This window comes from Pseudorca crassidens, chromosome 17 (genome assembly GCF_039906515.1).
Source record: "Pseudorca crassidens isolate mPseCra1 chromosome 17, mPseCra1.hap1, whole genome shotgun sequence".
Lineage (NCBI taxonomy): Eukaryota > Metazoa > Chordata > Mammalia > Artiodactyla > Delphinidae > Pseudorca > Pseudorca crassidens.
The window spans coordinates 20,560,154-21,058,127 of record NC_090312.1 but is presented as its reverse complement, the minus strand read 5'-3'; the positions used below and the strand labels follow the sequence as shown (position 1 = coordinate 21,058,127).

General features: G+C 41.6%; 1 protein-coding gene and 2 pseudogenes across 5 annotated transcripts; 1 reads left to right on the top strand and 2 right to left on the bottom strand.

The window, feature by feature from the left end:
* Positions 1-23,553: 23,553 nt before the first annotated feature.
* Positions 23,554-480,197, bottom strand: SAMD12 (sterile alpha motif domain containing 12). 5 transcript variants are annotated; one of them, XR_010936195.1, is made up of 8 exons: positions 442,157-442,287; positions 352,756-352,892; positions 296,101-296,230; positions 245,169-245,309; positions 34,587-34,706; positions 29,045-29,135; positions 23,672-23,728; positions 23,554-23,576 (listed from the first exon to the last, which is right to left on the bottom strand). XR_010936195.1 is itself a non-coding variant. In XM_067711427.1 (6 exons), exons 1-5 carry the CDS (start codon positions 480,056-480,058, stop codon positions 34,588-34,590), a joined length of 582 nt encoding a protein of 193 aa, XP_067567528.1. In that variant the 5' UTR covers positions 480,059-480,197; the 3' UTR covers positions 29,033-29,135; position 34,587. The 5 variants fall into 5 exon arrangements, 2 of the variants coding, with proteins under 2 accessions (XP_067567528.1, XP_067567529.1); XR_010936194.1 differs by lacking the exon at positions 352,756-352,892 and adding an exon at positions 480,046-480,197 and having other exon boundaries at positions 23,559-23,576; positions 296,131-296,230; positions 442,157-442,335; XR_010936192.1 differs by lacking the exons at positions 23,554-23,576; positions 352,756-352,892 and adding an exon at positions 480,046-480,197 and having other exon boundaries at positions 23,673-23,728; positions 442,157-442,335.
* Positions 178,498-178,871, top strand: LOC137210662 (tumor suppressor candidate 2 pseudogene; annotated as a pseudogene).
* On the bottom strand, positions 179,997-210,478 carry LOC137210661 (zinc finger C2HC domain-containing protein 1A-like; annotated as a pseudogene).
* Positions 480,198-497,974: the final 17,777 nt, after the last annotated feature.

Below are 497,974 nucleotides of genomic sequence, written 5' to 3'. Positions count from 1 at the left end.
CTTTTCTCTGTTACCCTGCCCATTTACTCATTCTTCTATTACTGCCCTTATTGCATTAGAATTATTATTTATATGTCTATCCCTCATCTAGACTAGGAACGCAACAGAAGTATGATCTGTATGTCTTATTCAGATTTTTGTCCCGAGCACCTAACCTGATGCCTGGAACAAAGTAGATGCTTCAATAAATGTGATTGCAAACATTGGGGCGGGGGTGGGGGAAGTAGCCCCCTATTTTGGCATCATATTGCATCTCCCTCAGTTTTATTTTCTCCCGAGCCCTTCTCATTAGCTGAAATCCTTTGTTTGTTTGTTTGCTGTCTATATTTCTTCACTGTAAAAGGAGCTCCCTGAGAACAGGAACCCTATCTGTCTTTCTCACTCCTGAATCCCCAAAGCCTACGGTAGTTCTGACACTTAGGTGGCGCTCAGTCACTGATTTGAATGATGAATGAATTACTAAAATTCTGCTTCACCTCAGCACCTGAACATGCTTGAAGAGAAAGGCCTCCATCGTAGTCTCTCAAAGCAGGACTGAGTCTCTTGTTCAAGGTAGAACTATTACAAACCAGGAATATCTTAACATAAGGCAAATCAGTCCATCGTAAATCCTTTAACAACATGTGTCAGATCATGTAATTCCTCTGGTCAAAGGCCTCAAGGGGTCCCTATCTCAGAATATGAGCCGAGGCCCTGTGAGGTCCTACAGGATCTTCCCTAACTGCCTCCACCTCTATTCACCAGACCCCTTTCACCTCATTTCCTGCCCATAACTCTCTCCCTCCATTCCAATCTACTCACTCTTCTCCAACTAGGCTGGTTTCCTTGCTGTTTCTTATACATGCCAAACATGCCCCTGCCTCAGGGCCTTTGCACATGCTCGTCTCGGCTAGTATGCACCCCGGTATCCACACTACATACTCTCTTCCTTTTTTTAAGTCTCTTCTCAATACCACCTTACAGCTGAGGCCACCTTTGACCTTCCTATATAAAGTAGCAAGTCCTCCCCAGTTTTCCTATCCCCTCAATTGCTTTATTTTTTATCCTTAACACTAATTGACACCTGTATACTATATATTGACTTGTCAATTTATCATTTACCTGTTGCATCTAGAATGTGAGCTCCATGAGGCAAGGACATGGATTTTTAGTTCACTGCTATATCCCCAGCACCTATGACAGGGCCCATCACTAAATAAGTATTTGTTGAGCTAATTAATTACTTGATCCCATTGTCTGTAGGGCAAATGGAGAATATTCAAGGCTAGAGTTCTAGTGTCACAGACACACACACAGAGCTAAAGCTATCCCAGTGATTCAAGCCTTGCTTAATTGCCTCTTTCAGGAATAATTTTTCCCCAGGGCTGACTAAAGACCTGAAAGCAGCATGGCACACAGGAAACCCAGAAGATGTGGATTCTCATCTTGGCTCTGCCACTTACTTTATAACCTTGAATGAGACACTTCTCCCTAAGTTTTGGATTCTTATTGGTAAAATCAATAGTAACTGTAATATAATGTATGTTGTGCTCAGTTCACTGGGTTACTGTGAGAATTAAATGAGTACAAACGGATAATGGATGAGAAAGCCCTTTGCAGTCCACAATGTATATGGCAAACGTAAGATTTGATTGTCACACTCTTGGACAATTATGGACACTGGTGCATGAGATCATGTTTGCAAGTCAACAGCATTACATACATGAAATATCACCTACCAAACACTCAGCAGTTTCCAGATGCTTTATAGACTCTGGAATGGTCATTGACTATTATAAGCAAACAGGAAAAGGGAAGAAAGGGAAACACCAATGGACAAAAAGCAAAGAAGACTTTTTTTATAATGTATGAGGTACAAATGCTTTTCAAGGGTCTATAATTATATCTGCTGTAGGAAAAAATAATTGACTCCAAAATGTAAAAACAAACTAAAATATTGAAATTAAAAAATGCTTAAATTCTCTAAAATGTAACTTCAGGTTGACTGTCAAGGCAACCTAATAATTGTCATAAAGTTATACATAATTTTTATTTGACGTGGGCACATTTTAATGTTCTGGTGATGTGTGCTGGGTGGGGTCTCTAACAGTAAACATTCCAGGTTCCCAGAAAGGTTGGGAAACTCTGCTGGGTATGTGCTGATTGGTTACAGGAGGTGGGAGAAGACAAGCAAGCCAAGGAAAATTAAGGCATCGTGGAGGAGTGGAGAGATTCCCAGCCAGGACGGGAGGCCGGGTTCCAGTTCCTTCTCTGCCTGGAACTCAAGGAAACCCACAGCAGGTGGTTTCTGAATGCCAGGTCTTAAGTGTTTCATCTGAAAGACACAGAGCAGGACTTGGTGATACCTTTCCACTTGAAACAGTCAAGGCTGCCCTGTGTAGACCAAGGGGGTAGAAGAGAGAAGGGAGTCGCTTAGGAGGGAGGAATGGGGAACTCCACTGAGCAGGGAAGGAAAAATGGAGTGGAAGTGAGAGACTTTTTCAGGCCTCCCACCGCCTGCCCGGTAGGGCAGCCAAGCAGGAAAACTAACCACGGGTGAAACAAGGGCAATTCTAGTGAGGATGTGTCAAATCCCGAGCCAGGTACTTTGTACACATTGTCTCTGCGACCCTCCCAAGGTTCCTAGGACACAAGTACTATCCCTATCTCCTATTGCAAATGAGGAAATGAAAACTCAAGCCTGGGAAGGGGCTCCCTGCAATTCATTCATTCATGCATTCATTCCTTGAATAAATATTTATTAGGCAGCTACCCTGTGTAAGGTGTGGTGCTAGACACCGAGGGTATTTGTCTATAGTCCTTTGTCACTTACAAAGCGCTTTCATGAGAGGAATTTTGCTTGAGCATCATCAGAACCCTGTGAGTTAGGAAGAGGGTATGATCCCTATTTAGCTAGTGAGAACGTAAGGCTCTAGTTCGGGCTCTCTCACCTGGAGGACTGTTACTATTTTGCTGAGCATTAATTCTTTTTTTTTTTTTGCGGTACGCGGGCCTCTCACCGTTGTGGCCCCTCCCGTTGCGGAGCACACGCTCCGGACGCGCAGGCTCAGCGGCCATGGCCCATGGGCCCAGCCGCTCCGCGGCATGTGGGATCCTCCTGGACCGGGGCACGAACCCGCGTCCCCTGCATCGGCAGGCGGACTCTCAACCACTGCGCCACCACGGAAGCCCATGAGCATTAATTCTTTATTGCAGGGGCGTGGCCTGGGCATTGTGGGATATTTAGCCACATCCCTGGCCTCTACCCATTAGGTACTAACAGCACTCCCCACTCTCACCTGCATCGGCAGTTGACACTAAAATATCTCCAGGCATTGCTAAATGCCTCTCTGAGACAAAACCACCCCTTGTTGGGTGACCCATTATCCCAATTAAATGATTTACCCAAGTTCAGCTGACCTCCAAGTGGAGAACTTAGAATTTGAGCCTCATCTTCCGACTCCATGCCAAGGCTTGGACCCAACACTGCAGCTGCCTTTAGATAATCTAACTGATCTACCCTCTTCAAGACAAGCAGATCAAAAAATCTCATAGGCAGTCATTTAAGAAACTTTTATGAAGAACTTCATATGTGCAAGGCACTACGCTAGGCACTTGGAATCTGCAGTATAAAAAAATAGGTGGGTTGTCTGCTCTCATTCTACTGGGAGAGATAATAAAATAGCAAGTAGATAAATAAGCAAGATAATTTGAGCTAATTCTAAGGAGAACATAATGGATAATTTAATAGCATAGATTAAGATGAGGAAGAGCAAAGAGGCTCACTTTAAATGGGATGGTCGAGGGCTTCCCTGGTGGCGCAGTGGTTGAGAGTCCGCCTGCCGATGCAGGGGACGTGGGTTTGTGCACCGGTCCGGGAAGATCCCACATGCCGCGGAGCGGCTAGGCCCGTGAGCCATGGACGCTGAGCCTGCGCGTCCGGAGCCTGTGCTCCGCAACGGGAGAGGCCACAACAGTGAGAGGCCCAGGTATCGCAAAGAAAAAAAAAAAAAAAGAGATGGTCGAGAGGGGTAAATCAGGAGCTTGGGATGAACACACACACACTACTATATATGAGACAGATAACCAACAAGGACCTACTGTGTTATAGCACAGGGAACTCTACTCAATATTCTGTGATAACCTATATGAGAAAAGAATCTAAAAAAATAATGAATATTTATATAACTGCATCACTTTGCTGTACACCTGAAACTAACACAACATTGTAAATCAACCATACTCCAATAAAATAAAAATGCTTTTAAATAGGACAGTAGGTGAGGAGCTAACATTTTGGCTGATTTCAGTTGATGAGGAAAGAGCCCTGGGAAGAGTATACCAAGCGAAGTGTCTGGCCAGTACCCAAGTCCTGAGGCAGAAGTGAGTCTATTTTCAGCAGGCTTTAGAATCACTAGATGGGTTGGTTCAAACACAGATTGTTGGGGCCCATCCCCAGAGTTTCTGATTCAGTAGAGTTAGGGTGTGGCCCAAGAATTTGCATCTCTAACCACTTCCCAGAGGAGGCTGATGCTGCGGACCTAGGGACCACGCTTTGAGAACCGCTGAGTTAGTGCATCCGCGGAAAGGCTACTGTTTCTGGAGTGTGCTGAGTGCAGGAAGGAGGTCAGAGAAGTTGCAGGAACTTTAGCATGTCCTGGCACTGCAGGCCAGGCACAGTATTGGGATTTTATTTTCGGAGGGGTGGCTAAGCTTTGGAGGATTTTAAGCAGGGGAGTGATATGATCTGATTTCCATTTTTAACAGCTCCCTCTAGCTGATAGTAGGGCAAAAGTGGAAGCAGGGAGTCAAGTTTATATATCTATAACATACTTTTGAAAGTCTTTATTCCTTACGGTAACAACTGTTGTAAGCCAGGATAGCAAGCCAGGAGAGAAGGGGAACTTTACGTCCTGTTTTCATGATACAGAAACAATGACAATCAGAGTCAAGCCAATAAGCCTAATCGCTGGACAATTAGCCTGGGACTGCTAATTAGGCAAGATAGCCTGCCTTAGTATTTATCAAAACTGCACATTTAAATTGAAAATTTTCTCCGCGATCTTAACTCTAGTGCTTGATATAGTCCAAGTCATATATATTTATATTTAGCAGTTTCGTCCATGTGTGTTTCACAACTTGGAACTGACAGCTGTTTTCAGTGATAGGACATCCTCTTGCTGGTGTTTTCTGAGGAACAAATGGTGACAAAGGAGTTGCCCTTATCTCAGTCTGGATGCCATCCTAGGAACCTTATAAGAGTTTTACTAACCCCTGGTGGAAGGCACAGATGCTCTACCTTGCTGGCTTGTCTTGGTAGCTTCTGTTTTCTCCCAAGACTTTCATTCCTTTAACAATTCATGTGCTGCACAGCCCAAACTCCAGGAGGAGAAACAGACACGGAAAGGAAGAATCACAATAAAAATGGCTCCATGGTATAATTTACTAGAGGAGGAAGTTGCTAAATTTGCGTGGGTCCCTATTAACATTTGTACATCCATTTATAGATGAGTAACTGAGAGAAAATGAGAAATGGAAATGTCAGCTATTGAAGGTGATGAAATCAGGACGACACCCACAATTCAAGCCAATTTTCCCCATTAGATTGTAACATTCTTTGTTATGCAATAGTCTGGCAACGTTCTCTTCACAACAGCAACAAAAAATTCAACTTCTGATAACCATTAGAATCAAGTTTGTCTTCTATCTAACCATTGAAAAATTTGTATCCTCTGACACTTCTGTGCTACTCATGGTGCATAATTATTGATGATTGCAGTGATGACCGAGAGAGACCCTGGAGGATCTTAAGGTAACTGCCAACTCACTCGAGGGAGGTTAAATTATGTCCAGTTCTATTTCAGTGATTTAAATGCATATCATGATGGTCAAAATCATTTAAAGCTGGTGGTCCATGTATAGTATATGGGGTAACTTGTAATTAGCATGGTCATAATATGGACTATAAAGCTAGCTATTTGATTGATGCTCCAAGGTCATTCTTTGGTCAAATTTCCTCTATTTCTATGAAGCCTGGATTCTTGAGGTCTTAAGAGGAAGTCTCCAAGCCAGTTTCAGGGAGTCTGTAGCCTTTCTAAATAGGTAAAAATATATACATACATCTAGCAAAGTCTGCATGGCTGGGGACTGCCCCCTGACCTAGATAAACCATCATCCTGAAAACTTGCCATCTAAACAAAGAAAATCATTCCTCAAATTATACACTGTACATAATGTTAGGTCCACCCCAGTATATCAACCTCCCAGCAATTCTACCTCTACTTCTGTCTCTTCAGACACTTTAATTCTTCATTTCCCAGAGACTGACCCCATTGTAGAAGTGCGGACAGCTCAAGAACGTTAAGAAAAAAGGTAAGAAGAACTCATATTTAAATATATTTCAATATATTTCTATGTAAATTTCAGCATAGGCTTTGCCTCTTTGAAAATCTGAATATTTAAATGTCACAAAAGCAAAAGCAGACTAAAAATATACATTCTGGCTTTAATTAAGCCTTGAGAAGGGAATTGCCCACAGAAGCATATTCTCACTTTCCCTAATTGTTCTCTTCTACTGGGAAGGAGCCTCCCCTTGCTGCTGGGCCAATAATTCCTCATCACACAGGAAAAACCCTGACTTTAGTCCCGTTTAAGGGTGGATAAGCCTGGTTCCTTTCTTGTTCTTTTAGGCCTGTGGAGGCTTGCTCTTGATGGGAACCCCCAGCCAAAGATTGCTCCAGGCGCAGGGCAGCCGGCCCTGCTGTTTTGTAAAACTGCCCCTCCCACCTAGTTACAGCCCCTCACCACCACCCCAACAGACAGCTTCTCCATCTAAGCTGCGATCTGACCTGTCACCCACTTCTTGGCTTTTCGGATCTTGGAATCCCTTGCAACAGGAACTGCCAATTGCTGTAAATTACAAGCTGCCTTGACGAAGAGAATGCTAATCCTTTGGGGGCTTAGGAAGAGACCACCAATCTTGTTTCTGAGGGTGAGAACACTCACATCCATTGCAGGTGGTGGGACACGCCACTGCAGTCCTGACCGCCTTTCTTACGAACAACATGGGTAGGGGGAAGGGCCCCCATGAATGACCTACAGCTGGTCCATCGCCCAGCTCCCATTTCATGGACATCCTCTTTTAAGAAACCTTTCTGATATTTCCCTGTCTGGTCTAGTGTTGTCATGGTGTCATATAGCAGTTCAGCTGTGTACATTTCTATTTGTGCAGAATATTCACCTAATGAGCTGCATTCCATTGGGGACAGGAGAGTAGAGTGGTTAAACCCAGGAGCTTTGGAACCTGACCACCTGGGTTCAGTCATGATTCATCTGCACCACACTGCCTGTGACTTAAGGCAAGTTAATCAAGGGCTCTAAGACTCAGTTTCCCCATCTGCTCTCCCGGATGATAATAGCCACTTCAGATGTATATGAAATAACGTATATAAAACATTTAATAGAGTACCCAGGACCTAGGAGGAGGTACTTAGTACATGTTAACTGGTATAATGGCCTCCTACTCTCCATCCCTTCCCAGTTCTCCAGCAGCCCCTAAGAATTAAAGTGACTTGGTTTCACATTCTGTTTTTCAGCAGTTTTGTCTTCCAGAATTTGAATTAACGTCCTTTGTGATTAAGATTGGCATTTCAGCAAATCATGCTGAAGTGTTACAGTGGCTGTGAAGGGACATGTCCATTTATCCATTTATCCATCAATAACAAATATTTATTGAATGCCTACTATGTCCCAGGGAGGGCACGGGGAGTGTGCCATGTGAATACAACAGACCAACTGTCAGCCCGGAGAGACGGTGAAGTCTACCCAGGGAGACACACAGTAAATGAACTGATTAAGTACGTTCCAGAATCTAGTGCTGTCCAGGATATGAAAAGTGCATTGAAATGGAGATGCTATTTAAATAGAGTGACCAGGAAGACCCCCCTGGGGAGGCATGTGAGCAGAGACATGAAGGATAAGGTGGAGCCTGTGCTGCAAGGAGGAGGTGGGGGAGGAAGCTTGCAGGCAGGAGGAAGAGCAGATGCCAGCGAACCAAGCTGCCTTACTAGGGGCAGAAAACAGGACCGAGTGGCTAGCGGCTTGTGAACAAGACACCAGCTCCTGTCTTAGGAGGCTGCTTGTGGTGATAGGTTTGCCAGTTTTCCACATAAAAACGAAGATACTGAGACTAAGAAAAAGTAAGATGAGGCATTGAGGGCAATCAAGCCCATATCCCTCCAACTACCCCATTTATCAAGCCTCTCCTTAATGCCGCTATGGTCGGGCTCCAGAAGCCAAGCTCAGCATTTTAACTTTTATCGTGTTTATTCCTTTCTATGCCCATCGCCTAGGACGACAGTCCCAGGAGAAGTGAACTATTTCTTACGCACCTTCGAAACTCCAGGATCTAGCACGATGCCTCATCCTTAGCTGGTGCCTTATAAGTGTTTGTCGAATGAATGAATCGTCACTAAATGTATTGTACTCGATGTTGTCAGGCAACACGCTAAGTGCTTTAAATGTATTAATTCAACGAATCCTCTTCACACTACCTAAAGGTATGTACTACTGTTAGTGACATTTTACAGAAGAAATGAAGGCTCAAGCTCTTACAGCTGGGATGTAGTTGAGCTAGGATTGGAACCCAGGCAGCCTGGCTCCAAAGCCTTCACTCTTAATTTAGTCACACGCAGTGCTTCTCAAACTACCTTGCATGAGCATCACCTGGAAAACATGCTAAAGTACACATTCCAGGACCTCACGAGCAGAGTTTCCAATTCAGTAGTTCTATTAGTTATCTATTGCTGTGTAACAAATTAACCCAAGATTAGAGGCTTAAAGCAGCAAACATTTATCATCTCCCAGTTTCTGTGAGTCAGTAACAATCAGGTTCTCTGGCTCAGAGTATTTCATAGGCTCCAATCAAGATGTGAGGGGCTGGTATTTCAAGGCTTAACTGGGGGAGACACAGTTCCCTGCTCACTCATGTGGTTGTTGGTGGACCTCAGGTCTTCATTGGCTACTGACCAGAGACATCAGTTTCTTGCCCCACGGGCCTCTCCAAAAGGGTGTTCACAATATGGCAGCTGGCTCCCCTCATAGCGAGTGAGTGAGTGACAGAGCTCATCCAGGACTGTAGCCAAGTCTTTCTGTAACCTCACCTAGGAAGTGACATTCTTTTGCCTAGTCTTAGAGATTGCCTACAGAGGGAGTATGGGGTGGGACCCAAGAATTTATATGTCTACCAAGTTCTCAAGTGATGTTGATGCTGCCAGTAGAGGACCACACTTTGAGTGGCACCAGTACACTATAGTGGCAGGAAGGGAGGGAGAGAAGGAGGGAGGAAGGAAAGAAGGAAGAAGGGAGGGAGGAAGGGAAGATGAAGGAAGGAAGGAAGGAAGGAAGAAGGGAGGGAGGGAGGGAGGGAGGAAGGAAGGAAGGAAGAAGGAAACAAAGGAACCAGCGAACACTATCTTTGACTGGATCATATATTACAGTTACACAGGGCCTTTTTCCACCCTGGCCCATCCTCACTGCCACCTGTATGCCCTAGGCGCCTGTCAAAAACTGTCAAGAAGGTAACTATGAACCCAGAAAACCAGATGTCCACTCTGTCACTCCTTGGAAAAGGATGGCTTGGCCCAAAGTGGGTAAATCCTTTCTTCCACTTCCCGTAACTCTCACCTCCAGGAGATACAAAATATTTCCCTGATGGCCCCCAACCCTGCCTAGTGAGTTCCAGCCTCACAGAGCAAAGAGGGGTAACGTTGAGAAATTCTCTTTCCAGCTTCCTGCTTTTGAGGAGGTATAGTAAAGAGGAGTGAACTTCAAGTGCTCAGACGAAATTAAACAGGACCCTCCAGTTGGTCTTCCCTTGGAGCTACTTCTCTGCCCTTGCCTCCCCTTCCCAACCACTGGCTGTGCTGGACCCCCTGCTGCCTGGGAGGGGAGAGGGGGAGGGGCGGCTCCGGAATGCTGGCCCCAGCTCTCGCTCTCACTGGCAACTCCAGAAACTTCGTGCAGCACACTTCCCCTTCCCCGCCTGGAAGGAGGAGTGTTTGCTAGCTGAACAGCTGCTCAGGGTACAGGGAGGCGAATGTTACTAAATATATGTTCTCATTGTACATTGGTGTGTCAAGAAAAATCCTCTCTCCATGTTCTCCACTTGGGTGTTCTTTAAAAAAAAAACTCCTTAAGAGCACAGTGCACTCCTTAACTCCTGTCCCCACCCCCTGACTGAAGAATCCAAGTGCCGCCTAATTCATTTTTCTCCCCACACCCTTAAAATAAATGCCCCCTTGTCACATGCTGACAGCTTCTGGTACATTCTACCAGTCCCACTACACAAACCACTTGGGTCTCTGGGTCTCTTAGCCTTCCAGGCTTCTTTCCAACACCAGTCTGTCTCAGGGTGGAACTCAGGGTAACATGCTTGACATTGCCAGGGAAGAAGTCTCTTTAAAATGGAGGCGGGTTATCCATGGTGTTAGTGCCGTCCGTCCTTTCTGTCCAAATCATAGATCAATTTCCAGAAAACTATAAATGTATTGTATGTACTACACGTATGTGTGTGTAGCATGTGTGTGTGAGCAGAAGTAGGGTATTGAACCAGAGCATTAATATTAAGTTGATTGAGCTGCTTCTATGAGGAAGCCCAGTTACTGATTTGAATGCAGCACTGAGATCCTCCCCTTAATTGAAAAGAAAGTGACTTGCACCAGTCAGTCTTTTAAGCTGAGGTGGGAAATTGATTTTTAAATATGTGAGGCCCAGGCTCCTAAATATTCCCTTAGGCGCCAATATGGAATTGACTTAGGCCCACAATTGTTCCCACTCTTCCCTTCAAACCAAACCTTACCTCTTCTTTCCTTTACTCACATTGGAAGCCAGAATTCCCCTGCATACCCAGCACATACTTGAATGCAAAAAACTTTTGTTGAATGAATGGCTAACTGGATAAAGCCATATTCTCAAGAAAAACTAATTAAAATAAAATGGAGTAGATATATGGTTTATTGCTGTCTTGCTTTAAGACCAACTAATCTACTGAAATCTGACCAAAAATGGATCACTTCAGCAATGTTTACTAATGCTGTGGAAGGAATCTGTTTTGAACGAAAGGCTGTTTATTGAATCCCCTCCATGTGAAGTTGATCATTTCATCTGACATCACACATTCCTGTCCATGTCTCTGTAGTAATGCTGCTCTCATCTTATTTCAACTGTTGATTTAGACAGTAGAAGTCTCAGAAGGACTGTTAACTTCATAAGGACACGGCTGATCTATTTTTTACCTGTTTCCTGGACACCTAGCACAGTACCTGACACACTGTTAAGTGCTCATAAAATTCATGTGGAATGAATGAAGGAAGGAGTGAGTGAATCCCTAATTCAATGTAATGTACATTTACCAAGAGGTTTGGGAAGAAAAAAGAAAAAATTTAAGTTCAAGGTTTGGAAACAAATACATCTTGAAAATCAGTCAGCTTGATAAATCATCTTTGAAATGGTACAGGCCAATAGGAGAATGGGATTTTCCTTACAATAAGTTGATTTTCATTCACTTTTCAGTGCTGCTTATAATCAGGAAAAGGAGGCACACGTCTAGAATTGCTATCTTATTTCTGTAAGCCCATTTGCCTTATTCTCAATAGGTTTGCTACTGTCGAGGTCTCATTTTCAAGACTAAACCCTTCACCCAAGTATTCAATTTATTTGGCTCTAGGGAGAGGTCATTAACTATCCCAGAATGAGTGTCCCTACAGTGATGAAGTAGCGCCATGACCAAGCAGCCAACATCAAGTTCTGCAACTCAGGCATCTTTCTGGCCCTTTCCCAAGTCTCCCGAAGGGGTGGGGCTTGGAGGCAACCTGCCGAGGCACAAGGCTGTAGGTACACGTGTGCTTCTCCTGGCTTCACGGCCAATATCATCAATAAACTATCTCCCACTTTAAACCTCTTAAAGGTTTCTTTTGCTGGAGACATGACAAGATGAAATTTACTATAAAACGACACCGCCAAGGAAAACCAGTTTTACCCTTTAAAACCTGGTATGATTGTTTCCTCCAACAACTCTGAAGTCTGAGAGTGATTGAGCAGCATTGATATCAACCATGGGAGAAAAGGGAGCCTTTATCTCCTCTTCCTCTTTCTCTTCCAACTACGGATATGTGTCTAGCCACCAACAATGTGAACACAGCTTCACTGGCAGAAGGGATCTACATGTCTATATATTTCTTGTCCCCCTGCAGGGACTACTTCAGTGACCTACAGGCAAACAGTAAATGATATATCTTTTAAAGTTTCTAATTTTGTGGCTGAAATGATTATAAAGAGCAACCTTTAAAAAGCAGATTAACGAAATATGATAATAGCAGGGGAGGGATTATACTTTTTCTTTCTTTGGCTAGTTTCTGATGTAAGAGACAGCACACTCAAACTCAAAGTGGTTTAAGTAAAATGTCTTATCATTAGCTTCTCACTTAACGAGGGGTCTAGAAATTGGCTTTGGTTGGTGAAGCAGGTCGGCAATATCAATAAGAATCCAGGGGAAAGGGGGAGAAAAACAACTAATCACATACAAAGGAAACCCCATAGGAGTTTCAGCTGATTTTTCAGCAGAAACTTTACAGGCCAGAGGGGGTGGCAGCATATATTTAAAGTATTAAAAAGAAAAAACTTATAACCTACAATCCCCTATCAGGTAAGGTTATCATTCAGAATTGAAAGAAAGATCAAGAGTTTCCCAGAGAAGCAAAAACTAAAGGAGTTCATCACCACTAAACTGGCCTTATAAGAAACGTTAAAGAGTGGAAAAGAAAAGGCCACAACTAGAAATAAGGAAATACACAAAAGGGAAAAATCTCACTGGTGAAGGCAAATATATAGTGAAAGTAGTGGATCAGCTTCTTAAAAACCTAGTATGAAGGTTAAAAGACAAAAGTAATACAGTCAACTATAACTACAAGTAATTAAGGGATACACAAAATAAAAAATATAAAATGTGACATCCAAAACATGAAATATTGCAGGGGGTAGTAAAAATATAATGCTTTTAGAATGTCTTCAAACTTAAGCAAATACCAGCTTAAAATTGAAGACTATATATACAGTTGATATATATGAACCTCAAGGTAACCACAAACCAAAAACCTACAAAGGATACATAAAAAATGTATGTACAAAACTCAAGACTCCATCAAAAAACAAACTAATAAATTAACTCAGTAAAGTTGCAGGACACAAAATAAATATAAAGAAATCTTTTGCACTTCTGTATGCTAACTACAAACTATCAGAAAGAGAAATGAAGACAACAATCCCATCTACAATTTTATCAAAAAGGATAAGATGTCTAGGAATAAATTTAACCAAGGCAGTGAAAGACCTGTACTCTGAAAACTATAAGACATTGAGGAAAGAAATTGAAGATGACACAAATATATGGAAAGATATATCATGCTCATGGGTTGGAAGAATTGATATTGTTAAAACATCCATACTACTCAAAGCCATCTACATATTCAGTGCAATTCCTATCAAAATACCAATAGCATTTTTTTCACAAAAGTAGAACAAATAATCCTAAAATTTATATAGAACCACAAAAGGCCCCAGAGAGCCAATGCAATCTTGAGAAAGAAGAAAAAAAACTGGAGGTATCATGCTCACAGACTTGAAACTATACTACAAAGCTATAGTAATCAAAACAGTTTAGCACTGACACAAAAACAGACACATAGCTCAATGGAACAGAAGACAGAGCCCTGAAATAAGCCCATGCCCCTGTGGTCAGTTAATTTATGACAAAGGAGGCAAGAAAATACTATGGGGAAAAGATAGTCCCTTCAATAAGTTGTGGTGGGAAAACTGGACAGGTACATGCAAAAAAAAGATATTGGGCCACTTTCTTACACCATATACAAAAATAACTTCAAGATGGATTCAAGACTTAAATGTAAGACGTGAAACCATAAAACCCCTGGAAGAATACAAAGGCAGTATGCTCTTTGACATCAGTGTTAACAATATTTTTTTTGAATATGTCTCCTCCAGCAAGGGCAAAAGCAACAAAAACAAAAATAAGTAGGACTACTTCCAACTAAAAAGCTTTTGCCCAGTGAAGGAAACTATCAACAAAATGAAAAGGCAATGTACTGAATGGGAGAAAATATTTGCAAACGATATATCTGATAAGGTGTTGATATCCAAAATATGTTAAGAACTCATACAACTCAATATCAAAAACAAACAACTGGAGTAAAAAATAGGTAGAAGATCTGGAGACATTTTCCCAAGAAGACATACAAATGACCAATGGCACCTGAAAAGGTGCTCAGCACCACTAATCATCAGGGAAACACAAATCAAAACCACAATGAAATATCACCTCACACTTGTCAGAACAGCTATCATCAAAAAGACAAGAAACTACAAGTGTTGGTGAGGATGTGGAGAAAAGGGAACACGTGTGCACTATTGGTTGAAATGTAAATTGGTGCAGCCACTATGGAAAACAGTATAGAGGTTCCTCAAATATCTGAAAATAGAACTAACATATGACCCAGCAATTTCACTTCTTCCGTATTTATTTGAAGAAAATGAAAACACTAATTTGGAAAGATTTATGTACCCCTATGCTAATTTCAGCACTATTTACAATAGCCAAGTTATGGAAGAAATGCTTGTCTATTGATAGATGAATGGATAAAGAAGATGTGATATATATATATATATATATATATATATATATATATATACACGTGAGGACCTGTAGGGTATTATGCTGAGTGAAAAACGTCAGAGAAAAGTAAATACCATATGATTTCACTTACATGTGGAATGTAAAAAACAAAACAAACAAACAAAACAAAACAGAAATAGAATCACAGATACAGAGAACAAACTGGTAGTTGCCACAGGGGAGGGAGGTTGGGGGACAGATGAAAGAGGAGAAGGGGATTAAGAGGTACAGACTTCCAGTTAATAAAATAAATAAGTCATGGGGATGTAATGTACACATAGGGAATATAGTCAGTATTGTGGTGATCATTTCATAATGTATAAAAATATTAAGTCACTATGTTGTACACCTGAAACTAATAGAATCCTGTATGTTAGTTATAACTCAATTTAAAAAAAACGAAGCCAGGGTTTCTCCAGCTTCCCATTTTGCCATCTTTAATGTGTCGGTAAAGTCTGCAATAATGCCACAGTACGGCTACACCAGCCCTAGGCATTTTGTTCTCACATAACCCAACCAAAAGCAGAAAGAAAGAGGAGCCACAACAGCTTCTGCCTGTGCCACTCTCTCTCTTATTAAAGAGGAAAATTACACAGAACACCCCCTCCCCAGCATTCTCTTTACATTTCATTGACCAGAAGTGGGTCAATGCTACCAATCACCAGCAAAAGAGAACACAATGACCATGGCTGGCTGTATTAGTCTGGGCTCTCCAGAGAAACGGAATCAATAGAGAAAAAGAATATATATGTGTATATAATTATATATATTTTTATATATAAAGAGATTTATCATAAGGAATTGGCTCACGTGGTTATGGAAGCTGACAAATCCCGAGTCTGCAGTCAGCAAGCTGGAGGCCCAGGAGAGCTAATGGCATAAGATCCAGTCTGAGTCCAAGTCTAAGTCTGAAGGCGGAAGACCAATGTCCCAGCTCTAAAATAGGCAGAGAGAGAGGATTTTCTTTTACTCTGCCCCTTTGATCTAGGCAGGCCATCACTGGATTGGATGAGGCCCAGCCACACTGAGGAGGACAATCTACTTTACTAAATCAACTGATTCAAGTGTTAAATCTCATTCAGAAACACCCTTATAGACATACCCAGTTTAACCAAATATCTGGGCACCCCATGGCCCAGTCAAGTTGACACAAAATTAACCATCACAGCAGCTTAGACTAAGAATAATCCAACAGAGCTGAGCCTCCTTTTCCTAGCATGTCCCTGCTCAATAGACAAACAAAACTTGGATTGTGTTAACAAGAAAGAAAGGTGGGATATTGGATAGGCCACAGATAGTTTATTTTGCAGTCGTTTATGTGCTTATGAAAATTAAGCTTTTAAAAGTGGGTTAATGGACACCAAGGGGGGGAAGTGGCGGGGTGGGGGTGGGATGAACTGGGAGATTGGGACTGTCATGTATACACTAATATGTATAAAATGGATAACTAATAAGATCCTGCTGTATAAAAAATAAATACAATAAAATTCAAAAATAAATTTAAAAAAAAAAGTGGGTTAACCACAAACCCCAAACAAGTTTGGATGACAGTCGTATGACTGACTCTCTGGGACATCATAAAACAAGATATATATTATTGTAGAAAATTCAGAAAGTGTGGATAAGCAAAAAGATGATAAAAATGAACTGATATTCCATTATCAAGTGACCACCAGTGTTAAAATTTCCTTATGTACACTTCCAACATTTTTCCATTCATATTAACACATTTTTAAAGAAAAGTGAGAACATATTGAAAAATACTATTTTGCAATTGAAATTCTCTCCTACACTGTACTTCACACATTTTTCCATATTGACCTCTACAGCTGTACTGCATGATTTTTTTCTTTTTTCGCTTATATAGTTGTTCCACATTTTGCATAAGCAATCCCTTATTGGACATTTAACTTATGAAGATATTTCTACATAAAAAGGGACCCTGTCGCTCAGAACTTTGCAATATTCAGAGTTTCTCATACTCTGGTGAAGGCTCCCCATTTATAGCAGTGCCCCTGGTTCCAGCAACTGGGAATGCACAATTCTAGAGCGTTCTTTCGATTTCTTTGAATACTTTCTTCCTTAGTGTGACATTATTAGTTGTGTGTGAACTGCTCCTATCCTCAACTAAAGTTTCCAGAGCATTAACAGGATTGAAGACCCATTCCCTACAACTGCTCCATACCAACTCTTGAGGCAATGGCAGAGGAACCTGGCAAAATGCAATACAGTTGGGCTTCCCTGGTGGCGCAGTGGTTGAGAGTCCGCCTGCCGATGCAGGGGACACGGGTTCGTGCCCCGGTCCAGGAGGATCCCACATGCCGCGGAGTGGCTAGGCCCGTGAGCCATGGCCTCTGAGCCTGCGCGTCCGGAGGCTGTGCTCCGCAATGGGAGAGGCCACAGCAGTGAGAGGCCTGCGTACAGCAAAAAAAAAAAAAAAAAAAAAAAAATGCAATACTGTTAGCAGGGCTCATAGTGAGTTTCTAGAACAGGTACTTCTAGAAACCTGGATGGCATCCTCTGAGCCCCAAATTACAAATGGCTAGTCCAACACTTGCTACATTCAACAGCTCTTCAGGGCTACTTTCTGGAACCACCCTAAATTCTCCCCTTCTATCACAACCATTGGAGCCAAATGTAGTTTTTAATCCTAGGAGTTGTAGTGGATAGATTTACTTAGACATATTTTCATTACCAAGACTATAGTTAACGTTTGGGTGATTCCATAATGTGACCACCTATCAGGTCAGTATGTATTTATTATGTATTTTGGGGTGAGAGAGATTACCTGTCATGCATAGCATACATTACATTAATTAATTGGAACTGTACAATTTTATCTGAATAATTTCCACTTTGACAAAATTGGCATTTTCATCACCTATTTATTACATTCTCTCTTTTTTATGTTCTTACTTCTCTTTCTAAGATTTCTTATGACTATTAAAATAGGGTCATAGAAGTCAAGCACCTAGCTCAGTGCCCCATGTAGAAAGCACTCAGTAAAGGATATTTCCCTTTCCTTTGCTGCTTTTGTAAGATGTTATAGTTTACAAAGCATTTTGATGTACATCATTCGTTTGGTCTTCTTGACCCTGAGAGGGAGGTGACACTGTAAATCCATTCCATATATGAGAAAGTATTTAAATCTAGCTGCGACAGACCTACTTCCTTTTTTAGATCACAAATTATTTCGAGACAAATACCTGTATTTCTTTCTGTATTTCTTTCTTTCAAATAGCTCAACAAGTCAGGGTTCAATGAATGACACATGGCAACAGTGAGAATGTTTTTTCCTATTGAAATCCACCTTAAAAGGGGGTGGTCGTTGCTTTTTGCCTCCAGAAATTTTGCTGCTGATAGAAAAAGACAAAGTACCCTTTCTAATGTGAATTTATGGAATGAATGTCTGCCCATAAAAAATTATTCTCCACTTTGGAGCAATTAAAGTGGTCTCTCTCCTCTCCAAATTAATGTAATTAATACTACAGTCCTGGCTGTTTATCATGTCTTGATAATATCATAAGGGAATGAAAATATTGGCTCTTTTATCCCTTTAAATAGCTGAGATGAAACTGTTGGAGCTCTAATGTTACAACAGCTGTTTCTCATGTCCCAGAATATAATTGGTTGGTACTGAGGTTACTAAATTGTAAGAAATTGACTTTGGTTTTATGCTTGCCTACTTCTGGAGAAGGGAGAGATGGGAAATGTTAGCTTTCTCTTGTAATGAAAAGACAAAACCTTCCCCAATGAAACGGCAGCTTCCAGGTCTCATCTGTACAATTTTCTTTACTAACGTACTGTCTTTGGGTTTGCTGGATAACACGGCTGGGAAAGCAGGACCATTCTAGCTTTCCTCGTAATTGGCTCGCAACCCAACACAGCTGGTCAAAATGCATCAGGGCTTTCCCACGAGGGCTTCTTTCTGGAAGTAACTGTAAAGTGGTCTGGTCTCCCATGGCAAACTCAGTGTGGGATTTGAGATCGTAATGATCCCAAATAATTTGTAGAAGGGTGACTATTTTATCTGAATATCTTTATTGCTTAGGGACGTGGTTCTCAAAGTGTTGTCCCTGGATCAGTACCACCAGCATCACCTAGGAATGTGCAGATTCCCAGGCCCACCCTCGACCTATTGAATCAGAAACTCTGGAAGGGGGTGGATCCAGCAATCTACGGTTTAACAAGCTTTCCAAGTGATTCTGATACACAGTAAACTGAAACCCACTGGCTTAGAGTATAACCAGGTTTTCCTAGTTGTGACAGCCCACCACCAGCTTATTTATTGCTTAACCTCCATCAGTGTCTCAAGGTATGGAGCACATTCCTTTATACCAACGTCCTGAGAGCAAGCTCAGTCCCTCACTCACTGTCGCTCTCATTTCCTTGTTAACTTCCGGAGTCGCAGGGCCCTGCCTCTCAATCTTTACTGGACACACGAATCATATGGAGATCTTGTAAAAAGTGCAGATTCTGATTCAGCATGGTTAGAGTGGGGCCTGAGATCCTGCATTTCCAACAAGCCCCCCAGTGACGGTGCTGCTGGTCCAGAGACCACACAGAAACGACTGGCGAAGTGATTGGAGGAGCGGGCAGTCTAATTGTGAAATCAAGTATACACAGGAACAAACTACAAACAATCCTAAAGGACTTGCCAGCTGGTCCGTACAAAGTGAGAGATCTAAACAGTGAATATTATAAGAGTTTGTCAGGTTGGGCCTTGAAGGAGCTTGGACAAGGATCTTTCTTTCCATTGCAAGAAGGTTCTTCGTATCTGCTTTCTTCCTCCATGTGTACCCGGGACCCTCCTTCCTCCTCCTTCCTTTCCCTCCCCCTCCCCACCCCCACTCTGTTCACCTGCCCAGTCCTTTCAATCTGAAGCTGGCTTCTCTGTTGATGCTCACATCGGTTCTCAGGAACTGAAGGGCCGGAACCAGTACCAAACCTATGGAACGGATCTAATGGGAAAGTCACAAGGTGAAATTTAAGGGGAAGACCGAACTTTACTACCGAGAGAACTTTTTCCAGTTGCAAATCCAGATGCTCACCATTGCGTTCTGATTTCCCTGGTGTTCTCAATCCAATGAGGTATAGCTTCTCCATCCGTTAGGCTCTCCCCTTAGATTGGAAAGAAATCAAGTATGCGTTGGATTTTTCCAGCAGCTTCCAGACTGGCAAGTTTCCTTTAACCTTTGAAAGTTAATTTGAAGTTTCCCTTTGAGAAAACCTGGTGGTGTGCACAGCTGATGTCTTTGCTCCTGAATCTGGCTCTGCTAGCCCATCTGCAGCTATGTAAATTGGGGGAGGGGAAGTCACTTTGATGCCTGCTGTGAAATAATGGCAGGAGACTTGAGGAGATGTGAAATGTAAAGTAAAAGTGTGATCAGTCAGCAAAGAAGAAAATCCAGGGCTTCCGGTTTGAACAAATTCCTCGACAAGTTTCTTTCTGCCTCCTCTTCTCCTCCATTTCTTTGGTAATAAGCGTTCTTCCTCCACCAGAACGTGCATTCCCACTTCCAGTAATGCTTGTCATTGCCCTATAGACATTGGGTTATGCAGGTGGTAGGAGAAGTATCAGCTTAAATTGAAGAACAGAGGTTCTCCCTCTGTGCTGTGTCCTTATGCTCTACAAGCTAGCATAGTGCCATCCAACAAATATTAAGAATACACATGAGGGAATCAAAACTACAATGAGGTACCACTTCACACTGGTCAGAGTGGTCATCATTAAAAAGTCTACAAATAACAAGGGCTGGAGAGAGTGTGGAGAAAAGGGAACCCCCTACACTGTTAGTGGGAATGTAAATAGGTACAGCCACTATGGAGAACAGTATGGAGATTCCTCAAAAAAACTAAAAATAGAGTTGCCATATGATCCAGCAATCCCACTCCTGAGCATATATCCGGACAAAACTGTAATTCGAAAAGATACGTGCACCCCAGTGTTCATTGCAGCACTATTCACAATAGCCAAGACATGGAAACAACCTAAATGCCCAATGACAGATGAGTCAAGATATGCTACATATATTCAATGGAATATTACTCAGTCATAAAAAGAATGAAATAATGCCATTTGCAGCAACATAGATGGAACTAGATATTATCATACTGAGTGAAGTAAGTCAGAAAGACAAAGACAAATACCATATGATATCACTTAAACGTGGAATCTAAAATTTGACACAAATGAACTTACTTAGGAAACAGAAACAGACTCACAGACATAGAGAACAGACTTGTTTCGAAGGGAGAGGAGAGGTGAAGGAGGGATGTATTGGGAGTTTGGGCTTAGCAGATGCAAACTACTATATAGAGAATGGATAAACAAGGTCCTACTGTATAGCACAGGGAACTATGTTCAATATCCTGTGATAAACCATAATGGAGAAGAATATGAAAAAGAATGTATATATATATGTATAACATTTTTCTGTACAGCAGAAATTAACACAACAAAATAAATCGACTATACTTCTATAAATTTTTTTTAAGTTAAAAAAAGAATACACATGGGGGTAGTTGCAGAAGTAGTAGAAAGCATTTCTCTTGCCCTTGGAGATAATTTTTTTTTTCTTTTTGTGGAATGAAGATTAGAGAGGAAAGTTAAGTATCAACATTAGGCTAAATGAATCAACAAGAAGAGGTATGGGACAGACACCTTCTTGGAATGGAGGAATCAGAGACAGGGTGAGAATGGAGGTGAAAGTTGAGCCTTGAATGATAAGGAAGGAGGCAGCATGGAGTGGTGATAAGAACATGGGTCTTAGAAGGTGTTTCCTGACTACCCAATAGCAAATGAGTGACTTAGGCCGGCTATAGTCAATGAATATCCAAGTGAGATGGTGTATAGCAGTACCTCGTAGGTCAGGAAATAAGCGCAGGAAATAGAAACCACCCCAGGTATTTCAAGCAGAATAGGACTTAAAGTAGGGAAATAAGTGGGTACAACATTGCAGGAAGGACAGCAGGAACTGAAAACAGGGGCCACCCCTAGGCTTCAAGCCTTCTCTTGCAGCTGCCACCTCCAGTTCAGGAAGCTGCGGGAGAGCACTTTCACCATCACAGCTGCTCCACAGCCTCAAATCTCATTCCCAGACCAGCTTCCCTGGTCCCTGCACGAACTCCCATTTGATGATCATGTGTGCATCAGCCAGTGCCAGCCCTGAAGAGGACGGTACTTCTCCCTTCCACTTTCTAATCTCACGAGAGTACATCTCATTGACGGATCCTACATTGCAGCTAGACTTAACAACAAGGAGAGACTGGGGAATGTAGTTTTTAGCTTTCTGCCCATGTGACAGAAGGTAAACTGGAGATAGAGGTGGTAGACAGGGATGCTAACAATATCTAGTGTAAGTGGTGCAGTGCAGAGAATCAACAAATGCTAGTCTGCATTAGAGGAACAAATCGTGTTGGGTGAAGTCAGCCCAGAGATTGGTGTCAGGGTTTTGGTAGATAAAAAATATTTCCTTTAAGCTGAAGGGAACTCCAGTGATAGAAGGAAAGGACCGTCACAAGAAACTAGCAGAGAAGGAACATAACTGCATATTTCTCCCATTCATCCAATGAAAACTAACAATAGTTTTCCTTTCTCTCTGGCTAGGATAGTGAAAATAATATCACGGCTTGCTCATTCCCTGAAGCTGGACGCCATATCTTTCTCCTGCTTACCCACAGAAAGGCTGAAGCCCGTTTCCATTAGCTCTCTTTCAGGCTCTATCAGCTGGGACCTTCCCCTTCCTGCTCAACCCCCTAGGGCGATAAGCACATTTTCCAGCAGCTCTGGAGTCATGGTTGCTTACAGAGACTGTGCCAATCTAAACAAGTCCAGCTGGAAGGCGCTGCTCGCAAGGTTTCCTTCCCCCTTCCCTCCACCCAGCTGAAACCGCAGGGGCTTTTGAACCTCATGACCAGCAGGAGCAAGAGAAGCAAGTCTCATTTCCCTAGGGAAGAGCACAGAGCTATCAGAATGGCCCTGGTTCTATTCTTTCAAAAACGTAGACACCCTTGAAAATAGCACAAGTAGAAGAATAAACAATAATTGAAGTGGAAGGATAGTATCAATACATGATACTGTAAAATGAGAGTGCAGCCAGAGTGTTTTCACTCTTTCACCTCAACCTACCCTCCGAAATCAGGGAATTTGTCTGTCTTACGTACTGCTGTTTCCTTGTGCCCAGAACAGTATCTGAAATGTAATGGGCAAGACTCTTGTTGAGATGGAGGGCATTGTTCTGCAGAGAGGTTAGCGCTCAGCAAATAATTTGGCACTTAGAATTTGCTCCCCTGAATTCCGTAGCCTCTTTTGCAGTTTGGTTGGTCTCTATGATTAGTTCTGGCCAATAGGCTGTGAGTGGAAATGACATCTGTCATGTCTAGACCAGGCCAGTTAAACCCTCTGAACTTTCTCCATCTTTCTTTTCCTTCCCTGCCGCAATCTTGGAAACCATGTTTTGATCCAATGCAGAAAAACTCTGACCCTCTGAGTCACTGGAGGCCTCCCCCTGCCTCACTGATCTGTATCAGATTTAACATGAGTGAGAAATAGAGTTTTACTGGGCTAACTTACTGAGGTTTCAGAGCTTATCGAAGCATGGCCTAGACTATTTTAACTAATAGACATTGAGTCATTCATACGTTAATTCGACAGATATAATTGAGCGCTCCAGAGTGTTAGTCACAGGGGCAAGAGGACATTTAGAGATTGGCATAAAAGATAAGAAGCAAAAAAAAAAAAAAAAAAGATAAGAAGCTATAGAAGCAAATTCTGAGATTGTGAAATTCCAGAGACGTCATCAACACTTACCTGACTCAGGTTTTATGAAAGTCTTAGGATTTCAGTAGCTATCTGTACAATGGAATAGAAACACTTAGTAATGTGAGACTGCCATATACTGAGAGAAGACTCAAAAATGAAAACAACTTCTCTACATCTTTACGTACCTTACATTTTACAAAGGCTGTCCCATGCACGATCCCACTAGATTCTTCTCCATAATCCTGTGAGGATAGCAAGTTAAGTATTATTCTTCCTATTTTACCATGGTGAAAAAGGAAGCTTAGAAAAGGGAGGGCCAGATAGCTCATCTGTGACAGAATCTAGTCTCAAACAAAGGTCTTCAGCTTTGAAGTCAATGTTCTACAGACCAAACTGCATCCCTATAGACACTCTGATATTTAACTTTTCATTATGCAAATATACAAGTGCAGAAACTGAGATGTAGGTTAAGGGGACAGAAATGAGGTCCAAAGAACTCTGGTGATAGTTTCTTTTTTTTTTTAAAACATCTTTATTGGAGTATGATTGTTTTACAATGGTGTGTTAGTTTCTGCTTTATAACAAAGTGAATCAGTTATACATATACATATGTTCCCATATCTCTTCCCTCTTGCATCTCCCTCCCTCCCACCCTCCCTATTCCACCCCTCTAGGTGGTCACAGAGCACCGAGCTGATCTCCCTGTGCTATGCGGCTGCTTCCCACTAGCTATCTATTTTACGTTTGGTAGTGTATATATGTCCATGCCACTCTCTCACTTTGTCCCAGCTTACCCTTCCCCCTCCCCATATCCTCAAGTCCATTCTCTAGTAGGTCTGTGTCTTTATTCCCGTCTTACCACTAAACCATAATTCAAAAAGAGTCATGTACCAAAATGTTCATTGCAGCTCTATTTACAATAGCCAGGACATGGAAGCAACCTAAGTGTCCATCAACAGATGAATGGATAAAGAAGATGTGGCACATATATACAATGGAATATTACTCAGCCACAAAAAGAAACGAAATTGAGTTATTTGTAGTGAGGTGGATGGACCTAGAGTCTGTCATACAGAGTGAAGTAAGTCACAAAGAGAAAAACAAATACTGTATGCTAACACATATATATGGAATCTAAGAAAAAAAAAGGTCTGGTGATAGTTCTGACATAGAGTAAGAACGTTAGTTCTGATTCTGTGAGTAATAGAAACCATACGGATTGTAAATGGAGCATCTTCATAGGCAATTTGTCTTTGCTAAGCTACCTGACTCCATGAAAACTATTAAGGATGTGAGCAAGAAAGAAAGACCAGATTTGGACATTCAGATGTAGAGAACCAAGTCCAAGGAGCAGAATAAAGGAGGGTTAGGAAGAGTCATGGTCCTGAACATGGTCCTGGTCATCCTTTATGAAGTTTCTAGAAAATTTTGGAAAATAGCCTCTCCCTGGGACAATTCTCAATGGCGTAAGTCGTAGGATGACAACTCCAGCTCCTTTTACCATGAAACAATACCTCTTTAGGCTAAGCAGCTGATAGCCACACTAATCTGGTACCCCCAACTAACGATTCCCACTACATAGTTGAAAGTTTAAGAAACACACGAAAATGTTGGCACCCAATTAGGAAAGTCTTTTGCAGGTCAGCCGCAGAGGGAGGCTGTGCATCTCTTCCAGGTCCTTGAACCTCTTGTTCCCACTGTCAAAATTAACAAATGCTAGAAGCAGACTCTGACTATTCAACAATGGATGATCCATGAACTGAAAGGACATTAACCTTTTAAGAATCAACCTCAGCATTAATTTTGCATCCAAATCCTACTTTTATCTCTATGCGGAGTCTATTTCAGCAGCTTTGCTTATATTCCTCTAGAAGTTTCCTCTTGCCTTATATCATCTGATGCCTCTCAATCCTTTAAATCCTAACTCAAGTTTCTCTTCTAGAAACCTTCTCCTGACCATCCCTGCCCACTAAAGACCATACATCTATCCATTCAATTCATATCTATTGAGTGCTTGCTTTATTGGATAAACTGTGCTAGGTGCTAGGATCCCTATGGTAAGTTGGATAGCTTACATCCATGGGCTGGATTCCAGACCAGAGTGTTTGTTTCCTACTCTCTGTTTCTACAACAAATTCAGTCACTCCTATATTGCCCCTTACTGCGGACATGAATTCTTGGCTACCTTTGCCCAGGTAAGTTCTTCGATGGCATGGACCATTCCTGTCTTGTACATTTCTGATTCCTACAGTGCCAGGCAAAGAAGTGGGCTGCTTGATGAATATACCTATTGATGTATATAAGTGACTAATATCATCCAGTGTCACATAGCTTGTAGGGGAGAGACAGAGAGAGAAGAGAGTGAGGGAAGAACAGGCGTGTTTCAACTTGGTCTGCCTAGAGCACAGATCCAGAGATTTGTTAGAATGATGAATAATCTATCACAGGCAACCAGCACCTGATTATTGCCAGTCTTATGAAGGAAGTGTGATGGGGAACCTCTTCTGGTTGAATAAATTACCTTATACTACTTGTTTAAGCTTACCCATAGACATGACACTGTGAAACTCATGGCATTTTTAAAAAACAAATTCCCAAAGATTGACTTGAGTTGTATGTTTTGGGAGCATGCTGAAGACCTGTGATTACCTGTACATCTGACATGGGGAATTACCTGGGCTGGGCAAAACCAACAGACACACAGTACCTAAGAGTTGCAAATCCTCTTCCTTTTAGATAATGTTCTTTCAGAACTTCTTATCTACAGAATTAGTTATATAGGATCCCAAGTCAAGTTGCATAAAATTTTTTTTTCCACAAAAGTAAAAAAACATTTGACTATGGGATGAAGATTATTTTTAAAGCCAGAAGAGAACTTTAGGGTTAAACTCATCCCAAACCCTCATTTCACACATAAGGAAACTGAAGCATAAATAACCTAAATGTCTCACCAAAGATCAAACAATCGATTGGTATCAGAAGCTGAATAAAAATGTAGAACTTGGACTTCCCTGGAGGTCCAGTGGTTGGGACACTGCGCTTCCACTGCAGGGAGCACGGGTTCAATCCTGGTTGGGGAATTAGGATCCTGCATGCTGTGCAGTACGGCCAAAAAATAGAATAAAAAATAGAAACAAAAATGTGATGCTCACCTGTGCCCTTTATACGACATATCACAGTGTCCTATGTTAGGAAGTACTGCCTGCTGGCAAAGTGTGCCTTCTCTCTGTCAATGCCCAGGCTGATGGAGGTCAGTGGTGTACTTCTAGAAATGTGGAGTACAGACCTCAAAGAATCTATAGCAAGGAGGGTCCAAATCAGACCTATAAGAATTCATCTCCAACTTCCCAGACAGGGGAAAGGTGAGAGTGGGCCAAACAGAGAGGAAAGGATGTAGAGTCTAGAAAACGAGACACTATCCTGAAGTGCTATAGGAGACAGAAGACAGGAAACATGGGGAGGACCAAGGTCTACGCACAGCCATTTCCCAGTTCCCCTGGTCTAGATTAGAGCCCCTTTTTTGTAATGAGGTGGATAGACCTAGAGTCTGTCATACAGAGTGAAGTAAGTCAGAAAGAGAAAGACAAATACCGTATGCTAACACATATATATGGAATTTAAGAAAAAAAAAGGTCATGAAGAACCTAGGGGTAAGACTGTAATAAAGACACAGACCTACTAGAGAATGGACTTGAGGATATGGGGAGCGGGAAGGGTAAGCTGGGACAAAGCGAGAGAGTGGCATGGACATATATACACTACCAAATGTAAGGTAGATAGCTAGTGGGAAGCAGCCGCATAGCACAGGGAGATCAGCTCGGTGCTTTGTGAGCACCTAGAGGGGTGGGATAGGGAGGGTGGGAGGGAGGGAGACGCAAGAGGGAAGAGTTATGGGAACATATGTATATGTATAACTGATTCACTTTGTTATAAAGCAGAAACTAACACACCATTGTAAAGCAATTATACTCCAATAAAGATGTAAATAAAATAAAACAAAATAGATAAATAAAAAAATAAATATCCCCTTGTGTTTGTTTCCTGTGACTGATATAAAAAATTATCACAAACTTGCTGGCTGAAAACAATAGAAATGTGTTCTCACAGTTCTGGAGGCCAGATGCCCAAACTGTTGGCAGTGTCCATTCAGGGCCCACCCAGATAACCCAGTGTTGTCTCTTCATTTCAAGATCCTCGGCCTAATCACATCCGCAAAGACCCTTTTTTTTCCAAATAAAGTCACATTCACAGACACCAGGGATTTGACATGGACGTCTTTGGGGAGGGAGGCAGTTTGTGGACCACCACACCCCTTCGCTTGGTTAATTATTATTATTTCTTTTTTATAAATTTATTTATTTTACTTTTTTATTTTTGGCTGTGTTGGGTCTTCGTTGCTGCACATGGGCTTTCTCTAGTTGCAGCAAGCGGGGGCTACTCCTCGTTGTGGTGAGCGGGCTTCCCATTGTGGTGGCTTCTCTTATTGCGGAGCACGGGCTGTAGGCACACGGGCTCAGTAGTTGTGGTTTGCAGGCTCAGTAGTTGTGGCGCACGGGCTTAGTTGCTCTGCGGCATGTGGGATCTTCCCGGACCAGGGCTCGAACCCGTGTCCCCTGTACTGGCAGGCGGATTCTTAACCACTGCGCCACCAGGGAAGTCCCTGGTTAATTATTTTTGATAACCTCCACCCCCACTGTGAGGGTCCAGGAGGACATAAGCCTTAAGCCTTCTCTGCTTTATTCACCACTGCTTCCAAAGCACCTGGCATAGTAGATATTTAATAAGTGTTTGGGGAATAAAAGGAAGGAGGGAGGGAAGGAAGGAAGGAAGGAAGGAAGGAAGGAAGGAAGGAAAGAAGGAAGGGAGGGAGGGAGGGAGGGAGGGAGGGAGGAAGGAAAAATCAGAAGAGGAAAGGGTGAGCAAAGAAGCGAAAGAGGAAAGAAGGAAGATGGGGGGCGTGGAAGGAGAGAGTGAGAGCAGAGAGAGAGAAAGGAGCAGAGAGGAAATATTATCTCCAAATCTCACTAATTCTTATGAGACGGAGTTAAAGGTGAGAAAAACAAGGAAGAGTTTTAGAAGGTGAAGGTCAAAAATAGTAAGTGATGAAGCTTGCATTTCAATTGAGGTATTTGAAATCCATTGTTTTCCAGTACAAAGCAGCTCTAGTAGATGCTAGGGGCTAGGTTAGGGTGGGAGGGATTGGATACAAAGAAGTGCGTGGCATGCTTGCCCAGAAGCAGTTCACAATCTACTGGGGGACTAGGTCCTTCCTGCAGATGGTAGTGTGACAGGTGCCAAATAAAGAAGGCCCAGGTTTTGAAAAACTTTTAATGTCTTCGGATTTTATTTTATAGAGCAACCTTTAGACAAGGTTTCTAGGCATGAGCAGTAATATTTAAAATTTGCTATTTTGATAGTAAACAATAATTTTATAGCTATTGTGTAACTTCAAGTCCAAATATCTATTATGACTCATACTCAACTACATTAGCCCATGGGATTCTCTTAAGGGGTAAATTATATATTTGGCATAAATCCAACGACTGGAAAATACCCACCTCAAAATGCACAATTATGTCATTCCTACAATGCATTTCATGGATGAAACGGAGTCTTCAAATCAGAATGTTCTTGAATGTTGACTGGCATCTGTGACTTATATAAGATCAAGACATCATTCAATGTTAACCATTATCTTGAGCAATCATTCGTTCAGTCATTCATTCAATTATTCCATGATCATTTTTTTGAGATCCTCTTGTGACTTGCCCTGGGAGCTAGAGATAGAGTTTGCAAAGAATATGGTCCTTCCCTTTAAAAAGCTCATAGTCTGTGTTAGTCAGGTTCTCTAGAAAGCAGATGCAGTGCAAATTTAGGAGTGCAAGAGGTTTACTGGAGAGAAATACCATGAAAGTTCAAGGGTGAGGAAACAGGATTGGGAAGGGAAATCCTTCAGCCCAAAAAGCAGATATGACATCTGTGAAGGGAAAGAGGGAAGAAGTATGATGAGGCAGAGAGCGCCTGAGACCACCATGCCGATCTGACCAAGTTGGCCAACTGAAAGATTTCCCGCTAAAGGAGTTCTGAGTGGGCCCTAGTACTGCTATTATGCTCAGTCATTGGCTGGGGCTGCCAGAAAAGGTCGTGGTCTCAGCTTGAAAGCTGGGGCAGATCTTGAAGGCATTAACAGCTGGAGGCTGTCAGCTAACTGCACTCCTCCCAGTTAAACAGCAAGTTCTTTCTTGAAGGGAGATCAAAGTGACGCAACCTCATGGCTGCCACATAATGTGATTAGGCAGAAGGCAAATAAACAGGTAATTCAAATCCAGTAAGGGTAATGACAGGGTGCCATGGGAGCTTAAAGATGGAGCATGAAAGTTGGACTTGGGAACAGAAAAACTTCCAAGAAGATGTAGTGTTTGGTTTGTTTTTTTTTTTTAACATCTTTAATGCAGTATAACTGCTTTACAATGGTGTGTTAGTTTCTGCTTTATAACAAAGTGAATCAGCCATACATATACATATATCCCCATATCTCCTCTCATTTGAGTCTCCCTCCCTCTCACCCTCCCTATCCCACCCCTCTAGGTGGTCACAAAGCACCGAGCTGATCTCCCTGTGCTATGCGGCTGCTTCCCACTAGCTATCGGTTTTACATTTGGTAGTGTATATGTGTCCATGTCACTCTCTCACTTTGTCACAGCTTACCCTTCCCTGTCCCCGTGTCCTCAAGTCCATTCTCTAGTAGGTCTGCATCTTTATTGCCTTCCTGCCCCTAGGTTCATGACCACCTCAGTGGCTCAGGCCTGACACCCGGCCGGAGCATCAGGACCCTCTCAGCCACACAGCTCAGAAGAAAAGGGAGAAAAAGAAAGAAAGAAAGAAAGAAAGAAAGAAAAGAAAATACATAAAGTTGTTAAAATAAAAAAAAATTTTTTAATAAAAAAGTAATAAAAAAAAGAAAGAAAGAGAGCAACCAAACCTAAAAACAAATCCACCAATGGTAACAAGCGCTAAAAGCTACACTAAAAAAAATAAATAGACAGAACCCTAGGACAAATGGTAAAAACAAAGCTTTTGGGAAGTCTGAGGTCTTCTGTCAGTGTTCAGTAGGTGTTCAGTAGGAGTTGTTCCACGTGTCGATGTATTTTTGAGGTATTTGTGGGGAGGAAGGTGATCTCCACGTCTTACTCCTCCGCCATCTTGAAGGTCTCTCGAAGATGTAGTTTTTAAGATGATGCCAGCATTATAAGTAGGAGTTAGTCAAATAAAGGGAGTAGGGATAGGTACAGAGGGTTCAAGGCAGGGAAACATAATGTACAAAGCCTTGTGGAAGAGAAAGTGTGGCACATTGTGGGGAATGGCAAGACCTACATTATGATTTTAGTATCACATTGGAGGGAGAGTGAAGGAAGAGATGAAGCTGAAGAAATAAATAGTGGGTAAATAACTAAGGTCCTTGCACACCACACTAAGGAATTTGGGCAGGACAACCACATGCAAAGTGGTTTGTGATTTGAGCACTCAGTGACCAACAATTTTCCCCATCAACTTTACTAGAGAGACTTGAAGACCCCATGTTCCATCTCTAGATTTAGGCTCTAGTGATCCTTATGAAAAGGCAAGTATGTTACCTATGAGAAAGCATATAATTCATTGTCACCCATGGTCATTTTTGTTCAATATTTTTATCCAAGGCCACCTAGTCCATCCCCCACTAGGAGAGAAATCACAGGACTGATGGGTTGTGGTTGGAGAAATAAGAAACTTAGAGCCATAGAGCTGTCCATAGCATCACAGTAAGAATCCAAAGAATCATTTTGGGTTCCCAGTATCATGAAGGGGGGCGGAAAAGAGCCAAGAATGGGTTTTCCTACTTCTAATTTAGAGAGCAGTGTTTTCTTAAAAAATGAGCCCTGAGATTTCACTGTTGTTATTCTATTCTGAGGAATAATCATAAATTTAAAGTTTTGTAATGTTTGCTGATGGCAATAATGATGGCTAACATCTAGATGGCTTTTGTCGTTACCATGCTAAGTGTTTCACACTTGATTTTATATAATGCCCGGGATAGCTATATTGTCCTAAGAAATAGGAACTGTTAATTATGCCCGTTTTTCTATCAGAAAATTAAAGCTCAGAGAGGTTAACATGTCTGAGGTCACACAGTTACTGCACACAAAGAGGTTAAACAAAACATTATTTTCAAAAATCATAGACAATCTACAGGAAACTATTCAATAAATCTTGGGCAAGGGCATAGAAAGAAATAGTAAGTAGTTATTAGAAAGATGTTTTCGAATTGTCTTTAATGACATTAACAAATATTTATGGTATGGTTTTTAGTGAAAAAAGTGGAATGCAAAATTGTACATACAATATGATCTTCCTAGGAAACCAAAAACAAAATGAAAATACAAACTACAGAATGGGAGAAAGTATTTGCAAATGATATGACCGACAAAGGCTTAATTTCCAAAATATACAAACAGCTCACATAACTCAACAACAACAAAAAAACAAACAACCCAGTCAAAAAATGGACAGAAGACCTAAATAAATATTTCTCCAAAAGAAATACACATGACCAATAGGCACATGAAAAGATGCTCAACATCACTAATTATTGGAAAAATGCAAATCAAAACTACAATGAGGTATCACCTCACACTGATCAGAATGGCCATGATTAAAAAGTCTACAAATAACAAATGCTGGAGAGGGTGTGGAGAAAAGGGAACCTTCCTACACTGTTGGTGGGAATGAAAGTTGATGTAGCCACTAGGGAACAGTATGGACATTCCTCAGAAAGCTAAAACTAGAATTACCATATGATCCAGCAATCCCAGTCCTGGGTATATATCCAGACAAAACTGTAAGTCAAAAAGGTATATGCACCCCTATGTTCACAGCAGCACCTTCACAATAGCCAAGACATGGAAAAACCTAAATGTCCATTGACAGATGAATGGATAAAGAAGATGTGGTACATTTTTATAGTGGAATACTACTCAGGCATAAAAAAGAATGAAATAATGCCATTTGCAGCACCTTGGGTGCAACTGGAGATTATCATACTAAGTGAAGTAAGTCAGAAAGAGAAAGACAAATGCCATATGATATCACTTATATGTGGAATCTAAAATATGACAAAAATGAACCTATCTATGAAACAGAAACAGAATCACAGACGTAGTGAACAGACTGGTGGTTGCCAAAGGGGAGGGGTTTGGGGGAGGAATGGAGTGGGAGGTTGATGTTAGCAGATGTAAGCTTTTATATATAGAATGTTTAAACAAGATCCTACTGTATAACACATAGAACTATATTCAATATCCTATGATAAACCATAATGGAAAAGAATATATAAATATGTACAACAGAATCATTTAGCTGTACAGCAGAAATTAACACAACATTGCAAATCAACTATACATGAAAAAATATATTAAGACAATATGGTCTTATTTTTAAAAAACAGCTTCACTGAGCCATAATTTACATGTCATAACATTTACCATTTTTAAGTGTGTAATTTAATGATTTGTAGAAAATCTTCAGAGTTATGCAACCATTACCACAATCCAGTTTTAGAATGTTTCCATCACTCTCCCCAAACTCCCACAAAAAAAAATCTCTTATGCCTATTTTCAGTTAATCCCTATTCCTACCCTCAGTCATAATCAACTCTAATATATTTTCTTTCTTCATAGATTTACCTTTTGGGGGGTTTCATATAGATGGAATCATATAATACATGATCATTGTGTCTGGCTTCTTTTAATTAGCATAAAAATTTTGAGGTTTATCCATGTTGTAGCACGAATGATAATTTCTTACTTTTACGTCCTGAATAGTATCCCATTGTATGGTTATAACACATTTTATTTCTCCACTCCACAGTTGGTGGACATTTAGATTGTTTCTACTCTTGGACAATTATGAATAATGTTGCTATGAACATTTGTATACAAGTCTTTGTGTGGACATATGTTTTGTTTCTTTTCTTTCTTTTGTTTTTGTTTTTGTTTTGCAGTACACGGGCCTCTCACTGTTGTGGCCTCTCCCGTTGTAGAGCACAGGCTTCGGATGTGCAGGCTCAGCAGCCATGGCTCACGGGCCCAGCCGCTCCGCGGCATGTGGGATCTTCCCGGACTGGGGCACGAACCCGTGTCCCCTGCATCGGCAGGCGGACTCTCAACCACTGCGCCACCAGGGAAGCCCTTTGTTTTGGTTTTTAAGTAGATATCTCAGTATGGAATTGCTGGGTAATATGGTAAATATATATTTAACTTTTCAAGAAAGCACAAACTAGTTTTCAACGTGGGTGTTCCATTTTACATTCCCACCATCAGCTGAAGAGGATTCCATTTTCTCCACATCCTCACCAACACTTGTAATTGTCTGTATTTTTATTATAGCCATTCTAGTAGATTTGAAGCGATAGCTCTTTGTGGTTTTAATTTGCATTTACCAAAAGACTAACGATGTTGAACATTTTAACGTAAGTATTTGCCATGTACATATCTTCAAAACTCTCCCATTTTTATTGGGTTGTTTGCTTTCTTATAGTTGAATTTTGACTGTTCTGTATATCTTGTGGGTACAAGTCCTTTATCAGATTTGCAAATATTTTCTCAGTTTGTGGCTTGATTTTTCCTTAGGAAGTCTTTCAAAGGGCAGACATTCTTAATTTTGATAAAGTACAATGTAACAATTTATCCTTCTATGGATTATATTTTTTGTGATATCTAAGAAATCTCTGCCTAATCCATGGTTCCAAAGATTTTCTCTTATGTTTTCTTTTAGAAGTCTCATAGTTTTAAGTTTTGCACTTAGGCCCATGATCTATTTTTAGTTAATATATTTTTGTGTATAATGTGAGGTATGAACTGAAGTTCATTTTTTATTTATTTTTTACATATTCACTGCCAATTATTCCAGTGTCATTTGTTAAAAAGACTATCGTTCTCAATGGAATCACCTTTCCCCCTTCATTGCAAATCAATTGACCATATAGGTATATTTCTGGACTCTGTTGTATACCACTGGTCTATGTGTCCATTTTGCTACCAATACCACAGTGTTTTGGTGGCTTACCTTAGTCATTCTCAACTGGAAGTGACCTTGCTCCTCCAGGGGAATATTGCACACCTGAAATTTCTTGCTTGACTTCTTCCCTTTCCTGTCCCACTCTCTCCACTTCCTTCCTGGTTTGTCCTGGGAACACAAATTAATAAGTCATTCACACAAATTCCTTATCTCTGAGTCTTTTGGGGGGAGCCTAACCTAAGACATGAAAACAGTACAGCACCCAGAACATTGTTATTACTCAATAAACGTTAGCTATTATGAGTATTGTTAATTTTCCTCACCTCATTTTTTTGGGGGAACCCTTTTACAAAAGTGGGAAATTATGCCATTTTGCAGTTTTCCTTTGGGCAGGAAATACCAAATGGTATTACTAATAATAATACTTTATGGTATTATTTAACTATCTTTGCATAATATTTATACTTAGTAAGTCACTAAGTATTACTATCTTTGATTAGTATTACAAGAGTGGTGTGTCTTCATTCTAATTACCTAATGTGTCTGTCTTTTCTTTTTTTTTTTTAACATCTTTATTGGGGTATAATTGCTTTACAATGGTGTGTTAGTTTCTGCTTTATAACAAAGTGAATCAGTTATACATATACATATGTTCCCATATCTCTTCCCTCTTGCGTCTCCCTCCCTCCCACCCTCCCTATCCCAACCCTCCAGGTGGTCACAAAGCACCGAGCTGATCTCCCTATGCTATGCGACTGCTTCCCACTAGCTATCTACCTTACGTTTGGTAGTGTATATATGTCCATGCTTCTCTCTCGCTTTGTCACAGCTCACCCTTACCCTAACTAATGTGTCTGTCTTTAACTTTTGAAATCTCAAATCTAGATTACACAAATCATGGTTTCGGCATAAGGACTACAAAAATAAACAAAGAACAGGCTTCCCTGGTGGCGCAGTGGTTGAGAGTCTGCCTGCCGATGCAGGGGACACGGGTTCGTGCCCTGGTCCGGGAAGATCCCACATGCCGCAGAGCGGCTGGGCCCGTGAGCCATGGCCGCTGAGCCTGCGCGTCCGGAGCCTGTGCTCCGCAATGGGAGAGGCCACAACAGTGAGAGGCCCGCATACCGCAAAAAAAAAATAAAATAAAATAAACAAAGAACAACCATTGACAACCTAGAGTGATCATGGCAAAGACAAAATACAGATTAAGACTTTGAAGTATCAAGAATCAATGCCAAAGATACAAGATGGGGAGTCCCATGTGTGGCTGGGAAATCCAACGAGAGCACAGACCCTCTTTAACTGTGCAATGGAAGCCAATCCAACCTTAAGCTGCCTGACCTGGCACCTTCTCAAAGACCCAAGAATAAAGGGATTATACTTAGCACCAGTTCAGATGTAAAGATCGTTCCAATTTTGGTCTTTACAACCTAGAAGAGATATAACAAAGTAGAAAAGGGTTCTGAAAAGAGCAAAGAAACAGTCAGTAATTGGCAAATTGAACCTCTGAGGAAAGGTTAAATGAGTTTGGATTGTTTACCCAGAGAAAGAAAGGCCAAAGGTCTACTTAATACTTGTCTTGAAGAATTTCAAGTTGGTATCTGACCAGATAGTTTACATCTGCAGAAAAGAAAATGAACTCCCCCCAGCCTGCTGTGTAAATAATTTAAGAGTTAGGATGGAATAAGAAATTGAGATTCAAAATAGCAAGAACTTCTTGATTCGGGAGTAATTAAGGTTTGCAAAAATCCACTACTAGTAGTGGAATTTCTGTTCCTAGTGATCTGTGAAACACAAGCACATTGCCATTCATAAGCATAAATGGATGCTTTTCAAAGGGTGGCTGAAAACCCATGAAGGGTCCCATCACTAATGTGACTAGATCTGTTTAACCTCATCTGTGGTTGCACCATCTGCTGTTCAGACCAGCATTTGATCAGCTGGGGGCTCTGCCAGCCTCCCTCAACCTTAGGAGGGCTGAAGAGAAGCTTAGAGGATCACCATCCTTAACCATATTTTTCACTTACTGGCTGTATCAGTCAGTTTTCACTGCATAACAAAATACACCAAAACCCAGTGGCGTAAAATAATTATTTATTTCCTCGTGTGGGTTTGGGTGGCTTGGCTCCAAGCTGTGGCTGCTGCATTGGCCCTGCTTCATAAATGTTCTCTGTAGAACCTGCGTGAAGGGCAAATAGCGACCCGGGGGAAAGCACTCCTGATGGTGATAGGTGAAGTACAAAAGGGCAAGCAAGCCCCACCGCACAAGCACATTTCAAACCCTTGCTTGCATCACATTTACTAACATGTCATTGGTCAAACTCAAAGCCAAGAGAAATGAAGGTACATTGTGTCTCTTGTGGGAGGCACTGCAAAGATACAAGATCAAGGGTATGGATATAGCAAGGAGTAAAGTATCAGAGCCACTAATCCTATCTACATCCTCCTTGCATTGGCTGAACTAAGCTTCATTCCTCATATTGGCAATAGAAATGACCTTGTCCCTTGATATTGCTTTAGAAGGCGGATGACTAGATGTCATGCCATGAGCTAAGGATTACTCTAGGCTAGAGTGGTATCTCTATCTTTCCCCGTCCTACAAATCCCCCCACAGCAGAAATTCATCCACCTCCTATATTTTTAATCTGGATTAATTAAATCACAATCTACCCAGTCATCCAATTCAGAAACCCAAACTTCAGCGTTGATCCTCCTTTTTCTTCATCCTTCATACAATTTGTTTTAAGTCCCTTTAATCTACATCTGGAATGAAATACTCTCCCACTCTCTCTGCTACCTTCCTCACTGAGATGTTCATAGTCTCTCATTTGGATTACTGCAGTGACCCTAATTGGTCCACCTGCCACTGTTCTTCACCATCTTGGTCCACCTACTCTATTGCAGTTAATTTCCTTTGGAAAAAGGAAATTAGATCATGTCAAAACCTGCTTAGGCAAAAGTCAAAGGACAGATTTTTTTTTTTTAAAGGACAAATTCCAAAATCTCTACCATGACATTCAAGGACCTCGAAAATCTTGCTCCATCTCCAGCTTTATCTCATCTCAATCTACCTGTACTCCAGTCACACCCGGGGACCACACATTCTTTAACCATGCCACTCACTTCAACAAATCACTGTATTTGTCTCTGCTAGTCCCTATGTTTGGAATGCCCTTCCATACATCCTCTACCAGACCAAAATTTCTAACTATTATCATCAAACATCACTGTCGTTTCAGAAGTCATCGTTTTCTTCTCTGTGTTCCCATGGTGCTTTGTTCATCATGTCATCCCACTACAGACTTCACATAAACGTGCATGTATCGATTACTCACAAAAACCCCAGGAAGAAAGAAGTGCATCAATAACTCCCGCACAATGCAGAAAACTTTTCAGAAAGCACTTAGCCTGGAAGCTGTTCTTTCCCTTCCTGAGACCTGGGGTGTTCTACAGAACCCCTCACATCACTAAATTTCAGTACTGACAAGGAATCTATGTGGCTGGAACAGACAGTAATGCAGAGTGGACGGTGGAGAATAGTGAGTATCCTACAGTCCAGCACAGCACACGTTTGGGCAACAGCAAATTAGGAACAACAAAAGCTTGGATTGTAGTGAAATATAATGAAATATAGTCAAGTCTTAAGTGAAGACTTAAGACTTGAACCTTGAGAGCAATGACAGAAAAAGAGAATAATTTTCTGTAACAGTATGTCAGCCTTGGAATAAAAAACTAAGCAAATGGTCTAGCATGGGACCAGTTTTAGACCCACTGAAGCGACTGAGCAGACAGATACAGAACCTGGAAATAAGCTGAAAAGAACTAGACCCCACCATGATGGTGACATCCCTTTGGGCGACACTGTTAGCAACACTGCTCATACTTTAATTAAATTTTAGTTAGCTGTGCATACTAGTTATGGCTTAGTTATTAAACTTTAATACTGCATATACATGTATAATCAACATGCATATATTTATTAGTACCTATTTAGTAAATTACATCGAATCTATTTTAAGTTGTGGGTCCAACCTGACTATTTAATCCTTTTCATTGATTTTTATTAAGTCCTGGGTAGAAAACTGTTGAATTTTACCAAAGTTAGAATGGACTCAACTCTAAATTAAAATAAGAATCTAATGATCAGAGCACACAGGCCAGATACATCATTACAGGGGTGGCTGAACAACATTTTTCTTGTTGGGGAGGCCACATGTAATGATAGTTCCTAATACAGTATCTTAAAGTTCTTTATAGTTCAACTTAGTTATGAGAGCTGCAAAACCAGGCATCACATTGTATCCACTGTAGACCCTAGTGCGGTGTCTGGCACACCATATGTACTCAGCCAGTGCTCACTGATCTAAATTGTATTGGTACCAGAAGGATGCCCACTGATGCTCCCTGGCCTGGAATGAAAATGGATGTGCTTCAAGGAGGGTGATGCTAGGCTCCTCCTTGGACCAAAGCCTTGGGGAGTTGCTATATTGCTACAATGCAGCACGGTGTGGGGAGGGTGCATATGGCAGAGAATTCATTACTTTTTCATAACATACCTTAGCACAATTCTAGTCTGTCTAGCTTCTGGGAGGATGAATAATGAAAAGGATATGGTACGTGTCCGAATCAGCAATGTCCATGCACACAGAGTTGAATAAAGGGAAGCAGCCTGGAATACTTATTCTGGTTTTAGATATTTTTTTCCTTCGCATTCTTTAGTTAATCCACCCAGCTGAGCAAAATTATGTGTCACAAGCATAGTAGTAAATCGAAGCATTTCTATACAGTGCCGAATACTTTTTGTGTCATATAGCATACTTTTTCCTCATAATATATAGCGCTAATACATGATTTATTTTCTGCCTTATGTAATGAATAATCTCAAAGTTACTATCCTGTTTTAGTGGAAAGCAGGGGGAGCTATAAAATGGGACTAAACTGGCATGGAATTAGCTGAGGAATCCGCTGTATCAGTCATTCCAGCTCAAGCAGGGTCGCTCTGCAGCTCAGTAACCATAAAAAGACCCATTGATAGCAACTCCGTTCATGGCAGTGGCACTTTATGTGGCAATAATAATAACATACAGTCACTTACACCAAGCCCAAGCAAAACGTTTGTGGTATAAGATAACATCGGATTGTATCAGTGTGAACGTTTGGCCTAATATCACTTGCTTGGACCCAAAAGTCAGCCAACTTGCTTTAAGATGTGAATGCCATTTTCTGTGGGTGGAAGGACAGAGCTGAGATTCCCTTTTGTGTTTCAGCGGTTTTTTGGAGCAACACTGGCTAGCAAGGCTCCACAGGGGCCAGAGCCCTGGATGTTTTGAAAAGGCTCTAGGGATGTACTAGAAAGAGAAACTCTTGTACTCAGTATTTTTTAAGTAGCTGAAAGTAAATTAAAAACAAATACTACTATACTTATCAGTTCCTACATTCCCCAGAATATCCAGATTTTGAGTGTATAATTCAATTTAAGAAGACTTTATTGGGCACCCATCATGTACAAAGGCACTGTGCTAGACATTCATGGAAATACAGAGATAAAATTACCATATAGAAGGGGGAGAGTATATATGCAAATTACAATAAAATATGGCAAAATGCTGGGGGAAGAGATGAAAAATGCTTTGCTAGAGAGTTCTGAGTAGAGTGGCAGAATACCCAGTGGAGAGAAGGAACAAAGATTCAAATAGCCATTGGTCATTTGCTCTTTACAGGCATCAATATTTGATATGAATAAATGAATGAATCAATGATATATTTTGTCAGATGAGCTATGAGAGGTCAGTATGTTTTTGTTTTTGTTTTTTTTTGCGGTACGCAGGCTTCTCACTGTTGTGGCCTCTCCCGTTGCAGAGCACAGGCTCCGGACGCACAGGCTCAGTGGCCATGGCTCACGGGCCCAGCCCCTCCGCGGCATGTGGGATCTTCCCGGACCGGGGCACGAACCCGTGTCCCCTGCATCGGCAGGCGGACTCTCAACCACTGCACCACAAGGGAAGCCCAAGATCAGTATGGTTTTTAATCTACAGAAAGGGGAAGAAGAGGACATTCCAGATGGAGGAAAAAATATAGGCGATGACACAGCAGCAAGAAAATTCACTTTAATACTGGGGAAAAACATGGTTTTGTATGATTGGAAGAGGTTTCATAGAGCAGGCAAGGCTAGGTACACTGAAGTCATGTTTCGTCAGGACTACAAAGTCAGGATGAGAAACATATTTAATTAAGGAATAGCAATCAAAATTGGTAAAAGATGTGATTTGAACAGGACATTGGGAAGATGAATGTATTCTTGGAGTGAAGTACATGGCTTTGGACCAGAGAGACCTGGCCTCCAATATTAGTTCCACCAGTTATAAACTGAATGATTCTGTGCATGTTACTTAACCTCTCTAAGTCCCAGACCATTCATTAGTAAAATGGTGATAATAAGTCCACCTTGAATGTACAAATCCATGGACCTGAAGAACGCCAACTCCAGAGTAAAGCTACCTTAAGCAAGGGAAGGTTGGAAATTGGTCTGAAGAAGATACAAAGGGAATTTTAGCTTTTGCTGAAGAAAATACGGCAAAAGATTAGCACTGTCAGTCCTAGGTGTTGAGAACATTTACATTACTATCAACTGTTCTAAATGCTGGAAATACTTCATAAGTAAATAAGCCCAACTTACAGCCATGGTTGCTGGACATAATATTCATCAAGTGTGTGACACAAGTCCTGGCATAGAGCAAGGTTTCATAAATGAAAGCTATTTTATTGTTGTTTTTACAATGTTATAATGAGGTCGGTGGAATAGAAAGTATAGAATGAAAGAGAAGAGAATAAAATCTGTAGAATAAAATCATGGGGCATGGAGGACTTCCACTTATAGCCAAGATGGAATAATAGGGACTAGACTTGTCTTCCTACTTAAAACAACTGAAAAAATGGACAAATATACGAAACAAAGTTTTTCAAGGCAGTGGACATCAGACACTGAAGGGCAGTGTTCTCAGAAAGATGGGAAACAAATGAGGTGAACCCTGTGATGGCTCCAATATATTGGTTGGAGAGAGTTTCCAGGCTTTGGAACAGGAAAGGAAAAAGAACTCAGGAGGATCCCAGTGGTCTTCCTGAGTTGAGGAGACAAAGATGAGGGTACAGTGCGGTCAAGCCCCCAAGGCTCTAGAGTTTTCATGGGAGAATACATGAGAAGAGAGAACCCCGCGGGTCTGTAGAGGACATCTCTTGCATATTCAGCTGAGTAATGATCAGTACCCAAGGCTGAGGATAGAACAATCCAGGAGGATCAAAGGAAACGGTCCCGAGGATCTCTCACAGGGCCAGGAAGATTGCGTGCTCACACCAGCAAGAGCAGAAAATGTCATAATTCACAAGGCATAAAGCAGAGTACTCAGAAGGGCTTTACTTCTCTAATGGAGAAAAATTAATCCTGGATTAAGTGCTGCTCTGTTTTTCTGCCTAACAAAGCTTTACAGCAAGACCCAAAAGAATCAAACCGTTTCCAATTTCCAGGTAACTTAACTGTATACCAGAACAAAGCTCACAAATATTTATGGGAATATAAAAATAAACAGAGCCCAACAAGGTAAAACTCACAATATTTAGAGATTAATCTAACAAAAGATGAATAATACCTGTATACTGAAAATGATAAAACGCTGCTGTGGTTCACTTAAGCAGACATGATAAATGAAGAGATATACTCTGCCCATGGGTCTGAAGGCTTGGCATTACAATACATCTATTTTCTCCAAGGTGATCTTATAGATTCAATACAATCCCAGTCAAAATCCATAAAATTTGTATGGAAATTCAATGGACTGGATTAAGGCCTGTGCAGATGGGGAGAGGCAGCATGTGGAAAGGAGGGCCTCTGGACTGTGGAGTTCTGGAGTTTGGAGCCCTTTTACCAGGATAGATTACTGGAAGTGGGATGGCAGGGTCAAAAGAGAACAATTAGGGCTTCCCTGGTGGCGCACTGGTTGAGAGTCCACCTGCTGATGCAGGGGACACGGGTTCGTGCCCTGGTCCGGGAAGATCCCACATGCCGCAGAGCAGCTGGGCCCGTGAGCCATGGTCGCTGAGCCTGCACGTCCGGAGCCTGTGCTCCACAATGGGAGAGGCCACAACAGTGAGAGGCCCGCGTACCACAAAAAAAAAAAAAAAAAAAAAGAGAACAATTAAAACATGCCCTGAGCAGAAGCAAGAAGAACTACAATCCTGCAGCCTGTGGAACAAAAACCACATTCATAGAAAGAGAGACAAGATGAAAAGGCAGAGGGCTATGTACCAGATGAAGGAACAAGATAAAACCCCAGAAAAACGATTAAATGAACTGGAGATAGGCAACCTTCCAGAAAAAGAATTCAGAATAGTGATAGTGAAGATGATCCAGGACCTCGGAAAAGAATGGAGGCAAAGATCAAGAAGATGCAAGAAATGTTTAACAAAGACCTAAAAGAATTAAAGAACAAACAGACAGAGATAAACAATACAATAACTGAAATGAAAAATACACTAGAAGGAATCAATAGCAGAAAAACTGAGGCAGAAGAACAGATAAGTGACCTGGAAGACAGAATGGTGGAATTCACTGCTGCGGAACAGAATAAAGAAAAAAGAATGAAAAGATATGAAGACAGCCTAAGAGACCTCTGGGACAACATTAAACACAACAACATTTGTATTATACGGGTCCCAGAAGGAGAAGAGAGAGAGAAAGGATCAGAGAAAATATTTGAAGAGATTATAGTTGAAAACTTCCCTAACATGGGAAAGGAAATAGCCACCCAAGTCCAGGAAGCGCACAGAGGCCCATACAGGATAAACCCAAGAAGAAACATGCTGAGACACATAGTAATCAAATTGGCAAAAATTAAAGACAAAGAAAAATTACTGAAAGCAGCAAGGGAAAAATGACAAATAACATACAAGGGAACTCCCATAAGGTTCACAGCTGATTTCTCAGCAGAAACTCTACAAGCCAGAAGGGAGTGGCATGATATACTTAAAGTGATGAAAGGGAAGAACCTACAACTAAGATTACTCTACCCGGCAAGGATCTCATTCAGACTCAATGGAGAAATCAAAAGCTTTCCAGACAAGCAAAAGCTAAGAGAATTCAGCACCACCAAACCAGCTCTACAACAAATGCTAAAGGAACTTCTCTAAGTGGGAAACACAAGAGAAGAAGAGGACCTACAAAAACAAACCCAAAACAATTAAGAAAATGGTCATAGGAACATACATATCAATAATTACCTTAAACGGGAATGGATTAAATGCTCCAACCAAAAGACACAGGCTCACTGAATGGATACAAAACCAAGACCCATATATATGCTGTCTACAAGAGACCCACTTCAGACCTAGGGACACATTCAGACTGAAAGTGAGGGGATGGAAAAAGATATTCCATGCAAATGGAAATCAAAAGAAAGCTTTGGTAGCAATACTCATATCAGATAAAATGGACTTTAAAATAAAGAATGTTACAAGAGACAAGGAGAGACACTACATAATGATCAACGAATCAATCCAAGAAGAAGATATAACAATTATAAATATAAATGCACCCAACATAGGAGCACCTCAATACATAAGGCAACTGCTAACAGCTATAAAAAAGGAAATCGACAGTAACACAATAATAGTGGGGGACTTTAACACCTCACTTACACCAATGGACAGATCATCCAAACAGAAAATAAATAAGGAAACAGGAGCTTTGAATGACACAGTAGACCAGACAGATTTAATTGATATTTATAGGACATTCCATCCAAAAACAGCAGATTACACTTTCTTCTCAAGTGCACGCGGAACATTCTCCAGGATAGATCACATCTTGGGTCACAAATCAAGCCTCAGTAAATTTAAGAAAACTGAAATCATATCAAGTGTCTTTTCTGACCACAACACTATGAGATTAGAAACAAATTACAGGGAAAAAAACGTAAAAAACACAAACACATGGAGGCAAACAATACGTTACTAAATAACCAAGAGATCACTGAAGAAATCAAGAGGAAATTAAAAAATACCTGGAGACAAATGACAATGAAAACACGACAAGCCAAAACCTACGGGATGCAGCAAAAGCAGTTCTAAGAGGGAAGTTTATAGCAATACAAGCCTACCTCAAGAAACAAGAAAAATCTCAAATAAACAATCTAACCTTACACCTAAAGCAATTAGAGAAAGAAGAACAAAACCCCCCCCAAAGTTAGCATAAGGAAAGAAATCATAAAGATCAGAGCAGAAATAAATGAAATAGAAACAAAGAAAACAACAGCAAAGATCAATAAAACTAAAAGCTGGTTCTCTGAGAAGATAAACAAAATTGATAAACCATTAGCCAGACTCATCAAGAAAAAGAGGGAGAGGACTCAAATCAATAAAATTAGAAATGAAAAAGGAGAAGTTACAAAAGACACTGCAGAAATACAAAGCATCCTAGGAGACTACTACAAGCAACTCTATGCCAATAAAATGGACAACCTGGAAGAAATGGACAAATACTTAGAAAGGTAGAACCTTCCAAGACTGAACCAGGAAGTAATAGAAAAAGTGAACAGACCAATCACAAGTAATGAAATTGAAACTGTGATTAAAAATCTTCCAACAAACAAAAGTCCAGGACCAGATGGCTTCACAGGTGAATTCTATCAAACATGTAGAGAAGCGCTAACACCCATGCTTCTCAAACTCTTCCAAAAATTGCAGAGGAAGGAACACTCCCAAACTCATTCTGTGAGGCCACCATCACCCTGATACCAAAACCAGACAAAGATACCACAAAAAAAGAAAATTACAGACCAATATCACTGATGAATATAGATGCAAAAATCCCAAACAAAATACTAGCAAACAGAATCCAACAACACATTAAAAGGATCATACACCATGATCAAGTGGGGTTTATCCCAGGGATGCAAGGATTCTTCAATATACGCAAATCAATCAATGTGATACACCATATTAACAAACTGAAGAATAAAAACCACATGATCATCTCAATAGATGCAGAAAAATCTTTCGACAAAATTCAACACCGATTTATGATAAAAACTCTCCAGAAAGTGGGCATAGAGGGAATCTACCTCAACATAATAAAGCCGATATGCGACAAACCCACAGCAAACATCATTCTCAATGGTGAAAAACTGAAAGCATTTCCTCTAAGATCAGGAACAAGACAAGGATGTCCACTCTCACCACTGTTATTCAACATAATTTTGGAAGTCCTAGCCTCGGCAATCAGAGAAGAAAAATAAATAAAAGGAATCCAAATTGGAAAAGAAGAAGTAAAACTGTCACTGTTTGCAGATGACATGATACTATACATAGAGAATCCTAAAGATGCCACCAGAAAACTACTAGAGCTAATCAATGAATATGGTAAAGTAGCAGGATACAAAATTAATGCACAGAAATCTCTTGCATTCCTATACACTAATGATGAAAAATCTGAAAGAGAAATTAAGGACACACTCCCATTTACCACTGCAACAAAAAGAATAAAATACCTAGGAATAAACCTATTTAGGGAGACAAAAGACCTGCATGCAGAAAACTATAAGACACTGATGAAAGAAATTAAAGATAATACCAACAGATGGAGAGATATACCATATTCTTGAATTGGAAGAACTTGGATTGTCAATTAATCTATGACAAAGGAGGCAAGGATATACAATGGAGAAAAGACAGTCTCTTCAATAAGTGGTGCTGAGAAAACTGGACAGCTACATGTAAAAGAATGAAATTAGAACACTCCCTAACACGATACAAAAAAATAAACTCAAAATGGATTAGAGACCGAAATGTAAGACTGGACACTATAAAATTCTTAGAAGGGGCTTCCCTGGTGGTGCAGTGGTTGAGAGTCCGCCTGCTGATGCAGCGGACGCGGGTTTGTGCCCCAGTCTGGGAAGATTCCACATTCCACATGCCGCGGAGCGGCTGGGCCCTTGAGCCATGGCCGCTGAGCCTGCGCGTCCGGAGCCTGGGCTTCGCAAGGGGAGAGGCCACAACAGTGAGAGGCCTGTGTACCGCAAAAAAAAAAAAAAAAAAAACTCTTAGAGGAAAACGTAGAAAGAACACTCTTAGATATAAATCACAGCAAGATCTTTTTTGATCCACCTCCTAGAGTAATGGAAATAAAAACAAAAATAAACAAATGGGACCGAATGAAACTTCAAAGCTTTTGCACAGCAAAGGAAACCATAAACAAGACAAAAAGACAACCCTCAGAATGGGAGAAAATATTTGCAAACAAATCAATGGACAAAGGATTAATCTCCAAAATATATAAACAGCTCATGCAGCTCAATATTAAAGAAAGAAACAACCAAATCGAAAAATGAGCAGAAGACCTAAATAGACATTTCTCCAAAGAAGACATACAGATGGCCATGAAGCACATGAAAAGCTGCTCAACATCACTAATTATTAGAGAAATGCAAATCAAAACTACATGAGGTATCACCTCACACCAGTTAGAATGGGCGTCATCAGAAAATCTACAAACAACAAATGCTGGAGAGGGTGTGGAGAAAAGGGAATGCTCTTGCACTGTTGGTGGGAATGTAAATTGATACAGCCACTATTGGTGGTACATATATACAATGGGATATTACTCAGCCATAAAAAGGAATGATATTGGGTCATTTGTTGAGACGTGGATGGATCTAGAGACTGTCATACAGAGTGGATTAAGTCAGAAAGAGAAAAACGAATATCGTATATTAACGCATATACGTGGAACCTAAAAAAATGGTACAGATGAACTGCTTTGCAGGGCAGAAATTGAGACACAGATGCAGAGAACAAACGTATGGACACCAAGGGGGGAAAGCAGCAGGGGGTGGGGTTGGTGGTGTGATGAATTGGGAGACTGGGATTGACATGTATACACTGATGTGTATAAAATGGATGACTAGGGCTTCCCTGGTGGCGCAGTGGTTGAGAGTCCGCCTGCCGATGCAGGGGACACGGGTTCATGCCCCGGTCCGGGAGGATCCCACATGCCGCAGAGCGGCTGGGCCTGTGAGCCATGGCAGCTGGGCCTGTGCGTCTGGAGCCTGTGCTCTGCAACGGGCGAGGCCACAGCGGTGAGAGGCCCGCGTACCGCAAAAAAAAAAAAAAAAAAAAAGGATGACTAACAAGAACCTGCTGTATAAAAAATAAATAAAATAAAATTTTAAAAAATAATGAGGAATAAATGCCTCAAAAAAAGAAATTCAATAGACCTAGAATAACCAATTCTTTCAAAATGAACAAACTTTACACTTCCTGGTCTGAAGACTTATGAAGTTACAATAATCAAGATAGTGTCATATTGACATCCTTGTAGACAGACTGATCAATGGTACAAAATAGAGGGTCTAGAAACCAAAAAAGAGAGATCCACACATGTACGATGAATTGATTTCAATAAAGCGGAGAAAGAGTTTTGTTAGAGTTTCCAGCAAATGGTGTGGAACGATATACCATCCATATGCAAAAGAAAAAAAGGAATTTTGATCTATATCTCAAGCTATATACAAAAACTGACTGAGTATAGATCATAGACTTAAATGTGAAGCCTGTAACTATACCACTTCAGGAAGGAAACACAGGAGAACATCTTTTCCACCTTGGATTAGGCAACAATTTCTTAGATACAATACCAAAAGCATGATCCATAAAAGAAAAAAGTAAATTGGATTTCATCAAAATTATGAACTTCTCTTCAAAAGACACCGTGATGAGAATGAAAAGACAAGTCATAGACTGCGAGAAAATATTTGCAGATCATATAGCTCACAAAGGGCTTGTATTCAGAATATATATAAATGTAATAATAATAATAAATTTGTAATAATAATAATTATTATATGTAATAATGTAATAATAATAATATGTAATAATGTACATTATTACAAAATGTAATAATAATAATAAATTTGTTTAACAAATTTATAATGTAATAATATTATTACAAATAATATTAAATGTAATAATAAAATATAATAATAATATGTAATGTAATAATGTAATATGTAATGTAATAATAATAAATGTAATAATACATTAAAATGTATTAATAATAATTAATTGTAATAATGTAATAATATTACATTATTAAAATATAATAATAATAATATTATTATTATGACATGATACTATACATAGAGAATCCTCAAAATGTAATAATAATAATAAATTTGTTTAACAAATAAATTAACATTTTAGCCAAAGATTAAACAGATGCTTCACAAAAGAACACAATAGCAAATAATCACAGGAAAAGATCAATATCATTCTAAAATGTGCAAAATAACCTTTACTGATAGGAAGCAGATAGTTATCTGGCATGGGGAGGACAGAGACATTTGGGAAGGAGAGCCTGAGGCAATTTTTAAGGGTTATGGTTCTGTTCACTATCTTGTGTGTTTCACTGATATATACATATGTCAAAATTTATCAAATTAGACACTTTAGGTGTAGCTTATTATACCTCAATGAAGGCATTGCATAATTATAGGGAATGTGCTCTTATTGGCAGGAAAAGAAAGGAAGAAAACAAAGATGACTCCCAGAAAATGTCAAGCTTTCAAACTTGGGTGACTCCATAAAAGAGAAGGGTGGGGAAGAAACAGATTGGTAGAGGATAATGATTTCATTTGGGACATGTTGACTTTGAAATCCTGATAGGGATATACAGGTGGACTATATAGGTGGAATCTAGGTCTAGACTTTTTCTTTTCCTTTCTTTTCTTTTCTTTTTTTTTTTACCGGTACCCAAGCCTCTCACTGTTGTGGCCTCTCCCATTGTGGAGCACAGGCTCCGGACGCGCAGGCTCAGCGGCCATGGCTCACGGGCCCAGCCCCTCCGCGGCATGTGGGATCTTCCCGGACCGGGGCACAAACCCGTGTCCCCTGCATCGGCAGGCGGACTCTCAACCACTGCGCCACCAGGGAAGCCCCAAGGTCCAGACTTTTTGAGAGTCTTGGGCAGCAGATAAGGATGGCAGAGACCCTTTAAAAAAGTGATTATTGGATTCCTGAAAATGGATAAGATATCTAAGGGAAAATGGAAATGCATGGAACTTTTAGGAATTTCTACAAATACAGGGTAGAGGATGAGAAAAGAATAAAAGTGACATGAAAGCGATGGTTGGTAAGGTAGGAAATGTAGTAGGAAATGCAGTATTAAGCAAGGTCACAAATGCAAGGCCTGACAGGGATTCAAAGGTTAAATGGTCTCTAGTATCAACCACATCATTAAAATTGAGGAAGATGAGGACTGAGAAAAAGTTGTAGGTTATCAGTATCTGAGTTTAAAAAACAAAACCAGAAGAAAACCAAAAAAACCCTGTGTGGGTGGGATACTAGAGACCGAAGCCTGCTTTTGAGGGGTTAAATACTGAATGGGTCTAAATAAACAAGTATGTATAACCTCCACTGTTTTTAAGAATATAGATGGCAAGTAATTTGTGGAGATGCAGGGTCAATGTAAGTATTTTTTTCCTAGAGTTTGGATAAAGTGAGCATGTTTTAGAGGGGGGAGAAAGCAGCAGAAGGAGAGATTGTAGATAGAAACCAAGACAAGATACTACACAGAGATTCTCGTATTTGGCTACAATCAGAACCACCTGGGAGAGCTTTGAAGACACACTGATGCCTCGATGAGTCAAATCAGAATATCTGGGTGGAGCAAAACCCAAGTGGCTTGAGTCATCTCAGGCCAGGCAGCAAGAGTATGGCTAGGAGATACGGTGAAGGGAAAGGGTTACATGGCCACTCTTGGCCTGGGAAACCAAGGGCTCTTCTTCATGTAAGGAGGAGGGAGAGGAGACACTTTCTATAGCTCTTACCCTCTCAGCTTCCACATATAATTATTATTGGGGGTCAAGTTCAATGCAGGGAAATGTGAGCCCTTCAAAGAGAAAGTGTAATTTTAAGGCATCTCCTTTTGTCCTTTCTCTGGATGTTGAAGGTCATGCCAGCCAGTTTCTGCTTCAGCTGCAACAAAGTTAGAGCCAACAGGGAGGCCCGGCCATCCACCACTGTCAGGGGTCACCCCAAGCAATGAAACTGTGCGGCCCACACTCGTCCCTTCTCTCCAGCTTGCAGAGGGTCAGGCTGTCTTGTCTTGCCTTAAAACCCCCGGCTACTGTGCAGTTTTTGTTCTTTCCGGTTTTGATTGATTTTTAAGCTCTTCCAACACTGTAAGCTGGTATCTTTTTGTTGTTGGCAGGTGACTGCTGCCTCGCAGAGATGCACAACAGTATGGGGAAGGGGTGTGGGCTTTAACTGAGACAGGCTAGGGTTCAAGCCTGTGTTCTACCTCTTACATGCTGTGAGCAAGTGTTTTAATTTCTCCAAGCCTAGTTCTAGATCTTTATCTATAAAATTAGAAATAAATAATGCCTATTTTTGTGTTTGTGCATATATGAAAATTAGAGACTTTCTATCATCTATTTATCTATCTATCTAACATCTCTTTATCTATCATCTATCTATCCCGTAATGGAGGATTTGAAGCATAGTGACATCGTGGGTACATTAAATACTAGCTGTTTTTATTATCCTCTTTCGTGTTTTGAAATTTACTTAAAATCTTTGAGACCAGTAATTCTCAAAATGTGCTCCCCAAATCAGAAATATCACTATCACCTGGGAACACATTAGAACGGCAAATTACCTTACTCAGACCTACTGGGTCTGAAACTCTGTGGGCGAGACCCAGGGATCTGTGTCTAACCAAGTTCTCCAGGTGATTCTGATGCATACGCTAAAGTATGAGAACCACTCCTCTAGATTATCGGGTTTGCAAAAGTAAACGGGTAATGAAAGGGGTGGGGCTTGTCCTTGGGCTTTGGAATTCTCAGCTGTGCTTTAGACAGCTGAGGTCTCTGCCTTGTAGAACCAGTAATAATACACACTATATAACTTTTAATTGTTAACCTGGCATTGACTGAGCACTTGCTTTAGGCCAGGCATAGGTTTTACCTAATGGATTTTAATGCCTTTTGTGATTCTCTGATTGTTTCGTTTGCATTACCTGTATTTCCAAACTGACTTCCCTGCTCTCAGAGGGCAGGGTCTTACACAGCATTCGCATATGTCATGGTGCCAAGTACATTATTGCCACCTGCTAGCTAACTGATAGGGTCTGGGGGACTTTTTGTCTTTTTCAAAAATGGTAAAGTTCTGAATAATGAATCAATTTCTTTTTATGTTTTGAAGCATGATAATAAGCGACACAGTCGAGTCTAGGTGTTTTTTTTTTTTTGAACCTTTATCCTTTCCATCCTCCTCCTAAATCCTTGCTCTCTATTGACCTTTGGGTTTGTCCTCGAAAGATGTCCGCTGGTGTAGCATCTTGGTTTCTGGGTTGATACGTTGGGTTTCTCAACTTCATCCGATTTCAGTTCCGTGCAATAAATAAGAGCCGTTTTAGCTAGAGTTTTAGCTATGAATAGCTTCTCTCCTCATAACTTCATCTTATATTTATTGCTTAAAATGATAGATTGAAAGTCATCACCTAGCAACTGGCACATTTTTCTCTTGTGGTCTAGTTACTTGTAATGATTGACTATTGCGATCGCTTCACTGGCTCGTCCTGGTCAAAAATGGATATAACGGGTCTATAAATAGAGGCCCATTTACATACTCATAGGATTATCAGTGCAACTTACTGAAATGAGTTCATTTGTCCAAAATACTTTGTCTCTCAATTTATTTCTCTCATCTTCAAAAGGAGTAGCTGATTCAAGCCTACGTAGGATTTTATACTTACAGTACTTTATTAGTTCTGTTATCTCAAACCCCAGATCTCTTGTTGGAGACTGGCTTTTGTGTCTCTGTGCAGAAAGCAACTAAAAACCGAAAGCAAGAAAGAAGACAAAAATTTTTATATCGCTTCATGTTCATTTCTCGTATAGCACTCTGTCACAAAAAATTAATGCTTTGTACTTTAAAAGAGACTTTCATCCCCAAACCTCAAAGAACCTTATAAATAAGTAAGCATATTATCTACACATACAGGTTGGAAGTGATGCACAAAGCTGTTAAAAGTGCATTGTGCATCATAGCCAAACTGAGGAAGACGCTCCTTTTAATTAAATGCATATAAAATTAGTTGATTTGGTGTTTTAAAATATTTATACTAGGTTCCACTATGCCTCAACAGACCGTGGATATTAACAAAGTTACAATAATGGTAAGCCCAAATTTCTCTGGTCCTTCCTTCCTTCTATATAATTCAAGATCTCAGCTTCCTGCAAATCCCCTTGTGTGTACCTGGGGGTCCCCAGGGGGAATCCCTTCTGTGCTCATGGACCAATGGCTTCCTCTGTTTCACTGAGCATCATTTTCCAATCAGGTGCCAGACTGCAGTTCTCCCTCATTGCCCTGCCAGAAACCTTCATAGAGTTAACTCTGCCTCCTAGGTGCCTGAGTTGCACAGTGTCCAGTGACCTTCAGTGACATGGGAAAGAAGGCCCTCTTCCCTTTGTGTCATATTCTGTTAGGAGGCAGCCCAAGGCAGGGCACTGGGAGCACTAGTGTTTTGTAAGTGGCTTTGCTTTTCAAGGGAAGCAGTTGTATCACTTCTTACTTTTCCCCATGCAGAGCTGGGCTCAGAGATGTGGCCTGATGACAAACATCACGTCGGACTCAGAACCTTGCATCTTCCGTGGTCTTGTCTCATGTTGAGGTTCTATAAAAATGTTATGTTCAGGGCTTCCCTGGTGGCACGGTGGTTGAGAGTCCGTCTGCCGATGCAGGGGACACGGGTTCGTGCCCCGGTCCGGGAAGATCCCACATGCCGCGGAGCGGCTGGGCCCGTGAGCCATGGCCGCTGAGCCTGCGCATCCGGAGCCCGTGCTCCGCAACGGGAGAGGCCACAACAGCGAGAGGCCTGCGTATCGCAAAAAAAAAAAAAAAAGTTATGTTCAACCGTAGAGCCCAAAGGCCTGATTGAATCAGGCCAGGTCCTGGAGAATAGGAACTGCTTTTCTCTTGCCCACGGATCAGCCTCCCTGACTCCACAGTTGGGTGGATGTGGAGAGGCAGAGCTTTGAATCAAGCGTAGAACCTCAGCATCAGACAGGCTGGGCTGTGACCCGCAGGGATCAAGACAGCAAGAGCAATCTACACTCACATTGGAACACACAAAAATGTGAACGTCATCCGAGCCACAAACACGGCCACGAAGCATTTTAATTAGAGGAGGGGGATGCTATGAGGAAGTGTGGCAAGTCTATGATTGAGTATCTGAATAAATCTTGTCTGGAATGAGGGAGCAAAGGTGTGAGGCTGTAGATACAGAAGTTTTGCCTCACTTCCCGACAGCATCCAACGCAGAGCAAAGCCTCTCCCTTCTTCAATGCTTCCCCAAATTACCCACCACCAGCCCAAATTTTAGAAATAAATCCTTTCTGACATCCCCTTACTATGACTCCCCCAGGTTCTCTAGGGTGTGCATTCTTGTCCACTCCAATGAGCAATAAACCCAATTGATCAATTACAGCTGTGTTCCTGGAGGTCTTTGGCTGGAGGACATTGACACCCAAGTGGACACAACCGGTTCCCTTGCCCTTTGGCATTTGGTTGGGTTTGACCAATGGGAGGAACCAGTAGAAGATGGAAGTTACGAGGAAAATGAGGTTAGGGTATTTATTCCCCCAATACCCTCCCTCTTCACCTGGAGTCCTCTCTTTCCATATTCCCGTGACCACACAGTCTCGCCCTGAGACATTGCATCAGATCTTGCTGGTTTCCCTAAGCTCTGGCCACACCTTTGTATAGAGCATCTGTATTAAAAACTCTTCAACTATTCAATTTGAGAGTGCTGTCAATTTTTTGCTGGATTCTCCTCTTTACACTCTGACCCTTTTCTCTTAGGATGTGTTCTTCCCGAGATACACTTTAGTTCTCTTGCAAATAGACCTCTGGCTTGCCTGCTTCACCAGTTTGCCTGGTACATCCCAGATAGGGCAGGAACATGCTCTGAGAAGTTATCCTTTTTGCTGCTCCATCATGCTCATTTAATAGGTTTAGGAAGGAACTCCAGAAATTATTAAATTTCAAGATCAGCAGACTGGCAGGTCTTTCCTTTCTTTTTCTGACTGCTAAGTCAGAAAACTGCACACCAGTTGTGAAAATCAAGTCCCAGAGGAAAAAACTTAGGATTATGAAGACATCCATATGTAGAATAAACCCATTTTCACTATGGAAAAAAATACAAAGAATATTAAGCAAACCCATCAATGGCTCTAACCATGGATTACCTAAGAGATCAACCTTAATTAACACATTCAAAAATGTTAAGCATTTTAACACTTTTTTTTCCTTTTTTTTTCTTAACATCTTTATTGGAGTATAATTGCTTTACAATGTTGTGTTAGTTTCTGCTGTATAACAAACTGAATCAGCTATACGTATACATATATCCCCATATCCCCTCCCTCTTGCGTCTCCCTCCCACCCTCCCTATCCCACCCCTCTAGGTGGTCACAAAGTACTGAGTTGATCTCCCTGTGCTATGCAGCTGCTTCCCACTAGCTATCTGTTTTACATTTGGTAGTGTATATATGTCCATGCCTCTCTCTCACTTCGTCCCAGCTTATCCTTCCCCCTCCCCATGTCCTTAAGTCCATTCTCTGTGTGTGTCTTTATTCCTGTCCTGCCCCTAAGTTCTTCAGAACCATTTTTTTTTTTTAGATTCCATATATATGTGTTACCATATGGTATTTGTTTTTCACTTTCTGACTTACTTCACTCTGTATGACAGTCTCTAGGTCCATCCACCTCACTACAAATAACTCAGTTTCATTTCTTTTTATGGCTGAGTAATATTCCATTGTATATATTTGCCACATCTTCTTTATCCATTCAACGGTCAATAGACACTTAGGTTGCTTCCATGTCCTGGCTATTGTAAATAGAGCTGCAATGAACATTGTTTCTCAGGGTATATGCCCAGTAGTGGGATTGCTGGGTCATATGGTAGTTCTATTTTTAGTTTTTTAAGGAACCTCCATACTGTTCTCCATAGTGGCTGTATCAATTTACATTCCCACCAACAGTGCAAGAGGGTTCCCTTTTCTCCACACCCTCTCCAGCATTTATTGTTTGTAGATTTTTTGATGATGGCCATTCTGACTGGTGTGAGGTGATATCTCATTGTAGTTCTGATTGGCATTTCTCTAATGATTAATGATGTTGAGCATCCTTTCATGTGTCTGTTGGCAATCTGTATATCTTCTTTGGAGAAATGTCTATGAAGGTCTTCTGCCCATTTTTGAACTGGGTTGTTTTTTCTTTTTGAAACCAGTAACAGACTGACTATAAAGCCCAGAGTACACAGTAGACAAACTTCCTTTCGAGGAAGCTACTCCAGGAGGAAATGCAGATCCTGGCACAGTCTTTTGAGTTTCAGCACGCTGTTTCTTCTCCTTGTGACTTAGTTTGGCTTTATAATTGTTTTATCAAAAATGATACACTTTCTTTTTAAATATGTGATTTTAAAAAGCTTTCCTGCAGATGCAGTTGTTTCCAAATTACATGTTGGGGCTACACTGCTTTGCTCCTGTGGGAATACATCTTCACTCCCATAATGTAAGTCAGTATGAAAATAAGATTTGCTTAAAGGAAATTGTTTTATAGCCATGCTTCAGGAACATGTGGAGTCCATTAGTCAGACACAGCAATGTTATCAGAAGAATCCTGTGACCCCAAGGGCTCTTTCAGGGAGACCTAGGGATAGTTCTCGATGTCTTTAGAAGAGGCAGTAGGTACAGTTCTTGAAACATTTTAATTGTAATTTTAAAAGGATGAGGAAGACAATAAAAGGAATTCCCTACTTCTGTGTGTTACCTCCAGGACTCAGCTGCATTTTAAATAAACACATATATTATCTAGTTAAAATAAACACATATATTATAGAGATTAAAAGTTTTGCATGAATTTAAAGATTAAACATGGGGCCTTCAAAGAAATTTCAGGTTTGTAGTGGGCTGGGCTGTTTGGCCATGCTCTCAGACCCTGAGGAAACATTTAGACTTTTATATCTGCTATTAGGTAATATCTACAAGTTATACCTGTTTTACAGAGTGTGATCAGTTCATCTGAGATTTGGAAATGGTCAAGTGACTTACTAGCTGTGTAAGGCAAGTTATTTAACCCCTCCAAGCCTCAGTTTTCTCATCTGGGGAAACAAGTATACACTGAGCTTAAAATCTTCTTGTGAAGATTAAATGTTACACATGCTGAAAGAGTTTAGCACAGTTCCGGGCCCAATATATCCTACTATTACTTTTCTTATAATTATTGCAGGTATTATTAATCTAATATTTTGATTTGAAAGCTAATATTCCTTACAAAACATGGAGGGGACTTAAAGTGATCTTTAGGATGTCATATTCTATGGGTTGATGAATACTTTGCAAATTCTCTTTTCTAGAAATACATCAGATATTTCCCAAACAATAAAACAGATCAATTTAATTAATTATAACTTTTGGAGGAGTATGTAAGGCATGCTAATACAAAAATAAACCCAACCCTTACATTTCTGGTTAGTTGAGATACCACTTCGTACCCACTAGGATGACTATAATGAAAAACAGTAACAAGTGTTGGTGAAGGCACGGAGAGACTGAAACTCTCACGTGTTGCTAATGGGAAGGTAAAATTGTTCAGCCACTTTGGAAAACAGTCTGGCAGATCCTCAAAAAGTTAAACATATAGTTACTATATGACCCAGCAATTTCGATCCTTGGTATATACCCAAGAGAAATAGAAACGTATATCCACCCAAAAACTTGTAGATGAATGTTTCAAACAGTGTTATTCATAATATCAAAAGTGGAAACAACTCAAATGTCCACCAGCTGATGAGTGGTAAATAAAATGTTGTATATTCATACAATGAAATATTTGGCAATAAAAATGGAGTACTGATACCTGCTACAACATGAATGAACTTTGAGAACATTAGCCTATGTGAAAGAAGTCAGTTATAAAAGATCATATATTGCATAATTTCATTCATATGAAATGTCCAGGACAGGAAAATGTGTAGAGATAGAAAGTAGATTAGTAGTTGTAAGGGGCTGGGGGAAGAGGAGATTTGGAGTGAAAGGGGAGTGACTACTGATGGGTGCAGAGTTCCTTTTTCAGTGACGAAAATGTTCTAAAATTAGGTTGTGGTAGATGGTTGCATAGCCCTGTGAATATATTTTAAGACATTGAATTGTATACTTAAAATAGGTAAATTATGGTATATCATTTGTATCTTAATAAGGCTTTTTAAAAAAGAAAGGAAAAAGCTCCCAAACAGATCTTGAATGTAGACTTTCTAGTCAGATTCCTCAACATAGGTTTCTAAAATATAAAATGTATATTTGATCATTGCATTGGTTTAGCATAGCATTATATTGTACAACCAAGTCTGCAAGCCTCTTTGAACAAGTTGGAGACCACTGAAAATTTGGATGGGCATGTAATGACCTGAGTTGAACCTTGATCCAAAGGCATTCTAGTCTAACTAGTGGTACCATTGGATTTTTAAAGTTTGAACTTCACTACATATTAATGTTATTGTATACGATTACAAGTTTTTGGTGGATATATGTCTCCATTTCTCTTGGGTATATACCAAGTGTCAGCTCTTAGGAGTTAGGCTTTCTGTTCCTTATTTAAGATAGAAGTGATGCTTTTCAACCAGCTCCCTTTTCCTACCAGACAAGTGGTATAGTATTGACTCGTGGTGAAAAGTGCAAAACCTCCTTAAGCGAGCAACACTACGCCTTGCACTGCTCGAAATTTTTTTTCCAGTTTTTGCTTGCTGTTCAAGTATTGACTGTGCAGCTTACAAGGTGTTAGGCGTTGTCAGGGTGCAATGTTAGAGCTCTGGGCCACCCACTGCAACGGGTCGACTGTCTTTATGCAGGCGCAGGTGCAGAAGGGCAAGCTGGTGGATTAAGGAACAGAAGTACTTGCCTTAAAGGACCCAGAGGCTTAGCTCAAAACCAGTGCCCCTAGGACCTCCATCTCAACGACAAAATAAGTTGTCATTGTGCATTACAGATGCAGTTGCATCTTTCTCAATCACTGTTCCTCTCTGTCTTTTAGAGAAGTAATCTGTTTTCTGTGATAAACTATTTTGGGATGTGATATTGACATATATATGTGTATATGTATACATATGAACATATAACTCATTTGGCAATTAAAAATGCTGCCTGTTAGTAACTGTAATATTTTTAGATGGTTTGATGTACAGTGAAAAGGGTAAATTATTTTGAGTCAGGGAAATGGAGTTCAAATCTTAGCTCTGCCAGTTAAAAGTGTTGGACCTCCTCTGTCGACAGGCTCATCATTTTGCCTGTCTTGTAGGATTTACCTGAGGGTTTCAATGGGGCAGTGTTCGTCAAAGTGACTTTATGAACTGGAAAGAGCCCTCACAGTCGTCTTGGTGGTATGTGGACTGTCTAATGTCCCCACTGAGACTGAAATCTCCTTGTTTTTGTAGCTCCCCAGGGATGACTGTGGACACTCAAGTCAGATTTGCTGATTTTTTGGCTCTTTGGGGGCCCTTTGATGGTTGGGGGGTTGGAGGTGGTCAAGGCACCTGTGCCTGACTCATCCCTAAGGAGCCTGAGATACGGCATGGGTTGAGGGTATCTGAAAGGGTTGTTCATTTAACAGCTCTCAACTGAATGCTACTTTGGTCTAGGTGCTTGGGATAAAGTGGTTTACCAGACTGACAAAACTGCTCCCAGGAGCTTACATTCTAATGGAAAAAGAAGATCCAATAATCAATTAAATAAATAAATACATAATTTCAGAGAATTGAGAAAATAAATATAAAAATGAAGATAAGGTAAAAAGATAGAAATTAGGTATGGAGACTATATTCTCTTTTTATTTTGAACAATTTCAAATCTACAGAAAAGCTGAAAATGACTATTCAATTAACACCCATTTTCTCATTGCCTAAATGCAACAACTATTAACATTATGCCACACTTGCTCTCTCCCTCCTCTACGTGTGCACATCTTTGTATGTATGCATATACATGTACGTATATATGTGGTCCTTGGTGTTGAACCACTTAGGGTAAGTAACAGACATCATGAAACTATCTCTAAATAGTCCGGCAAATATTTCCCAAGAATAGGATACTACCTGTACCACCACAATACCATTTGGACTCTCAAAAATTTTAATCGTATACAATAACATTAATACGGAGTGAAGTTCAAAACTTTCTCAATCACTGTTCCTCTCCGCCGGCACCCCCTAACTTTTTGTTTGTTTTCTCAACAAAACAGAAGGTTGAGAAATAGTTATGGGATGATCTGGTAGGTGAGCCTTCTAGGCATGGAGAACAGCAAGGCAAGAGGCCCTTTCAGAAGCCCAGGTGGCAGATATGCATACAGGTTTATATGCTGCCATCTGGTGTAACCACACTGCCATACACTTTTCTCAAGACCTCTCATCCACCTGTTCCTACACTGAATTCAAACTCTTATAAATGTGAAAACTTGAAACCATCACACGGAAGCACTTCCTGTCAATCTGCAGTCTAGGTTTGACCATCCAGGTGTGTTCAGGCAATTCCATGAATCTTTTCTTATTTTTTTATCTCCTTATTTTATATAAACAAGTGGAAAATGAAGCAATCAATGTTCCGAGACTAGAGTTAAGACCTGTAATCTCCATCAGTATAACGTAGTTAAGACCTGAATTGATACTAATAATGTCAAAAATGGTCAATCTTATTTTAAGCCAAACAATTCCATGTTCCATTGAGAAGGAAGAGAAGAAAATTTAAGATCATATACACAATTATAGAACTGTTTCCTGAAAAAGTGAAGGGCAGTTAAGAATGACATACTACTTTTTCGCTCTTTTGGAAAGATGTACCATCTCATAGGGCCTACCACATGATTTTTCAAACAGTTAAGATTTGGCATTTATGATTGGCCACTCCAGTAGGGGTAGTGCTTGGAACAGAAGAAAAGACATCAAAAGCATGGTCTTTTCTTAGCACTCCCTTCTGGAAAGCTGCCGTTTTTCCTTCCCCTCGGCCTCAGGTTTCCTCCTCTACCTTTTGAAGACCAACTCCTTGCTAGAGTCGCACCAGGTGAAAGAGGCCTTCTGCCGATAGCTGAAGTCAAGTTCTGGTTTAAGCCAGAAGAGGCAAGAGAGGGTTTCGTTCACAGTCTGGCTCATGCAGATAGGGGTCAGGGAGGAATTTGGGATCAAAACCGTGGGTACAAAGAAGGTATGGATCGATGTGGGTGATTCCCAATGCTCTCAGATTCCTGCAACAGCGCAAAGTCACAAGGCAGCATTTGCCGAGTCCAGACCAGCATCTCCCATCACCGCCTGCTGTCGTCCTTGAAGGTGAGAATACAAACCCCGTGAAGAGCTAAATTCAGAAACACAATTCGTGGCTCAAAGCACAGCTGCCTTGGAGGTTGAGGCCAGTGAGTGGCAGCCTGAAGGAGCCACCCTCAGCTGGACTCGGCTCTGAGCAGCCTTACAGCCTGGGCAGTAGCAATCCGCCTCTATGTCAGCCCCCTTCTCTGTGGCTCCTGTGGGGAGGCTGGGCGCTGAAATGGCCCTTTGGACAGGGTGTCAGACAGCTCCGTCAGCCTGCTGTGCTCTGAATCTATTGCTGTTTCTCTCAGGATCAATTGAGGAACGGGAATACCCCTCCCCTTCTTACTCATGGCTGCTGGCAGGGAGAGGCTGGCTGGAAATTCTTACTACTCGCATTTGTTTTTGTGGCACTTGAGCTATACAAGGTGAGAGACAAAGGTTTTGAGTCACACAGACCTAAACGGCAGAGATAGTTAGTACTCACAAACACCCACGTGCATGTCCCATCCCCCCGGGTCAGTCCCTATCCACGGGCAGAGCCAGGGGACTCATCCTGGTTAGTGAGCGATGGCTGTGAGCATTCCTCTTCCTCTTCTCTATAGGCCTGGAATCCAGGTCTTTCAGATACTAGAAACCTCACCGTGAGCCTGGGTCCCTGGGGACTGTGACGATTACTGCAGGAAGCAACCTGAGTTAGGCACGTAGGGTAAGTAAAAATTACTGTTTTGGTGCACTAAGCTGTTAGCATTTCAGATTTTACGACTAATGCAGGGCTTACAACCTCATCTTGGCTCTGCCATTTGTTATTTTTGGCCTCCATTTTCTCCTCTGTAAAGTGGGGATAATATTACCTACTGCAGAGACCGTCTGGTATACGTGTCTGCCCTGCAGCCATTCCATCTGGGCAATGTTCCTCCCACTCTGTGAGAGTCTTGTGGAACTGTCAATTCAGGCCAGCCAATTAGAGGGCTACATTCTCTTGGATACACAGACTGGGCCAAGGGGTAGGCAAGTGACCCCAAAATGAGTCTACTTTGAGGACAGGCTTGGATAAGACAGGGTCTCTTTCTGTGTGAGCCTGGAGCTGTGAGATGCCATTTTTCCCACTCAGAGAAGAAAGCAGATACTGAGTAGAAAGTGGATACTGAGAAAGTTCCATCTAGCCCTGAACTTTTCAATACGTCATCCAGTCAGTCAATCAATCAATCAATCAATCAATCAATCTCTTTCTCTCCTCTTTTCCCTTAAGGTAGTTTGAGTTAAGCTTTAGTCACTTGCAACTGAAAGAGTCCTTATCAATGTCCCTACCTTGGAGAGTTATCACAAGGATTAAATATACAGTACCTTAAAGAGCCTGCCATATTACAAGCGCTCCAAACATGATTGCTGTCATGACTGAGGTTGGTTGCTAGGGGGCTCCAGTCACGAGCACACTATCTTGCTTATTCCTTATTCTCGGTCCTCTAGGCAGCCTGCAGAACTGATGAACTCATGAACTGAGATCATATGAATTTGGGCCCCATAAAATTGTTTCCACCTGGTCACTCATAGTTGCTGTGCCCTTTGCTGCCTTTGAGGGACACGATAAGCTGCTATGTGAAAACCTTTATTGCATATGTTATAGGGACATTTTCTATGGCTTCACTCAGGGTCCTACCTAAAAAGATGCCGTAAGAAATTTTTCTCAGACTCATGTGGGAAGGAAAACTTGACATCCCCCAAGGTTGTCCTTCTCCAGTTTTTTCACTCTTATCATCAGAGAAGACTGAACTCATACTCCCAGGGGTTGGAGACATAACCCTAAGCAAAGTGAGCACAATTTCTTTTGTTATATGTTAAAAATTCATGTGACTTTTGTATTCTTCTCCACTAGACATCCATGTTCATCTTTATGGTAGTTGTAAACCTCGTAGCAGGTTACTGTGATTGCCTCCAATGTTGACATGAAATTTATGGCTCCTCTCTAATAATGATGGCCAAAGTAGATAGGCTACAACCTATATCCTTGTCTTAATCTTCTAACTGCTGTACAATTTCTCTGGTTCTGATTTTAGTTTATTTATAGCCTTCTATTTTATGGTATATTTTCTTGTGAATTGCCTCAACTACTTTGTGGATATAAATGGGTTATGAATAAGTAAAAGCATTAATATAAACATAAAAAAAGAACTGACAAGCTTGAAATGATACCATATGAGGACACAGGATGTATACTTGGTTTCCTACAAATAGACATCTTACCCCCAACCTCAGCTGAACTGAACAATACACTGAACAAAAAGAAAGTGTTTAAAATTTTAACAGAAACAGCACAAAACCCAGCATAGCTAATATTCTTGTTATCCACAGAAAATCAAAAGTCCTAATTTGAAGAGAATATATTAATACCGATTTTGGTGGACAGATGTTGGAATCAGCATTTGAAAGAGCGTGTCTATTTGCTTCCTCTTTTTACCAAAGGCAATAAAGAAAAATATTTTTAACAGAAGTGCTCATTGTATTTTCAACTTCACACATTGGGACAGAAACTGTGCGATAGCCATACCTTTAGGACATAGATCCAAAACTAAGTTAGCCAGTCTTTTAGACATCCTTAGAAGAACTGAGAGCTCAAAAATGCAGCATGAGGGCTACAGATCTAATGCCTATTAATTTCCCTGTCTCCCCTCCTGAACAACAGTCTCCATGAGGACTGGACCTTGTCTGCACAATTTCCTGGCGGATTCCCAGGGCCTACAATGGCACTTCCCACAGGAGACACCCAGTAACTACTTGTGGAATGAGTCATGACTATCTCCCCTCTTCCTGTGAGAGAAAATTTGTGTACTGAAGGCCAAGCCATTGCTGGCTCCATTTCTTCTGCTAGCATCTCTTCTTCACCAATTAAATTCTGTATCATTACTTAAGGGAAGAGTTCTTAAAATGGGATGGGGTTCAGAAGGTCCTTGAACCCACTGAAAATGTATGTAAAGATTTGTATGTTGGGTACATGTTTGGACAAGAGCATCCCTAGTTTTCAGGAGAGTTTCAAAAGTACTTCTGACTTTGAAGATGTCAAGGACAGTTGATGTTAGGGATTAGTCATTTAGTACACGCTCAGTTAATGTGCATAGTACATGCTCAATTAATGTGTGTATAGTCTAATGGTTGAGATTTTGTGTTTCCCAGTCAGAAACAGCTGAGTCAGCTGTACGATCTGACCTAAGAATTTAATCCCTTTAAATTCTCTTAATTTCTTCACCTGTGAAACGGGAATAATAATATCTAACAGAATATTGTGAGGATTAAATGAGGTAACATAAAGAATGCTAGACCCATGGCAAACACTAAGTTATTAGAGCTATTGCTTTTGCTAGTCAATCAATTAAATTGTATTTCAGAGACTTATTATCACATACTCATGAGGACTCATTCTCATGATATCAATTTTTGTTCTCCAAAATGAAACAAAATATATAAACAACTTTAAAAATATTATTCTAGTTTCATGCACCATGGAATGATTTTGGAATGTCATGGAGACAAATACAAAGGGAAAACAAGGGCAGGGATTCATCCGTCTTGCCCAGGTTGAGAGAGGAAGTCAAGGTGGCCAAAAGGGGAACCAGGGCTTTGTTAGAAACGTTTCCAGTTTCTTCTTCTTTCCCTCCCACCCTCATCTCTATCACTGTACACATGCACACGTACACACCAACACACTCTCAGAAATATCATCTCCTGGGAGTTAGTGTACATCTTATGAGTCCTTCTTTAAAATATAGTTCTGGATTCAGCCTCTCTCTAACTCCCCTAATTTAATTTTTGAACAGAATGTCATCAAAGGAAGAATACCAAAAGCGTCAAGTTTGATACCACTTATTTTTTTTTTCAAATTCTTTGAATGACTGCTTTTTTCCCCTAGTTCCCATTGTGTCCAAGAATAATTTTTTAAAAGATTTCTGGCTTAACCAATAAAAATCAACACCTGTTCGTGTCAGTGACGTTACCAACTGTGGTCTACGTGCTTGTGTGATTGCTCAAATCGTGGTCCAAGTTTTTGTTTCCTTTGAAAATCTCCCGTAACACTTGTGAGACAAAAACAAGTAAGATAAAAAGTCTTCTTTAGTCTTAAGAATGAAAATAAGGTACAGTGGAGTGAAGCTTCTAGATTTTTTAATGTGTGCATGTTTTTTTAAAAAGCGAAGTTGGAGATAAGGTGGTACAAAGTTATAATTGGACTTAAAATGTTGTGCTACAAAGCCATGTTGGAGCCCATCTATTCCAAACCCTTAATATTTCAAAACAGAAAATTAAAATCCAGAGATAATGTGAGACTTGGTCAAACTCACATGACTGTTTCTCCCTCTCCCATCATGGCTAGTGGCAGGCCTAGGATGTGATAGCCTCATAGGTTGACTATGTAGTGGTTGCTTCATAATTAATTAATAGAAATCAGCAAATTTGTTTTCAGCCCATTTTCTGGCCCTTAGACCTTTATCACCTTCTAGGGGGCTCATCTTTTGCATCACTTATTTCCTGAGGGCCTCTATACTCACCTGGTTGAGACAACATATTATCACCAAGCTAATGATTGATTGAGAACAGCATTTCCAAAAGTGCTTGTTCTATGAGGCATTAGTTAGTATTCCCTGGGGGAAAATAGTTGATGCTTGAATGAAATTTGAAAATGCTGTACTGAATAAATATATATAACTATAACCTGCAAGCCTTTTCAGAAGTTTTAATATGCTAATGTGCATCACGTGTGTCTAGGAGTGGGGTAAATATATCATGTTTTCAGAGCTTACTTGACATGGAACATTCTTGCATCTCTCCTGAATCCCAGCATCGGAGAATGAGTGAGGCTTAAGTATTATCCTTCCAGAGATATTTAGACTTTCCTAAGGGACTCTTATCACTTATTTTTTGCTGAGCTCCTTATTTCTGTATCTTAGGATGTAAGATCTTTAAGGGAGGGAAAATGTCCTTCATCTCTAAGTCACCAACACTTAACGCAACACCATGCACAGATCCTGGTACATAGAACAAACAGCACGAGATCCATCTAATGATTGCTCAATGAATAAACAAAAACGATTTCAAGCCCCATACAGCTTACTTTCTGGAGGTAGAATTCGAGCCATCAATGACAAGCAACCACATCCCCCATGTTACTCTTCATTTTTTTTGATCATCTATTCCACAGTTCTGGGGCAAGACTTATTAAGAAAAATTAATAAGGAAAATTATTAAGAAAAAACATTGTATTGTCACATCCTTTTCCCTCCTTTGCTCACTAAAGAAAAGCTAAAGTTTACTAGCTTTTGTGAGGTAGAATCAGGGCAATAGGCATAAGAAAACAGAGCTGGAAAAGCAAAAATGGGAAAATTACATGGAAATTTAGTAGAGAAGGATGGAAATGGAAGGAAAGAGGGTGTCATGTGAGACGAGAACCAGAAGAGTCTGGTGGCTGCGAGATTTCTTGGTTGGCGGCGGAAGGGAAAGATTTGGTCTAAGGAAGGGAAGCAGTTGTCTTTGGATGTATGGTGAGGGTGGCATAAATGGGAAGAAGGACTTTTAAGATATTTTCTGTATAACACATACCCACACCCTGTCACACTTTCTGCTTTGGAAGTTTCATGAAGGGCAAAATAAAATCTGGAAATGTTTTTGTATATATTTTTATTCCCCTCTTGGACTTTCCTCTAGAGATTGGGCAATGGGAGACCTAATCATATTAGGGTTACACTAACAAAAGGACAGAGACATGAGAGAAAAACAGGAACCTATCAAGCTTTCCATTTCTCAGGAGACGGGGGACATCTTCACTTGTGAAACAACTATACACAGTTCTCATTATCTACTCCCACTTTATATCTCCCCAGTTGCTTACAAAAACAGAAGAACGTGGTTGTCCTTATTAAATCTTATTCTTTTAGTTGGTTTTATCCATATACGTACAAAATCATGAAAGGTAATGGAAAGCTATTTTACAGTGTACATATATCTATACGCCATAAAAATAGATTTATGTGAAAGAGAAAGTATTAATAATCCTAATGATTTCATAATCACCATAAGAAACCTCAACCGTGGACAGCTTTCTTTGGAACAAAAGATCTAGCACCGCAGAGTACATTTACTAGGTCCCATGGAGGGATTTTATACAGTTCTGAATCATCTTAGGTCAACACATACTTTTGATGGTAAACTTCTCATGACATCACTGTCCGTGAACCAAATATGGCCACCACGTTTACCCAGGCAAGTATGAGTTCCCAAAGCACTGAGATGTCAAGAAAGCTTTCTCTGTACCTACTTCTGGCTTGGGTTACCTAAAGCTGCCTAGGTAACCTGCCACCGAGAGCTTTCACCCACCTCTGAAAACACATCTGGCTTTAGTCTTTATTACCATGAGTTCATTTGCTTAACAAAGAGTTCGTGGCGGTTGCTAGGCTCAGTAGGAAGAAGGGGAATAAGGTGGGAAGAACAAGGCACCAAGTTTAATTTGGTTCACCTAACATTTGTTGAGCAACTATTATGTACCAAGAGATGATGATACAAATACAAATAAGACGAGGGTCCTACCCTACAGAGAGGGAAAAGAAAGGAGAAGGGTAAAATGGGTTAAAAGAGAGAGACAAATGAGAAAAGGGAGAGAGGAGGAGATGAGATAGAGGCAGAGGAAGGTGAGGTAGAGAAAGATAAAGAGAAGCGCACAGAAAAGGAGTGCTAAGTTAAAGGCAGAGAAATGACAGAGGAAAAGGAAGGAAATGATGAAAAAAGAGACAAAAAAAAGAAAAAATAGCCAGAAATGATCCAAGAAAAGTGAAGACAAAGAGAATGTGGGGTTCGTAGGGCTCTAGTCTTACATCTTCTAAAGAGGTTCACTGACAAAGAAACTTGCCCCGTTTTCCATGTTCTTAACTTGTATGAATAGAAAGTGGGAGAAAAATTGTACTTTTAGAGTTACAGGGTGTGTAGACAGATTTAGAAGGTTTATACAGTGAGTCAGTAAACTAAACTAAAAGGTTCTCACAGGTTTTGCTTTTGGAAACCTTTTCTGGGGGAAAAATCCCCACCCCAAATCCCCCAAAACTAGATTCACTGTAAACATGTAACAAAAAAGGGCAGTGGGTGTTTCCTTCTTTTTCATGCAATTTACACGTGCCTTTTCCTCTCCAGGAAGGAAGCATTTCTCTGTTACCAGTTGAGGCAATTCATCATATTCAGCAAAGTCACAGTGGTTGTAACTACTCATTACGATGTCTCCTTGAGACAAGGAAGGGTGAAAATGGTAGTTTAGAGCAGAAAAAGTGGTCTACTGTTTATATTTGCTGCATCATATTACTCAGTGGATTTTTTTTGTTTTAATTTGAGAAAAAAATGTTGGTGTGTTTCAAATACGTGGTTGAGAGTGGAGTATACCCAGATGTTTGCTGAACTAGAGAGCGGCTCTCTAATCCTGAATCCCTTGGGCAGGTGTTACTCGAAAGCATCCCAATTGATAAAATACAGACAGCTGACACTTGGTCATCACCTGAGAGATGGAGATGGAGGTGATGGGAAATTCCATCAATCATGCTATGATAAGCACTTAAGACTCTCTCGGGGTGAGAGCAGATTGGCGGGCCAAGATCTGTCGTCCCATCTCTTTCCAGGGTGTTACGAAATCTGTGGAGGGAGAGAACTGTGTCTTTTGTCTAGCTGTGCTCAACACTAAAGCGTTCAATGGTACTAGCCATCATGCTGGTGGGATTTGGTGTTGGGGGAATTCTGTGTGCTGGGAGCTGGAGAGAGGCCACCAATTCATTCCACATATATTATTTCTCCAGGAAACACAGCATAATTGAGGACAATTTTCCACCATGAATTGCATCATTAGCTAACACAGGGAAAGTGAAATGCTGCTAACTTTCTTTTTTCTTCTGACAAGCTGATGAGCTGAAGAAAATAGAAAAGTTTAATGTGATTTTTTCCCAAGGATATATGTTGAAAATCAGAATCAAAACACTTTTACACGGTAATAGAAATCCCGCATTTTAATACATTGCCATGCACGTAAGGAATCAAGTAATGCTGAATACAAAATAGTCAAATATACAAAATGATAAAGCAGATTTTCAAGACTGATAGAGATCATGCTCACAGATACAAGGGAGCAAAAATCTGTACAGTTTCATTTCTATCAATTTAAAAAGAAACATGCCCCTCCCCCAAAAGTCTTTTTGAGCACAACCCAAAACGCAAGGAAACATTAAAAGAAAATGTAAAGGAGACCTAAAGGGAATTGGCAAGTTGATAGCTGCTTAAGATATGGAAATTGGTAGTTCAAAATTGTGGTGTGCAATAATTCTTATGTTTAGAGAAAAAAGTTTCTAAACATTGTATGCCCTGGGGACACAGGGAACTAAAATGAACATCCAACAGAAAAGGCACCTTATTTTACTACATAACCAGCTTGTGTCCTCCTTAAGTCTAGTCTTGGGAATTCTTCTAGGGTGCATAGAGAAAAACCCCACAGTTGTGGGCAATATATAAGGAAAATACTTATTTAATTAACCACTATTAGGGGATTAAGAGATTTCAGACTGCTGGTTTAACTACTCACTTAAGGAAGCTATAAAAATGTCTACCCTCTACATAGGCTTTTGTGTTATGAAATGTGCTTTTATAGCCATGTTTGTTAGCGTTTGTAAAACAGTGAACCATTCTTTTTCTTGGTCAGATTTTTTCCCCTCAAATGCAATCAAGAGCACTGGTTTTATATTCAATTCACATTGTGTGATTTTTCTTCCTCTTTCTTTCTAGCACAAAGACCAATGTACAGAAGCTCATAAAGGAAGTTCAATGTGGCTCTCTGCTTCCCGTGACCCTCAATTTGTCAACTTCATTGGTCTTCTTCAACCCGGGGATTGGCAATCTTCACCTGCACTAAGCCCAGCCCAAACCTCTCTCTCTTAGCTTGGTCACAGTGCTCTAAACCTTTGGAAGGTGGAGATAAATGGACACCCTAGCCATGGGCTCTTCAGACCAGCCCCCAGGTATTGTGTGTACATACAAAGTGTTTGAGTTACCTTCACCTTTTCTATAAGTTGTACAAAAACAACTACTTAAGTTCCTTCCTTAGCATCATTCCTTCAAATAAAGTAATTTTGTACCCCCCACAAAAGGTTGATTGATACTTTATCATTTTACTTTTTAAAATCCCAGAATGGACTTTCAGTAATAATAGCTATAGGGAAAGGCGTAAACTAAGGGGAAGGACTCACTGATAAAAGCCCATATCCCTGCTCACTATGATGAATACGCAGATACTGGTGGTACAGGACAGCTTCTCCGCTTAGCTCGTTTTGGCCTCCAAACAACCCTGTCTGCTAAGACGGAACAGGTAGCATCCCAAACAGATGAGCAGAGGCCCACAGAGATGGGCAATTTCTCTTGAGTTCAAGTATTCTTGAATTCAAAACATCTTCCCCTTTATCAGAGCAGTGCCAGTCTCCACAGAGCCCTAAGAATAACTCAGTACAGAAACCACAACAGATCAATATTTTCTTTTCTCAGGTATTTCTGACTGCTAATACGTAATTGTGTTACGATACTGATATTTTCTGAAATTTGGGTACAACTATTTAATTTGGTGACTAATGATATTAAATAGTCAGATTAACTGGACCTACAGCAAGTATGACGTAGTGACATGAGAGTTTTAGTGGAATTCGTTTCAAAACATTTGTGCTGGTTTGGCTTTTCAGCAGACTAGTTGCTTCGGTGCCAATCACAACTGAGACTTACAGGGCAAAGTCAAGAACCTGGCATTATTCAGCTCTCTGTAATGTGAATGTTCACTAGCTAAACAGAGGTCTCCTCAAACATGGCCTTGTAAGGATAGCATTTTTCTACTGGTGAAGGAAATGTAGTGTTGGAGGAATCATTCACAGCCCCAGAGAGGCTTCCAGTTTCCTTTGAGTGAATTTAAGCAAGTGGAATCCTGACTACCCCAAGTGGGGGTCAGCACTCACTGAAGAGGCTACTGCTTCTAGAAAGAGAAGGGTAATGTGAGGTGAGAGTGGAATTATAATGAAAAAGACAAAGGTTCCAGTGTTCAAATATGAATTACTCCCCCTGCCCCCCCATTTCTCTTTAAATTTTCCACCTATAAACAGGGGCCTTTTGATGTGAAAGTGAACATGGTTATGTACTTCAAAACCTCTGCAGCTGGTATGCAGGGAAACATTTCTGGTCTCCTCTCAAATGCATCAAACGGGAACTAGGTATAGGCATTGTCAAAAGCTGCAACAGAGTTAGCGGGTAGCTCTCAATGCAAACACATAAATGTAGTTGACTGTGTTAACAAAAACATACTGAAAATACATATAAAGAATTAGAATTGATCTAGGGAAGCATATCATCAAGGACCAAGGTGGTACTCAATTCAAATCACATTATTGGAATTATGCTTGAATAGGGAGTCTATTCAGAGCTTCAAAAGGTGTCTTTACGATGTTTGTGCTGTTTGAGAGGGAGGTCAGGCTGACCTCTGGGGAGATGGGAGAAGACCAGCGTCAGCTTGTGGAATGGAACAGGGGCAACCACCAAGGCGTTTAATGGCCAGTGATTTTTCTTCAAGGTTATGTCACAAAATCAGTTCCCCCACCCTGAGAGAAGTAATGATCTAAATATTAAGGGTCTCATTTTAGGATTTTCTTGGAGTAAAGCATTTGAGTACATTTTCAGAGGAAATGGGGGTCGGTGGTGGTGAATAGATATGACCACACAGAACAGGTCTGCGTGCTCTGGCACAGCAGCCCAGCTTAGAGTTCCACGTGTAGTAGCTGCGTGTGTGCTGATATGCCAGGGCCACATGAAAGCAGCCTGTTTATTTCCTTTGATCCAGATGATTGAAATTTAAAAGGCTATAAACGATGCAGAAGACAACCAGCAGGGTCTTCGGTGCCTTAAAGATTTCAGGTGTTAGTATCTCCTATGTTGGCTTAATTTAAGTCTCCTTGTTTATGTCAGACGGCTGCTTCTATCACTGCACTTCAGGCAAAAAGGCCTGGGTTTAAGAGCCTTTCTAAGGCTCTGTAAATGTCTGAGGTTTGGAAAACAACAACAACAAAACAAGCAATGAAACCCCTGAACCACCGGCTCCCAAATATGAAAAGGATATTGTATAATCAGAATTAATGTTTAAGTATCTGTAACAATGTCAGGCAGTCACCTGCAACTCAATGCAAGTCGTACGGTTCCCTTGAAATTTTATGAGGTGTATGTTGTTGGTGCCTTCGAGTGCCTGATATAATTGCGGAAGGAGGCTCTGAAGTAAGAATACTGGGAGCTCGGCAAGGTTTGAAGACAGCCCTACGTGGAATGGAAGCTTCAGATTTACAAGGCCTTCTATACCCCTTTTCTGCTGTGCTGCGGAAGTAATTTCTCAGTCAGTGCTGCCGACCAGGAGGCCTAAAACTAGCCCCATACTCAAAGGCACTTCTCCTCTATATTTGTCACGGGCCGATTTTCACTCTAAGAATGTTAGATCGTAGTGCTTGCCCCACTTTCCCAGAATCTTCCCTGCAGGGCCAAGATGATAGGCAGAAGAAAACCAGGATACCATCCTCCTAGCCATCCTCCCAAATGAGAATCTCCAGGGAAGGCTCTACTTTGTTCTTTTTGAGGGCTGGTGTAACCTCCCTGGGCACTTGGCTAATTTCTCCTCAAGCTTCCCACAGGTGGTTCGCCTTCAAAAGAAGGCTCCCTGTCTCCTTACTAGAGTTACGTCACCAGAGCAAAATAATGGAAACACAGCTCCCTGACCTTGAAGCTGTGCTGTGGAGCCAGGAATCATCCACACTGATAAAGCAGAATTCATAAGATAGTTCTCTGGCTACAGGATTAGATGTACATCTAAGGAGATCAAGGGGCAGGACCCACTTGTCTTTGAAACCGAGTCCCCAGCTGTGCCCTGAGCGGCTGCATCTCCTGGGCTGTCCTCCCTCCTGATCTCATGCTCCTTGTTTTGATTAGTGGCACTGACCGGCCACCCCCTGGAGATGAGAATCCCTGTCCCAGTGTTGTCTGGGCACCAAGCTTTCACCAAGATCAAACTTAAGAAGGAATTCTCAGTCAGTCCTGGGGAAAAAAGGTGATGACTATGTTTTGCTGTTTGAGTTCTTTATAGAATACTTGAAATCTACACCAGGAACTATGTGAAAAGAAGAACGAGGTTAAAAGAAAAAAGAATACGAAACAACGCAAGAAAGTAAAGTGGAAGGGGTTGTGGGAGAGGTCAATAAAAACAGCCTTTAAGGCAGAAAGGAACTGATGTCATTTTCAAAGGTTAGGTTTTTAAAAAGAGACTACGGCAGCTTTAGGTCTAGTTGTCAAGTAACAAAATTACTCTAAAGAACGTAGAGGAAAATATCACAAAGAATGAAGCTGCTAATGAACTGGAAGAGGAGGTTTTGGGAAAACGAAAGTGCTAAGGGGGTCTTGAAAACTTTTCTTCCGTGAGACTTTTATTGTTCCTATCCAAAATCAATTGTGTGACATTTGCAGACAAAGGAAGAATTTGCAAGTAACAGGGGGTACATCCATTAGAGGTTTTAATCCTCCGTTTATATTCTCACGTCAGGTTGATAATTCCTTTTCCCCTTGAAGTTTAAAAATGAGGCAGAATTACCTCAGAATGAAGGACTATTAGCCTCTGGGCAACTGAGAAGTGACCCTGGAGGGGACCCGGGTTATTTCCCCGTAATCGGGAGGTGGAATGGATGCTGCGGTTACACACCTCACAGAGCCTGAGTAGGGAATTGAAGACACCATTACCCACAAGAAAGCTGATAGGGTCTCCGTCCCCCTAGGTATGTCTTAAAACTACTCAAGTGATTTGATTTTTACCCTAGCAGAACCACCGATGCTCTGAGTATTTAAATTCACTTCTGGAGCTGGAACAAACTTATCCCCTTGGCAACCAAGAGAGTCTAATAATTATTCGTTTCTGTTCCTTCCCAAGACTGCCTTTCCTGTGCAAGTGAGGGGCCCAGCCTTTTAACAAAAAGATTCAGCACAGGTTCAAGTAAAAGGAAAAATAAATGCATCAATAGTTTACAGCCCTTAGACATCAAAGCATTTATCCCTTACCTCCCCATCTCCTGCTTCTTACTAAACAAAACTCACCACAGCCATCTCTGAGGTTCTGGGAGTAAAATGTCCTACACACATCTTGGCAAGAAGGTTCAGCACAGCAGGAAATAACCATGGGTCATTGTGGGTCAACACAGAACAAAGAATCCCAAGGCTGTGAAGGAAACTGTTTCTCCATTTTGCTGGTTTAGCTCATGACTGCTCAGATTTTATGCCACCACGTTTCCAAAACTATGCCCCCAGATGATTTCGAACAGAGGTCGACAGTTTGGAAAACAGTAGTTCATATGCAAATATGTGGTACGTGCCAGGAATTAAGGCATTTTTAGAGAAGCCATCTTCAATGGGGCTCTTTCATTGTCTCCATCTTTGCCCTTTCCTATCTCCATCTTTACCCATCATCTTTAAATAATTGTCCAGCACACTTTTGACTCAAAAAAAAAAAAAAAAGCTAGGAAACTCTACTTATTTAATGGTTTGTAACATATTTTGCAAAAGCCAAAGTCAGTAAGGATGAACCACCACCATTTCATGAACATCTGTCTGCACCACAAAGCATGTCCAGTTTTCCAAGGGTGTTAACAGTTGTTCTCAGAATGTCCCTGGCTAAACGAACTCATTCCCAGATAATATCTCAGCACCTGGCAGTAGTTCTTTCGAATTCATCAGGCCTGATTTTGTGTCCCTGGGACTAGTTATAGAATTGGGGCTTCAGAGAATCCAGCATGATGATGAATTGCTGTTTATACATAAAGGATGGGAATATAGGTGACCAGGGTGGATATCAAGCAACTGTAAGTTGCTTTGGGTAGCTCCTACCAGCTAAATCTGGGGGCTGGGAGGGTTGGCTGTACATGATGGGCGCAAATACATGGCCTGACGCTGTCCACTACCTCTTTCTCTGCTGTCCACTTCCTCAGGCAAGGGAACTGTGCATGTCCATTTCTCCACGTTGCTCTGGCAGGGGATGAATGCTGTCTGAATTCAGTTTTCACTGTGGAAAAGGTGGGGTGGGGAAAGTGTTTGGGAGGAGGAGATATTATAAGGGCAGGGAGAGTCTACCTTGTACACTGTTGTTGCCCCAGCTCAATGCTTGGCACATAGCAGATGCTCAATAAACACTTGCTGAGTAAAGAAGGGAAGAAATGAAAGATTGGAGGGAGCTCTGGAATTGGAATTGAACCTCAGGAGATGGGCAGTGGAGACTGAGGTGTCCAGGGGTGTTGGCAGCCAGGGTTTGACTTCCTAATTCTGGATTTGTAAAGAATTACGGTCTGCTGGGGGCCTGATGGTGCCTATGCCGACCCATCAGACAGCCAGATTTGGTGGCGACTGGAGCTTCTCTGAGTTCCCTCTTGGAAGCCCCCTTCTTTGGCACTACAGCCCGCAGGCTTGTGGTGAGTCATCCTGCTGGGTGACGCACCTGAATCACATTGGGATCGCTCTTTCCTTCCCTGTCAAGTTAAATCTCAGGTGGGGTAGTTTTCTAATGGGCTGTGCATTTCCTGATACCCTCAGGGGAGGCAAGATGTGGGGAGAACAGACAATGAGTGTGTGTCTGGTGACCCTCTAAAATGCCAAGCTTGCTTGGGCTGGCAGGCCCCCAGGGTTGTTACATGTATTTAAAGAAAAGTCTCCGATGTCTGCTGGTCTCAGGCTGGGACTGTGGGCACACAGAACATACTTGGCTGAGTTTCTGATTCAGTCAACTTTACATTTCCAGGCAAAAAATAATGCTAAAGCGTGATGTAGGGTCAATCAATATGGACATTTCTCTAATTCCTAAAGACAAGCAATAACTGGGTTGACTGGTTTCCCAGGACTGTGCTTTGCTGTAAAACATAGTACAAAAAAATTAGTTATGGGTATAATCCCAGAAAGGATTAAAAAGGACTAGTAGGTTCTCTTCTGAGGAAGAAACCTAGTGCGGGGTTGGAACCTCTTGCTTCTCTAGACGTGCAGGGGGTCACTTGCTGTTTTTTTCTCTTCAAAGAATTGTGATCAGAACTTGACCTAGAGAGCTTTCCAAAGTGATAAAGGCAGACCACACCCTGGGAAACTGCATTCTGCTGTCTTTACCATCAATGCACCTATGCTAAGATTAAAATATGGCCACACCCCCATTCTGGTTTTTTGGAAAGAACTGTTCTATAGAATGAGAGATTACATACATTGGCCAAGTAGAAGCCTCCTGTGTTTGAGTGTATGTGCTCGTGCTAAGTTGTGCCCAGGTAAGAGGAAACTAGAGCTAAATGACCACCATTCCCCAGGCCCACCTTTACTTCCCTTTGCTGCTGTAAGAAATCCAGTTGTTCAGTAAAGTGTCAAGAGGTTAAGTCTAACAGTACTGTGGCCATATTTACCAATCTACCACGAACGACGGAGTATATGCTAGGAGTGGAGCCTCGTCTTGGACAGTCTGAGCCAGAAATAGGACAAGATTTATAAGAAAGAAGAAAAGACTTGTTTTCTCACATGTACTGAACGTGCTGATTCGTTTCGGTATAGGGGGTTCTCATGTAAAGTGCTTAAGAGTTGGACAGAATACCTTTAGATGTCATAACTAACACAACCGAGACATGTTTACATTCCTACCCGGGCATAATATTGTGAACACTTCCACTGAGATTGCAGAACTGCTGTAATTTTTTTTCTAACGCATCATGCTGTCTGCACACATAATAAAATAATCCAGTAGTTGCCATGCTAAAACGGGACTTCTAGTGAAGGGCACAGACAGCTCCCCAAAGGGAGCTTGAGTTATGCACAGTGATGAAAACTGGAAGCAGTTTTCCAGCTAATGGTCTGCCAATGACCACTTGGAACAAGCTGGCCCTGTATATTATGCACCTCATTTAAAAATCCACAGCAAACTAAGATGTTCCAAAGCCCATGATCTTGACTGAATGGGTGGTTTTTCCGTTAATCTGGTTAATCTGTCAATGCTCCAAGGATATCTTCTGGCAGTGCCATGAGTTAGTCTTTCTGTGAGGAACAGGCCATGTTCATATCGACTGGCAGGACAGCAGCTTGGAAGGCTAACCGCGTTTATGGAGAACCCTCAGTTGAGGCTGCAAGAGGAAAAAGAAGAAAACATGATGAGCTATTTCTGCATATTTCCACATACTGGTATGTAGCAATAATCCGATTCAAACAAACCTTAACATCCTTAGGTCAAAGAGAAGGCGCTATTGGAGGTAACGGTGACTCAACTTCAAGATGAACTTATGGTGGCTTGTATCCTTGGAACGTCCTTCCTTTTTTTTTTTTTTTTTTTTTTTTTTTGCAGAGCGTGGAAGATATCCATCTCAGGGATAGGAGAAGTTGCACGAAAGGATGGGGAAAACTGGATCCCTGGAACTGGCATTCAGCCCTATGACGGGGCTGTGGTTTGGGAAACCATGTCATACATTATGGGGTTTTGTGCATTTACTTGATCTGGAACAAGATCAGACTGGGAATGGTGTGGAATCATTTTGGGGTGAGGGTATAGTGGGGGGTTTCATTCTTCATTAAGAAGCTTTCCCAGGATAAAGCCTAGAAAAACATATTGGAAGCAGTATGGGTGGAGGTCCTGAGTTTGCTAGTTGAAAAGTCAGGTTGGCTGAGCAGGTTAGTGACTAGGTAAAGTCATTAAAATCTGAGCAGATTGAACTACTTGAATGGCAACCCTGCTTCTGACCTTGGGAATACTAGTACAGATATATTTGTCTAATTTTTCCAACTTTATTTTCTAATTTCCTTTTATTTTATCTCAGTATTCCCTACAGATCCTTATACACAGGTCCTCATTAATTAGTTAATAAAAGAGCACAATTGGATATTTTGCTCAGAAAGATTATCAAGATGAGCTTTATTTAATACACAGAACTATTGGGCAATGGAGAGTAAGCAAGAGTTCTTTTTTTTTTTTTTTTTTTTTTTTTTGCAGTACACGGGCCTCTCACTGTTGTGGCCTCTCCCATTGCAGAGCACAGGCTCCGGACGCGCAGGCTCAGCGGCCATGGCTCACGGGCCCAGCCGCTCCGCGGCATGTGGGATCCTCCCAGATCAGGGCACGAACCCGTGCCCCCTGCATCGTCAGGCAGACTCTCAACCACTGCGCCACCAGGGAAGCCCAGCAAGAGTTCTTGATGTTAAAAAAAAAAAAAAACTTAAGAGGGAAGACATATGGGGATACATGTATATGTATAACTGATTCACTTTGTTATAAAGCAGAAACTAACACACCATTGTAAAGCAATTATACCCCAATAAAGATGTTAAAAAAAAAACAAACCTAGGTTTTAAAACTGGCTTTTTAAAACACGAGAGAATGCACAATTTATAAGCAAATGTTTCATTAAACTTACTATTTTTGAGACAATACAAAAACAAAAGTAAGGTGCTATTTAAGTGCATTCAATACACAATAATATACACTACTGATGAGGCTGTAATGAAAGTAGAATACTAATATATTGCTGACAGCATTGTAAACTGGAAAAATAATGTCTATTTATTTAAACATTCATTGACTCAGTGTTCCCATTCTTGGAGTGCATCCTAAAGAAATATTCTAAAAAAATGAAAGAAGCTATATGCACAAATATGCAACCCAGAGGTTATTTATAATAGTGGAAAAATTAGAAGACAACCAGTTTCCTAGTGTTGAAAACTTAGGTTACGTAAATTATGGTGCATTAACCAGATGGATGATTACATGGCCATTAAAGTAATAATTATGATGATTATGTAGCAACATGGTGAACAGTTATGATATACTACAATACAAAACTTACACATATGTATAGAAAAGAAATGTAAGGGAAAGGTGAAGGCTTTAGGATTTTTATTATTGTTGTCATAATGTTTTACACAAGAACAACAAAAGTTAGGGTCACAGGGTGCAGCTTTGACCCATAAGCATTGACTAACTAAAGCATCCACAGTTATTTTCATTCACTAATACTACTAAGAAAATAAATATTTATAATTTTGTTAAGAAATAACAGTCCAGTATTATTAAAGGGGCTTAGAAACTGACACAAGTAAAAATCTTTTATCCAAGCCGACCTGTAAAAGTGAAGTACAGCTGGAATAACAGATTTCTAGGAATCTGATACCATATACTATTACCCAGACTTTGCTAAAATCAGCTCTGGAAAATGTGTGAAAAGAATTATTAAGAATAACCTAAATTTAAAAAGTAAAATTGAAAAGTGAATAATGATAATAAAGAGTAAACACAAATTAATTACTCTACTTTGGATCCTGAGTCAGGAGTTGATAACTAGGTTTATCACAGCTGCTATTTCTCCAAATAACCATGTCTTCCACATGAGCCTCTAAGGCTGATGGAAAGCAGATGTGTCTAACTTTAGCATACAATAAGATTTATAGCCATGGACATGAGCTGAGCCTATTAGACCTTAAAGGTCTTTCACCTGTGGCTCCCCAGTACGGTTCTTGGGAATAGGTAGAATATCCCCATTTTGTGGATGAGGAAATTGAGGCCCAGGAGTATTATTTGCCCAAGGTCACACTGCTAGTGAAGGTCAAATCTGTACTCAGACCTAGGTCTGTCCCATTCTAGTGACATATAGGAGTGACAGGAATAAATATATCAAGTATTCAGAGTATTTCTCATTCTCCTATCTTCTAACTAGGATTCCGTGGTTATCCACAAGCCCAATTAGCACAACAAAGGGCCCTAGTGGGCAGGGAAAAAAACTGGTTGCTAAATTAATTTCTATTAGAAAGATGGAGATATTAGAAAGAACAGAGATACTCCTACAAGACTTGAATACACGCAGGAGTAGAGGCCACAGAGAGACAACCTGGGGGTTTGTAGAGTGACATAGGAGATTTGGGGTGATGGCTGCCACATGTGTGGGCCCTTAGGAAGAGGGATGGCCAAAGAGAAGAGTGCGGATGGCATAATACTACCTTGACCCATCTTTCCACAGAATCAGTATTCATTGCTCTTTGATGCTTTTGCAGTTACTTATGTTTCCTTTGAATGCGTCACCAGGTTGAGCTGGGCTTTATGTGGGAGCAAGAGGCCCCTGTTTACTAGGTTGTATGTGCAGGGATGTGCCTAGTATAAGGCTTGGACCATTGTCTTTCTGTCACGTGTACAGTGATGGCTCTGCCGTTATCGCTTGCCTAGAGGTTTTTGTTATGTGTAACAAGAATCAGACCTTCAGGTATGTAAAAGCTACATGAGTTCAAATGTAAAATGGCGGTTGGTATGAGATGGCTGTGGCTCTTTATAGTTTTGTTCTGTTTTTAGAATCGAGGTCTAGTTGATTTACAAAACTGTGTTAATTTCAGGTGTACAGCATAGTGATTCCGTTTTTTTTTTTTTTTTTTTTTTTGCAGATTATATTCCATTATAGGTTACTACAAAATATTGAGTATAATACCCTGGCTCTATATAGTAAGTCCTCATTGCTTACTTATTTTATGTACAGTAGTTTGTGTCTGTTAATTCCATACTCCTGACTTGTCCCTTCCCCCCCACTTCTCTCCCCTCCAGTAACCATAAATTTGTTTCCTACGTCTGTGAATCTGTTTGTTTTGTATATAAACTCATTTGTATTATTTCTTAGATTTCACATATAAGTGATATCATATAGTATTTGTCTTTGTCTTATTTCACTAAACATTATATTCTCTGGGTCCATCCATGTTGCTGCAAATGGCAATATTTCATTCTTTTTTATGGCTGAGTAATATTACATTGTACATATATACCACATCTTCTTAAACCAACTGTCTGTTGACGGGTACTTGGGTTGCTTCCAAGTCTTGGCTATTATAAATAGTGCTGCTATGAACATTGGGGTGTATGTATCTTTTTGAATTAGAGTTTTCTTTTTTTCTGGATATATATATACCCAGGAGTGGGATTGCTGGATCATATGGTAGACCTCTTTTAAAGGAACCTCCATGTTCTTTTCCATAGTGGCTGCACCAATTTACATTTCCACCCACAGTGTAAGAGGGTTCCCTTTTCTCCACACCCTCTCCAGTATTTAGTATTTATAGATATTTTGATGATAGCCATTCTGACAAATGTGAGGTGATACTTCATTGCAGTTTTGCATTTCTCCAATAATTAGCAATGTTGAGCATCTTTTCATGTGCCTGTTGGCCATCTGTATGAATTCTTTAGAGAAATGTTTATTTAGTCCTTCTATCCATTTTTTGATTGGGTTTTTTTTTTTGATATTGAGTTGTATGAGCTGTTTGTATATTTTGGATATTAACCCCTGTTGGTTGCATCATTTGCAAATATTTTCTGCCATTCCGTAGATTGTCTTTTGGTTTTGTTGATGGTTTCCTTTGCTGTGCAAAAGCTTTTAAGTTTGACAAGCTCCCATTTGTTTATTTCTGCTTTTATTTCTTTTGCCTTGGGAGACTGATCTAAGAAAATATTGCTACGATTTATGTCAAAGAATCTTTCACCTATGTTCTCTTCTAGGAGTTTTATGGTGTCACGTCTTACATTTAGGTCTTTAACTCAGTTTGAGTTTATTTTTGTATATGGTGTGAGGGAATGTTCTAATTTCATTTTTTTACACGTAGCTGTCCAGCTTTCCCAACACCACTTGTTAAAGAGACTCTCTTTTCTCCATTGTATATTCTTGCCTCCTCGGTTGAAGATTAATTGACTGTATGAGCATGGGTTTATTTCTGGGCTCTCTATTCTGTTCTGTTGATCTATGTTTTTGTGTCAATGCCATGAGGCTTTGATTACTATAGCTCTGTAGTATACAGCAAGCCTGTATACTGAAGCCTGAAAGGGTTATACTTCCAGCTTTGCTCTTTTTTGTCAGGATTGCTTTAGCAATGCTAGGTCTTTTGTGGTTCCATATAAATTTTAGGATTATTTGTTCTAGTTCTGTGAAAAATGGGGTGTTTTGATAGAATTTGCATTAAATTTGTAGATTGCTTTGGGTAGTATGGCCGTTTTAACAATATTAATTCTTCTAATCCAAGAGCATGGATATCTTTCCACTTCTTTGTATCATCTACGATTTCCTTCATCAATATTTTATAGTTTTCACCATATAGGTCTTTTGCCTCCTTGGTTAAGTTTATTCCTAGGTATTTTATTCTTTTTGATGTGATTTTAAATGGGATTAGTTTTTACTTTCTCTGGTATTTCATTATTAGTGTAGAGAAATGCAGCATTTTTGTATATTAATCTAGTAACCCAATACCTTGCTGAAATCATTAGTTCTAATAGTTTTTGTGTAGAGACTTTAGGGTTCTCTGTTTAGAGTATCAAGTCATCTGCAAATAGTGAGAGTTTAACCTCTTCCCTTACAATCTGGATACCTTTTCTTTCTTTCCTTCTTTCCTTCCTCCCTTCTTCCTTTCCTTCTTTCCTTCTTTCTTTCTTTCTTGTCTGACTGCTGTGCCTATGACTTCCAACATTATGTTAAATAGAAGTGGCAAGAGTGGGCATTCTTGTCTTGCTGCTGAATCTAGCAGGAAGTCTTTCAGGTGTTCACTGTTAGGTATTATGTTGGCCACGGGTTTGTTGTAAATGGTAGATGGCTCTGGCCCTTTAAAGAGGGAAAAGTGTGATCTTTGAGATAGCACAATTTTTGGGTTCCATCCTCTGGGCTTCACCATCCCAGACTCCCTCAACCTCCTCATATGTACTAGGTTATTTGCAGTCTTTGCTCAACCTTTCCTCCTGCCTAGGATGCCTTCTTTGTACATCCTGGAACACTAGTGAACACCTACTCCTCTGTTTTTCAAGATTACTTCAAGCATCACATTCTTTATGAAGCCTTCTCTCTCTCTCAAAACAGCTGACAGCTTACCCTTGGATGCCAGCAAGGCATCATAAATGTTTACCACCAAACCCACCATGAACACTTTATTTTAATGTATCCATCTCTCCTCCTAAATTTTTTGAGGGTGGTACCATGTCTTATTGTTGTATGTCTTCCTAATGCAAAGTGCAGTGCCATGTATACAGAAAGTGTTTAGTAAATAGTTGTGAAATAATGAAGAAAGCAGTGATGCTGAAGACGGAGAGATTTTTCTCTTTTTCAGGGCTTAATTTAAGACCCAATTTTAGTTGAGATTTAATCCTGTAGTCAGGTCTGCATATAGAGAGAGGACTGCTCCTGTTTCTTTCTCTGCATCTAAGGACTACTCAAGGGACATGTGCATCCTGGAACTGGCCGTGTATGGATTTTCAGCTAACAGTAAAAAAAAAAAAAAAGCTCTTTCTCAAATCTTTTTTCAACATGACTAGTTTAGGCATTCTGGGAACCAATCACCTCTTTAGTCTAACAGCATCAGGGTCCGGGATGAGTAGGGCAACATTAGGGTCCAGTGATTAAAGATTGTGGGTTCTCGAATCAGGTGGATCTGGTTGATATCCCAGGCTCACCACTTACCAGCTACATGTTGTTGAAAACATGAATTTCTTCAGACCTCAACATCTCCACCTTTAAAATGGCGATAATAATCCCCACCTCACTTGGTTGCTGTAATGACGAAATAGGCTCAGAGAAAAAATACTTTGCATGGTGTTTGGCAGGTAGTCAATATCCGCTAAGTGATGGCTTCTTATTTTTATTACTGCCCAGACGCCCCCAAATTCCCTAGAGAAACTAGAGATACAAAGAGGTCAATGTACTAATGCCACAGCTGGGGGCCAGGAAGCAGAAACAACACAGCCCCGAGGCCAAGCCTTTGCCCCCTCCAGCGATGGATAACACTCCTCTCGCCTGCCAAGGCCACAGCCAAGGCACGCTGGCTTCCACTCTCACCCAGGTTAGTGCAGACGCCAACAGGCAGTTCCGTGATAAGAAGAGTTCACACCAGACACTTCAAAGGCAGGAAGAAGCTGGCCCGGGAGGCAAAGGCCAGCTTGGTAGAGGATTCAAGAACAGACCTGGGACTGAGCGTGTCCAGTGCCACCTCCCCTCACTCCAGTCGCAAGGGTGTGTTTGGGAAAGAAGAAAAGATAGTGTGTGAAGGCAGCCCCGCCCCTCAGGGGTGAAGAGAAGAAAGAAGACCTCATCTCTTAGGAGGGTTGTTTAGTGTCTTCCATTCCAACAGAAGGGCCATATCTTCTGTCTGAAAGTGTCTTTCACGTGACTTGTGGTTGAGGACTTCAGGGTAGGCCTGAATGCACTGTGACAATTCATAGCAGGGGTGAGATGCACATTCCAAAGGAGTGAGACCCACAGCCACCTCCACGTAACAGTCAATGAGAAGCAGAACTAACATTTACTGAGCAGCTACGATGGCCAACTAAGGTTCTACAGGCACTCACTCACAGTCCTGACTGCCATCTTTGAGGCCTCAATTGCATTATCCTCATAACACACCTGGAAAACATGAGGCTAAGTTCATTAAATTGTCACAGCCATCCTGCTGGAATGCCCAGAGCTGAGACTGGAACACAGATCTGTTCTCACCACAGTGCTTTCCTGACTCAATACGAAACGTGTTAGGAAAGTAAGTTCCTAAACTCCAACAGGAATGTGGCAGACAAAGCAAGTAGCTGTGTTTGTATAAAAGAATGCTCATCAGACGTGAACCTATATACAAAGTGCCCTAAGTAAGAAGTTTGACCTAGAGAAAGCTAGTACATTTCTATCTAACAGTCTAAAAGCTGTTCTATGTCTAGAGCAGTGGTTCTCAACTGGGTGCAATTTTGCCCCCGTCTGGCAATGTCAGGAGACATTTCTGGTTGTCACAGCTCGGGGGTACTACTACTGGCATCTAGTGGGTAGAGGCCGGGGACCCTGCTAAACATCCTGGAATGCATAGGACGGACCCGCACTTCAAAGAATTCACCAGCTCAAATGTCAATAGTGCTGAGGTTGGTTTAGAGGGTAGAGGTCCTTGCTTATCTTCCATTCCTGGTTGTGAGCCAAATATATCACTCCCAAAATAGGCCAAGATAAAGACGAACTTAAGTGTGCCTCTTGTGTATACAGGAAATAAGGCTAATTTCAAACCTCACTCCCCTCTTCTCTTCATCATTTGCTCATTTTATTTGATTTTATATTCAATGTAATCAAAACCTCTAATACTAAATCATTTCTAACTTTTAGAACCCTCACAGGCATACCATTATACGAATCAAGATGGGATGATTTAAACAGGTATGCTCGATTAATTAATCAGTATGTATGGAAGAAGTTAGGAGACAAAAGAAGGACAAAGGAGGATTTATGTGGCGATAAAACTCAACTCTGCTAACCAGCCCTTTGGTGGGAGAAGTCACAGTGTTCTCAGTTGCACTGGTTTCATTTCTGCCACTACTGGCCCTCTTGACAGTTTGGCGGGGGCAGGGGGTGGGGGTGGGTGATGCTTTGAATGTGACTAAGAAATCAACGCTACCTCTGACTGCATGAAGATGGAAGTCAGAATCTCAGGCAAGATGGGTATCAGGGTGGCAGAGGACTTGGGTTAAGGGCAATAAAACAGATGACGCATACAAACTAGTCTGTAACGTCTCATAACGCCTAGTAAACTGGAAACCACAATGACCCTGTGATGGCTGATTTTATGTGTCAATGTGACTGGGCCATGGAGCGGCCAGACAGTTGACTGAACATTATTCTGGGTGTGTCGGGGAGGGTGTTTCTGGATGAGATGAACGTTTGGATCAGTAGACTGAGTAAAGCAGACTGTCCTCCCTAATGTGGGTGGGGCCCATCTAGTCAGTTGAAGGCCTGAGTAGAATAAAGGCTGAGTAAGGGAGAATTCACTCTCTATGCCTGTCTCTGAGTTGGGACATCAGTCTTCTCCTGCCTTTGGACTCGGATTTGGACTTCAACTGGAATTTATACTATTAGCTCTCCTGGGTCTCCAGATTGATGACTACAGATCTTTGGCCTTCTCAGCCTCCAAAACTGTGTGAGCCATTCCTTATAATTATCTATCTATCTTTCTTTCTATCTTTCTTTCTATCTATCTATCTATCTATCTATCTATCTATCTATCTATCTATCTATCATCTCTCCTTAGATAGACAGACCTGTAGATACATCTCCTATTGGAGACCAATATCTCCTATTGGTTCTGTTTCTCTGCATAACCAACTAACTCAGTCTATAGACCACAATGGCCATAACAATAAGCTCTATTACTAACCAAGTCCTGTGAGCTGAGCATCATGCTCAGAGCCTGTCCATTTTGCAGCAACCCAAGGACGTAGATCCCGCGGCCTCACTCTACAGGTGAAGAAAGTCAGGCTCGGGGAGATAAAGGACCTTAGACAGGCTGCAGCCTTCAGGCCAGGCTGTGACCCTCAATCTGGTTATGACATGTCAAGGGCCTGTTGATTCCACAAGTGCTAAGAAGACACAGGAGGTCCCAAGGCCCCACGGGAAGATTTTCAGGCAATCATTTATAACCAGGTTGGGTAGGAAGGCTTTGGCCTCCATCTCCCACCCTCTTGGCCCTGTATTTTATTGTTTCAATTAGAATGTAATGGGCTTCTGACACTCTAAGTGGAGTCTTTCTGGAGCTGGCTTTGCTGTCCTGATCGGCTCGGGTGGCTGCCTCTCTCTAGGGGATTTGTGGATCCGTGAGATGAGTGAAACTGGACACACACACACACACACACACACACACACACACACCACACTGAGAGACAGAGAAAGAATGCACTTGTGTGCAAGCTGTCCCTCTCCTTTCCTCAGCCCTAGGGGAAAAAAAACGCCACGGACACTGTATTCGTCCCCTTCCTGCTCTACTACAAATAAAACTGCTAGTCTACAGTCTACACTATGAGGCTCAAAAACCTCTGGGAAATCGACTCTGGTTCCTGTGGGTTGAGTCTCTGGATTCCAGAGTTTTAAGAACCTGGCCATTTCGGTCTGAGGTTCTCAAAACTGACTGCATCAGACTCATCTCAAGGAGTTTAAAATTCTTATTGTGCCCAGCCTCTCTCCATTTCCACTGATTCAGAGTGTCCAGGGGGAGGTCTAGAAATCTCTGTGTTTAACAAGTGGCTTGGTGATTCTCACGAAGCCAGCTTGGCACAAATACGTGGGCACACCTACATCTTCTCCCCAGGACTTAAATAGTAGTTATCTGTCCTTCAGACAGAGAAAAGTGTGCAGACTGCAGGGGAAATTTGCTTTATCGTCTTGTTCACTTCATGAAATAAAATACCAAGCGTTCTGGATATGATATAGTGCAGTGGTGCAAATATTGGGTTTTAGAGTGAGGCTGACAGGAGTGGCAAGACCCGAGCAAGCCATCCAACCCATTCAAAGCCCTGGGGCCATCATCCCAGTACTGTTTAGTTTCTATAGGCTGATTCATGCATCAATTAATCAAAGAGGTAAGCAATATTTATTCCATTGAGCATTTACTAAGATGCTCCCCATTGCCTTGGGGGCTGCAAGGCTTGGAGAGTTTCATGTCTGTCTCATTGTACTTATCATACTTTATTAGAATCACCTGATGATGTGTCTGAGTATAGAGGAACACTCCTCCAACTTTCCTGTGCTTGGAAATTCCCTGGAGAGCATGGTAAAGCCCAGATTTGGAGCTCCATTCTTTCCAATGGAAAGAATCCGATTCAGTAGGTCTGGAGTGGGTTTGTAAATTTGCATTTCTTTTTTTTTTCTTTCAGAATGCTTTATAATGTTTTTTATTGAGGTGAAATTAACATTAAATTAAACATTTTACTTTATTTTTTGAATTTTATTTTACTTTTTTATACAGTGGGTTCTTATTAGTTATCTATTTTATACACATTAGTGTATATATGTCAATCCCAATCTCCCAATTCATTCCCCCCCGCTCCACCGCTTTCCCCCTTTGGTGTCTGTACGTTTGTTCTCTACATGTGTGTCTGCCTTGCAAACCGGTTCATCTGTACCATGTAAATTTGCATTTCTAACAAGCTTGCAGGGGACACCCATGTCGCTAGTCTGAGGACCACTCTTTAAGCATCACTGCTCCTAACCCCAAGCTTCTTCAGGCAAAGAGTATGGCTTATTCTTCTCTTTCTGTACTTGTGTGGTAAAATGCCTAGAATAGCAAAGGGGTTCTTGAAATCTTTGTTGAATGAATGAATGAATGTATGACAAACCTACATGCATGAGGTTAGCAGTTTATCTTAAAGTAAGGGCAGAATTTCTTTGGGGGCCATAGTACTGTTCTCGAATGAGAATGGATTTAGGAATTTCGGTGTATGCAATCATCTGAACTCTATAAATTCTCTGTGATAATTCAAGACACCTATTGACCTCAGTCTCAGAGCATGATTTCCCCCAGGAAAATGGCAAAACCTCACCCAGCTTTAGGGTCAACTTGAACTAGAAGCCTGCTGACAATAGTGGCTGCCACCTTGCACCACATGAATATGAGATGATGCATTTCTGGGAGAAAGTATCGCAGGCCAGATGCTCTCAGCAGGGATGCGTTTGTATAGCCTATTAGTCAGAGGTAACCCCAGTGATTCCATTCTCTGCACTTGACAGAGGCAAGCTTCTCAAGTTATTAAATTCTAATAGCCACTCTAAAGGCTCACAGAGCCTTCCAGAAGAAAACTCTGTCCACTGGCACAAATGACAATGAATCTCATGAGAGGGCATGAAAACCTTGAAGTTTAATTCAAGTTGCCGCTGAAATTCCCCTCCATGTCCACAGTGTCAGACCGGCTGGCAGATCGTATTCTGAGGAATGGTTTCCTAATTCCTCTCACCGCCTCTGTACCCCACCTGACTCAACTACAAAGCACGGCACCTTTCGTGTTTGTCGACTGAATGAATAAATCAAGTTCCTTTTCCTTTTTTATTTTAAAGCTCACCTATACCCCACTTTGTCTTTCTATTTAATCTTACTTTCATCTCAAGGGCCTCTCTGTTGACCAATCCAATAGCTTCTCCACTAGAAAAATGTTCTCTAAGATTCACTTCTTTAGAAAAAGTATGTTCAAAAAAATTCTCCAGATCCTGCAGCTTTTCCAAGAAAAAGAGAAAAGCCCACTTTTTAAGGCATATACAAGATATACTTAGCTTTCTCCTTTTGCATGCGGAGTCTCAAGGGTCTAACGTGCCTCCTTCTGAAGTAAAGCTACACAAGCTACATAAATATGAACAAATAATGCTGGGGATAATGATGGATTTCACCACACAGAGTCTTAAGAGGGGAAGGGTATTTTAGAATAGTGCTTCTCAAATTTTTATGTGCCTAGGAGTCACTTGGGTATCTTGTTAAAATGTAAATCACGCAGGCCTCACAAGCTCTCAGGTGATAACAGTGCTGCTGGCCTGTGCACCCCACTTTGAGGAGCAAGGCTGTAGAGTTCCTTCCCCTAGAGCAGCGCCGTCCAATGAGCTTTCTGCAATGATGGAAGTGTTCTAGATCTGCTTTGTCCAATATGGCGGCCATGAGCCACATGTGGCTATTTTGAGCACTTGACACGTGGCTAGTGTCTCCAGAAAATTAATTTTAAATTTTATTTAATTTTAATTCATTTAAATTTAAATGGTCGCATCTATGTAGTGGCTACCATACTAGACAGCTGCTTTGTAGCATTGGAAACTGAGACTGAAAGAGTTAGTTAAAAGAGTTTCAGAAAGAAGAAACCTGAAAAGCAAGGCAAAGCCACAATCCTCAAACCCATACTGTAAATTTATTCTGATTCCCACCCTCCTCCCTTTCAGCTCTCTGTAGGGAGGGTTCAAGGCTTCCCCTCTGTTCTCCATCATGTTCCCAGAATCTCTCTCTAAACAAAATAGTTAATTAGGAAAGGCTTTATAAATGTTTTAAAGTGCAGAAGATTATCTCGTTTACATAAACTCTTCTAAGTTGGCAAAAACAAGCAAGACGTCTTAGGAGAAATAGTTCTTCTGTTATGGGCCCTTTCACCCTGGGGTATGTCTAGCAGAATTCTGAAGACAGGCTCCAGGGTTATTTCTTTGCTGTGTTTTGGCCCTTTGGCCTGGAACACAGGAACAAATGCAAACAGTCCCAGGCATTCTAGAAAAGTTGAAAAGGAAGGAGAGCTCAGTTCAAGTTGAGTTCCCTCAAATGAGAAAATGCTGAGGGTGGGGAAAGGGTAGGATTTCATTTTGTCTGAACTGGATTTGTCAGCTCGCAGCATGTTACAACCTCCATTAGAGTTAACGAGGTTTGAGGATCTTCCCTGGGCTGGCGAGTCCTAATTTCCATTGAGGAAAAAGTTACGAGGCTTGGATATCTTAATGATAACAGATAAGTTCTCGTGCTGGCAGAGCTACAAAGCATGTCGCTATGAAACTGTATGGATTGGGCTATTTCTTTTGTGTATACAGTTTGCCCTTAAAGAATCCACTTGGCGTGAGTTGCAAACCTGCTTGGGGACCCTTGTGATTAATTGCTTGAACTGGCTAGTGGCCATCAGCAGAATCTCGCAATTTACCAAGTTCTACACAGAATTATGAAACTGAAGGTTTAATGGGATTTCAGGTAATAGAGCCCAGATGTCCAAGACTATGATGTTTGAAATTATACGGCTCACAAGGCTCTAGGGCTTAAATCTTATTTATTTCTTGCTTAGTGAATTTCCCTCTTTCCATCTTTATGTCATCTTGGACCAGTCACATGCTAAAGTCCTCATCTTGACATACTGCATCTAGAGAAGACATTCACGTACCCACACCTGTAGCCAGTAGCCTGGAGACACGTGTGAGCCCCACTTTCCTGTCCAGGATCTTGGGATTACGTTTTAGCCAAGTATACAGTAATTAACAGCCCTAGCTCCACCTTGCCGCTATGCTAGAGCTTAACTTCCAAATTGTTTTCACGCATTCAATTGTACTTTGTTCTATCAGGATCCAAGAGAAATGGGCTGGGACAGGTATTATTATCTCCATTTGCATGAGGAAACTAAGGTACACAGAAGAGAAGGGATAATAATAGTTAACATTTGTGGAACCCTTACGTGCCAAGAAGTACTGTTCCCATGGGGTTTCTGTGCATCATTTCCTTTAAACCTTATAACAACACCTTTGAGGTTGATATGATTATCAACTCTACTTTGCAACCCAGAAAACTAAGGCACACAGCGATTGGGTCACACTGCTGAGAACTGATGGAGCCAGGACGAAAGCTGGTACTCTGGCTCAGTTATGATGTGCTACCTCCTCCCAAGGAAGTATCGTTAGCATCACAGATGAGACCTGGAGTCTGTTGGTGCTAATGGAGCATTCATTTAACATCGTTTGCAAGACAGAAGACAAATCCCAGGCACATTTTTCTAACAAGAAGCGCCCTATATCCTTCTTCCCTGTTCTCCTCCAGAGCAATGCCACCTCTTGAGTGTTCTGAGGCGAGAAGGGGGTTCTGTTTAACGGCACCCATTCGAGAAGAACACTTGGCCTAATATTCCTCGCCCTTTGCCATCACACTTCAGCACATCCTTGCAGACCTATCCACCCTGCATTCCAGTCACAGTAACTGATGGAATTTGTCCTATCCTGCCTTTCCTTTGTTTATGTGGTCCCTACTTCCTTCCTCATCCTCCTGCCTCTATTCTCCCTTTCTCACCAGGCCAGCCACAGGCCACTTCAACAAGGCTTTATATATTCCCATAAAGCATCTCTCTCCCTGTTCAGAACCTCTGCAAGACTTTGTTGCATGAATGAACAAATGAAATGAACATCATTTTTTGATCACTGTACCAGGCATATGCAAAATACCAGGGATATAAAGATGAATGGCCCTTGTCATGGCACTCAGGAAGCTTCCGGTCTACGGAGAGATCTGTACACAGGAAAACCACTATCACATAACGTCCTGCATGACATTACAGAAGGAAGGGTGCTCATCACTGTTTCCAGATATGGCTGGGAATCCTGCCCAAGCCTCACCCGCCCTCCTGGTTAGGGAAACTTCATGTGCGAAGGGCTTGTATTTTATGCATCTTTGTTTAGCCCCAAGCACTCAGCACTCTCTAAACTAAGCAACTATATGATGCCTAATGAAGACCTGTCAGAGAAGTGATGGAGTCTCTCTCACTATGGTAGGAGGGGTCTAGAAATCTTCTCTCCTTCTGTCTTTTCAGTGGAAATGCAGAAGAGGGAAGCAGGCCCTTGCTGCCCCCCATGGCGGTCCCACAATGGTGCTGGCCCAGACAGGATGGGGGCAGAGGAAGCTCCCGGTGTGTCGTTAGGGTCAGTGAGCAGCAGTGGCCCAAGCCATAGCTCTCGTCTGTAAGGGGCCAAGGAATGTTTAATGTACTGCCTTAAAACTATCGTTTGGGCAAGTCTTCCTAAAACCTACTTCTGTCTTCAAGAGTTGGGAAATTGTTCTTCTTTAAAAATCACTATTTCAGAGCAGTTATTCTGATTACTTATTATGTGACCTCTTATAAAACTCTTGGCACAAATAAGCTTTTTTATTAGTTACTCTTCTCAAAAGGACTGTGAGGGAATCCCGGGCAGGGGCCCAGCCCCTTGAAAATCTCTCTAGAAAGTTGGGGTTTGGTTTGGGGGTACTGCAGCAACACTGCATTCACATTTGTAACGTTTATTGGAGACAGGGTGGGTGGAATGGCTGCTATCACACAACATTTCATATCTTTCCAGAACCAGCAACCTGTGCTACCCTACAATTTTAAGGCATCACTATGGGATAATGAAAATAAGTGATCTTTCTACTCGCTAGTTTTAAGACTGGTCAAGTTACTTAACCTCTCTGAGCCACAGCTTTGTCATATGTAAAAGGAGGGAATTCACGTGTGGTTTACAGATGTTTTTGTGAGAACTACTGTATTTCATTGAATCCAAAATGCAATTTTTTTAAAGTACCACTGAGAAAGGAAAAAAAAAACACTGCTCATGGAACTATGAGACAATGCTTTTTTTGGACAGTCCCGCACAAGGCATGATATTAGCCTTTAGTTTCTTTGAGATTTCTTTCATTGGCTCTGAAGAACCTGGCAATTTCTCTGACTTTAGGTACAAGCTTCATGTATGATGGGCAATCCTTTTGCATACATCCTAGTAATAAAATTAACACACCTTCATCTTCCTGTGGTATCTTCCTATAGGTAGTATAAATCTCATGATTCACTGCTGCTTTTAAAAATATATGAAATTGAGGTCATTCTTCCAACGTCAAACATTTGCCTCGCTAATGGTGCTCTATTTCCGTGACGGAGCATTAGGGATACATTTTTGCTTCAATGCCAGATTATACTGTAATATTTCTGAAGACATTTTAAAATAGCAATTAAACTCAACAGGTGAAGTACTAATAGTATATATAACTTGAGTGAAGTGATGAAAATACGAACAGTCACAGCCAAATTCATGCACCCAAGACTGCCAGATGACTTACCGTGATTACAATGGAAAATGTTCAATTCAGAAATGTTAAAATATAAAAAAAACAGTACATCTCAGAAGCAGTGAAATACAGTAAATAAAAGAACATATATTAGGGGTCTTGTGCCTACTAGATGCTTAACAAATCTCAAGTACCTGTCCATTTAATAATGGAGAATGGTGAATCTCAAAAGAGTGCAGGGAAGTTGAACCCCATATGGTTGCAAAGAGATAAAATACTGGATTGAAATCTGACTCTTTTTGGATAAAATTTACATTTCAGAAACTACAAAACCATGAACGATCTCCATAGAAATCAAAGTACTTTTCCATGAACAATGTGAGAGATGGCTGCAAATTCTTGTCACGGCCCCTCTTCCTACCTCCCGTTGGGGTCTTTTTTCCTACTCCTTTGAATCTGGGCCAGGCCTGTGACTGCTTTGTCTAATAGCATACGGCAGAAATGGCACTGGACCAGTTCCGGGCCTAATCTTTAGGAGAATTGGGAACTTCTGCTTCTTCCTCCTTAGAACTCAGTTGCCATGCTATGAGTAGGCCAAGGAGCTACGTGGAGAGGCCCACGCGGAGGAGAATTGAGGCTCCCAGCTGAACCTCAGCTGAGCGACCAGCCAAGTGCCTTGGCTAACTTGCTAGCCATTTGAGTGTGCCATCTTGGACGTGGACCTCAGCCCCAGCTGATAGCATGTGGGGAGAAAAGACGAGCTCCCTGCTGAGTCTTGCCCAAATTGCAAAATCATAGCCAAGTAACGACTGTTGTTGCTTTGGGCCTCTAAAATATGGGGCAGTGTTTTATGCAGCAAGAGATCATCAAACTTCACTACCTTGTTAATTTTCACACATGCTCTGAGCAAGATCTATTCAAGAACTTTAAAGAGGCAGGACGTGGAAGTGAATCTAGATCTTCTGACTCTTGGGCTGAGGCCCTTGCATAATTATTCTATACACTGCGGTTACCAGGGCTCCGCAGGGCTTGTAGGGCTCTGACTGTCTTACTCGTTAGTTCTCATCTGACTATATGATGAGAGGGGTATAGGGCTTAAAATTCAATTCAACGTCTTTATTCTCGAAATTTGTAGATCATAAATGAAATTTTTTTTTGGCGGTACTAGGGCCCCTCAGTGCTGCGGCCTCTCCCGCCGCGGGGCACAGGCTCCGGACGCGCAGGCCCAGCGGCCACGGCTCACGGGCCCAGCCGCTCCGCGGCATGCGGGATACACCCGGACCGAGGCACGAACCTGCGTCCCCTGCAACGGCAGGCGGACTCTCAACCACTGTGCCACCAGGGAAGCCCCCATAAATGAAATTTTTAAGACAGTCCTTTCCCTTCACTCTCAAGGAGTTTTTTCCATCACTGGAAATCCTTAAAAGAGTTGAATTCTGGTGGGCTCAGGAAAAAAATAGAGAAGAATTAAGAAGCACTCAAGAGGGGGGAAGTTTCAGTATCTCCCCCCTCCCCACACAATCTAAAACCTTACTTGGAATTTGAGAATGGAGCTCGTGAATTAGGTACAAATGTGCTTGCGATATTCCCAAGCCTTTTTAGATATCCGGTGGTGGCCTCAAGGAGTAATATCCTAGTGGAAACAAGCAGGAGTCATGGGGACTCATTCATCTCAGTCACGGATTATTCAGAATGGAATCCCAAGATGACACAGATTACCCTGTTGACAGACTAACACACACGGAGTAGAATCAGTCAGTCCTTGTGCCAGAAAGGCTTCACGTTGAGATAGAAGTCTGGCTGACCACAATGTTACTTTAAACAGCAACCACGTATATTTCACACTGCTGCTCACTTTCTACGCTAGGACATCAAGATCTTTTGTCTTAACATCTAGCAGCCTGTGTGCCGAGGCTGGCTATGGTGTCTGCAACATGTTAGAACTTATGGTAAGAGTGTGTGCCCTTAGCAGAGACATCTGTGTCTCAAGAGGCGACGCCGTCAAGCATTTCATCTTGCGGTGCAACGTTCAGCTAAAGAGGCTTAAGGAGACAGATCTTCTTTGTCTCAGGGAAACTCCAAATATCACTGAAGCAGGAAGCTTTTAATAGACATACATGAAGGATGCTACTACCACAGGATGTTAGAAATATGCTACTACCAGATGGATGTTAGAAACTTGGTGTTTATTTTGGAAATCAAGAAGGGGAAGGAAAGTAAACTTAGGGTTGAATTCAATATAAATTGCTGGTGTTTATCTTTGCTTTAAAGCTATAGCACTCATGAAATTGTGATCCTTCCCCGTGACTTGCTGATTGACGACAAAGCTACCATTTCTTAATGAAATCAGTTGTGTAGGAGACAGTGCCTCACAGCATACGAACAGAATAAATTAGAGAAGTGTAGAAAGTGCAGTGGAACAATGGCTGGAGATGGAGGTGGAGGTTTGATAGGAACACCACTCAGGTGAGAGGTCAAACAAGAGGTCTGGCTGTTACTGCAGTTGTTAGACGTAAGGAGAACTTATCTGAAGCACTAAAAAAACCTGAATAAGAATGATCAAGCTAGAGAAGTATTACTGCTCTACACATGAAAACCCTTTCTGTTATTTTTTATATAAACCAAGTTATAGTCGAATTCCTGTATTTCAAAAGTTAGCATTTGGCAAGTTCAATAATCTAGAACAGGTGTTGGAAAGCTAGAGCACCCGCCCATAAGGCAAATCCAGCCCACTACCTGTTTTTATAAATCAAGTTTCATTGGAACATGGCTGTGCACATTCGTTTATGTATTGTCCACGGCTGCTTTTAAATTACAGTGGAAGAGCTGAGCTGTTGCTACAGAGATCGTATAACTCACCAAACCTAAAATATTCACTATGGTTCTTCACACAAAAAAGTCTGCTGACTCCTGATGTAGACTACCAAAATAAATTTAGTATTAGTGAAAAGGCTTTAAGGAGATTATATACGGCAAGGAAAATAGCTGTTACCAAGTGGCCTCTACTGCATGGATATACATGAAATACCCTTTCATCCTCACTCAGACAAGTTCTATGAAGTAAGCAGGATAGAAAGCAGTGAGGACCCACAGATGGTACCATTTAGTGGGAGCTGGTAGAGGGCTGAAGAAACAAAAAGTACTGAATTGCAGCAGTTGGGGGCCATTTAGCATAGGGACACATGTACCGTAGCTTAACAAACTTATTAAGTGAGACATTTAAGAAATCTATTTAATGCTTAAAGGAGGAAGTTTCAATAATCTCCCCAAATTTTAAGTACTGGAGCTTATTCTGAATGTTTCTTGATAAATGCAAAATCAGCCATGTATGAATGTGGTGTGAGACTTCAGGAAACCAGTGATATGAGATTCTGTGCATAACGAGTAGTATGTGTAACTATTCCTTCACTGTCTACACCCCCTACATCAGCTTTTCCTTTCCAGTGCCTGTGCTCAGCATTCATCTCTTAGACCCTTGCGGTAGTTTTATTCTTCTGCTCTAACCTGTTCTAAATGCCCTTACCGCATGAGTCTCCCCCGCAGAACTACCTGCCTTGTTCATCAGCACACACCAAAGGAATATCCACTATGGGCAAGAGATTGTGCTAGATTCTGAAGGGGACTCAGAGCTGGGTAAGACAGTTTTTGCCTACAAAGCGCTTCAAATATTAGGGAGGAAGGACAATATACTTGTACAGTTGACCCTTGACCAACATGGGTTTGAACTTATATGTGGATTTTTTCAATAAATAATACAGTTAGCCCTCCACATCCACAGGTCCCTCATCTAAGGATATGGAGGGCCAACTATGCAATTTGAGCATCTGAGGATTTTGGTATCCGTGGCAGGTCCTGGAACCAACCCCCCACAGATACCAAGGGATGGCTATGGAAAAATAAGAGTATAAGATATTAGTTGATGCAAAAAAAAAAAAAAAAAAAGTGATCGCTGTTGCATAAATTGGTCCTGAGAGGGTGGAATTTGAACCAGGCCTTGAAAGAAAGGAGAAAAGAGGGGAAAGGGCATTGTAGGATGTTAGCAATGCCCAACTGCATTCAAAGACTCTCTGGGGCTCCACTTTCCTCGCAATGTAAGTTCCAGGGTAGGAGGCTGTATCCGGAGTTCTCTGTAATCACTACACATCCCATCCGTGCCTTCCACAACATCCCTCACAAATAAACTCTCCTCTGATTTTTGGGCATGCTGTTCTAATACCTAGAAAAGTTTTCTGTCCCCTCATGCTTATCTGAACTCTATTTATGAGTTGAGGTCCAGCTTCTCCATGGGGCCTCACCATGGGGCTCTCTTCCGTGGGGCTTGGTCACACATGGTTCTACTGTTCAGGACTAGCATACAGTTCACACCAAACACAGCTCACAGCCCACGTTCTGCAAGACCAAAGTTCGTCTCTCTTCAACAGCACAAGTGTACCAATTACAGGCTTGGTTGTCAAATTGCTATAGAGGGCGCCTAAGCGCTTATCCTCAAGTTACTGACTTATTCCACTGTACATCAGTAATACACAACTCACAGCCTGGCCCTGGTCTGCAGCCCACACTTTAAATAGCACTGCTCTGGTGTAACTTCATCTCTTCTCATGAATCTTTAAAGCACTTATCATCCTTTTTAGGGTCTGAAAACTGGTGGCATGTAGGCCAAACTTTAGTTAATTGCCAACACGCAAACATGAAGAGATGATACTTCTTTGAAAAACCTGTAGTTGTGGCCTCATCGTCCCGTATTCTCTAATGACAATAATTGGCTGGAGCTGAGTGGAGCTGCCTCCTTAGGTGTGCCACGAACACTCCAGTTTTCCAAAGTGCCCATCACACTTCTCACTCTTCTCAGGACACTGCACCTCTCTCTTTCCTGTGTTTGCCTGAGCCCTGTAGGAACCTGTGTGGGCCACACTGGTCTATGATGTGCATTTTGCCACTTTAGTTATATCATCACATGCTCTAATTGCTTGCTGTGTGTTTGTCTTGTGTTCCCATCTAGATGCAAATTCCTGGAGGGGAGAGACTGTGCCCTGTATCTCTTCTCGAGTCTCTCTCGGTAGACAGCACGGTGCTATGCACACAACGAGCATGTGCTTAATACCTTTAGGAAAACTGAATGAAGGCGTGATCTATTCTGCCTAGGTTATAAATCTAAAGTACAAATCCTAAATCAAATGTACAAGGTAATTTTGTTAACACTCTCTGGTGGAGTGAAGGCAGCCGCATACTCTTTGACACTCCCACTCAATGAGAGATGGGCATCTATTTCCCCTTCTCTTGAATCTGGGTTGGCCTCTAGCTGCTTTGAACAGTGGAGAATGGGATGATGATGCTACGTCAGGCCTAGGACTGGCCCGTAAGAGGCAGGCAGCTTGGTCTGTTGAGAAGTCTCACCGCCCCACAGGAGAGACCACGTGGAAAAGTTCTGAGAATCTATGGAAAGGGAAAGGGCCCAGCTGAGCCAAGTCCTCCAGCCATCCCTGCCAAAGCACCCGGAAAGCGAGTAAATCTACCTTGGACCAGCCCTGCCACCAGATGAATGTCACATAGGAACCACATTCAATGCCATGTGAAGCTGAAAAGACACCTAGCTGAGCCTTGCTCCAATTCCCAACCCTCAGAAGTGTGAGATATAATGAAATGGTAGTTGTTTTAAGCCACTAAGTTTGGGTGTAGTTTGTTACATAGGAACAAAGAAATGAAACAGAACCATCCCCATTTCTACTGTTCATCTGACGGCATCCCAATATTCAGAATTCAAGTCCTTATCTTTTGAAAACTGTGGCATACATTAAAAGTGCTAATGCTTGTCTGGTCCTCTGAGTAAACGGTGGAGGCGACTCATGGCTGGAGGGAGTGGGCTGGGAGTCCTGCTGTTGAGAGAACCAGTGTTTCCTGATGCACACACCACTTGGAGTGGGTACTTGGTTATACGTAATTCCACCGTCACATCCTTCAGTAATGGACACGGTGAGTAATATCTTTTTCTCTGAAGCAATTCTGCTGAGCTATTAACTTTTTATTTTATAGTTTAGAAAGATATCTATCCATTATTTTGATCTACATAAATAATCCGGCCATGATTTTGTATTTTACAACTTTGTCTAACAGTCTGTGACCATCAGATTGTGGAATGTGAAATTTGAGAGCCTCTAAGAAATGTTTCCTTTCAGCTGCCAGACCCTAGAAATCTAAAGGTCCTTAAGAAGTGTACATTTTAATTTATTTTTTAACTTTTTGGTCACGACATGCAGCATAAGGGATCTTCATTCCCCCACCAGGGACGGAACACACACCCCCTGCATTGGAATCATGGAGTCCTAACCACTGGACCACCAGGGAAGTCCCAAGAAGTGTACATTTTAAATAAAATCTTAACTCCTTCCCAAGAGCCCACGACATTTTTCTTCTACCATTCTTATCGTGTTGTAAAATCAGTTTCTCCAAGAACTCATTCTCAAGTATTCTCATGAGTTTCCCAATTTCCTGTTGCAAACCCTGGGAACCAATTGGCAATACTCATGATTCAAGCACAGAGAGACAAGATCTAGACTTGGCAGAGGTTGGAAAGGTAATGGAAACAGTTGACAGTTAATTCATCCATTCCTGGTAATTTACCCCCATTAAACAAACAGATCAAAGCCTTCCCAAAGAACACCTTTTCCATATTTTGATATGGTCACTTCACAATCATGTAAGCAGTGATTATGCAAACATGCAAAGCCCATTCTTATGCCAGAGGTTTAAAAAGCAGGAGGGGTAGGAACACATTGTACACAAAGAAGAGGTGACACATTGTAAATATGATGATATAAAGACCTCTGGAATTATTTGCATACGATTTCTGACAAAAACCCCAAACCAAGAGGGAAAACTTCCTGAAGTTAAATTGAGGGCAAAGGAGTGCTCATGAGAAATTAGAGACTCACAGTGAAAAGAAATAAACGAACGAAATATTTTTGTCTCCCTTACAATGTATCTATGGTCTGGCTTATGCAATGACAGAAACATCAGTTCAAACCTATACTAACTAAAACAATTTCTGCCCACAGTGGTTCGCAGTCTGGTGGGGAGGGAGTTAGAGAAAGTAACTAACTATATTCCAATGGGAGACGTTATATGAATGGTGTAGAAAACATGTTGGAAAACATAAGGAATAATTAATTGCATCCGGGGGTGGGAAGAGGCATGTAAGCTGAGGCTGAAGCGTGAGGAGGCTATCTCCTTATACAGCTAGAGGAACGGCGTTACAGGAAGAGAGTTTTGCTTAAGCCAAGTTATGGAAGAATGAAAGAACAGAGCTGTTTCCAGCATGGCAAGATGTGAAAACGATATCAGATACGGCTTACTCACAGGATGAGTTAACTGAGTGAGGGGTGGCTTGCAACCTCATCTCATGTTTGGAGCTGAATCATGAAGAGACATGTATGCCTGGCTAATGAGTTTGGATTTTATCATGTAGGCAATGGGTAGTTATGTAGCTTTTTAAAGCAGAGGGTGTGCCACGACCACATTTATGGTTCAGAAACAGCATTCTTTACTGGCATGCTGGCAGGACGATCACGCTTTTGCCTTTGTAGCAATTGTCATAGTTGCTCTTTTACATCTGTGGGAGTGACTATTTGGTTACAAATAATTAGAGAACAGAGCGCCATGAAAACAAGGTCCATGTTTGCTTTTGCTCGGGACACTCTCCCCAGCACCAAGTGTAGTGCCTGGTACACAGCAGAGGTTCAGTGATGAGTTGTCGAATGAATCAAACTACTGAATATAGATGACAAAGGCCTGAATCAGGGCAGTACCAGTGACAACAGGTAAGAGAGGAGAGCTTTGACAGACATTTTAAAAACGAAAATCCTGGAGTAACTCTAAGAAATATGGCAGGGGAAAGGAGGGGAAATCAAGGGGGACTCCAAACTTACTAAGGCGCCTGATTGGGGTAGAACAGTTATTAAATAAGCAGGGGGAATCAGGACCTTCAAGATGGAGGAGTGAGATGTGAAGATCACCTTCCTCCCCACAAATACATGAAAAATACATCTACACGTGGAACAACTCCTACACAACACCTACTGAACGCTGGCAGAAGACCTCAGACCTCCCCAAAGGCAAGAAACTCCCCACGTACCTGGGGAGGGCAAAAGAAAAAAGAATAAACAGAGACAAAAGGATAGGGACGGGACCTGCACCAGTGGGAGGGAGCTGTGAAGGAGGAAAGGTTTCCATACACTAGGAAGCCCCTTCGCGGGCAGAGACTGTGGGGGGCGGAGGGGGAAAGCTTCGGAGCCGCGGAGGAGAGCACAGCAACAGGGGTGCGGAAGGCAAAGCGGAGAGATTCCCGCACAGAGGATCAGGGCCGACCGGCACTCACCAGCCCGAGAGGCTTGTCTGCTCACCCACCGGGGCGGGCGGGGCTGCGAGCTGAGGCTTGGGCTTCGGTCGGAGCGCTGGGAGAGGACTGGGGTTGGCGGCGTGAACACAGCCTGAAGGGGTTAGTGCACCACGGCTAGCCGGGAGGGAGTCCGGAGAAAAGTCTGGAGCTGCCGAAGACGCAAGAAACCATTGTTTCAGGGTGCGCCAGGAGAGGGGATTCAGAACACCGCCTAAACGAGCTCCGGAGACAGGCGCGAGCCGCGGCTATCAGCTCGGACACCAGAGACGGGCATGAGACACTAAAGCTGCCGCTGCCGCCACCAAGAAGCCTGTGTGCGAGCACAGGTCACTGTCCACACCTCCCCTCCTGGGAGCCTGTGCAGCCCTCCACGGCCAGGGTCCCGGGATCCAGGGACAACTTCCTCGGGAGAACACACAGTGCGCCTCAGGCTGCTGCAACATCACGCTGACCTCTGCCCCCGCAGGCTCTCCCCGCATCCGTACCACTCCCTCCCCCCGGCCTGAGTGAGCCAGAGCCCCCTAATCAGCCTCTCCTTTAACCTTGTCCTGTCTGGGCGGGGAACAGACGCCCTCAGGCGACCTACATGCAGAGGCGGGTCCAACTCCAAAGCTGAACCCCAAGAGCTGTGCGAACAAAGAAGAGAAAGAGAAGCTCTCCCAGCAGCCTCAGAAGCAGCGGATTAAATCTCCACAATCAACTTGATGTACCCTGCATCTGTGGAATACCTGAATAGACAATGAATTATCCCCAAATTGAGGTGGTGGACTTTGGGAGCAACTGTAGACTTGGGGTTTGCTGTATGCGACTGACTAGTTTCAATTTTTAGTCCAGGAAGTGCAGAGACTCCCATACAGGATAAATCCAAGGAGAAACAGGCCAAGACACATTAATCAAACTATCAAAAATTAAATACAAAGGAAAAATATTAAAAGCAGCAAGGGAAAGGCAGCAAATAACATAGAAGGGGATCCCCATAAGGTTAACAGCAGATTTCTAGCAGAAACTCTGCAAGCCAGAAGGGTGTGGCAGGACATATTTAAAGTGATGAAAGGGAAAAAACTACAACCAAGATGACTCTACCCAGCAAGGATCTCATTCAGATTCGACGGAGAAATGAAAACCTTTACACAGAAGCAAAAGCTAAGAGAATTCAGCACGATCAAACCAGCTTTACAGCAAATGCTAAAGAAATTTCTCTAGGCAGGAAACACAAGAGAAGGAAAAGACCTACAATAACAAACCCAAAACAATTAAGAAAATGGGAATAGGAACACACATATCTATAATTAACTTAAATGTAAATGGATTAAATGCTCCAACCAAAAGACATAGACTGGTGGAATGGATACAAAAACAAGACACGTATATATGCTGCCTACAAGAGACTCACTTCAGACCTAGGGACACATACAGACTGAAAATGAGGGGATGGAAAAAGATATTCCATGCAAATGGAAATCACAAGAAAGCAGCAGTAGCAATTCTCATGAGACAAAACAGACTTTGAAATAAAGACTATTACAAGTGACACAGAAGAACACTATATAATGATCAAGGGATCAATCCAAGAAGAAGATATAACAATTGTAAATATTTATGCCAACATAGGACCATCCAATACATAAGGCAAATGCTAACAGTCATAAAAGGGGAAATCGACAGTAACACAATAATAGTACAGGATGTTAACACCCCACTTTCACCACTGGACAGATCATCCAAAATGAAATAAGGAAACACAAGCTTTAAATGACACATGAAACAGGATGGACTTAATTGATATTTATAGGACATTCCATTCAAAAACAACAGAGTACACTTTCTTCTCAAGTGCTTATGGAACATTCTCCAGGATAGATCATACCTTGGGTCACAAATCAAGCCTTGGTAAATGTGAGAAAATTGAGATAGTATCAAGTATCTTTTCCAACCACAACACTATGAGACTAGATATCAATTACAGGAAAAAATCTGTAAAGAATAGAAACACAGGGAGGATAAACAGTGCACTACTAAATAACGAAGAGATCACTGAAGAAATCAAAGAGGAAACCAAAAAATACCTAGAAACAAATGACAATGAAAACACGATGGCCCAAAACCTATGGGATGCAGCAAAAGCAGTTCTAAGAGGGAAGTTTGTAGTAATACAATCCTACCTTAGGAAACAAGAAACATATCAAATAAAAAACCTAACCTTACACCTAAAGCAATTAGAGAAAGAAGAACAAAAAAACCCCCAAAGTTAGCAGAAGGAAAGAAATCATAAAGATCAGATCAGAAATAAATGAAAAAGAAATGAAGGAAATGATAGCAAAGATCAATAAAACTAAAAGCTGGTTCTTTGAGAAGAGAAACAAAATTGATAAAACACTGGTCAGACTCATCAAGAAAAAAAAGCAAAGACTCAAGTCAACAGAATTAGAAATGAAAAAGGAGGAATAACAACTGACACTGCAGAAATACAAAGGATCATGAGAGATTACTACAAGCAACGATATGCCAATAAAATGGACAACCTGGAAGAAATAGACAAACTCTTAGAAAAGCACAACCTTCTGAGACTGAACCAGGAAGAAATAGAAAATATAAACAGACCAATCACAAGCACTGAAATTGAAACTGTGATTAAAAATCTTCCAACAAACAAAAGCCCAGGACCAGATGGCTTCACAGGCAAATTCTATCAAACATTTAGAGAAGAGCTAACACCTATCCTTCTCAAACTCTTCCAAAATATAGCAGAGGGAGGAACACTCCCAAACTCATTCTACGAGGCCACCATCACCCTGATACCAAAACCAGACAAAGATGTCACAAAGGAAGAAAATTACAGGCCAATATCACTGAGGAACATAGATGCAACAGTCCTCAACAAAATACTAGCAAACAGAATCCAACAGCACACTAAAAGGATCATACACCATGATCAAGTGGGGTTTATCCCAAGAATGCAAGGATTCTCCAATATACGCAAATCAATCAGTGTGATACACCATATTAACAAACTGAAGGAAAAAAACAATATGATCATCTCAATAGATGCAGAAAAAGCTTTTGACAAAATTCAACACCCATTTATGATAAAAACCCTCCAGAAAGTAGGCACAGAGGGAACTTACCTCAACATAATAAAGGCCATATATGACAAACCCACAGCCAACATCGTTCTCAGTGGGGAAAAATTGAAACCATTTCCACTAGGATCAGGAAAAGGACAAGGTTGCCCACTCTCACCACTACTATTCAACATAGTTTTGGAATTTTTAGCCACAGCAATCAGAGAAGAAAAAGAAACAAAATGAATCCAAATCAGAAAAAAAGAATAAAACTGTCACTGTTTGCAGATGATATGATACTATACATAGAGTCCTAAAGATGCTACCAGAACACTACTAGAGCTAATCGATGAATTTGGTAAAGTAGCAAGATACAAAATTAATGCACAGAAATTGCTTGCATTCCTATACACTAATGATGAAAAATCTGAAAGAGAAATTAAGGAAACACTCCCATTTACCACTGCAACAAAAAAAATAAAATATCTAGGAATAAACCTACCTAAGGAGACAAAAGACCTGTACGCAGAAAACTATAAGACACCAATGAAAGAAATTAAAGATGACACAAACAGATGGAGAGATATACCATGTTCTTGGATTGGAAGAATCAACATTGTGAAAATGACTATACTACCCAAAGCAATCTACAGATTCAATGCAATCCCTATCAAACTACCAATGGCATTTTTCACAGAACTAGAACAAAAAATTTCACAAGTTGCATGGAAACACAAAAGACCCCGAATAGCCAAAGCAATCTTGAGAAAGAAAAACAGATCTGGAGGAATCAGGCTCCCTGACTTCAGACTTTACTACAAAGCTACAGTAATCAAGACAGTATGGTACTGGCACAAAAACAGAAATATAGATCAGTGGAATAGGATAGAGAGCCCAGAGATAAACCCACACACATATGGTCACCTTATCTTTGATAAAGGAGGCAAGAATATGCAATGGGGAAAAGACAGCCTGTTCAATAAGTGGTGATGGGAAAACTGGACAGCTACATGTAAAAGAATGAAATTAGAACACTCCCTAATGCCATACACAAAAATAAATTCAAAATGGATTAAAGCCCTAAATGTAAGGCTAGACACTATCAAACTCTTAGAGGAAAACATAGTCAGAACACTCTATAACATAAATCACAGCAAGATCCATTTTGACCCACCTCCTAGAGAAATGGAAATAAAAACAAAAATAAACAAGTGGGACCTAATGAAACTTAAAAGCTTTTGCACAGCAAAGGAAACCATAAACAAGACGAAAAGAGAACCCTTAGAATGGGAGAAAATATTTGCAAATGAAGCAACTGACAAAGGATTATTCTCCAAATATACAAGCAGCTCATGCAGCTCAATATCAAAAAAAAAAAAAAACAACCCAATCCATAAATGGGCAGAAGACCTAAATAGATGTTTCTCCAAAGAAGATATACAGATTCCCAACAAACACATGAAAGGATGCTCAAGACCACTAATCATTATAGAAATGCAAATCAAAATGACGATGGGGTATCACCTCACACCAGTCAGGATGGCCATCATCAAAAAATCTACAAACAATAAATGCTGGAGAGGGTGTGGAGAAAAGGGAACCCTCTTGTGCAGTTGGTGGGAATGTAAATTGATACAGCCACTATGGAGAACAGTATGGAGGTTCCTTAAAAAACTAAATATAGCACTATCATATGACCCAGAAATTCCACTAGTTGGCATACACCCTGAGAAAACCATAATTCAAAATGAGTCATGTACCACAATATTCCTTGCAGCTCTATTTACAACAGCCAGGACACAGAAGCAACCTAAGTGTCCATCAACAGATGAATGGATAAAGAAGATGTGGCAAATGTATACAATGGAATATTACTCAGCCATAAAAAAGAAATGAAATTCAGTTATTTTTGATGAGGTGGATGGACCTGGAGTCTGACATACAGAGTGAAGTATGTCAGGAAGAGAAAAATCAATACCATATACTAACACATATATATGGAATCTGAAAAAAAAAAAAGGTTCTGAAGAACCCAGGGGCAGGTCAGGAATAAGGATGCAGATGTAGAGAATGGACTTGAGGACACAGGGAGGGGGAAGGGTAAGCTGGGATGAAGTGAGAGAGTGGCATGGACATATATACACTACCAAATGTAAAATAAATAGCTAGTGGGAAGCAGCCACATAGCACAGGGAGATCAGCTTGGTGCTTTGTGACCACCTAGAGGGGTGGGATAGGGAGGGTGGGAGGGAGACGCAAGAGGGAGGGGATATAGGGATATATGTATACGTATAGCTGATTCAGTTTGTTATACAGCAGAAACTAACATAACAGTGTAAAGGTATTATACTCCAATAAAGATGTTAAAAGGAAATAAGCAGGGGGAAGAGGAATGGGCTTTTTTTTTTTTTTTTTCTGTGAAGATAATGAATTTGGTTCTCACCATGTATTTGAGAAGCCTCCAGGACATCCAGGTGGAGATATCACGTGGGCAGGAGGCAGAATGTCATAATGGAAAATACTGAGAAGCCAGCGGATTTGGGCTTTGTCATTTACCAGCTATGTGACCTAGGGCATGTCATCAGCGTCTCTTAACTCAGGTTTCTGGCTTATGAAATGGAGGTGGTAAGAATCTCTGCTATAACTAACTCAGGATGATTTTATACTGAGCTAAAATTTAAAAATGCATGAAAAAATGTATTTTAAAGAATGTATTTTTAAAGGATAGAGACCTTTATGAGGACTCATTATTATTATCATTGCCCTGAAAGACTGTAGTGCACCCCTTCATAGAGCTTGGTACTAGTCAATTCAACATCATAGCTTTAATGTCTATGGGCCACTTGAGTTGTTAAACTACAAATAAGTCCCTCTCTTTTGGCCAACAGCCTTGTGAATGGGTGTGACAGCAGAGTAGTCTAGGCACATTATCAGTAGTAGAAGAGCCTCTCTCCCTATGTCTTCTACTGAGAGCGACATATTCCACTTTAAAGCGGATGACGAGATGTTACGATGAGGAGTAGCAGGTGTGTTCTGTTGCTGGTAATGAAAAAACAACTCATGCTCAAATAAATGGATTCTCCTGGTAGGCTCTGGATTCTTTAGTCTTTTTTCAGAAAGTCAAACACACATCTCTTATTTTTTTTGCGGTACGCAGGCCTCTCACTGTTGTGGCCTCTCCCGTTGCGGAGCACAGGCTCTGGACGCACAGGCTCAGCGGCCATGGCTCACGGGCACAGCCGCTCCGCGGCACGTGGGATCTTCCCGGACCGGGGCACGAACCTGTGTCCCCTGCATCGGCAGGCGGACTCTCAACCACTGCGCCACCAGGGAAGCCCCACATCTCTTATTTTAACACACCCTTACTTCTAAAGCTGCCACTTTGTTCTTCAGCCAGCATCCAGAACTTCACCCCTTCACATCCCAGGCCCATGGATTCAGTACCTGGTTCCAGGAGGGGTGAGTCACTCCCATGCTACTTGCCGTAGCTACTGGATTTCCCCTAGAAGACACTGACCCACTGAGTATCCAAGAGCTGAAAACATCTTAGCCTTTTGATTTTAGGTCAGTTCTAAGGTTCTGTAAGAGTCTGGTGAGAGGAACAGAAACAGTCCTCTGTTCAGAAGACTGACTTCAAGATTCCTAAAACCAGACACTCTTGCAACCCTGCCCTGATGTGGAGGTACGTTTGTTGGAGATGGTCTTCTATCTGGCTCCTGTCCCCAAAATGAACTTTAAGCATGGATTCCTTGTGGGATGGAAAAGTTGAGTCTCTGAGAACAATCAATAGGGCTATATCTTTTGCCTGTCTCAAGTCCTTTGATGTGATATAAAAGCAATAATGTGTCTGAGAATGAACTCATAAACAGTTATTCATTTTATAGCATAATAAAAGTACGGCAAGATTGAATTGGGATTTAGGCAAAGAATTGGGCTGGCAGTAAGGAGATCTGGTTTTTCTTGCCAACTTGCTCGCTGTGTCATCTTTAGTAAATCACCAGGTGGCTCCTGACCTCAGTTTTTCTGCCAGCAATACGTGAATAGGGTTGGCACGGTACAGTAGGTAAACAGGGAACAAGAACAATTGCAATGTATAGTGAAGGCTTACTATGCACTAGGCTCTCTTCGTGAGCTTAGGATACAGCAACGAACAGGACAGAAAAAAATAATTTTTGCATTCATGGAACTCATATTCTAGTGAGGACAAAGAAAACAGACAATACACATAATAGGTAAATTATTTTGTATGTGGAAAATTGATAGGTGCTTATATTAAAGGAAAACAGTGTGGTTAAGGCGGATTTGGAGCCAGAGAGTAGATGGGAGTGTTACAGGCTCTGGAAAGGTCTGGACTGTACCTTTGGCTACTGACTCCCCACATTCATAACACGTAAATAGTAACGTACTCAGATCACAGGTTGCCGTGATGATTCAGTGAAGTAAGGGAAGAAAAAGCACTTAGCATCCAAATGTTACTATTATTATCTTTAATTTCTAATCTCAAATACTTTGATTCTGGAATCGAGATTCTCAGAGAACAAGCGTTATGGGGACAAAGGGCAATATTTTAAAATTAAAAAGAAAACCAAAGATATAGTTTAGCCCAGGTGGTTTGCTTCAAGATATGGCCAATTATGGAAACAAAAGCGATGCTTGCTGAAACAGGAGTATCTCTAAGGTTCACACAGGACAGACATCTGCAGGCTACAGTTTTAGTTAGTTGCAGGAGTAAAAACAAAGCAAAATAAAACGAAACAATAAAAGGATTTATCCATTTTAAAACAAAGCTTTAAAAATTTTATAACAGGCCTAACGAGACTCCAGAGGCTCTTTGGAGAAAGACACACCTGAACGATAATCAGAAAAGGTAAAATTGCCTCCTCTGGGTATTGACATGAACAGATTTGCCTTTTTCTTTGTCGTGCCAGGAACAGAGCGCTTCTGGCAGAGGTGTGAATTTCAGTGCATCATCCCAGAACTGCTGACCTCTGTGGGAAATGTTTCAGTCCTTTGATGTTATTTACTGTTGAGCAAACAGTAATTTCTGGCACTAAAACCATTTTGGGTTTATATCTGTTTCCATCAGTCTTTGTTCAACGGCATTATCATTGCTCACCTATTACACATATTTCTCAACTGAGACTTCCTGAAAGGGCAGAGGATTGGACAGAGCACCTACTGAAATGACCAAAAGATTTTGTGGCTTCCCCCCGCCCTTTGCTTATAGAGGGCACAAAATCACTCATGGGAGAAGACTTTTTTAAAATCAGAAAACAGTAGAAGTAGCTCTCCTTGGTCTTCGTCCTGTATTAGGTGAATGCTACACATCTGGAGGCAAATACCACCAGAAACCAGGCCTCCCTCTCTCTCTCTCCCTCCTTCCTTCCTTCGTTCCTTCCCTCTCTCCATCCTTCCCCATACGTTAAGTGTTTGTTACGTTCCAGGTGCTACGCAGGCACAGACGTAAAACCTAAGAGCTCATAATTCCAGGGAGAGCCCTCTACCTCTGAACATGAGGCTGGGTTGTCCAGAACCTAAAAGAAGGTCACTCCATTAACTTAACAGAGAACTTGGCCCAGCTTCCCAAATGCCGCCGGGAAAGTTGTGCTGCCAGGGCTTTTGTGGCTGCCAGAGAGGATCCCGGAGCAAACCTGAGAGGGAGTGGGCCTGGTGACCTGCTAGGGGGCAGCAGGATCATTAAGTTCAGTAACTGCTTGCAGGGGAATAGGGTTAATGGGCCAGAACCTTCCTGGAGCTCAACTAAGTCCCCCAAAGAGCATGTTAAGTGATTTAGGAAAGTTTATTTCCACTCAGCAAAACTTCCTATAGGAAGGGACTCCTGAGAAGCAAGTTGGGCCCAGATATGCAAGGAGTACATCTTCAGGAGCTCCTGTCTTCAATGAGCTTCCAGTTCAAGTCATACATGTCAAGTGCCAAGTGCGGGGGGCAGGTTACTCAGAGCTTGACCTCTAGCTCACTAAAACACTGAAGCAGGTCTGTAAGAAGAGATGATAAGATTGAACCCAGAGAAGTAACTTGGCTAAGGATGCACTGAATTACAGCCTGTTTAGTCTCCAGAGTAACTTTGATCATCTCTTCAGACTTTCTCGGAACTGGGTCTCCAGATACAGACTTGACTTAGCCAAATTTCTGGGTCCCAGTAGTCATATGTGCGCAGTAAGAAGACAGAAGAGTTCATATATAAGGAATGCTTACTCTGGGTCCGGCGCTGTCCAAAGTGCTGGTGCGTACGAAGTACTTTGTATTTATTATCTCATTTAATCCTCACATACCATCTGTATAGGAGGCACCATCATTGCCCTCATTTAACACGCGAAGAAGTTGAGGAATAAGGAATTTCTAGAAGAATTCATACACTTAAGAACCTGATGAAACAGGATTCAGGTCTCGGCTATCTGAAGACTGTGCTATTGTTACTACACTGCTGCCTGGGACAAGCCCTCTCCCTTTGGCGTATAATGATTGATACAAAATAAATACTTCAGCAATGAAAATGCTAGCAGAATATGGATAAGTAAGTATGGTAGAAGATCTAAACCAAAAGCGTCAGAAGAATTCTGTGTTTATCAGAAAGTTAAGAAAGCCCTCTGTTGATAGCAAGCTGGCTTCTTGTATGTTTCTTTAAATCTCAACCTTGAAAGACCCTCCATCCTTCCATCCATCCATCCATCCATCCATCCACCCACATATCCAACTATTCAATAAATATTTACGGAGGATCCACTTTATGCTTTGTACTGTGTAAGTTGCTGCGGATATAAAGTTAAGTATATCACAGTCCTTGTGCTCAAGAAAGTCATCATGGGGGTGGGGGGAGAAGTCTTATAAAAAAGTAATTAGAATCCAGTGATATCCATGTTGTAACTGAGGTAGAAGCAACATTCTATGGCCAGCTTGGGGAAGTCAAGAACTTCTAGAGGGGGTGACATATAAGCTGAGAATAAGAGCTGCTTAGACGAATGTGATAGTTTTGAATGTGTGTGTGTGTGCACGTGTGTGTGTGTGTGTGTGTGTGTGTGTGTGTGTAAAAACTGAGGAATAGTGAGAGGGTAAATCAGTGGAACATTCCAGAACTGGTAGCATTAGGAGTGGAGGACAATGAACTAGGAATTAGAAGAATTTGGGTTTTCCTCCTGGGCCTGGTATACATGAAGTATGACACCGGGTAAGTCACTATGCCTTTCTGAGACTTATTTCCCTCATACATTAGACAAGAATACTGATGTATGGTTTACCTCACACTCACAGGGATATGACTGAACATTTATGAAGCTTTAAGAACATCTTATTAATACAAATTATTATCATAAATGAATTTATCCTCTCTGTTCCTCAACTGTCCCTCACCATATAAGGACAGGTCTCAATCTTAAGTGAAAGAAGAGTGACCCATGACCAACAAATAAGACTTAAGAAAAATGTACCTCCTGTACCAGGAGATGTCCAGATTTATTTTTTTCTCCTTGACTTCTTTATGTCTTCCCAAAGTCTACACCATACCTTATCATTAACTAGGGGTCATTTTGCTTTTTACATTTGGCCTTTTCTCCCTTCCTAACTTCACATTGGACTTTTAGACCGGCCCTTCCTACTTCCCCAGGTACCATTTTCATTATTTTTGTTCCTATGGTGTTAACTATGACGACTAAAGGCTGAAAATCTACAACAAACTCCAGGAACTTAATGAGTTAACCTGGGGTGGGTTCAGACTCAACTGAACTTATCAGGATGAAAGCATTCAGAAAATAAACTCCGTATCCTCTCTCTGGTTTCCCCTTCATTACAGACACTAGTACATCTAGGGTTGCCCTATGGGAAGACTTTCCTGGAATAAGAGAATATGCACAGCTGCCCTCCTATGACCAGTAATGACTGGCATCTGAAGTTCAGAGCCGCAGCTCAATTACCTACATTTATTCCATCAGATGCTTCTATCCCTACGAGTTACGGGGTACAGAAACACTACACCTCCTCCTGGGATGAAATCTGTCTGTGAGAGGAGAAATATGAATTTGCCAGGTAGGAAAGGAATTAGGAAAAAAAAAAAAAAGAAAACTGAGAGTAACTGGTCTGGAAAAGAAGTGTTCTGTAATGGTTACACTGACATATCTGAAAAGCTGCTAAGGAGGCGGAGGATAACGATGCTGATGGTGGCCTCTGTCTAATGAGGGCCTTTGTGGGCCAGGCACTACGCTAAGCACTTTACTCGAAATAATCACTCAGTCCTCACAAGAACCCTATGACATAGATACTATTCTTGTCACAGTTTTAGAGATGACGAATAAAGAGGCGAAATGACTTACCCAAGGGACTGCAACTAGTAAGTGATGGAAGCAGGATTCTAACCCAGACAGAAGTGTCAGACACATGGGCTCCTAGACCAGCTACACATCAGGATCATCTGGGGGGAATCAGAATTTCTGGGGATGCCATCTGGGACTACATAGTTTCCTATAAGCGTCCCTGGCACTTCTGATGTACAGCTAGGTTTGAGCCCCTCTGGGAGACACATGCTTCGTATGACCTGAAGGGACAGATGCCAATACTGGGACAGTGCAAGGAGCGAGGTTTTGGCTCAACGGAAGACAGGAGTTTCTAACAGGGATGACCTGAAGATGGCAGGTGCCGCTTTGGGAGTGAGTGTGCTTCCTCTGTAGTGGGACTGAACGATCACTCCGCCACCACAATATAAACATGGTGGTAATTAAGTCATTTCCAACCTCAATAGTCTACGATTTCCAATCACTCATTCATTCAACGGATATTCATTGAACATAAACTACAGTCCTCCCCTGGTATCCGTGCGGGATTGGTTCCAGGACCCCTGAAGATACCAAAATCCACGGATGCTCAAGTGCCTTAGAGAAAATGGTACAGTACAGTCAGCCCTCCATATCAGCAGCTGGTTGAATTCACAGATGTGGAACCAATGAATAAGGAGGGCCTACTGTCTATGTTGGGTACTGTGCCAGGCACTGTCATTCTACTAGTAAAATCTGAAGGCAATCTAGGTTTTCACCTGCCTCTCTGACCATTGGTAGTTTTTGCAGTTTTTTAATTTGAAGTAGCTGTGAGAAGGTGGTCCTGTACCACAGCTCAGAATACATTAAGGAGATGCCTTTTGCCCTCAGTTTTTTCACTCATGGATTCATTTATTTGTTTAGCAACTACTTATTGATTGGCTACTTACCCACCCAAATTTGTGTTCTTCCTTCTATATACCTTTTATCGGGAGTAGCTGCCCAGCCAGAGACTACACGTCCTAGCGCCCCCCGCAATTCTCTGTGGTGAGGCGACCAAGTTCTTGCCAATAGACCGCGAACAACAATGATGTACACACCTCTAGACCAGGTCCATAAAAGCCTCCCATGAGGCACTCCTTCACGCCCCTTTTCCTTTTGGTGGGTTGTATGGAGAAAACCTCCAGGGAGTCTTTGAAAGCCACTTATTGATGATGGCAGAATCTCTGTTGGCCTGGGTCGCTGAGTGACTGCATGGATGAGGGCCATCCTGCCCACCCGACAAGCCTGCCTCGGACCATTATCCACGCAAGAAAGAAGTTCACGGTGCTGGAGCTTCCATACATTTCTTTGGTTGATGTGTTATAGCAATTAGACTACCTTTATACAGGTCTGTGAACATGACAGACTTAGTTCTGTGTCTCAGGATTTGCAGCTGTTTGGGGGAGACAAATTACAATCAAGGTGTGAAAGGTAAGCTCCCCACAGCAGCACATAACAAGGGCAGCTAAGCCATCATCCTGGGGGATCAGAGAAATGCCATCCAAGTTGAGACTTGGAGGGTAAAACGAAGTTCATCAGAAGAGGAGAGAGGAAGGGTGTTCCCATCAGAGCAAAGCCTGGGGCAAGAAAGAGCATGGTGTGTTTGAGGAAATGGAACAGGTTCAGTAGGACTGAAGAGGGTCAGAGGACAAAGTTGGGGAGTGGAAAGGTATGTTGCTGGACGATTCAGATCGGCAGAAGAAAAGAAGCGTGTCGTGTCCCTTCTGAATACTGGGCTCAGAGGTCCCAACTTCATGGCAGGAATACCTTCCAAGGCAGTCTGTGCTGTAAAGTTCCCCCTTCTCATTCCTGCTCAGTGTGAAAGCAGGAAGGTGTCTGCATGAGTGCGTGTGCACGCACGTGCATGAATGTTGGCGGTGAGAAGGGGAGGCAAAGAGAAAGAAGAGGAATTCAGTTGATTCAGTCATTTTTGAACTGAGTCATATCAGAGACCCAACAGAGGGGAGGATGTTGCCTCTCAGGGTGTTGCCCCTGTTGCCGGATGAAGGCCACGGCACCGGGAGATGTGTGCGGTGGGATCACCAGCTATGGCAGGCTTAACAGAAATGGAGAGTACCAGCTCAAGTCCAGTTTAAACAGACAATATCGAAACCCTGCCAGGAAGAATCTGAGCAATATTTTGCAAACTTTAATAACACCTCAGAGAAACTGATCAAAGCATTTGCCTTGGTCATGCATTATTGCTTAGCAGGACCCATGGAATAGCAGAGAGGAATACATCTATTTTTTTTCCCATTCGCAAAGAATAATATTTTTTCTTCCTCCCAAACAGAGAGGAATTTGGTGAAGTCTAAATGTATTTGTTTTGTTCCTTATTTCAACTTCTCTATAAACCACCCATGGGGTTTTGGCACCTACCGTTAAGGTAGTCGGTTTATTGCCTGCAATATCATCTCTTATTGGAAACTGTATTCTAGAAACTGGAACTTTCTTTGGTTGGAACCTTAATTTGTAGCTTTGATGTCCACTTGCTAGGCACTGACCATGAGAATTAGGTGGAAGGTTTTCTGGCTATGCGAGTAGTGGGAGACTTCCATATGTTATTCCCTCGGGGGACAAGAGAAATTGACAGCTTTCTGGATCCATGTTGCAGAAAAGAGTACGAGATGGTGTTGGAATCTGAAATAAGGTCAAATCCCAGATCTACAACTCATGAACTGGGTGACTTTGAAGAAGTGGCTTAAGCACTCCAGGCCTCAGTTTTCCCTCACCTGCAGAATAAGGATGTCCCTAAGCTCCCGGGTAAATTAGAAAGATCAGATAAGGTAAAGTGTGTCAAATGCCTGGGATCGTACCTGCCTTTTGGGAGAATCCTATCAAATGGCATGTCCCATCCTCTTCTTCCTCCTCCAAAAGGCAGAGAGAAGAGCTTGTGAGGCCCTGGACGGCGGACAAAGGCTGTTTCCAGGTTACCATACGAAGCGGGTGGCGGGGAGGTGGGCTTGTTCAATGTTAAGGCGCTTCCCACAGGGAGACGGATATCTCAAGAGTCCAAAGGACGAGGCAGACTCAAGTAAATAAGAGCCTTCCAGAGACTGCAAGCTAGTTTTTAACAGAACCAGATCCCTGGGCGGCGTTGCTTGAATTTGGCTCCACTTCAGGACAAATTTGGCCTCACTTTGGGAATAATATTAAAGAAAGATGGGCTGAGATCTTTTTATCCTAAATATATTTTATGAAGAAAACAGAACTAGGAAAAAAATGGTGGGGGAGGAGGTCAGAGAGAATTATTTTCCCTTAGGTGGGACTGGTGGTTCCCGATCGTTCTGGATGAGAAGTCTGTATATGAAGGGGATTGGAACGTTCTGTCTCACTCATTAGTCCTTACTGGGATTCTGTTTCCTTAAAAGGGCTTCCCTGACTACCCCTCTACCCAAAGGAAGCACTGTCTACCTCCTTACCTTACTTTTGTTTGTCATAACATTTATCATCCTCTGAATTTACACATATTGATTTGGTTTTGTGCTCGTAACTTGTCTCCCCTAGTGAAATGGACCTGTGATGGCAGGTTCTGTACCTCACTTGTTAGAGTGCACGATGCCTGATACAGAAATATTTACTGAATGAAGACATGAACAATGTGATACATGTTGTGTATCGTGATTGCTGCTTTTATTTTTCAAGGTTAGTAAAAACAAAATTTAATTATTGCTATTAAATAAAACATTAAATATAGATAATTCCTCAGCAAATATAGTCCTTTTTTCTTGGTTTATAAGTACTTTAGAAGCAGAATTGATATTTACCCACTTTCTCTTACATTAGTATCCACAAAAAGCTCAGTGTTTGGCCAATGAATTCCAAGTGACGTTTAGATAAATCCACACACGTTGTAGATTCATCCCATTTCTTAGTAGTCAGAAGGTATTATCCAAATAAGCTGTCATTTCTACCATCATTTCCCAAAAATCTCCTCAACTGTCTCAGATATATAAACCTTACATTTTAGGGTCAGTAAGATGTCACTCTCAGCCTATTAACAAATAACGTATGTATTATAAACACTTTAAATAAACGTGATTACCACAAATCTACTTTTTCACATGTGTCCTGGTGTCCGTAGGGTTTAAACATTTTGATGAAGGAAGAATCGTTTCTCATCAGGCAATCAAATGTGAGTCTCACTACAAAATGAAAGGGATCTTAGCAGCGGGAACGATACAGCTTCATAAGATACTTTACACTTCAGAGTAAAATTCATTCTACTCTCTGTTGTTGGGGTCATATCTGAGAGTGGATGGGGGAGGGCGCACAGGCACAAGGACAGCCGTGACTAGTAGTGAATGCCGTGACAGTCCACCTGGGAAACAGGCAAACAAACACCCAGAATTCACGACTCATCTGGGACTCTCTCCATCCCCAGTAAGGTGGGATGTGCTGTGCCCCACCTAAGACATTCCCTCCTTTATGCTCCGCAAAAAGGACCAAGAGGAGTCTGTTCTGGGAAGACAATGTAACAGCAACTGCAGGCCTCTGACTCTGGAGGAGGCATCCTCTGCTGTGGACTACATGACCCACTACAGACGAATCCCTTCCAGCCTCTACAAACTCAGTAGCAACAGGACCTGCCTTCCAGGGTTGCTGTGACAGGAAATAAGCTGATGATACAGTGCCAGGCACCTATTTAAGTCCTCAACCAAGGAATGTGAGCAGTTATGAAAAGCCCTGTGTGGTGACTATTTCATACCCTTAATCGATTCCTCCACAAATTCATCACTGCAACAAAACCTGTTTTATTAAAAAATTGAAGTAGAAAAGCCCCACCGAGCAGCAGTGTCCCATTTGCGTGAGAGTCCTAGCAAAGACGAGGGGAGGCGGCAGCCCCGCGCCTTCACAGCATTACAGCAATTATACCCTGCATTATTAAACTCCGTGGTATCCAGCTCAACTGGCGAAATAGTAAGAATTAAATACACCCTAAATAGGAGCACTTTCCCTCATCCGTGAAAGAGGGGCACTCGACAACGAAGCTCTCTAGCTGAATCACCGAGTGCGAGGCCTAAATTTAGGAGGGGGCAATTCTGAAACAGTTGATCACTGCATCTAAGATTATGTGTGTTCTTATGAACTGTTGAAACTGATGAAATAAATATAAAATGGTAGATTATTCCAGACACAATTATGGGAAAAACCTTGCCTGGGCTGCCTTAGAATGGTCCTGCATCGCTACATGGAAAGGTTATTGAGAAGGGATCGCAACTCATGCCTACGAATGTCACCACAAACCATATCTATCTTCTGTAAGAGATCTGGCATACTGAATCGAACGATTTCCTTCATTACCAAGTTTGATCCTTAAGACGAAAAGACAGATTTTAGGAGGCTGGGACCCTCCATTGTGCCTCAGTTGGATAAAAAACAAAAACAACAAGACAACAGTGGTTCACAGCACAGAGCCAACAGGGAGACCATGCAAAGCGATAATGCAACAGTCAGAAATTTACCTTCTTGGTTTCTAATCAGTTTCTGAGAAGGTCAGAGGGCAGAGTAGATTAGCATTTGTGCTTTGACATAAGACAGACCCCAGAGCTATGCCACTTTTAACCTGTGTATTTTCAGACATTTTCTTGCCTACCCTAAGCCATGCTTTCCCCGTCAGTAAATTTAGGATGGTAGTCATAGAACCTTCTGCATAGGGTTGGTGTGAGCCTCTGGGTTAAATATTTAGATGAATTATTCCATTCAACCCTCGCGCTAACTCCACTATAAGTGCTCTGTAAATGGTAGCCACTTTCTGTAATTCCGTTCTGCCTCTGCAAGTTGAAAACTTTGTGGTCTTGGGCAAATCACTTAACTCCTAGGTATAGCTGTTTCTTCATATGGAAAAAGACGATGACTAGTGCTTGTATCTACCTAACTGAATTGCTGGAAGAAATAAGTTACGTACAGTGTGCTTATCAGACATATGGTAAGCCTTCCACATGTTAGATGCTATCATTATTACTACTACGAATACTGCAATTATTTTAAGAATCAATGAAGCCCATAAAAGAGGGGTTGGGGGAGCAAACTTTCCTGGGTTGTGGTCCTAAGAGCTAGGTTGTGTCATACCGATGATCCGATGGGAACCCTGGACTTACTGTTTGTCCCTCCAGCCCCATCTAGGGTCCGTGGCTGTGCCAAGAGGAGCCAGCTGAGGTGACATCACAACAGCACTCAGAACCTCTCTCCTCTGGAGGAGCTGGAGGGCGGGAAGAAAGAGGCAGAGGCCGGACACTGTTCGCTCAGGCCTCCAGTTTTGTAGGACCTTGACTGGGACTTGTGATGTTATTGCTCAATAAAGTATTTTTGTCATTATTAAAATCACACAAATATAACAATTAAATGTCAGTATTTAAAAAAAAAACCCAGCAGGGCTTCCCTGGTGGCTCAGTGGTTAAGAATCCGCCTGCCAATGCAGGGGTCACGGGTTCAAGCCCTGGTCCGGGAAGATCCCACATGCCCGGAGCAACTAAGCCCGTGCACTACAACTACTGAGCCTGTGCTCTAGAGCCTGCGAGCCACAACTACTGAGCCCGCGTGCCTAGAGCCCATGCTCTGCAACAAGAGAGGCCACCCAATGAGAGGCCCGTGCAGTGCAGCGAAGAGTGGCCCCCGCTTGCCGCAACTCCAGAAAGCCCGCTCACAGCAGCGAGGACCCAATGCAGCCAGAAATAAAAATGAATAAATTTATATAAAAAAAACCCAGCAAAATATTGGTAACTATGCCTTGGTTTTGTTTTGCTTTTTCTTCTCCCTGACTCTCTTCTTCCTTTCCTCCCTCTGTTCCAATATATTGGGAGCTTCAAAGAAAAGAAGTAGCCAAGGCCTTTCTCAAATTCTGATGGGGCTTGAGACCACCTTTTTTTGTTTAATCAAAGTTTTCCTTGGCCAGGATTTGAGCTGCCGGCACCTGTGATTTGGTGATTTGCGCCCCTCCCCACCATCAGAAAACTAAGTAGTAAACACACGAGCACTCCAGTGAGACACATACTGGTTCAAACCCCAGCTCTGGAAATGCTAGCTTTGGCTGTTTCCTCACCTATAAAATGGGGGTAATAATAATACCCTGATCACAGGACCACTGAGAAAGTCACAGATGATTAAGCATCTGATATCTTAGCAGTGCTTGGCACACAGTAAAGGATCACACATGCTAGCCAGTATTACTTGTCTCAAGCTTTAGCATTCCAGTATCAGAATGTACTCTAGCCATTAGGATTTTCCTTTCCTTTCTTTTCTTTTTTTTTTGGTTGTTGTGGTAAAATATACATAACATAAAATTGATCATTTTGACTATTTTTAAATGTGTCCTTCAGTGGCACTAAGTATATGCACATTGTTCTGCAGCCATCAGTTCCTCTTATTTTGGGAGTAAGGCCCCTGAGACCCTGACTCACATCTGATGACTCTGCCCAAAGTCACACTGAGTCCTGGAACCTATTATCTTCCATCCCTTCAGAGTTCCCTAGATTTCAGAAGGATCTCTTCTTCCTCTCATGTGGAACCAAGTTTTAGAACGAACAGCAAAGTTGGGCATAGAATTAGAGCATTCATTCCACCAAAACATTTATTCCATAAATGTTTATTTGAGCATCTACCATAGAAAGGACACATGCAAGAAATCTGGCAAGAGTTCTCAGTTATAACAGAATCTCCCTATAACAGCCCTATTGGTATCTGGTTGGTAGTAAGTTTTCGTTCCATAAATGAGGCCATGGAAATCCAGAGAGTGTTGGTAACTTCCACAGGTCCACATAGTTGGTAAACAGTGAAGATGAAATCCAATATTAGGGGAATATAACTCCAAGATATTTTGGGTGAATCTGGTGACAGGGCTTGTTAAGTTTTTTTAGGGGTAAGAATTTTTTTCCTTGAGCTATAATAACACAATAGTAACATAGTACAGTACATTTTTTGTTACCATGGGGGGAAGAAACAGACTCTCCTGTGAATTAAAGGTACCTGAAGTGAAAGAGGAATTAGGTCTCATGTTCACAGACTGAGAAGATTCTTGAACCATCACACCAGGGTATTCTCATGCCTTGGGGATGGGAATGTTGATGGTGGTGTCTAATTTGTTACACAGGAATGGATAACTCATACAAATTTTGAGAGCATAGAAATTCATCTTTGGAGTCAGATACTTCTAAGATTTGCATTCCAGTTTGACCAGTTAGCTTTGTAGCCTTGGGAAACTTATTTCACAACTCTAAGCTTCAATTTCCTCATCCACAAAATGGAGATAATAATAGTACTTATGCCTGAGTTTTCTTTTTTTTTTTCTCTTCCCAGAGTCGATAAAGTGATGCTTGTTAAACACAGTGCTTGGCACATGGTAAGCCATCAGTATTTAGGAGTTATAATTATTATTGCTATGATAATTTTTTGGAGCTCATTGGGCAAATATTTGACATACTGATTCTTCTTAAAATACTGACTCTAAGCCTTTGTCAATTGGATTATGCAAAGGAATCTTTTTAGGAGGAAGACAGGCTCAGAGGACACAGGCTTTGCCTGCTATTGCCTGTGGTGCTGAAGGACATGCCAAGATTAAAAAGCCCTAACCAACCAGCAGCCAACCGAGCTCTTCTCTCCTTGTCCACAAAATGCTGATGAACAGCATTTTGTAATGTCATTAAAATTACACTGAAGAGTGAGTCCTCCATCACCCCATCATTCAATCACTTTTCCCTTCGCCAGTGGGAGCCAAGTGCTCAGCTCTACCTTCCCCTACAAACAATCACCTGGCTTTCAGCTCCTGAGACCCAACCCTGGGATGGGTTATTCATTGATTTTAGGGGCCAGAATCCAATATTTCTCTCGAACTTGTCTCTTTATGGTCTGCACGGAGGTCAAAAGGAACTACACACTCATTTTCTAAAGATATTTTCTTTTTTTTTTTTGCGGTACGCGGGCCTCTCACTGTTGTGGCCTCTCCCATTGCGGAGCACAGGCTCCGGACACGCAGGCTCAGCGGCCATGGCTCACGGGCTCAGTCGCTCCGCGGCCTGTGGGATCCTCCCGGACCGGGGCACGAACCCGTGTCTCCTGCGTCGACAGGCGGACTCTCAACCACTGTGCCACCAGGGAAGCCCTAAAAAGATATTTTCTGATGTGAGAATGGCTAGACACTTTTGCCTGCTTCCCATTCTTTATGTCCAAGTTTCTGTTCTTTTTGGCCCAATGGTTCATTCCATCGCTAACCTGAGGGCAGGTTTAGAAGATGACTCACCGTGAAAACCATTATTTGTCTGCAGTCACCACCTTCCGAACAGAACTCATTAAGGAAACTTATCTCCCACAGCAGTGTTCAAAGAGATGAGTGACCCCTGCCCACATTGATACTCCTGCCTTTTTTTTTGAGAAGAAGACCATTTGGCTCACTTCTTAGACAAAAATGATAGGTCACTCCAGACTTACGAAAACGCACGTTCTGATGTGACCTTTCATCAGGTGGTGAACGACTTTCTCATGGAGAAGTTCAAGATGACTGCGTTTTGTTGGCAACAATCTTGACTCTTAATAAGCCCTATGGGGAGCTATTACTAGGGAACAAGAGACTTGACTGTTGATCTTGGCTTGGCCACTGGTTAGCTATGTGAACTCGGGCAGATCACTACATCTCTGTGAGTCAATTCAGTTTCTTCATTCATTAAATGGGGAGAATAAATACCTGTTTCACCTAGTTTTCACGGTTTTTATAAAGATCACATGATACATATATATATCAACATATGCCATATATATATGGCAACATGTAAGGATTCCAAAACAGTGTTAAATGAAGAAAAGAAACTATGGAGTTTATAACACTATCATTTGTATGAATTACAAATATTCACACTCAAAACAATAGTATATATTAATTATATGTCGAACGTGCTGCAGTTTTTGCTTAAGTGGGTGGGGATAGAAAATGAAATTGAAAAAAAAAAAAGGAGAAGAAAACCCCACAAGTGTCCCTTGAAAGAACTGAAAAAATTGTGTGCCACGAGCTAAGCAGTACAGTTAACTCAACCCTGTGCAGCTGAGTCCAGAAAGAAAACCTGCAAGCCCAAACTCTGATTCAGTTTTGTAAAAACTATATATCCAGACGTACATATATGCCTAAAAGATCAAAAGCATTTGCAATGAAATTTTATAGTGGTTATTGCTGGGTGCTGGACATGACTTTTATTTTCTTCTTTTGCTTATCTGTATATTCTAGCCTTTCTAGACAATGGACATATACTCCTTTTGGACAAAGGAAAGCAACTTTACTGAAAAGTCCTAAAGACGCGTGTCATGTTTGCCTAGCTTAGTAACCTGTACACATGCCCACGGTGTGGAGCTTTGAAGTCTTGTGTCCCTGAAAGATGACCTGCAGTTCTTGTTTCTGGTTGTGCTTCTCATGAACACAGAGAGGGGTAAAACTTGAAAGAGCTGAGCACTTGGCAGTCGTATTTACCAAGAGAAAGAATTCTGCATGGAGACAGAGAGAGAACAGCACATTGGGCAGTGATTTTCTTTCACTGGCTCCCCAAGAAACTCAAGCATATACGGTTAAAAATATTGTCTCTAAGAGCTACTGGTTTTTTCCCCCTGTTAGAAATCCATCAGCAAGGAACTCATAAAATATCTGCCCTCCTCCCATTCAGGTATCAAATGAAGCTACTGACTTTTTTTTTTTTTTTTTTTTTTTTTGCGGTACGCGGGCCTCTCACTGTTGTGGCCTCTCCCATTGCGGAGCACAAGCTCCGGACGCGCAGGCTCAGCGGCCACGGCTCACGGGCCCAGCCACTCCGCGGCATGTGGGATCTTCCCGGACTGGGGAATGAACCCGCGTCCCCTGCATCGGCAGGCGGACTCTCAACCACTGCGCCACCAGGGAAGCCCTGCCTTTTGTTTTTAATCACTGGGATTTGAGAACATTTGCAGTCCTTTCCATGGGGTGGCCCTTTCTGTACATTTTTCAGGGAAAAAAATCCATTCACACTTATATATAAGATGAATGTGTTATTAATAATGATTATTGACAGCAGGCATTAGAATTCCTCTGAGGGAGGGAACAATCCTTGTTTGATAGAAATCGTTGATGAGCTCTACAGGGTAGAAGGAGACTAGTAGTTAAAACCACAAAAGTTGGTGATAAAATACCCTGAAGGAGATAGTGAGAGAAATTCTGTTTTGTTCCACAAAGTGTAGCAAAAACTCGGAAAGGAGAAAAGAAAATATACAGAAAGGAGCCAAGAGGAGGTATAAAGGTCTGAAGAAATAACCAGATAATAGTCTAGCATGGGGTTTTATAAACAAGGACGTCCAATGATAAATCTGAAGTTGTCTGAGGTCTACGAAGAACTTCTCTTCCCTGCCTCACATTTTAGGTAAGGTTTACTTCTGGAAATAGGAGATGAGGCTGAGTTTTATATCAGGGAGGCCGCACGTGAGGAAGCATGAGCCCAAAGTTCGAAGCACCCCAAGGACACTTGAAACTCCTTAGACTCCACAGCTGTCCCGACTTTCACACCCACCCGAGCTGGATCTTCAGAGTGACCACAGATGGCAAGCTGTTTATCTTCTGCTTCACCAGGAAAACAAACCCAGGGCATGCCAAAGTAGGAAGACAACTTCCTTTGGGGGGAACTGGACTAGTTACCAAAGATTACTAAGGAGTCTGAAGTTTCTGCTCTTAGACACTGTGAGGCCAGAGGAGCTTTCAGAAGAGCTTCTCCAGTAACAGGGAGCAGCTTTAATTGCCTGGATCCCCTGTAGATTATTATTATAGAGCTTAAAATACTAGGCACAGCAATAATGCACTCGGGATGCTAAGGGAGAGGGGGCAAATGACATCTACTGTCCCAGCCACGTTACATAGCTCATTTATTTAACCCTTATTATGATCCTGGGAGGTGAGTAGTATTATTCCCTCACTTTACACAGAGGGAGCTGAGCTCAGAGAGGTGAAATCACTTGCCCAACATTTCACAGAGTTGAGAAGTGATGGGACCAGGATTTGACCCCGACCTGTTTGCAAAGTCTAGTCTCTCTACTCTGTTATCCCTTCTTCGGAAGGAATAATCAAAAGATATACAGCAGCTGCCTTCTGGGAATACTTAATAAAAAAGGACTGACTGACAAACCATTCTCTTCTGATGTTTCCATCATTTCTGGTGATATGTTCGTGCACTTATCACAGAATCTTCAACTTGTAAGGGAAGCCTCAGAGAGCCTCTAAACAGGGAGATCTTTTTGGGATTGGGGTGGGTGTGAGTGGGGTTTAAGCTGAATTTTGATTGAGAAAAAAATAACCCAGGCTAAGGGCAGTGGGAATCCACTTTAGGCAGAAGAATTCACACAGGGGAAGGGTGAGAAGTGGCTGGAGGAGGCAGTCAGTGTGGAGGAGGAATCTGCAGAGCTAAAGAAGGGAGCACGGACAAAGGTGGGCATGGCTATACATGTGTTTTCACTTCCAGGAAGGCTCAGTTCCCTTCAGCTAAGCAAGTGTGTATTCGTCATCTGCTCTGCATGTATCAAGCACTGTGCTACATGCTGGGAACCCAAAGATGAATATGGTAAGGGGTGCATGACCAGTAGGAGCTTGGTCTAATCGGAAAGCAGAGTGGATATTGTTGGTGGCCTCCAGAGTATCCTTCATCCCTTCCCCCTTCCCACAAGGACATGAACTTTCCAGTCCTGGAGTCTCAGCCAGGTATCACATTCCCGTCTCCTTTGTACTCATGATTGGTTCAGGGATGGCACCAGCCTTTCACTGATTCAATCAGAGAAAGCTCAGAGCTTTTGTCTTCTCATGAGGGGAAGAGAAGTTCTTTCTTCCAATCTGGATATCAATGGGGAAACTTGTACTAGGACTTGTGGCAATCATTCTGATACCACGAGGGATTAGTCTGAAGGAAAAGCCAGGATGATATGGTCAAGAGAAACAGAAAAGTGAAGCCCAATGATCCCATGAACCTCTGGATCAAACTCTACCTGAAAGCTGTATACCTCTTTTCATTTATGTGAACCAACATAATCCAGTCTGAGTTGGATTTTCTGTAACATGCAGTAAAAACAATCATTTAAGGAGATATAAAAATAGATCATTCCAACATCAACTGGTGAGTGATATAATAAAAACATAAACGGAGTGATGTGGGATTTTAGTGGAGAGGCAGTGACCCCAACTCTGGGATACAGGGAAGGATTTCTAAGGAAATGATAATTTAACTGAGCCTTGAAGGACGAACTAGAATTAGGTGGGGAAGGAGTTTCAGGTAGAGGGGACAGCATGAGAACAGGCACAAAGGTACAAATTACATGATGCTTGGGGGGGAACTTCAAACAGTTTGGTATTACTAGATGATAAAGTGCAAAGCTTGTCTGGCTGGCAGTGTGACTGGGGAGAACTTTGGGTTTCACTCAGTAGGTGAAAAGGAGACAAGGTTTTAGGAAGGGGAGTGTTGTGTCCAGATTTACATGTGGCTATGAAGTGGAGGATGCAATTTAAGGAGGCAGGGAACTCAGTTAGGGGGGATTAATTCATTCACATTCACTCACTATGCCAAATGGTGGTAGGCACTCACATAAAATGAACAATAATCATGGAAAACATAGTCCCTGTCTTTCAGGAACTTACTGTTGGTTGAAATTATTACAGAAATTCAGGTAAGAGATGGTAGGAGGCAGAAGGGGACAGTGTTTCTGGAGATGGATATGGACATTTCACCAGTGGAAGACATGAAATTTATATCCAGTGGGAACTGTGCTTACCCTAAATATGGCCTAACTTCAAAGGATTAATTGTTTTCCTACACGGAAAGCTATTATTCCACTTTTGTTCATAATACAGGAATCACATGGTGTGAGTTCTACAGTAAATATTTCTATCTTGATTATTCCACATGGAATCCTGTTCTTACTCTTGGCTAATCTTGTATGAACCTTGGCTCCGACTATGAAGAAATGAAAGAACGTGTTAGCCCAGGATCAGACTGGCGGCCAATACTGATGGGCTGGTGGTTGCTGCCAGAGGGTGGTGTTGAGAAGAATGACGGCTCAGATTGATTTTTGATGTCTGCCCTGGGCATGGGCAGGATCTGATGGCAATCATGACTGTTTATTTGCTAATCTGGCCTTAGCACACTCTTTGTTTTGGCTACTATTTGATAAAACGATTAGTGAGTAGGTGACTTTTTTTTAAAACATGAGAAGGTGTACACCCTCTTCTAAAAAGTTAAGTGCAACACATGTAAGCCAATTAAAATATGATCGGTGCTAAATGACAAAAAGCCCCGGAAAGCTGTCTTATTAAAACACTCTTTTAAATTAATATCTACTTCTCCTTAAAATACTCAGCTCACTAAAACAAATCCATTTTAAGATAAATACAGCTATGAGTACCTCTTTATTCATGAGAACCTCTTCATGCTCAAGGATCATCTGCTGAATGGAATTGCCCCTGTTGTCAAAATACTACTTGAACTGACAATTATTTCATTTTCTTAAATAAAAAGGAATAGTTAGGTATATATGTATATACACACACACATAATTTCCTTCCGTTGCAGTTCCTATTCTCATAAATCACTTTAGATACTCTATACAATAGGACCTTGTGAAAGATTTTGTATTTTAGAAATTAAGAAAGATAATTCAAATAAGCGTAGCCTCTCCCTAACAAAAGACATGCAGTAATTCCAAGATTTCTTTTTTTTTTTTTTGGTCACGTGGGGTCTTCGTTGCTGCGCGCGGGCTTTCTCTAGTTGCGGCGAGAGGGGCTACTCGTCGTTGCGAGGTGCGGGCTTCAGTCGTTGCAGCTCAGTAATTGTGGCGCACGAGCTTAGTTGCTCCGTGGCATGTGGGATCTTCCTGGACCAGGATCGAACCCATGTCCCCTGCACTGGGAGGCGGATTCTTAACCGCTGCACCACCAGGGATTTCTGTGTATTGTCTGTAAGATACTAGGTTCCCTTTGCTCTTACCTTAAGCAGCAGCTTAGTCCCTTAGAATGATCTGAGATGAAGTGTAGACTTTCAATAGGATTATTTTTCAAGCATACCATGAACTTCTGATGGAGTCATGGGTAGAAGGCATTAGAGGCATGGCGTGCTGTGGGTCTCATCATTAACTGGGTGACTGGGGGCAGGCAGTGGTCTCTAGGTGATGAGGGTGATTCCACACTCCAGGTTTGGGGAGGAGGGGCTTGATGGAGGATAAGCTGAGCAAATCTCCTCCAGTCTCTTAACTGAGGCTGAGTTCTGGGCCTTTGGAACAGGAGGGACAGCCAGTCTGGCTGACTAGGAACTCCCTGGATCACACGAGGAGGGTGCTGTGTGTGGCTGGGCGGAGCACTCCAGAGCGAGCCAGCACACGACCCAACTGTCTGACCCCTGGGACTTAGAGTAAGGAGGCTGAGGGAAGGCGGAAATAGCATGGAGATGGCATGCACTGTGTTTGAATCCTGGATCATCAAATATTGCCTTAAGCAAGTTATTAAACTCTTCTGAGACTCCCTTCCCTCACATTTAGAATGGGAAAAATCAGAGGGTTACATAAGGATGAAATAGAATATTTTATATCAAGTGCCTGAAACAGTATTTCCCATGCAGTGGGCACTCAATCAACGAGAACAAGCTAAGCTTGTTCAGTTTGGTGAATACCGCCCCCCCCCCGCCCCCCACCGCCAAATATCCCAAGGCTTAGAGCACATAAAACAAAGAGTTCAAAAGTCAATCAACTGTTTTTTTCCTGCCAAGCTGGGCCAAGTTCTAGAGAGTCAAAGACAGGGTCTGTCCTCCCCAGCCCTATAATATTTACCATGTGCCAAGTACTGATTTAAGGACTTCTCACTCAATCCTCACAACCCTATTATTATGGCCACCGTTTAAAATGCATAAAACTTAAGATTCACAGAGGTTGAGTAACTTGTCTGAGATTGCAGAGCTTAACCCTATGGTAGAACTGCCTCTTCTTACAGTTGCTGTCACAGATAAATGCATAGGGTCTGACTGAGCCAGGTGCAGGCTGGAGTGGTCAGGTGGTGGTGGCTCAGTGGCAGAAATCAGGAAAGGCTTCATGGAGGATGTGATCTAGGATTATTCTTTAAATCCTTTGAGTTTGGTCTTAAAATTATACCCCATTCAGGTGCATTTTGCAGTAGTGGTTAAGAAGCTGGGCAGCCACATATAACACAGAGAGGCACCAGGTGTTGTGAATGACAGCAGGGTCCCCGCTGCTGCAATCAGGGCATCAAAACTAGCCCTTCTTTGGTTATAAATAAGGTGATTATCTGACTTGAAACGAGGTGGCAGAAGTAATCTTGCACCTGAAGGCTTCTTGCCTGTCAAGTGTTCGCTAGATCATTGTACCCCCCGCCCCCCTTCTCTGTGAGCACTGAAAACCTTTTGCTTTTTGGTTACTCCTGCTTTAGAAGTTCTATCTCCAACTACTTTCTTGGAATGGAAATTTAATCTTCAAAACTGTTCTGCACTGCTGGCCCCGGAATTAAAAGCAGGCACCTTCAATGGAGAAATTAAATTTATTTGATATACCTGTACATGTATAAAATTGGATCCAGCATCCATTTGGTTTGCAGGCTCACAAAAAGTGCTTTAGGCTATACTCTGAACTTAATACCTAATTCGCAGCTGAAAGGGGGCAGACCTTGTCTCCCACTGATCTCCAGCAAGGTGATCATTAGCTGAGAGCGGGCATCATTTTCTGGTAGGGCTTCTCCCTATGTGTGCGGTGTAATCCACAGCCAAGGAGCCTTCCTTGGGGAACTAAATATTCAGTTGACTGAATTTTCATTAAAAAAAAAAAAAAAAGAAAGCGATACCTGGGGGAAAGATACTTCCATTATAAATATCTATATTTCATTTTACACTCTTCTTTCTGAAGCTTCTGGCCAGGCTCTGCCTGCGCGTGGCAGAGGGCAGACCTGAGGTTTGCACTTCCACACATCTTGGCTTTAAGAGGAGGCTGAGTACAATAAGGTTTGTCCTTTTCAGTCCTCTCCATGTTCCGCAATTTAGCTGCTACGGAAACGGTCATTGTATTTTCCTCCCTAAGTTCATTGAGGACATTTATGTATCTACTAATGAAGACTGGGGGAAATGAACAGCGAACGGGGTCGGGCTGGTGGCTGGGTGGTTTGTGCTGATTCTTGGAGGACCAGGATGGAGACAGGAGTTCCATCTGATGACCTGGTCTGATTCCCTCCTGTTACAAATACGGCCTCCCCCGACGTTCCACAAAGGCTGGCTGGCTTGTGCAAGGTCCCACAGCTTGCTATGGGCAGAGCTAGGAGTCACCTGTCTTTTCTCTTTGCCCAGGGCCATGTTCCTCTACCTGGACCAGCCGTCATCCAATGTCCCTGTCCAGTCCAGCACCCTTCTCGCTGCCTCTGTTGGTTCTTTCTGCACCTTCTCTGTTTTGCTCTCTTGATTTTCTCATGTTTCTTTCTTCTTCCCTCCCTCCTTTCTTGAACTTTTTTTTTTCTTTCATTTTCCCCTCTTTTCTCTACCTTCCTCCTTCTTCAACACCCTCTCCCTCTCCCTCCCCCATCCTGCCCTTCCTTCCTTTACCAAATGCTGACTGACTGCTTAAAGTGGGTTAGCGCGGGCTTCCCTGGTGGCGCAGTGGTTGAGAGTCCGCCTGCCGATGCAGGGGACACGGGTTCGTGCCCCGGTCCGGGAGGATCCCACATGCCGCGGAGCGGCTGGGCCCGTGAGCCATGGCCGCTGAGCCTGCGCGTCCAGAGCCTGTGCTCCGCAGCGGGAGAGGCCACAACAGTGAGAGGCCCGCGTACCGCAAAAAAAAAAAAAAAAAGGGGTTAGCGACTGGACGGGGCACGGGGAACACACTGGTAGCCCAAGCAGCCCCATCCCCCATAGAGCTGGAATCTGAGCCTTCAGAGGCACAAGGCATGTCCCGGCTTTACCCTCTGTGGGACCCTGGCTGTTCTGCTCCCCACAGGAGTCCTGGGCCTGTGGGAATTCCTGCAGAATGTGGCAACGGGGTGAGGAGAGTGTGGCAGCGCTGTTGAGAAGTGAAGAGGGATGCCATGCAGTGAGAAGCTGAGCACAGGCATGTCATGGGCAACTTTGATGGGGGACAGCTGGCAGCCACTGGAGAGGTAAGAGAGCCCCTGGCCACTGTAGCTGCTTTGGTGAGAGATGGAACACTGCCTGGACATTTCTTTGTGAACCAACTACGGATCACACACATCCAAACATACCCAATCTTTTGTCCAAACTAAGTAGAGTTGGGTGTGGTTGGTACTTCAGTGAGAAACCTTGTGGAAAGGCAGAGAGCTATGAGCTCTCCCTCTCCATGGCTGTACAATCCCGGGCAAGCCACGTGTGACAGTTAATCTTATATGTCAATTTGATAGGGTCACACGAGGTACCCAGATACTTGATTAAGCTCTATTTCTGGGTGTGTCGGGGAGGGCGTTTCTGGATGAGATGAACGTTTGAATCAGTGGGCTGAGTAAAGCAGACTGCCCTCCCCGGTGTGGGTGGGCCCCAGCTAATCTATCAAAGGCCTGAGTGAGAAAGAATCCTCTCTCTCTCTGACTGTCTTCGAGCTGGGACATCGGGCTTCTCCTGCTTTTGGACTCCAGCCTTGGACTGAATCAGCTCTCACGGTTCTCAGCCTTTTGGACTGAGACTGGAACTATACCATCGGCTCTCCTGTGCCTGCAGTTTGCAGACAACAGATCTTGAACTTCTCAGCCTCCATAATTGTGTGGCTCAGTTCCTTACAGTTTGTATGTATGTACATGTACCCATCCACCCATGATCTGTTTTTCTCTCTCTTTTTTCCTATGGGTTCTGTTTCTCTGTTTTTCTAGAGAACCCAGACTAACACATCCTATTTCTAAGTTCTGAGTTACAGAGCTCAGTTTGCTCAATGCCAAAATGGGAACAGTGGCAAGACATATTTTGTACCACTTCTGTGCAAAAGGTTAAATAAATTTTCTACAGTAAACTACAAACTATCATGTTCTGCATTATGATTTTTAAATAGAATGTCCTACTTGTTTTTGTATTTATGAAGACATATCTTTGTATCTTATGGCCTAGCAAGTTGCCTTGTAAACAGTTGGTCCCCAATTTGTCTTTGGCAGCCTTGCTGGTGACAGCAGGTATTTGGGGAAGTTTATGTTCCTGATGTCACTGCTGCTGAGACGAGAACATGTAATAGTGACGTATTCTCTGTGCCTCACATAATCCCTGACATTTAGCATGTGTTCAGTTAGTTAATGAACAAATGAGTTAACCAACTAACCTATCCCACAACCAAGGCCAGGCCCCAGAAAAGGAAGATAAACTGACCAATGTATATAACACTAATAGGCAACAGAGAGGTGATTCACATGAAATCAAAACCCATTTATACTTAATTCCAAAATATTTATCAAGTATCTGCTATGCACCAAGAATAAACTGTTCAGAATGGGAAATAAAATATTTGGGCTTATAGTTTATAACTATCCTTTCTGTTAAAAAGTTCTTACATTTCAATCCTGTTGAAAGGTTCTACTGTATCCAAGAAAATTGTCTCAAACACTTTTTAGAAATAGGTGAAGTTTAAATGACAATGACAACCACCACCATCATAACAATAATAACGCTTAAACCATGGTCTCCTGCAAATGAAACAGATTCCATCTATGGGAAAACTGGCCACACCTGTTGTGGATAAACGATGAAAGATGTAGAGGAGGCTGGTGGGAATGGGGGGCCAGAAACCACTCATTTGAGAATATAACTTAAGTTTTAAAAAATCTTTCTAGAGTCAATCCCCTATATGTCAAGTATTAGGTTGCTGTGAATATTTCCACCCTGGGGTCTTTCAGGCCAGGATTGACAGGATGGTGAAGAACAGTTGCAGAAATGGCAGTGATGTAACACTCAATCTTTCCAATAGCCATTATTAGTGCTAGTGCTATAGCCTCCTTGTTGGAAACAAGAAAGTTCCAGAGATTATGATTCATGCTGCATGGGAAGAGGCAGTGAGCTATGTTGGAAGGGATTTAAGTAATACCCCCTATGTCATCATCCGCCTTGCCACACCAGGCTCTTTGGAGACAATAATTAATAACACGTATCTAAACTGTTTCCATTCCCTCTGTCCTGAGGGCTTGCTCCTTCCTCCCTCTCCCTGCCCCATTTCTTCCCATGACAAATGAGTCACCAGAGTCCCTCTGCTTCCTACATGCTCACACCACATGACAAGCCTTTCAAACACACCGGTGCCCACTGCAGAGCCTTGCTGTTCCTCAAACTGTCCAGCACACAGCTCAGGACTTGTCTTTCCTTAGTCTCCTTGGCCTGTGTTTTTCCATTTTTCTAGGGCTCCTCTCATGCTCTGAGATCTGCCCTTTGTTCCTCTCCCAAACTGATTTCAGAGGCTGTCATTGACAATGGATGGTTAGTTTCCCCTGTACTTGCGCATCCCTTCCCCCAAACTGATATCTCCTGGGGATGGTCCTAGGGACCAGGTAGCTCTATGCCTTCCATTTGGTTTCTCAAATTTCTTCCCAATGCCTTTCCAAACATTTTCTCAATCCTAATTATCAGGATGTGGCTCAATCTGGTTGAGTCCAACGATGCCTTTGGAATCTTGACACCCGCAAAAAAACGTTAAATTAGTAAGCTCACAGAATCACCTTCAAATTGATCGCTTAAACTCATCAATGTGATGAAACCAATACAGATGGGGGAATAGGCTTCAGAAGGAGGAAAAACCAAATACACCTGAATCTTTAAAGAGACAGGTGTGTGCCATCTCCTTTATTTCTCATTTTCCTAAGAATTATAATTTGTGCTCCATTCCCATGGTTAAAAAAAAATAAAAAAAAGATTTCCAAAAAGAGAAAAAAATAATAAAATGAAGTTACCCTAAATCTTATCTTCCAGAAAAAGCTATTGTTAACCATTGAAGACCAATTCTTTCAGAATTTTTCTGGATATAGCAGATACAAGATAAATAAGTAACTGTACACATACACATATATTTACTTATTATATACAGAACTTATTCTTCATAACTAGTGTACACATATGTGGTTACAGGTTATAAATGAGTTATATTTTAACAACTTTTCACATTTGCTATGAGAAGATATTTGCTCAATGAAACTATTCCTGGTGTTCCGTTTTCTAGGCTAGACCTCAAAAGTTAATTTATCCTATGAAGCATAAGAACTTTAGAATAAAATGGACAAAACAGAAAACCTGTTTTCCAATTTTAGTTTTGCCACTCCCAAATAGGGTCTTGTGACAGGTCAAGTTTCAGGCCAAAGTGTGCAAGACTAATAGGTATGAAGCCCCCATCTCCCCATCTTTAAAATAAAGATAATAATTCAGATCTCAAAGGCTTGTAAAAATTCTCCTAAATCACCTATATGAAAATGGCCAGCCCCCCATTATCCCATCTTTAAAATAAAAATACTAATTCAATATCCCAAAGACTTGTAAAAATTCTCTTAAATCACATACATAGAAGTGACCCGCGCCTATCAAGTACTCAATAAATGTGCACAAAATGTGCAGCAGGACCTCCTTAACTCAATATATTTGCATAAGAGATGCTCTTTTCAGCCCCAGAACCTACTGCCCAATGAATCTTTTAGGATGCTTTGGATTCAAGCAGAATGCAGGAATTCAACCCAGAATTCTGCAATGGCCTGGCTCCCACCTTTGTCTAAGTCCCTTCATCCCTCATTTCCTAACAGGTCACTAATGCTGAGCCCTGCCTGAGCTGAACTCATCTCACACCACCCTCCTGCTTGCTCAGACTCCAGACACACCGGCCTCAAGAAACGACTGCAGATTCTGTGCAATCACCTCATTCGAAAAGGCCCTTTGCTGCTCTTTGTTGTGAATGTAGCCACCATGTTCCAAAGTCACCCATGTAATTCCTGCTCTGTTCTGGGGAGGCTAAATGCCAGAGAAGTGATATCGTTCACTCAGAGCAGCCCATCACTTAACCAAGTGCCTTCTGCTAGAAATATGGCCAAAAGTCACCATAATAAAAAGAACCAGGGCTTCCCTGGTGGCACAGTGGTTAAGAATCCGTCTGCCAACGCAGGGACCTCAGGTTCAAGCCCTGGTGCTGGAAGATCCCACATGCTGTGGAGCAACTAAGCCCGTTCACCACAACTACCGAGCCTGTGCTCTAGAGCCCGCGAGCCACAACTACTGAGCCCATGTGCCACAACTACTGAGGCCCGCACGCCTAGAGCCCATGCTCTGCAACAAGAGAAGCCACCGCAATGAGAAGTCCGCGCACTGCAACGAAGAGGAGCCCCTGCTCCCTGCAACTAGAGAAAGCCCGTGTGCAGGAATGAAGACCCAACGCAGCCAAAAATAAATTTATTAAAAAAAAAAAAAAGAACCATTAACCCAGCCCAATTAACCAGTGACCTTTCTGAAATACCGAGACTGCAGAACCCAAGAGATACACAGAGACCTTTTCTGACTAATGTTGCCTTTTTGAAAATACAAATAGGTTGTTACTGTGTTCTAAGTATCTATCTTTCAAGGACTGGCTATTTTCTTGTCTCTGGCCAGGTCAGATTGTCTTCACTTCTTCAACAGAACTCCTCACTGAAATGACCAGATGAAGTCTCCAAGTATAAATCACAGATCCCTGGATTCATTTGGTTCAGGGGACGATGCTCAGGGGTTAGCTCGGATTGTAGGCCGTGCCCTGAGGGTGATCTTGCTGTCAGCATGATCTCATGTTTCACAGTCCAGGGTGGATACTACTCAGTCTTGGCCTCCTTTCTCAAGGGTCTGGCTGGTCCAGAATCACCATCTGGAAACCTGTCACCCATGGGGAATGTCAAGACCTGACATGACCTTGAGAGAATGCAGCGAGTCAAATGTCAATTTTCTCCCAGTGTTCAGTCTTACTGGACACTGATCCCTTTTTTATTATGTACAGAGCCACTTCTAAATGAAATGGTTTCCTCTGACCTTGCCCACCATTCAGCTAAGAGTTCCCCGACAGGTTGCTTTATTCTGGTGTGAGGGATTTTTCCTTGCTACAGCGGACAGAAATAGCCTAACTACCTGGGCAAGCAGCTATTAGAGATCCCTGAAGCCTATCCACTGGGGCCAGGTGGACAGCGGAGGCTGAACCTTTCTTCCTGTCCAGTGAAACACACAAGCATTTGCAACTGAGGAAAGAAAAGGAGGTGAATTCGCCCTGTGAGCTGGAATCAACTGGGCCATTCCCAGCCTGCAAACTTAAAAGAGAACCACGGCAGAACAGGAAACGGAATGCTGTTTAGTCATTTTATTTTCCCCCCTCTGGGACTACTGCACTTCTCTCTTTATCTGCGACATGAAAGATTAGCCTGTGCTTTCATTACAAACCACTTTCCTCATCTGGATTCTTTTTTTCTTTCTCTTTTTTTGAATTTTATTACTTTTTTTATACAGCAGGTTCTTATTAGTTGTCTACTTTGTACATATTAGCGTAGGATTTTTGAAGTCTTTATCTTAAGCTTGTCACACCTTACGTGAGTTTTCGTCATACTGACAACTGGGAAGTGAGGTTATAGCCATGTGACTCATTGCTGTGTTTCCCTCCACAAACATTTTTTGGGCACCTACGACGTGGCTGGCACCATGTCAATATACTAGGTGCTAACTAACACAAGAGACTTATTTTATTTAAAATATCCAAGAACATTTTATTGGCTGACATTACACCAGGCTATGTGCAGCCTAGTAGATGACATAGATGATATGTGACCCCCTCATATCATTTCTAAATTGAAGCAAGAGTGAGGAGGGTGGTGAGAAAGGAAAAAACTAATTGTCCTCTGAAATGTTTGTACCCAGTTGGCAGGAATGTTTGAACTGCTATCAGACATTTCATCCTACATCAGGATGTGGGAAAGATGATGTGGGCAATATCATGGCCATATTAATAACAGTCGTGATGACACCACGTGACCTGGCAGGTGTCCCTAAGGGGAGCAGCATTGAGAAGTGAGGAGTTAAGAAGGCCTCTGCAAGGCTCAAACAGACCAAGTCCATCTGCCAGGCTCCTGTACACCCAAACTCAGGGACTGAGTTGATTCTCATTTTAGATGCATTCTATGAAATCTAGCTGGCCACTTTTAAAATCCCAAGCAGATCAGAAATAGCAAATTAGTACACTTCAATGCTTACAGGAAAATGACAGCTGTCAGCCTCACAGGGAGAAAGGGAGGGAAAAGTAAAAGGATAAAAATGCAGACACAAGGTCTACAAAAATACAGCAGACTAGGGATGCGGGGACATAGTTCTACCATGTCTTAAAGATGCGATGATTGTGACAGCCAGTACTCTAGTGGAGCAACCCAGGAGCCCATGTTTAACAGGCCAGGGATGTAATCAATGTATTTGAGAAAGATTTCCATCTAGAATGGTTAAGTTGAATGGTTAATTGAACTGGTTAATTGAAAATTAATTTTCAATTAATTATTAATTAATTTAATTATTAATTATTATTATTTAATTTTATTTTTAAATATTATTTTATTTAAATTATATTTATTTAAATTTTAAATATATTAAATTATATTTATATTTATAATTTAAATTTTAAATTATATTTATATAAATTTAAATTTATATTTATTTAAATTATATTTATTTAAATTTTATTATTTAAATATTATTAATTAATTTAATTATTAATTAATTAAAAATTTAAAAAAATTAATTTTTTTTCAATGGTTAATTGAAAAAAAAAAGCTTAATGTGGTGGTTCTTAACCAGGGGATGATTTGGCTCTCTGGGGGACACCTGGCAAAGTCTAGAGACATTTTTAGTTGCTGTAGTTGGCTGTGGCGGTGGGGTGGGGAGAGTGCCAGTGGCCAATAAGTAGAGGCCAGAGATGCTGTAAAAACATCCTGTAATGCACAGGACGAGCACCCCGCCCGCATCACACACAGAGGGATATTCTGGCCCCAAATGTACGTAGTGCTGAGACTGAGAAACCCTTGTTTAATACAACAAATTTAATTATTTGAAAAATTCACTTATGTGGCCCATCTCAGTCGCTAGTGATGCAGGAGAAGGAGGCACCGCTGCATGTTGTCTGTCAAGTTCTTTAGACCTGTCAAGGCAGCTTTGATCTTCACAATAACCTTAGGAGATAGCTGAGGGAGCTGGTACAGCTTCCACTTTAGAGACAAGAGAGCTGAGAAACAGAAGGATAAATGATGCTCCCGGTGAGGTGATGAACAGATGTCCTGACTCCTCCTCTCGTGCTTGCTGCACACAACCACTGTTCTTTAGATCTACTTATTTCTAAACAGAAAGGGAGAATCAAAGTAGTACCACTTGCTAATGTGTATCAAATTTAATTTTAATAAGTCAAAACAAAGTCACGGGACTTAGGAGGTTCACATACAACAGTTCTTCTGTTTCCTTGCTCATTCGTTCTCCAAAAGCTTGTTGAGTGAGGTACAGGTGTCAAGCACTGTTCTAGGGGCTGCACACACAGTGGTGAACAAAACAGACATCTCTCATGAAGCTGGCAGGTCACAAGTATCTTACACTTGCTCACTAAACATGTTGTGGTGAGTCTGGATAATATTCTCCAGCAATCGCAACCAAGCCTCACAAAATCCCAATTCTTCCCCTATGTCTTATACACCTTGTGCTAGTCACGCTGATGACTTCTAAACAAGCTTTGTATATCTATGCGCCTTTTCCTCTTCTGCCTCCTGCCCCTGTCGTCCAGCAAACTGGTACTCTCATTCTTTGAGACCCAGAATAAATGTTCCCTAATAGCAGAGCTAGTAGCTTTGTCCTCTGGGCTCTCATATTATGTTGTATGTTTCAGTATCATGTTAATTACTATGAGTACTGAAACTTACCTGTTTGTGTGTTAGCCTGCTACCATTAGACTGAGTACCTTGAGGGAGGTCATAGTCGTGCTGGATTCTTCCCTTTGCCCGTTCCAGTGCCTTCTCCACCCTGCTCTGTGACCTGGGAGACTGACCTTTGTGAACTACACCCGTGAGCTCCCTTTCCCTCTGGCTTCAGGAGGGATCTTCCAATGGGTAGCACCAGTAGGAGTTTCAGGGGGCAGGAGAGGAGTGACCTTGGAGTTTATCTTCTTCAGCTCCCTCCCCAGCAGGCCATTCTGAATTGGCTATAGCTCACTGCATCTCCCAGGGGAGGCCCAGTCATACTGGCCTCTCTCCAGGTTCCAGGACTCACCCTTGTTCACTGAGGCCAAGGGGTGGTAACGGCTCCCCACTGTCACGATGCCCCGGGTACTGCACCATCCCTTGCGACTTTATCTAAACCCAGTCCATACATTTGCAATTAGCCCTTTTTCAAAGCTCTCCTAAAATTATAGAATTTAATTGAGCTATTTCTCCCCTTTTATAATAGTCTTACTCATCTTAGAATCCTAGAGTCTAACAGGTACCTGGCTCAAAGAAGATGCTCGATAGATGTTTGCTAAACGTGTAAATGAAGGAACACAGATGTTACCAAAAATTTACTGTCAGTCTTAGAATTTTTTATTTATCAGAAAAGCTGCTCTCATCAAAGGCTTCACTTTCTTCAGAAGTAGAGAATTATTTTTTGAACTTGACTAGGCACAGTACCACTTACTAGCACTGCTGTTCTTTGTCATTTTCAACTTTACAGGAAATAGAAATAAGGTGACGTCTGTATTCTCCCTAGAGCATCCAACAATCCTTCCCCTGAATTCTTCATTACTAACCTCAAACACAAAACAAAATCAAAACATGAAACTTCTGTCCTAACCAACAAACCCTGGTCAGAAAGTTTCTACCTCTGGGGATACACATGATGACAGCTGAGTAGACAAGAGAGGGAAAAGTAAATAAATTCAATGAGCCTCTCACATTTCAGCAAAAGTTTTCACCCAAAGTGAATATGACACATTAAATGAGCATCAGCCTCAAAGACCTTCTTTTGGTGCCTCATTGGTGGCTGTGTTTTCTAAGTTAGCAAGTACCTGCTGTTAATGTGAAAATCGGTTTCAACTTTATTTGGATCCCAGAAAACACATTATTTTTTGTAGCTATTATCTATATTTAGCCTTTACCAGGCTGTCAGTGACTTGGAGAGTAAATGGTAATTATAGCTTTGACCATTTAAATATAAAGCTTTTGCAGTAAGTGAGAGGTCTCATACTGCAAACTTTTCAAAGGTTATCTTTATGACAATACTACAAGACAGGTATTATCCTGCCATTCTATGGACGGCAAAGCTGAGCCTGGGGCAGGCTGCCTGTAGAGGTGGGATTTGAATCCAAGCACATGGACTCAGAAGTCATGGGTAGAAACTGTCCTTCTCTGAACAAAAGCCACTCACCCCTAGTATCAAAGAGAGACATGTGGATAAAGGTACTTTTGAAGTTTCAATCAACCAGTCTGTTCAGGGAGACCAAGACCCTTAGTTCTGAGAATGGGTTTGGGATGATAAAAAGGAAGAGGTAAGGAGAAAAAGACTTTAAAAAATTTTTAATTTAAAAAGTATACAAATAATAAATGCTGGAGAGGGTGTGGAGAAAAAAGAACCCTCCTGCACTGTTGGTGGGAATGTAAATTGGTGCAGCCACTATGGAAAACAGTAGGGAGGTTCCTTAAAAAATGAAAAATAGAGCTACCATATGATCCAGCAGTCCCACTCCTGGGCATATATCCAGAGAAAACTATAATTCAAAAAGACACATGTGCCCCAATGTTCATAGTAGCACTATTTACAATAGCCAAGACATGGAAGCAAACTAAATGACCACTGACAGATGAATGGATAAAGAAGATATAGTATATATACAATAGAACATTACTCAGCCATAAAAAAGAACGAAATAATGCCATTTGCGGCAACTTGGATGGACCTAGAGATTATCATACTAAGTGAAGTCCGACGGAGACAAATATATGATACCACTTACATGTGGAATCTTAAAAAATGATACAAATGAACTTATCTACAAAACAGAAACAGACTCATAGACATAGAAAACAAACTTGTGGTTACCAAAGGGGATACCAGGGTGGGGGAGGGGAGAGATAAATTAGGAGTTTGGAATTACCATATACACTCTGCTATATATAAAATAGATAAACAACAAGGACCTATTGTACAGCACAGGGGACTCTACTCAATATCTTGTAATAACCTATAATAGAAGAGAATCTAAAAAGAATAAATATGTGTACGTATAGCTGAATCACTTTGTTGTACACTTGAAACTAACACAATATTGTAAATTATAATTCAAAAAAAATTTTTTTTTTACAAATTTCCAAAGGCAACATTTGTCCATGGCAGTAAAACCCCGTTTATATTTCTGTTAATAGCCTAAGAATCTTCCCCTCCAAGGGAGAGAAAGCCTAAAGCCCACACTAACTTGACTGTCTCTAAATGTTACCCAGCACCTAATATATTACAAAGACACTACACTGCAGAACAGATGGAAGAGCATAAAGCAGATGCAGATCTGAAGTCTAAATAGAGATGAACAATTCTTTGGTTAACAAGAAAATGAGGTGGTGGCACAGACAACATGGAAAAGAAGCAGTTTACACCAGAGAGAAATTACTGGGAAACGCACACATTATCACAACTGAACAGAGGAAAAAGATGATATCTTAGCATTTGAAATGACATCCCCTTATGTCTTCCTGGCGTACAGAATAGGCTTCCATGGGATACTCGGGAGGAAAGCGGAAGGAAATCTTCCTCCAGATGCGCAGGCTCACTAGTTGTGGCTCACGGGCCTAGTTGCTCCGTGGCATGTGGGATCTTCCCAGACCAGGGCTCGAACCTGTGTCCCCTGCATTAGCAGGCAGATTCTCAACCACTGCACCACCAGGGGAGCCCTCCCCCGCCTTTTTTTTTGGCTGTGTTCCAATAAAACTTTAAAGCCATGGGTAGGTAAAATGGTTGTATACAAACTACCGGGGTATCAAGGGACTTCTAGAATTGCGTTCAGTTATTATGAGTATTTTCCATACCAGAGGGAGACACCCAAATAATCTTAACCAAATATTAGATGAAGAAGAGATGTGATTTCTCCTGACCAGTTTTTAACTTAATTAGTTTCATTTCAATATTTTTAAAACGTTTACTGTATGGACATTTCCAAATGTATATAAAAGTAGTGAGAACAGTACTATGAACCTACATGAACTAAAACCCAGTTTCAATAAACATCAATGTCTGCCATTCTTGTTTCATCTCTTATTCCCTCTCCACTTATTTTTCTTGGTATTGTAAAGCAGTCTTGATAAAGTGCTTTCTTTTTAGTTTCCTTATGAAAGGTGCTTACTTCCTATATATAGTTGATTCTGGGAAGAACACTTGTCAATTCTTAAGCACACAATCCTTCAGAAGGAAAGTACTAGTCAACCAATGATCATTTTAATTCTTACATGTGGACACGTAAAAACAATGGCAGAGGGTGTGGAAAGATGAGACTCTTACTGTCAATGCAAGAGCAGAACAAAACCGGACAGGAAAATTGGTGCTTTTATGCCTCTGGCATTGTTTTAAGTATTAGCTATTGGGAAATGTGAAACCCTTCAGATACGCATTTAACCGAAGTCACAGAATTCTGTTCTGAGGCACAGAGACATGTATCGCAGAAAAAAAAAATTAGTGAATCAATCCACAAGTTTCAGGGCTGGATTGTTATTGCAGTATTATCCTAAATGCAACCAAAAGATGCGGGGGGTGGGGGCGGAGAAGATACGGCTGCTAGCTTCTAGGAAGTTAAGACTTCCAGGGTGCGGGCAGAGCAACTGCAGGAGAAAGACCCCAGCAACCATAAAGTGGAGCGCGGTGAAAATGCAAGGCAAGAATTGTATATGCAAATGCTTAGGAGATGCAGAATAACTGGTCCCTCTCGGGGGCACCAGCGAGGTGGAGGGCAGGGGCTCAGCCGCTGAGACAGGGGAGATGGGAATGGAGCTGGTGCAGTCAGTCAAGGCGCTGACAGTAAACGCATAAACAACCCTTAAAAGACTTGCGGGAAGTGAAAATGCACCGACCACTCCTTTCCTAAGCCCTGAGGAGATGGCTTTCATCATGTAATTTGAGACTTCCTGTACTTTGTGAAAGGTAAAGCTATCTTCTACTGCAATGGAAAGAGTTCTACTTTCTGTTGTTTCCTAACATAAATTTCAATTTTATTTTCGGTTTAAGTCCAACTTTCTTGCTTTGTTAAGAACACCTGCAAAAATCAACACTTTTTTTTTAACATCTTTATTAGAGTATAATTGCTTTACAACGTTGTGTTAGTTTTTGCTTTGTAACAAAGTGAATCAGCTATTCATACGTTCCCATATCTCTTCCCTCTCACGTCTCCCTCCCACCCTCCCTATCCCATCCCTCTAGGTGGTCACAAAGCACCGAGCTGATCTCCCTGTGCTATGCAGCTGCTTCCCACTAGCTGCCTACCTTACGTTTGGTAGTGTATATATGTCCATGCCTCTCTCTCGCTTTGTCCCAGCTTACCCTTCCCCCTCCCCGTATCCTCAAGACCATTCACTAGTAGGTCTGCATCTTTATTCCCGTCTTAACCCTAGGTTCTTCATGACTTTCTTTTTTTCTTCTTAGATTCCATATATATATATATGTGTTCAACACGATCTTCTTATGTGTTAGAGTTAGCTCTCTATCCATAAGGCAAACGGTTCCTTGTTCCCACCCCTGTAGCTTCTGTTCTATTGGCGCCCTTTCCACCCTTTGAGGTGTCTCTAATACAGACACTGACACATCCTCCCCCACCTCCTGCTCCTCCCAAGTTCCACTAAACGGCACGCTCAAATCCTGCACTTCTGGCCTTGTTTTACAAAAGTTTCCTCACGTTTCAATTTAGTGACATAAATAATCATATTGGAGTAGTCTTTTGGTTTCTAAAGCCAAAAAGGGGAGACAAAATTGTCTTTAGAGAAAATATTCTGCAAGCCCTGGTGGCCCATCACAAAGTCTTCCAGACATTCCTAGCGGGTTGTTTTCTAAGTTAGCATCAGCCCTAGAGTGAAGAGAATATGTTGCCATACACGCAGGAGTGAAACAGGTGAAGGCAGAAGGCCAGGAGATGACGGAAAATGAAGTAAAAGTATGAGAGTGAGAACGGGAGTATCTGATACTGTGACACGGGCGTCCGCATTGCTTTACATGTGTCCTCAGAGAGGTTCTGGGACACACCAAAGCTTACCTTCTGCTCAGCTTTTCCCACCTGGCAGGAGAATTGCTGGAGAAGGGGATGATGGAGAAATTTTGTGGACCTGATGGCTTTACAAGGTGAGGACTTAAATTGAGAAACTGTCCTTTGTAGAAACTGTCCTTTGTAGAAAAGAAAGGACCACCGACAGAATAAGGTTAATTCCGCAAGTACCTCCCATGACTTCTCCTATACTGCTCCTCACACAGCCACTGTTTAAGTTTTAGTACCCTGCTAAGGGCAGGGCTCAGGTAATGCAGCTCTGTTACTTCTCATGGTGACCACCCAAGGGAGTGGAAATGTCCTGCAAGGAGGCATGATCATAATAAGACCATCCTGAATTTAGTTATCCTGGCACTCTCATCACTACTAAACTTGTTAAGTATTCCCAACTCTCCTTCGGACTTGGCCATCTTCAAAATGTCCACAACATTGGCTCATTGATTAGGACCTGGCCAGAGAGCTCCAGGTGGCTAATTGGTAAAGCAATAGCTCAAAAAGGATTTGGCTTTAAATCATGGGCATTGGACATTTTTATGTAGGTTTTAAGAGATATTAAATACATTTTCACCAGACATCCATTGAAGCCATGTGGCAGCCTTGAATAAGTAGAACAAATTGGGCATAACAGAGCATCATTTATTTAAGAATGGCAAGACATACTGTTAAGGGCATATTTTACAAGTTGGGGCTAGAAACTCAGGAGTCTAGCCAGTAGAGAAGAGTACTTCTACTCAGTCCCTTTAAGGAGGGGCTGAGGACAATACAAGGGCAGACAGAATCCAAAGAGCAGGGAGAGAGTTTTGAAACCATTCTCCAGATTCCAAGAGGAAAATCAAAGACATAAAAGAGTGTAATGGGGCTTCCCTGGTGGCGCAGTGGTTGAGAGTCCGCCTGTCGATGCAGGGGACACGGGTTCGTGCCCCGGTCCGGGAAGATCCCACATGCCGCAGAGCAGCTGGGCCCGTGAGCCATGGCCGCTGAGCCTGCACGTCCGGAGCCTGTGCTCCGCAACGGGAGAGGTCACAACAGTGAGAGGCCCGTGTACCGCAAAAAAAAAAAAAAAGAGTGTAATGATTGTGTGTCCCTGCTTTCACCCAGTACGTCAGCTGGAACTAGAGGCCCTCTCTTTGGGTCCATTCAGTCATTTAATTCAACACTTATTTAGAATCTATTAATAGAGCAAGTCATACCGATCAGACCCATAACAGGTTCATGGACACTTAAGTGCTCTGTGAAGGGGCATCCGGGACTCTCTGCTTCTCCTAAAGTGTATGTAAAATCTGTACAGAGGAATTTTTCTTAAAAGCGTGTTTCACAGCTATAATGAGATTAAAATCCTTGTGACCGAAAAAAGGTTCAGAACCATGGAGCTCCCTGTCCGAGACTGTAAGACATCATACAGTGCAAGACACTGAGGTGAGAGTGACTGCCCCGTCCCCTGCCACAGCCTTTTAAAGTAAAAGGCATAGACCCTGTTTATTCTGAAGAAGGTGGTTAAGGAGACTCCATAAACTCCAGAGAATTCTTCAAGTCTTACAATGCTTTGATTCTAAGAAAATAATTTTTACTATCTGTAAGATCAAAAAATGTCCTAAAGAAACACAACCAAAAGGGGAAGATAAATAAAAGCTGTTAGAAATGAGATGTTCCGAGAAGACTGAGGCCATCTGGTTCCTATTATTCCTAAGTGAGGATACATCATTTCATGAGCTTGAGACAGAGGTATCACTTCACCAGCACGTGGACAGAGTGGTTTGCTGGAAAGATGCAGAGATGGGGAGAAGAACGTTCTGTTCATCCTCACCTCTAGCTGTTGAGACAAAACTCTAATTTGGCTTTTCAGCACGTACTTCCATCCTATTTTTGTTAATGAGTTTGAAATCTATATGTAATGTATAGATATTAAATCAAAGTTATCTAGGCCTGCCGATGCAGGGGACATGGATTCGTGCCCCGGTCCGGGAAGATCCCACATACTGTGGAGCAACTGGGCCGGTGAGCCATGGCCGCTGAGCCTGTGCATCTGGAGCCTGTGCTCCGCAACGGGAGAGGCCACAACAGTGAGAGGCCCGTGTGCCAGGGGAAAAAAAAAAAATTTGTGTTCTGTCTTCTGTCATCTTCCCTTTGTTTTTCATGACTCGATCCATTTAAGCCCTTAACACTTTTCTTCACTGATGCTTTTGTTTTTTTGTTTGTTGTTTTTTGAGCAGGAAACAAATGTAGAAGTGTATATTCACTCTGCTTTCACTGTTTTTGAGAGTGTTTTAGAAATCAATATTGATTTGTCTGAGAGCCCAGGCAAATATTTTAAGTAGGCATTTCATCAATAGCTATTTATAAGACAATAACCAACATATGCTTATCTGTAACTTATAGGTGAAGAAGATGAGGCCCTTCCTGCTTCTCGTAAGTCATTTGCTGGACTGATATAAATATTTAACACCTTATGCCCCAGCCCCCTTTTCACTTAACCTTCCTAATTTTAGGTTTCTGTAGAGCATTGCCTTCTTGACAGTCTATGGCTGCTGTCAGGTCTCAAATACCCGAGAATTGCGTCAGGCAATCAATACCTCTGTCATGCTCTATTACAGCTGATCAATATGGACAAGGATGCAATGAGGTGGAAGCGAGATGTTTTATTCAACAAGTTTTGGGTCTCTTTCATCGACCCCAGTACTTTGGTACTGTTTACAAAACTTTTATACTCTCATCTAGTTTATTTTAGCTAGCACATTTGTTTTCTTTGCATGAAACACCTGCACATCCTTCAGAGTTTCAGAGTCAGTTCATCAGCATGAATAGGTCTGGATCCTAGACTCATCTCTGCCTTTGTTTGTGTGATTTGAGGTAAATACTACCACGATAGGCATCTGTCATCTATGTAACGGGAGCTATTAAGACTCACTGGTCAGCTGGGGTCAGCAGACATATTTAGCATGGTTGGCACAATAAAGAAATTTTTTTTTTTGGAATGTGATTGTCTTTAGTGGTGGTTGACGGAGGGGGGGCGGGAAGAATGCCACAGTTTTCTGTAGTAATCACTACTTCTACTATGGTAACATCACCAGGCTGCTTCACAAATTCCTATGAATTTTCCACTCCCTAAATGTACTTGAGGTTTTTTTTTTTTTTTGCGGTACGCGGGCCTCTCACTGCTGCGGCCTCTCCTGTTGCGGAGCACAGGCTCCTGACGCGCAGGCTCAGCGGCCATGACTCACGGGCCCAGCCGCTCCACGACACGTGGGATCTTCCCGGACCGGGGCATGAACCCGTGTCCCCTGCATTGGCAGGCGGACTCTCAACCACTGCGCCACCAGGGAAGCCCTACTTGAGGTTTTTTACACCATGACTGTTCTCTCATATCCCCTTTAGCACTAACCTCCTTTGAGTTTATGGACACTGCAAATAATGTTAGCCAAAATACCCCAGAATCCTGGGGGCAGCAGAGGTAGGCTAGCTGTGGAGTATGTTAAGAAATAAAGCAACCTACCGTATGCTAACACATATATATGGAATTTAAGAAAAAAAAAAGTCATGAAGCACCTAGGGGTAAGACAGGAATAAAGACACAGACCTACTAGAGAACGGACTTGAGGATATGGGGAGGGGGAAGGGGGAGCTGTGACAAAGTGAGAGAGAGGCATGGACATATATACACTACCAAACGTAAAATAGATAGCTAGTGGGAAGCAGCCGCATAGCACAGGGAGATCAGCTTGGTGCTTTGTGACCACCTAGAGGGGTGGGATAGGAGGGGTGGGATAGGGAGGGTGGGAGGGAGGGAGTCGCAAGAGGGAAGAGATATGGGGACACATGCATATGTATAACTGATTCACTTTGTTATAAAGCAGAAACTAACACACCATTGTAAAGCAATTATACCCCAATAAAGATGTTAAAAAAAATAAAGCAACCTTCCTCTCCTTCAATATGTTTGTGGGTTTTTCTTTGATCAATGCCCAAGAACTAGCTGGTTCCTCTTTCTATATATTTCCATTTCCTGAATGGACATTAGTGTCAGCGATATCATTACCACCCACTATCTCTTCTCCTATCTCACTCTATGTGTTTGCCATATTTAGATTATGAATTCCCAGAGGGTAGGATGTTCTCGTTTGAGTTTTTCCATCTTCCTTTTCTAAATGTTTATTTGGATTACAATTTTTTGCATTGTATACACAACACATTAAATGGAAACATTCCTCACTTTCATTTGGTCTCTTTTCAAGAGGTTAGGGAGTCACAGAACTGTGTGCTGAATTAGTACTTTCTGGAGTCTGGCCATTAAAAGGAAAATTAATGACACATATGAGATAGTCTTTCTTAGCAGTCTCCTCTGCACATCCTTGACAATCTTCTAGATCATACACTTGATCTTATAATCCAAAAGACAACAACAGTGACGTATTTCTTGGATTAAAGAGGAAGAACACATTGCAAATGAACAGAGAACAAACAAGGATAAAGAAAAGATAAATTATACAATCAGCAGGCCAAGGGGTCATTGCATCAGCTGAATGTAATTATTAGGTAAATGGGGATCACAGGAGTTTAAAGTTCAAACCAAATGGAGCAGGGGTAAGTTAACATATCTCTAATTATCAGACTGAGAAACCATGATTCATTGATTGGAATTCTGAGAGTTGGCCTGAATGCAAGGAAAAGAGTGTGAAAGAGTGCAATAAACATAATTTTTGAAGATCTCTTATGTCATTTGTGTAGTAGCAGCTTTTATATGTTTCCTCACTGAATTTTATTTCAGGGGAAGAACCTGTGATGACTGACTGGACAAAGAAGATGGTCAATTAATCAGCCTGAGTGATGAGGTTCCTCCAGGAAGGCCCTGTGATGAACTTTGATACCAGGTAATGGTCACTGTGAAACGGATGTTAATATATGGCCTTTAAAGCAATCCAGTAAACATTCAGGACCCCCCAGCAACAAACTGTAGTAAGCAATGCAGATACACAGATGGGAAAATAGAGAACCTGCCTCAAGGAATGTGTCCTATTGAAATAGGGCTGAGCATCATGGAAATGGGTAGAGCCTTGTCTCCAGAAGGTCATCATCAAAGTGAAATGAACAAGGCCTGGATCCATGACACTAAGAGTGGCTGTGATGTATGCAATGCTTATGTTGCGCCCAACATTTTTCCTGGAACTCTCCATAAACTATTCCATTTCATAACAACAATCAATAATAGTTAATATTTATTTAGTACTTACTAAATTCCAGGCTGATATCATCTTGCTTAATTCCCACCCCCATGGTCTGAGGCAGGTATTATATTTTCTGCTTTGCAGATGAGGAAGTACCTTAGGGAAGTTAAGGAATTTGTAAATGACCGAGTGAGCATGTAGGTATGAATACTGCATGACATGGATCTATGGTTGTAAGAAATGAAAGTGTGGATTTAGGAGAATGTGAAGAAAAATAAAGTAAGAGAGTTTGGCCACAGACCAAATAAACACAAAGGACAATAGTTAAATGATTACTGTGTGAGGTTTCTTGCACATGAAGTTGGCACTCTTCCAGAATTGATGTCTTTGATGGGGTAACAGGATGCTATATCAAAGAAGAATGTGCATTCCACCCAAATTCATAAGGATTTTTTTGTTTTATACATTATGAAATATACTACAGACAATATAAAATGTAGAGTCTAATAATAACAAACACCTGTGTACCTCTTAGCAGCTTAAGATACAGAAAACTGCACAAACCCTTCCCTGAGCTCATCTCCTGTGCTCCCCTCAGATGTAACCAAGATTCTGAATTTTGTGTTATTTCCTTATTTTTCTTTATATATGTATTTTGTACACACTGCGATATTTAAAATAGATAACCAACAAGGACCTACTGTATAGCACAAGGAACTCTGCTCAATATTCTGTAATAACCTAAATGGGAAAAGAATTTGAAAAAGAATAGATACATGTATATGTATAACTGAATCACTATGCTGTATACCTGAAACTATCACAACATTGTTAATCAACTATGCTCCAATATAAAATAAAAATTTTTAAAAATTAACAAAAAAGAATAGTGTTTAGCACATAAAAAAACATAAAGTTTGCCCGTTTATAAACTTCATGGACACTTCATATAAATGGAATGATACTATATACGTATTTTTCTGTGATTAGCCTTTTTGGTCAACACTATTCATCCACGTGGACACAAATAGATAATAAGATCCACTGGTTTTCCTGCTGTGATAGGAGGACATTATATGAAGATGCCAAGATTGGTTTATCCATTCTAAGTCAAAGGATAATTGGGTAATTTCCAGTTTTATGCTATTAAAGTCAAAGCTGTTTTGAACATTCTGGTGCATGGCTCTTGGTATACAAATTATTCACTAGGCCACACTTCTCTAGACTAGAACCTCCAAAGCTATTTTGAATACGTATAGTGATAGCTAGCCTCATTTTGTTCCTGGTTTTAAAGGGGCTTCTGAAAGTATTTCACCATTGAATACGATGTTCGCCGTAAGTTTTTTGTAGATATACTTCATTAGGTTAAGAAAATTCCATTCGCTTCCTAGTTTGCTGAGAATTTTTATCATGAATGGTTGTAAAATTTTACTGAATGATTTTTTGATATGTATTGAGATGACATATGATTTTCTCCAGTCAGCTGATACGATGAATTACATTAATTTTCTAATAATGGACTAACCTTGCTTTCAGGGGTAAACCAAATTTATGATACATCATTTTAAAATCCATTGCTTAATTTGGTTTCTTAATGTTCTTTTTACCTGTTAATGTTCTAGATATTTGAATTGTGAATAATTTTATTATCATATTGTCTGTGTCAAGTTTTGGATCCACGGTTAATATTGGCCTTGTAGAATAAGTTTGGGATTATTCCCTCTTTTACTATTGTCTAAAACAGTTCATGTATTTCGGAATTGAATATTTGGCATAACTCATATGTAAAACCTTCTGGTCTAGTGATTTCCAGTAGAAAAATAATTTAATTACTGATTTTATTTCTCTCATGATAGGATCAGATTTTCCATTTTTTCTCAAATGAGTCTTGATTATTTATATGTATTTTGAGATTGTCCATTTTACCTAAATTTTCAACTTTATCTGCATAAAGTAGTTTATAATTTTGCCTTATCTGATTAACTTCTTGTGCATTTGTAACTACAGACTTTATACCCATTATGTTGTTTATTCGTGCAATTTTTTGTGTGTGATCAATCTCATTAATTCATTATAATTTTCAAAAAGTAATGGTGTTTCTATTTGTGTTTTCAATTTCATTGGTTTTTGTTATCTTAGTTTTTCCCCCAGTATCTCTGGGTTTACTCTGCTGCTCTTTTTCAAATTTTTCAGTTGATGACTCAGTACATTTTTTCCTCTAATATAAGCATTTGAGGCTATAAATTTCTCTTTAAGTATTGCGTTAGCTTCTTGTTACATATTTTCTGAAGTATTACTTATATTATCACCTAATTTACATAATTTCCATTATGATTTATTCTTTGATCCATAGGTAATTTATAAGTGGGTTTTAAAACTTCCATACATACATTTATCTTTTTATGACTGATTTGTTTATATTCTGTGTGATCAAATGGATTCTTTAACATTTGTTGAGACTTTCTTTATGCCCTAGAATATGATTAATTTTTATGAATTTTCTGTGTCTCCCTTAAAGGAATTTCTACTCTCCAGCTGTCAGAAGACTGTTCTATATATGTCCTTGAGGCCAAGCTTATTCATTGTGTTGTTCTAGTTTTCTATATTCTAATATGGGACTTCCTGGTGGCACAGTGGTTAAGAATCTGCCTGCCAACGCAGGGGACATGAGTTCAATCCCTGGTCTGGGAAGATACCGCATGCTGTGGAGCAACTAAGCCTGTGTGCCACAGCTACTGAGCCTACGCTCTAGAGCCCGTGAGCCACAACTAATGAGCCAGTGTGCCACAACTACTGAAGCCCGTGTGCCCTAGAGCACACGTGCTGCAACTGATGAGCCTGCGTGCTGCAACTACTGAAGCCCACACACCTAGAGCCTGTGCTCCACAACAAGAGAAGCCACCGCGATGAGAAGCTCGCACACCACAACAAAGAGTAGCCCCCGCCCGCGGCAACTAGAGAAGGCCCACACGCAGCAATGAAGACCCAATGCAGCCAAAAAATAAATAAAATTTTTAAAAAAAGGTAAAAATTCCCTACTATGATGTGGAGTCGTGTATTTCTCACTGTAATTCTATAGACTTGTCTTTACAATTTGAAGCTATACTATTTATTACATATAAATTCAACACTATTACAGTTCCCTGAAGAATGTTAACTTTTAAGAAAATTCAGTACACCTCCTTATCTCTAGCATAGTGTTTTTTGGCTTTAATTCTGTTTTTGTTTGATATTATTATTGTATTAATGAAAGCTTCCTTTAGGTTAATGTTTGCCTGGAATACCTTTTTCTCACCTTTACTTTCAACCATTCTATGTCTCTTCTAAACAACACATAGCTGGATTTTGTCTGATAGTGTGTGTACGTGTGTTAATCTAGTTTGACAATTACTGTCTTTTTAGTAGGGAAGGATAATACAATTGCATTGATTTTGGTTACTAAAATAACTGGATACATTTCCACAACTTTATTTTGTGGCATCTGTTCCACTGTTTCTATACTTCTATTATCACTTTTCCCTCTTGACTTCTTGAGGATTTTTGAAGTTCTTCTCTCTCTTTGCAGTTTTTCTTCCACAAGTTTAGAAATCAGACGACGTGCAACCTCCATCACTTGGAGTCATGAAAAGCAAGTCTTCCGTGGCGTGGGTTTTATTTTTCCTAATTCGCCTACTGAGAATGTCACCCTTTGGACTCCTGGGTTTTTGGTTTTTGTGAAGGACATCTGATTCAACCTCCAACCTGCTCAGAGTCCAGGTTTTAACTCCTGTCCATCTCTCTTCACATGTGCAAAGCTCTAAAACCTAGACCATAAATGCCAGCTCCAGGATTTGCTCACCCCTGTGAAGCAGAGCTTTCTGGATGTTCTTAACTTTGTATCTCTATGTCTATCTGCCTATCTATTGATCTATGGATCTGTCAATCTGTCATCACCTAGCATGCTTAAGTGCAAACTGGGAGGGTTTTTTCTCTAAATAGCTTGGTCATTCGTCTTGCTAGAAATGAAAGACCATGCTTTGGTTCTGATGCATTCATTTCCTTATGTTGTTTTGACAGGTTTATGCAGGCCTGGGACAATGGGGAAAAAGTAACATATTTGTTTTGTATGTCTCCTATAAAATGTGCAGAATTCTACTCTCAGATGATATTATTCAGAGATCAAGGAAACAAAAAGGATTAACCCTAATAAAATGCTTTCCCTTCTACTATGTATATTATTTTCCTATACTCACTTTATTTAATCTTTATAATGACTCCATGAAAGAGTTATTGTTATCCTCATTTTATACATGAGACCACATTTTGAGACTACTAAATTACTGAATTGGGATTCAAACTCTTGCTTATTGAATTCCAGAGTCCATGCCCTTTATCCTGACTCCTGGGGCTTTTCCTCAAGTAAAGAGCTCTGAGGGATTCTTTCCAGAACTGGTAAAAACAATGCTGGTTAGTTCTTCACTGGTAATTTTCATAGGGAACAATGCAGCTATTTACCCAGCGTTGGTTAGAACTCTGCTAATTGCTAGCACTCATTCTATTAGCAAACATGGTATTTATTGACTCCAGAAAGAGACCAGATTGTGGGAAAACATAAACGGTGATAACATAAACAAATGCTTTCAAAGCAAACCTTTGTTTGGGTCCTAACGTCAAGCAACTTTTATTTTTAATTGCCATTTTTACTTTTGACCAAGTATCTCATATTTCATACTCTTCAAACCTCTGAAAGTAATTAAGCCTTGCGTGAAAACCTCCTGATGCTGGTTCACATTCTCATTCTCATTAAGTACAACGTATTTGTTCATGCAAGAGCCCGTGTAGCCCTGCAAGCTAAGCCTAAAGTATTATTGGAAGCAACCTTGCCAAAATGGATGACCCAAGAATGCCATAGATAAGTTAATCTTATTTAATCTCTCTGCTTTATCACTTTGGAATTTACCACAGGCCAAGGGTTGAGGAAAAGGCTCTCTCTCTCTCTTTCCACAGGTCCCCCTTTCCCTAGCTGAACTTGAATGTCTAAAGTGGATCCAAGAGAACTCCAGCATGTGGGCAGCACAGAAAACAAACCATAAAGATGGTACATGGGCCCATTTTCATTGGTCACTGGCTGCCTTACCAGTGGAAGAGAACCATTTCTACTTAAAACCAGGTTGAAAGCAACATCTCCAGAAACAGCTTACTCTCAAGCCCTATGGGAAGGGGTTAAAGTTTGGATCACTATAATTTAGAGTCAGTGATCACAAATGCAAAACTAAGTCGGGCAAGTTTTCTGTTCTGAGGCTTCATACATGACCAAAGAGACGAACATGGCAGGATAAAGTGAAGGGAAGCAAAGGTGCATTGTTTCCATTCTATGTAGCCACGTGTATTTGCAAAGTGGCTCATGAGATGTTGTCACACTCCAGGATATAAAAGGATCTAAATCCTTCCTCGTGCAAGGTTTGCCCCCAAATACAATTTAGAGAAAGCAAGGTACTAGCATGTTCTCCCAGTGCGTAGCTCCAGCTGTCTTATTAAAATGAAATGGGTGGGCTTCCCTGGTGGCTCAGTGGTTTAGAGTCCGCCTGCCGATGCAGGGGACACGGGTTCGTGCCCCAGTCCGGGAAGATCCCACATGCCGCGGAGCGGCTGGGCCCGTGAGCCATGGCCGCTGAGCCTGCGCGTCCGGAGCCTGTGCTCCGCAATGGGAGAGGCCACAACAGTGAGAGGCCAGCGTACCGCAAAAAAAAAAAAAAAAAAAAAAAAAAAGAAATGGGTGTGTTTACGTAATCTGGGCATTCAGGAAAATAATTAGGCAATTCTGTGTAATTTTCCCCAAAGAGTTGAAATTGAACGAAAATCAACTGCACATCTGGGTCTGGGCCTGCTTCGGCCTCCAATGCAAAAATGAATATGAATTCCAAGTGATCAGAAAGCTCAGAAGTGCTCACCCCTGACAATTTTTTCCCTCTTTGGGATGGAAAGCATAACAACTGTTTTTCTGAAACAAATTACGATCAGCTGGTGTTATTTTTATTATTTTAAGACCTTCTACTGATTAGACCAATAGCTCTTTCTTACTAATTGAATACACATGAAAAGAAAAAATCCTAACACCTCCCCATGCTAAACTGGAACGGAAATCTAGATCAAACGGGGGTGTGCCCTTGTGTATTTTAATATTAGGCAATAACCATACATTAGCAGCTTCTCATTAATGCTTATGATTAACAGTAATAAGAAATGGTTACAGAAGTGATGCAAACACTGTATCTTTTTAAATGATTTTAACCACTCATTTCTGGTTCACATTTGAAGTACGCTTTGAACTGTAGCCAAGACTAGGGCTGTCGTATACAAAACTGAAATGGTTAATTCTCCCACCCCTTCCTTGTTCTGACATTGTGGGGCGCACTGTCAGTGCTTTATATAGCTAAGGGGGAATATGTAAAACGTCTGTTTTAACACCGTAATCTGGACATGCGTATCTCGTGCATTTTGCTGATTTCCATGCAGCAGAATTCTGTTTTCCTCGTGTGTCTGAGATTTCTGTGTCTTTTTGGGGGCAGCTAAAGGGAGGTGGGCAGTTTGGTGCTGTGGGATTCGCTTCACCAAAGAAGTGGTTGGTTAAGCAGACACGCTGACCACAGACAACCGCGTATGTAAACGCACAGACACACGTGACCTAACCTTGGCAAATTTCTTGTCTGCAAATGATTTCCTTCGAAATGACACTACTGAGATTCTGAGTTGACCTCTGTACGTTCTCTCCACGTGCACAGGGGACTGGGCCATCTTGTCATTTTCATGATGGCGATGGGAGGAGCAAAATAAATGCGTGTAGGCGTTATTCCGTCTCGAGTGCCCAGATCAACCACGAAATCAACAGCCACAACATTTTCTTTAGCTGAGCAAGGAATTCCAAAAGCGAATCCCTGTGTCAATGACGGCACAACGTCCTCATTCTTAGTCAAAATATACCTTTCAGTTCAGTTGTTAGGGTGTCATGGCAAATGCAAAGCATTTTCCTAGTGCCATTTTGTAGCCAAGCAACTCAGAGAGGAGCGCGGCCCCTCAAAGTGCACTGAGCTCATCTCTGATTAGCTGCACTGGCCACTCTGTGCTAAACTTGAGTTTGGGATAGAATCAAGGACACAATTATCATTACTGATGCCTCCCAGTGATTTCATATTACAGGCCTCAACAGAAATATGGCCAAAGTAGCCAGGATGCTGCGGGTGGTATTTAATGACCCAGAGGGGATTGTGACTCTGCACGACCAGACTTAGGAGAAAGAAGAAACTGTAGGTCTGCTCCCGAAAGCCAGCTCCAAGCAGCAGCAGAAGGGAAAGAAAAGGCTCAAGCGTTCTTCAGAAACGAGAAGAAACCAGTTCGAACCTAGTTTCTAGGGAACACACATACATGGTGACAGGAGGTTATTTTCTCATTAGGCAACTGAGACTTATGTCGACTGTATTACTATATATGTATCGTGCCCCAAGCACTCTGGTGGGGAGGTTCTGTAGAAATAAGAGTTCTTAGTAATTGCCGGCTCTGTCAGCCAACCGCACAGCGGCAGGTAGCTCCACGCTTTTAGTTGAAGCAGCAGAGGTGCACATTCTGGGGCCCCAAGCAGAAACTGCAAGCCTGCCCTCCTCTGTCCTATGTTAGTGATTGCATCCTAATCATAATCTTAGCAGCATCTTATGTTTACCTGGGCACCTTATATATATGTTCAAACTCAACGTATTCTCTAAATTCAATTTCAGAAACAGGCAGTGGTGGTCGTAGGGCAAAAATCAGAATTTCTCTAACAAATGTGGAAACTGAGGCACAGATTTTTTAAGGCCAAGGAAGCAGGTAATTCTAGAATTGAAAGGGTCCTAAGGGAACTCATTTCAGCCTCTAATTTCACAGATTAGGAAACTGAATGAGAAAGATCACATGGTAAGTTAGTAAGAGAGAGAGAGCTGAGATTCCACAAAGACTTGGAATCCAGTGCTCTTTTAAAATGCAGCATTACACATGGCCAGAGCGGTGGTCTCCTTCCTTCATGGGCCTTCCTGTGTGCAGTGGCTGTGGAGCCAGGGATGCAAATGCTATGTGACAGTGACTCCATCTTCCTTGCCATTTGATTGTCAATTCCTAGCACAGAACCTACTCTGTGATAGGTACACAATACCTAATAGGTGAATGAATAAGTGTCTTCTAATAGACACTAGGCATTTTTAGGAATAGATTGCTGACGTTTGGCATACAGGCAGAGAGAGAAAAGGGGATATGTAATCTAGACCCGAGAGAAGCTCTAGACCAGAAAGAAAGGGCATATATAATCTACATGCCAGTCGTCTCTGTAAATACGATACACCTAGAAATAGTTTAGAAAACTGCATTGGGTGGCCAGGGGTTCTGAATCAGGCCATGAAACAAGATGGCAGAGTTCTGAGTAGCTTCAATCATCTTAAATGTAGACTCCCTCAGGCTGACTCAGTAGACCCCTTACTGAGTATGATTCCAGGGATGGTTAAAAACCCTTCCCCAATTTCTAAACCCACATCTCCTCTACCCTCCCCAAATGTGCTCATCATCCATTTGTTCTACATGAAAGGCTATGGTTCTCGCCGGGGGGTCATTTCAAACTACATCTCCTCTCTCACCATCCAGTAGAGAAAAGCCACTGTTACATACAGGAATTGTACCCTTCAGGTGCTTTTGGCAGAAACAAGGTCAATACCACTGAAGAAAGACTTTAATGACTGTTTTAAGGCACGTTATCTGGAGATGGGGGTAAGCAACTGGAGCTGAGTGATACTAGGATGGTAACAGCTTGATTTGCCTTGATTACGGTTCATCAGGTTCTTTCACTTCCATTTGCTTATCTGACCATCTTGACCCTATGGTATAAGTAAAAACAATTTTCTTTTTTTCAGAGTGGAAATCAAGGTTTGGAGTGGCTACGTCACATGCTCAAGGTCAGACATCTAGGAGAAACTTGCACTCAGGGCTTCTAATACTAAGTCCACCGTTCTTCCCATTTTTCTAAGGACGTTTAGCCCAAGGCGGGCAAAGGCTCTCTCTCCCTTTGATCTCTCCTATGTAGGCTAGTGCAGGTTGTCTGCTGAGCAGGTTAAAAGCTGGGCCCCGGCAGCTGTCCCTTTCTTCTATCAGCTCAAGAACTTTCATCCAAAGAATGAGAAACTTCTGTGTAAACCCAACCTGTCAGTCTCCTACAATTTATTTCTCTTGTCTTTCACGCATACGATATTTTGCTCGAAGCCTACAGAAATTGTCGAAGTTGAAATTCCAATTAATCCTGGCAGTAAGTGCTGTAACGATAGGGGAGTGTTTATTCTTTATGAAATGAAAATGAACCTCAAATGTTAATGGAATCTGCCGCAACTAGAGAGGGGTCAGGATCTGGATGCTTTAGTCGACACCACCCAGTCGTTCCCTCTAGAAATTCAAGGAAGAGGTGCAGGTTTTCAAAGCAAATATGACTGTTTTTTATCATGCAGGTGATTTTCATTAGCTATGGTTCCCTGCAATATTTTCATATCATTTTTACATCAGCCAGATACATATTTTTATTTTTTTCTTTTTCCTTTAGGCATATCATTTCAGGCCAAATTAGGCATCAGCTAGAAGGAGCTGGACAATTGCTCCATATTTAATTGGATGGATTAAATATACAAACAATAAAAATTTCACTGGGCGCAGACGTATCACAATTAAAATCTAGTTCTAAGTGTGGCTGCATGTGGAATTTCACTTTATCTTGATACTTGGCCAGGAGTCATGGAGAAAAATACACAGTACTCCTTCTCTGGTACTTTACTTTTAGAGATAACGTTATCTTTGGGTAAAGTCAGATATTGCTTCCCAGACTCATTTAGAACTCATTCCTGATATCAGAACCACACCAGGTATGCAAAGGATACAAAATCCAAAGTAAAAGATCCTTATTCTCTAGGTGTTTATGAGCTGGTTAGGGAAGGGCAGATACAGAGCCCGAGTGTTCTATTCCTATGTCCATACTCATGTTTATGAGCTGGTTAGGGAAGGGCAGATACAGAGCCCGGAGTGTTCTATTCCTATGTCCATACTCATGTTTATGAGCTGGTTAGGGAAGGGCAGATACAGAGCCCGAGTGTTCTATTCCTATGTCCATACTCATGTTTATGAGCTGGTTAGGGAAGGGCAGATACACAGCCCGAGTGTTCTATTCCTATGTCCATACTCATGTTTATGAGCTGGTTAGGGAAGGGCAGATACATAGCCCGGAGTGTTCTATTCCTATGTCCATACTCATGTTTATGAGCTGGTTAGGGAAGGGCAGATACAGAGCCCGAGTGTTCTATTCCTATGTCCATACTCATGTTTATGAGCTGGTTAGGGAAGGGCAGATACAGAGCCCGAGTGTTCTATTCCTATGTCCATACTCATGTTTATGAGCTGGTTAGGGAAGGGCAGATACACAGCCCGAGTGTTCTATTCCTATGTCCATACTCATGTTTATGAGCTGGTTAGGGAAGGGCAGATACATAGCCCGGAGTGTTCTATTCCTATGTCCATACTCATGTTTATGAGCTGGTTAGGGAAGGGCAGATACACAGCCCGAGTGTTCTATTCCTATGTCCATACTCATGTTTATGAGCTGGTTAGGGAAGGGCAGATACATAGCCCGGAGTGTTCTATTCCTATGTCCATACTCATGTTTATGAGCTGGTTAGGGAAGGGCAGATACAGAGCCCGAGTGTTCTATTCCTATGTCCATACTCATGTTTATGAGCTGGTTAGGGAAGGGCAGATACAGAGCCCGAGTGTTCTATTCCTATGTCCATACTCATGTTTATGAGCTGGTTAGGGAAGGGGAGATACACAGCCCGAGTGTTCTGTCCATACTCATGTTTATGACATCCTCCTCACAGACTCCACACGCAGCCTTGTAACCTCTGTCTGATCAGCCGCACCCAATCTGAACTGACATGTGAGATGAAGCCCACTGGCTATACCTGAACTAACTGGTGAGAGGGAGCTAAAGACAAGAGTAAGAACCACCAAGCACGGAACTCTAGGCAAGGGGGGTACATCTTAGACTCCAGTGATGAGCCTTCCGTAAAGAGAAAGGGTTTCCCCTGGGTCTCCTTAGTATGGCTAGAACTTGGAGAGATGGGGGGAAAGAGAATGAATAAAGACTTCAAATAGCCAACGTATAAATAGAGGAGATGAACGTGGAATACAGACATAAATATGGAATGGGGCTTACCCTGGGGTTGGAGAGTAGGGTTCTATTCTCATTATCTGGGAGTTTCACTCAGAAAATTCCCCTATTCCTGAATGTTTCTGTTCATGAACTGTAAGCGTGGAGACACAGTGCTTTCTGGTCTGTAGATGCCTGCTGGCACCCTAAAGTAAAATGTATCACATTCTGGAAGATGTGGGAGCTCATTTTCAAAGAACAAAGGTGACTATGAGTCATAGATTTCATGTCAAGAAAATGGGTAAAATAAAGGTGACTTTAAAAGACTGCCAAATCTTCTATCCACCAAGCTTATAAAATGAAGCCTTTCCAATATACTCCTTTAGATTCATTGTGGTCAACACTGATGATCACTTTTTGCCCCTCTTTATGATAAAATGAAGAAGGCTCCAGGTCTCTTGCCCTTCTTAAGGACAGATGAAACAATAAGCCAATCTCTCTGTTTTACAGCTGCGGGTGTACCTGGTTTGAGGCAGAACTGCCTAGGATGATCTCATAACTTCCCTTCAAGCAATATGATTCCATAAAATTTCACACTGAATTGGACAAGAAGCAGCATATCCTGTTTTGAACATCTGCACAATTAGATTGACAAGTGAGAGATTCTGATTGCCTGATGTATCCCTGTTCTCTCCAATCTTCATCCGTAAGGAATCCGAGATAGTCCCTCTTACTCTATCTAGACAAAAATGGAGGGGACTTCGCTGGTGGCGTAGTGATTAAGAATCCACCTGCCAGTGCAGGGGACATAGGTTCGAGCCCTGGTCAGCAAGATCCCACATGCCACAGAGCAACTAAGCCCGTGTGCCACAACTACTGAGCCTGTGCTCTAGAGCCTGTGTGCCACAACTACTGAAGCCCACAGGCTTAGAGCCCGTGCTCCACAAGAGAAGCCACTGCAATGAGAAGCCCGCGCACCGCAACGAAGAGCAGTCCCCTCTCTCCGCAACTAGAGAAAGCCCGCGCGCAGCAATGAAGACCCAACACAGCCAAAAATAAATAAATAAATATGTCTATAAAAAAAATGGAACATCAAGGCTGACTGGAAATGATGGTATAAAATTCATTAAATTCTCTTACATTGCCAGAGGTGACATATGGATACTCACATCATTGTTTTCTAGAAAACAGGCTATAGGAGAATCTTGGAGAAGCAGTGGATAAAAATTCATCTGTTGTTGGGAACTACATGATCCCAGGCAGAGATAAATGATCCGGCCCAAGTTCCCTCTAACTGCCATCTGGGTGCAGAGTCTGTGTTATGTGGTATCATATCCTGTTATATTCAGGCAGGCTCCTCCTGATTTCCTATTCAGTTTCTCTGCTCTTAGCCATGTTTGTTCAGGAATGGTCACAAGAAAGAGCCTGGAATATGGGTTGCGTGGGTGGACTTCTGGACTGGATCTCCCAACTCAGAGTGGTTTGTAAATCCATTTTGTCCAAATTATGCTGTGGGCACTCATGAGTCTTGAATCAACCTTCCTTGAGAAATCTCCTAGTCCCCATGTTATAGCGGTCATACTAACTTTGGGGAGGACACAGATTTTTTTAAAAAGCAGTAGGTAAGCAGAAAAAGCCATAGAGCAGCTTGAAGGTTTGTTGTATTTAATGACCGCTGAATGTTGCCATTAAAAAAAAAAAAAAGAAACCAATGCTATTTTCTCAGGTTACTGCGGCATCAACAGATTTTCCTACAACCCTTTTCCCTATTTTATGGCCATCCTTCCAAAAAAAGACCCACGAATTTGGAATGGCATGCTTGAAAAGCTGTCCTGTCACTGACGATGTGGCATAGTGGAAACGGCCAGTCTTGGGAGACAACAGAGCTTAGTTTCGATACCAGATTTGCCCATTTCTAACTACATGTCAGTAAACAATCTGATTAAACTTGTTCAGCCTTGGCTTTCGTGTAAGCTGGCAATAAAAATTTACCAACGTCACAGAGTTACCGCAGAGACTGAATGGGACCTAGTCCCATATATGGCACAGAGTGGGTGTACAAATTGGTAGCTCTTACGATTACAAAACTCTGATCCTGTGACAACCCTTGTCTGATACTTGGTGAAGGACACACCATGGCTGGTTGTATAAATGTAGTGCCTGAGTTCAGTGGGTGGGGCGGGGGGAAGCGTATGTTAGAAAGCTGTGTTGGACTCTTCTGAGTGAGATGCAGTTAAGGAGGGCAATTTTCTTGTCTCTTTTGGGGCCTTTTCATCTCTGAATGTGGTTTCCTGTTTCTCATCAATCCCTCCGCTGAAAACCATCCAACCTTTTCTTTTTCTTTCCAGTATCTTTAAGAAAAATAATAAAGGCTTACACTATCACGCCCTTCTTCCACTGAGATGAGAGCATGTTCTTCCATTGCCCCTGAGGTGATGGGTTCTCCTGCCCCTTTTACCTGGGAAGCCAGAGTGGTGGGACCAGGAAGCTGTGAGTAAGAAGAGGGTGGATCCAAGGAGGAAGGAAGAAAGCATGAGAGTCAGTTGGATTTGCGACTCTTGATCAACATCTATGCACTGAAAGAACTGGATAGATTCCGCTGAACTTTGGACAAGTCAGACCAAGGATCCACAGTCTAAGTGCCCTTCATAGCATCTACACTTAGAATCAAAATTTGCTTTTTCTGGTGGATATTCCATCAGGATATTCCAATCTGTACCCACCATGTTGAATATAGCTAGGAAGGCAGCCTTGTCTCATGTACTTGAAGGAGCTCACTCAAGCCCTTACTTGCTTACCTGGTACTTAGTATCTCTATGACCCGACATTTTTTTTCTCCTCAGCTGTAATACTGACTTGTTCTGAGGATTAATTAGGATAAAACATGTGAAGCATTTCAGTGCCTAGAATATAAGGAACGATCAGCAAACTGAGTACTTGGAAACCAAGAAACTAGGAAGAATGTTGTCTAAACCAACAATAAAATGAAAAATGAGAAGTCAGAGCGAAGAGCTAAGGTCAGTAAAAGGAAAGAGTTTACCGATGAAGACAGTTGGGATAGTGCTGGGAGTTAGAGGGAAACCCCGAAGGTGACATTCATCACCTCTCCCTCCTGACCAAACACCTGGCACCCCGGTTTTATTAACCTGTTTTACTCATGATATTAATTTGTAATAAAGAGTACAAGAAGAGAGAACTAGGGGGAAAGAGACACTTAGGAGGCACATCTGTAGCGGTTTTCCGTGTTTGATGATTTGGTTTTCTGTTACTGTTGTTTACCTCTTTTACTGTTTGCTTTCCTTATTGTCCGAGAGAGACATTCAGAAAGTGTAGGCCTGTGTGAAATTATGACTGGGTGGGCTTTCAAGAACTTGCTCGTCCATGGGAAAGCCCCTCATAAATCATACGGCCTGTACAGTCACATTCTTCCCAACATTCACCTGGCTTTGGCCCATAGGCTAGAAAAATAACATGGAAAACTGTCACTTTTCCAGATTAACTTAAATGCCGTGTTCTTGGTCGAAACAAGTTTGCCATTAAAAACAACACTGTCACAAGAAGCCAAGGACTGACTGTCCTGAAGACCAAGTTCGGGCCTCTGAGCAGTAGTATATTTTCTTATCATGGAAAAAATGGAAATGATGATAGGTGATGTTAATAGTTATAGCTACTAAAATGATGTCAGCTCCTGTGCGAAAAATTTTACAGATGTTATCTTTAATCCTCAAAACAATGCTGCAAGGTAGATATTATTATCTCCCTTTAAAAAATGCAAAAATTTAGGCTTAGAGACATTAATTAACATGCAAAGGTCACAGTTAGCTTCTAGTAGCGCTGGTCCACAAGACAGTTTTTTTTATGCCATCTGTCTGTGATGACCTTCAGAAAGTCAGATATTTTCAAAGTCATGAAAATTCAGGTTTTCATTGCTTTGGACCCTCTTCCCCATCAATGTTTTTTTTTTTTTTTTTCCTTCCGGAATTGACACTTGCAACCACTGGGGACTAGAGCTCTAAGGCAGTGATTTCAGATTTCTTGAAGACCATCATAAACTAAAATTAGCTCATAATAATTAGCAAGAAACAAATGCTTCTTAAAAAAGCATCCATTCACTTAAAATGATTTTTAATTTTATAATGACTAGTATATAATGATAGCAGAACAGAGCTATTTAGTTAGAAAAAATAACTTCAAAGATGAGAGCCCATTTAGTGTTTATTTGCTCTAGGGTTCTAATTACTTTGAAAACTACCAAAACTTTGTATATGATCACTGATAGCATTCAATAGCAACTTTGAGGGAAACAGAACCAACCTTTTTTTTTTTTTTCCCAAGCTCCATTAACATGGAGGAAATAAATAATAAATGATAAATACCAGAGGCACGTATTCACTATGTCATTATTATTTTCCTGCTCTGTTGCCGGTTCAGGTCTCTTATGCCAGGAAAATGAAAAATAACACCAAACTTGTCTTCCTGGTCATTTTCCAAATGAGGCCAACAAAACGGGACTTGAGAAACACTAAACGTGGTATTGTTTTTGTGTACTCTATCAGCAAATCCTGGTAGGTTCAATTTGGTTTCATTACATTTCCAATCTATGCGTGTGTCAATTCATCTTCTTTCTTGCCATAGTTAAGATTTATGCACTTTATTAATCACCTCGCGACAGTCATATCAGCAGTTTCATTTAGCAGAGTAAACCAGCCAAACCCCGGCAGACTTCTGCGGGCATCACATGGCAAAGTCTGGATACCTGGCAACTTGAATTACTCTTGCCAATATGAGATTTTTCAGAGCCATCCATCTTAAGGCCATTTAATATATCACATCTGCCTCTGCTCTTTTCCTAATTGATAGGTTGAAAGAGAGACACCCGCTAGATCTTGCAAATGTCTCCACGAAGCAGCCTTGGGACAGGTTCCTCGGCAGCAGCACCTTAAAATGGTAGTTTGTTAAACGTTCTGTTTTCCAAATGTAATTTAAATGATATGAGGGGGACTTCCCTGGTGGCGCAGTGGTTAAGAATCCGCCTGCCAATGCAGGGGACATGGGTTCGAGCCCTGGTCTGGGAAGATCCCACATGCTGCAGAGCAACAAAGCCTGTGAGCCACAACTACTGAAGCCCGCGCACCTAGAGCCCGTGCTCCGCAACGAGAAGCCACCGCAATGAGAAGCCTGAGCACAGAAACGAAGAGTAGCCCCCGCTTGCCGCCAAGTGGAGAAAGCCTACGCACAGCAATGAAGACCCGACGCAGCCAAAAATAAATAAAAAGTTAAATGAGGGCTTCCCTGGTGGCGCAGTGGTTGAGAGTCCACCTGCCAATGCAGGGAACACGGGTTCGTGCCCTGATCCAGGAAGATCCCACATGCCGCGGAGCGGCTAGACCCGTGAGCCATGGCCGCTGAGCCTGCGCGTCCGGAGCCTGTGCTCCGCAACGGGAGAGGCCACAACAGTGAGAGGCCCACGTAACACACACACACACACACACACACACACACACACACACACGTTAAATGATATGAGGGGCCTAGGTGGCATCCAGGGAGCCCACATTTTCCAAAGAGCTTGCATAAGCAACGGCAACCTTTCATGCATTCACTGCATGCTCAGGTGGTCTAAAAAGATGATATTGCCAGGTGTGATGGTCCAGTCATGCACTATGGCTTCCTAGCTTACAGTAGTGCTAACCAGATTCAGGGGTTCCTAAGTGGCTGTCACCGATTGTAATTCTTAGCCACGCTGTATTTTTAATGGTATCACTTTTCTAATGCCAACTCCACTCTCCCTAAAGTTCTGAAAGGACACAGTTCTCAACATATTTAGTATGGACTCAAATCATATTCACACACTCTTGATTAAGTCCCAACAGCACATCTGAGTTGCTTATCAGCTTGCTTGGAGGTACAGAGTATAGAGTTGGATTCCAAATGTAGATCTCAGCAGACAGAAGCCATCTTAACATAATTAGTCATTGAAGAGAGGTGTCTTCTGAGTTTTTCTAGGTCTTACTGTTAATTTGATCACACAGAAGGGTTTGTGGGGGGCACGCCTCAAACTAAATGACTCAAATAAGGAAGATTCAATGACTTAAAAGTTCTTACAGTGGATCAGCTAAGTAGAAATTGTGGCCCTTATATTACAGCATGGCACACGGGACCAAAAATAAAAAAAAAAAGACCAATTTGATATTAAGAAAATTTAATGAGAAGGCCAGAGAAGAAAATGGGTTACTACAGTGCAATTTCTACAGACTTTCCAAGGCAGTTGTGCTTCCAAAATCTTGGAATTAATAGCACTGAAAATTCCTCAGCCTCACAAGTTTATAAAGTGGCAGGGTGTTTAGCAAAGAGAGGGCTAGACTGAAAATCAAGAGACCTGTATTTTAGCTTTGACCTTGTACTAAACTGTACAGCTTAGGCTGAGCCATTAAACCTGCTCTACAACAAAGGGGCTGGAACAGATAGTGGGTGCCTACCAGTCACCCTCCAAAGTGGCAGTGGGCCTCCTTGCCCTATTTTTGCTTTTCAGAAAAAGCCTAACAGAAATCATACATTTATCCATGATAAGATAACACAGGAAAATTTAAATGTTACATTTATCTGATTTTTCTATTATATTGGGTTGGCCAAACATCTTACTGAAAAACACGAACGAACTTGTTGGCCAACCCAGTATCAGCTGAAAGAGGGAACACTAGGTATTCCATGCTAATGCAATACTCTAATTGGAGGATCATGTTTTTACTTAGTGGGAAATCAAGTTAATTGCTACTTAATAAGTGCAAATTGTAAAGGGAATCTTTCAAAAAGTAAAACTCACAGGGAAAAATAAGTTTTAATAGAAGCTTGATGGTGGCCAGTTTAGAAATGGTTTCACAAAAATCCCTTCCAGCTCAGGATTTCTATTACTACAAACCTGTAGAGATTAAAAAAAAATTTTTTTTTTTTTTTTAGTTCTTTCCATGTCTTTCGACTTTCAGCACAGAACGTTTTTTATTTACTAAATCTGTGGCTTTATAACTCCTTTCCCATTCAGTTCTATACATACCTGCAGTGAGAGCATTTTAACCAAACCTCACAATTTCCTTGGCTTGCACACTCCTTGCTTCACTGGCCTAATTATTTTAATAAGCGGCTTAACTGAAATGCTGGCTTACATTTATATTTCAATTTAATTGTGTACAGTTCCTAGTACAATGAAAACCTTCACAGTCTTTCCTATTTGTGACAGCGTTTTACTGCGTCTAGCAGTTAGGGACACTAATAAAGTAAATTCATTTTATTTCTATGCATACATCTTTTCTTTCCTTTTTTTTTTTTTTTTTTTTTTTCGGATTAACAATGGAAAGGTCCCAAAGTTCTATCATTTTGGCTGTCTAGATGAAAAGAGAATCTCCATCCAGGCCTGCTCTTTCTGTTCCCGCCATTTAGCAATTTTCTCAAACAGGAACAAAACAGGAAGTGGAAAAAAGAATGACATGGAAAGTCATTTACTAATCCTACTCCCTGGGGAATGGAAAACAGAATTCCCCTCATGGTCTAATTATTCTTTGGTATCTTTAACGAAACCAAATCATGAGAGCTTCCAGCGTCTGGCTGATGTTTCAGAGGCCTGATTTCCACGTGTCCTTGGCTCTGAAAGGAAATATCTGCTAACTTCCTGAAGTCTCCTTATTATCATCTATTACCATTTAGTTCCCAGAAAAATCTTTGTCATTTTTCTAACAATGGAAGGAAAAATCTAGTGGAACAGAAATGCTCTCTGTAAACTGTCATGTGTTTTTGCTTGCTTGAAACCGAAATAGCGTGGCTTCAGAATTCGGTTTTGGAGTCACTGGCTCTTTGGTGACAACTTGGTAGGCACGTAGCAATCTTAAGCATGACCCTGCTTTACCAGGCAAAAGTGAACATACGTGTCTCTTTTCATCCATGCTCCTGCATGTGGGTCTATAAAAGAAGAAAAATGCTATAGAGAGATGCTTTAGAAACTGAATTCTATTGACTACTATAAACTGCGGCATACCAGAATCAGGGGATTTTGGTAAATCTGTTAAAACACATTCTGAAATCCTTGGCTCGAAAGCCGTATTTACAGAGTCACAGAAAAAACAGCAAGAAGACCATAATAGCTACTTCTATTCTGCACTACTATTAGGCCAGGCTAGACTTCAATCTTCATTCCGTTGAAAAAACACAAAAAACCAAACCCTTGCAAATTGGGCATTATTTCATTTTACTTATGCAGGGTTTGAAACTCAGAAACATTAAGCACCTTCCCCAACACCACACAGGTGCCAACGGCAGAGCCCAGCTGAACGTCTTCCAGGTACCTTAAGGATTTTGCAGACCCGTTCCCCTCATTTCACACACGAGATGCTGAAATTTAGCCGTAAGGTATTTAGACATGGTAAAATAGTCTGAAATGTTAAGGATTTGTATACCTCCAACTCTGATGATTCATGATAACTGAAGAGAATGTTACTTTGATGGTTAGCTTCTTGTGGGCCAGAAAAAAAGTCTGTTTTGCTCACCTTAGTGGTGGCACAGACTAGGCATTTAATCAATATTTGTGAATGCAAAGACAACGTATACAACTGAAAACAGAAAATATAGAAGTCAATTTATATTTGGTTTGGAAATAGATATTTTTCTTAGCAGATTTATCCTCTTAGGAAATTATAACTTCTTCAGGATTACCACAGCCAGTTTGCTCTTTTTCCTTTCCTTTCCTTTTTTTTTTTAACACTTTGGTGAAAATCAGAGCCAGATGTGTGCTGCTAGAAGCCAGATGAAGATGTGAAATGCAAAACACCCCCATGCACAGTCAAATTATAGGTCCCAACTGTGATATTTTCTGGGGCCCTGGGGCTCCAAGCAATGCCAACTCCCTCCATAACCACTGTATCGGTCCACTCGGGTCTCCATGATGGACGGGATGTGGCAGGGAGAAGGGAAGGGGTGTCGGACGCCAGTGGGAGAAATGACGTGCCCCTCGCTACGTCTTCACACACAAGCCAGCTCTGTCAGACTCTTCTCCCGCTCGATTTCCTTGGCATTGAAGGCACATCTCAAATTTCATCGTAAACTCCCACTAGAGAAAGCTGCAGTCCAACCTGCTCAGTTGAACAGAACTGGCCCCCAATTTGGGGTATCCTGCCTGCTCAATCTGAGGGCAGCCTGCTTTCATGTCAGACACATCGGCCTGCCAGGTTAGGTGGGGAAGATGCTTGCTCAGCAGTGAGGCATGAGCTGACATTCAGGGACTTGAGCAGAACCTCCTGTGCAACGTTGGAGAGAAAAGCTCTTCCTTCCAGACTGACAGCCAGCAATACCATTTTCTTGTTTGATGAATGCAAATCTTTTCATTTCTACCCCAAAGCGCGGGAGCCTGGCTATACATTGTGACTCTCCCCTGAGCTGAGCAGGCTGAAAAGACTGACATGGGTTTAACAGACAGGATCAACTTAGGTGGGCACCGTAGCTGGCAAATGGAACGTGAAGTTAATTGTTTCACTAGCGGAAGAAGATTCAGAGGCTTCCTTCGCTGCTAGAGCTGGGTGTGCTTCAGGCACACTGATGCTTGGCTGAAATTACCAGTAGTTCCGTGTCAGGAGGGCCTGGTTCTGAAAGGTTTTTTCCAATGTGACATTAATAATTTATAAATAGGCCAGTACACAAAACTGTATCTGTAAGAAGAACTGAGGGGTAAGATAAACAGGAACTTAACTTCTTAATAAAAAGTGAAGGATGAAAGAGACCAAAAAAAAAAAAAAAAGCACTTGTGGGTAATATGTGGAGTATAAATATTATCTTGTATCTACCATCAATAATCAGAAAAAAAGAAAAGATCATGTAGGATCATGCCATAAAAGGTGACACTTTGTGTGTTCCTTCTCCTCTGATCTGCTGTGAGCATCTGGTTGGATCTGAGTACATTAAATCTGATTAAAGTTTGTTTTTTACAATTGTTTAGACTCATCTAGTTGAGGAAGGCTGGGATGCATTCTATTCTATCTTGTGTATTGTCAACAAAATTGTCAGTGAAGTTTGGAATGTGGGAACTTTATTATGTAATTATGTGAGAGAGAAAGAGGGAGAACCCAGTTTTAGTTTGGAGTTTTGGCAGTTGGAAAAAATAAAACAGACTTTTTTTTTTACTTGAAAATTGGGCAAACTAGGCATACACGACACAAAAGAAATGGAGTTTGTCTAGGCCAGTTTTTGGCATATTGATTCGCTTAGACTTCTCCATCAATTAGATACAACACAACGTGGAATAAAGAGAGAACTGGATTCCTCTAATCAGCTGAATTACAAGGTTAGAGTTCTAAATTATTGCTTTGTTGTTGGAGCAGCAAATTATTGGTGAAAGGATATTTTTACTTCTATGCATTCATTTAATCTCTATATGCTTTTCTGATAGCTATCAGAAAAATGCTGATGCAAATATATGTTACAATTAAATATATACAGATTACATTTTTTCATCATTCTAAATCTTAGAGATGCTTTGAAGCTCTGAAAGAACCAACACTCCACTTGCTGGAAAATAAAACCATGTCCAAACCACACAATCAAATCCCAAATCCCACATGGATAACAAAGGTGCATAATTCCACATATGAAAGTATCAGATGTTAGAAACTCAATTTAGTATTATAAATCCACATCAATTTTTATTAAATAAAAACCTAAGTAAGAAAATAAATGTAAAATCCTAGTATACAACGGACTAATGGTAACCCCAGCTGTCATTTACTGAACATTTACCAAGCAGTTCACACCAGGATAGGCACTAAGGGGGACCCACTGAAATAGAAGACCAAGTTCTGGCTCTTAATGAACTCGAGATATAGGTAACAAAAGGAAAGAAAGAGGGAAAAAGTGACCATAACTGGGAATTTCTATGGGCCAGACATTAAGCAGTTACACATATACGTTTTATCCTCACAATAAACCTACCAGGTAGGTGTCACCAAGCCCTTATTGCTGGTAAGGGTCAGTGTGTCTCTCCCTCATCACATAGCAAAGAGCTACAAAGACCTTATCTCCACCCGTCTCTGAGCTTCCTGGCTCTTGTTCTTTCTGTTTCTCCAATGCATTTTCATCTTTGAATTTGTGTTCAGAATGCCTCCTTTGCCATATGAGGTTGAAATACCCCTTCCTCAGAGAAGGAAGCCATCCTTGAACACCCAGGCCAGGTAAGCCTGTTATATGACTGGCACTTCAAATCTGTTAATTCCCTATTTATTTGTAGGAACATTTGATTAATGTCTCTCTCTCTCTCTCACTAGACTGTAAATTCCCTGAGGGCACAGAGCCAAAGTTTAGAAGTGAAGCTTGCCCTTTTTCTAATGCCATTCAGCCTCTATCGTGTATTTGTCACCTGCATTATTCAAAAGCATTTGCCGTCTTGTGCTGTATTTTACAAAAGAAGGTAAACAGAGCTTGGGTCTTGATGCCCAGTTGTGAAGTGTTGGTTTGTTCATTCATTCATTTATATTTTCATCATGTATTCATTTAGTCAATAAATATTTGTTGACCACCTAGTCTGTGCTAGGAACTCTTCTAGCTGCCTGGAATACAACGATGAATAAAACAGAAAAAAATCCTAGGATGAATGACATTTAGTCAAAAATATGCTTGGTCTACAATCTTGATCCAGTTTCTAAGTGTCTGCTACGTATAAGACTATGTGTATAAGGTTGCGTGACAGACTGACATGCAGACTAATGGACAACTTTTAATTAACATAAATATATTAAATATGAAGTCTGTAAAATGATGAGGTGGATGTAGTGAGAAGCCTTCCATAATAGATACAGTCAAACGACTGTGGTGGCTTTCAAGAGTCACGTATTTATTCTGTTCACGTTCTCGTGGCTCCACAGGTAACTGGAACGCCTATTTGACAGTTCCTGCCATGGATGGTTTAAAACCACAAAAGAAAACTGAGGTTATCACCATGCAGTTGCTCTGCAATTTGTCCGTAACTTGATGATATAACTAACTGGTCCTAAGAATATCCAAGAAAAAATAACTCGGACTCTGATGGTCATTCCAAAAGAAGAATTACCCAAATGTTTAAGCCATGGCCATGTCACTGGTATAAGGAAACCACCTTCTAAAGGGACAGATGTCGCAGGGACAGCCAAAAGAAGAAATACAAATGGACCGTAAATCAGACAGGAAAGCAATTCAACCTTATCAGTAAGATAAATGCAGATAAAAGTTGCTTGTCATTTTAAAGCTAATTAGAAAATATTTAAAAGGAAAAAGAAATACCTAGTTTGTAGAGGCTTTTTCAGGAAGGTAAATGTTTTACATTTTTGAGGGGAGGGTAAATATTTATGAATTTTCAGAAGGGCAATTTGTTCAGATGTGTATGTAACGTGAATTCTTTAAGGTGTTCCTACACCTTTTGGAGCGCATAACTTCACCTGGGAAAAAATAAAAATTTTTATAATATGCTTATTTTTAATTGTAATAATACACAAACAGAAAAAGTCAAATGCAGTGCTTATAACTGAAAAAAGCATTCTGCCCATTGCTGCCCATCTAGTGAACTTCCTGTCAGACACAACCACTTTTAATATTTTAGCTCTTTCTCGTAGTATTTACATCAACTGTTCATACACTTATACCAAGGGATTCCCTTGCAAAGAATCTAGAAATAGATTTTTGGTAGATCTAGAAATATTACCAGGTATGTGCAGCCTGTCATTATTTCTAATAATAAGAAAATCAGAAGCAACATTTGCTTGGATTATTTGAATAAATGATGGCCTAAATGTGCAACCGAATATTAAGTAGCCGGGTATATTTAAATGACATGGCAATAAAATAAACATAAAAGAAATTATCTTTAGATAGAGGCTGGTACTCTTCTGAATGTCCAAATTCTCTTCAATAAATGTATGATTACTTATCAACAGAACAATGAACACCATTTTAAAAGGTGAAACTTTTATATTCTGTAATCTAGAGGCTTTGATTTCATGTAAGGGTTGAGGGAAGTGCAGTTTTCATAAGGTATAGTTGGGAAAAATCTTTGCTTTTGGTTCACTTCTGTGTGAAGGAGACATTAATAGGGGCAATGATATAACATTTGCATGAAAAACGAAGAGAGTTTGACTAGAGTCTACTTGAGTCATGGAGTGCGCTGTGTGTGGAGCTCTGGACAGGAGAACTGACAAATAAATGGGGTGTTAGAGCCTGGCAGATACCCAAGTAGGCAAGTGGTCAAATTCCTCAAGGTTGGTGGGACAGGAAGGGGTGATGCACATCCAGGTAGAGTCCAGAGATAGGGGTGGGTCAGATTCAGCAAAGTATCACCAGCAATGGGCTAAAGCAACAGGGATCATCTGGGAGGGTCTCGAGGCTTATAACCACGATGAAAGATGTGGGTCACTCAGGGCCCATCAACCTTAACTGTGAAGATGCCTAAGGGTAAACTATGCCCCAGGCAAGTCAGTAAGCCAGAGAGAAAAAGACGAATATCACATGATATTGCTTATATGTGGAACCTATTTAAAACAATGACACAAACGAACTTATACAGAAAACAGAAATAGACCCACAGACATAGAAAACAAACTTATGGTTACCAAAGGGGAAAGCGGGGGAGGGAAAAATTAGAAGTTTGGGATTAACGTATACGCACTACTATACATAAAATAACCAACAAGGACCTAATGTATAGCACAGGGAGCTATACTCAATATTTTGTAATAACCTATAAGGGAAAAGAATCAAGAATATTGATTGAGTCCAAGGAGTTGGCAGTTGGAAAAGTTCAGATGAAAGATCATCACCCCAAAATGTACCAAAGTGGCTTTAGGAGATGTTCTGAAAGATTAGCAACAATCTCTTTGTAGCCTACAGACATGTGGCTCTAAGCTAAGTACATATAAGTCAATTTAAATAGATTTTTTTTTTTTTTGGATGGGGAAGTGTAGATGGTAGATTGATTCAATCTCTCAAATTTGCATAGTAAAAGTTGCCTCAGAGCTGGGCAACTGGCTCACCTCATGACCACGTGAAAGTCATGTATATCAGGGTGAGTTAGGCAATGCTGCCCTGAAACTCAATGACTTGATATAAATAACAAATGATTATTCTTCTTTCATATGACAGCTTTACGTGAGTAAGGCAGCTTTCCTCCATCACAAACTCACAGATCTAGGGACCCTCCATCTCGGCAGGCCACCATCTTGAATACATAGTCTCCACTGTTGCCCAGGGAAGGGGCGAGAGAGAGTGGAGAACGACGCAGGGAGCTGTGTGGCCCGATTTGGAGGTGGCATACACATGCCACTGGGCCAGACCTAGTCATTTGGTCTTAACGTAAGTATAAGCACAGCTGGGAAATGCAGTGTTTCTGTGTGCTCAGGAGGAGTACTGGGATAGCGATGGTTCTCAACATCTGGTCCCAGATCAACAGAATCAGAATCAACTAGGATTTTGTTAGAAAGGAAAATTCGCAGGCTCCACTGAAGACCGACTGAATCAGCAGTTCAGCAATCAGTGTTTCGACCAGCTCCTCAGGTGATTCTGATGCACACTGAAGTTGGAGAATCACTGGGGGAGGGGATCTCTTTCACGCCTTATTTTTGACTACCTACTATGCATTTATTTTTCTAAAATTGGGGTATAGCTGGTCTACAATGCTGTGTTACTTTCTGCTGTATAACGAAGTGAATCAGCTTTAATGTATACATATATCCCCTCCCTCTTGGGCCTCCGACACCCCCCATCCCACCCATGTAGGTCACCACAGAGCACTGAGTTGAGCTCCCTGTACTACACAGCAGGTTCCCACTAGCTATCTGTTTTACACCTGGTCGTGTATATATGTCAATCCCAGTCTCCCAGTTCATCCCACTTCCCCCGCCACCCTGTCTCCATACGTCCATTCTCTACGTCTGCGTCTCTATTCCTGCCCTGCATATAGGCTCACCTGTACCATTTTTCTAGATTCCACATACACGCGTTAGGAAAACTGGACAGCTACATGTAAAAGAATGAAGTTAGAACATTCCCTAACACCATACACAAAAATAAACTCAAAATGGGTTAAAGACCTAAATGTAAGACGGGATACTATAAAACTCTTAGAGGAAAACATAGGAAGAACCCTCTTTCAGCCTTTTTGGCTAATTTTTAAATGTTACAGATTACAGATAAACAGTGCATCTCCATAGAATCGTGTATGACTCTGAGCATTTATACACTTACTCTGCTGGGAATTAAACTTACAGTTTCTACAATGTGCAAATTTAAACATATCTTACCAATTATCAACTTAATACAGTAACACAGAATGCTTAGGAAGAACAGCATGTGTTTGTGAGTATTCTTTTATGGAGTCAAATAACTTTATGCACGTCTAGGCAGACATTTATTTACTTGAAGGTTAAAACATGCCTGACAATGGCTGAACTATTTACAGAAACTCAAAACAAACAAGCCAGAGTAGAAATGCTAATGACAAATTAGAGGCAGGATCAGATGGACTGACATGGGAATGAAACCCTGGGACCAAAATGACATGAAAACCTTGAAGAGAAAGTTTGGAAATGCAAAGAGAGAAATGTGGTGGGACCATGGGAGGTGAAGAATTAGCAAAAAGCTGTAGTCGAGGTGGAGGGCCCTTAGCACGTGAAACAGGTTCCAAGTGTGGACACTGCCACGAGTGAAGAAAATGAACAAAAATACGGAAAGCTGTGATGGAAGTGGTTCTCTTGACCCACTGACGGAAACACTTCCTGTGTTATTAAAATGCTCACTGGGGGTGTGTCATTCAAAGCGGAAAGCTACAGATACAAAAGCAGCTCAGTCATCTTCCACCCATAAACGTACCCCAGTATGAATCACTGACCAGTATTTAATCTCAGATACCTATAAGATGCTTCAAAAGGTGGAATACTGGATTCATTAAGTGTGGTATCTTAGAACAATAAGATTGTTCATTTGTTTAGAATAAACATATGCATAAACTAACTGCATTCATATTTCATTAAAACTTTAAGACCTGCTAGAATTGCCATGATGAGTATAGATATTTTATCTTTTAACCAGTTTATAAATTATAAAAGCAATGCACGCTCATGGACAAAAATGATTCAAACAGATGGTTACTGAATGAAAAGGAAACACTCTCCTCCACGTTTCTACACTGCCTGGACATAACCATTGTCACTAGTTCCTTATGTTATCCTTAGAGAGTTTTTCTACAGGTAGGGAGTCCTTGACCTGTATTTTAGGAGCATCTCATTTAAAATAGGTACCTTAGGGACTTCTCTGGTGTCACAGAGGTTAAGAATCCGCCTGCCAATGCAGAGGACATGGGTTCGATCCCTGGTCCAGGAAGATCCCACACGCCGCGGAGCAACTGGGCCCGCGTGCCACAACTACTGAGCCTGAACTCTAGAGCCTGTGAGCCACAACTACTGAGCCGTTGTGCCACAACGACTGAAGCCCGCGTGCCTAGAGCCCTGCTCTGCAACAAGAGAAGCCACCACAATGAGAAGCACACGCACCACAACAAAGAGTAGACCCCACTCACCGCAACTAGAGAAAGCCCGCGGGCAGCAACGAAGACGCAACGCAGCCAAAAATAAATAAATAAAATTTATGGAAAAAACAAGGTACCTTAGCTGTCAAAAAGAAGGCAGAGACAACACATGTAGAAAATGACAGTGGAAACTAAGAAAATTTTTAAAAGCTCAAACGAAGGCCAAGAATAAAATAAGTACATAAATACACAAATGTTGGAACATGGTAAAGCTCTTCACAACATTTTCTAGCGCCATAGAGTTGAGCGTTTTTGCTGGGGTGGATTCAAAGGGCAAAGGACCAAAGGGGGAAAAATTAAACATCTATATTATTCATGGAAGCCAGAGGAGGGGAAAATGAATGACCTCCAAGGAAGAAGTGGGAACATCTTCAGTTGTTAAATTTCCCAGGTCACATCTTGTAATGTAAATGGTGGCATCTTGAATATGTAGCCACGTTCATCTAGTCCTTTGCTCCTTTATTGATTTATTTTAATTTTTATTTATTTTTGAGACAAACATTATTTATTAAAGAATCTAGCTGAAAAGACAGCAATTCACCAATTCCTTTATGATCCTCATGTTACGCATAGGCATCACTCTTAAAACTTTCCAAATGGCAGATGCCCAGATCCCACTCTCCAAACTAAAGAAATCAAAATCTCAAGGAGGGACCCTGACGTGTTCACTTTTAGAAAGCTCCACAGATGCTTCTTTCTAAGGGGCAACCAGGACGGAGAGCTAGCATCTTAGATACTTGAAAATCTCTCTATCCCTGGATTAAATCTGAATAATGAATACGTACATGTTACATGCTTACAACAAAAGCAGACAACATATATAGCTACACATAACACACCCACATCACAACTGGTTTTGGTGGGGCACAGGATGTCACGTTATAGGCCTGCATCGAGGGCATCTTAAAAAAAAAACACCCTATGAAGTCCATTGCCATATTTAGTATGGATTCAGTAGGGATGTTAATTAAGAAGTTCACAAGTTATCCTGGGTCTCCTTATGAGAAATCAAAGGAGAACTTTTGAGGCCTCAGAACCAGTTGTACTTTCACAGAGAAGGTGATACATTTTTCTGTTTTAGACATCATGAATCAAGTAACTACTCCTATCCTCTCTGTACTTTGGCTCCTACAACAAAGTTCAAACTCCACTTTGTGGCCCGGGGCGAGTCCATCTACAGGGTCTCATGACACACATTTTGTGGACTAACCCCATTCCTTTTTCCACTGTATCTTTTAATTCTCGTCTTTGCTTTTCTTCTTTCATAAAAAAAAAATGTTGTGGGAGACAGCGGAGCCTGCGGAAGGCGGCGCCGACGGCCCTGTGAGAGCGAAGCGGCCGTGGGGCCGCGCCGGCGGCCGCAAAGCTCGCGGCCTGCGGCCCTTCGCCTCGGCGGCACGGAGGCAGCTGTCGCTGAGCAAGCTTTGGTCGTGCTCCGCTTCGGAGTCACACGCCGCCGCGGCTCCATGTTCTATGCCGAGGACGGGGATATGGCTCACGAGCTCTATGAGGAGACAGTCGTCACCAAGAACGGGCAGAAGCAGGCCAAGCGGAGGCGGGTGCATGAGAACCTGATTCCTCAGGGCATCGGAAGCTGGATCTCCCCTCGCATCCACGTGGATTTCCCTGCGATCCTCTATGAGGTGTGAACCTGGGGGGTGGCAGCTATAAACACCCCCTGGTCCCAGCAAGAACCCCCCCCAGGCTCCAGGTGTGGCTTCCATCGAGGAACCTAGGCTGGGCCCACAACCCTGAATAAACTCCCCTGGCCTGGAACCTTCAACGGTGAGCAGGGCCGCCCTACAGTGCTGGTTGGGTGTTGGTTTGTATGTGGACAGGAGTTGGCCGGTGGCCGGTAAGGGCTGACGGCGGAGTTCCCAGTCGCCCTTCCCCAGCAATCCCCCCGAGGAGCATGGCAGGGCATGTGCTGGTCAGGAATGCCTGGCTCCTGTGCCCTTGCCTGGCCTGCTTTCTTGCAAGCTTGCCCAGGGCCCAGCGCTGCTGGAGGCTACAGCGCTTTACAAGCAAGGTCTGCCTTCTTCCAGCCCCAGGGTGTGGGAGCTGTACACAGTGGGAACTTCCTTTCCTTCTCCTTGGAGCATTTCAGCCGTTTGCTACCTCAATTCCTCCTGTGTTGGATCGAAGCTGGGGGCAGAACAAGCCTGATTCTTCCTGCCTACCTGCCCGTCTGTTTCCCCCCCACCCCCCAGATGGATGGACAGTTTGCTGGCTGTTAATAGGTGTGGGAGGCTTCTCCCTCTTCCCCGGGCTGGGCTCATCCCTCCCCACTGTAACTAGCTGTGGGCCCCCACCCCAACTGAGAGGGCACAGGATGGTGACCAGGAAGGGCTCTGGATGCCTGTGCCTACGGGGGCGTTGCCGCATCCCACCTACCGTGTCCAACCCCCCTTGCCCTTACACATCTGCCACCCTGTGGTAGGGACAGCACCCTAGGGCTGCTGCCAGTAGCTCTCAGGAGCCCACCACCCCTTGCCCTACAGCATACCCATCCCTTCAGGATCAGTAAGAGAAAAGTACTGGAGCCCCTGGGTAGGGACAGAAAGGAGAGAACAATCATAAAGGAATACTTAAAATGTGAACGCTTGTAAACAGTCTAGTCTGTGATATTGGGGCAGAGTGTGATTTCTACAGAGAAATGACTTTTAAAAAGAATTCCTTACCGTGCAAGCTCTGTGTTTTAAGCGTGTGAGAAATGGCTTGGGGAAGGGTAGCCCTCAATCGAGGAAGGCTGTTGTGTTATTTTTTCAATAAAATTACTTGTAGACCCTGGCCATGTAGCTCTCAGTATATGTTTTTCTTTTGCTTGCGAGCACACTTGAGGCAGGATTTCTAAATGGGTAATAACTCATGTCTTTTGAGGGCACTGTCTGATTTTGCATCACTGTCACGCAACCTCTGCACATGTCTTTCAGTTCGGAGTGAAGGGCCTAACTTGTCCACGTTACCTACGCGAGGGGCTGCTATCCCTTTATGGGAGGAAGACAAGGTCCGAAGTTTGTTTCCCAAAGAGCTGCTAACTGAAGACACTTTACCCGAAGGAACACCTACAACCGTTTTGCTAGTGCCACTTGGCTGTGGTAATCGTGAAGATCCTGATGAGGCGGTTAGAGAACTGGACTTTTTAAGTGCAGGTGCCTTACACTGTGTCCGAGAAGTCGAGTTTCCCTTGGTATCAGTAGAAAATTTGCCTGTATTACTAATATGCACTGCCTGTTCTTTACAGAAATTTATATGTCTATCAGCTGCATTTTCATGAAATCTCCTCTGGCAATATGGACACTGAATGTAATCAGGATCATAAAAAGGTGGAGGAGGGGAGGAAGTTTGCCACCCTCTTTAAGGGCCTGACCGAGGCCTTTAGCTGCTCTTATGGTGGCAATGAACTCTTCATGCTTTCTTCTCCAATTAGATGGCTCCTTTGGTGGTTCAGGCCTGGGTTTAAGAGGCTTTACTGTTGGAATATCCGTCCCTTCAGCTCTTTGTCTGTTTGAATCAAAAGTCTTCTGTTTTTTAGCGGCAGTTTTCTGGCAAATAGGTCCATGTTTTTTTTAATGCCACTGGAAAGGATGCCCTTCCACAAATCTTGCAAGGTAACAGTTCTCCAACTTGGACACTTCCATTCCAGTGACTCCATAGCGCCACCGCCTCGGGCTCCGCCAGACTCCTCCGGTAGCACCCAGCGCCGCCACCCAGCTCTGGCCGTAGCCTCCTTTATTTATTTATAATGTATTTATTGAGTCTCTACTGTGTAACATGAGCTCTGATCTCAAAGAGCTTATGAGAGAGCTGGAGAAAACACAACGAGCATAGATGAAATATTTGGAGAGTAAGTGGTGGTATATAAAGAGATAAATTGAATATAATCAAGTGATAGCCTGCATAGTGCCCTGAGCAACACAATTAAATTCAAGCCATAATCCATGCTGATTTTAAAAGTTTCCTACAATTTCTCACTTTCCACTGTAACTAATGCCTGGAGTTCAGTAATGTAATTTATCAATGACTATATTTCCATCCTCAAAGAGAACTCTGTTGTTCTTGAAATGTGTATATGTGTACATGGATGCATACTTCAAGACACCTGTTTGGTTTTGGGGGAGGGAGGGTAGATTTGACTGCATCTAGTGAGTGACTCTTCAAATTTAATACCTCTGGGAAAATATGCCACAGGATCGTAACATCTAGAGACAGAAGCCTGAGACGTCAACGAGGTCAGTCCCTTGCCACCAGGTAGGATGGATCTTCTGACCGATTACCTAGCCACAAAGTTACGGTATACATAACCATACATCTTTTACATCTTTTCTTCCTGCATATATTGAATCAAAGAACAACCAGGCATCTGGTATGGGAGCGTTATAAAGCCATATGTGATGCTCACTAATACAAAATGCCTGGAAGGAAACTAAGTTAATACATATGGCATTAAATTTACAAATGAAGGCTCATCCATCATCAAAGACCCAGAATGCGCACTGCCACGACATAACAAAGAACTTATGAGGAATATCTGTTTTCTTTTGTGCATCATCCCCCTCAACACAAGCAACTAAAAGAAAGACATGTGTGCATTTCCTGGACTTGATCTGGGGCATGCAACACATTTTACGAACGGATTAAAGGGCCCGAGGTCTTTTACACAAGACTATTATGCCAATTCCATGTCAGAGACAACTTATATTGTGAAGTCTTCAAAAGAAAACTACGTATGCATTATGCCAAAGCCATAAATATTATTGGAGATTCTTAAAAAGAAAGTTACATGTAAGGGACAAAATAGAAGACAGCTCTGGAATGGAATCTTGCGGCTCTACTCCAGACGCTGTATGGTTTCCTTTTCCAGGAGAGAGAACGTGCAGCTCATCCTCCATCACCCCATATATCTGATTCGAGGAGATACTGACAAGAGGGTTTTTACAAGAATTCTATGATTCACAAAGTCAACGAGGAAACAGAATCCTCTCATGTCTTTGACGTTGGCAGTACCTTCTTAGGATCTCAAAAAGAAAGTTTCTTTCCCTTCCAATTTTGACCTTTTCTATTTGGCAGATGTTAATTTTTTTTTTTTTTTTTCTGCCTGTGTTTCTAATGGAGCTTGAAATTTACACGGCTTTTTGTTTACCTCCTAATTTGTGTGCCACCACCATCAATGTTATCAGCATAGTTCTGGGAATAGGGTTTATTTACTGCTTCTGTTGAGCCAGCAAATGGAGAAATGCAGAAAGGACTGTTCTGCTCATCCCATTTCAGTGTAGAGTCTCCTTCCATTCACAGAAACAGCCTTTACTGAGCAGCCAATAACCTTCCTGGGTGCAAAAGTCAACAACCATCTTCAGTGCTTGTTCTTGATGACATTTCCGAGCTGTTTTAGACACAGTCGAGTATATCCTGACCACCCTGACCCCCCTCCTTGTTAACAGGTAACCCAGAAACTGAACTTTGTACCCATTAAACAAGAACTCTCCATTGTCCTCCAACTCCCAGCTCCAGGTAACATCTACTTTTTGTCACCGTGAATTTGCCTATTCTAGGTACCTCATATAAGTGGAATAAAACAGTATTTGTTCGTTTGTGTATGGCTTATGTCACTTGGTATAATGTTTTCAAGGTTCATCCAGGTTGTAGCATGTATCAGAAATTCATCCCTTTTTATGACTAAATAATATCCAGTTTTATGTATATACCACATTCTGTTTACCCATTCACCTGTTGTGGCACATTTAGGTTGTTTCCACTTCTTGGCAATTGTGAACAACGCTGTTGTGAACACTGATGTACTAAGATCTGTTTCAGTTCCTGCTTTCAACAGAAGGACACTTTTGTTTTGCAAAATTTTCTTCCAGAAAAAATGTCTAGCCAGGTATCAATTATTAGTCATTTATCCTGGTCCACAACTTGGACTTGGTGCTGCTCTAGTCACCTGTTTGCTTTCAGATCCATACTTTCCTCTTCTTTGCCTACTCTGTTTGCATGAAACTACATTTCCCAGACGTCCCTGCCCTCTGGCTTCCAGGCAGTTCTAGCCAGTGTAAGGCACTAGAAAGAGACTGAGGGGCAGAAGAAGGGAAAGGCCAGCATATTTCTTCCTGGATCACTTTGCTACTGGTGGCATCTAGGGCAGGGACTGCATCTCCTGGCTCTAGCTCCCACTGGAATGGCCGACTGGGGTTCCAAGTTCTGCCAACCAACCCTGACTTCTAAACTCTGTCTCTTCATTTATCCCTCCAGCCCCAGGGAAGGTAGAAGCTTCCCACTGCTGTTAACCTCTGGGTTGTCTCATTTTTGTACTTGTGCTGCAAATTGTCTTAAGTTTTCTCTTCGAAATATACCAGGAACGGTTTCTGGGTTTCTGTATGGAACCTGAATGATAACCATTCCATTGGGAAAAGAAGGTCCAAAGTTTCTCAGGATGCAGAACCGATGGCAGTGACTCTTAGCTGTCCTCAATGTATCATCCATTTGGTAGTATATTGTTTCCAAGCTAGACCTGTAGTTTGGTGCAGCCATGTGCATGAGTTCTGGCCAAACTGATGTAATCAGATGTGTTGTGTGGCAGATTCTAAACCTTCTTTAGAAGTCACTGCTCCATACTCTTTGTACCTTCTTCCCCCTTTCCTGCGGTTTGGAACATGGATGTGACAACTGGCATTCCATCCTGGAATGTGAGGACGTGGGCCACATTTGGGGGAGAGCAGGACCAAAAGCCGGAGAAGCCTGAGTCCTCAAGAACTTTGTGGAGAAAAACCGCCATCCCAGGCCTGCTCTGCCTGTCTCCAGTTTTACATGAGAAGCAAATAAAATTCTCTCTTGTCTAAGCTCCTGCTCTTTCCAATCTATCCCAGCCAATCTGAGATCTAACCAATTCAAGACCCAAGCCATGAGCTCAGTGTCTGTCCCGGACTGCTGATTAGTTTCCTTATACTTTTCCTTAACAAACTAAAGCAAGGTCCTAGATCCTCTGGTCTTATTCTGAGTTTTGGCCTCTTCCTGTTTATACTCAGAATTGACCTGTTCTCAACCACAAAGCTTTTTATTCCCTTTAACAGCTTCTGCTCTGCTTATTAAATTTTCTCTGAAAGGTAGGGGTCAGAGACAGCTACTAACCAAGCCCACATCCAACCTAGAAAATGATTAGAGTCTGGATGTTAGAGAATTTTTAATTAAAAACCTGGGAACATTGTTCCTTGGGTATTAATAAAGCCAGCAAAATGGAGAATCAGCATGGCCTACCACTGCAAGACAGACCGTTAGTGTCCTGGTCTCAGAGCCCTCTTCCCAGAGCTGATGGGCTGGAACTATACCTGACGGCTGCCAGGTACAGATAAATCTCACCTCTACTTCACCCAAGTGGGCGTCAGTTAGAAATATGGACTTCTAGGACGGTGGTTCCCAAACTTCATCGTGCATGAAAATCACTTGGGGAAACTTATCCGAAATGAAGATTCCCATCCTTCTGCTCATGATTCAGTTGGACTGGGGTGGGGGCCATGAACCTGCGTGATGAAAAGGACCCCAGGTGTCTCTAAAGCACATGGTCTAGGGACCACACTAGGAGAGACCATGCTCCTGGGAAATACATGAAGACTATAAAACAGCCACAAGTGCAGAGAACTGTCATCAGCTGGGGGTGGGGCTGGAGCACATTCAATGATGCCTACCACGTTCCAGGAGCTCTGCCAGGCATTTTCGAGACATCGTCTAGTTTATGCTCCGATAACCTGCATAACTATCATTGTGACACTTGTTTTGCAGTGAGCAACCCGAGGTGCAGAGAAATTAAGCAACTTGCCTAAAGTTAAACAGTGGATTCAAAGCTGGGTGTGCGTGTGTGGCTTGGATCTAGTCTACTGATTCCTCTAGGTTTGCTCTGCACCCTTCCCCATCATGCTCCGTACTCCTAGACACTGACCTGCACGGACGGCATCACAGGGCCCTCTGCCCTCTGGCTTCCAGTTGGTTTGGGTCCTGCCAATGGGAAGTGCTGGGAGAAGACTAGGGGGAGGGAGGAGAGGAGTTCAGGGTATTGATTCCCCAGCTGCCCTCACTGCGGGTCTCCAGGGTTGCATCCTTTGACCAAAGGCCACAGCTCTTGTCAGTGGCTCTTGCCACATGACTGTCCCCTTCTGAGTTCCTGTAACTATTCCATCTTCTTGCCTCTTCCAGCCTAAGGCTGATAACTGGTACCCTTCCTCTCTTTCTGTCTAATTAGGATGAGTGAGTTTGTTGAGGGCAGGGTCTGTATCTTTTTATCTTTGTACCCCCTGTGTCTAGAATAGTGCCTGTTTACATAGTAGAAAAATTTTACTGCATGTTGACATGAATAAGCACTTTACTAGTCCAACAATGTGCTAAATATTCTCTAACTATTAACTCATTTAATTCTTGTTATTTATTTATTTTAATTTTTGAGAACCAATGTTCTTTTAAAAAAGAAAGCTATTGGATGTTTGTCCCAGAAAAATGAAAACGTTTATTCGTGCAGAAGTCTGTACACTAATGTTCATAGCAGCTTTATCGATATTTGCAATAGCCCAAGACTGGAAACAAGCCACATATCCTTCATTGACTATAAAGTTAAACGAATTGTGGGACATCCACCCAACTCACCCATGCTTTAATAAATCCTCATTTTTTTTTTTTTTTTTTGCGGTACGCAGGCCTCTCACTGTTGTGGCCTCTCCCGCTGCGGAGCACAGGCTCTGGATGCGCAGGCTCAGCGGCCATGGCTCACGGGCCCAGCCGCTCCGCGGCATGTGGGATCTTCCTGGACCGGGGCACGAACCCGTGTCCCCTGCATCGGCAGGCGGACTCTCAACCACTGCGCCACCAGGGAAACCCCTTCCTTTCTTTATATGTATACATACACACACACGTGTGTAGTGTATTCATTCATACAGTAGTAAAAATTAAGCCACATTCCAAACCAAGAATACTAAATTAGTGTCAGGAGTGAAACTCTTTATGAATTTGAGCATTTGTTCTTTCCATCAAATCATATACACCAGGGGTAAATATTTCAGACTTAGCAAAAAAATGCAATAGATGAGGTTGCTAGAGATGTTCCTTAAAAAGGTAAGTTGATCTTTCTACTTCACCTCTACCCCCAGCCACTGCCTTCGGCCTGGAGGAGCCATGCTGCTCTTTGAAATCACTTATTATCCATCTTGTCTGCTATCCCAAATAGTTCTAATATAACATCATTTCTATTAAAAAAAGAGAATAAATTCATTAATTTCTTGATAAACATAAGGCACTTTCCAGGTGCCAACAGAGTCTCTGCAGGTCAGTACCTGCAGAAAAGGAGGAGAGAAGGGCTGGTCTCACATTTCCATCTTGGAGGAATTCCATAACCACCACCTCAGCTGCTGTTTTGTGCTTGGCCACGTGGAGAAATATAAGTGGTGTCAAGCCAGAATACCCTCTCTCAACTTGTAAATTAGCAGATTACCAGCAGATCATCTAATTTTCCTCCCTGCTGCTCTCTCACCCGCATGCCAGTAGTGTTTTGAACTAATATGTCAATACAGGGGCGTAAAGTGATTTATGTTCTACATAAATTTCTAGTTGGGGGTATAGATGTTTATGACAGAAAATATCTCCCTTAAATCCACAGCAGACATGCAACAGGAAGGAAATCTCTTAAATTCCTCCATTAATGGTTTTGTACCGGTGGCTCTTGATAAAGGGCCAATTACAGTTTTGAGATCTGTGTGATAATAATTGGTTGCAAATTTTAACTTCTTTCTGTGGTTGTGTCCTACCAATTTGGTTCAGTCAAATCAAGAAAACTTAAGATTCCTTAGTAGTAATATGGGAATATTATTACTTCATTTAATACCAAGCTAAGGTAACTAAGTTTCCCTGCACTAATTCTGTGTCCATCTGTGAATCCAGTTAAGGAAGAGCAGGAGTTTTGACATTAGCACAGCCTTTGAACCGAGCTCTGATTCTCACTGGGTGTGTCACCTCGGGAATTTGGATAAATGTTTTTAAATAGTTATTTTGCAATGAACCTCAGTGTACGTTAAATGTCATCAGAAGGTTAGGAAAAGTCCTTCCAGAAGTCTCCCATTGGAGATGATGGCACAAAAGCAAACGTGCATGGCCCAGCTATGGGAGAGGGTCTGAGCAAGGGAAAATTGCTGCAGCCCCAAATGAACAGCCACTGCTCTTGGGGCTGGAAGACATCTCCAGGTGAGTCAACATCCCCTGAGAGCTATTATTATCAGGGTTCACCCTGAGAGCTGCGGTCCCAACATCAGAATCAAGAGAGCTAACTTCTTAGAGATTTCCGGTAACATCTCCTTTTTGGTGTGAGTTACTCTCAAAATGCTGGGGCAGGTGTGGGAGAGAGTCAAATTTCAAAAATTAAATGAAGGCACTGGCATTGCCAACTTACCTTTCTACCTAAGGATGTAAAAACAAGCAAGCAAAAATTCTAGATCTAGTTAACATGGTCTGAGAATGAAGTTTTCTGTGAGGATGACAGACACCACATCCCAAAGGGAGATGCCACGAGCCTCGCACATGCAACACAAGTTTTGCAAAAGAGGTGCGAAGCCAGTTTCATTATCTTAACCCCTCAGTCATACCAAGAGCACATAAAGGTTGGGAGCATATGCCTAAAGATTTCTTTAAAACAAAATATCAAGTGTTGGTGAGGATATGGAACAACCAGAACTCTTATAGACTCCTGGAAGGAGGGTTTATTATTAAACCACTTTGAGACACTGGAAGAATCTACTAAGGCTGAACATATATGTACAGACTGAATTGTATTCCCCACCCCTAAATTCATACGCTGAAGTCCTAACCCTTAGAACGTCGGAATGTGACCATATTTGGAGATGGGATCTTAAAGAGGTAATTCAGTTAAAATGAGGTCATTAGCGTGGGCCCTAATCTATTATGACTGGTATCCTTATAAGGAGAGAAAATTTGGACAGCGACATACAAAAGGAAGCCCGTGAGAGAATACAGGGAAAAGACAGACATCTCCAAGCCATGAAGGAGGTCTCAGAAGAAACCAACACTACTGACACCTTGATCTCAGACTTCTAGCTTCAGAACTGTGAGAAAATAAGTGCTGTTGTTTAAGCCAGCCAGTATTTGGTACCTTGTTATGGTAGCCCTAGCAAACTAATACAGTCTACCCTACCCTACTCAGCAAATCCACTCCTAATACATACCAATGGAAATGTATAGTTTTGTTCACCCGAATATGTCTGATATAATCTAGAACAGAACTTTTTACAGAGTAGCTGCAAACTGGAAACTACCCAAATACTCATGAACTGCAGAATGCAGAAATAAATTGTGATATGTTCACATGTTGACCAATTGAGAGAAATGAGAATAAACCATCTAAAACTGCAGACAACAATATGGATGAATCATCCACACGTATAATGTTGAATGAAGGAGTCACACACACAGAGTACATAATGAATGATTCTATTTATATGATGAACAAAAACAGATGACGCTATTCTTTACCATTAGAATTGAGAATTGTGTTACCCCTTGGACGGGGGTAGCCACTGGAAGGGAGCATAGGGAAGGCTTCTGGCAATACAAGTCATGTTTTATTTCTTGATCTGGGTATTAGTTTCATGGGTGTGTTCAATTTTTGAAAATTCAGTGAGCTGTACACAGTTTATGTATATGGTCTTTTCTATATGTATACTTCAATCAAAAAGTTTTAGAAGGAGTTTTTCTATAAAAAAAAGATGGGCACGAGTCCCTGACATTCTAATTTGCCTCTCTTTGCTTGGGGGGAGAGAAAGGAGGGGCTGCTTTCTGATTCTAAGTCTAGAGAGGAGGCTTCAAGGAACTTTCAAACAACTTGACATATGTCTCTAGGAGCTTGCGGGACAAAGTGAGATAGGTAAAGAGCCAGAACCTTCGGTGTGCTAACTGCTCTGCTGGCAGACTAAACAAAAGATTTTAATGTTAGAGACAGTCTGCCCTCATTTGCCTGTGCAAGGACTGTATCAGCATTTCCCCTGGATCAGATCTGGGCCATCCTGAGCGAGAGAGCTGGTGTGGAGGAGCTAAGGTCTCCTCCAAGAGGACACTTAAAAAGGGAAAACACAACTCAAGCCAAGAAGCTGATGTGCTGCTGAACTACTGTGGCGTGAAGAAACATAAACTCATTGAAGGACACAGATGCATTTGCTCTCATCAAAAGGAATGCAGATGAGTCACTTCCATCAGCGGGGGTGGTAGGGCGGTGTCCTCAGAAGAACCATCAAAGGGTAAACACTTGTCAACCCTCGAGAGCAAGGGTCGGCTTATGACAGTATTTGTCACGTAAGAACTTTCTCGACCACCATGCCTTCCTCATCCTGTTCTCATTGGAAAAAAGGTTAGAAACCCCTAGCCAGCAAGGGAAGAAGTTGTATGTGACACTGGGCAGAGGAATGTGGCCTATTTCTTCAACACGTTCCATACTGGGAAAGAGAGGAGAACCATTAAAACTGGAATTTTAAGTCATAACTCAGCTATCAGACTCCTGGTAGAAGTTGTGGGCCCGGGAAAGATAGTTAAAAGTCACAGAGCAAATCCTGAAAGTTCTCATCACAAGAGAAAAAAATTGTAACTATGTGTGGTGATAGATGTTAACCAGACTTTGGTGATCATTTCACAATAGAGACATGTATTTATTCATGTTGTATACCTGAAATTAATGTAATCTTATATGTCAATTATATCTCAATAAAATAAAAACCACAGCATAATTTTCAAGGGGGTCATAAATTAATATACTCATAAAACTTATACCTAGAACATTTATTTATGTCCCAGTAGTACACATCATCCTTGGGCTATATCAACCTGACTTCCTCAATAATGGACCAATAGGAACTATTGGTTCAGTAGAAGTAGGAGTGAGTGAGGGGAAACAATTGAGGGAAACTCTAAGGGTTTTAGTTTGGGTGATCAGAAGGGACTGATGTCCATAAACAAAATGCAGATGCAGGAGAAAAAAGCAGGTTTGGTGGTGGAGGCAATAGAGGAGTTCATGTTTGATGTGCTGAGTTTGAGGTACCTCTGGGATATGGTGGTGAAACTTATCTTTGGACAGCTGGGAACTCAGAAATGAAGCTTAAAAGAAGCGGCTGGACTTGGAATCATCAGGGGCAGTTGATGTCTTAGGAGTAGATGTGGTTTCCCAAGAAGAACATTAGGAACATTATTTTCTGAGGAGCGATTAGCAGAGTAGTCAGTAAAGGCACTTGCAAAGTAGGCAAGGAAAAGAAAAGGGTGATTTTCCTGAAGCTGAAGCAAGAGAGTGTCCCCTGAAGAAAAATGAGATCAACAGTGGCAAAATTCTACAGATTTCAGGGAAAAGAGATACTGAAAAGTATCTGTTAAACCTCAGAGGACTCCAGTGATCTTAGAGTTACCATCTTGTGAAAAGAAGTTGGGTGCAAAAGCCAGAAAGCAGTGGAACAAATGAGACGTGAGAAAGTACAATCCGTGTAGACTGTTCTAGAAATCTAGTTACGTAGGGAAGGAGGGCAAAAGTTTAAACACAGAAAGGGTCAGGGGAAGGGGTCCTTCCCTTTTTTGTGCCAAAGTCTCCTTCGGCAGTCTGGTGAAGCCTATGGTCCTTCTCAAGAATGTTTTTAAATGCAAAAGGGAAAATATGTAAGATTACAAAATAATCAAGTTATATTAAAAAACACATACCAAAAGTTCTTAAAATTTCATGATAGAAGTATACAGGTGTTTCTTTATCGATGCATTAAACGGTAGGATTTACTGGCAAGAATAATAACTATCATAATTTGAAAGTGGTGATGAGTGCAAATGATATTTCAAGGTATCTTCAACAAACTGTTATGTGATTAAAAATTACCTGTGATTCTAGTGACAAAGTCACAAGAACTGCTAAGAGTAGTGAGCTTTTGTACTTACAGTCATAGTAGAAAGAAATGTTACATTTCAGTAAAAATAAAATTAAGTGTAATTCGTATATTGAATTCAGCATAAAATTAAGTGTAATTTTGATTGAAATATATTTCATATATAATATTTATTCCACATAAAAATAATATATATTATATATCTCCAACTTCATCAGCACCGCTGAATTCTAGCCAAGGTTCCCTTGGAGGAGGGAGGGATCCAGAGACCTCAGGTTAAGAGCCTTTTACTAAGGGAAGAGAGGTATTTTTGTTTTAACGAGAAAAATGTTGTTTATGATAGAGTGGAAGGTTTTAAGTCTTGCTCTGGTGGTATGGCAGGATAATGCAGTGAAGTAGGGACAGGCTCTGGAACTAGACTCCTTGAGTTTAAATCCTGGCCCCCTGTTTATTAGCTGTGTGCCATTAGGCTAGTTATTTAACCATTTAACTTCTTTATACCTCAGTTTCCTTATCTGTAAAATGGGGATGATGAATAGTAACCCACCTCACAGGTTGTTGTGAGAGTTACGTAAGAACACTTTGGCCAGTATTACCTTGACCACCTTCCACTCACTCAGTATCCCTTGGCAAAAGAGACACCTTCAGTTCTCTGAACGTGTAACATTCTTCCTTGCTCAGAACCACTGCATATACTGGTCTTCTGTCTGGAAGGCTCTCCCCACTGTTCTCAGCATGACTGACTCCTTATCCTTTGGGATTCAGTTTGAATGTTACCTCCTTAGACATGCTTTTCCAGAAACCATCTCTGAAATAGAACTCCCACCATTTCTCTGTCTCTCACCATCCTTTGTCCCAATTTGTAACCGTTTTGGTTAGCTGTTGTCTATAATGAGCTCCATAATGGCTGGAGTTGTGTCTCTCTTGATCCTCTCTCTAGCCCCTGTCCCTACCACATAATAAGCTCTCCATAAATACTCATTAAATGAGCCATCAGACAGGGAGTAACTGAAGATACAAAGGAGATCCCCAGCTATATTCATGCTTGTGGACTGTGCTTCAGTTTTCGATGTGGGCATGTATTTTTTTTAGTCTGTTCTCAGTCTTGTCCTGGAGCTGGTGGATAGCCAGACATATTGCTTGCATTAAAGTGTTTATAAGGCAGTATTTAGTCTTTCTTCCAACACTAGGAAGATCCCATCTCTGGTCAAGGCTGAACCAAATTAAACAAGAGAAGAATACCAAATTCTGCGCTGTGCTATGACATTTCATGTTCACAAAGTTGGTGCACAGGACAGCCATGAGCAATTCTTTCACCGAGCCGGTCTTTCGCTGTCACTCTAATTTTAGGCAATGTGAAGTGATGAAAGACATATTGATCTAGCATTGAGGAGCCAGATTGCTAGTTCTGTTAGTTCATGCTTAACTGGGTGATTTTAAGCCCATCAACCTCTTTGGCCCTTCGTTTTTTCATCTAACAAATGGCAATTTAAAAATATCTGCTGTGGCACAGACTGTTAGCTATGCCCCCAAATCCATTCTTCCCTTTACTCTGAGTACAAGACTAGATGACAATTCCAAACTACCCTTGAGGTTGGTGTGGTTATGTGATTAAGCTCTTGCCAACAGAATGTAAGCACAAGTGATATTTGTCATCTCTGTTTCTTGCTCAAGGCCCTTTACTTCCAGGTGGGAATGGAAAGGACTGGAGTGGTATCAAAAATGGTATCTTAAAGACAGCAGAACTGCTGCCAGCCTGGGCGCCTAAATGACTGTGTGGAACAGAAACACCTCCTGACTTGCAATCTTCAGCTAGGACTGTTAAGTAAGAGAGAACTAAGCCACTAACTCTTTGGAATATATTTGTTACAGCAACTAGTGTTTCTCTAACACACATGTCCTACCTATTTTATAGAACTGTGAAAGATAGTAGTTCTCACGTATAAGGAAGAGTTTAGGGAGGTAGAAAGTTCTATAAAAATCTGTTGTCATCAATATTTTCTTCCAGCTTTTTTGAAATACAGATGACACATAGCATTGTGTAAGTTCAAGGTATATGATGTGATGATTTGATACATGTATATACTGCAAATCATTTTACTAATACAGAGAAAACAAGTGCATATTAGAGTGCCTGACCTATAGTAGATATTTAATGTTTACCTGTTGAACAAGTAAACGAACATCTTGCTGATGAAAAGCCTGAGATTAAAAAAAAAAAGTCTATACAACACAAAAGCATGGGAAAGATATTTGTTTGCTCAGGGAAAACTTTTAATTGATTCACTTGAGCTCACACAAATAAAGCAAAAACCTTCTGGATATGTACTTTTTTCAAGAAGATTGCTTTTCTTTTTAATACTTGTTCCATCAAAAATAATTATAAGATATTAAAGGACATTTTGCAACAAGGAAAATATACCCTTATTCACACCACCGAAACACACTCTTTCATTTTTATCCATTGGCTTAGAACTTTTATCTACATGCATGTCAATTTTTCATAGTTGTAAATCTGTTTCTTCTTATTATTTTTAAAATAAATTTTAATTTGTACTTGGTAAGGAAAGCACGGGTTTGGTAATTCTCCAGAAGTGATTCCAACAAAGAACCACCTAATATTTCTAACAGTTCCAATTTAATTTTGCCAAGGGGTTCCATTATTATTAAAAAGCATAACAGGGAGAGGAGGTGATTTTCGTAAGAAAGTACACAGAGGTGTTAATTCTCACTACAATTAGGGTGATAAGGTTACAAATGTCACAATCTTTCTACTTCCTTTTAAAAGCTTATCTTGTGGGTCTTACAAAAATTAAATGAAGGGCAAATGAGTATATACGGATCTTATTTAAGGATAAAAATGAATTCAGTGATTAATTCCACAAATGTTTCTTGAGTGCCCACTATGTGTCAGGGAGAATGTGGACCATACTAACACAGTCTCTACCATTGAAAAGGTTAAAGTATGGATGAAAGACAAGAAGACACATTTCGGTGAGCTCAGAGGAAGGGTGAGGCCATTTTCTGGAGGAAATGAGACCTGATGTTTGGCTGGAAGCTTGGCAGGCAAATGGGTAGAAGGAGGTCCAGGTTTGCTAGACACATGGACCATAATGAATGATGCTCACGAGACTGTAGGTTACTCTACCGTACTGGACATTAATAGAGCACACTGAGGGTGAATGGATGAGAAGGCAGAAGTAAGCAGAGGTCAGATCATGAAGAGGACAAAAGCTTCGTCATAGCAGTGATGGTGTTTGTTCATCACTGCCTAGGGCAGCACTTGGCACATACAAACATGCGTATACTCCATCTGTATTTGTGCAATGAATTAAGCCACATTATGCTATGCAGTTGACCATTACTGGTCATAGTCATTGGACTCTGGTTGCAAAGGAAGAGAGGTACACCCAGGTGGGAAGGGACAGCTAGTCTCAAGAGAGAGAGACTGCATCTATGATGGCCCTTATTGCCATGCTGGGTATGCCACAGGACCACTGCTCGCTTCTCAGTGCTGGGACACTGCTTCATTTTTGTTGGTCCTGAACTGTCTGATGCTAAACAGCAGGGGTCAGGCACACTGAACCCTGATCTGAGAAATGCCTCCTTATTTCACCTTCATTTCTCGATGGCAATGGGAATGCCACAACTGTAGCTTCTTAGGACATGCTTGCGAAGCAAATGTATAAATGCCATTTCCAACTCCTATTCCTAGAAGCAGGGAATAAGGGTGGGTGGGAGAGAGATGGGGAAGTCACAGAAGAAAGAAGGGAAGGTTGAGGAGAGAGACTGAAGACTTCTAATTGTTTCTTTTTTAAAATATCCTCAAGGTTTTAATTAATTAATTTACTTATTTTTGGCTGTGCTGGGTCTTTGTTGCTGCCCGCGGGCTTTCTCTAGTTGCAGCGAGCGGGGGTTACTCTTCATTGCAGTGCGCGGGCTTCTCATTGCAGTGGCTTCTCTTTGTTGCGGAGCATGGGCTCTAGGCGCATGGGCTTCAGTGGTTGTGGCTCGCAGGCTCTAGAGCGCAGGCACAGTAGTTGTGGCGCATGGACTTAGATGCTCCGCGGCACGTGGAATCTTCTCAGACCGGGGATGGACCCCGTGTCCCCTGAATTGGCAGGCGGATTCTTAACCACTGTGCCACCAGGGAAGTCCCCTAATTGTTTCTTTATCCTTGATTCTAGTCTTTAGGTTTTGAAACTCCTCTTAGTTGAAAATGAGCATTAATGATGGAAATTAACCAGAAATCTTAGTCTCTAGGGAGATGAATGGATTAATAAACCAGATCTAGCAATACTGAATAATTTGGAGACAAACACAGATTTGACGAGTGAGAGCCCAGCAGGGTGGCTGACTTTGGAAACATCTTGCTCCTGCTCTGCTGGGCATGCTAAGAATGCATGGCGCTGGCTGACTCCATGGGGCTAGCGCATGGATTCAGCTGCCGAAGAGCGAGGTGAAATTAAAGAGGGAATGAAATGTGTGATCTCATTTAATCACATCTGCTCTTCAATTTCTCAATAACAGCACCCTGCTCCACTGTGTCAAGTTGGAGAATGAAAAGCAATATATATATATATATGAATATATATATGAATCATAGCTAGAAGATGGATTAACTCTCTAATGCCTGCCAATCCATTTCAGGCATCTAAAATGCAAATGACAACTGAGTTTTTCTTATAAAGAATTTGGGAGCAATTATTCCTGGACCTGGATTGGCATAAAATTACCATAAACTGAGGAGTAAGCAATGAAATGTCACCTCCTAAAAGAGACCAAAACCTCAGGACCCAGGCTAGGGGATGGCTTGGGGAACATTATGTATTTCAATACCCAGGTCATCCTCTGCTTCTCTTCTGATGACTGAATGAATGCATGCTTCGTGTTGCTTCCGATTTCTAGTAGGATGACAGCCACCAAGTACAAGACCCAATTCAGCCTCTTTTAGGAATGCATGTTTGTGAGGAGTTTAAAAGTTACAAATCTGTACTGGAATTGATATTTAGTGGAAATCATCCTCCCATCCCCAACCTGCCCTCTCACAAAGGAGCTGCTGCTTTAAGGCCTCTGGGCTCTATACCGAGTATCAGACACAATACACAATGATACTGTGCAGGACCTGCATGCTTCCCTGGCTAGTCAGATAACTTATGGCAGCGAGGTCCTAAAGGTTAGTAAGGTGATTCATCTAATGTAAGATAGTTATTGTGGTTAAATGTTCCATTTTTCTGGGGTGGGGAGATGCCTTCTACGTGATTCCATTTAGCAGCAGAAGATAAATGCTTAGGTCTAATTAGCTTACCATAGGCAGTTTTACATCCCATTTACAGTGAAGCAAATCAAAGATGAAAACAACTAGACAACAGCTATTTTGGTCCCTTCCATAGAGTAAGCAGGCAGTGGTGTGCAAACATGCACACGGGTGATCCCCAAAGATGCACAGCTAGTTCAGAGAAGATTCACTTCAAAAGACAGACTCAGTGAAGGGCATTTTGTAGGGAATACATGAACGGACAGTCCAGAATTCTAATGTAATCAATTTTTCAGAAGCATGGACTTTCAATATATATTTTTTAAATGACCTCCTAAAAAATAATTTCTACTGCCAGAGATCTGAGTAACTGCAAGTTCTCCTCGTTCCTCTTTTGCTTCTGAAAACCCAGAGTGTGTTAGCCATCTTGGTAGCATGTATATCACAGTCTACTGCAATCCTCTGATCTCATCTCCTAAGACTGGAGGCCTCTCGAGGGCAGAAAGCCTGGCTTGCTCATCTTTGTCATCCATTTCCAAAGCATATGATGTAGCACCTCCACGGCCCAGGTATGCAACAAACAGGTGTGAACGGCCCCATTCGCCACTCCAGGTAGCCTCACTCTGGAGAGCAGTGAGTTAATTCCCAGTTTATGGAAGAACAACGGGTAAATGCCACTGGAAGGAGGGAGAGGTTGGCGGGCAATCAAGTGAAGTTACATTAAAATTAATTTTCTGATTTTTAAAAGATCTGCTGAATGGGCCCTTTACAGATCTTGAGTGAGGATTTATAAACACAAGATGTTGATTTAAAACAAAGGCCCATTCATTTTGCCACGTGGTACATTTCTTTAGCACCCTGAAGAAGTCTTGGGGGTTCCTGGCCCTGACCTTTTGTTGTCTGATTGGCGAGGGTGGGCTGTGGTGGAGTCCCTGGGCTGCTTCGAGATCCTGGCATCTCCTATTCAGAAGACGGATCTTCAGCTTGAAAAGCTGTGAATGCCAGAGATGTCTTTTAAGGTGCGCCAGATCTGCTTTTAATTTCCAATATGTAGAGTGAGAGCGACATATTTTTATCCATTTAAAGAGCCTTATGGAAACTATATAGACTTACAAACAAGTCTATAATAATATAGGAGATAATTAGTATATGTTAATCATTCCCGATTATATTTTGGCTTAAAATAAGCTGGTTTGCTCTCTTTACCCTCTTTTTAGTAGACAAAGCAATGGATATGACGATGCCTCGCCTCTTCTTGAAACCCTGCGGAGGCTTGTCCTTACTTTTAGAATAAAACCAAAATCCTGACCACGGCCCTGCGAAGTGTGTTGCTCTCCATCCTTGGCTACTGTCCGCCTGCCTCACTAGGCCCTTCTGCTAATTTCTTCAGTTTACCAAGTTCTTCCCAGACTCTGGGCTCTTCCTACAGGCTGTACCTCTATTGTGTTGCTCTTCTGCCCGCTTCTTTGCTTGATTCACTTGTTTATCATTTGGGGCTCAGATGACTGGCCACTCCCTTACGAAACCCTTTCCCTGACCCTGTAGTCTCAGTTCCCCTTTGTACACCATCACACAGGCACCTCTTCACAACTGTCATTTCATAGGTACGCCTTGTTCATTGTTGTGTCCTTCGCACCTGGTCCAGCACATAATAGGTGCTCAATAAATAATTACTGAATGGCAAAGTATCTTTCAACTAGAGCAGACTATAGACTTGAAGCATCAGGCATTGCAGTGGAGTGGATGGGGGTGGACTCTGGACTCTGAAATCAGCTTCAGCAAGAGGGACAAGTCATTTCAACTCCCTGAGCCTTGCTGTCCTCATCTGGAATCATAATGCCATGAACACTACCTCTGAAGAAAGTGAATACACGCAGTGCTGCTTGACAATGATGTTCCGCATTGTTCACAGTCACGCTACTGTTAATATCACTCTGTGTATGGCTCTAGCCATTCTTCCTATTTCTGGGGAAAAGTCTCACATAAAAGCAAGCTTCTGACCTTCCTCCTTTCAGAAATCTAAAGAGAAGCAGGAGTAGGGAAAAGCCTAGCTTTAGTGCTGAAGCAGGTCACCTAATAAAGCCATTTACACGCAGCCAGAAACCTCAGACTGAGGGAAGACATACAAATTCTCATTCTGAGAGTGGAGCACAGTTGTCTGGGGACAAGTAAGGGGAAGGCATTTTGGGAAAGTCAAATAACATCACTAAATCAGGAGGCCTGGCTCCATGGGTGGGGCAGGGGAAGGAACAGGGCACCACATGGAGTCCCCTTCCCCACTGTGGACACAGGGCCCTCTAGGACCACAGCTGGGGGAAAGCGAGGACAGTTGAATGGTTACCCTTCGCTATTTTTTCTCTTACATGGCTTATTTTTACTTTTAATTTTTTAAAATTGTGAAGTGTCATTTGTAAAAAGAAGTTATGAAAATTGTTGTGATTAGATTTAACATATCATTGAATTAAAACTTTAGATGTATTAAAACTTTAGATGCATAATTATTTAAAACCACTGTCATTAAAAATTAGTATTACTATTAAAAATAACAGTAAAGCAAATACCAATGCATCAGCTACTGATCTTAGCAAGTAGAATGTCAGCAGTGCCTTCGAATGTCTGGAGGGCTTTTTCCTGATTCCATCCCCTCCCCTCCACCTGTGGGCATCACTATCTGGTACTTGCGTTCATTGTTAACTTGCTTTTTAAAAAAACACCTCTACCACCTATGTGCATATCTCTAGTCTAAGTAACGTATTTTAGCGTTGCCTGTTTGGAAATGGATGTGAGTGGACCACACTGAAAGTCTTCCATTTGACTCTTACTCAACTTTGTTTCTGACATTTGTTCATACTGATGCATGTGGCTAATTAAGATTTACTTTCCATTGCACAAACGTACCGCAATTTATTAACCATAATCGCAGATGGAGTGTGGGCTTATTTCCAGTTTGGGGCTATTACTTGACTTTTTTGTGGACTTACTCTGACATCTAGGGGAGAGGTTCTGGAGGCAGGGCAGTCTGCTGGAAGTAGAGAGACTCATTTTTATGGAACAATGTGGAATATGCAGTGTGGGAAAATAATGCACATGGCCCAACCACACAGAACTCCTGTGAGGTGGGGATGTTCTCTGACCAAACTGTCACCAACGTGGTCATTCATTAAGAAATAGGACGAACATTCTGGAACTAGACAGGATACTGCTCCAACTCATGTAAATTCTGTCCAGCTCACAGGGATAGACAATTAATGTGAAATACGAGATGTAGCCACACGAAGTACACAGAATAGTGGGTAGAGTGAAGTGTCCCCAAGATACGGAGAGATGGCTCTTGACGCAGGAGTCCCCAGGCTGAGTCTACATGCTGAGAGTCCTCAGCATGCAGGAGATGCTGAGTAAGGCGAAGCTCTCCTGCTGGGTCTACTCAAGAAACTGGCTACTCTCCATTCTCCTGAGGCTACCGAATGACAAAGCTTATTATGTAAACGCATAGCACGCAGCCCTCAAATTAAGAGTGCCTGGGAATGCAGAGAAGTCACCCAAGGCACCAATGAAGAGTAAGTTATCAAATAGGCTCCCAACAAGGAATTAAAAGAAAAGGTTCTCCACCACAGACTATAAACATAATATAAACCCAAGGAAATACACGTATGAGGAAATAGTAGACTTTGGAAAAATTTGCCATAAGAGAAAGACAAAAGTTTAAGAAAGTAACTACTTTGTATTCTCAAGGTAATTACTCAAAATACAAACTTGCTAAAAAGAGAGGTCATCAGGCAACAAACGGAAATAAAAAGGGATTTTATGAAAAGAATACAAGGAAGCAAATAATTCCATTGCAGAATTTCAAACTGCTAAAAAGCAGTGAAGACGAGAATTGTTCCTGAATTAAATGGAATTAGACTAGTGAAATAGGACAGTGGTTCCAAACCTAGACGATCACAGAAATATGGTGGTGGGGGGGGAAGCGGATACTTAAAATATATATTTCTAGGGTTAAATATAAGAGATCTTGATTCAGTGGGCCTTGGGTGAAGCTAAGAAATCTATACTTCTAAAATTCCCTGAAGAGATTCAGAAAATCAATCTGCTTTAGAAACTATTAAGATGAGTGCAAACTTGAGACACTCACCCAGAATTCAGAGAAAGAAAAAAAGCAAGTGAAAATGACTAAAGAGAAAAAGATGGACTGGAATCATGGACACAGTGTATGTAGCATATGCATAATGGGAGTAAATGAGGAAGGAATTTGAACCATTGCAAGAGAACCAATTTCAAAAACGTAAATTGCCCTAAACAGAGTGAAAAATACAGTCTACAGAATGGGAAAAAATATTTGTAAACCATGTATCTGATACGGGTTAACAGCCAAAACATAAACAACTCATACAACTCAGTAAGAAAAAGAGCAAATAACCCAAGTTAAAAATGGGCCAGGGATCTGAAAAGACATTTCTCCAAGGAAGACATATGAAAGGCTAAAAGGTACATGGGAAGCTGCTCAGCATCACTAGTCATTAGGGAAACGCAAATTAAAACCACAATGAGATACCACCTCACACCTGTTAGAACGGCCACCGTCAAAAAGACAAGAGAGAACAAATATTGGTGTGGATATGAAGAAAAGGGAATCCTTGTAAATAATGGGGGGGGGCTGTAAATTGAGACAGTTGCTATGTGGAAAACAGTATAAAGGATCCTCAAAAAATTAAAAATAAAACTACCATATGATTCAGCCATTCCACTTCTGGGAAAATACTCAAAGGTAACAAAAACACTAAATAGAAAAGATATCTACACCTCCATGTTCACAGTAGCATCATTTACAAAAGCCAAGACATGGAAATGACCTAAGTATCCATCGATGGATGAAGGGATAAAGAAGTTGTGGTATATATAAACAATGGAATATTATTCAGGCATAAACAGCGAGGAAATCCTAACATTTGCAATAACAGAGATGGATCTTGAAGACATTATACGAAGTGAAATAGTCATACAGAGAAAGACAAATACTCTATGATCCTACTTATATGTAGAATCAACTCCCCCCCCCAAAAAAACAGAGAAAGAGATCAGAACTGTGGTCACCAGAGGCAGAGTGGGGAAAGGGGGCGGGGAATTGGAGGAAGGTGGTCAAAAGGTACAAACTTGCAGTTATAAGATAAATAAGTACTAGGGATGGCATGTACAACATGATTATAGCTAACACTGCTGTGTGCTATACAGGAAAGTTAAGAGAGTAAATCCTAAGCATTCTCATCACAAGGAGAAATTTTTTATTCTTTTCTTCTTTATTTTTATTGTATCTATATGAGAAGGGGGATGTTTGCTGAACCAATTGTGGAAATCATTTACAATGTATGTACATCAAACCATCATGCTGTATGCCTTAAACTTATATAGTGATGTATGTCAATTGTTTCTCAATAAAAGTAAAAAAAGATAAGCTAGAAAAAGGATAATAAAATGGATAAATGCAAACCAAAAAAATGGATACTGAAGAAAAATCTCTCTGAAATGAGAGAAAAAAATCACTAAAGTTTTACTGTGGACTTTGTGAAAACTGATAAATATTTAGATCCACTGAATATCAAGTCTAAAGAAAGAAACCTTCCCAAATCCAGGAAAAAGAAATAGATACTGTATAAAAGAAAAAAAAATATCAGTCTAATTTGTCTATGTGTTTTTCAGGGAGAATGGTTACGCTATGCTTCCCAAATTCTATCATCAGTAATAAATGAAGGCAAGGAGAAGACATTTTCAGCTGGGAAAGGGCTTTAGAATGCTGATGTGCTCTGTACGGTAACTGAGATGAACCAACAATATGGGCGTTGAGGAATGCGAACATTGTTAAATAGCGTTGTTTCTAAGGAGAATGTAAACGCTATCTCATTCTTGAAACAAGAGGTCCGGTTATGTGACAATCAACAATTTAACTATTGCAGGGACTTCCCTGGTGGTGCAGTAGTTAAGAATCTGCCTGCCAATGCAGGGGACAAAGGTTCGAGCCCTGGCCCGGGAAGATCCCACATGCCGCGGAGCAACTAAGCCCGTGCGCCACAAATAGTGAGCCCACACGTGTAGAGCCCGTGCTCCGCAACAAGAGAAGCCACCACAATGAGAAGCCTGCGCACTGCAACAAAGGGTAGCCCCGGCTTGCCGCAACTAGAGAAAACCTGCGCGCAGCAATGAAGACCCAATGCAGCCAAAAATAAAAACAAAACCAAAAAACAAAAAAACCAATTTAACTATGGCAGACTGAGATAAAAACCTAAAGTAGAATAACAAAACCTGGGGGGAAGGGGTGGTGTGTGTCCAGAGCTGAAGGAAGGAAAGCGTGGGCACTTTTCATCTGTACGTGGGGTGAGTCAGTAGATATTGTTTCATTCTTGACATTAATAATTTGAGAAACAGAGGTTTAGAACATAGGTTTTAAACATGTGTCAATATTATTTAAAAATTTGATAGTAATGATCAGAAGAACTTTAAACAAGTACCATACCTTCCAAATTCCTGGAGTAGGATGCAGGGGGGGAAGGAATCAACGATAAACTCGTAACGTAGAGCAAAACTAGACACATCCATTTAAAAAAGGAAAAAAGGAGGAATAAAAGGGACCCCCAAGATTGAAGTCAGATGGAAGCTAAGAGAACAGAACAAAATAATCGACTTTTATAATCATACATATTTATGAAAGTCTGAAAGTATATGCGCCAAAAGGTTAACATGGTGCATGGTGTTTTTAGAGTAACTTTAACTTTAAAATTTTTGACTGACTAAATTTAAAAAAAATTTTCTGGCAGCAATTACATCTATGTGATTAAAAATAAAACATACACTGAAAATTCCTCTTCATTCATCTGAATGAACGCTGATCACGGAGGCCCTCATTAAAACTAGAAATGACCAGCCTAGCTGCCATGGCTGAGATTGGCATTTGCTGTGATTGTGTGACTTGTTTCACTAACCTGACTCATTTCCCCAAACAGGATGCACAGGTGGTGTGTTCATTTATTTAGTCACAACACTAATTACTCTTTACCATCGTGCTCTTCCCTGGTTTTCTCCACATAACCACTGCAACGGTAGGAAAGCACCCTTGGGTGGTGCTTGTGTGCGTGTGCAGAAGGTGTGGGACCTTGGCTTCTCAGCTGTGGGTCAGTCCCTGTGAGGATGGGAGGGCTCACTGGTGACCGTTCAGCCCCTTCGCACCACACACTTTTATCTGCCCTCCAGCTTCAGCTCTCGTAATTGCCCCACCACAAACCTCAAATTCCAGCCACACAGAGCAAGTCATTTCTTGAATCCTGCTGCCATGCCTGGACTGCTTTGCCACATTAGGGGAAAATGAAGGGCCACTCCTAAGGGTCCACGGCCCCTCTGCCTATCCCCTTGTTTACCTCGTGTATTGTGACTGCTTTAGAGTCATCTGCTGAGGAAATGTCTGTCTCGCCACGTGGATGCCTGCTGCAAGGGAAGTGTGGTGTTTGCCTTCCCGCATTAGCACGGTGCCTACAAAGTAGAAAGTGCTCAGCAGACACTGCTGCATGGAGACCTTCTCTGAGCTGCTTCCCTTCAGCTCCCAGCCCCCTCTTCCCCTGCTCACACCTGTCTTCTCTGTGGGAGAGATCCTGAAACCCAGTCCCTCTAAAACTGAGTGCCCTCCGTCTGAAACTTTATTCCTTTTCTTGTCCTGCCCCTGTTCCCCTCAGGACTGAGGAGCATTAAAGAAAAGGGGGACTGAAACCAAGCAGGACCCTGTTGGGGGCTTCCCGGATACAAGCCCCCCCATTTCCCATGATTCTGGTTTGGCATTCTCTTGAGTTCCAAAGAACAGACTCAAGCGGTTAATGATCAGAACAACAGAATCACAGGCCTCCTAGTTCCTCCTGAAGGGATAAAGATAACAATCCGATGCCTATCTCTGAGTTGTTCTACAAAAACTAAGACACCCACCCCTCAGCCAGGTGGAGGATGGTGACCACGTGCTGACCACGAGCACCAAGACCCCAGGCTGGCTGGAATGACCGACATTCCTGAAACATCACCCTGTTAGCTCACCACCAACCAATCAGAAAAACGTCCAGGGGCAGCGGGCCTCTCAATGTTGTGGCCTCTCCCGCTGCGGAGCACAGGCTCCGGATGCGCAGGCTGAGCGGCCATGGCTCACGGGCCCAGCCGCTCCGCAGCACGTGGGATCCTCCCAGACCGGGGCACGAACCCGTGTCCCCTGCATCGGCAGGCGGACCCCAACCACTGCGCCGCCAGGGAAGCCCACCTAATGTTGCCTTTAAAAACCCATGTCTGAAAGCCAGTGGGACTTTGGGTCTTTTGAGCATTAACTGCCCGATCTCCTTGCTTGGTAAATACATGCTGTACCTTCCTTCACCATAACCCAGTGTCGGGAGACTGGTGGATGAAGCCGAGTCCGGTTAGGTAACAATTTTAGGGTCTAAGAGGCAGCGTCTGGCAAACCTTGTTCTCTGAGCTTCTGAGCTCCACAGGGCCACTCTCTCCTGGAGGAGCACAGATGAGGTTTTTATGCAACAAAATAAGCTGGCAAGAGTTCAACGGCACGGCTGCTGTGCTCTGTGGCCGGCTCCACCCTCACTGAAGAGCTTAGCTGCTTCGTACTTCCTTCTCATCCACCTCCTACCCAAAGTCCCACCACTCTCCGGAAGGAAGCTGGCACCAGGCTTGTTCAGTTTTCTGTATCATGATCCCAAGTGGGTCTCCACTGAAAGAGAGGGGATGTTCGCAAAGACCTGATGTTGAAGTTGAGTATTCCCAAGTTGAAGAATTTCCTCACCTAGCCCTATCTTTGACAATATGATCAAGCAATAATCCTTTTGTTTTACAAATTTACAAACAAAGGACACAAAAGAGTGTCTTATTTTCAGGCTGGGTCAGGAGAGTATTGAATACAGTAGGACCTCATTTACAAAGTGTTAGAGTCACTAGGAGCCCAAGAGACCCTCTGAAGAACGGGGGTTTATGCATTTCGCCTTCCTCCCACTTCCTCTCTGATCACTGGTCCCCTCAATCTCCACTAGGTCACCTCTACTCCAGTCACATTGTGCTCAGCGTCCAAATAGCCCACCACTGCGCGTCTTGTATGTGTGTGTCCCATCCCTTCATGACCACCCCGCAAAACAGCAGTCATCTTTCTAGATGTTGCCCAAATGCCAACCGTTCGGCAAAACACTCTTGAATGACTTTGCCCACAGTTAGACATATAAACACAGTACTGGGGCAGCTCTTAGTATTGTGTCATTGCATGAGAAGTTATCTGTTTCTACATCTTCATTTATGTTTTTATTCAACTAGATATTGGGTAAGTGGCACGAGTGGGTGAGCTCTTTGAGGATGGAGCCTGTGTCTGTCATCCCTGGGACCTTAGATCTCAGCTCCGCACCTGCGTAAGTTATGCGCACAGTAACTCTTTGGTGCATACAACATGACGGCAAGATAAAGCCCAGCTCTTTGATATTCAGGAGTGACTATGCTCATTTTACAACAGAGAGGTGCCCGCCGTTGTGCCTAAGATAGGTAAGGAAGATATCACAGTTTCTCTATTTTTTTTAATAGGTGGCTCTTACTATCAGGAAGTTCTTCTCATATCTAATCTGAATCACACGTCCCATAATTCAAGCTTCCCCTTGATCCTCCCTTGCTTTGAAAATGACAAAATGTTGCTCTTCACCACTATTCTGATATTTGAAAATTATTCTAAAATTTTCTCAGCTAGTTCCAACTAACAAAAGAATGTGGTGTTGAGAATCTCAATTAACTATTCCTATGAAGGCCAGTTTCAAGGCTATCTATCTTTTACAGTTATTTTCTCCTGGGGACTGTTGAAGGCCTTTGCACCACATGCCACAGTTGTAGGGCCAGAAGCTTCCTAGGCCTGGTAAAGGCACAGCCTTGGCTAGAGGAAGAGAGACTTCCTGGATCTAAGAAGAGTGTACATTCCCCCCATTCACTGTCTCAAAGACCCTTTACCTATCGTGTGACACTTCTTTTTTTCTTTTTAAGTTTTTATTGAATTTGTTACAATATTGCTTCTGTTTAATGTTTTGGTGTTTTGGCCCCAAGGCATGTGGGGTCTTAGCTCCCTGACCAGGGATCGAACCCACACCCCCTGCGTTGGAAGGCGAAGTCTTAACCACGAGGGAAGTCCCTTGTGTGACATTCTTGATGTGGCTCTTGATGTGGCTCAGCTACGACCTCTGTGGCTGTCTCGTGCACTCCAGGCTTTCCCTCCCCTTCCATTTGCGCACGTGACTCTCTACTGTGACACATTTCCATACTCTCCTAATACCCAGGGCTTTGAGGTTGGTTTTCCAAGGAATTGTCTTTCGGCAATATCTGAGGGGCTGGCCACACATTACTTTGTCCTGGGTCCCAAATATAACGTCAAATAGTACCTGGCAAAAGATTTTCAGGAGCTACGAACTGTGCCACAACTTAGCGTATTAGGGGCTGAAATGTGTCTTCCCCAGATTCACATATCGAAGTCGTAATCCTCGTCAAGTCAGAGTGTGAGACCTGATTTGGTGGCATCGATGGAATGATGTAAGACGAGGTCAAACTGGAGTAGCATGGTCCCCTTACCCAGTACGACTGGCGTCCTTATAAAAGCGGAAGACTGGGCAGAGAGAGAAAGGCATGTGAGGACTAGAGTCATCCGGCCATACAAGAAACTACGAGAAGGTAGGAGAGAAGCCTAGAACAGGCCCTTCCCTAATGCCTTCACGTGGCGATTTCTGCTGTTCTAAGCTATCCAGTTTTGGGCACTTTGTTACTGCAGCCCTAGTAAACTAACACAAAATGCGATATACTACCTGATTTCTTAGTTTATCTGGCTGTTCTGAAGGGGGCAAGCACGTTTCCCTTTAAAGTTTGTGTCAAGTCTTCAAGTTACATCACACTAACTACTCCCCTAGGAAATGATTAGACATTTGACATTGTCCTCCGCACTGAGGCAGAGAACGCTAAGAATGCAGCAGCATGAGAGATTACTACAAGCACCTATATGCCAATAAAATGGACAACCTGGAAGAAATGGACACATTCTTAGAAAAGCAAAACTTTCCAAGACTGAACCAGGAAGAAACAGAAAATATAAACAGACCAACCACAAGCACTGAAATTGATACTGTGATTAAAAATCTTCCAACAAACAAAAGCCCAGGACCAGATGACTTCACAGGTGAATTCTATCAAACATTTAGAGAAGAGCTATCACCTATCCTTCTCAAACTCTTCCAAAATATAGCAGAGGGAGGAACACTCCCAAACTCATTCTACGAGGCCACCATCACCCTGATACCAAAACCAGACAAAGACGTCACAAAAAAAGAAAACTACAGGCCAGTATCACTGATGAACATAGATGCAAAATTCCTCAACAAAATACTAGCAAACAGAATCCAACAGCACATTAAAAGGATCATACACCATGATCAAGTGGGGTTTATCCCAGGAATGCAAGGATTCTTCAATATATGCAAATCAATCAATGTGATACACCATATTAACAAACTGAAGGAGAAAAACCATATGATCATCTCAATAGATGCAGAGAAAGCTTTTGACAAAATTCAACACCGATTTATGATAAAAATCCTCCAGACGGTAGGCATAGAGGGAACTTACCTCAACATAATAAAGGCCATATATGACAAACCCACAGCCAACATCATTCTCAATGGTGAAAAACTGAAACCATTTCCACTAAGATCAGGAACAAGACAAGGATGCCCACTCTCACCATTATTATTCAACTTAGTTTTGGAATTTTTAGCCACAGAAATCAGAGAAGAAAAAGAAATAAAAGGAATCCAAATCAGAAAAGAAGAAGTAAAACTGTCACTGTTTCCAGATGACATGATACTATACATAAAGAATCCTAAAGATGCTACCAGAAAACTACTAGAGCTAATCAATGAATTTGGTAAAGTTGCAGGATAAAAAATTAATGCACAGAAATCTCTTGCATTCCTATACACTAATGATAAAAAATCTGAAAGAGAAATTAAGGAAACACTCCCATTTACCATTGCAACAAAAGGAATAAAATATCTAGGAATAAACCTACCTAAGGAGACAAGAGACCTGTATGCAGAAAACTATAAGACACTGATGAAAGAAGATAAAGACGATACAAACAGATAGAGAGATATACCATGTTCTTGGATGGGAAGAATCAACATTGTGAAAATGACTCTAGTACCCAAAGCAACCTACAGATTCAGTGCAATCCCCACCATACTACCAATGGCATTTTTCACAGAACTAGAATAAAAAAGTTCACAATTTGTATGGATTTTCCTTCTGGGGAAAGTAATTAAGCATCAGGATAAGTTAGCAAAGAAAGCTGGCTACCATCATTTTCTTGAAGGCTTAACAACGGACACACAGTTATCTTGTATGGGTAGGTTGTGCATCGTTTTCTCCTGAAGTCATGAGCGTGGGCAATACAATCTTTCAAAGTTCTTTTTGGGTCTATTATGTTTATGGTCATAGAACAGTCTTCATGAATGGAAGAAGAAGGAACCTTACGCTTCAGGAATTTTATCCATGTAGTCCTCATTTGAGAGTTCAGCTCTCTGGACTAAGGGACAAGACTATGCAACCAAGCGGGTCCCTAGTAATTGCTGGCTTGGGACCAGTAATCCATGTCACATGCCAGTTCTGCTTTTACACACCAGTGTCTCTTCCATGCTTTGAGTCCCAAGGTACTGAGTGATTTCAGACCCTGTTAGAGGCAGGGAGACCAAGCATGCTATCTTGACATGCTTTCTTTAACCTTATTTCACCTTCTAGTCACCTCCTGAAGATTAAGCGATAAAACTTTTTATTCACTGAAGAACACACTGCCCATCTAAGGACAGGAATCGTGGGCCATGAGATTCTAGATTTAAATGAAATCACCAGGGATAGTGGATAACACCAGAAACACTCATCACAGTTAAGAGCAGCGCAAAACTAATTTACAGATTATAGGGAGGTGGGAAAACTTAAAAGAATAGAAACAAAACTAGCAAGAAGGCTCTGCTTTCAGGATATATATAAAGTTCTTCCCCCTTTGAAAGTGGATCTCTTCAGCCAGAATTGGATGAGGTGCATAGTCGGTGATTAGTAATCACAAGCTAATCACCACTTACTAGCAACAGTTTCTGTAGCTGCTATTTAATTTTTAAAAAATCTTTATTTTTTATAGTTGTACCTTATTACCAAGACAGTGAGTTTATGTTTACTTTGGATTCCAATGAAGGGATGATGAAAAAGCTACTCTTTAAAAAAGACAATGACCCTTGATAAAGATGACATTTTCTCCTCAAAGCATTAAGACACTGACATTCTTAAATTGTGAGTAATGGGAGAGAAGTTGGGTTGCATTGTTGTTGCTTTTACCTTTCCTTATGGGATTTCTACTTGAAGGAGCTCAGAGTCTATTGCACACAGAAAGTTAACTACCGGTTAGGTATTTTACCAAGTTCTACCTGACAAACAGAAAGTCATTTCCACCTGTGGGGCTCGGCCTCCCCGGCGAGAACACAGCTCTGCTGCTTGGAAACTGACCAGACTGCCCCCCAACCCCACCACCACGTGGCTCCCCAGCAATTTCCTGACATCCTTGTGGTCTTGCTATTTAACACAAACAAAAAGAAATCTTTCAAAACCCCAAAGCATGGTAATCAACACTGTACAATGTTGATTGTATCAATATATCGACACTGAGTGAATAAAGAACTGGAAGCCACTTATCTTTAAGATGAAACAAAAGTGTTCACCTCCCCTCTCTTACTTCCCCAAAGTCCTCAATTATGAAGAAAGAAAAAGGAAAAAAAAAAAGCACAAACGGACACTTTGCCGAACTTAAGTACTTGGGGTGGGAAAAAAAGATAATTCCTCAAAGCCCATAGGGGCCAGGCTGATGAAAATCAGGGACTTCCTCACCTCTCTTAAAAAGCAAACCAGAACTCTGGGGTTTGCCCTGAAACCTTTCAGCTCTGGCTGCAGCTTTGAGGGGTGGCGGCCATGGCGCGGCCTTGCAGCCGTCTCTGCAGTCCACACAAGCTGAGGCTGATGGAACCATGCGTCAGTGGTTCTGTTCCTGCTTTTCTGATGGGTCCCTGAGGGGCTTCTGAGTAGCTGTGCCCGGCCTTCCACAGCTCTGATGGGACGTCCCTCCCCTTCCCCTCTTCATGCCAAGGTTAAGACCTGAGCACGGGGAGGACGCCTCTTCAGGGTGGGTGGTTTGCAGCCCCCTGCCCTATCCTGGGCTCCTCTGAAGCACGTTTCCCTGAAGCCTGTCGTCCCATCGCGTTATGGGTGTGAACAGCGGCTCGACACAGACAAAATGATGTTTCTGATAAAAAGAATGTGCTACCCAGGAGGCATAACCAGTATTTAATTTGCTGCCTGTGTTTGATAGACTGTGAGCTCCTCAAGGGCAGGGATCACATCTCATTTGTCTTTGTAGCCTTGGTGACTAACACACGTTCACTTGTTCATTCATTTACTCCACAACTATTTACTAGGAGCAAGAGGTACCAGACGAGAAAGGCACAGGCCTCCACAAAGAATTACATGTTTCTTTTGCCCCACAGGTTGGACTGCCATGGAACCCATATACTTTCTAATATGTTACAAGCGACAAACATACACACTCCAAATAAATAATACAAGAGCAGAGCTGTCTTCCTCCTAGGCTCACAGAATGTCAAAGATGAATGGGACCTGCTTTTATAGATAAGGAAGGAGGAGCTGACCAATCCCTGATCTTACGCTCTTGTCACCTTGAGCAAGGTGGTCTGTGGAAGATAAAGCACTTCACGTAGACATTTCCATTGCTCCCTGCAGCCCTCCTGCCCTCAGAACCCAATTTTTCATATATATATATATATTTATTTATTTATTTATTTATTTATTTTTAGTATTCTAATTTTCAAAAGTTCACATAATTCAAGGGTCTCCAGACAGGCTTAAATACGGACTGTGAACCCACATACCTACAGGAGTCAAAATGTAAAACAATTTGAGAAAGTAAAGCCAGGGGAAAGAATGGAGGTCAGAACAGAGCAAACTAGAAACACATGCTCTTGTTTCAGTTCTCTAGACCGAATTGATGGCTTAAACCAAGGATTTTTCTTTTGCTTATGCTTTTGTTGGATGGGAATTCATGAAGAGCTCAGCTGGGTGGCCCATCTTTGACCCATGGGATGTCCCGTCATGGGGATGGAGGATGCATTTCCAAGATGGCTTCCTCAGTCATGTGTCTGGCACCCAGGTGCTCCTTGACCTTTGTCTTTCTCCCCATGATGTCTCTTCTAGGGCGTCTTCTTGTGGCTTGGGCCTCTCACAGCATGGTGAGCTCAGGGCAGTTGCACTTGTTATATGGTGGTGCACCTCCTTGAACAAGTGTCTCAAGAGACAGGAAGTAGATGCTGCCAGTTTCAGCCACATTATACTGGTCAGAGCAGTCACTCAGCCTTCTAGGGGAGGATACCCAGACACCACCTCTCCATAGGAGGAATGTTAAAGAACTTATAAATGTCTTTAGTGTGTCTTAGTCTGTTTCAAAGACCAGCCACTGGATATCAGGTTGTTGCACTCGGGGACTGTGGTCCCATATGAAATATTTTAAAAAATTTAAGTAGAAGATGGAATAAATATTTTAAAATGTTGGCAATTAAGTCAAATTTTCTGAAAAACTCTGTGTGTCAAACACGCACATTTGCAGATTCTGGCCATGCCCACCAGTATGGCGGGCTTAATGCACTAAACAAAATTCTTAGAAAGGAGTTCTAGGAAAATACTGACATGTATTTTCTGCCTACAGCTGAAAATGAAGATCTTAAGAGCGTTTTTCCATCTTTGACAACAGAATTTTACTGAAAACACCCCAGTAGGTAAACGACGGATCTTTCTATATAACTCTATCATGACCCACAAGAGAAAACTGAATGTCTCCTATTCTGAGAATTCCTTTCTCCCATTTCTATCTTGGCCGAATCACAGTTTGATGAAATATATGGTGATTTCCATTTCCTGTTGAATTTCACTGAGAACTAGAAACACAAGATGGCGATACTGACTTCATGACCCAAAGGAAAACAAAGAGAAGCCCAGAAACTAAATAAAAAGTCACTGACATAAACAGTCTCATCTCCACATTAGTACTTTTTAAACTTTAGTGACCGAATCACCTTCTGAGTCAGAAGAACTAGGGGATGTCCCGAGACTCAGCATTTTGAATCAAAACTCTAGATGATTCTGATGTAGGTGGCCCCTAGACTACATTGCTGGTACTCCATAACAGGGGCCGGTTTTTGAGAGAGAGCAAAACTGGGCACAGCTAAAGTATGAATCATGCCTCCTTTCATGATTTGGTGGCCATGGTAGTAACGGAACTGGGCTCCATCTGCCGACTCAGTGAAGAAGATGTGCTAGGAGTAGCAGATCGGGTTTCTAAGCCTGGTTTTGCATTAGCTGGTTGACTGAGCTCAGGGAAGTCATCCCCCTTCCCATGGCCTCCATTTCCTGTCCTGTATGATGAGAAGGAGCGACCCGGGGAATAACAATGGCCAGCACAACTACCCACAGCCCAGGCCTGAGGTGAAGCCCAATCACACGGGCCACCTTGCTCTCCGCTCTGCCCTGGCCTCCCATGTACTCAGCCACGTCCAACAGAATGGAGCTGACACCTGGGGTAAGACCAGTTCTGTCACCCTGGCAGAGGATCCCTGTGGCCTCCTGCTGCTTGGGAGGCACATTACAGTTTGGGAGGGAAAATCAGGTGAAAAAGAAACCGTGAAAGGTAGTTTTGGAGGAATGAGAAGAGTTTTAGGGGCAGGAATTGTCCAGAAATAGAAACGTGCAATCTGAGAAAGGTGGAGGTGGGCGTGGGGAGCAAAGAGCCTGCCAGCCAGTCTTAGGCCCATCCTGGCTCTCACCGTGATGGAGGTCTAGGGGTAGCTGCCTTTAGCAAATCCCAGCAGCTATACTGCAGGGCAGCTGGCTTCAGGAAGGGCAGGGCTGGGATAAGGGTGAGCAGAATTGTGGGTCGACACATACACGAACCTGGGAGTGAGGGTCTCCCTTACATTTTGCACCAGGCTCCTCATTTGCCTCACCCTAGTCCCAGCCCTGAAGAGGCTGTATTAGGGCGCTGGAGTCACAAGCTTGCTGTGAAGTTGTCACCTCTACCACAGACCCCTGGGGCAGAGTGGGAGTGGGTCTTGTAGAAGGCGAAATGCAGACAGATCCGCCCAGACTCCGCCAGGACTTCCAAGGATTTGATTTACTGAAGGGCGTTTGGTGTTAAGGGGAAAGGCTTCGGGTCTGTGTTGGGTTAGCTGTGCAACTTTGGTCAAGTTACTTAACCTCTTTAAGTCTCAGTTTTAAAATCTTTCAAGGGGCTTCCCTGGTGGTGCAGTGGTTAAGAATCTGCCTGCCAATGCAGGCGACACGGGTTTGAGCCCTGGTCCAGGAAGATCCCACATGCTGCGGAGCAACTAAGCCAGTGTGCCACACCTACCGGGCCTGAGCTCTAGAGCCTGTGAGTCACAACTACTGAGCCCACATGCCACAACTACTGAAGCCCGTGCGCCTAGAGCCCATGCTCCACAACAAGAGAAGCCGCCGCAATGAGAAGGCCCCGCTTGCTGCAACTGGAGAAAGCCCGTGCACAGCAACAAAGACCTAACACAGCCAAAAATAAATAAATAGATAAATTTTTAAAAAAAAAATAAAATCTTTCAAATGAGAGTAAGATCACCTTCTCGGCAGGGATGCTGTGAAAATGGAGACTGCATACATGGCACCTGGCACACTGTATTCCGTCATGATGTGGAAAGTCTTCCCTTTTTTCCAGCCTCCATTCCACATTGAGTGACTGTCAGGAAACACACGAACTAGGGACAGCAACCTTCATGCCAAAAATGGATGTGGAAATCCACGTCCTTGGGCAGAGGAAGCCTGGCAGGTCTTGACACGCATTGTTGACTTTCTGAGTCTCTACTGCTTTCTCTTTTAACTCCTCCCATCTTGCTGAGGTTGGACCTGATGGAAGGTAGACGGTGCAATGCCAGGATCTTGCCCACCAGGAAAAATCTCCCAGTCCTGCTCTGAGGCCAAAGTTCCAGGAAAAACCACGACAAACTCTTGTGTCACAGGCCTGCTTAGTGAGAATTATAGCTAGTATGTACCTACAGGATTAGCATGTGCTTGGCCCTGTGCTAGGCTATGAACATTACCCACCTCAGCCCTTACAACTCGGTCAGACAGATATGACTATTCCCAGTTTACAGGTGAGGAAATAGAGGTGAATACGGCTCTTGACTGTAGAAATGGGCTAGGAACTGAGCCTTTTCCTGAGTTCTTAACCACTATTTACTATTGAAGATTCATCACTCTGGAAATGCAGAAAACCCAAGAAGAGTTCATTATTCTCAGACTGTCAAGAGATGCAGAGAGGAATGAGCACTCGCGTGTGAAAAATAGTGTAACACTGCGAAGCAGCTCAGACAGTGAGCTCCTTGGGGGCAGGGACTCCTCTTAGTAGGAGCTCAACCACTGTGGGTTTGGATGTATAAGCAGATAAAATAATCATGTATGCTACAGACAGAGATACTGTTGGGAATTCAAGGTCCAGAGAGGTCCACAGTGGTGCAGTGGAGGAGGCCAGTTTCATGGAGGACAGAGTAAGACCTGAGCTGGGATTTGGAGAGGTCAAAAAGAGCAAAAAGGATACAAGCAACACATAAAGAAACACATAAACGGAGGCAGGATCCAGCATGAGCCTAGGGTATTGAGACCATGAGGATGACGAACTGTTTAGTCAACTTGGCAAGTAGCCAGCTAAACCAACTAATAACTGGCCGGTTCTTGGTATCAGACTGTATGTTATCTGGAAACAGGACAACCATGGCTGTGAGAACAAGGTCAAAGGCAAACAATGCAGGCTGGTCCAGACATACAATGTAGGGAAGTGAGCTGGAGCAGTCTGGGCTGCAGGAAGTACACCCATGGCAGAGGATATGCAAATATAACTTAGAGCAGCTGTGAAAAACACGAGGAGGACAAGTCAGCCATGAAGAATGTGCAGGAGGAAGACCAGGGAAGGGGCTGGAAGGAACACACACTGGGGCTGACCGCCCTCTTCATCTGGTTCTTCATGCACCATAGCAGCCTACCTGCTCTCAGGAGACGCTGGTGCCTCTGTTTATTCTCTACAGTGAACTTAAGGAAGTCGTATTTAATGAGGGGTAAGCCACAGGCTCGGCCGTGAGGCTCCAAAGCCTTTTAGTAGAGCTGTCTAACTAGATATATGAACAATCTCCTATGCACATATATCATTTTATATAATACATCTTCATACAAATGCTAATATAATGTAATATAAATTTATATAAATAATTTTATCCTGGGCTAAGGAGCTAAGTCTAAAAAGATGGAAGAACATGAAAGATGGTTCTATCTTGAAGCTATTGGTTCCATCCTTACCCTTGCCCCCCAACCGTGCCAAAAGTGTGATGAAATAGTACCAGCCAGTTCTGCTCTGTCACTGTTTAATTAATCTGTGTATTCCCACCAGGAAGGAAAAGATTACTTGGTAATGACCTCCACATGGGCCTCAGGAACCCTAACATTTTCCACCAAGAAGCCCAGAGTGGTGATGTTGGGTGATCTCTGCCTCTAACTTGTGGGACTGAAGCTCATCCTTGCCCACACTGTACGCTGTAGAACCCCAGTGAGCCACATGACATTAAAAGGCATCACGAAGAAGAGGGTTTTCTGGTTGTGACAGGGGTCCTAAAGAACATCCCAGGTTTGCTGATTCACTGGGGGGACCAGCAGGACTCAGCATATAGCTGTGCTCACAGCTAAGGTTTATCACATCACAGCAAAAGGATGCAGAGCAAGATCTGCAAAGAGAAAGGCCCCTGGGGTGGAGTCTGGAGGAAACCAGGCACTAGCTTCCGAGCATCCTCTCCCCTTGGAGTCACACAGGATGCTTTCAATTCCTCCAGCCATGAATTGTGAAACATGTGTGAAATGCTCTCTACCAGGGAAGCTCATTAGAGGCTCACCGCCTAAGGTTTTTTATCAGGGGCTGGGCGCACAGGCATCCTTGGCTCGGCGGGTACCAAATTTCTAGATTCCCGGAAAGAAAGCAAGTGTTGAACATAAACGATATCCTTTGGACAAACGGTTTAGGCACGTGGGCCCTTCTGATCAGGGGGTGGTGGGAACTCTCCTGAAATCCAGTAGGGGCCAACCTCACAAGCAGGACCTTCTAAGAAAGAGAAAAGCAGTCGCAGTCCTGTTATGCTAATTTTTCCCATACAACAGTCTATTAAGTCTAGAAAACTGTGTGCCATGGCCACCTTTGGGAGATTAATAATACACATTAGCACATGAAAGTGCTTTGAGAAGTACTATAGTGTAAAAGACTGTTTTAAAATTTTAACCAACATTTCCCAACCCTATTTGATCATTATCCCCCCAAAAAATACAGTACTTATCACATCCTTTTGGATACTAGCATTCTGCAGAATATGATTTGGGAAATCCTGGGCTAGGTGTGTGAACTTGCATTACTTCTCTGGCCTCAGCTTTCACCAGCTATTAAACACACTAATAACAACAGCCGGCACTTACACTGCTCTTACTGCGTGTAAAGAGTTTTTTATACAATAACTCAATCAAATAAGAGGTTGGACAAGGTAGCCTCTCAGCAGGGTAAAGCGGCACAGTTGGGGGAAACAGTGCAGACACTGAATTACTCAATGAGATCTTTCCTGGCTTTGCCAGTTACCAGCCGTATGACAAGTTCCTTAACCTTGGTGTGCCTTGGTTTCTTTGTCTGTGAAATGAGAAAGTGCTTAATACACAGGAAGTGCTACACATGGGCTTGTTGATATATATATTTGTTTAAGTAAATGAAGTTCTTTCCAGCTCCAGCAGTCTAGATCCTTTGCTCTATGCCACGAACCACGGATGGGCACAGACAACAGACTCTTGTGGCTTCAGAGACTAAGGGATGGGACAGTAGGATGAGGGTGGCCTGAGGAAACCAGAAGGGTCCCAGGTGGAGCTTGTTCCAGGTCCTAGGGAGCCGTGACGCCCAAGGCCCGTCAAAGACAAGGCCCACGCCAGGGATTAGACACAGACCATCACCGGCCAAGAGGCACTACTTCCTTGGAGTCTAGGACTGAGGCCAACAACTGTAAATAGAGCAAGACTCTGAACAGCCTTCAATTAAACCTGGTGATTTTATCCATATGGTTGAAGACAGGCACCTTGCAAGAAAATCCCCGCTGAATCAAGACTCAGACAGATCTACGCGGTAGAAAAAAGAACAGGGAAGAATGCTAAATTGAAAACTGACAAACTGTCACCAAGAAAAAGCCAATTTTTAATATGCCTCAACACTTCTTCTTTCTCCCTTCTCAAGCTATCTTCAGTTGAGGAATGCCCTATAGAACTGAATAATCCTTCATTGAGATATATGGCGAGTTAGCTGTGTCACTCTGGAACGTGAAGGACAGTGATACATTTTGCAGTGAGTCGACAGACACAGGTGGGTATAGAGAGTGTGGGGGGAGAAGACCCCTCAGTGCACTTGGGTGTGCTAAAACTGTTGCCTAAATAAAGAACTGTGCAAGGCCTTGGTAAAGAAATCAGATTATTATCTCTCGGAGGCAATCCTAGGTCTGTCATACCCCTGACTGTTTTCACAGGTAATTCCTTGTGGCCCTTTTCCTAGGACTCATCTCTTTTTTGAAGTCAGAATCTAGAACATTCCATATGCTTTCACTGTGCCATCCATGCCTCTCCACCCCTAACTAACACTGAGCTGAGTGCTTGCCTCACCATACAGGTTCAAGAAACATGTGTTGAATAAACGAAGCCATTCGTTCACAGATCCTTCTGTTTTAAATATCCAACGTCTGCCTCCTTACCTAGCAACACCTGATGTGTCAAAGCCTGTTTCTCTCTGTATCCTGCCTGCCTCATTCGGGCAGGCAGTACCAATTCGGAGAGAACTAGCACTTTGTGGGTAATAATAAGAGTGACCACTGTAGGAGCCTTAACTTTGTTTCAGGTGCTACTCTAGCATTTTTATATATATCAACTCTTTATACAATCACCTATCAGGTAGGTCCTTTTACGCCCTTGCTTTTACAGGTGCAGGGCGATGAAGCCCAGAGGTGAAAGGAACGTGCCCACGCTTCCAGAGCTAGGATGTGCAGATGCCTCTTCTCCAGCTGCCTCAGTCACAGCCTCACAGTATTGAGTATTTAGCATCCTGTTGTGGCTTATGGTCTAACCATTCACGGGTCCACACCAGTGCTAGCCTGGGAGCTAGCCTGGGATGCAGCAGGGGTGTTCCTCACATAATTCCTCAAACAATCCATAGAACAGGTTGAAAAAACTACAACAGTGCAACTCAAACACTGAAAAAATAAAGCCAAGGGTTTTGTGGCCAGGCAGATCTGGGTTGAGTTCCAGATTCTAACCTTGTCACCTTGGCCATGTCATTTCTGTCTCTCAGAGTATCAGTTTTCTCTCCATAAAATGGGAATTGTGGAACCTATTTGATGGTGCTTGTGAGAATTAAATGAGTTAAAGAACGTGAAGTGTTTATTCGAGTGCCTAGCACAGTGCTTAATTAATACTGATACTTATCTAAAGGTTCATTTGATAACCATATAGCCTAAGATTTGCCAGAAGTCTAGTGGGTGTTCTGCATTATGTCTCAATTTGGGGATCCAATGCAATGGGACCCACACAGAAAGGCTAATTGTATTCTGTTTGCCTCAGAATGGATCTTCTTACTTCCAGGATGCAAGCTTTGTAAAATATGCATAAGTTGGTGTCTAGATTCGTAAACGTGGTACCAAAATAGCCATATTCACTATGGGAAAGCCGCCAGCCTCTTAGGAGCTAGCCCTTCCGTGTTTAACTTTTCTTGCTGTCATTCCTAGTTCTGATATTTTAATCACATCCCATCATCTCCTTGACATCTCTCTGAAAATCTCTTATGTCAAGAACATAACCTGTTCTTTCCTGCCACATAGCAAAGAAGTCTTCAAAGCTCACTTTTCCCCCTCTGGCTTCATCTTCATGAGCTATATGCTTCTTCCTCTAAATATTAATACAAAAAAAAGATTTTAATTTGGTAACTTTATATCCCTGTCATTGATTAAGTACAATGAAGGCATCAACCACATAACAACTGTGGTCAACACCTTTTAGGGTGTCTGTATGCCTCACAATGGCCCCAAGGGATATCTCTGGACAGTGAGGGAGACACATTACAGCCCTGCTGCTGGCTGTTGTTCACTGGATCAAAGCCGGGCCAATCAGAGTTCCTGTCCAGAGAATAAGGAATTGGGTTGGGAAAGGGCAGAAAATAATTGGGAGCAGAAAGGTGAGAAACTGAGAGCACTTGGGAGAGTTCTGAGGGCTCTGGCCACAGTCAGTGAACTCAAAAGGGGTCAGACAACACCTGCCATTCTGTGGCTTGAGTTGTAGAGATACTGTACAGAAAATGAAGTAGCTAGAAAAGGAGAAACGAGAGGTCCTGCTGCCTTTTTGCTCTGAAGCCCTGTCAAAGACTTCTTCCCTATGCGTATCAGGAACACCTCACCAAGCCCTGTTGTTTTGAAGAAGCCAACTTCAGCTTTTTTTTTTTTTTTTTTTTTTGGTTGTGCTGGGTCTCAGTTGCTGCAGGCGGGCTCCTTACTTGTGGCTCCAAGGCTCCTTAGTTGTGGCTCTCCAGCTCCTTAGTTGTGGCACATGGGAACCTTAGTTGTGGCATGCATGTGGGATCTAGTTCCCTGACCAGGGATCGAACCTGGGCCCCCTGCGTTGGGAGTGCAAAGTCTTATCCACTGCACCACCAAGAAGTCCCCAGCTTTCTGTTCTTTGAAACCACAAGAATCCTAAATCACCTAATGGCAAAAGTGACTACAATTTGGGTTATGAACAATAATCCTTACGTGCATTCAACACTGTGTGCACGTTTACGAACTGCTTCTTATTATCAACATCTACTACAAGCAAGTACTAGAGCAAAGCTGCTGAAGCAGCCATCCGAAGAACCAATAATTGGGTAGCAGCTGGAGGTTAGAAAGCAAGTCAGGGAGAGGGAGTGGATTTCCTGAAATGATGACTAATATGAGAAGCCATCAGATCACTGGCGATGATTCCATTTACAAGAGTCCATCAAGGTCGGATGATTATAGATCAGGAGGACAGTAGTGGGGAGTGTTTTCTTATCAGGAAAGAATAAAACAATGAAACAGATGAATTGCTGTTTTCAAGACGAAGATTACAAGAGCACAAAATACTGGCTCTGCTCAGGTGGTTCCGAAAAAGAAATGGCTACTGTCTCCGTGGTTCCTAAGAAACATGCTTCACTCTTACAGATGCCAATAAAGCATTATGCAACTGTCAATTTAATAAGGAAGTACCACCGAAGATTCCTATTTAACAGAGGCCAAATGTAATAGACAATGGGGAAAGGTGGGGACCTGAACTAACTAACCATGTTTGAGGAAATAATTGAGGCAATAAAAAGATTAATAGGAAATCAGGCCATCTTCCAGGACCTAAGGGTTTCTCAGTGGCATGTTTTAAAAGAAGAGCATTTTATTAACTCATCCCATTTTTAATACACTAAGAAATGTAACTGAGGTCCCTGTCATCACTGCAGAAACGGGTACTGTATATAGTGAGACTCAAGTTAACTGCAGAGCTAGTGAATGACTGATAAAAAAGACATGGTCACATACTGCTCTCTGCTCAGTGTAGCCCTGCAGATATCTCAAGAACAACAGAACATTGTTCCAGATCAGAAAAATGCAGTAATTAAGTTGCTTTAGAAAATTTGGAAAACCGACAAGAGTGCAAAGAAGAAAATAAAAAGCACCCTCAAACCACCATCCAGAGATACCATTGTTAAAATATTGGTGTATTTCTTTCCAGTTTTCTTCTTTTTCCCTGTAAGTATGAATAATATACATTTATATGTTTACTGAATATACACTAAAAACAACATTTTAAACTTCCTGTATATGCTATTTTCATATTCTTTGCTTAATGTCTAGTGAGAATTTTCTCTAGTCATTGCATATAATTTCAATGCTGTATCACATTCAACTGTACGGTTTTTTTCATAATTTAACCAACATATTATCTATATAGTTCCCACTTTACCATTTGCTATGGACTAAATATTTGTATTGTCCCCAAAGTCATATGCTGAAGCTCTAATCCCCAATGTGAAGGTATTAGGAAGTGGGGCCTTTGGGAGGAAATTAGGTCATGAGGGTGGAGCCCTCAGGAATGGGATTAGTTCCCTTATAACATGAAACATGAGAGAGCTTGCTTTCTCCTTCTTTCTCCCACCTATACTACTGCTACCCGCCACCCCCACCCCCACCCCACCCCCCGCCAAATCATGCAAGGACACAGCAAGGAAGCAACTGTCTGCAAACCAGGAGGAGAGTTCTCACCAGGAACGGAATCAGCTAGCACCTTGGTCTTGGACTTCCCAGCCTCCAGAATTGTGAGAAATAAATTTCTGTTGTTTATGTCACCCAGCCTATGGTATTTTTGTTTTAGCAGCACTAACTAAGACACTACTTTTTTAAACGTTAAGAAAAAGAGAGTTGTTTATTTCTACCTCCTTTCCCTGCCCCTTCTCCATGATCCATTCTCGCCTTTTTCTGTCCAGCTCTGATGGGAGGCTGACTCCTGTGGACTGCGTTACCTGTGATCTCATGCCATCTTGCTTCTGGCTGCCTTTCTCTAGTGAGAGGCACCAGCAGGAGGCAGCAGGCAAGAGGTTTCACTATTCTCTCGTTCTCTCCCTGCTTGGACTGGATGGTTCCGCACAGCCTACACCTCTCTGCTACTGTGTCTCCAGGCAGCTAACCCCTCTCCCACGGCTCTGGCTCTCCACAGACTCCGTGGATACAGTCCCTCACTTTGCTCCCTCTGGCTTCTGCTGTTGTTAGCCTCTGGGTGACTAAACAACCCTTGTGGGTTCCTTTAACCTCTGCTATGTAATCGCTTCTTAATTACCTTTAGATTCTCATCGGATTTGTATTGAAAGTTTCGATGAACACCTGGTACACTATATGGTATAACTCTATGGAATTCATTTATTCATAAAAAGCATAACAAAATCAATACTATGCAACCCTATTCCAAACATGGGAGGTTTAATGCAGGTAAAATACTCATACCAAACTTGTGAAATAGAGGAATGGTCTAGACTCTAGAAACTTCTTCCCTGACACTTTCAGAAAGTCTCACTCATCTAATTACCCTCAGTGCTCTTCCCTCTGTAATGTTCACAAAGTGCACACTTTCCCCTTCCTCAAAGCCTCTGTTCATGCTGTTACCCTAGGTGGAGTTGTCCTCCAGTTTCCTCCCTACTTCTAAGATCAGGCTGCAGTCCTACCTCCTTCCTGAGTTCTTGGAGCCCACAGCCATCTCTCCTTAGAAATACTGGAGCTGCACCGTTCATTATGGTAGCCAGTAGCCACATATGGCTGATTAAATGTAAATCAAAATGAAATTAGAAACTCAGCCCCTGAGTCACACTAACCACATTTCAAGCGTTCAACAGCCACAGGTGGTTGGTGGCTACTGTACCGAGCAGTGCAGAGCTAGAATATTTCCATCATTTCAGAAAGTCCTACTGGACAGAGCTGTTCTAGAGCACCTAATTATGTACGATTCCAATGAGTATCAAATCATAAATACTCCTGTATTGTTCTCCAGTTGCAGAGTCAATGAAAAACAAGGATGAGTCTTCATTCTGAGTCCAAACGTGCTGGGCACACAGGAGATGCTTAGCAGATACACATGCTGACCTAGGTAATGACCATGACTATTTCTCAGTAGAACATGAAAACACAAAGAACATTAAAACACATTCCACTCCATTAATAATGGAAGCAAGGGTATAACAGTGGTAGAGAATGGACAATTCGCTGGTAGTTGTGGTAGGGATTCTTCTAGTCCCACAATAATAAAGTAAGTCCCCTACATATGAACGAGTTCCATTCTGAGAGCACGTTCGTAAGTCCAATTTGTTCCTAAGTCCAACAAAGTTAGCCTAGGTACCCAACTAACACAATTGGCTATATAGTACCACACTGTAATAGGTTTATAATACATTTCACACAAATAATACATAAAAACAAAAAAAATAAAGAAAACATTTTTAATCTTACAGTACAGTACCTTGAAAAGTACAGTAGTACCAGCTACATCACCACTGCTTGTACACTTGCTTCTGGACATCCTGGGCTTGAAATAAAGATACTGTACTACCATACTCTATATAGTACAGTACAGTAAAGTACACAAAAGCACAACCACTTGTAGAGGATGCAAGCACGTGACAATGTATGTCAGACACATGAACTAACTTACGTGACTGGACATGCGAACACACGTTCACATCTTTGAAAGTTCGCAACTTGAAGGTTCGTGTGTAGGGTACTTATTGTAAAGGCAAAAACTCTGTTTTATAAAATGTCCTCCTCATGTACTCATAAAGAACCTTGAAACATTAGGAATGATTCTTTAACAAGTTATATATCCTGATCAAGTGAAATCATCGAAAGGACCCAAACGCACAGCTATCTATAGAAGCTTCTATACCATCCTCCAGACTTGTTCACAGACAATGAAAACCTGTCTTTAGGTGTTGGTACACTAATGACTGTCATTCTGGTTGACAAAGAAACTGGCCTCTGTCAGAAGCAATTTAATGGCAGCGATAAAGCTATATATCTTATACAACGCCCTCTCGCTCATCTCGCTGGCTTGAGATGACTACAGAATTTTTAACAGAAATTCAGTGTTTGGCTGATTGGAATAGCCTTATAAAACACATACTTCATCCTTTTACTAATCTCTGGAAAGAATGTGTTCTTAGGTGTGGATCCGCTTCCTGTCTACCATTTATTCAGATCCATGACAAATCTTTGCAAAAATCTCTCTCTGCATCCCATAGCCACTCTGTGAGCTAGATACTTTTTTTCTCATTTGATAGCAGAGAAAACTTACTTTCAGAGAGGATGTGACATTTGCCTCATAGGTGGGGAGGGACAGAGCTGGGATCACAACCTAGGCTCTTTGACTCTGAGGCTCGTTCTTTGAGTCAGTTTGTGATAGTTTATCCTAATATCAACAAAAGTAATGCTGGGAGCAGGGAGCTGGCAGAGGACAGGGCGTGGTGTACAGCCTCACAATGTTGCTTTGTGATCTCTCTCCTCAGTACAGCCTCCTGTCCCTCTCAAAGCCTTTTCTGATCTTCATTTGAACAACCTTCATCAAAAGAGACCCGGGATGGGCTTCCCTGGTGGCGCAGTGGTTGAGAGTCCGCCTGCCGATGCAGGGGACACGGGTTTGTGCCCCAGTCCGGGAAGATCCCACATGCCGTGGAGCGGCTGGGCCCGTGAACCACGGCCGCTGAGCCTGCGCGTCCGGAGCCTGTGCTCCGCAACGGGAGAGGCCACAACAGTGAGAGGCCCACATACCACAAAAAAAAAAAAAAAAAAAAAAGAGACACGGGATGGGCGACCCAGTGAGGGAAGCACACCCAGGGCACTTGGAGCCTATCCCTGCAGCTCTCTCTTTTTTTAAAAAATAAATTTATTTATTTACTAATTTATTTTTGGCTGTATTGGGTCTTCATTGCTGCACGGGGGCTTGTTGTGGTGTGCAGGCTTCTTCTCATTGTGGTGGCTTCTCTTATTGCGGAGCACGGGCTCTAGGCGCGCGGGCTTCAGTAGCTGTGGCTTGCGGACTCTAGAGCACAGGCTCAGTAGTTGTGGTGCACGGGCTTAGTTGCTCCGCGGCATGTGGGATCTTCCCGGACCAGGGCTCAGAACCCGTGTCCCCTGCATTGGCAGGCGGATTCTTAACCACTGTGCCACCAGGGAAGTCCCCTGCAGCTCTCTTATTTGACATAAGACAAGACTTACTGTAAGTAAAGGTCAGGACTGCTTCCTGGTCAGGCGACTGCACCGCACTGCGCGCCCCCCCCCCCCCAGCACCTTTGATACACATACTCTCATGATTCCTAAACCTGCACATTCTGTGCCGAGCCTTCACTGGAGCTCCATACTCAGACACCGGACCACTTTCTTCCATGTTTCAAAGGCACCTCAAACTTAACGTGTTCCAAACTGACCTCTTCACTTCCCAGTCCAGCCTCTGTCTCACACTCCCCCTTGCAGGCTCCTCCACCTGTGTTGCAGCTCAGGCCAGCAGCCTGGACTCACCCTGGATTTCCCCTTGGCCACACCCAATCCATCACCAAGGCCTGTTGATCCTACCTGCAAACAGAGCCACTCTGTTGTCCCTGTTCAGTGGCCACCACCCTAGTTGTAACCATCACCTGTTCTCACCAGGATTTCTGCAAGTCACTGACCTTCCCAGTTCCATCCCTGCCCTCGTCCAATCCATTTTCCACACAGCTGCCTGCATGATCTTTCAAAAATGTAAATGAGACCTCATCACTCCTCTGCTTAAAACCCTTTAATGGCTTCTCATTACACTTATTGAGACTCTATTCCAAATCCTGACTGTGGCTCTGAGTCCCTGCAAGATCTGGCCCTTGCTGTGTCCAGGCCACGTGACTTTCCCTTGAGGTCCAACCTGTGGCCTGTGTTCAGTTCCCAAGTATTGCTAACGTCTTGTGTGCTCCAGAGTTTAGCACACGCTTTTCCATCAGCCTGCTTGTTCTTCCCCTACTCCTTACCTAGCGACCCTGATTTCTCTTTCTTGTCACCACTTAAATGTCACTGTTACGCCCCAGTCTAACTTAGAGCCTCTCTTTGCATTTTCAATTTTTCCTTCATTACCCTTGACACAACTTTACAGTACACACACACACACACACACACACACACACACACACACACCTCATTTCCTGTGGAAAGGACCCCAGAGAGGGATGTGCTAACTGAACAATGCTGCAGGGGGCAGTGCAGTACAGCTCCTTTGGAGATGCCTCTCTGGCACTGGACAATGGCAGCCACTCTTCCAAATCTAACGAAGTCTCACGTAACTTTTGCCGTAGATTGTTTCCAACAACCAGTGGCCAACTTTGTGATATTCCTACTGGCTTTCATTAGGTCCAGATAATTCCTAATTTCCTGCTAATCTTTATCCTTTGCTTCTTTGAAAGCAAATTTGAGTCCCTACAGAAAGCAAATCTGAAACCTTGAAAACAAATGTGAGTCTCTATAGAACTTGAAGTTTTACACCTGTGATGATGTACTTTTTTGGTTTTGTTTTTTTTGCTTCAGTTCCAACACTCTCCCTTGCATGCCTTTTCTTTCTGCCATTATAGTCAAAACTGGTCACCAGATGATAAAATAAATGGCAAGAAGAGAGGCCAAAGCAGGATAACTATAACGAAGGGAGCACAATTACCTTAGAATATGAAGAAAGGTTACTGATTGGTTGAAAATATTCCAGAGCAGTAGTCCCATGTTAACGGGCTGTGTGTACACTAAGGTGTGCTGTAGCAGCCCACTGGATGACAGGGTGGGGAAGTGCTCAGAGAAGGGATAAAATACAGGTTAGTAATACTATATGGATAGTTATAGGTCTAAACAATCTTTTTAAAGGAAACATTTAAGAAAGAAGTAGTTATAATGAATCAGTGCCTTAGGGGGTGGCATTAAATGAGATGTGACTATATTTATATGCAGGCTTCTTTCTTTCCTCACATTTACTTCCCCCCCCAGGTTCTAAAAGTCACCTAGGGCAGGGAACATTTCTACTCTGTTCCCAACTGTAACTCTAGTACCTGGCATGGAACTTGGCACAAACGAATGACGAAATATATTCACAGGGTAGCCACAGTTATAGCTACACACGTAGCATGGTGTCTAAGAGCAGGGCTTTGGAGAGAGACTGGGTTCAAACCCTCGCTCTGTCACTTCTTAAATTGTGTGACCTGGTTTAAGTCTCTTCAATTCTCTGTGCCTCAGCTATTTTATCTGCTGAACAGGGATAATAAGAGCTCCCATCTCATACAGTTGTTGGAAGGATATAATGACAGTGTAAATGGAGTGCTTAGAACAGAGCTGATACATAATAAACACAATGAATGATATATTTTGGAATATTCATTGGGCTGAAGGGTCCTTGAAGGCAGACACTGTCTTGGGCCTAGTACAGTACCTAGCATATACTAATGTGTTCAGTGAATGTATATCCAATCGAATACTCTATGAGCTGCCCTTATAAAGTCTGGGATGGAGTTCCTAAGCTGAAGCTATTCTCCTACCTTTGGAGACACCCAATCACCTTTTCCTCTCTACCTGGGCAGTGGGATTTCCACCACGGTAAACACTTTCCACACCTGTATCAAGGGGCAAAGAAGTAAACTCTTTCCCAGGCTTTTCTTTCTAAGCCCAGGGCTCGAATAGGATATAGGCTCCCCAGAGTCTAAGTAATAATTATTTCAATTATCTTTACTGTCACGGCACTTTCTATCTACCAGGAACTATTTTAAGGATGAGGGAACTCAAGTACTGGCTGTTCTTAACCCCAGTGCTGGGTTAACTCAAGGGACCAGTTGGGTCCCAGTGCAACTGTCTCTCACAGTAAAAACTGCCAAGCCGTCATAATTTCAGCTCTTGTTACGCTGCAGAGAAGAAAACAAAAGGATGACTTAAAGATTAAAATTGTGCCTGTTCCATTATGGAGTAACTCGTTAGGCTGTTGGAAACTCAACATTCAAGCCCTTTAAACCCAGTTTTGTCTCCAGACCATTTAAGATAAAAAGCAAAACCCCCAAAACCCCAGGTGGAGTCAAAGCCTGTTTGTACTACAGAAGTGCAAAAGGCAACGTGTGTTACGAGGGAACGGTGTTTTAGCACAGAGCATTTTGCCACAAAGGACGGGTGATTAAGGAGTTCATATCTGTGGTTGTGAGATCACCAGAAAGTCTAAATAGAAGTCTACGGAGGTCAGGTGGGCATCACCGTCTTTTTCTATCCTCTCAGTGAGGTGGAGAACTGCTTTAACTGCACTTGTTTCTTCCTGGAAGAATTCAAGGTGGCATTTACCCCTTTCAGGTGTTCTAGAAAAGCGGCTTAGAACCCCTAAGAACCCGTGCGTCAGCCTTCTGGAAAGGGAACATGATTCGCTCATGCCAAAAAGACTCTGGTGAGTCTTCTGCAGCTGCCCTACTTGTCCAGTTCCAAGGATTGCGCTGTTTATCACTGAGTCCTAACACCTAGCCTGACACATAGTAGGTACTCAACAAAAGTTGTTGAATGAGTGAATGAATAAGTACGTTCATTCCATTTTCATACCCTAGAGCACCTATTATAATGTTAGACACAGTCTATACTCAGTAGGTAATCTGTCCAAAAATCTGATGGGAAAGATTGGGTAGCATTTACACCTTGCACCGTCCATTAGCATTTTGAAAAGGCGAGAAAAGACACAGGTGGTTAAAACATTACCTCCGGCACTTTCTGAAGGTCTGAAGGGACTGTGGTGATGGGTATTCCTCACTTTCCTGCCCTAGCACACACAGACACATGTGTGTGCAAAGACATACTCAAATATGGATCCCTCGATGACCTCGACAAGAGAAAACAACTATTTGCACATTTGCTAATCCTGGCTTTGCTTATACAAATTCTACGGGGAGGAGTAATTATTCGTGAGCCTTTTAAACAGACATAAGAGACATTTTTCAGTTCATTCTGTGAGCAAATGTGATGAGCCCAAGACCCTGCTAAGAAATTCCAGCCTGAAGAACGAGATAAATAAATATAAATGAATTCATTTGACTGAGTGACATGTTCATTTAATTAAACCAGAAAATCATCTCTAAAAATGATTGTCCCTGACAAAGAAGCAGAAACTGGTCTTTAATTAATAAATTTCTAACAGTTCTTCTGTGGTCAGAGAGGAGTCTCCAGTGAAAAAGTAAGTGGGTAGTGGGGAGAAGTTGGGGAGAAAAAAAGAGGGAAAGGGAGAGAGGAAGCAGAAAAGCTAATGCACATCTAAAATTTCAGAACTAGAAAGAAAATTACAGGCCATTTATTTACGCCTAAATATATGTCAAATCCTGCTAGATCAAAATTATTATAGTAAAACTCTTTGTGTAACAAAACAAATATCCAAGCCTCAGGAGAGGATCAATTAATTTAAAAAAATACAAAATAATTTTAAGTCAATGAAATTTATTCTACTATTATTTCATCTCTTCCTCCCTTCCATGGTATGGTCTGAACTTTAGAGACACAAATAACAAAAATCAAATTTCCCAATACTTACAGGAATAAACATCTACATATGTAGTTTATAGTAAACACGATTCATGACAACCAACCAACGTGATAGGAAAGAGATGAACTGAAAAGTATAGTCAAATGCTTCTCATATGTTTTCAGACTCTCCGTTTACTACCCTCATCAATGTTTAATGGTTTTCAGTGCTAAACATCTGTTTCACTTCTCTGGCGTATCTTGGAAAGAGTGAGCCTTCAGATGTGTAAATCAAAGCCCCATCACGTCTTACATAGCAGACACTTGAAACCTTTGAGGTCACTGTTAATAATTTTCTGTGCACTCATTTATGCCAAATCAATTTCAATTAGATCAATTAAAATGGCAACTAGCGAAATTTCACGTCATTGATCTAACAAGATTAAGATTACTCAGGATATTTGGGGGCATCAGGAAATGCTGGGCTGGCATCTCTGCTTCATTATGATGTCAAGTTGGGAGACAAACAAATTTGATTTCTTAGTGCCCCCAGATCTCAGGTACTCAGGAGGCGGCCCAGCGGAACCACACACCTCCCATTCCTAGCAGCCCCAACTAATGGAAAATGCGGGATGGGCAGTGATAACCATGTGCCATGAGCAAGCTATTAAGAGAAATCTTTTATTTGAACAGTCTCAAGTGTTACCATTTAAAAATGCATCGGCATCAGGAGTTTTTTATACAAGAAAAAATTGCATCTTTGAAAGAAGAGATACTGCACAGCAGGCAGGTAGGCTGGAAAGAAAGCGCATTGGTTTTGAAGACAACTAGTTATCTTACCCACTGTGGTGATTAATTTTATGTGTCAACCTGACTGAGCCATGGGGTGCTCAGATATTTGGCAAATGTTACTTTCAGTGCGTCTCTGAGGGTGTTTCTTGGATGAGATTAACATTTGAATAGGTAGACGAGTAAAGCAGACTGCCCTCCCCAGTGTGGGTGGGCCTCAACCAGTCAAAGGCTTGCACAGAACAAAAAGGCTGATCCTCCCTCAAGGAAAAGGGAACCTCTCCTGCCTGACTGCCTTGAGCCGGGACATTGGGTTTTTTCCCTGCTTTTGGACTTGAACAGAAACACTTGTTCTTGGGTGTTCAGCCTACCAGTTTCTAGATTGGAACTGTATCATTGGCTCTCCTGGGTCTCCGGCTTGTTGGCTGCAAATCTTGGGACTTCTTAGCCCCCGTAATCATGTGAGCCAATTCCTTATATTCAGTCAGTCAGTCAATCAGTCAATCGTCAATCCATCTCTCTCTCCCCCTCCCTCTCTGCCCCTGCTTATATATATATACCTCCTATACAATATTATATATCTATCTCCTATTGGTTATGCTTCTCTGAAGAACCCTGTGCACCCACTTTTTAATTGTGTGGCACTGCAGCTCTCTGGGCTTCAGTTTCTTTATCTGTAGAATGGGGTTCATGATCTTTACCTTGCAAAATTACTGTATGGACTAAATATGGAATTTAAAATGCAAAATGTGCAAATAGGTACACAATCAATATTAGCTCCAAGGTTCCCCTTTGTGATACCTGTGCCTCTGTACAGAAATAAAAACAGCATCTAACACTAATATTAGGTATTAATGATTTTGAAGATGGCTGCCAAACGATGAACCCTCCATGATTTCCAATATGAACACCTAAACTGCTTTTGGTGGAGCTGAAGCAAGTACTTTTCTGTCTCTCCTCCCCTCTTCTAGCTTTACTGGAGGTCCTGCCGTGACAGCTCTGCCCTGATACCTGCTACGTGCAGGAAATAGTGGAGGCTCTGTGTAAAGTACCTTCTTTGTGGCCCTGTGGGATTGACTGCCCAGGAGAACTTGTTTCATTTCACCTGGGGAATTGTAGATGCGGGATTTCAGTGGTGTTGTCTCCTGAGAACTGCAGATAAAGGGCCACGTGGGCTCCATTCCATTTTGGGCTTTAAGATGAGATACCCTCATGCACTCCAAGGGCTGAAGCCTCCGTCTGAGTTCACATGGTTACGACAAGCAAACTCATTAAGCCCAAAGGGAGTTTTACTCTGATGCTACAAGAGGGATGAGTACCTGGTGTACTGTGTGTGCTGAATCTACACAGTGCTGGGCCATGGCCCTCAAGCTTTCATAAGTGTAAGAGATGAAGCTGTTTAAAATACTGACGCTGGGCTCGAGAGCCTAACTTGACAGTTCCAAGGTACGGTCCAGAAATCTACATTTTGAAGAAGCTTGCCCCGAAAATTCTGCTGCAGGGGGCGTCATGGATTTGAGGGGGCGGACTATGGTGCAGAGGAGGGAAGGTGCTACTTTACAACCTCTCATTCACTGGGTCTCCATCTACCATCCCAGGTCACCTGGGCTCTTGAGTTGACTTCTCTCCATCCCCAACTGCCACCACCCTCACTCAGGTTGTCATCATCTTCTGCACAGATTAATGCAGTAACTTCCTGACTGGAGGTCTGGCCCCATTTTTCCTTCTCCAGTGCATCTTCTCTTCTTTTGATACAAAAATCTGATCAGGATAGTGCCTGGTCCCAAATTCTTCAGTATCTCCCCACTGTCTCTAAAGCCCTTAAGGAGAGCAAACAAACAAGGCATTCATATCACCACTGGGTCCCCTTCCAGCCTCACTTCCTGCTGGCTTGCTTCCCTTCTTACTCACTCCCCACCCTTTAATCATACCAGCCATCCTCGTGTTCCTGGAACGCACCAAGCTTCCTTCTCAACCTTGACCTGAGAACAGGTTGTTCCCTCCCACCGGGACATCTTCCCAAGCCCCACTTGCCCTAGTTAATGCTTCTTCCTCTTTTAGAGCTCAGTTTCCTGAGGGAGGTTTTCCTGATCCCTCAGAATCAGGGAATTCCCTCTGCTTACTCACGCCCCAAAGTGTAATTAGCATCCCCTTTCACACCACTCATCATGTTACTATGATTCTTTCTTTGATGAGTGCCTTCCCCATTAAAACACAAAATCCATGTATGTGAGAACCAGGTCTGTCTTGCTTACTGAATTTCACAAACATCCGGTAAAGATGGACACATGGCAGGCACTCAGTAGTAAATCTATGATTTGTTAGTAAATATACTTTAATGGCATGGCATACCTCTCCAAATCTTTTATCATCTTGGCGATTTTATATTTGCTCTATGATTAAAGAGAAAATAAACACACCCTGCTAACTATAGCACCTAGCCTAGTTCAGCGGTCACTTACTCTTGGAAACTTTCCTGATACATTCCTTCGTTTTTTTTTTTAAACATCTTTTTTGGAGTATCGTTGCTTTACAATGTTGCGTTAGTTTCTGTTGTATAACAAAGTGAATCAGCTATACATGAAAGGATGCTCAACATCACTAATCATTAGAGAAATGCAAATCAAAACTACAATGAGGTATTACCTCACACCAGTCAGAATGGCCAAAATATCTACAAACAATAAATGCTGGAGAGGGTGTGGAGAAAAGGGAACCCTCTTGCACTGTTGGTGGGAATGTAAATTGATACAGCCACTATGGAGAACAGTATGGAAGTCCCTTAAAAAAACATTCCTTCTAAATCAGGTGACCTTCCTACATGATTCTAGAATTCTACATTTACCTCTGTTACTCCTCATGTCTCTTTCACTTGGCTTCAAAGTCAAGGAATGTCACATTCATCCCTGTATCCCTAACACACAGCATATACTGCTGGGTACCTGGTAAAATCTCAGTAAACATTTTTTAGATGAGTTACTGAATGATTATTGCTACTATAGAGGGATAAAGAAACAAAAAAGGGATATGAAGAATGGAGGGGTTATTTCCGAGATGAACTGAAGATTTTAATTCTTGGCTGGGCCATTCATAGTACAGGGCCTTCTAGAATTGGCATTAGAAACTTGGATGCAAGGAGGACCTTGAACATCTACACTATGTAGAACTTTACTCCAGGCACCGAGAATTAGTGGCCCCAAAGAAAAAAGCCACATAGAAAGTAGACCATGTACGATCTTAAGGACAGAAATTCTAAAGCACACAGATGGCACATTTCTCTATTTCTTCTTAGAAAAGCCGAAACAGCTCACTGCATCCTTGAAAATGGCTTTGATTTTCTCTCATCAGGTCCACATGCCATTGCCTTACTACAACAGCCTTTTGAAAGGCCCATAGGAGATTTGAATACCACAGAGCCAAGATTTCAGGGTCTAAACATACCCCAAAGAAATGAACCAATGTCAGTTGTGGAAAACCCATATATCATCTTTCTTCAGTGCAATATCAGTCATTGAAGATTCTCCAAATCCACGGTCAAGCCACAAGGTGACATAACAATGCAATTTCATGGCCATCTTGAATTGTCCAAACAAGAAACATCAAATATATACATATTTTTTGGCTGTGCCACATGGCTTGTGGGATCTTTGTTCCTCAACCAGGGACTGAACCTAGGCCCTCGGCAGTGAAATTGTGGAGTCCTAACCACTGGACAGCCAGGGAATTCCCTCAAATATATTTTTAATTTCATTTACTACATTTAATGAAAACGCAACAATGGTAAAGAATTTCAAGGTTGGTGATTTCTGCAGAGGCAGACGTGAAGCATTTGGAGTCTTTGTGGTGCCCTTACAGGAACTCTTCACCATGTAAAAGATGCCATAAAACATTGAGTTGTGAAGAAGTAATGACAAGGCTAATTCCTGATAGAGCATGTCCAAATTAGAAAGATGTGTGAACACTTCTACCACACGCTAGTTAGAGGGACCATCGCGGTACTCGGAATAAGCAGACTATTTCTCAGCCATGAAGACTGCAACAGATTAAAGGCAAGGGTTCACTTCAAGCCTCATTTCAAACAAAACACCTTCTTGAATGAACTGGCCACAATGGACTCCAGAATGAAAATGAAATAGGAAAGGATGCTAGCTAGGGTGTACCTGTCACAATGCTAACTCCTACTAATGAACTGATGTGTGAGCTTAATACTCCCCCAAAGAAGTCTGTGTTTACGAGCTTTATCTTTAAAGACCTAAGTCTTTACATATAAAGCTCATACCAAGGAGAATTCTTCTGAAGGCTCAAAGACCTGATAAAATTAGAAATATTCCTAGCCGCAAAATCTGTGTAACAGGGTGTGAAGACTTGGAAATGTATTGTGGGTAAAGCCCAAGAAGGTAGCAGGTTGAAGAAATGCTGTCTTGGAGGCAACTGGGAAAGGACATAATCAAATAACGCTGAGTGAAAAAGTGTCAGTGAAATACCCCAGTGACAGAAGAATAATTTGCACACAATCCTATAAAATTATGAATCCAACATCCTCACCCATCATGAACCCCTGGGCAATTAACTGGGTTTTAGGAGAAAAGGTTCATTCTACAGTCACTTGACAGTGTCACTCAGCAGAACACTGAAGACTTCAAAATATTAGGCCAAACAACTCAAGGTAGGTGGGGTGGCTTATATATTTAAGAGCCCTTGCCAAAGGTTTACACATTTAAGAGCCACTGCCATTGTTTTTACTAGTCAATACAAAAAGATCACAAAGGAATAAAAGATACTTTTGGCAATTCTGCTCATGGATAATGCAAAATGGCTTTGTAGTCTCTCTCGTATACTACAAATCCATTTAAAATTTATACTGCATGCACTGTTTTGAGAAGATGATGTTGAAAATGAAATAGAGCTGGTAAATAAGAGAAAAGGGCAACCATTACACTGAAATCAGCAAAATACATTTAGACAGAGGATCCACTCTCTGTGCGACACTGTACTAGGAGGTAGGAGAGCACAGCAAAATCAGAAGACAACTGTGGTTGCCCATGATCTGCAGGGGAGACAAAGAGACTGCATGCCCCCATGCTCTTGGACAAGCTTCTCCTCCTGCCTCATGCCAGCTCATGTCCATCTGTCAAAACTTTTATCCCTCAAGATCTAGTTCATGAGCTACACCGTTGGCAAGTTTTCCTTCCCAGTCTCCCCCCATTCCCAGATGAGGTTAAGTTCCAGTTCTGTGCCACCACTCTACACCTACGCGTCTCTACCACAGCGTTGATATCCTATCCCTACTGCTAGACTGGGTGTTCCTTTTTATCCCTAGTACCTACCACAGAGCCTGTTGCTCACTGGATGGAAGAACAAATAGATACTCAACAGACACTGTGTAATGAATAGACTATTAGTGTGAACAAAGTGCTTAGTGATGAACAAGAGGGAATGATTGGTTCTGCCTGAGAGGTAAGGTAAGGCTTCTCAGAAGAGGTTGTATCTCACCAAAGGTTGGTCCTTTCATGAGTTTTATTATACCGTACTCATAACAGCTCCGTGAAATAGATCCTATCTCCATTTTTACAACTAAGGAAACTTAATCTCCGACAAGTAACTTGCCCAAAGTGAATACATCTATGAAATGCCTTAAAATGGATTTCTATGGAATGCTAAAGCATTTGGATTGTATTCCGTAGGCAACTGGGAGCCATCAAATGCTTTTAGGAGGGAAATAACGTTGTCAGAAATATATTTAAATTAACTCTGGCGATAGAAGTGGGAAGTTAATTAAAGGAGAGTGAATGGGGCAGGGCAGAGACTGGAGATCAAATAATAACTAGTAGAGATCAAATAATAACTGGAGATCAAATAATAACTAGTAGGTTATTCTAATGGCCTGGGAAGGAGCCAAAGAGGGATGACTTAACACAGTGGCAAGGATGGGGATGAGATGGGGAATGACTGGAAAGTCCTTTTACGAGCAGAATTCAGAGGGTTTGGTCACTGATTACACATGAGCAGGTGGGGAAAGGGGTGACTCTAAGCCCTCTTCATTTAGGTGATGGTGTGAGGAAGGCATTAATAACCTTGAGAAGTAACACAAGGAGAAGAATTGGCTGGGGAGATGGTGAGAAAGACGATGGGGTTGACTTTGGATATTTTAAATTTGAGATGTCAGTGGAATATTGAGGTTCACATCTTTTAAGCTTCATAGAGGGCTAAGATGTATTTGAAAGTAACTTTGAAGTAGGGGATGGTTAAAGCGATGGGAATGGGTGAGACTCTTCAGAGAGCATGCAAAATGAGAAGAGCTGAGAGGACTCATCCCCAGGGGGCATCAACATGTGGGGAGTCGTAGAGGAAGGCGGCAAGCCACCTGCCCGAGGAGGAGCCACTAGAAACAGAAGGGGAGAACCAAGAGAGTCATGACCACGCTCATGGAAGAGATGAACACCAAGGAGGAAAAGCTTAAGGCTATCCAACGATGAAGCAGAAAAGCCAAGTATGAAGAGAACTGATATGTGAGCATCAGATTTGTAACACCAGTGGCACAGCTGAATAAAAGATGTGGAGAAGCCTGGAAATTAAATAGTGTAATTTGAGAGATACTAGAAAGGGCCATCAGACATACCTAATGAACGCATAAGAGGGAATCTGACTGGCTCATGTTTTCTCTCCCAGGAGCTGCAAATATTATTAGATTTTCTTCCTCAGAAAAGAGACAAAGGAAGCATTTCTCATTGACAATTGGGGAAAACCATATCCTACTGCCTGTACACTGATGCCAGAATTTTTAAATTGAATTAATGAGTGAACTGTAAACACACTTGACCTAAACTTACCTTGAGACAATTTATTAGAAACTCCCAGGAAAGCAGGGCCCTCTTAAAATAATGGTGGCTCTAAGAAGTGCTAGGTAGGACAGCTGCAAAGATGCAGTGATTTTCAGAAAGTCTCCATAATGCTGTTCTTCTATTTTTATCATCCTAAGAATACTGGCCTGGCAGTTTCTTATGAAGTTTAATGTATACTTATGATTCATCCCAGCAATCCCACTTCTAGGTACTTAGCTAATGAATGAAAACTGATGTTTATACAAAACCTGTATGTGAATGCTTCTAGTAGTGTTATTAGTAGTTGCCAAAATTGGAAACAACCCAGATGTCCTTCAACTGGGGAACGGATAAACTGTGGTATATCAAACCAATTCAATACTAAACAGTGAGCATGAATGAACAAGTGACACACTCAGCTTTGGTAAGTCTCAATGCATCATAGCAAGTGAAAGCAGCCAGACTTCATGATTCCCTTTATATGACATTCTGGAAAAGGCAAAACTAAAGGAACAGAAAATATATCAGTGGCTTCCAGAGGCTGGAGGTAATGAGGGGGGTTGACAACAAAGGGTACCAGGGAGAGTATTTTTTGGAGTTATGGAACTGTTATATCTTGACCGTGGTGGTGGTTATACAACTGTAGGCATTTGTTAAAACTTGCAGAACTGTACACTAAAAATAATGAATTTTACTGTATGTAAATTATACCTTAATAAAAACAATGAGAAAAAAGAATACCAGCCTGGGAATTAAGAGACTGGGATCTAGCTTCAGTTATGCCACTGACTAGCTGTGTAACCACAGACTATCCTCTAACCTTCTTTGGGTCTTGGTGCCCAAAACTGTAAAGTGAGATTGGAAACTTTCTCAAAGAGTCTATTGCTGTGTTCTACAAAGACTTCCTTCTTTAAGCAAGGTGGTGGACCAGATGGCCTATTTCAATTCAGATGGCCTACTTCAGTTGCTGAAGTATCATTGTGAGGGTGACTGGACTAAAATACTCAATCTGTACACATGGTTCTGAAAAGCCTTCTTGGATTAGAAAATAGTGTTTCTAATTTGTGTCGTGGAGCTTTGGAAAAGTCCATCTGGTCATGTAATTCTCAACTAAAATTTGACACATATATTTGGACAATGTGGAAACAGCCCTTTGGGAAACACTAATGTTTAATGAGCTATAACTGGCCTTGGTAAACAATCATACTCTTCTTTTTTTCAGTTTGCAGGCACGAATTTAAAAAGGCCGGGCTTCCCTGGTGGCGCAGTGGTTGAGAGTCTGCCTGCCGATGCAGGGGACACGGGTTCGTGCCCCGGTCCGGGAAGATCCCACGTGCCACGGAGCGGCTGGGCCCGTGAGCCATGGTCGCTGAGCCTGCGCGTCCGGAGCCTGCGCTCCGCAATGGGAGAGGCCACAACAGTGAGAGGCCCGCGTACCACAAAAAAAAAAAAAAAAAAAAAAAAAAAAGGCCTTTGAAGATGGCAGCCTTTACTATCTTTGTTTGCCTTACCCTCCAAGTGGAACATTGTTTTCTATTGCTTACCTTTACCCAACCCTCAGAGTTACTATTACATTTTTACACTATCCATGCATTTGTAGCCAAGAAAGACACTGAAAACGACGCCCCAGGAGTGGTTCCATACTATAGTGTCCCTGGGGTTGAGGGAAAAGTATACAGCTCAAAAGGGAAGATACTAAGAATAAAACAATAATCTTGACGATGATGACAAAAAGTTTACATTTCTGACCCTGTGAAGCAAGAGTCCACAAACTATGGACTAGAAATTGTGTTTGTAAATAAAGTTTTATTGGTACACTACTATGCCAATTCATTTAAGATTGTCTGTGGTTGTTCTCCCATGATGTGGTGGTTACAACAGACACTCTACGGCCTACAAAGACTGAAATACTTACTATCTAGCTTTTTATAGAATAAGTCTGCCAACCCACTTCCACAGAGTATGCCATGAACTATGCTATATAGTTTCCACATAAAATCTCGTGTAATCATCACATCGTTGCTATGAAATAGGAATTACTCAGTTGACAGAGGTGATGAAGTGTAATGGATAAAAGTTTGCTGTGAAGTCCGACAGACCTGTACTATGCTTTTTGACTAGTTGTCTGATATTGGGTCTGTTAATTAAATTCTCCATCCTCAGTTTCCCCATATGTAAACTGAGGCTAACAACAGTACTGATTATGGTAGGGTAAATGTCAGGAGTTGATGTGACAATTAGTGCACTGCTTTGCATACAGTAAACATTTTATTATACTCATTAGCTATGAGAAATAGCTTTCAGTATCCCTGGGTGTTTTTCTTCCTAGAAATATCCAGTATTAAAGAGGTAAGGATGCCCCGCATATGCTTGATTATGGATTAATTTGACAGACGCCAAAATAATTTGCACCACTTCTGTGTGTTACATAAGGCACCTTTCCCCCCTGTCTCTCATGGACTGTATAATAATGTATAATAAAGTATAATAATGACGTTTCCAGCTCTGTACTGCATTTCCCAAAAGACAGCTGAGTTTCCTGCAGGAATGTGCAAGCAAGTAAGACCACCAGATGGACACCCCGGCCACTCCACAGACAGGACACAGAAGACCAAAAGGCTGAATGAAGGAAGAACTGCCTCAAAGGCACCAAAGGGAACGACAGTAAAGCAGGGCTAAACACTGATTATGTTGCTTGCAAATGTCAGGTAGTTACAGGGCCACTGTGAATAAAGGCAGGGAAATCAGAGGCCAGCATTTTAGCTGAAGGAGAGTTCTGGCTTTAGATAATGAGCTGTTTCAGGAATTTTTGTCATGATTCATTGACAGTGCCTATAAACAGATGTATTTACTATGAATCCACCATATACATTTTTTTAAACACCTTATAGTTTTTGCCTTTGGTCGGTATCCAGAAGGAGGAGAGCAAGAAAAAGGAGGGCAGAGACTTCACCTTCCCTGTGTTCAGATAACCCATAGGGGCTGGCTAGAGCTCTCCTAGCCCATTTGTGACTACCTTGGCCGTATTACTGTCATTGGGCTCCTGGCAACTGAGTGACAATGACTGGTGTAGAATGAAAAGTTTAAGACAAGTTTTAAAACATCAATTAAAAGTTGGAAAATTACCCTTAATTATCTATTAGCTTATTTCTTCTAGAAACACAGTAGAATGAGCTTTCAGATGGGTGTAACTAATTTGGAGGTCTGGTTACAAACTGAGGTAACTGATTTGATGTGTGTATCATTTCTACAACCAAAAGAATGTTGTTTCCTTGAGAGGAGATCTTCAGAGTTCATTTGTTTCATTTTGGAGTTGATTTCCAAGTTTGTGGTAGGTTCTTCTGAACACCTCTAGTGGGGATAAATAAGACTTCATCCTTTGAGGATGGGGTTCCTCTTTGGAAATGGCAGCCTGATATTTAGCTTTAGATCTTATAAATAAAGTGGGTAATCAAGCACAGAGAAACACGGTGGGTCCAAGATAAAGATTGGAAAAAACGAATAACCCAATTAAAAAATGAGTAAAGGATCTGAACAGATGTTTACCCACAGAAGATACACAATGGTCAATAAGCACTTGAAAAGGTGTTAAACATCATTAGCCATCAGGGAAATGAAAATCAAAATCACAGCGACATACCACTTTACACATATTAGAATGGTTATAATAAAAAAGACAGACAATAACAAGTGTTGGCAAGGATGTGGAGAAATTGAGACCCTCATACACTGCTTGTGGGAATATAAAATGGTACAGCTGCCATGTAAAACTGTCTGGCAGCTCCTGTAACTTACACTGGGAGTTACCATATGACTCAGTAATTCCACGCCCAGGTATATAACCAAGAGAAATGAAAACAGGTCCACAGAAAAACGTACATTCAAAATAGCACTATTAATAATAACCAAGATTCAGAAACAATACAAATGTCCAACTGATGAATGGATAAGTAAAATGTGGTACATTTATATGATGAAATACAATTTGGCAATAAAAAGAAATGAAATACTGACACATGCTTACAACATGAGTAAACCTTAGAACCATTATTCTAAGTGAAAGTAGCCAATTGCAAAATACCACATATTGAATGATTCCATTCATAGGAAATGTCTAGAATAGATGAACAGACAGAAAGTAGATTAGTGGTTTCTAAGGGCTGGTAGTTGGGGGGGCCTTGGGAGGAAATGGGAAATGACTGTCAATGGGTACCGGGTTTCTTTTTGGGGGTGATGAAAATGTTTTAAAATTAATTGTGGTGATGGTTGCACAACTCTGTGACAATACTAAAAATCACTGAATTTATACTTTGAGGAAACTGTATATTCTGTGAATTACTGCTCAATAAACGATATTATAAAAATAAAGTTTTCATATAAATTAATGAGGTTGATTTAATTTTGTGGCTTCTATTACTGATAGCTAACTATGTTCTGTACTTACTGTCACACTGCACTGAGTGATGTATATATTTGAGCTCGTTTAACTCTTACAGCATCCCTATGAGGGGAGTAGATTTGCTGATCTCACTTTTCAGAGAACAGGAAACTGGAACACAGACAGATTAAGTAACTTCCCTGAAATAACACAGCAGTAAGGGTTGGGGCCGAGATTTAAAATTCAGGCCTGTCTGATGCTAAAATTCATTCTTTCTCCTTATTTCTTTTAAAACATTTTACTCTTTTAAATAGTTAATGCACACTATTTCAAGACACAAAGTGACTTAAAAAGCAGATGTCCTCTATCCATCTTCTTCTCAGTCCCATAGGTAGAGTTTGTATTAGCTTCTTATGCATCAGCATTTTCTTATGTAAACAAAGAACATGCAGATATACATTACTATTTTTCCCTCTCTCATTTGCAAATGCAGTATACTCTCTACCTTGTTCTGCACCTTGCTTTTTCCACTTCACCTGGCATCTCAGAGATCCTTCCACATTACTATTCTTCATTCTTGCGTTTATAACTTCCAAGTATACTCCAGTGCCTGGATGTACCATAACTCATTTAGCTGGTCTCCTAACGATGGACACTTAGGTTCTTCCTAAACTTTTGCGATTCAGTTAAAGCTCTGAAATTGCCTCCAAAAGTAAGAAGGAAACACATAAGAAATACAATCATCTGTGAAATAAGTCCCTTTCCTCAAAAACTGGCTACTTTGAAGGCAACAACCCTCATTTAAATGTATTAGTTGGAAAACATTTCTTAAAAACAAAAAAAATTTAATTGCATTACACCAGAGTCACAGTCCTATGTGAGCTGGGAAAGAAAATGTATCTCTAGAGACTGGAGAGGTGAGTTACACTCTTTAAGGGGAAAGCTCATGGATTTCTGAAAACTAAGTAACATTCTAAGACACTTGTTTGCACTTATTTAGCATATTATTTCCACTGATTAATATTTTCTGAATTGAGGAATCAAATATTCAATACCAAATCACATATCACCCCCCTGGTACATTTCCATATGATATGTATGTTAAGCCATTCAGTTCACTTGGGTGGAATGGAGCTACAATTCTTATAATAGCAAACCTAGACCCCAAATATTTTAAGGCCACTCCAGCTGTCTTCAGAACTTCTATTAACAGTCACAACAACGACTCGTCAATTTTTGTTTCATTTTTTTTTAAAAAGAAACCATCATTTCAATAAGGCAATAGATTTTCAAAAGCTGTCTGACATGAAATGAGTTTGAACATTAACATGGAAAGGACAAGCGATAAAAAAGGGTAGTATGAGTGCAGACAAAATATCCAAGAGCTAGAGAATGTGATCTCTTCTAAAGGGAATGGAATGAAAGAGTTCTAAAGCCACAGCTTTTCAAAGCTAAAGAAAATGACAACAACTGAATTGAAAAGGCTGAACTTAGCATTATCTTCCCAAAACACAAACATGTATTTAGCTTAATAGAGTTGAGTAGTATCGCAGGAAAAATCTTATATATTATGAATCTAGGGCAATGAAAGTTGTAGAAAATGATTTTGCAAAGCAAACACACTGCAGGCTGACAGTAGCAGAGGGAAAAAAAAAAAGTCCAAGGTGCACGGGATGAGTTCAGGTCTCATTCTACATATCACCACGGGAGGAAAACAAAAGAGCTGAGGAAACCCCAGACGTTAAATAGAACAGGGCAGAACGACGCTTGTGACTGAAGCTTACAAAATGTGAATGCATTTTCTGATTATAACCGTAATATGGATTTATAGTAGAAGATTTGGAAAATTTAGAAAAATATAAAGAAAACAGTTAAAATCACCCACAATCTCACCACCTAAAGAGAACCATTATCAAAATACTGGCAAAACCATTTGCATCCCCTTTTCTGTGTGCATATAAAAATATGTTCTTTTTTACAAAATTGGGCTCATATTATAAATAACATTTTATACATGGCCGTTTCCCCCCTACTTCCTATTACTTCTTGAGTACTTTCCCATGTTGTCATATATTCCTCGAAGATATAATTCCAATGACTATATTATATTGTATCTTCTGAATTCAAATAGAATTATCTGATTCTCTCCATATTGCTGAACATCTAGGTTGTTTCTAATTTTTCAGTTTTATAAATAGCACCGCAATGGACATTCTTGTGATAAACCTTTGAATCTCTGTTTACTTCTTAAAAGAACTTAAAAGTGTATCAGTACGTCAGATTCACGTTTAAGTCACTCAGTGTACCTGTATCTGTAAATTTACCATTGGAAGTCTCTGGAGACCAATGCAAACAACGTATATCAAGTAAACAATATATTTTCATATCACTCGAAGTCTATATTTATCCTTCTAGAACAGTCATCTTTCAGGCAGTACATTACTTCCCCCAGGCAAATAGACTATTAATTGGTTAATCTAAATGCAATAACATGAAATCTGGCTGATCCAGATTTCTCCAATATCAGTATGCATGCAATTAACAATAGTCTGCAGATTGAAAAATAACCAAGGCTCTCAAAAATATATATTTTATCATCCTTTCATTTAAAATGGTGTACAATGGACATTAAAATAAAACAAATAAAGGGTTATAGTTAATGGAGGTTGACAGCAACCAAATCTTACCTAGACATATAATTTATAGTGTAACTTAAGGTTTTCTTCAAGATCCAGCTTTATTCTGTCACTTCCAGTTATAGGGCTTTTAAGTGATTTCAACATATTGAAATTATTAATGATTCTTGTTTAGAACTATATGGTTGTAATACTGCAGTTTTAAATTCCCTATAGTCTATTTAAAAAACTATTCTATTTTTAAGATGATAAATAGGGTTCTCAAAATTTCTAGAGAGTGTGTGTAAACATATATATGTATTTATATATACATACATATATATATATACACACACACACACACACACACACCTCTAAAATGTTTTTCTCTCAGTGAAAAGCGAAGTAAAGCAAAACGCAACAAAAAAATCCCACTTATACCATGGCCATATGAACTATGGAATCACTCAAATTCCAAGGCCCCCTCAAAACTGGTAGTCAGACTAAAATAGCTGGGGCTGCACTGTACAGTTGTGCAGGCTGCACACTGTACAACTCTAGGTGGTGCAATCGTATACTGATCTATGTAACTGGTACTCTGGGGGTTGTGCAGTGCACAACCTATATAGCTGTATGTGATGACCTTGAACTTAGCTCAGATAATTCTGTTTGCTTATCCATTACTTATCCGTACATCCTTCCCTCTAGTGAGCTAAGAAAAAGAGAAGTTTTAGTAGGGAAGTGGCCTTTAAATCTGTATACTTTTTTTTTAATGAAAGAAAATTCTGCAAACAAAACAAAACAAAACAAGCCAGTTTTTCCCTGGCTCCCTTCTGTCACGACGGTAAGGGTTTCTTTCCTCCCATCTCCCCTTCCATCCACCCACTAGGCAGCAACAGGATACCTTGTGTGAGTAACTGTAGGTTTCTGACTTCTTCTCGCACCTTCAGCTGGAGCACCTGTTGTAAGATGTGCTGCCGGAGGTTCTCCTGGGCAATCCCCATTCGCTCAAGCTTTTTGTCTGTAAGTCTCAGCAGGGCTCGCCCTGCAGGGTTTCAAGAAATAAGAGGAAAAGCAAATGAACAATGGCTGGAAAAGGATTTCCATCTTCCTCTGGGCTGATCCTGCCATAACAGAAGTTTCCATCTAAACACAGACACTTTAGAATACAGGGTCCTCTCCATTATGCCTGCTGACGGAATGGATAGGCAGGATGGAAAAAAATCCACAACTTTAAAAAAAGAACTTCAATTTTTATCTAATATTGGCAATCCCCAATTGACTCACACATTGAGTTAAATAAATCAGCAACATTTTAACCTGGGTATTTGGGTCACAGATTGCATGTTTCCATAGAAACAATGCTCTCTGTTGGGTGATGGGCTCTGAGGCTCACCCATAAAAGCCCATGTCACTGATAAGCCAGCTGAAGACTTAGATACTCTAACTGTGCTTACAGATAAACTCCGGCACTGTTTAACCAGGTTACGATAATGTTTCTGTGAAACATGCATTTGAAGGTCCAGTTTTATCGGCAGGCACCCACCTCCCCTGCTGCACCCCTGGTTGGTGGGAGCTACGCTGAACCCAATCACTGGCCTAAGGAAAAAATTCCAGCAGGGCTGAGCATGGGCAAAAACAAGGAGCCTCCGGTGTGAGTACCCTCAGAACAGACACCCTGGGCCCTGGGCAGCCTGGCATAGTTTCCTTTCAACCTCTTTCTTTTCCTGAGTGGTGGCGGGGGGTGGGGCAGTCTGCATGCTTCCCTTGCTACTGTGGTTTCCATCAAATTCCCCAATTCTCTCTACTCTGTGCTTGACCTGCACAAGAAATAAAGAGAATAGCACGGCCCTGTACTCTCCCTCCAACACCCCCAGTCACCAGACCTGCAGGTCTTTTTTCATTTTAATTGATGACGAAAAGACAGAGTCCACCAGTGATCAATGGTAAGTCTCAGGGTATACTACGATATATGCTTCAGGAACTAAATTCTCTACCTCCTCAAAAAATAAACTCAACAGCCAGAAGGTGAGGTTCATGGGCATTTTAATCTGAGGAACAGGGAAGCCTATGTGGCCTCTGAGTAGAGACAGGTGAACAGGGAGAACCAGTTAAGAGCAACCCATGCTGTGCATACTTCTCTTTTACCTCCCTTTCAGCTTTGCTAAATGCATCAGTCAGGATAAGTTAGGGTCCACGCTGCAGTAACAAGCAAGCCCAAAATATCAGTGGCTACAACAAAGTTTATTTCCTGCTTATTTTACATGTTGACTGCAAGTCCATCCATTTTGAACATTGTTGATCACTGTACCAGAGGGAAAAGAGAGGTGTTGGAAGGTCTCATAGTATCAATGAAATGCTCAGCCTGGAGTCATTTATAAATTTTTGGCCAGAACTAATCACATGAACTTTCCCACCCGCCAAGGGTCCACACTTGAACTGTGCTTCTATCACGTGCCAGGAAGGTGGTAGGGGGGAAGAGATATATTTGATGGGCAGCACTGATGAGAACCGCACCAATATCGACTTGGCTCTGGACCAGTGCCTGGCAAGGAAGTGAGTGCAGGGAGTTGTGGAGGTGGGTGGTAGTCTGAAGCTTCAGTAAAATTTGCATGTGGAAGAGGAAAAAGAGGTGGGGGAAGGGGAACCTGAGGTAGCTTGGCAACAGTGGGCAGATCATGATGGCCATGAGAAAGGAAGCATAGGACACACACAGACTCAAGTAGTTCTGACTGTCTTCTGCGATAGGCAGAATGATGCTCTTTCTGCCAAAGACGTCCACATCATCTCAGGAACCTGTGAGTCTCTTACCTTATATGACAAAAGGGACACTGCTAATGTGATTTCGTTAAGGATCGTGAGATGGGAGAGTACTGGCGTTACTCAGGTGGGTCCAATCTAATCACACGGGTCCTTATAGGTGAAAGAGCAACACAGGAGAGCCAAAGAGGGGAGAGATGTGTCCATGGAAGCAGACACTGGAGAGATGCAACCACAACCAAGGAAGGCAGGCTTCTACAAGGTGGAAAAGACAAGGAATTGGATTCTCTCCCACACCCTCCAGAAGGAATGCAGCTCTACCTTGATTTTTGCCCCATAGGACCCACTTTGGACTTCTCATCCCTACAACTGTAAGATAATAAATTTGTGCTGTTTTAAGCCACTAAGTTTGTGGTAATTCGTTACAGCAGCAATTGGCCTTGCAACTGGAACTTAACATGTTTTTAAGAAGTCAACTGAGGGACTTCCCTGGTGATCCAGTGGTTAAGAATCCATCTTCCAATGCAGGGGATGTGGGTTCAATCCCTGGTCGGGGAACTGAGATCCCATATGCCGTGGGGCAACTAAGCCTGTGTGCTGCAACTACTGAGCCCACGCACCACAACTAGAGAGAAGCCCACGTGCAGCAATGAATGATGCCCCATCCGCAACGAAGATCCTGTGTGCTGCAACTAAGACCTGACGCAGCCAAATAAACAAACAAACAAACAAATATATATATATATATATATATATATATATATATATATATATATATATATATAAAGTCAACTGATGGCTTCAGATTTCCTTTGCTATCCCTTTCCTAATTTCTGGGCACTGGCATACTCAAAGGTGCAGAGCTAAGGAGTGTTGAGTCTGAGTCCCGGGCTTCCGGGACAGCCCTGCCTTCAAGTATTCTGCTGTCAGACCTTGATCCTGAAGTGATGTTCAGAAAACACTGAGTGGGACTTGGGTATCATTTACGTGGATAATTGGTCTCCAAATAGCAGATATTTAGCTCTTTATATAGGCCCTCAACTCAACAATAAATACTGCAAAAACCCATGAAATTCAGATGATCTAATTCTCTTCCTCCTCCCTTTTCTGGTCCTCACTATTTGGGCTGTGGTTTTACAAACTGGGACATTCAGCAGCCAGAGTTGCTGAGGTGTTGGTAAGATACTTGGGAGCTTTGGTCCCGAGAGGTTGGCTGGTCCATCATTAGTGCTCAAAGGGAGGTTTTATTCCAGTGTGCATGGTTCAGTTTCTTTGCGGACAAAGAAACAAAGATGTCGCCTTCCCCCAAGAACCTCCAGCTTCAACTGTTCCATGAATGCATCTGACTGATCAAAATGTGGATACATGAGCCCTATCAGAATTTTATCTCCTACTTGGGTTAAAAGCATCAGCTCTGAATGTACAAGTAACAAAACTCTACCAGTTAAAAAAGTTCGTGCATTTCACATTGTGTGGTACAAACAACTGTACCTATCAACAATTCACCTCTTATAGGCTTGACTGCTCAAGTTGTTTCAGCCCTGAGACTAAAGATGTTTTTGCTGTTATTTTCATTATTTCCATTGATAGGAAAATTGAGAAAAGTTAAAGAATACTGAAAACATGAGAGCTTTTTCTAATTCTTACTACTTCACCTTTAGGTGTGCTCTATCTTCAGCAGTAAGAAAATAGAGTCTTAGGAGAAAGATTAAGGGAAATTATATAAAAGAGTTTCCTGATAAAACAACTTCTAGAAAAGATCATCATCTGTACACCGAGGAATTTATGAACAAAATTTGCTGCCTTTCTTGGATGGTTTCTACAGAGCCATTTAAGTCTGTGGTTCTGAAAACTCTTCAGAAACATTAGATCATTTACAGGAGGAACCGTCCTAGCAATCTCCTGACCCCCCCCCCCCCCCCCCCGCTGACCACAAAATAAAGAGTGTCCAAACAAGTGTGGGTCAGGGTGGTGACAAGCAGTCAATCATCAATTGCATCTTTTTTTTTTCAATTTATATTGTAACTTTTTGTTGCTTATCATAAAAATCCAATTGTTAATTCAACAAACACTTTTTGAGCACTGTGTCTTGTCACTTTGTTATTCATGCTTGGATAATGAGGAACAAGACAGGGTCACTCCTGGAGCTTTCAGACTGATAAGAAAGGCAGCTAACGATCAATGTTTACAGGTATGTGATGGGTCAATCCTAAGAAAGAGCAAATACGGGAGCCCAGAACTGGGTGAGCTAAACTAGTCTGGGTATCAAGGAGCTGTCAGGGAGTAAAGGATATTTAACCTGGGACTTAGGGAGTAAGTAACAGTCAGACCAAGACTATGGGATAAAGATTTTTTTTAGAGTCCAGTAACCATGTAGATGGAGGAGGCTGCTATGGTAGGCAGAAAATAGAGGAGTGCTATTATGGCGTTTACATTCCTATGTTTTCTCACACAAGTGTCTTGAATGACCACCTGCCTCTGCGGTCAGCTGCCTACACAGGGAGGGATCAAGGAAAGAAAAGTCAACCCAATCTCAAAAAAGAAGCACTGGGACTGGTGATCCAGTGGTTAAGACTCTGTGCTTCCACTGCAGAGGGCGCCGGTTCGGTCCCTGGTCAGGGAAGATCCCACATGCCTCGGGGTGCAGCCAAAAAAAGAAAAAAAAAAAAATCAAAAAAAAAAAGAAGCAACAACTAAATTTCCTGATACTCCAAACTGGTTCTAAATGGCATTTCGGTGACCAGGCTGCTGGGCCCTTCACAGACTCATAGATGGTTGGAGTTGGAAGAGGCTTAAAGTCCTCCATGTTGATCATAGCCGGGCCTTCTACTCCTTTCCTTTATTAAGTATTTACTGAGCACCATCATATGCCTGACCCTACTCTGGGTATTGCAGCGATAGAGATGAGTAGTATCTTCTGCCTTTGTGGAGCTTACCATTTGCGTGAGAGGCAGACAGCAAACAAATAAACCAATATATAGGGGTAGACAGGGACCCCTACTGGAAGGACGGTGCTGTTGTAGTTCGGGTGGTGAGAAAAGGCCTCTCTGAAGAGGTGACCCTGGAACACACAGAAGTGTCAAGGCAATGAGAGGAATGGCAGGAAGGCTAGTGTTGACTAGGGCAAAGTAGGCAAGATAAGTATGTAGGAAATGCGGCCCAAGAGAAGGCAGGGGCCACATCATACAGGGCCTCCTAGGCCTCGGTGAAGACTTTGGATTTTATTCTAAATGGGGAAAGTTTTGAACAAGGGATGACTTGGGCATAATCTCACGTATGAAAAGAATCCCTCTGGTCAGTATGTGGGGAACGAACTGGGGGTGGAGAGTAAGTGTAGCAGTGATGGGAAGAGTCAGAACACCGCCAGGGCAGTCAAAACAGGAAGCCAGGGTGCCCTGCACTAGGGTGGAGGTGAAGACATAGCGAGAAGTAGTAGAATTCTGAATTACAACACCTAGAAGTGGGGCATGAGAGAACGGCGCACATCAGAGATGACTCAGGCTTTCAACCGGAGCCACCAATGGCTGGGGGCACCCTTTCAGGGCAGGAAGTTGAGTCACTGCTCCAAGAGCGGGTGTCCCAGAGGGAGGAAATCATGGTAGTATTAGTGCTATTATTTTTTTCTTTTGAGAGCGCCTGGGATGCAGAGAAGTAATGAAAAGTACGGAATTAAACAAAGGAGGACAGTTACCACAGTCTTCTTTCCTCCCCACAGTGTTTTCATTCGTTCAATCCTCTCCTCAGATCCCAAAGCTCTGAGCTGACTGGGCTAAGGTGAGCACAGGCATGCCGCGATGGAATTTAGAGAAATCAGAGGGACCTCTTATGACCTAAGGTCTGTATTGCTTAACCCCAACAGTTGTCTTGGGTGCTAAAACTGTTTCCCAGGACTCCTTGTAGAAATCCAAGACAGGGAATATTCCAAAAGGAGCTTCACCCAGCAGAAACATGGATCTGACGCTCTGCTAGCAATCTTGGAAATAAGAATTTTGCTGCAATTGAAGCGTGAGCATATACACAAAAGCTTTATTGCATGTGGCCTAATACAATGCCAGCTCCATAAGAATAAGTACCTTTCCTGTCAGGTTCTCCACTGTCACTGGTTCCCTACTGCTGCCCACGTGCTGGTGCACAAGAAATATTTATTGAACGGATATACTTAGAACCACTAAATGAATGTTGTTTTCTTTACTCACTACTGATGATCTCAAGGTTGTTAAATTAGTGGCTTTTCTGCTTCAAGAGACTTGATTGGACACCGACTCTCAGACAGGAAAATACCGACAATGAGAAATTGAATGTAACGGGAAGGAGGTAGCGTTTTGTTGGTGTCGAACATAGGAACAACTGCCAAGTTGAATGGAATAGAGAACTTGAGACTAAATGACCACTTCACTTTCCTACAGGCTTAAAGAAAGACAAGCGTCTTGTTCTGCTTTGGAACAAGCACCAAGTGAGACTATAAGCTTTGCTGAGCAGATGGGCAGCGAGAACAGGTAACTGACAACAGACTTAGAGAGCAGTGTATTAGTTTCCCACAGATGCCTTAACACGTTACAAATACAGGGGTTCCGAACAACAGAAATTTACCCCTCATAGTTCTAGAAGCCAGAGTTTAACATTGGTGTCACTGGGCTGAAATCAAGATGTCAGCAGGATCACGCCCCCTCTGGAGGCTGTAGGAGAGAATTCGTTCCTTGATACTTCTAGCTTCTGCTGGCTGCCAGCATTCCTTTGCTTGTGGCCACATCACTCTAATTTCTGCCTCTATCTTCACATCACCTTCTCCTCTTCTGTGTAGGAAATTTCATCCTGCCTCTCTCTTATAAGGACACGTGATGTGATTTAGGGCCCACTTAAATAATCCTGGAAAATCTCCTCCTGCGAAGATCTTTAATCACATCTACGAAGACCTTTTTCTTTATAAGGTAACATTTACAGGTTCCAGGGATTAGGACCTGTATCTCTGAATGGCCACTATTCAGTCTGTTACAAGTTGGAAGGAACCTGAGATTTCTGAGTATGGCTCAGGGTTCATTGTGTTCCACGGAGAAGTGAGGCTCAGAGGAAGTATAAAACCACACAGGAGATGGAAGGAAGACTTGGGTCTAGGCAGGTGCCTCTGACTTTCAGGCTCAATCTGGTTTGTGGTCTCTAGTTCAGATGACCTCCATAGTCTGTTCAGAGAATTGTAAGAGAAGCCCTGTCACAGCTTTCCAAGATGAATGACCACATGTCATAAGGCCCAACAGGAAATTTCAGGGTAAACTGGAGCGGGGGGCAAAGGATGTGACTTCAGCTCCTACCCTACTGGAAAGTCTTGGTGTCACTGCAAGTGCTTGGGGAATGCCACTTTCCCCAAAGAGTGCGAGTTACAGGGCCTCTTCTCTTCTGGAAATAGAGGTCACTGTACAGTTCCCCAAACAAACAGCCATTTGTGCACAGGGTTAGCTCCAAATCTGATCCCAGGTAAAGGTCTGTGTCACACACCAGGTAGATGCCCCTGGCTCTACCCCAGTCCTGGCTGGGCCAGAGCAACAGAGTGAACAGAGTGACAGGTGCTGGGCATACCATCAGGGTACCACAGCCTGAACCCATGTTTCTTCAATCTCACCGTGACTCCAAAATCAGAATTTGTGGAACAGAGATATAAGGAGAGATGCATAATCACAAAAGCATGGGATCATGAGATAAATGCCCAGGAAATCACACCTGAGTCTTAATCTCCTCAGGTCTACAATGGGAATGACAATGACACTGTTTCATAGGGTGACTGTGAGAATCAAATGACATAATACAAACACACACCCTTTGCAGACTGGAACCACCATGATGATGCAGTCGGGGCACTACCATTCTTGGCTGGCTGAGGCTGCTTCGTCCTCCTTCCTTCTACTCCCCTTCTTCCTCGTCATCACAATAATAATAGCAAACATTGATCGGGCCATTACTAAGTGTTAAACACTGTTCTAAGAGCTTTACACGGATTACCTCATTTTCAACAATTCTGTGAAGACACTTTTATTATCTCTAATGGATTAATAGCTACTAAACATAGCTAAAGGTCACATACCTAGTAAGCTGCAGATCTAGGAGACAAATATACGAAGAAGCCATGCTCTTTAACCACCTCTCTAAACTGCTGCCCAGGAACCCTTCCCATAGCCTGACATGCCCCCCAAGCAGGCTTCTGCTGTTCTCGTGTAGGGAGCATGAGAGCCAGAAAAGGTCACCGTCTCCGAGGACTTAAAGGCAAGCAGTGCAAACACGGGCATAACTTCACGATGCACAAGGCTGTGATGGCCACCACCCTCCAGTCTTCCCACAGTGAAGAGTGACAGGGGACTGGGGGGTCTTTGAGAGGAGCTGTGGAACAGATTCATCCTTCCTTCATCACACAAGGTCTAGGTCTGTACCAGGGACTGAACACATTTCACGATGAAGAACCAGGAGGAGAAAGGTAACTTCCCCGCCAGTGGGACAAGTACAGATTCTTCCAGAGCCCACAGGAAGGGCACCTAACTTAGCTGAGGTCCTTAAATTAAATAAAACACAAGTCAGGAGAGTGAGTAGGAGGGGGAAGGGCCCTGGAGGCACAGAAAACAGCTTCGGCAGAGACGGAAATGACAACCCAATGGTCCACTTTGGGAACTCTGAGAAGCTTGACATGGCTGGGCATGGAGCACATCATGTGAGTCTCACATGCCATTTTGGGATGCCTACCTTATAGGGTAGCCAGTTTTAGTCTTTTTTTCCTTTTTCTGCCCAACCTGAAGCAGCACATCTGACACACAAGATGATGTTCACCGTCATAAAACACTCATTTGTAGATTATGAACGCCTCGTTTTTTGCCTACATTGCATCCCTGCCTATTTCTGGTAAAAGGAGCCATGCTTTGCCTTTGGCAGGGAGGGCTGCCCTTCCCCAACTGGTGGGGCTTTTCCTACAGGACTTTTCATTTCTAAAGGACTACATAATTTTCTTATTATGTTTACCTTTTATTTTCGGATTCCCTCCCACCTCCTCCCACGATGTAAGGATGTTTCCAACCACCTAGCTAGAGCCTGACTCAGTGGAGGCACGGAACAAATTTCTTAATGCTGGGTGTGTGACCCAGACAGGGCAAATAAAATTTAGTAGAATCGCTATGGTTTCTAAGAGGGAAGGTCTCTTTCTTTCTTACTTAGAGCATGTCCCAAGGGGCAATATAAGCTTAGACTGGCTGTCAGTGGCTGTCTCTGCCACCATATGGAGAGAATTTGCTAGAGAATTAAGCCAACAGAGAAAGCAGAGCTGAGAAAGAGAAAGGGGGGCGGTGAGAGGAGGGAGGTGGGGGGGGGGAGGGAGAGAGGAAGGTAAATATTATTTGATTTCCTAAAAACAGCCTTGCCTGAAGTCAGATACCCCTGGGTTTCTCATTTACATAAGTCAATATTGAGGGGGGGAGGGGCGGGGAGCGAGTTGAGCTCATTTGTACCACGTGTACTCAAGACAATCTTGACTTACAGAGCCAAGCTTATGTGGAATTCTCAGTTGAGCTGCTGTACTGTCCTGCTTATCATCATTTCAAGAAAGCCCATCAGGGTGTAGGCAAGTAAGAATAATGAGAACCCACGGTAACTTACTTTCAAAAAGTGAATCATTGGCAAATTTTGGTATTTTAATTATTAGACAATGTGGAATACACCTTAAGTGCAACTGCATACTTCTGTATGTCCTGATGCACCTGGGCCACCTCCTTATCCAATTACACCTGAGGTTACAAACTCAAATGTTGCCAGGATAACATAACTGCGTGAAGAGGACCAATCTAAGGGACAACTGAGACTTGGTGGATGACAGTGGATGGGATATTTTGCTGTTGGTTTTTTCCTAAAATGTGCAATTCCAACCCATTTTTGCTATGCTAGAATACAGGCTGAGTGTTGCCACTGCTCCTATTTTTAAGTTAAGAATGGAAAATCTAGAAGTTTCACAAAACCTCCTAGTTTAAAATTTGCCCTTTTCCCCCATATTATGAGAGCTAAACAAAGCATATACATGGGTCATATCTGACTCACAAGTTGCCACTTTCAACATCTGACTTTTAACCTTTCCTCCCCCATGTCCCTCCCACTTGCAATGGAAAGGGATTCAGGCAACCTTGCCTTCAGGGTTTCAACTCACTTTTGGAATGGACCTCAGGTTCTGAGATTCCACCCTGTGCGGCCTGTTCCAGATTAACGGCAAATGAGACCAAGGGTGGTTGATGACTAGTCTGAACAGGCCTTCCGTTTTTTATAACCTAACGTGCAGAGCAAACCTATCTTCTTAGGTAACCCCCAACCCAGTGCCTGATTTCCTAAGGGTGACTGCAGATCACCAGTACCAGAGTGAACAGGACTCTGAGGTCAGCCAACCCATTGCTTTATTTGCTGGAGAGAATGTGTACAAAACCTTCCAGGACCAATGAGTCTCCTCTCACTTCTACCTGAGAAGGCAGCCCACTGCCAAGCCTGGTCACTTACTTGGCTACATTCAGAATGTCAGCAGTAAATTAAAGGCCCCTTCCCTGTGCTGAGGAAGAGAAGGGTTAACGGACATTTGCACTGCGATCACTGTAAGTAATTTACCATACTGATGGGAACTGTATATTGATTTTTTTAAACCAGTCTTGGGTAAAAAGACTTTTTAAATTTTTTAAATTTATTTTTTTTTACTGAAGTATAGTTGATTTACAATGTTGTGTTAATTTCTGCTGTCGAGCAAGGTGACTCAGTTATACACATACATACATTCTTTTTTATATTCTTTTCCATTATGGTTTATCCCAGGATAAAAAGACTGTTTTAGACAATCTAGGGTTTTGGTTGAATATATTCAGGTGCCAATGATGTTAATAGGAGGAAACTAAAATAATGCTAATTCTCACACGAAATATAAAGTCAGAAAGAAATTTTACAGTGGTTTTCAAACAGAGGGGAAATATAGCTGTGCACTATTTTTCAGCTCTCCAAGAATGAATACACAGCTTCCAGGCAGTAAATTAAAGGCTAAATCCTTGATGTTGTTGGTAGCACACAGAGTTACCAAATCCCCTCCAAAAATTAAAGAAAACCTTAAAATATTTTGTTTGGGGATTCTGTTTTAGTCCCTGAGAAGACTCAGTGATTACTTCCCTTGTACCTCAGAGCAGATTTTCCAAGCGAAGAAGTACAGTATCAACATATCAGAGACTACAGCCGAAGATTTATGATATCATAAACCACCTTCAAGGTCTTTCTGGTTTTGATAGGCAAACCAGACCTCTTGGTACATTTGCTTTTATTTGTCAGAATTTGTATGCATTGTCTTGGGGATTCTCTGTTAACTGAATGTCACTAGGTGAGCAGCCCACCGCGCATCAGGCATCTTTTAAAATTAATTACCAGGAAGCACGTGAGATGTCTGCTGACAGCCTCCCCCTCCCCGTCGATATTGCACCCATGGCTATCACAGCCCGACATGTACAGTGCTCATCTGCTGAAGAGGCAGGCACTACTGGGCTTGCTGGCCTCTCCGCACGAATTCATCTGAGCCAGTGACCCAATGCCAAAGGGATGTTTAAAAAAGTTTCAAAGCTACTTCGACTTTCTCTTCCTGATACCTATAGATCAGTTTTTTTTTTAAGCTTTTCAATGTTGGACTTTATTAATACCAGGGATTTCTTTGGTAGAAAGATTAACAAGTGAGTACTAGCCCAGCTCCAGAAACATTCAGCAGAAGAGATGGAAACAGTGCTCCTGTCTTTGGGGAGCTGAAGAGTTACCTGCAGATGTAAGATCAGAAGGTATTAAACATCCTAAAAGCAATTATGTGATAAAACCTATAACAATGACCATGAGGACCATACGATCTATTAGGAAAGCTTTGGTGAAAAAGAAAGAGGTCTTGGGTCTGGAGTTGAAAGTCAGGGCTGGATTGACCATTGATTTGCTCCACGGTTACTGTTGCGATGATTTGCCTTTCTAGGCTTCAGTTTTTTCACTTGTAAACTGGGGATGAAATGATACCCTCTCCCCCATGTTGTGCTGATTAAGTACTCAATGAAGGCAGTAGAACAGAGAGTGTCATTGCCATTTTTAGGAAGCAGACCTGAAGAAAGCTGAGGGTCCCACCCAAAATGCTATAGGGAGTGCTGTAGTTCACTCCAAAACTATGATGGAAGCACCTGAAAGGATGGCATCCTGATGACGACAGTGGGTATCATTTCTCAGGAGGTAGTGGTCAAAAGGAAAAGAAAATTTGATTTAGTACATCCCAAATTTCAAAAGTCATCAATATGACATGCGAGTAGAGTAGGTCTTATCTGCTTGACCTTGTCTATTTGGGCGCTACTGACATCTGGGGCTGGGTAATTCCTTGTCGTGGGGAGCAGTCCTGGGCACTGTAGGATGTTTTGCAGCATCCCTGGCCTCTACCAACTAGATTCCAGTAGCACCTACTCCCAGCTGTGACAGTCAAAAATGTCTTCAGGGACTTCCTAGGCGGTCCAGTGGTTAAGATTCCACACTTCCACTGTAGGGGGCAAGGGTTCAGTCCCTGGTCAGGGAGCTAAGATCCCGCATGCCACGTGTGTGGCCAAAAAAACAAAAATGTCTTCAGATTTTTTCCAAATGTCTGCTGGAGGGCAAATTCACCCTTGGTTGAGAACCAATGACGTAGATGTTTGCTTTCAACTAACTGATTCTCAAAATGCTAATCCAAGAGACATTCATGGGACTCAGGTAGATAAGGAGGCAAACCAACACAAAATGTACTTTTGAGAAAAGCACCTACTATGTGTTAGGCCAGTTCCCATCCATTACTCCATTTAATCCACAAATCACCCTGGGAAGCATTCTTTTCTCCATTTTAAGGATGAGGAAACACATTCATGGAGATAAAGTTCCAAAGCGTACAAGACGAACAAGGATCCCAATTCAGTTCTACAAGTAAACATTTCCATGCATTTGATCTTGAAATGCCTCAAAGCCCATAACCACAACACTTCCAATGAGGTTCAACTGAAGGGTCCTCACGAATAAAAGAGTAATGGTAGTGAAATAAGGTTCCCCTGTTTGATGTGACAAAATTTTGAGGAAACCAAGACGATAAAAATTGACACTGTCTGGCATTGCTTCAATGCTGAAGAGACAATAAAGGATGCACATCTACGTAATGTTCCCTTTTGTCCTCCAAGAGGGAGTAAAAATAAGCTCACCGACAGGAATAAAGACGCAGACATAGAGAATGGACTTGAGGACACAGGGAGGGGGAAGGGTAAGATGGGACAAAGTGAGAGAGTGGCATGGACATGTATATATGGACATGTATACACGACCAAACGTAAAATAGATAGCTAGTGGGAAGCAGCCACATAGCACAGGGAGATCAGCTCGGTGCTCTGTGACCACCTAGAGGGGTGGGATAGGGAGGGTGGGAGGGAGACACAAGAGGGAGGGGATATGGGGATATATGTATAGCTGATTCACGTTGTTATAGAGGGGAAACTCACACACCATTGTAAAGCAATTATATGCCAATAAAGATATTAAAAAAATAAGCTAATCGAACTTAAAGTCCAAGATTTGATGTCAACAGGTTACATCACTAAAAGTTATGCTGGAATAAGGTAAGCAGCATGATCAGACTCTCTCTGGTGTTTCCTTAATTCGTGTCTCCCTACATGTTCTGCCTTTTCATGTCTTCCCTCCCCACTTCTTGTCTGATGGGCTTCAAGGGTTGGCTCAGATCTTACTTTCTCCCTGGCTTCCCTCAGAATCTACAGGTAAAGTATAAGGTGCTGTTACAGGTGTCTCTTCCCCTACTTAAAGGTCCTTAAAGCGAGGGTGTATCTTTTCACTTTTCTATTGCCAACATTCAGAATACTGCTTAATAACCCAGTGAAATAAGATTTGGCCAGTGTCAAAATGAACTTTGTCAAGGGAAACTCGAGTTAGAGGGTGTGGTAGACTCTGAAGGGAACAGTCCCATGTTGCAACTGCAGGTACATGTGATGCCATGTCTGTAGTGCCAGTACCTTGACTTTGCAAAAAGACTTTCAGGGTTGCAACAGCCCCCTGGTAGCCCAGGTGAGTGATGGTGCTAAGGACTGTGGAACTAGAGACACGCATGGATGACAGCTTTCTTCTCTCCCTTCTCTCATTCCAGGGATCACGATGCTGGAGCAGGAGGAAGGTGGCAAGAACAGAGTGAAAGGGGAAGGGGGAGAACTCTTGCTGTGATGAATTACATCACCCCTGAAGACTGGCAGCACAGGGGAAGGGGGAACTGGATGACCCTGACAGCACAGACCAATGATGGTCAAGGGCACACCTGTGGAGTCAGATGCTTGGGCGCAAAACACGTCTCCACCAATTACAGGTCATGCTACCTCACACAAGTTACTTAACCTGAGTAAGTCTTCATTTACTCACCTTACTAATGAGTATGATAACACTATCTCTGTCCTAGGCATATTTATGAAGATTAAATGAGATGATACACAGAAAGCACAGTGCCTGGCCCATAAGCTTTCAACAGAAGTTATCAACGGATGATGATGATGATGACCAGTCCTAAGACTGAGGATTTGCTACAGGTGAGTTTCTGATGAGCCATGGGTCCCTCTGTTCCCACAGGTGAAATGTACTATACATCCGCCTTACACAGTACAGCCAGTTTATAATTATACTGGTAGTATATACATATACTACATTGTACACTGCTTCCCTCACTGTTACTCTCAGCCACTGCTTGAGGCCCAGGTCACTTAGCTGTCCTTACTTCCTCTTTTATTTTATAATTCTATTATTATAGGATGTATATCTCATATGTTTAATCTCTAATTGAGCTCTCTCTAAAGAACTGTAAGGTGCAATAAGACATTTCAAGAATTATTTGGAAAGAAAACAAAGCAATACCCACTTGGGTTTTCTTCAGTAACCACACACTAGGGTCAGTATTTGGGGACCAGAATGTCACATACAAGGGTTCTCTAACCTCAAAAAGTTTCAAATCATTGTTGTAGGAAACACTTTGTTTACTGTGGGTACAAATAAAGACACACTCTGGCTAATAATAGACTCTTTCTATAATCAAGCATAAGTGATAATAAAAATGGACCCAGGGCAAGCTAGGAAAAAAGTGGAAGTGGAAGGAAAAGTGAGATTCTTTGGTACAACTTTCTCTTCTGACTTAGATTTGGCTATAAAATACTTCAGTTCAACATTAGTTAACTCATTCTTCTAGCAATAATATAATCACAACTTAGTTTAATTTTGTTTATTTGTTTGATTTTGGGAAAGCAACGTGAACTTGGAGTAGAAAGCTTGGGTTAGTGCTGTGAGCTGAAGCAGCTTACTTAAGGCCACTGAGTCACAGTTTCCTCATCTGTAAAATGAGAATACGGATTTTCAACGCTTTGAGCTTTCTACGTGAAAGTAAAATTAGGTAGGAAATTTGAAAGTGCCTAGCATAGTACCTGACTCAATACATTTCTTTCAAATTAAAGCAGAGATTTCATAAAGGTGTGCCTTGTGTCTAGCATTACATTTACTATATTATAATATAATCATGAATTTGTTCACATGACTCTCTTCCCTTCCAAATTCTAGGCTCTTTATAAAAGAGAATGTGGGTTTCATTTAACTGAGGAGCTCCAGCGCTCGGCACGTGGTAGATATTTGTTGAAGTTTTGCTGAATGAATGGCCCTGTGAGAAAGGGAGAAGAGGTGGTATCATCCCCATTATGAAAGTAAAAAAATGGCCCAGAAAAGTGAAAGGATCTGCCCAAAGTCACATGCCTAGTAATTACCAGAGCAGAGACTAGAACCAAGACACCTGATTCAAATTCACGCTGTGTCTAGAAAGGCTATGCCTGCTTTGGTTCAGCCTTCATTTAATAAACAATGATCTTGGGGCTTCCCTGGTGGCACAGAGGTTAAGAATCTGCCTGTCAATGCAGGGGACACAGGTTTGAAGCCCTGGTCTGGGAAGATCCCACATGCCGTGGAGCAACTAAGCCCGTGCACCACAACAATTGAGCCTGTGCTCTAGAGCCCATGAGCCACAACACCTGAAGCCCGCGAGCCACAACTACTGAAGCGCACTTGCCTAGAGCTCATGCTCCACAGCAAGAGAAGCTACCGCAATGAGAAGCCTGCGCACCTCAACGAAGAGTAGCCCCCACTTGCTGCAACTAGAGAAAGCTCGCGCACAGCAACGAAGACCCAACACAACCAAAAAAACCCCCAACAAAACAAACAAACAAACAAACAAACAAACAAAACAATGGTCTTCTAATGCAGCCATTAGGCTAGGTGCTGGGTATAGCAGTGAATACAGTCCATATGGTCTCTGTACTCACAGAGCTGTAGTTTAGTGAGGGAAGTACACTACTATCTGAAGGATGAGAAAGACTGGTAAAGAGTAAAGTGAAAGAGGGTGGAGGCAGAAGAAAAAAAAATGCACATGTTCTGTGTAGACTACTACTTTTAGTGAAGGCAAGAAGGCCAGCATGGTGAGGTAGGGTTGTGGGACGGGTGGAGGCCAATGGCTTGAGATGAGGATAGAAGAGGTCAATGGCTTGAGACGAGGATAGAAGAGGCCAATGGCTTGAGACGAGGATAGAAGAGGCCAATGGCTTGAGATGAGGATAGAAGGGCAGGCAAGTGTAAGATCATTCTTGGTCTTGGAGGCAAGATCAAGGATCCCATTTCTTATTCCAACTGTGATGTGAAGTCAAAATACAGTTTTAAGCAGATCAGTGACAGGATACAATTTATACTTAAAAACTCTCTCTGGCTATAAAAAAATGTCCCAGTTGAGGGTCTATGTGACATTTGGAAGGAGGGAAACTAGCTGGGAAACTGGAGCTGTTGTTGAGCCCACAGATGACGGTGGCTTCTACTAGAAGGTGGTGATAAAGATGTGAAGAGAGGACATATTTTGAATGTAGAATGAAAGGGTTTGGTGGTAGATTAGGTATTGAGTCAAGAAAGAAATGGAGAGCAAGAATCATCCCTGTGTTTCTCACTTGGTCAATAAAATAAAAGAAAGGGCCACTGCTGACATGGAGAACACTGAGTGAACAAGTCAGAAGGAAAAGTTCAATACTTCTGGTCAGGACATGGAATATATAAATCTGAACTGCCCATGCCTATGAGATATTCAACAGAAATGCAAAATGGGCGTGGAGTACAAGCCTGGAGCTTCAAAGAGAAGTCAGGTCTGGAGTTTAGCTTGGGAACCACCATCATAGAGTTGACATAGAAACCCACTGTCAAAGAGAAGGGGGAATGGACAGAGGAGAGGCCCTAAGGCTGATCCTTTGAGGACCTCTCGCACTGAGTGGGTACATCAGTGAGACAGGCCAACTGGGACACACTGCTAATGAATGACTGGAGACAGGGAAAATATCAGGGAGGATGAGGTGTCAGCAGGAGCGTAGTTCAAGAAAGAGAAGAGACCATTTGCGCTGAACGCTGAGGAGTCCAGCCAGGAGTAGTCATTAGAGCATACCTTGCAATGGAAGGCGCTTGAGGCACAGAATCCCTAGTGCATAGAGTATGTGAAGGGTAGAGTCTAACACATCAGGTCATTCAATCCCTGAGCTTTTCTCCTAGGTGAGGTATCTTTTGTTTTACTCAGCAAAGGTAAAGGAGTTACATGGAAATGGATTCATAAACCTTTGACATCATTATTATCAATAATAAAAACATCAATAATTTATTGGACAATTATGATGGGCTGGGGATAAATGTGAATAATTTCTCATTCTTTAATTTATTCTTTGGGACAGTCCTCTGGATAGGTTTAACTGTTATCCCTATTTTAAAAATGAGGAAAATGTGGCTTGAGAATTTTGGTGACACAATCACATAGATGGTAAGAGACAGCAGAAGTTTGAATTACTATTTTTCCAACTCCATAGTTCATCGCTTCTGCCCATTTTGCTGCCTGGCTTGTCTCTGCATGTGAATAGAAGCTTTGGAAAGGGAAGAGAATCTCTTTTTAAAAATATTTTCATTTCTAGACCTCACTAGAGTGCCCGCGCTGCATAGCAGGCCAACGATAAGTGATTGATGGAAGGGTGGGCGAGAAGGAAAAAATCGAGGGAGAAAGACAAGAGAAAAGTAGAGACCGGATAACTTAGGCCAAATCAATTTCTGACAATAATCGGTTCTACTGAATGGGAGACTCTGTGCCATGTCACTTAGATCCCCCGTAAGGCCTAAAGAGCTCCCCAGCTGCTGGGAGTGAGAGTTGCCTGCTGACCGCTCTCAGCTGTCGGCCCTTCTGGGCAATGCTCTGGGCTGAAAAGAGCCACTTTGCCCGAGGTCACGATCCTCTTCCTGAAAGCAGCCAGGATCCAATGACTGGTGGGGTGGCTGGGAGGAAGAAGGTGTAGAAGTCCAGCTCCCAGCTAGCCCAGCCCCCAGTGAACTCCAAAGGTCAACCCCAGCTCCAGAACTGGGGCTGGCTGAGATCCTGTCATGACTGAATCACAGCCTGAATTCTGCCTCTTTCACTTTCCCAGCAGGTGGTGAACAGGAGGACACCACCCAACAAACTCCTAACCCCCAGATCTCCTTCTCTGAGCCTGCTTTCTGGGGAACCCAAACTCTGACAGGGATTTACTGGGGAAAGGGATGCCCGGTTGAGTCTCTGACATGAACACGACATGCTGCCTGTGATGATTTTAAAACAGCCCAGGTGGATTCACTGGCCCATCCAGTATGCCTCTAGGTCACCCACCTCCATAGTAAGTAAGTGTGTGTGCGGGGAATGAAAGTGAATAGTGGTCTCTGCAATACGTAATTACTAAGATAAATCTGCTGCTAAAAATTGTATGTGTACATCATCTATTGATTTTATACGTGTGTCTCATTTTCCATTAAACACTGTGAGCGCTATGTAATGATAGCGCACTCTATGTAAATCATAAATACATATGTATATATGCAGATACACATATATTTTCATACACACGTAAGTATCTATATGCTTGACATGAATTATCGCATCAGATTCTTATATACAAGCACAATTACTTGTCTGATGTTTTCAGATGAGAAAATTAAGCCCAGAGAGGTTAAAGATCCTGACAAAAACCCCCCAGCAAGCAGAACGGATGCTTTGGGTCAGATCTGGCACTCCCAGACTTCAAGCCCTGTACCACACTGAATATTAATTTGGCACTATTGTAAAAAGTTATTGTCAAAGTTATTGTCAGAAGCTGTGACTTAACAAGAGAATAAGAAGGACAAATACAGACTCATGGATCCCTCATTTTACAAATTTAGATTTTGTATACTGGGTCTCCTTAAATCGGGAGACACCTGGATACACAAGTAAGTCAAATTCACAAACAACAAAGCCACAGGGAAATGTAGCATTGTCCTTTACCCCTTGCAGAAGCTACATCTTCTCAGTAACTAAGTGAGCTTGCTTTTTACATTCTAAATGTCTTTCTTTGCATGCAGAGTAATGGAGCATAGCAGAATACATGCCTCCAGCTACAAGAATCTGTAAACCAGCACACACACTCCATCATGTTGTGACCGTGAGAACATACACCCTCACAAGCCAGGAGACAGTCTCTGTCAAAGGAAGAGCTGAATACTGATCAGTCCATAAAAACAGAACTGAGATTGAAAAAACATAACTGATAAACGCATTGCTATCATAACATCAACAGCTTGGAGTCAACAAAAACTATATTGGTTAAATTAAGTCTTCTACATAAAGATGTCAAATGTTACAACTTCACTATTACAGTAAAGAATAGCTTCAAAATGTGCCTAAACTGAAGAATAAGATGATACCATCCTTAGAAATGACTCTATAGAACTGTCGATTCTAAAATCATCAATCTCTACCCAAGCCTCAAATTTCTATTGGTTTGGGCTGTATCTTCCAGGGCCATGTCATCCCAATCCTAGCCATCTGAACCATTTTCATATCTTGCTTCTAACATAAGGAACACAAGTGTCTGTAGTGACTATTCCTAGATTTCTCCCTTAATCATAGAGTGCTACGAAATCTGGACACAGTTGAAATTGGAATCTATAACAGTTCTTTCAGATTTTCTTTGACAGTAAAGCAGTAGCCTTCCAGGCTTCTTTTTGCCTCGAGTCCTGTATATTTTCTGGATTGGATTATCACAGCTCTAGGCTTTTTTTTAAAATACTGAGACGTTAAAAGCTCATGAGGACACAGAAGTTAGCCCCGATGAGAATTCACCTTTTAAATGAGCTAAGTCATGAGATTCATCGCTGGGAACACACACACGCGCGTGCGCGCGCGCGCGCACACACACACACACACACACACACACACACACACACAAACTTTTGAGGACATTGGGATTGCTCAAATATCCACTAAATGTGCCTCTACATTTAACCTTGACATTTTACTTTCAGAATGTCTTTTCATCACTTAGAAATGTAGCCACATGATTTTTCAATCCGACTTGTAAGATGAAAGTAAGCCTTTCTTGAGCATGATTTACATTTCCTGTATTCCTTATAAATTATATTTAAGCCGAATATTCTGATTTATGAAGCTCCATTTCCTTGTCTTTCCATAAGAAAAAAGGCACATGTGTCCAAGATTAGAATCTAAACAATCCACTGCCTTTAGTTATGAAAAACCTATGTAACACAGGGAAGTTTGAGGAGGAGAAGAAAATCATATGCCTACCAAAAGAAATAATTCAGTATAGCTAAATCGGTGTTGAAATTAGAAATGGAAGAGGCTTGTCAAATCAAAGCTTGCATCTGACACCCAGATTTAGCATGCCAGAGATGTGGGGTCACCAGAGGTGCCTCCAATCTTTTGATAAAGTGGAGAAACTGCAACAGAACATTTAAGGAGCAAGGCCCTTAATCAAAGGCAAGTCCTCATAGATCAGAATATCAGACAGAAATATGTAAGATACAGGAGAGGCAAATGGAGAAGTAACACTGAAACATCAAGGAGATAAAACTTTATTTGAAAGTTTTCTTGACAGAGATGAAAGTCCTGTATGGTATCTACGCTGACAGTGTCCAGGGATTAGGGTTTATAAGGGAACTGTTACAGCCAGAAGAGCCAGAGGGGTCAAAGGCTGAATGATATTATTGTGTGTAAAACCACAACCTTTCATCTATGGAATGTAACCTAATCCTTAGAAATCTCCTTCCCCGTTTCCCTCCTAGTAAAGAGCAATGGCTTGTAGTAAACATTCTGCTGAGTGTGTGCGTGAGTTGGGGAGGGAGGAGATGTCGAAGTAGGGGCACTGGACTGATACAGCAGAAACAATAAGAAGCAGATGCTGGCATTTACCCAAATACTCAGAGCAGAATTATCTAAAAATTTTAAGCATCTTTAGATTTCACAATCTGACCTTTGATTAGACAAGTCTTTTGTAAGGCCTGGTCTTGTTTGTCTTTTATTGTTGTCCTTTGTTAAAAAAAAAAAAATCTGATACTAGTAACTAGTTGTAACAAGCCATTTAAAAAGGAGAAGCCTACCAGAAAACAGTGAAATGGGGTAAAAGGAACTTGCTGGTAAGCAATCTCTAAAATTTATCAGAATCCCTTTCGAAAGTCTGCCCACACACCCTGCATTCTGAATTGCGAACACGGCCTCCTTCCTGATTTATTGCATCTCTCCACACATTGGAGAGATGAGGCTAGCATCTGCCAGTGTAGGAAATACTGTATCTTCGTGTCAGCCTGCCAGTTCCTTCAATGCAACTCCAAGAGTTAGAGGATTTGTTCATTTCAACCAGGTTGCTGTTGCAACAGGGTTAATGAAAACAAAGGTAAAGAGATACAATGGGCTCTAACCTGCTGAGCAAGTTGGGCTCTCTCAGTGGAAATGGGGAATAAAGTCTGCTACACATAATATATGATCTTACGTGTGTGTGGGGGAGTGTGGTTTCTTTTTTTTAAATGAAGATGCGTACAGCAGAATGGTTAGAAGTTTTTTTTCCCTCTCAATACATACCGATATCAAGACATCAAGTCAAACACCTTAAATATACATAATTTTTATTTGCCAATTATACCTTAATAAAGATGGAAAGAAAACGAGTAGGAGTTCTGGAGTCAGATTGCCTGGGTTTAAATTCTAGCTGTTTCACGTATTTGCTTGGGCAATTTGAACAATATTTTAAGTTCCTTTACCCTCGGTTTCTACACGTGTTTTGTTTGTTTGACTGATTGATTTTCGGTATTTGTCCTGTTTTGTGTTCTCTGAGCTCCTAGGATCTATGGTTTTGTGTCTGCACTAACTTTGGAAAATTCTCAGCCTCCTGAAGAAAATTCAGGTATTTCCTTGGCCTCATTCTCTTTTCCCTGCAGAATTCCAATTACCCATATGTGAGATCTGTGGACATCAAGGGTGACTGAGATTTCCTGAGGCTGTCTTGATTTCAGAGTACCTCAATTGTTAGCCTCAAAATACAGTCAACATAGATTTAACCCAGTTTCTACATTGCCATTTGAGATCTCTGTCATTCAAATATGTATGTAGTGGTGTACATACCATACAATCTTTAATGTCTATAAGGGTTACTAAGGGAGTTTGGTACACATGTAGAATTTGAGGACAGGAATTCTGACTCAGTGGATCAGGGTTATGTATATAACCAGGAGTATGTATATTTACCAAGCATCCTGAATGAGGCTGAGGCAGGTGATCTGGGGGTTATATTTAAATAAACATCAACTCAACAAATCTACTATTTTCTAATTGTGGCACTCCAATAAGCTCTGTAAGATTAATGGCCCTCTGCTTGAACCTATACTTTGACTCATTCATCTTAAAATTGTCTTGGTTTTAATTCAAGAATAAACTTTTCTTACAACTCTCCTAGGATGGCTAAAATTGAAAGCACTGACAATACCAAGTGTTGACAAGGATGTGGGAAAACTTGAATTATCATGAACTGCTGGTCAAAGCGTAAACTAGAATAATCACTTTTGGAAACTTTGGAGTATCTATTCAGGCTAAAAGACCCAGGAACTCCATTCCTTGGTATGGAAGTGAGTGCTTCTTTCTATCAAAAGATACATACAAGAATATTCTTAGTACCTTTAATCAAAAGAGCCCCAAACTGGAAATTATCCGATGTCCCTCAGCAGTGGAATAGAGAAACTAGGAGATATTCATACAATTAAATATTATTCAACAATGAAAAACCACAGGTTACAGTTATACTCAACAATGTGGAGAAACTGCACAGAGAAAATATTGAGTGAAAAAAGCCAGACATAAAAGAATTTAAAAAATATGTAGAACTAATCTATGATAGCAGAGGTAAGAACAATGGTTCACTCTGAAGACAGTCAGCTGGGAGGAGGCAGAAGGGACCCTGTTGGAATGATAGAAGGATTCTATGTTATGAGCTGAGTAAGGTTTACATGAGTGTATGCACATATGTAAAAATTTATTGAACTGTACATTTAAGATCTGGGTGCTTTACTGTATGGAAGGAAGGAAGGGAGGAAGGGAGGAGGGGAGGAAAGGAAGGAAAGGGAGGAAAGGAAGGAAAGGAAAGGAGAGAGAAAGAAAGAAAAAGAAAGAAAGAGAAAGAGAGAGAAAGAAAGAAAGAAAAAGAGAAAGAAAGAAAGAGAGGAAGAAAGGAAGAAAGGAAGGAAGGAAGGAAGAAAGAAAGAAGTGAGAGAAGGAGGGAGGGAGGGAGAGAGGAAGAAAGAAAAGATAAACCACTTTGTCCTAGAATTTGAAAATTTGGAAAACAATTCTGAAAGCCCTTCGGTCCTTGCCACTAAAAGCCCTTTGGTCCTTGCCACTTCACAGATTTTATTAGGTTCTTTCTCAGCCATCATGTTCCAGACTATAAAGAAAGCTAGATGGAGTAAGTATTTCCTGTTAATAAATATTAACAATCGATGGAAATCGTTATGTGCAAAGAGATAACAAGTCTTACTGACATTTTTTTTTGTTTTGTCTCTATGGTTGGTCACGGAAAGTATTTTCCATGGATAAATACTACAAGGTTCAATGACTTCAGCAGGCTGGGGAATGTTGATTTAACTAGGTTACATAAGCTGTATTAAACCAGATTTAAGTATTTCCCTCTGACCAGAAAAGAGTCTTAAGGAAGTAAAATATACAAAGCCTTCCCTGAAATGCCTGGCTCCAATATTTCCTATGAGGCAATTAGGTTAAAATAAACACTATGCATTCCTAAAGGAAAATAAATCATAAAATGATAAAATAAACTCAGGGAAAAACTCTGAAGGGAGAAAAGGGAGGTCAGCCCTGTATTTCTGCATTCATTAAACCAGGAAGGACAATGCATGGACAAAAACCTCAACTTTATTTTTAAATTTTTATTATTTTCTAAATAACCAACTAGGAATTCCTCCTTGCCTCACTGACAAATGTCACCAGAGGGACAGACAGGCGATCTGGGTGATTGCTGACAAGAGCTTCCTATGGCTACTTCCAGATTATTACTCTATTCTCATAAAAGAGATCCTTTTCTTTTGGTGTTTATGCCACCCTCCAATTTCATCCTTACCTCTCTTATCTTTATCCACCTTCTCAATCACACACATCCCTTGAGGAATATGACACCTGGATTTCAGACTCAATTTTACATCAAATCCTACTCTCTACTGTATAAATGAATCTACTATCCTACTATTACCCTACTTCAGCCACTCACCCTGATAGCCACACTCTGGACTTTATCACTGTGAATTATTCATGTTCTTCAAGTTCAAGCTTCATCACCAACCTCCTCTCTGCCCAGTTGTTCTCTAACTCTGGCTATTCTGTCCTTCAACCTTATGCACATTCAAGTGTCTTCTACTTCCCCTTTCCCCACATCTATAAATTACCATGTGAGTTCACTTTCTTACCCCAATCCTATACTCAACTGCATACAGACTCCCTTGACAATATCCTCAAATTCAGCATCCCTTGTACTTATGCTTCAAAAGACCAGCTAAACGCCAATCAAAGATCATACCAACCATCTGCCTTATCAACCTACACATTACTGGAGAGAAGTTGCACCAATGTGGACCACAGCCACTACAATCCAAGTCATAGTCTCCATCTTCACTTGGACCCTCAGACCTGCTCAACAGTTCTGTGAATCTGCACCACTGCTATTCCAAATTCTCCAGTATCCTAACGTTCCCTATCCAACCACTACCTACCATCACTGTTAGAAGTGTTCTGCTTTGCAGAGAAACCTGGGGGTTGATAGAAGAGAACTCCTTCAACTTTCTACTCTAACACCAACCAACAGACAGAGCAATCAAATATTCACCTTCCACCTTTCTAAAAAGGATTCGGAAGAACCATCGTTGTCTGCTGTCTTGTTTTTTCCAACTTAATAGGCTGTTTTGTAGCAACTCTATTCCATAAAATAGTAGTATTGAATTTTCTAGGCTAACTGCTTTTAGTTTTGAAAGTTCCATTATTTGCTTATTTAAAAGCAAGTCCACTTATTTAATCATCAAGAATTCTTTTATTTCAAGCAAAGATCAAATGGCCATAGTGGCTAAAGGAACACAGGTAAAGCCTGTAAGAAGTTTAAAAATTTAATCCCAGCATGGTTACCGATGCTCTAGGTGGACTTGAGCAAGAAATTTCAACTCAATATGCCTTAGTTCTTTCATTAAAAAGAACAAAAAAGATATTAATATTACAAACTCAACTCAGCTAATTGTTGAAGGGAATTAAATGATTTATGAGGCTGCTATGAAACGTAAAACCCAAGACATCAAGAAGAAATTACAAATGGGAAGGGTGTAGAAAGGAGGAAAAGTTGTTAATCTCCACTGATACAGAAAGTTAATTTTTTAAATCAGCCTCCAGTGGGAATGCACTTTATAGGAAAATAAGTTTCAATCTTCCACAATGTTTTGACTCCATCATTGAGATGAGTTGTTGAGAACAACTGAGATTTCTGCAATTTAGTTTTTGTTGCTGATACAGCAATGTCCTTTTCATTCAACAAATACGAAGTCCCTACTTTGTGACAGACTCTTTCTCTTGTTAATGCAACAAATACTTATTTAATGTCCTCTATGTCAATTGCTTTCATTATGGTGTGTTTGTACCCTAGGGTGTGGTAAGAAAAAGACTCCATATTCATAATTTTTTTTTTACCTAAAAAATAAGACTCCATTATTTGGAAGCTTATGGTGTATTTAAAGTATCCCCAAGAGAAAAGTGAGAATTCCATAGGCTTGGGGGATAGCAGTGTTGCCCACATCTGGATCCTGATCAGTGTACTAGGACATACCCTACGTACATGTGCCAGGTAAATGGCTTTGTAGCTTGTAACATTTAGTTTTAACTAAATTGACTTAACACAAAATAGACAAGAAAGTTAAATGGCTCTTGAAATCCAAGAAAATGGTGAAACTGGTACTTTTTATTCCAATGAAAATTTTATTGGTAAAAGTAACAGTAATATACTATTCTGATAAGAATAGATGGGGGTTTCAGCTGCACCTGATTTAGATAAGAAGCTGGACCTCGTGCCTAAGCTTGATACCATGATGGGATGGGTCTTTGGATGGGTGGGTCTTACGAGGGGTTGAGTATAATTCACACACAGGGAAAACGTAAATAATTTGTTGTTTGTGGAATGACCATTGTGGTTTCAAAACACATCTGCAAATTCTTTTATACTCCTCCCATAAAGTCTGTGTCCCCATTTCTGGAATCTGGGAGGGCTTGTGTCTGCTCTGACCTTTGAGCAGAGCAGAGCTTACTGCATGGTCAGAAAAGGCCATGTGGTTTCTGCCTTGTTCTTTTGGGAGGCTGGCCCTGGGAAAAGTCTGTGCCACGTAAGGATTCTGAGTCTCCCTAAGACCTCATTAAGCTGGAATGAAGTACGGTCAAAAGTCCAGCTGAGCCCAGACTTCTAGCCAAGATATCAGACATATGAGTGAAGCTGCCTTGGATCATCCAGAACATTCTATTTACCAGATGAGTACCACTAAGGTCATGAGGATCAGAAGACTAGGTCAGCCAAGCCCTTCCTGAATTCTTAACCCACAGAACCTGTGAGGTATAATAAGTGGTGTTTTAAGTGACTAAGTTTTGGAATATTTCGTTAAGCAAAAATAGATAACTGGCACAGTTCACTGTGTATATCTAGGACACACTCCATGGTGAGGTGGTCCTGTGAACCCCGCTATGTGACTTGCTTTGGTCAATGGAATGTTAGCAAATGTGACTCAAGCAGAAGATTGGATAGCACTTGTAAGACTGGGGTTCTCCTCTCTTGCACCTCCACCACTGCCATGAGAAGATAGCTGGGCCAGCCTGCCGGCAGGTGAGAGACATGGCAGCAGGACAGAGGTCCCATTCATCCCTGTCATCCCAGTCAAGTCTGTTCCACACAAGCGAACAGCCACCTGGCTCACAGACAAGTGGATGAACCCAGCTAAAACCAGAAGGACTGCTCATCAAATCTAGCCTAAATCACTAGGCTGTGAACTAAATAAATATTTGTTTTAAGCCACTCTTTTGGAGGGTATGCATGTGCTATGTAATACCTTCAGTAACAACAGATAATCAGTACAACAAGAATTTTTATTTCAAGCAGTCTCCTAATAAAAACCACAGCTTCTAATCACATAGTTTTGTGTACTGTCTCTAAAACACTTGGGATATTCAAACCACTATTCTTTCTGGTGATGCCCTTTCATCCTCTTTCTGCCTTTCCTAATCCTACATATTCTTAACAGTCTAGCTTAAATTCTGTAACCCCAGAATCAATTTTGACCACTCCATCCCACGATAGCTTCACCTCCGGATTCCTGGAGAATTCACCTTTTGAACCATCTTCCTGACAATTAACTGTATGTGTATTGCTTTGCGATGCTACTTAACTCACAGGTGGGGAGAATGAAACACAAAAGTACTTTAGGAGCTCAGAAGGGTGGAAGGGTGGTATCTTATGCCATACTGCTTCTCACCCTTCTTCCCAGCCCTTACAGCACATAATCTAATATCGTGCACGTAACAGGTGTTAAATGAATATAGAAAGAAGGCAAAGAATGTGCCATAGCTTTTGAAAGGGTCTCAGACAGGTAGAGACAACGTAATACACATTTTATAACATTGCTTACAGTCGTTTTTTATTGCTTCAAATTTGAAAGAATAATAGAATTTTTTATGGAAGATAACTGAGCAGTTTGGTGCAGGGTCGGGGGGGGTGGGAGGGAAATCTTCTGAAATCTTGAATGTTTTCAGTGATTCAGAGGTTTTATGGGTAAAAAGGTATTAAACAATTGCCGTCAGGCTTGACTATATGCCAAATGACTGATCATAATGGCGTAGCTGTATTTCCCAACTTGGAGGTTTTGCAAGTCATTAATAAACTGTGCAACATTTACCAGGTGTTTGGTTAAAGCATGGTTACATAAAGGGTTTGCAAATATTTATATGCCACAGAAATCCTCCCACTGTATTCAGAGTTAAAATAGAAGAACCATTTCCCTCTAAATGGTTGTATTTCTTATGAAAGGGCATTATATTTCCAAGAATCATAAAGAGAAGTGCTACTCTGCATCTTTTCTTTGTCTCAACTTTCTCCCCCGGGAAATTACCTTGGAAGAAAAGGGGGAGGCTGAATTAGAGCAAATAATCACCCGTCAAATATCACCGTTTAGTGACGATGTATCATATCTGAATTTTTTTCTTTAAAAAAAGGGAGCAATAGGAAACAACCTTTCAGCATCTGTTTGGAAGAAAATAAAGTCTTCTACATACCCCCATCTATTTCAATTTCAACTCCAAGTAGAGGTTAATCAAAGTTATTAATTTATCCTTCCTCTTATTTTTGAAAAAGGAGTCTGAGTAGGACTTACCCAGTCCTTATATCCAGACGTTAAAAATGAGAATAAAATATGTAATCCACACTGAATTAGATTTGTGTTGAAGGGACATGGTTTGGAGGTGGGGTGAGCAATACCTCCTGAGATCTATTAAAGGATGAGAGTAATCCCTTTCATATTAGCCATAAAAAAATGGCACGCTTACATGGCAGTATGAAATGGTAGGTCTGAATAACCCTACAGAGAATTTTCTAATTAAAAGTACATGTCTAAGGCCCAGCTGTCATTGCTTTCTTGACCCTGTGCAGGACACTGCCCAAACGGACCACATCTGTAATGTATATGTGTCCTACATATAGTAGGACACCTAGCAGTGAAGCTGATTAATTCACAACTAAAACAATTAATTTACAATTTGATAGAATTTTTAAAAAGATTATCATTGGCTGTCAGTGGCTGTCTGTCACTTCCCTCATGTCAATTAAAACAGTAAAACTTGCAATATGGAGACTTCTACCAGGACTAAATGGATGGACAAGGAGGTACCCACCAAAAGCCCAAGTGGAACCTCAGAGGTGAGTTTATTACTACAGTTAGCTTGTGTGAAAGCTCCCCCTTGAGGAGCTCAAAACAACTGCACAATTCAACTGAAAAATTACATGGCCAACTGCAAAGTTCAACTGAAAAATTCCATCACCAGCTCTTGTCCTTCAGAAGACTAAGCACTCTTTTAGAAAAGAAGAAAAAAATCCTTTACAAACATTTCTGAAAAAGACTATTTTACAAAAGGTTTTATTTTTTTTTGGCCTCCATCTAAGATACTTTATTATTTAACTGGTATCTTTCATGTGAAATAAGACATATATAAAAAAACTGTACCTCCACGTGTGCCCTGTCACCAGCCAAGACCTATCTCCTTCAACAAACCTGAGGAAAAACCACTATAAAAATGAAGATACCCCTGTTCTAAGCTAGTACTTTTTTGTGTGTAGATAGTTACCATTAATTAGTTGCTTTGTGTCCTGAGCATGATGTGAGGGAGAAAATACACTTCTTGATAAAAGGTTGCAAGTAACTGGAAAACATTTTTTGTGCCTGAATGAGAATTTGGAGAGTGCGCTTTTTGTTCAATATGAGCACACCATAAATTTGACTCTTGTGAGGTTCTGAAAGAATTAGAAGGAATGAGGAGATTTTGTTGTAGCCTAGCATCTTCAGTACCCATTCTCCTCTAGGACTGACAGCCTCCTTTCCCAAGTATGCGTTAAGAACGCGCTAACCAATCTGCCCACGTAAGTCAAATAAGCAAACCTCCAGGGCACAATGCACACTCAGAAGTGGCAACTCACACGTCAGGATCTGCCCGTTTTGTGCTAGAACTGGAGAGGGCTTCATCAGACTAACAGTGCCTGAGGCCTCAGATGACTCAAAGGGATCTTCCATTAACACTATCTCAATATTCTCATGTATCTAGTGTGGCTTTCCCCTCTTCCCTTTAAAGTTTTTGGAGACACGAAAAAATGCAGCACAATGAAGAAAAGACATCAATGCTCAGTGTTATGAAAGGAGAATAGGGTTTTCTTTCTATTAGATCAGGGAAGTGCCAATCATAGTTTAATAGTTCCTCTTAAAGTGCAATCAGGGAGGCCGTTTGCAATAGGCACTGTCCGTCTAAGTCATAGTAGGATGGCATTAAATGTGGAATGTAGGGAAAGACAGAGAGAAAATGTTGTATGAAGTGATGAGCTTCATAATTATATTATTATTAACAGCATCAACTATTCTTATTAACCATAATTGTAATAAGCTAATCAGATCTGGGAAAGAGTTTAGGCCAAGAGGCATTAATATTTTATTCAGGGCATGTTACTCAAATTCTGGCAAAGGATAATCAATGATGCTACACTTTTACTCAGTCTATCTCTAACATGCCCTAGGGAGTCAGCTGGAATCAAGGAGATCTTTAAACTCTGGCAGAATCAAATAACAGAAACTTGGTTTCATCTAAAATAACATTTAGGCCGTTGAACTGAATGTTGCAGCTGCCAAAATTCCAGGTTGAAGAAACTGTCCTATGTGAAAAATCGAACCATCTCGTGGTTTACAGTTTCATTCATCTGGGCTTGATTAGCCACACAAGGGAATCATGGGATAATCCTTCAACCTCATTTAACCCCATGAACTTTTCCATGTTTGTTTTTCCCTTCAATATCTCTGTCCATCTCTTTTCTTTCATCCCTCAAACACAGTTAACTCCTATTTACTTGAAGAGTAATATATGTAAATCATCTGTGATTATATAGTACACAAATCTAACTTTGACGATTCCATCAACTTCATTTTGATTTTTCAGTCTTACGGATTATCAAAGGTGTTTTCCTTTGCCCTATCTTAGAAACAACTGTAGATGAAAGTTTCTAAATATCATACTTCTGGAGACTTTTTTAAACAGAGTTAAATGGAATTAGGTTAATGAAGAGATGTGAACATACACGGTTGCACTAAAGAAGATCCAGTTTCCCAGGAGCGACAGAGAATTCCTTCTTTAAAGGAACCCAACCTCCTTCCCACACGGGCTTGCATCTCCATTCTGCTAGAGCTGGCCATCTAGTAATTGCTCAGCAAATGTTTATTGAGTAAATTAATGAGCACTAATTTAAAGATAATTAAACAATTAGCAGGTAATGAATGAGTTGTAAATTAGCAATTTATAATAAATTACAAATAATTTAGTTAATCAGTAAATAATTAAACTTCAATAGAGATAATAAAATATTCAGTAAGTAAACAAACTGCTAGAATAAAAAAAGGAAGATTTCCCCTAAGGATTAAAGGTCCAAACTAGAGAATATGTGCAACAGAAATATTATTTTCAAACACTGTAAGATATAAATGGAAACTGAAACAAAATTAGATAAATTAGTGAGCAGTGCAATTCACCATGCCATCTTGCATAATAACCTGTTATTAACAAAGATTTAATATTCAACTGCTAAACACCCGATTTAGAATCTTATGGTTGAAACACACTTGAGAGGTTTTCTATTCAAACTCCATTGTTTTGCAGATGCGGAACTGGAGCTCCATTTCCATGTATGATCTACCCAAGTTTACTTGGCTAGCACATAGCTGGCCTTCTTTCTAGTCAGCTTTTCCTTTTCTTCTACCTTTTCTGCCTGCCATTAACTCAATCCCTGTTTCTTCAATCCCTACCATGTGTCATTTTGATGCGCTAGACCAGTTCTTGTGAATTAAGAGGTAGTGGGTCCCAAATAAATGAGGGTATAATTGTAACAGCTATCCTTTTAAGCTATGAAGTTTCAAAGATAGGAGCTATAGTATCCATTACCTTCTGAACCGGAACTGGTTTTACCCTTAGTGGTGCATACAACAATCATTTCTATTGATACTGCTTCCAAGCAGCAGAGTAGACCTGTTCATTTCCTAGCCTTTTTTTTTTTTTTAACATCTTTATTGGGGTATAATTGCTTTACAATGCCGTGTTAGTTTCTGCTGTATGACAAAGTGAATCAGCCATACGTATACACATATTCCCATACCTCCTCCTTCTTGAGTTTCCCTCCCACCCTCCCTATCCCACCCCTCTAGGTGGTCACAAAGCACCGAGCTGATCTCCCTGTGCTATGCAGCTGCTTCCCACTAGCTGTCTATTTTACATTTGGTAGTATATATATGTCCATGCCACTCTCTCACTTCATCCCAGCTTACCCTTCCCCCTCCCCATGTCCTCAAGTCCATTCTCTAGTAGGTTTGCGTCTTTATTCCCATCTTGCCCCTGGGTTCTTCATGACCATTTTTTTTTTTTTTTAGATTCCATATATATGTGTTAGCATATGTATTTGTTTTTCTCTTTCTGACTTACTTCACTCTGTATGTCAGACTCCAGGTCCATCCACCTCACTACAAATAACTCAATTTCGTTTCTTTTTATGGCTGAGTAATATTCCATTGTATATATGTGCCACATCTTCTTTATCTATTCATCTGTCGATAGACACTTAGGTTGCTTCCCTGTCTTGGCTATTGTAAATAGAGCTGCAATGAATATTGTGGTACATGACTCTTTTTGAATTAGGTTTTCTCAGGGTATATGCCCAGTAGTGGGATTGCTGGGTCATATGGTAGTTTAGTCTTTTATGGAACCTCCATACTGTTCTCCATAGTTAGCCTTTCTTTTTTAATGTGCTAAGAAAATCTAACTTAAATGTGCACAGACAGAAGTGACAAAGAGGGAAGGACAGCGGGACTTTCCTGGCAGTCCAGTGGTTAAGATTCTGTGCTTCCCATGCGGGGAGGTGGGGGAGGGTGGGTTCGATCCCTGGTCGGGGAACTAAGATCCCACATGCCTCACGGTGTGGCCAAAATTAAAAATAAATAAATAAATAAATAAATAAGAGGGAAGGGCACAGACTACAAAAACTTCCAAAAGCAAGCCAGCCAATCTCTTCAATAAAAAGCAGAAAAAAATGACAAGTACAGTTTTCCAATCAGGAGACAAGTTTTCCCACTGTAGCATCCAAAACATGATCAGTAAAACATACGTTTTTCCATAGTTTCAAGTCCATCTGTCCCCGACATTTTACTAATTATCTCAAAAGAGTTTCATTGTTAATTTTCCTTTCTCTACTAGTTCTAGTTAAAGGTAACAATATCTTTTGGTGAATATATTGTAGCTTCGGTATTAAGTGATCTTGAACAGCCATGCTTGGGCTATAGAGATTATTCTAGAGTTCTCAATCTGCTAAAACAATCTTCTCCTTGGCTTCAAAAATTTTTCCCTACAGTTTGCATGTTCTGTAGCACAGAATAGCACAGAATGTTCTATAATAGACAAATATGACTGTGCCTAGCATTTAATTAACAAGGGCAGAATGAGAGCAGTAAGGAAGGTGGAATTGCCTTGCACTGGAGCAAAAAATGGAGTCTTAGGTGTCAGAGGAGCTGAGTACTGCCATCTACTGGCTATGTGGTCTGGGTCATTTTTCTTTTCTGAGTTTTACATTCCTCATCTGAAAAGAGATTCACACTAATATTATATCAACAGGGTTCCGAGGTTAGATAATATGTGTGAAATATCACTTTATAAATTTCAAGTGTGATATGAATATCAGTGGGAAATTTCTTATGAGTAACAAAATCTATAAGATTCTGGGGACATTCTCAGAATAGTTAACTGAACACATTCAAGTCACTGTTTAGAGAAACAAAGTGGTCTTCCTTTTATATTCTACAGGGGCACTTTTTGTCTGTACTCAGCTATAACCGCGTCTTTCACTCTGTAGCCTTCTACGCTTGCTGGGAGAGAGACTAATCTTTGACCTGAACTTAGTAGGAGCATATTTTGCAAAACCAGAAGTAACTATATCTTGTCCCCATTTTTCTGTGTGCTCATCTGATCATCACTGTGAACTTACTACCCAATGGCAGGTTTGGAGTTAAGATCCTTCCCTGCCGATGTCTGCCTGCCGATGCAGGGTACACGGGTTCGTGCCCCGGTCCGGGAGGATCCCACATGCCGCGGAGCAGCTGGGCCCATGAGCCATGGCCGCTGAGCCTGTGCGTCCGGAGCCTGTGCTCCGCAACGGGAGAGGCCACGACAGTGAGAGGCTCGCGTACCGGAAAAAAAAAAAAACCAAAACCAAATGGCCCTATCTGGCCCTTTACAGAAAAAAGTTTGCCAACCCCCTGGGTCAGAAGAATCCTTCCCTTGATATTGGATTATCCATTGCACATTATTAGCCGTGTGAGCTTGAGGGAGTCAGAACCTCCCTGTCCACTTTCCCCATATATAAAGAGAAGGATAACTCTGCTTAGAGTCATTAATGCATAAGAAGCGTTTAACACTGTTCCTTGTATGTTAGGAAACTCTCAAAAATATTACTCTACCTATTATTAACTACTTCTTTTATAGAAGATACCTCATTCCACCATTATCTAACGCAACTGCCAATGTTGTTAGTCAAAATTGCTCCATATGAGCAACTTTAGCCACTCACTGTTCTCATTTCTCCTGTGTCAGTTATAATCTCTGAGATAGTACCAATGTCATTAAGGTAGTTTGGGGTTTGCTAATTTGCCATGAAGGGCTGGGATTCCATCTAGCACTGTTGCATCCAAGTCCAGACATTTGAACGACTGAAATCATAATGCTATATTTGCATTACGCTTTGTACTTGTGAAACACAGGCAAACTAGCACAAAATGTAGCTATGGTGTGACATTCTGTACTCCTGCCCTGCTACCCTAAACATAAGCTTCTCAGATAAAGAATATTCTTTCCACCCTACAAAATAACACCTGTCTGTTGAATTTCAGTGGGTCCAGCAAGCTTCCACGACATGGTGACAATCACTCTTGGCACTGAGCGGAGATCCAGACACAGCCTGCCAAAACATCTTTGGGAAGACCTGTCTGAAGGAAACATGGGACTCTGGATCCTGCAAAATTTTGAGAGTCTGTCATTCAAATACATTTAAAGATGGCATTTGGGGGCTTGGTACAAATTCAAAATTGGAATTTTTTTAAAAAGAGGGGGCTTCTCCAAGAATGAGACAAGAAGAGAGACTTGATTATCAATGGAATGTAATTAGTTGCAGATAGGAAAGGATAGGATGCAGATAGGAAAGGATCGGATGAAGATAGGAAAGGATAGGATGAGTTTCATGAAAAGCAGGCAAATCAGGAAACTGAAGGACTAATCAAAGTATACTTATCAATGGAAATGAAGAACGGCTTTAAATTCAGGGCTAAGTCTATCAAAGGAAGAACAAACTCAGTTTAATCCAATCAACACAATGTCTATTTTATGCCAGGCACTGGGTTAACACAGCTATAGGTGGTAAGATATATCAGATGCTCTTTCTACCCTAGAGGAGTTTCTGGGCTGGTGGATGGGAGATGAATGTGTAACCAAATGATGTCTTATAATATTAACAATAATAGCTGTCATTTGTTGTAAAAAAAAAAAATGTAAAGAAAATTCAGAATGAGAAAAATGAATTCTGCTTGGAAAGGTCCAAGGAATGCAGGAAAGAGAGGAATAATTTGAGTTAGGCCTTGAAAATTACTAAAAGTTCACTAGGTGAATATTGGGACAAGAACGAGAGTGGTCTGCTGCAGTTTTGGAATAGGATGGATACAAGGAATGGCTAAAATGAAGATGAGGAATGATTATGCCAAGCTTAAGAATCTGGGCTTCATCCAGTAGGTTTTACTTATATACATATATACGTGTACACATACATACATCTACATATACACACATATATACATACACACATATTTCATTTTTTTTTAAATGCAGGGAGTGACCCGGTTGAGTCTGGTTTAAAATGACAAAAGAATGATTTCCTAGAGAGCCATAAAGTTGGATCATGGGAGATTGTGTAGCAGAAAGATGGAAAACCTAGACCACAGAGATGCGAGTAAGAATCTTGAGGAGGGGATGTAGACAGAATACAGCATGTTTTCAAACTGAAATGCAAAAGTGGAGGCAAAAAGTCTAAACCCAGAAGAAAGGGAAAAACAAATGAATAAAATTCTGGTGTGGGAGGAGGAAGGGTAGGTGAGCAGGGAGAAGAGTATGGCTAGGGCACTGGATTTGGCACACAGATTTTTTTTCTCTCAGAGACATAAAGGAAACAGTGAAGGAAGGGTAAGAACACAGATAATATTGCAGGGAGGGATGTTGAGAAAATTCATCACTACTGACCTCTACTCTTAGAGTAATGAGAGGGATGGGGGCTTTCTGGAAACGGAGTTAGGCATGGAACCACCTTTGGTGGCTGGGAAAGGGAAAACGCTTCAGAATCCACCTGGGCCAACAACTCATACATTGGCGATGTCTCATCCGCACATTTGATTTTTTTCCAAGACTGCTTTGAGCTTATCATTTCACTCATCTAGAAAAATGCTTTATCACTGATGGGTGTTGAATGACACTCAAGAGAGGAAAATCTGATTTCCTCAACCTGACACTCAGGCCTTCTCCAATGGAACTCTCGATCTACCCCTCTGATCTATCTCCACCTCCTTCACTGTCCCCTCCTCTGGATTCAGAAACCCAAATGCTTTCAGGCTCAGGCAGGTCTAACACAGCGTAAAAAGAGGCATGGTCTGAGGCAACAGGGAGTGGTGAGGTTCGTGGCTCGGAAGCTGTTATATTTTCTTTTAAAATTCTATCAGGGACTTACCTGGTGGCTCAGTGGTTAAGAATCCACCTGCCAATGCAGGGGACACGGGTTCAAGCCCTGGTCCAGGAAGATCCCACATGCTGCGGAGCAACTACTACGCCTACGCACTACACCGTGCGCCACAACTACTGATGCTGAATGCCACAACTATTGAAGCCCACGCGTCACAACTACTGAAGCCCGCGTGCCTAGAGCCTGTGCTCCGCAACAAAAGAAGCCACCGCAATGAGAAGCCTGCACACTGCAATGAACAGTAGCCCTGGCTCGCCACAACTAGAGAAAGCTCACGCGCAGCAATGAAGACCCAACGCAGCCAAAAATAATAAATAAATAAATAATTTAAAAAATTCTATCAGGATCAAACAAAATATGTAAATACAATTTGATATTTCAGGGACTTTCTCTTCTAAAATTGTACACGAATTCAGCCTCCTCCAAGCAGATTTCCTAATAAACCAGACTCATAGATAAGAGTTCCTTCTCAAGTCCCCTTTGGTATTTACCCCAACCTTCCTTTGTGTATCACTCACCTGTACTTGTATGATGCTATCTTTCATAGCACAGAGGTCAGAACATGAGCTCTGGATTCAGATGGCCCTGGAAAAATCCTTGACTTTGCCACTTTTAGCCTGATATGACATAAGACAAGATACCTAAGTTTTCTGAGTCTCATATTTCTCATTTGTGAAATAGGAATAATATTACCTTATGGGGTTATTGTGAAGATAAAAATATATGCAAAATACTTACTGGAGTGCCTGGCATGAAAACACCGAAATATTTTTAATAATATATGGTTTTCCCTAACATCATGATAATTGTCTTAATGATCAAGAATCAAATCTTCTGAATTCTTTACACTCTGAGTTACTAGAGAAATGTCTTGGGAGTATTTGCTGCTAAGTACCTGTTTGGGAGATAAGTTGATATTTATTTGCAATAATTAGACTACTCAAAAAGGCATGGGGCAAAGCAAAATTTTGGTGGGCTGGGGAAACTGAAGTTGATAGTTTTTAGGGCCCTAATTAGAGAACTGAGATACCCTTAAACAGTGAAACAAGAACTACACATACACATGTATATACATGCATACACACACACACATATATACATTTGTATCATTCTTTACCATTTGCAAAGTAATTTCTATACTCTGCTTCTTACAAACCTTTGTGTGGAGTCCATACAGTTATAGATCACCACCAACAACAGTAACTGATACCAACTTTGTAAGGTATATTATCATAATTTTATTTTAGAGAAAGGGAAACTGAGGCTCAGAGAGGTTAGACTTGGCCAAGGGGACTCATCAGTGACTCATCAGCGGAGGGGACTCCATCACAGGTCTCCACATCCCTGCTTTCTCTAATCTTTCATAACTTTCCAAGATATGAAACTTGTCAGGAGCAATTAAACACTTAACAGCCACATCACCCTAACATAAATCTGGGAGCTGGAAAACATATCTAGTGGAACTCTGAATGAGGAACATGAGAGTCCACACACAAATGGCCTAGAATGACCCTGGCCAAGACCTCTTGAGGACAATAGTATTTCATGCACACAGTGCCACAGGCTCTTAACTAGAATCAATCTCGTGTGTGGGCTTCAGTTCCCTCTGTTGACGCACAGCATCACGCTCACCACCATAAACAGTGCTGTCTGAAGGAGGAGAGTCATCGGTCCACTTAGCAGGTGGCCTCTAAAAGGGCTCATTGCCAAACCCCCAAAAGCACGCAGCAACAGAGGCTCTGCGCACACAGCCTGGGCTCTGTGCGGATGGATGGGAGATCTGACTCACCGCGTAGGGAGTACACAGTACAGTAATTTTCAAACAGGGATTGGGAGCGAAACCAAGGGGAGGGGATCTCCCAATTTTACAATCTGACTTCAGCATGTTCTAAAAACACGGCAAAGTAAAAAGCAAAACAAAACAGAGTAATTAACAAAACCATCAGGAGAAAAGGAATCAAATTGATACAGAAGCTGAAAAGCAAACAGGGACTTCTCAGGACAGGTTGTGCTTCATTGACTTAATTCCTCTGACAGGGTCAAAAGCTCAGGAGCAAAGGAAGCTAGACCTTCGGTCATATTTGATTTATTATAATGTGACATTCTCATAGGGAACTGGAAAGGTGGCATAAAGAGGGGGAAGAGAAGGAAAAGCTGGATCTGGTTGAAAGTAAGGAAGTATGAGATCGAATTGGTGGCTATAAAACCTTCACTCTGCTCCTGGAATTGGGAGTGGAAAAACACGCTCACTAAGAGGGAGTCTTGTCTGTTTTGGGCCCGTACTCTGATTACTTCTAAGCCAAGCGACCTGCTGGACTGTCCCTAAGAATGGGTCTCCTGTTGTCCCATAACAATGTGACTTAGCTTTTAACAGTTCCTGGTAATCCAAGAACTTGTGTGCCCTTTGCACAGCTCAGTTTAGCTCCAGGCCTCTGTTTCCTCATGGGAATAACAGGAGACAGGAGGTGCCTTCTAGTCCGACACCATGGAACCAGTGGTGTCTTGCTTTTCTATCTCACTGCGGTGAGCACGGTGCAGAGCCCATGGTGGTCCTCACTGAATGCTTCTCACTTACTAAACACAGACCACTAATGAGGATGACAGATAACATTTATTGAGCCCCTACAATGGACCTGGCACTGTTCTAAGTATGTTTTAACTCCTTTCACCTCCCAACAAGCCTGTGTGGTAGGTCCTGTTGACGTTAAGCGCTCAGCTTGAGTCTCCCACTGAAGTCTGGGCCTCGCTTCCTCACCTGTAACAGCTTGCAAGACTGAGAGCTACAATTTGCTAACACTGAATGGTTCCAGACAGTTCTAGGTACTCGACAGTGGACAGTTCTCAGCAGAGCCTCTTGCACATAGAAAACCTCCAAGAAACAACTGGCATTATTCAAGATGTCAGGGGTTTTCTAAAGCAGGACTGCTCCAGGGTTACAACTTTGGTAAGGCGATTCCTTCTGGCTGGCACTGGCATTTCTCATGTCTCAGAAGCCTTTGGTGTGGGTCTGCTATCTGGTGCTGGCCGGGAAAAGGGTATCTTGTAAGTGAGAGAGGCACTGGGATAAGGGTTTAGAAAGCTAGCTCCTGACCCCAGCTCCCCATTTCCTGGCCGTGGGACCTAGGCAAGCCTTTTCCTTTAGTCTGTTTCCCACACTATAAAACCTATAGAGGTGATGACAGGAGGGGAGGGTCATCCAAGAGAAAACTGGTAACCATAGCAAACCCCCCCCCCCACCTGTGAGAGGAGCCTTGATTATAATAATTCTACAGAGAGCAGCCAGTAGGTGATACAAGAGCAGTGTATGAGGTGTATTTAAGTCTATGCTGCTGGTTAAGAAAAGTATATTCCTTCTGTTCTTGTTCTGATCTGTGAAACAACACATAGTTCATTTGGTGACAACTTCCATTCTTATCCTGCCACATACCATCTCTAATATTAAATAAATTATGTACTTAGAATATCAATAAACGTCCCCAAGAGCAGTAGTTTCCTTAACTAACTTAACAAAGCCGCGCTGATCTGTGATGAAAATGGGAGAAATAAAAACAATGTATGTTTTTCTTAAAGTGAAATGTACTCCATTTTTAAGCCATGAGGGTCTTTTTTTTTTTGTTAAAATTCCTTTGGTTTATAAAATGGTGGTGAGAGTAGTTTTTAATTGAAAAAGCTATTAATGAGTAAAATATAAAAGGGCCAACTGTGTGCTATGGCAACGAATATTTTCTAAAATTTAACTCATCTGTGAAATACAAGTATCTTGGATGCACAGGTGTAGGCTCAGACAAGCAGAATCTCAATAAGACAAGAGAACTGTTCTCCTTTCGTCAGCAGTACATCTTCCAGCAACTGGCAGACTCTACCTTTCTTTATAAGAATGTTCTGGTATCTGATTATTCTTCCAGTGAAAAATGCATAAAGTGGATTTTCAATCTCATTATCCATAACTATATATTACAGACAAATGAATAGAAAACTCTATCTATTCACCTAACTACCTTTAACCTAAATGATCCTACAGCTAGTATGGAAAGACGCAGGATGGCATTTTCATTTTTTCCTTTTAAAAACAGTATGTCCATTTTAGAAAATCTGGAAAGCACACAAGCTTGTAAAAACCAGCTTTGAGATATAACTTGTTTACAATAAATTTCACAGATTTGAGGTGCCAAATAGATAACTGTGACAAAGATACGAAGCATTTTCATCAGCACAGACAGTTCCGTTGCTCCTCTTCGTATCAATCTCCCTTCTAGTACCCCGCCACACACACCCCCGGAAGTAACCACCGATCTCACTGCCATCACTGTAAGTTAATTTTGTTGTTTTAGAATTTCATATGATTGGAATCACGCTGTGTGTGTTCTTTTCTTTCTAACTTCTTTCTCTGAGTACACCATGACATTCATTCCTGTTGTCATATGCATCAGTAGTTGGTTCCTTTGTATTGTTCTGCATTGTTTCTGGTGTGAATACAGCACACTTTGTTTTACCCATTCTACTCTTGATGGACCTAAGGGTTGTTTAAAATTTTTGTCTGAGTAAAGCTCTTTTGGATATGAGTGGACTGGAATTTTTATGAACATATGTTTCCGATTCTCTTTAGTAAATATCTGAGAGCAGAACGGCAGACCATCTAATAAGTGTGTGATTAACTGTGTAAGAAATTTACTTTCTGCATCTGGTGGCACCATATTTACTCACAACAACAGTGTACAAGAGATCCAGTTGCTCTACATCTTCAGCAACACTTGGTATTGCCAATCCTTTGAACTTCAGCCATTCTACTGGGTGTAAAGTGATATCTCACTGGGTTGTATCTGCATTTTCCTGATGACTTCATATTGCTGGGCATATTTTCATGTGCTTATTGGCCATGCTTTTACCTTCTTTGTGAAGTGTCCAAATATTTTGTCCATTATTATTGGTCTGTCTCTGTTCCAGCTAAGCAGGTCTTTGGGGTTCTGTATCTCCTGCATGTGCCCTTCTCTCCAGATTTCAGGGGGGTGATTTGCATTATGACATCAGCTCTCTGACCCACTGTTTTTCAGTTTATCCAGCTTTTTTTTTTTTTGCTGCATCGCGCAGCTTGTGGTATCTTAGTTCCCCAATCAGGGATTGAACCCCTCGGCAGCAAAAGTGTGGAGCCCTAACCACCAGACTACCAGTAAACTCACTGTGTCCAGCTTTGTCTTGTGGTAAGGATTAGAGTGATGACATCCAAGCTCTTTACATATCAGAGCTGAAATCAGAAGCCTTCTGCATCTAATGAGATGATCATATGACTTTCTTCATTTACTCTTAACATGACGAATCACATCGGTTTTCGAAAATGGAATCAACTTTACATTCCTATGCACACATGACCATGATGTAATATCCTTTTTGTCTATTGTGAGATTCAACCCTTGTATTCTGTCAAGGTTTGTAGGTTTATGTTCATGAAGGATATTGGTCCGTACCATACCATTCTTGTAATATCTTTGTTAGCTTTTGGTATCAGGGTTAGTCTGGTCTCATAAAATGAGTTTGGAAGTGCTCCCCCTTTCTCTATTTTTGAAAGAATTTGTGAAAATTTGGTTGCTAATTCTCGACTGTTTTAATTTATTGGAAAAAGCCTTCTGTGCTTGAAACTTCCTTTATGGGAAGTTCTGATTAAAAGTTTAACTGATTAAGAGATCCATGGCTATTTAAATTTTCTAGCTTTCTTGAGTCAGATATTGTTAAGTTATCGTTTTTAAGGAATTAGTCCATTTCATCTCAGTTGTTAAGTATGTGGGCATAAACCTGTTCATAATATTTTCTGCTCTTTTAATGAATGTAGAAAACTTAGTGATATCCCCAACTTCTCACTTGATGCTGTCTTTTTTTCCCTCATTCAGGCTATCTAGACATTTATCAATTTTTGTTGATCTTTTCAAGGAATCAGGTTTACCTTTGTTAATTTTCTTTATTGCCTGTATGTTTTGTGTCTTACTGATTTCAGCTCTTTGAGATTAGTATTCTTCCTTCTCTAACTTCTTAAGGTAAAATTTTAATTAATCAAGTTCAACTCTTTCTTCTTTCTTTTCTAATACAGGCATTTCAGGCTATAATTTTCCTCTAAGTTCTGTAGCTGTACCACACAAACGTTTGAAATATTAATGTTTCTACTATCATTCAGTTCAAAATATGTTTCAGTTTCTCTTGCGATTTTTTCCCCCTCTCCCATCTGGTTACATGGATGTGCATTAAGTTTCTAAATATTTGGGATCTTCTTGATTATCTTGGTAGTGATTTCTAATTTAATTTTGTTTCGGTCAGAGAATGCACCTTGTGCCACTTCAGGTTTTTCAAATTTACTGACACTGATTTGTGCCCTGGTGTATAGTACATCATGGTGAATAAGTCCCCTGAACTGGAAAGTACGTACATTCTGAAGCTGTTGGGTATAGTGTTCTGCCTGGCATGTGGTAGTGGTCACATAAATTCTATAAAACAAATGAATTAATTATGATTTAACAAATAAATGAAATGAATAGGAAGGGATTGGTCAAGGGGCTAAAACGAAGCTACAGTTGACCCGCGAACAACGAGGGGGTTAATCCGCCTGCAGTACTGTCAGCCCTCCGTATCCATGGCTCCCCTGCATCCGCGGATTCAATGAACCATGCAGTCCTATTGCATCTTCCATTGAAAAATATCTGCGTATAAGTGGACCTGGGTATATGAAACCCACTTCGTTCAGGGGTCAACTGTATTTAGAGAGAAAGGAGGTAGCCAGTGTAGCTAGACTGAAGATGACAGGATGACTGTAACTGAGGAAGCAAATATCCAGAGGATATAGGGGACGTCTGGTTAAAGCAGAGGCAGAAAAGGTTGTTTGTAGAAGGGAATAAGAGCATGCCTTCTGAAACAAGAGGCAGGAGAAGACAGATGGGTAGAGGGTAAAAAGTTTTAGGGAAATCCCATCAAACAGCGTGTAAGTTTTCAGCGTAGCAGAAACCAGACCTTTACTAGCGATGAAGAAAGGAATTGGGAGAAAGCATGTTGGGAGAGCCACTTAACAGGCCACTGGGATGAAGAAAAGGCTGAGGGAAGGCATCATGGCTCCATGGAGGCCTGGCACGTGAATCTGTACTGGGGGGCAGTCATGAAGGGCTTTCTTCAGCAAAGGTTTCTATACCCAGGAACCTAAACAGGATCTAGGGGTGGGTTTCAGTAAAACCTCAGCAGAACTGTCTAATCATTTATCAACTTCATGGGACAAGTTCTATCACAGGGCTTTTATCCTGGGAGCTACAGGATGGGTTACTTAATCCAGAAGAGGAGGAGTAAGAAAGGCTTTTGTAGGAGGTGGTATCTGAACTAAAGCCCGAAAGGAAGTTGGAATTATCCAGGTAAAAAGGTGGGTTTGAGGAGGGTAGAAGAAAGCATGGCATTTGAGAGCCCTGCAGCTCAGAGTGGGAGGGAGTAAGGAAAACCAAGCACTGTAACTGCCACCGTCATCCAAAATCTTGAACCAAAACAAACAAACAAAAAACAACAGTTTGCTTTTAAAAATTATGAAATGCTCATCCCTGCAGGTGTCTGAGCAAAGGCTGTCTGGCCATCTAGCAGGGATGTTGGAAAGGACATGTGGGGAGACATCTGATTGAAGTGGTAGGGGGACACTCGCTCCCCACCCTATTCCTTCATGGAAGAACTTCCCTAACACTCCTGGCCTCTCTCTCCTCCCCTCTGTTTGGTGCCCTTGGAAGCAGGAAACGGGTTTGCCCAGCCCAGCCTCATGTTCTGTCCTGTCTTGTGACCTGTGTGCCTGATGGCAGTCTGCTTTCTCCCAGGCGGTTAGAGGGGCACTTCCCAACTGTGCCAGTGACCAGAATACCTCATTTGGAGGGAAAATATTCTTAGCAAATCAATTCATCTGAAGACCTAAAGGATATTCTCCAAAAAAGCTTTATCAGGAATGAAGCTGATATTCTGATCTCCATTCATATTTCTCATTGCAAGGCGTAGTTTTAAACTGACCCCATAAAACCTCAGATGACATCTGAAGTCACTTCCAACATTCAGAAATCTATCATCCTGAATCATCAAGACAACCAAATTCAGCATCCTAGGTTTAAGAATGCGGAGGAGTATAGAGGTGATGTTAGTAAGCTTTCTATCAAAGGGCGTTAAAAATGAAGAATAAATGCTGTTATTGGAAAATTAATATGTGGAAACTCATGTCCCGATGATGTCCAAACTCTACTATGCAGATATAAAATGCTGCTCGGGATTCAATAAAAAACGTAGAGCAGTTCATACAAAAGAGAAATGTAACAAAACACAAAGATATACAAAATAGAACGCACTATGCAGAGGGCAACCCAACAAAGACAAGAAAATGTGCAGACGAAGCACTGGGGTAGCTCAACAAGCCCACATTTCATTGGGCTACACTGGGTTCCACAAAGTAGTGTTCTCACAGGTATAGCACATAAAATAATTACTCTACTTCTTTGGACACTTGTTTACTACACACCCCACCGACCTCCATGGGTAATTCTAACCGTGATAAAAGACTAGGAAGGGGCTTCCCTGGTGGTGCAGTGGTTGGGAGTCCGCCTGCCGATGCAGGGGACACGGGTTCGTGCCCCGGTCCGGGAGGATCCCACATGCCGCGGAGCGGCTGGGCCCGTGAGCCATGGCTGCTGAGCCTGCGCGTCCGGAGCCCGTACTCCGCAACGGGAGAGGCCACAGCAGTGAGAGGCCCGCGTACCGTAAAAAAAAAAAAAAAAAAAAAAGGACTAGGAAGACAATAGCAGAAGGGTCAATGTTAGCAAATGCACAGAGCCCACAATCCAAAGGTTTCAAAAAGATAAAGAGGTTTCCCCTTTATTCCACAGCATAAGCGGAATGGCCAAATTTCAGGGCGCTACATCCCAGAGGAATACTTTGAAAAGGGGAAAGAGGTACAAATGGGCAGTGTCTGAAGCACAGAAAGAACCCGAAGTATTCACTGATTTTGTAGGAGACCATTGAGAAATATGACAAGTCAATACTGACCACCTGCAGGGGACATTCACAGGGTAAGTATTTATTCCTGCAGACATCTAAAGGATTGCCACCCGTGTTCCACGAAGCAGGCCACGTGGAAACCTTTTACACATTCAAAATAGCTTCTAAAAATGCACTTTGTATTCTGGGGAGCTCTGAGCGCCTCACCCACGAAGATAAGTCTTTAAAGTTGGGGGGGGGAGAACCCTTTACAGAGGAAAGGCTTGACGCGGAAGGAAATGAGTTGATTTTAGCAGCCACCACAGGAAGAATACCAGGCACAGCCAGGGGCTGAAACTGCCTCAAACCTGAAAAGATTCTTAACTGTGCATAAAAAAGAATCCGAACGTTGCCTGTGAGCTTACACCTGGCCCCAGTAGAGCTTCCTCATCAGCATTCCAAGCCCGGCCTCAGAAAGCTGGGGAAAGAATCTTGCAAGTACAGGAAAATAGTCAAATTTCTTTCCTTCAAGCCTAATCTGATGATTTAAATATATCTCTCCTAACGCCTCTCAGGTGTTCTAACCATCTCATGCCTGTTAAGAGCACTTCTGCAGGGAGTTACCACTAGTAGCGTCTCTTCTGATTTAACTCATCTGCCATAAAATAGTAGGTGCCTTCTGCACATAATGAAATTCTCAGAGATTCTAAGAGGAAATTTGCACAGTGTTTTGAATACTGGTGTGTTAAAACATACCTTAAGTTTCCTTAGACTTTGGAGAAACTGGATGGCGGAGGGGGGGGAGTTTGTTTATAGTTTAATGTATTTTAAACAAAGGCATCAGAAAGATGTTAATGTAGTGGAATCGTTGGTGGAAACCAATAAAAAAAAAAAAAAGAAACAACTACCAAGGTTAAAGGGTCATTTTCAAAAAAGTTAAAATCCTGACTGTCATCATATACAAAAATAAACACATGTTTAAGATTTTGTGGAAACTGATAAGATGTTACAACCAACTCAAAGGAGAAACCAAAGAGCAGACACATGTTCAGATCAGGAGGAATGAAATGAATGTGTAAATGGGAGACAAAACTCACCTTTTTCACAGTGGATTGGGAAGTCAACTGAACCTCTGTGGGACAGAATTTACACATCTACAAACAAGAATTATTTCATACTGCTATCACTTACCTACAACTTACAGAGTTGTAGAACAGCTTCGTAGAGTCAGAATTAGATAACCCGAAATGATGTGCTACTGAGGGTGCACGGTTTTCTAAGGAGGCACAATGTTTTCCCTACACAGATCACTGGCTATTTTATTTATTGCTGTATTCCCCACACCTGGTACAGGGCAGATGCTCCATAAATACTTGCTAAACAAACGTCTACTATGTATCAGGCATAAAGCTAAACCCTTCGCATGCATCGTCCCCTTTAACCTTTCCAACAACGCTTTAAGATAAATATTACTCTCAGATCACTGACTTGAAACTAGCTTGTGTGATGCTGCACAGTTATTACTTGTCAGAGGTCGAGGGGTGGAGAACAGGGGCGGGGTGGGAGGAGTGGGATTTGCCTCAGGTCTGTAATCAGAAAGCTCATCTTTTTTTCTTCCTAATTCTTCTTTCCATTTAATATGTCTTTTTTATTTATCGTCATGGTCCCACACGCCTCTAAATTAAGGGATTGTTTATATGTTCCAGAGATATAACATGCTTCCCTGATGAGCATGATGTTGGAGACCCTTGCTTTAAGACACATAAATGAACAGCAGTACTCACGAGAATCTAAGCATAAATAAGAGACACATGGACATCTTTATTGTGGCCTCGCAGATAAGCACAGGATACTTACCAGCCCACATCCCAACCCCCATCCTTAGGTGCTCATTATAATTTTCAGGATAACAAAGATGGATGAATTCATCAGTGTTTACGTGTGTGGTTTGTTCTCATAGAAAGTGCAGCAGCACTTAGGCAAGCAGCAGCAGCTAACATTCACCGCTTACTGTGACCGTGAACTACTTCCCCAGCGACACTCTGAGGCGGGTGCTATTATCACCTCCTCTTCACAGGTAAAGAAAGCGGGAATACACCAAGTCACCTTCACAGAATCACGGAGCTAAGCTGCAAGTCTGGGCTTTGACCTGGCACTTGTAACCCCCTCCCGGCCCTCACTCTGAGACACTCTACTGTCTGCATCGGCTGCTGAGGCTGTCTCTGCCGTCGTGTCTTGATTTTTCACAATCCTCTTTGCCCAGTTTATCAGCGCCTACAAGGGTACTAGGCTTCCTGCAGCCGCCAGCACCCCAGGGCTGGAACTGCAGGCTGGCTCCAGTCCTGAAAGCTATCTATCTTTGGGCCACTTGGCACCTGCGATCATTTGGGTAGTTTACATTCACCCTTGCAGAGGGACAGGACACAAAAGTGGTCTTCTGAGGCCTTGAATAGGTGAAGGTCAGAAAGATGTGTGTGTCAAGTGTTAATCTGAAATCATTCTCTCCTAAGTCCCCAAATAATCCCCTGCTTTCTTTTCTTGCCAGAAAACAGGCTGCCCTCAGAATGAAGTAACAGTATGATTTTAGACACCTCCAGATGAGTTTCGACATGAAGAACGGCACAATGCTAGTAGGTAGAAGGTGTCGATAAATGATTAACTTAGTGGTTTGTTTATATCATTTCATTTAATCTTCACAACGACTCTCTGAGACAGGTATTGTTATTATTACCATCTCCATTTTGGAGATGAAGAAGTGAGGTTGAATAACCTGTCTAGGTTAAGCAGCTTGTCCAAGATCTCAAGAAGGTTGCAATTTACCAACACCAGAGGTGTTTGTGGAGACGAGGTATGCCACCAAAAGCAATATGACAGCTGTTTGCAACACAAGGCCACTTGGCAGAAAGCCTTAGGAAGTGGTACCATTTACTCCATAAGCATTGACGCATGAGACCTTTATTTCTGAGGGGGGTGTAATGCTCATCCTTTTCAAACCATTATAAACGCTTACCCTTCCCTCAAGGGTATCACAGAATTCCCACCCCTAACAAAAGATAACACTACTTTCTCATAAGATCATGAAAAAGGTTTTGCCATTACTATCACACAAGCATTAAGAAACAGACATTATCTGGTGAAGGTTCCCATAAGCAGCCAAATGGTTACTAACTGGTTGATAAATTCTAGGGGTGGAATAGCTGACCCTGTATGGGATTTTCTTATATCCTTAAGGGAGGGACTAAGAAAAAGAATCTAGACACTTGGAATCTAAGCTAAGTTCTGACACTGCCTTCAGGATTTCAGGAATTTCATCCAAATGGGCCATTACCTCCAGTTCGGAGGAGAAAAGAAGTACATTAAGGACCATTTCTAGGCTTAAGTTAGGAGGATTTCACTCTCTGTTAACTCACTTTGAGCTACACCTGTGTGTTCCTTACATATTTAAACATTACTAACTTGGTCATCAGGAATCTCTGATAATGTAGCTCAGCGTTATTTAGAGACTTCCCTGGTGGTGAAGTGGTTAAGAATCCGCCTGCCAGTGCAGGGGACATGGGTTCGATCTCTGGTCCAGGAAGATCCCACATGCCGCAGAGCAATTAAGTCCATGCACCACAACTACTGAGCCTGTGCTCTAGAGCCCACGAGCCACAAGTACTGAGCCCACGAGCCACAACTACTGAAGCCTGTGCACCTAGAGCCGGAGCTCTGCAACAAGAGAAACCACTGCAATGAGAAGCCCGCGCACCACAACTAAGAGTAGCCCCTGCTCGATGCAACTGGAGAAAGCCTGTGTGCAGCAATGAAGACCCAATGCAACCAAATAAATAAATAAAAATAAAATTAAAAAAAAATGTTATTTAATATTAGAAGCCTTTTTTCTCCAAATCAAGTTTTCTGTGCAATTTGAATATGTGAAACAGACACACCTATCTCAACCCAAAGCATGTCCCTCTGGCAGCCTCTAGTGCAACCAAGGGCTCCAAGGAACGCACTTTGAAAACCACCCATCTAGTCCTGCTCTAAGGAGGTACGATCTGCCCCAGATTTTGAAGCTACAGGGTAAGAACTGAACTGCAAAAATAAATGCTTTCTGCTTGACGTGACCCTTTTCAAAGTGACGGGAGTGAATATAGAGGTTAGCATTTCTGAAGATGCCAAGTATGAGTTTGGAAAGGGCTTGGCATCAGGTGTGCTGAGCTACTCGACAGCAAGTCCCTTTTCCACTAGAGGGTCAGTTTTCGCTTAGAAAAAAGAAGAATCTGGACTGGAATCAGGTCTTCTCAACACTTTTTCCCACCTTGAAGCACAGTTTTGGTGCACAGAGCATGTTCCTCCATCCTATCTTTCATTATAGGGTTTGCAGAAGAGGAGGGTGGGAGGAATGGTACCCACGATCAAGCAACATCTCAAGGCAGGTGGGCAGGCGAGGTCTGCAAAAGACCCCCTTACTCTGATGGGCTCCCACCGTGGACCTATCCGCTCCCTCCTACCCACTCCATTCTCCAATTGAGAGACACGATCCTACAGGCTTTTACAGTTCATTATGCTGTCATATTTCCTGCTGCCAAGTGCTTCTCAACTTCCACATATAATACTCGAAGCCCCTTGATTTAAAGGGAGTCTTAATTTGTGCTTTGAGGGTATTCATCTCAGGGGCAGTGAGTTAGTATTATTATATTCAGTCCAGAATTTTCCTATTTAGAAAACTTTTCTTCTTAAAACATCTACCTACGGACGCTGTAACCAAATTAATTTGAAGGATCTCCTCTCTTTCTTTACTCTAGGACTGCTACACTCTTATTTTCTCTAGGATCCCTCAACACCTTACCCTGATTACCACATACTTTTATACTGGACATTCAAAATCCATGTTCCCACTTATGCTTGTTAAGTAGCATGGCGTGCCCGGATCTGGAATTTATCGTTCCTTTTAAAGTAAACCCATGCCAGACAATTTCAGCTGGGAGATGCTTTTTCATTTTAAGGGTGTGGGAAAGGCCATTGAGATGGGAAGAGGGAGAGGGAGTGAAATATTTCGGATACTGCATACTTTACCCGTTATGTCATGCTGTTTGAATGACTCACTGTAGATCTGATACTGATTCGGACAATGTTTCTTCAGCCACTTGCAGACATCCTGCTGAGTCCACAGAGCCACTGGTTTTGACAGCTTCACCGTAGCCGACTATAAATACAGAAGGAAAAGAAGATCTGTTAGTGCCAGCCTCATGCCTAGAAAGGCACTGCTGTTAGAAGTCCTCTAGTGTGGTAAAGGCTACAGGCTGGATTCCCTGAAGATAAACATCTGACTCTTGTCTTCCTCTGAGCCTCTGCAGAACTTCTCCATGCCCCTGAAAGCCAGAAAGAAAAGGTCCAGGTGGAGAAGGCCATGAAAACTACACCTATTCTCAGATTCTCTCTACTGGGAGAAGTCCCCAGGAAGTAGTGTTTTCTGATGACTCCTCTAACAACAAGACAATTAGGTTGCTAAGCAATTGACTGAATTTTAGGGGTGAAACAGCTGCCCCCAAGTGGCCTTTCTCTGTATCCCAAGAAAGTGTCCATTTCTCACTATCCTCTCATATCTCTAGGACCTAGGATAACTGGTCCCAGCAGGTGCTAATAATTATTTTAGGAACGGATGTTATAGGCTTTAGATACCTACATATGAATAGCTCCTGAGAGCTCTGGATTTAGGGTGGCCCTGTAATGTCTAGGAATTAGTTATGCACAGTAGGTAAGGAAAAAGTCAATTCCACCAGCACGTGGGGAATGGTAATAAGATAATGAGTGTAGCTAGACTTCATGTAGAAGCCAACTAGCCGGAGTCATTTATTGCTCACTGGATCTTTCAGGGAGGCTTATGAAACAAAACGGAACACGGAGGTGCAAAGGACCCAGCCTTTGACCAATGGCAGGTTAGAAATACATTCATTCATCGGCAAGCATCAACTGTGCTAGACGCTGGTCTGCCTCATAGATCCCAGGGACTTGGCTGAGGCTAAGTGAAAGCTTACCTAGCTATAATCTTTATCATTCTGGATCAGTGTTTGCATTCTGGATCGGGATTTTAATACAAGTAGTTCTCTAAAGGATGTTGGACAGTACACAGACCTGGCCTTAAATATCACTGACCTCACTAGGGATCATTCTCTTTCACTTCTCTTTCAATCTCTCAGATTATGTGAAGGGGAGAGCCTTGATTTTGTATGTGTGATTTAACATCTTTCTAACACCTGCTAACATGATCTTTGACAAAGAGAGGGCTTCCTTCAGCCTCGGAACTGTCATTGGAAAGCAGAATTTTCATCTAGCATATAATAACTGCTGTGTTTTACTTTTTTTATATTTAAGGTTACCTTTATTTTATGACAAATAAATTATGGCAAAAATACATTCTATTTTCTGTAGTAATACCTAGATTGCTTTTAAAACAAATTTGAGTTAATAAAAACCTGGGTCATTATTTACAACTGCCAAGATACAGAAGCAACTTAAATGTCCACCAATAGATGAATCGATAAAGAAGATGTGGTGTGTGTGTATATATATATATATATATATATATATATAATGAAATACTACTCATCCATAAAAAAGAACGAAATTTTGCCATTTGCAGCAACATGGATAGACTTTGAGGGAGTTATGCTAAGTGAAATAAGTCAGAGAAAGACATATACTGTATGATATCACTTACATGTGGAATCTAAAAAAATACAACAAACTAGTGACCATAACAACAAAGAAGCAGACTTGCAGATATACAGAACAGACTAGTGGTTACCAGTGGGGAGACGGAAGAGGGGAGGGGCATGATAGGAGGAGGGGACTATGAGGTACACACTAATAGGTATAAAATAAGCTACAAGAATATACTGTACAAAACTGGAATACAGCCAATGTTTTATAATAACTATAAATGGAGTATAAGCTTTAAAAATCGTGTCTCACTATACTGTACACCTGTAACTTACAATATTGTACATCAACTATACTTCAATAAAATGGGTCCATTTCAAGAAAAATTAAGGAAACAATAATACAGATGGTAATAGTAAAAATAGTGGAAGTGAAATGCAGGTGATTCAAGTCTAGAAAACAGTGTTCAGGTGTTATTTTTTATTAGTATATTTTGAATTGTATGATTCTTTGGACCATCACTTATAAAATAATTACAAATAAAACATCATTTTTTACTTTGTGCTGTGGTATTTTTTTTTCTTTCACTCTCAGGAGTGGCAGATTGTATTTTTCCAAAGATGATTTTATATATGCACAGATACATACATACACACATACATATCTCCTTTTCACTGATTGTGACTTTCATTCCTCCACCGATATTTGGGGTTGATGTTGTCTCTGTTTGAATTTTGACAGGGTTCACGGAGGGCCTGGCCAATGGAGTACAGCAGAATTGATGCTATCTGTGACTTCTGAGGCTACATCAGAAAAGAGACAGAGCTTCTGCCTGGCTCACCCTCTCTGGCACTCACCTTCAGAATCTGGCCACTATATTGTGAGGAAGCTCTGACCACATGAAGAGACCAGGTAGAGGAGTTTTGGCCAATCCCCCAGCTTAAAGTCTCAGCTGACAGCTACCACCAACCCTATCAACTGTCAGACAAATGAGTAACCAAGCTTTAGATGATTCCAGCTACCAGGATTCAAATCTTCCAGCTCAGACTTCCAGATGCTATGATGCAGAGACACACATAATCCACTAGCAATATGTATAGTTGTCTTCCACCATTAAGTGTTGGGATAATTTGTTTTGCAACCCTAGTAACTGGAACACTCAGTGAGGATACAATAGTTATGACTGTGCTCCCCGGAGTGCCTTGCACTTAACAGATGCTCTACAGAGCCACAATGAACAAGCGAAGAAATTAATGAAATCATTCTCACTGAGTCTGAGCTCACAGACCTGCCTTACTTTTAATCAGCAGCGAATTTCAAGTCTAGCCCTCGCTGCTCTACCCCGACTGTGTGCTGCTCACGTGGCTCCTGATCAAACTTGTCCGTCTCTCCCTTCCACTCTGCATACTCTAGTCACAGACTGCCAGCCATCTTCCCTCTAATCACTGCATACAACCATATCAATTGCTTTCCTAATTTTGATGAGAAAGAAGGGCCTCTGGCATGGATGGTGCACATGAGTGCATGCTTTGTTGTTGTTTAGCTTTTTCCCTTTTGCTAGTCATCACTTTTCCCTCACATGATTAGGAAACCAGAGTTTCAGCTCTTTTAGCTAGGAATGCACTTCCCACCATGTATCACAAGTCAGCACCTCTGAATCTGCCTCCTTCCTGCTCTAAAATTTTCCTTCAGATTAGCTGAATGAGTTCTTAGCTGACACATCATTGCCCTGAAACCCCTTGCAAGTTTCTCGCAAGTAAAGCTAATCACATCTTTTGAAAACTCCTATAAACCAGTCATAGGAGGCTGTAAATTAGGAAGGGAAAGGCAAGAAGATAAATTGCTTATACCTCAATTTACCAAACTTCCTAGGAGGTCATTCTTTAACTTGCTCATTTCCTAGGAAATGGAACACCCTCAGCTCCAAGACAAGTCTCATCAACTGGAGATTCGGGGGAGATTAATCCAAACACACCAAGTCAACTCAGAATACATCCTCACCAGCTTATCATGTACTCTTGTGTTATAAATTTCTTTTGATTATAAATCCAGGTGTTCCGAGGCTAACAATCCAGGTGTTGCTTTGCTTTGCCTTCACAATATACTCTTACTCAGCAGTAATTTGGTGTTACATGCTTGGACAGCAATAAACACAAAGCTTCAGGTACAGATTTTTAAGACCACATGAACCTACGGGGATCTGCCTCCATGTAAACAGGCATAACAAATACAGTGGGGAGGGATAGATTCCTACCATTAATAAGCCCTGTCTGTCTCTTACTCAGATAGTGATACATGTATCGGCCCCATTTATCAACTGATTCTTAGCTTTGGCTCTAATATGAACTTGTTATTAGTTTGTTACACATTAACTTTTTTTTTATCTGAATAATTATTTTCCTAACATCTTTATTGCAGTATAATTGCTTTACAAAGGTTAGTTTCTGCTGTATAACAAAGTGAATCAGCCATACATATACATATGTCCCCAGATCCCCTCCCTCTTGCATCTCCCTCCCACCCTCCCTATCCCACCCCTCTAGGTGGTCACAAAGCACCGAGCTGGTCTCCCTGTGCTATGCGGCTGCTTCCCACTAGCTATCTATTTTACATTCGGTAGTGTATGTATGTCCATGCCACTCTCTCACTTCGTCCCGGCTTCCCCTTCCCCCTCCCCGCATCCTCAAGTCCGTTCTCTACGTCTGCGTCTTTATTCCTGTCCTGCCCCTAGGTTCTTCAGAACCATGTTTTCTTTTTTTAGATTCCATACATATGCGTTAGCCTACGGTATGTGTTGTTCTTTCTGACTTACCCCACTCCGTATGACAGTCTCTGGGTCCACCCACCTCACTACCAGGACATGGAAGCCACCTGAGCGTCCATTGACAGACGATGGATAAAGAAGATGCGGCCCATGTACACAGGGGACTATTACTCAGCCATACACACTAACTTGTGAAGAGCCGTCGTGGACTTCAGCTGCCTCAGTGTGTGCTGCCGAGATTCTCTAGTCTCAGAGCAGACTTTTGTTTGTTCCGCCTCAGCTGCTCGCCTAGCAGCCCAGGTCAACCTGGGCTCCTCTCCCTTCTGTCACGATGCCCCCAACCCCAACAGCAACCAGGCTTGGGGAGTGAATGCCATAACCAGGCTCTTTTCTTTCTTTCTTTTTCGTTTTTTAATCGAAGTAGAGTTGATCTACAATGGTGTGCCAATCTCTGCTGTGCAGCAAAGTGACTCAGTCAGCCATAAAAAAAGAACTAAATAACGCCATTTGCAGCAACATGGATGCAACTAGAGAGGATCATACTAAGTGAAGGAAGTCAGCAAGAGAGAGACACCCACCGTATGCTATCACTTATCCGTGGAATCTAAAAGATGGCACAAATGAACCTATGTATAAAGCAGAAACATAACCTGATTTCTGATTTCCACGGGCCATTTGGAACAAGCACGTGTTAAACGCACATCAATCTCTTTATCACATTGTCCCGCTGGGAGGTGCAGAGTTGTCCAGTCTTCGTAGCTCCATAGTGTTACTTCAACTCTCCTCCTTTCCTCTGCCACCCAACACTCATGCCTCTCTCCGCACCCAACGTTAGGTAATTTTCTCGAATGTGCTGCATTTTATTTCTCCCCCACAGAAGGAGCCTAAACCGAAATAACAGTTTGTAAAGCAAAGAGATAGTATTTCATATTCAGTAGAAAATAATAAAAAAAAATCTTGCCCAAGGCAAACATCAGAAAAAGCACTTGCCCCATTTCTTTCTCTACACTCAGGCCTGCTACATCATTCTCTGGATTTCCATCCCTGGAGACACTTTTGGTTTGTTCTGCTGCCCCTGAAAGAGGCCGGAGGCAGTTGTTACCTTCCCCATGCATTGTAACACCACGCGGAATTCTAGGCATTTTCTTTCTGAATTGGTCCTGGCCTTTCTATAGACAATCTGAATGTGTATTTCAGATGCCTTCACGTTCTGTTTTTTTTTTTTTTTCTTTTAGCATCTTTATTGGAGTATAATTGCTTTACAATGGTGTGTCAGTTGCTGCTGTAAAACAAAGTGAATCAGCTATATGTATACATATATCCCCATATCTCCTCCTTCTTGCATCTCCCTCCCACCCTCCCTATCCCACCCCTCTAGGTGGTCACAAAGCACCGAGCTGATCTCCCTGTGCTATGAGGCTGCTTCCCACTAGCTATCTGTTTTACATTTGGTAGTGTATAGGGGCAGGACAGGAATAAAGACACAGACATAGAGAATGGACTTGAGGACACAGAGAGGGGGAAGGGTAAGCTGGGGAGTGAGGGAGTAGCATTGACATATACACACTTTCTGTTTTACAGAGACCTCACTTTATGCGAAAGACACATTACATTCCTGAGGGAAAAGTTGTTTGCAAATTGCTTTATTTTGCAAGTAATTCCTACTTTAATTTACCCTTATTCAATAATTTCAGCTACATTTTACAGTAACTTCTGATTTGTATTTAACTGGAAAGAGTTCTCAAGTTTTAAGTTCTTTAAGGTAAACCTGAAGCATTTCTGCTAAGTAATAAAAAATGTTTTAAAGAAGTTTGATATTGAAAGAACATATCAATATTACAAAGTGCTTTTAAAGTTAAATTTTATCTTGTAATTCAATTATCCCTTATTTGTTTTGCAATATAAATTCTCTTTTAAATTACTGTGTTTTGATTTATAAGAGAATGCTGAAATTTTAAGTCCCCAGTAGTTGTACAAACTCTTAAGGAGCTAAGCTTACATGAAGCCCAGTGGTTGATTGTGAAAAAATAGAGAAAGCAAAGACTGTTGTTTATTTCCACTGGCAGGACAAAGCAAGCTTTATGGCCAAATATCAGGAAGTGGTAAACATACTTGCAGCATCTCATTATAAGCAAGCATTTGCAAACTCTAAAAATGCTTCTTCCTTCTCTTACCATCTTGCAATGTTTTTTCTTTAATTCTAGGTCTTCTTTTTATTGGCTTCTATTGTGTCATCTTACTCAAGATTGGAAAAAGGAGGGAAGAGAGGGGAGAGGGGAGAGAAACACACACACAAACAATAACCTATTAATGTATATTTTAGCAGCTTTTATGCTATTTACCAAAAAAAAGGGCCTCTAATTATCAAGAAGGATGAGCTAGTTCACAGAATACTTGGCATTTAATTAAATAATTCTTAAGTACTAATAATGCCCTCTTCTGCGACCTGAACTCTTTCATGGGAAAACTGGTTAGACAAATTTTAAAAGGTATCTCTTCTATTGTATTCTATCCCCAGGGTAGTTTATAACATCCACCTGGTCACTTTTGGGTTCAACCCAAAATATCTTATGATGAATGACACTCTTAAACCTCTTGTCTTCCCAAGAGAGGATATCTCACTGCTAGAAAGTTTCCAGGTAGAAGCTGAACACCTTTCCTCTTGGATGAATGAAAGATTCATTTCTTTCACATTTTCTAACTTTGACCACTGCTTTAATATCACCTGGATCACTTTATGCTTCCTAATTTGTGATGCTGATCTCTTCTGAGCAGTATGACACCTCTGAGTAGCAGTAGTGGCTAAGCAACTTCAGTAATTTTTCCAAGTATACAGTGTGGCACTGATTAGATTCTTCAATTGTTTTCCATACAGCAACTGTTTTAGATCTTTGACTTTCCAGTCTCCTCCACAGGGCATTGTAGCTTGTTAATATTTCCTTCAAAAGGCAGGGTCTTAAATATGATGAATGAAATGTGTTATTAAGCCTAAACCTTCATTATTACTGAGTCATATCATCATTGACTATACAGGACTTAGGGGCAAGTTCTAAAACTTTGTGTTTTCTTTAAATGAATTTCTGTCAAGCTACAGCTCTCTTATCCTGAACGTAGATTTCTGTGAACCTCAATTTTGCAGGTTTCAATTCATCATTTGAGATCCTTATTAAACAGGGTACTTGGTTATTCTCCCATATCTGCCCCACCCATGTAAAGAAAAGGTCTCTGAGGTCCTCAATAACTTTAAAGACTGTAACAGGGTCCTGGGATTAAAAGTTTGAGAACCACTGTTTTAAGGCATCATCATGGTGGTGTCATTAAAGGAAAAAAAGACATCTGGCTTGACATAATTGTTTTCCCTTAATTTGTCCATATTGAATTTTTGATGGCTTTTTTCCTTCCTAAATGCTCAGAATCACAGAAACTGAAAGTGTGAAGGAATCTAAATAGTCAGTATGTTCAAGTTTAAACCCAAGGCAAGAGTCCAATCCACTTTAAGACATCTATCCATAAAATGGTGACTAGTAAACCTGGGCCATGATGGATATATCAAGGGTGTGTGTGTGTAAACAACTTGACTTGAATACATAAAAAGCAAATGTCAATCCCTTAACTGAAAATAATGACTACATTTTTCTTTTCTCTTTTTTTTTGAAGCTGCGCAAGAGCTAAAGAAATCTAGATCTAGATCTGAGAAAATGATGATCTAGATTCAAGACCCTCCCTGAAAATTTACAGCATTAGAAAATGCATCCTGCAAAACACACCATTATTCCATCGCTATAAGCGTTAGTAGTTTAAAATGGTCCTTTGTGTCAAAGCCAAAGTCAGACTTCCATCATCTTTCTCACTGATTTTTGAGTCCTACTTCTGGAGCAATTCAAGACAAATCTCACTACCCACTGCACTGATTTCCAGTCCACACATCACACTGGTGCTGTCCGTGGGATCACGTCTTTTAATTGTATGTCTCTCTCTGTTGCCTCCCCAGAGTAAAGAATCAAATATACAACTGATCACTTCACAGTTCCATCTGCAAACCTAGGAAACTTTTCTATTTCAACTTGTCCAAAAATGAGCTCTTGTTCTTCCTCTCAAAACTGTCTTCTAGGGCTTCCCTGGTGGCGCAGGGGTTGAGAGTTCGCCTGCCGATGCAGGGGACACGGGTTCGTGCCCTGGTCCGGGAAGATCCCACATGCCGCAGAGCGGCTGGGCCCATGAGCCATGGCCGCTGAGCCTGCGCATCCGGAGCCTGTGCTCTGCAACGGGAGAGGCCACAACAGTGAGAGGCCCGCGTACAGCAAAAAAAAACCCCAAAAACGTTTAACACAGCCTTAAGCAATCTGAGCACGTAGTATCTTTGATGCCACCTTTACTACTACTCTTTCCTTACTACATGTGCTCCCACTATACCAGCCTTCTTGCTGTTGCTCACAAATGCCAACTATATCCGCTCCTCGTTTTGCCTGAAATGGTCTTCTCCCAGATACCCACACAGCTAATTCCCTCACTTCCTTCCAGCCTTTGTTCAAATACTACCTTTTCAATAAGTCCTATCTTAATCTCCCTAATTAAAAATGCAACATTCTTCCCTCAGGCTTCCAACACTCATTAATTACCTTGTTCCACTGCTTCCTTCTCCATTGTAAGTATCCTCTAACACACTACAGAGCTAACTTATTTTGTCTTTTGTTTATTATCTGTTTCTTTCCACTGGCTTGCAACCTCCACAAGGGCAAGGATCTTTTTTATTTCACGAAGAATCCCACACTTTAGAACAATGCCTGGCACATAGCAACAATAATTTGCTGAAGGAATGAAACAACGGTCTGTCCATCATATATCACGGCTCCTATAGCCTTGAGTGTCAGAAAACTGGTTCAGGTCCCAGCTGTGCTTTTGACATTCACAGGTTGGGAGTAAAACAGGCTTTCCTCCAATTAGATTTCTCTCATATTGAGCCAAAAATGCAGCGACTTTCCAACACTATAATTCTTAGCAAGATAGCTCACATCTCTGATCCTCACTTTTTTTCTTTTTTGAATGACATGAAGAGTGATATAATGAAAGAACTTGGCATTTGGAATCTTGCAGACCTGGACTGAAGGCTGGCTCTGGAGTTCACTAGCACTGTGACCTTGGGAAGGTCACTAAACCTTTCTAAACATGCTCCTCAATATGCTGGAAACAATTCCTATCTTGTCCTTGGTAGAAGGATTAGAAGTAGTTTATCTAAATGCTTAAAAGTGCCTGCCACATAGATGTGCTCAGGAAGAGTTATCTCCACATCCTTTGAATGGCATCAGTACACTCTCCTGCTGGATTCCCAAGCCTGATTTGGGGAAGCAATAGTGCAGTGAACACAGACAGTCCTCGGAGTCCAGCTGACTTGAGCTGAGTTACAGGCATTGTGAGATGGTGTTAGGTGTACTGAGCTAAGACCTGAAGAAAAATAGCTGATAGGAAAGGAGAAGGATGAAAAGGCACTAGTGGAAAAGGTAGGTATAGGAGCGGGGAGAGAGTGAGAACATGTAGAAAAAGGAAAGAAAAAAAGATGGAAAAACAAAGATACCAAATTAGGAGACACAAGGCAATGGTCCTCCTTACTCAGGCCGGCTTTGCTGCAACTACACAAATATCACCTCATGTCTTCCAACAATAGGTTGTGCCAGTGGTTTTTCTCGGACTCGGAGTCAGCTCTTTCTTGTCTCCAGGACAGTCAGGCACAAAGTGTCCTAATTCCACACCAAAGATATGGCCCAGATCCCCCAGGCACCTAACTATTTATAAAGGTGCACATCTAGATGTGTGGACTCTACCACTTACAAGCTGTGAAGCAGATGCTCGCATGGAATGCTGGTTAGGATCTGCTGCATCCCAAATGTGCGCTACTGGGTATCAGGGCTTCTAACAATAAAACCTCATGGAGGGAATAAACAGACATGCGCAGGCAGTCAAGAGGAAACAAGATGCCTCTGGCATCCCAGATGGCTCTGGTTCCCAAGGCCTGCCTTTCTTATCAGCCCAGATTGTGGCACCTGTCAAGTGGAACACGAAGGGACAGGATCACACTGTACTGTGTGCCTGCTCATGGTACAGTGGGAAAACCCATCACTCATCCACCCAGATAAGCACACCCTACAGGGGAGATGCTATGCTTGCGAGGCGCCAAGGCACATGTACACTCGGAGCACGTACCCCTGCGTGAGTGCTGAATGAACAAAAGCAAAACTGAAAGCAAACAGGAACGAGAAAATTGGTTGTTGATCATCATTTCATAAGTTTACAAAAATTCCTTTGGAACAACAATGTGGTAGATTGATAACAAAAATGTCCTCAGTGCAAAAAAAAAAGAAAAAGAAAAAAAAATGACCCTTTGCAATATGACCTCAGGTCATTAGGTCACAAGGTAGCATCTATTTCTCCATCTCTTGAGTCTAGGGGAGGGAGAGAAAGGAGCTTGTGGCTTGCTTTGATCAAAAGAACAAGGCAGATGTAAACACTGCTATATTTAAAAAGGATAACCAACAAGGACCTACTGTAGAGCACGGGGAACTCTGCTCGGTATTACGTGGCAGCCTGGATGGGAGGGGAGTCTGGACACATGTATACATATGGCTGAGTTGCTTTGCTGTGCACCTGAAACTATCACAACATTGTTAATCGGATATACTCCAATATAAAATAAAAAGTAAAAAAAAAAAAATAACAAGGCAGAGGTGATGATGGGCCAGGTCCAGAGGCCCTCCGTGCTTAGACATTCTTCTTGCTCCCCTGAAATTGCTAGGAGAACAGGCCTGGTGAAGTTGGAGCAAATCAGGCTTCGGAATGTGGCAGGGGAGGATTAATGCCATTCTAGACATAATATTAGGTACATTTCTGTAACAGCATATGGGAAGAATTGTTTTAAGTACTTTAGATAAATTGTCTTTAACTTTCCCAACAATCTACAATCCTCCCAACAATCTACAAAGTAGTTTTTATTTTCAGTTTATAGAGAAACAGGCTTAGAGGGGTAAAGTAACTCATCCAAGGTCACACTGCTAGTGAACTCAAACTCCATGCTTACTCCATGCTATCACTCTGGCCTGATGGACACAGGGGAAAAACGTGGATCATGATATCACTTTGGCTTGACGGATGTAGGGAAAAAAAGATGTGACTTATCTTACTGAGGTTCTCAGTGCTAGACTTCTGTGATTGAATCAATGAAGGTAAATCTGATCAAAACCAACTCTGCCTTTGTCATAAGCTGGGTATGCCAAGCTTAGATCTGGGATCAGCCCCAGTCATGAGACCTCTAGTCCAGGGCTCTTTCCATCCTCCTTATTATGGAAGGAGGCACATATTTTGCACTGTACAGTGGGGCAATGCTCATCTCTGCCTCTCAACTACATGACCAATAAAATGTGAATAAAAACATCTCTCCCCATCTTACAAAGTTGTTGTGAAGATCAAATAAAATAATCAAAAGGCTGAGTTTTCACGTTGGATGATTTTACAGAAAAAGAGAGGGCCGACGGGTCTTAGGGAAATTGAGGGTACCATGCTATTGGGACTCAGGAGAAAACAAAAGCACTAAGAAAATGCTGCTGCAACTGTATTTAGCAGGGACAGGATGGGGACTTGGGATTGGAGAGCCTAAAAACTCTAGAATCTGGTAGGGTAGGGGCCAGTCTATGTAAAGCTTCTAATACTAGTGTTATTGGCTTTAAAATTCAAGCCTACATAAAGGATAGTCATTCTCCAGGTCCACGACTTCTCGGTGGCAAAATAATTTGTCTGTATATTCAACTGAGCCACATGACAACTTAATTCAGTGGGGGCTGTTATGGACTAAGTGTTTGTGTCCCCCAAAATACCTGTGCTAGGGCCTAACCCTCAATGTTACTATATTTGGAGGCAGAGATTTTATGGAAGTAATTAAGGTTAAATGAGGTCATAAAGTGGGGTCCTGATCCCATAGGATTACTGTCCTTGTAGAACAAGAGACAACAGAGAGCTCTTTGTATCTCTCTCCACAGGATGTGGACACAGCAAGAAGGTGGCTGTCTCCAAGCCAGGAAGAGAGCGCTCACCAGAATCTGCATGCTGGGACCCCGATCTTGAACTTCCAGCCCCCAGAACTGTGACAAAATCAATTTCTGTTATTTGAGCTACACAGTTTGATGGTTTTTTGTTATGGCAGTTCAAGCTGACTAATAGAGGGGCAAACTTTAATTCAGATAAATGGGTCAGGTGGACAAAATAGTGTGACAATTGAAGATTGATAGAGCTTTGAAAATCTTACTATTTACATATAATAGGGAAGAGAATAAAATGGAGGTAAGATGCATTATATGATAAAAGCAAAAACATTTCCTTATATATTTACATATTCTTTTAAAAAACTTATTCATACAACTAAAGAAAATTTTACCAGGATTTATCTCATTAACACAATTACTTTTATCTTTATAAACTATTCTTCCAGAATCCATGTCCATGCACGTGTTTTTAAGGCCACATTTCCCTCTGAACAAAAAATTATGCACGTTTACTTGCTTACTAATTTAGGTCATTCTTATACTTCTATAGTCATACTGTCTATTTGTAACCTTCTTGTTGCTATCAAGGAAAGCATGCACATGTTTTTTTAAAAAGTTATACAAAAGAGCTTATAGTGAAAAATACAAGTTCCATCTCTTCTCCCTGGAAACTATTATTTCTTCAAAGTTGAACACATACACAGTCTAACTCAAATACCTCCCTTCTCCAACCCCAGTTGCAATTTCCAGGGCCAACCTCTTAATGGTTCCTCTTTCAGTCTCTTTAATTCATCAGACTTAGAGAATTACCTGTGGACACCCCGATGAGAAAGATGAGGAATTAGCACACACAATGCTGCCCTTTCTCCTTCATTTTCCTTGGTTTGCTCTTTGTATTATTAACTTTATCTCTTAATTAGTTATCTTTGTAGCCTTAATATACTTAAATATAGATTTCCCAAATAAGCTCCTTTTAATTTTTTTCTATGGCTGTTAATTTCCTTCTTACATTTTCAACTCTTGTTCATCCCCTTCCAAGTCCCCCTTTGTCATCTATAGGATTATTTTTATACTGTCATGCTTAACAGCGCATATTTTGCCCTACAACCTCTATTTGATCTGCTATATTATGACTGCAGATTGATTCAAAGTTAAAAAAAAACAGTAACCAGAATTTACCTTATTATGACTGTGTAAGTACTGTTCAAATGTTGAGCCAGTTAGTCTGGTATGAATTATTTTTTCTTGTATCATATTCTCAGCAGTCCAATGTCATATCTGCTGAAAATCTCAAAGAAGTTTCCCAACATGGAAACGAAACAGACTTTCTTCTCTTACGTGCCAGCAGTTGCTTAAGTTCATTCCACAATTTAGCACGCTGTTCCTACATACCATCTGTATTTTCATCAACATTGGGGTCAATAAACTATGGCCTCTTGGACAAACTCCAGCGCACTACTACCTACTTCTGTGTGGTCCACAATCTAATTAATCATGGTTTTTATATATAAATGGTTGAAAAAAACCCCAAAAGAATAGTACTATGTTACGATGGGTAAAAGTTAAGTAAAAATCAAACTTCAGTATTCATGAAATTATCCTGGAACATGGCTACGCCCATCTGCCTCCATGCTACAAAGTCGGAGAGAATGATTCTGACAGAGACTGAATGGCTTGCAAAGCTGAGAATATTTACTACCTGGTTCTTCATAAAAAAGTTTGCCAACCCTTGTTATAAACGGTGAGAGATTTTTCTTCAATTTCATCTGCACAATCATCTACTAAATTTTAAAATTTATTTCAAAAATTGCATTTTAATTCCAACGGGCTGCCTTATTCTCTAATGTGTTCTTTTTTCCGAAGCTTCCAGGACTTTTTCTTTTTATTAATTTTATTTTTTTGGTGGTATGCGGCCCTCTCACTGCTGTGGCCTCTCCTGCCGCGGAGCACAGGCCCTGGACGCGCAGGCCCAGCAGCCATGGCCCACGGGCCCAGCTGCTCCGTGGCATGTGGGATCCTCCCGGACTGGGGCACGAACCCGTGTCCCCTGCACCAGCAGGCAGATTCTCAACCACTGCGCCACCAGGGAAGCCCTCAGGACATTTTTTATAAAAAACGTCTTTACTGGAGTATAATTGCTTTACAATGGTGTGTTACTTTCTGCTGTAACAGCAGGAACAAAGGAAATCAGCTATATGTATACATATATCCCCATATCCCCCCGCTCTTGCATCTCCCTCCCACCCCTCTAGGTGGTCACAAAGCACCGAGCTGATCTCCCTGTGCTATGTCGCTGCTTCCCACTAGCTATCTATTTTACATTTGGTAATGTACATACGTCAATCCTACTCTCTCACTTCGTCCCAGTTTACACTTCCCCCGCCCCGTGTCCTCAAGTCCATTCTCTCTAAGTCTGCGTCTTTATTCCTGTCCTGCCCCTAGGATCATCAGAACCATTTTTTTTTAGATTCCATATATATGTGTTAGCATATGGTATTTCTTTTTCTCTTTCTAACTTACTTCACTCTGTATGACAGAATCTAGGTCCATCCACCTCACTAAAAATAGCACAATTTCGTTTCTTTTTATGGCTGAGGAATATTCCATTGTCTATATGTGCCACATCTTCTTTACCCATTCATCTCTCGATGGACACTTAGGTTGCTTCCCTGTCCTGGCTATTGTAAATAGAGCTGCAATGAACGTTGTGGTACGTGACACTTTTTGAATTATGGTCTGCTCAGGGTATATGCCCAGTAGTGGGATTGCTGGGTCACATGGTAGTTCTATTTTTAGTTTTTTAAGGAACCTCCATACTGTTCTCCATAGTGGCTGTATTAATTTACATTCCCACCAACTGCACAAGAGGGTTCCCTTTTCTCCACACCCTCTCCAGCATTTATTGTTTGCAGATTTTTTGATGATGGCCATTCTGACTGGTGTGAGGTGATACCTCATTGTAGTTTTGATTTGCATTTCTCTAATGATTAGTGATGTTGAGCATCCTTTCACTTGTTTGTTGGCAATCTGTATATGTTCTTTGGAGAAATGTCTATTTAGGTCTTCTGCCCATTTTTGGATTGGGTTGTTTGTTTTTTTGATATTGAACTGCATGAGCTGCTTGTATATTTGGAGAATAATCCTTTGTCAGTTGCTTCATCTGCAAATATTTTCTCCCATTCTGAGGGCTGTCTTTTCATCTTCTTTATGGTTTCCTTTGCTGTGCAAAAGCTTTTAAGCTTCATTAGGTCCCATTTGTTTATTTTTGTTTTTATTTCCATTTCTCTACAGGGTAGGTCAAAAAGGATCTTGCTGTGATTTATGTCATAGAGTGTTCTGCCTATGTTTTCCTCTAAGAGTTTGATAGTGTCTGGCCTTACATTAGGTCTTTAATCCATTTTGAGTTTATTTTTGTATATGGTGTTAGGGAGTGTTCTAATTTCATTTTTACATGTAGCTGTCCAGTTTTCCAAGCACCACTTATTGAAGAGGCTGTCTTTTCTCCACTGTATATTCTTGCCTCCTTTATGAAAGATAAGGTGACCATATGTGCGTGGGTTAATCTCTGGGCTTGGTATCCTGTTCCACTGATCTATATTTCTGTTTTTGTGCCAGTACCATACTGTTTTGATTACTGTAGCTCTGTAATATAGCCTGAAGTCAGGGAGCCTGATTCCTCCAGCTCCATTTTTCTTTCTCAAGATTGCTTTGGCTATTTGGGGTCTTTTGTGTTTCCATACAAATTGTGAAATTTTTTGTTCTAGTTCTGTGAAAAATGCCATTGGTAGCTTGATAGAGATTGCACTGAATCTGTAGATTGCTTTGGGTAGTATAGTCATTTTCACAGTGTTGATTCTTCCAATCCAAGAACATGGTATATCTCTCCATTTGTTTGTATCATCTTTAATTTCTTTCATCAGTGTCTTATAGTTTTCTGCATACAGGTCTTTTGTCTCCTTAGGTAGGTTTATTCCTAGATATTTTATTCTTTTTATTTCAATGGTAAATGGGAGTGTTTCCTCAATTTCTCTTTCGAATTTTTCATCATTAGTGTACAGGAATGCAAGAGATTTCTTGCACTAATTTTGTATCCTGCTACTTTACCAAATTCATTGATTAGTTCTAATAGTTTTCTGGTAGCATCTTTAGGATTCTCTGTGTATAGTATCATGTCAACGGCAAACAGTGACAGCTTTACTTCTTCTTTTCTGATTTGGATTCCGTTTATTTCTTTTCCTTCTCTGATTGCTGTGGCTAAAGCTTCCAAAACTATGTTGAATAAGAGTGGTGAGAGTGGACAACCTTGTCTTGTGCTTGATTTTAGAGGAGATGGTTTCAGTTTTTCACCATTGAGAACAATGTTGGCTGTGGGTTTGTCATATATGGCCATTATCATGTTCACGTAAGTTCCCTCGATGCCTCCTTTCTGGAGGGATTTTATCATAAATGGGTGTTGAATTTTGTCGAAAGCTTTCTCTGCATCTATTGAGATTATCATATGGTTTTCCTCCTTCAGTTGGTTTATACGGTGTATCACATTTATTGATTTGTGTATATTGAAGAATCCTTGCATTCCTGGGATAAAACCCACTTGATCATGGTGTATGATCCTTTCAATGTGCTGTTGGATTCTGTTTGCTAGTATTTTGTTGAGGATTTTTGCACCTATATTCATCAGTGATATTGGCCTGTAGTTTTCTTCCTTTGTGACATCTCTGTCTGGTTTTGGTAGCAGGGTGATGGTGGCCTCGTAGAATGAGTTTGAGAGTGTTCCTCCCTCTGCTATATTTTGGAAGAGTTTGAGAAGGATAGGTGTTAGCTCTTCTCTAAATGTTTGATAGAATTCGCCTGTGAAGTCATCTGGTCCTGGGCTTTTGTTTGTTGGAAGATTTTAAATCACCATTTCAATTTCAGTGCTTCTGACTGACCTGTTTATATTTTCTATTTCTTCCCGCTTCAGTCTTGGAAGGTTGTGCTTTTCTAAGAATTTGTCCATTTCTTTCAGGTGGCCATTTTATTGGCATTTAGGTGCTTGTAGTCATCTCTCATCATCCTTTGTATTTCTGCAGTGTCAGTTGTTACTTCTTTTTCATTTCTAATTCTGTTGATTAGAGTCTTCTCCCTTTTTTTCTTGATGTGTCTGGCTAGGGATTTATCAATTTTGTTTATATTCTCAAAGAACCAGCTTTTAGTTTTATTGATCTTTGCTATTGTTTCCTTCATTTATTTTTCATTTATTTCTGATCTGACCTTTATGATTTCTTTCCTTTGGTTAACTTCGGGGTTTTCTTTTTTTGTTGTTGTTGTTCTTCTTTTCTAATTGCTTTAGGTGTATAGTTAGGTTGTTTATTTGAGATATTTCTTGTTTCTTGAGGTAGGATTGTATTGCTATAAACTTCCCTCTTAGAACTGCTTTTGCTGCATACCATAGGTTTTGGGTAATTGTGTTTCCACTGTCATTTGTTTCTAGGTATTTTTTGATTTCCTCTTTGATTTCTTCAGTGATCTCTTGGTTATTTAGTAGCATATGGTTTTGCCTCCATTTGTTTGTATTTTTTACAGGTTTTTTTTTCCCTGTAATTGATATCTAGTCTCATAGCATTGTGGTCAGAAGAGAAACTTGATACAATTTCAATTTTCTTAAATTTACCAAGGCTTGATTTGTGACCCAAGATGTGATCTATCATGAAAAATGTTCCATGAGCACTTGAGAAGAAAGTGTATTCTGTTGCTTTTGGATGGAATGTCCTAAAAATATCAATTAAATCCATTTTGTTTAATGTGTCATTTAAAGCTTGTGTTTCCTTATTTCTTTTCATTTTGGATGATCTGTCCATTGGTGAAAGTGGGGTGTTAAGTACCCTACTATGACTGTGTTACTGTCATTTCCCCTTTTATGGCTATTAGCATTTACCTTATGTATTGAGGTGCTCCTATGTTGGGTGCATAAATATTTACAATTGTTATATCTTCTTCTTGGATTGATCCCTTGATCATTATGTAGTGTCTTTCTTTGTATCTTGTAATAGTCTTTATTTTAAAGTCTATTTTGTCTGATACGAGAATTGCTACTCCAGCTTTTTTGTTGTTGTTGTTGCGGTATGTGGGCCTCTCATGTTGTGGCCTCTCCTGTTGTGGAGCACAGGCTCTGGACGCGCAGCCTCTGCGGCCGTGGCTCACAGGCCCAGCCGCTCCGCAGCATGTGGGATCCTCCCGGACCAGGTCACGAACCCGTGTCCCCTGCATCGGCAGGTGGACTCTCAACCACTGCGCCACCAGGGAAGTCCCAGTTTTCTGATTTCCATTGGCATGGAATACCTTTTTCATCCCCTCACATACATTCTGTATGAGTCCCTAGGTCTGAAGTGGGTCTCTTGTAGAAAGCATATGTATGGGTCTTGTTTTTGTATCCATTCAGCCAGTCTATCTGGTTGGAACATTTAATCCATTTACATTTAAGGTAATTATCAATATGTATGTTCCTATTACCATTTTCTTAATTGTTTTGGGTTTGTTTTTGTAGGTCTTTTCCTTCTCTTGTGTTTCCTGCCTAGAGAAGTTCTTTTAGCATTTGTTGTAAAGCTGGTTTGGTGGTGCTGAATTCTCTTAGCTTTTGCTTGTCTGTAAGTGTTTTAATTTCTCCGTCGAATCTGAATGAGATCCTGCTGGGTACAGTAATCTTGGCTGTAGGTTTTTCCCTTTCATCCCTTTAAATATGTCCTGCCACACCCTTCTGGCTTGCAGAGTTTCTGCTGAAAGATCAGCTGTTAACCTTATGGGGATTCCCTTGTATGTTATTTGTTGCTTTTCCCTTGCTTTTTTTTTTTTTTTTTTTTTTTTTTTTGGCGGTACGCAGGCTTCTCACTGTTGTGGCCTCTCCCGTTGCTGAGCACAGGCTCCGGATGCGCAGGCTCAGCGGCCATGGCTTATAGGCCCAGCCACTCCGTGGCATGTGGGATCTTCCCGGACCGGGGCATGAACCCGTGTCCCCTGCATCGGCAGGCGGACTCTCAACCACTGCGCCACCAGGGAAGTCCCCTTGCTGCTTTTAATATTTTTTCTTTGTAATTTTTGAGAGTTTGATTAGTATGTGTCTTGGCATGTTTCTCCTTGGATTTATCCTGTATGGGACTCTCTGTGCTTCCTGGACTTGAGTGACTATTTCTTTACGCATGTTAGGGACGTTTTTAACTACAATGTCTTCAAATATTTTCTCAGACCCTTTCTTTTTCTCTTCTTCTTCTGGGACCCCTATAATTTGAATGTTGGTACATTTAATGTTGTCCCAGAGGTCTCTGGGACTGTCCTCAATTGTTTTCATTCTTTATTCTGCTCTGCGGTAGTTATTTCCACTATTTTACCTTCCAGGTCACTTATCCATTCCTCTGCTTCAGTTATTCTGCTATTGATTCCTTCTAGAGAACTTTTAATCTCATTTATTGTGTTGTTCATCATTGTTTGTTTGCTCTTTAGTTCTTCTAGGTCCTTGTTAAACGTTTCTTGTATTTTCTGCATTCTATTTCTAAGATTTTGGATCATCTTTACTATCATTACTCTGAATTCGTTTTCAGGTAGACTGCCTATTTCCTCTTCATTTCTTTGGTCTGGTGGGTTTTTACCTTGCTCCTTCCTCTGCTGTGTATTTCTCTGTCTTCTCATTTTGCTTAACTTACTGTGTTTGGGGTCTCCTTTTCACAGGCTGCAGGTTCGTAGTTCCCGTTTTTTTTTTTTGGTGTCTCTCCCAGTGGGTAGGGTTGGTTCAGTGCCTTGTGTAGGCTTCCTAGTGGACAGGACTGATGCCTGTGTTCTGGTGGGTGGGGCTGGATCTTGTCTTTCTGGTGGGCAGGTCTGCATCTGGTGGTGTGTTTTGGGGTGTCTGTGAACTTAGTATGATTTTAGGCAGCCTCTCTGCTAATGGGTGGGGTTGTGTTCTTGTCTTGGTAGTTGTTTGGCATGGGGTGTCCAGCACTGGAGATTGCTGGACGTTGGGTAGAGCTGGGTCTTAGTGCTGAGATGGAGATGTATAGGAGAGCTCTCACCAACTGATGTTATATGGGGCCAGGAGGTCTCTGGTAGTCCAATGTCCTCAACTTGGCTCTTCCACCTCAGAGGCTCAGGCTTGATACTAGGCCAGAGCACCAAGACCCTGTCAGCCACACAGCGGTTTTGGCATCAGTGGTCCTGGTCCTGCCCCTGCCCCTGCTCAGCCTCTGGGCCTGTGCCCGGTCCCGCAACACCGGGCCACGTGCCCCTGGGAACAGGCATCCCACAGTGACTCCTGAGTGGGGAAGTGGAGGGGGGATGAGCCATCAATGAGGATGGGGTTTCCTTGATAGGTGGTACAAGCCAGACTCCTTGTGAACAAGTCTGGGACCAGAGGCCTCTGGCCTCCGCCACACCCCGGTCAGGACTTTTTAAAAAAATGAATGCATTTTTACAGGGATGCAATATGTTTTTGAGTATCTTTGAAGACACTAAAAGAATTTTTTAAAAGGAGGGTTTTTATTATTCAAAAGTTTCTTTGTACATATTTGACTTTATCTGTAGATTTCCTGCAAATATCTGGTTTATATCTTTATCTCTTAATTAAAAAAAAAATGAGGCAATGGAGACAAGGGAGGGATTTCTGTGCATGTGCACTGGGCTTGACGCCTGAGTAGGCTATTACTCAAAATGCTCCCCAAATGCCAAAACGAAGATGACCTCACTCTGGAGTGCTAATACCCACAAAATAAGCTCCAATTCATCTTAGACACATAAAAAATTAACTTTTAAGAGACAGACTATTTTTTTGGTTGAGGCATAAACATCTGGCCATTGGGCTTTCTTTCTGCAAGCAGGAATGGGCAAGGAAAAGACTGTTTGATAGAAACTGCTTTACTGATTCCCCATTTTATGTCCTGTTTTCCACTCCTGTCCCCCAGTCTAGAACCTCTTTGAGATTTTACAGTGAAACTCATTGGCCTCTCTTCCCCTTTCCTTTCTCATTGTTATTGCCATCTAATGTTTATATCCCCGTACTATTATCTTTAAATGGTATTCAGCAGGAAGAGGACATAGACATCTGTGCTTAGTTTGTGATCAGTATGGACGATTGACAAATTTACTTATTTTTAAAAATAGTTATCATGATAATATTGTATATATACAAAAGAATATACATCCGCATATAGGCACACACAGTAGTGTGCCACTGAAAATCTAATAATTTAATCATTCCTCCATTAATAGACAAGCTATATTGTTTGCCTTTTTTGCCACAACGTATTTTGAAAACCCAATCTCCCCCTCCCCTACCTCCAGCTACTGCCCCATTTTTCCATTCTCTTCACAGAAACACATCTTGAAAGAATTGTCTGGGGTAACAATCTGTTTCAGCACCTTGTGCTGTCATTCTAGTCGGGTTTCACTCCCTCCTCTCCCAACTGAACATGCTCTTGTCATGGCCACTGAGGCATCCAGAGGCTAAGTCCAACAGCACTTCTTCCAGCATCGCACATCCCTTCATGTGGCCTCTTGGTTGCACCTGACACCATGAGCCACACTGTGATGTTGAAATACTTCCTTCTTCTGGTTTCCATACATCTCGCTCTAATGGTTTTCTTTCTACTTCTCCAGTTATTTCCCTTTTTGCTAGCTGCTTCTCCTCTGATCCGCTCCTAAATGGTCTGTTTGGGGATTTGATCCTGTAACCCCTTCTACTTTCTACATGTACTTTTCATCTGTGGTAATTTCAAGTCCTATTGGCTTTAAATATTGTTTATAAATCAGTGATGCTGAAGTTTTATACTTCTACCTCAATATCTCTAACTTCAACTTATTTAGACAAACTGCCTACACGATGTCTCACTTGGAGCTCCAATAGGCTTTCAATCTCAACATGTCCGAAACAGAATTCACGATTTCCCTCAAATCTGATATCCTGCCAGTGTTTCTATGTCTTGGGAGATACTGATCCAAAGTCCAGTAATCATCCTTTCATTCCTTGGCTTTCCCTTACCCCATCCCTAATATACAAATACATATAATCAATACCAGGAATGTCGAGACTGCATGGAAAATGTGTCCAGGACCCATACACTCAAGTTTACTCCTTCCAACCCCAAAAGATAACCATTTGTCACCTAGACTCTGGCAATAATTTTTTATCTCATTTCCCAACCTCCACACTTGCCATCTATAAACTATTCTCCATAGCTCAATAAAGACAAACTCTTAAATGTGTAAATCTAATTGAGTTCTTCATTGCCTTTTCCTTCCACTTACAATAAAATCCAAACTCCATCCTCCAGCCTGCAAGGCCCTTTCCTAGAACATCTCCAACTCTTCTTTGCCTTGGTCTTGATGTTCCTAGACCAAGACCTTCTCATCTTTTCGCTCCTCCAACACACGGAGCCCATCCCTATTCTAGGGCAAGTACTAAAGGCTAGCTATTCTCTCAGCTGTTCTCATCACTAGCACGGGCTTGTCATTCAGATCTCAGTTTAAATGTCATCTCCTCAGGGCTGATTTCCTTGACCATCAGATCATAACTAAACCCCAAAACATTTTTAATGCATTACAGCTCTTCTTGTTATCTAATAGTTTTCCATTTACTTGTTTACTACTATATTCCCTGCACCTAGCACCCAGGCACAAAATAAATACTCTTTAGATGAATAAATCAAACACTAAATATAGAGCTATCTCCAGAGTCTGGACTGATTCTTGATTATGATGATGTATAAATTCTAGAAGTGAGATTACAGATTTATGCTTTATCTCCTTGTGTCTTTGCATAGATTAAAAAAACAGACTATCTTTTAATGCAGCTTTAAGGTCACAGCAAAGTTGAGTGGAAGGTACAGAGATTTCTTGTATACTTCTGCCCACACACATGCACAGTCTCCCCCATTATCAGTACTCCCCACTAGAGAGGTACATTTGTTACAACTGATGAACCTACATCAATACATCATTATTATCCAAAGTGTCCATAGTTTACATTAGGATTCACTCTACATGTTGCACGTTCTGTGTGTTTGGACAGATGGATAATGACAGGTATTCACCAGTATAGTACCATAAAGGGTAGTTTCACTGCCTTAAAAATCTTCTGCGCTCAGCCTGTTCATCCCTGCCTCTTCCCTAACCTGGCCACCACTGATCTTTTATACTATCTCCATAATTTTAACTTTCTCATAATGCCATATAATTGAAATCATATAGTATGTAGCTTTTTCAGATTAGATTCTTTCACTGAGTAATATGCATTTAAGTGTCCTCCATGTCTTTTCATTGCTTGATAATTCATTCCTTTTTAATTTTTATTTATTTATTTTGTGGTACACGGGCCTCTCACTGCTGTGACCTCTCCCATTGCGGAGCACAGGCTCCGGACGCGCAGGCTCAGTGGCCATGGCTCACAGGTCCAGCCGCTCCACGGCATGTGGGATCTTCCTGGACCGGGGCACGAACCCGTGTCCCCTGCATCGGCAGGCGGACTCTCAATCACTGCGCCACCAGGGGAGCCCTCATTTCTTTTTTAAAGCTGAATAATATTCCATTGCTTGCATGTACCACAGTTTTGTTTTGTTTTGTTGTTTTAAATCCGTTTATCTACTGAAGGATACCTTGGTTCCTTCCAAGATTTTTGTTTCCAAGTTTTGGAAATCATGAATAAAGCTGCTATAAACATCTGTGTACAGGTTTTTGTATGGACATAAGTTTTCAACTTCTTTGGAAAAATGGCAAGGGTAGCAACTGCTGGATAATAACTGGTAAAAGTGTCTTCAGCTTTGTAAGAAACCACCACACCATCTCCCAAAGTGGCTATTCTATTTTGCATTTCCACCAGCAGTGAATGAGAGATCCTGCTGCTTCACATCCTGGTCAGCATCTGGTGTTGTCAGTACTCAGGATTTTGTCCATTCTAATAGGTATGTAATGGAATCTCACTGTTGTTTTCATTTTCATTTCTCTGATGACGTATGATATGGAGCATCTTTTCATATGCTTATTTGCCATATGGATATCCTCTTTACTGAGCTGTCTAGAAAAGTCCTTGGCCCATTTTTAAATTGGGTTTTATTTTCTTTTGGTTGACTTTTAAGAGTCTTTGTATATTTTGAATAACAGTCCTTTATTACATATGTCTTCTGCAAATATTTTCTCCCAGATGGTGGCTTGTCTTTTCATTCTACTGATAGTATCTTTCACAGGGCAGAAATGTTTAATTTTAATGAAATCCAGCTTATCAATTATTTTTCATACAGATCATGCCTTTGTGTAGTATCTCAAAAGTCACTAGGAAACCCAAGACCATCTAGATTTTCTCCTAGATTCTAGGAGTATTACAGCTTTGCATTTTACATATAGGTATGTGATTCATTTTGAGTTAATTTTTATGAATGCTGTTAAATCTGAGTCTATGAGTTCATTCTTTTCAATATGAATACCCAGTTGTTCTAGCACTATTTATTGAAGAGACTATCTCTGCTCCATCATATTGCCTTTGCTCCTTTGTCAATCAGTGGACTATATTTGTGTGGGTCTATTTCTGGGTTCAGTATTCTGTCCCATTGATCTATATTTCTATTCTTCCACCAATACCACTGTGTTTTGATTACTGTAGCTTTACAGTAAGTCTTGAAAATGGTTAGGGTCAATCCTCCAACTCTCTTCTTCTTCAATATTGCATTGGCTATTCTGGGTCTTTTGGCCTTTGATACAAACTTTAGATTCTGTTTGTCAATATCTACTAAATAACATGCTGGGATTTTGATTGGGAATGCACTGAATCTATATAGCAAGGTGGAAAGAATTGGTATCTTACCAATACTGAGTCTTCCTCCATGAACATGGACTCTCTCTCCACTTATTTAGTTCCTCTTTGATTTCCTTCATCAGAGTTTTATAGTTTTCCTCATATAGATCGCATACATATTGTTAGATTTATACTTAAGTATTTCATTTTGGGGGGGTGCTAAAGTAAATGATATAGTGTTTTTAATTTCACATTCCACTTGCTCACTGCTGGGATATAGGAAACTGACTGACTTTTGTATATGAACCTTGTATCCTGCAACCTTGCTATAGTCCTTTATCAGTTCCATGGTTTTTGTATTTGCTTTTTATTTTTGGTCAACTTTCAAAGATTTTCTACATAGACAGAAATGATATCTTCAAACAAAGACAGTTTTATTTCTTCTTCCTCCCCACCCCCTTTTATTTCCTTTTCTTGTCTTATCTCACTAGCCAGGACTTTCAGTAGGATTAGAGAAACAGCAGTGAGAGGGGCTTCCTTGCTTTCTTCGTGATCTCAGTGGAAAAGCTTGGAATTTCTCACTATTAAGTATGTTAGCTGTCGGGGTTTTGTAAATATTCTTTATCAGGTTGAGGAAGTTCCCTTTTATTGATAGGTTACTGAGAGTTCTTCTCATGAATGGGTGTTCAATTTTGATATAATTGTGTGATTTTTCTTCTTTAGTCTATTGATGTGATAGGTTACATTAATTGATTTTTGAAGTTGAATCAGCATTGTATTGCTGAGATAAATCCCACTTGGTTGTAGTGTATAATTCTTTTCATCATTGTTGGATTAGATTTACTAATATTTTGTTGAGGATTTTTGCAACTGTGTGAGAGATATTGGTCTGTGGGTTTTTTTTTTTCTTGTAATGTCTTTGTCTGGTTTTGATATTAGGAAAAATGCTTGCCTCATGGAATGAGTTAGGAAGTATTCTTTCTGCTTCTGTGCTCTGAAAGAGATTGCACAGAATGGGTATAATTTTGTCCTTAAATGTTCAGTAGAATTCATAGTAAACTCACCTGGGCCTGGTGCTGTTTTGGAAGGTTATTAATTTATTGATTCAATTTTTAAATAGATATAGGCCTAATGAGGTTGTCTATTTCTTCTTGTATGAGTTTTGGCAGATTATGTCTTTCAAGAAATTAGTCTATCATCTTTGTTATCAAATTTATATGGACAAAGAGTTGTTTATAGTATTGATAGTACAGTTTATAGTATTTTACAGTTTATAGTATTCCTTTATTAATGCTCATAGGATTTGTAGTGATGTTTCCTCTTTAATTTCTGATATTACAATTTGTGTCATGTCTTTTTTTCCCTAGTTAGCCTGGCTAAAGGCTTAGCAAATTTCTTTTAAAAAAGAATCAGCTTTTGGTTTCATTAATATTTTCTGTTGATTTCCTGTTTATAATTTCATTGATTTCTGCTGTAATTTTAATGAATTCTCTTCTTCTGCTTACTTTGGATTTTATTTGCTCTTTTTCTAGTTTCCCCAAGGTGGAAGCTTAGATGACTGATTTTAGATCTTTCTTTTCTAATACCTGCATTCAATGCTATAGATTCCCCTCCAAGAACTGTTTTCATTTCATCCTACAAATTTTGATTAGTTGTGTTTTCATTTTCATTTAGTTCAAAATATTTAGTTTCTCTTGAGATTTCCTCTTTGACTAATGTGTTTAGAAGTGTGTCATTTGATCTCTAAGTATTTGGGGGATTTTCCAGCTTTCTTTCTGTTACTGATTTCTAGCTTAATTCTATTGTGGTCTCAGAGCAGACATTAAATTATTTCTATTCTTCGAAATTTGTTAAGGTGTGTTTTATGGCCCACAATGTGCTCTATCATGGTGAATGTTCCATGTGAGCTTGAGAAGAATGCATTCTGATGTTGTTGAATGAAGTAGTCTATAGATGTCCATTATATGTAGTTGACTGATGGTGTTTGAATTCAACTATCACATTACTGATTTTTTTGCCTCCTTTTTCTGTCCATTTCTGATAGAGGGATGCTGAAGTCTCCTAATATAAGAGTGGATTTATCTATTTCTCCTTGTAGTTCTATCAGTTTTTCCTCACACATTTTGATGCTCTCTTGTTAGGTGTGTACACATTAAGAATTGTTAGGTTTTCTTGGAAAACTGATCCCTTTATCTTTATACAATGCCCCCTCTATCCCTGATAAATTTCTTTGCTCTGAAGTCCACTGTGTCTGAAATTAATATAGCTATTCCTGCTTTCTTTTGATTAGCACAGTGCATCTTTACTTTTAATATGTATGTATCTTTACATTTAAAGTGAATTTCTTGTTGACAACATACAGTGGGTCTTATTTTTTCATCCACTCTGATAATCTGTCTTTTAATTGGGACATTTAGACCATTAGTATTCAAAGTGATTTTTCTATAGTTGGATTAATATGCACCATATCTGTTACTGTTTTCTATTTGTTGCACTTATTCTTTGTTCCTATTTGTCTTCCATTCTCGTGATACCTTTTTTGGTTTTAACTGAATATTTTATATGATTTCATTTTCTCTCCTTTATTAGTATATCAGTTATACCCTTTTCAAAACATTTTTTAGTGATTCCCTTAGAGTTATCAATATACACTTAAAACGAATCCAAATCTACATTCAAGTAACACTATACTACTTCATGGGTAGTGCAAGTACCTTATAGTAACAAAGTAACCTCAATTCCTCTCTCCCCTCCCTTGTATCATCACTGTCATTTATTTCACTTACACAGAAGCATATATATACATACATGTACATAACTGACTACACTGTTGCTGTTATTATTTTGAACATTTTAATCTGTTAGATCAATTTAGAAGAAGAAAAATAAAAGTGTTTCTTTTACCTTAATTTATTCCTTCTCTGGTCCTTCCTTTCAAATGTAGATCTGAGTTTCTGACCTATATAATTTTTTCTCTCTCTAAAGTTCTTTAAATGTTTCTTGCAAGGCAGGTCTATGAGTAACAAATCTCAAATTTTTCTTTGTCTGAGCAAGTCTATTTCTCCTTCACTTTTTTTTTTTTTTTTTTTTTTTTTGCGGTATGCGGGCCTCTCACTGTTGTGGCCTCTCCCGTTGCGGAGCACAGGCTCCGGACGCACAGGCTCAGCAGCCATGGCTCATGGGTCCAGCCGCTCCGCGGCATGTGGGATCTTCCCGGACCGGGGCACGAACCTGTGTCCCCTGCATCGGCAGGCAGACTCTCAACCACTGCTCCACCAGGGAAGCCCCAGGATATTTTTTATCTTTGGTTTTCTGCAGTTTGAATATGATATACACAGGTTTAGTTTTTTTGGTGTTTATCCTGCTTAGTGTTTTCTGAACTTCCTGGATCTGTGGTTTGGTGTTTGACATTAACTTGGGGAAAATCTCAGCTATTATTTTTTCAAGTATTTATTTTTTCCTTTCTCTGTTTTTCTGGTATTATACGTATGTTGAATTTTTTGTAGTTGTCCCACAGTTCTTAGATATTCTACTCTGGGTTCTTTTTTCTGTTTGCTTCTCAGTTTTGGAGGATCCTATTGAGATATCCCCAAGCACAGATTCTTGCCTCAGCTGTGTCCAGTCTACTAATAAGCCCATCAAAGGCATTCTTCATTTTTGTTACAGTGTTTCTGACCTCTAACATTTCTTTTTGGTTGCTTGTTAGAATTCTCATCTATCCACTTACATTGCCCATCTGTTACTGCATGCTGTCTACTTTATGCATCAAAGCTCTTAGCGTACCAATCAAAATTGTTTTAAATTTCTGGTTTGATAATTCCAACATCTCTGCCATATCTGAGTCTTTTTCTGATGGTTTTTCAATCTCTTCAAACTGTGATTTTTTTTTTTTTTGCCTTTTAATATGTCTTGTTATTTTTCTTTGATAGCCAGACAAGATGTACTGGGTGAAAGTAACTACTATAAATGGCCTTTAGTAATGTGGGTGGTAAGATGTGCAGAGAGGGGAAGCCTTCTACAGTCCTATAATTGGGGCTCAGTCCTTAGTGAGCCTGTGCCTCTGTACTGTGAACTTCATACATTCGTCTCAGTTTTCCCCACCTTAGGTAGAGCAGGATGCTTAGAGTGGGCTGGAGCTGGGTATTTCCTTTCTCCCATATAGAAGGCTAATGGGGACTAGAGTTGGGTATTTCCCTTCCTCCAGGTCAGTTAGGCTCTGAAAATACCCCAGCAGGTTAGGATCCTGTTAAATAGTTTTTCCCGAGGGAAGAACTTGTTAAGAAGAACAGAATGTGCTCTTGTATTTCAAAATGGTTCCCTTCACCTTCCCTCTGCTCCATGCACAAGGGAATTTGTATCTGATATTCATTGTGAGAGCCTGGTAGACCTCCAAGAGGTAAAATTCACAAAAAGTATGGTACCCCCCAATGACTGGGTCCCCAAGGAGTTTTTATTTCAGATTTGTTCACACTGAGTTTTCAGCAGTTCATCAATTACAGTCCAGGTTTCTTTACCCCAGCTCTGGTTCACATAGAGGTTTATGCTCTGGCTAGATGTGATTCTCTGTATTCACCTGTTGGTCTCTCTAATTAAGGGGGCAGTAGTTTGCTCTGTGACTTCACTTCTCTTGTGGATCTAAGAAGAGTTATTGATTTTTCAATTTGTTCAGGTTTTTCTTGTTATTAGGATGGAGTGGTGACTTGCAAGCTTCTTACATGCTGGATCAGAAACCAGAGTCTTCCTTGTGTCTTTTCCTGACCCAATTTGATGGTAGAGAAAGGCTTTGGTATAAGACAAAGGGGATCAATGAAGCAACACGCAAAGCCAAGAATAGTCTTGTGCATCTGAATTTGAAAACCATGAGGGCTCTGTCCTGATTCATTCCTTCATTCATTTGAATGGATTTACTGGATACTTAATTAGCACCTCGCACTGTATAAGGTGTGGAGTGAGCACTGACTGACACGGAAGAGGCCTTTCATAGGACACTTTATATTCACAAGTAAATGAGCTTGAAAGACCAAGAGATCTAAATAAGGGAGACTGGATAACATCACAAACAGGTACTCAGCCTGACTCTGTTCAAATGGAATTCCAGGGACCTAGATTTGCACCTAGGTTCTTCCATACAATAGCTATTTAATTGTAAGCAGGTGACAATTTCTTTATGCCTCCGCTTCACCATAAAGGAAAGGAGGATAATATGTTTATCTCATAGGTTTGCTATGATGATTTGATTAGAAAATAAACTCAAAACATGATATTTATTCTGTTACTTCTGACAATTATAATTAATAAATGATAGCCTCTGCCATTACTGTTATTTTCTTACTACTTCTACTGTCTCTATAGCTACTACTCCCACTAAGGCTACTACTTACCGTTATGGAAGTGTAGGTCAGGAGCAAATCAGGATTAAACATGTTTTTAGAAACATTCATTGACAGCTGCATAATAATCTAGATTTGTTATTTCTCAGTGGCATAATTTACCAAGATCTACAGGAAGGCAAAAATGCAAAGGATTTCATGGTTGCCATTCCATAACTCTCTTCCAGAAAACAGCACGAAAAGTTAAGAAACATGGCATCATATCCTGTTGGTTTCTTAGATCCAGGCATGAAGCTGCCAGTTACTATTCACAAGAGACATCTTAGCCTTCTCTGTGATGGGCCACAAATACCCAATTCAACATGGATCCAAGCTCCCAATCAGTACACACAGGCCTCGGCCAAGAGAAGCATTTTCATTTGCTCAATCTTTCTTCTAATCTGTCTTGTCTTTTTGGTCCATGTGGCTGTCAGACCTTCTCTAGGGAGGATCATTCAGGGCCATAAATAGAAATCCGGAATCTCACTGAGCAAGGCTTACTCGGCACATGAATATTATTTGTAAAAGTGAAATCTGGGATCTTATGGAAGTGCTCAACAAATCCAAAACAAGAAAAACTCTCCCACTCACCAAGCATCATCCAGAGTCTGTAGGAATCAGTAACAACACCAAAAGATACACCAAACACGCAGTTTCCTTACTTAACTAAAATCAAATTTCCCCACAAGTCATCGAAAATCCTCTTCCATGTTTTCACTTTTTCTATCTCCTGTTTATTCCCTTTTAATAAGCTCCCGTTTTCATTTTTTACTCCATTTCCAGTTCTCCCCTTGCAGTTACACAGGTTGTTAAATTAAAAAACCTTTCATTCTCTGCCTTTGCGTGCTCATTATTTTCCATTTCTTTTCTGGGGCCTAATTCTGATCTTTTAGCCATTTGGCATTTTGAGCAGGTACAAAGAGAGGCTGGAGGTTCAAAGGTATCTTCTGCGTTTCTTGACCTCTTTGATTTGAAAGCACGTTACCTTAATAATAAAAATGTCTGGGTTACACATTTGATATACAGACTAGAGAGAACTGAGTGCAGGACATTTTTTGAGCCTTTAAAGAAAAGCCCAGAAAAGGATCCTGAACTAATTTTCCACTGGTTCTCTGTTCCTCCATTATATTGTTTTTCTGTACCTTTTATACATCTGTGGAGCCCTTCAGAGTCATTTGGGATTACTGATTACGAAGCAGCAAAAATCTTTCATACTGCAAGCAGGGTGATTCCAGCCTCTCTCTCAGCTACCCTTTCAATCATATTATTTCTACTTATCAAATGTATTTTACTCCATAATTCTTTTTAGAGTCAAACTAGTTTTCAAGTTACTATTACTCACTGAAAAGTGACCATACAAAAGTTGAAAAAGATTTAATGTGCTCGACACTTAATTTCATGCTCTGTTTGTCCCATTGTTCAAAGCAAATAGTAGTTAAGTTTTCAGCTGTGTGTGTGTGTGTGTGTGTGTGTGTGTGTGTGTGTATTCAGTTCGTGGATCCAGTATTTTACAATATTAATATATTGCTTTAAAAAAAGTCTGCTAGAATAGCACAGGGAGAACAGCTCAGTGCTTTGTGACCACCTAGAGGGGTGGGATGGGGGGGTGGGAGGGAGGCTCAAGAGGGAGGGGATATGGGGATATATGTATGCATATGGCTGATTCACTTTGATGTACAACAGAAACTAACCGTATTGTGAAGCAATTATACTCCAAAAAGATCTATTAAAAATAAAAAAAAAAGTCTTCTACACAGGAAAGGTGTCAAATAATAATTCATAATTGTCACGTGGTAACACTGGCTTTGTCGTTCCTATTTGCAAAGTGTTCTGATTTCCACAGTTAGCATATTCAGTAGCACTTCTACGTTTTTCTTTATTTTCTATTTTAAATAAGTCAACTGTACATCCAGATGACAGAGGACTGAACAGAAGGGCAGCACTAAAAGCAGGGAAAATGCCTCTGCATAATTCAAATGATTTAAAGCCACTTAAAACAAGCAAACAATTATTAATAACTTTGGATGACTATTTTCTGTCAGGTGCATACCAAGTTTTTAAATATGCTGCTAAGTGGCCCCTGCTAGCTCTCAGAGGTTTAAAAGAAGAAAACTTCAACATGATGAATTTTTAATATCAGGCAGAAGGCAAATGGCTAGATAACTTTGTAAAGAATACTTGGAAGATTCATTCACTCATGAAATATTTAAGCAAGTATCCATGCACAGCGCTATGGAATGCGCTAGCGAGAAAGAACGAAAAGACCCCTGCCTGCAAATGGCTTACATTCTAGCATAAAAGACACACTCGGCAAATCAACAGTGAATAGTGATGAGTGCCATGAGGACAATAAAGCTGGATGAGGAGAGAGCATGGGATTAGGACGGCGAGGAGTACTGTGAGAGATGTCTATTTCAGATGGGGGGGGGGTCAGACGTATTTCCTATCACAATTAGTCACTAAAATAAAAACTGATATTTTGAAAAAAATTAACATAAATAAACCTCAGCGTGAGATTATGAAAATTAACAATGGTGTTACAACATTGGTTTTATTGAACAATTTCTACTTTTCAGTAGAAATGTGTTTTCCAGCAATAACATGGCCTCCCATCTGCTCTGAAGTCCCATGTGATGTTGACCCTCACAAACGCTCCATCTCCATGAAGTATTATGATTGGCGGTGTCCTGTAACCACATAATTACACCGTCCAACAGGCACACAGGACATTGCACTGTTTGATGGACCGGGTATAAAAGCAGAAACTAACAATCAACAACTCATGAGGGGGGATTGGAGGGGATTCATTTACTCAATTCATTTATTCGACATTTATTAAGTGCTTACTACATGCCAGGCACTGTGCTATCTGCTGGGGACACAAAGATGAAACATGATGGCTCGAAGCCAAGGGTTTCAGAAGAGTGAGAAACATAATTGGGTACGAGCAGTATATGGTAGAAGTGCAAGGAGAGAGAAGTGCAGTGGATGACGTGGGCACCTATGGGAGTACATTCAGCCCGTGGTCCGCGTAAGCGAAGGTGACACGGAATCAGAGTGGAGAAGTAACAGCGGGTAGTTTTAGAACAGAGGCACATGAGGATATCGTTGTGATGAAAAGGAGAAATCAGAAGACTGAGAAAGCTGGAAGATCCTAGGAAAGGAACACTATTGATGAAGAAGTGTACAGGAGGATGGGAGAAGAGCTGGGGTAGACCACAAGTGATGAACTCAAGAACAGTGATGTAGTATGGTTCCCACGTATAGTAAGAACGCCTGTGTGCACACACTCATGCATCCTCTCAAGCTGTGCTGGGCTGAGTGCTGGTGAAGCGAGAGTGAACAAGACCCATCTCTATGGTCCCAGCTGGCAAACCTAACCTGACTGGTACCCAACATAACATCCCAGGTTCATCACCCCTCACTTCCCCAGAACTATTTCTCCAGCTACATAAACTATTTCTCCTGCCCCTTCTTTGCTTCTGTGCCCTGGTGCATAATGGTTTACTTTGCTACGATGTCACTTTCACTTTCTTTACGTGAAAAATTCCTGCACACCTTTCCAAGCCCCAGGTCAAATGCAACCTCATTTGCAGGATTTCCCCAATTCCCTCTCCTGCCTTGTTCCCATAGTTGTCGGTAACATTCTCCCACTAGAGTCCCTTTCCCAGTGGGGTTTAACTATCTGTCTACAGGTCTGCTCCCACACACAACCGTGAGCATTTCAAAGGTACTCACAGTTCTGTCCATCATTTCTACCCTTCATAGCTCCAACACAAGGTCTGCCATATAGTAGGTGTTGATTATTTAAATGTTGGCTTTTATATCATTTATTATTCCAGCAGGCATTTAACAAAGGCTCAGATACCTGAGACAGAAGACATTATACTATGGCTATTTTAATTTTAAAAAGTATACATGGTAATTCTTGAAAGCATTTTCACTGCAACAATTCAAACAGTACAGATGTACAAAGAGCCACACCCTCTTTTCATACTATTTTCCCAATTCCATTCTTCTCAGCAGAGTTAGCACCTATCACCACTTTGAGGTACAGCCTTGCACACGTTTTCTTTCCTATGTATTTTATGCCTGTATATATGCAAAACAGGAATATATGGTTTTCTGTGAGCCCTGCCCATCCCTATGAATGGGATAGTACCACGTGCATTGCTTTTCAATTTGTTTTTACTTAGTAGATTTTAGAAATATTTTCCACCGTAAAACATATAGATTCACCTCATTATTTTCAACTGCTGTACAGCGTTCACTAGTAAAATGATTGAGTTCTTACTCAAGAAATATGCAAGTATTGAGAAAATTGATAATATCCGTCGAGGAAGTGTGCTCTCTCAGACTAGTTTTGTTTGTTTGAAGTGCACAGTAGTGTGTTTCTAAATGTTTACAAGGTGCAATTCCACTTCAAGGTCTCTGTCTAGAAGAAGCAGAGATACGTATGTGTAAAAGAATACATGTAGGTGTGCACATGTGTTGCTATGGTATTTGTAACAGTGAAAACTTGGAAGCATCCTAAATGTCCATAAGGATTTAATAAATTATGGAATACCCGCACATTGTTTTGTCAGTTTGGGGTATGTGGTATTGAAAGAATCTAACTTTACTCTGGTCCCATGTCTGTCCCTTCCTAAGGCTGCTTTAGTTCAAATCTCTCTCATTTCTAATATTTTCAAATACTGCAATTCAGGACTATGTGTGCATCTGATAATGGGATCCCTTTAGAGACATCACTTATTTCCAGAGATTTTAATAGCCTTGTCTTGTTTCTCTTCCTACACAAAATGAAGGATAAGGTTATTCTGGTAAACTAGTACAAGCCTCTCCTTCATTCTGACACCAAACCTGAATTTGACAAGATAATAGTTTTTGCCTTATTATTGATAACAGGAGTGTGTTGAATGTTAACTACATTTAAGGTATTGTGGAGGGGACAGTGATAAAACAGAGATACACCAGTTTCACAAACACCAGATACTCTTAACTGTGCCAGTGAGGGATCATTAAAAAGGAAACAGGTAGAATGCTTGCATGCTTTTTTGTCTGTCCTTCCATCCACCCCATTCATCCATCCATCCATCTTAGAATGATACCGTGAAAGACAGATTAAACAGAACCCTCCACAAAATCAAACAAGAAAGAGAGAAAAGACAGACACAAACCTGACACCATGGCTGAAAATAAGGGCAATGAGAAATGAGAACAATTTTCAAAATCAAAAGCAGAGGCCAAACCACCACTTGGAAATACAGAAGAAAACTGCTGGTTACCTCCAAATGCCGGGATAAAAGGTTAAGTTCTGTAAGAAATAAATTAAAAGGGGAGGAAAGTGCTGAGTCTAAAGAGAATCTTCAACTGGTATAGGGTATGGATGGCTCCTGTCCAGACCAAAAAACTGGAACTTTCACAGGTGGTGGCATAAAATTTGAACCTTGAACCTAGACGGACTCACAGAGCAGATGTAGCCCAGCCACAGGCAATGGGGAGAAGCCCGGGCAGGAAGGGCAGCAAGATGCTAGGTGTCAGTGACACAGTGGCCCAGGCAGGCATTAATAGGTCAGGAGGTGTAGAAGAAAGAGCCATCTACCCGGGAATCACGGGGAGCAATGGCACATGTGAAAGCCAGCGACATGTGGGAAGGTGAGCAGGTGGTGAGTGGGCAGGAGAAGGCAGGGCTTCCACCGCCTGGCAAGGGCTCAGAGAAAGAACACGGACTCTGGGAGGGCAGGCTAGTCACCAAGACTGGGTGCCCTAGCCTTGCAGGAACTGAAGGACAAAGGGGAAAATCCAACCAAGGAGAACAGAATAGTGATCCTATTTCTTACCCGTACCGGTGTACAGTATGGGGCTGTGTCATGGCCAGAAGGATTAAGCCCGGAAAAGCCCCAGTGGCAAGACCTGAGCCCTGAGGACGAGTCCTTAAATTCCCCCTGATTAACGACCACTCATCATCCCAAGCCCTTGGCCTGGGGTAGAACCCAGAAGTGTGGTCAAATGGCTTCAGCTGTGGGCACCAGAGGGCTTCCAGGGCAAGGGGCCAGGCAAGTCATCATATTCAGTTAGTGCGTTTGGCAGGAACAGGAGGGAAAAGTGTGGTTCTGGCAACACTGCTGGATTTATGAGGCCTTAATTAGATTACTGGATCAACCTCTGCCCAGCAATGGATGTCCTTGGGGAGGTCATTTAATCTCTCTGTGAGACTATGTCTGAGTTTCCCCATTTAAAAAAATGAAAATCATATTTCAGAGGCAGCTTACAGGAGAAGCTTTAAAGTGCCATACTGTTGCTAAAAGGATTAGGATTTCAGCTGATCCTTCCATTACATACTGCCCTTCACACGCTGGCCTTGCAAGGAGGGCTGGGAAAAGTCCCCTCAAATAATCGTTGCTAAGGAACGCACTAGCTTCATGTCTCTGATAGGCGAAGAAGTTAACTTTGCCGAACCTAAATTGGTTGTGTTGTAAGACGCTTTGATACAACTGAGCTGTTTACCTTGAAGAAGCCTGCAAAAGAGAAATAGGGACACAGAGATTTGGTATTTCCACCAGCCCATGAGAGCTGAATCAGAACCACTACCGAGAACACTTCATAGAAAAGATGGCTCCAGAAAAAAAAAGGTATCAAAGGTTGACAACATTTAGAACCAGGGAAATAATCAGATTAAGTAAAGAGAGCTATTCATGTTTGGTAAAGTGGTATTAATTTGGAGTCTAACCAATGGAATGTTGACTAGTTAGCTAAGAATAAATGGTGTTTCCCCGAAGTTTCCAAAGGCAAGTCCGGAAGGAACAAAGAAAGTCTTTTGGAAGTGGAGTAAAGGATACACAGAAACAATTCTATTTGGTGTTATCTGGCTTCTTTATTTTGAGCGAATATGGTGCCTGTTAAAGTCTCCTGGTGGGCTGCCCTTCTAAGCCTTGGGGACAAGATTTGCAAATGGCATTGTCTAAAACTGGAGCTAATAAGAATCAATTACAAATAGAGGTTGCAGCACCATGGATGGACCTAGAGAATATCACACTAAGTGAAGTCAGACAGAGAAAGACAAACATCATATAGTATCACTTATATTGATGTGTGGAATCTAAAAAATAATACAAATGAATCTATTTGCAAAGCAGAAACGGACTCACAGACATAGAAAACAAACTTATGGTTACCAGAGGGGAGAGGGGAGGGGAGGAAAAATTAGGAATATGGGATTAACAGATACACACTACTATATATAAAATAGATAAGCAACAAGGATTTACTGTATAATACGGGGAACAATATTCAATATCTTGTAATAACGTATAATGGAAAATAATCTGAAAAAATGTAACTGAATCACTCTGCCCTATACCTGAAACTAGCACAATAATGTAAATCAACTATACTTCAATTAAAAAATGAAATAAAATTAACAAACAAAAAACCAAAATAAATGGAGGATGTTAAACGCTCAAAGATTTATCCTACAATAAGAAATAGTTTGGGAACAACCCTAGGTTCTGTTAAGATCAGCTGGAGTTTCCCGAGGAAATTATAAACAGAAAGTAATGGATGTTATGCTTTGCTGTACTGTCTTAACAGAATGGTGTGGTCTTTATGGAGGGAAAGCAGAGGTCAAGTCCATGGTTTTCAATGTGTCTGGTACTATCCAGTAGAGAGGGTTCTCAACATCCTTAGCTGCAACCCTGGACGAAAATTAGAATAATCTGGAGAATTTTACAAAGAGCAATGTCTGAGATCCACCCCAATCAAATTAAAGTGGAATCTCTGGGGTGCAGATCTAGGAAGCAATGATTAAACTTCTGGGTTGAGAACTGATACACACAGTTGACCCTTGAACAACACAGGTTTGAACTGTGTGGGTCCACTTACACACAGATGTTTTTCAATACATACTACAGTACTACATGATCAGCAGTTAGTTGAACCCCCAGGTGTGAATATCAGATTTTGAGGGCCCACTGTAAAGTTTTCCTCTGATTTTTGGCTATGTGAAGGGTCGCACCCCTAACTCCCATATTGTTCAATGGTCAACTGTATACCTTCAGATGGGTGAGTGGAACTCATAAAACTCGATGGCTTTCTAATGACGCAATTTCCTTTGCTCTGGCACCATGATGAACAAGCAACCTTCTTGTGGTTATCGGATTTTCTAGGTTGACTCTTGTTCTAGAGGCTAAAATCAGGTGATCAGCTGACCTGCTAACTAGTTAGTTGTTTTTAAATCAATAAAAGTGACTTATTTGTCAATTGTCTTGTTATTCTGAAAAGTCCTACAGCATCTCCAGAATCTGTTTAACTAGAGAGGAAGGGATATACATAGCTTCAGATACGTACAAAACAGAGGCTAAGACCTGGATCCTTCCTGACTCTTAGGTGCTGCCCTCAAGAGAGCATGTAGTAACCTCATCAATCTCACAGAACTTTAAAGGCAGTTATTGTATTTCAAAAAGGAAGAATTAATTCTATTTTTTTTATTATGGCAAAATAACTACATACAAACAAGATGTGAGGTATGCTTTCTTGGTTGTCTTGGTCTTCTGCATCTAGAGAGACCAACATCCCTGTTTGCCTGGGACCAGGGGTTCCTGGAAGCTGAGATGTTCGGCTTTAAAACAGACAGTCCTGGGGAAATGATCCCATAGGGGTTCCTGGATCTCAAGACTTTCAATGCTAAACCTGAGATGAGTTGGTCCCCATGCATATCCCTAGTTTTCTAAGATGGAGTTACTTTCTAAAAGAGGTGTCATTGATCCTTCAGTGATAACTAAAGGGGAAAGAGCAGATTAGAGGAGGAATTACAGATGTTCTCAATCTCACATCCTCACACCAACAATGAGAAACCAGCAAAGACTCCACTGCACAGCCTGAGTTAACACCTAGCACAGGGGGTCTTCAGTTGAAATCTAGATATAGGATTGAAAACAGTCACAGCTCAGGAGTTGCCAACACGGAAGGAGTAAACAGGAGTCGCAACACAGGTCTGGGAGCTTGAAGAGCATGGGGAGGTCTCAGACCAGGGCAGCCAGCTGGTTCCATGTCCTACAGAATCAGAAGCCAAGACGACTTTGAAGCCAGGTAGCCACAGCTAACATTTGTTGAGTACTTAGACTAAGACATTTACAAAGATTATATAATTTAATCACAGCTCTATGAAAGAAATCCAATTACCAGCTTCATTTTATATATGAGAAAACTGAAGTTATTGGTATGAGTTTTATTCACCTTTGTGTTTCTTCCATGCCCAGCCCAAAGTAGGCACACAATAAATCCCACAAAAATATTATTAACCACACAAAAAACTTCTCAGTGTGGGAAGTGTGTTAAAGGACAATAAAAGTCTTTTGCTTTTTCGGGTATTCTGCAAAATGGCTGTCATCTGTTTAAGCACGTCTGTAACTGACCATCCTTTACAAATTACTTAAAATAAAGGTAAGAAGGGAGAAGTATTCAGATTAATATTATTAACCCAACACTCAAGTGAAATGAAACTACAAATGATGTGTTCCAGCTATCAGTAATAGTGAGAGAGAGAGAGAAAGAAAAAAAAAAAAATGGAGTGTCTGTGTTAGGAAGGAAAATTAAACTGAAAATTAGATTCCCTGCACACAAATTTTGACAAAACTTAAAGGAAATTAATCAACCACTTTACACTTGCTTTGCTGATCACAGAAGGACTCTGACTCCACTTGACATAAGCAAATAAAGATGGTAACACTTGACACGTAATTCTTGGCTCACTTAATTGGGCTGCTTCACAAACCATTTTTGGTAATCAATGGTTCCTAGTAGCAATCACAAAAGAAGATACCAGGATGTTGGAGAGAGAAAATGACAGGACTGCATTTTCTTGAGTTATGTATTCAGAGACAATGGGCCAATCATCAAATGCTTCTGATACCTGTCTATAGTTCCTCATCCCCATGGCTACACCTGGGCCCCTTTGGACCCTTACAACCAATTACGGCCTGGGGACCCTAAGGTCAGACTGCCCAGGCTCAAATCAGCACTCGACAGCTGTATGACCCCGAGTGGATCATCTTAGCATGTCTCTGTCTCCTTGTCTGTAAAGTGGGAATAACTGTACCTACCTCACAGGGTCGTTGAAGGATATTCAGTGGCATAACCCATTTAGAGTGCCTGGAGTAATGTTTACTATATGGAAACATTTGTATGAAGGTTTAATACTATTATCATTTCAAAAACTGTGCTACATCTACTTCCAAGTTCGGATCTCTGACCTGGGAGATCCATACACCTCGTATGCTCCCCTGCAGAAGGACATGCGGCCATGATCTTCGCTACGATGTCAGCTCAGCATAAAGTAGGTAACATCAAGCTATCTAGACTGCAGTCACTTACCTTACAGGCTTGTTGAACACCCGATCTAGGACAGCTCTGTGCTCAGCAGCTCCTGGCAGCTGCAAACCCAAGGGAAGCGTGGCCCAGGCCAAACAAGCTAGTTGGTAAAGATCTGTTTGAATCCTGCCCCATCAATTATGGTCTGAGACAACAATGCAGAGTAGATGGTTCTCAATCTATTTATGACTCAGGGTTGCTAACTAGACTACACATTCCAATCACCCTGATGCTCTTCTAAGTCAAGAGCCCAAAAGGCCCCTCAACTTGTGGTTTTCTGAGGTTCGTAAGTACGGGGGTGCGGCACCGCACTACAGGACACTTTATCTACCCAGTGGGACGCTGAGACCTGCTTCAAGCCACCGCCTCTTTTTCCAACGATCCCACTCCTGTAAACCATAACTCTTACTTCGTGGCAACTAATATGATAGTGTGTCTGCAGTACAAACGTGGAAATGAACAATAACAAATAGCAGAGTACCCTAGCACAGGAAGTGTGTACACACACACATACACACACACACACACACACACACACACACACACACACACACACACACACACACCTGGGCCAGACTCCTAACAATATGAAATAATTGTACATGGTGGGCAAAGAGCTGCAGTAATGAGACCAAAAAGTGTATCATCATGATTTTTGGCAGATTCTCCAGGCAGTAATATGAACTAGCAAAGAGGGCTGGGTCTTTGTCAACTGCCTCTGAAAACCTACCGTCTTCACATGCTCACAAAAACTCCACCCCTATTGGCAGCCTAATCCTCCTTAAAAATGCCAGAATGTCTTTTGACTATCCTGCTATTGTTTCCACCGGCTCAGAAATGCCTTCGGAAAATAACTCACTGCAAAGGGAGATCCAAGGAGGCACGTGGCGCTTCCCAGGGCTTTGCTGATATGAAACAATAGTCTGTTTCTAATCTGAAAGCTTTTAGCGGGTTCAGAGTTGGTGTTATAACCTTCTCATCCCCTTCACTCTTCGCCTCAGAGGCACCTGGCAGAATGCCGGGTACAGAGCAGTCCAGGTGAGTTGAACTCAAATGTAGCTTCATTGCGGCAACAGACTAGATATTTTCCTCCAGTTCCAACTCTGTCACTGAACTTCTGATGAACACTCTTCCCTAACTAGAGGGATATGGAGGACTCTAGGTAGCCTATCCATGGGTGTATCAGTCTTGTCACTGTGCAGAGCAGCAAGGAGCAAAAAGCAATGACCAAGCTGACAGGCACAGCAAAGTGGCTGATCTTGCCGCAGGACTAAAGAGATGCAGAGTGAAAGCTGTAATCCAGGAAGAGGCTGCAGCTCCATTTCACCATATCAGATTCTGCTGGACTGCAGGTCTCCCATCATACTCATCTCTTCCCCGCCTTTATCCACACTATTCTTTCAGGAATATCGCGGCCTAATGCGTTTCTCCCCAGCCACCAGGCAGACCAGACTTACTCTTCTGCCCTCCTACCACACAGCAGGCAGAAGTTTGCATCTTCCTCTGACCTTTTCAACCTGCTGGCACCGTCCAGATGCCCTTGGAATTGACTGCCTTGTTGTGATCATTTTTGTGGCTCTGTCTGACCCACAAGAGAGGGGGAAGCTCTGCAGCATGGCTATCATTACTCTGCAAGATGGTCAGAAGAACGCTATTAGGTTTGTGTTATTTCCTCCCTTTTATAAACAAAAAAAAAGTTCACGGAGATTCAGTTTGCTCACTCTGACACACTGTTGGTTCAGCTTCCTTTGTGGACAGGCAAAAACGGCTAAAACTTAAGTATGCCCATCCTTTAACCCTGCACATAGGGAACTAGCCCACAAGTGTACACCTTTGCCCAGACAGGCATGTGCTACAATTTTTATATTTTTATTTAGCATTAGTTGGAACTGAAATTACATTTGGAAACAAGCCAAATGTCCAGTGACAGGGAACTGCCTTAATAAATTATGGTAAATGCATAGAATGGAATATTCTTTACTGGTTAAGAGATAAAACTACATATACTGACATGGGGATTTCTCAGTGCTGAGAACAGTAAATATTTGTTAAATGAATAAATCTCTAAGATATATACAGCAAGAAAAGCAAATCACAAAACATATACATAGTAAGATTTATGCCAAAGAGCTGTTTACACATGTGTAAATACTAGACAAGAAACAGTGGTGTGGACATACATCACTTTTTTACTCCATTTTTACTTTTTTTTTAACAGTGGGTTTATGTTCAAGTATTACTTATGCAATTAAAAAACATGGGAAAAGAGGTTTACCTAGATGTTAGAACATAAGAAAAAAAATGCTGCATTGCAAAGCAGGAGTTGGACTTAAACTTTGGAAGCCCCAGCTCTAAAGAGTGAACTTGGAGTTGGGAGACTCAGGTTCTGGTTCTGTGAATACTGACCTGGATCACCTTAGCAGAGTCGCCCAACCTTCAGAAGGTTTGCACCTGTCTTTACCCAGAAAGTGGGAAACTGATGTCTATCCTCCAAGTCAACTTTGAGAAGAAATAAGATGATGCATGTAGCAGCCCCTTAAAGACTATAAAGCACTACCCAAATGCAGAAAATACTATTTATCATTGTGATTATCACTCCCATAAAGTACTCACACAGGTAAGGCATATAACATAAATTAGAAAAATGAATATTAGAATATGTGAATTTAATCTTCTGCATTAGCTCTCTTCAAAGGGTTCTTTTGGTCTTTCAGGGATATCTCATCGGGAAAAAATACACAAAAGGGTCTGAATCCCTATTTCATCTGATCTAAGATGTCACTGATTTTATGACATGCATTTGTTTTAGGTACCACTAAGACAGAAAAAGAAAGATGATCAATAAACTGTGTCACACAGTGATGCCTGCTTTTTGGAAATGTGAAAATGTGAACGGAGATGTGAAATACAGCACCTAAATGAAAGGCTTCGGGCAAATTAGCAGATCAATTACACACTGTGTTTCTCAAACGAAATGACTAATTTAGTAATAAAGCACGGTTCTCCCATACCATTGCTGTGTTGCAGTGCCTTTTCCCCTATGGATGTGCTGGCCACAGCATTTTTTTCATGTTTTAAAAATTATAGAGAATAGATAATACTAGTGAATGCTGACCTTTTTCCTATTATGAGTAATCATACTATTAAAAGCATCATTTGGACCTGAATTTGGTATACAAACTATTCAATTACCTAGTCTGCAGTTGCAAGGACTTTTAGCAGCCACCATTTTGGTGAGACCATTAGGACATACAGTCCTGGGTAATTTTATCTTGCACTATGTTGCAAAAATTTTAGTTGCATCCAAATAGTATTGAAGTAGTGGCTGACCTGGTACTTCCATTGAAATGTTTCATGGCACCAAATTATAACCAATATGTTACCACTGATAGAACCTGAGAGAAGAAACCTCAAAAAAATACCTTTACAAAGCCAAAATTGAAACTTGTCATTAAAAAATAAAACCAGAGGTTAAGCGAAAATAACTCTTCCTTAAGATGTTCAGACTTGGTGTCCATAAAATTTGCCCCTCATCCTAAAGTATCTATCAATATTTGTTGCTTTTGTTTTGTTTTTGGTGGCGGTGATCATGATAGAGATGCTGGTAGAGAAAATGGTGGTGATGACAGTAGTGACCCAGGTATCCAGTATCTTTCTCAAAGCAGGGTGGTAGACTTACCTAAAGGAACTTTATTGCCTAAAGGTAGTGGGGTATAGACAAAAAACCCAAACTGAATTTGAATCCCAGTTTTGTTACAGCTATAGAGTTACTGGAACACCACTGCCTCAATTTCCTTATACATAAAATGTGAATAATATTAAGCACCTTTCAGATTGCTTTAAGGATTGTGGTGATAAGTCTCAAGAGCCTGTCACACAGATGAGTTTCAATAAATGGAAAGAAGAGGAAGGGGAATTATTGTAATACTTATTCTGTGGTTTTCCATTAGGATGCCCTAATAGAAAAAAGTCGCTGATTATATAGTAAAATAGCCTGTATAGCTTTCTGACTCAGAACAGGAAGGTGATCTGAAATACTGCACAAATTCCAATCTTATCCACAGGTATCGTCTTAGAGTGGATTTTGACAGGTGCCAAAAAAAAGAGGACTTAAAATAGCCTCAGAACAATCAGTCCCAAGAGGAGTTCAGGATATTTCCCATTTTTCCTATTCTCAGTCCTTCCCTGGACTCCAAGGAGAGGAACCTTACACACTCACCTCTTGCTTCCAGTCGGGGTCAGCCATGGGAGGCACCAGTAGAAGACAAGAGGGTGGGGAAGGGAGACGACAAGATCCTCCCTGCATCTGAGCAGTCCTGGAAGTGGCTGGTCCTCACTCAGGTGGCCCTTGTCTACAGCTTCAGCTCACACCTCTGAAGAGCCTTTTCCTTAACATTTATTCTCAAAAATCCTAGTCGAGTATGCCACCTGTTTTCTGCCTTATTGATGGAGAACCCAAAACCAGAACGTTTTGGCCATTCGTTCTGTACTTACAAGCACAGCAGAGACCCTAATACCGTGCAGTCCCAGAGGCCCTAATTTTATACATGAGGAAACTCAAAAAGCTGTAAGAGTCACTGATGTTTGAGTCTTTGATTCCCTGCCTCCCTGGCTCTGTCATTCCCATGCTTCAGACCTTCCTGGTAAAGGCCCCACTCCGATTAAGGCAAACGAGACCCTTTGTGATCTAGCTCCTACTTCTTTCTCCAACTTACCCCTCACCCCTCCTTCACCTGCATCCTACATGTTAACTAACCGGGCCAAACTAACTGTGATTCTCAAACTTGTCACACACCTTCACACACACTGGTTCTTCTCCTTCACACTGGTTCCTCTGGAAGGCACTGCTCTCATCTCTTTTCCTCGCTAACGCCTGCTCATTGCTTGAGATACAGCTGGCACATCACAGCCTCTTGAGTTTTTCCCACCACCCCACACCAAATCTCCTCTATACTCATACACTACTGCACACTTCAAACACATCCAAAATCTGTGATGACACCGTTGACTGACTTGGCTGTATCCCCACCCAAGATGACTAGTCACTTGATAGAACTGTATTTTTTTATTCTCAGCCTAACAACAATGAAGTCATCAATGTCATCATCAACACTGTTGTCATAATCATAATCTGTTATCATCACCATCAGCCAACAGGCTCCTAAACAGTGTTTATGTGTCAAACATCGTTCTTTGTGTCTCTGAGATATTAATTCATTTATTGTTCCCTTCAACCCAATGACACAGATGATAATTTCACCTCCATTTTACAGATGTGGTAGCCGAGGCATAGAATGATTAAGTAAATTGACCAGATCATATAACTAGTAAGTTGCAAAGCCAGGACTGAAATATAGGTAGTCTATGTCTTAAGTCTCTACTCTTAATCCCCATCCTGTAAACCCCATTCCTTTCAGGGGTACTTAATGAAGGTTTGTTGGATTATTTCATAAATTCTAGTGGGTTTACTAGATGTCAAATTGGATATTGAGAATATATGGCTAAGTCTGGTTAGAGAAGACTTTTGGGAAAATCCCATTTGAGGCTTGAGATCCACTAACAACATCACCATGTGATTTTCCTCCCTTCTCATGAGAAGCAGATGGGACTGAGTTAAAACCTATCCTTCTGAAACTATTCCAAAAACCTGCAGAAGAAGGAATACTTCCAAACTTATTCCATGAAACCACCATCACCCTGATACTAAAACCAGACAAAAATATCACAAAAAAGAAAAGAACAGGCCAATATCCCCAATGAACATAGATGTAAAAATCCTTAACAAAATACTAGCAAACCAAATCCAGCATTAAAAGGACCATACACCATGATCAAGTGGGATTTACCCGAGATGCAAAGATTTTTCAATATCCACAAATCAATCAATGTGATACACCACATTAACAAATTGAAGAATAAAAACCATATGAGCAACTCAATAGATGCAGAAAAGGCTTTTGATAAAATTCAACATCCATTTATGATCAAAATTCTCCAGAAAATGGGAATAGAAGGAACATACCTCAATATGATAAAGGCCATATATGACAAACGCACAGGTAACATCATACTCAACAATGAAAAGCTGAAAGCATTCCCTCTAAGATCAGAAACAGGACAAGGATGTCCACTCTCACTAATTTTATTCAACATCGTTTTGGAAGTCCTAGCCACAGCAATCAGAGAAGAAAAGGAAATAAAAGGGATCCAAATTGGAAAGGAAGAAGTAAAATTGTCACTGTTTGCAGATAACATGATACTATACATAGAAAATCCTAAAGACGTCACTAGAAAACTACTAGAGCTCATCAAGGAATTCGGTAAAGTTTCAGAATACAAAATTAATATACAGAAATCTGTTGCATTTCTATACACTAACAACATAATAGCAGAAAGAGAAATTAAGGAAACGATCCCATGTACTACTGCATCAAAAAAGAATAAAATACCTAGGAAAAGCCTACCTAAGGAGGCAAAGACCTGTACCCCAAAAAGTATAAGACACTAATGAAAGAAACTGAAGATTTCACAAACAGATGGAAAGATATACCGTGTTCTTGGATTGTAAGAATCAATAGTATTAAAATGACCATACTACCAAAGGCAAACTACAGATTCAATGCAATCTCTATCAAATTACCAATGGCATTTTTCACAGAACCAGAATAATTTTGCAAATTGTATAGAAACACAAAAGACCCTGAACAGCCAAAAGAATCTTGAGAAGGAATAATAGAGTGGGAGGAATCATTCTCCCTGACTTCAGACTATACTAACAAAGCTCCAGATATCAAAACGGTATGGTACTGGCAGAAAAACAGACACATATCAATGGAACAGGATAGAACGCTCAGAAATAAACCCATGCACTTATGGTCAATTAATCTATGACATAGGAGGCAAGAATATATAATGGAGAAATATGAGTCTCTTCAGTAAGTTGTGCTGGGAAAACTGGGAAGCTACATGTAAAAGAATGAAATTAGAACATTCTCTAACACTGTATACAAAAAGTAAACTCAAAATGGATTAAAGACCTACATATAAGACCAAATACTATAAAACTCCTAGAGGAAAACATAGGCAGAACACTCTTTCACATAAATTGCAGCAAAATGTTTTGGATCTGCCTCCTGGAGTAATGGAAACAAAAGCAAAAATAAACAAATGGGACCTAATTAAACTGAAAAGCTTTTGCAGAGTAAAGGAAACCATAAACAAAACAAAAAGACAACCTATGGAACGGGAGAAAGTATTTTCAAATGATGCAACCAACATAGGATTAATTTCCAAAATATACAAACAGCTCAATATCAAAACAAACAAACAACCCAATCAAAAAATGGGCAGAAGACCTAAACGGACATTTCTTCAAAGAAGACATACTAAAAAAAAATAAAAATAAAAAAGAAGACATACAGATGGCCAACAGACATATGAAAAGATGCTCAATGTCCCTAATTATTAGAGAAATGCAAATCAAAACTACAATGAGGTATCACCTCACACTGGTCAGAATGGCCGTCATCAAAAAGTCTACAAACAATAAATACTGGAGAGGGTGTGGAGAAAAGGGAACCCTCCTACACTGTTGGTGGGAATGTAAATTGGTGCAGCCACAATGGAGAACAGTAATGAGGGTCCTTAAAAAACCAAAAATAGAGTTACCATATGATCCTGCTATCTCACTCCAGGGCATATATCCAGAAAAAAACTATAATTCAAAAAGATACATGCACCCCAAAATTCATTGCAGCACTATTTACAATAGCCAACCAAGACATGGAAGCAACCTAAATGTCCATCAACAGATGAATGGATAACAAAGATGTGGTGTATGTATGTATGTGTATACACACACACACACACACACACACACACACACACACACACACACACAGGAATACTACTCAACCATAAAAAATAATGAAATAATGCCATTTGCAGCAACACAGATGAACCTAGAGTTTATCATACTAAGTGAAGTAAGTCAGACAAAGACAAGTATCATACGGTGTCACTTATAAGTGGAATCTAAAAAAAAAAAAGGATACAAATGAACTTATTTGCCAAACAGAAATAGGCTCACAGACACAGAAAACAAACTTATGGCTATCAAAGGGGAAAGGAGGGAAGGGAGGGATAAATTAGGAGTTTGAGACTAACAGATAAACACTACTATGTATAAAATAGGTAAGCAACAAGAACCTATTGTATAGCACAGGGAACTATATTCAATATCTTGTCATAACCTATAATGGAAAAGAATCTGAAAAAGAATACATATATAAAACAATCACTTTGCTGTGCACCTGAAACTAACACAACACTGTAAATCAACTATACTTCAATTAAAAAAAAAACAGAAAAAAAAGGAAGCAGATGGGACTGTAAATTCACAAATTATTCAATGTTCTCCAGCAAGGCACTGCTAGGATCTTCCCTTCCTAGCAGTCCCTTCCCAGAAGACTAACTGGATCTGTAACAAGGTGATCAGGGTCAATGTAATGTTTGCAAATTTCCTGCAAAAATTCCTCTCCCTTTGTAGAAAACATTCCTTCCTTTAAGTAAAAAACATCTGCCACTCAGTATCCCAAATGGTGTGCAAAGGCTGTGTCTGGGTGTCATATTAAACCTGCTCCCAAAGCACAGAGAAAACTGACTTGTCATCAGCAGTCCATCATTCCTGACCTTAGGGAGAGTGAATGAAAAGAGAAGTCAAAGCACATTCCCACTAGTGGGAATGAACACCCACCAGGGATGGCACAGTCTCAGTTGCATGTTGCAGGGGTGCCCTCTGCTATCCGCCATGGACCATGCAAACAAGGGAAGATTCTCACCTTGACGCAGAGGGCAGGAGCAGTGTGGGCAATTTCTGGGTTTTGTTCTGCACTCTACTCTTTTAGGGAATAAAGAGAGAATGCATAGATTTTGGAGGTTTTCTGTCCCTTGGTGCCTGAAATTTTCATCTTACGGTGATAAAGAATCCAAGTTGAGTCTAGCCCAGAAAGGCAAGACATTTTTAATTCTACCAAACCTGGCAACAGTTCCAAAGCTCCGAGACTGCAGTTCAGTCCCCTACATGGTTGATTTTATCATCATGGGAGTATGTAAGAGCCAGACGGGAATCATGTGGAGGGCCTTAAAGTGGCAGGGAAGGAGACTAAAGATGCCTGGCGTTGCTTCCATCTCAATTCAACAAATCTGAAGAGATGGCTCTAGGAACAAGATAATACTAAGCACATTCTTAAAAATTACTAAAAATAAATACTAAAATAATTTCATGTCTTCATTTGCATCTTTGCAGCTCCAAATAGCAAAAATTTCTGCCAAGAAACCTTAGTGCTTAGAAAATGTCATTTGTTTCTCTAGCTCAGAGGTTCTCTGCCAACTCTTGAGCAATGCTCAAAGCTTCTTCCCACTTGCTGGCAAGACTACAAACACAAGTCTTCTAGAGAACCTGCCACCACTGGTTCCCACCCAGACACATCCATTCCTGTGCCTGCACACTTCAGCAGCCCTCTCTCGTCACTGGATGAGTTCTAGCCTCGAGGTGGAGCACGGTCTGATTTTATGGTCTGTTTGATGCCCAATTCATGATGGCTGCTCGATAATCCTCCAACAACAGCCCCTGCTTATTCTCTGAGACACAGTTAGCAGCGGATAAAGATCCTTTGCTGTAACACAACCCAGAGATATTTAACTCAAATTACTTACTTTTCTCACTTCCTTATTTTGAGCTAGTGTCTCTCATTTTTCTAGTCTTTCCCCTTTATATGAATGGTTAAGACAATCCTTTGGTTTAACAGTCGAAAGTCTGTAAGTCCCAATGAACATTAGGAACAGGATACACACAAGAATTTATTCCCAGGTCAATTCTACAATAGGTTGGTTCTAGGGATCCAAAATTCTGACAGGAAAGCATTACTATCACCTACTAGGAGAGAAGAGATTAAGTTCTTTGACTCATAATGCTCAGCAGTGACTGCCCCAAAGGAGACAGAGAGTGGAAAGAATGGGGTCTTGAGAAGCAGACGTAAAAGTTCTGAATATTGGGGCCACCGTTTGTAGCTGTATGGCCTCTTAGTGTCAAGTTTCCTCAGATTGTGAGTTAGAGGTGAAACTCTGTATACCTCAACAAGTGCTGATTAACTGAGATAGTTTTTAAAAAGCACGTGGTATAGAACAGTACTCACTTCTTGGTTGAACTCTCCTCTCAATTATCATCTGATTCTAGAGTTAAAAAGAACCAGACCCTACTCTAAGCCTAGCATCACACAGATGCCAATTCCTCAAAAACCTAAGAACCTATGAAGAATTAATATATGTTGACCCTGTACCTCTAGTTCTCAGTATGCCTTCATTCTTATTCCAGTCATCATCCAATTACTTAGATATAAATCCTCTTCTATCACATTAATTTAATAAACATTTTTTTTTTTAAAGACAGTAAGCTCAACGACTACTAGAAAATTAATTCCTTTGAGGCTTAGATAATTAGCATGATGGCTTGGCCAACGTATTTTCTTCCAACAGGGTGTTCCCCTTACAGGGAAGCTGCTGTCCCATTTTTCAGTCGGGACTGGAGGAGAGCCCTGAACTATCAGGCTTAACTGCAGAGTCATCAAAGACAGAGGGGAAAACACAGGGACCCAGGAAAGAGCCATCATGGCTTTGTTGAGAGCAATCTCATTCCCCTGGGCCACAAAGTAATGAACCTGGTGCATAAGCCAGAAAAAGGTAGGGAGTATATGTGGATTTTATTTAAAACATATAAGGCACTTTATAAGTAGTCACTAATCCTCATGGTAACACTAAGAGGTACCACAATGATTCCCATTTCATGGTGTGGCAACTGAGGCACAACAAAGTTAACTTCCCTAACATCACACAGCTTGCAAACGGCAGAACTGGATTCCAACCCAGGCGGTCTGGCCCCAGAATCTCTGCTGTAATCATTATGCTGGGCTGCCTCTCCACTTCAGTTGTGTGTGCGTCTCTTCCTAATGGCCAGCTGCTGGGGGCAGTGTCTGTCACCCTTGGTCTCTATCGCACAGATCTACTTTTCACAATCCTGTCTCTCTCTCTCCAGCACTGAGTAGGAGCTCTAAGACCTCATTAGGGAAGAGCTGACACTCCGTTATTTGAAATTAAGCTACTCCAGCAATGACAATATGTCACAGTTACTCAAGGCCAGTGTCAGCAACTTCCTACACCACACCTGGGACACCAATTTCAAGACAAATGGATTTGGAAGATTGTTTTCCCTGTCACTTAATGAGCAGTTCACAGTCAACCCACCTGTAATTCCTTTGGTCAACACTGTGCGCTGGCTCCCCATTTCCCTCAAAGTAAAAGCCAAGTCCTCACAGTCGACCACAGGACTATTCTCGTCTGTCTCAGCAACTTCATCTCACTGACCACACATCCTGTCACCCTGAGCTCACTCCCCTCCAACCGCGCTGGCCTCCCTGCCCTTCCTCTAACTTGCCAGGCGTGCAGTGCCTCAGTCTTTGCAGGAGCTGCTCTCCTCATGTGGGGCGCTCTTCCCTCGTGTCCTCACTTGAAGCTCACTCCTCAAATGTTGCCCTCTCAGTGAAGCCTTCTCTCAATCATGACCCCAACCTGCAGAACCCTTCCCTTACTCTTTTTCTTGCCCCCTAATACTCACCATCTTCTTGTATAACTGCTCCCAGAAGGTGATTTCTTGCAAAGGTAGATATTTTTATCATATGTGTTCACTGCTGTATCCCTACAGGTGATCACTGCTACACCCCTACACACTATCACAGCACCTCTTACTCTGCAGCTGTGCAAATTATCTCCTGAAAACAGTATAGAAGAGAATGAAGATAGAAGGGAGAGATGTATAAACCCCATAGCAGAGTCATATTTGGATTCAATAGCAAGGTCCTTAAAGAACATGAATAATAGCACACACACAAGTCTTAAAAAAAAAAAAAAAGAAAAAATTCAGCATATGCTTTGGGAAACTTCAACACCAGGTAATTTAATGATTCTCGAGGCAAGGAGAAGCAAGTGGTGCTCTCTCCCAGGCCTGCTTCTGTAGGCAGGGATGCTGTACTTGATTACTGTGCTATGGAGTTCGGCAGCATGCATGCCATGTGTCCTCGGTCAGGGACAGTGGCAGGTAATCATCATCGTGAGCAAATCAGAAGGTCGCAGACAAGAGAAGTAATCCCCCTGGACAGCATTAAGGGTGGACTTTCATTCAGACATTCACCCTCTCAACACTTTCTGACACATCTCACTGTATGTCAGAAGTGTGTCAGGACTCACTGATGCCAGCATGAAGAGCCAAGTTAACCAATCATTAAATAACGCAACGTGTTCAATATGGTAACAGAGGGACGGACTGCTGCAATAGCCTCCAAGTTCCCTCACGCTGGCCTGGGATATCCACAGAAGCAACCAGGGTGACTTAAAAATGGAAATAAAAAAATGTAAGCCTTCAGCCATCTCACTGACTTCCATTACACTTCAGATCTAGACCCCCGACCTGGCCTGCAAGGCTCTGTGTGGTCACCCCCATGTACCACTTAGGTTCCATTCTCAGAGCTCTCCTCCAAGCCCACAGGGCTGCAATTGGGCTGGCCATCCCCACTTCCATGAGGGCCTCTATGCCTCCCTACATACAGTCTCCTCTACCTGTCCTGGCCTTCCTCACCTTCTTTCTCCCCTATCAATCTTGGCACGATGGTTTCTTCTCATCTTTCAAGTCCCAGTTTGAACACTGCTTCCTCAGGGCAGCCTTCACCACACAATTTAAAGTGAATTCCTGTTGTTATTCACTCTGAGCACTCTGTTCTTTTTAGCCTTTAAAGTAATCTGTAATTAAGTATTAAACCATTTTTTTTTTTACAGCACACTATAAGCTCCAGGAAAACAGGGGCTACCTGCACGTTGACCATTTGAATACGTAACACCTAGCACTGTTTATGGCACATAGCAAGAGGCTGAAAATGACTGTTGAATAGCTAGCTAGGTGGTTGGCTTGACTGGAAGGAAGGAAGGAAGGAAAGGAGGGAAAGGAGAAAGTAGAAAAGAAATAGGTTTTAAGGGATAAAGGGATGCTAACAACAAAACGAATTCTCCATAGGAATAGGAAGTAAGACCTTGACAGGCCTTGCGGAAGAGGGTCATTTTGATCTGTTTTTACCAAAAAGCTGAAGTCGAAAACTTAGCCAGCCCTCTGCTATAGGGGGCACAGGGATTAAGTGGTACAAACTACGATGTATACAATAAGCTACAAGGATACACTGTACAGTACAGGGAATATAGCCAAAATTTTGAGTAGTTTTAAATGGAATATAATCTATAGAAATTCTGTACTCTGCTGTACACCTGAAACTAATATACTATTGTAAATCAACTATACCTCCATTTAAAAAGTGTTATTTTGGGCTCAAATTATATGGTTTATAGAAATTATACATCAGAATTGTATTTTTATTTCCACTTAGAACTTTACAAGCAAATTGTTAGGATTATATGGATTTGACATGAGTTTCACAATATTTAATAACATTTATTTTTAATCATCTCATGATGATCACTCTGATTGTTAACATTATTATTACATAATTGGCTAGCAATCTCTAGTTAGCAAATGCATACCCTCTGCCATCATTAACAACACTTTTGCTCCAGTCTGTTGAGATCCTAAATGATCCTACAAATGCGTGAATGAGACTGACTTACATGAGTGGGGGAAAACAGAGGTATGATAAAGGGTTACATCAAATATGATAACGCTCCAGAATATACAGCTCGGACAATAAATCAAATAGGCAGCCAGAAAGCAGAGAGATCCAAGGAGCTCCATAGACAAAGCAGGATGTGCACTGTGCCCTGGAAGACACTTAGAGACCTGCTTACCTGGAGCCAGGCAACGTTCCAAGAGTTACGCACATTAACTTAATTAATTCCCCCAACAACTCCATGAGGTAGATTACAGTTATTGTCTCCATTACAAATGAGGGAAGATAAAATAGCTAATTACTGGACGAGCAGGGATTTAAGTCCAGACAGTCATACCCCTCCAAGAAGGATGCCCAATGACGTGTGTTAAATGACAATCCATTGTTTTCATTCCCCCCAAATTATCATCAGTAGAGTATCCTCTTAATTCAATAGGTGCAGGATCCCATAGCTTCAAAGACATGAAATGAGCATTTTATGCAACAAAATGATACCCACGCTCCAAAAACAAGCATCACCAGTCATTTCAATCTTCTCCCTAGAATAAAGATGACTTTCTGAGGCAAAGATCATTTTAACTCGTCACAACTCACTTCACTTCATACACTTTCAACTCCAACTTTTACTGAACAGCTACCAAACGGAAGATAAGGAACATTGCTGTATGTTTCATTGCTTGCTTTAAAGCTGTCCAAGGATCAGTAATTCAGGACACCCATGGAGGTCACCTCACCCTGTAATAAAAGCATTCTGATACCTTTGCACAAAATTCTTGCAGAAGGGGTCTAAGAAGGACCTGCCTGAAAGTCTGCTCTGTGGTGAACAGGGCTCTCATTGGCTTTTTGAGTATTATTTGCAGGGAAACCGTAAGGAAGAAAAGGTAAACACATTTCACATTCAGTAAAACTGGCAATTAGAGAGCAGCGCAGCAAAGTAATTTTTTTTTTTTAAAGAAGATGTTGGGGGTAGGAGTTTATTAATGAATTAATTTATTTTTGCTGTGTTGTGTCTTCGTTTCTGTGCGAGGGCTTTCTCTAGTTGTGGCAAGCGGGGGCCACTCTTCATCGCAGTGCGCGGGCCTCTCACTATCGCGGCCTCTCTTGTTGCGGAGCACAGGCTCCAGACGCGCAGGCTCAGTAGTTGTGGCTCACGGGCTTAGCTGCTCCGCGGCATTTTGGGATCCTCCCAGACCAGGGCTCGAACCCGTGTCTCCTGTATTAGCAGGCAGATTCTCAACCACTGCGCCACCAGGGAAGCCCGCAAAGTAATTTTAAAATATCCTATCTTTGCCATCCATCTCAATTTTAAAAAAAATTCAGGTGCAAATATAATCATGTTACCTTTATGCAGAATATGATGAGCCTCATGAGTAAATTATTAGAGAGACATGGAAGAGATACAAGGGCATTAAACAACATTATTTAATAAAGTAATAATCATGTCAGAAAGCACATCTGCTATTTGTAACACTCAAGACAATAACTGGGAGTGTTTGAGGTTAAAACACAAACCATGAGCAACATCTTAGTAATTCACGGCACTTGACATTTTAAAGAGACACTATTTTGCATTACATTGTACTTTTTATGGAGAAACATACCACTTAGATTTATAAATCGAAAAGGACTGACATTATAAGAACCTAGTCTTAAATCACTTTCTACATTTATTGTTCTGCTTGTGTCATCTAATGTGGTCATTTACAATTTGCTTTAACAAATAAGAACTTCTGTCACTCAACTCCTGCCATACTGAGACCAAGATTGCCATCTAGTGAATTTCATTATAACATTTTATTTAATGGTCAGTGGCCAACTTTGATTTTCTGTCTTTGATGATGAGATCTGATTACTACAACTCACAACTAGATCATTAATATTAACACGTTTTCTAAATAGCTATAATAGCTACCCTTAACAAAGAAAAATTACATACACTCAAGAATATATACAATTAAAACAGACAACATTAAAGAAACTCTTATTTTTGAGGGCTTTCGAAAGCCCAGATGCTGTGCCAGGATCTTTTGAATACTATCTAATTCTTAAAATAACTCCACATTGTAATTCTTACCCCCATTTCATAGATGATAAAACTGAGGTGCGGCGAGATGGGCCTGCCGAAGGTCAGCAGATAGATTCAAAGCCAGATTCATTCATTCAGCAAATATTTCCTGAGTGCCAACTCTGGGTCAAGGATTGTTCTCAGTACTGAGGACACAACAGGAAACAAAACAGAGAGAGTGCCTAGCTGCATAGACGTTCATTCTGGGCATTATACAGTTATCATGTAATATAATACCATAGCATGTGCTATGACGGTAAGGGAAGAGGGTGGTACTGAGATTGGGAGACCATCTCTAGAGAGGACCACGTGAGCAGAGACTTCAGTGATATAAGTCATGAGGATGAAGTGGTCATGTGAATAGCAGAAGAATGTGTTGAAGTATGTTAGGCAAGTGGACTTCCCAATGATCTATGATATTATTTTTTATGATTGAGATACAGTTGACATATAATATTGTATAAGTTTAAGGTGCACAGTGTGTTGAGTTGATATATGTATATATTGATCTACGATATTCTATTACCAGTAAATTACATATGTATTACTGGTATAGCTTTATCGTTCAAACATCACTGTCCCCTTACAAAGGGAAACACATTAGTTGAGACAGCAGTTGAGATCCCCTTGCAACATCAACAGCTAATACCTCCTGGGGAGCTTTGCCTCTTTCTGGCTGTCAAGACACATCTGTCAACCCTTGAGTGTCCTACTCTAAGAGGGGCAAAGATGGCGAGAGAAAAACAGCCTTTGCCTTTGGAGGGGTGGTTACAAACCCTGAAATGTCACTTCTTTCTCTCCTTCCCCGCTCTCTCTGAGTCCTTCACTTGACAAATATCTATACAATATTTGCTCTGGGCTTGGGAATATGGAGACCAAGGAAACCAGACAACAAATCCCTGGTCCTGCAGGACGTTCATGCTAACGGATCTACTCAGTGATGCTTGGGGTGGCCCTGACCTCCCTGCTTGGACTCTGCTCCAGTTTGTCTCCAATTGCATTAGCACAATCTGTAGACCCCTGGCTTCTCAGTGGGACTGTTCCTCCGCCAAGCGCTCTCACCAGCATGATTTCTGTGTTGTTCTGGTTAGCCCAGCACCGAGGTCAGTGTGAGAACATGGAAGCCGTGGCTCCCTATCAGGTAGGACTAAGATATCTACTAACGGTAAACAAGATGGCCCGGGGTTGTAAACACCACCTCCTCTTTCACCCCATCAACACTCCTGGGGGAGGTAACACATTAAACCAATTCACACCAAAGCTGCAATGACTTACTAGACACACAGAGATGGGGGTGGAATGGAGAAGGAGGAAGAAGAAACTAAGTTGCCTGATTGGATGAGGAGAGAAGCAGAGAGGTCAAAGGAACCAGAATAAAGCCTAACCTTCCGTATCCATAGTTCCTTTTTTAAACTTGATTCTGGGTTATGATCTTTGGGCTGTGGAAGTCGGTACGCAGTATACATACGTGCATGTATATCTGACGCATACATATTAAGAACCAAATAATTTTGCCTTGAGCTAGGCAACGTTTATGAAATTTTATGGGCAGTTCCAGCAGCTGGCAGACATAAATAACTTCGGATTTTCCGATTTTTTTTTTAAACTATCCAAGATCATTAAATTTACCTAACAGTGGTATGGTAAATCCATATTTAGTTGACTGGTTTCTGTCTTCAATCTCCTCACCTGTGAAACAACACCTATATATCACACAGTCACTAGGGGATAGGATTAAAGAATACTTTATCAGTTTCCTGGCACGAAGCAGATGATACAAAGGGGTAAATAAAGAGAATTTAATGCAGGTAGTTTTGGTAGGCAGAATAAAGGCCATGAAAGATGCTAACATTCTAATCTCTGGAACCCTGGAACTGGTGAATATGTCACTTTACTGGGCAAAAGGAACTTCTTTGCTGTTTTGATTCCTGTTAAGGACCTTGAGATGAAGAAATTATCCTAAACTACCTGAGTGGGCCCAACCTTAAAAGTGGAAGACAATGGCAGAAATGTGATGAGGATTCAACCTGCTGTTGCTGCCTTTGAAGATGGAGGAAGGGGCCACAAGCCAAGGAACACGGGTGGCCTCTAGAAGCTGGAAAAGATAAGGAAACAGATTCTTTCCTAGAGACTCCAGAAAGGAATGAAGCCCTACCCACAGCTTGATTTTTGTCCAGTGAGACCTATGACAGACTTCTAACAGACTATACATTGTTGTTTGTTTTTTTTTTGCGGTACACGGGCCTCTCACTGTTGTGGCCTCTCCCGTTGCGGAGCACAGGCTCTGGACGCGCAGGCTCAGCGGCCATGGCTCACGGGCCCAGCCGCTCCGCGGCATGTGGGATCTTCCCGGACCGGGACATGAACCCATGTCCCCTGCATCGGCAGGCAGACTCTCAACCACTGCGCCACCAGGGAAGCCCGACTATACACTGTTTTAAGACACAGCGTCTGTGGTCATGTTATAGCAGCAAAAGAAAATGAACACAGTAAGAAGCATTAACAAAGTTACAGCAAGGCTTAATGGAACCAACAGGGGGAGGGGAAGCACCTCTGTGCCAGCAATGGTGGGAGGCAGATACCAGCTCTAGGCCTGAAGGGCAGAGAGCTGCAGCCAAAGGAGAGATGCTGCCCAACAGGAGCCCTGGCCTCAGACAGTGGAATGCAGCCACTGGTCACATCAAAGCCTGGTATGGGGCAACGGGAGAAATAAACACTTCCACCTCATTCTCCTCCTGCCCTTGGGTCTCCTGCTGGTGTTTCCCAACTAGAAGTCAGAGGTCAAGGGAGCCTGGGTGATGTGGTCCTGCCAGGGTCTGAGTAGGGCAAAGATGGGTGAGAGTGGACTTCGAAGGCAAAGAGAATACCTAGCACAAATGTACATAAAGGACCTGGTATGTGGTAGGCTTTCCCACCTAGACAACCCATGCCACCACTCTGGGGTGTTAGTGGCTCTAGATTTTGGTTATTGCTGTGCTCCGGCTACTTGACACAACTGTGATGCAGCACATAATGCGAGACTTGAGTACTAATATCCTCCGGGAAATGTATCCGATTCAAAAGACTATGAGTCTCGTGAAGGGGAGAGTTTAAGGGAAGGCACACTAAGTATAACGAATAAGCAGAGAATAAGGTCTAGAAGGGGCTGGAAGATAATCCAGGCCACAGCTCAGCATGCATCAAGGGTACCTTCCTCTAGTGATAGTTCAGAGTTCACCTAGATGCACACGGTGTAAAGTGGTCTGGCTTCTGCTATTCAGGCTGGGAGTGGCCAGCAATGTGGTGGCTTAGCAGAAAGGAAGAACTCCAAGTCTAGATGCTTCGTGTGGCTTCTGGGGGCACTGAAAGGAAGGAATGAAGCTTTACTGTGCTTTAAACTAATAGGTATTATGCATTATGCTAAGCGTTTTCACAAATATTATTTTATTCTACTTGCCCAAATGACCTTTTGAGGCAGGTATTACTGGTCCTCCTTCAGAGAAGAGGAAAATGAAACTCAAAAATGAAACATAAGTTGGTCAGAGGTAGTGTCTGATAGAACTGAGATTTGACAAGAGTCTTTTCTATTCTAAGTCCACTTTTCTGTACATTATAACACGGTCCAGCATGGCTTCAAATCATGGCTTCATGACTTGAGAGACAGACCTATCAAATGCAGCACAGTTTTCTGTTCCTGCAATTTGATTAATTTTACGACGTGGCTATACTTAATATAATCCATTAGTTACCCTGCAACACCAAGATATTGACTATGAAGTTCAACAAAGCAGCTGGTGAATTAAAATGAAAGTATGTTTACTTCTATAAGTAAGCACAGTAAAAGGGGGTTTCTGGTATCAAAGGCATCAAGTCAGCGCATGAATAAAAAATATCAAGAATATCTAATGTGGGTTTATAACTATTATCAATAATCATGATCTTTACCCCAAACACATTTTATTCCACAAGATACAGTTAATAAGGAATGTATTATGTACATGCTCCATCCATTCACTTTACTGTTATTTTTTTTAAATGACAGGATACATGATCTAAAGTGTTTGAAATTTACAATAATAAATACTTCAAAATAAAGTTAACCAAGAAGGTGAAAGAGCTCTACACTGAAACTACAAAACATTAATGGAAGAAACTGAAGACAACACTAATAAATAAAAAGGTATTCCATGTTCATGGATTGAAGAGTTAATATTGTTAAGATTTCCATACTACACAAAGCCATCTACAGATCCAAGGCAATCTCTGTCAATAGTCCAATGACATTTTTAAAAGAAGTAAAAAAAAGACCCCAAATAGAAAAAGTAACCCTAAGAAAGAACAAAGAGGGAGGTATCACACTTCCTGATTTCAAGCTATATTATAAAGCTGTAGTAATCAAAACAGTATGGTATTGGCATAAAAACAGACACATAGACCAATGAAACAGAATCTAGAGACCAGAAATAAACCCATGCATGTATGGTCAACTAATACTTGACAAGTGGGCCAAGAATACTCAATGGAGAAGACATCCCCTTCAACACATGGTGCTGGGAAAAACTGGATATTCACAGGTAGAAGAATGAAACTAGACACTTATCTTACACCACCAGCAAAAATTAACTTAAAATGAATTAAAGACTTAAACATTAAGACCCAAAACCATAAAACTCCTAGAAGAAAACATGAAAGAAAAAATACTCCTTGATATGGGTCTTGGACATTACTTTTTCGATATGACACCTAAAGCACAAGCAACAAGGTAAAAAATAAACAAGTGAGAGCACATCAAACTAAAAGCTTATGCACAGCAAACAAACCCAAAAGACAATCTACCGAGTGGGAAAAATATTTGCAAACCATGTAGCTGATAAGGGGTTAATATTCAAAATATGTAAAGAACTCATGCAACTTAATAGCAAAATCATCATCATCAGATTAAAAAATGGGCAAGGACCCAAACAGACAGTTTCCCAAAGAAGGTATATTAATAGCTAAAATGTACATGAAAAGATGCTCTACATCAATAATCATTAGAGAAATGCAAATCAGAATCACAATGAGATAACAACCCACACCTGTTAGGATGTCTATTATCAGTAAGACAAGAAATAACAAATGCTGGCAAAGGTGTGGAGAAAAGGGAACCCTTTTGCACTGCTGGTGGGACTGTAAAGTGGTACAGCCATTTTGGAAGAGTATGGAAGCTCCTCAAAAAATGGAAAATTAAACTGCCATATGGTCCAGCAATCTCACTCCTGGGAATATAGCCAAAGGAAAAGAAAACATTATGCAGACAAGATATCTGCACCTCCAAGTTCACAGCAGGATTGTTTACAATAGCTAAAAAATGGAAACAACCTAAGTGTCCATCAACAGATGAATGAATAAAGAAAACATGGTATGTATAGACATCGAACATTATTCAACCAGAAAAAGGAGGAAATCCTGCCATTTGTGACAAGCATGGATCTTGGGGGCATTATGCTAAGTGAAATAAGTCAGACAAAGAAAGACAAATACTCTATGATCTCACTTATATGTGGAATCTGAAAAAACAAAAACAACCCCCCCCCCAAACCCATAGAAAAAGAGGTCAGATTTATGGTTATCATAGGTTGGGGGGGGTGGGGGAAGGGAAATTGGATGACAGTGGTCAAAAGGTACGCAGTTCCAGTTATAAGATAAATAAGCACTAGGGATGTAATGTACAACATGATGGCTACTGTTAACACTGCTGTGTGGTGCACAGGAAACTTGTTAAGAGAGTAAATCCTAAAAGTTCTCATCACAGAGAAAAAAATTTTTGTTGTTTTTTGGGGTTTTTTTTGGGGGGGGCGTGTATCTTACATGAGACGAGGCATGTTAACTACATTTATTATGGTAATAATTTCATGATATAGCAAGTGAAATCATTACGGTGTAAACCTTAAATTTATACAGTGCTGTGTGTCAATTACATCTCAATAAAACTGGAAACAAATTTTAAAACATAAGGTCTTTGCAGACATAGAGAATGGACTTGAGAACATGGGGAGGGGGAAGGGTAAGCTGGGACAAAGTGAGAGAGTGGCATGGACATATTTACACTACCAAATGCAAAATAGATAGCTAGTGGGAAGCAGCCACATAGCACAGGGACATCAGCTCGGTGCTCTGTGACCACCCAGAGGGGTGGGATAGGGAGGGTGGGAGGGAGACACAAGAGGAAGGGGATATGGGGATATATGTATACGTATAGCTCATTCACTTTGTTATAAAGCAGAAACTAACCCACCATTGTAAAACAACTGTACTCCAATAAAGATGTTTTAAAAAAAAAAAAAGTAGGTTTCTTGTAGAGGACATAACTGTGTCTTCCTTTTTTATTCCATGTGAAAAATCTATGTCTTTTAAGTGGTATATTTAGACAACTTGCACTTATTGTAATTATTGATATAGTTTGCTTGAAATGTACCATCATACTAGCTGTTTTCTATATATTCAATTTCTTCTTTGACTTTAAAATTTTTACACTTTAAAAAAATAAGGTCTTTGAAGACAGGTGCTTTATATAATGTACCTAATAAAAATACTGAACAATACTCCAACAGGAATCAGAATCACACTATAGAATACTGAAGTCTACAAACGGTAAAATACACTAATCTTAATTGTACAATGCAATAATGTTTGTTTACATATGTGTACACCATGCAATCACAACCTAGATTAAGATGGTGGATATTTCCATCACCCCAGGAGGTTTCCTCCCATGTCCCTTGCTCAACCAGAACCTGTCACACATTTTCTTTCCCCCCAGTCCCTAGCCCCAGGGTTTTGCCTTCTCCTGACCCACACACAACTGAGATAATAGAGCATGCACTCTGGCGCCTGGTTTCTTTCCTTTAGCACAGTCTGTGAGATTTATCCATATTGTTACATACATCAGTAGTTCACTCTTCTTTAATACTGTGTAGAAACTATACCATTGTTGGTTTTAGTTTTTTCTTCCCTTCTCTGATTGATGGACACCTAGGTTATTTTCAGTTTGTAGCTATTTTGAGTAAAGCTGCTATGACATTCTTATAGAAGTCTTTGGACACATTTCCATTTTCTTGGGCAAATACTTAAGAGTAGAGTTGCAGAGTCATGGTAGTTATTTAACTCTATTTAAAAAAAAAAACAAAAAACCCTGCCTAACACTTTTCTGAAGAGGTTGTAGCCATTTACACATTCGCAACAATGTGTAAGAGATCAGTTACTCCACACTCAGGCCAAACGCTAGTATTGGCAGTTGCTTCAATTACAGAAATTCTGGTGAGAAGGTCATAATATCTCGTTTTGTTTTTAATATGCTAGTAATGATGCTGAGCTTTTTCATATGTTCATTGCAGTTTCAACGTCAAGTGCCTGTTCAACTCGTTTGACCATTTTAAAATAGGGGTATTTGTCTTTTTTCTCACTAATTTATAGAACTGCTTTATAAACTTGGATATAAGTCCTCTGCTGGATTTCTGTATTGCAAACATTTCAACCAATCTGTGGATTATCTTTTCATTCTACTCACTATGCTTTCTGATGATCAGTTCTTAGTTTTAACGACATCCAATTTACCATTTTTTCTTAGCAGTAGTGCTTTTTGTGTCTTGTTTCAGAAATCTTCTCCCACCCCAAGATTATGAAAACACTCCCTTTTCATAGAACTTTTACAGTTCTCTAGTAGAAGAGACAGATGCTCAAAGGCCACAATTTCAACCGATTGTCTCCTATCAAGTTTCCTCTAAATCAACTACGAAAGATGAGCTTCTTCCCCTTTAAAGATCTCCAGAGAAACCACCTTGAAAAATTTCCTTCAGTAATCTGTTCCGGTGCTTTAAAACCCTTCCTATCAGGATGTTTTTTTCTTTATATCGACTGGAAATTACAATCCTGTTCATGTGATGGATTTATAATGCCTTTAATTTTCACATTAAAAACTAATTTAAAACACTCATAGCTCATAATGTCCTTCTGCTCTAAGTACAGTCGTAATGGCCTTTGTTTTATTGTGTTTTTTAAAATATTAGCTTCTTCGTTTGTTTGACACACTGAAAGGAAGTAATATGATTTAATTGTTCAAAACACCAAGCAAATTGTTAGGTATTATTAGGATACTGAGGTCCTGGTGAACACTGGGGTAGGGGGATGGGAGGGACAGGAGGCAGCTCTTTCCTCCAGAAATATCCTAGAGACTTCAGATTAATACAGGGGAGGAATGGCCCTTTTCCATACCATCACTATGCACAGATCCTGCCTATGTTTCCCTCCTTGCAGATAGAAAAAGGTTTTTTATATTTTGGGTTTTTTGAGTAAAATGTGTTAAGTCCTTACTGCATGGGCATCTGTAAAATAAGGGCTCTGACATCGTTGACACAGTAAATCATTATCACATGCTAACATTTTGCAGCTACTCAGATATGAGAGTCATGTAACTTTCCTATTTAAGATGCTAATCAACTTTGCTCAATATGAACTGGGGAGGGGGAGCCCATTTATTGAGATTTGGTTCCCGTGTTCTGGGTAATTAGTTTATAATTGTGGATCATGTCTATCATTTTCCTACAGCTTAAAGCAGCCACTTGCAGAAATGGAAAGTAAAAACCACAAAATGTTATTTGTGTTGATAAAAGATTGCTTCATTTTCATCATCTAACTCCCTAAAGGACAAGGCAACAAAAGAGAAAGCAAAATATCAAAGGAGAGAGGACAAAACTGTGTGTCCAGGAATCACAACGAGGCCAGGATGATCTTTTTTTTTTTTTTTTTTTGCGGTACGCGGGCCTCTCACTGTTGTGGCCTTTCCCGCTGCGGAGCACAGGCTCCAGACGTGCAGGCTCAGCGGCCATGGCTCACGGGCCCAGCCGCTCCGCGGCATGTGGGATCTTCCCGCACCGGGGCATGAACCCGTGTCCCCTGCATCGGCAGGCGGACTCTCAACCACTGAGCCACCAGGGACGCCCCAGGATGATCTTTTAAAAATGCAAATCTGAGTTAGGATTAGCTTCACCTAGCATTAACAAAAAATTCCAAAGACACTTTCTCTTCTCTCTTCCCTCTCTCCCTTTTCCTCTCCTTCTCATAGAAGTCTGGAGGTTTGCCACTCAGGACCACTGTGTAAGCTCTTCTCCTTGATGTCCTCAGGATCTGACCCTGGGATCTGTGTGGCCAGGATCTTCAAGCATCCTCCAAGGCCACAGCCAAGTTCCTGGAAGCAGGGAGGAGCAGGAAATGAAGAAGGTGGGCATGCCCCAGCTGTCTCCTAGAGAAGTCTCCCAGGAACTTGCATCCCCTTTGCCAGAACTTCACCACACGGCCACAAAGTGCTGCAAGTTTGGCTAGGAAATGAAGCCTCTGCTTTGGGCAGCCATACCCAGCTAAAATTTTTAATATTAAGGAAAGGAAAAATGAATATGGGAGAAACCTGGCAGGCTCTGCTACACCAATAACATCATCCTACAAAGTAAAACCCACAAAGTAAAACCCACCACCACCTTCCCCTTGCCCCAAGCAACATATCAAAGCCCTTAATATGAACTACAAGATTTTTCACTGTCTGGCCCCTGACTGTCATCTTCTGTCACTCTCCCCATCCTTCTCCACCCTCCGGTCGTACTGGACATCAGTTCCTTGAATAAGTGAGTTTTCTTTTTTCCACTTTCCAAGTTCTTAGGAAACTCTTCCCTCTTTGCCTTTTCAACTTCACTTGAGTCACTCTTCCTCATCCTTTAAGAGTCTGCTTAAATGTCAGGTCTCTGGGGATGCTAACCTTTTTTGAGTGTTTTCCCTTGCTTTATGCTACTGTAGCACCATATCGTAAGGCTTATCCCTCATGCAATTTCTTATTTAATGTCTTTCTCACCCATCCAACTACAAAATCCATGAAGGTAGGGACCTCATCTATTCTGTTCATCATTGCATTCCTGGTACCTAGCACAATATTTTTATTTTATAGGCAAAATTTACATATAATAAAATGCATACACCTTAAATATAAAGTTGATGAGTTTTAAGAAGTGTGTTCACCCATGTAACCAATACCCTAATCAAATATAGGACATTTCCATTCCCCCAGGAAGTCCCTTCATGCCCTCTTCCAATTAATCCCTACCCCTTATAGCAGCTCTATTTTATTTTCTATCACCATAGATTGTTTTTGCCTGTTTTCATTTCAGGGGAATCATACAGTATGTATGCTTTTGGGCCTGGTTCCTTTCAACAAAATGTCTGTAAGATTCAATCATGTTGCCATGTGTACAAGTAATTTCCTCTCTTTTAAAGCTGCAGAGAACCACTGTGTATATATATATACACCATAATTTGTTGATCCAATCTCTGGTTGATGGACATTTGAGTTGTTTACACTTTCGGAGTATTATGAATAAAACTGCTATGAATATTCATGTGCAAGTATTTACATGGCTCTATGTCAATTTCTCTTGGAAATACTGAGAGGAGTAGAATTTCTAAGTCACTGGACAAGTATGTATTTAACCCTATATTTACTATATATATATACATATATATATAATTTTTTTTTTTTTTTGCAGTACGCGGGCCTCTCACTGCTGTGGCCTCTCCCGCTGCAGAGCACAGGCTCCAGAGCGGCCATGGCTCACGGGCCCAGCCGCTCCACGGCATGTGGGATCTTCCCGGACCAGGGCACGAACCCATGTCCCCTGCGTCGGCAGGCGGACTCTCAACCACTGCACCACCGGGGAAGCCCATATATTTAACTTTATATTTACTATATGTTTAGGTTTGAGATGCTGCCAACAGTTTCCCACATGTAGTTGCAACACTTTATATTCCCACTCACACTGAATGAGAGTTCTGATGGATTTGGTGTTGCTGATCTTTTTAAAGTTTTGACTATTCTAGGAGTATGACATTGTTTCTCACTGTGGTCCTAATTTATATTCTCCTAATGACGATGAATATATTTTCATGGGCTTATTGGCCATTTTGTTTTGTTTTTTTTTGGTGAAGTGTCTAAGTCTTAGCCACTTAAAAAAGTTGGGCTGTTTGTCCTTTTTAAAACTGATCTGAATGACTTCTTTATATATTCTGAATACAAGTCACTTGTCAGATACAAGCATTGTATATACTCTTCCCAGGCTATGCAAACACAGTGTTTAACAGTAAGAATTTAATAAATATATTTTGAATTTTGACAAATAAAAACTGTAAATTGTATATATTTAAAGTGTACAACATGTTTTGATATATGTATACACTGAAATGATTACCACAATCAAAATAATTAACATATTCATCACATCTCATAATTACCATTTTCTTTTTTGGTGTGTGGTGAGAACAGAGGAGAGCTATCTTCTTAGCAATTTTCAGGTATATAATACATTATATAGTCACTATATATAGTTACTAAGTATAGTCACCATGTTGTATATTTGAGTACAAGGACTTATTCATCATAAAACTGAAAGTTTGCATCCTTTGATCAATACCTCCCATTTTACCCCGCCCCTTAGCCTCTCGTAACCACCACTCTCTTCTCTGAGTTCAACATTTTTCTTTTCTTTTTTAGGTTCCACATATAGATGAGACGATGCAATATTTGTCTTTCTGTATCTGGCTTATTTCTTTTCACAAAATGTCCTCCAGGTTCATCCATATTGTCACAAATACCAAGATTTCCTTCTTTTATAAGGCTGAATGATACACACACACACACACACAGACACACACACACACACAATGGAATATGTACACCCACATTTTCTCTATCCGTTCCCATCTATCAACAGACACGTAGGTTGTTTCTGTATCTTTGCTACTGTGAATAATACTGCAATGAACGTGGGAGTACAGATATCTCATTGAGATAGTGATTTTATTTCCTTTGGATATATAACCAGAAATGAGACTGCTAGATCAAGAATTACTTTCTTAAACATATTAGGAGACAAAAGCAAGATGGATGTGTGTCAAGCCTTATCATAACTTAAAAGCTCAAATCATAGGCTAGCATAAGATACTACACTAAAATGCAATGTAGTGCAGAAGACATCTGGGTATACCAGCATATTAAATAGACGAGAGAAAAATACAAAAACAGAAGACCTGAGTAACTTCAACTGGAAGGCCTAACACCAGTGATTTGTTAGAAGTCAATGCAGCTAATGTACTGGCCTGAATATTTATGCTGACACTGGATAGTTCAGAAAGTATCATTTTAAGCAGAAAATTAAGAACTTTTGCTTACTAGCTGACCAAGGGAGAAACTTTGGGGTCATTTTGGAATTGTCCCTCTCCTTCATCCACTTACCCAGTTAATCACCAAGTGCTAAATGTACTCCTTTTCTCTCAAATCGCTTCCTCTTTTCCACTCCCACTGATACTACCTTACTTCAGACCCTCATCAGCTCTTACCAGCAAAAACCTCTGAACATTTTCTTCTCTCCTCTTTTTGCTGCTGCTCATTTCCCATGACTCTATTAAACAAAGCCCAGGTCCCAGGATGTCAAAAGAAGCTCTTCATCATCTGCCTCTCCTGCAGAATAAGAGGCCCCAGACGTGCCCACATCTTAATCCTTGAAATTTGTGAATGTGTTACCTTCCATGGCAGGCACTTTGTGATTTAAGTGGAGCGAAGAAGATCCTGCATTATCCAGCTGGGTTCCATGTAATAACAGGGGTCCTTTTAAGGAGGAGACAGGAGTATCAGAGTAGAAGAGATCTGAAGGTGTTTTACTGCTGGCTTTGAAGATGGTGGAAGGGGCTGTGAGTCAGGGAATACAGGTGCCCTTTAGAAGCTGGAAAGGACAAAGAAATGGAGTCTTTCCTAGAGAAGGAACACAGCCATGAAAGCGTTTTGATTTTTAGCCCATGAGACTTATTTTGGACTTATGACCCCCAGAACTGGAAGATAATAAGCTTGTGTTGTTTTACGCCACTATTTGTGGTAATTTGTTGCAGCAGCAATACGAAACTAATCCAATAGTTTCTCCTGCCTTCACTTTATAAACACCAGCTGTAGCTATGTGCTAACTGTTCCATGCACTTCCAAGAAATCCCATTCCATCTGTTGGATGTTTGGGGTATAAGGCCCATGAGGGCAGTCCGAGATGTATGGGTTTTTTTTTTTGTTTTCATCTTTTGCTTTTGTTTTTAAAAATTTTTATTGGAGTACAGTTGATTTACAATGTTGTGTTAGTTTCAGGTGTACAGCAAAGTGAATCAGTTGTACATATACATATATCCACTCTTTTTTAGATTCTTTTCCCCTATAGCCCATTACAGAGTATTGAGTAGAGTTCCCTGTGCGCTACAGTAGATCCTTATTAGTTATCTATTTTATATATAGTAGTGAGTATATGTCAATCCTAATCTTCCAGTTTATCCCTCCGCCCCACCCTTACTCCCTGGTAAACGTAAGTCAATCATATTTGTTGAATGAATTAGTAAAGGACTTCAGGCCTGTACACACAGTATTCCCTTGGTCTTGAATGCCTTTCTCTTATTCACCTGGTTAATTCCTGCTCAATCAAATGTACTGACTCTGTTCTCAGTTTTCCCCCAAGGAATTGGTCGGTCTTTTCTATGTGCTTCTTCAGCACTATTCATCTCTTTCTCTCAATTATCTGTGTGCAATGCTGACTACAAGTTCATGAGGGCAAAAACCACCCCCTTCCTCTGAGTGTTCAGCACATCTCACACCAAGCAGGTTTAAGAAATGTCTGATGAATGGACGCCTTCCACACACCCCGAATCATGTATGGTGAGAACAGGCGGTACCAGTGCTGCAATGTCCCATCTCTGTCATCATAAGCAAATCACAGAAACTTCCCTAGGCTGTTTATCTGTAGGTTGAGGATATGATAGTACCTACGTTATGGAGTTGCTATAAGAATCAAATGAGAAATGTCCAGAAAGCTCATGGCACAAGTGCCTGACTGATAGTAATTGTTGGTTGTCAACATGCTTGTCACTAGCGGAAGATATTAAAGGATGTGAGGTGAGCTTAGGCAATGATGTATCAAATGGGAAGAGATCCAAATGTGTCAGCAGATTGTCACGGGATGTGCCCCGGTGGATAGAGGACGGACCTGGCTTTTGGGCATCAAGCAAGCCACACGGTGCAGGAGTCTCAGAACCCCAAATTCCAAAGCTTTGGCAAGTGTAACATAATGGCATTCGTGTTTTCCCCTGGTCTAATAAAACAGTTCCAAATATACTGACTCTGTGAAATATTTCTTCTCTTCCAGGTTCGGCTGGGTGTGACTTTTACATGATCCCTTCAGCTAAGAAACAAATCTGTACATGATGACCAGCTGAAAACAGGTTAATAAATTTTGACACCAACAGGAAAATAATTAATCTTCAAAGACTTGTAGGTATTTCCAACCAGTTACTTATCAGATCCCTTTCTCTCTTTACAACTGTTAAGAGAATGGGAACTGAATCTGGCTGCCCGGCTCAATTCCATGTCACTGATACTTAGCTTCTCTGTGAAACAGTTTCCTCATGTGTAAAATAGAGCTAACACTGACCTCTTTGGATTTTAGTAAGAATTGAGTGAGATAATAAATACAAAACACTTAGGAAAATGCCTGACACATTTATGTGCTCATTAAAAGTTAACTATTGGGCTTCCCTGGTGGCACAGTGGTTGAGAGTCCCCCTGCCGATGCAGGGGACATGGGTTCGTGCCCCGGTCCGGGAAGGTCCCACATGCCGCGGAGCGGCTGGGCCCGTGAGCCATGGCCGCTGAGCCTGCGCGTCCGGAGCCTGGGCTCCGCAACGGGAGAGGCCACAACAGTGAGAGGCCCGCGTACCACCAAAAAAGAAAAAAAAAAGTTAACTATTACCATCATTATTATGTTTTGAAAAATACAATGTGCTATATCAAGGGTATGATATAGGCCATCTGCTTTGGACTTAAGAGACTAGAAAAATGTTTATAAGAATCACAAGCATTTGGGAATATTTATTTCCTCAAAAAAAAAAAGGTGACTTTCTGAGCCTCAACATACTTAATCGAGAGTTTTAAAGTTTTTAGATATGTAAACTGAACTGAACTGAATGTGAGAAATCTGGTAAGAAATGCTAATGAACTACAAAATGTTAGAGCAGACATCAATTAAAGACCAGAATGAAATTTTCAAAGACAGAAACAGATGGAGACGATGAAAGAAAGGAATGAAGTCAGGAAGCAGGAAGACTGAAACAGAGGACTAATTAAAGAGAAGTGGAAGCAAATAATTAATGCACTGAAATAAGGGGGGGGGGAGGGCGCCAGGGGCTGCAGGTGAATACAGTGCAGTGAACACGGACACCATCCTCGGGCCCAGCGGCCTCCGATTCCAGCAGAGACAAAGGCTTTGCAGGCCATTTAGTGTTTCAATGACCACCGGTCCTGGACACCATCTCTGCTGAAGGACCCTGTTTACACAGCTATATGCTACTCCCTGGAATAGGGGCTCATTAGCATGGTACATGAATGGCGGAGAAGATAGTGTTTTCAAAGAAATATTAAAATGTATCACGTGTTACGTCACAACACTCCTAAAGGTACATAGGCAGCTGCAGGAAAATCACCAAACCAAGCTGGGGGATCCGCTGCTTTGAATTTCTAGTAACATCATAACTTCATCCTTTTTTTCGTCTGCCAAAACCTAGGATGCTAGCTGTTTAACAGTAATAAAGATAGCCTACCCAAACAATTCCTGGTAAAAGGTTGGTGTTTACACCTGGTATTCCCATGGCTAACGGTGTTTAACATGTGGAGATGATACTGCTAAAACACATCTTGATAGAAAGAACATAGCCCAAGGATTTACTTTAAACAGAAGTATGTTCATTCATTCATTCAACAAATATAGACAGGGAGCCAAAGAGGTGTGAGGGATAAGGTAGAAACGGTCGATTTAACTAGGAAAGAGGTAGACACAGCACCTTCCCTCTGAGAGTCAAGTTTATCACCCTGTCAAGTTGCTTTTACACCCCTTCACTCTCCAGTGAATACACACTGGCTCACGTACAAAAGGATTTGATGGAGGCTGGAGCATCAGGATAGGCTAGATTATATGGCAATGACTCCCAAATCCGAGTGACTTAACAATGAAAGTTTATTCCCTGACCATACTACAAGTCAAGTACAGCAGCTCAGCTCATCAGAGTCGCTCAGGAACCCAGGCTGACAGAGGCCTCATCCTGATATGCTTTCCATGATGACCACACAGATGCAGGGACCACCTGGTCTAAAGCTGGTCATTAGATGCCCCAGTCTGAAAGCGGCATCCATCACCTCCACTCAGTCTTCCTGGGTAGAACCGCTCATCCGGTAAAAAGCAGAGAGTTCACTCATCCACATGCCCGAAGGAGATGGGGATCAAATGTTGTTAACCAGAACTAGTGATCACCACAGTGGTTTACCATAAGGCACGAGAGGAAATGTGGAAATATGGAGTGGACAATTAACTTGATCTATTCCCAGCTCCAAGACTGACCAGCCCCCTGCCCACAAACTCCCTAAGCAAAAATTAGATGGCAATACCCTCTCTCCTGCCTACCTCGGATGGTAGGTCTACAGCTGCAATGAAGCAGTGGGATATGAAAAACCTCTGAAAGCTACACATGCTCTAGAAATGTAAAATAGTGTCGAATATGAGTTTCATGTGTCCGGAGGCCATGGCTGGCTAGTGCTTGAGAAAAACTGATAAACACTGGAGGTTGCCAAGAGATCAGTGTGGATAAAAGCACAAATGACTTACAAGTCTTGGCCACAGACTCCAGGGACAAGAGCTTCAAGAATGTTTTCCTATTGGGTAATGGAAAAAAAAAAAAAAAGGGTGTTGACTTCCCTGACCTCTGAGCCTCCTTCAAACAATCAACAAGGTTGTAGCCAACATCCAGAGAAGACTGTCCTTAACATGGCTCCGTGGTCCCCACGCTGGTACAACCAAGGGCCCTTTTATGCTGTCTCTCACCACACGCCTCCCTTTCACCCACACCAGAACAGATGCTGATCTGGGCCTCAGGACACCTTTCATGCCTCTGAGTTTTGCTCTATCTTCAAACACCTTCCTCCAGTTTTCCTTCCATATGGATCTTTCTCAAATGTGATAAGAACAATGCCTGGAAAACAGGGACGGCTCTTTTCGGGGAGGTCATTCCTGATTCTTTTAGCTAAAACCAATTACTCTTTCCTTTAGGGTGAGAATGATTTTACCTTGTTTTCATACTTATTTTGTTCTTACTTGGATTAGAGTTATTGATATTCTTGTTTCTCCCCCATTATTACAAAGCACTACAGGATAGAGTGTCTTGTTACTTAGCTCAGTGTCTATCACTGTCTAGCACGGTGATCTGTATCAAACAAATGTGGGGGCTTCCCTGGTGGCACAGTGGTTGAGAGTCCGCCTGCCGATGCAGGGGACACGGGTTCGTGCCCCGGTTCGGGAAGATCCCACATGCCGCGGAGCGGCTGGGCCCGTGAGCCATGGCCGCTGAGCCTGCGCGTCCGGAGCCTGTGCTCCACAACGGGAGAGGCCACAACAGTGAGAGGCCCGCGTACTGCAAAAAAAAAAAAAAACAAAAAAAAACAAATGTGGGATGGCGCACCTCTCTAGCCACTTTTTCTGTCATTTCATTTTCTCTTGTCCTTCTCAAATGGTCCCTGACTGATGAGAATGTGGTACCTTAGAGCCAAGCTAGCATGATCACTTTTCTTGATGTGAACCTTCCCTTTACCATCCTCTCTTCATCCAAACTTTAAAAACCGTCAGTTTTCTATCCCATTCTCCAATGTCTTGCTTTCTATAAAACTAGTCGTTCATCACAACTGCCTGGGAAACTTTCTGAAGTATATGCAGCCACAAGACCTATTAAAGCATCATCTTGTGGCTGTGCCTGGGAATCCATACAGCTTGGACACTGGCCCTCTGAGTGATGTTTGGGAAGCACCTTTGCAATGTGTCTTCATGGATGATAATGGTGCCTCCCACAGGCCACAAGTTTATTAGCCAAGACTTGTGCTGCTTAGTCTAGTGCGGTGCTTCTCAAACTAACATGCATATGAATCACCTGGGGAGTTGTTAAAATGCAGACTCTGACTCAGTAGGTCTGGCATGGGGTCCAAGCTTACACATTTCTAACAAACGTCCAGGCTGCCTGTGTGGTCTGTAGACCACACTTTTTTTTTTTTTTTGCGGTACGTGGGCCTCTCACTGTCGTGACCTCTCTCGTTGCGGAGCACAGGCTCCGGACGCGCAGGCTCAGCGGCCATGGCTCACGGACCCAGCCGCTCCGCGGCATGTGGGATCTTCCCGGACCGGGGCACGAACCCGTGTCCCCTGCATCGGCAGGCAGACTCTCAACCACTGCGCCACCGGGGAAGCCCTGTAGACCACACTTTTAATCGTTTTGTTAGTTTGCTTATTGGGAGGCTACTTTAAAACAGTATCTTCCAGGGACTGTTACAATAGACAAAAGCAATCTTCTATTAGCTTGAATATTTAAGTTCAAATTTGTAACATCTCTTGTTATAAAGTCAGCCAATTCAAAAGGTCAGCGAGGCTGTTTGGAGGAAAGCAAAATGTGAACTCCTGGATTATGTAAGACAAATGCATAGCAGCATTTGTATTTAGTGTATTTTTGCATGTTTCCTGATGAATGTCCTGATTCATGGAGACAAAAATAATCACCAGCATTTACAACTATTTAGCAGCTTGACTTACGATCTTTGTTAGGTGTCCGTGAAACAGAAATGACAGGAAAAGCTTTTCTCTCTGATGTCTGCCTAAAAGTCAGGGCAAGTTAAAGCACTAACGGTGTGCAGTGTATTCAAATCTGGCATACACGGAACGGCATATTTTCATTACAGTTTTCAGTGAGTAAAAATGTATGTAAAACTAAACTCAAAGCAAATATCTGTTGAACTCCTCAGCCGCCTCTGCAATTTTGAGGAAGACAGCTTACAAAATCACACCTTGATCCTAATAAGTGGATTTTGTAGGCTTTTTCAGCATTGAGTTATGGCCTCTGCAGAGGATGATTTTCAAAATAGAGTAACTGCTAAGAATAGCAACACTTAAAGGTCTCTTAAATTAAAAACAGAGTAGCACCCTTGTCTGATTCTCTATGGCAGGCCAAGGATGGAGGCCTGGTTTCCGGGAAGTTTCAGGCTAAGGATCCCTCCCGCCCCTCACTTCTTTGGTGAAGTACACGCCAAAACAATACATCTGTCAGAAGAAACTACCAATGTGACAAGCACTATAAATAACCACGAAGAGCAGAGAACGTCTGTGTGTGAGGAAGAGATATTAAAAGCATCAAGGTAACAATTTTTTATGTTCAATGGATGGTTCTGCCTCAATATTAAAGAGCTTGGTGGCTTTTAATGATGAAAAAATTATGCAAACATTAAAAAACAATTTTATGTAATTATTTCGAGTTTGCTTTCATTTTACAAACAGCAATTTAAAATAAATCCATTAATGCTGTCAGTGGGGACTTCTCCCAAGTAAAAGGAAATGTATCAGTGTGCTGCCGTTTGGTTTAAAACTAGAAAATGAGCTCTTCTTCCAGTAGTGCATTATAAAAGGAAATTAAGAAACTTAAGTGATTATCTCTGGCTGGGACTGGGTTCTTTCATAGAAAGGTATTAGAGTCATCTATTCATTGGACAAACGTTTATGAAGAGGATAGCTGTGCTCAGGGCTCCCTTCCCACTAGCTAACAGCACCTGTAAGGCTCATCTTGTCAAGACCTCCTTATGACCCTCTAGAAAACTTCCAATAAGGTCAAACTTTATCCTCAAGGTGTGAAGAGTCCGTGGAGGGTTGGCTATGTTTCAAGATGATGTTGCCTTTCATCATTTGACAAAGTTGAGGAGACTAGACCATGTTCTAAGGTTAAAAAGTTCAGTCAGATATCAAGCGCCACCTGGCGGTGGGAGGGGGAATCACAACACTGCCGCCATCTCCCTCCACCTCTCATTCTCAAGTCAATCCTCTGTAACCACCACCTCTTTTTCTGCCCCAGGTAAAATCCAATTAAAATAATTGCTTAGAGCAGGACTAAAAGATAAAATCATCACAAAATGGTTGCCTAAGGTGATTCTGAAGAGTCTGAAAGGAGCAGTGACACTAACTTTGCAAGTTGGCCATACTGGGTGGAGGCAGTAGCCCAAACTTCCTTCTCTAACTTTATTTTCCGTGTGCCTCAAAGCCTAAATCCTCCAAGACAGTATCTCAGATTAACCATCCCATAGAAATAGCCCGTGTCACATGATTTTCTTGGCTTACCTCTATCCTCTTCCACCATTAAATCGGCCTTTCCCTAACCCCTCATTCTCCTTTTTCTGTTACCATATTATGAAGTTCATGTTCACCATCCCTTCATCTATATTCTGAGGTCATAGCTGAGTGGGAAGGAAAGGTCATTACTTACAAGGCAGCTCTGCACCAGCCTCTATAACGCACAGCAAAAAAACACAGTCCTGTCTGTGATCTGCCCTTCCTAGACCAGGCATTCTAGAGAAGCCCAGATAGGAGCAACACAGTAATAATGGGTAGATTCTCTTTACTGAATATATACTTAGTACCAAGGCCATCTAATGCTCAAAACAACACTATACGGCCCACCCATTAATGAAAGGTGACCTGGCTGTTAATCATTCTGTCTATTCTCTCCAAATATACACAGCTGGTGAGACCATATGGTGGGTGTGCCTTTGACTTGCTATTTCTGAAAGGTTTAGGCTGATTTGGGAAAACTCATGGCTTATCAGAGGATGCAGTGGTTTGAATAGTGCCCACCCAAAAGCTATGTCCATGTCCCAAATCCCTGGAACCTGTGAATGTGACCTTACTTGGAAAAAGGATCTTTGTAGATCTAATTAAGTTAAGGATCTTGAGATGATGAGACCATCCTGGATTATCTGGGTGAGCTCCAAATCCAATGACAAGTTCCCTTATAGGAGAAAAGCACAGGGAGATTTGAGAGAGACAGAAATGGAGAAGACACAGACTCACAGAAGATAAGGCAATGTGAAGATGGAGCAGAGAGACATACGACCAAAGTCAAGGAAGGCTAACAGGTACCAGAAGCTAGAAGAAGGAACAGATTCTTCCCTAGAGCTTTCAGAGGGAGTGCAGCCCTCTGCCTGTTCCTCTAAGATTTAGGGCTTCTGGCCTCCAGAAATGTGAGTACATTTGTTGTTTTAAGCTCCCCAAATTGTGGTGATTGGTTATAGTAGACACAGAACACAAATACAGAAGGTACACATGAGCTTCCTCTTTGTGAATGACTAGTTCCAGTTCCAACTCCTGCGCTACCTGGCACTAACTGGGATAGGGTGGCACAGAGATGGAATCTGAGCTTGGGTTTTGGTGAGCAGTAACAGAGGCTGGACCGGTCTCAGGGGCCACTTTACACAGAAGTTATTCAGAATATTGGTCATTCAATCTCTTCTCCACTCTTTTATGAACAGAACTCTGATTTTTTTTCAGGGCAGCAATGTGCAAACTGCACTTCCCACGATCCTTTGCAACTAGACACATGACTGAGTTCTATTCTGAGAGAGAGAAGTGGAAGTCATTGGGTTGCCCTCCACGAAAACCATTTTTTTTTGCGGTACGTGGGCCTCTCACTGGTGTGGCCTCTCCCGTTGCAGGGCACAGGCTCCAGACGTGCAGGCTCAGCGGCCATGGCTCACGGGCCCAGCCGCTCCGTGGCATGTGGGATCTTCCCGGACCGGGACACGAACCTGTGTCCCCTGCATCGTCAGGCGGACTCTCAACCACTGCGCCACCAGGGAAGCCCCCAGGAAAACCATTTTTAAAGGGACGGACTCTTCTGGCAGTCACACCTGCCTCTTGGGTCTTACCCCTCTTCTTTTCTGGCATGAAGATACGTCGAGTAGAACTAAAACTATGCAAACCAAAAAGCCTTATGCTAAGGAAGGCAGAAAAGACAGAAGGAGCCTGTCACATTGAAAATATTACACATCTGCGTGTCAGTCATGTACTGCATACTCTGGACTTCATAGCATATGAGAAAAGTCAATCATATACTTGAGCTACTGTTTAATTGGGTTTTCTGCAGCTCATACCCAGATCCTAATGTGTCCATCAGTTTAGAAAAACAATTTTCTTTGGGAACTCACTCAATTACTAGAGCTCCCTACATCAAGATTTGAGGTGAAGTCACAGCCAAAAATGAGGAATTACTTTGCCTCCCATTTTGCAGTTAATGGACTATCTTCCTTGGGCCCCTGTACGGGATCTGAGTACTCCTCCGTGCTTTGGCCATAATATCGTCCATTAGCACTCCAATCTCATTACCATCCCTAAAAAGAACTTTTCACTAAAGTCAGCCCTCTTACTGCTCTAGTCGCTAATAGAGCTCAGTACCTATACCCATGGGCACACCTACGGTTTAGGTACAGAACACTGTCGAACAGAACACTGGTCCCTATATTGTAGCAGGATGGACCAGAGGAGGCACCAACATGGGAAAGAAAAAGCTCTGGCTTTGAAAGCGGACACCCTGTCTTTCCTAGAGATTTCCTGACCTCCTAACTCCTTATTTACTCCTGGTCATATCTACACACTAATCAGTGGCTTTGCTTTGTTATCTTCAGTTTTTTTAATATCTTGATTAGTCATGAAACTTAATAACTTACTCATTTTTCTATGGCCCTGAGTACATCAGAGCTTTGAATTCCTACTTTGGCTCTGGTCTCTAGTGAGTAAAACATCCCCTGAACCCCAATTCAGGCAAGACTACAGACCTTCGTGGAGGGGCCCATTCCCTCCTGACATTCTGTGGCTTGCCTGCTGTTCCGTGTCTTCCATGTATCAGCAAAACTTCCCAATTTCCATGGGGAAAAGGGAAACTGGGATAGACCAATCCTGCCACTATGTCAACAATGTTCACAAGAACTAGAAAAAGCTACACAATCTCTTAGTCTGGGTTTTTTCATACCATAAACACATGGGAAAAGCACTTGGTAATGACTTGAGGCATGAAATGATGTGTACTTGATGGTACAACATTGTCGCCAATGTTGGCTGCTTGGTGCTAGGGTCATGTTGCTCTGATAGTTCCCCAGGCAGACATTATTTACAAGAAAATCAGTCACAGCCAATTTAGAAAGTGTTAGCCTTTACCTTAGCCAACCAAAAAAAAGCTTCTAATATTCGATGACTACATAGGTATGGTGGAAAACGTGCCCAGCAGGATAACAGGAAGTCCAGACCTGCTCAGGATGCTTCAGCCATTGGCTGCTGCTATGTATCACCTGCCACCAAGGAGCTGTATGGGCATGGTGCTCTCAGCTGGGTGTAGGTATGGTGGTTACAAATGAGCTGGCCATGCACTCCTCCAAATGTTCAGAATGAGAGTCCATTTTCTGTGGCTTAGAGATCCAACTTTTGAACACAAAGCATGAACAGTCTAGCTACAACCTACTTCCTTTTCCCCAGTCGTCACTTACACTGGCGGCATTTCAGGAATTCTGTGATGCAATCACACTGACCACCTCATCGGTACCTTGTACTTTCCCACCTTTCCAGATCTACTTGTGTAATTCAACCCCAGAAAGGCTTCCCTACCTTTTCTAATGGTATTCCTTTTATTCAAGGCTTAGGTCAAGTGACACGTTCTCCTCTCAGTCTTCTAGGTTAGAGGCGATCTTTCCCTCTTCTGAGCTCTACCTTGTATTAAATTATAACCACATAAATACAGGTCCCATCTTTACTAGATGGTAGCCTCCTTAAAGGTGTATGTAAAACACAGACAGCTTCTAGCAAAAAGCACATATTATTTTGGTGCCAAGCATGGCATGATCATCATCTCATTTACTCCCTATTATTCCTAATTTGTAGATGAAAAAAGTGAGGCTTTGAAAGGCTAGGTGATTTGCTCAAGGTCCCAGAGCTAAGTAGGATGTGAACTACAATACCAACCGTAAGAGTTAATTATACACTAGCTGTTATATGGCATATAGACTTAGACCCCCAAAGAAGTGAAAAATCAACCTAAACTTCTAATTTATGAGAGAAGTATTCTCTAAGGCCAGATCTTACTTTCTCTCAAAAGGAAGGTGAAGCCTGCTTGGTTAAACTAACGCCCAGATTATACCATCTTCTTCCTTTTTTTAAGAATTAATGAATGAAAGACTTAAGCAGCCTTCTCCCAAAGGTGAGATTTTTTTTTTTTTGCCATCTATAAAGTCCCCATTTTCACAATTAATAATAAACTTTGACTTGTTAATGACATTTCAATTTATCTAATATTTCTGCATGCCTAAAAAGAGAAAAGAAGGAAGATATCTTCATGTCATCATGTATTTTTGCTTCCATATGACTTGTACCATCATCACTTATTCCTATTTTTCTTATTTTGGGTAGGAATTGCTTATTTGCATTACTGTTAAATATGGGGCACTTTTGGGCACACAGCAAGTGCCAAAACAATACATACTATTTTCAACTGAATTCCTGGGAGCAATCAACAAGGTAGGCAGAGCATGACCGAGGTGGAGATATGAATGAAAGGGATAAATGCATTTTCTCCAAACTCATTTTATTCTTCAATTTTGAACATAGTTCCAGGCCCAGGCAACATTAAAAATGGAACTCTAATGGTACAACATGATTGAAAGTCTGGTATCATACCATAGTGATGGATCAAATTTCTTACGAAATCTGCTCTGTAATAACATTTCATATTCTTAATAAATCGCTGGTCTAAATATTGACAGTGAGTTGTCACTTGGGAAGCAAGTGGATGATAAAAAATATACCAAGAATATTCGCCCTCTTCCCTTAAGTTTCAATCATTGTCTGGTAAGAGAAAAGCATTACTTTCTTGGGTGATTCTGAACTGATCTTCAACGAAGGTGCGAATAGATCACAAATCTAGGGAAATGTGCATCTGTATGTGTCTGTATTTTATAAATGCCAAATAATTGCTTAAAACTTTAAAAGTTCTTGTGTGAGTGGATTTGGCCAACTATCCAAAGTTTAATAGTATTTAATCCACAGGGACTGACTCACAGCCAAAACAGTCATCTTGTCTATCATGATTAAAGCCACAGGCTAGACCAGGTAGTGGCTGGGATAACAGGGGGAGTGGGCCTGGTAGGCTGGCACCTGAACTCCAGCAAAATAGCTTGAGGGTCTCAGAAATCACTTCCCAAGGAACAGAAATTGTATTGTGTCTTCACGAATCTAGCTTTGACCCTTGGAGGGCAAGAATGAATACAACTATACATGGTCTGTTTTTGAAATGGTTCTATTTCCAAAATGTAGAAATATATGATTTGGTCAAAATCCTAAGCATAACTGCTCCAAAACTCAAAACTGAACATTACACACACACACACACACACACACACACACACACACACACTTCTGACACTATTTCTATCAATAAAGTCCAGATTATGTTTATTATTTTTAACTAAAATGTAACATCATGAATAGCTTTAAATTAATTTACATGTAATTTAAATACTTAGATTCTTTGACTTCTGCCCTTAACGTATGTCTTAAATATCCAACAGTGACTGCTGTCTTAGATTTTAAATCTTGATGGAAAGGTGATGTTTATATAATAATGCATTATTGTACCCTTAAGTAACATTCTATATAGTTAATGTGTAACTAATTATTTCAATATAATATTAAGGGTGAGAGTTATCTGTGCAAACAAAAGTAGTTACACATATACACACACACAATATGCAGCTGACCCTTGGACAACATGACTTTGAACTGTGCAGGTCTACTTATATGTGGATATTTTTCAAGAGTAAATAGAGTAAATACTACGCTACTATACAGTTGGTTGAATCCATGGACATGGAAGACTATATGCTATAGGCAGGTCAACCCCCAAGTTCAAGGGTCAACCATACATGATTTCTTCCTTTTCATACCCCCTCATTTTAGTGGGAGAGCCACTCTCCTACACATGTGCGGGGCTATCACTTTACAATCAATAATCTTTTATAACAGTCGTTCTCAATTTTTACTTTACATAAGAATCTCCCGGGAGGCTTGGTAATCAACACTCTTCCTACCAAAAAAAATTCTGCCCCAAGAAGGCTTAGGGTGAGGCCCAGGAACCTTCACTGATAAGCACGCCATGCGACTCTGGTTCAGATCGTACTCTAACAAGGAGGTAATTTCACTCAGTTGTTTAGTATCACAATCATTTTTTAAAACGAGAAGGGCACCAATACATATTTCTGGAGGTTTACTTTTATAAAATTCCATTACTGTCTATGAAGTATATATAAAACCCAATCTTGAACTTTGAGGAAAAGGTTCCTCAAGACAAGTCCAGGAAGAGTCATTCCTATGACAAACTGAAAGCACCCCTTCCGCCCATTATGCAGATTTGGTCACAGTCAGCAGATGAGGGGGCATCATATGTTGGAGAGTGGCACCTACTGGTCAAGTTTAGATATTACAGTCTAGTTCTAGGAAGCATTAAATGCCCAAAGCCTCTCTAACCACTCCCAAAACAAGCAAGCAAACAAACAAACAAAAAAACCCCAAAACAAAACAAGAAACAAATGAACAACAACAAAAAAACAACCAAAAGCAGCAGCTGGGGCAGGGGAGCACTATTTCTTCATTTAACAATTCTTCACAGAGTTCCTATCAAAAGCTTGGGTCAACAGTTAAAAATGCTAATAACTCAAAATATTCAGTAGATAGAATGCATTTCCTCCAAGCAAAGACAGTATGAATGTGGTTACTTTTCCATGGATTTTAAAACTATGAAAGCTTGAAATTCCTCTTGAAATTCAAGTTAAAAGGTATTAACAACAACGTTGTCATTTAAAAAATAAACTGACTGTGACAGCCTGCGATATTATATTTTTCTTCACAAAGAACCTACTGGAATTCAAATATTATCATTGACAACTCATCTAGAACAGCAGAAGGAAATTGAACTGTTAACGAAAGGGATGTTTTAGTGCAACAGTTTCACCAAATTAGAAAAGAATAAACAAATAAATACAAAAACTCAAAAGCTGCAGAGATAAATTTAATTTGGTTACTTCCCTGGAAAGCACTCAGAGTGATGGGAATAGGAAGGGGAAAAAAAAGATCGATTTTTATTTAGAGGAACTGACAGCAATTGAAATTGAAATGTTCATATGAAAGAGAAAACCATTAAAAACTGTAGGTGATTTGACAATTCCACCTTTTCCCCCCACAGTTTACGGTGCTATTTTAAGCAACATAATATGAAGTGTCTAACAGGTCAACTGACAAATTTAGAAATCTCTCAATGGTAAAATTCAAAAAAAGTGCTTGAATAGACGTTTCATGGATTGGAAAATCTGGGTAGATTTGATAATGCAAACTTCAGAGCAATGTTTGCTGAACCTCTGCTGTGTCAATTATCATGGCGGGGCCCTGGCAACTCTATAGTTCTGGTTGAGGAAGTACTTTTTTCTTAAAGCCCTACATTCCAGCTTTGATAGCAAGCTCTAAAGTAAAGGAAAAAAAAAAGACAATTCAAAATATTTCTCAACACAATGCAACACAAAACTTCACAACAGAATAAAAGTCTCCACTGGGCTTTACAACCTCATGAAGGTCAGTAGGAAATTAAACAGACACAATTTGGTTGTAGTTAAATCATTTACTATTGTGATGTCTTCAAAAGTATCCATTTGTTTTATAAAAGCACACAACAGGGGCAAATCCACATCTGCACTGAACAAAGCTTTTGTCTTTCTACAAACACTTGTTGCCACTTGTAGGACGTACAAATCAAACAAACCATTGATATCACTTATCAATGATATCTGAGCCTCCAATTCTAAGTGAATAAGTAAATGAGTAAATAAATCAGTAGCTAAACCTTTCTAAGAGAATAGAGCATTGCAGTGGACTTTTTTTTTGCCTTCCAGCTCTGCATCCATTCCCCTTCATCTGGAAATAGGATCTATATTTTCCCTGGAGACACCTCTCTAACACTTCCAGGTCCACATTTCAATTGGACAAGTGAATACAATCAGAGTGGTTCCTTAACTCGGAAGACATCGGCAAGAACTTTCAGGAAAGACACATTTGTCACCTGGGCATGACCTGGGGATTGCCACATACAGAGAGATTACTGTAGAGACAAAACAGACAAAAGAGACCTAAAAGATGAGATTCATGACACTGTGAGCCCTGTCTCTGCCAGGCCTGAACTATAATCTTTTCCTTCCGTGTTGTAAGCCCATAAATATTTACCCCGTCATTTGACTGACTAATTGCGTAAGAGAGTTTAACTGAACTATCATTTATAACTGAACAAATCCCAGAGAATGCAAACATATCAGATTGCATTGAAACAGGGCCACATCAGATACTCAATAAACAATATTTTTATAAGATTATAATAAAGGGAGATAAAACCACCAGTCGGTTGGCAGAAACACTGAGTTTTTCAGTTCAGTGCTGAAATACTCAGCATGGCATTGAGTTCCTTATGATCTAGTCCCAGTCATTTTTTCCAATGAAATGACCCAGAACATTGTTCCCAGCTTCCTAAAATCCATCTATACTGATCTACTAGCCATATCTAAACATACTCTACCCTTTCATGCCTCTTTGATACTGCATATGTCATTCTCTTGTTTTGGAATGTATCCCCGTAACCTCTTCCCCACTGTTCAGGTTAGATTATCCTTAACATTATTGAGCAATTGTATCATTATTTGCATTTTCTTGCAGTTATACTGTATACATGTATCTCCTTCATGAGACTTTGAACCCCTTGAAGGCAGGAACCAGCTTTATTTCCCTGCCTTGTCAACTGTCTGGGCATAATAAATACTAAATAGTATTCATGGAGTTCAGACATGCACTAGTCATTTGATTATTTTCTCTTGCAAAACCAGGGCCCATGAAAATTTTTAAATCTGCCAATCCCAAATGCAGCTAGCCCAAGGAGAAGGACATTTAAATATTTTACAAATAAAGTATATAAATAATAAGGTAAAGATGAACAGAATTGAAAAATCTTAAAGGAAAAGGACTTTGAGGACATCTATTAAGAAATATTAGAAGTCCGAGGATGCAGGAAAGGCTGGGTTTATAAATGGCCAACAGAGCTCACAGGGTACACGTGAAGCTGTAAAAGTATATCTACCCTGTTAAAGGGGACACTTCAAAAAACAGCCCCCACCACTGATACACAAACCACAAAATACATATATATTCCTATATATGTATTACAATAAAGACCAGGTCAAACCCAGCAGTCAGCTATAGGAAGTATAGAACTTGGCTGCTCCGGAGAGAAGAGAAGAAAGTGCCTGTAAGGCAAATAACTTGGGCACAGAGAGTTGTGGGTTGCCGGACTTCAAATCTGTAGGCTCTCTGCTACAGAGTGCTTGAAGCCAGCCAGCTTCTGAAAGTCACATGGCATGTAAAGCTAGCTTTTAAGCCCCATATTACTTTATAATTTTTGACCACGGAGGGCCCTAAAATGAGCCATGGGACCACAGTAGGAATTTTAAACACGTGTACAGTGCTGTATGTTTACCAAGTGCTTTTGTATTATCCATTTTCTCAATACCTCCTCAGAGCAAACGTGGAGAAAGGTATTATGATGCCCATTTTCAGACCAACTTTACCACAGGCTCTGGACAAGGCAGAAGGGAGTCCCATGTGTCATTCATTTCCTCACTGCCATTCATGCACAGCAAATGTTTACTGAGTACCATCTGTGAGCCAGTCATTCTCACTCCATCCCTCTCTTCAAGGCTTTAGGATGAGGAAGGTTAACAAATTGTCAAAGGTGTCTTCATACTCCTTCTGTCTATAACATACTTAAAATGGATCACAAACTGTGCAGCTGACCATCTGAATCCGTCCTCTTTCTGCATATGAAATACTGATTTAGTCAATTTAAGGTAATTAACTACCTTAATTACAGACAACTGTGTGTTATGAGAACCTCTGGTAACCACTATTCTACTGTTACTGTGACTTTGACTTTTAAAATAAAATTCCATATGTAAGATCGTGTGATATTTATCTTTCTGTTATTGGTTTATTTCACTTAGCATAATGTCCTCCAGGTTCATTCACGTTATTTCATACGATGGGATTTCCTTCTTTTTTAAGATTGAATAATATTCCACTTGATGTATATCTTACCACTGACTTCTCCAACCCTTTCTTATCTCTATCATATAGTTATTGGTTCTTGCCCCTTATCTTATAGGGATTACTTATACACTTTATACCCTAGTATTATGTATTGCTTTAAACACCACTTTACAACTGCTTTTGAGTTATTTCATTTACATTGGTTTTGGCTGTGGAGATGACATCTCAATTTTGTAAAAATGTTTTGGACAAAAGTTTTACGTTGTTTATAACATGCTGCTGACATGAAACATGTATAGTTTGCTCAGTGCAGGGAATCCTAGGAGTTCTGGGAATATAGAAAGCTGTCCTTGGTACAGAGGAAAGCTTAGCTCTTAAGAGCCCAAAGGTTTCCATTTCTCCTTCCTTGGACCATAAACGTTCTGGTTCAAAGTATCTTTTCATGTTGACTCATTTTTCCTTAAATCTTATCCGTGGCTCTTTGCTATTGCTGACATTTTTCTTTGCTTCAGACAAACTGTTGGTATTTTAACAGGATTTGTGGAGAGGCTATAGGATTTTACAAGTTCCATATTCCAAGACAGTTTCAAGAAAATCTAGAGCCTTCTTAGGCTGACTCTTATTTTCTTTATATGGGTCAATATCCCTCTCCACAAATTATCAGTGGGGAAGAAAACAGTGTCATTTCTGAATGGTTCCTAGCTCAAAGGGGGTACTAGACACACTAGTCACCCAAAGGAAAAAAGGAGCTGGGAAGCAAAGGGCAAGATTGTCTGAAGTAAGTCCAAACACATATAAACCAAAACCACTTCAGGCGCACAGACAGATGCCATTACACAGTGGTTACATCAGTGCTCTGGAGTCAGGTTCAAGGGCCAATCAATCACAGGTCTAGCACTTACCTGATTGGGAAAATTACTTAACTGCTCTACATCTTAATTTCCTCATTTGTAAAACGGGGATGATAACAGTGCCATCCCCTTAGGGCTATAGGATTAAAGGTTATGATGATGATGTCTAACAATAGTTCTTGGTACATAGTGGTTGAGAAACATTTAAAACAACAAATGAAAGGGAAGTATATCACACCCGTAAGGGCATCGTATAGAAATTCCAGATGATGTATCATCCAGGTGCTTACAGAGCACAGGATTATTAACAAACCACCAGGGACCATCGTGTCTGCTGGGTGCCTGCCCAACAGGATATGACATGTCATATAAAGTATCAGAATCAGTCACACACATACATTAGGTGGTTTCCAAAGGCGATACGGCTTAGACATTTGAGACTGTTATAAAATCGACCAGAATTTATTGGTAATGTCTTAGCTTTTGAATGGCTAAGTTTGTAAGAATTATTTTAGTTGCAACTCAATCGAATTTAAATTAGCTTATGTCTACCTATTCATCCTTGAAATGGGTCATAGGAGGGAGGTGATTAACACACACAAAACTGGGAAATATTATTTTCATTCATGATTGAATCTGGGGCATTAAACAATGCTATTCAGGTTCAGTTTCTCTTCTTTCCAACAGGCAAAGATGGTGGTCAACAGCAGCCCCAGACTGACTTCCTACCAGCTTAGCAACCCCAAGGAAAAGGAGGCCATTGTCTCCAATAGCTTTGGCAAAAAAGTCTTACATGGATTTCCAATTGACCTAGTTTGGATCACATGCCCACATCTGAACTAATCATTGTGGCCAAAGAGATGGGGAACTACCAGGCGTAAGTCATATGCCTACCACCATGGGTGGGGCACAGTTGGGTCCACCAAACCACATGGAACAGGTTCCCTATAGGATTGAAGGCCTGTCTTACTACAGAGAGATAAGCCTTTCAATGGGAAATACTGTCTTGTTAGCTCTGAGGCCAATACTTGTGTCTTGATAAAGTAAAAATAGCCTTTTACCCCATTCCTCCTTCCAATATGTTCCCTATGCCTGAAAGGTTACAGAATAACAAAACTTACTTAGCACAGTGCTCACCTGACATTCCCTAACTTAGGAATAAACCTGTGCTAAACTGCGGGTAAAGGGAAATCACTCAGTGACACAAGAGCATGTCACCCTTCTCAGCCCTCACTAGATAACACATACAGAACATTCCTTGGAATGATGTGTTTTGTAACCTACTGCACCACCATCATTCTGAGCACCTCTGGCCTCTTGAAGAAAGGCTTCAGGAAGTGTGCTCCGAGCATCGTTCAATACTACCAGGTCTCCACAGGGCTTCTGAGCTGGGACACATGTTCCTGGAATGCACGGCTCTGTCTTTTTAGCTCAGTATCTCCAATGTCAGGCACAAGGGCCTGGTGCACAGCGTGTGTTCGACAAATGTTTGTGAAAGAAACAGGTGAGCTCTTAAAGAAAGAAAACGTGGAAACTGAAGGCTTACGATGGTGGCTCCCGGCAACAGAGCTAGATTTGAAAGGCAGGAGAGCTGGGAATGCATTAAACAGTCAGCAGAGGGGGACAAAAGTCAATGGTCTGGGACTGAGGTCCAGCCTGTTTATACCAACAGACAAGCAAGCCCATCATGTGGGAATGAAAGGAATCCAACTTCAGGATGGCACTGCTCTGTTCCCTCAGTTAGACTCTCAGTGGCTAAACAACTTTCCAGAGGTTTCCAGGCGTTCTCCACACCCTTGTTAACCTCTCCACCCCCTACTAACCTCCCCACCCCCTAGGAAACTCCTCCAGCACCACCCTGCACATAATATGATCTACCACTTACTGAGCACCTACTGTATGCCAGGCATCTTGCCAGGCACCAGACATCTTTAGATATATTAGTTACTAATAAAGAAGAGTCAAAATAGCTAAAGCTTAAGAATTAGCCTAAGTGATATCAGAATTTCAAAGCCAGTCTGGATGACATTCTTATTATATTCCTTCCCCTGCACAAAAATCTAGAAGTCCTCTGGGACTGTCTTCCTAATCAATGTAGTACAATATACTTATGTCCATTCTAAAGTACATGGAGCACAGTTTTATTCTTTTTGATGATTTATAGAGGTGCAGTGGCTGCACCTTTGCTTTCAAGTGTCATACATTATTCGATGACTGTGTGTGAGCTACGGGATCCTGATGCAAATTGGGTCTGCATCCCTATAATGACACGGTTCTGCCTAAAGATGGTCTGCTTTATGGTATGGCCTTAATGAACATGCTGCAGTTATAAACAGGAGAAAGAGGTCCACAGATTGTCTAAAGCTGTGTACTTGTAACATTAGGACTTGCATTCACTGGTCACAACTGAATAAAGTGACTTAACTTGTAGTCTGTGTATTCTAAATAATTTGACTAATAAAGTCACAGCAACACCATTTGTGCTCAAGCTATCAGTGCATTTAAGCTCACCGCATTGAAAACGTTGTAATAATTATGTTGGTATTTCTGTGAGTTATAATTGCCTCTTGTAAGATAACTGATAATCTCAGGTAATTGTCAGCAATATGAAAAAGCTTTTCTTTGGTCCCACACGAGATATTCCTCTAGGGACTTAGAGAGCTGAGAGGGGAGTTGAGGAAGGGGAGGGTGAGCGTTCCTAGTATGATTTGCTTCGCTTAGTCTCTAAAATAAATGCATTGCTAGAATCTAATGATTTAATTACCTCATATGACAACCATATGCTAAAACACGGTACCAGCTTTCAGTAAAGAAAAAGTATATATAAAAATTCCTTTTCAGCTTCAAATTCCTGACTTTTCAGAAAATGTAGTCAATTTAAATCATTTGGAAGCCTACCTGAACGTTTTTACATCTGAAATATCTGAACTGGCAGGCGCGGTGAGAGATCACACTGCACAGGTGTGAGATACTTCAAAACATGGCCATCACTACTGTCAAGGAAAGAAAAAGCGCCCTAACACGTGCAAGCCAATTTTTCACCATACTGTTAGGATGAGGATAGAGGGAGTAAAAAAAAAAAAAAAAAAGGATCATTTTAAACTATAAATGCCCAGTGGTATCTATACACTGACACATTTAGCCCAGGGAACTTACATGAATTACCTGTTCTGAAAACACAGAACCTATTTGTGAAGATTCAGGCTCTTGATGGTAAAATGTTAAGAGAGAAAGGACTAGATATGCAGGAAAAGTAATCAGGAAGCCAGGTGGCTTATGTTTCTCTTCTGGAAGACTCATCAATAAGATGTCTGAAGACAATCACTTACGTTTTTGCTTTAACCAGATACCAAAAGGTCAGAGTGGCTCAATTTACTATTTCTTAGACAAAATTTTTTTCATTGATTTAGAAAGGAGAAGAGAAAAAAGAGAGTAGAACTCCAATCAGCCTGAGAGAAAGGTTAAAGCCATTCCTTTTTATATCCATTCCGGGTAGTGATCCATAAAAAATAATTAGGACAAGGATAAACCTATTAGGTAGCACAGATTCACCATTGGTCTCGTCAATCTGTATTTGCTCAGGCACTAAAGATTTGTTGGACTCCGTGTACACGTACATGTAAAATGTATAATTTATACGTCTACGTATAAATTTCTCTTCCTTCACGTCCTCTAGTCTGCGTCTATGGGAATGCCTGCCTGATTCCTCCCTTTTTGTCTAAACTAGCATCATTGTGCATGCTGATCTAAAAATTGTAGTTTTCCCCCCTCTCCATTTTATTTGTTGCATTGTCCAATTTTTCACACGTTTCTAAACATCCATCATGCAGCTGTTATCTCTACCCAGCACTCACTGTCTGTCACATTTCCCTTGATCCTCCCTTTGAGCTAAGCTCGTTTAACACCGGCTGCCAGGTCTACTCCCTTCATCCTTGTGCTGAGCAGAGGTGGCAGAGTACAGGGTCCCTAACTCTCAGAGGCTGGTTATGTTAGGCAAAGGATTTTGTATTAGGGACCTGTCAGAGCTGGCCTGAAGGAAGGTGCATTTGAAATCATTTCTCTTATTGAGAGATAAGTGTTCACTGTCATTTATTCTTCCATTCTCGCTTTTACCTTTCACTTGACTTCCATATTTATCCTCCAGCCGCCTGCATATTTGACAATGTTATTGCTGATAGTGTTATACAACCAGATACACACACGTATGGCTGGAGTGACTGATGCATGACCTTCAACACTTTCTATGCTTTAGACCCACATCTGGGCTCCATCCAACTGATGATCTGTACCCAGGGCCCTTATTTTCCTTAACGGTACTAAAAATGCTAAGTGATAAAACCAAGAATTTATTAAGCTTCTTGGGCTTCCCTGTTGGCGCAGTGGTTAAGAATCCACCTGCCAACACCGGGGACACGGGTTCGATCCCTGGCCTGGGAAGATCCCACATGCTGCACAGCAACTACGCCCGTGCGCAGCAACAAGAGAAGCCACCGCAATGAGAAGCCTGCGCACCGCAACAAACAGTAGCCCCCACTCACTGCAACTAGAGAAAACCTGCGCGCGGCAATGAAGACCCAGCGGAGCCATAAAAAATAAATGAGTAAATAAGTAAGTGAATAAAAATTAGCGGTTTTTAAAAAAAGGAATTTAAGCTTCTTTCTTCCCAGGTAATTAAATTCATATCCTTGTCACCATCTACTTTTGTTGGCATTCAGCCAGACCCAGAAGCTATAGAGCAAACGAAGAGAAGCTGCCCCCTTCACTGTGTGCATGGGGGCAGGGGGACGGAGTGGAGGGTATTTTTGCCTAGTTTTTCAAACTCACTTTGGATTCCGCAATAGGGAATCTTGTAGTGACTGACAGTACGTTATCTGTCAACAGAAAAGCATCATCCCAATGAAGTACTGGTTACCTAACAAGGTCTATAACCTATATGGTAACCAACCTAGCACAATTTGCCCAGTATTCCCCGAATTATGAACTCTCGGGGGTGAGAACTGTGTCCTCCCCTAAGTCTGGAGTGTTTACGGTGTCCAGCACTGTGGTGGCCACTCCGTACACGACTGTCTGAGTAAAAGAGGGAGGGAGAGGAGAAGAACTAGGAAGGACCCAGGCTCAACACCCAAATATTTCAGTTTCCATTTTAGCAGACACTCCTTACAGCTTGGCGGGCAGAGGGAGTTTTTCAGCAGTATTAGGGGAGACTTAAGCATCTCAATGTTAAGTTTTCAGTAACTTAAAAACTCATGCCTCAAACTAAATTACCACACCAGAAGACTGATACCAAGTTCAGCACTAAATAATCATCTCCCGTCAGCAAACGTGAGCTTTAATGGTTTCCGCCAAAGAGGAGGAGAAAGGAAGCATTTCAAGAGACACTTTTCCACAAAATTGTTGTGAACGTTTCATCTCTCTGTGACAACTGCAGATTAAGGAATTTCATATCCAGTTTAATCGTAAGCCTGTCAGCAGGGCTTTCCCGATTTGTTTTATTGAGAAACAAATTCGTTTCACCAGATATGAAACGAATCTGAACAAAATCAACACAGCTTAATGGAATAAATAATTTTTAAGGTTCTTAATTCATGTAAAGGCTTTTCTTTACATGAACAACAATAATAAAAAAGACATGGAGTTGGTCCTGAGGGTATATATAAAGTAGTCATGAGAAGGCCATCCCAAGATAGATGATTCTGGTGTAAACACATTTTATACATACCCACACAATGGATTTTGTTTAGCTCCCTCTACTTAATAAAATACACAGTGTTCCTGGATATTTTGGTCCTTGGAGGTCATTCTGATATTTGATATTTCTCTAGTTGAAAATGCAATTTTATCTGGCTTTACAAAATGTACTCTTTAGATAGATATCTAACTCACAGAATATATTTTGCCCCTGAGAATAGTTGGCCCAGTTGAATCGAAAGAGTGGCACAACACGTGTGCTCTGTGATGCACCAAAGTTTTACAATTAGCTTTGGGAACCACAGACCTCTCAGAGCTTGCTGACTTGGCACATGGTTTATTGAAGACTGTGACGAGGGGGAATGGGGGTGGATGCTCCCTCAACCTCCTGTGGAAATGGAAGTTATCATTTGCCTGTGGACAAAAGATACAAGTCTACCGAGAGGTCCAGACTTCCAATAGTCAATCAAACTGAAAGCAAGCACCAAGGTCAGGGTGGCTGAAACGAAAGCAATCAACATCAGCTCTTAGCATCCACGGTGACGGTGTGCAGGTTTCCCCCTTGCCATGGCTATCACATTTATCCTCGTAAAACACACGTCATCACAGATGACCCCCAGTGCTTAGAGAATAAAGCTAAACTTCTTACACAGCGTATTTTGCCTCTCTCTCATTTGGTTGGATACATCTGCCTGGCAAAGCCCCAACCTTAGAAAAATTCAACTCTGTCTATGCAATAATGCCCAGCTGAATAAGGCTGGAGAATAAAACACGACCCTGGTGACCGGTTACCTCTGAAATTCAAGGCCAGTAACTTAAGAGGACCTTAGTGCTCCTGGGCACCTCCATTATGTGTCCCTAATCCCATCAGTCACCCACTCCCTTCCAATGTCCACTGTCCATCCTCACTGTTGAATGGAGTTCTAATTCTTACTTCTGAGAGCAGAGCAGCCAGAAGAACAGAGCTCCGCAATCCTTCCTTCTCATCCCCTACCCGCCCATCTTCCCTATGGGCCCACTTGCTTTGTCTTCTCTCTCGTAGCTCCAGGAGCTCCTACTTGAAACCGAGCCTTCCGTTCATACGCTAGACCCTCGCGCCTACTTCGAGTCGTCACTTGGCCCTTGTCTACTCTTTTCCCACTTCCCTCTTCTCTACCAGATCATTCCCATCAGCACAGAAATATCTTTTTATATCTCTACCCCAAGTCCCCGTATCCACCTCCTGTTCCCACTCATATCTCTTTCCCTCCTTTAGAATAAAAGGCCTCAAAATTGTTGTCCTTTCTCTTGTTCTCCAAATCCTCAGGGCCCATTCTCTCCAGAACCCACTCCTACCAGGCGTTTTATCCCCATCGCCCCACCGAGACAGCTCTTCTGGGTCACCAATGACTGATTCCACACGGTCAAATGCTATCGTCAATTCTCAATCATCAAACTCAACGTATCAGGAACATTTGATTCCACCATCCCTCCTTCTAGAAGCACTTTGTTTTAGCATCTAGGACAAGTCTCACCCCCTTTCCTTCCTACCTCACCACCTGGTCCTTGTGACTCCTTCCTGTTTTTTCCTAGTCTCCCTGATTTCTAAATATTGGTTGTCCCAGCATCCAGTCCCTGCAGCTCTTTTTTCCTAAGAAAACTCACCCAATCTCAAGGCTTTAAATGCCACTTATACACTAATGCCTCCTGAATTTATACCTGCAGCTGGACTTCTCCCCTGAACTTCAGACTCTCTACCTAAGCTGCCCGTTCCACCATATCTAACTAAACATATCTAAAGGAGAATTCCTGATTTTCATTCTTACCCAACAACCCTATTCCTCCTGCAGTTCTGATGCACCTAACAACTGTGACCTTCTAACTGCTCGGCTCAAAAACTTTGAGTCGATCTGAACTGCTCCTTCTCTTTCGTGCATGCACTCACGTGCGATCTATCATCAAAACATGAAGGTCTACCTTCAAAATACATCAAGTGGGCTTCCCTGGTGGCGCAGTGGTTGAGAGTCCGCCTGCTAATGCAGGGGACACGGGTTCGTGCCCCGGTCCGGGAAGATCCCACATGCCGCGGAGCAGCTGGGCCCGTGAGCCATGGCCGCTGAGCCTGCGCGTCCGGAGCCTGTGCTCCGCAACAGGAGAGGCCACAGCAGTGAGGGGCCCGCGTACCGCAAAAAAAAAAAAAAAAAAAAAAAAATCAAGTGTCTGACCACTTCTCACCATCGCCACTGCTGCCTGGCTGGTCCACCCCTACCTCTTCCCTGAGTTATTACAACAGCTTCCCAAGTGGTATCCCTGCTTCCCTCCTGCTCCCCCTACAATCTATTCTCAACACAGCAGCCAGTGTGACCCTTTGTAAAAAAGTCAGATGCTATCAAAACCCAATGATGCTTTACTACCTCACTCAGAGTAAAAACAAAGATGCTCACCACTGCTACACAAGCTTTACATGAGCTACGACTCCCACCAGTCCTCAGATCTTGTCTCTCGTCACTCTTTTCATTTTCCTTCTGCTCAAGTCACCCAGGCTCCCTGCTGTTTCTCCAGGCCATCGAGCATGCTCTATGTCAAGGTCTTTGTATTGTGTTCCCTCTGTTGGAAACTTTTTCCCCAGATATCCACTTGGCCAGCTCCTGCATGCCCCTCAGGTTAGCTTGTTAGAGAGGCCTTCCCTGGCTGCCCCATATTATCCCCCTACCCACCCTCCCTGGCCCACACATCCTTTTCCTTTCATCCTGCTTTATAATACTTTTCTATGGCAATTATCATTTCACATTATACATTTACTCATGTGTTAATTGACTAAAACGCTTATTAGAATGTAAGCTCCATCAGGACAGACAAGGACTCTTTTGCACTGGTCTGTGTTCCCAACACCCAGAGCAGTGCCTGACCCATATCAGAAATTCAATCAATATTAGCTGAATAAAAGAATGACCTCAGTTCACCAGCCGTTTCTAATATTGCGTCCCCGTCATACCAAACTGTGCCTTTCCCAACGATCCCACACATGCACATTCCATGGACTCCGTGTGCTATTAGCTGTCAGTGAAACACTTGCCCTGACTCCTTGCCCAACGGATGGACAGCTTGAAGTGTCTACGACATGTCAAAAATGTCTCTGAAACCTGCGCTGCTTCAACCAGCCTCTCCTGCACTCCCAAAGTAGTTCATCACAAAACATCTCTATCCATAGTTAGGTTTGTAAATCCATTTGTTCATATGTTCAAAGCAACACTGTCCAAGCAACTGCTAACCCTACTCCATAGTACGGAGCTGACAAACATCTGCTCTGGGACACAGCTTTGCTGACATCAGTGAAAGTTCCTAAACTCAAATTAGAAGTTTATAAACATTGAAGAATATAATTGCATTTTACTGAAATGATCTTGCTTTTCTGTGTCCTTCACAAGACTGAATACAGGGACCAAACCTTATTTGCCCTAAAGCTGGTAAATTCTGAGTGTCTGGAGATTGGACACTATCAACAGATATTAATGAACACTGGAAGCTTAGGGTCATCCTGCTGTTTTACGTGGGTTACCTCATTTAAGCCTCTCAATAACAATATGAGGAAGGAACTATGAGCTCCCTTTACATTTGTGGAACTCAATCAAGGCTTAGACAAGTGCAATAATGTTGCACAAGGTCACACAAGGGCAATGGCAGAGCCTGGGATTGAACTGTTTAACCTCCAACAATTGGCTCATGATATTATGTTGTCTCAGAAGTGTCACCAGGAACACTAGGGAAGGTTCCCCAATCTGAATCACCTGATCAGAATCACCTGAGACACCGGAAACATTGCTGAGTCTTTGGTTTCATCCCTAGAAATTCTGAAGCCCAGAGAGCTGGATTTTAATAGGCACCCCAGCTGATTCTGATGCAGCCAATTCACTGACCAGATGATGTAGCAAACAGGAAACAGCATATCAAATGGGAAGATTAGGAGGAATTTAATGAAGGGACTAATTATAAAGGTGTGGGCAAGGATCAGGCAGAGTAGAATACCAGCAGAGAGTTGTTAAAACTTCCAGGCTGAAAGGGAACAGCTGCCAGAAGTTTCCAGAATTGCTGTAGCCACAAGAGAAGACAGCCTGGCAGGAGCACAAACTTTGGTCAAGGCCAAAGGTGGTCAGGAACCAGAGATCAAGAGAGTCCATACTGGACAGACTTCTGAGGTGTGGAGCACAGTGGACAAAAAGAGAGGTAGACAGGTCTGGAGGACTAAAAGGAGAACACTCTTTACGCCAGGCATCTGAAGATCAGTTTCCTGTGGAAAGAAACACTGGTCCAGTAATTGCACTGGGCATATCAGGCAAACCTGCTGATGACACCCAAATGTCTTCCTCAGATGCATCCTTCGCTCTCGGCTCCAAACCACCTGCCTGCTGAATACTCATATCCCACAGACACGACACGCCCAAAAGGAACATGTTCCCAACCCCCAACACGTGGCACGAGTGCATCCTCCCGTGTTCCTCCTCAGGGAACAGCAGCCCCTTCCGCCAGCCTCCTGGCCAGGATCTAGGGATTCATCTCTAACTCTTCGCTCTCCCTTCCTTCCAATCAGCTGATGGCAAATCCTTTATTCCCTGCTTGATCTCTCAGATCCGTCCCTTTCTATTCTTTTCCACTGCCACTGCCACTGCTTGAGGCCACATTGTCTTGGCCTGGATCACTGCAGGAGCCTCATAATTGGCCTCCCTGCTTCAAACTAGTCTCTTCAGAGCTGCCAAAGCCATTCTTTTCAAAATGCAAACCTGATCCTATCTCTCCCAGGCTTCGCATCCGGCAGTAGCTCCTCACAGCATACAGGTAAACTGCAGACACCAAGTGTGAACGCAATGTTTCCTTATTCCCATTTCTTGCATTTTTGCTAATTGAGAGGCAAATCTACTGACTTTTGTATTATTGTGGACAAAGCCTTTGTTAATTCTAGTACTTTATCAGTCTATCATGCATTTTCTAGGCATACAATTTTATAATGAGCACAGATGATATAACTATTCTTTTTCTATTAATATCAATTATTACATTTTCGTTCCTTACATTAGAATCTCCAAAACAATACTGAATACTAATGGTGACAGTAGCCACCCTTGTCTAGTTCCTGATTTTAACTGAAATGATTTGAATGTTTTGCCACTTAAGACATTAGCCACTGATTTTTTTCTTTGTAAACAGCCTTTATTTATGAAATTCCCACATATTCTTACTCAAACTTAAGTTTAATATCTGCTGAAGTTTAAGAACTGCCTTTGGAAGCATTTTAGTAGTTTTTTTCTTTGTTATAGAAATGAATTATACTGAGGAATTTCCTGACACTGTATATCCTTCTGTTCTTGGAAAAAGCCTACCTAGTCATAGCATATTATTCATTGACACAATGCTAGATTATTTGATATTTATAATCACATGATATTGGTCTGTAGTTTTTGTTCTTTATACTTTTTTAAAATCGTATTTTGCTATTAGTGTTAGACTGTCTTTCTTTATAGCCCACAATAGTGTAGTAATATCAGGATTAACTGCTTTTTTTAAATTGTTATTATTTAAAAAATTTTTTTGGAAAAATTTTTATTAGTATAGTTGCTGTACAATATTATATAAGTTACAGGTATACAATATAGTGATTCACAATTTTTAAAGGTTATACTCCATTTACAGTTTTTGGAAAATATTGGCTATATTCTGTTGTACAATATGTCCTTATAGCTTATTTTATACCTAAAGTTTGTACCTATTAATTCTCTACCCCAATATTGCCCCTTCCCGCTTCCGTCTCCCCACTGGTAACCACCAGTTTGTTCCCTATATCTGAGTCTGCTTCTTTTTTGTTATATTCACTAGTTAAGTCAGACAGAGAAAGACAAACACTGTATGATACCACTTATATGCAGAAACTGCTTTCTGATATATAGAGAACTTAGTTGTATAGTGGCCTGATTCTTGTAACTTTTAAATAGGAGACCTTTTACCATGTTTCTAATATCTTCTACAATAATTAATTTATGCAAACTGTCTTCTTCCCAAATGAATGTATAAGCTTTCTGGTTTAAATTTAAATTTTGAAGTTATATCCAGTTAAATTCATTCCTTTTGGTATTCACGTCCCTAAGTTTGATGAATGCACAGTCACGTACTCACCATGACAGGTGTGAGTCTTCCCATTTCCTCTGGACAGACAGGTGGGGATGAGTCTTACACACCCCACTGCCCACACTTCTGTGCAACCAGGGCTGCCCTCCGGCAAAATGGTGAGAGACAAGGGAAACAGTAACGGGGTGACCTCCCCCATCGCTCTTTGGACCGGGTTGGGTGGGGGTCCCTTTTTCTGATTCTTCTGGCTAGAGACCATTTTCTCTCTAGGTTTTAGGTGCCTGCACCTCGCTGAGGCCCCACCTGGTGCCACAATAAGGCCACCCTGGAGGTGAGGATGAGGCTGAGAGAGAAAAAGAAACAAGAAAAAAAGATTTCTCCCACACTCTTTGGTTTGTAGGAGGCCCCCTTTTCCTGGTCCTCTGGCCAGAAACAGGGGGTTTCTCTCTTAACCTGTGGCGATGGACCCCCTCTGCACAGTTCAGATTTCAGCTGGGATGAAAGAGGAAAACCAGCAGCCTTACCACTGCACCAGCAGTTCAAGTGCTGACTCCCTCCCCATTGGTCTGTACTGTTTACTGTTCAGAGGCCTCAGGCAGCTCCTTTCGGTTTCTTGTCCAGAACTTCCAGCTGAAACCACTGGGAGAAATAAGCTTGGTGGGGCTTCTCTGACTAGGCCAGCCCCAGAAATGACCTCTAATTTGCATCCTAAACATTTCCTTTGGGATCTCAAATTTATTGTCCCAAGGGTTTACACTGTATCCTCCTACAAATCTTTTAATTTGTTCTCTATCTGTGGTTTTATCTCCTTCCCTAATTATACACATTTTTGCTGGCTCTCTCTTTTTCTCAACTACAATCATGAAGAGGTTATCGATTTTAACGGTCTTTTCAAAGAACCAGATTTTGGACTCGCTTAACTTTTCTACAAGTTATTATTTTCTACTTCAACAATTTCAGCCTTTATCTTTACTACTTCTTTTTCTATAGGTTTTATTTTTATGTTCTTTTTCTAAATTCTTAAGACACATTTGAAGTTCTTTTATTTTACTTTGTAAATATTGATGTTTAAGGGAATACATTTCCCTGAGTTCAGCTTTTGGTATGTCCCATAATTTAACTGCTTTTGAGGTAGTTTGTAATTCAAATTTTGGCTTCTATTTTGATCCAAGGATAATTTAGAAGAATTTTATTAAAATAATTAAGATGGTTTTGGTCATCACTTTAGTATTGATTTCTTTTTTAAATTGTTTATAATTACTAGATTATGATTAGAGAACATGGGCTATGAAAATTTGGGGCTAAGAACATAATCAATTCTGGAAAGTATTCCACAGACGTAGAAAAATACACATACCTTTTCCCTTCACAAAATTCAAAGTTAAATATATTCAATTTTATTATAACACACAGTTTGCCGGGTCTGGGTCATGCTGAAAGATATATAGCAAGATTGTACCTAAAATTTTACTAATATCAAGTTCTTTTGCATTTTAATAAGTTCTGCTTTTTTCAGTCTTGTTTGATGTCTCTATGCTTATGACTAATATATATTCCTTTATATTGTGCCTATAATTATGTCCTTATTTATCCTATTCAGTGCTTTTAACCTCAAATTCCCATGTTTGATTTTTTAAATTGTAATAGTTAATATTTATTGCCATTTAATATATGTCAGGCACTGTTTTAGGGTCTTTATTTAATGACTGTTGATCTTTAACACTGAATGATCTCAGCCCCAAAGAATTAAAATTGTAAGTTTAGTGTTTTGCAGTTCTAAGACCTGTCAACTAGTGTGTCATTGGAGTTCTTCCTTCCTAGAAATTTCTCTTATATAGAAACTATTATATGATGCAGTTGACAAACACAGGGAAGGGAGTATGGATACGAAAACTCTATGATCAGCCCCTAGACCATTAAAGATTCATCATTTTATAACATAAAACAAAACTGTGTTTGTTTCTGCTGTCTTTCATTAGTGTTTTGTTTAGGCACAGAGGGTAGGGCAACAACTCCTCCTACTCCAAAAGCTCCAGGCTTTACCTTCTAACACCTTATCTTTTTTTTTCTTATTAGTTACTCCCATAAGTTTGATATTAAATTACAACCTCTATTTTTCTTGGTATCTCTTTGCACATTCCTGTAATTTAAACCAATTTTCAGCTCTGATTTAAAAGTGCTTCATGTTGCTGGGTTTTGTTAACTGAATCTGTATAAAATAAGGGAGCTCGTCATGTTCATCGTAAGCAACTGATATACTTAATTTTATTCCTTGTATCTTCATTGTTTTCTTTTTACTTTGTTTCCTTTTCTTTTCCTTGATTTTCTTGGCTTGAACAAGTTAGCACTCATGGCCTCCTCCACATGCATGCCACTTCACTGAGGAGTTCTGCTTTTCTTGACACAATTAAGAAAAACTGAACATAGATTTCTTTTATAACCTTAAGGCAATTTTTCTGAATTTTGTGGCTATGCCTTTAAAAAAACAAAAACAAAAAAAGCAGATGTCCTCATCTATTATAGAAACATCCTGGAATATTTTCCAGTGAAATGACAGGATGTCTGTTTACAATACCCCAATGTCCAGGGACAGAACAGTTGGAGCAATATGTAAAAACTAGGTGTTTGTTGAAACTAGGTGTTGGGTACCTGGGGTCCATTTTACTGCTCTTTTACTATTTTGAGTATGTTTGAAAATTTCATGTTAAAAAAGCTAAAGTAAAATCTTTTTTATTTACACAAAGGCTTTGTATGTTATTACTGAACTTCCTAAATGTTTGTATCATTGTTTTCATTAATGTTACTGGCAATCTCCTCAACTTCCACAGCACTTGTTCAGGGGTGAGCAAACTTCTTCTCTAAAGGGCCTCAGGCTTTGCTGGCCAAGAGGAAAAATTGAGGATATTGTGTACAAGAGAGAAAGTCAATTTCCATAAATTCTTCATTGGCTTAATTCAAAATATAATAGTAATAACTGAGTATAATTTTTGTAACACAGGTCTGAAGTCTACTAATGAGAAGAACAGAGTTATTCTGGGGGGGGCGTGGGTAACAATTTGTTTAATCGGGGTTCAAAGTTAGTGTTCCCTATTATCATGGTAGAAATGGGGCCTCCTTTTCCTATGGAGACTTTCTTTGCTTCCCTGAAATACGGTGATCTTTCCTGGGAACTCACCAGAAGGCGCTGCCTGCATCTTTCTTTTGTCACTTCAATATTGCACTCACAGTGTTGAAGAACTGTTCGCTTAGGGAAGCAGATTGCTCTAGGGCACAACTTCCCGGGTTTGAGTTCCAGCTGAATGACTCATTAGCTCGACCCATCTACTTAACCTATCTAGAAGCTTCAGTGGCCTCTTCTACAAAATGACTACTAGGACCTCTTTTACAGGACTGTCGTAAAGATTAATTGAGCTGATAAATGTAAAGACTTAGAAGAATGTATGACACATTGTAAAGCCCTTGATATGTTATTTTTCTTTCGATTTTTTTCTCAACCCTTTACAGCTGTAAGACGGTTGTAGCTTGTGGCCACACAAAAACAAGCTGGTTGGGCCAGATTCGGTCCATGGGCTATAATTTGCCGACCCTTACAGGAGTTGCTACCTATTCTCAGTGTTCTGCATATCTTTCCTCTCTCTGGGTTCTGGGTCCCTTTTAGGTTATCTTCCTTTGCCCGTTCAAGGCTCTATTCACCCCTGAGGCTCAGGTCCAGCAACTGAGGTCCTTAAGCAGTGATCTGGTAGGAGGGAGGACCATGCACTTATGGACCAGCAATGGCTAGGCTGGCAGCTGCCATTCCCAAATGTGGCGGACATTTCCACTGTTTGCCAATACACAGTTCCTGCCATCTCTGGCACAGAAAGGATTGCACTCTCCTCAACCCCCCAAGTTACTTGTACCCATGTGACTTGTTCTGTCCAATGAATACGTGCATCACTTCTGAGTGAAGATATTTAAGGGTCAGTGTGCAATTATTCATCTTTCCCTCCTCCTACTATAGTAACTACTGACTTTCCAGACGGTGGCACCTCAATCAGCCCAGGTCCCTGATGTAGAGACCTCTGGTGATGGGCAACTGAATGTAATATGAAAAAGAAATTTGCTGCATTTTTGTCACTGACGTTTGGGGGATTTTTGTTACAGATTAACCCGAGACTACCGGACTAATATACCATGACAAGGAAGTACATGTCCTCCTTGTGTCTCTCAGTGGGAGAAGCTGGTGTTCTCCTGCTCACATGTAAAGGAAAGACTCAACCTATGCATCCTCATTTCTCAACACAGGTCCCTACGGGTCAGGAGGTCCTCCAGGAGACACTTTCAGGGATGGTGCCGCCCTTAATCCCAGAGTCCACAGCGTTCTGCAGATTCAGCTCTCTCCAGGAAGCAAGGTGTCTTGATATTCCCAAGGGCTTTCCGCCGCTACACTCCAGGCTTGACTTGGCTCCCGACTTGGCTCTCTGGTCCTGGACTCCAGCAAATCTCCAGGGGCTCCTGCCTAGCCCATAACTCCACCACTCAGGACAGATGCAAGGCACTTAGGTTGCAACTAGGAAGCATGGTGGCAGAGAACCTGATTCTGTGCCATCATTTTCCCAGATAAACCCCAAGGTACAGTTTACAAAGTCCTTCTAATCTGGCTCTTGTCTTCACTCTATCATCTCTCTCAGCCTTCCATTCATTGCACTCCAAGCTTTTGCCATACAGTCTGCTATGCATTCTATCTCCCTTACTATGGCAATGCTGTTTGCTTACTCTTTCTGCCTAATCACCTCCAGACCCCCTCCCACAAATCTATCAGCATTATTCTCAGTTCCATGGTTCTTTCTAAATGCTCCCCTATTACTGTATGCCTCCAACACGAGAATGTTCATGCTATGCTATAACCAACCATTTATTTTATAGCCTGCACTTGGCATCGTGTCTAGCCCGTGCATGAACATACACTGTCTTTGATCTCTTTGGAACTCTAGAATCTAGTCATGAAGACACAGGTAAATAAGATATTCTAGCACAGATAATGCAGAAACAAAGAAATAACACACATGAAAGGGTGGATTTGTTTTGCTTGGGGAGGGGGCAAAAAATGATCAGAAAAATGTAGCTAACTAAAGAAAATTAACAACTTAATTGTAACATGCGCAACATGAAGCGACACAGTAATGACAGAAGTTTGTGGCAAGCATAGGTAATATACATTTATTTATTGTATGCCTGTCTTCTAAAAAAAGAAAAAGGCAGCTTAAAAAAGGTACAATAAAACTTTAATAGGGGTAAAAAGCCAAGAACCAACTCATAAAAGGGAGTGGGGAGACAGAAAGGACAAACTGTACCAGAAATCCTTGGGAAAGTTGTAAAATAGCGTGACAAAAGTAGGATAGATAAGAATATTAGCCTGCATCAAGCTGTGATATGACAATGGGAAAGGGATGCTCTGATTCTAGGAAATGGTACAGAGTCTAGGAAAATTAATGATTTTGCATTCTGGTTTATGATCAGTCTCTTGTACACTTGACTATTGTATGTCAACAACCCAGAACCTGTTCACCTGTTTAAACCAAGAATATATGGTTTCCAAAGCCTTGAAATATCAAGGCCACACTATGCCTTTATCATTTTAACCATGAAAGAAACCACAAATGAAGTGAACAAAAGCAAACACATGTGTAAACTAGCATAAGCCGTGGGGCTGTGGCTGTGTCCTCAGCCCTGAACATCTTCTTCCTGAAGGTTTGCTATTCCCATCCCTACCACTGGGAATATCACACTGCTTCATCTCTTCTGACTCAAATTCTTCCTATTCCCTAATCATCAATCTAAATTACAACTCTCCCATGACTTTCTCTAAGACCCCAGCTCATACAGATCATCTACAACGTCACCGCAGTGGCACAGAGTTAAGCAGACAAGCACCGCACAACTCTAGAAGATTTACTTCATAGGCTACAGTTGTGCAGTGCCCAACTTGCACAACCATACACAGCAGCCCTTCCAACTGCCCATGCATTTTTTATTTGTACTTTTCATTTTACAGATTATAATTCCCTTTTGCAAATCCACATTTCAAGTGAATCTGTCTAATCGTCACAGGTAGGTTGGAAGGTCCTTACAGATAAGTTCTCCCCATGACATACAGAAGGCACTAACTGAACATTTCTTAATTTATACAATTATTTTCCATTCGAGCAAAGGGTTAAAAGAAGAAAAACGCTAATACATATCAAGGACATCTTCTGCACCAAGCAAGTAAATTAAGCAAGTAATGTAAAACAATGAGCCCTTCATACACTGTTAATGGAACTATTCTTTGGTAAGGCTTCTGTTTAAGTTATTTTGGCATTAATTCCAAGTTATAAAATGTGTATACCCTTTGACCCCACAATTCCACTTCTAGGAACCCATCAAGAATTCAACTGTACACAATAATACATGTACAAAGATTCTTCTTTTAGAATATTTTGTTGTAAGGAAAAAATTAGAAACAACCTCTATCAACAGGAGAGTAGTTAAATTATGGTATATCAAATGGAGTGAAAAATTGGAAATGCTTCACCTAAAATAGTTAAATAATTCAATGTACAAAAGTGTGGAGGAAGCTTTCGTACAAAGCCTCTTAGATAGCCTCATCCACCAGAGGGCAGACAGCAGAAGCAAGAACTACAATCCTGCAGCCTATGGATAAAACCACATTCACAGAAAGATAGACAAGATGAAAAGGCAGAGGGCTATGTACCAGATGAAGGAACAAGATAAAACCCCAGAAAAACAACTAAATGAAGTGGAGATAGGCAAGCTTCCAGAAAAAGAATTCAGAATAATGATAGTGAAGATGATCCAGGACCTCAAAAAAAGAATGGAGGCAAAGATAGAGAAGATGCAAGAAATGTTTAAAAAAGATCTAGAAGAATTAAAGAACAAACAAACAGAGATGAACAATACAATAACTGAAATGAAAAATACACTAGAAGGAATCAATAGCAGAATAACTGAGGCAGAAGACGGATAAGTGACCTGGAAGACAGAATGGTGGAATTCACTGCTGCAGAACAAAATAAAGAAAAAAGAATGAAAAGAAATGAAGACAGCCTAAGAGACCTCTAGGACAACATTAAGTGCAACAACATTCATATTATAGGGGTCCCAGAAGGAGAAGAGAGAGAAAAAGGACTGGAGAAAATGTCTGAAGAGATTATAGTCGAAAATTTCCCTAACATGGGGAAGGAAGTAGCCACTCAAGTCCAGGAAGTGCAGAGAGTCCCATACAGGATAAACCCAAAGAGAAACATAGGAAAGGAAACCATAAACAAGATGAAAAGACAACCCTCAGAATGGGAGAAAATATTTGCAAACGAATCAACGGACAAAGGATTAATCTCCAAAATATATAAACAGCTCATGCAGCTCAATATTAAAGAAACAAACAGCCCAATCCCAAAATGGGCAGAAGACCTAAATAGACATTTCTCCAAAGAAGACATACAGATGGCCAAGAAGCACATGAAAAGCTGCTCAACGTCACTAATTATTAGAGAAATGCAAATCAAAACTACAGTGAGGTATCACCTCACACCAGTTAGAATGGGCACCATCAGCAAATCTACAAACAACAAATGCTGGAGAGGGTGTGGAGAAAAGGGAACCCTCTTGCACTGTTGGTGGAAATGTAAATTGATAGAGCCACTAGGGAGAACAATATGGAGGTTCCTTAAAAAACTAAAAATAGAATTATCATATGACCCAGCAACCCAACCACTGGGCATATACCCAGAGAAAACCATAATTCAAAAAGGCACATGCACCCCAATGTTCATTGCAGCATTATTTACAATAGCCAGGTCATGAAAGCAACCTAAATGCCCATCAACAGACAAATGGATAAAGAAGATGTGGTACATATATACAATGGAATATTACTCAGTCATAAAAAGGAATGAAATTGGGTCATTTGTAGAGACGTGGATGGATCTAGAGACTGTCCTACAGAGTGAAGTCAGAAAGAGAAAAACAAACATCGTATATTAATGCATATATGTGGAACCTAGAAAGATGGTACAGATGAACCGGTTTGCAGGGCAGAAATTGAGACATAGATGTAGAGAAGAAATGTATGGACACCAAGCGGGGAAAGAGGCGGGAGGTGGGGGTGGTGGTGTGATGAATTGGGAGATTGGGATTCACATGTATACACTGATGTGTATAAAACAGATGAATAAGAACCTCTTGTATAAAAAAATAAATAAAATTGAAAAATTCAAAAAAAAAAAGAGTATGGGAAGGCAAAAAGGGACCCTAAGTAAGTACTTAGTATCATCCAAATCCACCTTCTCTTATCTCCCCCTTCCATCAATTTCACTCTTAAATTCACTCATTTGTAAGTGTTTAACAAATGTAGATGCATGATGAGTACTATCAAACATATAAAACTATCAGAGCATATAAAATCATCTATGACCTATATAATTTATACTATAGTGGGGCATAAAAAAAAAAAAGAAAAGAAAGTGTGACTATCATCCTTCACCTGTACGTGTGAACATTACACAAAGGCCCCTACTGTCAAACTGGTGCGATCCTTCTTGTCTCTCTTCTCTTTCCATAAATGTACACAAATATAAGTACATTTTATATAACTTGACCATACTGTATTTGTGATTCTATGATTCAATTTTCTTCATTTAACAATAGGTCTTGGAGAACTATTTCCATAATCTCATTTATGGATCTACCTCATTCTTTTAAATCTCTGCATAATATTCCACAGGATTATTGAATATACCATGATTGATTTGGCTACCCCCTTATTGATGAGCATTATTGTATTTCTAATTTTTCATTCTAATGATATACCATAATGTAACTACTCCTATTAATAAAGGTTGGCTCTAATTTTTCCATACAGCAAAACATTCTGCAATAAGAATACTGATACATACATTATTGTGCAGAACTGAATTCCTGATGGATTCCGAGAGGTAGAATTGTTGAGTCGAAGGGTATACACATTTTATATCTTGGAATTAATGCCAAAATGAAAAACAGAGACTTCACTAAAAAATACTTTCACTAATAGTGTATGAAAGTGGCCATTGTTCCTCATCACTTACTTTTTTAATGTTTGCTAATCCTATGCAAAGAAATCTCATTTAAAAAAATGAATTTTTTGATTAATGATGAAGTTGATTCTTTCTATAAGTTTACTGTGACATAAAATTTCTTCTCTGAATTGCCTATTTATTTGACTTATTTTACTGATTTGTTGTGGATATTTGTTTTACTGAACATGTTATGAATATTAACTCAATGTCTGCTTTATTGTTATAAATATCTTCTCCACCCTGTCAACTATGTTTACCTGTGTTCATAGTGACTTTTTCTGTATTTAGAAATATTTAATTTTATGATGCTTAAGAAAACCTTTCTTCTAAACTGCCTTCTGAAATTATTAAAGCTTTATTATATTAGCCCTTTAATCCATCTGGAATTTTTTTTGGTTTATGCTATAAAGTAAGGCATCTATTTCTGATTTCTTTCTCCTGAAATGTTACTACCTCCATTTTGCAAACGACAAAACTAACTAACAAAGGTTAAGGAACTTGCCTGATATTTCAGAGGCAGCAAGCAGCCTTACTGGGATGTAAACCTGCTTGCCCCTTTCTACCAAACGAAGCCAACTCTCAGGAGTAAAGCACAGGGATTACACTGAATCTGTAGATTGCTTTGGGTACTAGAGTCATTTTCACAATGTTAGTTCTTCCAATCCATATATCTCTCCATCTCTTTGTATCATCTTTAATTTCTTTCATCAGTGTCTTACAGTTTTCTGCATACAGGTCTTTTGTCTCCTTAGGTAGGTTTATTCCTAGGTATTTTATAATTTTTGTTGCAGAGGTAAATGGGAGTGTTTCCTTAATTTCTCTTTCAGATTTTTCATCATTAGTGTCTAGGAGTGCAAGAGATTTCTGTGTGTTAATTTTGTATCCTGCAACTTTACCAAATTCATTGATTAGCTCTAGTAGTTTTCTGGTAGAGTCTTTAGAACTCTCTATGTATAGTATCATGTCATCTGCAAACAGTGACAGTTTTACTTCTTCTTTTCCGATTTGGATTCCTTTTTCTTCTCTGATTGCTGTGGCTAAAACTTGCAAAATTATAATAATGGTGAGAGTGGACAACCTTGTCTTGTTCCTGATCTTAGAGGAAATGGTTCCAGTTTCTCACCATTGAGAACAATGTTGGCTGTGGGTTTGTCATACATGGCCTTTATTATGTTGAGGTAAGTTCCCTCTGTGCCTACGTTCTGGAGGATTTTTATCATAAATGGGTGTTGAATTTTGTCCAAAGCCTTTTCTGAATCTATTGAGATGATCATATGGTTTTTCTCCTTTAGTCTGTTAATATGTTTTATCACATTGACTGATTTGCATATATCAAACTACCAATGGCATTTTTCACAGAACTAGAACAAAAAATTTCACAATTTGTTTGGAAACACAAAAGACTCCAAATAGCCAAAGCAATCTTGAGAAAGAAAAATGGAGCTGGAGGAATCAGGCTCCTGGATTTCAGACTATACTACAAAGCTACAGTAATCAAGACAGTATGGTACTGGCACAAAAATAGAAATATAGAACAATGGAACAGGATAGAAAGCCCAGAGATAAACCCACACACATATGGCCACCTTATTTTTGATACAGGAGGCAAGAATATACAATGGAGAAAAGACAGCCTCTTCAATAAATGGTGCTGGGAAAACTGGATAGCTACATGTAAAAGAATGAAATTAGAACACTCCCTCACACCATACACAAAAATAAACTCAAAATGGATTAAAGCCCTAAATGTAAGGCCAGACACTGTAAAACCCTTAGAGGAAAACACAGACAGAACACTGTATGACATAAATCACAGCAAGATCCTTTTTGACCCACTTCCTAGAGAAACGGAAATAAAAACAAAAATAAACAAATGGGACCTAATGAAACTTAAAAGCTTTTGTACAGCAAAGGAAGCCATAAACAAGACAAAAAGACAACCCTCAGCATGGGAGAAAATATTTGCAAATGAAGCAACTGACAAAGGCTTAATCTCCAAAATTTACAAGCAGCTCCTACAGCTCAGTATCAAAATATCAAACAACCCAATCCAAAAATGGGCAGAAGACCTAAACAGACATTTCTCCAAAGAAGATATACAGACTGCCAACAAACACATGAAAGAATGCTCAACATCATTAATCATTAGAGAAATGCAAATCAAAACTACCATCAGGTATCACTTAACACCAGTCAGAATGGCCATCATGAAAAAATCTACAAATAGGAAATGCTGGCGAGGCTGTGGAGAAAAGGTAACCCTCTTGCACTGTTGGTGGGAATGGAAATTGATACAGCCACTATGGAGAACAGTATGGAGGTTCCTTACAAAACTAAAAATAGAACTACCATACGACCCAGCAATCCCACTACTGGGCATATATCCTGATGAAACCATAATTCATAAAGAGTCATGTACCACACTGTTCACTGCAGCTCTATTTACAATAGCCAGGACATGGGAGCAACCTAGGTGTCCATCGACAGATGAATGGATAAAGAAGATGTGGCACATATATATATGATGGAATATTACTCAGCCATGAAAAGAAATGAAATTGAGTTATTTGTAGTGAGGTGGATGGACCTGGAGTCTATCATACAGAGTGAAGTAAGTCAGAAAGAGAAAAACAAATACCGTATGCTAACACATATATATGGAATCTAAAAGAAAAAAAATGGTTCTGAAGAACCTAGGGGCAGGACAGGAGTAAAGACGCAGATGTAGAGAATGGACTTGAGGACATGGGGAGGGGTAAGGGTAAGCTGGGATGAAGTGATAGAGTGGCATGTACATATATACACTACCAAATGTAAAATAGCTAGCTAGTGGGAAGCAGCCGCATAGCACAGGGAGATCAGCTCGGTGCTTTGTGACCACCTAGAGGGGTGGGATAGGGAGGGAGGGAGGGAGACACAAGAGGGAGTAGATATGGGGATATATGTATAGATTTAGCTGATTTCACTTTGTTATACAGCAGAAACCAACACACCACTGTAAAGGAATTATACTCCAATAAAGATGTTTTAAAAAAAGAGTAAAGCATAATACATTCCACCTTAAAACATTATTACGCTCCACACAAACAGCCTAAAAATGCCACTCATGTCTGCTGTACTGCTTTAACAGCAAGAGGTGCCTTGGCATTGCTGATCATATATAGATATACCTGCCAAGACCTGCTTTGCATTTGCTCAGAGATGGAATCACGAAGTCCAGGAATAGAATTCCATTATTATTCAGCAGCAACTAGCTGCTATCACAAAAATGAGGATGCCTCAAATTGACACTTTCTCAAAGACAATTCTATGTTCTCTTGGCTGGCATGGAAGCCGAGTAGTAAACATAGAGAAGAGTAGGGTTGACGGTCTACCTAAGACCAGGGAGGCTGAACCATTCTGACTCCAGCTGCAATCATCCATCCCCAGAGAGTCCTGCCTTGCTGCAAACCACATGCAGAGTTGGCTTTAGCACTTTTCATCTCATCTATCCCACTGGGCCAAGAGTAGACACCCTGGACCAACTTCTCAGTTACAATGAATTCCTTTGTGTCTGGGAATACTCCCCATATGCCCAACACAGAGCCAGAGGACCCTAGGGAAGATGCTGCTGGCCACCAAGTCTGCATCACCACTGATTTGCCAGAGGTGCATTGCTAGCTCATACTGGGCCGGACTTTCTCTCTCCCAGAATTTAAAGTGAGAAATGAGGGAATCAAATCGGCCTCATCACATGGCTGAAACTGGACAGTATAAGCTCAGGAGCTGTGGGTGGCCATGGGCTGCCACGTGGACTGGGAAGCACAGAAACCAGCTGCAGGGGGGAAAAAAGGCAAACAGAGTATTATATACAGAGAAAGAGAGAGGAGAGCCGGGTTTCTCATGACTTTCTGGCTGGGATCATGCATTCAACAAATATTTACTTTGCACCTAATATGTGCCAGATGTCATTTTAGAAGACGGAGGACTAGAAGATACACTTCCTTGTTGCAATAAATTCTGCTTTTTACTTAAGCTAACTGGCGGGGATTTCTGTTTCTCGTAACCAGAGACCTATAACTAACACAGGCTCATAAATGCAAGAATCCTCTATCTGTGGAATGTTTTATACTCTCAACTGTTCCAGATGCCGGCTCCACTTATTAGGTGCTCAACCCATCTACCGTGTCTCATATCTAATTTTATAAACCTCTTCTATCATGCTAAGGTGACTCCAAGTTCTTCCAGGAGAGTGGTCCTCAACCACCATGACACAGGTCCCCAGGGCATCATGATCAGTGATGAGGTAGGTCATTATTAATTTTAACGTTATAATGAAGTGCTAAAGTTGGTTAGTGCTTTATGATTGTCCCTACCCCTGCAGCAGATTCAAGGTCATCTGTAATAAAGGCAGCTCCACTTGCCTTCCCACGTGCTTTCTTGTGGAAGAGAACTCTGATAAAGCCAGCATTCAGGGATTTGTGCATAACCCCAGGGATGTACATAGAGATCTGTTAGTTATGTGAAAATCATCCCTACTGTTTGTCAAGGTAGATGGAAAGAATCACAGACTGTCCCATTCACAGAATTCTAAACATATCATAGTTGCTCAATAAACCACTGTAGTTGCTATTGCTGGTGCTGCAGAAAGGAGCCTTTCTGCTCCTTAAGCCTGCACCACCGCAAATGGCCACACAGTCAATGTCCATGTGTGCACTAGGCCTTAGCTGTTGAAAATACTTATCTCAACCCAGAATACACGCAAAGGTTGGGTAAAGCCAAAGAATGAGGTCTAACAAAGGTAAAGACAATGCAGTTAACACGTTGCTTTTCGGTTGCTTTCCTTTCTCATGGGAAATGCTTCTCCGTCAGGCCATAGCACCCTGGTAGGCCAGTGACTGGTCCAGAGGTGGGCAAGTGACTAGAGAGGTTGAGATGATAGAACAGGGGTCTTCTTACATCTCAACTAACAGAATCCTGTAAGCCTGGAGCTACAAGAACCTGTCTTTCCCAGAGTAGGAAGCCAACCCAGAGAAACACGTGTATGTGTGTGATTTCATTAAATCCTATGACCCAGGGAAGTAGATGGCTATTAACGCTCACTTTGCTGATGAACAAACTAGGACTCTAATTGTCCAAAGTCATCTCAGTTTATGTCTTCCTGGTTTGCCCTTTTCCAAGTAGGTATATAATGTTTTATATGAATCTGTAGCCAATCTGAAAATGCCTCTCCATGAGACCTTGCTTAGGCAAGTCTTTGGGCATCACTGACTTGTACTTAAGTGCTTTTAAGCTTGGGGTCAAGCGAAGCTCAGCTGTAAAGGACCTGATAAATATTTTAGGTTTTACAGGCCACAAAATCTGTCAAAACTACTCAAATCTGCTGTGGTAGTGTGAAAGCAATCACAGACAACATGTAAATGACCGTGTGTGGCTGTGTTCCAATAAAACTTTATTTACAAAATAGGCAGTGCAACTGAAAAACAGTACATACATGTATATGTATAACTGAAGCACTTTGCCATTCGCCTGAAACTAACACAACATTGTTAATCAACTACAATCCAATATAAAATAAAAATTAAAAAAAGATAGGCAGTGGGAGAAGGCAGGATTTGGCCTGTGGGTAACAGTTTGCTGTTCTAAGCTATAAATCACCAGGCAACTAGATTGCCAATTTCTTTAGACAAATTCCATATGTTAAATATTTTATGTTGTTTTGTAATTTCCCCATGACAAAACACACACACATTTCAGTAACGGAAACTGCCAGACATATGCAAAATACACAAATGTACTAATTGACCAAGTTGATAAAGGTGTTAACTCGTGATTTTGAGGGTTTTTTTTTTTTCTTGAAAATGAGTGTGTCAAATATCTCATTTGCAATAAACCAAAGAAAGTGAAGGTGAGCAGGCAATGCTAGAGGGTGGGCATATGTCCACTGAAAAGGGGCAGTCCATTTTACCCCACCTAAGGATGAAAGAACTATTAAGTTAGTGAGAAATCGGTTACTCTGGCTGCATGGATAAAAGTGTTAGGGACTTCCAGACAATAGCAAGAAAATGCTCTACCAAAAGATATTTTCTTTGAGATCCGTAAAGATGATTAGATCATCTCATTCTCAGTAGGAAAACAGGTACATCTATTGCCATTAATTTTCCAAACAGTATTTGTTTTAAAAATTAAATTGCTTTATGAACAACTAAATGTTTTAAAATATCCCTGAAATGATAACATTTGCTACAAATATGAATTAGTACTTAAAATACTGTACTGCAAAAAGAGTACACTTTTAGATACACCTTTTAAAGTTCTGGTTTCTAGGGAAGTATGGTTCAAAGGGCATTTGGAGGAGGAGGCAGCACTTTGATTTCAACTTCCAACATCACTGTACGGAAATATCGGGGAACGTCCCAAGTCTTCCAGAATTAGAAAACCAGAGAACAAAGAAAGGCAATTTTATGACAATCACTTTTATGAGGTTACTTAAAGATCCAAGTGCAAGTTAATTTCCAAGCCTATACACATTTATGTATGACAGGTTGCCTGTAATTCCCATTTAACAAAATGAATTTTATTTCTATTATGAGGAGTAATTTGCCCTTGAGGGACAAAGTAGTCTTGTGCATAACATATAAAACAGAACCATGGCTTTCCCAAGGTTGTCTGTATTTCCCTTTCTGCCTATATTCCTCTCTTGCATCCAAGATTGTCCCTAGCCTACGTCTAAACACCCAGGCATCTTTGCACAAGGGTAGGGAAAAGGAAGACAAAGTAAAGAGAAAAAAAAGGAATGGAAGAGGTGAAGGAGGGAGGGAGGGGAAAAGAAAGAGGAAGGGAAGAAAAGAGGGAAGGCAATGTACTGTACAGCATGGTGACTGTAGCTAGAAGGTAAGTAAGTTCTGGGGATCTAATGCACAGCTTGGTGATTAGAGGGAACGATGCTGTATTACATACTTGAAAGTTGCTATGAGAGTAGCTCTTAAATGTTCTCACCACACACACACACACAATAGTAATTATGGGGCGTGATGGAAGGTGTTAGCTAACCCTAAGGTGATAAGCATTTTACAACGTATAAATGCACCAAATGAATATGTTGTACATCTTAAACTTACACAATATTATATGCCAATTATATCTCAACAAATCTGGGGAAAAGACATTGTATGATACACATGAAAGCTGTTAAGAGAATAGATCGTAAATGTTCCTACCACACACCAAAGGAAAAAACAAAGTTAACTATGCGAGGTGATGGATGTGTTAACTAATCTTATTGTAGTAATGATTTTATGTTATACACATACATATATCAAATTGTCACATGGTACACCTTAGACTTACACAATGCTATAGATCATATAAAACACATTTTACTTTTTAAAGAGGGAAGGCAGATGAAAGAAAGGAAAAGAGAAAAAAGAATTAACCAGTAAATTGGGCTCACTTTGATGGTGAGAATGCTTAAGTGTATACAGAAGTAAAAATATAACGCTGTATACATGAAACCTATGTTACAAATCGTTGTTACATAAATTAAAAAACAAACAGCCTAAGAATGAAGAAAAAAGAAAAAAAAAGGGACTCCCCTGGTGGCACAGCGGTGAAGAATCCTCGTGCCAATGCAGGGGACATGGGTTCAAGCCCTGGTCTGGGAAGATCCCACATGCCACGGAGCAACTAAGCCCATGTGCCACAACTACTGAAGTCCATGCACCTACAGCCCATGCTCTGCAACAAGAGAAGCCACTGCAACGAGAAGCCCGCGCACCGCAACGAAGAGTAGTCCCCGCACGCCACAACTAGAGAAAGCCTGTGTGCAGCAATGAAGACCCAATGCAGCCAAAAATAAATAAATATTTTAAAAAAGAAAAAAGGGCAGTCCTTGTAGGCCTAGCAAACACACACACACACACAACAAAAAAACACCAAAAAAAACCTTGTCCCCTGCTTTGGGCATTCCCAGAGTCTATGCATTTAGTCCTAAGCTCACTACTTCTTCACACTCATGACACCAACTATACCTTTATGTGCATAACTTCCAAATCTCTCATCTCTGTCACTGATCCCTCTCCTGGTCTTTCATTTCAAGTCTCTATCAGCTGAGCAGCTCCCTTTAGAAAAGTTACCTTCTTCCTTAAAAAACAAAAAAGAGAATTAACATATGACCCAGCAATCAGAATTACCATATAACCCAGCAACCCACTACTGGGCATATACCCAGAGAAAACCATAATTCAAAAAGACACATGCACCCTAATGTTCACTGAAGTGCTATTTACAATAGCCAGGGCATGGAAGCAACCTAATTGTCCGTCGACAGACGAATGGATAAAGAAGATGTGGTACATATATACAATGGAATATTACTCAGCCATAAAAAGGAACGAAATTGGGTCATTTGTAGAGACATGGATGGACCTAGAGACTGTCATACAGAGTGAAGTAAGTCAGAAAGAGAAAAACAAATACCGTATATTAACACATATATGTGGAATCTAGAAAAGCGGTACAGATGAACCAGTTTACAAGGCAGAAATAGAGACACAGATATAGAGAACAAATGGAGGGGGGAAAGCGGTGGGGGTGGTAGTGGGATGAACTGGGAGATTGGGCTTGACATATGTACACTAATATGTATAAAATAGATAAGTAATAAGAACCTGTTGTATAAAAAAATAAAAATAAATAAAATGAGATGCCAAAAGAAAAAAAGAAGAGTTACCTTTATGTCAAACCCTAAAGGGAACAAACAATAACACCTTCTCCCTTGGCCAGCTTCCCTTTTCCATGCCCCGATTTCAGTTCATGGTGGAAACCTCAGGGATCTTGGTTCCATATCTCTCAACAATAAAGACTCTTCCCCACAGGATATTTTTGCATCCATTCCTCACTTTCCATCCCTTCTGACCATATTCTAAATTTGAGGCACTCATCAATTTCTAGAATGGTCTTCATAATCCTCTTTCATCACTTTACTGCCAGCATCTCCCCATTTCAAACCAATGGAGCTAAATGAATCTTTATTCCGTCAGTCTCCTGTTCAGAAAAATCCTTTGGGGCCCCATCTACCTACAAGCTCTTGGGTCTGACATCTGAGGTCTTTTACCATCTGTTTCCAACCCACCCTTCCCATCTCCCCAAGATGGAAACCCTCCACGACCCAAGGTAGTCCACTGGTTATTCTCCAAATGGCAATGCTCATCCCCACTTTTCCCCAGTCATATATTCACATTTAATCATCAGTTATGTGCTAGACATGTGGCGGCACAAAAACAGGTCACATTTCACCTTCATAGTTAGACAATATTTTAGGTGGGAGATAATAGCTACACAAAGTTTAAAGGTATGTTTGACCAGAGACAGATTAGTTCTAAGGGTGGGAGGACCTACGAGAAGCCAGAGATAAAGAGGCATCCTTTCCTCTCTTTGAGGCTTTGGTTAAGGAATGCAGTCTTCCACAAAAACCTTCAGGAAAGGGTGGTGAAGGATCAAAGGATGCACTGTAGAGCCAAAAGCAGCAGTAGCTTGGGCATGGGGGAGAGCACACCAGAGGCACCTGTCTCCAGGCTTTCTGGGTAAGAGTGACACTTACTTATAACTAAGAACAAGCAAATCACAAGGGCTTCCTCTACTTTGGGTTTTCCAAGCATATGATGTTTATATCGGTAAGGACTGAAAGTCAGTCGAAGAGTGTAGAGAGTTGCTCTGGAGATTTCACCCCAGGCCACGCGCCATGAAAAATCACATTGAAATTCAAGTACCTGATGTCCACTGTAGAGTACCAAGGAGACAAGGACAGCATGACAGACAGCCAAGACCACACAAGCAGAGGTATTTGCCCTCCTCCCCAATCCTCCTTCCAGGCTAATAACATGGACAAAAGTCAGTCAGTAGCTTGCACCTGACTACTTCACTGCTTCCTCAACACATCCCACAACAGTGCCCCCTACACATTCTAGTCACTCACTCATTTTGGAAATATTAAGGAGAAAGGATGGGGAAAGAGGTTAGATTTACTGAGAACGTGCTTTGTGCCAGGTATTGTGCTAGATGCTTCCATATATAATGAAGAGAAGGAATGAAGAAAGAAAACAGAAAAAGGCCGAGTGGGGACCAGAAGTAGAATGAAAGCCAACTGGAGGTGAATGAGGGCCTTGGTTCTGAAATCGCTTCACGCTAGCCATGACAGACCTCCCTAGAGCAACTGATAAAATGTAGATGCCCCAAACCTAGTCAATACAGATATAAATTACTCAACTGGGATGAAGCTCTAAACCATATAAATACACACACACGTGCACACATATACAAATGGACACACATACACACTTGTAAATAAGCAGCCCAGACAATTCTAAATAACGCACAGGTATTGTGCATACCCTGGATTATGGTATCTACCACTTCCTCTATACCCCATACTCTCTGTCCTACAAATCTTGACACACCATTATTTTCATATTGAGCAGAACCCTGTGGGGCTCCTGGACACAAAAGCCTTCCTGTTTCCCCCAGTTCTTGATTACAGGAAGTAAGATTCATTCAACCTCCATGACCTTCCCTGAGTTCCAAAGGTCAGCTTCACACAGTTGCTAATTAGGGAAGGGAGGGCATGTGGAGAAAAGGGAGAAACAGTCAAAAGAAACAATAGTGCAGCCTTGGGGCAGGGTCCTGTCCCCCTCAAGGGATATACATAACAATATCTTTGAGCTGTTTTGCAGATACTGGAGACCCCACCAGGTGGAAGAAGTTAAAGGTATGGTGCCCACAGGCACATAGACCCCAGACCAGCTGTAACCAGAAGGTTGATGATGCTGACTCCCTCACCACCAACCAATCAGACGACTGTCCACGAGCTGATCATACCCTCTTTGAACCATTACTATACAACTCCTCCCTACCCGCTCCAGGTCACGACACACAGTTTTGAGGGCATTAGCCCACTGGGGCCCACTTTGCTCGGCAAGTGTGATGAGATCAGAAGCACAGAGTGGGGTGAGAGCCGATGACAAAGGGACTCACCCATGCCTTTGGTGCTCAGGGAAGGCTCCTGGGCCAAGTAACGTTTAAGGTGAGACTTTAACAGTGATGAGTAGCACTGAGCTATCAAAGCAAGGGGTGGGAGGGGGAGAGGTTTCTGTAAATCCCATCCCCCACGGGAAAAATTCTCAACCAAAATAACAGTGCATCAAACAATTCTTCCCAGCAGCCCACACCTACTTTGTCCATAAGATTCCCATCAGCTCCCAAGGTGTCCAGAGGAGGCCCACTGGGAGGGAAAGCAGACTTAAGTCAGCAGGCTGCCAAGGGAACAGATGAACTGATCTGCTTACGGGCCAGGCAGCAATGGAGCAATAAATTAGCCCTATAAAATGCTTCAAATTTAAATGTGTAATCTTTCCTATTTCTACAGAGGGCATTTTTTTTTTTTGTAAGAAGGCAAGTGAAATTATAATGTTGGACTAAGTGGCAAGCCCCTCTGCACCCCCAACCCAATCTCTCCATTTAGGCAGCTCAACTCATAACCCATGTGGGAATGGCTTTATCATCCAAGGTGATGTCATCAGCTTTAGCAGCTCTGCAATATGGGATGGGACAGAAGGAATGCATTACACAGACTCAGTGGGAACCCAGCCCAGCAAGCTCTTGGCGCCTGGAACAGAACAGAAGGCCACATCGGTTTGCTTTACAGTAGGCTCCCGGCAAACACAAAAGCAAACTCAGGCATTTTATTAGGGATACAAAGTTTTCCCTCATCCAAGATCACTGAAAATCATTTTTCTTCTCTTTACCTTTTTGAAAATGGCAAAAGCCACATTGAAAAAAAATGTTTATAGGATATGCAGATTTTTACTTAGGACTCGTTCAGGAGTTTAAAAAAGAAAAAAAAAAAAAGAAAAAAATAGAAGCCCTGAACCAGGTAACAAGAAAGTGTAGAGACGGCAAATATTCCAGAACGTATTTTCTCCCGGCACTTTCTATGTGAAAATATGTTTCGGAAAACACCCAAGAATCTGCTGAAAGCCTCTAGACCAGCGGTCCTCAACCTTTTTGGCATCAGGGACCAGTTTCATGGAAGACAATTTTCCACGGACAGGCCGGTGGGATGCTTCAGGCAGTCACTCGCTAGCCCGCTGCTCACCCCCTACTGGGTCCGGATCCTAACAGGCCGGGGGTTGGGGACCCCTGCTCTAGACAGCCTACTGCCTGTGCCTGAAATGCCCATCCCCAATTTGTCAGCCAGGTCGAGAATGACCGCAGTGAGGCTTTCCCTGGTGTTCCCATGGCAGAGGTGGTCTCTTTCCTCTATGTTATCCCAAACCTGGTCCCTGGTACCTACTTTCACTACTGCAGATATGATATGGGGTTACAATGACTCACTGACACTCCTGACATCCCACTAGATTATAAGCTACCAAGGGCCAAAGCCACATCCACTCACCAAGGATCCTTGCACCTGGCGCAGTACTCAGCAGGTTATACTCATGCAGGTGGAGCAAAGTGTTAAACAACCATCTACGCTGCTCTCTGCTATGAGAACTGTGGTCTTTCTGGGTCTTACGAAAAGCATCATCATGATAGCACATCAACTTAGATTCACAGATTAATAGAGTATATTGTATATGGCCCAAGCCTGGAGCATTTCTAATGTTTTCCCATATAAGTCTAAAACATGTATTTTCTTAATATTTTTCACTGAAATGATTCCCTTTGTTAGTTTTCACCTTGTCCTAAGCAACGATAATCAGGAAACCATGATTTTGGGTGCAAATCCTATTTTGTTCAAACACACAATAAAATATTGAATTATTAAACTAAGCATTGTTCATCTGTACACCACCCCTAATCCTCTAGCATGCAGCAATAGAGTGTGTCACGTACCCCCCGCAAGAAATCCTGGATTAATAAAATATTCAAGCTGAAAATGTCACTAGAGATTCCAAGCCCAAACAATTCATAAACAGATAAGGAAACAGGCTCAGGAGGATTTCTCTTTCTTTCTCAACTGATGAAGTTAGCGAGTGGCACAGGCTGGACAAACATCCAGGGCCCCAGGGCCTATTTTAGTCTTTCTGCTCCAATGACTGGGACAAATATGCGAAAGAGATAAGAGCTTTCAAACATCCAAAGTATTTTCACAAATATTTTCAAAATACTTTAAAACATACCTTTTTATTAAAAAGACTGAAAGAAAAGTTCTAGTGGGATAATGGATACAATATTTTTTTTCCTTCCTAGTATCCTAATAACTTACAATGTGGTCCCAGTACCTTAACAACGAAAAAAAAAAACCATATATAATGGTTAATTTCATGTGTCAAATTGACTGAGTCACGGGTGCCCAGATATTTGGTCAAATATTATTCCAGGTGTTTCTGTGAGGGCATTTATTTTTTTTATGTATGTATTTATTTTTGGCTGCGTTGAGTCTTTGTGGCTGTACATGGGCTTTCTCTAGTTGTGGCGAGCAGGGGCTACTCTTCGTTGTGGTGCACGGGCTTCTCATTGCGGTGGCTTCTCTTGTTGTGGAGCACGGGCTTCAGGTGTGTGGGCTTCAGTAGTTGTGGCACACAGGCTCAGTAGTTGTAGCTCACGGGCTCTAGAGCACAGGCTCAGTAGTTGTGGCCCATGGACTTTGTTGCTCCGCAGCACGTGGGATCTTCCCGGACCAGGGCTCGAACCCGTGTTCCCTGCATTGGCAGGCGGATTCTTAACCACTGCGCCATCAGGGAAGCCCTGTGAGGGTGTTTTTGATGAGATTAACATTTGAGTCAGTAGACCTGAGTAAAGCAGATTGTCCTCCCTAATGTAAGCAATTAGTTCCATCAACTGAAGACCTGAGTAGAACAATAAAGCTGACCCTCTCATGAGTAAAAAGGAACCTTTTCCACCTGACTGCTTTGAGCTGGGACATCAGTCTTTTCCTGCCTTTAGACTCAAACTGAAACACCGGCTCTTCTTGGGTGTTGAGCTCACCAGCTTTTGGACTGGAACTATACCATCAGCTCTCTTGGGTCTCCAGTTTGCCGACTACAGGTATTTGGTGACTTCTCACCCTCCATAATTGGTGAGCTGATTCCTTATATCAACCATATGAATACACACATATATGTATGTATATGTATACACACACACACAACCGACCTACCTGTTCTGTTTCTCTGGAGAACCCTAATATACCCTCCTTGATGTAGGTGGGCCTCATCCAATCGATTGAAGGCTCTAAGAGCAAAGACTGAGGTTTCCCAAAGAAGAAGAAATACTGCCTCAAAACTGAAATACATAAACCCTGCCTGAGTTTCCAGCCTGCCACCTGCCCTGTGGATTTTGAACTTGTCAGGCCCCACAATCATGAGTGATTTCCTTAACCAATCAGTCTCTAGATGTGTAGGTGGGTAGGCAGGCAGATGCCGAGATAGGTAGGAAGTAGAAGATGTGTGGGAGGATGGATCTGTAGCTATATAACCTATTGGTTCTGTCCAGAGAACTCTGAATAATACACCATATTTTTCCATGTCTATGCATTTGCAAGAGGAAGACTCAAACCTAAAGATGACCAATCAGGGATTTGGGTAAAAAAGTAATCACTAATTCAACAACTGCAAAGGAGCCAACAGTCATCTGTTGTTTGTTAACATGGCAAATGTGAGAATAAAGCAAAATAAGCAACCCACCAAGTACACAAATCAATTAATGATAAATTAGTTTCAATTACAACTTTCTCAGGGCACACACTGAAGAATTCCTTTCCTGATGTTATCTTTACACTTGATTTCCATTCTTTTGTTTAAATCACTAATGAAACAACTAAGACATTCTTACCCAAGTTTCAGTTTGCTTACAGTATTTCTCTCTCTTTGAGTGGGTGCCAGAAAACAAATAAACTAAATTCCCTAAAACATTTCCCTAAAACAACAGTATTCCCCCTCTTCATTCCTCCGCCCCAGTCCCAATGAAGCCAGCTGGGTTTCTTCTAGTGCATCTCTTTGCATTATAGACATACAACAGAAAACATCTTCCTCCACACTACCACAGGGACACTAGATATAAAGTCTTTTCTTAATGAATCAAACAACTTAATGAATTCTACAACCAATATTCAAAAATATTAATATCATAAAATTTAAATAAGCCGTCTCTTCTACCCTGCAAATCAGCACACTGTACATCTCTCCCATCTGACTAAATAACATATTGTGCCAATGAAGTACAAACCAGCTCTGTTATATGCTTATCATCACATTTCCTGAACAGAGAAGCAAATCATAAGAAAATGTTTATTATATGGTAATTAGCTTGGCCACAACCAATGTAGCCCCCTTCTCACTGCAACATGAAATTGCGCAATGGGTATGACTGGATCCTTGAGCGTTGTGTCAACTCACTACATATTAAAGTGATTTTTAAATGATTTTGGGGGGACAATTACCAATCCTTAATATTTAGTGATTTCTAGTGAGTACCTAGTCATTAGTTACGTTCTACTAATGTGGCTTAGAAAAAAAAAATGACGAAATCACATCCTGAGAATGAGGAACTAGAAAATGTCAGAGTAAAATAATTATGGACAGAGCACTGAGCCAAAGGTATAAAATTCAGATTTGGGGTCCTCACTCTTGGGCCTCATCAGTATTCTTATCTTTAAAATGGGGGGAATAGAAATCTACCTACCAATCACCTTATGAGGAAATGTTAAAGATTTAACGGGGAAACAATTCCATTGAGAGTATGATTTTTTTAATATTTTCAAAGATCCAACATTCCTCCCTTTGAAAATGTCACTCCCATACCCCTAAGCATAGTCTTCTAGAATTGGGTTTTTTTTTTTAGAATCGTTTTTAACAACAAAAACTTTCAAGGACAGTCCAACGCACCTTTGTGAAACCTGTTCCCCTCCCTTGCTTCCTCCAGTATGTATACTTGTCATTTACCAATTGGCAATGATTTATGTACCCACAAATATATTTTTTACATTTTTAAGCTTAACATTTATGCCATCATGCTGCACATATTACTCTACAATTTGACTGCTACTCACCTTCATGAGACCTACGCGTTTTGAGTCAGGTAACTCCAGTTCAATCATTTTAAATTATGTTTAGTATTCCTTGTATGAACAATTCATTTAGCTGGTCTTCTGATTATTTAGGTTCTTATTTTTTGTATTATAAATAATCCTGTAATTAACATTTATGTAAATGTCTTCTTTCACAGATCAGTTTCTATACAAGGATGTAAGACGTCATCTCTGTTATAGCATGTGCACCTTTAATTTTGTCAGCTGTAGCTTACTGGCTTGTATGTACAAATAGAATGTGTATTCCTAAGCTTCTAACTCTACTACATCAAGATTCTTTACTGGGTTGTTCATATTTTCTATATCCTTTCTAATACTGGTCCACCTAGGGTCTCAATTACCAAGAAAAGTTAAAACTTCCTTCTACGACTGTGAATTTGTCAATTTCTCCAATTTATTTATCTATTTTGAGGCTATTATATTAGGTGCATGCAACTTCCATACTACTAGTGAATTGTTCCTTCTATCATTATATGGTGACAAGGATGACTGCTAGACCACATACCATCTTTGGGGAGATTGCTGTAAATGGTCTGTTCCATGTGGGTGATCAGCAATTGTGAAACTGAGCTAAGACTCGATGAAGAAGTTGATCAGATTTGAGAGTGATCAGATAGCAAGCTCATACTGCACGCTATCCAACCAGATGTGTCAGGAATAGAGGTGAAATTCCAATTGATACCTGCCCGACTATAATTTAGTTGGGTCCCAACTAAACTCCCAACTAAACTCAAAAACTCCCTCCAGACTAGATTTTGGTTCTGGGACTTGTCCCAATGCTACTACTGGCACAAGACTAATTTGGGAATTAATTTCTCAGTTTTCAGCTCCTGGAACACATGGGAATTACAAATATAAAATTCCAAATTCACAGGAAGTCAGGTACATAAATTCAAGTTTTTTTAGGAAGACTTTTCTTTCCCTACCCAGAACCCAGCTGAAGACAGATACACTTCCTTTTGCTTTCTTGTACTGGTGGGAAGACTCCTGAGACCATTCTTGCTCAGAGAACACAGCCTTTTCAGTGTTCGTATTCTACGTAGGGGGAGCAGTTCTGACTCTCTCACTTCTTAACTCCACGAGTTTTAAAACCCAAGTGTCAACCTTCAACCAAGGGCATCACAGTGACACCCCCAGATTCTCACCTCCTGGTTTTTAGTCCCCTTCTTGTTTCTAGCATCTGGTGATTTCCTTTACACTGCTTAGAAGCTCTGCCAGGCATTGATTAGGATTTTTGTTATATTTCATCTAGCATTTCTTGATATTTGTAATGGGAGGGGTCTCAGAGTTTATCTACCGTGCAATTCTGCTAGAACTAGAAGAGGCGACACAAGAAAGGCACTTCAAGCAGCACCTGGCTCATGATAACTGCTATATAAGTGTTTGCTGTAATAAAAACATTCTCTCCTCTCCCTTTCTTTGCATCCAAGTAACGTAACACACATGGTGATTCTAGTGTGTCATGCTCACTGAATAAATACACAAAACCATGCCTTTTAATATCAAGTAAATTTCTGTAAAGTAAATCTAGTGGGGTTTTTAAATTCCATTTTAAATTATGTGCTCTTTGTTGAGGGAGGGCTCCTATAAATAACACATTTTTATTTTAAAACACAAATTGAATAAAACCTCAAGTGATCATATAAACTAATGCCATGTCATCAACTGTGAATTAAACTAGATACTATTCAGAAAGTTAGTGCTTTTTAACAATCCTCCTATGTATTTACGGTGAAATAGGGGTCAACACCCTATGCAACTCAAGCTGGGGAAGCATCCCCTCATTTGCTCAGGGCTCACCTGTGGAATCACATGATCATATATTGTTACAATTTTTGAAATTTGCTAGGGTAAAGTATCTCTTCCATAGTCACTTAAGATAACTGGCTCTTTCACTCCCCTCCGTCACATCTTCCTCATGTTGGGCAGTGTTAGAAAATCCATAGACATTTTGGGGATCCAGCTAAGAAGAAGTTGAGGCAGATCGAACTTAAGTTTGGGTTTAGTAAGAGGTATTTATACAGTCTATACAGTATTACACGGTTAACGTGATTCCATGTACAGCTAAGTTATTACTAGCTGTCTCAGTGTAGAATGACTTCTAAGAATACTTCTACTACCCTCTCACTTGCATGGACTCAAGTCATTTGGAACCGGAAGTACACGAAGGAGAAGCAGCAAGCTTTGAAATGCAGTGAAGGGGTGCTGGTCCCCTTCCCAGCAGGATGCTAGTCTTCAGAAAATTCTTCCCCCTTTTAGACATGGAAAGCTGAAAGCTGAGAATCTAGCTCTCATAGACACCGAGTCAAAAGAGACCTAGCTAACAGACTTGACAATATGACATAATTAGATCTTATTTTTTTTCTTGTTTGGGGGCATCTTAGGAAATAGATTTTATCATGATTCCTGTCTTAGGGCTCAAACCTACAGTATTACTACAACCAGTAAGTATGTTTGTATGACAGGTCACATGATACCAATTTCCAATATCCGAAATACCAAGAAATGTTGGTCAAACATACTAGAGGAAATATTGAATTATTTTTCTACTCTTGCTATAGAAAATATTATAAAATCAATGTTTTAGGGAGAGGCAGTCAATGAACAAGCAGTCAAAATATAAAGGGAAAAAAAGTATTACATATCAGTTAATAAAAACTTATTTTTCTAGATTTTGTGATGTCTGTGATATCTGTCAGCTCTGTCAAATTTGTAGTTTCTGTGATTTACTATCCTAAAATGATAATCATACTCTATGAATTTCTATATTTGAAATTTTATAGCTAAAGTTCCAAAACTATCTAAGCATCAGACCCCACAAAACCTACCCCAGGGACAAAAATAGAAGCAACTAGACTAAAAGTGAAAATTTAAGAACACATTTGATGAAACAGTGAGATTTAAGGTCCAATTTTAAGAAAAGTTAAACTTTTGATAATGCATAGCAAATAAAACCTTTTATTCATCCATTTGGTAAGAACAAATTGTTAGAAAAAGCAAATTTCTATATTTTAAGTTACATCTACCTTGTTCCTCTATAGGATTAATTTAAATTAGGAATTAAAACCATTTATAAATATCTCAAACTTTAACTCTGGGATTATAATAACCATCTTAAAACTGCCTTCTTTAATAAAAGAAGTCAAATGTTAAGTTACAACTCTCAACCTGACTGGAAGTAAAAATAAATTGGTGTATTAAAGTTTATGGTTCATGGGACTATCTGATTAATAAATTTTGTTCAGCAAGCTATAAAATATTAAGCATAAATTCCTACTCAGTCTACAAATACAGAAATTGATACTCAATACTCAAGTATAAAAGATGATTTAGAAAAGTAATGTGAAGTAACATAGGTATGCAGCATTTCTAAAAAGAAATACCTTCCTTAAAAATTACAAGACAGATGAGAAAGGGCTTGACTGCCATCTAATATAATATACATTAGATTTTTCCTCCTTGATTTTTATGTCAAAGGCTTACAAGTTGCCAAAGAAGGGATGCAGCCTTTCCTCTTTTATGTTCCTTTTGATGTAATTACAGTGGGTCCCAGGGGAACTGTCCACCAGGCATCTGGAAATGAAGGAAGCGGCCTCAGAAGAGAAGTCAGGCCTGCAGATCAGGACACTGCACAGACACTGCCAAGAGGGAAACTGTATGAAAACCAGAAAAGGACTGATGACAACTTTGGAGATCACTATATTTGAGGGATAAAGTTAAAAAGTAAAAATAAAAAAGATTGGTGTAATCGTGGTTGTTTTATAGAGGACACTGCTATATATGATTAGTCAGTAATATTTTATAGAAGGTGAAAATACCAAAAAATAAAAATAGAAAAGGATATAGCTAAGGAAGCCAGTCACTTCCAGAGAACTCAAGGGTTTAAAAAAACTAAGTTTAAAAGTGAGCAGACTTTCATAAGTTTGGTGGTGGATTCATCAGTGCTAAATTTACTATTATTCACACATATATACTTTATATGCTATTGTATATTTATCAAATATTACATATATTTTTTAAAAGAGTGGAAATGCATGCCAGGTATCATTTTAAACAGCAGTAGAAGTTGCTATTCCCTTCTAAAAAATATTTTATTATTAAAAATTTTTAATGAGGCATAATTGATTTACAATATTACGTAAGCTTCAGGTGTACAACATAATGATTCACAATTTTTAAAGATTATACTCCATTTATGGTTATTATAAAGTACTGGCTCTATTCTCTGTGATGTACAATCTATGTTTGTAGTTCATTTTATACACAGTAGTTTGTACCTCTTAATCCCCTACCTCTATTTTGCCCCTCTCCTCACTGGTAACCACTAGACTGTGGTTTCTAGGAGTCCTTTTCATTTTTGTTATATATATTCATTAGCTTGTTTTATTTTTCAGATTCCACATATAAGTGATAACATACAGCATTTGTCTTTCTCTGTCTGCTTATTTCACTTAGCATAATACCCTCCAAGTGCATCCATGTTGCTGCAAATTTCATTCCATTCTCATTAGCAGCCATCACCATCCAAGCCCAGAGCATAAGGCTTGAAGGCAATTTGAAGGCAATTTCCCACCCTGCTCTAACCAAGGGATGGCTCCAAGGAGATCCTCTCCAGGAAGAAAGTGGAGAAACCCTTAAAATGAGGAAAATAACCAACCCCTATAACAACTCGAACTTTCTCATATTTTTCTTCCCTGAAATAAAATCTAAAAATGATCTATGAACAAAGAAAGCTTCTTTCCCATAAACATTTGGATTAAACATTTTCTTCCTTGGGTGCAAAAGATCTGACTCCTACTTGCATCTTTATAACTTATTTTTTCCAGGCTTCTGCAAGTCATCACTCTTTTTTTTAATTCATTTTTTATACAGCAGGTTCTTATTAGTTATCTACTTTATACATATTAGTGTATACATGTCAATCCCAATCTCCCAGTTCATCCCACCACCACCACCGCCACACACACACCGCCACCCCCTTTCCCCCCTTGGTGTCCGCATGTTTGTTCTCTACGTCTTTGTCTATTTCTGCCTTGCAAACCAGTTCATCTGTACCATTGTTCTAGATTCCATATATGTGTGTTAATATATGATATTTGCTTTTCTCTTTCTGACTTACTTCACTCTGTATGACAGACTCTAGGTCCATCCACATCTCTACAAATGACCTAATTTCATTCCTTTTTTTATGGCTGAGTATTATTCCATTGTATATATGTACCACATCTTCTTTATCCATTCGTCTGTCGATGGGCATTTAGGTTGTTTCCATGACCTGGCTATTGTAAATAGAGCTGCAATGAACATTGGGGTGCATGTGTAATTTTGAATTATGGTTTTCTCAGCGTATATGCCCAGTAGTGGGATTGCTGGGTCGTATGGTAGTTCTATTTTTAGTTTTTTAAGGAACCTCCATACTGTTCTCCATAGTGGCTGTATCAATTTACATTCCCACCAACAGTGCAAGAGGGTTCCCTTTTCTCCACACGCTCTTCAGCATTTATTGTTTGTAGATTTTCTGATGATGCCCATTCTAACCGGTGTGAGGTGATACCTCATTGTAGTTTTGATTTGCATTTCTCTAATAATTAGTGATGCTGAGCAGCTTTTCATGTACCTCTTGGCTATCTGTATGTCTTCTTTGGAGCATCCCTCTTCTTTGCCTATTAATTTTCTCACCAGTAAAACGAGAACTGGATGATTCCTAACGTCCATGCTTATTATGACCACTCCTTTCCCCTATGTTTTCTGGATTTTCCATCAAGGCACACAAGCCTTCTGCTTCCTGAGAAAAAGCTGCAAATCTTGGGGTTCCACTGGGGACCATCCTCAACAAAATGGCAGAGTTGGCTAGCAACTGCCATGACTCACAGAAGTGCACTAATACGCACTGCTGTAAATAACTTCACTGTGCTAAACCCCAGATGTTGCTGATAAGTATTAGCCAATAAGCCCAAGAGGGAAAGGAGTCATTGACAGAGAAGCACTTGTGTCTTAAAGTCGATGTGTAAGTGGTAAGAGACACAACCCATATTTGCATTCTGGAAGGAAGAAGAGGTCAGCGTCTCCAAAACTAAATAATTGCTTAAGCGGATTAAACCACATACACACACACACACAGGCACACACACAAATAACAATGGAGAAAACAACCTTCGTCTCTAAATTAAACCCAATAATGTAGACTGGTTACAAGTACTGAGCACTTTGTGATACATTCTAGAAAAAAACATGAGCTAAAGGAAATCACAGCATCAAAATGAGATGGGATCAGAAGCTAACTGCTGTCAATTACAGACAAACACAAAACGGGGCACTATAATGTCCTGACATTGGTAACAATTGCTGGGACCCCAGGGGAAAAGCTTTAAAATCTTCAAACAGCTTAGTTCAGTAGTTCAGAATGAAAAGGGCACTGATAAGCTCCATCTGTTGAGAAGAAAAGTCATGATTGATAGTGAGTATTAGTTAAGCACACCCGTCTTTGTCAGGGGTTGCACTTGGCTTGAAGTTCAACAAGATGCCTGCCTGTGAGGAGCTTAGGTTTTGGGCAAACATTATGCATTGTTCCCAGATGCCACCTGGATTAAACTGATTAGGCTAAACTTATGCTGCAGTAACAAACATTCCTCACACCCTTTGGACATAATGAAAGTTTATTTCTTGCTTATACAAAGTCAGTGCCAAGTCAGATCCTGGGCAATTGTCCTCTACATTGTGACTTGGTGATCAAAGTTCCTTTGACTCTGGGCTCTGCCATCTGAGCATGTGGCCATCACACTCCCCAAAAAGGAAGAGGGAGTTGGAAGTTTTCACCAGGGTTTTTGCTGCCCCAGCCCGTCAGGGCAGCGTGTTTCTCTCACAGGCCACCATCTAGAACTAGGCATTCTGGGAGACTGGGAAGTGCAGTCTTCCAGGAGCCCAGGAGGAGAGAAGTGGATGCTGGTGAACACAAGGGACAACTATGATGACAGCACTAATAAACAGCAGAGACACCCTCATATCCCTACAGAAAATTAATAAGGCTTCAAAGCTTAAAAACTATCAGCTACTCATCCCAACAACCCTACTCCTCCCCTTTCCCAAATGGCCATGCAATGCACTGGCCTCTTTTCACCAAATGTGTAAAACAGTTAACAGTAGGCAAATATGATTGTCAGTTGCAGGGTGGGGAGGGGGGGGGTAAAAAAAATTAGGCTGAAAAGAAAAAAGTTAAGATGAGCTATTTCTACCCAAGTGCTTTCATGCTATGTCATTACCCTCCAAACTGAACAGCCTAGTCCTTAGGTCAAAGTTCAATGATAACATGGCAAGGATAACCAAGTAGTAGCAGCAGCAGCAGAGGCAGGGAAACCAGAGATACAACCTCCTAGAGGTAAGGACAAATGAAAAAAATCCCTTGGTTTCTACATATTTTATACCCCCCCCCACCAACACACACACACACACAGGTACACACCACAGCGTGACAGATGTGACCGCTGATCTATAGCTGTAGCCGAGACCTCCCCTGGAAACCTGGATTCGAAAGTTTAATGGCTTACTTGACACTTTCTCTGGGATGTAACTCAGAAGTCATAAAATACGGTCAAAATGAAACTTCTGATTTCACCTCAAATCTTCCCCTTTCAACATCCTCCTCTCCTTGCCATTTTTCTCCATCTTACTAAATAACACCAATGTACAGGTATCTGCTCAAACCAGGGACTTCGGAGTCATCCTCGATTCCTCCCTTTGCCTCCTGGGTTACACCTAATCACATCTTACCACTTCTGCCTTCAAAATAAACTTCAGGTTTGCCCACTTCTCTCCACTTCTACTGGTATCACCCTGGCCCAAGACACCATCTCTCACCTCCATCAGCTCCAGTATCCACTTCCTAGTCTCCCTGTTTCTCCTCCTGCTTGCTTCTAACAAACCCTCTGAGAAGCAGCTAGGATCTTCTCTTTGTAAGCCCCTCCCCTGTGTGAAACCTTCCATGGATTTCTCCATTGAACTAAGCAGAAAATTCAGGCAAAACCACAGGATCTCTCCAATATCATCTTGAGCCATTTGTACACTTGCAACATTGGTCTCTATCCATTCCTCAGCAGGAGATGTTCTTCCCTACCTCAGGGCCCTTGCACAAGCTGTCCCATCTTTTGGCAGGGCTGCTCCTTTCTAACATGGAGATTTCATTTCAGAAAGCAGCCTTCCCTCCCTTTTTACCTTCCCTCCCCAATCCTCTACTCCAACTTTATTTTCTACCTCAGTTTCTCAGGCTGTGGTAGGTTTCCTTCCAAATATATATTAGAACTTGTATCATAGCACATATTTGAGACCCAGTTTCTACTTCTGTTTTATTCAATATAGGTATCACCAGAGAAGGGCTCTAACAGATACTTTGAATGTTGAATGATATGTGCATTTTAAGGAGATAAAAGCCATTCTCACTAAATAAGACAGGGTTAACTATACTTTTTATACTATGTCAGCGTCCTGTACCCTGAAGGTCACAAACTAAACTCCCTATAGAAGCCTAGCAGGAAACATCATGAGTGAAGAGGGCCAGGCATAGACCGAACCTAAGTGGAGAGACTGCTCATCTAAAAGGGGCAGCTGCTGACGACTCCAGCTGGTACCAATTTAGGCTTATCATTTCCAGATTTTTAAAAAATTTTCAAGTGAAGTGGGAAATCTGAAGCGTTTAAATGAAGAACTTCAGGGGTTTTCCACTGCTGAAGAATTAATTTAAACCTTAAGTTCGTGTGGGCAAACAAAATATGTTGGTAGACCCAATAGGGCTGCAGGCAGCCAACTCGAAACCTCTGCTGGAAAAAAAAAAAAGCATTTTCTCTAATCCGTCTTGCCAAAATATTTTCTGACAGTAATGATGATATTAAGAACAATGATAGTAGCAAACTTAACCGCATGCTTACTATATGCCAGGAGTCATTTTGAGCACTTAGTGTATAAATTCCAATGATACTAGCAACCACCCACTGAGGTACATACTATGATTACACCTACAGATGAAGACACTGAGACAGAGGAAGGACAAGAAATTAGCCCCAGGTTATACAGCTAGCATGTAGCAGGGTAGAATAGGGACTACACCCTAGGTCCCAGAGTCTACGTTCTTTACTGTTAGGTAAAGAGCAATGAGAATAGTGAAAGTGCGTATCCTCTATAAAACGTCCTGCCTGAAAACAAATACAAGCTTTGATGCCTTTCTCTCTTCTGTTTGTTTGTTACAGTTCTGGCTACCTCCAAGAAGTCACTACTATCCAGGCATGTATAGCGTTAACCCTTTTTTGTCTATTTAGTACAACAGGAGAAAAGGCTGGTATCAGATTTCTCCCCAAAACCAGATTACACAATGGGCAAGTCAGACATGAAAGCATTTAGGAGCTAATCTGCTTAATTACATAAAGAACAGGGAGGCAATGAAGTTCAGCTTTGGTTGTGGCATTTGGCCAAAATTCCGTTAGGATTTGGCTTCAGCCTTGGTTTTTGGCAGGCCAAGTAGCCAAACGCCATTTCAGCTCTATTTTTGGCAACCTTGACCTTGTGCACAATTAATGATCATTCGATCACGTAGGTTACTTAAACATCTGATCATCATAGCACTGCTAGTAACACAGATAGGGATGTTTCTTTGGGCTTACTAGTGCTATGTGAAAATTCCCTTTCCAATAAAAGGAAGCGTTTTACATGTAACTTGGAAAACCTCCTGGTTTTTCTATTAAAAGTTTATCAGTCAGGTGAAAATTAAATGCACATTGATTACAAGAATTCATTTAAACAACAAATAACTGTGGCCCTATGAAGTGCCAAGCATGGTTAGTAGCCTTAGGGATCAAAAAACAAATCAGGTCCCTGCCCTCACACAGTTTACACTCAGATGGATGACATAAAATAATAATACACGTAATAGATAAGGAGATCATACACTGTTTCAGAAAGCGATGGGTATGTTGAGTGGGAATAACAAAAGAGCCGGGGATCAGAGGCACTGGGAAAGAGGTCATTATTTAAATATTGATACAACAGCCCAGTAAACCTCCCTGAGGTTATGTGTGAGCAAAGATTTTAAGAAGATGAAGGAGTGAGCCTTGTGCACCCTGAGAAAAAGACATCGCAGGCAGAGGGAACGGGCAGTACAAGGGCTCTGAGGTGGGAAGATACCTGGTTTAATCCAGGAGCAGCCTAAACATGGAAGAGTATAGCAGCAGATGACATGAGTGACTTGCCAGGGAACAGCTCATGCTGGGTCCCAGAGGGCACCAAAGGACTTTGGCTTTTAATTTGAGGAAAATGGGGAGTGATGAGAGGAGTCTGAGCAAAGGAACAACATGATCTGACGGACACATTCACAAGATCATTCTGGCTGAATTGAAAATCCTGTTTTACAATGAGTACTGTGAAAACATCTTTGAAGAAAGAAAACCACAGGGATGGTAACAAAATTCAGCTTGATCTTGAGAATTTTTAAAAAGCATCTTCTTTAAATACAGCCCAGGGATTTCGCTGGTGGCGCAGTGGTTAAGAATCCGCCTGCCAATGCAGGGGATCCAGGTTCGAGCCCTGGTCTGGGAAGATCCCACATGCCGCGGAGCAACTAAGCCCATGCTCCACAACTACTGAGCTTGTGTGCCACAACTACTGAAGCCTGCGTACCTAGAGCCCGTGCTCCACAGCAAGAGAAGCCACCGCAATGGGAAGCCCCTGCACTGCAACAAAGAGTAGCCGCCACTTGCCACAACTAGAGAAAGCCCGTGCGCAGCAATGAAGACCCAATGCAGCCAAAAATAAATAAACTTATTAAAAAATACAGCCCACAGCTTTAGTTTATGGGATTGTTTCAATGAAATTGCCTCATGAGCTTCAACTAAGATGGCAAGTCCAAGAGTTGAAGTCTTTATTTCAGTCAGTTATCATCGGAGAGGATGAAGGCTTAATGACTTGGGAATATCACCATTAGCACGACCCTGTAGTGGCAGAGCTGGACCAAAATGTATGTTGCTCCTTCAACTGACCTCAGTTGAAAGGGTATATTTTCAGTATCATAAATGTGCAATATAAAAACCACAGAAGCCGACAGCTCTGAGGAATTATTACACTGCACTACAATGCCAATTTTAAAAAAAAATCTGCTTGGTATAACTCTAAGTTGTAATAAATAGGTATTCTTACTAATATTTCAGGTTTATCCTTGTATGACAGACATTTCTTCTATGATGATAATATTCCACTTCAGCCAAATAGTGACTGAACACTCTGCCATTTGGCCAAAATGCACATTTGGTATATATTCTGGACCAAATGTTCGTGGCCCCTCCCAAATTCGTACGTTGAAGCCCTAACCCTCAATGTGGTGATATTTGGAGATAGGGCCTTTGGGAGATGCTTAGATTTAGATAAGGTCATGAGGGTGCGGCCCCATGATAGGAGTAGTGTCCTTTTAAGAAGGGGAAGAGAGACTAGAGCTCACTTTCTCTCTACCATGTGAGGACACAGGCAGAAGGTTTCCATCAGCAAGTCAGGAAAAGGGCCCTTGCCAGGAACCACATTGGATGGTACCTTGATCTTGGACTCTCCAGCCTCCAGAACTGTAAGAAATACATGTCTATTATTGAAGCTACCTAATCTATGGAATTTTGTTACAGCCGCTCAAGCAGACTAATAGATATGTATGGTCACATGTGAAAGCAACATTTGAAAACTATTTCTAATTCATAAAAACCCTGGCAATAATGTTTTAGGTGTTGCTTGGTACCTGGTGGTCTGATTTTCAATTTAAGTCAGGAGTTCCTGATCATTTAAGCAGAAGCTGCTGCTTTCTATCACCTTCAAGTTTTGACTTCAAGGAAATGGGACAGAAATCAGGGTAGTCAGCTGATGCTTACACTGAGGATGGTGAATAGCTATGGGTGGGGGTGAAGGAACCTCGCCATCTGAAATCTTGGCCAACCCTGGAGGTAGCAGAGAGATCACTGGTCCTCAACTGCAGGTTGGAGACTCTTGGCCTAAGTGAAGTTTGCCTACCACAGACTACAAATAGGTATTTGCCTAGTCTAAGGGACAACCTAGACTTTGAGGATGAAGGGTAATGGAGTAGCTATGGAAGTATCCCTTGCTCATCCTGTGGACAATGTTCCACTTGCACCCACCGTCCAGAAAAGCATTCCCTGCCACTGACAATTGTTACAGGATCCAGCAAGATGTATCCTCCTGCTTGCTTGTAGAGAGGTTAAAGATAAAGAAATAACTATGAGGCAAAAGAAAGGAAGACCCAGAGGCAAGGGACTTCTGGGTCACATCAACTAATTTCATTTATCAAATCAAAAGTGTATTCTTTATGATGTGCTGCACCCTGTAGCAGGCACTGATGCTGCAGCAGTGAACAAGATAGTCAAGGTCACTGCTCTCAAGGAGTTTACATTTTACCGGAGACACAGAAAATAAATAGGATGATTTCAGACAGGAAGAAGCTCTACAGAGGACAAACAGTGATGTCAGAAAGTGTGACTGGAGCGGTCAGGCTTCTCTGCAGAGGGACATTTGACTGAGACCTACGTGATAAGGAACCGGTGGTGCAATGATCAAGGGGGCAAATATAGGCAGACTGGATGGCAAGTATGAACGCGCTCAAGAGAGCATGACCTTGGTATATTTGAGAAACAGAAAGACAGGTATGTCTGGAGCTCAGACAGCCAGAGGAAAGCCTGATATGAGGTGGGATTAGGGAGGTCAAGCACGGCCAAAATATCTTGGGTTCTTACCATGGGAATGAGGTCTGGATTTTTACTTTAAGTGCTAGGAAAAACCATTAAGGATGCTAAGCTGGTGAGTGGTATCCTTTGATTCAAGACCACCGGGTGAAGAATGGATCACAGGAGGGCAAGAGTGAAGTGGAAGCCGGTTAAGAGATGATGAGGTCGACCCAGGTGATAGCAGTGGAGGTGGAACATGTGTGGATTTCAGAATACGCAGTGGGGGTAGAACGACTGAACACGATGTGCTGATGAATAATTGATCTCTAAACAACAGAACTGGCTGTGCAATTTGCATTTTTTTTTTTTTTTACATAATGGAATACTCTATTTTTCTCAATGTATAAGTGATGCCAGGACAGTTTAAAATGCTGTATTACTTATTACCATGTTTTTTTCCCTTTACAGCTATTAACTTTTGGCAATTTATATCCAAACAGAACATAAGCAGTAGCCATTTGTATATTTATAGAGAAGAAAGAAGAGAAAGCAAGGTGTTTTTAAAAAATGATTCCAAGTACCCTGGCCACCTCTCACCCTCCCCCAACACTGCTCCAGAATGATGGGTGTGCAGTGTCTAAAGCTGAGCGGCCCAGCTCCTCCCATCGGCTGAGGCACAGCTGAGCCAATGTGGAGCAGTGAAGATGTGCATCTAAACCACAGGTCCCCCGTAAGCATCTCAGTGAAATGCATCCACTTCCTCAAAGTCACGTGGGGACTGCAACATCCACCATGCAGAGCCATTGGCCCTTGACAGCAAAAGTTTGTACACCCCTGTTCTCAATGGTCACCTGAGTGCAAGTATTCATAGTTCAACAGCAACTATGACATAGGATACCAGGGAAAGCAAAGATACACTTAAAGATCTTAATAATATGGATTTTATAAAACGTTTTAGCATCTGGTGTGTATGTAGAGAGAAAGAGGGTGACACTATATGCTCAGAGATGGTGCGTGTCTGTTGAACGACAGTGCCCCTCACCAGGAGCTAGCATCAGCCTTCTAGCTGTGTGTGCAAAGGCCCAACCCTGCTTTCTTCCACCACCTTCTGCTGTTCACCTTACTCGGCCTCAAGCTTCTCTCTCAAGTTCTACTTTATCTGCTTCTTGAGTTCTTCGCTCAGCTGAGTTGACCAGGGCTTTGAGATACGGCTTTTCCAGCATCACCCACCAAGGACTGGGAGTCTTTTCAACACAGCTACAGAAGAAGTTCACTGCTGTCCTGTGTGCCACCTATGTCTGTCTCTTTCTTAGGTATAAATTATACCCTTGCCTTTATATAGATACATACAATTCTGAAATCTCTCAATCAGTTCTGTTATGATTCTAACTGCTTCCATGGTTGAAAGGTTTACACATTATCTCCAGCATTTCAGGCTGGAAAAGAAACGCATTTGGGCAGAGTGCTACCAGACGAGCCACCCTTAGAACTCAAATGCCCTTTCTTCCAGAAGCCTATCTTTGCTGTGTCAAAACTGTCGATGGAATTGTAACTGGGCTCTGATCCACCCACTGATAGGGGTTCCACCTCCCCTGATGCAACTTTCCATTTTGCATCCTCAAACGGCATGTACTACAGTCTTGGTACACAAGAAAAGGAAGATTAACCAAATGGCTGCAGGCTCTTGTTGCTTTGTATAGATTTGTCAGCACAACAGAGTGGAAAGCAGTGGCCATGGGTCAGAATTACTCTGTTTTAGGCTAGGCTATGCCACTACTAGCTTCAAGATTTTGAAGAAGCCATATATTCTCATCCTCACCTATAAAATAAATCAGGTAGTCAGATGTTCCCTAAGGTTCCTTCTTGGTTGATTGTACCATGAAACGGTGGCTCAAATACATGCTCTATTGTTACACTTTTCAGAGCTCAACACTTTGGTAATAAATGCTTACCTTTTCAAATATGGGTTAACTGTAGTTTCTTTCTTTCCAAGTGCCCAGTGCATATATGGGGTGGGTTGGGGGGAGCTGGAACTCACATAGCATGAAGTCATTCTGGCTTGTCTCTCTTATTCTGACCCCTGACAGTTCTTAGCTAAGGATGTGCTCATTATGTTTCCCATGCATTATGTCCTTTCCTATCACTGGTGACATTATATTGGGTTGGCAGCTTCTTTTGGAGACACTCTTGATCCCCAAGCCAAGAAATACAGAGAGCCAAGAATTAGATCATTCTATCCCCAAATTGCTACAGACCTTCTCAGAGGCAGCTGAGCCATGTAATTTGATCAAGGTTAAGTACAATCCACCCTTCATCTTTAACCCAAGTCAAAATCCTTTGAACTTTCCATTTCAATCCCAGATTACTGCTTCCTGACCACTCTTACAAACGTCCACCAGCGGCTCTCCAGTCAACTCTCATTTATCCACCTGTAGCTTATCCAAAGCACCAGGCTTTCTCCTCCTCCTGCCTCCAGCACAAAATTCCAGGCCAACTCCTTTAACTCAGTGCCAAAGAAACACAAACTGAATCTAATATTAGCCTAATGAGAAAAGGCTATCTGCTGCCAGAGATTCACAGAATGCGTCCCAAAGCCAAATGCACGCAATTATTCACTGTTTTGGGTGCTGGCGCTGCATCTCCCTTATGTAATACAGCAATAAAGATCTGCTGTGTTTCTATCCAAGAAAGGAAGAATACAGGCAGCGTTTTAACCTCTTCTTTCGCCTAGTTGGCCAGATTCTCAGTATATCAGGTTATATTTTCTTTTCAAATAAATAAATGATTTGTACATTTAATGTTAAAAGGAGTGAAAAAAAATCATGGTTTCAGGGTCATTATACTTAGATGTGAATTTTATCTTCCTTCAATTTTTAGCCAGAAACTAAGTTTTGGCAAGCCATTCAAATTCTTTGTTTTCTCAGCTGCAAAACAGATTTTATAAATAAAAAGGGGGCAGTGACACATATAAGAGCGACACACAAAAAGCCACCAAGACTCTTGATCATTACTCTGATTCACCACTTTACAGGCTCTGGCGAATTAGCATTGCTGTCAAGAAAAAATAAAGATTAACCTTATGAAAGCCTTCTTTCATAGGCATGAAAACACAGGGTAAGTTTCCTCATAAGCACCTAGAAAAGCAAGTCTAGAAGTGAAGAGTTTCTAGTTTCCCAATGCTGTATTTAGGCCACTTGTGAGGACACATTCCAGAGTTCCAAGGTGAACAGCCAGGATACTGTTTGCTGATGGGCTGATCTTATTCCAAAGCCCGAGTTGCCATGGAAACTCAAATTCCAACCATCAGAGCATTTAGGGATATCACTTTCAAAACAGACTCCCCTTTCCACATTTTTCTCATGATTGAAGCACATGTCCCCCCAGGCCCAAGGACAAGGGTCAGATCACACAATTCCATCTTTTCATCTTACTCACTCCTATACCCAGAAAACTTCAATGGCTTCCACAAACCAGAGCAGCCTGTCCAACAGAACTTTCTGTGATGTTCTATGTCTGTGCTATCCAAGACAGTAATCCCTAGACACATGGAGAACACTTGAAATTTTGCTGGTGTGACCAAGGAAACAATTTTTCATTTTATTCATTTTTTTTTGCTGTACATGGGCCTCTCACTGTTGTGGCCTCTCCCGTTGTGGAGCACAGGCTCTGGACGCACAAGCTCAGCGGCCATGGCTCATGGGCCCAGCCACTCCGCGGCATGTGGGATCTTCCCGGACCGGGGCACGAACCCGCGTCCCCTGCATTGGCAGGCGGACTCTCAACCACTGCGCCACCAGGGAAGCCCCATTTTATTCATTTTTAATGGATTTAATAGCCACACATGGCTAGTGGCTACCATAGTGGATGGTGCAGACAGAAAATAAATCTACGCTCCTAACATTCAAATCCCATACGACTGGGCCCCAACCTACTGTTCCAACCTCATCTTCCGCAACACAAACCTGGACCCAAGGAGACTGTTGCCGAGAGCACCTGAGGATGTCTGTGGCCACACCACTGCTAAGGACGTCTTCCATCCTTACTACTGCATATCTGAATGTTACCCATATTTCACAGCATAGATGCATTTCTTCCTCTCCTGGAGTACCTACCCTCTGGCAGCCCCATGCCTACTGCTCTGGAAGGAAGGGTTCATTAACCTCAGGCCTGTCTGGGAAGGACCCCAGGGGCTCCCAGCGCTGCTTCCTTGAAAACTGCTATGTGGACCACACCTGGTCTACAGGACCTGTGAGATGGCCTTGGGCCCACATGACTCGAATGGTAAAATGAATGGTGGGAAAAAGAGGCTGTGCCTTCTGTGAGCCAAGGAATCTCATCCTCACCTCGGCTCTCATCTGTGGCAGTGGTAGGTGCCCCTGCGTGGGTGAAGGAACAGAAGCAGCTGTGTCCTTCATACCTTCTAGCCCTCCCGATGAGAAGAAATGCTGTACATACTATCTCTTGCCTGGTATCCACCTGTAAAGCTAAGTCAACATAGTTTTTGCATTTTGAACTTACAACTGCAGCTGTGGTATGGCATGCATACTCTCTGAATTCCTAAGTCCTCACTGGCATTTAGCACTCCCAATGGTAAATAGCTTTTGCAAATCCACAATTCAATTGAATCTGTTTCTTTTTTTTTTTTTCCAACTAGACTCTATGCTACCTAATAATAAGGATTAAAAGTGAGTTTGCGGGTCCAGATCCCTGGTGGTCCAGCGGTTAAGACTCTGTGCTTCCACTGCAGGGGGGGGCACGGGTTTGATCTCTGGTTGGGGAACTAAAATCCCTCGTGCCATGCGGTGCAGCCAAAAAAAAAAAAAAACCACAAAAAAACAAAACAAAGTGAGCTTGGTTCTCTATTGATTTCTCTTTTGTCTATAAGAGCTGATGGCAACTCATAGGACCGATAACCTCTTTCTGGAATCAGGGCCCTAGTCTTTAGAGTAACTGGGGCCAAGGGTGCCAAATCACATTTAAGATAAAGAAACAAAAAGGATGATTGTTCCAAAGATATGTAGCGATAGAGATATTTTTTAATTATGAAAGCAATGTAAATTTCAGGGTCCAGACGGTAGATTAAACTTGTGCTATACAATCCCCTCTCAGGCTCTAAAAACTTAAAGATACTAGAAAATATATTTTTAAATTTATATAAGGCCAAAGAGACATCTCTAGGTGCTAGGAGCCCACAGCAATGAGGAGGACGGAAGCACAGTATGCCTGCTGGAGATCTGGAACAGGGATTGGTTTCAAAGTCCAACTTGGCCAGACCAAAAGTGGCAGAACCTCCAGGCGTGATAGCACGCTAGAACCAGGTTCCTGTGTGAAGCCTGCAGATGGCACATCTGGGGGGACCTGATTCGTGTAGTGAGTCAGCAAAGAGAACATCAAATTGAAACATAATTAAACACCTGGTCAAAGCTGTTACATCCCAAAAAGTTCAGGAAGAGACAAACACAAAAGCACCTCATCAGTGCTTACTTCAGCAGCACAAAGACTACAAAAGCACCTCATCAAATGGCCTCCACAGCCCAAGGCATGCTTAGTCCCCGAGATAACTCCCCCTTGGCAAATAACCAGCAAGAATTAGGAGCCACGGGAGGAAAGACAGCACCCTCAAAGGCAGAATACAGACTCAACAAACAGGAAAAGTCATGGATGAGTTGCTTAAGTTAATGGGGCAACCTGAAAAGGGCTTGAAAATAAATATGCTTGAAAGGGTACATATCTTTAAAAAAAAAAACAAAAAAACTCAAGTGCAGAAAAAGAAAGTTTCCCCCATAATCTCAGCTCCAGATGTAAACTGCTGCTCAAACTGTGGAATGAACTCTTTCAGACTCGGTGATGCCTTTTTACAGAGAAAAGATATTTTTACGAAAACGGGAACGTTTTACAGTGTGCAGTAACTTGCCCTTCTCCCTCCTCTCCCCACTCTAAAATAGCAGCGTACTCATTTTCCCAAATAAACACTGCTACAGATGAATGTTTGTGTCTCCCTAAAATTCACATGCTGAAACCTAACCCCCAATGTGATAGTATTAGAAGGAGGGGCCTTTGGGAGGTGCTTAGGTGATGAGGGTGGAGCCCTCATGAATGGGATTAGTGCCCTTGTAAAAGAGACTCCAGAGAGATTCCTGGTCCCTTTCCACCATGTGAGGACAGTGTGATGACGACTGTCTATAAATCAGGAAGCAGGCTCTCATCAGACACTCAGTCTGGTGGCACCTTGATCCTGAGCTTCCCAGCCTTCATAACTGTGAGAAATAAATTTCTATTGTTTATAAGTCACCTAGTTTAAGGTATTTTTGTAGCAGCCTGAATAGACTAAGATAAATACACATAGGTCTCCCTCACCCTTATAAAGGGAGAACTCTATTCCATTCCACGAACACACAGTTTCTTCAGCCAATGTCCTATGAAAGGACATTGTTTTCATATTATAAACATTGCTAGAGTGACCATTCTCCTGCAGCCATCTTTGCACATCTGGATGATTATTTCCTTGGGACAAGTTCCTAGAGAGGGAATTACTGGCTCAAAACTTATACACATTTAAAATGTTGATAACTCTATCAGACTGTCCTCCAGAAAATCTGTACCAACTCACACTACTGAGTGGCTTTAAGTGCGTGCATTTCTAGCCAGAGGTTTTTTAGGGTAAGTTTAGAGTAGGTCAAGTTACCAGAGATTCAATTATTTACCCAAGGAAAAAGGATGACTCACAACTCCAATAACCCTCTAAGTGCACCAGGAGGGCACATTTCAATGTGTCTGTACATGCACAGAACATGTTCACATTGTCTGTGGCTCAGAATCTCCAGGGTATGTGACACTGCAGGTCTGCAGTAATCAAGCTCTTTATATTTTGTCCCCCCAGCAACCACCATTGTCATCAAGTCCTGCATGAAAAAATAAATACTTTGTAACAAGAGCTCCTCGTCTGTTCCCTCCTAAACATGTCAATGTGAAGACATTCAGAATCCCCTCTCAACCCTGTTTGGGGGTTTCATTGTAGGTGATCTGGACAAACTCAGATGAGTGTGGTTTCCAGCTGTAGGCTATTCCTGAGGAAAGGTTCATTATGGACAACTACGTTCTCAAGTGAAGTAGGTTTTTAGCAAAGCAAACGTAAAATGATCTAGAGGCAAAGGCAGGTGCTACTGACATGAAAATTCAGGGTTTACTACAATTGCACACGTTCCAAATAATTCAGAAGTTATCAAATCCTGTCAGGTTTGAATCAAACTTCTTATATCACCAATCTGTTGTGCAAATAAAAGAGAATCTGGACATGTTGAAAGGTGAATTAAATCAGGCAAATGTCAATAACTTGTTTTCTTTTTCTCCACTCTCATTTTTAATATTTTAAGCATCTCTTTGAAAAGATCCCACTCAGACCATTATCTTCCTAGTTAAAGAAGACCCTTAAGGCATTTTTTTCTCACTCTTTCAAGATGGCACCACTGGCTGATCGGATTTAGATGTCATAAGAGGGCTCACTTATTCCCAGCTCCTCTTACAGACCAAACCTCAATTATCAACCAGTTTCCTATAAGGTGCAATTTCTCTCAGCTACAATATCTAGTGCAAAATATCTGTAATACCTCCCTTGCTAATCATTCTCCACTCCCTACAACACAGACACACAGACACTCATTATGTCATCAGTTTTTAATTATCCACACTAAAGAAGGGAAGGAGCCATGGTAATTATTCAAAACTATAGATAAAGAAGAAAAATTCACATCTGATTTCGGAAGGCATTTTTTGGGGGGAGTGGTGGTTATTGTAGGACAGCCAAGTGACCTTTCTACTTAAGGTTTTTCTTGGATGATTGCAACGTTTGCTTTCCAAGGCGTGCACATATTCATCCACTCAACGAACATTTGAAAGGAAATTCCTTTGAAGGAAATGCACGAGGGAGAAATCAAATAACCATACGAAGATTAGTCCTCTCAATTTCCAAGGGGCAAACTAATATACACCGCCAACAAGAGCATCTTCACTGACTGCAGACAAAAACCCATATAGTGCCAGTTCCATTGCAGAAAACCTTTGAAAGACGCTGCTCTTACTAAAGAATCATCCATCCTCCCAGTTTACCAAGGTGTGTTTTATACCAACATCTAGGCTAAAAGACTAAAAGAACAAAGTATTCTGCAACAAAATAAAACAATTACACCTTTCATTAATTAGGGTCTTGTTTACTATTGTCTACCTCATAGAATTGTTTCAGGGAGATGATAAGCCAGTATATCAAGAGTCCTTCAAACAGCACCTGGCATGTATGTATATATTTAATAAAATATTACTTGTTACTGTGGTTGTCAGCAAAAAGCCCCCTCATACTCATGCAGCCAACTGGGGCTTTTACAAAACACTTGCACATACATAATATTATTTCATCTGTTCAACCTAATGGAGGATGGAGTTTTTCTGATAACCCATTCTACAGGTGAAAAATCTGAGGCTTGAAAAGTCACAGGACTTGTCCAATATCATAAAATGATAAATCTGAGCCTGGCAAACAAATCTTTCAGCTTTAATTCCAAGGCACTCTTCCCTGTAGCTCATTCTATACCATCCTCAGAGCCTCATGAGATAAAACTGACCACAAACGTGTTTCAATTTCACTCTAAAGGGTATGCAGTCAATATTTTCATTTCTCATTACCTGCAATCAAGGAGCAGTGTTTCTTTAACTGAAGATACAACGCTAATTAACGAAAGCACCATCAGTTCTTATCTGGGGCTGGACCACGAAATAGCAAAGCTGCAGCTTCAGAATCTCCTTAACTTACTGGATTATTACCTACCTTAGCCGTCTCGGCTTCTGCCTGCAGTCGCTTGGGGGTTCCTTTTTGGTCAAGCACCTTCTGGTAATTTTTGTTTTTAATAGAGTGAGAATCAACACCTTCACCTTCAATTTGCAGTTTAATACCTTCAGCACGGGCAGGGTGATCAATACCCCGTGGATTCAAACCGCAGTGGAGAGCTAGGAAAGAGGAAAAAATCTAAACTCAGAAAACAGATCCTATAAATAAAGGAGGTGTCCATGAAAGACAATATTTCATCTGGCCTATGTGGGAAGATACAAGGAATCTCCAAGTTGAGAGGTGGGGGTCATAATTATGGGAAATGATTTGGTGAAGAGGGAGCACGGTATGGTGGGAAATCCTGAGCTTTGAAGTCAGGAAGACTAGAGTACAAATCCAGGAACCATCAGTTCCAAGTTGTTTGACCTTGAGCAAGCAACTAACCCCCACATTACAGACGACAACACCAAATCAGGCAACTTGGGTACTGCCTTCCACACATGCAATCATTTCAACCCCTGCAGTTCAGTGTGTATCTCTGCTTCCATCTGGAAAACTGCTCATTCCCTCCCATTTCTGAATTTTCTCTATTCTTGAAGCATCCACTCAAGTCCACCCTCTTGCAGTCATTCAGCAAATATTTACTGAGCACTTACTGTGTGCTGTTCCTGGACCAGGTCCTGCAAGCACGGATTTACAGACGACAGATGTTAGCTTCAAAGAACTCACAATCCAATAGAAGAGGCAGACAAGAAACAAAGAACTAGTGGTTTTAAAACAGTTACTACTCCTCCATGAAAGAAGGAAAGGTCAGAGTGGAGGGTTTAAGGGAGCTCAGCCTAGTAGTTTCCTATTTTCACTTTCTCTCTCCACATCCTTTAACGCAGATACCCTCACAAATAAAATCTAAAGCTCATACTGAGTATATTTATTCATTCCACATAGGAGTTCCTCCTGTGTACCCATGACTATCAGAGAAATAGCGGTTATAGGAAATGTTATAGGAAACATACATTCCCCCTGGATGACATCCATGAACCAACGGGTGTGTGTGAGTGAATGTGCACACACTTATGTACATATAGCTGGTACGTGTGTTTTGAGGTCTCTGGTGGAGAATTCTCTCATCTCCCTGTGACCCTCAAGCCTTCAAATGTAGCTAAACTTCCATCCTTATCCCCTTCCCCTTGGTCTCAGAGGATTTAAGGCCAGAACCTCCAATCCCCTCCCATCTCCCTCGAGACTCCACTTCATCAATAATCTCCTTTTACCCAGGATCTTCAGTCTCCCCCTTTCTCAGCATTCTTCCCCTTTAGAGGACATCTGCGATTCTAAAATTCTTCCCTTTACTTAGCACCCCAGGGTTTCCTTTTCTCTTGATCAGGCTTGTGAAAGAATATTTTACACCTGAGAGATGAGGGAAGCCTTCCCAGAAGTAGTCAGTCAGGTGTTCTTTTCCCCACTCTCCACTTCTCCCTTAACAGGTCCCATCCATTCCCAGCACTTCTGATGCAATTAACCTGACCATGACTCTCAAATTTTAAACCCAGCCCAGAGAGACCTCTCTCATGATGCTTCAGATGTAGGACTGTGACTCAACATCCCAATGTCACTGTATCACAGACCTCACACTTAACATGTTCATACTGAATCTTGGTTTTTCTACCAAAAAATATTCACTTTCTCCTGTCTTCAGTTACTCACACAGAAACTGAAGAGTCCTCCTTGACACACTCTCTCCATAAGTCACCACATCCCTCGTATCTATCACCAGAGCCAGCAAGCACTGCATTCAAAATGCTTCTCCCATCCACCTACTTCACACCTCCACTGCCATCACCCTGGTCCAAGCTACTCATCTCTGTCCCTCAGAATGTGACCAGCCCAACTGCTCTTCCTCGCTGGACCCCCGCAATCCCATTTAAAAATGTATAGGTTGGTTCAAGAGACTTCTGCTACAAAACAGAAACAGACTCACAGACTTAGAGAACGAACTTATGGTTACCTGGAGGGGAGGCATAGTTAGGGAGTTTGGGATTGAAATATATACACTGCTTTATTTAAAATAAAGAGCCAACAAGGACCTACTGTAAAAAAAAAAATGGATGGGGGACAAGAGAATGATATAGATGAGATGAGATTGGCCACGTGTTGATAATTCTTGAAGCTAATTGGTGGATTCATGGGGATTTATTATACTACTCTTTCCACTTTTGTCTATGTTGAAATTTTCCTTAATAATAAAGTAAAAAAAAAAAAAACTTTCTAATGGCTTCATTTTACACCCAGATCATTCAAAAATCTTTAACGTGGCCAACAAGGCCATTCATAATCTGTCCCCTCTGGACTTTGTATATAATGTTTCTTTGCCTGAACTGCTCTTCCCCATTCTTCACCTAACCCCTACTTATCCTTGAGGTTTTGGTTTAAATACCAACTCTTCAGATTTGATCATGTGCCTGGAATGGCAAGTATTCAACATTGTACAAACGATCTTAAAAAACTTATTGTACAAAGATCCATACGCATGTGACCCTATTTCAACTATTTTATATCAAAATTATCTGAATTTCTCTTCTAGCCTTTAAGCTTCCTAAAACAAGGGCCAGTCTATTTCATGGGGCCTCGTAGGCACTCAGCATGCATTAGTTCATGCCTCTTCCCTCAGATTTGTGGTGCGTCTCAAATAATCTCCATGAAGAACTCTGAGACGTAATTATATTCATTTCACAGACAAGGGAAATGAGGCTCAAAGGGCTATAGTCATAAAGAGTCATACAGGTGTCTACTGAAGGTCACAAAGATCATGTATCATTTAGGTCACAGGAGATTTCAAGTTTCAGGTGAACAAACCCAAAATAGATTAAGCAGTAAGGAAAATCATTATCTTTCAGGAGAGGAAGCCCAGTAATGGGAAAAGTTCGGAGTTAGCTGATTTCCAAGTTCAGCGGTGCTATCAAGGACTCTTTTTCCTCTTCCTAGTTTGCTGTCCATAACATCACCTTTATTCTAAGCGTGGGTCCCCACGTGGCACTAGAGCTACAGGCTTCTGGTTCTCAGCTAGCAATAGAGACAGCTTGATTGACCATCGTTTTCTTCCCCACATCCTCCTCCAAACTTGGATCTTTTCTCAGCGGCCCAAAGTGAATCACACACATCTGTTAGTGAACTAAAACCCTGGCAGTAGAGATAGGATTACCCTTAAACCAGCTGACCTTCACCTAAGGTCAAGTCACCAAACCACATCGCTGTTACTCAACAAGGCAGGGGTGGAATCGATGCTGGAGAACCAACCGCAATGCCCAATTCAGGCAGTGGTAGAAAAAGAACAAAACCTATGAGAGCATGAGGCTAACTACTGTTAATATCAATCAGCTTCCCCATCTCCAAAGATCAGCCTACTTACAATGAATCTTCAATTAAACATATTAAAATTGTGATTATTAAAAAGAGGTGAGCCTGTGTCGGGAGGTGGCGGATGGGCAAGGGACAGATTAGTGAGGAAAAGAAAAAAGTGTGTGTCTTTGATCTTACTCCAGCATGATTCCCAGCTGCCTTGAAATTCATGGCCTAGGAATATCACTGAGCTGCTGATAGCTTCCAGCATCTCCTGTTCTCCTCTGCCATCACCTGCCCACCCATCAGACTCTCGTACTTCCCTCACTTTTGCTCACGTTGGTCCCTCGTCCTAGAAAGTTCTACTCCACCTCAACCTTACTTCCTTCTTTGGGAAGTGAACTCCCACTCAGCCCATGTGTCTTTTCAGACTTCTTCAGCAAGCCTTCTAGGAGCTTCTGGCATCCTGGTGCTTCATCCCCTCACTCTCTGAGGATGTCTGTCTAATTGACCTGTCTGCTTCACCAACCACAGCTGCCAGCTCCACCTCCACTGCCCAGTCCAGAAACGGTCACATAATAGGCACCGGAGAAACATCTGTTCAGCTGCTGAACGAACCACCAATCTTCTGTCTTTACACAACTATGCCTTATATCAAAAGGTATCTTTTCTCTGCTAGTAAATACTAAGTGTACAAAATGTAAGATCTCTATAGACATGAGATGGGTTATGGCATTTTGACTTTCTATGCATGTCGCGTTCTTCACACATATATTTTAATCCTCCACAGCTGTTCCCTCCTCGCCTGCAAATCCTGCAGTTGATGTAGGTTTTTGTGTTTGGGTTTATTTGTTTAAAACCATTTCTGACAGGCTTTGTTTTGTTTTCCCTGAAATTTCATGCATGTCCCTGATGTTTACAAATCAAGCGACTTTTAGATGGCCTCTTACACGCTGTGACCTCCATCTCTTTGTTCATCATGTAAAAGGCGCCCCCATTTGCTTTCTCTTTTCTATCCTCATCAGTACCCTTTCTTGCTTTCACTGAAGTTATCTGTTCAATTTAATGGGCTCAGCAGCTCACAGGTCAGCTTTGAGATCTTCTTGTTTCCCTGACCTTCCCAACCAGACTTGTGCCCTGTGGATTTCTAGTTATTGAACTGACACTGCAGGCTGCTTGTGGTCTTTACCTGAAGGGCTGCCACTGTCGCTTTAATGTTAAAGTTGCTAATGGTGAGCTCTTAAAATGAGGAGTTAAAGACCAGGTTTTACAAATGTTGCTCTTTTAAAAACCTAGGGAAAATTCCTCATGCAAATACACATGTTTTAGCATTGTTTTGAGATGCCAATTCGAAGGCAGCATCTTTTTTTCATATGCGAAAACCCACTCCCTCAGAAATTGAAAACCCTTGCACATTGCTGGTGGGAATGTAAAATGGGACCGCTTCTGTGGAAAACTGCATGGCGAATTCCTCAAAAAGAAGAATTAACATAGAACTACCATTTGATACAGCAATTCAACCAAAGAATTTAAGTAGGGACTCGAACAGATATTTGTATATCCATGTTTATAGCAGCATTATTCACAATAGCCAAAAGGTGGAAAGAACCCAGATGCCCATCGATGGATAAATGGATAAACAAAATGCTGTATATATGTACTACGGAATATTATTATTAAAAAGGAATGAAATTCTGATACACGCTACACTAGGGATGAACCTTGAAGACATTATGCGAAGTGAAATAAGCCAGTTACAAAAGGACAAGTATTGTATGATTCTACTTATGAGAGGTACTTAGAACAGTCAAATTCATAGAGACAAAGTGGAACAGTGGTTACCAGGGGCTGGAGGAGAGGAGAATGGGGACCTATTGCTTAGTATGGAGTTTCAGTTTGGGTTGATGAAAAAGTTCTGGAGATGGATAGTGGTGATGGTTGCACAACAATATAAATATATTTAATGCCACTGAATCACACACTCAAGAATGGTTACAGTGGGGCTTCCCTGGTGGCGCAGAGTGGTTGAGAGTCTGCCTGCCGATGCAGGGGACACGGGTTCGTGCCCCGGTCCGGGAAGATCCCACATGCCGCGGAGCGACTGGGCCCGTGAGCCATGGCCGCTGAGCCTGCGCGTCCGGAGCCTGTGCTCCGCAACGGGAGAGGCCACAATGGTGAGAGGCCCGCGTACAGCAAAAAAAAAAAAAAAAAAAAGGATGGTTACAATGATCTATTTTGTTATAATCTACAATAAAATTTTAAAACAAAAAACCAAAATTGGACTCCCTCTCATTTCACCTCTCTATTGCCTGTTAAGTGGAAAGTTCCAAAAGTGTTTTTATTCTTCTTTCCATCATCTTATTGTGATTTTCAGGTATAACACGTTTTTTGCTTTCTTTTTAAAAAAGTATAATAGATAATAATAGCTCCATGGTATCAGATTACATTAAAATGTTCTTGGAAAGGGCATGTTCTCCAAAATGGGCCCCAGCCTGACTGGCAGAAGACATGCTTCACTTGCTGGAAGCGAGCCTGGGCCTTCCTGGCCCTGACCTCTGAGGGGTCCCATTCCGATGGGACTTAGGTCACAGTAACAGACTGTGCCTAAGTGCCAGGCTTCATTTCATCTCCAGATGATTCAAGAAGAGCTGAGGGATGTGCTGGCATCACAACATTCATTTGTAAGAACAAGTGGATCGTACTTGCCAAGAAGTCATGCAGCTTGCCAGTCCTTTCAGTCCCCACCCACGCCACACTCTCCCTGTAGTGAGACAAGGGACAGAGCCTCATTCAAGTTGAATGGCCCTTTATTCCCCGCCTCACTGTGAACAGAGATGCTGTGCAAACACCCCCAGTGGTGCCGCTCTGGCTCCTGCCCCTATGTTTCTACCAACACACAGACGCTGCATGCAGCTGCTGAGATGTCTTGTGCTTCTCTGCTTTGCCAGAATTGATCTTTTTCCATAATATACTCTTCCCTTCCCTTATTTGCATGGATAACCCTTCAGGAGATAAGAAATGCTCTTTCTTCTTTCCCCTGTGAAGCTTTAACTGATTCTGTATGCATTATAGCCTCCTAAGCAATGTTGACCACGTCTCTTTTTCTTATTAAATCTGGTGTGTGTGTGTATACACCATGAGTTGCAAGTATTTATTAACACGTCTGCCTACCCTATAACTAGGAGCCCCATGAAACAAGTGACTTCTTATTAAGCTTATTACAAGCCCAGTGCCTAGCCAAATGACTAACGTACAGTTACGCTGAATCATTGCTCACAGAATGAGCAGAGGTATCATGGAAAGATACTGATTCAATCCTACTGACTGCCATTCCCTTCTCATGAGTAGCTTAGATCTTTATTTTTCAAAAGAGCAAATAAGAGTTGCTTCCAACCTAATTGGATAATTCAAAGATATGGTAAATCATGGAACCACAGAGCTGTCCCGGAACTGCTGTTTCACTAGACTGCCTTCTGCAGAACAGACACAGTGTTATTCATCTGTGTACCTGCAAAGGCTAAGTTGCACGTATTTGGCACCTCATACATGTCGCTAAATGAATACATGACCTTAAGACACAAATATACTCCAATCCCCATCATTAGCTATTAGAATTGAGATAGAGTGTTTATCATTTCATGTATATTTCTTGCTTCTAGCTAGAGAAAAAGTTCCTGGAGGACATGGCCCTTGTTTTGTACATCTCTCATATATAATATTCACATAGCAGACACTCTCCAAATATCTGTTTAAGTAAGGGAAGTGCCTTATTCGTTAATATTCTGCATTCAAATCTGGCAGAACTCTACCCTCTAGAAGTAATCCGGGCATCACAAAAGGCCTCCCGCCCTTTGCAGGAGACACTTCTGGTGGCTAAACATTCCCAATCTCTCCTCCTTGCCGCCTCCCACAGCAGGTCTACAAAGTCAAAACTCAATTCTCCAGCCTCCCTTGCAGCTACAAGTGGCTGCTGACAGGTTCCTGCCAATGGGACCTAAACAGATGGATAAAAAGACAGTCCTGGAACTGACAAAAGAGAACAGATGTTGATACCGCCCTTCCTTCCCTCTCTCTGCCTTGAATGCTGATGTGTTAACTAGAGCTGCTATAGACCTTCTGTGACAACAGGGCTCCAAACATGAGTGAAAGCCAAGAGGCTAACAGCCACACTGGCTCTGCCATCATTGGGCTACTCTATGTTCGTAATTGCCTCCCTCTGGACTTGGGGCTCCGGGAGAGAAATAATCCTAGTTGTTAAGCCACTTTGAATCAGGTGTTCTCTACCATTCAGATGAACGTTCCAAACTAACATATAATTCCATTTTAACCAGTTACATATGATTGCTTAGCTCTTCCTCATGGAGAAAAATAAGAAAACTGAAATCCTAGCAAAATATTACAGTCTGGGTTTCGTAACTCCCATTATGACTTAGAAAGCTTACCTAAGTATAATAATAACTTAGCAAGGAAGATGTACATTAAGAATACATGTTGTTATCACGAAAATTATCATCAGAGGTAGACTCCATCCAGGTCTTCCACTGTGAAGACCTCAGGGCAAAAGTCTTAATTCATCTGGGGGCCTTTGGTGCCCAGAATACTCACAAAAACTTCTGCGCGAACGAATAAGGACGTGTTCATGAGTGTCAGGTCACTAATGTTTTAACATGAAAATAAAGCAATGTACCAGAAATGTCTCAGGAACATAAGCTTGGATTAAGCTAGTGGACAGGAAGCACAATGTCTACTTGGGTAAAGGAACCTGTCCAGTGGACATCTTCTATGGCAGCCCATGGGCCAAATCCAGCCTACCACCTGTTTACATATGCCTTGTGAGCCAAGAATAATTTTTACATTTTTAAATGGTTGGGAAAAAACCTAAAGGAATATTTTGTGACCTAAAAATATATGAAATTCAAATGTCAGTGTCGATAAATAAAGTTTTATTGGAACACAGCCATGTTATTTATATATTGTCTATGACCACTCTTTTGCTACAATGGTGGAGGTGAGTAGTGGTGACAGAGACCACGTGGTCTGCAGAGACTAAAATATTTGCTAGCTGGCCCTTTACAGAAATAAGTCTGCTGAATGAGCCCTGTCCTAGGGTAGAGTGGAACCATGTTCTGGAGGACCCTACGGTCCAAGAACCCCCTTCACTTTATCATCAAAGAAGAACTCATGGATCTTTGAGGAACTTGCCTCTGACTTATCCTGCACTCCCCCACTCCCAGGCAATTTAAATAAGCTAAATTATGTTTGATTTTATCATTTGGGTCAGGCTATGAGGAGACAGAATATGACCTCCAAACCTCTCCTTGGTCAGCTAAATGTGGTTCTGCAAATATATGTCGAAGCTTAACATTTGTAAATACAGGTTGATGTCTTTTTGTCACCATCAAAAAGAACATGGTAGCGGGGGGCGGGTGGTGGTGGGATGAACTGGGAGATTGGGACTGACATATATACACTAATATGTATAAAATGGATAACTAATAAGAACCTGTATAAAAAAATAAAATCAAATTCAAAAAAAAAGTACTTGGCATACAGCAGACCAAAAAAAAAAAAAAGACAGCTATTATTTATCCCAATGCCATCTTTTTTTAAACAAATTTATTTATTTACTTATTAAAAAAAAATAGAACATGGTAAAACACAAACTTCCAAACGGGCAATACGAAGGCATTAAAAGAGGACATGCCCATTCCCAGCCAGTCTGGAAGGGACCAGTAATAGACGCATCCCTTATTGTAACAAGAGGAGGAAGACACTCTGCTGATGAGAGAGGGAGGGAAAAAATACTGAACGTGAACAGTTGGACCCCCAACACACACTCTACTATCCTCGGCCCAACGGCAGCCTTGACAGCTACCGTGTGGTCGCCAGAGCTGGGCCTGGATGACTCCATCTCAGCCAGGTGTTCAGACCATGCGTGGCTGTGTCGGGACACTGTCTGCTCCGAGCCACCTGAAGCACACTCACTCCAGCTCATGTGTCTACAGAGATGATGTCCTCTTTGTAAAATACTTTAAGGGAACCTTCAAGTATCCCCAGAGACTACTTAAGGGTAACAACCACAGCAGATATTCACCCTTCCTACCCATGATACCTGGACTAGACAATCTAAACACAGAAGATGTTTAGATAATGCTTAACTTACACACTTCACCAGCAGTAGAGTAGGGGAAGGCTCTGGACAACCTCTAAGGCACACAGACGTTAACTCTTCTCTTTCGTGAAGAGAATACAAAGGTAGATATACTCAGAAGTTCTATGAAGCTTTAGAGGATTCAGGTATCAGACTGATAAAGAAATAGGTGGTCTACAATGGTGACTAAAACATTTGTATCCATGATACTATAAGAAACAGATTTCACATTATGAACCAGTGCCCAAGTACGTCTCTATCTATATGTATGAACTGAACCAAGTTTTCATAAAACACATGATCTACTCTGATTTTTTCCCTCATGAAAGGCTGAGTGAGTAGCCCAGACTCCCACCCTCCCCAGGCTATAATAAGGTACTCCAAAACCCACAACAGGGTGGCATCATAGAAGGCCAGGTAGAGAGCCCAGACTTTCATCTCTGTCAGCAGGTAAGGAGGCCACCTCCCCACCCCTGCAATGTCATTTGAGATATGGGGAGGCTAGACTTGCAGCCTCATCACAGCAGGCAGCCCCTCCTTCCTGGGCTGATGTTGAGGAAGACTGGTGGGAGTCAGGACTTTCACCACCTCCCAGTGATAAATAACTAACAGGCCCCACCTCCCAGGTATCAACTTCAGAGTGGGGAATGTGGATTTCAAATTCCACTTGGCCAGAGTGGCGTTAAAGAAAGCCGGCTAGGGCTTTCCCGGTGGTGCAGTGGTTAAGAATCCACCTGCCAATGCAGGGGACACGGGTTCGAGCCCTGGTCCGGGAAGATCCCACATGCCGTGGAGCAACTAAGCCCGTGAGCCACAACTACTGAGCCTGCGCTCTAGAGCCTGCGAGCTGCAACTACTGAGCCTGCGAGCCTAGAGCCTGTGCTCTGCAACAAGAGAAGCCACCGCAAGAAGCCCATGCACCGCAATGAAGAGCAGCCCCCGCTGGCCGCAACTAGAGAAAGCCTGCGCGCAGCAACACAACGCAGCCAAAAATAAATAAATAAATTTATTAAAAAAAAAGAAAGCCGGCTAAAACAGAAGGTTTAATTAAGATTCAGCATTCCATAACATAAAATGAAAATGTCCAAGTTTTGATTAAACAAACAAAAAAATAACCAAGAACCAGGAGGTTCTCACACTGAATGAGAAAAGACAAATCAATAGATGCCAACACCAAGATGACAGATCTCAGAATTATTTGACAAAGATTTTAAAGCAGGCCACATAAAAAATGCTTCAATGAGCAATTAACACACACACACACACACACACCAGAAAGCATCCGCCAAGAAAGTCTCAAAGAAATAAAAGACAAAGAGAAATGGAAATGTTAAAACTAAAAAATACCCAAAATAAAAAGCTCAGTGGACTGGTTCAAGAGCCGAATGGAGGAGACGAAGGAAGATTTCATTGGAAAGGGAAGAGGGAGCTTCCTTGGCAACGCAAGTGTTCTACGTCTTGCTCTGGTTACACAACACTATACAAGTATCAAAACTCTAACCGGAACACTTAAGATATTTGCTTTCTATTGGATATAAAATAATCTTAAAAATGTAACAAAATACAAACACTAGATATACGTTAAGAATTTACAAATGTTTTTGAACCCTGTGCTTTTAGTCGTATCCCTCTGCCCTACCCAACACACAGCTACACGTTGATTCAAGCCCAAGCTCTATACTTACTTGCTATATATATATATAAGTAGGACAAGTTATATTACCTCTTTTCCATAAAATGGAAATACTAATATTACCTTATTACTCGCCACACATTGTTATTGTATTGACAATACAAAATTAAAGTGAGATAACACATATGGGACACCTGACACCTACCACATGCTCAATGAGCAGCCATTCTCCATGTACATCCTCTGCCCTCCTCCATCACAGTGGGGCAATATTTGGCACTAACAATTTCAACAATTGTTAAATAGGCAAAATGGTAGTCATGTAACTTTAAAAGAACATAATACAGACTTGAAAAGTAGGAGTCCTAAGTGAAAAGGGAAAACGAAAGTGAAATTAAAAAAAAAAAAAAGTGAAGAAAAACCAGAAGGTAAAAAGGACAGTTTTTCAAATATATAAACAACCTTGGTGAGAGTTGAGAAATGAGGTTAGAAATAAAGATAAAAGCAAATAGCTGCACCTTGTAACATACTCTCTATGGGTGAGCTGATGGTATTCTCTGTCAAACCAAACTAATGAAAAAAAAGGGTCTCTAATTGTTTAGAAAGTCTTTACGTAGTACAATCTATTTTGGGAAGAGAGGAGGAAGTAGTACAGGATTAACATATGGAGGACATTGCATCGACTATCACTAAGGTATTAATTAGTAGAAAGAGGGAATTGGAAATTAGAAGGAGAAAAAGACTTAAGAGATACTAAGGCACTTGTTTAAGGCCACCATGAAAATGGCAAAGGGGAAATGAAAACAAGAACTCTTTCACATCACATACAATGCTGTTCCCACCACACCATGCTACTCTGGGGAATAAGGGGTTTTTTCTCTCTACATCTTAATTATTCTTTAGCCAGTAAAATCATGGGCTTTGGAGTCCAATAAATCTGGTTCTGCCACTGACTAGCTGTGTGGTCTTGGGCAACTTACTCAGCTTTAAGTTGGGGTTATCTTACCTATAAAATTGGGATAATCATAACTTTTTTACAACGCTTTAGAAAAATTAGATGAAAATGTATTTAAAGTTTTTAGTTAATGCCTGGCACCTTACTAAGTGCCCCACAAATGGGAACCACGGCAATATTACTTCCTTCACTCTTGTTAATGTCTTCACAATATTGATTTCTTCAAAAGCAAATACCATGACCCTTGGATTACACATCTGCATGCACCAGCATGCACGACTCCACTAAAAAGAAAGGGGTAACGGGTCAGTGTGGTTAGGAAAGGGAGAAGAGGATAAAAGGTCAGAAAGGCTTCAGAGAAGAAAAAGCAGCTTTAAAATTCTCTTGCAAGGGTCATCCTGGCAACTAAGGAAAAAGAGAATATTTCAGGCAGAAACATGGGTTTTCTGTCAAATCAGGGAAACATGAAAAAGGTGTGATAGGTTCCAGTCTGACTTGATGAATGTGGGTGTTCTCCTTCCCCGAGGGGGCGGAGCAAGATCTTAACATGCAATTTGTTTGCTCATATTCTCTATTCAGGGTAACGCTCAGACGAAAGGAACATTCGTGTTTTAACAAGCCTCATCCCTCATTTCACCTGATCTTCACAAATGTATTATATGCTATGTGTGTGTATATGTATGGACTTGAGTATGAATATATATACACATAAGTCAAAGATCATATTATCTAAAACATCAAAGAAGAGCTATAACAATGGGAGAAATGGACAGAATGCAATTTAAGGATTGAGAATTGGCATTTTAAAAACTTGTGATCTGAGGACTAAAAGTAGCTCAAAAGTCAATAGAGCCTTTAACAGGCATACAATTTGCCAGAGAATAATTTAAAATTTTTTTCATTTTAAAGCATCTCAAATTTACTAAGAAAATTGATAAGATGCCATCCAAATCGGTATCACAAATTGCAGCTCAATACTCCTTGGTCAACCCTTTGAAGGCACATCGTCCAATATGGGAGCCAACAGTTGCATGTGGCTATTTTAGTTTAATTATATTTAAGAACAGCTTGAAATTTAGTTCCTCAGTCACACTAGCCACATTTCTATTGCTCAACGACTATGTGTGGCTATGTCTACCATATCGGACAGTGCAGATCACTGAACATTTCCATCATTACAGAAAGTTCTATTGGATAGCACAAATTTGAAAAAAAAAATCAGTGTCTTTCTTCCTAATGTTAAAATCAATTTGTTTTGTTCTGTAAATGTTACTCGAAAAAGAACTGAGAAAACAAGAATTTGAAAATGATTTCTGGCTTTTCTATATTTGTATTAGTGATTTAAATAACCATATCTACATTTTAGGAATAAGAAAAAGATTAAATATAATGCCATAATTAGGAATATTTTTAAAACTTTGCTCTTTGAGAACGAAGATCCCTGTAACCTGTCTATTGCTCTTTCATCCACATTTCAGATACGCTTTTGTAGAATTGATGTTGTTTGGTTATTTTAGACAACTGTTAGATCTTTGAATAAACTATCCCCCAACTAGTTGCCTCTGTTGCTACAAATCAGGTTTTTTTTTCCTTTTTTAATAAGCTTTTAGAGACCCAAGATTATCTGAGAAAGACAAAGATAAATTAGGAATCAAAGATAAATCAGCTCCGGCAAAGCTCACAGTCTACTGAAATAGTGGCTCCCAAATGTCTACCCAGAGAAGAGACAGACATGAGATGAAAATTTCATTGGTCCTCAATGAAATGAAAACAGCCTCTTGTGAGTTTTCCACTGGCCATGTTTTCAGTATAAAGGCACGTCCTTATTTTCATATTGTCTTCCCTGCATTTCCTGGTGTTGACTCCTTATCTTCTATGAAATTAAATGAGAGATGGTAAGTACCACAGCATCTGTGCACATAAGTTTTAATGTCTGTGCACATAAGTTTTAACGTCAGCAAAAAAGTTATAGAAACTGAGTGTCCCCATTTTAAAAAATTACTTGTCTATGAAAGTTAGAGGATTGGATATTTCTATGATAATGACCAGAAATAAGCAGGCCAATAGTTATCTGCAGATGATATGGGGATAGGAGAGGGTGGGAATAAACGCTGCTGAAAAAGTAATGATGAGAGGCTTCAAAAATGAGAAGGGGTGCTTCTCTTGTGGCACAGTGGTTGAGTGTCCACCTGCCGATGCAGGGGACACAGGTTCGTGCCCCGGTCCGGGAAGATCCCACATGCTGCAGAGCGGCTGGGCCCGAGAGCCATGGCCGCTGAGCCTGCGAGACAGGGTTGGAAGAAGAGGTGAGGTTTGCACTCATAGATCAGGGGAAGGTGTCCAAGCAGAAGGGCCAATTTAAAAGAAAGTACAGGGACTTCTCTGGTGGCGCAGTGGTTAAGAATCTGCCTGCCAATGCAGGGGACACAGGCTCGATCCCTGGTCTGGGAAGATCCCACATGCCGTGGAGCAACTGAGCCCGTGCGCCACAACTACTGAGCCTGTGCTCTAGAGCCTGTGAGCCACAACTACTGAGCCCTTCTGCTGCAACTGCTGAAGCCCGTGCGCCTAGAGCTCGTGCTCCGCAACAAGAGAAGCCACCGCAGTTAGAAGCCCAAGCACCGTAAAGAAGAGTAGCCCCTGATTGCTGCAAAGAGAGAAAGCCCACATGCGGCAACGAAGACTCGACGCAGCCAAAAATAAATAAATAAATACACTTATCAAAAAAAAAAAAAAGTACAGATTAGGGAATTTTGGAGCATTTACAAGCAGGAACAAATTTTTAAAATCTAAAGTACATGAAAAGAAATCTTGAAGATGAGACAGGATAATCTGAGAGCAGATTATAATGAGTTTGAGGTCTTGGGTATCAGGGCAAGAGGTCTAATATTTTTTCACTAATCAGATGGAAAGTCAAGATTTTGAGCAGGGAGAAATTTAGCGAATGTTGTGTTTCAGTAACATGGATGACTATGAGATTATTTGCGTGTTGATATGCAAGCGACCTTTGAGATACAGCTTAAGTCTCATTAAAACCCTCTCCCCTATTCCAACACATACCTGTATTGCTTCATCTGAACTTCCAAAGCTTTCTTTCGTTACCCAGGGCACTGTGCTACTACTTCTTCAAGTTACTACCCAAAAGTTAGGCATCAAATAGATCATGTTCTTGTTAATTATCAACATCATTACCTGTGTCCCTTTCAATACTGGGCTCATCATAAGGGCTAAATAATGCCTGCTGCTACAAGTCAACACATACCCCCATAGCCCTTATGTCCCCACCTGTGAGTCCTAGAGCTGAACGCTGGTGGGTGTGCATGCTGTGGACATGTTAATCACATACATGCACACTGCCCTAGGAGACAATGAGCACAAAACCACAGGAGAACGGCAGACAGTGTGACTGCGTGTTAGAGAAGGGATTTATATTCCTACTTAGCTTTTCAAATCAGACTATGCTTCTAAAATATTTTAGCAGTGTCTTCATTGGTATAGATCTTCTTGGCTGGTATACAAATGAAAACAACGCTAAAGAATATACTCTGAAAGATTAGCAATTCATTTTATGGTGCTGTAAATTATTTCTAAAGATGCTTCTAGTCAGTTCTCAACATGACAGCCATTAAAACATTGTAAACACCAACTGTTACCATCTAAATCTCTCCTCAAGACTAGAGAGAAGCGGGCTGGATCAAATACATAAGGCTCAGATCAAAGAAAGTTATCAATCCAACCATTTGCCTCCCTGGCTGCTGCTATCCAAAGCCATGAGAAAGATGGTACCACTCCGATTTCATGTTTTCCAGTTTCAGCTGAACCCTCAAGCTGCCCCGTCTTCTGTCTTCTCCACACTCCTCCCATAAGTCTATTAACATGCTCAAGTCTTGCCCTGTATAATAATCCTCCCCCAACTCTGTCATTCACATATTAACCAACTTCTCCCTTTTTTCCCTTTTCCGACAGCAAGACAGTTAAAAGTACACTACTGTTTATAGTTTAGGCAGACCTATAGGGGCGCTGTTATAAGCACTAAACCTGCTAGGGTGGATCAGATTACCATCTGATAAACATTCACTCCCCTACCCTTGGAGCAGAATATGTCTCTATACAATGACTTTCGTCTTGACCATGTAAGTTAATTTGGCCAATGGTTGTGAGTGTAGGAGACGTGAGCAACAGAATTCAACATACTTATGAAGTTTTCTTTGCCCTCATATGTACTTGTTATAAGCAGAGAAAAAGCATGCCCAGAGGCTACTGCCCTTTCAATCTTGACCCTAGAATGAGACACACAGAGCAGAACTGGCCCCGAACTTGGCAGAGAGGTAGAGAGAACCAGACCCACGGGAGTCTGCCAGCCACAGCAGGATCCTGCTCTTTATCCTAAGGCCAATGGGGGGCCTTTAAAGGATGCAGCTCCTAGGGAAAGTCATCCCCATCCCATCCAGATACTGTTTGGGGTCCCTTTAATTCCTCCAGCATGCAGCATACCGCTATAGAAGCATGCAGTACAACACAATAATTGTTTATGCATTTACCACACCATCAATGCCAACTTGTCCCCCTACAATGGTAACTCTAATTCAGGCTAAAGACAATAGCGACTAAGCTCTGGTAATCAGTGAGAGCTTAGAGAAGCAGATATTTGCAATGATGGGTCTCATCCCTTTGAACACATGACATGAATATTTCCGACAGGATAAGAAAAACACACGCAAAGCTAGGGGAGCAATCCACAACAGCCATGCCAGTCTCAGGGCAGATCCTGACTGCTTGCTGTGCAGGCAGCAGAACTGAATCTGGGAAGCAGCTGGTGCTAGAGGAGGTGGCTCTGCCAGCTGCTACTAAAATAGACCAGAGAGTAGCAGGCATTTCATCAGCCATCAACCCTCTGCCCCCATGTGCATGGCTGACTCCTTGTTATTGAAGCCTCCACTTAAGCATCATCTCCTCAGTGAAGACATTCCTGACCACAAAATCTAAATAGCTTCCCAGGTAAACAACACCTCATCATTCTGTTTCGATTCTCGACACACAGCACTTGGTGCTCTCTGATGCTGAATGGTGTATGTGTTTACTGTCTGACTCCATCAACGAAAAATCGTAAGTCGTGAGAAGAAGGGGCCTTGCCTATGTCATTGTTATAACCCTACCACAGGGCCTGGTACATGGGCAGCACTTGGTAACTGTTAAATGAATGAATGAGAACGGGATGTCCTCTTTTACACACATCCTTCCCTTTGGTATGTTTTCCTCTGCAAGGCTGCTGCAAATGTTCCTGTTTAACAGTCATCTTCGAAGTCCACAAACATATGCAAGGTTTAATGTGTATTGTGTCTCTTCATTTTTCTGAGTAAAGAAACCCTAGCTTTCATTAGACAATCAAAAGATCCATACCTGCTATGGGGCTAAATTGTCCCCTCACAACCACCAAAATAAATCATATGTTGATATCTTAACCCCTGATGTGACTATATTTGGAGACAGGACCTTGAAAAAGGTAATTAAGGTTAAATGAGACCATAAGGGTGGGCCTCAATCCAATATAACTGGCATCCTTATAAAAAGAGAAAAAGACTGGAGGGATGGGTATGTACACAAAAAAAGGCAATCTGCAAACCCAGGAGAAAGGTCTCGAGAGAGAAGCCAAACCTGCCGACAACCTTGACCTTGGGCTTCTAGCCTTCAGAACTGTGAGAAATTTCTGTTGTTTAAGATATCCGGTCTGTGGCATTTTGTGATGACAGCCCTAGGACTCTAATACAATATCCCTGTAAAGTTGAGAACATCAATAAGAAGCTCCCATTTATTTGAGCAACTAAGTAGTCTATACTCCTTTCATATATCACCTCATTTCTTCATCCCCCTAATCCTGCTGAATGAATAGAATTGCTCCCATTCCACAGACCAGTAAATAAAGTCAGGACCTAAACCCAGTCAATAGTTCATCTTAGCTGCACACTAGAATCACCTGGAGAATGTGTAAAATCACTCTTACCTGGCCAACCAGGAGAGATCCCAAGTTAATTGGTTCTCAGAGAGCCCAGGCATCTGGTACTTCTAATGATTAGCCAGAATTAAGAACCACTGAGTAAGGCAATCACAATCTCCAAAACCTTGTGACACTCTGGTTATGGGCCTCCCCAGGTTCTAACGGCAACGACTACTGCTGGACTGTCAAAGGGCTCGCGCTCGTGGTACGCTCCGTGAATCTTGGTTATTTTGTCTCAGTCCACCTCCAATCGCCCTGTTTCCACAACAGCCCACTATTTGCCTGGGGGTAATGCCCTCCCCCTCATATCATTCCTTATGGTTCAGGTGGGATTTTGCCAATTCCTGAGCATAAGCACAGGCACTGGTCCTAAACCCAGCAGCACTTTCCATTATCCCTATCACATGACCTATGCTGTCCAGTCAGAGAGACCTCTGCACTTGTGTGGGAAAAGATGGGTCCCCAGGAGGCTATGAGGCGGGAACTGCTATGCAGTCCTGACCTCTCAAGATGAAAGCCTGCCTGTGAATAGGGCTAACACAGCAGCAGAGGAGCCAACAGAAAGAAATGGAGTTCAGGTGACACAACTAGAGACCTAACCCTGGGAAAGGTTTCATCTATAGAGATCTACACCCAGGCTTCTTAGTCGGGTGAGCCAACATATAGCCTCTTCGTACTCAAGACTGGCTGAGTTGAGTTGGGTTTTCCGAGATTGCAATTCATATCGTGTGTGTCATGTCAAACAAACACCTAACCTCATGACTAGAAGGGTCTTCAGATATCAGTGGAGTGGTTTTCTAACTTTGTGTGTTGGGTGAGGAATTTGGATTTTATCCTGAGTTCAGCAAGATGCTCCTCAAGGGTTTTAAGCCAGCAAACTGGTGTTTCAAGATTTTTCTAAAAAAATTATACCATTTCTGTATGCAATACATTTGGAAGGCTCAAAACTGGGGTCAAGAAAGTTAGACGACAGGCTCTTGGGCTCTCCTGGTGAGAAGAGATGAAGACCTAAGGTAGGACAAACGTAGTGAAAATGAGAGGACATGGGTTTGTAAATCATTCAGATCAGGGGTTGACTAGATTTTTCTATCAGGGGCCAGATAGTAAGTATTTGCAGCTTTGCGAACCAGTGTTGCAACTGCCCAACACGGCCACTGGAGTACAAAAGCAGCAATAGATACATAAACTAATGACCATAACTCTGTCCTAATAAAAGTTTATTTAAGGAAATGGATGGCCGTTTGCCAAACCCTGACTTAGACGGTAAAAAGGGTCAAACTCAGTAATTGACTGGATGTGAGGAAGGAGGGAAAGGAAGAGTCAAAGCACTGCAGCTACTGGGTTTGAGGATCTTTATGTTCTTCGTGTTTGGCCCCAGAATCATAAATTCATTGAGTCGTTGAGTGTCAGAGGATAGAAACTCATTAAAATTATACAGTTTAACCACCTCATTTTAGTGGTTATGATATTGAGGGCAGGTGCCTCTGATGTAGCAGCTAGTTAGCAGTGCAGGCAGGACCAGAATTTCTAACTGGTTTCAGTCATGCCTCAACTGTACTGCACTCCTCTCTTCTGTGCCTCTAGATAAAAAAATTTCCCTCTCTGCCTTAAGACCACCATGTTATATGTAATAAAAATTATCATCTAGTTAATAAGTAATACTAGACATCTATGATATGTCCCAGGTCCACTGAGAGACTGTCTCCCCTCTAGAAACCTTAAAATCTTTTCTTTGTTATACATTTTCCCCAAGCCATTTTTATGCTTCTGATTTTTTTTTAGATCTGATATTTTTTTTAAGTGGTTGTTAAACATACGTCATACTGCTCTGCTCTAAGGATTATTCACTTTCTAAGCTGAACAATGTTTTATGTTAAAAGCATATAAAGAATTTATTCAAGCCAAGAACTAAAGCACTGCTTATTCAGCCTCATGACAGGAAAAGAATAAATCACAGACATGCATTATCAGAATATAACCACAGTTGACTCCAATTGAAGACCAAAAAATCCTACTAAAAGCCAAGTAAAATGCCTTATGCCTGCCATGCAAAACCAAAAACCATACAAAGAAAAAGGCTAGAAGAAAATATGCCAAATACTAACAGTGGCTGTCTTTTGAAGTTGGGTCCATGGATAATTTTTTCTTTCTACTTTCCAAAGGGTATACATAATAAGTATGTAATTATTTTAAAAGGTTAATTTGAAAGGTAAGGAAATGTTGCTATGTTGCATTTTTTTAAATTCTTGAATTTCTAATAGTATCTTGCTCTAGGATAGTAACATAATGTGGTAAATTATGCAAAAAATTTTAAAAAGCTTTAGGCTTGCAACAAACTATGCTTTTAGGTCTAAAGAGCTGATAAAGCTTTATAACTGGATAAATTATTTTTTCCTTCATGCCTATTGAATGATTCTTCTTTTAGTATTTCCAGACACCATATTCTCCTATTATCCTATTTTCCTATACAGTTCCCTTTTTTTCTCATCTCCTGACAAACCCAATGTGGTTGGCCAACTGAGTCTAATTTCAAGTTTTTCTGAACAATTATCTTTAAACACAATTGCTGGCTTCCCTGGTGGCGCAGTGGTTAAGAATCCGCCAGCCAATGCAGGGGACACGGGTTCGAGCCCTGGTCTGGGAAGATCCCACACGCCGTGGAGCAACTAAGCCCGTGCACCACAACTACTGAGCCCGCGCTCTAGAGCCCGCGAGCCACAACTACTGAGCCCGCGCTCTAGAGCCCGCGAGCCACAACTACTGAGCCCGCACGCCCCGAGCCTGTGCTCCGCAACAAGAGAAGCCACCGCAGTGAGAAGCACCGCACCGCAACGAAGAGCAGCTCCCACTCGCCGCAACTAGAGAAAGCCCATGTGCAGCAACGAAGACCCAACACAGCCAAAAATAAATAAATAAATAATTTTTAAAAAATATTAAAAAAATAAACACAATTGCCTATTCTCCTTAGGAGCGAGGTCTTGCTCCCTTCTTGCTTCTTTCAGGGACTCTTGATCCTACTGGTGGCTCTCTGAGACCAGGAACACAGATGTCAAAACGAAGGACAAAGGCATTATCAGAGAGCAAGTGGCCATGCCAATAGGTGAGTCCTTTTGGTTCAACAGTTGGCTCTTCATAAAGGCCAGCTCAGCATCATCCAGCTCTCCTCAATCTCCACCCCAGTGATGAAGAACTGGTGGGAAGATGCAGAGAGAAAGAGCGGAGAAAAAGCTAGTCAGGATAGAAAGAGGCAGCTGTGGGTGACCTGTGGGGACATCTCTCCACTCTAAGTTCAAAAAGACCCAGTCAGCAGAAAAGAGCAGATGGGAAAGTCTCTAGGAAGCAGTCAGCAGAATGTGTGCTTAAATCAAGTTCCAAAATGCCGCCATCTCAACACACAAGTATCAGCAAGGTCCTAAGAGGAGCAGCTCTGTTAACCCAGCCAGCACTTTTCCACTTGCCCTTTTTCAGGCCAATTTATGGTTGGTGCCACTTCAACACCAACTCCTGATCTCAAATATAAAATATACTCTTGCCCCAAGAAGTTCCGTAAACAGGAAACCCTCTCTTTTGGGGTTGAATCTATGTTGGTTTGCGTGATTGCCTTGGTCAAATCTGAAGACTACACATGCACTACAACACTAGGATGAAAGTTAGAACATATAGGCTTTTTCCTACATCCTATCATACATTGTTCTAAAAGCCTGATGTGCTGAGCGAAATATGAATTCATCCAACAATTGTTTTCTGAGCATCTACTTTGCACCAGGTATTTTTCCAGGTGCTCAAATACATCCATGAAAAAACAAAGATGACAACCGTAGTGGAGGGAAATTTCTGGTTAAAAGAATCCTCTTCAGAGATGGAAATTACTAGAAAATCTACATTTAGATTGCTAACTTTCTTAAAAATAATAAAATATAACCAGACATTGAACCTGATCTGGAAGTTAATGAGTATCAAGGCATATACACAGCAATCATATATTGGAGTTTGAATATTGGGTCTTCTGAATAATTAACCAGCCCAAAAAAAAAAAAAAAAAAAAAAAAGACTTAAAAATCCTGACATAAGACGACCCACTCCCTTGTCCTAAAAAATATCCAGCCAGTTCATCTTATAATGAAAACCATGAATGACAGGCCTAATTTATACACAGAGAACTTTCTAATTTTTTTTTTAATGTGGGCTATGTGGGCAGAGAGCCTAATATCTACAAACATCTGACAACATCTAACCAAAAAAGACCAGAATGAATAGAAAGAAAAACATCCTGGAAGAAATACAGAGAGTGAGGTAAACCTCTATTGAAAAAATTAAAATGTTAGCACTAACTAATATATTTTCATATTTTATTGAGGATATTACATCCACAAAATAAGATTAGGATGCTGTAGAAACTTCAGGAAGCCAAAAAAATCTCTGGAAAAGTTAAAAATGATAGTAGAAACTGTAAATGCCACAGAAATTTGAAAGATAAAATTAATCTACCAGAAAACAGAACAAAAAGAACAGAGATGAGAAAAAGAGAGACTTCAAAAATAAGAACCAGTCCAGGAACTTCATCATCTCAAAAACAGCAGCCAGAGAAATAAAGAACAGAATGAATTGAATAAAAGGAAATCCAACAAATAATTCAAAAAAGTTCTCAGAAATGAATGACGTTTCCACTTTGAAAAACCACTAAATACACAATGCAATGGAAACACGTAGACTCACACCAAAGCGCATTCTCATGAAATTTCTCAACACTAGGGATAAAAAGATTAAATAATTTCAAGAAAAAAATGCATATTTCATACCAATGATCAAGAATCAGAAGGCTTCAGATTTCTCAAAACTGGAAACTAGAAGATATTAGAGGCTTCAAAATTGTGAGGAGGGCTTCCCTGGTGGCGCAGTGGTTGAGAGTCTGCCTGCCGATGCAGGGGACACGGGTTCGAGCCCTGGTCCGGGAAGATCCCACACGCCGTGGAGCAACTAAGCCCGTGAGCCACAACTACTGAGCCCGCGCGCCTCGAGCCTGTGCTCTGCAACAAGAGAAGCCACCGCAGTGAGAAGTACGCGCACCGCAACGAAGAGCAGCCCCTACTCGCCGCAACTAGAGAAAGCCCGCGCACAGCAACGAAGACCCAACACAGCCAAAAATAAATTAATTAATTTAAAAAAATATTTAAAAAATAGCTGATTCACTTTGCTGTACAGCAGAAACACAACATTGTAAAGCAACTATACTCCAGTAAAAATAAAAAAAGATTAAAGAGTAAGAAATACAGCTTTAAGTATATTACTTAAAGTTATAAAAGTTAACCAATAAAAAGGAAAAAAAAAAAGAATAAAAATGGCTGAACTGCTTCCACTGTATAAGAAGAAGAAAACATCAATGAAACATTAGGGAATAACTAGACAGACTAACATTAGGGAATAACTAGACAGACCAAACTAAAACTCCAGAAGAAAAGGATGGGTAGAAAACTTTGTTAAAGGAACATACTGAAATTTACAAGTATAAAATGCCTTGGCAATAATCAAATAAAAGTAGTGCACATGAATCAATAAACTGTAATAGAAGTTGATGGGCATAACTAAAGAAACTTTTACAAGTGTGAGTTCTACAATTAACTTTGATCCTGTCCTCATCTTGCACAGACCTCTCATGCCATCTAATACACATACACATTTCATTATAAAAGGGAAGTGTTTTCTATGGCTCTGACCTTGACAATGACCATCAACAAGTTACAGGAACAGAGCTGATAGAATGTGATGATACCTTGTGAAACATGGGCAGAGTTATGTATTTGTTGCCCTCGCAAGGGCTCCCATCATCGCCCTCATTAGTGCTGTATCTAAAGAGAATGAGATTGATCACTGTGCTTACATTTTTTTAAGAAGGAGGAGGGAGAATAAAATGCATTAATATTTTATCAAGAATTAAACAGCGGGCTTCCCTGGTGGTACAGTGGTTGAGAGTCCGCCTGCCGATGCAGGAGACATGGGTTCGTGCCCCGGTCCGGGAGGATCCCACGTGCCACGGGGCGGCTGGGCCTGTGAGCCATGGCCACTGAGCCTGCGCGTCTGGAGCCTGTGCTCCGCAAAGGGAGAGGCCACAGCGGTGAGAGGCCCGTGTACCGAAAAAATAAATAAATAAATAAAGAGCAACCCCAACTGCTAGTATTAGCAAGTGCCTAATAAATGTTGGCTACTGTTATTCTTAGTTTCTTATTTCTGTGCTTACGATTTTTTTTCTTTCTATGGTAAATAGGAAGAATTTTCATACCTGAAAAAAGTTTTTAAATATTACTTTAATGTAACTATTTAGAAGATAGAGGATCAACAAAATACTGGGAGAGAAAAAGAGGAACTTATCACTGGAGCCAGAGATTAGGTGCCTCCAGAGAACTACGTGACCTCAGGCCCCATTCTGGCTGCCTTCATCCATAACTGAAGAAAAATTCTGGATCCCTTTTAGATCATCCCACTTCAAATCAGGCGCTGCGCCACGCCTTCCAAATCATGGCAGCAATGACAGAAGCCATAATGAAAAATACTTGAGACACCAAGCTCTAAATCTAAACTCTGCCGCTAATGAGTTGTGACCCTGGGTAAGGGAGCCTTCACATCCTTATTTATGAAATGGGAACAAAAGCGCCTGTTCCAGCTGCCAACGGGTCAGCTGTGGCTCAAATGAGAAGCTGTACTTTGGAAGGCACGGGGTGCTGTGTCAAGCCAGGGCAGTATGATTACGATGATGATGGCCTTGGGGTGAGCCCCAGCAAACGCACGGGTGCCAAAGCTATCAGCTATTGAGTTTCAATTAAGAAACCCTGGCCAGGCAAAGCAGTCAGAGGGAGGCAGGAGCTTCATGGGGTTGTAGAGAGGCACTTAGCAAGCAATAGAATGAACATCAGCAAGGGAAAATCACTCTCCCTTACCATTACAGTCAGGGACAATGGGCTCAGCACCCTGGAAACCTAAATCTTATGGCCTTTAAAAGCAGAAAGGGGGCAGGAGATAGAAGGAAATGGAGATGATGTTCCCGTCTTGGCAAAACTGTGAAATTGGCCAAATTTATTTTCAGCATCTTTTCACCTTTCCTTTCTGACATCACTCCTACTTGCTGTTATTTTCCTGAAACCCCACACCCTGGCTGTAGGATCAGAGAGCCCTTGTGGTACCTGCTGGCTGGCCTATGCACCCAACCCCTGCTCCACAAGCAAGCAACCCCCCCTCGCCAAGGCCTAAACTCTCCAGAAGAGGACTCATGTTCCGAAAATTATACCCTCCCAACATTTGAGAATTAGGAGTCCTCTGATTCCATCCCTGTCCTACCTGGAGTTAGTTATTACAAAATAAACTCACATACAAGAAATTGTCAGTGACCCACATGTTCTTATAGATTATCCTTTAAAAATTTTTATCAATATAACTGACATAACAGTATATTAGTAGGCGACTGTTTAAGAGTCTCACTTTTAAAGAAAATTCTGAAGATGGTAATGTCTTCATCCAGTATTCCCCAAAGTGTCCTAACTAGGAAACTGGATGAACATCTTTTGGTTTTAATCAGATTCCAGCTTTACCATGTACTAGTTGAGTGAGTTAACATCTCTGTGCCCGTTTTGTTATTTGTAAATAGGGATGATAATGGTACCTACCTCACAGGACTCATGTGAAGTTTAATGAGTTAATATATGATAAGTAGTTATACTATGTGATAGGCACTGTTCTAGGTATTAATTTTTTTAATAGTCATGTTTTTATTTTAAAGTTACAACACTCCTATCTGTATCACCCACCCTTTCCCGAAAGAACACCTTCTCCAAGAGATAATACCTCTAAACTCCAGATGGCCCTCGCTCTGACAGTTATCTCTTTTATCCTTTGTATCTTCAAAATCTCCCTCTCTACTGGGTCAGTGTACACACAGTCTAGAAACACTCTCAAATATTTCATAGCTTAAAAAATAAAGGCTTTCTTTGAACTGCTTCCCATCTAGGTTAGACCCCTTGTCTTCATTCTTCCAGTTTATCACCACATTTACAGTTCCTCTGACCTTGATCTCTCCTTGCCATAACTATTTCTCCCTTCTTTCCCCTTCCATACGTTTTCTTTCCATTTCTATACATTTGCATCAAGAGTTGCTTCCTTGACACCCTTGAAGTATTACGATGTGGATTTGCCTTCCCATTTCATCCGAATGCCAACCCCCTGGGCACTTCCCGGCACACGTCTTGCTGGCTGTCCTAGTGCATCACGTGATGCTGAGACGCTCCACTCTGAAATGGTTCCCCTACCTCCACTGGCTGCTTCTTCCCACCTCCTTCAGCCTCTTCTTCCTCATCCCATCCCTTAACACTGCAGGTGCCTGGTGGTCACGCTCTTCTCACAGGAGATCTCCCTCTCTCGCCCACCTATTCTCTTGCCTTAGATAAGTATATAGAAGGATGTGAGAAGCACAACATGTGAACATGTGGAAGAAAGGCCTTCGAGGTAGGAAGACCAGCATAAACCACATGGGAGGGATTCAAGGTGTCCTGTGAGCCAGCAGACAGCTGATCGCTGGGCCCCTTAAATATTAGGGAAGTTTCCTAAGGGAAAAGGGGTGGGAGATCAGCCTGGAGCAGGAAGGCTGTGGCACTCTGGGAAGGTCCCTGACTGCTTTAGAGTTTGAGCTAGATTTTATTGGCAGTGGAGCACCCCTGAAGGGTTGGGAGCAATTACATGGCTGCCACACCCTATAACTACACGATCTCAAATCCTATGTTTTCTCCCCTATGAAATATTTCTCACATCTGCTCTTCTGTTCCTTTCTTTTCTGTTACCTTATTACCACTTCAGCTTGTTTTTTCAGTTTCTCCAGGCTGTGATCAAACTTTCTATAGCAGTTAAATGTTAAAAAAAAAAAAAAAAACCCTATAAGAACTGCTCATGGGGAGTTCAGGGCAGTGGGTGGGCCATTGCTGTGGGCATGGTGGCTCCCCTGATTGAGAGCAGGGCCCTCTACACTGCCCTCCTTGCCCATGTCCATACCGTTTTTACGTTTTCGCAACCCGAGCCTTGAATTTGAAGCAACTGTAAGCCCCATGAGGGGAAGGTTTGCGGCCTTACATTCTTTTATATCACTCGGTGGATCCCGTTCACAGAGCTGAGCTTGTCACAAGTGCATGATGAATATTTGTTATTCAAATAAAATAGAAATGCACACTAATTTGTGCTGGGCACATGAGTGAATGTGGAAAGTCTCATGGGAAAACAACAGCCACGCAAAACCCCAAAGACCTCGGGCTCCTTACAAAGAGGGAAGCTAAAATGTAGAGAGCCAAGATCAAGATAAATGCCTTCTCAGGGATTTGATCTAAAAACCTGGAATAGTTTTCCCTATTGTAGAGCCCAAATAAGCAATGTTTTGTTTATTACACTGGTTTCTTTTCCCCCCTTCAATTACTAATGTTCCCGATAGACAGCTACTAAACCAGAACCAAACTACCAAATTAATACAAAACCAGATATCAACACAGGACGGTGAAAAAGCATGGACTCTAGAATATGGCAAAGTTGGCAACAAAGCCCTGTCCTACCAGGAATTAGCTGTGCAGCCTTGGAAAAATTATCAATACTTATCTTCTCTGGACCTAAAGTCTCTCAGCTATTGGCTGGGAAAAACCACCTATCCCATTGCATTATGAAAACTAATGTGTGGAGAATGGCCATCAAGTGGCTGGCTCAGAGTAGTCAGTAGTAACTAACAAAAAGATATCAGTTCTCTTGTTTACTCAACAAATAGTTGTGGGCTATGCGCCAGACATAGTTGTAGGCACTAGAGATTTATCAGAATAAAAACGTCAAATGGATGTTCTCATGGAGATCATGATGCTCATCCTTAGTCCCTGGAGAAAAGAATAAAAGCCCCTGTCCCCTTTGCCATGAAAAATACACATAATGTCCATATATATATTGTGCATATAGTTTAAGGAGGTCAAGCATCCCATGAGACCTTCAGTCCCCTCTTGTGATCTTAGATTAAGAATCCTGTCTGCATACTAGCATCTCCAAATATGCTTATTAAGAATGACTGAGGGGCTTCCCTGGGGGTGCAGTGGTTGAGAGTCCACCTGCCGATGCAGGGGACACGGGTTCGTGCCCTGGTCCGGGAAGATCCCACATGCCGCAGAGTGGCTGGGCCCGTGAGCCATGGCCGCTGAGCCTGCGCGTCCGGAGCCTGTGCTCCGCAGCGGGAGAGGCCACAGCAGTGAGAGGCCCGCGTACCGCAACAAAAAAAAAAAAAAAAAAAAGAATGACTCAGGCCATGTGTTATATTCAAGGCCCCATTTCTGACTTATTAAAAAGTACCATCCAAGTGTCCCAGAAGAATCTTAAAGGAAACATACGTAAGAAGATCTGTCTTCAGAACACCTGCTTTTCCTAAGCTTATCCACGATATTATAGGACTATAAATCAAACCCTGCTAGAGACTGGCATATATTAGATGCTCGATAAATACCTGTGACTGTAAAATGAAGGACATTCTATTTCCAACCTACAGTAAGTCAGTGCTATACCTACCTAAATTTCCTAGATGACCCTTAACACCAAACTCCAGACAAAATCAAGTGCAAAGTACATCTACTGAAGCCTGGTTAGTATTATACTTTCACATGTAATGCACAGGCACCTTCTCAAACGAAAAACACGAAAACCCTGTATTGATATTTTACAACCTCAAACAGGGTAGCGTAGGGTTAAGGCAACCACGTATCACAGGAATTCTGTAGCTATCCTAAACTCAAATATCCCATCCCACGGTCCCAGAGACCAGTGGGAAATCCTAATGTGTCCATACCCAAATTATACCTCCAAGACCACGTTTTGCATTTGGAAGCAATTCTGTTATCAGGCCCTCTACCCAATTTGCGGCTGAGCAAAATGTGGTCTTTGGGAGCAGTGCTTGGTGTACCTGCAATGTATGAAGGGAGAGCTCCTGACCCAACTCTCAATCAGAATCACACACAGCTGCAAAACAAGCCTGGCCGCTGCCATACTCAACATTTAAATCACTCTAGAGACTGGGTCAACGAACCTTTTCTTAGGCTTCATAAAATGGAGTCCTTGGCTCCTGTGACCACGCCCCTTGGTGGGCGAGACCAATTCCTTCCAGGGACAGGCTAAGTGTTTCCCGCTCCAGTTAAACTCACTTTCCGTGGCCTCTCAAACATGGGCTTCCCTTTTTTGTCTTCATGTTCTTACCCAAATTTCCTCCAAAGGTAAGCCCTCCCTCATCTAGGCTGCTTTCCTTACCTGTTTTGCCACAATAACCAAAAAAAAAAAAAAAATCAATATCCAGAACTTGATGGCAAATCCCTGTTACTGTGCATTGTAAAAGGGAATTTAAACAGCTTTCTTTTGGATGCAACACCAGTGGTATTTCTAGGCTATATCCATCCTTGAAGTCTGGACTAACCTGGAAACCAGGGTGTGTATTTGCCATTGCTATACTTGCGTGCTCTTCTGTAATATAGCTCAAGGAACCCACTTCTGGAAAACTGTTTCCTTCTAATCCCATCCAACCGCCTGCTTAGTCCCCGTTCTCTTATTCTTGTGAGGTCCTCATTATCAGCAGAGGATTAGTAGAAAAAAAATCCAAATTGAGGAAAATACGTGTGAGACACAGTAACTTTAGAAAAGTTTGACAGTTTCTTATATATTAAAACACACTATGACTCCAAAATTCCACTCCTAGCTATTTATACAAGAGAAATAAGTATGTTCACACAAAAACCTGCATGCAACTGTTGACAGTGATTTCTTCATTATTACCCCAAACTGGAAACAATCCAAATGTATGACTGGTGAATAAACTGTGGTACATCCATCCAATGGAATACTACCCACCAATTAAAAGGACTGAATGATTGATACATGCAACAACATGGATGACTCCCAAATGCATTTCACTAAATGAAAGAACTCAGACTCAGATGACAACATAGTACATGATATCATTTGTATAACCTTCTGGAAAAGGCAAAAGTATAAAGACAATTCAGTGCAGTGTGCGTCAGGGGTTGTGAATAGAGTAAAGGGTAACTAAAGGGCACAAGAAAACTTTTTGGGCTGTAGGAACTGAACTTGATTGTCTTGGTGGTTACAAGACTGAATACATTGTATACATTTGCCAAAACTCAAAGAACTTCAAAAGGTAAATTTTACTGAATGTAAATTATACCTAAATAATCTGATTTGTAGACTTTTTTACAGTACTAATATAGAACATGGAGAAAAATCTTGAAATAGGGACTCAAGTTTCAAAACTTAATAGTGAAACAGTCTGAATGATACTTTATCTTGAAAGGAGAAATGGAGTTTATCTCCCATTTAACCAAACTTATAGTTATAAATGTGTGTTAATTCTTAGAACAAAAACAAACAAAAAAATCAATTGTTTGTTACATAATTCCTGCAACAAGATTTATGTCAGCAGGACAAAACATTTTTCATTTCATGTTTGACTTTTCACAGCCCATTTATAAAGATCATTTTTTCCCCAAAGTATTATATTTCAGGGCATCACTAAAGACTTCTCCTAATCCTTAGGTGGTCTAATATTTTTCTTTGGTTCCTACCAAAACAGTGTCTTAGGTCAATTTTCTCTTCTTTAATGGTTACCTGGCCTAACTCAGCCAAATCTTAATTGGGTCACAGCTGTGTGATTCCATCAGTTTTCCAATGTCACTTTCATAAGAGTCCATGAATTTTTTTCCTCTTTTGCATGGCCTGAAATTTCTCTTTGCAGTCAATTTACCTACACATTGTATGACTGGGCAATTATCAGACCATCTACGAGAGCCCAGCCTACCAAACTGTGGGTGTTAAGTGGAAAGTAAATTTTTGGTGGGGAGAGATTATTTAAGTGTCGAGTCTCTAATGAATAAATACACTCATATTATGATCACTTTTACTTTTCGTTGCTACCTCATAACTTCAGGGAATCACATAATGAATACCATTCCTTTCTTAGCAACTACAATTATACCAGACACTGTACTACCACAGGGCCATAAAAATGGCTTAGATGCTTTCTTAAACGTGGCAGGAAGACAAGGAAAGACAGCGGCATCACCATCATCTTGTCCAATATTTGCTTAGTGTTTATTGAGCAACTACCAAACCAGGTCCTAAGAGCTCTGATACTGATTGAACCCTCTCAACACGCCTACGAGGTCATCACTACTAATATCCCCATCTGACAGATGAGCAGAGAAGTCTCAGAGCTGCTCAGGCCCACAGCACAAGCCCTTGGCAGGGCTGGGGTTCACACCCAATCTGCCTGCAGAGCTCGTATACTTACAGACGGCACTGTGTGTGCTACAGCTCCCATGGTGGGGCACCAGCAGGCCTGAGGTCACTCTGTACCTATGGCCAATCCACAAACATCCAATCCCTGAAGACGTGGTATTTACTGGACAGAACAGCACCAAACACCTTCTAGAGTATCAAGGGCAGCTGAGAAGCAAAGGAATTGAACTTGCCAGCTGGCTCCTCCCAGCCCCAGGTGCCCTTGGAAAAAGGCTGCAGAAAGAAGGCCGTGGGGCGGCCACCCCTGTCACCTGACAAATGCCACCCCTGTGTGCTCTTCCCTCGGGAGGCGAGCTATAAGAGCAGCTTCTTGCACCCACGCGTTAGAAAACTCAGACTAAATATAGCCAAGTTTGCTCTCATGAGCCAGCTCTGAGCTGCTACATCCACATCAGAAAACTGGGGAAGAATCAGTTTGATTTACAGGAGAGCAGCTTTCCTTGCTTGCTCTTGTAGCTACAAAAGGACCAGGGGCAAGATCCAGCGGGGCGGCAGGGAGTGCTGGAGGTCTGGCCAAGCAGATAATCGAGCCCACAGGGAAAGGAACGTACCAGACGTGAGGGGAGCGTCCTCATTAATGTTCCTGCCCATGGAGGGCTAAACAACCACAACACCAGGACCTGGGGGGGAGGGTAGCACACATTCCACATACAGCCCTCTGTTCCACGCCCTTCCCCCATTCCCCACCCATCAGTATTATACTCAACAGCTCACTCAAATGCTATCCCCTTGGTTGGGCCATCCCATCCTGTCCAGATCAGAACCAAATGCTCCATTTGTTCTCCGACCGCCCACATTATGCTGCTTGTACTTTTATTTAGCACTTATATCATGCAGCCTAATCTGAATCTCTGTCTCCAGCCAAGTGGAGGCGGGGGACGGCTAAGCTTCCTTCTTAGTGGCCCCCCCAAATCTAGTAGAGTTCCTTGCACACAGGCAAGGAACTCTCCTGCTTATCAACAGCAAATGCAAAACCTGCCTGAATGCCAGGAAAAGGGAGTTTGCAATTTTCTTCATTAAACGCACAACGTCTGACGCTCAGTCCCCAGAGTTCAGGCACAGGTTTCAGATCGCAGGCTGTCCTTGCTGGGATGTGTCCCACAGCATTACGGATCACAGCTACACCGCCAGAGGTTCTACACCACCTCACCCTTGTTAGCACCAGCCCTAGTTCCTTCTGGCCAAAGAGCACAGCAAGACAGACAAGAAAGAAGGGTGGGTGCAGGGGCGTGGCCAGGTAACAGCAGGATTAGACTGAAGCCCTGTCTGAACCAGTCAGAGGTCACGGAGAAGAGCTGGGAGTGGCAGGAACTCCTGCCGCAGCAAGTGCAGAAGCAGGGCTTGGGACCCCACCTCACCCTCACGCACAGTCACTGGACGGAAGTTTTCAGCGAAGCCTTCATGTTCACCACTCTCACGTCCTAAAATAGAGTGATGGATACAAGCTGCTGCCGCAGGACAGTCAGATCTCGTGGGCTAGGGAACAAAATAAATGTTAGAAAAAAAAGAATAAAAGACCCTTGGTGAAAAGTGAAATGAAAGAGAATCGAGTAGCAGGTAGTTGAACACTAACACCGGGATGCTGCACGGAGCTGAGAGGGAAGCGTGTTGACAGTCGCGCTGCTTTTACAAGCACTCTGCAAGTGAACGCAGCGGGGAGTTCTTCTTGGGGGGCGTGTATAGGGACTACCACAGAAATCAGATGCACTCATTAGCCTACCCATTCATTCATTCAGTCTGCCATTCATTCACTGATTCGTTTAACAAACCTCACAAGGAGTCTACCATGGGCCAGGCGTAAGGCACCGTGCCTGCCCTCAGAAAGCACCACCAAGCAGAACTGCACGTAAACCTTGTTCTCAACATGGAAACGCAGTTAGGAAAAACTGGAGGCAGGCTAGTACCAGGAGAGCCACCGTCCTCCTTACTTCCCGTGTCACAGGGGCAATCCAAGAGAATGGCACTGCTGGTCCCTCTCCGCCCTCTATGGGCTCTCCTCTGGCGAGGAGGAGAAGACAAGTGGTGACATGAAAGCCTGTGAAAGGGAACAATGCATCCGGAGTTGGGGGCTCTCTCCCTCTGGGTCCCAGATGCCTGCTGCAGGAGCCCATCTTCTCTCTGCTGTCCAGGCTGCCAGTGTTACAGAGGCAGGCGGTCCTGTGAGGGGTAAACTCGCTGCTGGGGTGCAGTAGTAGCAAACCCACTTTACCATCCGGCCCAAAGTCAGGAAGAATAACCCCTGCACCCTTGTAATCAAGATGATGTCTTTATCCCCCTCTGCGATTGTGACTCAGTTCCGAATGCCAGCAGGGTACAAAGTCATCATTTGCGACTGCTTCTCTTTGCCACGAGGTTCCGAGGTATCTTGTTTTCCCTTTTTTTCCCCAGCCGCTGCTATGATTACTTATCCTTACAATATTTTGGTGATGGGAAGTTTCGTTACTCTTTTACAGGAGAAAAACTATAGAACCTGAGCACTGAATGACTAATCAGAGGCCATCTGATGAGTCAGTTTGTTCACTTTGGATGTAAAATGTGGATGCCTTAGCCCAAAGTCATTCAGAGCACATAGCCTACAACTGGAAATCTTTCTGGAGGGTGGTGAATATTGGGACTCGTCTTTCTGCCATGGAAGAGGAGCTATTATTCTATTAGATCTGGAATAGAAACACTACGTACAAAATTTATCCACTCCATTTTCTTATACAGCTGAGGATGAAGCAAGGAGGAGATGAAATGTGGCCCAGGAATAGGAAAAGCCTTCTCTTGCTCTGGGGCATTTATACTTCACTCATGAAACAATTACTGAGGTCCAAATAAGTGCCAGACACCAATCTTGGAATACAGAGGTGAATACGGTACTATGCCTGATGAATCCACAGAGGTGAATACGGTACTATGCCTGATGAATCCACTTTTTTCCTCTCCCTTCAACCCATTAATATTAGAAAACAGTGCCTCAATGAAGACAACTGTCTACGCAATCTGTCCACGGAGAAGGGATTACTCTCGGTTTCTACAGGCTACCTCCTTTCTAGAGGTACTAGTTCTCCAGCTATTTGCAGTAATTTCTTATAATCTTTTTTTAAGACAATGGATGCCAATACAATCCCAATCGGAATGCAGACCATAACGTGGTCTGAGGCTGGAAAGCACAGCTTTAAGCTGCCCATAAATTTAAGGCTTGGGTCACAACCAGATTAGGGAGTAGACATAGGATGCTGTAATTAATTCAAAGAAAGCCTAACCCAGGGTAGCCATAAAATAACTCCAAGCTACAAGTTTAGCAAAATGAATGAGCCCCCTACTTGCTCTTAATACTTTTACAAGTTCAAGCTTACTTAAGAAAACAGGTTACACATTGTAAGAAAAACAAAACAAAAAAAACTTCTAATTTGCTACTAATTACAAAGACTGGCATGAGTAAGTGAAAGTTCAGGATACAAAACAGGTTCCAAACAGTACCGCTTTTTTTTATAGGAGAAGTATGGGAGGGAGTGCAAGTAATATTTACTGAGAATCCATGTCCTAGCCACTCTTAATAAGCCCTTTCCTTTATTTAATCTTCACAACTTTAGTGGGACCTCAACAGTAGTGTGCCCATGTTTTCCAGATGCAGAAACTAAACCTCAGATGTTAAGCAACATGTATTATATGTCCTATTCCATTTCCTCTGGCAATATTCCTTATTCTCTAAATCAGTGTTTCTCAGTGAGCTTGGGGAAACTGGTTGTTCCTTGGTTTTGGGTTGGGAATTTTGTATGAGACAGCCATGCACTATAGGACACTTAGGACATCCTTGGCCCATGGGCATAAAATATCAATACCAGCCCCTGCATATCTCAAACATGCCCTAGGAGGACAATGTCCCTCCTCAGGTGAGAGCCACTGCCTTCAAACCTCTCAAAAGTTCCTTATTTTATGGCATTTGGGCTCCTAAGAAAGCCCCATGCACCCGTATGGAGTCAGTTACAAAAGCTCCATGGATTTATTTCCCATGCATTTCATGGGCATTTATTGAGTACCAGTCATGGGTCAGGTAGCGTACTATTGCCTGGGAGTATAAATTCAAAGAGTACATGGTCCCCACTCCCCAGGGGCTGTAGTCTTAGAGTCTAGTGAGAGACATGAAGTACGGCAAGTGTTAAATGTAAGCACAGGGGCTTCCCTGGTGGTGCAGTGGTTGAGAGTCCGCCTGCCGATGCAGGGGACACGGGCTCGTGCCCCGGTCTGGGAAGATCCCACATGCTGTGGAGCGGCTGGGCCCGTGAGCCATGGCCGCTGAGCCTGTGCGTCCGGAGCCTGTGCTCCGCAACGGGAGAGGCCACACCAGTGAGAGGCCCACGTACCGCAAAAAAAAAAAAAAAAAAAAAAAATGTAAGCACAGGTGCTGAGGAGACAATGCAGGAGGCACCTCCCACAGACTGGGCAGAGCACTCAGAAGGCAGAGGGAAGGGAGGGTTGAGACAGGTTCCCAGAGGAGCTGAAGTTTTCCCTGAGCCTTGAAAGACCAAACGAGAGTAGCTAGGAAGGGCCAAGTTCAAACCAAGAAAGCTGCCTTTGTAAAGACCAGAGATAGGAATATTTGCAGTCCAAGTTTAAAATATTCCCTTTATTCTTCAAGTTGAGGCCTCATTGTGATTCAAACTCAGGATCTCCTGTTTACTAGACAGGCACTTCAACCAAACAAGTCAATAGAAAATAAAATAAGCTCTCCACAGTCCAGGCATACTTCCTTTCAAAGCCTTTGTTTTCGTAAGGTCTGGCTTCGCTGGTATAATAACCCATCAGACAAGATATATGACTAATTCTACTTCTTCCAGCCAGCAGGAAATTGCTTTCAAGTACATCATGGACTGGCACCCAGTGGGAGTGCCCTTCACTTGAGGACACAGAAGAGTGAGGAAGAGAAGAGATAATGTCATCTGAGGGGTGAGGTAGAGAGGTGCCAGTAGGTCAACAACTTGCCCTTAGCCTCAAGCTCAGAATGAACTTTATCTTGTGTTTTTTTCATCTAAAGTCTTGTCTCAGTTACCATCAACCGTAACAATGCAAAAAGCCAGATTCTCACCCTATTATTACATTTGCACAGAAAACTCTGTTTATTTGTTTTTTTCAAAGCCATATATATGAGATTTATATAGGTGTATATAGATTTATATATATATATATGTATAAACTTAAAAGCCAAATATATAAGAACAGTAAAGGTAGGTAGATAGGTGGATAGAAGTGCCCAGCTTGGGATCTCGGAACCTGAGACAGTTTCCTGAGTTAATGGGTGCTGACCACAAGAGCTGGGTTATTGCCACTTCAAGTTGTTAAGTAATTACAAAGAGAGCAAGAGTCAGATTAGTTCAGTTGCTCTCACCTGGGGTGGGGAGGGGAGGGGGACGCCAGCAAACCCTTGTGGCTCCTTCTTGCTTTCAGCCTCCAAGGAACAGGCTCACTTCCCCTTGGCAAGGAGTCTGCTGCAGCTGGCAGGCATGCCCTCTTTTTCCAACACCAACTTCCCCTCTGACCTGAGCCACACTCAGAAGCCATAATTCTGTAAATGAACTTACACTCCCCTTTAGTCCCATGATCATTTCAATTTATCATTCAGGCACAGTGTGACTGCTCGTTTGACATCACAAACATGTCTGGCCCACATATTTTTCCCCCAGAAACTACCCTCAACAAGAAAGCCAGTCTTCCAAGGTGAGAGCATCTGAAATGAAAACTTGGGATCCCACACAAACCGCCTGTCCCTGCTTTCAACCAGGCAGTTCAAAGGTGGCAACATCATAGAGCCCAAACTGCAAAGCCAAAGGCCAAAATTATAGGAGGAAAGCAGAAGGTGGGCTTCAAAGAAAAGGATTCACCCCAATGTAAGAGGCTGGCTGTCCTTATTCCTGGCTGATTCCATTTCGTTTCTATAAACTTTGCTAACCTCGGGAGGGTTGTATAAAGAGACAGGTGTCGGGACACCTCCACCCTCTGGGTACATCTGCTGCTATCGCTGCTGCGTACACACGACGAGGGGCCCTCGACCCAACAGCAGTCCATGCTTCCCGATGACGCACCTGGCGAGGGTCCTCTCCCATGTGTGGAGGCCAAAGTGAGCATCCTCAACCTCGAGGTCACCGAGCCGGCCCTGGCGGGATGCGGCAGCGAAAACGGCACCTCGGGGCTAAGACCTCCAAGCGCTCTCTCAGGCTTTTCCCCCATATCCATTTCGCATTAGGGACACTCTTCGCCTCCAACCCGAGAGTGCTGCGCATCTACCTGTCTTTCCAAAGTAACTGAATAAAGCACCTACTGGCTCTCCGTGGCTCAGGTGAGTGCCAAGAGGTGTAAGAGGAAAGGGCCCGCTTGCCACCACCCGCTTTCCTCTCCTCCCCAAGCTTCCCCAAGCTTCATCGGGGATGTGTGTATCGGGGTGCGCGGGTTAAGAGGGGGCTTAAAATGCCCAAGCGTCCCTTACCTTCCACAGCCATTCTCTCAGAGCTTCCCTAACGCATGCATAATTTTCTGGGCCGAGATACTCCTCCTGCCCCGCGCTCTCCTCCCGCCTCGCGCTTTCGCCTAAATATTCTGCGCTCATCTGCTCCAGGACCAACCTGCCGCGGTCACGCAAAGCGAGGCTGGCGGCTCCCGGCTCGGCGCAGAGCAGCCTGGGAATTGTAGTTCCATCTCTTTCCTCAGACCCAGGAGAGCACCCCGAGTCCTGAGAAGGGCACGGCCCCGCCTCCACACTGGGATGGCATCGCCGGCTTCATCGGGCCCAGGCAGAGAAATCCCTCTTGGCGGGGCGGGGGGTCTCGTGAGTAGACCCGGGGACCCTGGGAGGTAGCGGGGACTACATTTCCCAAGATGCCGTGCGCTGGATTTCGTTCCGCGCCGGGAGCTGAGACCCGTGATTGAGCTCTTCCCTGTTGATTAGAAGTAGGTAAGCACCTGGCAGGGCTCGTGCGGGAGGCAGGAGGCGGCGGGGTTTGTGGTGTGACCTTCTGGGCTTGTCACTGGCCTCCTTGGCCACCCAGTTAGTGAGGGGAGCAGAGCCGCCGGCCGGCTCTGTTTTTCCGCCTGGGCCAGAGAGCCGCTGCACAGGGTGCGGTTGAAACTTGTTCCTCTGAGACCTGGGAAGTGGGTTAGGGAGAATCTTGCGAGGTGATAGAGCTGTATTCTGATCCTCCAGGTGATTCAGGTGGCTAAACACTTCGCGTAGGCATGGGGGATGGCCTAAAAAACCCGAACAGGTATCACCCCTAAGGGGTTATTAGAAACAAAATCTGGGAACCAGGATTCCACCTGAGGATGTCAGATGATGGAAACCTGTGTGGCTTCCAAGACAGGAGGCTTTCAGCTTGACTGGTCTGGGAGCCCCTTGGCGGTCAGTGATAGGGCCTAATAATTAACAGCATCTGAGAGTGTTCTTTCAACTTACGAAACTTCTGTCCTAACTCCAGGTTCTGGGAGTGCTGTAAGCAGACAGGAAAAAGAATCACGCTGAAGGCAGTAGAATTCCAGAGCTGGTAAATACTGATAAGAATGAAGTTCCCAGACTTTTTTTCCCGCGTGTGGAAATACAGATGCAATTATCGCTGGTAGAGGTGAGGGAATGGCCTTGGGAACAGATCAGACTCAGGACTCCAGTAAGATTTTTAAAGGCCTGGAGCTCAGAATTTCATATGGTCCACCCAGCCCCCAGCTCTTTGCCCCTACCCCATATTTAATTTTTAAAGAAATTACTCTGGAAAATAACTCCAAGGAAATACAAGGATTCGATTCTTCCTGTCATGATGACTACTTAGATTTTCTTTGTCCCTCTTGGTGATAATTTTTTTTTTTTAAACACTGAACAGTTTTGTTTCTGAGCGCATATGTGCACACCTGTTTTTGTGGTCACTAGGTATGTGCTTAGTCCTCCTATTGGGTAACATGGCCGTGTCTGGGTACTTTTAAAAATACCTGTAACCAGTTAATGCCCTTGGTGATACTTTAACTCTGAGTTCATGGAGCTGTACGCAATTCAAACACAAGCCTTCCATCCTTGGTACAGTAGAGAGAGTCCTGTTCAGTGAGACATGCTTGCCATGGGCAAAATAAGTTAAAATAATGATAATATTAATAATACCAATGCTGACAAAGTGCATCAGAATCTCTGGAGGTAGGGCTCCCATCCCCAGCACTGCTTTTTCTTTTTTCAAGGACTTCAGGAGATTCTAATCTGTAGCTTCTATTGCACAATCTTGATAAAGGGATAGAGACCAAAATGCCTGGGTAAGAAGGAAAGAGGGGGTATATTGGGCATTCCTCTCTGTTTCCTGCTCTGTTAACCTGTCACTGAGTCTTGTTGCATCTTCCTGAGTGTGGGCTTCCTCTCTACTCTCTCTGCCGTATTTAAGTAATGTCAGTGCCTCCGCTGGTTCCACGAGGTCAGGGATGGACTCTGGTACTGCTCACCTTTGATGTTCCAGCCACCAGCACTGTCTGGCACATAATAAATATTTAATGCATATATTATGTGTTTATAAATAATTCCTGGCTGAAGGAGTGTGTGAATAAGCTGCCTAATGATGATTAGGTCTCCGTTTTCCCCCATGAAACTGCAAGTTCGTATTTCACTTTTGTTTGTTTTAATGTTTCATACTCTTCGAAGTAGATATTTTCATCAATTCAAAAATGACCTAGAGACAAGTTAATCTAAGCCCCCTCATTTCACAGTTAAGGCAGAAAAGTTGAAGGGCTTGCCCAGATCACACCGTGGCCAAACAGTGTCCACAACTGGTCCAGACCAAGGCTCTTTTGGCGAGGACAGGGGTGGGTTGGGGGAAGATTTCTGTTGCTCTAGACACAGCTCAGCTTGGTTTGATGGCTTAGCTTTAAGTCAGAGAGGCTGGGGCAGCTTTGTTCCTCACTGCTGGTTTGTGGGTAGGTTGGGGGAACTCTGCCCCAGGCTGAAGGAGGAAGCCATTCTCCTAGCAATGGCAGAGGAGCAAGAGGACAAAAGGAAGTGTGCAAGGCCTTTTAAGGCCTGGCTCTGAACTGGGGCACTGTCGCTTCTTCCCCCATGTCATTTGTCAAAGCAAGTCACATGGCCAACCTCAAAGTTGGGGTGTGAGGAAATATACTCTGGCCATGGCAAGGATGCGAATGCATGGAGGGATGAAGAATTGGGTTAACTCCTCAGTCTCTACAATGACTGTGTATTAGCCTCCTGTGGCTGCTGTCGCGAAGTTCTGTAAGATGGGTGGCTGAAAACAATGGAAATCTACTCTTTCACGGTCCTAGAGGCTAGAATTCTGAAATCCAGGTGTTGGTAGGGCCATACTTCCTCTGAAGGCTGTAGGGAAGCATCCTCTTTTGCCTCTTCCTAGCTTCTAGTCTAAGTTGCTAGCGATCCTTGGGGTTCCTTGGCTTGCAGCTACATCGTTGCCATCTCTGCCAACATCATCACATGGTGGTCTTCCTCATGAGTATGTCTCTGTCTCTAAATCTCTCGTATGAGGACACCAGTCATTGGATTTAGGGCCAACCCTGATCCAGTATGATTTCACCTTAATTTGATTACATCTACAAAAACCCCATTTCCAAATAAGGTCACATTCACAAGTATCTGGGGTTAGGAATCCAACATATCTATCTGGGGGACACAATTCAACCCACAGCAGACTGGAACCTTCTACCATCTTTTATAAACTAGAGCAGTTGTTCTCAAGGGCTGGGTGCTGAACCCAGCACATGAGCATCACCTGGGAGCTGGCTAATTAAAATTCTTGGGCTTAAACCCAGACCTACTGAATCAGAAACTTAGAGGTTTAGGATCCAGCAATCTGTGGTGTCACAAGTCTGCCAAGTGATTTTAATTCATGCTAAAGTTTGAGAACCACTACCAAAGAAGACATTAGGACCCAGACTTTGCAAAGAGGTCAATTTAGCCATTGTTCTTAAAAAGGAGGGAGAAGTGGGACCCAATCCCGATTGGGTGCCGGCCGTTGTGTATCTGCATGTGTGTGTTTCTGAGTACAGAGGGGTGCTAGAATAAGCAATGGGGGCATTTTGCTGGTGGCAAAGTGACAGGGGGAAGGTGCTAGAAATAGAGCAGGTTTAACCAATTCACTGAGTACTAAGGATATAATTTTAAGGAATCTAGGTCCTATTTGCCTCCTGGAATAGTGGAGTTGTATAAGCAGAGTTCTTATACTGCAGAGTCATCACAATGAATCTTCATTTTGTGTGGGTGTGAGAAAGATGGGAGGGGTCATCGGGGCTGGCTCCTGAGTCTGGCCTGAGCTATGCTGGGAAGAAAATGAGAAAATGTAGGCAAGGCTTTGAACAGTGTTCAGTACATTTGTGGAAATGATTATTACCAAAGACCTGTTGCTGACTCCACAGTTCTGTCTTCAGCCAGTTCTGGAAAAGTATGACCCTGGGAGCCCTGTGGCTGTATGTGCCACAGGTGAATACAGCATTTCAGGCGTGGGGCACGGGAAGTTAATTTACCAGAGAGCCACATGTAACGTTCAGCTAAACTTGGCAAAGCGCTGTCAGAGCTTAGGTGGGGTTAGATTCTCCAGTAAAAATGGAGAGTAAAAATAAAAAATGGGCAACTTTGCCCTTGAAAATGGTTTACATTGCCTTTGAAATACAGGACATGTAATTTTTTTTTTTTTTGCGGTACACGAGCCTCTCACTGTCGTGGCCTCTCCCGTTGCGGAGCACAGGCTCCGGACGCGCAGGCTCAGCGGCCATGGCTCACGGGCCTAGCCGCTCCGCGGCATGTGGGATCTTCCCGGACCGGGGCACGAACCCCTGTCCCCTGCATCGGCAGGCAGACTCTCAACCGCTGCACCACCAGGGAAGCCCAGGACATGTAATTTTTTATATATACAGTACTGCAGAATAATTTCCTAGCACACCAAAATTGGAAAACATAAAGAAAACACTATTAGGAAAGTCTTTAAGCAAATGTCCGTATATTTAAAGTATTCTTCCTTTAAAATAACAATCAAATTCCTAATTGTGAATGGGGCGATGGATAGACAGTGCTGAACTCTAATATCTTAATATACTGTTTGGTTTTGTGGGGATTAAATGAGAGAACTATTCCATCTTAGAATAGAGGCAGTTTTCTAAAGAAATGGGAGTTTGTTCAATAGATTTAACCTACCTATATGAATCAAACACTAATGGAGTGGTTATGATTTGCCAGAAATCCGTCTAAGTGCTTTAAAAACACCCCAGCATTCTGGCTTTGCAGGCCATGTGCTTAACCACTATACAATCTCACCTTTCTAATTTTTCATATATTGTGTTTCCACCATATTCAGTTTTGCAGAGTGCGGACCAAGGTCAAAACTTGGAGCTGGATACGCTGATATCAGGTGTGGACCCAAAGGAACCACTCCACGTGCCTCTTCTTGAACGGTGGGCAAGTAACATGGATAAAACTTCTACAGCCTTTTCTTTGTATGCTTTTCTTATTTTCCCAGAGGCAGAAAATATAGCATATTGTGTTGTTGCAGGAGGAAAGAATGGGGTTGAGCCTTCGTGGTTAGAGATGAGAAAAGTCTATCCGTTGTCAGAAAGTAAGAGTCGGGGGAATTCATGCAGTCAGAGACCAATAAAAGGCACTGCAGGCGCTGATTACTGTCCTCATGAACCTGCAGGCATGATCTAGGGCTCAGCCTTAATGTCTGCCAAACTCAAAGAAGTTAAAGAAAAATGGGACATAGGGCGATGATTTAGGTTGCACCTGGGAGAGAAAGAACGCAGGACCCAAGATGTGCCTTGTGAGATAAGGCCAGCATTAGCATAGTGCAGACTCAGGCTTTGCCTTCTACTTGCTTTTTCCAGCCCATGGTAACTGTTAGAGAAGAATTTGGTCTTTGAAAGGTATTTCTGTAAGGTCTGGTTTCATTCAAGAATCCCCAAAGCTGAAAATGTGAATTTTACGGGAGCGGGGGAAACTATCTGCAAACTTTTGCCCCACAGGTTTAAATGCTAATGGGGTAGTATCTGTTAAAGTGTCTTAATTGATGCAGACTATATTTGTTAAGGCAATCTCTGCCTTCCTCATACAACCCTTTTATGGACCCTTGGGGGTCCTTGTTCTCATCCCCTGGGCTGGTCTCAGGCAAAAAAGCAAACCCAACCGCACAGCCTCCCCAAGGCCCTGTTTCCTTATAGGGCTCCCTTATGTGTGCTGTATGTTTCATTGACTGTCTTTGGAGACACAGTGATGGAGTAGAAATACCCTGGACCCTAGAAACCTATAGATCTTAGTTGAAATCTGCCTCTCACCACAACCAGCTGGGTGAACTGAGCAAAGTAACATCTCCACCTTGGTTTCCTTATCTATGAAATGGATAACAATATATTCCTTTCAGGGCTTTTTGAGGATAAGTTATCTATCTTTCTAATATTCACCCCGAAGTTCGTGGCTTAAAATAATAAACATTTATTATCTCACCCAATTTCTGTGGTTCAGAGAATCTGAGAGCAGCTTAGCCAGGTGATTCTAGCTCGAGGTCTCTCATGAGGTTGCAGTCAAGATGCTGGCCAGGGCTGCAATCATCTGAAGGCTTGACTGGGGCTGGAGGATCCACTGCTGTGGTGGCTCCTCACACACCTGGCAAGTTATTGCTGGCTGTTGGTAGGAGACCTCAGTACCTTGCAGCAAGCACCTCTTCATGGGACTACTGGATTGTCCTCACAAAGTGATGGTGGCTTCCCCCAGAGAGAGTGATCCAAGGAGGAAACCACATGTCTTCTGTGACCTCATCTCGGAAATCATACGTCATCACTTCTGCCTATTCTGCTTGTTAGAAGTGAGCCACTTAGTCTAGAGCCACTTAGTCTAGCCAACGCTCAAGGGGAGGGGAATTAGGCTCTGCGTTTTGAAGGGAGCGTCTAAGAACTTGTGGACATATTTTAAATCACCATAAGAGATAGCATAAGTAAGATTCTTCGAATAAGTGTTTAGTGAATGCAAGGCTTAAATAGTATCTTGTTGTTCATCTCTCCAGTACCTACAACAGTGCTTGGCAAATAGCAAGCATCCTAAGTGGTGAGATAACATTTATTATATAATGAGCTAAAGTTACTGCTTGCCTTGTGTCAGGCTTTGTGCTAAGCATTTTCAACGGAATAGCTCATTTCATCTTCACAATAACCCTGGGAAATGGTTGCTACTCTATTATGATCCCAATTTTACAGTTGGGAAAACTGAAGTATGCACAGAGAAGTTAAGAAATTTCTTGGATGTTAACAGATGGAGGGGTGTGATAGAGCCAGGAATTGGTCTCAAATAGTCAACTCGAGGATGGAGCTTTTAACCACAAAACTATGGGTCTTCCTACAATTCAAGGCCTGTAAAACCACTCATGTGAAATATTCCCCCCTTTGAAATTTATTTGTCCTGGACTACTTTGAGAGTGGGAGAAAATGATACTTGAATTGTGACTATTCTTTGTTGTGTCTATATTGTGTCTATATTGTGTGTCTATATTGTGTCTAATTGTGTCTATATCTTGGGGCACTTCTTCTCAGATCTAGAATGCCCTAAAAATTCCCAGCCAAGATTTCAGAATGTGAAGCCCAGGAGTTCCTCCCCTACACTCTTCCTTTCTCCCCTGTTGGATAAAACACTTCCACGGCCCTCTCCTTTCTTCTGTCCTGCACTTTAAGTTTCTCTTTTTTTTTTTTAAGATTTTTTTGATGTGGACTATTTTTTTAAGTCTTTGTTGAATTTGTTACAATACTGCTTCTGTTTTATGTTTTTGGCTTTTTGGCCACGAAGCATGTGGGATCTTAGCTCCCTGACCAGGGATCGAACCCACACCCCCTGCATTGGAAGGCGAAGTCTCAACCACTGGACCGCTAGGGAAGTCCCTAGGTTTCTCCTTGAAACTTTGATGTTTGAAGGTCCTAAGGCTAAATATGTTTGAAAACTGCCCAACTAGAAGATCTTAAAGATCCCTTCCTACTCTACAGTTTTATGATGACGTGAGTCCTCCTTCTTTCTGCTTCCTTATCCTTAGAGAAATTAGTGACCAAGTCTGGTCAATTTGTCCTCAACAACTACTCTGTTGACTTCTTTTCTCATCCCTTAGCCACCGTCTTCATTCTACACCTGATGAGAGCTGGGGTTGAAACATTGTAGCCATCCCAAACAGAGCTCTCATCTCCAGTCATTCTTACCTCCAAACTATCTTGTGTCCAGTGACCACATAAACCTCCAAGAATATCCTCTTTGGTTGTGAAAACCTGTTCTTAAATAAATCCCTTCACTTGGTTGTGTAGCAGTCCTCACACACGGTGCCACAGATATTAGTACATATCAGTAATTTTTGGAGAATGTCGTCTTAAAAGAAGTAGTTTTCTTTAGTGATACAATTTCCTGAAGATTTTGACATGCTAATATGCAATGTGCATCTTCCTGAGAGAGAGAGAATGTGACCCAAGAGGTTTACTCTCCTGGGCTTGTTGTGGACTCAGGTCAGGAAACTCTCTTGGGTTGTCTATTTGAAAGCTGTTTCTTATTACTGGGCCTCTTAGCTGAGACTTCTTACTTAGTGATGAGCCCCTACTCACTGTACTACACCTTCACAGGTGATATTCCAGAAAGCCATTCCTCAATAACTGTTGCTCTATTTCTCCTTTACTGCCCAACCCTCAGCCTCCCCAGAGCCACCACTTCAGAATATCAATATGTGTGTGTGCACGTATACATATACATAACTTTCTTTACTGAAGGATGGGGTAATTTTATGAGGGAATTGCCCCATAGAGGATTTTTAGGGTAGAGAAACTACTCTGTATGATGCTATAATGATGGATACACATCATTATACATTTTGCCAAACTCATAGAATATACAACACCAAGAGCAAACCCTAATGTAAACGATGGACTTCAGTGATAATGATGTGTCAACACAGGTTCATCAGTAATAACAAACGTACCACTCTGATAGGGAATGTTGATAATGTGGGAGGCTATGCGTGTACGGGGGCGGGGGGTACATGAGAATCCTCTGTACTTTCTGCTCAATTTTGCTGAAGCCTAAGGAATTACTGTGCTTTATAGTGTGAAATTTTGGCTAGGAATGTGTGCAGCCTAAAACTGCACTAAAAAATAAAATCTACTTAAAAAAAAGAAAAGAAAAAATTGAAAGCCAAGTACTAAATATAACTTCTTCAAGGTTCAAAAGTATGCATGTGTGTATGTGTGTGTGTGTGCGTTAACTAAGAAGTCAACCCTTCACTAGATGGGTCCTCTTTGAACACACCCACAATTTCTAATCTGACTTCCCTATCCCTGGTTTTGCCCCTCTATCCAAGAGAGCCTTATCTTCTAGACGTCCCCACTGAAATTCCATTCATGTTCTGGAAAACCCCAACTCCTACCCATTGGGTCCTTCCAGGACCCATTGTGATTCCCCTCATTAAGACGTTCCCCCAAGTCCAAGTTATTAAGTCCAAAATAGCATCCTCGGGTTTTTATTTGGCCAATCAATGATTTCTTCTGACAACCCAACAAGTGGCAGAATGGTACAAGGGAAGGGTCTTGGTGCTCCCAGTTTTACGGCATCATTCAGGTCAGCATTTATCCTCCAAGGCGTATCCCCTTTGGGATTTTCCTAAAGATACACTTAAAAAAAACTATCAGATCTGTTAGACAGCACATAGCTTACCGTACAGTTATTTTAATTCTCAAAGGGAACACAGTCCCTTTAAACCCTAATAAAAAAAAATATTTTTAACTGCTTTGTAATTTGCAGTATAACTTTTTCTTCCTTTGAAGGCAGCAAATTTCATTATTATGCAGAATAGTATTACACGCCTTTTATACTGCTTTTTAGCTTGTATCACTTTGGACTTGATGCATAAAGAAAGGAGCCGTGTGCCTCCAGAAGACTTCCCTCTTAGTCATATAAAGGGAACATTTGAAGGACCATTCAAGCAAGTAAGTAGTCAGGCACTGTGCTGGACTCTAGAAAAGGAAACATGAGTAATACAACTTTCCTGCTCTGCGTGTACGCCTTAAAAGGCATTTATTCATTCATTTGTTGAATGTCAAGTGCATTCTGAGCACCTAATATGTGCCAGGGACTATATTGGGTGGTGGGGAATGTTTTTGACTGGGTTCCGTGGAAACAGACCCTAAGACTGAGAATTGTGAATTGTGCGTGAAGACTTATTGGGGAGTATTCTTGGGTGATGCATGTGAAAGAATGTGAGGATGGCAGGATGGGTCATGGAGAAAAATGGATATTCAGTGAGGTTGCAAATGGGGCCTCTTCCTAACCTACTAGGAGCTCTGGAGCTGAGATAACCCTTTAGAGATTTCCTAAAGTGGCAAGGAGGCCGGGCCATTGTGTGCCATGTCAGCCAGTCATTGGTGGCCTAGTGTCTCTAAGAGGGTCTGTAACTATGTAAAACAAGCCAGTTTTCTGCAGCCTAGGGCAGTGCCCAGCAAGGGACCTGGCTTTGAGCCATCAATAATCTATACCCCCAGGAGCTGGGAGATGGGAAGAAATCTGTGTGAGAGCACAACATCCACTATTGGGTTATAGCAGGAACAAGGATCCATTCATGTCCTCAGGGAGTTGATAGTTTAATTGATGAGCCATAGCAGCAAATAGGTGAGTGCAAGTGCAGATAGATTAGTACAAGAGTAAAGTGCTATGAAGACACAGGACAAGAGCATCTAGCCCAGGCTTAGGCATCCTAAGCAGGATTCCCAAAAGGGGTGATGGCAGTGACGATGTAAGGAATTAGGCATGTGAAGGCAGTGAGTGTGGAAACTTAGAAAGAGTCTTCCTAGTAAAGAGGACAGTGTGTGCAAAAATGAGAACATGGCATGGGGGAACCTTACATAGTTAGGAATGGCTGGAGTGAAAAGTGCATTAGAAGTGGTGCACAGTGAGGCAAAGGAGCTGAGCAAGGGCTTGAACCTGAAGGTTGGACCTGAAGGAGCAAGGACGCCAGGTCCAGCAGTTGGGGACTTGATCATCTTGACAATTACAGTTTCCAGCAGGGCGTTACATGATGAACTGCGCAGTGCGGGAAGATCATTCTAGCTGCAGTGTGGAGAAAGGAATCGAGGCAAAAGAGCAACACAGGGTCCCCTATGAGTGACCGTGTGGACAGCTAATTTGTTAATTTCTGGTGAAAAATGGTAGTGACTTAAAATAGAGACATGTCAGTTGCGATGGAGAGAAATGGTTGGATTTGAGAGATATTAAGAAGGCAGAATCCATAAGACTTGACTGATTGGGTATGGGTCCTTAGGGGAAAAGAGGAGTCAACCTCAGATATGTCTTTGAGCCAGAGCAGTCTGGCAGTGGTGTGAAGGATGGGTCTGTGAGAGTGTCAGCCTGAAACAAGGGAGCCAATTAGAGCCGTGATAAACAATGTATTTTTGTACAGGGGCCCACTCAGGAGAAAAAAGAAGTTTCTGGCCATACTCATTTCGTTCAAATGAAAATAACGTTATAAAATTCTGTGAAAATTATATTGTATTCTTATAATTTAAATTACCTTTGTTAGGAGAATATCAGTGAGAAAATTGGCCCTGCTTTTAGCCAATTAAATATTAATATCTGGGCCAAGTTTAGACAGAGCACCACGGAGCTTGTCATTGTTTGGTTCCTTTTTGTGTGGTGCTTTGGACCTCACAGAGAACATTCTAGAGTGTGTTCTTTTTCTACCCTTGATGCCACCTGGCAGGTAGGAATTATTACATTTCTAATATATAGAAGCAGAAAAGGAGGCTCAGAGAAGTGAAATGGCTTCACTTCCTATGTGGCAGAGTTGGTTCTAGAATGTTCATTCATTCAGTGCAGAGTTTCCTGAGGTTGCAGTCACTTCTTGCCAGGCATCACACAAAGATGAAATCAGTGTGCCTGCTTGCTGCCTTTTTCAGCGACCTGAGTCTCTCTCTGCTGGCTACAGGATTGTCTGTCTGCTCAAGAGCAGAGAAACTGAGCCTGGCAGAGAGATATTGCCAGGGTGCCCCAACAGTGCCGCTTTTTCCGGAAGGTGCTGGCCACCTGAGCATTCTTGCTTCCTGACCACGTTCAGGCCACTTCTGGGTGTCCTGCCCTGCCCTATCAGACTGTTGGTTACTTGGAGCACAGAAGTTGGGAAAGACAGAGGTGGTTTCTACAGATGTAGATTCCTGGGTTGTATAGGGTCTAAAAACCTTCCAACCAAGTAGAACTCGGTTTCTGGGTTGCACTTTGTAGCCAAATGAACTAAATGTAGCCCAAAGAGCTCCACCCCCCAAATCAGTGATACTGTAACCTCCAGGTAAGATGACTCAGCCCTTAACTAGAGCAGAGGTGAGGAAAGTAGGAAAAGGGAGGGAGAGCAGGGGAGGAGAGGGGAGGGATCTGTTCTGAAACTGTCCCTCAGGCGGCACTCGCTGGCTACCCAATAGCCTCCTTTTTGACAATCACTTGCAGTGTTAGGTTTTCAAATACAATGAGAAGGGAGCTTGTTTCTTAATCTGGCAATTTAGAAATTAAAGATGTAATTAAATATGATTACAGCTAAGCTTGAAATAGATTTACTGGATATAAACACACACCTACAGATGCACGCATTTCAGGTTTATTCGTTAGTCTCTTCACAAGCACTTTGTAGTCTTTTTTTTTCCCCCAGCTTTATTGACGTATAACTGATATATAACACTGTGTAAGTTCAAGGCATACAACATGTTGATTTGATACACTTATCTATTGCAAAATGATTACCACCATAGAGTTAGCTAACACCTTCATCACATCACATAGCTACCATTTCGTTTTTGTGGGGAGAGCATTTAAGATCTACACTCTTAGCACCTTTTAAGTATGTAAATACAGTATTATTACTATAATCACCATGCTATACATGGTGATTCCCAGAACTTATCTGTCCTATAACTGCAAGTTTATACCCTTTGACCAACATCTCCCCAATTTCCCCCAGTCCCCAGCCCCTGGTAATCACAGGGGCCCTCTCTACTCTCTGTTTCTATGAGTTTGGCTTTTTTAGGTTCCATATATAGGTGATATTGTACAGTATTTCTCCGACTTATTTCATTTAGAATAATGCCTTCAAGGTCCATTCATGTTGTTGCAAATGGCAGTATTTCCTTCTTTCTCATGGATGAATAGTATTTTTTATATTTATACAGTAAGTCCCCTACATATGAACCTTCAAGTTGTGAACTTTCAAAGATGTGAACGTGCGTTTCACATGTCCAGTCACTTAAGTTAATTAACACATCCGGCGTACGTTGTCACGTGTGTGCATCCTCTACAAGTGGTTGTGCTTTTGTGTACTTTACTGTACAGTACTGTATAGAGTACAGTAGTACGGTATCTTCATTTCAAGCCCAGGATGTCCGGAAGCAAGCATAAAAGCAGGCTGATGTAGCTGGTGCTGCTAAGAAGCGCCAAGCAATAACAATGGAAACAAAAGTGAAAATAATTGAGAGAGTGGAGCAAGGCTGTAACCCTGAATGGGGTTTGGAAGAACCTTTGCCCTCAGTTTGTTCACGATTTTCGTGGATTTGAGAAGGTGAATGAGGAGTTCAAAGTGGTCTTCAGCAACTTAGTGACCCTCAGTGAGAAGCTGGAACTAGAGCTGCAAGAGGACGACTTCATTGAACTCCTTGCTGTGCAACACAAGGAGCTTACTAATGACCTGATGGAATTGGAGGCCCAGAGAAAGGACGAAGAGAGACAAGAGGAAAAAGAAGTAACTGAAGAACTGAAGAGATTCTCAGTGCAGGAAATGGCAAGGGGATTTTCTTTATTTGAGGAGGCACTGTTAGTTTTTGAGGCACAGGACCTGAACGTAGAACGGTACACAAAGCTTGCAGCACCTGTTCAGAATGCAATCCAGTGCTACCATGTCATCTATGGCAAGAAAAAAAAGAGCTACTACCCAGACATCACTGGATCGTTTTTTCAAGAGGGTAGATAGAATTGAATCCAGCAAGGAACCAGAACCTGTGCCATCAACGTCAGGCATGAATGAAATTGCAGCTCGCCCTCCGTCTCCTATTGCTGAGGATCCTTCAGCTCTACCATCTCCCACCTCCTCTCCCTCCTCCAGTCAGTAACTCTTCTTGCCTGTTCACTCGATGCCAGCCCCTGTATGCCAGCTGTTGTACTGTACTACTGTACTTTTCAAGGTACTGTACTGTAAGATTAAAAATGTTTTCTTTATTTTTTGTGTTTGTTTGTTTTTTATGTATTATTCTTGTGAAAAGTATTATAAATCTATTACAGTACAGTACTATAGAGTCGATTGTGTTAGTTGGGTAACTAGACTAACTTTGTTGGGCTTACAAACAAATTGGATTTATGGACGTGCTCTTGGAATGGAACTTGTTCTTATGTAGGGGACTTACTGTATTTATATTTATATTTATATATTTGGAGAGAGAGAAATCATATCTTCTTTATCCATTTATCTGTTGATGGACACTTAAGTTGTTTCCCTATCTTGGCTACTGTGAATAATGCCGTAATGGACATGGGAAAAGCACTTTGTGGTCTTGGTTGTCATGCACGGTTAGTGCAAAGTTTTGGTTTTTGTCATCTTCCTTACTACCTTCTCTGAAGTCTGCCTCTATCCTGAGCAGCCTTAATTTACTTCCGGAGTCCCATGATATTGTCCCTGAAATGCACATCAAATTGAGAAGAGAGCTGCCTTTAGCATTATAAATACTGGTTGTACAGAATTGCAGAATGTCTCTAATTTTAGTTGCAAAAGTAATAATAATATAAACAGCTACCATTTATTGAACATTTACTATTAACCAACTCTGAGCTACGTGCTTTACACACACTAACTCAATGACATGTTGGGATTCAATTCTATTACAGCATAAGGATTTTGCAAATTTTATAGCAACAATTCAGCCATTGTAAAACCTCTTTTTTCACTGCCTTTATCTAGTTCTTTGAATTCTACACTGTGCAGGACTCAAAATGCCAACTTTGTACCATTATCTATACCCTCTGTAAAGTAAGGAAGATGCCTCTTCTTACACTTTTACTTTTCACACGGAGGCATCAAAGTACATTGCCTTCCAGTTTGTTTTTCCCATGCAGCCCCTGCTCTTGAAGATTTCTTCTCTCTCCCTAAAATCTTCCTTAAGGACATATCTCAGGACAAGCAATCTTCCAAAGGCAGCAATTTCCAATAATTCCCCCTCCCCACCCCAGCGCATTCTTATAAGTATAGGCATATTTTGACAAATCCCTCAACCAAACAGCTGTCTCATATGGCTGTAGAAGAGGTAAGACAGGATGCAGATGCTGTGTGATCCCCAGCACGGCTCAGACACCTCTCGCACTCTGCTCTTCAGGCATATGCAGCACTATAATAGGAATAATCTTGAGTGCATTCTAATTTGTTCAGTTTAAAATCAGCCTGCTATGAATCTTATTCCACAGAAGTGTGCATGCAAAAAGTGTCACACTGTATGTAAAAATCTCCTAAGGAAACCACCAGAAAAAGCGACGAAATAATAAGTGAGTTCATCAAGGTCACAGGATACAAGATTGATTTACAAAAATCAATTGTAATTTTATATACTGGCAATGAGCTATTTGAAAATGAAATTTAGAAAACAATTCCACCAAAAGAATAAAATACTTAGGAATAAATTTAACAAAAGAAATATAAGACTTATACACTGGAAATTGTAACACCAAAGAATAAAACCAAAAGAATAAAATACTTAGGAATAAATTTAACAAAAGAAATATAAGACTTATACACTGGAAATTGATGACAGAAATCAAAGAAGACCTAAATAAATGGAGGGACATTCCATGTTCCTGGATTGGAAGATGTTAATTCTCTACAATCACTATCTAAGTCCCAGCAGGTGTCCTTGCTGGAACCTCTGTTCTGCCTTCATGAGAAGCTCTATGCTCCCCCTCTCCTGGGCCATCCCATTAACTAGAAGCTGGGCCAGCATTGGTTTTGTCCAGATGCAGATCTTTATGTTTTGTAAAGTTTGAAAAGCTTCAGTTGAAATTGACTCCCCGTGATTTGTTATGGTCAAATGAACTAAAAGTAGCTAAGTGAGGTCTCTGTACATCCTGAGTGAGCAGATATCATAACCATCCAGGGTCAGAATGGCTTGAAAAATACCATTAATCAAATGAAAGGACAACCACAGATTGGATTGAGAAAAAATTCTCAAGTCATATATCTCGTAAGGGATTTTGAATAGACTTTTCACTAGAGAAGATATGTGAAGGGCTAATAAGTACATGAAAAGATGTTCCACTTCATCAGTCATTAGGGATATGCAAATTAAAACCACAAAAGATACCACTTCCTATGCAGTCGAAAGGCTATAATAAAATGGAGACAAAAGCAAGTGTTGGGGAGAATGTGGAGAACCTGGAACTCTCACACAGTGTGGTAGAGATGTAAACTGGTGCAACTGCTCAGAACACAGGTTTTCAGTTTCTTACAAAACTACCATATATCCCAGTAATTCCACACCTATGTATCTACCCGGGAAAAATGAAAATATGTACACAAAAGGACTTTTAAATGAATGTTCATAGCATTTTTATAACACAAAACCCCAGCCTACATTCAAATATCCATCAATTTGTAAGTACATGAACAAAATGTGGTCTATCTATATACTGGAATACTCTTCAGTAATAAAAATAATTGAAGTACTTATATATGCTACAACACAGATGAACCTCAAAAATATTATGCTAAGTGGAAGAATCCAGAAACAAAAGATTACATATTGTATAATTCCCTATATATGAAACATGCAGAAGAGGCAAGTCTACAGAGATACAAAGCGGACCAGTGGTTGCCTGGAGCTCAGGTTGGGAGCAGGAATTGACTATAAACAGGCAATAGGGGGAGGAGGGGGTCCATGGGGACTTGTTGGGGTGATGAAAATGTTTTCAAACAGGATTATGGTAATTTTTGAACATCTGTTTAATTTACTAAAAATCATCAACTTGTCCTCTTATAATGGGTGAATTCTATGACTCCTATACCTCAATAAAGCTGTGAAACAAAAATAGCTAGCACAGAATGGAAAGTGGGGTATAGATAAATCAAGTTTGGCAACATATTGATAATTTTTGCCACTGGATGATGGGTAATGAGGGATCATGATGCTTTTCCTTTTCACTCTTTGTGTACATTCAAAATTTTCAAATAAAAAATGAAAAAGAAAAGATTAAAAAGGGAATGTCACACTTCTTGCTTCCTTTAAATGGAATGAAATCTGATTCACAGTCTTTATATCCCAAGGCTGGAGGAAAATTCCATCTGTCATCCTAGGTGCCCCTGGCCAGGGTTATTCATCAATCTGGGCTGCTCATGTGGGGCTCCAAAAAGTCTACAGGCTAGCAGGGGCTTGGTGGTAGCTTCACGTGCCCACATACTTGGTGGTATGACTGTTATCTGGTATGAATGTTTTTTAGAAAAAGTTAGCAATGTCACATTTAGGCCACAGCTGGAGCAGGCATCTTTTCTGAACTCTGTGGCATCCATGTAGAGGGCCAGCCTCCCGGGGTCCCCTGTAGACACCGGATCCTGGTCATTCCCTGCTGAGTCCTGTGCATTCATCCCCAAGGAGGGGTGGGGCTTTTGGACATACCGGGGTGAACCACAAACCTGCATGTTCTTCTGGGTTGTGAGAGTAACTTCTCCAGGCTCACCCCGCTCTCTTGTCCTAACCTCTTCCCTGGATTTAGCCTTTCCTAATGTCCAGGAAGGGAGTTTATCTTGCAGTCACATATTTAGGTGGTGCTAATGCATCTGAGGTATGCATTAGGTGTGGACTAAAAAAATATTCTTTGATTTAAAAAAGTGTGTGTGTGCAAAGTACAGAGACTAATACACAAGGAACTCTCATCTTTTCAAATGCATCTTCAGCATGCAAGCATTCACTCATTGAATCATTCATAAAACAAATGTTTATTGAGCCCCTCCAGGTAACACCAGGCACTGTTTGCTGCACCAGAAATGTAACACTGAACAAAGCCCACAAAGGCTCTGCTTTTATGCCGCTTAGATTTCAGAGCTTATGATTTCAAACTTTAATGTGCGTAAGAATCCCATGGTGATCTTGTCAAAGCGTAGATTCTGATTTTGTAGGTCTGGAGCTGCTTGAGATCAGCATTTCTAACAAACTCCCAGGCATGGAGAATGCTGCTGGGCCACCAAACATGCTTTGTGTTGCAAGGTTCAAGGGTGGAAAGCAGGAAAATATGGGAAAACACTAAAGTTGATTTTTCGTAAGTTTCCATATTGAATTATTTGCAATGAGCTTCTTATCCCTGCTTAGGGATGGTCATTGCCATGCTCTGCCCTGAGGGACCCTACACTTGTCACTTGGACCCTAAG

Excerpts from the sequence above, each read along its gene's own strand:
- SAMD12 (XM_067711427.1), bottom strand. Across the intron at positions 296,231-442,156 it reads CAGAAGCCGAGACGGCTAAG|TCGGCTACGGTGAAGCTGTC; the intron begins GTAGGTAATAAT and ends CTGTATTTATAG. Across the intron at positions 245,310-296,100 it reads CAAACAGCATGACATAACGG|GGCGAGCCCTGCTGAGACTT; the intron begins GTAAAGTATGCA and ends GAAACCCTGCAG.